The sequence below is a fragment of the Homo sapiens genome, chromosome 22 (genome assembly GCF_000001405.40).
Source record: "Homo sapiens chromosome 22, GRCh38.p14 Primary Assembly".
Lineage (NCBI taxonomy): Eukaryota > Metazoa > Chordata > Mammalia > Primates > Hominidae > Homo > Homo sapiens.
Window position 1 is genome coordinate 29,860,998 of NC_000022.11, and position 556,684 is coordinate 30,417,681.

General features: G+C 45.5%; 10 protein-coding genes, 5 long non-coding RNA genes, 1 other non-coding gene and 5 pseudogenes across 51 annotated transcripts in view, besides 74 other annotated features; 7 read left to right on the forward strand and 14 right to left on the reverse strand.

The window, feature by feature from the left end:
* Positions 18,889–18,988: a silencer, noted in NCBI's record as "silent region_13597". NCBI's record gives its function as "represses an Ori minimal core promoter by ATAC-STARR-seq in GM12878 lymphoblastoid cells {active_cell/tissue: GM12878}" and the evidence as "EXISTENCE:reporter gene assay evidence [ECO:0000049][PMID:35858748]".
* Positions 21,983–22,277: an enhancer, noted in NCBI's record as "tiled region #2042; HepG2 Activating DNase matched - State 1:Tss, and K562 Activating DNase unmatched - State 1:Tss". NCBI's record gives its function as "activates a minimal TATA promoter and a strong SV40 promoter by Sharpr-MPRA in HepG2 and K562 cells {active_cell/tissue: HepG2 | K562}" and the evidence as "EXISTENCE:reporter gene assay evidence [ECO:0000049][PMID:27701403]".
* Positions 21,983–22,719: a biological region, named in NCBI's record as "Sharpr-MPRA regulatory region 2042".
* Positions 21,990–22,159: a silencer, noted in NCBI's record as "silent region_13598". NCBI's record gives its function as "represses an Ori minimal core promoter by ATAC-STARR-seq in GM12878 lymphoblastoid cells {active_cell/tissue: GM12878}" and the evidence as "EXISTENCE:reporter gene assay evidence [ECO:0000049][PMID:35858748]".
* MTMR3 (myotubularin related protein 3) lies at positions 22,177–169,871 on the forward strand. 3 transcript variants are annotated; one of them, NM_021090.4, is made up of 20 exons: positions 22,177–22,362; positions 96,039–96,091; positions 109,979–110,065; positions 117,445–117,534; positions 117,939–118,055; positions 127,483–127,565; positions 130,507–130,673; positions 137,764–137,860; positions 141,883–141,996; positions 146,117–146,322; positions 146,904–147,035; positions 148,021–148,132; positions 151,371–151,566; positions 152,359–152,544; positions 155,531–155,701; positions 156,930–157,075; positions 158,483–159,887; positions 161,032–161,142; positions 161,612–161,700; positions 164,633–169,871. In NM_021090.4, exons 3-20 carry the CDS (start codon positions 110,063–110,065, stop codon positions 164,802–164,804), a joined length of 3,597 nt encoding a protein of 1,198 aa, NP_066576.1. In that variant the 5' UTR covers positions 22,177–22,362; positions 96,039–96,091; positions 109,979–110,062; the 3' UTR covers positions 164,805–169,871. The 3 variants fall into 3 exon arrangements, with proteins under 3 accessions (NP_066576.1, NP_694690.1, NP_694691.1); NM_153050.3 differs by lacking the exon at positions 161,032–161,142 and adding an exon at positions 162,460–162,486; NM_153051.3 differs by lacking the exon at positions 161,032–161,142.
* Positions 22,220–22,719: a silencer, noted in NCBI's record as "silent region_13599". NCBI's record gives its function as "represses an Ori minimal core promoter by ATAC-STARR-seq in GM12878 lymphoblastoid cells {active_cell/tissue: GM12878}" and the evidence as "EXISTENCE:reporter gene assay evidence [ECO:0000049][PMID:35858748]".
* Positions 38,590–38,696, reverse strand: RNU6-331P (RNA, U6 small nuclear 331, pseudogene; annotated as a pseudogene).
* Positions 45,719–46,220: an enhancer, noted in NCBI's record as "H3K4me1 hESC enhancer chr22:30302705-30303206 (GRCh37/hg19 assembly coordinates)". NCBI's record gives its function as "activates a minimal SCP1, AML or CMV promoter by ChIP-STARR-seq in primed H9 embryonic stem cells {active_cell/tissue: H9 hESC(primed)}" and the evidence as "EXISTENCE:reporter gene assay evidence [ECO:0000049][PMID:30033119]".
* Positions 46,221–46,720: an enhancer, noted in NCBI's record as "H3K4me1 hESC enhancer chr22:30303207-30303706 (GRCh37/hg19 assembly coordinates)". NCBI's record gives its function as "activates a minimal SCP1, AML or CMV promoter by ChIP-STARR-seq in primed H9 embryonic stem cells {active_cell/tissue: H9 hESC(primed)}" and the evidence as "EXISTENCE:reporter gene assay evidence [ECO:0000049][PMID:30033119]".
* RNU5F-5P (RNA, U5F small nuclear 5, pseudogene) lies at positions 49,791–49,843 on the reverse strand (annotated as a pseudogene).
* Positions 51,586–52,568: an enhancer, noted in NCBI's record as "H3K27ac hESC enhancer chr22:30308572-30309554 (GRCh37/hg19 assembly coordinates)". NCBI's record gives its function as "activates a minimal SCP1, AML or CMV promoter by ChIP-STARR-seq in naive H9 embryonic stem cells {active_cell/tissue: H9 hESC(naive)}" and the evidence as "EXISTENCE:reporter gene assay evidence [ECO:0000049][PMID:30033119]".
* Positions 77,511–77,560: an enhancer, noted in NCBI's record as "active region_18823". NCBI's record gives its function as "activates an Ori minimal core promoter by ATAC-STARR-seq in GM12878 lymphoblastoid cells {active_cell/tissue: GM12878}" and the evidence as "EXISTENCE:reporter gene assay evidence [ECO:0000049][PMID:35858748]".
* Positions 81,151–81,652: an enhancer, noted in NCBI's record as "NANOG hESC enhancer chr22:30338137-30338638 (GRCh37/hg19 assembly coordinates)". NCBI's record gives its function as "activates a minimal SCP1, AML or CMV promoter by ChIP-STARR-seq in naive H9 embryonic stem cells {active_cell/tissue: H9 hESC(naive)}" and the evidence as "EXISTENCE:reporter gene assay evidence [ECO:0000049][PMID:30033119]".
* Positions 118,733–118,782: an enhancer, noted in NCBI's record as "active region_18824". NCBI's record gives its function as "activates an Ori minimal core promoter by ATAC-STARR-seq in GM12878 lymphoblastoid cells {active_cell/tissue: GM12878}" and the evidence as "EXISTENCE:reporter gene assay evidence [ECO:0000049][PMID:35858748]".
* On the forward strand, positions 146,052–146,116 carry MIR6818 (microRNA 6818). Its single transcript, NR_106876.1, has one exon. It is a non-coding gene; the product is annotated as a microRNA 6818 (primary transcript).
* Positions 147,749–219,260, reverse strand: HORMAD2-AS1 (HORMAD2 and MTMR3 antisense RNA 1). Its single transcript, NR_110541.2, has 5 exons — positions 219,131–219,260; positions 189,464–189,592; positions 179,180–179,281; positions 157,620–157,732; positions 147,749–148,199 (listed from the first exon to the last, which is right to left on the reverse strand). It is a non-coding gene; the product is annotated as an HORMAD2 and MTMR3 antisense RNA 1 (long non-coding RNA).
* Positions 185,079–186,245, reverse strand: CNN2P1 (calponin 2 pseudogene 1; annotated as a pseudogene).
* Positions 216,735–346,459, forward strand: HORMAD2 (HORMA domain containing 2). 11 transcript variants are annotated; one of them, XM_047441154.1, is made up of 12 exons: positions 216,735–217,157; positions 218,142–218,273; positions 232,919–233,006; positions 237,855–237,996; positions 242,440–242,503; positions 243,404–243,440; positions 250,799–250,819; positions 251,499–251,525; positions 257,983–258,050; positions 260,635–260,792; positions 260,967–261,217; positions 345,988–346,459. In XM_047441154.1, the coding sequence occupies exons 3-12, from the start codon at positions 232,956–232,958 to the stop codon at positions 346,168–346,170; spliced, it is 1,002 nt and encodes a 333-aa protein (XP_047297110.1). In that variant the 5' UTR covers positions 216,735–217,157; positions 218,142–218,273; positions 232,919–232,955; the 3' UTR covers positions 346,171–346,459. The 11 variants fall into 11 exon arrangements, with proteins under 11 accessions (XP_047297110.1, XP_047297112.1, XP_047297111.1 ...); XM_047441156.1 differs by lacking the exon at positions 345,988–346,459 and adding an exon at positions 315,066–316,078 and having other exon boundaries at positions 216,806–217,157; XM_047441155.1 differs by lacking the exons at positions 216,735–217,157; positions 218,142–218,273 and adding exons at positions 219,467–219,736; positions 220,217–220,261.
* Positions 217,499–217,618: a silencer, noted in NCBI's record as "silent region_13600". NCBI's record gives its function as "represses an Ori minimal core promoter by ATAC-STARR-seq in GM12878 lymphoblastoid cells {active_cell/tissue: GM12878}" and the evidence as "EXISTENCE:reporter gene assay evidence [ECO:0000049][PMID:35858748]".
* Positions 217,669–217,748: an enhancer, noted in NCBI's record as "active region_18825". NCBI's record gives its function as "activates an Ori minimal core promoter by ATAC-STARR-seq in GM12878 lymphoblastoid cells {active_cell/tissue: GM12878}" and the evidence as "EXISTENCE:reporter gene assay evidence [ECO:0000049][PMID:35858748]".
* Positions 218,923–219,620: an enhancer, noted in NCBI's record as "OCT4-H3K27ac-H3K4me1 hESC enhancer chr22:30475909-30476606 (GRCh37/hg19 assembly coordinates)". NCBI's record gives its function as "activates a minimal SCP1, AML or CMV promoter by ChIP-STARR-seq in primed H9 embryonic stem cells {active_cell/tissue: H9 hESC(primed)}" and the evidence as "EXISTENCE:reporter gene assay evidence [ECO:0000049][PMID:30033119]".
* Positions 219,068–219,117: a silencer, noted in NCBI's record as "silent region_13601". NCBI's record gives its function as "represses an Ori minimal core promoter by ATAC-STARR-seq in GM12878 lymphoblastoid cells {active_cell/tissue: GM12878}" and the evidence as "EXISTENCE:reporter gene assay evidence [ECO:0000049][PMID:35858748]".
* Positions 219,458–219,537: an enhancer, noted in NCBI's record as "active region_18826". NCBI's record gives its function as "activates an Ori minimal core promoter by ATAC-STARR-seq in GM12878 lymphoblastoid cells {active_cell/tissue: GM12878}" and the evidence as "EXISTENCE:reporter gene assay evidence [ECO:0000049][PMID:35858748]".
* RPL36P17 (ribosomal protein L36 pseudogene 17) lies at positions 244,103–244,411 on the reverse strand (annotated as a pseudogene).
* RPS3AP51 (RPS3A pseudogene 51) lies at positions 275,633–276,401 on the reverse strand (annotated as a pseudogene).
* Positions 321,821–346,197, reverse strand: LOC105372988 (uncharacterized). Its single transcript, NR_188588.1, has 3 exons — positions 346,051–346,197; positions 331,136–331,233; positions 321,821–323,784 (listed from the first exon to the last, which is right to left on the reverse strand). It is a non-coding gene; the product is annotated as an uncharacterized LOC105372988 (long non-coding RNA).
* Positions 335,369–335,488: an enhancer, noted in NCBI's record as "active region_18827". NCBI's record gives its function as "activates an Ori minimal core promoter by ATAC-STARR-seq in GM12878 lymphoblastoid cells {active_cell/tissue: GM12878}" and the evidence as "EXISTENCE:reporter gene assay evidence [ECO:0000049][PMID:35858748]".
* Positions 344,733–345,932: an enhancer, noted in NCBI's record as "BRD4-independent group 4 enhancer chr22:30601719-30602918 (GRCh37/hg19 assembly coordinates)". NCBI's record gives its function as "activates an origin of replication core promoter dependent on BRD2, P300/CBP, MED14 and CDK7 cofactors, and independent of BRD4, by STARR-seq in HCT116 cells {active_cell/tissue: HCT116}" and the evidence as "EXISTENCE:reporter gene assay evidence [ECO:0000049][PMID:35650434]".
* Positions 344,733–346,408: a biological region, named in NCBI's record as "BRD4-independent group 4 enhancer GRCh37_chr22:30601719-30602918".
* Positions 345,787–346,408: an enhancer, noted in NCBI's record as "H3K4me1 hESC enhancer chr22:30602773-30603394 (GRCh37/hg19 assembly coordinates)". NCBI's record gives its function as "activates a minimal SCP1, AML or CMV promoter by ChIP-STARR-seq in naive H9 embryonic stem cells {active_cell/tissue: H9 hESC(naive)}" and the evidence as "EXISTENCE:reporter gene assay evidence [ECO:0000049][PMID:30033119]".
* Positions 351,523–351,817: an enhancer, noted in NCBI's record as "tiled region #10236; HepG2 Activating DNase matched - State 5:Enh". NCBI's record gives its function as "activates a minimal TATA promoter and a strong SV40 promoter by Sharpr-MPRA in HepG2 cells {active_cell/tissue: HepG2}" and the evidence as "EXISTENCE:reporter gene assay evidence [ECO:0000049][PMID:27701403]".
* Positions 353,543–354,077: an enhancer, noted in NCBI's record as "H3K27ac hESC enhancer chr22:30610529-30611063 (GRCh37/hg19 assembly coordinates)". NCBI's record gives its function as "activates a minimal SCP1, AML or CMV promoter by ChIP-STARR-seq in naive H9 embryonic stem cells {active_cell/tissue: H9 hESC(naive)}" and the evidence as "EXISTENCE:reporter gene assay evidence [ECO:0000049][PMID:30033119]".
* Positions 355,547–356,192: a transcriptional cis regulatory region, noted in NCBI's record as "candidate enhancer chr22.1257 targeted for multiplex CRISPR interference". NCBI's record gives its function as "positively regulates LIMK2 gene expression with high confidence in K562 cells {active_cell/tissue: K562}" and the evidence as "EXISTENCE:mutant phenotype evidence [ECO:0000015][PMID:30612741]".
* Positions 360,274–360,904: an enhancer, noted in NCBI's record as "H3K27ac-H3K4me1 hESC enhancer chr22:30617260-30617890 (GRCh37/hg19 assembly coordinates)". NCBI's record gives its function as "activates a minimal SCP1, AML or CMV promoter by ChIP-STARR-seq in primed H9 embryonic stem cells {active_cell/tissue: H9 hESC(primed)}" and the evidence as "EXISTENCE:reporter gene assay evidence [ECO:0000049][PMID:30033119]".
* Positions 361,885–362,386: an enhancer, noted in NCBI's record as "H3K4me1 hESC enhancer chr22:30618871-30619372 (GRCh37/hg19 assembly coordinates)". NCBI's record gives its function as "activates a minimal SCP1, AML or CMV promoter by ChIP-STARR-seq in naive and primed H9 embryonic stem cells {active_cell/tissue: H9 hESC(naive and primed)}" and the evidence as "EXISTENCE:reporter gene assay evidence [ECO:0000049][PMID:30033119]".
* Positions 362,387–362,886: an enhancer, noted in NCBI's record as "H3K4me1 hESC enhancer chr22:30619373-30619872 (GRCh37/hg19 assembly coordinates)". NCBI's record gives its function as "activates a minimal SCP1, AML or CMV promoter by ChIP-STARR-seq in naive H9 embryonic stem cells {active_cell/tissue: H9 hESC(naive)}" and the evidence as "EXISTENCE:reporter gene assay evidence [ECO:0000049][PMID:30033119]".
* Positions 365,701–366,497: an enhancer, noted in NCBI's record as "H3K27ac hESC enhancer chr22:30622687-30623483 (GRCh37/hg19 assembly coordinates)". NCBI's record gives its function as "activates a minimal SCP1, AML or CMV promoter by ChIP-STARR-seq in primed H9 embryonic stem cells {active_cell/tissue: H9 hESC(primed)}" and the evidence as "EXISTENCE:reporter gene assay evidence [ECO:0000049][PMID:30033119]".
* Positions 367,789–368,724: an enhancer, noted in NCBI's record as "H3K27ac-H3K4me1 hESC enhancer chr22:30624775-30625710 (GRCh37/hg19 assembly coordinates)". NCBI's record gives its function as "activates a minimal SCP1, AML or CMV promoter by ChIP-STARR-seq in naive H9 embryonic stem cells {active_cell/tissue: H9 hESC(naive)}" and the evidence as "EXISTENCE:reporter gene assay evidence [ECO:0000049][PMID:30033119]".
* Positions 370,607–371,240: an enhancer, noted in NCBI's record as "H3K4me1 hESC enhancer chr22:30627593-30628226 (GRCh37/hg19 assembly coordinates)". NCBI's record gives its function as "activates a minimal SCP1, AML or CMV promoter by ChIP-STARR-seq in naive H9 embryonic stem cells {active_cell/tissue: H9 hESC(naive)}" and the evidence as "EXISTENCE:reporter gene assay evidence [ECO:0000049][PMID:30033119]".
* Positions 374,342–374,844: an enhancer, noted in NCBI's record as "H3K4me1 hESC enhancer chr22:30631328-30631830 (GRCh37/hg19 assembly coordinates)". NCBI's record gives its function as "activates a minimal SCP1, AML or CMV promoter by ChIP-STARR-seq in naive H9 embryonic stem cells {active_cell/tissue: H9 hESC(naive)}" and the evidence as "EXISTENCE:reporter gene assay evidence [ECO:0000049][PMID:30033119]".
* On the forward strand, positions 378,197–379,541 carry LIF-AS1 (LIF antisense RNA 1). The gene is made up of 3 exons (NR_149070.1): positions 378,197–378,281; positions 378,694–378,824; positions 378,950–379,541. It is a non-coding gene; the product is annotated as an LIF antisense RNA 1 (long non-coding RNA).
* LIF (LIF interleukin 6 family cytokine) lies at positions 379,456–385,762 on the reverse strand. Of its 3 annotated transcripts, none has more exons than NM_002309.5 (3): positions 385,680–385,762; positions 383,758–383,936; positions 379,456–383,064 (listed from the first exon to the last, which is right to left on the reverse strand). In NM_002309.5, exons 1-3 carry the CDS (start codon positions 385,696–385,698, stop codon positions 382,654–382,656), a joined length of 609 nt encoding a protein of 202 aa, NP_002300.1. In that variant the 5' UTR covers positions 385,699–385,762; the 3' UTR covers positions 379,456–382,653. The 3 variants fall into 3 exon arrangements, with proteins under 3 accessions (NP_002300.1, XP_047297317.1, NP_001244064.1); XM_047441361.1 differs by having other exon boundaries at positions 385,171–385,762; NM_001257135.2 differs by lacking the exon at positions 383,758–383,936.
* Positions 380,639–381,307: an enhancer, noted in NCBI's record as "H3K4me1 hESC enhancer chr22:30637625-30638293 (GRCh37/hg19 assembly coordinates)". NCBI's record gives its function as "activates a minimal SCP1, AML or CMV promoter by ChIP-STARR-seq in naive H9 embryonic stem cells {active_cell/tissue: H9 hESC(naive)}" and the evidence as "EXISTENCE:reporter gene assay evidence [ECO:0000049][PMID:30033119]".
* Positions 383,712–384,212: an enhancer, noted in NCBI's record as "H3K4me1 hESC enhancer chr22:30640698-30641198 (GRCh37/hg19 assembly coordinates)". NCBI's record gives its function as "activates a minimal SCP1, AML or CMV promoter by ChIP-STARR-seq in primed H9 embryonic stem cells {active_cell/tissue: H9 hESC(primed)}" and the evidence as "EXISTENCE:reporter gene assay evidence [ECO:0000049][PMID:30033119]".
* On the forward strand, positions 385,213–385,996 carry LIF-AS2 (LIF antisense RNA 2). Its single transcript, NR_148946.1, has one exon. It is a non-coding gene; the product is annotated as an LIF antisense RNA 2 (long non-coding RNA).
* Positions 391,177–391,942: an enhancer, noted in NCBI's record as "H3K4me1 hESC enhancer chr22:30648163-30648928 (GRCh37/hg19 assembly coordinates)". NCBI's record gives its function as "activates a minimal SCP1, AML or CMV promoter by ChIP-STARR-seq in primed H9 embryonic stem cells {active_cell/tissue: H9 hESC(primed)}" and the evidence as "EXISTENCE:reporter gene assay evidence [ECO:0000049][PMID:30033119]".
* Positions 391,943–392,707: an enhancer, noted in NCBI's record as "H3K4me1 hESC enhancer chr22:30648929-30649693 (GRCh37/hg19 assembly coordinates)". NCBI's record gives its function as "activates a minimal SCP1, AML or CMV promoter by ChIP-STARR-seq in primed H9 embryonic stem cells {active_cell/tissue: H9 hESC(primed)}" and the evidence as "EXISTENCE:reporter gene assay evidence [ECO:0000049][PMID:30033119]".
* Positions 391,961–392,030: an enhancer, noted in NCBI's record as "active region_18828". NCBI's record gives its function as "activates an Ori minimal core promoter by ATAC-STARR-seq in GM12878 lymphoblastoid cells {active_cell/tissue: GM12878}" and the evidence as "EXISTENCE:reporter gene assay evidence [ECO:0000049][PMID:35858748]".
* Positions 392,712–392,801: a silencer, noted in NCBI's record as "silent region_13602". NCBI's record gives its function as "represses an Ori minimal core promoter by ATAC-STARR-seq in GM12878 lymphoblastoid cells {active_cell/tissue: GM12878}" and the evidence as "EXISTENCE:reporter gene assay evidence [ECO:0000049][PMID:35858748]".
* Positions 393,197–393,698: an enhancer, noted in NCBI's record as "H3K4me1 hESC enhancer chr22:30650183-30650684 (GRCh37/hg19 assembly coordinates)". NCBI's record gives its function as "activates a minimal SCP1, AML or CMV promoter by ChIP-STARR-seq in primed H9 embryonic stem cells {active_cell/tissue: H9 hESC(primed)}" and the evidence as "EXISTENCE:reporter gene assay evidence [ECO:0000049][PMID:30033119]".
* Positions 393,699–394,198: an enhancer, noted in NCBI's record as "H3K4me1 hESC enhancer chr22:30650685-30651184 (GRCh37/hg19 assembly coordinates)". NCBI's record gives its function as "activates a minimal SCP1, AML or CMV promoter by ChIP-STARR-seq in primed H9 embryonic stem cells {active_cell/tissue: H9 hESC(primed)}" and the evidence as "EXISTENCE:reporter gene assay evidence [ECO:0000049][PMID:30033119]".
* Positions 394,918–395,037: a silencer, noted in NCBI's record as "silent region_13603". NCBI's record gives its function as "represses an Ori minimal core promoter by ATAC-STARR-seq in GM12878 lymphoblastoid cells {active_cell/tissue: GM12878}" and the evidence as "EXISTENCE:reporter gene assay evidence [ECO:0000049][PMID:35858748]".
* Positions 396,081–396,683: an enhancer, noted in NCBI's record as "H3K27ac-H3K4me1 hESC enhancer chr22:30653067-30653669 (GRCh37/hg19 assembly coordinates)". NCBI's record gives its function as "activates a minimal SCP1, AML or CMV promoter by ChIP-STARR-seq in naive H9 embryonic stem cells {active_cell/tissue: H9 hESC(naive)}" and the evidence as "EXISTENCE:reporter gene assay evidence [ECO:0000049][PMID:30033119]".
* Positions 396,684–397,285: an enhancer, noted in NCBI's record as "H3K27ac-H3K4me1 hESC enhancer chr22:30653670-30654271 (GRCh37/hg19 assembly coordinates)". NCBI's record gives its function as "activates a minimal SCP1, AML or CMV promoter by ChIP-STARR-seq in naive H9 embryonic stem cells {active_cell/tissue: H9 hESC(naive)}" and the evidence as "EXISTENCE:reporter gene assay evidence [ECO:0000049][PMID:30033119]".
* Positions 399,543–400,042: an enhancer, noted in NCBI's record as "H3K4me1 hESC enhancer chr22:30656529-30657028 (GRCh37/hg19 assembly coordinates)". NCBI's record gives its function as "activates a minimal SCP1, AML or CMV promoter by ChIP-STARR-seq in naive H9 embryonic stem cells {active_cell/tissue: H9 hESC(naive)}" and the evidence as "EXISTENCE:reporter gene assay evidence [ECO:0000049][PMID:30033119]".
* On the reverse strand, positions 401,832–405,854 carry OSM (oncostatin M). Of its 3 annotated transcripts, none has more exons than NM_020530.6 (3): positions 405,769–405,854; positions 404,005–404,147; positions 401,832–403,467 (listed from the first exon to the last, which is right to left on the reverse strand). In NM_020530.6, the coding sequence occupies exons 1-3, from the start codon at positions 405,800–405,802 to the stop codon at positions 402,886–402,888; spliced, it is 759 nt and encodes a 252-aa protein (NP_065391.1). In that variant the 5' UTR covers positions 405,803–405,854; the 3' UTR covers positions 401,832–402,885. The 3 variants fall into 3 exon arrangements, with proteins under 3 accessions (NP_065391.1, XP_047297343.1, NP_001306037.1); XM_047441387.1 differs by having other exon boundaries at positions 404,409–405,854; NM_001319108.2 differs by lacking the exon at positions 405,769–405,854 and adding an exon at positions 404,562–405,243.
* Positions 402,034–402,833: an enhancer, noted in NCBI's record as "H3K4me1 hESC enhancer chr22:30659020-30659819 (GRCh37/hg19 assembly coordinates)". NCBI's record gives its function as "activates a minimal SCP1, AML or CMV promoter by ChIP-STARR-seq in naive and primed H9 embryonic stem cells {active_cell/tissue: H9 hESC(naive and primed)}" and the evidence as "EXISTENCE:reporter gene assay evidence [ECO:0000049][PMID:30033119]".
* Positions 402,834–403,632: an enhancer, noted in NCBI's record as "H3K4me1 hESC enhancer chr22:30659820-30660618 (GRCh37/hg19 assembly coordinates)". NCBI's record gives its function as "activates a minimal SCP1, AML or CMV promoter by ChIP-STARR-seq in primed H9 embryonic stem cells {active_cell/tissue: H9 hESC(primed)}" and the evidence as "EXISTENCE:reporter gene assay evidence [ECO:0000049][PMID:30033119]".
* Positions 405,018–405,097: an enhancer, noted in NCBI's record as "active region_18829". NCBI's record gives its function as "activates an Ori minimal core promoter by ATAC-STARR-seq in GM12878 lymphoblastoid cells {active_cell/tissue: GM12878}" and the evidence as "EXISTENCE:reporter gene assay evidence [ECO:0000049][PMID:35858748]".
* Positions 405,158–405,257: an enhancer, noted in NCBI's record as "active region_18830". NCBI's record gives its function as "activates an Ori minimal core promoter by ATAC-STARR-seq in GM12878 lymphoblastoid cells {active_cell/tissue: GM12878}" and the evidence as "EXISTENCE:reporter gene assay evidence [ECO:0000049][PMID:35858748]".
* Positions 415,229–415,818: an enhancer, noted in NCBI's record as "H3K27ac-H3K4me1 hESC enhancer chr22:30672215-30672804 (GRCh37/hg19 assembly coordinates)". NCBI's record gives its function as "activates a minimal SCP1, AML or CMV promoter by ChIP-STARR-seq in primed H9 embryonic stem cells {active_cell/tissue: H9 hESC(primed)}" and the evidence as "EXISTENCE:reporter gene assay evidence [ECO:0000049][PMID:30033119]".
* Positions 416,690–417,218: an enhancer, noted in NCBI's record as "H3K4me1 hESC enhancer chr22:30673676-30674204 (GRCh37/hg19 assembly coordinates)". NCBI's record gives its function as "activates a minimal SCP1, AML or CMV promoter by ChIP-STARR-seq in primed H9 embryonic stem cells {active_cell/tissue: H9 hESC(primed)}" and the evidence as "EXISTENCE:reporter gene assay evidence [ECO:0000049][PMID:30033119]".
* Positions 417,219–417,747: an enhancer, noted in NCBI's record as "H3K4me1 hESC enhancer chr22:30674205-30674733 (GRCh37/hg19 assembly coordinates)". NCBI's record gives its function as "activates a minimal SCP1, AML or CMV promoter by ChIP-STARR-seq in primed H9 embryonic stem cells {active_cell/tissue: H9 hESC(primed)}" and the evidence as "EXISTENCE:reporter gene assay evidence [ECO:0000049][PMID:30033119]".
* On the reverse strand, positions 424,120–428,508 carry CASTOR1 (cytosolic arginine sensor for mTORC1 subunit 1). Its single transcript, NM_001037666.3, has 9 exons — positions 428,388–428,508; positions 427,709–427,779; positions 426,376–426,563; positions 426,158–426,290; positions 425,828–425,951; positions 425,266–425,379; positions 425,019–425,101; positions 424,835–424,929; positions 424,120–424,691 (listed from the first exon to the last, which is right to left on the reverse strand). Exons 1-9 carry the CDS (start codon positions 428,498–428,500, stop codon positions 424,623–424,625), a joined length of 990 nt encoding a protein of 329 aa, NP_001032755.1. The 5' UTR covers positions 428,501–428,508; the 3' UTR covers positions 424,120–424,622.
* Positions 428,166–428,245: a silencer, noted in NCBI's record as "silent region_13604". NCBI's record gives its function as "represses an Ori minimal core promoter by ATAC-STARR-seq in GM12878 lymphoblastoid cells {active_cell/tissue: GM12878}" and the evidence as "EXISTENCE:reporter gene assay evidence [ECO:0000049][PMID:35858748]".
* Positions 428,446–428,885: a silencer, noted in NCBI's record as "silent region_13605". NCBI's record gives its function as "represses an Ori minimal core promoter by ATAC-STARR-seq in GM12878 lymphoblastoid cells {active_cell/tissue: GM12878}" and the evidence as "EXISTENCE:reporter gene assay evidence [ECO:0000049][PMID:35858748]".
* Positions 429,766–429,825: an enhancer, noted in NCBI's record as "active region_18831". NCBI's record gives its function as "activates an Ori minimal core promoter by ATAC-STARR-seq in GM12878 lymphoblastoid cells {active_cell/tissue: GM12878}" and the evidence as "EXISTENCE:reporter gene assay evidence [ECO:0000049][PMID:35858748]".
* TBC1D10A (TBC1 domain family member 10A) lies at positions 430,993–465,944 on the reverse strand. Of its 2 annotated transcripts, none has more exons than NM_031937.3 (9): positions 465,676–465,944; positions 443,534–443,633; positions 438,447–438,554; positions 434,740–434,846; positions 433,944–434,058; positions 433,799–433,864; positions 432,924–433,113; positions 432,654–432,808; positions 430,993–431,854 (listed from the first exon to the last, which is right to left on the reverse strand). In NM_031937.3, the coding sequence occupies exons 1-9, from the start codon at positions 465,882–465,884 to the stop codon at positions 431,378–431,380; spliced, it is 1,527 nt and encodes a 508-aa protein (NP_114143.1). In that variant the 5' UTR covers positions 465,885–465,944; the 3' UTR covers positions 430,993–431,377. The 2 variants fall into 2 exon arrangements, with proteins under 2 accessions (NP_114143.1, NP_001191169.1); NM_001204240.2 differs by having other exon boundaries at positions 443,534–443,654.
* Positions 441,536–441,625: an enhancer, noted in NCBI's record as "active region_18832". NCBI's record gives its function as "activates an Ori minimal core promoter by ATAC-STARR-seq in GM12878 lymphoblastoid cells {active_cell/tissue: GM12878}" and the evidence as "EXISTENCE:reporter gene assay evidence [ECO:0000049][PMID:35858748]".
* Positions 441,786–441,835: a silencer, noted in NCBI's record as "silent region_13606". NCBI's record gives its function as "represses an Ori minimal core promoter by ATAC-STARR-seq in GM12878 lymphoblastoid cells {active_cell/tissue: GM12878}" and the evidence as "EXISTENCE:reporter gene assay evidence [ECO:0000049][PMID:35858748]".
* Positions 443,679–444,178: an enhancer, noted in NCBI's record as "H3K4me1 hESC enhancer chr22:30700665-30701164 (GRCh37/hg19 assembly coordinates)". NCBI's record gives its function as "activates a minimal SCP1, AML or CMV promoter by ChIP-STARR-seq in primed H9 embryonic stem cells {active_cell/tissue: H9 hESC(primed)}" and the evidence as "EXISTENCE:reporter gene assay evidence [ECO:0000049][PMID:30033119]".
* Positions 447,643–447,702: an enhancer, noted in NCBI's record as "active region_18833". NCBI's record gives its function as "activates an Ori minimal core promoter by ATAC-STARR-seq in GM12878 lymphoblastoid cells {active_cell/tissue: GM12878}" and the evidence as "EXISTENCE:reporter gene assay evidence [ECO:0000049][PMID:35858748]".
* Positions 447,763–447,852: an enhancer, noted in NCBI's record as "active region_18834". NCBI's record gives its function as "activates an Ori minimal core promoter by ATAC-STARR-seq in GM12878 lymphoblastoid cells {active_cell/tissue: GM12878}" and the evidence as "EXISTENCE:reporter gene assay evidence [ECO:0000049][PMID:35858748]".
* Positions 448,919–448,968: an enhancer, noted in NCBI's record as "active region_18835". NCBI's record gives its function as "activates an Ori minimal core promoter by ATAC-STARR-seq in GM12878 lymphoblastoid cells {active_cell/tissue: GM12878}" and the evidence as "EXISTENCE:reporter gene assay evidence [ECO:0000049][PMID:35858748]".
* Positions 453,841–453,900: an enhancer, noted in NCBI's record as "active region_18836". NCBI's record gives its function as "activates an Ori minimal core promoter by ATAC-STARR-seq in GM12878 lymphoblastoid cells {active_cell/tissue: GM12878}" and the evidence as "EXISTENCE:reporter gene assay evidence [ECO:0000049][PMID:35858748]".
* Positions 457,983–458,341: an origin of replication, noted in NCBI's record as "region spanning amplicons 4-5; peak of nascent strand synthesis determined by quantitative PCR of size-fractionated nascent DNA". NCBI's record gives the evidence for it as "EXISTENCE:fractionation evidence [ECO:0000100][PMID:19815620]".
* Positions 457,983–459,358: a biological region, named in NCBI's record as "origin of replication in TBC1D10A".
* Positions 459,190–459,358: an origin of replication, noted in NCBI's record as "amplicon 8; peak of nascent strand synthesis determined by quantitative PCR of size-fractionated nascent DNA". NCBI's record gives the evidence for it as "EXISTENCE:fractionation evidence [ECO:0000100][PMID:19815620]".
* Positions 464,351–465,300: an enhancer, noted in NCBI's record as "H3K27ac-H3K4me1 hESC enhancer chr22:30721337-30722286 (GRCh37/hg19 assembly coordinates)". NCBI's record gives its function as "activates a minimal SCP1, AML or CMV promoter by ChIP-STARR-seq in primed H9 embryonic stem cells {active_cell/tissue: H9 hESC(primed)}" and the evidence as "EXISTENCE:reporter gene assay evidence [ECO:0000049][PMID:30033119]".
* Positions 465,517–465,566: a silencer, noted in NCBI's record as "silent region_13607". NCBI's record gives its function as "represses an Ori minimal core promoter by ATAC-STARR-seq in GM12878 lymphoblastoid cells {active_cell/tissue: GM12878}" and the evidence as "EXISTENCE:reporter gene assay evidence [ECO:0000049][PMID:35858748]".
* Positions 465,867–466,196: a silencer, noted in NCBI's record as "silent region_13608". NCBI's record gives its function as "represses an Ori minimal core promoter by ATAC-STARR-seq in GM12878 lymphoblastoid cells {active_cell/tissue: GM12878}" and the evidence as "EXISTENCE:reporter gene assay evidence [ECO:0000049][PMID:35858748]".
* Positions 470,991–495,897, reverse strand: SF3A1 (splicing factor 3a subunit 1). The gene is made up of 16 exons (NM_005877.6): positions 495,733–495,897; positions 491,954–492,075; positions 485,315–485,522; positions 483,936–484,193; positions 481,808–481,882; positions 481,203–481,353; positions 480,695–480,888; positions 479,698–479,815; positions 479,199–479,384; positions 478,133–478,254; positions 477,792–478,037; positions 476,693–476,900; positions 476,029–476,183; positions 474,655–474,756; positions 474,470–474,541; positions 470,991–473,698 (listed from the first exon to the last, which is right to left on the reverse strand). Exons 1-16 carry the CDS (start codon positions 495,793–495,795, stop codon positions 473,597–473,599), a joined length of 2,382 nt encoding a protein of 793 aa, NP_005868.1. The 5' UTR covers positions 495,796–495,897; the 3' UTR covers positions 470,991–473,596.
* Positions 495,594–495,843: a silencer, noted in NCBI's record as "silent region_13609". NCBI's record gives its function as "represses an Ori minimal core promoter by ATAC-STARR-seq in GM12878 lymphoblastoid cells {active_cell/tissue: GM12878}" and the evidence as "EXISTENCE:reporter gene assay evidence [ECO:0000049][PMID:35858748]".
* Positions 495,627–517,676, forward strand: CCDC157 (coiled-coil domain containing 157). Of its 16 annotated transcripts, none has more exons than XM_011530263.4 (12): positions 495,627–496,145; positions 500,964–501,117; positions 504,993–505,251; positions 508,435–508,606; positions 509,329–509,953; positions 510,653–510,730; positions 511,078–511,289; positions 512,600–512,767; positions 512,926–513,094; positions 514,461–514,666; positions 515,262–515,350; positions 515,436–517,676. In XM_011530263.4, exons 3-12 carry the CDS (start codon positions 505,004–505,006, stop codon positions 515,746–515,748), a joined length of 2,280 nt encoding a protein of 759 aa, XP_011528565.1. In that variant the 5' UTR covers positions 495,627–496,145; positions 500,964–501,117; positions 504,993–505,003; the 3' UTR covers positions 515,749–517,676. The 16 variants fall into 16 exon arrangements, with proteins under 16 accessions (XP_011528565.1, XP_024308026.1, NP_001305263.2 ...); XM_024452258.2 differs by having other exon boundaries at positions 495,627–496,135; positions 504,947–505,251; NM_001318334.2 differs by having other exon boundaries at positions 495,627–496,135; positions 504,947–505,251; positions 514,482–514,666.
* Positions 496,779–497,378: an enhancer, noted in NCBI's record as "H3K4me1 hESC enhancer chr22:30753765-30754364 (GRCh37/hg19 assembly coordinates)". NCBI's record gives its function as "activates a minimal SCP1, AML or CMV promoter by ChIP-STARR-seq in naive H9 embryonic stem cells {active_cell/tissue: H9 hESC(naive)}" and the evidence as "EXISTENCE:reporter gene assay evidence [ECO:0000049][PMID:30033119]".
* KIAA1656 (protein) lies at positions 507,814–516,908 on the reverse strand. Its single transcript, NR_046312.1, has 2 exons — positions 516,514–516,908; positions 507,814–515,023 (listed from the first exon to the last, which is right to left on the reverse strand). It is a non-coding gene; the product is annotated as a KIAA1656 protein (long non-coding RNA).
* Positions 509,739–510,238: an enhancer, noted in NCBI's record as "H3K4me1 hESC enhancer chr22:30766725-30767224 (GRCh37/hg19 assembly coordinates)". NCBI's record gives its function as "activates a minimal SCP1, AML or CMV promoter by ChIP-STARR-seq in primed H9 embryonic stem cells {active_cell/tissue: H9 hESC(primed)}" and the evidence as "EXISTENCE:reporter gene assay evidence [ECO:0000049][PMID:30033119]".
* A 147-nt stretch (positions 517,677–517,823) lies between the features above and the next one.
* RNF215 (ring finger protein 215) lies at positions 517,824–526,414 on the reverse strand. Its single transcript, NM_001017981.2, has 9 exons — positions 526,032–526,414; positions 525,619–525,762; positions 525,073–525,144; positions 524,907–524,992; positions 523,342–523,498; positions 519,285–519,404; positions 519,065–519,208; positions 518,714–518,816; positions 517,824–518,625 (listed from the first exon to the last, which is right to left on the reverse strand). The coding sequence occupies exons 1-9, from the start codon at positions 526,314–526,316 to the stop codon at positions 518,603–518,605; spliced, it is 1,134 nt and encodes a 377-aa protein (NP_001017981.1). The 5' UTR covers positions 526,317–526,414; the 3' UTR covers positions 517,824–518,602.
* Positions 526,154–526,513: a silencer, noted in NCBI's record as "silent region_13610". NCBI's record gives its function as "represses an Ori minimal core promoter by ATAC-STARR-seq in GM12878 lymphoblastoid cells {active_cell/tissue: GM12878}" and the evidence as "EXISTENCE:reporter gene assay evidence [ECO:0000049][PMID:35858748]".
* Positions 530,507–530,696: an enhancer, noted in NCBI's record as "active region_18837". NCBI's record gives its function as "activates an Ori minimal core promoter by ATAC-STARR-seq in GM12878 lymphoblastoid cells {active_cell/tissue: GM12878}" and the evidence as "EXISTENCE:reporter gene assay evidence [ECO:0000049][PMID:35858748]".
* Positions 536,021–556,684, forward strand: part of SEC14L2 (SEC14 like lipid binding 2) — a 28,286-nt gene continuing 7,622 nt past the window's right edge. Inside the window, exons 1-11 of one of the 4 annotated variants that reach the window (NM_012429.5) lie at positions 536,021–536,173; positions 538,646–538,721; positions 545,345–545,388; positions 546,098–546,157; positions 546,418–546,606; positions 548,190–548,285; positions 548,429–548,489; positions 549,599–549,682; positions 554,762–554,868; positions 554,951–555,090; positions 555,237–555,406. In NM_012429.5, coding sequence (NP_036561.1) covers positions 536,120–536,173; positions 538,646–538,721; positions 545,345–545,388; positions 546,098–546,157; positions 546,418–546,606; positions 548,190–548,285; positions 548,429–548,489; positions 549,599–549,682; positions 554,762–554,868; positions 554,951–555,090; positions 555,237–555,406 — 1,081 coding nt within the window. In that variant the 5' untranslated portion in view covers positions 536,021–536,119. Of the gene's footprint in view, positions 536,174–538,645; positions 538,722–545,344; positions 545,389–546,097; positions 546,158–546,417; positions 546,607–548,189; positions 548,286–548,428; positions 548,490–549,598; positions 549,683–554,761; positions 554,869–554,950; positions 555,091–555,236; positions 555,979–556,684 lie in introns of those variants that run through there. The other 3 variants (NM_033382.3, NM_001291932.2, NM_001204204.3) reach the window with 3 other exon arrangements.
* Positions 536,264–536,333: a silencer, noted in NCBI's record as "silent region_13611". NCBI's record gives its function as "represses an Ori minimal core promoter by ATAC-STARR-seq in GM12878 lymphoblastoid cells {active_cell/tissue: GM12878}" and the evidence as "EXISTENCE:reporter gene assay evidence [ECO:0000049][PMID:35858748]".
* Positions 536,354–536,413: a silencer, noted in NCBI's record as "silent region_13612". NCBI's record gives its function as "represses an Ori minimal core promoter by ATAC-STARR-seq in GM12878 lymphoblastoid cells {active_cell/tissue: GM12878}" and the evidence as "EXISTENCE:reporter gene assay evidence [ECO:0000049][PMID:35858748]".
* Positions 540,794–541,294: an enhancer, noted in NCBI's record as "H3K4me1 hESC enhancer chr22:30797780-30798280 (GRCh37/hg19 assembly coordinates)". NCBI's record gives its function as "activates a minimal SCP1, AML or CMV promoter by ChIP-STARR-seq in primed H9 embryonic stem cells {active_cell/tissue: H9 hESC(primed)}" and the evidence as "EXISTENCE:reporter gene assay evidence [ECO:0000049][PMID:30033119]".
* Positions 541,295–541,795: an enhancer, noted in NCBI's record as "H3K4me1 hESC enhancer chr22:30798281-30798781 (GRCh37/hg19 assembly coordinates)". NCBI's record gives its function as "activates a minimal SCP1, AML or CMV promoter by ChIP-STARR-seq in primed H9 embryonic stem cells {active_cell/tissue: H9 hESC(primed)}" and the evidence as "EXISTENCE:reporter gene assay evidence [ECO:0000049][PMID:30033119]".

A 556,684-nucleotide genomic window follows, 5' to 3' on the forward strand; every position in this document is an offset into this window, starting at 1 on the left:
ACTATGCCCAGCTAATTTTTGTATTTTTAGTAGAGACGGAGTTTCACCATGTTAGCCAGGCTGGTCTTTAACTCCTGACCTCAGGTGATCCACCCACCTCAGCTTCCCAAAGTGCTGGGATTACAGATGTGAGCCACTGCGCCTGGCATAATTTCTAAGTCTGGGTTTACCTGTTTGGAAAATGGGTTGAATAATAGATGCCTCCTTCACAAGGGTGTTGAACTTTAATTACTGTTTGCAGTGTTGCTTAAGGGAGGAGATGAAAGGCATTTTTAAAGTTCATGTTACTGGCATTAGTAGTAAAGCTGAGGAATTTGTTTGTGAGTTTGTAAAGTTGTCATAACTGGGAAAAGGGTGAAAAAAAGGTTGGTTTTATGTGGAAAAACCTTACCCAAAAAATAGCCACAGATTCTGGTTAGTACAAATAGCAAGAACACGTTGTACCTCAAAGTACTTTGCAAATTTCACATTCTTCCATGCCCCTGGAAAGATAGAACCCACAATTCCAAAACTGAAAATAAGGAGTTTACCTGGGGTAAGGCAGGAAATTCAAGAGCTGAGTTTTGGCTGAGACCATTCTGAGTTCTCTTCACAATTTACAAGAAAAATGCAGTTAAAGCACAGAGTTCTTTATTTTTACCATAAATACTTTTCTTTTTCTTTTTGCATTCTGATCACATTTCTATCAATATTACAGTTAACAAAAACTTTTAGAAATCTACCATTTTGGGAGAGCACTTTATAAAGGAGAGGTTAGGATAAAATAAAAGGCCAAAACTCAGCTCAAGCCTTCAAAGCATTTACCATCAAACCAGAAGATAAATAGGAGTGAGTGGCCTATATTTAGAATTTACTTCACAGTGCCCTGTTATTAATAATAACTGCCCCCTTTGGAGTGTCCAAAGCCCTTTAAAATACATTACTTCATTTGATCCACCAACAGGGCTGGAATTACAAGCTCTGGTTTAAAGATGAGAGACTTAAGCTCCCACAGAAGTGACTTTTCTAAGGCTACAAAGCCGCCAAGTGATGGCACTGGGACTTAAACTTAGTCTTGGTAATTGGAATGGTCTAGAGGAATCTAGTGGAATGGTGTAGTGTTCTTTCCACCGTACTGCTATCCTAGTAGAACTCAAAGGAGAGCCCTGGTGTTTTGTCCTAGGTTCAAAGCTAGTCTGTGCCAAAGATCAATGCCATGTGGCATCTAATCAGAGAGGAGGTATAGTGTAGAGGGTAAGGGTGTGGGCTTAGACTCAGAGACTCTGGTTTTTTTCCTGGCTTTTAATGGCTATAAAGATTGGAGCATATGACTTGACTTTGCTGAGCTTGTTTCCTCATCTGTTAAGTGGGTATATAATAACAATGCTTCCAACTTTACTAGGTTCTATTAAAAGAGATAATCTATGAAGGGCACTTAGCACTGTGCCTGGCAGACATAGGCTTTGCCAAAAGCTATGAGGTGATCTTGACGAATGGCCAGTGCACCTTAATCCCTGAAATGAACCATCTTGGGCCAAAAACTCAAAAGAATTAAAACCTAAACCAAACCAAACCAAAACAAAACCTTTTTATTTTATTTTTTATTTTATTATTTTTTTTGAGACAGAGTCTCACTCTGTCACCCAGGCTGGAGTGCAGTGGAGCCATCTTGGCTCACTGCAACCTCTGCCTCCTGGGTTCAAGCGATTCTCCTGCCTCAGCCTCCCGCATAGCTAGGACTACAGGCGTGTGCCACCATGCCCAGCTAATTTTTTGAATTTTTAATAGAGACGGTTTCATCATGTTAGCCAGGATAGCCTCGATCTCCTGACCTTGTGATCTGCCCACCTCGGCTTCCCAAAGTGCTGGGATTACAGGCGTGAGCCACCGCGCCCAGCCTATTTTATTTTATTTTATTTATTATTGCTATTATTATTTTGAGACAGAGTCTCACTCTGTAGCCCAGGCTGGAGTGCTCACTGCAACCTCTGCTTCCTGGGTTCAAGCGATTCTTGTGCCTAGTCACCTGAGTAGCTGGGATTACAAGTGTGCACCATCACACCAGCTAATTTGTTTGTATTTTTAGTAGAGATGGGGTTTCGCCATGTTGGTCAGGCTGGCTTCAAACTGCTGGCCTCAAGTGATCTACCCACCTCGGCCTACCAAAGTGCTGGGATTACAGCCGTGAACCACTGTGCCCAGCCACAACCCTTTTATTTTGAGATAATTGTAGATCTGTGTGCAGTTGTAAGAAAGCATATGGAGAGATCCCCTAGGTCCCTATGTCTTTTGCCCATTTTCCCCTAATGGTAACATCTTCTATAACTATAGTACAATATCACAATCAGGAAATTGACATTGATACAATCCATCAACTTTATTTGGATTTCCCTAGTTTTATATTCATTCGTGTGTGTGTGTGTGTTTGTGTATGTGTGTGTTTGCATGTATACCTAGTTCTGTAGTATAATTTTATCATGGGTAAATTTGTTTGACTACCATCCACAGTTTCATCACAAGGATACTTTGTGTAACCCTTTTATAGCCATAGCCTTCTGCCTTCCTCCCTGCCTTGCTAACTCCTGGCAACCACTAATCTATTCTCCATCTCTATAATTTTGTCATTTCAAGAATGTTATATAAATAGAATTACATAATATGTAGCCTTTCTTTTTTTTTAATTTTATAAGTAGAGATGGGGTCTCACTTTGTTGCCCAGGCTCATTTTGAACTCCTGGGCTCCAGTGATCCTCCCACCTCAGCCTCTCAAAGTGCTGACATTATAGACTTCAGCCTATGAACCAAAAGGCCATGCTCAGCCTTTTTTTTTTTTTCTTGAGACAGTGTTTCACTCTGTCAACCAGGCTGAAGTTCAGTCGTGTGATCACGGCTCACTGCAGCCTCGACCTCCCTAGGCTCAGGTGATCCTCTCATCTCAGCTTTCTAAGTAGTTGGCACTAGAGGTGCACACCACCAATACTTTTTGAAGTTTTTTGTAGAGACAGGGTTTCACTATGTTGCCCAGGCTGGTCTCAAACTCCTGGGCTCAAGTGATCTGCCCACCTTGGCCTCCCAAAGTGCTGGGACTACAGGCATGAGCCACCGGGCCCTGCCTATGTAGCCCTTTGAGATCGACTTTTTTTTTTTTTTCACTCAACATAATTTCCTTGAGATCCAACAAAGTTGTTGCAGGTATCAATAGCACCTTCCTTTTTATTGCTGAGTAGTAGTCCATGATACGATGTACCACAGTTTGTTTTACATTCACCCATTGAAGGTCATTTGGTTGGTTTCCAATTTGGGACTATTATGAATAAAGCTGCTATGGATAATCATGTACAGATTTTTTTTTTTTTTTTTAGACTGAGTCTCACTCTGTCACCCAGGCTAGAGTACAGTGGTGCAATCTCGGCTCATGGCAACCTCCGCCTCCCAGGTTCAAGTGACTTTCCTGCCTCAGCCTTCCAAGTAGCTGGGATTAGAGGTGCCCGCCACCATGCCTGGCTAACTTTTGTATTTTTAGTAGAGATGGGGTTTCACCATGTTGGTCAGGCTGGTCTTGAACTCCTGACCTCAGGTGACCCACCTGCCTTGGCTTCCCAAAGTGCTGGGATTACAGGCGTCATGTACAGATTTTTGCGTGAACGTTAAGTTTGTCATTTCTCTGGAATAAATGCCCAAGAGTACAACTGCTGGGTATTGGTAAGCGTATGTTTAATTTTTTAAGAAACTGTCATATTTTTTCCACACTGTTTTTGCCATTTCGCATTCCCACCAGCCATGTATGAGTGATCCAATTTCTCTGCATCCTCACCAGCATTTGGTGTTATCATTGTTTTTATTATTTTATTTTATTTTTGAGATAGGGTCTTGCTCCACCCAGGCTGGAGTACAGTGGCACAATCATAGCTCACTGCAGCCTCGACCTTTTGGACTCAAGTGATCTTCTTGCCTCAGCCTCTAGAGTAGCTGGGATCACAGGCATGCCCCACCATGTCCAGCTATTTTGTTATTGTTGTTGTTGTTAAAGACAGGCGCTTGCCATGTTGTCCAGGCTGATCTCAAACTTCTGGGTTCAAGTGATCCTCCCACCTTGGACTCCCAAAATTCTGGGATTACAGGCGTGAACCACCTGGTCTATTTTTTATTTTAGCCATTCTGCCAGATGTGTAGTTATATCTCATTGTAGTTTTAATTTGCATTTCTCTAATTACTAATCTGAGCATCTTTTCATGTGTTCATTTTCCATCTGCATATTCTCTCATTGAAATGTCTGTTCATATCTTTTGCCCACTTTCTAGTTGGATTGTTGGATCTTTACTGTTGGGTTTGTCATTGTTTTAAAGATGGGGTCTTGTTTTATTGCCTGGGCTGAACTTGAATTCCTGAGCTCAAGCGACCCTCTCACCTCAGCCTCCTGAGTAGCTAGGACTATGGGTATGCACCACTGCACCTGGCTTACCGTTGAGTTTTGATAGTTCTCTGTCAGATATGTAGCTTACAAATATTTTCTCCCAGTCTGTAGCTTGTCTTTTTTTTTTTTTTTTTTTTTTTGAGACGGAGTCTTGCTCTGTCGCCTAGGCTGGAGTGCAGTGGCGTGATCTCAGCTCACTGTAAGCTCCGCCTCCCGGGTTCACACCGTTTTCCTGCCTCAGCCTCCCGAGTAGCTGGGATTACAAGCATACACCACCACACCTGGCTAATTTTTCTTTTTTTTTTTTTTTAGTAGAGACGGGGTTTCACCATGTTGGTCAGGCTGTTCTCGAACTCCTGACCACGTGATCCGCCCACCTTGGCCTCCCAAAGTGCTGGGATTACAGGCGTGAGTCACCGCGCCCGGCCTGTAGCTTGTCTTTTCATCTTCTTCACAAGGTCTTTCACAAAGCATCAGTTTTAAATTTTGATGTGGTACAATTTATTTATATTTCCTTTTATGGCTTGTGCTTTTGGTGTCAAGTCTAAAAACTTTTTGCCTAGTCCTAGATCCCAAAGATTCTCTCCTATGTATTTTTCTTAAAAGGTTTATAGTTTTATGTTTTACATTTAAGTCTTTGATCCATTTTGAGTTAATTTTTGTATATTATCGAGGTTCTTTTTTTCCCATGGATGTCCAATTGCTCTGGCATCATTTGTTTAAAACGTGATTCTCCCTCTGTTGAATTGCTTTTGCACCTTTGTCAAAAATCAACTGGGCATATTTATGTGAGCATATTTCTGAGTCAAGAACTCAAAGGAATTTTGACTCAAATATTGAACTCAGGTGAATAAAACATAAGAAATCAATCCACAGAGAGACTGAATGAAGACTAACACATGAAACATTTATCAAACAATCTAATGCTCTATGTAATAAAGTATGAAATTATAAGAAATTGACTGTGAGTACCCTGATCATTAAAACATAGGCTCAGGGAAGTGGTTCCAATCAGCAGAGTGCATTGAAATAGATACTGACTTTGGGGCCAGGAGACCTGCAACTGGACTGTGATTCCATCGTTTATCACCTGAGCGACACTAGGTGGGGGTAGGTAAGTTAATGAACCTCATGGAGCCTCACCTCCATCACTCACTGGAGATCACATTACTTGCCTTGCAGGATTAATGTGTGGACCAGTGAGATGGGAGCCTACAGAATGGCAGACACTAAGCTTGGTCCACATTAGCTACAGCAGGGGCAGATATGAAAAATTGTTTGGAGTTTTTATCTCATATTTTCTATCAGTCCCCTCTCAATTACTAAAAGTGAATATCCACTGTAAGTAAAAAGTGCATGTGTGGCCAGGCACTGTGGCTCACGCCTGTAATCCCAGCACTTTGGGAGGCAGAGGCGGGTGGATCACTTGATGTTAGGAGTTTGAGACCAGCCTGGCCAACATGGTGAAACCCCGTCTCTACAAAAAATACAAAAATTAACTGGGCGTGGCAGCGGGTGGCTGTAATCCCAGCTACTCGGGAGGCTGAGGCAGGAGAATCGCTTGAACCCAAGAGGCAAAGGTTGCAGTGAGCCGAGATGGCACCACTGCATCCCAGCCTGGGCGACAGAGGAAGACTCAGTCTCAAAAAAATAAAATAAAATAAAATAAAATAAAATAAAATAAAATAAAATAAGTGCATGTGCTATGCAAATGTGCCCTGCAAATGCACTAGTTTCCTAGTCCCTTTTTCCGACCAGACTACTGCTCTTAAACCCTCGTCTTGTCTTGTTTTATGGAAATTGCAGAGAAGGCAGGGCATGGTGGCTCATGCCTGTAATCCCAGTACTTTGGGAGATTGATGCAGGAGGATCACTTGAGTCCAGGAGTTTGAGAGCAGCCTGGGCAACATAACAAGAACCTATCTATAAAGACTGAAAAAAATTACCCAGTTTTGGTGGCACACCTGTAGTCCCAGCTACTTAGGAGTCCAAGGTGGGAGAATCACTTGAGCCCAGGAAGTTGAGGCTGCAGTGAGTCATGTTCATGCACTCCAGCCTGGGTGACAGAGTGAGACACTGTCTCTTTAAAAAGGAAGAAGGAAAGAAATTGTAAAGATGCTACAAGTCTACACCATGGGTTGGGCATCTCTTCTGAGCATCAGGGCCATTGAGTGGTGCCTTCCTCTTGGCCATTGAGTGATTCTGCAAATGAGAGTCTCCTTTTCTTTCTCTGGACATCAGCTTTTCCCTAGAAAGGAGAAGAAATTTGGTGCCCACCCCCTAAGGTGGCTTAGAAGGACCAAAATGTACAAAATGCAGATTACCTGGTAGATTTTCTCACACTTTATGTGTATGAAACACTGTTAAGCACAGCTTGGCAATCTACAGCTCGGGCCAAAATCCTGCCCCAACTTTTCCCTCCATCCTGTCTTCATGGCCTGACAGCCAAGAATGGTTTTTATATTTTGAGGCATTGTAGAAGGTTATTATCAAAAAGATGAAAGATAAAGTGTCGGCAAGGATGTGGAGAAAGGGTACCTTTGTACACAGTGGGTGTTATTGTAAATTAGTACAGCCCTTATGGAAAACAGTACGGAGGTTCCTCAAAAAACTAAAAATAGAGCTACCATATGATCCAGCAATCTCACTGCTGGGTACATATCCAAAGGAATTGAAGTCAGTATGCTGAAGAGATGCTGGCATTCTCATGTTCATTGCAGCACTAATCACAATAGCCAAGATATGGAAGTAATGGAAGTGTCCATCAGTGGATGAATGTATTTTTTCAAATGTGGTATATAGACACAACGGAATACTATTGAGCCTTAAAAACACATGAAATTCTGTCATTTGCTGTTGCATGGATGAACCTAGAGGTTATTATGTGAAGTGAAGTAAGCCAGGCACAGTGACAAACACTTCTATGTGGAATCTGAAAGTCAAATGCATAGAAGTAGAGGGTAGAGTGGTAGTTCTCAGAGGCTGGTGGGGGTGGGGAGGTGAGCAGGAAAGGGGAGATGTTGGTAAAGGGGTGTGAAGTTATAGTTAGAGGAATAAGTTCTGGTGTCTTATTGCACAGCAAGCTGACTATAGTTAATAATAATTTATTTGTCTATTTTGAAATAGCTAGAAGAGAGGATTTTAAATTTTCTCACCACAAAGAAATGATACATATTTGAGGAGATGAATATGCTAATTCCCCTGATTTGATCATTCTACAATGTGTGAAACAGCACATTGTATCCCATAAGTATGCATAATTATCTGGCAATTAAAAATAAATTTGAAAAAAGAAAAAAGAGTTCAAGGAAGGAACAAAGGAAGGGAGAAAATGTCACAGGGATGTATGTGGCTTGTAAAACATTAAATATTTATTATCTGGTTCTTTTTTTTTTTTTTAATTGAGACGGAGTCTTAATGTGTCGCCCAGGCTGGAGTGCAGTGGTGTGATTTCAGCTCACTGCAACCTCAGCCTCCCAAGTAGCTGAGATTACAGGCACCCACCACCAGGCCCAGCTAATTTTTGTATTTTTAGTAGAGACAGGATTTTGCAATGTTGGCCAGGCTGGTCTCAAACTCCTGACCTCAAGTGATCTACCCGCCTTGGCCTCCCAAAGTGCTGGGATTACAAGTGTGAGCCACCGTGCCCAGCCTATTATCTGGTTCTTTTTTTTTTTTTTTTTTTTTTTTTTTTGAGATGGAGCCTCCCTCTGTTACTCAGGCTGGAGTACAGTGGTGCGATCTCGGCTCACTGCAACCTCTATCTCGGGGGTTCAAGTGATTCTGGTGCCTCAGCCTCCCAAGTAGCTGAGATTAGAGGTGTGCACCACCTTGTCTGGCTAAGTTTTATATTTTTAGTAGAGACGGGGTTTCACCATGTTGGCCGGGCTGGTCTTGAACTCCTGACTTTAGGTGATCTGCCCGCCTCAGCCTCCCAAAGTGCTGGGATTACAGGCGTGAGCCACCGCGCCCAGCCTATCTGGTTCTTTACAGAAAAAGTTTGCTGTCACCTGTTGTAGAGGATAAAAATGAAGCTCAAAAAGGGGAGAATATTACTGACTTGAGGTCACCCAACAAAGAAATCATCCATCTAAAACAAACAGATTGGGTTCCCTTTATATACAAGGATATAAATACAAGATCATAGAACAGTCAGTGCAGTGTTTCTCAAAGTGAGTGCCATGGACCCCAGATCCCAGAATTGCCCAGTAATGTGTTCTCAGCTCAAATGAGTTCTGGAAACTCTGGAAACTCCATAAGCTCTTCTTAGATGATTATTATGTACATCAGTATATCAAGACTCTCAGAAGTTCTGCTGCAAAGAACAAAACTGTTCGGTTACCTTGTTGAACTCGGCATGTCCCCAGTTATTTTTTAGCTGGGAATCTTTTTTGGGGGGTTTATTTTGATGATAGCAATGTAATACCTTTCCTCAGAAATATTTGAGAAATTCTGAAGACATAGGTCAATCACTTAGGTTTGAAAGCCAGCCCATCCACTTCTTTGCATAGGACCCTGTGCAAGTTGCCCAGTCTCTTTGAGCCTTGTTGGTGGGAAGTGGAGACTCATTTCCAGTGACATTTCTGATCCCCTGGTTCCTGCCTTTAGAGCTACATTTCCCCATAGGGGTGTTCACTGGCAACCTCCCACACCACTGGGCTCAGAGTAGAGAATGAGCTTTATTTTTTCTCTCTGATTGTACATAATTCTATAATTTACTGGAAAGACTGAGGCCTCCACATCACACTTGGGGCCCTTTTATGCAGCATATGCCCTGATAAGGGAGGACACAGTGGGTCAGATTCTAGAAGACTCGACCTTAAAAAGTCACGAACGTGGGAACCAGGGAGACAGATGGAATATGTACAATAAAAGGATTTGTCAGGCCCGGCATGGTGGCTCATGCCTATAATCCCAGCACTTTGGGAGGCTGATGCAGGTGGATCACTTGAGGTCAGGAGTTTGAGACCAGCCTGGCTAACATGGTGAAACCCCATCTCTACTGAAAATACAAACATTAGCCGGTGTGGTGGCTTGTGCCTGTAATCCCAGATACCTGGAAGGCTGAGGCACAAGAATCGCTTGAACCCAGGAAGTGGAGGTTGCAGTGAGCTGAGATCGTGCCATTGCACTCCAGCCTGGGTGACAGAACGAGACTCCGTCTCAAAAAAAAAAAAAAAAAACGGATTTTTCAACATCCAGAGACTTGTTGGGACAGGGTTGATTATTTCCTAGAGGTGCTGAAAAAGGAATTTGTAATATTAAAAGAATGTAACCATTATGGAATCCAGCCTGCACTCTGTGATTAACAACACAACATTAGATCATAGAATTTCAGCAAAGATTCTCTCCTTAATATGGTGAGACTGCCTCACAGAAAGATGCCCCAATAAACCCATACCTGTTGGGGGAAGAGGCCAGCTCTCTTTTGCCTCTGCGTATTTGCAGGTTCTGAGTCAACTTTTTCTTTGATTTTTGCCCACTTAGCTCCTCCCCTTCCTTCAAGTCTCTGTATCAATGTCACCGGGACCTTCACAAGTCTGCTGCACAACTGCTGCCATAAATCCTATATCTTCTACATTACAGTACTTACCTGGGCTTCTGTTGACTTTGTCTTACCAACTAGACTGTAAGTCTCAGGAGGCCAGGGACTGGTTTTGTCTTGTTCACGGTTGCATGGGCAGAGCTTGTCCTGGTACTCAATAAACATTTACAACAAAAAGATTGACTAGGCCAGGCATGGTGGCTCAGGCCTGTAATCCTAGCACTTTGGGAGGCTGAGGCAGGCGGATTGCCTGGGCTCAGGAGTTCAAGACTGGCCTGGACAACATGGTGAAACCCTGTCTCTACTAAAATACAAAACATTAGCCAGGCATGGCAGCGTGTGCTTGAAGTCACAGCTCCTCGGGAGGCTGAGACAGAAGTATTGCTTGAAGCTGGGAGGAGGAGGTTGCAGTGAGCTGAGATCACACCACTGCACTCCAGCCTGGGCGAGAGTGAGACTCCGTCTCCAAAAAAAAAAAAAAAAATTGACTGAGAGAGCATTTGCATCTCTTTGGACTCCTTGGTTCTCAGACACATTGGGGAAACTGAGGCAGCTTGGCCAACTCTGTAGAGATGCGGCAGGGCTGGGAACGTAAGATCCTCTGACACCAGGTGTGAGACTCTTTCATAGCCCTCAATCACTTCTTAAATTCCTCCCCAGTGGAGCTTCTGTGACCTTATTCTATTCTTTCTTGTCATCTTTGCAGAGGTGAAGACTGTTTCAGAGAATTACTTTATAACAAATGAGATCCAGAATAGAAGAAAATTTATCTAACTCTCAGGGGCAGGAGAAATGTGAGCCTTTGGACCTTGAATTTAAATGAGCCAGCAAATCCCTGCTAATTCTCTTCCCCTGCTGAGTCCCGTCTGCTTCACATTCAGCAGAGGAGAAAGCCAGCCTGTGTCACCCATGATTTATGCCGTGCCGTTTGCTCTCTTTCTCTAGAACATTAAACACCCTGAGCAGAGGAGGAAGAGGTACTCTCAGGAGGCCTGGTTGACAGACGGGTGTCTGGGGGTGGGGAGCTCTCTGCTCTGTTGGGAAAAGGGAGGAGGTTGAGTTAAAAAAAAAAAAAAAGGCCCATGCGGCTTCCACATAAAAGGAATAAGGGAGTCTCTGTGTGCCTTGACCTCTGCAAAAACAATTGACCTCTGCAAAAACAATTGGCCTCTGAGCCAAGAGACCTGGGTGCTTGATTTACTCGTTTACTAAGTACCTTTGGGCAAGACTTTCCTGTTTCTGGGCCTCAGTTTTCCTGCCTGTCAAAGAAGGGTCTGGATGGTTTGAGCTCCCTACAGCTTCATGGATCTGGAGCTAGTTGGTACAGCGACCTTGCATAGACCGAGACAATGTAGCACAGTGGTTAACCATAGGGACTCCAGTCCCCTGGGTGGGTTCTGACTCCAGCTCCACCTCTTACCTCCCACTATGTGGCCCTGGGAAAGTTCCTCACCTTTCAGTTTCATCTGCATGGTGAGGTTAATAGCCAGGACCTTCCTCATTGGGTGGCAGGGAACTAAAGCCAGGCTCTTGCAGTGGTGCTGGCACTGACCTAGTACTTTATAATAGAGTCAGCTGTTATTGGGACTGTTGTTCCTGAGATGGTCCCCTATTGTGACCTTGGTGTCCCTCAACCCCAGTTCTCTGCTTGGAGCTCGCTTGGTGCAGGGCAGGGCATCTTAGTGAGCAATTGGAAGTTCTGGGCAGAAGGGAGAAGGAGCTATTTTCAGTGGGTTCTGGTTCTATTTGTAGCTGGTGAGTTGGCCCAGGCTGCAGGGAAGCTTTGGGCCAGCACACTGGGCACTGAGAGAGGTGTGTTGTCTTACATTGGAGAGGGGAGGGAAAGGAGAGAGAGGAGACAGGGAGGTCAAATGGAGAGGAAAAGGAGGGAAGCCACCCCCCCACTCACCCTCCCATACCTTTCTAACCTGTTCTTGCCAATTTCATCTCCTCTATCTTACCTGGGGAAACTTAGAGGGGGGCCCTGACCTTTTAAAGGTAGATTTAGTTTGCAACACGAAGTGATCCATCAACCCAGTTACCACAGTGTTCCCTAACCTATGGCGTTGATTTTTTTCCAGCTGAAGTGGGACTTTTATCCCCAGCAGAATTTTGGGGTATTTGTTAAGGTAGGTGGTGCCTAAACCACTAAATACCTAAGTCATTTTTCAAAACAAAGAGGAAGCGCTCTCATTTCCCCACTGGATACTAGGGCAGAACCTGCTGACTTCCTCTTCCAGAACCATCCCCTACATGGCTAAGCGAGTTGCTTACCCTCTCTGGCCCTCAGTTCTTCATTCATGAAATGAGGCAGCGGTGCCAGGGAGACACGTTTGGAGCTCTTGAGTTGTTTCCAGTTGTAATTCTGTGGCTCCCTGATGCAGTAATCAAACCAGGTGAGGCTGATCCTTTAATCAAAGGATGGTTGGTAGAACTAGGAGGCTCCAAGGAGAGGATGACATTCTACCCTGTCATTATCTGGATGATAAAACTGAGGTCCTAAAGGTGGGGTCAGATCAGGCAGTGAGTCAGTGGCTCAGCTGGGTCAGTAACCCAAGCCTCTTACCTCCCATTGTAGCAAAGCCTCCCTGACACTGGACTGCAGGGTACCTCTTCCTAGAGGGATGATGGCACTCACATCTACTGAGTGCCATTGTACTATTGTAGTTGTGTTAACTGATTTAACTCCCACACTAATCCATTTTCCAGATGAAGATCACCCATATAGAAAGAAATGGTAACATCAAAAGCTCAATCAAACACTATTTGAGTATTTCCCAATGTCCAGTTATCTGGGTATCATCCTCATGAATTTTTGACATAATTTGCTTCATACGTTTATACTAATATTTACTTCCTACTTTTATTTCTCTCTTTTTAAAATTTTTTTGTATTTTTTGGAGAGAAGGTCTCACTCTAACCCAGGCTGGAGTGCTGTGGCACACTCATAGCTCATGGCAGCCTTGACCTCCTGGGCTCAAGTGGTCCTCTCACTCAGCCTTCCAAGCAGCTGGGACTGCAGGCATGTGCCACCACATCAGCTAACTTTTGTATTTTTTTGTAGAGACAGGGGCTCACCATGTTGTCCAGGCTGGTCTCAAACTCCTGGCCTCAAGCAATCCTCCTGCCTCACCCTCCCAAGTAGCTAGGACTACAGGCATGCCACAGTGTATGGTTTCGTCTCTTTGATAATAGCCATTTTTACAAGTGTTATGTGATATCTCATTGTGGTTTCAATTTGCATTTCCCCGATGATTAGTAATCTTCAACAGTTTTTCATATAGCTGTTGGCTATTTGTGTCTTCTTTTGAGAAATGCCTATTCAGAACTTTTGCCCATTTTTTCAGTAGGATTATTTATTTGCTTACCATTGAGTTCTTTATACATTTTGTATATTAACCCCTAGTCAGATGTATGGTTTGCTAATATATTCTCCCATTCAATAGGTTATCTTATTACTCTGTTGTTTTCTTTGCTGGGCAGAAGGTTTTTAGTTTGATGTAGTCCCATTTGTCTATTTTTGTTTTTGTTGCCTGTGCTTTTAGAGTCATATCCAAAAAATCATTTCCCAGACCAGTGTTATGAAGCTTTTATGTTTTCTTCTGGTAGTTTTAATTTCAGGTCATATATTTAAATCTTTAATCCATTTTGAGTTGATTTTTGTGTATGGTGTAAGATGAAGTTCTAATTTCATTCTTCTGCATGTGAATATAGTTTTTCCTAGCACCATTTATTGAAGAGACTGTCTTTTCTCCATTGTGTAGTTGTCATCTTTGTTGAAAATCAATTGACTGTAAATGTCTGGATTTACTTGTGGCCTCTCTGTTCTGTTTCATTGGTCTGTATGTCTGTTTTTATGCCAGCACCATGATATTTTGATTAATATAGCTTTGTTATTTTGAAATCAGGTAGTGTGATACCTCTGGCTTTGTTCTTTTCATTCAAGACAGATTTGGCTATTCAGTCTTTTGTGGTTCATATGAATTTTAGAACTTTAAAAAAATTTCTGTGAAAACTGTCATTGGAATTTTGATAGGCTAGTATTGAACCTGTAGATTGCTTTGGATAATACAGATATTTTAACAATGTCAATTCTTTCAGTCCAAAAACAAGGGATATCTTTCTGTTAATTTGCCTTCTTCAGTTTGTTTCATCGTTGTTTTATAGTTTTTAGTGTACAGATCTTTTACCTCCTTGGTTAAATTTATTTCTAAGTATTTTTCTTTTGGTAGCTATTGTGAATGGGATTGTTTTCTTGATTCCTTTTTTGGATAATTAGTTGTTATGTTGTTAGTATACAGAAGTGCTACTAATCTTTGTGTGCTGATTTTGCATCCTGGAACTTAACTGAATTTGTTTATTAGTTCTAATGGTTTCCTGGTGGAGTCTTTAGGGTTTTCCATACATATGATCATGTTGTCCGTAAACAGAGACTATTTAACGTCTTCCCTTCTGATTTGGATGCCTTTTATTTCTTTCTCTTGCCTAATTGCTCTGGCTAGGATTTCCTGTACTATGTTGAATAGAAGTGGTGAGAGTAGGGGTCCTTATCTTATTCCTGATCTTAGAGAAAAAGTTTTCAGCTTTGTACCATTGAGTATGATATTAGCTATGGGCTTGTCATATATGGCCTTTCTTATGTTGGGATACATTTCTCCTATACCTAATTTGTTGGGAGTTTTATCATGAAAGGATACTGAATTTTATCAAGTGCCCTTTCTGTGTCTATTGAGATGATGGGATGGTTTTGCCCTTCACTCTGTTAATGTGGTGTATCACATTTATTGATTTGTATATTGATTGATATTTATTGATTTGAACCATCCTTGCATCCCAGGGATAAATCCCACTTGATCATGGTGAATGATCTTGTTAATGTGCTGTTGAATTTGGTTTGCTAATAGTTAAAAAATGACGTTATTTAAAAAATATCATGGTAAATCCATGATGTGTTAACATAAATGACATATTTTTATGTAAAAAATCTATATTTTCTCACACAAAAAATTTCATGAGAAGAATGGCATTGTTTTTAACATGTTTGCAATTTTCATTAAAGTCTGACAATGGAAGAATTCTGCATTCTCATATCTGCTTCTGCATTTAGTCTGGGGCAATTTGTTTTGGTTAAAGTACATGAAGAAAATGCAGCCTTATATATTTCAGTTCATTGTGGATATTCTTTCTTGATACTACACCAAAGGTTGGCAGGTAATAGTTTCTTAAAGTTTATTTGCATAAATTCATATCAATGAATTTTTCATACTCACACTAAAATCCATTGGTCTACCTTATACTTTTTTTTTTTTTTTTGAGACAGTCTCACTCTGTCATCCAGGTTGCAGTGCAGTGGCACGATCTTGGCTCACTGCAACCTCTGCCTCCTGAGTTCAAGTGATTCTCCTGCCTCAGCCTCCCGAGTAGCTGGGATTACAGGCATGCATGGCCACGCCCAATAATATCATGCATTGGTCATATGGAAAATATTGGTTTACTATGTAGTGCTTTAAAATGTTGGCACATTTCATTATATGATATAAAATATTCATTTTGCTAATATCACCAACCGTCTCAGCAGATGTATTGGGAAGGTATATTGGGAGGCTGTCAAGCTCATGGTGGGACATTTAAGTTTTCCAAAATTGTAAGTAAGCTTGAATTTTATCATTGACAACAAATACTATTAGCTGTCTTACTAGATGTGACAAACCTACTTCATATATTTTTGAGAAAATGTCTGCCAAACACCCAAATCTGAGTAACTGTAGTTTGCATGTTAACCATTCTTTCAAGTAAAAATGATATTTCCTTAAACAAGAGGCTAGCTCATCTTGCAACTCAAACAATTGCAAAAGTGTTTTTCTTTGAGACCACTGTCCTACTTCTGAATAGTAAACGTGCTTTTTGTGTGTGGGAAATAAGTGCCTAATAGGTAGAGGGCTTTATTTTACAGTGATGAAAACGTTTTGGAATGGGACAGAAGTAGTGGTTGCATAACATTGTGAATGCACAAAATGCCACTGAATTGTCCACTTAAAATGATTAATTTCATGTTATGTGAATTTCACCTCAATTGAAAAAGTGAAAAAAGGGCTTTATGTGTAATTTCCAATCCATCACACAGAATAGTAAAAAGGCTTGTATTCAAATATATAGAGATAATAAAATACATATTTTTTGTTACTGCTTCATCAATGATTTTCTTAAGTGAAACTGGCATTTTGTTTACTACTAGGGTATGTTGGTGAAGAGTACAATGGCTACTAGTACATATCATATCACTGCCTTGATTTGTGATAAAGTGCCACCAGTTTTACTACCACTGCTTTTGCACTATTAGTGCAAATGTCAACACAGTAAAAAGGCAAACAATTTCTTAGTATTATTAAAATAGTTTTTATTTATTTTATATTTATTTATTTATTTTGAGATGGAGTCTCACTCTGTCGCCCAGGCTGGAGTGTAGTAGCGCAATTTCGGCTCACTGCAACCTCTGCCTCCTGGGTTCAAGCGATTCTCCTGCCTCAGCTTCATGAGTAGCTGGGATTACACACGCCCGCCACCATGCCCAGCTAATTTTTGTATTTTTAGTAGAGATGGGGCTTCACTATATTGGCTAGGCTGGTCTCAAACTCCTGACCTCAAGTGACCTGCCTGCCTCGGCCTCCCAAAGTGCTGGGATTACAGGTGTGAGCCACCACTCCTGGCCTATGAAAATAGTTTTGACCCAACTAGAACCCTGAAAAAGTCTCAGGACCCTCCAGGGACCTGTGGACTATGCTTTGAGAATCACTGCTCTAGGCTCAATCAGAGTTGAAATTACCCTCTCCTACAGTAGGGTTGCAGTGTGGTGTTTGGAAAATCCCAGGAGACATTGAATCACAGCAACATGATTCAACTCTAATTTCTGTCTGACCCGTGGCAAATTGTTCCTCAAAGTCTGAAAACCACAGTTACTCCTGTCTGCTAGCTGGATTGGGAGACCAAGGAGATGCTGAAGAGATTATGGGCTAATTCACGCAAAGTGCCCACTGAAATGAGTGACATTTAGAGTTAAGCAGTATTACCCAGTGTTGGGAAGTCTGCATTTTGGGAGGCTGAGGGACCCCTGCCTTCCAGGGGCCCTGCATGACTTTAGGAAGCCTCCAACCCTCAATCAGCATTTTCATCTGTCTTAGGCTATTTCAGAGTCCCTGTGTAGCTGGAATAACATTTTCAGCTTTGAAGATAGGATGGGGAGCAAGGCTGAAAGGACAGCAGGAGGAGGAGGAGACGGTCAGGCGGGTAGAGGACCTCACATGAGAAATAGGGCAGCGAGATGAAGCGAGGATTGGTTCCCTCTTTCCTTGAGTCAGTGCACAAAGCTGGGGCTTTGTCTTCAGCCAAAGCACACAAGGAACCTGTGCACTGCTTTGGCTTTAAATGGAATATAAAACGTTCTCAAACCCATTACCTTAAAGAACCCTAACATGCTTCTTTTTTCTTTTTCTTTTCTTTCTTTTTTTTTTTTTTTTTGAGACAGAGTCTCGCTCTGTTGCCAGGCTGGAGTGCAGTGGCGTGATCTCGGCTCACTGCAATCTCCACCTCCCAGGCTCAAGCGATTCTCCTGCCTCAGCCTCCAGAGTAACTGGGACTACAGGCGCGTGCCACCACACCCGACTAATTTTTGTATTTTTAGTAGAGACAGGGTTTCATCATGTTGGCCAGGATGGTCTCGATCTCCTGACCTCATGATCCACCCGCCTCTGCCTCCCAAAGTGCTGGGATTACAGGCGTGAGCCACGGAGACCGGCCAACATGAGTTAAGTAGGTTAGTGATTACCACCCTAGAAGGCGATGAGGAAACTGACGCATAGAAAAGGGAAAAGAGAAGCAGATATGAGGAGGCGACAAGATTCAAATTTAAGTCTTTAGACACAGACCAGCTTTCTATTGAGTCTCCTTAGGCCCTTCTTCTTGAGGTGAGTTTTCAAGGCCATGCTGCAGTTTTCTCTTTCTTATTTATAAATAATTTACTAAAGTCTGTCTTAAAGGTAAGCAAGTGGGCAGCAGTGGTGATGAGGTGTAGTAATGAAGTTGACAAGCATGAACTTGGAGTCAAATCTTCTGGGTTCAAATCCTGACCTTTACACTTTCTTATGTGTAAAATGGAGGACAGTAACAATACCTTCCTATAGTGTTGTTGTAAAGATTACATTACCTTTAAATTTTATTTTATTTTATTTATTTCTGAGACAGAGTCTCGCTCTGTCACCCAGGCTGGAGTGCAGAGGCACCATCTTGGCTTACTGCAACCTCTGCCTCCCGGGTTCAAGCAATTTTCCTGAGTAAGCAATTTTCCTCCGGAGTAGCTGGGATTACAGGCACCTGCCACCATGCCTGGCTAATTTTTGTATTTTTAGTAGAGATGGGGTTTCACCATGTTGGCCAGGCTGGTCTCGAACTCCTGACCTCAGGTGATCTGCCCGCCTCGGCCTCCCCAAGTGCTGGGATTACAGGTGTGAGCCACCGTGCCCGGCCTAAGATTACATTAGATATACATGTAAAGTGCTCGTATAGCGCCCGCCACAATTGAAAGGTTCAATCCAGCCAGTTGCAGTGGTGAATACCTCTAGACCCAGTAGGGAAGCCGAGGCAGGAGGGTTGCTGGAGCCGGGGAGTTGGAAGCTGTAGTGTGCTGATATCTGGTCGGTGAATAGCCACTCACTCCAATTCATGTTAGCTATTATGAAAATGAGAAGGTGCAAATAGTGTGATTTCATGGGCATAGAGAAATTCCTCCTATGTCCCAAATACTGGTTGAAGATTCAATTGAAGATTATTTAGCCCAGATTAAAAGGCAAACACGATGACATTCCGTCTAAAAAGAGGTCAAAATTACAAGCCATCTCCTTCGCTCTCCCATGGTGAATTGGGGAGCTGTGGGATTGGTTGAGTGTATGCTGACTGCCTATTGGCAGAACTCTTTGCCCTGTGCCTTCTCATTGGAAGCTAGGTGGCCTATGGGTGGGCTGTCCTGGAGTCAGGTGCTAGCTTCAGTCCAATCAGAGGCCACCAACCTGTGGCAGTTCGTCCTATGGCCTTTCCCTGAGCAGATGACTGGTTAAGGGAATTTCCCTGCGGGGGGGCTTAATGGCTGATGAGAACCTTGGTTTATCAGACAATGGGAAAAACAGGTTGGAAAGTCCTTTTTTTTTTTTTCTTAATTTTTAAAGTTTAAGGCTGGGCGTTGTGGCTTACCCCTGTAATCCCAGCACTTTGGGAGGCGGAGGCAGATGGATCGTTTGAACTCAGGGGTTTGAGACCAGCCTGGGGAACACGGTGAGACACCACCCCCACCCCCCGTCTCTATGAGAAATACAAAAGTTAGCCAGGTGTGGTGGAGCACGCCTGTAGTCCCAGCTTCTCAAGAGGCTGAGGTGGGAGGATGGCTCGAGCCCTGGGAGGTAGAGGTTGCAGTGAGCAGAGATCCAGCCACTGCACTCCAGCCTGGACAACAGAGTGAGACCTTGTCTGAAAATAAAATAAAATATAAAAATAAAAAGAGGCCGGGCACGGTGGCTCATGCCTGTAATCCCAGCACTTTGGGAGGCCGAGACTGGTGGATCACCTGAGGTCGGGAGTTCGAGACCAGCCTGACCAACATGGAGAAACCCCGTCCCTACTAAAAATACAAAAAATTAGCCGGGTGTGGTGGCGTATGCCTGTAATCCCAGCTACTCGGGAGGCTGAGGCAGGAGAGTCGGTTGAACCCGGGAGGCAGAGGTTGCAGTGAGCCAAGTTCCCGCCATTACCCTCCAGCCTGGGCAACAAGAGTGAAACTCTGTCTCAAAAATAAAATAAAATAAAATAAAATAAAAAAACTTTAAATCATTCATCAATTTTAGTATTTACTGTTTCTTCTCCCATTCCATTAAGCCTATAGTCAGTCATAGAACAGAAAGGGAAAATCAGGGCAGCCACATATAAATACAGGTGCAAAGTTGAGGCAGGAGTGGACCCTCAAGGGCCAAGAAGAGGTCATTGCTGAGCTTCACATTTAGCCCTGGGCTTTCTGGAAGCCAGAGTGAAAAGAGAGACACAATCAGATGCGTAACAGTTATCAAAAAGCAGGAAGCACACCGGTTTTTCTGGTAGTAAAGCAAGGGCTTTCCAAGCTTTTAACTCTAAAGTAATTTATTTCGTTCTTTCTTTTTTCTCTCTCTGACACCCAGATTGGAGTGCAGTGGCACAATCAGGGCTCACTGCAACCTCTGCCTCCCAGGCTCAAGCCATTCTCCCACCTCAGCCTCTCAAATAGCTGGGACTACAGGCGTGCACCACCACGCCTGGCCAGTTTTTTGGTATTTTTTGTAGAGATGGGATTTCGCCATGTTGCCTAGGCTGGTCTCGAACTCCTGAGCTCAAGCAATCCACCTGCCTCGGCCTCCTAAAGTGCTGGGATTTCAGGCATGAGCCACTGCGCCCGGCCTAAAGTAATTTCTTACTTGAGATTTTATTTCAGGCTACTGTGTCCATGCACTGGGCAGTACAGCCTGGTGGGTAAGACAGCACAGTATTTTTTTTTTTTTTTTGTCTGCTGGGTTTGAATTTTGTTTTAATACACGCAATTTATTCTGTGCTTCACTTTCTTCATCTGTAATATGGAGATAATGGCATCTACCTATTAAAGTTGTGAAGATTCAATTAGATGAGTTGTATGAATAAATGTTAGCTGTTAGTTTAGTTTCGTTTTTTTGAGACGGAGTCTTGCTCTGTCGCCCAGGCTGGAGTGCGGTGGCGCAGTCTCAGCTCACTGCAACCTCCGCCTCCCGGGTTCAAGTTATTCTCCTGCCTCAGCCTCCCAAGTAGCTGGGATTACAGGCGCCCGCCACCATGCCCAGCTAACTTTTGTATTTTTAGTAGATCCGGGGTTTCACCAAGTTGGCCAGGCTGGTATCGAACACCTGAGTTCAGGTGATCCACTCACCTTGGCCTCCCAAAGTGCTGGGATTACAGGCGTGAGCCCCCGCGCCCAGCCAGCTGTTAGTTAATCAAGAAATTCGACTGCCTACTACTTAACCTGCACAGTTCTAGGTGCTGGGGAAACAGTGACGAACAAGACAAGATCCTTATCTTCAAGTAGCTTTTACATTTTAGTGGAGTAAAATGACAGTAAACATTGAAAATAAATTTCAGAAAGTGCTGTGGAAAAACTTTACAACAGACGCAGGAATAGATTTCATTTGACTAGTTCTCCCAGTTTCCAGAAAAGTCAAGGGTAGAATGTTAAAAGGCAACTCAGAGGAGGTGAATCTGTTAGGGCCTACGGTAATGCAATCCTGGTTTGTGGAATTCTGCAGGCTAGTGTGGGTAGGTTACAATTTTTTGGGGGAGTTGTTTTTTACTTTGTTTGAAAACTCACTTCTTCCCGCTGAGCTTTTGATTAGGAGCTGAAGTTGAATCAGTTTGAAATTGTATTCTGGACCGGATGCGGTGGTTCATGCCTGTAATCCCAGCGCTTTGGGAGGCCGAGGTGGGTGGATTGCTTCAGCCCAGGAGTTTGAGATCAGCCTGGACAAAATGGCAGAAACCTCATCTCTACAAAAAATACAAAATTTAGCCGGGCATGATGTTGTGAGTCTGTAGTCTCAGCTACTCAGGAGGCTGAGGTGTGAGGATCGCTTGAGCCCGGGAGGCAGAGGTTGCAGTGAGCCGAGATGCCACTGCACTCCAGCCTGGGCGACAGAGCCAGACTCTGTCTCAAAAAAAAAAAAAAAAAAAAAAAAAAGAAAAGAAAAGAAAAGAAATTGTATTCTGAATACAACTTCTAAAACACTATATTTACTTGCATTATATTAAACTGGTTTTATCCTGACCACAATTGCAGGTGGAAGATACCACTATTGTTCTATTTTTCTGGTAAGTAGAGTGAGCCATGTCTTGCCCAGGGTTACAGAGCTTGGAAAAGACGCCTCCTAAAAATCTGTAGGACCACCTTTGGTTTTCTTCCAGATTTTTTTTTGTCATCTCTTTTCCTCCACCCATTTCCCATCTGTCTAGCCATTCTTGCTCCGCTGGGCTTTTTCGCGAGCCTCTCCCCAGCTGCAGCCCCGCCCATCTCCTGGGGCGTGACCACCTGTCCAGGCCCCGCCCCCGTCCAACCGGCGGAGACCCGCCCCCTTTCCCGGACACCGGGCTCAGCGCCCGAGCGTGCGCGCGCGTCCTCGCTCGTCGCCCGGCTCGGCGTCGGGAGCGCGCTCTGTGTGGCCGCTGCCGCCATGTTGTTGTGGTTGTGAGAAGGCGGCGGCGGCGGCGGAGTAGCAGCCGGACGAGACGTCCCAGCGGCTCAGGCGCTGCCCAGCGCCGGCCCTGGCAGGGAGCCTGGTGGGGTGGCGGAGGGGGAGACTGTGCCGTGGAGGGCCTCGCCATGTCCTGCTGCCCGGTAAGAACCCCATCCCCGTCCTCCGTCTCCTCGGCGGGTGAGGAAGAGCTGGAGGAGGGGCCGGCCTCGGCCCCGGCCCTGGCCAGGCGGCTGTCACCCTCTGAGGAGGCAGCGCCCTGGGAGGGCTGGGGACTGCGTGCGGGGCCCGGGGAGGGGCGTCCCCGGCGGCTGTCGCCGCCAGGGGGAGGCGCTGGGTGTGGGAGTGGGAATGGGAGCTCGGCGGCCGAGCTCGGCCCGGACCCTAGATGCGGGGGAGGCGGGGTCCCGGGCTCGGGCTGCCTTCCCAGACCTGGCGGGGATGGGCCCGTGCGGCTCTGGGTGTGGGACGTACCCTCGGAGCGCCCGGAGTTATTCCCACGAACTCCCGGGAGGTGGGTGTGCGCCCTTCGCCCCCTGCCGGGTCTGTGGCGGTCCATCGTTGCCGGATACTGGAGGTCAGGGGCCATGGGAGCCCCGGGGCGAACGGTGCGGGCCTGGGCCTTGTGGAAAGGAGGAGTGACCGCCCGATCGTGCAGCAGGGCATCCCCCTGACCTGGTAGTACTTAGGTGGGTAGGATGATTGGGGGCGGTTGGCGTAACTGAGGGAACCCTGGTCAGACTGCTCCGCAAATGATTACAGTGTTATTTCTCCGGTAGTAATTTTGCTTGATGTATGGCATTTCCGGACCCATAAGATGATACTGTAGGTTGTATTTTGGACTGGAAAACTTATGTCAAAATTATGGGGTAGATTTTTTGGCCACATTAATAGACTCCCCTGGAATTTGATAATCTCACTTGTGAGTTTTGGACATGGACTGCTATTACATATTGATGTTCAAATGTCCTTTCCAGACCCAGGCCTAAATTCTTACTGTTGTAGTATCTTGATTCTGACATCTATTTTTCCACAACCCAAACAAACAAAACAAAACAAAACAAAACCCCAAAACCATATACTTTTCTAGTTAAGGTTCAACTTTCTCATATGTGAATGGTAATGCCATAAGAGGCCTGGGTTGAATTACAGGAGATTATTATTATTTTTTTCAATGTGAAATGTTTGTGATTTGTCCATGGAGAGGTGGTGGGGACCTTCCCCTTTCAGATTCAGGGCTGTTCAGTAGGACAGGAGACATTGATGGCATGCAGAAAGTCTTCCCTTTATAGGGCCTATGACTTGGGTAGGCTAGAAGAGCTTACAGAATGACACTTTTTTTTTTTTTTTTTTTTTTTTTTTTTAAGACAGAATCTCTCTCTCCCGCCCAGGCCGGAGTGCAGTAGTGCGATCTCTGCTCACTGCAACCTCCGCCTGCCAGGTTCTAGCAATCCTCCCACCTCAGCCTCCCAAGTAGCTGGGATTACAAGTGTGCGCCACCACGGCTGGCTAATTTTTGTATTTTTAGTAGAGACGGGGATTTCACCATGTTGGCCAGGCTGGCCTGGAACTCTTGACCTCAAGTGATCCGCTTGCGTTGGCCTTCGAAAGTGTTGGGATTATAGGCGTGAGCCACTGCCGCCAGCCAGAATGACACTGTTTTGAGTAAACCCAGTATAGTATGTGATATTAAATTAAATTTGGAGGATTCTAGAATTTTAGATTGGCTGCCTATGAATACCTCTTTTGGCTCCAATTACTCCCTCATTTTCAGGTGACTCAGAGAACTTCAAGTGACCAGCACAGTGGTACAGCCCCGCTTGTCGTTAATGACCAGCCATAAAAAACCCTGAGTTTCTCAGCTCATAGGCCAGGTTCTTCAGTGGTTGTCTAGTTTAAGGCTGGTCATTAGAAATATTATGGACTACCTAAATTCCTCGAACTCATGCAGGACCTGGTGAATTAAAATCTCTGAGGATAGAGCCTGGGGATCTGTCCTTACAAAGCTCCGTGAATGATTCTGGTCAGCAAGGCATGTGAACTTTTGCTTTAGGTTGGGTATTCCAAAGAAGTCCCATTAATTATGACTTCTCAGGGTGCTTTTGTTTATAGATCTTTAAGAATTTAAGAGGTGGAGAAGGGGAAGCATGAGAAACTTAAAGAGATGCAAATTGAGCATCTCTTAAAATATAATGGATTTATGTAGGGGAAACAGATTTGTTGCCAAAAGTTAATTTGCAAACAAGTTATTAGGAACACACTTGATAAAATTAGATGCTGATTAATTGGAGATATACTGTATCCAGAGATATATTGAAGGATCCAGAGGAAATAAACAGAGAAGGAGAGGGAGTAAGTCGGCTTCTGGCTCATAAAGGGGTCCACTGAAGATGCTTCCCACCATTATGGTTGCTCCTAAACCATCTGACTCAGATTTCTAGTGGAGGGTAGGATGGGTGTGTTAGCAATCATTTGAGACCCGGGTTGTGAACCAGGAAGGGTTACTATGTATTGTGAAAAGTTCTTGAGATTTGCCGCAGGCCATGAGGAGTGGTAAAGTCAGTTTAAAAATCTGCTGTAGTTCTAGTTAACACGTTCACACCTTCTTCAGTAAAGTGGAATGCTGTTACCAAAGGAAGTATTCGTGTTTTAGAGGGGGGTGTGGTGAAGGTTCTTACAAGTTTGGAAGAGGTGGAAGAAAATGTTGTTACAATTGTGTAGAGTAGTGAAGGGCTTTGGTAAATATCCTGTCAAATCATAGAGTAGTATTTTTAGAGTTGCACCCAGCTGTCCATTAGAAGAGCCAGAGGCCTTGTCTGTTTTGTTCCCTGGTGTCCCCAGTATCCAGCGCAGTTATCCGCATATTCTGTGCCCTCAGATATTTTTTAATTAAGTGAATACTATTGATATGGGAAAAAGAACAGTTATGGTGGTTTATAGCAGTGTTAGTTATTAAAAGCTACCTGATATTTTGCAATGGATTAAAGAGCCAATTTTTGATCAAATAGGGCTCTGGGTAGGAAAGAAAATGAAAATGAAGAGCCAGCTTTCAGTGCTTATTGTTTGGAATTTTTGAGATTCCTTTAAGAAATTGTTTTCTAAAGACTGTCATGAACATTATCGAGTCCCCTAGTTTTTGAGTCTTAATGAATCTTAAGTGTTTCAGATGTTAGTTACTTTTTTAAGAGCACAGTAAGTGCAAAGGTAGTATAGAATAGTGGGAAGTTCTGGATTGACAGACATATATTCTGATTCCATCTGTGTCATTTATTGCTGTTGGGAATGTCACTTAACTTCTCTGGGCGTCAGTTTTCTCATATATACAATTAAGGGCCTATAGTCTTTGACCTCAAGTAGTTTCTCTAGCCTGATTCTGCAAATTTTTAATCATTTCTAATTATGTTATTTGGTATTCATCTCATATAGGTAGATGAACTTTTATTATTTAAAAGAAACAAGATTCTGTGTTGGGTTCTGCTTTTAGCTTATGGATTTTAGACATTGTCCAAAAGTGCTTCCGATGTTGAATGTATGTTGCAAGTGTTATGTAGAAAGAACATGCTTATGCTGTTGTAATTGGCTTAGTGTTGAAATCAAATTGGGTTTTACATTGGGAACTTCATAATTTAGTGTGAAGTCATGAGACTTGAGAATGGTTTGGGGGGAGTTTGTGCAATTTATATAGCTAGCTGTTTCTTACCACCTAATTCTGTAATTTTCTATGATGAATATATAGATAAATTTATAATCAGTGTAACATTGATTTAAGTTATAAGATGATATCAGATTCATACTGGATTGAACTAGAACTCCCAGTAACTTTAGAGGCTACCAAATTATTAACATGTCATTGCTATTTTTAATCTTAATTTTGTGATATCAATACTGATATGCTTTCATCTTTGCTTTTGTATCTAGAAACAATATACCTTTTAAGTTCATATTTGTATCAGATATTAAAAATGAAAATTGTAGCATGAAAGTGGGTAGATAGTAAATCTTGGGTTCAAGCCTGGGTTGTTATTCTTCATTACCCATGTTGTTTCTGGCAAGCTACATAACCCCCCTGAGCTCCAGTTCCCTCATTAGTGAAAGGAAGAAGAGCAACTTTTCTACTTTTCTAACAGACTGTGGATCAAACAATAGTGTATATGAAAAGCATTCTAAAAATGTAAGGGGCTGGTATTAGAATCGTATTGTATTAGAATCCTATTTTATGTCTTTGAAGAATTGGCTTGTGGAGCAGTGGTAAACCTAGTCTGTATTGTCAAGTGCAGAATTTACCAATATCACTGATATGGCAACAGAGAAGGTTTCTGCTTCTGTACTCTGGCTGGAGAAACCTTTCAGCACATGTATCCTGTCTGCCAGTCGGAATAGTCACAATGTTGCAGGGACTTCAGAGGAACCTGGGATGTCTCACATTTATGCCAAGGTCTCTACTTGGAATAGACTTGGCTAGATTTCACCCATTTTCTTATGTTGGAGCAGTGGTAGAAGGTGGTAGGAGCAAGGAGTTCAGCACATTCTGTGTAAAGTTCTAAGGCTGTGTTTTTAAGTAGCAGGTGGCAGTGTCATAGGGTAATGAAATCAATGTACTTATTTAAAAAAGCATTTTCAGAAAGAGAATATATCAGTACATTGCATAAAGTAAAAGTAAATATAGACACAGAGGTATTGTCTTGATGCTGATAGCTGCAGATATTCAGAATGATTCTGTTACAACAGATGGTAGCAAGCTTTTCTGATTTCACTTATCTGGGGTCTAAATCTAATTTCTTTAGTAGTTAATACTGTTTTGTTTTGTTTTTTTTTTTGGACACAGAATCTTGCTCTGTTTGCCCAGGCTAGAGTGCAGTGGCACGATCTCGGCTCACTGTAACCTCTGCCTCCCGGGTTCAAGATTTGGGAAACTTTTGTTTCTTTTTAAAAGATATTTTTATGTATGTATACTTGGTTGCCGTGTAAAATGTATTTTTTCTTTTTAAAAATTATAATTTTCATTTTTTGTAGAGACAGGGTTTTGCTACGTTGCCCAGGCTGGTCTTGAACTCCTGGGCTCAAAGGTAGTCCTCCTGCTTTGGCCTCCCAAAGTGCTGGGATTGTAGACATGAGCCACTGTGCCTGGCCTAAAAGGTTGTTTTTTTCTTTTGGGTTGTGATAAAACTTTGTCGTCGTTGTTTGGGGACATAGTACTTGGGCAATGTGGATAGAATGACTGTCTATAAAATAGTAAGGCATGAAACTAACGAAAACAAAAAGAAAATTGTGAAGGTGGGTTACCTTAAAGCTATTCTGTTAGTGGTGAAATACCTCATAGCTATGTTCTGAACTGTTGATTTAATGAACAAAGCACATGAACTTATGCTGTAATAATATTCTTAAGTACTCTTTTCCCTTAACATGGAGTATGGAGTACTTTAACCACAGAGGTATTGTCTTGATGCTGATAACTACGGATATTCAGAATGATTCTGTTATGACAGATGATAGCAAGCTTTTCTGATTTCACTTACCTGGGGTCGAAATCTAATTTCTTTATTAGTTAATACTTTTTTTTTTTTTTTTTTTTTTTGAGACAGAGTCTCGCTCTGTTGCCCAGGCTGGAGTGCAGTGGCGCGATCTCGGCTCACTGTAACCTCCGCCTCCTGGGTTCAAGTGATTCTCCCTGCCTCAGCCTCCCCAAGTCGTTAATACTTTTATAACTTAGTTGCAGAAGAGAAATATAAATTTATTTAGTTTTCAGAATTATTCATAGATTTATAATCTGGCAAAATATAAGGAAATTATAAGTATATTGATAAATCATGACATAACTGGCAAGAATTGGTATGAAGACAAGATGGTTATAACTTGAAATAGGGTTGTTATTTATTCTATGCCTATCATTTTTCCATGAGATAAACCAAATATTTAATTGTTTAGACTGATTCCACAAATGACATGGGAAGGCAGAGTGTTTATAAAGAGTTTTGGAAGTGATATAGGACACTATAATTTGGAGTTTTAACTTAATCTTATTTTAAATTTCAAAATGAAATTATTTCTGGTTATGAAAGCTACGGAACTTTTTTTTTTTTTTTTTTTTTTAGATGGCGTCTCGCTCTGTCACTCAGGCTGGAATGCAGTGGTGTGATCTCAGCTCACTGCAACCTCAGCCTCCTGGTTCTAGCAATTCTGCTGCCTTAGCCTCCTGAGTAGTTGGGATTACAGGTACCTGCCACCACGCCTGGCTAATTTTTGTATTTTTAGTAGAGACAGGGTTTCACCATGTTGGCCAGGCTGGTTTCGAACTCCTGACCTCAGGTGATCCGCCTGCCTTCGCCTCCCAAAGTGGTGGGATTACAGGCGTGAGCCACTGCACCTGGCCCAGAACGGTTTTAGTGTTTTTTAAAAAAAAAAGTAGAGATGACCTGTAATCCCATCTGGATGTAATGTTTGGTATTTTTGTTTTTTTTCTTATACATATCTATTGAAATAATTTTAAAAAGAACAACTTTCCCTGTAAAATTGATATTCCCTTAATGAGCATTTAGTGTTTATAATATGGATGCATCATAGTTTATAGCAGTTCTGTGTTATTAATGGATATTGTCAATTTTTCTCTTAAAGCAGTACTGTGATGAACTCGTTTGGACATTGAATTGCATTGAATTGTTCTATTATTTTATTATTTCCTTAGGATAAATTCTTTTTTTTTTTTTTTTTGAGACAGAGTCTCACTTTGTCGCCCAGGCTGGAGTGCGGTGGTGCGATCTAGGCTCACTGCAGCCTCTGCCTCCCGGGTTCAAGCGATTCTCCTGCCTCAGCCTCCTGAGTAGCTGGGCGTACAGGCGCATGCCACCACGCCCGGCTAATTTTTTGTATTTTTAGTAGAGACAGGGTTTCACCATGTTGACCAGGATGGCCTCGATCTCCTGACCTCATGATCCACCTGCCTCCGCCTCCCAAAGTGCTGGGATTACAGGCCTGAGCCACTGCACCTGGCCCAGGATAAATTCTTAAAAGTGGGTTTATTACCTGGGCGTGGTGGCTCATGCATGTAATCCCAGCACTTTGGGAGGCCAAGGCGGGTGGATCACCTGAGGTCAGCAGTTCAAGACCAGGCTGGCCAACATGGTAAAACCCCGTCTCTACTAAAAATACAAAAATCAGTCGGGTGTGGTGGCGGGCCTCTGTAATTCCAGCTACTTGGAAGGCTGAGGCACAGAGAATCACTTGAACCCAGGAGGCAGAGGTTGCAGTGAGCCGAGATTAAGCTGCTGCACTCTAGCCTGGGCCACAGAGTGAGACTCAGTCTCAAAAGAAAAAAAAAAGTGGGATTATTAGGTCAAACGGTACGTGTGTTTTAAATTTAGATATACTCAAGATGCCCTTTAGATAGGATGTCTATTTCAAATTCCCATCAACAGTGTATTAGTATTCAATTCCATATATTCTTGCTAGTGATTTGTCATCTTTAGCTTGTTGGGAGTTTAAAGTAGTTTGAAACAGTTTTCTGTTTCTTTTTCAGCATCAGGACTTACTTCCATAGCTTAACTCTTCGGAGGGAGCTGATAAAAATGAAAGATCAGTGACAAGGGAGTGGTGTAGACCAGTGGTCTTCAAACTTTTTGGTTGCTTACCCCATCACTAAAAAATTTTGAGCATTAAGCAGGTGCGGTACATGGTTCTGTGGTCCCATCTACTTAGTTGGCTGAGGCAGGAGAATGTTTGAGGCCAGGAGTTCAAGGCTAAAGTTCACTGTGATTGTGCTTATGAATATAGCCGCTGTACTCTAGCCTGGACAACATAGCGAGACCATCTCTTTAGAAAAAAAAAAAAGATGAGATGGGAAGAATGAAGTCAGAAAAAAAAAATTGATAGGACTTCGTGTTGTTGCTTTGAGAAAAGAGAAAAAGAAAAAAATTGAGCATCAATTCTTAATCCTTAGATATTTGATTTACAAATAATATATGTATAGTAACTGATTATTGTGGACTTTATAAAATACGAACAAAAAATCAACAAGGATGATAATTAAAAATAAAGTTCAGATATTTTCCTTTTTTACCCTGGGGTGTCTTGGTTACTCCTGGAGGTATGCGTGTGCGTGTGTGTATGTATGTATGTGTGTGTGTGTATATATTTAATATATATGTGTATACATTGTATATGTGTATACATAATATATAATATATATGTGTATATATAACATATATATATGTGTATGTATAATATGTATATATTTTTTAGACAAGAGTCTTTTTCTGTTACCGAGGCTGGTGTGCAGTGGTGCGATCTTGGCTCACTGCAACCTCTGCCTCCTGGGTTGAAGTGATTCTTGCGCCTCAGCCACTTGAGTAGTTGGGATTACAGGTGTGTGCCACCATGCCTGGCTAATTTTTGTATTTTTTACTAGAGACGGGATTTTGCCATGTTGGCCAGGCTGATCTGGAACTCCTGGCTTCAAGTGAATTGCCTGCCTTGGCCTCCCAAAGTGCTGGTATTACAGGTGTGAGCCACCGTGCATATGTTATACTTGCTTTGGATACTACTGCTTTAGACTCTTAAGGTTTAATATTGAGCATTTATAGATGCTTGTTTTTGGGCATTTCACTAGTTTTGCTGGTCCAGTTTAGTTGGATCATGAATACCTTTAAAATGTCCCATGCTAGGCTGGGCGCGGTGGCTCAGGCCTGTAATCCTAGCACTTTGGGAGGCCAAGGCAGACGGATCATGAGGTCAGGAGATCGAGACCATCCTGGCTAACACCGTGAAACCCGCCTCTACTAAAAATACAAAAAATTAGCCCAGCGTGGTGGCACGCGCCTGTAGTTCCAGCTACTTGGGAGGCTGAGGAAGGATAATCTCTTGAACCCAGGAGGCGGAGGTTGCAGTGAGCTGAGATTGTGCCACTGCACTGCAGCCTGGGTGACAGAGCGAGACTCCATCTCAAAAAAAAAAAAATGTCCCATGCTCTTGAGAGTCGTATCTGCAATAAGGGTAAAAATAAATTTAAAACATCAGTTCAATACTTTTTGCATTGTTGAGGTGGCTGAATTTGAAAAGGACAAATAGTAGGATAAGAAGCAATGTAAGTACTCTATTTCTTCTAGATATGAAGAATTAATATTTTGTAGAACATATTTTAAAAAATTATGTTTTTTGGAAAGCCGTTTGGCTGTAATATGTATCTCCCTGTTTTTTAAGAGTTAGGTCCTAGAGACTGAGTGAAGGTATGAATAATTGCTACTTGCTCTCCTTTGCTTTCAAAGTACCACAATTAACCTGTCACTAACTCTGTTTGGATTAGCCTGAGCCTATAACAAACTTTCCATGATGATTCTTAGATTAAAAGATAATTTTTTTCTTGAGTTAGAATAAGTTGCTTTTGATCTGTGGCTGCCTGCCCCCCAACCCCTATAAATTATGACATCAGGAAACAAGGCTTTTTGTATTAGAAAAAAATGGGGAAATTAATTTCAGTTATTTCATGTGGGTCATTGGCAGAGAAAGATAATACTAAAATCTTAGAGACTGTGAAAAGAGATTATATTAAGCAACTTGAGTGATTACTTTTTTGCCAGTTAAAAGAAATGAGATAATTTATATTGAAGATGATTGCTATATACAGTGCTTTGCACAAAAGGCCACATATCTCTTTTTACCTTAGGTAACATGATGTATAAGCTACTTTCACATATATCTTCTTAGGTCATCACAAGGATTTGAGATCATCATTTAATCAGGACTGTTGTGACTTGCTTGAGACCACATGCCTAGTGTTTGACATCATATTTCAAGAGGTAGACTGAAAGTTCTGCAGAAATAGGGACTGGTGGCTGTTCTCTCCCTTACTCCCTAGCAGTTAATACATTGCCTGGTACAGAGTAAGCTGTCAATATTTGTGGACTATTTAAACTCCTGCATATTTATTTACACATGTAAATAAGTTATAGCATTGTAAAACCAACAGGTATATTTTCCGTAGTGAGATTGTTCCTTCATCTTATGTGCACAGAAAATATTTTCGTGGAAGAGGTCTTGAATTTTAGATCAACCTTTCACATATCCCTTTACTTTCTCTTAAGATACTTTCATGGTGACAAAAAAAATACTCTTAATGTCATTCCTTTCACTGTGTGTGTAACTCCTGTGGCAAGACTGTATATTTGTATGTATGTATTTGTTTATTTAGTAGGCTGCTATTTATAAAGGAAACATACTCATTAGTTGGTCTTTGCGTACATAATGGTTCCCAAAACATGGACTCCATGGTTTGCTGTGAGTGAATGAAAAAGAGCAGGTATGATTCCCCTCACCTTTGTCATTCTCTCCAGTTTCTTGTACATATGGTTGACTTACTCAGCAGTAAGTGTAACTTTACAATGAAGAAAATTAGTCTTCCAAAGAACTAGTATGCTACTTCCCGCTTGTTCTGCAGTATTTAAAATCCTGTTTGGTAAATGAACTAAGACACTTATATATAGAAGAGACCCTGGATGGCCATGAATGGAAATATTAGTAGTGATTAATTTCTGTCTTGGTGGGATAATGTGGCTTTTTTGCTTCTTATTCTTTTAGAGTTTCCCATTTTTCTACAACGAGCATGTATTACTTTTATACGTAGGAAAAACTGCTATTTTATTTTATTTTTTATTTTTTAAGACGGAGTCTCACTCTGTCACCCAGGCTGGAGTGCAGTGGCGTGATCTCAGCTCACTGCAACCTCCACCTCTTGGGTTCAAGCCATTCTCGTGTCTCAGCCTCCCAAGTAGCTGAGACTACAGGCAGAAGCCACCACAGCCAGCTGATTTTTTGTATTTTTTAGAGATGGGATTTCGCCATGTTGGCCAGGCTGGTCTTGAACTCCTGACCGCAGGTGACCCGCCCATCTTGACCTTCCAAAGTGCTGGGATTACAGGTGTGAGCCACCACGCTCAGCCAAAAACTGCTATTTTAAAGTCTTTATTTTTCACTGGATGTCTTCTGAAGGTTTATGTCGCACTCACCATTGAGAAAGTGGGTGGTTAACTGGCTCCAGTTCCTAAGAGGAGTGGCAGCGGTAGGAAGTAGTATGGGAGGAGTGGGGCAGGTAAGCTGATTTGAACTTTATCATTGTGAACTCCACTATGACTAAAGACATTCTGGGATTTGATCACAATTAAACCCAAGAGGACTGAGCCATCTAGTTTTTTTCTTCTTAATAAGCTGATTGAGAATTATAAAAGACACCTTAAGAAAAATCAGTTTCTATGCACTCTGTAAACACAGAACTCAGCCCGAACTCCCAAGTTCTGTATCCGTGTGTGTGTGTGTGTGTGTGTGTGTGTGTGTGTTGTGGTATGTTTTAAATATCAAATGGAGTTGTGGCAACTCAGATGGGATATGGTTTATATTAATACATCTAATATGAATTGGAAGATGCTTAGGCAAACGATTTTTATTATGACAGTATAGGCTTATTGGAGTTTTGGTGTTAATATACAGCTGGGAGTTGAGCCGTTCTAAGTTTATATAGCCATCTGGTGATATTTTAGGAAGAGCTGTGTCACATATCCTCTAGAGTTTAAGTGATTAGAGCTTGTTGGCTTTTGCTGTTAGTTTACTGCACACTTGTAGTGTTTTAAATGCTTCTGTGAATGGATAACATAATTCAAAAAGGTTAGATTTCTGGGTTAAGACATTTGTTATTATCGGCCCTTACTTTATTCTTTTAAAGAGTAAGATTAGGCTGGATGCAGTGGCTCGTGCCTATAATACCAGCACTTTGGGAGGCCAAGGTGGGCAGGTGAGGTCAGGAGTTTGAGACCAGCCTGGCTAACATGGCAAAACCCCATCTCTACTAAAAATACAAAAATTAACGGGGCGCGGTGGTGGGCATCTGTAATCCCAGCTACTCAGGAGGCTGAGGCAGGAGAATCACTTGAACCTGGGAGGTGGAGGTTGCAGTGAGCTGAGATCGTGCCACTGCACTCCAGCCTGGTTGACAGAGGGAGACTCCATCTCAAAAAAAAAAGTTGAAGAGCAGTTGAAATAATAAATGTAGGTACTGTTAGGTGGGTGCAAAATTAATTGTGGTTTTGGATTGTGAATTTTAAATCATTGTAACTAGGCCCAAACAGATCTTCATTTATCAAAATAGGAACTGTTACAATCAACACATTTTTACCGATGAGAAATAAGTTTGTTTATACCTGTAGTATAAAAATCCATGCTTTGAGATTCGATGAACTCTTGGAAAGCATTTTCTGCATCCTGCTGGTTGTGGAAGCATTTTCCCTGCAAAAAATTTTCTAGATGTTTGGAAAAGTGGTAGTCGGTTGGCGAGTGGTTAGTTGAATATGGTGGATGAGGCAAAACTTCGTAGCCCAATTCAACTTTTGAAATGTTGGTTGTGCAACGTGTTGTCGGGTGGTTGTGGAGAAGAATTGGACCCTTTCTGTGGACCAGTGCTGGCTGCAGGCATTGCAGTTTTCAGTGCATCTCATCGATTTGCTGAGCATACTTCTCAGATGTATTGGTTTTACTGGGATTCAGAAAGCTGTAGTGGATCAGACCAGGAGCAGACCGCCAAACAGTGACCATGACCACTTTTTGGTGCAAGTTCGGCTTTGGGAAGTGCTTTGGAGTGTCTTCTCGGTCCAGCCACTTAGCTGGTCATCACTGTTGTTGTATAAAATCCACTTTTTGTCGCACATCACAATCCAACCAAGAAATGGTTCGTCGTCGTTACGTAGAATAAGAGAAGACAACATTTCAAATCGACAATTTTTAAAATTTTCGGTCAGCTCATGAGGCACCCACTTATCAAGCTTTTTCACCTTTTGGCTGGGCGTGGTAGCCCACGCCTGTATTCCCAGCACTTTGGGAGGCGGAGGTGGGCAGATCACTTGAGGCCAGGAGTTCAAGACCAGCCTGGCCAACGTGGTGAAACCCCATGTCTACTAAAAATACAAAAATTAGTTGGGCATGGTGGCGGGCATGTGTAATCCCAGCAACTAGGGAGGCTGAGGCACGAGAATCGCTTGAACACAGGAAGTAGAGGTTGCAGTGAGCCCAGATCACACCACTGCACTCCAGCCTAGGTGATAGAGTGAGACTCCATCTCAAAAACAAACAAACAAAAAAAACTTTTTCACCTTTCCAGTTGGCTTCAATTGCCTGCCAAACAAGGGTAGAATGGTCGACATTGAGTTCTTCGGCAATTTCTCGTGTAGTTGTAAGAGGATCAGCTTCGATGATTGCTCTCAGTTGGTCATTGCCAACTTCTGGCCGGCCACTACACTCCTCATCTTCAAGGCTCTCGTCTCCTTTGCAACACTTCTTGAACCACCACTGCACAGTTTCTGGGCCAGATGTGTAGTTGATGTTGTGAGTTGTCTCCACTGCTTCACGACCCATTTTGAACTCAAGAAAATCACTTGAATTTGCTTTTTGTCTAACATAATTTCCATAGTCTAAAAAAAAAGCAAAAAATACGTTATTAGCAAGAAAAGGCAAGAAATGTGCATTAAAATGATGTATAACATAACCATTTATTTAAGAGTGTATTCCAGTATTAAATGGCAAATTTCAACAGTGCAAAAACTGCAATTACATTTGCACCAAACTAATAATATAATTTTTTTTTAGTTAAAAATTTTATAGTACAGAATAACAGGCTTGTCTCACACACACACACACACACACACACACACACACATACACACACACAAATCCCATATAGAATCTACAAAGCCTGTCTGTCTCTGAATTCCACAACCTTGGCTTATTTTTTTAAAGTAAAATTTAAATATTTAAAAAATTTAGAAAAATATGGAGAATAAGTTAACAAACACCATGTACTAATTCAGTAGATTTTTTTTCTTTTTCTTTTTCTTTTTTTTCTTTTTTTTTTGAGTTGGAGTCTCGCTCTGTCGCCAGGCTGGAGTGCAGTGGTGGAATTGGCTCACTGTAACCTCTGCCTCCTGGGTTCAAGCGATTCTCTACCTCAGCTTCCCGAGTAGCTGGGACTACAGGTGCACGCCACCATGCCCAGCTAATTTTTGTATTTTTAGTAGAGACAGGGTTTCACCATGTTGGCCAGGATGGTCTTGATCTCTTGACCTTGTGATTGGCCTGCCTTGGCCTCCCAAAGTGCTGGGATTACAGGCGTAAGCCACCATGTCCAGCCCATTCAGTAGATTTAATAGATGCTGACATCTTGTCAGATTTGCTTCAAAGGTGTATTTAAGTATGTTTTTATTTATTTATTTATTTATTTATTTTTGAGACGGGCTCTCACTCTGTTGCCCATACTGATGTGCAGTGGCGCAATCTCTGCTCACTGCACCCTCCATCTCCCAGGTTCAAGTGATTCTTGTGCCTCGGCCTTTTGAGTAGCTGGGATTACAGGAGCTCGTCACCATGCCCGGCTAATTTTCTTATTTTTAGTAGAGACAGGGTTTCACTATGTTGGCCAGGCTGGTTTTGAACTGGCCTCAAGTGATCTGCCCATCTTGGCCCCCCAAAGGGCTGGGATTACAGGGGTGAGCCACTGTGCCTGGCCTGTATTTGCTTTTAAAAATTAAAATATGCATACGGTTGGAGTCCCTTTTGTCATCCTCTTAGATCGTATTTTCGTATGCAGAAGTTATTTATCTTTTTAGCTCATGCACTTATATTCTTCCTACAAATATCTATATATATTTTATGTAGTATTGGGTTTCAAATTTATGTGATATTTTAGTACATACTTTCTATAATTTGAAAAATGACATGTTGATATATGTGTATTATTATTATTATTTTTTGAAACACAATCTTGCTCTGTCACCCAGGCTGTAGTACAGAGGCACAATCTTGGCTCACTGCAACTTCCGTCTCCCAGGTTCAAGTGATTCTCGAGCCTCAGCCTCTCGAGTAGCTGGGATTACAAGTGTGAGCCACTGCACTTGCCTTACTTCATTAATTTTAATAGCTGTATAGTATTCAGTCATATGAATGAATAGTACACAATTTTAGTCCTTTATTGATAGTTGTTTTCAACAAATATACAAAGGTAAACTTTTTCCTCAAATTGGGTCAAGCTATATATATTGTTCTAAATTAGCTCTTTTTCTCCCAATAATAATAGTGTGCAGGTTTGTTACATGGGTATATTGCATGAGGTTTGGGGTACAATTGATCACATCACCCAGGTGGTAAGCATAGCACCCACTAGATAGTTATAAGTTTTTTGAGACAGGGTAGGTCTCTGTCCCTCAGGCTGGAGTGCAATGTTGCGATCACTGGTCACGGCAGTTTTGACCGCTCGGGCTCAGTCCATCCTCCCAGCTTAGCCTCCTGGGTAGCCGAGACTACAGTGTTGGGCCACCATTCCCTGCTAATTTTTGTATTTTTTGTAGAGACTGGGTTTTGTCCTGTTACCCAGGCTGCCTCGAACTCCTGGACTCAAGCAGTCCACCCACCTCAGCCTCCCAAAGTGCTGGTATTATAGGCGTGAGCCACCGTACCCAGCTCCTAGTAGGTAGTTTTGAACCTTCACGCCTTCCCATCCTCTCCTCTCTGTTAGTTCCCTGAATCCCATGTTTACTTCCATGTTTACCCAATGTTTAGTTTAGAATGATGATCTCCAGCTGCATCATGTTGCTGCAAAGGACATGATTTTATTCTTTTTTATGGCTGCAGCGAACCTTTGGGTAAAGAAAATTTACAAAAATTTCTCACATCTTTTTTTTTTTTTTTAATGAAAGTAAGTAGTAGTAATCCATAGTTCAGATCTACTTTATAAGTGAGTCACTGATAAAGACAGTAGTTACACATTTTATAACATTACCTTGATGGGACAAATTTTTCTTGTTTTGTTTTTGTTTTACTTGAGTTAATTTGGATGAGACTTTCTTGAATTACTTACATTTATAGCATTTACCTCCAGTGGGGTTGAGATGAGGAGCCTTCAATCCAACAAAGTTGTATACATGCATTCATGGAGATGACACTTAGGCTATTTAATCAGGAAACACTCATACTTGTCCACATGTAGATAGTCCTATTCTTTGGAAATTTTGCTATGTTGCCCCTGCTGGTCTTGAACTCCTGAGCTCCAGTGATCCTCCCACCTTGGCCTCCCAGAGTGCTGGGATTATAGACGTGAGCCATTGTGCCCAGCCAGAAATATGATTTTAATTCCATAGTATATAGTATATGTTATTGTGAGTAGAATATGTTTATTCTGTAAGTAGCAAATTGACTCCTTCAACAGTTTTAATAGTTTTCTAGTTGTTTTGTCTTTAGTTTCCCAGGCAAATAATGCTGTTGTCTTCAATCACAGTATTGATTAGTTCATCCCATTCTTCATATTGATCATTGTTTTTGGATATTAAATAATACTACTGTAATAATTAAGAAAGATGGAAAGCCTCACCAATTTGCATGTCATTCTTGTGCAGGGACCACGCTAATCTTCTCTGTATTGTTCCAATTTTAGTATATGTGCTGCTGAAGCGAGCACTCCATTTCTGTAAAGCTTAAAAAATGGACAAAACTAACAGATGGGAATGGAAATCAGAATAATGGTTATCTTTGGTGGTGAGGACAGGGGAGATTGTAGGTATGCTGCTAATGTTCTGTGTCTTGATCTGGATCTTGATTTCATGGTTGTGTTCAGTTTATGAGAATCATCGAGTAGTAGACTTAGGAAAGGTGCACTTCTTTGTATGTATATTATACCTCAGTTAAAAACTTTTGCCTCGCAAAATTTTAAAGAACGTAATCTGCTGAGTTCGTCGTCTTTTAGCTTTTGATGTAACTTTTCCACTACTTCTCTTCATATGTGAATACACTTAATGATAAGCCATTTAACCTTTTTATTATGATATAAAACAAACATACAGAAGAGTGCACAAATCAAATGTATAGCTTAATGAAATTTTAAAATTATTAAATTGGAGGTTTTTTGGGGTACATTATACCTGTGTCTTTGTTAGGAGGGAAGGAGTTGATGGAGGGCTAAAAATTCTGGAGAGGACAAAGTTTTAAGGAATCTCAGAACACCAAAACCTCATCTTGGCTCTGCCTTCACATTATTGTTTCTTTGGGTAAGTCATTTAACTTATTTAGACTTCACTTTTTTTTGTATAAGTGGTATAATACTTAACGTTTCTTTTGCAAACTGAATTAGGTAGGTGAAATTCACGTAAAATAATAGGAATATAGAGTACTGTTGCTAAATAGGTCTTTATTTAGGCCATTGAATTTAGGCCACTTACCTTACAGAGCAGAATTGTGGGATACAAAGACTACACAGCTGGTGATTATTGATATCATTCATTTATATTAGGTTAGTATTGAGGCTTAGTTAACTATGCCAGGCACTACCCTGTGATTTATTATAATACATGTATTAACTCATTTAATAGTCTAGGATTATTCCCAGAGGTAGGTAAAATTATCCCAATTTTACTGATGAGACAATTGAGGCAAAATTAAGTTAAATAATTTGCCTAGGTGGGTTGAGTTCTTGAGCCTGTGCTTTAAAAAAAATTTTTTTTGAGAAAGGGTCTCACTCTGTCACCCAGGGTGGAGTGAGTGGCGTGATCTTGGCTCACTGCAGCCTCTGCCTTCAAGGCTCAAGTCATACTCCTGCCTCATCCCCCTAAGTAGCTGGGACTACAGGTGTGTGCCACCACACCTGGCTAATTTTTTTGTGTATTTTATAGAGATGGGGTTTTGCCACTGGACTCAAGTGGTTTGCCTTGGCCTCCCAAAATGCTGGGATTACAGGTGTGAGCCACTGCGTCCGGCCTAAGCCTGTGCTCTTTTTTTGTTATACTGCCTAGTTATGTGAAAATACGTAAAGACTTTTAGGCAAATGTTAAGATTTTATAATAATCTGTTAGAGAGTTTTTGAAGTAAAAATTTTGGTATTTTGAACCAAAATTAGGAGAAGAGTCTCATTTGTTTTGACCATGATGATTCTGGAAAAGATTGATGTTAATATTTATTACTTGGGCTTTATTCCCTTAATTTTCTCCTAAAATGACTAGGATGTAAGCACTAGGTAGTTTTCTTTAAGAATATATATATATATTTTAATATTAAAGGATTTTGTGACTAATTTACAAATATTGTTTAATTTTTAGGCGAAATGTTAATGGAAGGGAGTTTTCAAACTTGGAGGCAGATGAGACCAAAGTTTAGTGTTCTTGCTTCGGTGGTTTAAGCAGCATCTATTTGGTCTTGGTATTAGAGCAATAATTAAGACTCTATCATATGTATGGTTGAAAATTATTTTTATTAAGGTATGTTTGAGTATGGTTCTGTGAGGTTGGGAAACACATGTAGTTTTGCAAGCACCATGATCAAGATACAGAGTAGTTCCTCAAAAAATTTCCTCATGACCCTTTCTATAGTCAGCCCATTTCCTCACCTCTAGTCTCTGGCAACCACTGATCTGTTTTTTCTCTGTTGTATTGTCTTTTTTTCAGAATTTCCATGTAAACAAAATCATGCAGTATTTAGCCTTTTTGTTTTAATTTTTGTTTGTTTGATAGAAATGGGAGGTCTTGTTATATTGCCTATGCTGGCCGCAAGCTCCTGGTCTCAAGGGATCCTCCTGCTTGACTCAGTATGTGACTTCTTGAGACTGACATCTTTTATTTAACCTAATGTATTTTGAGATTCATCCATGTTTTTATGTATCAGTAATTACTTTCTGTTGTTTAGGAGCATTCCATTGTATGGATGTACAACAACTTGTGTGTTCATTCCCCAGTTCATTTGGGTTGTTTCCAGTTTTTGGTAATTACAAATAAAAGTGCCATAAAAGCATTGATGCATGCATACATACACATGTGCCCATGTATTTTTTTTATGGTTTAAAAAAATATGGTGCCTAGAACTTTTATAACTTTATTAGAGAACCTGAAAAAGCTGGTGATTTTCACAGAACATTATAAATTGCTTGGTAAACTACCCTAAAAAAGCCCACTCTGGAATGAGAAGAATCTGTTTGTATAAATAATCTTATAATATAAACTGTAAGTCATTAGAATTTTTTTAAATTAAAGAAGTACACACACATACTTGTTAAATGGGTAAATTTATATATAAAACTCCTTAGTGCATAATTTCATATTTTATGTTTTTAGTAGCTTTTAAATTGTCAATCATTGACTTTTTTGTTCCTCTAAGTAGTAGAATGGTTATATAATTGGTTATGAAAGTTTTTTTTTTTTTTTTTTTGAGACGGAGTCTCGCTCTGTCGCCCAGGCTGGAGTGCAGTGGCGCGATCTCCTGTCTCAGCCTCCTGAGTACCTGGGACTACAGGCGCCCACCACCACGCCTGGCTAATTTTTTTGTATTTTTAGTAGAGATGGGGTTTCACGATATTGGCCAGGCTGGTCTTGAACTCCTGACCTTGTGATCCGCCTGTCTTGGCCTCCCAAAGTGCTGGGATTACAGGCGTGAGTCACCGTGCCTGGCTGGTTATGAAAGTTTATAAGTAAAAAATAACTGGGAAAAATTTTAGCACTACAGAATTCCTTTTTCTTCTCCTCTCCTCCCCTCTCCTCCCCCAAGATGGCTGGAGGTATTAATATTGATAAGCAGAGTTTCATGTGAATAAGACATAAAACTTAGGTTGATTACCTATGTTAATAAATTATCTTCTTTGTTCCTATGTAGTGAGCTTTCTTTTTGCAGCAATCTGAGGCCAAGAGAAATAGATGAGACCTTTTTACCTTAGAAAAGAGATTGCAGGCTGGATGTGGTGGCTCACGCCTGGAATCCTAGCACTTTGGGAGGCCGAGGAGGGCAGATCACTTGAGGTCAGGAGTTCGAGGCCACCGCCTAGGCAACATGGTGAAATCTTGTCTCTACTAAAAACACAAAAATTATCTGGGCGTAATGGCATGTGCCTTGTAATCCCAGCTACTTGGAGGGTGAGGCATGAGAATCACTTGAACCCAGGAGGCGGAGGCTGTAGTGAGCCAAGATTGTGCCAGTCCACTCCAGCTTGGGTGACAGAATGAGACTCCATCTCAAAAAAATAAAATAAAAATAAAAAAGAAAAGAGTTTGCAGGCCATTTTTGCAAGTTAATTTTTTGAGGTTCCAGTTCCAACCCTGAGTCAGACTACAGAGGCCATAGGTGGTTTGACGTTTCAGAGAATAGCAGTGTTTTTGATTTTCTTTTTTTCTTTTTCTTTCTTTTTTTTTTTTTTTTTTGAGACAGGGTCTTACTGTCATCCAGGCTGGAGTGCAGTGGTGCAGTCATGGCTCACTGCAGCCTCAACCTCCTGGGCTCAGGTGATCCTCCCAACTTAGCCTCCCGGGTGCTGGGACTGTAGGAACATGCCAACATGCCTGGCTAATTTTTGTGGTTTTTTTTGCATGTACGTAGAGATGGGGTTGCGTCATGTTGCCCATCTTGAATTCCTGGGCTCGAGAGATCCGCCTGCCTCAGCCTCCCAATGTGCTGGGATCACAGGTGTGAGCCACCTTGCCCAGCCATTTCTTTTGTGTAGTATGGAATCTTAGTTTAAGCCCTCAGTTTAAATGTATTATATAATTGAGGTGCTAGGTGTACAGAGGTACTAGAACTACAGAGCTTTTCTCATTAATGTATGTTCCTTCTGATGTTGAATATTTAGAAAACTGAATATTGTGTTTGGAGCCAAGGGATATTACACTTGAAATATGGTCATTTGGTGAACAGGTATCTCATTTGTAGGCTATCATTATTTTTGGTGAACAGGTATCTCATATGTAGGCTATCATTAATTTTGGCAGTTTCACATTAAAATACCTGCCTGGAAATACCTGCCCAGTTTTGCCAGTAATGGGAATTGCAGGTTAACCGTTGGTCTTCTATATGTGGCTCTATGATGTGGACAAGACTTATAGCTCTTTACTTTAACTGAGACAACAATGTTGGTGATCCAAGTCTAGAATTCCAGGATAGGGTTGCCAAAATTAACACCGTGGGAGTATGGAGGTAGCAACTGTGGGATTAGTAATACAAATACAATTTTAATTAGCTTTATCAGTTGCACACTTAATCTTCATTGCTACCTTGTGAAGTAGGCACGGCAGGCTGTATATTGTTACTTCTACTTTACAAGTAAGTAAATTGTGTTTCATAGCTGTCAGGACTTACCTGAGGTTGCACTGCTAGTGAGTAGCTGAAATAGTACTTGAGTCCAGACATCAGGTTGGATGCTGTTTCCACTTTTGCAGTTCACTGTCGTGAATAAGAGCTCAGGCTTGGGTTTGAATTGTGGTTCTACCACTTACCTGTCTGTGATCTTGGGGAAGTTCTTTAACTTCTCTGAGTCTCAGGTTTAAAATGGGGCTAACAATAATACCTCTTAGGGCTCTTGTGAGATTTCAGCAAGTGCTTATAATATTAGATAACCAATAGTAAGCACTCAGTATTTGCTAATTGTGGTTGTTTCTACTGTTATTAAAGTGATAACAACACTACAGTTACACATCCTCTTTCCCCTAAGGATCTGTGTTAAGAGTTGAAAGACAATAAATGTAAGAAGCAAAAATATTCAAAGATGATAGAATAAGTAGCAAGGGGAGTTGATTTTAGCAGGAAGATGGACAATGTTCAGAGGGGTATGTGTGTGTGTTGTGTGTGTGTGTGTGTGTGTCTTGGTTTTAAACATGGTAGCAGTTAGACAATGAAGTTACAAGTGTGTTAGACAGTTGGAGCTTTAGGACAGGGTTGAGTAGGAGGACCAGTGTTGGAGGAAAACTTTTTAATCACCATCACAGATGGCATATGGAAATTTACATTTCTACCAAGATTTAAACATACCAATTTGCTATCCTCTGTTATGGTTCTTAGAGCTATTGTTACATCAGAATGGAGTAAGAAGCTTATCATACATTTTTCATTTTTAGTGGTTATACAGAGAACAATACAGAAAGTCAGCATATATCCTACTACAGTTTATCCTTGGTATACTTGGGGGATGGGTTCCAGGACCCCCACATACACCAACATCTGGGCATACTTAAGTCCCCCAGATGCCCCTGTGGAACCTGCCTATATGAAAAGCTAGCCCTTGGCCTGCTGTATATATAGGTTTCACATCCCGAGAATACTTTTTCCATCCACATTTGGTTAAAAGAAATCCGCACATGAGTGGACCTGTGCAGTTCAAACCCCTGTTGTTCGAAGGACAACTGTGTAAATAAAAGGGTGGTCCCTCTCCTTAAAATTTCATAGTTGATACTTGTATCATAGTTGATATATAGTAGTTGATACTATGAAAATTTCATAGTTGATAAAGTTTCATAGTTGAGCCCTTTTACCATGTGTGTAAGTCTTAAGGGCTAGGGAATTCAGAAGTATAAGTTACAGGGTTGTATCTTTTGGTGCTTGAGTCCTTTCCTTTGGATAAGGTACTTCCTTGATGTAAGGTAATGTTCTTTCAAGCATTTTAAATTAAATGAAGTTGTTTGAATTTACTTGTTGGGGAATATCTTGCCTTTAATATAATAGCTGCTATGTGGAATTATGTATTTTATGTATTCGGTGTTTTTGAACTTGCATCTTTTATTACTGTATTTTTACAGCTTTCCCCATTTTTGATATTAAAACAATTTTATGGGGTTTTGGTGCATATTTTAAATTTGTGCACTAAACACTTGCAAAAGCATATTTTAAATTATGGCAAGTTTCCTAAACCTGTTAACCTTTTATATATTAGCTGTTACATATTAACTTTTTTCAAAGTCATTATATATCCTTCTACTGACAAATGTCAAACAAGTTCTGAGCATCTGAAAGTCTAGATTCATCCAGAGTTTGCTCAGGATGGCATTTTTTTTGTTTTTCTTTTGAGGTGGGGTTCTCATTGTGTTTTCTACGCTGGCCTTTAACTCCTTGGATCAAGCAGTCCTCCTGTGTCAGCCTGCCAGGTAACCGGGACTAGGTGTGTACCACTGTGCCAGGCTTGTTTTCAAAGTTCATAGGAAAAACTTTGGTGTCTTCTAAAGAGACCAGTACTGTACACAAATATATTTGTCTCACATTTATCCATCCATCCGTCTGTCTGTCTGTCTGTCTGTCTGTCTGTCTGTCTGTCTGTCTATCTATCTATCTATCTATCTATCTATCTATCTATCTATCTATCTGTCTATCTATCTATCTATGACGGAGTCTTGCTTTGTTGCCCAGGCTGGAGTGCAGTGGTGCGATCTTGGCTCACTGCAATCTCCTCCCGGGTTCAAGCAATTCTCCTGCCTCAGCCTCCCTAGTAGCTGGGATTACAGGCGTGTGCCACCATACCTGGCTAATTTTTTTTTTTTGTATTTTTAATAGAGACGGAGTTTCACCATGTTGGCCAGGCTGGTCTCCAACTCCTGACCTCAAGTGTTCCATCTCCCTCGGCCTCCCGAAGTGCTGGGATTATAGGGATGAACCACCGTGCCTGGCCTGTCTCACTTTTTATACCCCGAAAGCATTATTACTATCCATTACTTTATTCAGAGCTAGGAGCTTTTTCATTCCTGTACTGTGGAACTACTTGAGTTGCCCTATATCTACTCCCCCTTTCCCCATTCTGAACATTGTTTCACCTTATAAAAATTAAAAATTTGGCTGGTGTGGTGGCTCATGCCTGTATCCCAGCACTTTGGGAGACAGAGGCAGATGGATCACTTGAGGCCAGGAGTTCGAGACCAGCCTGGCCAACATGGTGAAACCCCGTCTCTACTAAAAACACAAAAATTAGCCGGGCATGGTGGCGTGCATCTGTAATCCCAGCTACTCGGGAGGCCGAGGCAGGAGAATTGCTTAAACCAGGAGACGGAGGTTGCAGTGAGCTGAGATTGCGCCACTGCACTCCAGCCCAGGTGACAGAGTGAGACTCGGTCTCAAACAAACAAAATCCAAAAACATCCTAAAAATTACAAAATTTGGCCAGGCGTGATGGGTCACACCTGTAATCCCAGCACTTTGGGAGGCCAAGGCGGGTGGATCACGAGGTCAGGAGATCGAGACCATCCTGGCTAACAGAATGAAACCCCGTCCCTACTAAAAAAATACAAAAAATTAGCCGGGCGTCGTCGTGGGCGCCTGTAGTCCCAGCTACTTGGGAGGCTGAGGCAGGAGAATGGTGTGAACCCGGGAGGCAGAGCTTGCAGTGAGCCGAGATAGCACCACTGCACTCCAGCTGGGTGACAGAGCAAGACTCTGTCTTAAAAAAAAAAATTACAAACTTTTTTATTGATGGGTTCCTCTAAAACCCATTACTAAAGCTACTTACTAAAGAGTAGATGTTTTCCCCCTTCACCGATAGTTGATGGACCGTCAGAGAATCCTTGAGTATCTCAAGCTTTTACTTAACTTCAGAGTTCTTACCTGAGACAGAAAAGTTGAGTTTTCTTTCCTCAAGGGCATAAAAAATTTTAAATGTACCCATTTGCATAAAATCTACTCAAAGAAAATTATCAAGTGATTTTACAGGATATTTTTGGATGCTTGCACATAAGAGAATCTTTTAACAAAACTGCTTAACCTCCTTTGTATTATTCATTCCCTCTCTTACTAAAACAAGTGAATGGCTTGCTTGGATGTGTATCTGTATCTTTTTTTTTGATACACACTTTGAAGGAGTCTTCTGAAATGCAGTGTTTTGGCCACCATTCCAGCTCTACAGGAATATGGTTTCATGATAAAGCCAACAAAGAGCACACTGGCAGCAGTCCAGCAGCTGACTCACCAAGGAGTAATGATAGACACTTTGAAAGGAGTGACCTGTCTCAGGATCTCACATTTCAAAGCTTCGTGCTATGATTACATTGGTAGAAGGCAGCCAAGAAATCTAGATGAGATCTTGCTTGTACCTCCTAAGAGTAATGGTATATAGGTAGGAAGGACTTCCACAGTCGGATGCAAGTAAGATTTTTTTTCCTAACAACCTTGTAAAACCTGGGGGTGGGAAACAAGTTGAGGATTCAGAATGGGAGTAACCGTGGTGGAAGCTTTCCTTCTACGGACCTGGATGAGAACAGCCTTATAGTGACTGAGGGTAACTCAAGAAGCTCAATGCCATATTAGTTTTCTAGAGCTAAGGGAATATACATAGTTTAGTAGTAAGCACAAGTATCGTGTTCATGTCAGACACTGTAGCTACTGCTTCCTGCTAGAACAGACCAGAAGAAACCAAAGCAAGACCAGAATCATTTCAGTTTTGAGGAACAGACCCTTTCCTTACTAGCATTGCACACTTTAGGAGTAAAAATAGAATGAAAGTGGATTTGCTTCAGTACTCTGAAATAGTTAACTGTTGATTGTTTTGGTGGATTAGAGTGATTGCAGCTCTGTTTCTAAATTGAATTTCATGGCTATACGTTGTTCTAGGTGGCAAATTAATCTTTTATCAGTACCACAAATTGATTGTTGGCCCTTTGCGGAAATAGCAGGAATATGTCTTTTTCATTTTGTTGAAGGGTAGCTCAGAGATAAAACATTTACATAATCTGAAAATATTTTTCAGAGATAAGACTAAGTGACTGTGTATACCACAGTGATAGATTGATCCACTTTGATTATTGTAGAACTTTCTATTTCTCAGTAAAAAGTGCTAAACATGGTAAAATTATGAAGGATTGCTTTTAGCTATTTGCTGTATTCTTTAAAGCATATTTAGGAATAAAAAGTTAATTTCCAAAGTGCTGTCATTTATTTAATACATGTTTTCTCCAGAATGTGCTTCCCAAAAGTTAAGAGTGCTTTTATTTATTTAAGAAATATGTTAATTTTTCTTTTCTTTTCTTTTCTTTTTTTTTTTTTGAGACAAATTCTCACTCTGTTGCCCAGGCTGGAGTGCAGTGGCACAGTCTACTGCAGCCTCGACCTTCCAGGCTCCCACGACCTTCCCAGGCCCAAGCCATCCTCCCAATTTAGCCTCCACCATGCTCAGCTGAGTTTTTATTTCTTGTAGAGACTGAGTATTGCCGTATTGCCCAGACTAGTCTCAAACTCCTGGGCTTACTGTGCCTGGCCCACAAGAAATATGTTACTTTTTTTGAGATTTTTGTATAATTTGAGAACACAGATTATTTGCCCTACTCCCCCAACCCCCAGTGATACAGACCTGGTTTCATTGCACTGAGAGAAAAAAATTAGTTTCTTAATTTACGTTGCGTTTCTGCCTTTTTGAGATTGAGTGCTTTGACTTTTCTCTTGTTTTTGTATTTGCTGTATATGTGTTGTTCCTACTTAATTTCTTATATGGTTTAAACTTGCATCTGTAAATTATTTATTAGCTAGCTTTATGACTTGGGCAAGTTACCTTATCTCTCTGCTCCTTAGTTTCCCTCTTTATAAAATGAGGATAATAATATTACCTACTTTGTAGAGTTGAGTAAGATTAATGACTAATAAATGGTGAAGCACTTAAAAGAGGGCTCTATACATGTTGGCTGTTAAAATTATAAGCGAGGACCTGGACTTCTCCCCTCCATTAATTGTAACTCTTCATTTTTATAATTTTTTCATAAATAGTATGTCTCTCAGCATATAACAGAACTTTGTATTAAGGAATAATAAATATCACCATATATGTAATTCTTTATTATAAACATAAATTTGCTTCTTGTTAAAAACAGAGTATCATTTTCTTGCCTCAGATCGAGCTTGAAAGAAATTAGTAGAAAGTGGGCCCTTTTGGCCGGGTGCGGTGGCTCACGCCTGTAATCCCAGCACTTTGGGAGGCCGAGGCGGGCGGATCATGAGATGAGGAGACCGAGACCATCCTGGCTAACACGGTGAAACCCCGTCTCTACTAAAAAATACAAAAAAATTAGCCGGGCATGGTGGTGGGTGCCTGTAGTCCCCACTACTCGCTACTCGGGAGGCTGAGGCAGGAGAATGGCGTGAACCCAGGAGGCGGAGCTTGCAGTGAGCCGAGATTGTGCCACTGCACTCCAGCCTGGGTGACAGAACGAGACTCCATCTCAAAAAAAAAAAAGAAAGTGGGCCCTTTTCTGTGTTTTATAGGTACCCACACACCACTGAATGTAGGTCATCGTTTAAAATCTGAGTGTACATCCAAATCCAGTGCAGTTATGTAGAACAAAACAGTTTGTATGGAACTAGAAGTGTTACTGGAAAGGTAAATACTGTAGTTGGTAGTAAACTGATCAGTTAAAGTGATGGATCAGCAAAGATTTGGGGGTTGCTGGTTTTTATTTAACACTCAGTTGTTTCAGAGTGATTACTCCTGAAACAAAGTTATTTCGAACATAGATGTGTTAAGAAATTTCATATTCCTTTCCACTTAAACCTCTTGAGAAAGGAAGCATTTCTTCAGGGAGAGTTAGCTATGTGAGTGCTACATGAATTTTAGTCATTACTGTGGCGACTATATGATAACCAAAAGTAGGAGTCTCACACTTTAGTTTCAAATTTGTGCTGTTATTGAGTAAATTTTTAAAATGAGATTGCCCTCTTTCTTGCTAAACTGTCATATATATAAGCCCATTAAATTGACTTTTATGCCTCTTTTCCTTTTTTTTTTTTTTAACCTGTTAAGACTTTTTTTTTCTTTCTCATATTTACCCCTGCCTAAGCAAGGCCTCAACTCTCCACGGAAATCTTTAGTAAAAGGCAAAAAGATTTATTCATTATGAAGAGAAACCAGAGCATGTGTGACAGGACTTTCTGTAATTATAAGTTAGTGGTTCAGTGCCAGGGGTTAGATTTTCTTAACTTTTATGTTTAGTAGGATTATTGATAATTCCTAAGTTGTATCCTTAAATCATATTTTTTGAACATTAGGGATCTGCGTCCAACACTTAATTATACTAGTAAAAGGAATAGAACATGCACTGGATTTCTTGTTTTTGAGATTCTTTCATTCCTGCCCTACCCCAGGCAGGAGGTCTGTCTGCAGTGGAAGAGAATGAAACCAGAATGAGGCCAAACAAGTAAAGAGGAGCATGAGATAGAGATGGATCCCATGGCACTGTGCCTTTGAGGCCCTGGTCCTGAAGTTTTTTTCCTTGTTTCTACGCAGCATCTCATTATCCTGTGAGCCATTAAATTCTGATTTTTGGGCTGGGTGTGGTGGCTCGCACCTGTAATCACAGCACTTTGGGAGGCTGAGGCAAGACGATTGCTTGAGCCCAGGAGTTGGAGACCAGCCTGGGCAACGTAGGGAGACTTGTCTCTACAAAAAATAAAAAAATTAGCCAGGTGTGGTAGCACACGCCTGTGGTCCCAACTACTTGGGATGCTGACATGGGAGGGTCCCTTGAGTCTGGAAGGTCAAGGTTGCAGTGAGCCATGATCACGATACTGCAGTCCAGCCTGGGTGACAGAGTGAGACTGTGTCTCAAAAAATTTTTTTTTAATTTTGTGTAAAATAGCTTGATTTGGGTTTTTTTTTTTTTACTTACAACTGAGAATTTTGACCAGTATATTTAATGTTAGTCTGACCATTTCTCCAGTGGGCTTTCTACGTATTTAAAAAATAGTTTGGACTTTAATCTCAGGGTAAACAATATATATAGGTACACTCAGTTTATATATGAGATAATATTCAGGATCAGTGGAGTGAAAATAGTAAAGTATCTTCCATTTTTCAATGGCTTAGAGGGAAAAGTGTTCATAATGGGTATAGAATTAATCAGTATTCCTTTCCCATTATTTATGCCTATACAGTGTAGAAGTTTCCCTTAAAGAGCTTATCACCATAATAAGTACAATAGCAAAGATATAAAGTCAGTACTTTTCACTGATTAGGCATAAATATCCTCTTTATTGTTTTCTTACAAAGTAGCTATGATAAACATATAAAAGGGTCAGAAAGAGAGGGGAGAAAAACTCGGTGAAAAGTCAGACAAGAGGAAATGAAGAGGTGAGGTATGTATAGTAAGCATTAGTGAACTTGTAGTAATTGCTTTAGGTTTCATGGATTGCCCACTTGTGGATTAAATGTTAGACTTCTGCAAAATGAGTTGATGGTAGAGATGAAGAAAAGTCTTAATTTGTTTTTTTTATGCTAAGGTTAAAGTTGATGTGGCTAATTAGGTATTAAGATCAGTTTTCCTGTCTTTTTATTATTTATTTATGTTTATGAATGAATGAATGAAGAAATGAATGACAAAGTCTCGCTTTGTCACCCAGGCTGGAGTGCAGTGGCATGATCATAGCACACTGCTGCCTCAAACTCCTGGGCTCAAAGGATCCTCCTGCCTCCCAAGTAGCTGGGATTACAGGTGTGCGCTACCATGCCTGGCTAATTTTAAAATTTTTAGTAGAGATGGGTTCTCGCTATGTTGCCCAGGCTTATCTAGAACTCAAGCGATCCTCCTGTGTCAGCCTCCCAAAGTGCTAGGAGGATTGCAGGCATGGGCCACCAAACCTGGCCTTGTCTTGCTTTTTAATAAGCTGTTGTCATTATGTTGCCTTTCAAAGTCCAGTTCTTCTTTACCACCCCATTTGCCTGGAGGTAATGCATTAGGTGAGAATGAAAGGTGAGTACCTAAAAGATTCAGAATTGGAAGGCCTTAATAGGATCAATGTGTAGGAGCTGCAGAGAATATGAAGGACTTTTAAATATTCCAGTCCCAAAATAAACTTGACCATTGGCCAAGATTGTGGTAAGCTAAGTATTTGAGATGTCTGTGCTACATCATCCAACTCTTGGCCTGAACTGTTTTAGCTGGCTTGCCTATGTAAATTGAAACTTCCTTTAATACTTAACTGTGAGTTAAACATAGTTCTGGAGCTCCATCGAAAGGGTCTTAGTCAGCCAGGCACAGTGGCTTACACCTGTAATCCCAGCATTCTGGGAAGCCGAGGCGAGAGAATCACTTGTGAGGCCTGGAGTTTGAGACCAGCCTGGGCAACATTGCAAGACCCCCTCTACAAAATAATAATAATAATTATTATCCAGCTGTGGTGGTGCTCACCTATAGTCCCAGCTACTCAGGAAGCTGAGGTAGGAGAGTTGCTTGAGCCCAGGACATCAAGACAGCAGTGAGCCATGATTGCACCACTGCACTCTAGCCTGGGTAACAGCGAGACTCCCATCTCAAAACAAAAACAGAAACAAAGGGTCTTAGTTATACAGATCTTCTTAATCATTCCTAAAGCGTACATTCCAAGTTTATATTTACAGTAAAGTGATCTATATCCCAAAACATGTTTCCACTGGTTACTAATTTGGGGCAAGTCATTAACTTCTCAGAGCCTTCTGTAACTAAGATTTAGGGAAAATACTGGTCTTAACCAGAGCACATATGTATACCTTTGACTCTTTTTGCTGCCACATGGTTAAAAAATCAGCCTTAGAGAGGTATAATTTGCACAAATTTTGCCTTTTTTCTAGGATGTAATATAAATGAAATCATACAGGATATACTATTTTGTGCCTGTCCTCTTTCATTTTAGTATAATGCTTTGAGAATCATTCATATTGTTAAAAGCAGTAGTTGTTCCATTTAATTGCTAAGTAGTAGTCCATTGTATGGATATTCCACAATTCCTTTATTTACTAGTTAATGGATATTGGGGTTTTTTTTTTTTCCAGGTTTTGGGTTTATTTATTTATTTATTTGAGACGGAGTCTCGCTCTGTCGCCCAGGCTGGAGTGCGGTGGCGAGATCTCGGCTAACTGCAACCTCCGCCTCCTGGGTTAAAGCTATTCTCCTGCCTCAGCCTGCTGAGGAGCTGGGACTACAGGCTCATGCCACCGCACTCGGCTAATTTTTTGTATTTTTAGTAGAGACGGAGTTTCACCTTGTTAGCCGGGTTGGTCTGATCTCTTGAGCTCGTGATCCGCCCACCTCAACCTCCCAAAGTGCTGGGATTACAGGCATGAGCCACCACGCCCGGCCCAGTTTTTGGCTATTACGAATAAATCTCCTCTGAATATTTGCAACATAGATCTTTGTGTGGACATATATTTTCATTTCTCTTGGTTAAAAATCCAGGAGTAGAAATTGCAGGATTGTAGGGTAAGTGTGTTTATAGTTTTTAAAGTAACGGCCTATTTTGCATTCCCACTGGCAATGCATGAGAATTCCAGGGCTCCAAATCCTTGTTGATGCTTGGTATTGTCATTCTTACTAACTTAAGTCATTCTAGTGGGTCTGTAGCAATACATCATCATGGTTTTAGTTTGTAATTTCCAGATGACTAATGATGATTATCTTTTCATGTGCTTATTTGCCATTTATATGTCTTTGGTGAAGTGTCTGTTCAAATCTTTTGCTCATTAAAATAGGTTGTTTTTTGTTTATTGTGAGTTCATAATGTATTCTGAATATGAGTCCTTCATAACAGGTTTTGTAAATTACATGTTTTGCAAATATGTTCTTGTAATTTGTGGCTTGCCTTTTCATTCTTAACAGTGTCTTTCAGAGAGCAAAAACTTAATCTTTATGTAGTCAGTTATTTTTTTTTTCTTTTTGAGTTAATGATCTTTTTAAAAGCCTATCTAAGGAATTGTCTCTAAACCTAAGGTCACTAATATTTTCTTAAATTTTATTCTGGAAGTTTATAGCTTTGTTTGACATTTGGGTCTGTGAAACACTTCAAATTAATACTGAGAGAAGTAAGTGTAGGGTTGCCTTTTTGTATATACTGTGAATATCTGAGTTTTCCTCTGAGCAGTGCTTCAGTTGCAGCTCACAAAATGACATATTGTGTACTACTATTCAGTTTGAATATTTTCTAATTTCTCTTTTAATGTCTTTTTTGGCCTATGAATTATAAAAGTTTGATGTTTAACTTCCTGTAGATATTTTACTGTTACTAATTTAATTCCATTGTGGTCAGAGAACATACTCTATAGGATTTCAGTCTTTTTCAGGATTTCAGAATTTGAGATTTGTTTTGTGGTAAGGCATATGGTCTATTGTGGTGAATGTTTTGTGTCTTTGAAAAGACAAATATTTGGTTCTACCAGTTCTGTCTCATATATTTTGAAGTTCTGTTTTTAGGTACATACATATTTAGGATTGTTATGTCTTCTCAGTAAATTCATTCTTTTATAATGACTTGTCCCACTTTATTTTGATAATATTTGCCATCCCCCAGGCTACTTTAACATGAATATAACTCTTGTAGCTTTATTACCACAGTATTTGCATAATTTTTTCCCATCCTTTTACTTTTAGTCTGTGTATATATTTGCAATGCATTTCTTGTGATTAGCACATAGTTAGGTCTCGCTTTTTTATTTAGGCTGACGGTCTCCTTCATTCATTCATTTGTTCATTCATTGAGATGGAGTCTCGCTCTGCCACCCAGGCTGGAGTGCAGTGATGCCATCTTGGCTCACTGCAACCTCAGCCTCCCGGGTTCAAGTGATTCTCCTGCCTCAGCCTCCTGAGGAGCTGGGATTACAGGCGCCTGCCACCATGCCCGGCTAATTTTTGTATATTTTATGTTTTGTATATTTACCCCTGTGTTGGCAAAGCTGGTCTCAAACTCCTGACTTTAGGTGATCCACCCGCCTTGGCCTCCTAAAGTGCTGGGATTACAGGTGTGAGCCACTGCGCCCGGCTGACAGTCTCCTTTTAATTGTTGTTATTAAATGATGGGTTTACTCTGAGTTTGAGTATCCATATGGTTAGGTTTCAGTCTACCATTTTGCCATTTGTTTTCTATTCATCCCGTCTATTCTTTTCTGTCATTTTTTGAATGAAAGATTTTGTAATATTTCATCTTATCCCCTCTTTTAGTGGAGATATACTTATTTGTTCTATTTTTCTCTGTGGCTGCTCTATAGTAGATACCTTTAACTTACGACATTCTGCCTTCAAATTATATACCACTTAATGTATAAGAATCCTATGGCGTTATGTCTCCATTTTCCTATCTTCTGTTCTTTTTGCTATTGTCATACATTTTACTTTTGGATATGTTAGAAAATCCATAATTCAACGTTAGGCTTGTTTTTATTTAAAGCTTTGTTCATCTGGGCCTGTAGAGGAGCCTTTGCCCTCGGGCTAGTTGAGCTGTGTTTATAAAGGTTTCAGCTGAATGGCCTGAGTTTAGTAAGGTCTCTTTAATCAGTCAGAAGGAGAATGCCTGTGTAAACTCTGGTAGTTGTGTTTATAGTTCCCAAGTAGTTGCTTGTTACCCAGTGGTTGTTCTTTGCCTACCCTCGTGAAATCTCACCTAATACATGTGCAGCTAATTTAGTAAAGATGTAGTAGTGCCTCACAAATTACAGCTGCTTCAGCCTTCGGAGACACATTTAAGTTTCTGATTGGGTTTCCACCCTCCCTAGATTCTCAGTTTCTCCCTTTCTGGCTGGGGTCTGGAAACTGCCTCAAAATACAAAGCTTTGACAATCATAAGGCACAGGTAATTTGCTTGTCTTCTCTCAGGGATCACAGTTCGGTGCTATTGTTCAGCATCCAAGAATAGCTGTTTCATGTATCTTGTCCAGTTTTTTAGTAGTTTTGGTGGAAGGGCTAGTCTCAAGTTACTCCATCATGGTAAGACTAATTTAACTTTTTATAAATACAAGGTTTGCATGATAAAGGCTATTATAGCCTACTTCATAAATTAATACATTGCATTCTGCGGGCAGTGTTTTGCACCATTTGTCCTGGCTTAGCTGATATTCATGTTCTAATTGTTCATTACAGGATTTTGTGTAAATAAATAAATGTTTAGCCTTTGTAATGGGATTGTTAATAGTACCCTGGATCTGCTACTTTACCAATTGCTCCCTAATGCCTACAGTTGATTGCCAACACTATCTCACTGCCCCCTGTAACTGCAGTAGTTTGAGCTTTAAGATACAATGTCACTAATTATGGATTATTCTGTTCTTGTTCTACAATATCCCAATATCTTCAGCAAAGGATTCTGTATTGGCTCCCACCAGCTGGTATTTACTAGAATGTGGAAATAATTCAAACAGGAGGACTGTGCTTTTGAAAACCTGCTTTAACATTAGAAGAGGAAAAGTGATTGTAAATGGCTATTTTTCATGTAAGGGAGGGATTAAATTTTCATATCTATTGTTTAAAGAAATCTGTAGCCAAAGGTGTCTGTTTTTAGTTGGGTCATTGTTTAGGACTATAGACTTCGGTTTTGTATTCTTAGTAATATTAACCCCTTCACCTCCCCTGATAACCCAAGAAAAGATCCTTCGTATAAGATTTTAAAAATTGCACCAGAGGAGCCAAGTGGCTCATGCCTGTAGTCCCAGCTACTCACTACTTGGCAGGCTGAGGTGGGAGTATTGCTTCACCCCAGGAGTTCAAGGCCCAAGGCCAGCCTGGGCAACACAGGGAGAACGCGTCTCTTAAAAACAAACAAACAAAAAAATTGCACTGGGATTTGCATTAAAAGTTGCAATACATACCTAGTATGTTTTCTAATCATAATGTGCAATTTTAAAAAAAAGTGTAATTTTTATCTGCCTTCTAATTTGAGCCTTTATTGTTCACCAGTAGGTTTATTTCACTGGAACAAGTCTTTGTGCCATATTTGGCATCACCAAAGGAATAGTGCCAGTATTTATTGACAAATGAGGACAAATAGTTTTTCCACATTCTATTGCCATCATTGTTACTAGGTAAACAATAGAAGCTTATAAAAATATTGTGCATTTAATACCTTTTTGGTTTCCTTTTATACTTGTCAAAAGTCATTTATACATAAATTGACATACTGTGTCCATGATATGTATGGATAAGTAAGATCTTTTTGTAGCTTGAATATCTTATGAGTAAATAGCATTTCCTAACTATTAAATGGGATTTGAATAGCTGTCAAGGGATTACTTGATACAGAGAAGTTGCTAATTTATTTTGAAATTGTAAAATACATTTTCCCCTCTGAAATCACGAAATGCCTCATATTGCTAATGCAGTGAGTTTAAGTGTTTAATTTAGAAAAAATTAGTAACTGCTGGTTGCCTCATATTGCTAATGCGGTGAGTTTAAGTGTTTAATTTAGAAAAAATTAGTAACTGCTGGTGTTATTTGGCATGAGATGAACCTGGAAGGGAAGTGTTGAGGGGCATCATCTGTACTTGGCACTGTTTAGAACTTTCTTTAGAGGTGTATAGTGCTTTCTTACACTAATATTCCAGTGTATGCCTGAATAGCACTTTTCTTCTTGTACTGAAAAATAAGTCCATGGTGTTAAGCAGGCATCTCTAAAGTGGCCATCTGATTTAAAATAGCTTCCATAAGTTTTAATTAATTTTGCATGTTTTAGTTTCTCTTTTTGATAGCAGGTAGTAGCTCTCTGAAGCATTCCTTCTGCCTTGAAACATCTTTCTTTTTCATATATTTGCCGTTTTCCTTTGTGAGACTTAGGCTTATAATACAATAAATATTTAAGTGCCACCTATTTACTAGGCACTGTTAGGTTATAGGCTCTGTAGATGTAGTGGTGAACAAGATCTCCGTTGTTACTCAGTTTGTAGACTATGAAGGAAAAGGAGTAAGGGTTGGAGAATTACTCATGTATTAAATATATGTTGCTTTTTGGAGGCAAATGAATAAAATATTTAGAATGGTTAAGATAGTCTTCTGCTTTCTTTGGATTCACTAGGGGTTTTATCATAATCTGTCTCATATCATTTCATATGTTAAAAGGGAATTTTAATGAAATACGTTACTACTGGTTGTGGATTCTAAAAGGTAGAAGGACAAAATATTATTTGCCTTTAAGAATACAAAGAAAGGATTGTCTGTTTGTATGGTTAGTTGAATTGTCTTATTTCCTATTTATTTATTTTTTATTGCTGAGATCTCACTTTGTTGCTCAGGGTGATTTTTAACTCATGGCCTCAAGTGATCTCCTGCCTTGGCCTCCCAAAATGCTGGAATTACAGGCCTGAGCCATTTCACCCCAGCCTATTTCTTATTCTCCCTACAAGGGACATTTTAGTGTAAGGCAAAAATATAAAATTATCACTCATAATGTTTTTTCGGAAAATATATGACTGCATGGTTTTGTAGTTTTCTTAGCAGTCACTGGGTCATTAAGTTACCTCGTTTTTTGCTTCTTGTTCTTCCTTTTTTCTGGGGGAAAAAGTTTTCTCTAGGTCTCATCTCTCAATTCTTTAGCAAGGCATATTTTTATTCATCATACCATAACTATATACATACTTAAAAGTAAATGACATTTTGTCTTACCATGGATTTCTCACGTATCTGGTGAAGTGGTTTAAACTGTCCAATTTTATGTGCATTGAAAGCAAAAGCTAGCTGAGAAAGGAAAGCTTTTCTCATCAAAGAGGTTGAAATTACTGTCGTAAAACAGTGATAAATACCAGATAAGATATGTGATCCTTGAAGTTTAATAAATATTTTTGGACTGTTAATTTATATTCACTTTTGGGCATGTTTTTTTTGAGACATGGTCTCTATAGCCCAGGATGGAGTGCAGTCATGTAATCATGGCTCATTGCAGCCTCAGCCTCCTGGGCTCAAGCGATCTTCCCACTTCAGCCTCCTCAGTAGCTAAGACTACAGGCATGTGCCACCATGCCTAGCTAATAAAAAAAAAAAAAGTTTTGTAGAGATGGAGTCTCACTGTATTGCTCAGGCTAGTCTTGAACTCCTGAGCTCAAGCAGTCCTCCTGCCTCACCTTCCCATAGTGTTGGGATTAGAGGCATGAGCCACTGCACCCAGCCTGGTTTTAATCTTTAGGAAATATTTTTCTAGGTTAAACTCAACACAGTATAAGTATTTTTACATGTATTTCAGAATCTAAATTTATTAGGATACTGGCTGATGACTTACATGCTTTTATTATTAAGATTTAGGTTCCCAGCACTTTGGGAGGCTGAGGCGGGCAGATCATGAGGTCAAGAGATCGAGACCATCCTGGCCAACATGGTGAAACCCTGTCTTTACTAAAAATATGAAAATTAGCTGGGCATGTTGGCACGTGCCTGTAGTCCCAGCTACTCGGGAGGCTGAGGCAGGAGAATCGCTTGAACCTGGGAGGCAGAGGTTGCAGTTAGCTGAGATCGCGCCACTGCACTGCAGCCTGGGCGACAGAGCAAGACTCTGTCTCAAAAAAAAAAACAAAAAACCCAAAAAAAATTAGGCAATTTGCTTTAAAAATTAGATAACTCATGAACTCGTTGGTTATTCCTTATTAGCTAAAAAAAATTATTAGACCACTGTATATTATGCTAATTAAATGACTCATTTCTGCTAGTTAAACCATCTGTAATAGGCTACAGAACACATTTTGCTGGAGTATGTAAAACTAAGCCCACCAGGAAACTTATGGCTAAAATTAAACAGAATCCTGCTAACCTTGTGTGTGTATTCAATTTTGGTACCTGAAAGAATTTGTGGTATTTAGAATATTTGAATGTTATGTTATATTTGTTTGGATGTTCATATTTTATATTTACATGACAAAAAGGATATGGTTGCTATTTAAACTTTTTGGATGGTAGGAAAATAATCTTAGGCACAGGAAATCATGACAAGACCAGTGTTGTAGAACTATTATGGATAAAGCTTTTTTTTTAACTTTATGTATAAGTAATTCTCTAGAGCAGAAATTACTCAAGCTTTCAGTGTATAAATTGCATGTGGACTAAAGATTGATACTGACCAAATATAAAAGATTGATACTGACCAAATATAAAAGATTTTGCTGCTTCTCCTAATTTTCTTGTACCTTTTGATATTCTTTGAAGATACCTAATGGTTATTTAATTTCTTCAGGTTTTACTAAATTTTGTTCATTCTAAAGACTTTTAAAAAGCTTACACATCTAATATGTCAGAGCTATGACAAAAATGCCAGGTTTTTTTTAGGGGGTGGTGGGGGTGGCGGGGGTGGTCCTGTAATAATGCTACAGTATCTTGATGGACATCCTGTTAATACTTTGGGGAATGTGTTTGTTTTGTATTGCTGTGAAGGAATACCCAAGGCTGGGTAGTTTATAAAGAAAATAGTTTTATTTGGCTCAAAGTTCTGCAGGCTGTACAAGAAGCATGGCACCAGTATCTGCTTCTAGTGGGGCCTCAGGAAGCTTCCAGTCACGTTGGAAGGTGAAGGGGGAACAGGCGTGTCATGTGGCGAGGGGCAGCAAAAGAGAGAGGAGAAGGTGCTAGGCTCTTTTTAAACAACCAGTTCTCACGTGAACTAATAGAGCGAGAACTTGCTTATTACCGAGGGGAGGGCACCAAGCCATATTAGGGATGTGCCCTCATAACCAGATATCTTCCACTAGGCGCCACCTCCAACGTTTGGGATCACATTTCACCATGAGATTTGGAGGGGACAAATATCTAAACCACGTCAAGGAGTTTCTTTTGGGAGAGCTTAGGATCTTATTACTTTTTAATGGATGATTGATTTATTTTCTGAAATTCCTATTTTACTGTGTCTTTTTGAATTGTACAGTTTTCTGGCATTTAAATACTTTCATATTTGTTGTGCATTGGTTACCACCATCCTTCTCTAGAACTTTTTCATCTTTCTCAATTGAAACTCTGTACTTACTAAACACTAACTCCCCATTCAATCCTCTTCCTAGTCCTTGGCAATTACCATTCTATTTTCTATCTTTGTGAATTTAACTACCGTACATACCTCCATATAAGTGAAATAATATAATATTTGACCTTCTATGACTGGCTTATTTCACTTAACATAATGTCTTTAAGGTACATCCATGTCTTTTTTTTTTTTCTTTTTTTTTTTTGAGACAGAGTGTCACTCTATTGCCCAGGCTGGAGTGCGGTGGTGCCATCTCGGCTTGCTGCAACCTCGACCTCTTGGGTTGAAGCAAATTCTTGTGCCTCAGCCTCCCAAGCAGCTGGGACTACAAGTATGCGGCACCACACCAGCTAATTTGTATATCATGTCTTTTTTTTTTTTTGAGATGGAGTTTTGCCCTTGTCACCCAGGCTGCAGTGCAGTGTCGCCATCTGTGCTGACTGCTACCTCTGCCTCCTGGGTTCAAGTGATTCTCCTGCCTCAGCCTCCCGAGTAGCTGGGATTACAGGCACCCGCCACCTTGCCCAGCTAATTTTTAGTAGAGACGGGGTTTTGCCATGTTGGCCAGGCTGGTCTCAAACTCCTGACCTCAGGTGATTCTCCTGCCTTGACCTCCCAAAGTGCTGGGATTACAACTGTGAGCCACCACGCCCGGCCTGTATCATGTCTTTTAAAGACTGAAAAATACTCCATCGTGTGTAGACTCTACATTTTGTTTATCCATTTATCTGTTGATGGACAGTTGAGTTGCTTCTGCTTTTTGGCTGTTGTGAATAATTCTCCTATGAATGTTGGTGTACAAATATCTGTTTAAGTACCTGCTTTTACTTCTTGTGGGTATATACCTAGAATTGGAATTATTTTTGTTTACCCATTTATCCATTGATGGACAGTTGGGTTGCTTCTACTTTTTAGCTATTGTGAAGAATGCTCCTATGAACATTGGTGTACACGTATCTGTGTATATCTGTATATCAAGTCTCTGCTTTTACTCCTTTTGGGTATATACCGAGAAGTGGAATTACTGGATCATATGGTCATTCTGTGTGTTAATTTTTTGAGAAATCTCTATTTTCTACAGTAGCTGTACCATTTTACATTCCTACCAGCAATGCACAAGGATCCACACAACCCAGCCAGCACTTAAAAAAAATTTAAAATAGCCATCATAATGGGTGTGAAGTAGTATCTAATTGTAGTTTTGACTCACATTTCCCTAGTGACTAGTGTTTTTTTTTTTTTTTTGAGACTGGGTCTCACTCTGTCACCCAGACTGGAGTGCGGTGGGGTGATCAGGGCTCATTGCAGGCTCAATCGGTTCTCCCACCTTAGCCTCCAGAGTGGCTGAGACCACAGGTGCACACTACCACATCCAGCCAATTTTTTTTTTTTTTTTTTGAGACGGAGTCTTGCTCTATTGCCCAGGCTGGGGTGCAGTGGCGCCATCTCGGCTCACTGCAAGCTCCGCCTCCTGGGTTCACGCCATTCTCCTGCCTCAGCCTCCTGAGTAGCTGGGACTACAGGTGCGTGTCACCACTCCCAGCTAATTTTTTGTAGTTTTTTTTTTTATTTTTATTTTTTATTTTTTTTTTAGTGGAGACGGGGTTTCACCATGTTAGCCAGGATGGTCTCAATCTCCTGGCCTTGTGATCCACCCTCCTCGGCCTCTCAAAGTGCTGGGATTACAGGTGTGAGCCACTGTGCCCAGCTTGTATTTTTTTTATGTAGACATAGGGTTTTGCCATGTTTCCCAGGCTGGTCCCAAACTCCTGGGCTTAAGTGATCTGCCACCTTGGCCTCCCAAAGTGCTGGGACTGCAGGGGTGAGCCATTGCACTTGGCCAACTAGGGATGTTGAGTATCTTTTCTTGTATGTATTGGCCTTTTGTGCTTCTTTGGAACAATGTCTGTTCAAGTCTTTATTAGTTTTCTCAGGCTACCATAACAAAATATCACACTCTGGGTGGCTTAAACAACAGAAATAAGTCTGGCAGGGTTTGATTTTTGGTGATGGCTCTCTTCCTAGAGTGAGGTCTCTGGTGTCTTGTCTTTTAAGCACACTAATCCTATTGGATCAAGGATCCATCTGCATGACCTTATTTAACCTTAATTACGTCTTACAGGTGTAATTAAGGCCCTGTCTTCAAATACAGTCATATCAGGGGTTAGGGTTTCAACATTTCAATTTCAAGGGGCCAAAAAGCCCATATTCAAAGCCCTTTGCCTACTTGTGAATTGGATTGGTTTTTGTTCTTGAGTTGTAAAAATATATTCTAAACATTCCTTAACAGATATGTAATTTGCAGGTATTTTCTCCATTCTGTGAGTTGCCTTTTGTACTCTGTTGATAGTGCCCTTTGGTGCACAAAAGATTTTCATTTGGATAAAGTTAGCTTTTTCTTTCTTAGCCTGTACTTTTGGTGTCTTATCCAAGAAATCATTGCCAAATGCTATGTCATGAAGCTTTTCCCCTGTTTTCTTCTAAGAGTCTTACAGTTTTAGCTCTTATAGTTAGGTCTTTGATCCATTTGAGTTAATTTTTAAATTAACTCATGTTAATTAAAAACAGTTAATTACATATAGTCTAAAATAAAGGTCCAGCTTCATTGTTTTGCTTATGGATATCCAGTTTTCTCAATACCACTCATTGAAAAGACTGTCCTTTTCCCATTGCATGGTCTTGGTATCCTTGTTGAAAATCATTTGACCATATATGTAAGTGTTTATTTCTGGGCTGTCTGCTTTATTCTGTTGGCCTATATGTCTATTTTTATGCCAGTTTCCTCACTGTTTTGTTTACTGCAGCTTTGTAGTAAGTTTTGCAGTCAGTTAGTGTGAGTTCTTCAACATTGTTCTTTTCAAGTTCACTTTGGCTATTCGGGGTTCTTTGAAATTCCGTGTGAATTTTAGACTGAATTTTTCTATTTCTGCATAAAATGCCATTGGGATTTTAATAGGGATTGCATTAAATCTGTAGATCACTTTGGGTAGTATTGACATCTTCACAATATAAAGTCTTCCAATCCATGAACACATGATATTTTTTCATTTATTTGTGTATTCTTTAATTTATTTTAGTAGTGATTTGTAGTTTTCAGTATAATAGTCTTTTGCTTCCTTGGTTAAGTTTATTTCTAAGTAATTCTTTTTTATGCTATTGTAAATGGAATTTGTTAATTTCTTTTTTTGGCTTGTTCATTGTTAGTGTATATGTATATTTTTTGTATCTTGAACCAAGAATAGAATTGCTAGATTTGACAGTTTATAATTAATTTGGCTGTCCATACTAATATTGATAATAGATATAATTGTCTAAGTAATAGGCTTTTAAAATGTTTGGCATGAAATAATTTGAGAAGCATTTCCCCTTTAAATTTATTTTATTTTTTTGGAGACAGAGCAAACTCTGTCACCCAGGCTAGAGTGCAGTAGCACAATTACTGCTCACTGTAGCTGGCTCCTCCGAGGCTCAGGGGATCCTCCCACCTTATCCTCCCCAGTAGCTGGGACCAGAGGTGTGCATCACTATGCCTGGCTAGTTTTACTGTTTTTTGTAGAGATGGAGTCTGACTATGTTAGTCAGATCGGTCTCACACTCCTGGGCTCAAGCAGTCCTCCTGCCTCAGCCTCCCAAAGTATTGGGATTACAGGTGTGAGCTGCTGCTCCCAGCCTGAATTTTTTGACGTCAGTGTTAATTTGTGTGTGCTATGTTCTGTCTGGATATATTGGACTGGTAGCTTGCAAACAGCCTAACCCTTGGAGATAAGTTGATTTTAAATTAAGAGTAATTGTAGTGGATAATTGCAGAGGCTCTTAAAAGAGTAAATTTCATTTTAAAAAGAAGGAACCAGGAGTAAGAATGTAAAAATAATACCTACCTTTTTATTTGTTTTCTTTAAAAAAAAAAAAAACAGCTTTGTTGAGCTGTAATTCATAGGCCATAAAACTCAGTCTTTTAAAGTACACAACTAGGGCCGGGCATGGTGGCTCATGCCTGTAATCCCAGCAATTTGGGAGGCTGAGATGGGTGGATCACTTGAGACCAGGAGTTTGAGATCAGCCTGGCCAACAAGACGAACCCGTCTCTACTAAAATCACAAAAAAATAGCTGGGTGTGATGGTGGGCACCTGTGGTCCCAGCTGTTTGGGAGGCTGAGGCATGAGAATCACTTGAACTCAAGATGCGGAGGTTGCAATGAGCTGAGATCAAGCCACTGCACTCCAGCCTGAACCACAGAACAAGACTCGGTCTCAAAAAATAAAATAAAATAAAAATAAAGTATACAATGTAATGATTTTGGGCATGTTCAGAGTTGCATGGTCATAACTGCTATTTAATTTCAGAATCCCTAACAGAGACCTCATGCCCTGTAGCAGTTATTCCACTTTCCCACTCCTCTTTAGACCTTCGCAACTGCTAGTTGATTTTCTCTTTCAATGCATTTACCTATTTTGATATTTTATTTAAATAGAACCGTACATGTGGCCTTTTGTGCTGGCTGCTTTCATTTAGCATGAAAGCATTTTCATTTTCATCTGTGTTGTAGCACATTATCAGTACTTAATTCCTTTTAATGGCTGAATAATACTCCATTGTGTGTATGGATATACCACATTTTGTTCATCCGTCAGTGATCATTTGGGTTTTTATTATTTTACTATTGTGAATACTGGTGCTTTTAATCTTTATGTACAGATTTTTGTGGGGACACACGTTTTCAGTTTTCTTGGGTATATACCTAGGAGTGAAATGGCTGAATCATTTGGTAACTGTATGTTTAACTTTTTGAAGAACTACCACACTGTTTCCCACAGTGGAGCTATACCATGTCACATTCCTATCAGCAATTATTAGGATTTTAATTTCTCCACATTCTTGATTACATTTGTGATTATCTGCCCTTTTGATTTTAGTCATGCTAGTGGGTTTAAAGTGGTATCTCATTGTGGCTTTGATTTGTAATTCCTTGATGCCTAATGATGCTGGGCATCTTTTGTGTACTTATTGGTCATTTGTGTATCTTCTTTGGAAAAATGTTTATTTAGATTCTTTGCCTATTTTTAATTTGGAACTTAAATTATTGTCATGGGAGTTCTTTATGTATTCTGGATAGAAGTTCCTTATCCTTGGGTTGTCCTGATTGTGCCCTTTAAAGCACAAAAATGTTTAATTTTGATGAAATCCCATTTATTTCATTTTTCTTTAGCCACTAAATGCTTTTGGTTTTATATCTCAGAAACCATTGCCTAATCTAAGGTTATGAAGATTTACTCCTGTGTTTTCATATAGAAGTTTAATAGTTTTTGCACTTACATTTAGGTCTGTGTCTATTTTGAGTTAATTTTTGTATATGGTGTGAGGTAGAGTTCTTATTTAATTCTTTGGTAGATGGATATTCAGTTGTCCCACCACCGTTTGTTGAAAACTGTTCTTTCCTCGTTGAGTTGTTCTAGCATCTTTGTTAAATAACATAGATGTTAAATAAATGTTAAATAAATTAACCATCTATGTAAGAGTTTATTTCTTGACTTTAAATTCTATTCCATTGATCTGTGTGTCTTTATGCTAGTACCACATTTTCTTGATAATTTCAAAACTTACTACAAAGATATACTTGAGAAGTGTGAGTTATTCAGCTTTGTCCTTTTTTCATGGTTGTTTTGGTTATTCTGGGTCCCTTGTATTTGCACATGAATTTTAGGATCAGCTTGTTGATGTATGCAAAAAGCTCACTGATAGAAAGATTGCATTGAATCTATAGATCATTTTGTCAGTTTGTTGTCACCTTAAAAGGTTATCTTTAGATCAGTGAACAAGAGATGTTTCTGTTTAGGTGGTCTTTAATTTTTTTCAATAATATTTTGTAGTTTTAAAACATTTTTGTTTTAAATTCTTGTTTTTTTATTTTAATTTCGAGGTGTTTAGCCGGTACTTCTGTTCTTAGTGGTAGTGGTAGAGGTTTATCAAAAAAGAGAACTCAAATACTGATGGCCTTTCTAAAGCAGTGTGCATGCAATAAGGTGCATGCATTGGGCACAGCAACACTTGTGAGAAATGATAGTAACATTCCTTGGATGGAGACTCTTTAAGGGAGGAAAATGTATTATATTAGTTTCTTGTTTGCATCAGCACCTCCTGGAATTAATTTTCAGTATACAAGTAGGTGAAGAAATGCTCCTTTTAAAATACCTTTTTCTTTTTTTAAAATTTTTACCACAATCATGACTACATATCCTTGTAAAATATTAAAATGTAATGCTAAAATCTCTAGCCTTTGTTTTTTTTTTTTTTTTTTTGAGACGACGTCTTGCTTTGTCGCCCCCACAGAAGTACAGTGGCATGATCTCAGGTCACTGCAAACTCCACCTCCTGGGTTCAAGCGATTCTCCTGCCTCAGCCACCCAAGTAGCTGGGACTACAGGCGCAAACCACCACGCCTGTCTAGCCATCATTTTTAATCCCGTTCTTTTCTCATCGTCTGTACGGGTAATCACTACATTTTTTTTTTCTTTTTTTTTTTTTTTTTTTAGACAAAGTCTTGCTCTTGTCCCCCAGGCTGGAGTACGATGGCATGATCTCTCTGGTCACTGCCGCCTCCGCCTCCTGGGTAGTGATTCTCCTGCTTCAGCCTCCCTAGTAGCTGGGGTTGCAGGCGCCTGCCACCACGTCCAGATAATGTTTGTATTTTTAGTAGAGACGGGGTTTCATCATATTGGCCATGTTGGTCTCGAACTCCTGACCTCAGGTGATCCGCTGGCCTTGGTCTCCCAAAGTGGTGGGATTACAGGCATGAGCCACTGTGCCTGGCCACATTTTTTTTCTTTTAGGCTTTCCCCCCAGTGCCCTTATGTATGTATGTACCACCAAATGATATGTAGCTTTCTTTTTTTCTCTTTCTTCTTTTTAAATATGCTGTACATTTACTCTATATATTTTTCCCCAATTGATGGATGGTTAGGCTGTTTCTAGTTTTTTGTTTTTACAACCTGTTGGTGTGAAGTTTAAAAAAAATTTTTTTTTAAGTTTTTTTAAAATAGAGACGAAGTCTCGGCATGTTGCCTAGGCTGATCCTGAACTCCTGGGCTCAAGTGATCCACCCTCCTTGGCCACCCAAAGTGCTAGGATTACAGGTGTGAGCCACCACTCCTGGCTCAAAGTTTTTAAAACATGCCTCAGGGAATATTTGCGCCGACTTTGTTGAAATATATCAAGGGAAGTAGAGTTACTTGGCTATATGGAATACGTAGTAGTAGTCGTAGTATATTGTCAAGGTACTCTTCAAAGTAGCTTTAGCAGTTTTACCATTATCAAAAGTGTGTACAATTGCTCACTTTTGGCTGGGCATGGTGGCTCATGCCTGTAATCCCAGCACTTTGGGAGGCCAAGATAGGTGGATCACCTGAGGTCAGGAGTTCAAGACCAGTCTGGGCAACATGGTGAAACGCTGTCTCTACTAAAAAATACAAAAATTAGCTGGGCGGGGTGGCGTGTGCCTGTAATCCCAGCTACTCGGGAGGCTAAGGCAGGAGAATCGCTTGAGCCTGGGAGGCAGAGGTTGCAGTGAGCTGAGATTGTGCCATTACACTCCAGCCTGGGTGATAGAGCAAGACTCCATCTCAAAAACAAACAAACAGAAAACACTCATTTTTCCACCAGTGCCAGTACTTGAAATTAAGCAACATCTTACTTTTCTGCCAATCTTTTTGATGGAAAACAGTTTCTTTATTGTTTTAATTTTCATTTTTTCTGATTATTTATGAAGTCGACATGTTTTCATATGTGTGTTGAACATTTGCATTTCTTTTGTAATTTTTTTTTGGTCTGTTTTTCAGGTTTTTTCTCTCTCATGGATTTTTATTTTTTCTTAGACAGAGTCTTGCTCTGTCACCCAGGCTGGAGTGTAGTGGCGCAATCTCGGCTCACTGCAACCTCCGCCTCCCAGGTTCAAGCGATTCTCCTGCCTCAGCCTCCCGAGTAGCTGGGACTACAGTTGCGTGCCACCATGCCCGGCTAACTTTTTTTTGTATTTTTAGCAGAGACAGGGTTTCACCGTGTTAGTCAGGATGGTCTTGATCTCCTGACCTCTTGATCCGCCCATCTTGGCCTCCAAAAGTGCTGGAATTACAGGCGTGAGCCACCGCGCCCGGCCTCATAGAAGGTTTTTAAAATGGAAATGCTCAACTCTTTTTAGATTATTATTCTAACACTTACTGGGAAGGTCTGAATTTTGACTGAACTGTTTATAGCATTGGACAAGTGTTTGAGAGGTGTGAGGGGTGTGTGGAGAGTACAGCAGGTAAGAAGAGCCCTAGTAACTGTGGACAGCACATAGATTGGGTTCCAGACACATAGTCTTTGAATTTTTGTCTTTCAGTTGAATCAGTTCAGTGAATTCCTTTCATACTATTTGATTTCCAGATAATTTTTTAAAGCCTTAGGAGTGTGTTTGTATAATATTTTTGCTTTTGAAAGTCAATTAAGGTAAATTGTCTACAACAAAATTCACTTCGTATATTTTGGAAAATATATACAGTTATAAAATCACCACCTGATTAATATGTAGAATATTTCCATTACTGCAAAAAGAATTCCAGGTACCCTTTGGCCATTAATTCTCTCTACTGCTCAGTGAACCACTGATCATATCTCCATCACTATAGGTTAGTTTTGCCTCTTGTAGGATTTAATATAAATGGTCATCCCAGATCTTTTATGTAGACTTCCAAACCTAGCATTATATTCACATTAATAATATGAACTTGGCCAGGTGCAGTGGCTCATGGCTGTAATCTTAGCACTTTGAGAGGCTGAAGTGGGAGGATTGCCCAGGAGTTCGAGACCAGCCTAGGCAACATGGCGAAACCCTGTCTCTACAAAAAGTTAGCTGAGCGTGGTGGCACATGTGTGTAGTCCCAGCTACCTGGGAGGCTGAGGCGGGAGGATAACTTGAGCCAGGAAGGTCAAGGCTGCAGTGAGCTGTGATTGTGCCACTGCACTCCAGCCTGGGCTACAGAGTGAGAGCCTGTCTTGAAAGAGAAAAAAGAATATGAATTTTTGACTGGGTACAGTGGCTTACGCTTGTAATTCCAGCACTTTGGGAAGCTGGGGCAAGAGGATTGCTTGAGCCCAGGAGTTTGAGACCAGCATGGGCAACATAGTGAGACCTGTCTCTACAAAAATATAAAAATAAAAAAATTAGCTGGTCATGCTGATGCGTGTGAATAGTGCCAGCTACTCAGGAGGTAGAGTTGGGTGGATCACTTGATCCTGGGAGGTGGAGGCTGCAGTGAGCCATGATCACACCACTGCACTCCAGCCTGGGCATCAGAGTGTGAGACGCTGTCTCAAAAGAAAAAAAAAAAAAAAAAAACTTAAAAATGACCTAACTTTGAGAGTGGTTGGTTTAAAAATCTTGAATTTCTCTATAGTTGAGAATTGTTTCTGAATTGATTTGGCAACTTTATGTCACTATTTAATAAGTAAAACTTTTTGTGTTAAATTCTGCAGTGGAAATACTGACACAACAAGGTTAACAGTACTTGAATCTCTGAAATGAGATATAGTCAGTGGAAGGAAGACAGTAGTTTAATCTACCCCTTTTTCCATACTTGCCTCTTAAATGTTAGTTTCATGGTACTGTTAATCATTATATACAATGACTTTTGGTTGTTCTGTACATACATATATTGCTTTGAACAAAGGAGGACAACATCCAAAGTGATAATAGTATTTAGTTTCTGCCAAAGCTGTTTTTTTGTTTTATTTTGTTTTGTTTTTGAGACAGAGTCTCACTCTGTCGCCCAGGCTGGAGTGCAATGGCATGATCACTGCAACTTCCGCCTCCTGGGTTCAAGCGATTCTTCTGCCTCAGCCTCCCAAGTAGCTGGGACTATGGGCGCGTGCCCTCATGCCCAGCTAACTTTTGTATTTTTAGTAGAGATGGGGTTCCACCATATTGACCAGGCTGTTCTTGAACTCCTGACCTCGTGATCCGCCTGCCTTGGCCTTCCAAAGTGTTGGGATTACAGGCATGAGCCACCACACCTGGCTGCCAAAGCTATGTTTTAAAAAAATAATTTTCTATTTCCGTAGTCCTCCTAGAAGGGGAGAGAGAATCCTTTTTTTTTTTTTTTTTAAAGCAGATTAAGACCATTGGAGGGAAGGAGTATGTCTAACCTGATTTTTAGCCCTTTTTTGTAAGACAGCAATGTCACGGATTTATCAAGATTTCATGTTATTTGGTAGGAACTCCTGACAGCCAGCTCTTTATTCTTCTTTGCACATGTGCATTGATTTCACTGTACACCTTCTCAAAATTCTGGAATGGTTTATTCTTTTGAAAAAATTCCCATCTCAGAGATACACTAATGTTGATCAGGATTATAAGGACAGGTTATAAATCTGAATGCTATTGTAATTTGTTTCAGTCTATTACATTGTAGATTTTTGACTTGAACCAGTGAGTTCTCTAAGTGCTTCTCTTTTGTTCTCTTAATTATAAAAATTGAGATGTAATACACGTATAAGGTATAGTAACCCTAAATTAAAGCCTGGCAGCTTTTTAGATATGTATAGACCCATGTAACTACACCCATATTAATATACAGAACATTTATAGCTCTCTCCCTACTAAGGTTCCCTTCCATCCTTTCTTAGGCACTACATACTGTGAGATAATCACTGTCTTGTCATCTGTCCCCAGAGTGCTTTCATTTTTGTTTTTGGTTTCATAGTTAAAGTTCTTTTCAAAATGTTCCTTTTTTTGGTGGAAATTTAACAGGGTACTAAATTGGTATAACTAACTTATTAGTAAAGTTATAATCAAAGATTGCTGGGAAGGCACGGAAGTGATCAAGACTAATTATGATTCAGATGATTAATAGTATCATTCAGAGATAGTCTTATGCAGCATTCCTCATGGTCAGAGTACTTTACCTGGGACTAGAGTACAACATTTTTTAAAAAAATGTGGATTTTGCCATAAGGAAAATAATGAAAAAGCAAAAGGATAATGAACTGATGTGATGAATGTTCATGTACCTACGACCTAATTTAACAAATATTTATCCCTGTCATAGTTCAGATTTTAAAAACTAACTTTGCTATGTTATGTGAAAATAATAATAGTTATAGAAATAATATAAGGAACTCTCAATGTTCTTCACCAATTGTTTACATTTTGTTTCATGTGCTTTATTATTTCTCCCTTTCTCCATATTTTTTCCCTGAATCATTTTAGAGTAAGTTGGAAGCACTGTGCCCCTTTGCCTCTAAATACTTGAGAGTTTATTTCTTTTTATAAAATTTTAAAATTTTTATTTTTTGAGATGGCGTCTTGCTCTGTTGCTCAGGCTGGAGTGCAGTGGTGCGATCTCAGTTCACTGCCACCTCTGCCTCCTGGGTTCAAGCGATTCTCCTGCTTCAGCCTCCCTAGTAGCTGGGACTACAGGTGCGTGCCACCAGGTCTGGCTAATTTTTTGTATTTTTAGTAGAGATGGGGTTTCACTGTGTTAGCCAGGATGGTCTTGATCTCCTGACCTCATGATCCACCTGCCTCGGCCTCCCAAAGTGCTGGGATTACAGGTGGAGAGTTTATTTCTTGAGAATAAGGACATTATCTTTTTTTTTTCTTTTTATTATCCAGGCAAAAAAAACTGTGAAGAATGTTATTTTATATAACCACAGACAATCTTTCATGGGTTTTTATAGATTAATTTTGAGGATGCTTTTATATCCAAGTTCTTGGATACACATCACAGTTGGCAAAATATTTCTCGTGCTATCTCAGATTTGTATACCATCAGAATTTTTAGTATATTTTTAATCTTCTTAACTAAATGCAAATGTAGCTTATTTTACTATCGGTCAAGTTATTTTAAAATTTGAGAATTAAAATGCATCTTGCTGGCTTCATTTGTATTTCACTGGGTGGTTGTCACCAGGTATGCTCTCTTCCATTATCTTCACATAATTTTTGAACTGAGAGGTACTAATCAGACTTTAGTCATCAATGATAGTCTTGTTCTTTGCACATAAAGATGATAGTGTAAACCCAACAGAGCAGTTCTGTGTTTTTTTTTTTTTTTTTTTAGGAGACTGGGTCTCACTGTGTTGCCCAGTCTAGACTTGTACTCCTGGACTCAAGCCATCCTTCTGCCCCAGCCTCCCAAGTAGCTGGGACCACAGGTGTGCACCATTGTGCCTGGCTAAAGTAGGCATTTTTAGTTTTGCTTTCTTACCACCTCTCAATGAGATGATGCACTTGTGGTTGTCCAGCCATACATATTCGTCTACTTATTTCCCTATGATAGTACATGTTTTTAGGGTAGTTGATTTATGGATAAAAACATGTTTATATTATGTATAATATCTATGGAAGTGAATAAATTTGCTTATGAAAATTAAACTCTAGCTGGGCACGGTGGCTCACGCCTGTAATTCCAGCACTTTGGGAGGTAGAGGTGAGTGGATCACGAGGTCAAGAGATCGAGACCATCCTGGCTAACACGGTGAAACCCCATCTCTACTAAAAATACAAAAAATTAGTCGGGCATTGTGGCGGGCACCTGTAGACTCAGCTACTCCGGAGGCTGACGCAGGAGAATGGTGTGAACCTGGGAGGCGGGGCTTGCAGTGAGCTGAGATCGTGCCACTGCACTCCAGCCTGGGCGGTAGAGAGAGACTCTGTCTCAAAGAGAAAAAAAAAATTAAGCTCTGGACATTAAAGATGTTAGCACGCATCTAATCAAATGAGCAACTGTGTATTAGATTACTTGAAGAAGGTGGTATCCCATTTGGCTATTCTAGAGCCCAATTTTTCTTTTGTATGTGTAATTTCTGGAGTTTTCTCTTGCCATACTTGCATTTTAATATAAAAATCTACACTAATGTGGTCTCTTTTCCTTAGTATCTAAGTTTTTAATGTCATTATAGATTGTAATATTTGGAGACTTTGAAAAGATTCTATTTTAGGGGAAAACTAGGGCATGCAGGTTGATCTTGTCCCATTATGGTGAGTTGTTTGTCCTACCCTGTTATATTAGAATCTAGAAACATACTAGCTTTGACCTTGGACAAGTTATTGAATCCTTGGGAACCTTGAAGTCCTCACTGTTAAGTGGGTTAAGTGGCACCTCCTTCAACAACTATGAAGATTGAATAAGATAGTGCGTAAAAAGTACATAGCCCAGTGATTGGCACATAGTTCAGTAAATAATAGCTTTAAAGTATGAAAATAATGGTATTTATTCAGAGTTTGGTTTCGCTTAACAAAGTAATTTATCCATTTAGACTACTTTTATTAAGCATATATTTTTCTATTATAGTATTTAAGCAGAGCTTTGTGTGTAATATATTTTAACTATAGGTGTCTTGTGAATTAAGAAATGGATACTTCTGTAATGAAGACGTTTTAAGAGCTTTTAAGTTGTACATTAGTTTGTTCTTTGATAAACCCATGAGATTGTTTTGTCAGGGGAGATAATTCTATTTCTTTTGAGAGGTAAATACAGCTTGTACTATAGTATTTGATCAATTTACAATAGGACATTAGTGGTAGAGCTAATATGTATGTGATTACTAAATGGCATGTACAGTTCGAAGTGTTCCTGTTTATTAGCTCACTTAATTCTCACAGTAACACCATAAGATACCATTGGGAGTGGAAGCAGGAGAAAGAAAAAGTGACTTGCTCAAGATTACAGAACTACTAGATGCCTGAATTGGGTTTTGAGACAAGGTCAGGCTGACTTTAAAGCTGTGTAAGAATGTGTTAAAAACTAACATTTAAAAAAGTGCTAGTGTATGTTTTCAGTTCTTACCTTACACACTAGTATTCCTTTTGAAAGCCTTGTTTAAAACAGCAGAAACTGAAATGATACGGCAGAGTAAAACGAGACGTCATATTTCTCCACTAGGTCAAAGAGGTAAAGAATAGAAGTAACACTGCCACAAATTGTAGAGAATAGAATAAAAGAAGGAAAGCAGGAGATCTATTCCTCAGTTATGACTTTTACAAAATAATTTCCATATCTGATGCGGTTTACTGTCTGATTGAATGATCTCTTCTCTCCATGCCCACTTTTTTTTTTTTTTTTTTGAGACGGAGTCATGCTGTGTCTCACTCTGTCGCCCAGGCTGGAGTGCAGTGGTGCAATCTCGGCTCACTGCAGGCTCTGCCTCCCAGGTTCACGCCATTCTCCTGCCTCAGCCTCCCGAGTAGCTGGGACTATAGGCGCCCGCCACCACGCCTGGCTAATTTTTAGTATTTTTAGTAGAGACGGGGTTTCACCGTATTAGCCAGGGTGGTCTGGATCTCCTGACCTCATGATCCGCCCTCTTTGGCCTCCCAAAGTGCTGGGTTTACAGGCGTGAGTCACTGTGCCCGGCCTCCATGCCCACTTTTAGGGGAAAAGTTTAGAAGATGGAGACAAAACCAACTATCCTTCTGCTATCTCTTAGATTTTCATCTCTTTCTATTCTGTAGCCTACAATCGTAATGTAGACCAAGATTAGGCTGAAGAATAAAATATTCCTTAATGTATCTAATATTTTTATAGTATTGAACTGTAACCCCATAATGAATTTTTTTGGGGAAAGTCAGATTATTTGGTTATGCTTGGGAACTTTTAGGTAGTTGCAGACTCATTAATAAACTGATCACATGGACCAGATTGTCTTATCCGGTCAGCTTTTTGCTTCCTTGTTCTTATATTTGCTCTATTGTGCTGGTGCCCATAACAACATAAACTTACAGCTCAGTAATGCAGGGCAAGTAGACTTCTTCCTGCCCTGGAGCTTTTTCCTGTACTAGATGCCAGTTCTGAGGATGGTGAGCCTGAGAGTTTAATGGAAAACCTGATTTCTTGATTCTCTGTGGTTAGATTAGATTTGTTTCAATGCTGAAATAAAGAAACTCTAAGAGAGTAGGTAGAAAGCAGTGCTTGGCTGGAGGATATTTAATAAGTGTTCAACTTTAGAATGAATGGGTTTCTTGCTTTGTTAACTTCTTGAAAATGCCAGTGTCTTTAATGATACCATTTAATAGAGGTAATCTGTAGTGGAACATTATTTAGTGACACCACATTTTCAATTCAATAGCCATTTATTTGCTTTTGTAAATTCTCTGTATTTTCTCATATTCCCAAAGACTTTTTTCAGTTTTCTAAGTGAATTAATTTCTTTGAGTAGAATATAAAATAGTAATATTAAAAAATATGGCCCCTCATGCTATCCACTTGAGTTTTAAGATGGTTAGGTTTTTTCGTATTACTGACTGGCTAAAAGGAGAATTTGATCCTGGAGAATTTGATTTGAGTTTTAGATATAAAGGCTTATATTTTACCCCCCTTTTCTTAAATTTTTTGTCAAGCACCCCCCTTCTACAGCTGACAAAACTAAGATACTTCTTAATATTGGATTAAGCTTTTGTTATTATATATTAGTTTTCTGTGTTATCTTTCTAGTCATATCTAGTAATGTTAAGCTTCATTTTGTCTTGTACTTACTTGGATTTGCAGCTTTAAGATGCTTATCATTAGGGCTGAATCTTATTTCTCTGGAGGATACTGACTCTTTAAATGGCTGTAAAAATCATTGAGCGCCTACTCGATACCAAGACATTCTCTTCTAAGAAGAGACTTCTTTCTTTACCATATACTGTCTACCTTTGGTCACAGCAGTTTTGAGGCTTGGGAGCTATTTGTTCTATTCCTTTTTTTGTGCTTGTTCACTTTTTTCTTTCAAAAAACTTTGCAGATTTTTTTTTTTTTTGAGTCAGGGTCTTGCTCTGTTGCCCAGGATGAAGTGCAAGCAGCACAATCATAGCTTACTGCAGGCTTGAGCTCCTGGGGTTAAGTGATCCTCCTGCCTCAGCCTCCCGAGTAGCGGGGACTATAGGCTACAGGTGCCGCCGCACCCAAACTTTATTTGTTTTATAAAACACTAGTTTTTAGAATATAAAACTTGGTGAATAGTATCACTATGTATAATTCTTGAGTCTCAAGTGTAAACACATCAAAATGCGTTTCGTAGGGAGTATATATTCAGGGCAACTTGAATCTATGCTCCTGAGAAAAATAAATTTAGAAAACCGACAAAAACCCAAAATGCATTTCATAAATTGTACAAGAAGATTTGAAGTAATTAAAAAATGATGGAGCAAACTTTCACAAGCCTGTTTTTTTAGTTGTTGGTTCCTAATTTGGCATCAGTCTGTACTGAGTTGATGCTTCAGTAGGTTTGAGACAGGAATAATACAGGGTGGTCACAGGAGAACAGAAAATTCCAGGCAGCAATTTTACATGACTAGCATAAAGGAAACTATTGAAATAGCTGCATAAACTAGGGGCTGACAAGACCTTAAAAAACCAGAGTGTGGGCCAAGCTGGCTAAGACTGACCCAGCATGGCACTGGATTTGACCTAGGTTTCACCTAGGATCTCATTATATGCTCATTAACATACTAAATCACATACCCACCAGCACCATGCAGTTCCAGGAACACCCATATTTGGTGTAGAAATGGGTGGCACTACAGTTCTGAGAAATCGTAACTGTTTTCCTGGAATCTTCCTGAATATTCCATGCTTTGCGTAAAGAAACCCATAAAGATGGAAGTACCAACCCGCTTGGTACAACCTTCTCTTGAGTATACCCACACCCCCCTTTCTTGAGTTTATAATTTTCGCTTTGTCATAAATCTCCGTACTTTCACTGTTTCTGACTCATTCCTGAATTTCTCCTTGTGATAGTGTCAAGAGCCTGGACACCAGCTGAGGGAGAGGTCTCACTGCTCTTTGGGGACTTCCCCCAGCCCGCTGGTATTCAGACCTTTCCAAAATCTGAGTGTCTGTTGTGGAATCATATAGAGAGAAATTTTTCTTGGTCATTAGAGTAAAGTATATGCAAATTCTTTTCTTCTTTTCCATAGCTCACTGCTATTTGGGGACTTCCCTCAGCCCACTGGTATTCAGACCTTTCCGAAATCTGAGTCTCTGATGTGGAACCATATAGAGATAAATTTTTCTTGGTCATTAGAGTAAAGGTATATGCAAATTCTTTTCTTCTTTTCCATAGAATGTTTGCTCAGGACCAGCTGCATAATTTACAGGGCCTCTTCAAGAGGTGATTTAGAAAACTATACATTTTCTTTACTTTTATTTTATTATTTTTTTTTTGAGACAGAGTCTCACTCTGATGCCCAGGCTAGAGTGCAGTGTCGTGATCTCAGCTCACTACAACCTCCACCTCCCGGGTTCAACCGATTCTCCTGCCTCAGCCTCCTGAGTAGCTGGGACTACAGGCACCCGCCACCACGCCCGGCTAATTTTTGTATTTTTAGTAGAGGCGGGGTTTCACCATATTGGCCAGGCTGGTCTCGAACTCCTGACCTCAAATGATATACCCGCCTCGGCCTCCCAAAGTGCTGGGATTACAGAAGTGAGTCACTGTGCCTAACTGAAAACTATACGTTTTCTAATTGTGCTGCATAATTGTATATTTTGTGATTTGTATTTGATGAAAATATGTCCACGCTGGAATTTAAAATAAACTGTTTTACAATGGTATTTTTGTGTCCTAACTTAAGGTCTGGTTAAGGAGTGTCATGGTTCAAACTATTTTTATTATAGGTTTAAATAAAATAAAAACAAAACACCGTGGGGCCAAAAGATGGGAAAGGGACTTTGTTGGAGCTGATAGTTTTATTATTTTCAAACATTGAAATCTTGTAGAGATAGACTTTTCAAATTAATCCTGAGTTGTTAATTTTAAACTTTGTGATTATCTCACTCTTGAGATAATCCTATAAACCTTTTCAGACATAATCATTGAGGTTAGCTAAAACTACTTTTAGCAAAAGCCATATGCTTGTTTTCCCAGTGGGTGAAATTGAGCACTGACTTTTAGAGTCACTAATGTTTTAGTGAAACTGCTTAAATTTCAAGGTAGACCTTAGTGACTTTCTATATGTATGAAGGTATTACTTGACTGTTTTATAAAATAAGAACCGTAATTGGCGTAGACTTTCAGATGAGATTGGGAACATTCAGGGTGGTATGGCCGTAGGCAGTATGGACTTTCAGATAGCAGCTATAACTGTTAGTAATAAGAGTAGGACTGTCAGGCCACTCTGCCCAGGCTAAGCCATCATATCTCCTGTGACCTGCCCGTATACATCCAGATGGCCTGAAGCAACTGAAGAACCATGAAAGATGACATTCAACCATTGTAATCTGTTCCTGCCCCACCCTAACTGATCAATTGACCTTATGACAATACACCCTCCCCGCCCTTGCGATCATGTACTTTGTGATATTTCCCTGCCCTTAAGAAGGTACTTTGCGCCTGTAATCCCAGCACTTCGGGAGGCCGAGGTGGGCAGATCACGAGGTCAGGAGATCGAGACCATCCTGGCTAACACAGTGAAACCCCGTCTCTGCTAAAAATACAAAAAAATTAGCCGGGCGTGGTGGCGGGCGACTGTAGTCCCAGCTACTCCGGAGGCTGAGGAAGGAGAATGGCGTGAACCCGGGAGGCGGAACTTGCAGTGAGCCGAGATTGTGCCACTGCACGCCAGCCTGGGGGACAGAGCGAGACTCCGTTTCAAAAGAAAAAAAAATACTTTGTAATATTCTCCCTGCGCTTGAGAATGTACTTTGTGAGATCCACCCCCTGCCCACAAAAATTTGTTCCTAATTCCACTGCCTATCCCAAACCTGTAAGAACTAATGATAATCCTACCACCCTTTGCTGAATCTTTTCTTGGACTCAGCCCGCCTGCACCCAGGTGAAACAAACAGCCTTGTTGCTCACACAAAGCCTGTTTGGTGGACTCTCTTCACACGGATGCGTGTGACAATGACTGTACTTTTAACAGATGAGAAGTTTGATGGGAGTTGAAACTAGAACTTTTTTTTTTCCTCCTGAATAGGAAAAATCGGAACATTCTTTAAGGTCCAGCTTTTCTCACCCTGCCCCACCTTTTTAAAAAAATTGTTGCTTATTGCCAATAGACTAGCAAGTGGTTGAACAGTTTCCTTGGCAAGAGGTGCCAGGTGACTGACTAATGCCATCGTAAAGCACATGCCCTTGATCACATCATATGGACTTGATCTCCTTGGAGGCTAATTATATTTAGGGACATTTTAGTACTTTCAAGGAACCTCAGACTTTGCTGAGGTTGAAAACACTGGTGACCTCCCTTTGGTTATAAGAGAGACCAGGAGTTCATATGCATTCCTTCAGAAAAATATTTGAAAAATATAACACTGACCTTGGGAGATTAGTGCATATGATCTTGATTTTATGATCTTTTCTAGAGACACTGCACCACTGCAGCCACTGCCTCAATCATGATACAGAACTTTTACATCACATGAGAAAGTTCCTTTATGCACCGCTTCTAGTTAGTCTTTCTCTGCCCTAATCCAAACTACTATTCTCTTTCCTATCACTAAAAATTAGTTTCGTCCTTGAACTTCATGTAAATGGAATCATACAATATTCTTTTCTAACTTGTTGCTTTGAGTCAACATCATGCTTTTGAGACTTATCCAGGTTGTATCAGTAAGTAGTTTGTTCATTTTTATTGCTGAGTATGGCAATCCATTATAGAAATATACCACAATTTGTTTATCTGATCACTTACTGGATATTTGGGGTTGTTTCCAGTTTGGGGCTGTTATGAGTAAGGTTGCTGTGAACATTTGTGTCCAGACCTTTTTGTGATAATGTGCTTTCATTTCTCTTGGGTAATACCCAGGAGTAGAATTGTTGGATCATAGGATAAATGTATGCTTAACCTCATAAGCAGTTGCCAAACTGTCCTCCAAAGTGGTAATGCCATTTTACACTTTACGAGCCGTGTATGAATTCCAGTTACTCGATGTCCTCACCAACATTTGCTCTTGCCAGTTTCTTTAATTTTAGTTAGTTCAGTGGATGTAAAAGGGTATCTCATTGTGGTTTTCATTTTTTGTCTCCCTGATGACTGATTTGAGAATACTTCTCCTACATGACTTTCCTTTTCATTTTCTTAATGGTGTCTTTTGATAAGTAGAGATTTTTAAAATAAAATTTTAATTGTGGGAAAATATGTATGACATTTATTACCATCTTAACCATTTTAAAATGTACAATTCAGTGGCATCTCTACAAAAAAATAAAATAATTAACCAGACATGGTGGTGAGTGCCTGTAATCCTGGCTACTTGGGAGGCCATGGTAGGAAGATCCCTTGAGTCCCAGGAGTCTGAAGTTGCAGTGAGCTACGATTGTGCCACTGCACCCCAGTGTAGGCAACAGAGTGAGATGCCATCTCTTAAAAAGAAAAAACAAAAACAAAAACGGTATTTTCTATCTTGAATGCCTTTAGTTTTTGGATATGTTGACCCTTCTGTGACACCTTGGTCCACATGATGTATCAGGCAAAATTCACCTCCGATATTTCACGTAGGTTCTTTTCTATTTTCCCTAAGTGTCAGCCAGTCTGAGAAATAAAGGGAAAGACTACAAAAGAGAGAAATTTTAAAGCTGAATGTCTAGGGGAGATGTCACATGTCGGCAGCTTCCGTGATGACCCCTAAGCCACAAAACCAGCAAGTTTTTATTAGCGATTTTCAAAAGGAGAGGGAGTGTACGAATAGGGTGTGGGTCACAGAGATCACATGCTTCATTTGCTTCACAAGGTAATAAAATATCACAAGGCAAATGGAGGCAGGGCGAGATCACAGGACCACAGGACCGGGGCAAAATTAAAATTGCTAATGAAGTTTCGGGCACGCATTGTCATTGATAACATCTTATCAGGAGACAGGGTTTGAGAGCAGACAACTGGTCTGACCAAAATTTATTAGGCGGGAATTTCCTCTTCCTAATAAGCCTGGGAGCACTACGGGAGACTAGGGCTTATTTCATCCCTCCGCTACGACCGTAAAAGATAGCCGTCCCCAAAGCGGCCATTTCAGAGGCTTCCCCTCAGGGACGCATTCTCTTTCTCAGGGATGTTCCTTGCTGAGAAAAAGAATTCAGCGATATTTCTCCCATTTGCTTTTGAAAGAAAAATATGGCTCTGTTCCATCCGGCTCACCGGCAGTCAGAGTTTAAGGTTATCTCTCTTGTTCCCTGAACATTGCTGTTATCCTGTTCTTTTTTCAAGGTGCCCAGATTTCATATTGTTCAAACACACATGCTCTACAAACAACTTGTGCAATTAATGCAATCATCACAGGGTCCTGAGGTGACATACATCCTCCTCAGCTTACGAAGATGACAGGATTAAAAGATTAAAGTAAAGACAGGCATAGGAAATCACAAGGGTATTGGTTGGGGAAGTAATAAGTGTCTGTGAAATCTTCATAATTTATGTTCAGAGATTGCAGTAAAGACAGGTGTAAGAAATTATAAAAGTATTAATTTGGGGAACTAATAAATGTCCATGAAATCTTCACAATTTATGTTCTGTCATGGCTTCAGCTGGTCCCTCCGTTCGGGGTCCCTGACTTTCCGCAACAATGATGTGTGTATTTTTCTTTTTTTCTTTTTTTTTTGAGACAGAGTCTCACTCTGTCACCCAGGCTGGAGTGCAGTGGCGCCATCTCGGCTCACTGCAAGCTCTGCCTCCCAGGTTCATGCCATTCTCCTGCCTCAGCCTCCTGAGTAGCTGGGACTACAGGCACCTGCCACCACGCCCGGCTAATTTTTTTGTATTTTTAGTAGAGATAGGGTTTCACCATGTTAGCCAGGATGGTCTCGATCTGACCTCGTGATCCGCCCGTCTCGGCCTCCCAAAGTGCTGGGATTACAGGCGTGAGCCACCGCGCCTGGCCTTGATGTGTGTATTTTTCTTGTCTACGTTTGCCACTCTTTTAGTATATAAGTTTATAAGTTCATAGAAATTTTAGCTGAAGTTTTTGGAGAAGGTGTGTTGGGTAAGGTGAGCTTGTCAGGGAAGGAAGGAATTGGTATGTTATGACTATTCCAGATCTACTTTGAATCTGTATCCTATGACTTAAAGGATTATTTTGCTATGTCTCATATAGCAAAATGAGGCTCTTATAGTCTTAGAACATGATAGACTTTTAGTTTAGGCATTTTGCTTCCCCTTCCCCACCCCCAAACCCCACCCCCAATGCCAGCTCCTTCATGTGGACAACTTTTTTTTTTCTTTCTTTCTTTCTTGAGACAAGGTCTGGCTCGATTGCCCAGGCTGGAGTGTAGTAGCACGATCTTGGCTCATTGCAAACTCTGCCTCCTGGGCTTACGCCATTCTCCCACCTCAGCTGCCCGAGTAGCTGGGACTACAGGTATGCACCACCATGACTGGCTAATTTTTTTTTGTAGAGATGGGATTTTGCCATGTTGCCTAGGCTGTTCTCGAACTTGTGAGCTCAGGTGATCCTCCCGCCTTGGCATCCCAAAGTGGTGGGATTACAGGTGTGAGCCACTGCATCCGGCCTCCGTGTGGACAACTTAAGGCAAGAGCTAGCGGGGTCTTAAAGCCCAGAAGAGTGAGAACAGTGTTTCGTGGTTCCTTTTGAGACATTAATATCTTTTAGATTGGTGCAAAAGTAATTGTGGTTTTTGCCATTAAAAATGATGGCAAAAACTGTAATTACTTTTGCACCAATCTAATACTTATCTCCACTGCTTTTATCTACCCCAAGAACTTGTCATTGTCCTAGGGGAGAATTAACTTTTACTTCTATCTGACTTACGTGTTAGTTTTGTGATGTTTTATTCTAGATTAAGTATCCTCACATAAAGTCATGTTTTTGATAATAGGGGAAAAAGTCAGACTTTTACTTTTGTCTTTTCTTCCTACCCCCACAAGAAGACAGGAAGTAGATAGAGATCAAATTGAGTTGGAGGAGGATAGTATTTGTGGACTTCCAAACAAATTCTTTTATCCTCAGGACATATGTAGCTTGGTATGCAGAGGCAGCATGACTTTTGGAAATTAGGTGCTGTTCTTTTTCTTATTTCTGTTACATTTTAAAGTTTTGCAAGCTACTTTGCTCGGTTATCTTTAATGTTGTATGTTAGCCAGTTGATTAGTGACTTTTTATTGTGATAAAACTTTATTTGCAGTAGATCTTTACAAACTGAGATCACAGAACATGTAAACTCATTAGAACTGTTATTTTCAATTGGTGTATTTCTGATTTAAGCTTTTCTTTTAGAAATGTTTACTTTTATATTTGCTAAATAGATATTTCAGTCATTGATTCAATGAATAAACTGTATAAATAGGTTCATTGCTGAAATTGCTGCTGTGTGTGATTTATAATAATAGCAGATTTCTCCATAATCAAAGTAAATACAATATCCACATTTTATTTCTGGAAATGAATTGTTTAAATATTATTTTTTAGACAGGGTCTCCTCTGTCACCCAGGCTGGAGTGCAGAGGGATGATCACCACTCACTGCATCCTCAGCCTCCTGGACTCGAGTGATTCTCTAGCCTCAGCCTTCTAAGTAGCTGGGGCCACAGGCACGTGCCATGAGGCCTGGCGAATTTTTCATAGAGGTGGGATTTTGCCGTGTTGCCCAGGCTGGTCTCGAACTCCTAGGCTCCAGCAGTTCTCCTGCCTCGCCCTCTTAAAGTGGTGGAATTACAGTTGTGAGCCACTGCACCCAGCCTGGAAATGTAAATAATTATAATGACATGTAGTAAGCATTATAAATAAGAATAACTATATTGAAATGGCACAGTGAACTCTGCAGGGAAGCTTTTGCAGTAAAAATGTTTTCAAGCTGGCCAGGTGCGGTGGCTTACATCTGTAATCTCAACACTTTGAGAGGCCAAGGTGGGAGGATAGCTTGAAGCTAGTTTGACACCAGCCTGGGTAAAGCGAGATCCCTGTCTCTATAAAAAATTAAAAAAAAAAAATGTAGCCAGGCATGGTGGTATATGTCTGTGGTCCCAGCTACTTGGGAGGCTGAGACAGTAGGATTGCTTGAGTCTGGGATCCTGAGGCTGCAGTAAGCTGTGATCGTGCCACTGCATTCCAGCCTGGGCAACAGAGTGAGACTCCAGTCTTTAAAATGAAAAAGAAAAAAAAAAAAAAAATTTCGAGCCAAGAATTGAAGGACACATGGGCCTTGTCCAGATGGATAAAGTGGGATGAGGGAATCAGGCAAAGATAATAGCAGTTAAAAAAAATTTATGGATGAAAAAATTTTAAAAGCAGTCCCAACTTGTTTAATTTGGAAATGTAATGTCAGAGGGTTTATTTTTTGGAGAGAAATTTTAGGAAAACTTCTATTGAAGGACTACGACAGGGAGTGTTAAAAGATTTGACCAGAGTAGTTATGTTATAAATTCAATTGTAAAACTTGTGTGTGTGTGTATATATTTGTGTGTGTGTGTGTGTAAGGTAATCAAGGTATAATTAAATATAAGCAAATGTTTGAGAGTCAATTTGATGGAAAAAGTGGCAGTGATACTGATAACATGCAATGGAAAGATGAGAATTAGGCATTTCAAAGAAAGCAGTGAAAATTGGTGTCAGATTTTGTCATTGGAAATAGAGTCAAATGGTTTCTAGACTGGAATACCTAGAACAACTGTGATTCCCAAAGGAGTATTAAGGAGCTGTGGTGGGGAGAAGAGAGAGGAGAGGGAGGCAGATGATGGATTCTGTTTAGGATAGAGGTAAAGGTGCTAGATTGACAACCTAGAGGAGATCTGGTAATCTGTGGTCATGTGCTAGCAATAGCAGTCAGGGTTGAGGGTTATTTGGGGAGCTCTCTGCTAGTAGCTGAGGGCTCGAGAGAAAGGCTTATCATTTCTGTGGGAAGGACTGATCCTGTTGCATGTGCACCAGGTCAGGCCTGTTCATGAATGGTTTCAGACTGTTAATGGATTAGAAAAATGTCTTATGAAGAAAAATGAGGGAACAAGGAATCCGGAGGAAATGATTTTTGTAGCAGTTTCTCTATATGAAGAATTTGTATTAGTATTAGGGCAATATCATTCAAACCTCTCATTAATGTACTACCTGCATATTTTTTTTGCAGTATCTGTATACCAAATGGGAGTGCATCTTAAAGACAATGGCATGTTATGGTTGAATTGGAAAAGTTTTTTTTTTTTCTAGTGGTATGTAAATTAATAGTGTGTCTTGAATTTGATGGCATCTCAGACTGAATAAAAGGTAAAATTTTAAAAATGCTCAGTAGCGCAAATATAGTTCTTAAAAAGATACTTGTTTATGTTCTGTTTAATCTCAGATATCACCAATGATAATATATACCACGGCATGGAAATACTGGTAATAGAGTACTCCCATTGAAAAAATAACTATATGCTTTAGAATATAGGGTTTAGGTTAGATTGTAAGGAAACTGTTGAAGATGTAAATCATTAGAAAAGAAAAAGTGTAAGTTCTTTCCAAGGTTCTTATGTTTCCAGCATTTTAACATATATACATGTTCTGACTGAACAGTAGTAGTGCAGAATCTGTTATCCAATCACAGGTTTGATTTTACCAGAGAGCTTGGATAAACATATTATTTCTTTCTCCTCTTTCCGACATAGCTCCTTTGACAAATGATTTTTATGTTGGAAAATGCAAGAAAAATAAGTAGCTCAGATTGACTTTGGAAATGTAATATTATTCTTAATTCACAGGCTTGTTGGCAACTTGAGAATTCCAATTATTTGTCTGTGTGGATTGTTTTTTTTAAATGCTGAATTGTATAGTACTTAAGTTTTTGATGTATAAACAATATACTTAATATACTCCATAATGTATGAGGATAGGTTTCTATTAGGCTGTATGTTTGAGAAAGTTTTCCTCTTATGACAAAAGTTAATTTAGCCAGTATGCTAAATTAAAAAAAAAAAACAAAAAACCCTGCCTCCCAGTTTTCTGAGTTAAGTAAAATGATGGTGTAAGAATTTTTTAAATTCAAGGTTTGGTCTGTCTGAATTTTTCTGAGTCATTGATTTAAATGCAGTTACTTAAAAGCATACGGGGAGAAATTCCTTTTACTACTTGTTAGCTCTGATTTAACTTGGTACTTTTGCCTTCCTTAAGTAAAGCATGTTGATGAATTCTACTTTTTGGCTTTAGCTGAAAAAGTTCATTTTCTTCCTGTATGTATTTGGATGGCAGTCACATGTATTCCTCTAGTTTACATGAGATAAATATTACTAATTTTAAAAAGGTGGGTCTTTTCTGGGGGTATGTTGAATTGAAGATGGTGTTCAGGTCAAGACAGTTTCTGGTCTTTTGGCCATTTAATAATCTGAGAATTGCTTTGAAAGGGTAGGTATTTGAGCTCATCATTTAAACAGAGCCTGCATTGTGGTGTGTGGTTATTGGAGGTTGTTGGTGTTTTCATTGGCGTGTTTTCAAAAATATGAGTAGCCCCCTACCTAAATGCCAGAATACAAATTTTAACTAGGCCAGTAGAAGAGGGGATTATTTTCATTTCACATAGCCTCTAGTATTTGAATTTTGTCTGTCTTTGAATGTACCTCTTGGCTAGCTAGAGTTGGACAGTTTTCAATTGTGATGACAGCAGTTAAAAATTCAAATCTGTTCCTTTTCATTGTTGAGTTGTATGCTTAAAGAATGCATCTGCATTTTCATTCAGCTTTCTGGTCCTTGTCGATTTTTGATGTCTGTTATTCTGCATAAAACTGTGTGGCAGGCGCCAGAACTTTTAAGAATCTTTTTGTTTACAGATGGGGAGACAATAACATTAACATTCATTAACATTCAAAATAAAACATTCTTATACTGATAAGCAGTATGCAGGTTAGCTAGGTTTGGGATACTGATAGATATTTTTTTAGTGTAGTTTACTTCCAAATGTCTTCTAGAATTTATGTTTAATATCTCAAATACCTACACAGAATAGGAATGGCATGCTTATTTATACATGGGCGTACTCTTGAGTTCTAATGGCAAGCCAGCCTTCAAATTAAGTTGTCTTCCTGGAAAAGAAACCTCTTAGGCAACTGTGAAGGGAGAGGGATAATATAAAAAGGATGGAGTTTAGAAATTTGTCTTTTTGTGGTAAGATCTAGAAACAAAGCATATTAGAATAAGCAGTGTAAATTTTGCACCTTTCAAAAAGATACTGATGTTTTTATCATGAAATAATAAAAACATATTATTGTCTAAAAAAAAAAAGCCAAAAAACCCAGCCAGGTGCTATGACTCATGCCTGTAATTCCAACACTTTGGGAGGCTGAGGCAGGAGGATTGCTTGAGCCTAGGAGTTCAAGACCAATGAGACCACATCTCTACAAAAAACCACAACAGTAAAAATGAGCCGGGCATGGTGGCATGTGTCTGTAGTCCCAACTACTCAGGAGGCTGGAGTGAGAGGATCGCTTGAGCCTGAAAGGTTGATGCTGCAGTGAGCCACAATCATGCCACTGCACTCTAGCCTGGGCGACAGCGAGGCCCTGTCTTAAAACACACACACACACACACACACACACACACACACACACACACACACCCCCCCCCCCCCCCCCGAGGCCCTGTCTTAAAACACACACACATGCGTGCGCGTGCACGCGCGCCAGGCGTGGTGGCTCATGCCTGTAATCCCAGCACTTTGGGAGGCCAAGGCGGGCAGATCACCTGAGGTCAGGAGTTCGAGACCAGCCTGGCCAACATGGTGAAACACCCCATCTGTACTAAAAGTACAAAAATTAGCCTGGTGTGGTGGCGGTGGCAGGCACATGTAGTCCCAGCTATTCAGGAGGCTGAAGCAGGAGAATCGCTGGAACCCAGGAGGCAGAGGTTGCAGTGAGCCGAGATCATGCCACTGCACTCAAGCCTGGGTGATAAAGTAAGACTCTGTCCCCCGCGCCCCCCCCCAAAAAAAAAAAACAACACACGTACACATAAACCCACAAAAAACACACACATTCCACATTTCTGGCCTTTGCTGCCTGTCTCATTGATTAGTTTTCTGTTGAGTACGTGAGAATAGGAGCTCTTAATTTAAGCCTTATTAAAAAAAAACTTTTTGAGAACCTGTTTTTAAAACTACTCCTCTTCGTGGAGATTGATTATTTTGGGTCTTTTTGTCCAAGAAAATGAAATTAAGATTTTATTCTTTGATTGGTATGAGGGAGGAAGGAGAGTCGTCAGTCTAGTGTTAAAGATAAAATTATGTATGTTTAAGAGGGGCAGAAGTCATCACAAGATTATAATTAGGAAAATTTAAGTTTCCATACTTCCAAGGAAGTATGAATTTCTAGAATATCTTTTATTTCCATTTGATTTAGGCATTGCTATTGAAGACACTGATTTGGGGCAAGGTGTCGGGGAGAACAGGAGGAATTGTAGTTAACTTCTTTCCTCTTCACCAGAGGTTAACTGAGAGCAAGAAGCAGGACATGAATGAGTGTGCAAGAATTTGCCTTCTGTTAATTTCCCAAAGGTAGACCTTGGAAATAGTCAAAAGAACAAAAGTCAGGAAACCTTTTTCCGAGGCTGGAGCTAGTCTTTCTGATCTTTCCAAAGCAGTTATAAATATTGAAGTACCTCTGGCACTTAGATAAAATGATTCTGCGTGGCTTTAAACTCAGTTAATTTCTAATGCTTGAATGTCTGGATTTTCTATGATTTCTGAACAACTCAGATTTAAGTATGTCTTTTGTTTTCTGTGAAATTATAAGGGTTTTTTCCTTAGGAGATAGGGAACATTTCTGTTTTTTATTTTTTTATTTATTTTTTTATTTTTTGAGATGGAATTTCACTCTGTCGCCCAGGCTGGAGTGCAGTGGCGTGATCTCAGCTCACTGCAACCTCCGCCTCCTGGGTTCAAGCAATTCTGCTGCCTCAGCCTCCTGAGTAGCTGGGATTACAGATGCACACCACCATGCCCAGATAATTTTTGTATTTTTAGTAGAGACGGGGTTTCACCATGTTAGTCAGGCCGGTCTCAAACTCCTCACCGCGTGATCTGCCCATCTCAGCCTCCCAGAGTACTGGGATTATAGGCATGGGCCACCACCACGACTGGCTGGGAACATTTCTTTCAGATGGTAAACCTAAATGCTGCCTTATAAAATTAGATTTTAAACTCTTAATTTCTATAGTAAAATAATGCCTACCTTGTGATATTTCATAGAGGACATAGATTCAGAAAATAACTTTACAGATTACTTACAGAACTTCCTTACCATCTTGTTAATGATATATCAGTATATCTGAGTTAAAAGTATAAAGTGGGCCGGGCGCAGTGGCTTACGCCTGTAATCCTAGCACGTTGGGAGGCCGAGGCAGGTGGATCACGAGGTCAAGAGATGGAGACCATCCTGGCCCACGTGGTGAAACCCCGTCTCTACTGAAAATACAAAAATTAGCTGGGCGTGGTGGCATGAGCTTGTAATCTCAGCTACTTGGGAGGCTGAGGCAGGAGAATTGCTTGAACCCAGGAGGCAGAGGTTGCAGTGAGCCAAGATCGCGCCATTGCACTCCAGCCTGGCCATAGAGTGAGACTCAGTCTCAAAAAAAAAGTATAAAGTGAATGTGTTCTGCATGTAGAAGGGAATATAAGGAGCAAATCAGAACATATACTTTTATATTCATTCTTAAAAATTTAATTTTTACCGTTTTTAGCAGATTGTATGTGATCTTTGGTTTTAATCTCTTCTGCTGCTAAAGATATTATATATGGCTGATATTCCCCTACCCCCTATCTCTTGTATAAGGGTTGAGTTTAAAAGGAAAATGCTTGTAAAATAAGTTATTTAGAAGGGTAACAATGAAATTTGTTAAGGTTGGTTTACTTACAGTTAATCTTTTCTGAGAACATGGTCAGGGCTGCCTCCTCTTCCCTGTTGAGATGTATAAAGCAATAAGGTGCATGTGAAATGCAACCAGCCTGTTGTCTAAAAATGTTAGTGTGTAATTACTTTGCTTTTCATTTCTCACATTTTTGGGTTTACATCTGGAAACGCCACTAAATGAAGACGAGTGATTTTTAAGCATTAATCACTAATCTACTGTTTCAGATTCTGTCTATTGCAGAACTTCTTTTGAAGAATGTATTTAGAACCTTTCCCACATTAAAAAGGTCAATTTATGTAAATGAAGAATAAACAACATACTCTGTACCTCGTATGTAGTTACATACTTACACATGATTGATCTTTTGGTCATTATCTATTGAAACAGAGTTTTCACTTGTTAATAGTGGAAATTATCTTAAGTGTTGCTGGTTCAAGTGATTTATTACAAGTAAAGGTTTTTTTTTTTTTTTTTTGAGACAGTCTCTCACTCTATCAAGTGGAGTGTCGTGTAGTGGCTCGATCATGGCTCACTGCAACCTCTGCCTCCTGGGCTGAAGTAATCCGCCCACCTCAGCCTCCTAGTAGCTGGGACTACAAGCATGTGCCACCACGCCCAGCTAATTTTTGTGGGTTTTTTTGTAGATGATGGTTTCATCATGTTGCCGAGGCTGGTCTCGAACTCCTAGGCTGAAGCCATCTACCCGCCTTGAGTAAAGGTTTTTTGATACAAGAAATGATTATAACTTGGAGTTCAGCTTGGATTCTGACAACTTACTAGATTTTTTTCCCCCTCGGGAGAGGATGGTTGTTTCTTGCTTAGGAAATGATAATATTTTAGCAGCTTATCTGTGCCCCACAGCTGGCAGAGTAATGCAGTATGCTGATCATGAAGTTGCATCTGGAACCCTGAAAACTTCCAGACCTTAATGTTTCCAAAGAGATAGAAAAGACACATAGCTTCTGGTGTGTGTGTGTGTTTTTTTTTTTAAAATCATGTTAGTTGGAGGTCTCATTGAACCAGGACAATGACAGAATTTTATATTTATATTTGTTTTATCTTTTTCAATGCATGGTCATCAATAGGGAAAAAGTCACACTAGGAGCGTTGAGCCCTGTGAGGATATCACACCTGACCCTGGAATGGCAGTTGTGTAAGGGTAGGAACTTTGTTTTGTTCATTGCTGTATTTCTAGTTCCTAGAATAGTGCCCATCACTCAGAAAAACACGATGAATGAACATCCACCACTTACCACAGTAGCTGAATGTAGCCATGCTTTTAACTCTCTGCTCGTCTGTTTTCATTTATAGTTGACTTCAACAACAGAGGTTTTAGAAAATTTGAGCAGGGAGTAAGACTAACCTATAGTAGTTTTACACAGTGGGTTTTGGTTAATGCTCATGATTAATTTCTCTTCCCACCATAGAATGGTCTTACCCAACATGCTACAGAATTCTAGTTTCTGATATGTGAAAAGTTAATAGACATAAGAAAGGAAACACTAACAAGCTGAAAAAAATCACCTAAAATTGTGGCGGTTGTAAATCTACTTCTTAAAATTTTGCACCTCTTGAATTTTTAAAATACTGCCTCTACACTCAAATTTTTCTCTGGATCTGTTTCTTAATATTAAATGCATGTGTAAAAAAATCTATTTTAACAGCGAAAGTGAAAAGATTGTTTTAAAATTATTCAGTGTTGCCTTCTTAAGGTTTTGACTCTTAATTATCGTTCATTTGAAAGACAAGACTATGTAGAAAGTATTCTGTTGTTCTTTTGAAGTTAAAGTGTATCTCAGCCAAAAAAGTGCTGCTTTAGTCCCCAGTACCCCTCAACATTTTAGGAGGCCTGGCCAGAGCCTCTTAGTTTTCCCTCATGAATTTGGTTCAGACTTACTAGTTTTTGTAGCTGGGGTTCTTTTATTATATAAACGGTACAAATTGGTGTGCCTCTTTGCCCTTGTTGAAGCTGATGTGCTAGGTGGCACATCGATGATCACATAAACAGTTCTGTGTAGGTGCTAAATATGTCCATTCCTTTTTGGCCTTCTTAGGGCCTCTGTGCCCTTCGTTTTAGTCATTACCTCATTATTTTACAGAAAGGGACTTAGAGTATATTGTGTTAGGTCCCCCTCTCCAGTGAAAGCTGCATGATGATATCCAATACTGTAGTATTTAATAATTTAGTATATTTTTACTCCTTCAGGGTTATCTTTTACAATGGACAAAATCCTGTCCATATGGGACAATATGTGTACCAATATGTGATGGTGAAAGTTTTACCCTCTTATTTCAGATAACTTCCAGAAAGGTGTATTTATTTATACCCCTCTTGGAGATGGAACCTAACAACCCTGCCCACCCCTCTTCCCTGTTTGTCTGTTCGTTAGTGCTTAATGTGTTTAAGCATCCCTTGTTATTTTTAGGTAATTGCTTAGATTTAATGCAACCACATTACATTCTGCTACCTCTACTAATACGTGAATGTTCAAGGTTACCCAAACATAACTACTCTTATTCCTTAAGGTATATACATGACTGGTATCATGGGAAGGTACCTTATGGTACCAGAGAGCTTCTTTCAGACTCACCTCTACTTGGCCCTTTTTTTTTCTTTCAAATGAGTCTTTTTTTTTTTTTTTTTTTTTTTTGTCTCTTAAATTTAAAAGAGACGAGGTCTCACTGTCATCCAGGCTGAGAGTACAGCATTGTAATCATAGCTCGCTGCAACCTCGGACTCCTGGGCTCAAGCAACCCTCCTGCCTCAGCCTCCCGAGTACCTGGGACTACAAATGTGTGCCACCATGGCTGGCTAATTAAAAAATTTTATTTTATTTTATTTTTATTTTTTGTAGAGATGGGGGTATTTCTTTGTTGTATAGGCTGGTCTCAAGCAGTCCTCCCACTTCGGCCTCCCAGAGTGCTAAGATTATAGGCATGAGCCACCACGCCCTGTCTACATGGCCCTTATCTGACAAATAGTCCTAAGAGGCATGAGCAGTTTTTAATTTGCTCGCAATGTTTCACAATGACACACTGTTTCTAACCAAGCAGATGTTTGACTGTGGTTACTGGGAAGAATAGTCTTTGCCAGCATTAAGCCCACCTACTCGAACCTTTTCTGTTGAATCTCTCGTTTGGTCCATCTCTTGGAAGTTAATCAGCACCTGTGGAAACTTTACACAAACACTTCTGTATTACTGAAGATACCTCATCTTTTTGACAGAATAAATTATCACGTGATTTTTAGAACATGTCAGATAGCTTTTACAGCAGATATAGTGATTTTCCTGAATTAAATCTAGCACCATCAATTCATTCTTGCCCTTCGACTTGACCTGTCTCTTGAACCATTTCTCCCCCAATTTACCTGTTGGACGTACATCTACTTGGGAGGTCACTGTTAAAGCCAGCATATCATAGCTCGATAACTTCATTGGGATCTACCCTTCATTTCTTAATGATAATATCCTTTTTCTAGTTACCATAAGCCTTAAAATTTTTCAGTTATTTTTAACAACTTGCTCTGCTTCCTTTTTTTCCATTATTTTGTTGGTTGTTGTTGTTCTTGTGACAATCTAGGGTCTTACTTTGTTGGCCAGGCTGGAGTGCAGTGGCACCATTGTGGCTCACTGCAGCCTTGACCTCCCGGGCCCAAGCCATCCTCCCATCTCAGCCTTCTGAGTAGCTAGGACCACAGGTGTGTACTGCTATGCCCAGCTTTTTAAATTTTTATAGAGATGAGGTCTTCCCATGTTGCCTGGACTGGTCTTGAGCTCCTGGCTCCAGTGATCCTCCTGCCTCAGCCTCCCAAAGTGTTGGGATTAGAGGTATGAGTCATTGCACCCGGCCAGACATAATTTTTAAAAAGCAATATAATGTCCTTGCTCTAATAAAAAGGAAAAATAAAAAGGAAAATAATTTGTAATAGTATATATTTCATGCAAATACTCAGGTAGAATTATACTCTTGCAGGAAAAGGTTCTACAGATTTACAAATCCCTCAACTTTCCTGCTGTACTATGTTGTATTTAATACTTAGTTAAGCAACTTAATAGCAAGACTGGTCTTCATACTAAATACTTAATAGCAAGACTGGTCTTCATACTAAATACAGTTCGTCTCTGAAGTTGCAAATTATGAGTAGCTGTTTTCATTGTCATATAGTGTGTGTGAATAATATGGCCTGAGTTATAAAACATAAAAGTTATTGGGGAGACAAAAATATTATGTTTAAAATGGTTAAGACACTTCATTGTTGCATATTTAGCTTTCCTTTATGGTTCTTAGTTAATAATGTACCATATTTTACTGACTTTTTTTTTCTTTTCTTTTTTGAGATGGAATCTCACACTGTCGCCAAGGCTGGAGCGCAGTGGCGCAATCTCAGCTCACTGCAACCTCCACCTCCCGGGTTTGAGTGATTCTTGTGCCTCAGCCTCCTGAGTAGCTGGGACTACAGGTGTGCCCCACCACACCCAGCTAATTTTTGTATTTTTAGTAGAGCTGGGGTTTCGCTGTGTTGGCCAGGCTGGTCTTGAACTCTTGACCTCAGGTGATCCACCCACCTTGGCCTCCCAAAGTGCTGGGATTACAGGCATGAGCCACCGCGCCTGGCCTTGACTTCTTAATTTCAGAGTTTTGATATTCTGAGCAATCTTGTTCATTTATGTGACTCCATGTCATTTAAACAGCTCAAATGGATGAGTCGTGTTTGCACAACTTTAGAGAAATTGTCACAAAGGAACAGGTCGGTTAGATGTTTTGTCTCTGTAAAGTTCAGATTGTTGCCTACTGGTGACAAGAATTCTTTGTTTTTGTTTTGTTTTTTTGAGACAGAGTCTCACTTTATTGCCCAGGCTGGAGTGCAGTGGCGTGATCTCGGCTCACTGAAACCTCCACGTCTCGTGTTCAAGTAATTGTCCTGCCTCAGCCTCCTGAATAGCTGGGATCACAGGCGCATGCCACCACACCCAGCTAATTTTTGTATTTTTAGTAGAGACGGGGTTTTGCCATGTTCACCAGGCTGGTCTCTAACTCCTGACCTCAAGTGATCCGCCTGCCTTGGCCTCCCAAAGTGCTGGGATTACAGGTGTGAGCTACCGTGCCTGGCTGAATTCTTTGTTTTTCTACCATATTCTCCTTACCCTTTTTCTTAAACAAAAGGTCAGATCCCTTGATAGAAGCCAATTATGTGTACAAAACACCTTAAAATAAGTCCAAGCCTGGAGTGTCTGTGATCTTTTTAGTTTTGTAAAGTACCTGTTCCTGTATTGGCAACGATTTACCCAAGAAGCCACCAGAAATGATGCTTGCTTGACTGAGAAAAACTTAAATAAGCCTCTCTGTGGGGTTTGAAAAGCTCTGTTCTCTACAGTTCTGCAATTTCTGAAGGCATGCTAAGGCTTGACTGGGTCTGTTCTGTGCAGTTATAAACATTCTAAAATCTGTGGTTGACTAAATACTCCATGTTGCACCAATTTAAAAATCTCATTGTCATAGCATTATGACTGGTAGAGAAAGGTCTTGTGGGGAGATCTAAGTGGCTTAACTTGATTCTTAGGATATTTGTCATTATAAAATAACTGTTTTTTCTTTTGCAGACTTCCTTGTGAAACCTCCTAGTAGAAAAAGTTCTTGGGACAAACTTCATTTGGTAAGTTTGTTTCTCCCCTCCTGCCACCCCCGCCCCCCTCCAATACTCTCTCTGTGCTGTTTCGAGGCAAGGAAAAATTAATTTACAGGTTGATTTTTGGGGATCTGTTTGTCAATGTCCATGATTATTTAGATGAGTTTTTCTATGTTCACTTTAATGTCCTTACATGTGATTATTTTTTTTTTTCACTAGGACTCATACCAGGTCACTTTTTCTATATATAATTGCACTGTAATAGTGTACTGGAAAACTTGTATTTAAGTTGAGATTTTGAGTTGCAGCACTAATCATTTGTCTAAAATAAATAGATTTATCAATCTCCAGTTGTATTTATTTATTTATTTATTTATTTATTTATTTATTTATTTATTGATATATTTTTTGAGACAGTCTTGCTGTGTTTCCCAGGCTGGAGTACAGTTAGGTGATTATAGCTCACTGCAGCCTTGAACCCCTGGGCTACAGCAATCCTCCTGCCTCCGCCTCCCAGTTGCTGGGACTACAGGTGTGTGCCATCAGGCCTGGCTAGTTTGGAAACTTTTTTTGTAGAGACAGGATCTCGTTCTGTTGCCCAGGCTGATATAGTTCTTTTAAATTCAAACTTGCTTCTTGTTTTGAGTTTTCTTAAATTGGTATATATCTATATGAAAAATAAGACCTCTTATTACTAGAGTTAGTTCAGCAGTTCCCCCTTACCTTCTTTTGCTTTCCAAGGTTCAGTTATCCAAGGTCCAAAAGTACTAAAATATCAAGAGAGCAAGAAAGAGAGACACTACACATTCATATGACTTTCATTATAGTGTATTGTTGCTTGTTCTATTTTGTTATTAGTTGTTGTTAATCTGTCACTGTTTCTAATTTATAAAGTAAACTTAATCATAGGTACATACGTAGAGGAAAAACTATATATATATATATGTATGTAGTTTTCAGTACTACCTGTAGTTTCAGGGATCCACAGGGGGTCTTGGAACATATTCCCCGAGGATAAGGCAGGGGATTACTGTAGTGCAAATATGAATTTTAATGAGAAAAACAAGTTCTGAAAAATTTGCGAGTTCTTTCTCCAGTGTGGCTACTAAACCTTGTCCTTTTTCAAAAAATGTCCTTTTCATAGACCTTTGTGTGTCTCTTACTAGGTAAATCTTTATTAGTGCCTCTTGTTTCTGCCACCTGTTTAGGGAACTGTAGTACAGTTTTATTAGAAGACAAGTTATTGCCTTGGTTTTAAGTTCCTAAATCCAGATCATTTCCTTGTTCAGGAACTGTTGCCTTGCTATTGCCTCTAGAACAAGGATCAAACTCCTTAGCATAACATTTCAGGTTCTTTACAGGTAGGCTTCAAACAGCTTGTCACCTGTTTTCTCTGTGTACCAAGTTCATCTCTTGTAGCCACACCGACCTACCTCCTGTCTCTCAAATACTCTCCAAGGTGCTTTTTTGTCTTACTCTGCCGCCATGCCATTCCTGCTCCCCTCTTGTCTCAGTGGCTCAAAATTTGGCTGGTTCAGTTATTAAAAGCTTGAGTCTTCCAGAAAGTCTTCCTTAAGTGCCCAGCTCAGAATCTCTTTCTCTGCTTTTTGCATTACCATGGAATTAAATTTCTGTATCTCTTAACATACTCTTGTCTTATTAGTTATATTTGTTGGTCACCCCCACAGGATTGGGAATGCCCTTGAAGGCAAGAACTATATTGATATTTGAATTGTCAGTTCACAGAAACACTCCTAGACTCCTGGGATACCAATGCCTTCTCAGTATAAATTCTTCTTGACTAGGGTTTTTGTTTTGGTAAGAATAGGGGAGGAGAATAGATTGGTTTTAGTAGAGATTGGTCAGCATAGTCTTGTTGATTTAGGTTACTGTTTTTTCCCCACTTTTCTGTATAGTGGAGGATCATAGGGTATATATAATCTGTGCCCTTGTAGTCCAAGTTGCTCCGTGTATTACTTGAGGTATTCTTTGCAAGTATAAGTTTTAGTTTTTGATAAGGAATTGAGTAATTTCTCTTTAACAGGTGCCTGAAAGATGAGATTCCATGTTCAGTAGGAAGATTAAATGTTGGTTTGCTTCTGTAAAGATTTCTGAGAAGTCATATCATGGGGTGGTACTGATGATGGAGCTGAGAGAAGCATGCAGGTTCCAGCTGTCAAATTCTCATATATTAAGGAAAGAAAGGTTATTTCACCTTCAGGCTTGGAATAGGAATCTTAATCTTCATTTAGCCAGGGGGGTGGGGGAGTGTTGCAGATTAGATCTGTAGTGAAGGAAATGTAATCCTTTTTATTTTATTTACGTATTTATTTTTGAGACAGAGTCTTGTTCTGTCACCCAGGCTGGAGTGTGGTGGCGCGACCTCAGCTCACTGCAGCCTCCACCTGCTGGGTTCAAGCAATTCTCCTGCCTCAGCTTCCTGAGTAGCTGGGATTACAGGCATGCTCCACCACTCCTGGCTAATTTTTGTGTTTTTAGTAGAGACGGGGTTTCACTATGTTGGCCAGGCTGGTCTCGAACTCCTGATTTCCAGTGATCCATCTGTCTCAGACTCCCAAAGTGCTGGGATTACAGATGTGTGCCACTGTGCTGGCCAGAAACGTAGTAACATATTACTTGGCTCTGTAGCATTTAATATTTGTATTGCCATAATAATGTAAATTTGTAAAAGTGTTAATTTTTTTTTTTTTTTTTTTGACACAAGGTCTCACTCTTGCCCATGTTGGAATGCAGTGGTGTGATCATGGGTCACTGCAGCCTCGATCTCCTGGGCTCAAGTGATCCTCCCACCTCAGCCTCCTGAGTAGGTGGGACTATGGGCATGTACCACCTTGCTAGGCTAATTTGTTTTTATTTTTATTTTTGTGGAGACTAGGGTCTCATTATGTTGCTCAGGGTGGTCTTGAACTCCTGGGCCCAAGTGATCCTCCTGCCTCAGCCTCTCATAGTGTTGGTCTTACAGGTGTGAGCCACTGCCCCTGGCCACGTTCTTATCTGAAGAAGCATGATCTAGGTTTGAAGAGAAAGATGTAAATGTATTTAATTTTGATGCCAGGAAACATACTGTTTAATTAATATGTGCCCCAGATTAAAGGAGACTAAAGAGATATAAAAATAGCTTCAATATATGATCCCAGACTAGATCCTTTACCAAAGGGGGGAATATTGCTGTGAAGGATAAAGGATATGATTGGATTCATTGACAAAATTGGAATAGATATGGTAGATTATTATATCAGTGTTAAATTTTCTGAAATTGAAACTAGAACTGTGGTTATATGAGAGATTATCTTTCTTAGGAAATACATACTGAAGTAGTAAGAATTAAAGAGATATTTGTATGCAAGCCTCTTTTAAATGGTTCAAAAAAAATGCACGTGCATATGCGCGAACAAAAAAGGAGACAGTGTTGGAAACTGTCCTATCCAAATTCTCTGTAATGAAACATTTAATGAAGTACAGTCTTTATATAACCATGTGTTGTCATATGTATGTACATGTACATACTAATTTAAAAAGTGCTTATTACATGCCAGTAACTATTCTAAGCATGTTATATGCATTATATCTTAATTCTCACAATTCTTTGATGCAATGATTGTTCTCCTTGTTTTCTCGATGAAGAAACTGAGGCTCAGAGAGGTAGTATGATTTGCTCTCAAGGTCATAGAGTTAGTATATGGCAGCCCTGAGGGCCATTGCTTTACATTCCTGATTGTTTTTTCTTGAGGCTATTATCTTAACACTCTGAGTTTAAATGAAAACCTTTCATTAAAACTTATTTTGAGTTTTCTGTTTAAAAGCTTTTTTTGTAGAAAAATTTGTTATCCTAATTGCAAATGTTTTAAAAGTTTAAAAACTGAAAGTTGCTGCTCCCACTCTCTTCCCTAGGAAGGTAGATTGTTAACCATTATATAGTTTTTTGTGTATGTATAAACATACTTTGGAATTAATACAGACAATGCTTAGGCATATTTTTATTTTAACTTTTAAAATTACAGAACATTGAAAACTTATGGCAAGTTGATAAATATGTGTTGTGTTTTTTTTAAATAGAAGAGTATGTAGTCTTTGGCAATAATAACCCCTCTGCAACCCTTCCCCCAAATTTATATGCTTTTACCTAGTATATTCATTTTTAAGAATAATTAGGGCTACAGAAATAGCGACTTGTGCATAGATATGGATAAGGGTGGTTGTTGCGGCTTTTTTGGTGGCAATGGAAAAATGGAAACAACCTAAATGTCTCACTAATTGATGGATGGTTAAGTTATGATACATTGGGGTATAATGGAATACTGAACTGCCATATGTATATACTGACATAGGAGGGATTTGTTATATTAATTAAAGAATATATACTGAAGAAACTACAGTATGGCTACCCCACCCCACCCATTTTGGGGGTAGATAATGTGTGTCTTTGTACACTCATGTGCCACATAATGATGTTTTGGTTAGCAACAGACCCAAGATACGATGGTAGCCTCATGAGATTAAAATGGAACTGAAAAATAACTATCACCTAGTGGAGTTGTAGTTGTCATAATGTCTTGGTACAATTACTTTTTAAAAATAAACTTAGTGTAGCCTAGTTGTATAGTGTTTATAAAGTCTGTAGAAGTGTACAGTAATGTCCTAGGCCTTCACACATTCACTCACTACTCACTGACATACCCAGAGCAACTTCCAGTCCTACAAGCACCATTCATGGTAAGTGTTGTCCTATACAAGTGTACCATTTTAATCTTTTGTATCATTTTTACTGTATCTTCTCTGTTTATGTATGTTTAGATATACAAATAGGGAGCACTGTGTTACAGTTACCTACAGTATTCAGTACAGTAACATGCTGTGCAGGTTTGTAGCCTAGGAACAACAGGCTATACCATATAGCCTAGGTGTGTAGTAGACTGTCCCATCTAGGTTTGTATAAATACCTCTGTGATGTTTGCACAACAGCTAAATCTGCTAATGATGCATTTCTCAAAACATGTCTCCATTGTTAAGCGAAGCTTGACTGTATGTGCATAGAGAACTGTCTGGATAGACTTATGAAATAGTTAACAGTTGCTATATTTACATGTAGATGAACTAAAGGGCAGTAAGGAGTGAAAAGCGAACTTCTGCTTACCAATTTTTTTTAAATAAGTTTAACTCAGATATATTAATAACATAAAATTCACATACTATACAATTCACCCATTTAAAGTGTACAGTTCAGTGGCTCAGTATATTCACGAAGTTGTGTAGCCATCACCACAGTCCATTTTAGGACCTTTTCCTCACCTCAGAAACTTCAGGCCAGGTGTGGTGGCTAATGACTGTAATCCCAGCAGTTTGGGAGGCCAAGGTGAGAGGATTGTTTGAGGTTGGGAATTTGAGACCAGCCTGGACAACATGGTGTGAGCCTCCCCTTTTCCCCCCACAAAAATAAAAATAGCCGGGTGTGGTGGCTTGCACCTGTGGTCCTGGCTACTCTGGAGGCTGAGGCAGGAAGATCGCTGGAGCCCAGGAGGTTGAGGCCGCCGTGAACCATGATCCTGTGATTACAGCACTGCAACTCCAGCCTGGGCAGCAGAGCAAGACCCTGTCTCCAAAACAAAACAGAACTTCATAGCTGTCAACCTCTCTTACCGTCGGTCTTTCCCAGCTCCTGGCACCCACTAATCTGCTTTCTAAGATTTTCCTGTTCTGGACATTTCATATAAATGATATCATAACAATATGTGGTCTTTTGTGACTCGCTTCATCATTTAGCATAATGTTTTTAAGGTTCATTCACGTTGAAGCATGTATCAGTACTTCATTCCTTTCTCTCTTTTTTCTTTTTTTTTTTTTTTTGAGACAGGGTCTCACTCTGTTGCCTAGGCTTCTGGTGTGCCGTGGCATGAAGATCTGGGCTCACTGAAACCTCGCCACTGCATCCTGGGCTCAAGTGATCCTCCCACTTTCAGCCTCCCGAGTAGCTGGGACTACAGGCACATGCCAGCACGTCCAGCTAGTTTTTGTATTTTTTATCTTTTTTTCTTTTATTATTATTTTATAGAGATGGTGTTTTGCCATGTTGCCCGGGCTGGTCCCGAACTCCTGGCCTTGAGTGATCCACCTCCCTGGACTTCCCAAAGTGCTGGGATTACAGGCATGAGCCACCATGCCTGGCTCAATTTTTGTGTTTTTTGTAGAGGTGGGGTTTCACCATATTGCCCAGGCTGGTCTCAAACACCTGGGTAAAAGCAGTGTGCTGACTACATCTTTTCAAAGTGTTGGGATTATAGGCATGAGCCACTGTGTCTGGCCACTTAATTCCTTTTTTTTTTTTTTTTTGAGATGAGTCTTGCTCTGTCACCAGGCTGGAGGGCAATGGTGCGATCTCGGCTCACTGCAACCTCTGTCTCTCGGGTTCAAGTGATTCTCCTGCGTCAGCCTCCCAAGTAGCTGGGACTATAGGCATGCACTGCCATGCCCAGCTAATTTTTGTACTTTTAGTAGAGATGGGGTTTCACCGTTGGCCGGGATGGTCTCGATCTCTTGACCTTGTGATCTGCCCTCTTCAGCCTCCCAAAATGCTGGGATTACAGGTGTGAGCCACTGTGCCCAGCCCACTTAATTCCTTTCTATGGCCAAATAATTTGCCATTGTTTAGATATGCCACATTCTGTTTATTCATCCATCTGTTGATGGACATTTGGTTTCAGTGAGCCTAGATCTTCACGCCACTGCACACCAGTAGCCTGGGTGAGAGTGAGACCCTGTAGTGGAAAAAAAAAAAAAGAGGAATGAAGTACTAATACGTGCTTCAAAATAGCCCATCCCACCTTTGGGCTACTTTGAATAAATCTGCTATAAACATGTATTTGCAAGATTTTACATGGACATGTTTTTGTTTTCTTGGATATATACCTAGGAGTAAGATTGTTGAGTCAAATGGTAACTCTGTGTTTAATTGAGCAACTGCCAGGCTATTTTTCAAAGAGGCTGCACTATTTTACATTCTCACTAGCAGAGTATGAGGTTACTTGTTTACTTTTTACATCTGTATCTTATTTACTGAGTGCATGCATTACTCGTATATCTAATTTTAAGAAGTATTACACTGCTTATCAGACTAACAGTAATGACTCAATTTCTTCCTTTTGTACTGTTGGTATAACTACCACTGTGGGGTTCACATTTTACAAGTCAGGTGCTGTAATGAACCCTGAATATTTCCTAAGGATTGGTCACATCTGCGATTTGTAGTGTTTTTTGTTTGTTTGTTTGTTTGTTATTTTACATAATACCCAGAGTGGTCTAATGCTCTTTCTAGTTTTAAAAGGAACCTTTAGCAAGTACTTGATTCTGATGGGTTGCACAGTTTCCTGTGATCTTGGCTTTTTCTTATGGATTTGGAATTCCTATAGCAGTTTTAACTTTTCTCAGATACTTAAAGCAGCACCTCTTACTTTGAACTATTTTAACTATTTCTTGTCTCCTCTGGACTGTAAGTTCTTTAATCTCCCTTTGCTGCCACATCTAGGCCTCTACCTAAACCTGTGAGTTACACACCAGGATATCTTTCACATACTTAGGCTTTTATCCGTACTGCCTCCATTCTAAATCAAGCCACTAGTCTCTTACTGTAATTGTCTCCTGGTTCTCTTCTTTATTCTTTTTCTCTTTTAATCCATTCACCCCACATCAACCAGGGTGATCTTAAAATCAAATCACGTCACTCTGCTATTTAAAACCTGTCAATGGCTCCCTGTTGTATTTGGACTGTATTTTAAACTTACTACTATTCACATGATCTTTTCCTTTACATTTCTCCAACTTCAAGTTGTGCCACTCTTCTTTCTGATTCGGTACAGTTTAGCTACAATGGTTTCCTCCTTTTAGTTCTTCAAAATTATCAAGGTCTTTCCTGTCTGAGGAACACATGCACTTCCGTATATTAGAAACTGGCCTTGCCCCACCAAGTAGTCTTTTCTGATCACTTTATCTAAAGTAGGTCTTCGGTACCCCCAAACCCCAGTCCCTGTCTCAGCATCCCGTTTGTTTCCTTTATCACATTTAGCACAATTTGTAATTATTACCATCTTTTTCTGTCTTCTGCGATGGTATATAAGTTGTATTAATGCAGAGCTAACAGTGTCATACTGTCTAACACATACTAGATTATTGGTAAATTTTGACTGACTGCAGTGCAGAAAGAACATCATTTTACAGAATCTATTTGGTATAGAAATGGAAGGCCTTATTTCTGGGTGAAGACTATGTTTAAATTGAGACTTTTAATGCCGAGTGGCAAATCTTTGTCTTGGTATTTCTGTACTCATTAAAAAATTAGAGTAGGCCAGGTGTGGTGGCTCACACACTTTGGGAGGCCAAGGCAGGCAGATCACTTGAGGCCAGAAATTTGAGACCAGCCTGATCAACATGGTGAAACCCTGTCTCTACTAAAAATACAAAAATTAGCCAGGCATGGTGGCATATGCCTGTAATCCCAGCTACTTGAGAGGCTGAGACACCAGAATCACTTGAATCCGGGAGGCAGAGGTTGCAGTGAGCTGAGATCGCACCACTGCACTCCAGCCTGAGCGATAGAGCGAGACTCTGTCTCAAAAACAAAACAAAACAAAACAAATTAGATTTGACTGGGAAGATAGCTTATGTATATATATATAATGTGACTGCAGATTGAGAGTTTATTTTGTAATTGGAATTTGATTTCTAGTTCAGTGTCACTACAGATGAGTACATTTTAGTTGGGACATCCGGGATGCTTGTGAGAGTTTTTTCAGATTTCTCTGAAAAAAATCTGAAAGACGTAACAGTGCATATTGATAGGCTTACTGTATAAACAGTGGTTTCATGAGAGATAAAACTTTGACTCTTTAAATTAATTCTTCAATAACTGGAGGTTTTGAGGTAGAATTGCCATTATGGTTAAAAAAACTTTATGTGAAAATTTCAAATATATAAAAGTAGAGAAAATAGTTTAATAAATCTCCATTAACTTATCTCACTGGTCTTCAAAAGTTACCAACTCATGACCCATCTTGTTTCAGAGGTACTCCTACTCATTCTGCCTACTCCTTGGTATATAACTTTATGTATTTTATAGTTAAAAGATAAATTCTTTTTAAAAACCCATCACCACACACAAAAACCTATAACCACAGTAACATTGTCAATTATATAGAAAATTAATAACTCCTTAATATCATCAGATATTTAGTATGTGGTCAGATTTCCCTAATAGATGTCTCAGCTTATACTTTGAATAAGAATCCAAATAAGATCTATATATTGCAGTTGGTTGACATGGTCACTTAAGTCTCTCTTAATTCTGTAGGTTTCCCTTCTATGTCGGTCTTTTGTCTTGCTATTTAAAGAATAGGGGTTATTTTCCTGTAGTTTTCCATAGACTAGATTATTATTTGCATCTTGTATTTCATTAGCAGTTGTAAAATAGTATTATCAAATTCTTTTCTTTGTATATTAGGTAGAATTCTTCCCTCATCAACTACTTCATTCTATACTAGTTCATTTTGTGTAAGAAAGGCGGGATAGATACTTGATTCTTTCCCCTTACTTGCTAGTTTTCAAAAATAAAAGGTTAGTTCCTTAACATCTTCCACTGGTGACCTGTAGGGGTGTGCGTGTGTGTGTGTGTGTGTGTGTGTGTGTGTGTGTGTGTGTGTGTGTCTGTCTCTGTGTGTGTGTGAGAGAGAGAATGTTTCTTTATGAACTCATATTTAAACATCCTGAAACCCAATCCATTGCATTTAACCATTTTGCTCAAATTATTTCATTTTTAGCTAGTGAGTCTCTTCAAATTGACTCCCAATTATTTCTGACTTACCCTCAGTAGTCTTTTATATGTTTCTTACATTCCAGTTTAATATGATGTTTCAGAATCAAATTGTACATTTTCTTTTCTAGACCTGGAATTGGTTATATTTTCTTTCAGGTGCCCCATCTTCTTTTGAAGTGGGAATTAGTCTTTAGGGACCACAGTCTAGGGGCTTAGAATGCTCATTGCTGCTGGGTTGATACTGTAACTTTTTTGCAGCGTTTATTTTTATCTTATGAAGAGTTTGATTATATTGTTACTCTTCACCTCTGTTGTGTGTGTGTGTGTGTGTGTGTGTGTGTGTGTGTGTGTGCATGCGCGCGCGCGCGCATGTTTTTTAGAGACAAGGTCTTGCTCTGTCACTCAGGCTGGAGTGCAGTAGCATAAGCTCACTGCAGCCTTGAACTCCTGAGCTCAAGGGATCCTTCCACATCAGCCTCCCAAGTGGCTAGGACTACAGGTGTGCACAACCACCTAATTTTTTTTTTTTTTCAGTAGAGACAGTCTTGCTATGTTGCCCAGGCTGGCGTTGAACTCTGGGGCTCAAGCTGTCTTCCTGTCCTGGCCTCCCAAATTGCTAGGATTATAAGAGTGAGCCACTGCACATGGCTTCTGTATTTTTTTTTTTTTGAGCTATAAGTCATATCACATAAAATCCACCCTTTTAAAGTATACAATTCAGTGGTTTTTAGTATAGTCATAAAGCTGTAGAACCATTACCATTACCTAATTCCAAACATTTCATCACCCTGCAAAGGTACCTTGTACCCATTAGCAGTCACTCCCTATTCTTCCCTCAACCTGGCTCCTGGCAACCACTAATCTACTTTCTGTCTCTGTGGATTTACCTTTTCTGGACATCTCATACAAATGGAATCACACAATATATGGCCTTTTGTGCCCCAGGTTCTCTCATTTAGCATAATGTTTTCATCTATGTGTGTCATGTATCAGTATTTTATTCCATTTTATTGCTGGATAACTCCATTATATATACTGTGTGTGTGTGTGTGTGTGTGTGTGTGTATTTTTTGTTTGTTTATCCATTCACATTTTGTTTGTCCATTCATTGATTGATGCATATTTGGGTTGTTTGCACTTTTGGCCATCATGAATAATGCTGTTACGAAAATTTGTGTAGAAGTTTTTATGTGGACATACCTTGTCAGTTCTCTTAGGTATATACCCAGGAGTGGAACTGATGGGACATATGATGACTCTAAACTTTTTTGGGAACTGCCACACTTTTCCTCAGAGGTTGTACCACTTTACATTCCTGCCGGCAGTGTATGGGGGTTTCACCTTCACATTCCATCTACATCTGACATTAGTATCTTCCTCACTGGAGTTATATTTTGTTATTTAATAGTTTTGCAAAATGCATTAAATTCACTTCCATTTAAATTGTTTAAGATACAGCAGTTTGAATGTGTCAATGATGCTATCTTTAGAAATTTTATTCTAAAACACAAATATCTTTTGTGTAATATTAGGACAGTTTTTTAAAAGTAATTCAGTATGTTTCTTTTTTGAAAAGGTTCTTTATAACAGTATCCCGTTCTTTTAATAAGTTCATACCCTCAAATTTTCTCTGCCTTTGCCCTTCTCCTTTTTAATTCCAATAAGTGCCTTTTTGCACATCTTTACCTTCCTATCTAAAGTAGCATTTCTGTTACACCATCACCAAACTCTGCTTAATTTTCTTTGCAGCAGTTGCCTACTGCTTAACATTAGTTATCTGTTTCTTTGTTTCTAATGAGAAAGACCAACAATAAAATCAAGTTCCATGAATTTCTGTTCACAGTGGTGTCCCCAAAGTCTACAACAGTGCATGGAGTGTAGAAAATATTGAATAAATATTTATTGAAAAGAATGAATAAATGAGATAATTTTACATTAGTTTCAGTTCTTGAGCTAGGCCAAATCACAAAAGTTTGGCTTGGTTTGAAGAGTGGTTAAGAATGATGACTCCAACTTGGTCTGTTACTGAACCATAAGGTTCTTCCTCATCCTTCCAGCCTCTAAAAAATGGTGCACCCAAAACCCCTGTCCTTAGTCATCTTAGCCTCTCCATTTATACTTGCTCCTGCATTTGGCTTTAATGCCATTCACACACTGATGTCTCCCACATTTATGTTTATATCTCTAGGCTCCATCTTCTTGATCTCTAGTCTGGTTTAACTAGCACTTTACTTGGCATCTTTGTTTGGATATGTGATAGGTTTTCAAACATAATGTGTCTAAAATGGAAACTTTAATTTCTTGTTCCTTGTCCGTTGAGCTGTCTCTGCATGGCACGAGAAGAATAGATTTTTCTTACAATGCTCTTCATCAATAAATAGAAAATCCTTGCTTCCGGTTGCTGACACAAAAAGCTTGACTTCTCTTTTTCTATCCTATTTAATTAATCCACTCAAATCCTATGGGCAGTATTTTCAAAGTATATCCAGAATCAGTAACATCCCACCACTTCTATCTCTACTACCTTTTCATTGCTATATTGTCTCTTGCTGGGGTTAATGACGCTTTCTAATTGGTCTTCTTTTGCCCCTTACCCCCAGTAGCCTTGACTGTTCTCTACCCAACAGCCAAAATGATTCTTTTTTTTGTTTTTTTGGTTTTTTTTTGAGACTGAGTCTCACACTGTCACCTGGGCTGGATGTGCAATGGCGTGATCTCGGCTCACTGCAACCTCTGCCTCCCAGGTTCACGTTATTCTCCTGTCTTAGCCTCCCGAGTAGCTGGGACTACAGGCACACACCCCCATGCCCTGCTAATTTTTTGTATTTTTAGTAGAGATGGGGTTTCACTATGTTGGCCAGGCTGGTCTCGAACTCCTGACCTCGTGATCTGCCTGCCTTGGCCTCCCAGAATGCTGGGATTACAGGCGTGAGCCACCACACCCGGCCAAAATGATTCTTTAGAGTAAGTCATCTCCTACCATTCCTCTGCTCAAAATGCCTCAACACAATCTGGGCCTTGCTACTGCTTTTATGTTCTCTTGTTCCCTTGCTTACATTGCCCTTAAAAGAGTTTTATGCTGCACATTGAAGCCCAGACTCCCTGAAATATCCTGTGTTACAGAAGCTTAGCAAACTAGAAATGTTGGTTTTGCATGAGACTGTTCAAAGAAAAGAGCAACTTACTTACTCTTTGTATAAGCCTATTTTTGGGTTTCTAGTTGGATATTCTTTCCCCCTTTTTTGTTCTTATAAAACCAGGTAAAGGTATTAGTACAGATTGTAAGTTTTTAGAAGAGCATAGAATATTTGGGTAATAAGGCAAATTTATTTTTCCTATTTTGCTCGTAAGTCAGTTTGGTTTCCTCAGATGGGGGATCCATTTTGAATTTAGAGATAACCACAAAAACATCCTAAAATACTACAAGAATAATGATTTTGCATTTGCAGGTTGATGTTATTTATTTTTTTGAGACAGAGTCTTGCTCTGTTGCCCAGACTAGAGTGCAGTGGTGTAATCACAGCATACTACAGCCCCAACCTTCCAGGCTCAGTTGATCCTCCCACCTCATCCTCCTGAGTAACTGGGACTACAGGCATGTGCTGCCATGACCAGCTTTTTTTTTTTTTTTTTTTTTTTTTTTTGAGACAGAGTTTCACTCTGTTGCCCAGGCTGGTCTCAAACTTCTGAGCTCAGGCTATCTGCCTCAGCCTTCGAAAGTGCTGGGATTATAGGCATTAAGCCACCTTGCCTGGCCTGTAGGTTGATTTTAATTGTTGCTTTATTCATCCAAGTTTTATGATATTTTTTGTTTTACTACGAACATTAGGAATGTTAGCCTTTGATACTGTTTTTGCAGAAACAGGTTAAGACTAACAGGAGTTTTACAAAGGAACTGTCAAATTGGGATTTGACTAGTGGGAATTGGCTGGGTGATAATCAACTTTTTCTTGGCTGACTCTGATCAGCTTCTTAGGCCTGTGTATATACAATACCTTTGTGAGGATATGGCCGATTAGGGGAAAAACTATTGCCAATTTTGCCTCCCCTCCTCTTTTTTTTTTCTTCTTCCCCCTCTTCCCCCCCACCCCCAGACTTCACCATAAGGGAAAGAAGAGAGCCTTGTTGGACACTGAAGAAGGGACGGGGATTTCTCCTCCTAATCTGGGCCTCTTGTCATGGTAAGTACAAGGAAATAAGAGTAAAAAAAAAAACAAAAAACCCTGTGTCCTGACAATTAAGTGAACACTAATAAATTCATACTTACCCATTTTTGTTTTTGTAAGAAATTATTTCTTTTTCTTTCCCAGATCTCTTGTGTCTTTTCTTTTCTTGTTTACTTAGTAGTAATAGAGTACTCCAATATACAGAGCAGTTTCATTTCTGTTAACTTTAATCCTGTGAGCTAGATGTTGTCTCTTATTTTTCAGTCAGCAAGTAAATGGAATCAAGACTAAAACATACAGTTCTCGGACTCCAGGTTTTTAATTCCTTTTCTAGGAAGTAGCGTGTAGTGAAAACTGTGTGTGTGTGTTTGTGTGTAGACAAATTGTAAGATGGTAATCTGCATATTTACTTAAAAATTTTTTTAAATTGACAAATTACATATATATTGTGTACAGCATAATGTTTTGAAATACATATATACCTTGTGGAATGGCTAAATCAAGCTGATTAACATATGTATTACTTCACATAGTATATATGCTTTATGAATTTATAGAAGCAATTCCCTACCTTCCCTGTTTTGTCTCTTTAAGGCAGTATTTTGATCCCATAGTAGGTGGAGCAGCCCTGCACACCCCCTCCTGTATCTTTAACCAGAAAGAGAATTTAATGGACAATTTAATGACTTACGGGCCATTTCGGGCCCAGCTCAAGCAGAGAAGATGGAGCAACAAGCCAGCCACATTTTCATCAATCCTGAGGAAATGTAAACAGTGCTTCAAGGCTTAAAAAAGAAATGGTCCTCTGTAATATTGTCCTTCTTCTACCTTGTGATGTTTCCTAGATCCAAACTGTTTTATGCTGATGCACAGAGAAGGAATTGAAAAGGCTACATTAATTTCAAGCTTCATTAGGGACGTATGGAAAATGCTTTTCAAAATTAGAAAAAGTAAAACAAAAAAACTAGTTGTGCAGAAATGTCATATTAAAAGGAAGAGAAAGGTAACTGCCCTTATCTTAAAGGCATGCCAATTTTTTCTTAGTTTGTGGGCATTACAACTTTATGATTTATCTTATACCTAAACATTGATGAACTTTTCCTGTTATTTTCTTGATTATATTTTATTTTATTGGTTTTCCCACAGAGTTTTCAATGAATTGAAAAAGTGCTTGTCTAGTATTTCAGCCAGTGCTAATGAATAACAAATGATGGGCTTATGAAAGCAGCTCTGTTCTGTATTGAGGGTTTGTCCTTCATTGTATACCACACGGCTAGTAACAGTGTGGTCCTCTTCCTGGTGCTGCTGGGTTCTCCATGGTGCCTAGCAGAAAGTCTTCCTGGTGTTTTCCCTGGCCTGATGCTTTAGACAACGCTTGGGAGTTGATTCTGTGTGTACTAGTTGGGGAGTAGCATGGCCATGTATGTATCTTTTGTTTTTGTTTAGTTTCTCATAAAGTAGCATTGTTACAAGTTTTTACAAATTCTCATTTATAACTCTACCACCAGAACCCATGGTTGTATTCCGTTTTCTTTTTTCTTGAGACAGAGTCTTGCTCTGTTGCCCAGGCTGGAGTGCAGTGGTGCGATCTCGGCTCACTGCAACCTCCACCTACTGGGTTCAAGCGATTCTTGTGCCTCGGCCTCTCAAGTAGCTAGAATTACAGGCACCTGCCACCATGCTTAGCTAATTTTTGTATTTTCAGTAGAGACGGGGTTTCGCCATGTTGGCCAGGCTGGTCTCGAACTCCTGACCTCAGGTGATGTGCCTGCCTCAGTCTCCCAAAGTGCTGGGATCACAGGCATGAGCTGCTGTGCCCCATTGGTTATATTCCTTTCTAACTAGTTCATGTCTCATATGTATGTTTTATATAGTTAGAATGATAAAATAATTAAGTTTCTATTTTGCTTATTTCACTTAATGAATTAAACATTCTCCCATGTTGATTCCTTGGATTCCTAATGATCATTTTACTAGCTGTATAACATTCTGCAAGTTGTTGAACCATTGATTTTAATTATATACTGTATAATAGCATTTAGAGTGTATGTCCTTAATCCTTAGTTTTTGTGTAGACAATTCAGGAGCATTGAACATTCTTTTTGTTTTTAACTGTAAACCGCTGTACTAATTTGAGAGTGACATTTTTCCCTTGTCTTTTATACTCTTAAAGGTTCTTAAACGAGATTGGAGTCTGTCTTTGAGAGGTTAAGCATTAGCAAAATATATTTTCATGTTTTGTGGAAAATCTCAAGCCTATGCAGAGAGAAAAGTACAGTGCACTCATATGAACATCATTCAGCTGCAGTAATCATAAATTCATGACTATTCTTGTTTCATTTGACCTCTTTTACCCCTACCCTTTTGGCAATAATCCCAAGCATTTTATCAAGGGAAATGTATTGTTTGTCTTCTAATACCAGTCTTACGAATATGACTGGAAATGACAGTAGGACTGATAATTATTTTCACTTCTACGCTTTGCAAACACGAACACTAGATATGAATTCAGTTAGTAGGATTAATTGACTGGTCATCAGTCTCTCCTTCCCATGTACTTTATTTTTTTGAAATGGAGTTTCACTCTTGTTGCCCAGGCTGGAATGCAATGGCGTGATCTTGGCTCACTGCAACCTCCGCCTCCTGGGTACAAGCGATTCTCCTGCCTCAGCCTCCTGAGTAGCTGAGATTACAGGCGCTTGCCACCACGCCCAGCTAATTTTTGTATTTTAGTAGGGACGGGATTTCACCATGTTGGTCAGGCTGGTCTCGAACTCCTGACCTCAGGTGATCCATCTGCCTCAGCCTCCCAAAGTGCTGAGATTACAGGCATGAGTCACCGCACCCGGCCCTTCCCATGTACTTTAAATATTTATCTCTATGGTTGACTTCTGCTCTGAAGCATGTACTTTCCTCTCTTAGCTGCATAATTTAGCCAATAGCAGAAACTAGCCTGGAACTGTGGTGACTGGCCCTTTTTCAGTATTTTGTAGATGACCCCACTGACTTTATGGAGGTGGATGGAGACTACGAAGTGCCAGATGCCACAATGCCTGGTGTTCCTCAGCAGTACCAGGAAATTAATGACATGGAATACATCTCTCTAATAAGTTACTGCTTATAGCTAGGATACGTTTGTTTCCAAAACTGTTACCAGACCAGCGTTTCCCAATTTATCTTCTTCCAACTTCTCACCTTATTAACCATCTCAAGTTTGGCCTTCCTCACCTATGAAACTCACAGAAACTATAATAAATTCAGGCTAATTCAACTGCTAAATTCAACTGTTCAGCCACATGGGATCACCAGTCCCCTAGATTCAATGAATCCTAATGTTACGTCCTTGGGGATTAAATGCATTTTTGTGTACAAGGGGAGAAAAGTTCTGAAGCTTTACAGGTAATGTGAATTGAGACAATAGCTTTTAAAAAGAACATTTGTTTGATTATGAAAAATAAGTACTTCATATTCTTGCCTTGCTGGCCTAATTCTCAGTTGTTTTATGTTGAAAATCATGCATTTTCAGTTTTCAGTAGCTACTTTGGTGATACATATTGGTCTGGATTAGCACCCTGGTGAGTGTGCCAGCAAGAGTGAGTAGGTAAATGGTTTCTTTTTGTTCTTTACAAGCCTGCTACATTACTTCAGTTCTGTGCTAAAAGTCAGCAGAAAACTAGGTCAAGGAATCACTTAAAGATTAATAATGGGTACCTCTGTAAAATGACCTTACACAGAATAAAAGTCTAGGCCTTATGAGTTTATGTGAGGTAAAAAGTTAATGTGATGCTGAGAAGTTATGTTAAAAGTATACTTTTATGTAAGATTTTTGCTCCCCTCCATGTTTACATAGCATTTCCTTACTATCCCATATTGGTTTATGAGAAAAATCTCCCTAAATTGAAGATTCTTCACATCTTTCATTTGGTCTCTTTTTTTGGAGACAGGATCTCACTCTGTCGCCCGGGTTGGAGAGCAGTGGTGCAATCATGGCTCACCTTTCATAGATTAGCACTAGGAGAATGGTTTTAGGAAAAGCCTGGCTTTTGGAGTGAAGCAGCTTTAATTGGTATTTAGTATTAGAGTATAGTAGAGAAGCAGCTCTGATGGTTTCCAGACCTCTTTTTACTTCTTAAATTATTGAGGTACCCCCAAGAGGGTTTGTTTATGTGGGTTATGTCTGTTTATACCATATTAGAAAATAAAACTGAGAAATCTTTAAAATGCTCATAAATTCATTTAAAAGTAACAACAAACCAATTATATAGTAGCATAAATAACATTTTTTGATGAAAAATATTTTTCCTCATCCAAAGATAGTTTTAGTGTTAACATTTTTGCAAATCTCTTTAATATTTGGCTTAATAGATGACAGGTAAATTCTCATATCTACTTCGGCATTCAGTCCGTTACAATGTTTTCTTTGAAATATATAAAGAAAATGCAGCCTCAGGCAGATACGTGGTTAGAAAAGTAGTTAAAAAAAGGAAGAGTATTTTAAGTTTTCCCAGATAATTTATATTTTTCTTTAATACCAAACCAAAACTTGACAAGTGATGTGTTTTTTTGTTTTTGACACAAGGTCTTGCTCTATTGCCCAGGCTTGACCGTAGTGGCGCAATCACAGCTCACTGTAGCCGCTACAGTGCACCTCAGGTGCAGGTGATCCTCCCACCTCAGCCTCTTAAGTATCTGGGACTACAGGCATGCGCCACTGTGCCCATCTAGTTTCTCTATTTTTTGTAGAGATGGTGTCTCACCATGTTGCCCAGGCTGGGCTTGAACTCCTGGGCTCAAGCGATCTGCCCACTGTAGCCCCCCAAAGTGCTGAGATTACAGGCATGAGCCGTGTACCTGGCCAGTGGTGGTTCTTTAAAGGTTAGTTGCAGTGTAGAATCTGAAACCATATCAGTGAACTTTTTGTATTATATTACATTAAAACCATTAGTCTGTCTTGTACTTTGAGTGAATCTTTTATCCACATATGATTTTGTAACATGCATTGGTCATTAGGAAAATAATGGGTTCGTTGATTGAGGCAGATCTTCAAAAGTTGACATTTTATTATAGTGTGTGTTTTTTTTTTTTTTTTAAATCACACTTGGTAATACCTTCACTTTAAAGATAAAAGTTGTAAGTACTAGGAAGCTATAAAGTTCATGGTGGGAGATGAGAGGTTTTCCAAAATCTAATCTTTGCACAAAAGCTTTATTATTGACAACTAATACTATCTTTTGTTGTTACTGTTTGTTTTTTTCCTAATAGTGTCTTTTGGAAAAAAGACCTGCCAAATGTCCAAGTCTGCATTACCATAGTTTTTCCATCAGTTGTTCTTCCAATTAAGAATGATACTCAATGAAAAAAAATGGCTAGTTCATCTCTTAATTGAAGCATTTGCACAAGTGCTTTACTTTGTGACACCGTAATATTGCACCATACATCAGAGGTGTTTTACTTGTATTTCCTCTGTAAAAAAGACTTCTACTTAAGGGTCAGGATTTAATAAATAGAATTTATAATATTTCCTTGCTTTATCAAGGTCATTCTTATGAAATTGGCACCACTGTCTCAATTGTGCTAAGGTACCAGCAGTTTTACCTACCAGGTTTTTTTGCACTATTAGTATAGATGTCAATACAGTGAAGAAAGGCAATAATACCGTAATATTATTGGGAAGGTTTTGACCTCGCAGGGCCCCTGTAAGCATCTCAGAGTCTGTGGACTTCATTTTGAGAATCATGCTAGTGTAGAGTATTACCAGTTTATGATTATGGTTGCTGTTAGTAAAACCTTAAGTGTTGTTTATAGATAAGAAGAAAAACTCTTTTTGGGGGAAGACTTACAAAATTATTGGAATTGTGTTAAGTAGTGTACACAGAAGCAACCAGTAACCACTGGTTATAATTCTTAATGCTGTCAGTTGAACATGATGTGGCTTTTGCTCTTTTAAAAATTGCTGTGTGGGGCCAGTCTTGGTGGCTCACACCTGTAATCCCAGAACTTTGGGAGGCTAAGGTGGGAGGATTACTTGAGCCCAGGAGTTTGAAACCAACCTGGACAACATAACGAGACCTTGTCTCTACTGAAAATAAAAAAAATTAGCCTGGCATGGTGGTGGGCGCCTGTGGTCCCAGCTACCTGGGAGGCTGAGGCTGGAGGATCACTTGAGCCCCGGAGTTGGAGGTTACAATTAGCTGTGATTGTGCTGCTGCACTCCAACATGGGTGACAGAGCAAAACCCTGACTTAAAAAAGAAAAGTGCTGTGTAAACAGATTCTATTATAATTTAGTCAGGCTTTGTGATAGATGACATTTCTCTCATGTCTTCCTATACCATAAAAATTCATAATGCAAAATATTACTTTTTAATACAAATTGTAATTTACATGTCATCTAGATGAGAATTTATTGCTTCCTCTTTTGAAATTGTCTTAACAGAAATCTATTTTGTAATATAAGGCAGAGTAAATGAAGGATAGTCTTTCATATATTTTCAACTTGGGAAATTCAGTTCTTAAGCTTACTTTTTCTTAGAAATTGTTTTCAAGCTTTCTATTATGAAAATTTCACATATAACCAGAGTAGACACAATGGTAGAGATAATGAACTCTCACCCAGTTTCATGAATTACTAATTCATAGATAGTCCTGTTTCACTTATGTCCCGCTTCTTCCTTACTCTTGCCCCAGTTATTTTGAAGCAAATTTCAAATGTCACCTTTCATTTTTAAATATTTCAGTATGTATCTCTCAAATAATTTAAGATCGTAACTTAAAGAGAAAAAAGCATTATATCTTGGTTTCTCTTAAAAGTAGTGTGGGGCTGGGCACAGTGGCTCATGTCTGTTATCGCAGCACTTTGGGAGGCTGAGGCAGCTGGATCACCTGAGGCCAGGAGTTGGAGACCAGCCTGACCAACATGGCAAAACCCCGTCTCTACAAAAATAGTAGCCAGGCGTTATGGCACGCACCTGTAGTCCCAGCTACTCAGGAGGCTGAGGCAGGAGAATCGCCTGAACCCAGGAGGCAGAGGTTGCGGCGAGCCAAGATTACACCACCGCACTACCTGTGCACTACACTACCAGTGCACCACTGCCTGGGTGATAGTGAGATTCTGTCTCAAAAAAAGAAAAAAAAGTATTAAGAAGCTGTTAGTGCCTAATAGAAATATTCTAACCTCTTTGACATTTTTTTTGCATCAATGTGTTTTCAGACTAGATGTAACTAATGTATTGGATAGAAAAACTTTTTAAGATCAATATTGTTTCCTTGAGCTTTTCTGCCTGTTCACCTTGGTCTTTGTACTTTCATTGTGATTATGCTAGCAGATATGGCAGAAAAACCAAATATGAATGATTAGAAGCTTTGAAATTATTTTAAGGTTTTGGACTTTTCCAGGATGAAGAGACTCGGCACAGCCTTGAGTGCATCCAGGCCAATCAGATCTTTCCCAGGAAGCAGCTGATCCGGGAGGATGAGAATCTTCAGGTAATTATAGGCCACTTTTAAATGTAAAATATTTATTTAGCATTAACTGTATAGCAGAGTTAATGGATTTAAGTGTAACGTACTATATTATATATATATATAACATACATGTAGTAGAAATGCAAGCTGGAAAACATCTCATTTTAGCAAGACTTATTTCCTGAGAATCCACTGTTTAAGATGATCTTCTCTGTATCATTCCTTTAGTAGTTCAGAATTTGAATAACTAGATATATTTGAATTAGGTGGGTATAAACCCATCCTCTTTAGCTTCCTTATCTACTTATGTGCTGTGTTTTCAACTTCAGTGGCAGAGGATTTACCATCCATTCAGCCAACTGATGTTTGAAGCTTTTTTTTTTTTAACTGCTTCAGAACTCTGAAGGGTTTCTTTCATTTCGAAGGTTCCTTTCCTTGAACTTCATGGAGAGAGCACAGAGTTTGTGGGCCGTGCCGAGGATGCCATCATTGCCCTTTCCAATTACAGACTTCACATCAAGTTCAAGGAGTCTCTTGTTAATGTAAGTGATTACCAGCTGTTCTCCCTCTAAGGTAAATGGAGAAAGTAAGTCAAAAAACTTAATGCTCTCAAAGAGAGGAGAGGCATACAGAATTGGGAGAGAAAGCATTATGTGCTCTGCTTTTCTCACTTAATTTAGCACTCAAGGAACACTGGCTTGGCCAGGCGCGGTGGCTCACGCCTGTAATCCCAGCACTTTGGGAGGCCAAGGCAGGCAGATCACGAGGTCAGGAGATCGAGACCATCCTGGCTAACACGGTGAAACCCCATTTCTACTAAAAATACAAAAAATTAGCCGGGCGTGGTGGCAGGTGCCTGTAGTCCCAGCTACTCAGGAGGCTGAGTCAGGAGAATGGCATGAACCCGGGAGGTGGAGCTGGCAGTGAGCCAAGATCACGCCACTGCACTCCAGCCTGGGTGACCAGAGCAAGACTCCATCTCAAAAACAAACAAACAACAACAACAAAACACACTAGATCAGCAAGCAGCTCTTATGCTTGATTTAAAATGATGTGTGTAGTTGTCAGCTGAGGTGTCCATTGTTTAGTTTAACAGTGAATGATTTGCATTAGGTAATGCTGTATCATTAAGCTTTATAAAGGTATAAAGGCTGAATGGGCTTTTATTCTGCAATCTTTAGTAGTTACCAACTGCCTCAGTTGAGATAATTCCCTTGGCCTTAATGTCAAAAGATGAGATGCACTTTGAGCTCACTGCAGACTCTCATTACAGCATGAGGTTACTCTAATGACTCCTTGGTGGTATAAGTGTAGATGTTAAGTATAATGTTGATTTGCATAATGGACTATGTATTACTGAAGAAAAGGAAGCCTCTTGATTCTCAAGAGTACATTTACCCTTTTCAGTTATGAATGTCCTCTCAGTGAACTGGTTCTTCCAGTGCTCTGCTATCATTAGCCTTAAATGAAACGAATAAAGGCTTGAAAATTCATGTACTTACAGCAAATGCCTTCTTCCTTCTTTACTTGCCAGTGTTGTGGCTTTCTACACTCCACTTCCAGCACAGAGAAGTGTATTATGACACGTTAAAACAGCTCAGGACTGTAATTCCATGCAGACTGTGTTTTGGCTTCATTTTGGGATTCTTTGAAATCTTGTTCATTCGTTTTACTCAGCAATTAAAAAAAGACTCAGTGGCTGTCATTTTTTTTTTGGTAGTTGACATTTTTTACTTCTTATTATCATTCTTCTTTGTAGTTAAGCATTTATGTCCAGGAGCAGTTTTGGCCTGAATCCCTTCTGGCTTCTAGATTTGGGCCATGATTATAGCAGTTACATCAGTTTTCTGTCTATCAGCTAAAGATACACACCAGATTCATTAAGGAAAGAGGCAATGCTGTTCTTTCATACTATGTAGCACTCTGTTCAGAAGGGTCCACTTGGATTTGAGTAGTCGTGATGGGGAGGGGAAAGGGGGGAAACACCTATAAAATCCCAGCAACTGAGAATTCCCCACCAGCTACTGTGGAAGTAATGATAGTAGTGTTTAGTAGAACTGCCCAATTTAACTTTGTGTTCTTTCAGTGTTTGAATTGCTGGAATTAAATTATAATTAAATTGCATGTGAGAATGATAGTTTCATATCATTGCATTTTCTCATATCATCCTGTATTTATCAGTTTATTGGTTGATGGCCAAGTGTTTCAGAGACTATTTTAGAACTATTTGGGAATAAGGTCTGCTGGAAAGCAAGCAGGAAAGAAAGAAAGAAAGAAACTGATCATGTCATTCATCAGCTTAAAGCCCTTCAGTGTTTCTTCACTACTTCTATGATGAAGATCAGATTGTTTAGCATGACATGAAGCTGTCTGACAACGTGGCAGGGACCAAGGATCACAGCTTCCCTCCTTTCCCCATTATCACATTTTTACTTGTAAAAGCAGCCTCTTTGTACTATTCAGCCATACCTCACACCTCTGTGTTCTCTTTTCGGCCCAGGAACTTCTGTTCATCTGTCAAAATTCAGTTCAGGTGATAACTTCTCCTGTGAAGCCTTTCTTAGTCCCAGTTCCCTCTGTGACAGTTAACTACACTCTTTCTTTGCTTTGTCTTTATCTTGTACATTCTTTTATAACATTTACCAAATAGGTTGTAATTTTTGGTTAATTGTTTTTGTGTCTTCAAGATCCAGCATGTCTCCTGGTGCCACAATATTCAGTAAATATTAAATGAATTGAAGTTAATGTGGGTTTGAAGTGGGCATTAGAACCTTTTCCCCCTTTGGTGTTTAAAGCTCATTTTAAAACAGTACACTTCTGTGTGAATAGGCTGTGGCTTAATTGTCTCTAAGGATAGCTGTGTGAGTAGGTTGTTGACTGGAATTGTTGATCCCCCATTGTGATTGAGAGATAATGCTTAAGGAAACTTGCCACTGTTCTTTCTTTTGATCAATTTTCTTAATCTGAAAGTGTTTTTTTTCTGTTAGCATCATAACCCTCTAAGGCATAGAGCCTACATGTTACTTAAAAAGCCCAGGGTAGGCCGGGTGCAGTGATGCACGCCTGTAATCTCAGCACTTTGGGAGGCTGAGGCAGGCAGTTCACCTGAGGTTGTGAGTTCGAAACCAGCCTGGCCAAAATGGTGAAACCCCATCTCTACTAAAAATACAGAAATTAGCTGGGCATGGTGGCATGTGCTACTCAGGAAGCTGAGGTAGGAGAATCACTTGAACCCAGGAGGCGGAGGTTGCAATGAGCTGAGATCACGCCACTGCACTCCAGCCTGGATGACAGAGGGAGACTCTGTCAAAAAAAAAAAGGAAAAAAAAAAAAACACCCAAGGTAATGGCTTTGTACAGAAAAATGATGGTGTAAAAGTATTTTGGCATTGCAGTGACTTTAAAAATTTCAGATTGAGGCCGGGCGCGGTGGCTCACGCCTGTAATCCCAGCACTTTGGGAGGCCGAGGCAGGAGGATCACGAGGTCAGGAGAGCAAGACCATCCTGGCTAACACGGTGAAACCCCGTCTCTACCAAAAATACAAAAAATTAGCCGGACGTGGTGGCAGGCACCTGTAGTCCCAGCTACTCAGGAGGCTGAGTCAGGAGAATGGCGTGAACCCGGGAGGTGGAGCTTGCAGTGAGCCGAGATCGTGCCATTGCACTCCAGCCTGGGTGACAGAGCGAGACTCTGTCTCATTAAAAAAAAAAAAAAAAAAAAAAAAAAAAAATTTCAGATTGAGAGAGACTAGAACTCCTCCATAAAAATAAATTAATTTCATCACAGCTAGTGCTAAGAGATTCCTGAAACCTGAAACCTGGAGGTACTTAGGAAACAAGGATTCTTCCTGCATCGGGTCCTGGATGGAGATCAGACAGTTGGTAGTGGTGTTGCCCCTCCCTCTTTCCTTCCCTTAGCAAATAAGTATTTCAATAAAATATGTGTATTTCAATAAAATGTTAGATCAGGAGGCTCTCTTTAAATGTTATTTTATCTATATCAAACACATTTAAACCATCAAAGCCCAGACATACCAGCATATGTTGTGGCATGCCCCAGTTCATCATTTTGTATGCTTAAATCAAAATACTTAGCACTTCAGAAAATGATTTACCATCAAGTTTTAAATAGCTACCTGATATCATATATTCTCTTTTAATTTCACAGCACATTGAGTAAAATGTGTCTGTAGGTTTTGATACCGTAAACATCATTACTTTAATTCACACATTCACTGAATATCAAGTTCCAGTTCCTGTGGTAAAGAATCTCTGTAGTAGAGTTTATGTGTAGCATTTAAGGTATACATTGCTCCTATTCTGTGCTTTTCCCAAATTATTATATATTTACAGACATAGTTCTTTGAAGCTTAGATAAATTATAAACAAGTGTTCAAGTGGAATTCATGAACGTTTAAAAGTTTGTTTGTGTGTGTGTGTGTGTGTGTGTGTGTGTGTGTGTGTGTATGTGTTTGTAATTTAATAGACTGCTTCTCAATCTGCTGCTTCTAAAATCCCTGTAAGTAGTATGAAAATCCTAGGCGGTTGCTGCACCTGTGCTTGGAGCAAATTGGTTTTGAGTGTTAGATGCTCACCTTGCAAATCAGCAGAATGTTTCCCCTCTGCATGAGTCCTTTTCCTCTTACTGGACCAAATTCCAGTTGTATGCTACTAGGAGAACAATTTGTAGGGTAAGGAAAAAGCCCTGCAGTTTATACATAAGCAGATGGAATTGTGACCTTCAAAAAAATGTAGAACAAGTTTCTGTTAGAAATAATTTGTAAAATCAACACTAGTTTTTTTTTCTTTCACTTTGTTTTTTGGAGACGGAGTTTCACTCTGTTGTCCAGGCTGGAGTGCGTTAGCACAGTCTCGGCTCACTGCAGCCTTAGTCTCCTGGGCTCAAGTTATTCTCCCACCTCAGCCTCCCAAAGTGTTGGAACTACAGGCGTTAGCCACCACACCCTGCTGCGAAGGAGGTTATTGTTAACATTTAATGCACTTTGATCTAGCATTCATATAACAGTGGGAGCCTCTGAAAGCAGTGCTGGAGGCTTGTAAATTGTCAAAGGTGAACAATAGAGTTTGAATCTTAAACCAGTGACAGTCTTCTGCTGATTAGTGGGTTTTTGGTGGTTGTTTTTTGAAACAGGGTCTTGCTCTGTCGCCCAGGCTGGAGTGCACTGGCGCCATCATGGCCCACTGCAGCCTCAACTTCCTGCGCTTAGGTGATCCTCCCACCTCAGCCTTCTGAGTAGCTAGGTCTACAGACACATGCCACCGCGTTCAGTTAATTTAATTTTATTTTTTGTAGAGATGATGTCTGTGTTGCCCAGGTTGGTCTCAAAACTCCTGGGCTCAAGCAGTGCACCCACTTTGGCCTCCCAAAGTGCTGGGATTACAGATGTGAGCCACTGCACTCAATTTTTTATTTTATTTTATTTTTATTTTATTATATTTATTTTATTTTTATGTTATGTTATGTTATTGTAGTGACAGGGTTTCACCATGTTGCCCAGGCTGGTCTTGAACTCCTGGGCTCAAGCGATCCTCCTGCCTCAGCCTACCAAAGTGCTGGGTTTATAGATGTGAGTCGTCGTGCCCGGCCCTGATTAGTTTTTAAATGAAAAGATTTTTGTGCCCAGATATTCCACTTTATTACTGATTTTAGATTTAGACTCATTATTTTTACTCTTTTACTGCCATTTTAACTTCACGTGTACAAGATTAGTACTTCCCATTCAGGCTATAAAAAGGGTGTTTGTTTTTAAAAAGGTAGGAATTATCCCACTCTAGATTCTGGTGTTTAAAAATAATGCACATGTATGCACACACACCCAGAATGAAATGAGGTAAATATAGTAGGGTATGATGGCATCAGTTCCCTCTGGAATGTGACAGTACTGTGGACATAACCTGTGCATGTCTGTATGTCTGTTAAATTTTTAAACTGCTGCTCTTCTGCTTTTTTTGGATTGATGCTCTTCAGGGTGTTAGTGTCTATAATGTAACTTGGCTTTTTGAGGAATTGGTTGTAGCACTGAATGTGTTTGATGCATTGTTTGAGCATGAGTTTGGTGAAATTTATATTAGGAAAAGCATTGTAAGGTGAGATTGCGTTACCTGGCAGGTGGAGAGATAGAGGAGAGAGGAGCAAAAAGAAAATGAGTTGCTACAAGACATTGAATCAGTACGTTTGAGAGGATTTGAAAGTGAGTTTATCTTGCTACTCTTTTACAAAAGGAATTGCATCTGAGGAGTTTTGATTTAAACTCTGTTTTCCTCTTGAAGATCCCTGGTGGAGAAGCTACTTATTTGTGAAAGAAAAACTAAAGTAGAGCTCATATGGAAGAGAAGCCCACGTGTAGGGGCAGAAAGAAAGACACACCGTGTATGGTGGAAGGAGCCCAGGCTGGAGGACAGACATGGATCCTGGTCCTGACTTTACTACTATATTAGCTTATAGTGTAGTAGTTTAACCTTCCTGGGCTGTAAAGTGGACTGGCTCTTGAATCTGTAATTTGCTTTTGAGGTTGAATATAGGGTATCTCTAGTTATAGAAATGTTAAGAGATTGTTTTCATATGTGAGGAAATTTGAACCTAAAGCAGTGTAGTGGGCCTTAAGAAAATAGAGAAACAGTATGTTTTGGATGGAGGTATGAACAGGAAAAGAAGGTCAATTCTGCCTTTTAGAAAAGGCAATCTGGACTGGGTGCAGTGGCTCACACCTGTAATTCCAGCACTTTGGGAGGCCTAGGCGGGTGGATCACCTGAGGTCAGGGGTTCGATACCAACCTGGACAAATGGCAAAACCCCATCTCTACTAAAAATACAAAAATTAGCTGGGCGTGGTGGCTGGGATCACAGGTGCCTGCTACTCAGGAAGCTGAGGCAGGGAGAATAGCTTGAACCTGGGAGGTGGAGGTTGCAGTGAACCAAGATCGCGCCATTGCACTCCAGCCTGGGCAACAGAACGAGACTCCATCTCAAAAGAAAGAAAGAAAGAAAGAAAAGGCAGTCTGTGCAGGAAGTGCTGAAGGGAAACACTGCAGTAGAAAGGAGAAGAAAAGGGAGATATTTGTTATAAAAATCAGGTGTTTCTCTTTTGTATGTCCCTATTCTTGCTGCGTATTAAGCTTTCCTGCATGTGACAGTCTGCATGAATATTAAAATCTGCTGTTCTCCGTATCTGTGACTTGTAATACACATGGTTGATTTTGGTGACTTGCTGGTGTCTGCAATCTGATTTCAATGCATAGAACCAACATTCTAATTCTTTTTTCTTCAATTTAAGATGTTAAAATATAGAAAAAAATATGTATATATTGCCTGAATTTTAGGTAGCAAATGTTTTGCATGGTCTGAGATAATTTTATGATATTAAATTTGGGCACGGGCCATTGGGCTCTGGTTTAGTAATAAGGATGTAAAACTTACCTGTTCTTTGTAGCAAAGTAGCAAAGGCTAATCCATTTCCCCCAGCAGCTGCTAAGAGCATTAGCTGGTTTTCATGTCTTCTGTCCATAAAGAAAGTCAGTTGCAGGGGACTTGGGATGCAGGTGACTGCTGCAAGAGCAGCCTCTTCTTGTGGATTTGTAAAGCTCACTCTAATCCTATCCCAGACTCTTCCCAGGCCCCATGACTGAGATTTCCTTAGTTGTGACCAAGGTTCAGAAAGCAGAGGCTGATGGCACATGGGAAGGCTGGAGGCTTGCCCAATGAAGCCAGCAAAATTTTAATTGGTAACATTTTAGAAAATTGAGATTAGAACTCACGGCTCTTAATTGCCAGTCTGGCAGCCACATTTTGGGGGGATATAGTGAGTAAGGTAGTTAGCAGGAGTATATACAAAATAAAAAGCAGTAAGTGTCTGTTACAGGCTACCCAGAGAACTGGCCTGAGAACAAAGCAAAGTTATCTTCTAATCTGTCTTCTTAATCTCAATATTTCTTCTTTATAGTTTTATCTCTGATAAATTGTAGGTTTGTTTGTTTTTTTTTTTCCTTCTTAGATGCACAGGTCTCAGAAGAATTCTTAGTTGCATCAGTTGCAGTTTCTCACAGCACCTTGGGGTTAAGGACGTAAATAAAAACAGAAGGCCAAAAGCTCCTTTTGTTCTCAGAACACAGGCAAGATTTTTCTTTTTTCTTTTCTTTTTTTTTTGTTTTTGAGATGGAGTTTTGCTCTTGTTGCCCAGGCTGGTGTGCAATGACACGATCTCAGCTTACCGCAGTCTCTGCCTCTGGGATTCAAGCGATTCTCCCGCCTCAGCCTCTGGAGTAGCTGGGATTACAGACATGCACCAAAATTACAGGCATGCACCAAATACAGGCATGCACCAAATACAGGCATGCACCAAAATACAGGCATGCACCAAAATTATCCGCACCTGGATAATTTTGTATTTTTAGTAGAGATGGGGTTTCTCCATGTTGGTCAGGCTGGTCTCAAACTCCTGACCTCAGGTGATCCGCCCACCTCGGCCTCCCAAAATGTTGGCATTACAGGCGTGAGCCACCGTATCCGGCCAAGATTTCTTAGTCTTTTTCTGACCCCCAGTCCTATTACATTTGTAAGGGAATTTTTATAGACTGTAGACTTAAAAGCAAGAAGACTTTAGTCCTAAGGTAGAAACTCCCAGTCATTTATCTGAGTAATATTATTTTGCTTTCTTCTCTTCTTTAACCCCTGCTCCAGTTTCTGTTTCTTTGTCCAGCACTGGGCTTCTTTTTGATCCCTGCATCCTCATTCTGAGAGTTCTGTGCTGACTGGCAGCTCTGTGGTGGGGCAGAGTTTGCAGGAAGCTTGTTCCTGAAACTGGCTCAGCTAACACGAGGGCCAGCCTGTGCAGACAGTACTCTTGTTCCTGTCTGCATTGGAGGAGACTGTCCTCCTCTTTGCATACTAAACACAAGTTGTTGGAATGCTATTTGCAACTCCCAGAGCCACATTTTGGCTAGACTTGATACACTGTAAGAGGCAAATGGCCCACTCCTTTTTCAAGGAGTAAAAGTATTCACTATTATTTTACCAGGTTTGCCTTGAAAGCCTAGAAATTGCTTTTTGAAGCCAAGGGTTGAATTAGGATGATTTAAGGGATAGGAGGAGGATCCTCATATTATCCTGAAGATTTGGCACCCTGTCTAGATGCTTTTGCTTCTATCTGTCTCCCTTCTCTCTATCTGCTGTTGTACATAATCCTGTGTCCAGTAGAGTCTGTAGACCAGATTGGCAAGGGGGAACCATTCCAGCTTGTTCAAACCTCAAGCCCCATTTGGCAAACGGGGCTTCTAACTGATTTTTTGAAGCAAATCTGACATAGTTATTATAGCTTTAGCATCCTTGATCACTGTATGGCCTTCTCCCTCCTTTTTGATACTTTTGGGTCTATTCTACTTAGTAGAGAGCCTGGCCAGCAGCTATTGCCCCATTGTCTTTTCTGTGCAATCCACAGTCAGCTTAGAACTCTAGTCTTTTTCAGGAGCCTCATTGGCTGACACTAAGCCATAAGCCCACTCTGTCATTTGGGGCAAACAATAGTCTCCCACTGGCATTCTGATCTGTAGTTCTTTTCTATAAGCAAGAAAAGATTACTGTTCTGGCTCCCTTCAGCTTCTATGTCATTGCATCATTGCAAATCATAGTCAGTTATAGCATCTAAAAGTAGTACTCTGATCTTGTGAATTCGGTGCCTGAGAGATATATTCTCCCCTTCTTCCAAAGGTGGTGCCACCTCTTTGTTGCCTTCATGCTATGACATGACTTGAGACCACTGATTTAGAGATAAAGGGAAGTCCTAATTCACTTTGTAGTAAATCACTTGAGTACTGTTGATCCAGATAAGTTTGCAGTTCTATTTTTGTTGCTTTCCCTTATAGATCTTTTTAATTAGTCTTGTTGGACACATTGAAGAACTCCAGGGTCAATGCCTTTTTGACTAAGAGGACTTCATTTTTTTAAAATTGCAGGTTCCATTACAGCTTATAGAAAGTGTTGAATGCCGAGATATATTTCAGCTTCATTTGACTTGCAAAGACTGCAAAGTTATCAGGTATGTGGTATGGTATGTTTGTGTTGCTGTTTAGTGTGGAAAATATTTTTTAAAGAATGGGTCCATTATTTGGTAACTTAGTAAAATACCTTTTGATGATTAGCCTCATTAGGAATATTTTCTGAGTAGTTTGTGCCTGAAATATTTTATCTGTAGGATGTATACTTTGCTATGTTGAAAGATGTTTTTTTTTTTTAATTTGGAAATAATTTTAAATTTACAAAAGGGCAAAAATAAAAATACTAAAAAGAACATCAGTACACCATTCACCCAGATTCACTTGTTAACATTTTACCATTTGCTTTATTATTTGCAGAGGCGTGTGTGTATGTGTGTGTGTGTTTCTTTTCCTGAACAGATTGAGAGTAAGTTACGTAATCATGGCTCTTAACCCCAAAATACTTTAGTGTGCTTTCCTAAGAATAGGGATATTTTCTTACATAACCATAACATTATCAATTTTCAATTTTACATTGATAATACTTACATCCAGTCTACTATACATGTTCCAATTTTGTCAGTTCACCTAATGACCTATTGATACTTTTTTATAGCATTCTCCCTCACCTCCATCTCATTCAGTACAGGATCCAGTCTAGGTCATATATTGCATTTAGCTGCCATGACTCTGTAGCCTTCTTTAATCTGGAACATTTTCTTTTTGTTTTTGTTTGTTTGATTTTTGAGACAGAGTCTTGCTCTGTTGCCCAGGCTGGAGTGCAGTAGCACGATCTCAGCGCACTGCAACTTCTGCCTCCTGGGTTCAAGCGATTCTCCTGCCTCAGCCTCCTGAGTAGCTGGGGTTACAGGTGTGTGCCACCACACCCGGCTAATTTTTTGTATTTTTAGTAGAGATGGGGTTTCACCATGTTGGTCAGGCTGGTCTTGAACTCTGACCTCGTGATCTGCCCGTCTCGGCTTCCCAAAGTGCTGGGATTACAGGCATGAACCACCATACCCGGCCAATCTGGAACATTTTCTACAGCCTTATTTTCTTTTATGACATTCACATTTTGCAGAATACAATCTTTTGTTTTAATGGAATACTTCTCATGTTGTGTTTGTCCAGTATTTCCTCAATTAAATTGAGGTTCTATTTTCTCAACTGGAATACTGTATATATGATGTCACATCCTTTTCAGGGTATTGTATTACATCTGGAAGTACAGTGTCCACATGTCCTTCATTGGTGATGTTAATTTTGATTATTCCAGTCGAGATGTCACCTGGCTTCTGTATAATTTCTGCGTTTTCTCTCTTGCAACTAAAAACAGTCTGGGGGAGGCACTTTGAAACAATGCAAATGTCCCTGCTTCTCATAAAAATTTCTCCATAAGTTTAGCATTCATTGATGATTTGTATCTGCGCTTAACTATAATGGTTGCAGGCTGGGTGTGGTGGCTCACGCCTGTAATCCTAGCACTTTGGCAGGCCGAGGTGGGGGTGGATCACTTGAGGTCAGGAGTTTGAGACCAGCCTGGCCAACATGGCAAATCCCCATCTCTACTAAAAATACGAAAATTAGCTGGGTGTGGTGGTGCACGCCTGTAGTCCCAGCTACTTGGGAGTCTGAGGCGGAAGAATTGCTTGAGCCTGGGAGGCAAGAGGTTGCAGTGAGCTGAGATCACGCCACTGTACTCCAGCCTGGGTGACAGAACAAGACTCCATCTGAAAAACCAAAAACCAACAACGATGCCTGAAATGCATTTTTAAATTTAATAGCTCTAGAGGTCTTAAATTCCACAAGTTTTTACTGCATTCCTCTGACCTCTTCTGGGGTGTCAGTAAATATTATGTGTTGGCATACTGATGAGCCACCATGATTGGGATGAGAGAGAGGTTTAAGTGACCCCTTGGTTTTAAGATAGATATTTATATTGCTTTTTAGTCAGTGAGATTTGGCTTATTTTTGATAGATACTGGCTACAACTCACAGTTTAAGAAGGTAGTTGCTTATTAATTAGTCAGTTTTTAACATTGCATTCAAAAAGGCCAAATATTTAAACAAATCTTTATTTTTATTTATTTATTTTCTTGAGACAGAGCCTCACTCTGTTGCCCAGGCTGGAGTGCAGTGGTGTGATCTTGGCTCACTGCAACCCGTACCTCCCTGTTTCAAGTGATTCTCGTGCCTCAGCCTTCTGAGAAGCTGGGATTACAGGTGCACGCCACCACACCTGGCTAATATTTTTGTATGTTTATCAGAGACGGGAGTTTTGCCATGTTGGCCAGGCTGGTCTTGAACTCCTGACCTCCAGTGATCTGCCCGTCTTGGCCTCCCAAAGTGCTGGGATTACAGGCATGAGCCACTGCACTCAGCCTAAACATATCTTTAATAAATTAGTTTTCACTAATTATTTTAACTTCTTAGTTGTATATACTGAAAATCGCAGTTGACAATAGAATTGTTTTGTTCTCTACATGGTCATAGCTGAAAGTTTCAGTGCAATCTGTCTTTTGGATCTGATTTGTCCTAATAGCTAAATATTGAAATTACTACCTAACTGGCTAAAAATAATGCTGTTTTTTTTTAAACTTGATCTAATATGTTACTACAAAACAAAGATTTTTCTAAACATATTTTTTATGAGGGACAACCATAAAACTTCGATGGAAGAAGTAGAATGAAACTCCACTCATGAAAGAGAATAGCTGCCATTTTTCTGTAATAATTGTCATTAATCTTAGAAGAGATTTCATTAGTCTAAAAAAATAGGTTTTCCAATGGTCAGCTTCCTCCTTTTGGACATTTTGTTCCATTGGCTAACATTTGTTTTTCTTATAAGTGATAATGAGCATGCGAATGACTGACTGCCTCAGATGCTTTCTTGGTTGTAGTTCCCACTTCACTACGAGTGGGCATTCTTGAAATAATGGCTTTTCTTACATTTCATTTCAACTGTCTTCTGATTACATCCATACTTGTTTGGCTTTACAAAAGGTGTCAGTTTTCAACCTTTGAGCAGTGTCAAGAGTGGCTGAAGAGACTGAACAACGCAATCCGACCACCTGCTAAAATAGAAGATCTCTTCTCATTTGCATACCATGCTTGGTGCATGGAGGTCTATGCCAGTGAAAAAGAGCAACATGGAGACCTGTGCAGACCAGGTACGCCTTTCTGAAATGTGCAAATGGCCAGGGGCTTTATCAAGCTACTGATGGAGGTACTTTTAACATGAAATGGGACACCTAAGCATTCATATATCAATCAGTGTATATTTTAAGGAGCACCCAGCAAGTGCGCAGCATTCTTTTAAGCTTAATAGAACATCTTTTCTGCCTTCCGGGGAAGGGAAGAACACTAGAAGGCATCACAATCTATTGGGCCTAAAAACAGCTCAACTATAATAAGGTTTTATGAATAGTATGGAAGCCTGATAGAAAGGAGCCATGAGTTTTGTATACATGTGTGGGAAGACTTCACATTTAAAGTGGCTTTTGAATCAGCTTTGAAAGTTGAATAGGAGTTAATTGGTGAGAGGCCAGGTTCCTATCAAGAACAAATAGATAGTGGGGTTTGTTTTTTGTTTTTTTTGAGACGGAGTTTCGCTCTTGTTGCCCAGGCTGGAGTGCAATGGCTCAATCTCGGACCACTGCAACCTCCGCCTCTTGGGTTCAAGCAATTCCCCTGCCTCAGCCTCCTGTGTAGCTGGGATTACAGGCATGCGCCACCATGCCCGGCTAATTTTTTATTTTTAGTAGAGACGGGGTTTCTCCATGTTGGTCAGGCTGGTCTCAGGTGATACGCCCGCCTTGGCCACCCGGAGTGCTTGGATTTATAGGCGTGAGCCACAGCTCCTGGCCTAGATTATAGGTTTTAACATGTGACCCCCTCCCCCCCAAAAAAACCAAAAAGAGATGCTGAGCCTGTTCTGGAACCCAGGCTTCCTGACTCCTCTATAGTCTTTGTCCCCCTCACTGTCATTCTCCGTCAGAAATGGCTTTGACCATGTTATTTCTCTGCATGTAGTTTCTTGTAAACTTTATGTGGTCATAAAACTTTGCTGGTCCAACACTGACTTTTAGTGTGTCAGGTTTCAAAGTGAAGTCTTAAATTTCTGTGCAGTGAAAAGTTGTAAGCCTCCTTCAAGTAAAGTTTACTCTTGGGACTTTTTTCTAGAAACCTGAAATTTTAATCCTGAATCTTCAATCTTATAAGTCTGCCCTGGGTCATTTTAAACATTTGAGGCTAATCTTGCTATGCTTTTGTTACTTTGTTCTCTGGCCCCATGACTAATTGAAGCTTTTGGTTCACATTCTTGTTCTATTAAAATGCTTGTAGCATTAGCATTATCTTATGTTTAACAATGCTTTGATAAATACTTTTGTTTGATCCTCATGACCTTGTCAAACAGGCAAGATAGGTTGGTGTCTGTTTTGGGAGCCAAAGAAATGGAGGCTCAGAGGTAAAAAGCCTGTTGTCAAGTCCCAGTGCTAGTCACTGACGACAGAACTAGGACTTAAAACCAGTTCTCAGTTATTCAGACCTGACCATGGTGGATGCTGTGGATACAGAGTTTGAAAAACAAAAGCACCTGCCCTCTTGGAGCCTCAGGGAAAGCCTCAGAATCCCAGCTTCTCACAGGCGTGTCCAGGCTAGCAGAATCCTGTCACCTACGAGAGACCACACCAACCTTGGAAGTTTATGAGAATGTGCTTAAACTGTCTCTCACTTCACTCCGATTGTTACATCTATTTTTTTTCTTTATTGAAATGCCATCACATTTTAAATACATTTTTTCATTTTTTATGGCTCTTTTCAAATTTGGGGGTTTTTCTTAAAGAGAAAGTTTACAAACAGTGATGTGTACAAATCTTACATGTACAGTTTCTGAGTTTTTAACCATTGCATCTTCTTTATTAAATTTTTAGTTTCTACCATCTCCTAGGATAATGAACTTAATGAGTGCATCCTACTGCATTATGTTATATAAGAACTTTAATTTGTTTAAGACCCCTGACTCCAAGACCCCTGACTCCAAGAGGTATTCCCTAATTTTGGGTTGCCAGCATTTACTCAGCAAGATTTGCTTTCTCCTATCCTGTTCTCTCACAACCACAGACTGAAAAGTCCTTATCTTTTTAGGAGAGCTTTTTTAGTCCCTTGATAATTTGAGTTTCTTTTAGATTTCAGCAAACTCTTAGGATATTCCTGAGAGGTACCTCAGTCTAGTCTTTTAATTATGGGTGGCTCTGCCCTGAGGTGGGATGACTTTGGTCCCCAGACCCTTCCCCTTCCTGATGATATCTGGTATTCTTTGGCCATCAGGACATAAAGATATCTACAGTGTTCTCTGTCTTTTCGTAGGTTTGTGATGCAAGGGCATGTGAGGGGTAAAGTACTGACTTAGGAATTAGGAAACCTGAATTTAAATGCGTATTCTACGATTTAGTTGAAAAAAAGAACACTGGGCAAAGAATTTATGCTCTCTGTGCTTTAGTTTCCTTTGTGCTTTAAAGTGGGACATTCATGCTCTTCCTGCCCAGGCTGATCCAGGTATCCTGAAGATCAAATCTGTTAATGCTGCAGAGTTCAATTCAGTAAATGTTTAAGTGCCCCCTATGTGCCATGCTTATGAAAACACTTTGGAAATTATGCAACTACAAGGTAATGCAATCATAACTGTTTGGCTAGAGATTATGAGTAAGGGTTGCATTTTGTTTCTTCCCAGTATACACAGTCCACATTGATGTTAACCTGCCACCACTCAGCATGGAATCTTGTATTTCAGTGACTTGGTTGAATGTATGTGTATGTATGGCTTTTGCCTTTTATGTATATTCGCTGTGGAGTACAAAGGAAAAACTTGGTTTTAATTAAAAACAAACCAAAAAAAAAAAAAAAAAAACACCTCGAGGACATCCAGTCAACCTGTTTCTTTTGTCATTACCTCATGTTGTTGAGCAGTGGCGGTGTATATAGCATTACTCATCAAATATTAGCATACCAGACAACCACATACTTATAAGTCATCTTTAGGATGAGACAACACTTGGGATATTTCAAAGTCATGCCTTTTTATAATCTGCCCCAGTACATGATATCACAAGTGTAGACTCTGAGGGGTGGAAGTTAGTTTAATCTTATAGCAGTTAATAAAGCCTTTTATGGAGTCTTCTCTACCTAGCCTGCTAGAAGTAGAATGTATCAGAGAGGAGAGAAATGAGAAAATTACATAATTGTCTTAGTATTCATATAAATCTTAGTTTCTGGCTGTTGAACCGGTCATAGTTAAGCCGGCTGTACTGTGGTCACAGCTCTAAGGCTTAATCAGCTTTGGAAGAAGTTTCAACATTGCTGTTGGAGTTTACCTGTGAAACCTGCAGAAGCCTTTGCCAAATTCTTGACCCTTCTCTTAGCCCCTCAAACTCTAAAAAAGTGGACTGAAAGCTAAAAGCTTCTCTCCCATGTCCTTAACTTCCTGCTCCTCATTGCAATTGACTTGTTGGTGATGGCTCTGTACTAGAGTGTTAATCTGGAGGCCTGACAGATGACTGGGCAGCTTAGCTGCCAGTTTAGTAGCATCAGGCCTACCTCTCTAACCTCTCTCATGTGAAATGTCCCTTAAGCCCATCTTGTTTATCCACGACTAGCATATGACTCTGGGTCTTAACACTGCTGTGAAGCTGCCTATTTATCTGTCTTCCGGGTTTGAATGCAGTCCAGGAAGTTGCATCTAGAGGATTTACTGTGACCTTTGTACATAGAAAAGCATAATTCCTTTCTCCGTATTTGAAAATCTGCTAAGAGGTAGTTCTTACCTTCTCTGACTCTGGTATTGGTCTGCTTCCTCACCTGCCAGGTAAAGGCCTGTCCCTTCTGTCCCAGGCCTTTTAAGCTGTGTGTAATTGTGGGCTTGACTACTCAGGATCAGCCAGGGAGCTAGACTTTTGGGGGAAAATTTTTTAGATTGCTGATTGACACTGTGTTTGTGATAGAGGGAGTTAGGGAACTTCATTGCTTTTAAAAAGAAAGTTTTCATTTCCACTAAAGTGAAAATTGCTGGACTGTATTATTTTTATTATAAGAAACACTAAATGCTGAAAAGGGACAAAGGCAGATAGGAAGGGTTGAAATGGAAATATAAAGCCAAACAAAAACCTTATAGCCCCAGTATTTAAAGAAAGTTGGGATATCACAATGTATTTAATGTTGAATTGATTGAGACCTGAGAATTCTGAGATGGAGATTTTTAAGGGGAATCCAGCAATAGATCTGTTTGTGTTTATTTTTCTGGCTAAGTAAACGTGAGTGAACATCTCACACAATTTGCAAAAGCTGGTTGAATTCCTGATGTATGTAATGATGTGGTTTTCAAATAGGTTATGATCCAGTAGTGGGTCATGAAATCTAATTTTAAAGAAATGGAATAGAAAATATCAAATTGTGTCACACACATATTAAGAGTGGGTATTGTTTTGTGAAATGCTTTCAAAAAAATAATGTATGTTGTATTAGCTGGGCACAGTGTCTACCTATAGTCCTAGCTATTCAAGAGGCTGAGGTGGGAAGATTGTTTGAGTTTAGGAGTTCAAATCCAGCTTAGGCAACAGAGGGAAAACCCGGTCTCTCAAAAACTGAATAAATTAAAACATGTTTGTTGTATTGTGTTGTAAAACATAATTCTTATTGTGGGTTGTGATGGTCAGTTTCAGAGTTTATGAAGTCACTGCCTTAGAGGATATAAAAATAATTAAAACTCATTCCCATTCCCAAAGAACTCGAAATAACAGATTTTCTATACCTGCTAGTCAGTATATATTTCTGCGTATAGCTCAGAATGTTGTGCTCTGGATGGTGGTTCTAAGTCCTTCTTTGGGGAAATGGTTCTATGAAGTAAATTGCTAGTGATAGTGATTGTTACTGTTATTATTTTGCCAGTGGTTATTTTTAAATCACAAGATCCTTTAAGGGTATCTATGTGTTTTATCCTGAGATAGAGGTGTTAATGTAAAAGATCATTAATGTACAGTTCAAGAAAAGCACAAAAAAAATAAATCATTAATGAAATACTTACAGCTTTTGCAAAGACTTGGAGCTATATCCCAGAGTCGGGGGAAAAAATCTCTTAATGAACTTGGAATTTGCCACAGTTTTGCAGCTTTTAGATTGGGATTATGAATTAAAGACTCCTTGTCTGTTTTTTTTGTTCGTTTTGTTTTGTTTTTTTCCCCTTTTTTTGAGACAGGGTCTCACTCTGTTGCCCAGGCTGGAGTGCAATGGTGTGATGATGGCTCACTGCAGCCTCAACTTCCCTAGGTTCAGGTGATCCTCCCACCTCAGCCTCTCAAGTAGCTGGGACTATAGGCATGGACCACCACAACTTAATTTTTGCATTTTTGTGGAGATGGGGTTGCCCATGGGGTTGACCAGATGTTGCCCAGGCTGGTCTTGAACTCCTGGGCTCAAGCAATCTGCCTGCATCAGCCTCCCAAAGTGCTGGGATTACAGGTGTGAGGCACCGCGTCTGGCCTAGTATTCTTGATGGTCAATATTCCTTGCAATTTGTAGACAGATGGCACCCCAATTCAGATAGTTTTTTCCTGTTTGGAAGCCTGCTACATTGCTTCTAAAACTTTTCCAAAATGGGATGGATTTAGTTTTTATTTCTTCTTGCACCTCATATTCTCTCAACCTCATCTTTTTATAGCTCTCCTTCAGGAAATGTATAATACCTAGCTTGAGCTCAAGAAAAGCAGTTTAAATGGGAAGTAGTTTAACAGAATTGTCTTCCATCCAAGTAATTGCTGTTTCCTATTCTGTAGCTCCTCTCCCAGGGAGAACAAAGCTTTATACTCTGAACACTAAAGTGAAATCTGTTTTGTGCTTTTGTTGTTGTGGTTTCTTCCAGCCCTGCTAGCACTTATTTTACAACCTGTACCACTATATATTAGAGGTTCTGCTTAATATTTTTTAAAATAACATGCTGCCCTAGGACTGTGTATGTTTTCAAGGAAGAAAGTTATTTTAGATTTACTGAATTTATGTTAGCTTCGTTTCTACCTCTGTTTTGCTTTTTTAAGGAAGATAAAGCCAGATTCATTAGGGCAAATATAGCCAGATTATACCAGCTTGGGTGGCTGTTCTTGCAAATAATCAGCACTTAGTAGTATGGTGTTTCCTGAGATTCCTGGCTGGCAGTTATGATTCCATGACCTGTTAACCTGCCATCATCTAAAAGGCTCTGGAAACCAGAATGTTTTTCATACCCTATTTGGTGTCTTGGCTGGACCTGATCTGAGCTGACATGAGGCTATTTGTTGCTTTATTTATCCCACCTGGTATGAATGATCTATACCTTTCACGAAAGAAATATTAATATTTGTTTAAGGAGATCTTGTTAAGCATGTGAGCCTAATATTATATTCGCTGTCTTACCTTAACGAAAGTTTGGAAAACTCTCAAGTTCTAAAATTTGGACCAAAGGGTTTTGGATGAGGAATTATAGTTCTGTATTGCTACTCGTGGTGATCTTGTTATTGATTTTATTTCTTATTAAGTGTACTGTCAGTCTGAGTGTGGAAGTAGGCAAGTAGCCAGTGTAGGACAAGAGCATGGCTTCTGGGGCCAGACAGGCCTGCCATAATAACCTGTTTTAATTTTGTCCTTTGTAAAATGAGCTCAGTGATACTGTTCTCAGAGATGATTGTAAGGGTTAGATGAGATAACATAACTCTTGATCAGAATTAATTTCTTTCCTCTTTATAATCTTAACCTGACAGGGATCTTTCTAAACTAAAACTATATAATATATGTTACTTTATTATTTATACAATTCTTACCTTTAAAAATACACAGGCTGGGCGCAGTGGCTCACGCCTGTAATCCCAGCACTTTGGGAGGCCGAGGCGGGCAGATCACATGAGGCCAGGAGTTCGAGACCAGCCTGGCCCATGTGGTAAAACCCCATCTCTACTGAAAGTGCAAAAATTAGCCAGTCATGGTGGCATGCACCTGTAATCCCAGCTATTTGGGTGGCTGAGGCACAAGAATCACTTGAACCTGGGAGGCGGAAGTTTCAGTGAGCTGAGATCACACCACTGCACTCCGGCCTATGTGACAGAGTGGAATCCTGTCTCAAAAAATATATATATATTTACATATATGTAACATATGTATATTTCTTTGTTTTTATTCCACCTGTTTTGCAAAATGGTATTCATTTCTTCCTTTCTGCTGTTTATCTTTGGCCTCTAGGGGAGCATGTAACTTCAAGGTTTAAAAACGAGGTGGAGAGGATGGGTTTTGATATGAACAACGCCTGGAGGATTTCCAACATCAATGAGAAGTACAAGTGAGTTATATGGGTCCCTGTGGACTGTTTCACAGCCAGTGCCTTTGCAGAAACCGCAATTCTCATGTGGCAGAACATTTGAACTTAGACTTTTTATTTGAAATGGTTTTATTTATTAAATCTAAAGGCATGATCTTCAGAGTATTTATTGAATCTTCTGTTCCCGTTGCTATCATTGGAGTGGAAAGTGATCCTTACTTAACAGGATCCTAGAACCTTCCCTTTTACCCCCTCTAGGCCTCTGTTTTTTCTGGTACATGCATGTCTAAATAATATTGTATTTGCCTGTAGGCAGGCAGTTACCATTTTTCTCATCACCACTTGGCATCACATTAGAGAGAGGATCAGTGGTCTCATAAGCAGTGACAGAACATTTATGAACTAGTTTTTATGACTGTAATTTTACTCCAGGTGGTGTGAAATAGACATAAGTACAGTTGAGTATCCCTTATCTGAAATTCTTGGGACTGTAAATATTTCAGATTTTGGATTTTTTTCAGGTTTTGGAATATTTGCATGAACATAATGAGATTATCTTGGGCCTGGGACCCAAGTCTAAACACAAAATTATTTGTCTCATATACACATTATACAGCTGGAAGGTAATTTTGTACAATATTTTAAATAATTTCATGCATGATGTTTTTTACGAAAAGTTTTGACTGTGACTTGACTGTGACCCATCACATGAGGTCAAGTGTAGAATTTTCCACTTGTGGCATTATGTCAGCACTCAAAGTTTTGGATTTTGGAGCATTTCAGATTTTTGGATTAAAGATGCTCAGTCTGTATTATTCTGTCCTTTAATATATTGATCTAAAACCAACTTCACTGCTATGATCATTTAACCATTAAATATTAATGTAACCTTTATTTGGCTGGACATGGTGGCTCACACCTGCAATCCCAGCACTTTGGGAGGCCAAGGCAGATCAGCTGAGGTCAGGAGTTCGAGACCAGCCCAGCCAACATGGCGAAACACTGTCTCTACTAAAAATACAAAAATTAGCTGGGCGTGGTGGTGCATGCCTGTAGTCCCAGCAACTTGGGAGGCTGAGGCAGGAGAATTGCTTGAACCTGGGAGGTGGAGGTTGTAGTGAGCTGAGATTGCACCACTATATTCCAACCTGGGTGATAGAGTGAGACTCTGTCGCAAAAAAAAAATTAATGTAACCATTTAGCCATTACCCAGTTCCTTAAAATGTGTAAGTGCGTTGGTGGGGGAGGACAGTTAACTACTATGATTTTGGTGATCCAAATTTCTATAAAACAAAATTGTCCATGATAGTTAAATATCTTAAATCTTTAACTATATCCTTCTTGGCCAGGCGCGGTGGCTCACGCCTGTAATCCCAGCACTTTGGGAGGCTGAGGCAGGAGGATCATGAGGTCAGGAGATCGAGACCATCCTGGCTAACACGGTGAAACCCCGTCTCTACTAAAAATACAAAAAATTACCCGGGCATGGTTGCAGGTGGCTGTAGTCCCAGCTACTGGGGAGGCTGAGGCGGGAGAATGGCATGAACCTGGGAAGCGGAGCTTGCAGTGAGCTGAGATTGTGCCACTGCACTCCAGCCTGGGCAACCGAGCGAGACTTTGTCTTAAAAAATAAAAAAAATAAAAAAAAAAAATATATATATCCTTCTCCTACGTTTCCCTGCATCATTAATCATTCTGCGGTCCTCTTAGCTGTCTCAAATTATGACGGGCATTTTCCTGGTCTGTTTGTGGCTAGCCGTCAGAGTTTTCACTGGAAAAGCTATAGCTAATTGCTATACACAGTTCTTAATGTGGACCTTCTCCAGGGAGTTGAGAACCCAGGGTGTTTTGAAGAGTTGGAGCTGCAGACTTTTTATACTTTTGCCTGTTCTCAGTGATGAGTCAAAGCAAAGAAGGAGGGTGAATGCTGGATGAGGGGGCGGCCTCAGAGAGCCTGTGGCTGCATTAGGCTTTCCTGAGTGTAACCTATACTGGAAATTGTTTATCCACAAGTGAGTAGGTAGTGCATACTGAAGAGCTGACTACTGGGAGTGTAGTACCTATAGGACAATGAACAGAATGTTTAGAAAATTAGATCAAGTAAAAAAAAACTGTGAATTAAGACAGACTTGTTGGAAAATAATCCCCAATTCGGCTTTTAAAAATTAACTTCTTGAGAGGCCAAGATAGAGGATTGATTAAGCCCAGGAGTTTGAGACTAGGCTGGGCAACATAGTGAGACCTCATCTCTACAGAAAATTTCTTAAAAATTTGGCCAGGCATGGTGGCTCATTCCTCTAATCCCAGCACTTTGGGAGGCCGAGGCGGGTGGATCACGAGCTCAGGAGATCGAGACCATCCTGGCTAACACAGTGAAACCCCGTCTCTACTAAAAATACAAAAAAATTAGCCAGCGTGGTGGCGGGCGCCTGTAGTCCCAGCTACTCAGGAGACTGAGGCAGGAGAATGGCGTGAACCCGGGAGGTGGAGCTTGCAATGAACCGAGATCATGCCACTGCATTCCAGCCTGGGCGACAGAGCGAGACTCCATCTCAAAGAAAAAAAAATTAGTTGGGCATGGTGGTGCATGCCTGTAGTCCCAGCTACTGGGGAGGCTGAAGTAGAAGAGTTGTTTGAGCCCAGGAGGTCGAGGCTGCTGTGAGCCATGACCGCTCCACTGCTCTCTAGCCCGGGTAACAGAACAACTGTCTCAAGGAGTTTACCAGTTATACCTCAGAACCAGTCTTTAGGATGTTATCACCACCATAAAACAAAATGGGGGGTGGTGGGAAACAACAGGATGTTGAAAGTTCTTCCTACTACAAAGGTAGAAGAGTGAGAGCCAAGTTTACTCTTGAGTTTAATACATAATAAAGGGAATGAGATTCATGGTTAGATATTAACCATCATTACTGGCTCCCAGCTTATTTTTAGGAGTTTGTGAATAGGTGTTAGGAAGTTTGTATAGCTACTCTTAGTCATAGCCATTCTCTTTTGTTCAGTGGCTTTTAAATTCCTGAAAATTCCAGAAGTCTCCTCTTCTGGAAATTGAGGAGAGATTTAGTGCAAAATGATCAAAACCCCCAAATCCTAAGCCATTTTGTGTTTTTCTGCGCTTTCTGCTATGTATAGGATAGGCTAGGGCAGGGGGTTGGTGGTGTTGGTGGAGTTTGTGTGTTTTAGGATTTGGATTAAAGGCCTTATTGCCTTCACTATTGAAAAAAGAAGATTGGATTATCCAGAGAGAGACATTGTCCTGTAAGTAAAAATCTATCGGAAGTATTGCTTCCTAGGATACCGGCTTGACTGTAGCTGGGATCTTCCCTAATTAAAAGAAAGCTTATCCCCCCGCCCCCAGTATAATTTGTTCTGAAGTATGTTTTATGGAAATTATGGTTAATAGCTTAGTCACATTACTAACCTGGTTCAATGGGACTGAGGCTGTGTATGCAGATAGACTGGCTTGTGTTGGTTTTGCATACCCATGGCTGCACCTGTTACCTATAAGGATGACACCCTGTTTGGTTCAAATCAAAGAATGAGTTAATCCTGTGAAGTCTCTGGAAACTTGCAATTGTGGGCTTTTTTCCTTCCCTGAGGGTCTGGTAGAACTGACACGGACTCTCAGTTCTGTAATTGGACTGGGCGCTCATGTAGTTAGAAATAACCTATGTACTTGTTACAGCAGAAGAGTTGTAATGGAGTATAAAGAGCTGACCCTCGACTCCCCTTTTTTTCATTGATAGTTAAGATTGCCAGATTCCCAAAAGGTAGCATCAAGTGGAACAATTCAAGATAGTATCATTTGTTGTATACACATAAGTAAACATTTAAGGCAACAAAACAAAACAAAACACACTTATGGTAACCCATTCTGTTGAGGAGTCCAAAACTCGAATAAAGCGCCTCATTGCCTTTAACTGGTTCTGTGGCAGTGAGATCATCATCCTTATGCTGGCTCACCTAGTGTCTCTCTCTCTCTCCCGTTTTCTCTCTCCCTCTCTTATCCCCTTGACTCTCCCCACTTCTCATCTTCTCTTTAGATTATGTGGTAGCTATCCTCAAGAGCTCATAGTGCCTGCCTGGATCACTGACAAAGAACTGGAAAGTGTATCAAGTTTCAGGTCCTGGAAGCGCATCCCTGCCGTCATCTACAGGTAAGTTAAACTGGACCAGTCCCAGCTTGGGCTGGTGCTGCTGCCTGCTGCATATGGTCTGCTGCCTCTGCTGCTGCTAACCTGGGAAGGGTGGGGAGAGTTCAGAGAACTTTCTAGGCAAGGCTGTACTTCCTTATTGTTAAAGCTTCTCCTCCAGTAACACATCAGTACTGACTGCATTCAGAACACTAGCTGGTTGTTCATTTGAAACAGATAAGAAAGTTTTAGTTGTAAAGTGGCTGGACTTGCTATTTCAATATCCTTCTTACATTCTGTGAGAAGATAATGTGCTTACTAAGCATTTAGCTTCAGCTGTTAGCAGGGCTTTTGGATTGAGAGATGAGTCTTAGAAAGTGATCTTTGGGAATATAGGGTCGAGTTGGCTCTGATTGTCTTTGTGGTTGAAACTTTGACATGTGGAAGAACTCTGTTTCGAGAGGAAGCATTTAGAGAAGAAGACTGAGGCATGACTAGATAGAAGATTTCAGTGATCAGAGGCATGAGAGCCATGGGATGCAAGTTCTAGATGGGGATGGTGGCATGGTGATGGAGCACAGATTTTGGAATCACAGATCTGAATTCAGGTATATTCTTAGACTTCTTGCTAAGGCACCTTGAATAAGTTCCCTAACTGACCTCAGTCTGTTCCTAATGAATACAATGGGAATGGTAGTTCTTATTTTGTAGATATGTTCTGATTCTAAATGAGGGGCTATAAACACTGAGCTTCTGTACCAGCATTTGGAATAGGTTAAATCTCTTGAGTGCTGCTTTTGTAATTCATTGAATATCTTAGTTCTCACAGAATCCTATTAAATTTTAAAGAAGTCCTTCCTTCTTATTCTGGAAATGTTTTGGATGTCATCTCTTTGTAATGTTTACATTCTCCATTTCATTTTCCCAGTTTGCCGGCTTTTTGGACTCTCCCTGAGTTGGGCCAATCCAGTGGCTTACAGTTAGAAACTTCATTCCACTGAAATATTGAGATTGTAGGAAGGGATTTGTCTCCTTGTGGAATTCCTACAGAGGTAACCAGCTTGTTCATTTAGTCTACTAAAGGCAAACTCTGATGCCCACTCTGAATGGAGAGAGATGGAAAAGTATTTGCTCTGGCCCAGTGGAACTCATTACGTTTTTAATCTCAATTCTCATCACTGTTGTTTTCAGACACCCCTAGAAAAGTCAGTCACCAAATTTACCTGTCATTCAAGTGGTAAGGATGCTACAGGAACTAGAGAGTAGTGAAAGCTGAAGGGATTTATGAGTCTTATCAATGATCAGCTCAGCTGGAATGGGGAAAGCAGCCAGTTGCTGCTCTGGCCAACAACTGTGTTAGGTCAGCAGCCCTGGCATCTGTGGGGCTTGCTGACTTTGACCAAAAGGGGGAAGGTACTCTTATTTGCAAAATAAGAGGCTTTAGGTGAATTCTCCCTTTGGGAAGAGAAGCTTAAGAGGGCTGGTTGAAGAAAAACTTCCTTTTTTTCTAAATTTTATTCTAGAGGGCATGCACCTTCTAAAATTAATTCTAGAGGGCATGCACCCTAGGTTTTCCCCCCCTTTTTCTAGAGATACAAGAGGATATATAAATGAAAAATTTTATTTGCAGTTTTTCAGAGAAAGTCTTTCAAAAGATCACAAAGTTCTTGGTGTAGTCATCCATGCAAAATCAGGCAGGTTTCCTGGAACTGGGCTCTGTCTCAGAACATGTGTCTTGTATCGCTGAGATGCAGACTGGGTTGCTGTAGTATTTGGGAGCTTTGTAAGGGGCGTGTGGAAGAATCGGATCCTCCACCATGCTCTGCTTTGCCAGCCTAGGTGGCAGGATGCCTGGAACTCTTGACATCCATTTCCTGAATTTAGTTGTCTGTAGATTGGGTCATGATTCCTGAGGTTGCCAGCAGCAGTTACTTGACAGCACCATGCTGAACCAGCGCTTGATTAGGGCTTTGTCCTACTGTGATGAGAGAGCACTTAATTGGATTTATAACTGAAGGTAGAGATTGCTCTAACATAGCAAGATGATGTAAAGGGCACCCATCTGTAGTGCAGTTCACAGCTTTTTCCTTTGTGCATGTGGTGATTATTCTAAACTCCTAGTTACTTAAGGGAGCTTGCCTAAATCTAAGTTGAGGTTACTTAAGACAATTCTGTTCCTATATAAAATTGAAGCATTCTGTGTTTTAGTAGGGAGGGCTTTATCTGTTGGACATCATAATTTTTATACTTTGCCTGGTTCTGTTAGTGATAGAAATGCATTCCTTTAGTGATTTTTAACTGTAGTGTTTGAATTATCTTTCATGTAGTCTGAAGCATTTTAGAAGACTGCAGAAAACATAATTGTTTATTGCAATAGTCCAGTTGAAATCTAATAGCTACTATAATGCAGTGTCCCCTAAAACCCAAGATCCAGGCTGAAGAGCGCCATCTACTGCTCCTCTTGGGCACTGCTGGGAAGCATTGAAGAAGAGGAGGATGTTCAGGAAAGGCCCAACCAGCCTCTTGTGCAGGGTTTGGAGTCATTCAGCTCAGTGGTTGCCTGTTATTTGCTAGGAGACATTTTATAAAGAATCATTGAGGTTTTATTTCTATTTTGGCCCCATTCAGCACGTGAGCCAGTTGAGCATGTTGGCAATACACAAGTACTTACAGCTACTTGTCTCCCAGGGAGGGAGGCTTTAAAAACTACAAGCAAACTGGTGATTTCAGTGGAATTTGATTAGTGCCAAATTTAACTTATTTGTGAGTTTTAGGAGTAAAAACAAATTACAGTACATTTTCATCGTCCCAAAAAACCCATTCACAGGGCACCCAGCCACCCTAGCCCTGAATAATTAAGATGTCCAATGGATGAAGCCCCTGCTAGTAAAACATAGAGTGCTTCAGTTTTATATAGAAACATACTCGTTTTAAGTAACCCCAACTTAGAATTAGGCAAGCTCCCTTAAGTAACTACGAGTTTATAATAGTCACTACATGCAGAAATCTACTTCCATCTTTATAGATTCGCCTATTCTGGATACTTCATGTTAATTGTCGTACAATAAGTTGCCTTTTGTGACTGACTTCTTTCACTTGTCATAACATATTTGAGGTTCATCAGTGTCCTAGCCTGTATCAGAACTTTATTCCTCTTTACTGCCAAGTAATAGAATTTTTCTAACTTTTTATCAGTTAAAATTGCCTAACTAGGAAAAGTCTGGGTTTTAATAGCACCTTAAAGTAGACTGTGATTTCTGGTCTGTCTTATTGGAAAAGGATATGTCAGAGTATGGTTTTCTGAGGTTGATGCTCTTCTTCTCTTTCTTAAGAGCCCTAGGAAGGGTAGCTGGCTCATTGAGCTATCTGCCTATTATAAGAGCAGTCTGTGACTCATGAAATCTCAGGAGATTTTGTAAAGCAGTTCACTGTGGGCCAGGTAAATGTTTTATTCCCAGAGGCGGGCTCTTGGTTCAGCATTAAGAAGGTAGCAGATTTCACTATTGGGTAGCAGAATTAGTGTAGTACCTATAGATTTAAGTTACGAATATTGATTTATTTTCACTAAGAGTACACATTAATTCTTTTTTGTTTTTTGGAAATGGGGTCTTGCTCTGTCACCCAAGCTGGAGTGCTGGAGTGCAGTGGCACAATCATAGCTTTCTGCAACTTCAGCCTTCTGGGTTCAAGGGATCCTTCCACCTCAGCCTCCTGAGTAGCTGCGACTACAGGCATGTGCTACCATGCCTGGCTAATTTGTAAAAACTTTTTTGTAAAGATGGGGTCTTGCTATGTTGCTCAGGCTGGTCTTGAACTCCTGGGCTCAAGTGATCCTCCTGCCTCAGCCTCTCAAAGTGCTGGGATTGCAGAGTGAGCCTCCATGCCTGACCCCTGTTAGTCATTTTTTTGGGTAACTTTACAGGGATCTCCGTGATGTTATGGTAATTGAGAAAGACACACAGGTTTTGTTGTTTGTTCTTGTTGGTTGTGTAAGATTTCTACCCTCTTTAATACTGAGAGGACTTGAAGCTGACCCAACACTTACCTAGAATTAGACTGTTCATTAAGGCACTTAAAATCTATTTTGTGTGAGTACAGAGAGCATCTGAATGGGTACAGTTGTTGTCTCTTGTTCCTCACACAGGCACCAGAGCAATGGAGCTGTCATTGCCCGCTGTGGACAGCCAGAGGTTAGCTGGTGGGGCTGGCGAAATGCAGATGATGAGCATCTGGTACAGTCAGTAGCCAAAGCTTGTGCCTCTGACTCCCGATCGAGTGGCAGCAAGCTGTCAACTAGGAACACTTCTCGAGACTTTCCCAATGGGGGAGACCTTTCTGACGTGGAGTTCGGTAAGGTGCTCCCTGGACCCATGGCAATGATTTTTATAGCATCTAAGAACCTTTTCTTGAAATGGCCTCTTCCTTACAAGACATAGATTTACTTTTATAGAAGTGAATGTGCAGAGCTTCACTTGATGGGATTGATTGAGGAGTCATGGGTCTTGGCAGAGAATCAGAAGACCCTTTGTTTCAAACCTGAATCAAGATATTAGTGTGTTTGTTGTCTTTCTTGCCATTGTGACAAAAATGGAGTGTTTATGTAATAGAGGACTTGCAGTATCTGCAGACCATGGCAGGAAATGCCAGGCTTCATGAAAGGACAACAGATACAGAAATGAAGTATAAGAGACTGGGCTGTGTGAACCCCATGTGTACTCTGGGAGTCAGTTTTGGAGAATAAATCCTTCTCATCTTTCATAAGAAGGCCACATAGAAAAAAAGAGAAAAATCCTATGTATCAAGGGTTTTGGTTAGGGGATTTCATTTTATTGAGCCTTTTTTGTGCCATAAGATGTGCTTGTGGGTCTAATTCTGCACAGTTCTGGGAGAGACAGGCTCATTTAGTATGCCCTCTCCCTCTGTGTCCCTAGATTCTTCTCTGTCAAATGCTTCAGGAGCAGAGAGTTTAGCCATCCAACCGCAGAAGCTTTTGATCTTGGATGCACGCTCCTATGCAGCTGCTGTGGCAAACCGAGCCAAAGGAGGAGGCTGCGAATGCCCAGGTGAGGTGTATGGTGCTTTGTTCCCCATACTTTCTCCTTGTGAGTGTAGCCCTTGCCCAACTGAGACTTAGTTCCCAATTTGAAATAAGTGGCAAGCCATATTCCTCATCCATCCTGTCGTGAGAGTGCCAGAGCTTCTCTTTGGATTCTTAACACTGTATGTTCTTTTCTGAGGAGAAATGGAGGAGGAGGTGCAGTGAAGTCACATAATCTTCCTTCCTTGTGCCAACTTGTAGGTGATAAGGAAAGCAGATCTTCCCCATAATAAGACCTGTTCATGTTTGGAAGCTGCTGCTTTAGTGGGCTCAATTTCTCAGCCGTCTAAAAGCTTTTTGTTGCCTTTGACAGAGGGTATGCTCACCACTGGCCTTGTAGCAAACTCCTCAAGGGCCTCTCCTTAGAAAACCTGGGGTGAAAATTGAAGCAGTAAATACAGAACCCTAGTAAGGTATCTCTGTCCTGAGCTGTAACACCATTACTGTTGGAATGCTAGCTTTCCCCAAGGAGGGACCCCCCTCAGTGCCTATGGCACAGGCAGAGGCACCAGGCTCTTTGTTCAGATGTGGTCTAAGCTGGAAATTGAAAGCAGCTGTACCAAGGTGAAATTTGAATGTGTGAACGCATTGTTCTGTGGAGTTCTTTTCAAAGAGATTTCAAAGCCACAAGTTAGATAAGGCCCAAGAAGTAAAGCCAGAGTGAGATCGAAGTAGGCCTTTCTTTTAAAAAATAATAGCTTTTATTTTATGTCAGTATCTTCTTTACAAATCTAACCTTCCCTTTTCACGCTTTTTGAAAAGATAGCTAAAATTCAGTGTGTTCCTCTTATTATAAAGGATTGGGCTAATAGTTAAGCATTTCAAAACATTTCAGTTTCGTTAATCAGAAGCTGCAGTGGGTTTGTTTTATAGCCAGTTTGCTTTTAAATTTGGCCATGTGGGCTTTAAGTTCAACGTATTTGTGTTCTCTTTATTGTTACTCTCTCCAGAGTATTACCCAAACTGTGAAGTTGTGTTTATGGGGATGGCAAACATTCATTCTATTCGGAGGAGTTTTCAGTCTCTGCGGTTGCTGTGCACTCAGATGCCAGATCCGGGAAAGTAAGTCCTTGGCCTTGGCTTTCATTTTGCATTGCTCTTAAATAATAAGTTTGCTTCTTTCCTTGAACTAAGGGGGAAAAAAAGAAAAAAAAATTAATTTGGAGCAGTCTTTCCTTCTGTTTCTTGGTAATCTTCAGTTACCAGACCAGTCTCTGCAAGTATCTCCTTGCTGGGTCTGAAATGTGGCAGCACAGAGGAAGAGTTGGGAGAAAATACAGCCATTTGAAAGGTTTTAAAATCTGCAGCACAGAAGAAATCTCAGCATCAAAACAGAAGCATTACCTTACTGTTTGTCCTGGGACCTTTCCCTTCCACGTCATTTTTAGCCCAAAGAAATTTAATTCTTCAGTTTCTGATGTCCCATAGTGATACATAACCTGTTTTGAACTGGGATGTTTTATCATGAAAAGTCAGAATTTATTCATCATGTTCTAAAGGGTTTAAACTTGCCATTAAGTCAGTTCCTTTTACATCTGCTTTCAATTTCTAAACTGTTCTCATTTACTAAGCATATTATCCTGATTCTTATTGCTTATTAAATATGAATGGCTGGCATTTGCAGTGAGGAAGGTGAACTAATACCCCCTCCAAGGGTACTGATTGAATACAAGATAAATTAGGAAGAATGCTCTGTAAAACAAATATGGACAGATAAGTATTTAAAAATCCTGTTTTACTATTTCAGGAAGCCAGAGATAGGTGCCAGAGAAGACAGAATTTTCTTTTTTCTGGTATTTGTGCTGGAGCCCATAGTTGTTTCTCTGGGTCCTATTCAGTAGATCTGATGATCACATCAAGTTTTACTGCGTTCTTTATTTGATTTATTAAATCAGATGCTGCCTAAACCACTTATATTGACTGCCAGTAGCAAATGATTAAATTCACCGTAGTTGTCATCAGCCAAGAGGATGAAGCAGTGCCTTTGGGGAAAGCCTGACCGGAGAATTGAGCTTGCTGCCTCCTTTGGGGATTAGCCATTTGCATTTGCTACACAGTTCCAGGTCCCAGCTAGCAGCGCTTTCTTCCCTAGGGTGGTATGTAGAAGGAGCCTTACTAAGGACCCAGGAGATCGGCCGCGAACTGTGTAACCTTGGCCAAGGGGTTTAACTACTGTAGATCTCAGTTTTCCTGTCTATAAAATGAAAGACATGTAATCAACACTACATGATCTAATACCCTCCATATATTAAAATTCTTAAAGAGCTATCAGAGTCAAAAAAGATAGAATTAGCCCTCACCTGGTCCACATAAATGTCTTGGGGATTTTATTAAAGGTAATGCTTTTATGTATTTGGCAGCAAATCATAATGCTGCACTGAAGTCTCCCTCATGGGTAAAAAGCAGCTGTAGCAGTGATGGGCAGCTGTAATTAGGCCCCCGGCCTGTGTTTGGGGCTGTGGAGGATAGGGGAATGGTAGGCTTCTAGTGCAGGTTGAGAACAGGACAAGGGAATGGGGAGTCTCTCAGCAGCCCCTCCTTGGCTGGCAGGTTTTGGAGTACAGCTTCATTAGTCACAGACAACACCAACTGGTATTAAATAATAGTTTAGTTAGGTTCAAAAGAACCTCACACCGGTTCTCTTGTTTACCATTTCTTCAGGTGCTAGGAGATAATTTAGTATTTGTTCTCCTAAGCCTTATCTTTTAGTTCCTTTCAAGAATATGTGAGGAATGAAATAAACAATTGATCCATCAGGAAAAAATGTTTCTCAGGTACCTGCTAGGAGATAGAAAGTCTTACGATTGGATTTTTACCCATAACAGACTTACAATTCATTAAACAGTGGGACTCCCTACTGTATGCTAGGCACTGTGCTGGGGGTACAGTTATGACTGAGACATAGTGTTAGCCCTCTGAGGAGTCACAGTCTGGTTGGTAGTCCAAACAAATCCATATACAACCAGTACTTATGCACTGCATTCTGTTGTCTCTTTGCCTGGAAAGACCCCCACCTCCTTAGACTATGCCAAAATTTCATACTTATTCCACAGGGTTTAGTAGGCCTTTACAGCCTTCCCACAGTCCCCTGACAGAAATGTTTATTTCTTCCTCTGACTCAGTGTTTGAAAGACTTGACTTGTGATCTTAACTACAAATCTGATCACATTTGGGAAAAATCAACTCCTTTTTAGGGATTGGGAGGGGTGAGGGAAAGCACAAGAAACAAAATGCAACAGAGTTTAAAAAGCAAGTGTGATTAGCTTGTGATTACTCCCAAGGGGCAGCTACTGCTATCTGATACTCCGAAAGTGAGATGGAGTCTCTCTCTCTCATCCATGCTGGAGTGCGGTGGCCTGATCTCAGCTCACTGCAACCTCCACCTCCCGGGTTCAAGTGATTCTCCTGCCTCAGCCTCCTGAGTAGCTGGGATTACAGGCGTGTGCCACTATGCCCAGCTAATTTTTGAATTTTTAGTAGAGATGGGGTTTCACCATGTTGGCCAGGCTGGTCTGGAACTCCTGACCTCAAGTGATCCACCCACCTCAGCCTCCGAAAGTGCTGGGATTACAGGCATGAGCCACTGCGCCCGGCCTCTAAAAGTCTTTCAAAAAAAGGTTCTTCCTAGATCGCTGCTGAATCCAGTCTGTGTTGAGCCCAGCAATACTGTGTGGCCATTGGTATACTAATTTGTATCAGTATAAATTATCAGATTGGGCTCATCTTGTTTTAGTCAGTAAACATTAAAGAATTAAACAGTGGTAAGTGTTACAGTCTGGGTCATAGGCAGGGTTGTGTGTACCATTCTTGTATATGGCATCCAGCTTATGTCTCATAGATATATTTGTATTCATGAGTTTTTCTTTTCTTTTCTTTTCTTTTTTTTTTGAGAACTTGTTGGGCGTAGTTGCTGATCATTAAATATAAATATCTTCTGTTTTACATCTCAGAAGTGGCTACATTTTTTATTCAGGAGAAGATTCCAGAAAGAGCCACTTTCCTTATACCATGGACTGAAAAATGTCAAATATTTTGCCCGGGGAATCATCCATACAGATTTTGGAACAAAAGGTGTGCTATTAATTGTAGCCCCTATTTCTAAGGCTCTTCTCTATTGTATAGTAGGGCTTGGGCCTCATCCTGAGACATGCTTTATAAACACACAGATTTTTTTGTTTTGGCAGTGTTATATTTGGAGAGAGAAATCTTTGGAAATTGCTTTTTCATTTGACAATCATTGAGCATGATGCAGTAAATCATAAAAAAATCAGCATTTTCTAATCCTCTCCTGTTTTTATAGTTGGCTATCAGCTCTTGAAAGCACAAAATGGCTCCATCACTTGTCTGTGCTTCTGAAATCAGCGCTTCTGGTAGTGCATGCTGTGGATCAGGATCAGCGGCCGGTGCTAGTACACTGCTCAGATGGCTGGGACCGCACCCCCCAGATTGTGGCATTGGCTAAGCTCTTGCTGGACCCTTATTACCGAACCATAGAGGTGAGCCCATCCAAATGGGAGGGGTTGGTACTTCAGGATGAGCCAGGGAAACGTCTCAGGAGTGATACCAGTTTTGGGAGTGGTGATTCGGTTAAAGAAAGTGAAATTTCTGTTTTGGTCATTGTTCCTTTATGCCATGAGCTAAATTGTGGTGGTTCCTCCCACAGTTCTTGCACCTCTTAAAATGGGGCAGATTATGGGTAACAAGGTATTGAGAATATAGACATATTTTCCTTTACAGTCTATCTACTTGTAAAAGTTTTTAGCTACCTCAGGAAAATAAGGAGTCTGTAAAAGGATCTTGGCATGCTAGATATTACCAGAGTGTTCTGTGGAGAAGCAGCTCTACCTGAAATAACCATCTGTTGGGTTAAAGATGAAAGAAAAATCATAAAGTACCCTAAAATATATGCAAGTATTAATTAAACTTGGGGTATAGAAGGATTTTACAGACTTGACTTTGTAACACCAGAGGCAGAAATGTTAAGAGAAATTTAGGGGAAAAGTGTGGTTTTTATATAGTGAACACAAGAGGCTAAAAATACACATTCAAGAAAGGCTTAGATAAACGCAGTCAGTACCATTTTAGTGATCATGGAATGGAGTTCAGGGAATTGGGAAATTTCCCTAAGTGTGTGCCTCATCAGGGATAGAGCCTTCCACCAAAGGGCAAGGCCGGGTGGGCTTTCTGGGAGGCTGTTAGAGGGGATTGCTTTCTGTGACACCAGGCTTAGGACTGTCACAGTCTGGATAGTCTAGCACAAATGGTCTCTCCTGGATGCTTCCCTGCAGGGTTTCCAGGTCCTCGTGGAAATGGAGTGGCTGGATTTTGGCCATAAATTTGCTGACCGGTGTGGTCATGGGGAGAACTCGGATGATCTGAATGAACGTTGCCCAGTGTTTCTGCAGTGGCTTGACTGTGTTCATCAGCTTCAGAGGCAATTTCCTTGCTCTTTTGAGTTCAATGAAGCATTCCTTGTAAGTTTCTTCATTTTGGGGACTTTCTCAATTTGAAGGAGGGTCAGTACAAATGTTAGTGGGCCAGTTCTCACATGAAACTGTGCTGCCTCTTCAGAATTTAATAGAGGTGATTTTTTTCCTGTTTCTGCTTTTTTTTTTAGTAAATAATTTTGCTATTTTCAAAAAGAGAAAATCCAGGTATACCAGGTTTGCATGAAGTCCTTGTGTTGTTTTAAACTTAGTTTTTTTTTAAAGGGATGGTAGAAACCCTAAATAGCAGTTAGAAATAGAAGCAATCAGAATGTCTGGACCATACTCCCTCCAGTCTGTCTACCAGACCCCCATGACTGTCTCAGACTCTGCACCCTCTCCTTTGATGGAGGGTACACTATCCCTGCCCTCTTTCAGCCCCTCTGTCCATTTGTATACCAGCTCTCATCTCCTCTCATCTGCTGCACTGGCTGGCTCCAGCATTTCTCTTCTCTGCCTTCTGCATCAGTGCGTTTCCCTCTCTACCAGAGCATGGGTTTCAGCTTAAAAATGTGTAGTGTCTCTCATCTTTTTAAAACCCATTCTTGGTCCTGCATTTACCTCTAGCTATCATCCTATTGCTCTTGTTCCCCTTTACAGCAGAGCTCCTCAAGTTTTCTACCCTTGCTATCTCAAATTTCTCTTTCCACTCTCTCTTAAACCCACTTCAATCAGGCATTCACCCCACTGCTTAACAAAGCTGCTCTTGTTAAAATGACCAGTGACCTTCATGCCACCAATCCAGTGAGAAGTTCTCAGTCTTCATCTCTTTGATCCATCATTACCATTTGGCACAGTTTAACCACTCCTTCCTTGAAATGCTTTCTTCAATTGACCTTCTAGTACTTCCTTGCAGTTGACTTCTAGTACTTCCTTGCTGTTAGTTCTCCTTTTACCTTACTGGATTGTTTCTGCCTCCTTTGCTGATTCCCCTTAATCCCTCCAGTTCTTTTTTTTTTTTTTTTTTTTTTTTCAGATAGTATCTTGCTGTGTCACCCAAGCTGGAGTGCAGCAGTGTGATCATAACTCACTGCATCCTCAAACTTCTGGGATCAAGAGATTCTCCCACCTCAGCCTCCCCAGTAGCTGGGACCACAGGCACATGCCAAGATGCCTGGCTAGTTTTTAAAAATTTTTTGTAAATAGACATGGAGTCTCGCTATGTTGCCCAGGCTGGTCTCAAACCTCCTGGCAAGTGATTCTCCCGCCTTGGTTGCCCAAAGAATTACAGGCGTAAGCTTCGACACCTAGCCTCCTCTCCCCAGTTCTAAATGTTGGAATGCCCCCTTGCTCAGCCTCCAGGCTGCTCCTCCATCCACACTTCCAAGTATTTCATCCATTCTAGTGGCTTTAATTGCCATCTGTATGCTGATGAGTCCCACATTTATACACCTTCAGCTTAGACCTCTCCACTTCAGACTCACGTATCTAAGTTACTACTAGGTATCTCCACTTGGCTGTCTTAATGTTGATTCAGACTTAATAAATTCAAAACTTGATGCTTCTTTTTGGAGACAGCATCTCACTCTGTCACCCAGGCTGGAGTACAGTGGCGCAAACACAGCCCACTGCAGCCTTGAACTCCCAGGGTCAAGTGATCTTCTCACCTTAGCCCCCTGAGTAGCTAGGACTGCAGGTGCGTACCACTGTGCCTGGCTGATGTTTTTAATTTTTTTTTTTTTTTTAAGAGATGGGGTCTTGCTTTGTTGCCCAGGCAGGTCTCAAACACCTGGGCTCAAACAATATCCTCCCACCCCGGCCTTCCAAAATGCTGGTATTAACAGGCATGAGTCACCATGCCTGTCCAAAACTTGATTCTTGATTCCTGTGTTTCCTCACTATAAAACTTGATCTTCCAGAAGTCTTCTCTCTCACCATATGGCATTTCCATCCCTCCTTTTGTTTGGGGCAAAATTCTTTGTCATCGTCAAGTCTCCTCCCTCCCTCCCTCCCTCCCTCCTTCCCTCCCTCCCTCTTCCACATTCAGTCAGATTCTGCAGCTCTGCTTTCGCAATCTATCTAAAACCTGGTTATTTATTGCCACCTTTACTGGTACCACACTGGTTCAAGCCACCATCATCTCCTGCCCCAATTGAGTTATCCCAGCATAGAGTCTCTTCTAAAACACAAGGCAGGCTGTGTCATTCCTTGGCTTAAAAACCTCTAGTTACATTTTACACAAAAGCCAAAGTTCTTAAAATGGTCTCCAGGGCCTTCCTAGAGGTTACCTCTCTAGGTTCATTTCCTACCATTCTCCCTCTTCTGCAATCTCCTTTAGTCACACTGGCCTCCTTGCTGTAGCTCAGAAATTGCAAGCATGTGCTTTACCTCAAAGCCATTGCACCTGTGGTTGCCTCTGCCTGGAGTGCTTCCCCTCAGATACCCACATGCCTGCTCTTTCAAGTCCACTGGGTCCCAGCCAGTGAGGCCATCCTGCACTGCCTCATATGTGTCCTGTCCATCTCAGTCTGCCTTGTTCTCCATAGCACTGGTCACTCTTCAGCTATGACTAGAGCAAGCTCCATCAGGGCAGAAGAATTTGCTGGTCATTGCTACATGCCCAGCACCTTAGTCATGTTTGGGCCATGTGAAATGCTCAATAATTTGTAGAATGAACAAGTAGTTTTACAAACATACTGTCAGCTCAGACTTGAGTTGTACACTGACGTGCTCCTGCACCCAGTTCATATGCTGTGGCGCTTGTGAGAGTGGCTGTTAATTCACAATCTCAGACTATTTATCACGGAAGCTAAGAGGAATAGGGGCACCAACAACCTGTCTGACTCAGGTTGTTGGGTCCTGGAATTGGTGGTGTGAGGAGGAGGAGGCTACTGCATGGCTTACTGGGTTCCCCGTCCTGACAGAGTAAATTGAAGTGTTCTCAGGGATGTTAGGATAAGGTGGCTCAGCTGAGCTGACTTATCAGAGTGTGCATGCCTGATTGCTTAATTTGTGCTTCATTGGACTTCCATAGGTGAAACTGGTGCAGCATACCTATTCCTGCCTGTTTGGAACATTCCTGTGCAACAACGCCAAGGAGAGAGGGGAAAAGCATACTCAGGAACGGACATGTTCCGTGTGGTCACTTCTTCGGGCAGGCAACAAGGCTTTCAAAAACCTACTGTATTCCTCTCAGTCAGAAGCCGTATGTATCCTTCAGCCTTTCCACTGTGGTCAGCAGAAGGAATTTGGGGTTGGTTACATATGAGAGCCTTTTTGAGTAGTGACTGTTTTTGTGAAGACATCTCTACTGTCTCTGGATGGACTGGTTCCATTTTTCCCCCATGATTCTGTCCTGAGGAAGGCCTGCTTCTGATGGTGCTCTGATCTGTTTCTGATGACTACTTGCTGAGGGTGGTTTGGTTTAACACAGATCTCTACTTTGCCACCCTAGACATGAATCTTTTTTGGCACTGCCTCCAGAGCTTATTTCTAGCATATTCTGTCTTACGGGAGAGGCACTTAAGTTGCTTCCTGATGCACTGATAGCTCAGAATGAGCTGCCACCAGGCCCCCAGCACCCTCCCAGTGTCAATAAGCAATGATACCCACCAAAGCTTCTGTCTCAGAACAGTAAACTGTGTTTGACATTGGTATGTGTGTCTGTCTGATTCTCTGCTCACATGAAGAGCTGGCAGGCCCTTTAAGACTTTGTTCCCCGAAGGAATGAATACCTTCTGTTAAGCAGAGAAAAGGAGGCACATAGACCTATGTGTCAGTTTCATAGTAATACTAGCTTTGTCAGAATGCATCTTAGACCCTAAAGAAGTCAAAAGGAGGCTAATCAGAGTTCATACTGATTTCCTGGACTATTAATATGGTTCTCATTACATTTAAGTAATCACAGAAAAGATTTAAGCTGACTGCTTGTCTCTCCCCTTCAGTGTGCCTTCTGGGGAAGTAACAATACAGCAGGAAAATTTCCTTCTTTTCACATGATTAATTTAAATGATCCCATAAAATGGGTTTGACAGTGTTTCTTGAAGCCAAGCTTTTGTGCCAGCAGGATGGACAATCACCATCTAACAGAATGACTCACTTTCTTAGGCAGTAAAAGCAACAAATCAAGCTGATGAAAGTCAGACATTGAAGGTGACCTAAGAAATAACTATAATGAGAAAGGGATCTAAAAAATATTTTATATTTTCATGCTCTCAAGTGGCTCTTAGGTGAAAAATGTTGGCTATATAAAATGTCTAGTCCTGTATTGGTCCTCTTGGGATAGACCTGTATCCATTGGTGCTGCTTCTTTGTGGAGATCCTGTCAGCCCTGTTGGGTATTCCAGCTGGGTGCTTGCTCTTGATCCTCATTTCCAGACATCCTAGAAGACTTATTGGGGCATATTTAAACCTGTGTCCTCCCCCCTCCTCAGGTGCTGTACCCTGTGTGCCATGTGCGTAACCTGATGCTGTGGAGTGCAGTGTACCTGCCCTGCCCATCCCCAACCACCCCTGTGGACGACAGCTGTGCACCATACCCAGCCCCAGGCACCAGCCCTGATGATCCCCCCCTGAGCCGGTGAGCCCAGGGTGATGCCACAGGCCTGACAGCCTGTGTGGGTGTATTCCTGTGTTGGGACGTGTGCAGGGATGGTCAGAGATCATGATGGTATCTGGCTCCACAGTATCTTTCTTAGGTCTCTGCAGTTTTTTCAGGGAAGTTATAGGGATTTCTGAGCTACGAGGCTGTAAGATCCTTGTTTCTGGGAGTGAGTTAGGCCCTGTTGCTTCATGTTGTTTTGCATACACTGAGCCGCTCCTCAGTGATAGAGCAAATCCTCCAGTTTTTCTGTGACCCCCTGGTTTGTGTTTTCCCCAGTGCTCTGTGCTCCTGCCTATTTGCCATGATTTGTCTTCTGAGGCTTAAAAGGCAGATGCTGTCAGATGACAGAAAATTTTGCTTTGGGGCCAGGCTTGGTGGCTCATGCCTGTAATCCCAGCACTTTGGGAGGCCAAGGTGGGAGGATCGCTTGAGCCCAGGAGTTCCAGACCAGCCTGGGCAATGTGTTGAAACTCTGTTTCTACCCAAAATGCAAAAACTAACCAAGCGTGGTGGCACATACCTGTAGTCCCAGCTACTTGGGAGGTTGAGGCAGGAGGATCACTTGAGCCTGGAAGGTGGAGGTTGCAGTGATCCAAGATCCATTGCACTCCAGCCTGGATGACAGGGCAAGACCTGTCTCAGGAAAAAAAAAAAAGAAAAGAAAATTTGGCTTTGTCACTTGAGAATTAGCTTTATTAAATTCAGACTGATAGATAATACATTAATTTAAAATACTGTAATATCAAGAAACACCAGTGCTACTTTGCCATCCACTGAGAAACACAGCAGCATCATGAAGAACGTCTTTTGGAAATAGCATTTGCAGGCCGGGCGCGGTGGCTGACGCCTGTAATCCCAGCACTTTGGGAGGCCAAGGTGGGCGGATCACCTGAGGTCAGGAGTTCAAGACCAGCCTGAACAAAATGGTGAAACACCCATCTCTACTAAAAATACAAAAAAACTAGCCGGGCGTGGTGGCACACACCTATAATCCCAGCTACTCAGGAGGCTGAGGCAGGATCGCTTGAACCTGGGAGGCGGAGGTTGCAGTGAGCTGAGATCCGCCACTGCACTCCAGCCTGGGCGACAGAGTGAGACTCCGTCTCAAAAAAAAAAAAAAAAGAAAATAGCACTTGCTGTTAGCTCATTTGTATGTATGGGGCATGGGGTTGGGGGAGTTTGAAAGGAAATCTGCACACTAGGAGGACTTGTTCCGGAGCTTTGCTGCTCCAGCAGTCTGGGCCTCGCTCCAGAGATGCTACAGCTCCATGAGTAGCCATAATGGACCCAGTTATGAAACAACTGCTTGTTAAAACCTATTGTCTCCTACTTCCTCCAAACAGTTTCCAAGATTTTCATTTCCCCCAAATTCCTTTCCTTTAGGCTACCAAAGACTAGATCATACGACAATCTGACCACAGCCTGTGACAACACAGTGCCTCTGGCCAGCCGGCGCTGCAGCGACCCCAGCCTGAACGAGAAGTGGCAGGAGCACCGGCGCTCACTAGAGCTGAGCAGCCTGGCTGGCCCTGGAGAGGATCCCCTTTCTGCCGACAGCCTAGGGAAGCCCACCAGAGTGCCGGGGGGTGCCGAGCTTTCTGTTGCAGCCGGAGTAGCTGAGGGGCAGATGGAGAACATCTTGCAGGAGGCCACCAAAGAGGAGAGTGGAGTAGAGGAACCTGCCCACAGGGCAGGCATTGAGATACAGGAGGGTAAAGAGGACCCTCTCTTAGAAAAGGAGAGCAGGAGGAAGACACCTGAGGCCTCAGCCATTGGACTTCACCAAGACCCAGAACTGGGTGATGCTGCTCTGAGGAGCCATCTGGATATGAGCTGGCCTCTGTTCTCACAGGGCATTTCTGAACAGCAGAGTGGGCTCAGTGTTCTCCTCAGTTCTCTCCAGGTCCCCCCCAGGGGAGAGGATTCCCTGGAGGTCCCTGTGGAGCAGTTTCGAATAGAAGAGATTGCAGAGGGTAGGGAGGAAGCAGTTCTTCCAATCCCAGTAGATGCAAAAGTTGGCTATGGTACCTCACAGTCATGTTCTCTGCTACCTTCCCAAGTCCCTTTTGAGACCAGAGGACCAAACGTGGACAGTTCTACAGACATGTTAGTGGAAGATAAGGTGAAGTCAGTAAGTGGGCCCCAAGGTCATCATAGATCTTGCCTTGTAAATAGTGGCAAGGACAGGCTTCCTCAGACCATGGAACCCAGCCCTTCAGAGACAAGCCTGGTCGAGAGGCCCCAAGTGGGGTCTGTGGTGCATAGGACTTCCCTTGGCAGCACTCTCAGCCTGACACGTTCCCCTTGTGCCTTGCCTTTAGCCGAATGTAAAGAGGGGCTTGTGTGCAATGGTGCCCCAGAGACTGAAAACAGGGCCTCAGAGCAGCCCCCAGGTCTTAGCACCCTCCAGATGTACCCCACACCCAATGGGCATTGCGCCAATGGGGAGGCTGGTAGGAGCAAGGACTCACTGAGCCGTCAGCTGTCTGCTATGAGCTGCAGCTCTGCCCACTTACACTCAAGGAACTTGCACCACAAGTGGCTGCATAGCCACTCAGGAAGGCCATCTGCAACCAGCAGCCCCGACCAGCCTTCCCGCAGCCACCTGGACGATGATGGCATGTCAGTGTACACAGACACGATCCAACAGCGCCTGCGTCAGATTGAGTCAGGCCACCAGCAGGAAGTAGAAACTTTGAAGAAACAAGTCCAGGAGCTGAAGAGTCGCCTGGAGAGCCAGTACCTGACCAGCTCCCTACACTTTAATGGAGACTTTGGGGATGAGGTGGTGAGTAGGCTGTGGTATTCCTCCATAGCTGCCCAAGGAGACGGCATGCTGAGGCTGGGTGCCCTTTGTGCCCAGTGCATGGTGATTGGTACAGGTTGTTAAAGGATTGGAAAGGTCCAGAGTAGCCCTGTTAAGAGAGGCTGGAGATGAGCCTCCACGACAGCGATGGCAGCCTGCCTGTTTTCTGCTTCGCTTACTTTCTGCAGATGTCCTGTTGAGGCCGTTGGAGAGGAAGAGACTTAGCATGCACTGCATGGTTGATCAGATCTCTCAGACACAGGATCATAAGTCTTCAGAAGGGCTTGAACCCATGGGCAGAATGACATCTGTAGGGCAATGCCAAGTTATTCCTGTCAGATTTTAGTGCCTGTTCTGCCTTAGTAACTACAAAGTATTAGTCCTTCCAGACGTGGGCTATGGCTTTGAAGGTTCAGTTCTTTTTAAACAAATATTTATACCCATCCTGTGGCAGATGCTGCCAGTAGAAATGGAGAGAAGGGACTGGTTTCTAGCACTGTTGAGGAGTTAGCTCTGATGGGGGTTTGTGGCTGGAAATGGGGGTTCCAGAGGGGGAGGTTCTCAAGGAGGTGCTTTCCTCTCTGGGTGGACTTGACTCAGGCAGCTCAAGTACAAGTGTGAGCCTGGCTCTCAAGTGGTCAGCGTACATTAAAGGCGGGCACATCCAGTGACTTTCAGTTCAGAGTGACTTGGCTTTTCCTTCATGCTAATGATAGTTTCTCATGTTCCCAGAGAGTCCTTCTAAGAAAAGGAGGGCATCCCGAAAGCACTCAGCTTTAACTTAGTGGCAGGCAGGGTTGGATTGACAGGCCCACTGGAGCAGCTGACATACAGAATTCTCATTCCATTTTGGTCACTTCCCTCTCACTCACTTTCTGGAACCCTGAGGGCCTGTTTTTCTACTCCAGAGTCACTGCACACAACCTGTGTATCCCTCTCCCAGCTGAGCCCAGGCCCACACTGCACTTCTTCACCCCAGTTCTTGATGGCTGATGCATCTGCAGATTCGGCAGTCCTAGCACTCGGCCCCACCCAGAGTCCTCAGTTCTCCCTTCTTCACCAGGCCTTTTCTTCTTTTGGGAGGAGACCAGGTTCATTCTGTTCAGCTGTGTTTGTTTGCCAACAGACTTCAATCCCCGACTCGGAAAGCAATCTGGATCAGAACTGTTTGTCTCGCTGCAGCACAGAGATTTTCTCTGAAGCCAGCTGGGAGCAGGTGGATAAACAGGACACAGAGGTACAGGCTCAGCCCCTGCTCTGAGTGCCATCAATTTAACTGTTTTGTGGTTCTTCTCCACCCCCATTCCCACCCCATACCCCTGGCCAAGGAAGCACCTCCCAGCACAGCTAGCCCTGAGCCTCTGGCACCTTAGCTCCTGGGAACCCACATGAAGCCTAGGATTTCTGAGCCAGGGAGACTCAGCAAGCTGGCCCTCCCTCTTCATTGCCTCTATGAACTGGAGCCTTGCCAGCTCTCACAGTGACCCAGGGTGCTGCTGCCTGCTACTTTATCTCAGGGGAGATTGGAGTCCCCTCCAGGGAAACGATTTGGACGCCTTTCTTGTACTGTTGACATCAGATCTGCTGGGCTGGTGCCACTGGAGCTGATGTGGTCCTTGTGACTCTTGCTGCCCCCAGCATGGCTCTGCTGGCTCCAGCTGGATGGCCCATCTCCTGTCAGTAACCTGGTCCCATCTGTTTTGCAGATGACCCGTTGGCTTCCTGACCACCTGGCCGCCCACTGCTATGCGTGCGACAGTGCCTTCTGGCTTGCCAGCAGGAAGCACCACTGCAGGTACCATTGAGGGGCTGTGGTAGGGTGGGCTGTGTGTGGAGGTTGAGGGTCGGCCCACAGAGCCTGCAGAGTAGAGGGTTGTGGGTATCTCAGTGTTCTGTCTGAGGCAGAGCCATGGTCTCATCTTCCTGTGCCTCTGAAATTGGTGTTTGCAAAACTGCATTTGGCATCTTTGTTCAAATTCAGAGTAATCACTGTTAAATTCTGAAATGTGCAAATGGTAGCATTTTGTTGTTTCCCAGATTGGTGAAACAACAGCCACCACTGAAACCACCATTTCTTATTCTCAGCATAACATTTCTTCCCATTCAACATGGCTACTATGAGCAAAACCAGTTTTCCTGCGATGGGGAGGGAACTATTTTCCTATTCCTTTCCTGCTCCCTGACCCCACACTTGTTTTCCCTTGTGCCATTGGTGAGCAGCTGTAGCTTGGGAAGTAGTAGAGACAGCTGAGGACAGTCTTCCAATCATTAAGGTTCCTGACTTCTTTTTCCTTCTGGGTTAGGGTAGTGAGTTTACTAGGGACCCTTTGCCCCAGCTAGGGTGTTGACTGTCTGGTGGATGTTCAGTGTTCTTAGAAGAGGAAGTTTATCTGAATCATGCCATAGCTCACCCACACGAGTGGGTGGATTGAAAATGGAACAGTCTCTTTGCCTAGTAATGATGCTTCTAGGACATGTATCTCCCCACCCTGCACCCCAAGCCCAGATATCTTTGGTTGGCTTCTCTTCTGAGCTCTTTCTCCCCTCCTTGCAGGGACACTGACCGTGTTGATCAAACGTGGTGAGCATTTGCAACAACCTGCCTGTGATGTCTGCACATCTACAATAACTTCTCCACACTAACTCTTATCATTTCCCCCTCTCTGCACTTACTAGGGTGAAGCCTGGGGCCTTGGGTGCACAGGCAGATAGGTGGGCTTGAGGGGATTCAAAGCAGCTGAGGAGAGGCCATCGAGGGTGGGTCAGGCTGCAGCCATGTGCTCCCCTCCTGATCACAGAGGTCAGCCAGGCCGTCTTGCTTGTGACGAGAAGTAGTGCTTCTTGTCTTCTGGTCTTGTAGGGGAACCAGTTGGGTTTTCAGAGCTATTTATTTTGGGTCAGTGATTCATTGAGATGCCAGAATAATGCTAGTAATTTCCAGGTCAAACAGCATCACTGCTTCTTTTTTCCCTTTTTTTTTTTTTTTTAAGAGACCAGGACTGAACAGAGGTGATCTTTCCAGAGAATTGTTTTAGCTTGGAAGACTTCAAGGAAAGATTCCACTTAGTGTCTTTCAGGGTCCTCTGAAAGAAGTCAGATAGAAAAGCATCAGCCAGGTGCGGTGGCTTACGCCTATAATCCTAGCACTTTGGGAGGCCGAGGATGGCAGATCACCTGAGGTCAGGAGTTCAAGACCAGCCCGACCAACATTGTGTAACTCCATCTTTACTAAAAATACAAAATTAGCTGGGCATGGTGGTGCACGCCTGTAATCCCAGCTCCTTGGGAGGCTGAGGCAGGAGAAGAGAATCTCTTGAACCTGGGAGGCGGAGGTTGCAGTGAGCCAAGATCGCACCATTGCACTCCAGCCTGGGCAATAAGAGCAAAACTCCCATCTCGAAAAAGTAAAGAAAAGAAAGAAAAGCATCAAATTCATGTCAGGCTTTTGAGCTGAACTCCAGCAGGAATGTTAAAGAAGTGTAGATGTTCAGAAATTTTTCTGTGTAACTACAGGTTTTTGCTGACTCACGCTTTTTAGAACTAGTTACGAAGTACAGCATTCTAGAAGATGAATTTTGTGTTTTTCTTTTCTGTCTTTCCATTGCCCCATGTCCCACCTTTTCCTTTTGTGGTATTCTTTTGTTCCCAACTGGTCTTAGTCTTCTCTCCTCCTGTGCCTAAGTGATCCTTAATCCAGCAGTGGGTTTGCATTCCGAACAGCATAAATGAAAAGTTAGAAGGCTAAGAAGCTGCCCTCCCCCAGTCTTTGGTGGGCTGTGTCAGGCTCCTTGGAGCTTCTTGTTCTTAGGCTCATTAGGATTGATTTGTACCTCAGGGCCCAGCAAAAGTAGAGTTGTAAGGTGGGCAGAAACTCATTCTTTGCCAATTCCCTTTCCTGTTGGCTCTGATGGGCATCCATCTGGGGGTGCAGAACTGTGCTGCACAGATGCCTCAGAACCCAGCTTTCAGGGGAGGAGGAGAGGGATGCCTGGGGCCTGAGTGCATTCTGGCCTTCTGGTAGAACTCTGGTTTTCCCTGGAGATGCATGGGTCGGGGAGTGAGCCATAATTGACTGACACCTATCTAATAAGGGGGTGTGTGTGCACGTGTGTTCATCCTGTGTTCTTGTCCTCCCACCTCTCCTCTTTCACCCTCTGAGCATGCATCACAGGCTACTTGTCCCTGGCTTTGCATGCTGCCAGCAGAGCAGTCCAAAATGGCAGCAGTCTATCTGCCATGTTGCTGCCTTTGATCCTCTGGAGAAGTGGCCGTTGGGCAAGGCTCCTTACTCCCCAGTGAGGCTGGGTAGTTGTTTCTCTCGTTTGAGGAGCCTGGCCTCTGTGATCACAAGCTACACAGAGGGCATTGCCTAGGTGGGTGTGGCCACTGGGTTTTCCTGGATCAGGACTAACCCATTGTTAGGACCATGTATTCTTACAGATCTCTCTTGAGCAGCATTCTTTTGTATACCTGAGCAGCATTCTTTTGAGTCAGTGGTGAGGCAGCCAAGAATCCTTGGCCCCAAAGTGAAAATGACATGTGACTCTGCTAGGTAGGGACACCCTCCCTACCCAGCTTGTTCCTGGGCTAGAGAGATGAAAGGGTTTGATCTCAAGGAGCTCCAGCACATGCAAATTACACACGGCAAAGTTTGTCTTTTGAAGTTGGTTTCCCTCCGCATACCTGCTGGCCAAAACTAACATTGTTCTGTTTCTTCTCATCTCAAGGAATTGTGGGAACGTATTCTGCTCCAGTTGTTGTAACCAGAAGGTTCCAGTTCCCAGCCAGCAGCTCTTTGAACCCAGTCGAGTATGCAAGTCTTGCTATAGCAGCCTACATCCCACAAGCTCCAGCATTGACCTTGAACTGGATAAGCCCATTGCTGCCACTTCCAACTGAAGCTCAGTGACCTGGGTGGGCAGTGGCCAAGCTGCTGTTCCTATGACAGGCCCACTCAACCTGGGCAGACCGAGAGGCCCGTGCACTTTGGAATGGGAGCGTGGAACCACCTGTACAGAGTGACAGATTTGGGATGCACCACTGGATTGTAGATTGATTTTTCTTTCCTGTCCCCCTACTCCCTCCCTACCTTTTCCATCCTCCTCCTCTGCCTTCAAAAAAGGAAACTTTCCCTTGGTTGTCTTAATTTTTTTTTTTTTTGATGGAAGACCAAGGGTTGCCAGGCCCACTGTAACTGCCGAGCTGCCTGCTGTCACGTGACACTGAGGGATGGCTTGTTTCTTCCGGGTGGGAGGATGGTGGTCAGAGCCAGGAGTATGGAGATCTGAGACCGTGAGCAGGGAAGAAAGCCAGTGCTAACATGCAACCATTCCTCACGCCACCGCCACATCAGAGCTGGTTGGGAACCCTTTGCTGCTGGGGAGGCTGGAAGCATATTCCCCAAGAGCACTGCCCTGGGCATCATCTCCCTCCTGCGAGGAGCTGAGCCAGTCCCCTCACAGATGGATAAATGAGGCTGATGTTTGGAGGGAGAGGCACACGGTAAATGGCATCCCCTTAGGCGCCTCTTTGGGAAAGGAAAGTGGATGCTCCTTTGAGGCAGGCGAGGGGCTGGGAGTGGGTAGCCGTCATGTTGTCCCCCGTGGGATCCCATTTTTAACTTGACCCAGATTGTCTTGGGCTCCTTTTACTTTCAGGGGGCTGCTTTCCTGGGCCAGGCTGTGTAGCACTTCCCACCCTCAGGCATGAGTACAGACTGGTCAAAATGTTTATGCAGTCAAGGCCAAAGCCTGCCCTGAGCCCAGACACACCTGGGTCCCCATTCTGGGGCCTGGTCCCCTAAACAATCTCTTCCTCAGCCAGCACAGGGAAATCCAGACTCAGGGTTCCAGAAATCCCCCGTTCCCAAACCAAACCAATCATGGATCTTCCCTTTAAGGGGTAGAATCAGCCTTTAGAGTTACAAGCCCCTGGAAAAGGGAGCAGGTCCCATACAATCAGCCTTTCTCCTCTTCTCTTCTTGGGACAGGAATAACTGCTGAGCAGTCCCCCTTTGCCACTCCTGGCTGTCTGAGTGGGCACTTGTCTGGCTGCTGGCCAGCAGTGAAGGGCCACTTGGTGACTTCGTAGGGTTCCTTAGAGAAGTGACATGGCCTTGAGGAGATTCAGGGCACCTTTCCTCAGTGAGCTTTGATATGGTCCAAAAACAGCCTTAAATCAAGAATATTTGTGGAGGTAGGTGTGGGGAAGGTTGGAGAAGAGTTAGGTTTGTGCTTTGTAATCTTGGCATCCATGTTTTGTGCCTGCCCTCCCTCTTGGGGAGGCCATGCTTGACTCTGCTGAAAGCTGCTAACTGGTGACAGGGTGGATCATGGTGAGGACTAGGGGTAAGGTCAGGGAATGCTTAAGCTCTGGCCCTGCCCTGTATTCCTCTTCCCCTTGGTAGCAGTTCCCTGACCAAGGGCAAGGTGTGTCTCAGGAAGGTGGTTCTGTGCATGCCTGGGTGTGGTTAAGGCGTGGCCCAGAAGGCTTCCCTGGTGCTCTCAGTCCAGGCAAAGCCCAGAGCATCTGAGCACGTCTCTGACTTCCAGTGGCAACACAGTTTGAACGTGGTGAAACAGGGTGTAGTTCTTTTCCACATTCTGTGTCATCTAGTCGTGCAGGTAGGGAAAAAGTTGGTCTAATTGAAGATTGTGCATTTCCTAGTGACAGGTGCCAAGAGGTTATGATACGGGTTTCTTGGGTCTGATGTACAGTGTGAATAAATGCTTGCAGCTCTTAGCTCTTTTTTGATCGATGAAGCACTTTTTTATTAATATTTTCCTTTGTTAAAGGAGGAACCGTAACTCTCCATAGCTGTACATATAACCCTTTTCTCCTAAAGAGGAGTCAGTCAGTGCTCCTATATTTTTCATTTTTTGTCAAAGCAAGAAGTAAATACTTTAGAATTGTTAAATATATAAATAAAGCAAATAAAGTTGAGTGTTCCACATGGTAGCATTTGCTAACACTTCCTAATTCTTTGCCCTGTGGTTTATCCCCTCTTCGTCCCTTTTCCCTCTCACACAGAAGTGTTTGAGGGCCTGCTGGGAAACTGACCTTTGGCAAAGGAAAGCTACAGATAGCCTTCCGACTCTAGACCTTGGCAAGGAGCCTCACCATGATGTTCAAGCACTGAACGCATTTCCTCAGTGATTTTGCTCCTAAAATCTCCCAGGCTAAAAGAGGGCAAAGCAGTCAGGGATCTGACCTGGCAGCTATTCCTCCTTCTCTGAAGAGTTCCCATCAGTAGTCATTACAACTACCTCTCGCCTCAAGGCTCCATTTTTAGCTGCTGCTCTGATTTCAGGGCAGCCAGTACTCTGGCCCCTTCAGTCGGGGAGTGGAAGGAGATGTGGGGTGGGGGTGAGAAAATGCTTCTGCCTGTTGTTCTTGAAGGATAGACTATGGGTGGGCAGAGAGAACTGGGGGCAGAAATGGAATTAGATGTGATTGGGTTATGCAGTCAACTAGAGGTCTCCTTCCCGCCCTCTCTCCACACAGAGAGGAACCTCTGCTCCTTAGCTCTTACAGCAGGACTGTGGCATCTAGTCACTTCAATACTAGTTCTTGCTCTTCACAGAGGTAGATTTTTCTTTACCCTACAGCACTGTTGGGCATCCCTCCCATCACATGGGTCTGTGGGTGAGATATGTTATGCTGTTCCTCCCTCGGGAAGGTTGGTATTGAGGGGTGCCTTGCTCCAGAGGCGCCAGCCCAGCATCTGTGGTGAGTTGGCTAAGATCCAGAGTGACCTGCTCAGAGCTCCCCAGAGGCCTTCACTCTTTGGGGCAGTCTCTCTAGGGTCACTTTCTGAATGTACCTTCTACCTAAAGTATACAAACACAAAGAGCCAGCTGAGCTGGTTCTAGTGTGAAAGCCGTAAGTGCCACCCAGCAGGCGTTTGAAAACAAGAAATCATTCTTCTGTGGAAGGAGAATGTGCCATCTCAGCTACCCTCAGTCCGCCAGGCAGCCCAGTCTGTGTATTCATATGAAGTTGTGAAAACCATGAGTGTGTGCCATGGCCATCGTGTCTACACACAGCCACTATTGTTCCTGTGGGCTAGTCTCCAGCAAATTAAAACACTGGCATGGCCTAGGAAGGGCGTTGCGAGCTCCTAAATGGAAAGCTTCTCTGGGGGTAGGGAGATGAAGAGCCAAGATGCTGGTGAAGCAGGTGCAGTGAGGATCCAAGGCAAGGAATTGCCCTGAGGGAGGTGGCTGCATATGGAGAAAGGCAGTTCTCTGTGGGCAAGGCCAGCTTGCTTCAGGCTGTAGAGGGAATTTGGTCTGAAGCAACAGGGCATGAACTGTGACTTTGAGCTGCCAGGTTGTCTTCATCTCAGAACTTTCCTATCCTGGCACTCTCGTTACCTTTCTTCTATACCTTGGCCTCTGTAACTGCAGTCCAAAACAAGTTACAGCTGCCTTAATCCACTGAGATTCTCTATGAGGATGTACAGAAAAGTTTTCCTGTAATAATTTTGCTTATATGCTAACTCTTTTCATGTTAGCAAAGAATATTCTATGAATTAGAATGTTACTGTGGTAGATCTAAAGGAGAATGAACAGAAGGTGCTGGAGGACCTGTTAAACAATCTCTGGCTATTAAAAAACATCAAGATGAGAATTAAAGGCATATCCTGATATACTTGCCTGCTTGCACATGAGGCTGGGAGATCCCATGCCTGTTGAAGTTAACTCTAGCCCTGACCTCTATTGATCTTTTGGGAATGAGGGCTGATTTGAAGGTGCTGTTGCAGGATTTCATTTAGCTGCTGCCAGTTCAAGTGACCTGTCCCCAGGGCTGCAGCTGTATCCACCTGATTGCAGTAGGTGAGGGCTAACAGCAGAATTTAAAGTGGACCCTGGGCTGTGGAGCAAAGTGACTATCCATTTGGACTTTTGGATAATGTGGCAGGAGTCCCAGCTGTTTAATTTCTAGTCACATTTTCCAGAAAGTTGTTCTAAGTTGAGATTACTGACAAGATTTCTCAAGGGCAGGACCAGATATGTGAGAGACTTCTAGTTCAGAGCTGACCCCTCTAAGCCTCTGACACTTAAACACGAGTCCTGCTGTCCCCAGCACACAACTGCACTGAAGCCTTGTTCCTCTCGGCTGGTGTAGAGCTCATCTGCATGTTGTGTGCAGATACCAGTAGCCTCCCTGCTTGAACAGGCCTCTCCTAGGCTAGGCAGGTGTTCAGAGGCATGAAGGTCTGGGCAGGGGAAGGGCGTCTTCTGAAATGGGAGTTACCAGGTTTTTAAATGCTGCTATTGTTTTATTTACCATTTAAGGTCTTTTCTATTATATCTGAGTAACTAGTCAGTTTTTCTTACAGTGCTCATAGCAGTTGTATTTGAATTGTATTTTCAGTGAAATTTGTTTTACATTGCCATTTAAAATTGGCCTTTAACAGCTTCCCAACTAGCTTATAAGATTTTTTTTTTTAATGAAAACATAACCCATGAGGCTCAGATGCTGTTGAAGAAATAAATGGTATGTTGCTGCTGACAGTAGTGCTTGCCTATTGTAACAGCATTGGTTCTGCTGTAGCCTCGGTGACCATTTAAGTTGAATAAATCTGTCATTTTCACCCACAAACAGTTGTTGAGCCCCTGGATTTGGGTTGTCACTGTGGTTCTCCTGCCAGTGCTATAATCCAGTGTCGTAGGTGCAGGGTATGAATCAGCTCAGCCTCTTAGGAGAGAGGGGCTCTCAGCGAGGAGGGGGCGGGGGGGGGGTCACTATTTATCTTCCAGAGGCAGGGTTCATGGATTCCTGATGTTTAGAGGCGGAAGGGACCTTAGGTCACCTACTTCCACGGTTTTCATACTGTTCTCTGGGGCCTCGTGGAGAGGGAGCCTCCAGGCCCATTCAAAGCTTTATTAGATTTAAAAGTAAGATCTGGTATGAAGAAAGGTTTTGTTTGTTTCTTAAAATAAAAAGTCTGAAAATCACTAATCCAATCTCCTCCTTTTTCATTGAGGAAACTGAGACTCAGAGAGGGCCAAAGACATCCAGATTACCAATGAGTTAACAGCAAAATTTGAATAAAAGTCATTCTTGGCCAGGCACAGTGGTTCATGCCTGTAATCCCAGCACTTTGGGAGGCCGAGGTGGGAGGATCACTTGAGCCCAAGAGTTCAAGACCAGCCTGGGCAATATGTTGAGACCCATCTCTACGAAAAATATAAATAAACCTGTCTCTACAAAAAATATGAATAAACTAGTCAGGAATGGTGGTGCACACCTGTAGTCCCAGCTACTTGGGAGCCTAAGGTGGGAGGATCTCTTGAGCCTAGGAGTTTCAGGCTGTGGTGAGCCATGATCACGCCACTGCACTCCAGCCTGGGCAACAGAGGGAGACCCTGTCCCATAAAAAAAGGAAAATACTTTCCCGACTCCTAACCCTCTTCTTGTGCTCTTGGGCCTCCAGAAAGCCTGATGTAAATAGCTGTATTGGTTCTCGTTGAAATCTCAGCGAGGAGCTTAGGCAATTGCCATCACAAGGCTTGAATTATGAGCCCTTCTCTCCCTCTTAACCAAAATCAAAATGTTGTGATAGTCTAATCCAGTGTTTTTGTTTTTAACTTTTCAAATACATAAAAACAAATGATATGTTATTAGCATGAATCATCACAGTTTAAGTCATAACATCTTAAAATCAGTGGGCTTGGGGAGGGAGCATTTTTCATTAGTGCAGATGATAGGTTCACTGTGAACTGTCCCAGCATCCAATTTCTGGATTTTGTTTTAGTTGTTATATAATATGGGGGAGTTTAATTTTAAAAAATTTGAGTTTTATAGGTAAGCGGTTGCAAATGGTAGTAGTCACAGCTTGCCTGCAATCTCTTGTTGACAAAACTGAAGTACATGCCTGAAAAAAGGGATTAATAGAAGAATATCCAAAACCTGCTTTCAGTCTTTATCATCCATATATCAGATGAGAGACACCCAAAGATTTATAAGCACTAAAATTACTTTATGCTCAGGGCCACCAGGTCTGAGTTGGCCCTGGGCCTAATGATCACAGCACTAAGCTGGTGCCCTCCCAGTCAGTGACCCCTGCAAAGGCCACACACACACACACAGCAATACAGACTGTACAGTGAAGTCTCAAGCAGCCTCACTGAATGTGTTTTAAACCTTTGGGTGTATATAGTTTAAAAGACGGTTATTAATATTTATCAGGACATTATTTATTAATATCAGGACAAATTCTCCTGAGGCAGTGCCACAAAAGTTGGTTTGAAAATCACCAGTTTGGTGGAAAGCCCCTGTGTTTTAGAGCCCACAGACCTGGGGTGGGATCCTAGCCCTGCAGCACCAGCTGAGTTGCTCATGGGTGTATGAGGAACTCGGAGACATTTCCTCATCTGTAGCAGAGCACATGGCATATAAATGGAGTGGGAAGGTGGGGGCCTAGCAAATGCTGTCCTCCCCACTGTCCCATGAAATGAGATAGATAGATGATAGCATTTCTGTCTCTGGCTTCTAGCAGGCATTTGGAACAATCAATCAGAGCCAGGCAGCACTTCTATTCCACTGTGTGTTGAAACTAGACCCTGCTCTCGCTTCCACCTTACAGGGGAAAACATTTGACTTTGAAGCATTCCAATCTGAGTTTTGCACTAAGTTACAAATGAATCACTAGCTGAAGAAGACAAACTAAAGTTCATATATGTGTTTTAGTTTTATTTATTTTGAGACAGAGTCTCACTTTGTTACCCAGGCTGGAGTGCAGTGGCGCGATCTCGACTCGCTGCAACCTCCGCTTCCCAGATTCAAGTGATTCTCCCGCCTCAGCCTCTTGAGTAGCTGGAATTACAGGCACCCACCATCATGCCCAGCTAATTTTTGTATTTTTGTAGAGATAGGGTTTCACCATGTTGGCCAGGCTGGTTGAACTCCTGACGTCAGGTGAAATGCCCGCCTCAGCCTCCCAAAGTGCTAGGATTACAGGCGTGAGCCACCGTGCCTGGCCTTATATATGTGTTTTGTTTTTAAATTAACATTTTGTAAACAGATGGTGGTCTGCATGTGCACCGATGCTTTAAGAGTGTATGGAGCCAATGGGAAGGGAGTGTGGAGAGAAACTGCTTGTTGGGGTTGAGGCAGCATCTAAGAACGCCTGAGTCCTGCCATGGCAACAATCCTGCAAAGACAGACAGGACCTCACTTTGTTAAACTGATGAGTTTAAGTTGTTCAAGACTAAAGACGAAGCCAGAAGATGCAGACTAGCTTCGCAGGCTGAGAAGTGGGGAAGGTGGAGCCAGGTGGACCTCGCCTCTGCATCACAGAGGCCTGGGTCCAGGCTATGGTGCTCTTAGCATCTCTTTAAGAATAAATCCCAGAGCCCAAGGTTGGAAGAGGAAGTGGAGGCCTTGCGTTCAGATGGCCCTCCCCACCCTCTCCAATGACAGAGGAGCCCAAGGTTGCCCAACATATTTAAGGCCATGTCATCCGAGTTCAAATAGACATGAGTTTGTAGTAAGTGGTTGCTGCACTTTGCCAGCTGGAAGATCAAGCCTTAGAACTGGAGGTTCTTTCAAGTCCCCCAGAAAGTGCTGGCATACAATGTGTACCAGGGCAGCTCCCTCTTTAGAAGTCCCTGTCAGCCCTTGGGACATAAACTGCATCCCCTGGCCCCTTGGGGGTGGTCTGATTCTTTCTGTTCTCTTTCATCTGATTCAGTAATAAGCTAGCTAGCTAGCTGCTGCCTTATTACCGCCTAACTAGAGACTCCTAGTTTTGGAAAGACAGTAAGATGTCAGCTTGCCAGCCTCTATTACTGGGATGAGGAGACGGAAATGGAAACCATGAGAATGGTGTGCCTCTCGACAGTTGCCACTGACCCCTGGAGAGGAGTCCTAGTTGGGTTGGGAGGAAGGGGGTTGGGCTTGAACTCTCCCTGCCCCCTTACTTTTGGAGCAGCAGCATCCCCCCGAGGAGCTGAGAGGTCACTCCCTGGGTCAAGCAGCCTGAGCTAGTCCCTCTCCACGGACAGGATGATTCACAGCCCAGAAAAGGGAGCAGCCACCTCTGGAAACCGTGTACATCCTAAGAGCCCCTCCTGCAGCACCTTTCTTAGGTTGATTCAGGGAGGGAAGCTGTGGGAGGAGTCGGGGAAAGGCCTGGGAGCAGTGCTTCCTCTCTCCCTGCTGCACCAACATCTTGGAAGCTTGGTGGAGGTGGGGACACAACTCTTACCAGTAGTGCTGCTCTTCCTCCTCTCCCACACCCCCACTTTCTCTTCCCCTTTCCAAATACCCAAAGGTTTTAATGTGATCTCCTGGCATTGGAGACCCTGGGCACCACTGCACATTCAGGCCAGTGAGCAGGTCAGGCCCATGTAGCCACCGGAGGTGGCAATGCCCGAGAGGCCATCCTGCAGGCACTAGCTGGAGATGCCAGTGCTGAGTGACTCCAAGGAGATTGTTTTCCTTCTGAAAAAGCAGCACATGGCTGGGCGCAGTGGCTCATGCCTGTAATCCCAGCACTTTGGGAGGCCGAGGCGGGTGGGTTGCCTCAGCTCAGGAGTTCGAAACCAGCCTGGGCAACACGGTGAAACTCCATCTCTACTAAAATACAAAAGCTGTAGCTAGGCATGGCAGCTGCTCAGGAGGCTGAGGCAGGAGAATTGCTTGAACCTGGGAGGCGGAGGTTGCAGTGAGCTGAGATTGTGCCACTACACTCCAGCCTGGGCGACAGAGCGAGACTCCATCTCAAAAAAAAAAAAAAAAAAGACACCATTCCTTTTGCTGAAGTGGGCACAGGCCAGGCCCCTAGGAACTGAGCGCTTGCAGTGCTGCAGGAAGTGCTCTCCTGGCACTCCCTTGTCCTGCCAAGAAGTGGGGACTGCAGGGGACTTTGAGCAACCCAGTACATGAACCTCTTCATTTACAGAAGCATTTTGGAGGCTTTTTTCACTACACAAAAGGTTCTACTATAGAATTTTCCAATTGTATTTTGCATTTTAAAATATACTGTTCATTAACATAAAAATATACACAATGCCGGGCACAGTGGCTCACGCCTGTAATCCCAGCACTTTGGGAGGCCAAGGGAGGCGGATCACTTGAGGTCAGGAATTTAAGACCAGCCTGGCCAACATGGCGAAACCCTATCTTTACAAAAACTTAGCCGGGCCTGGTGGCACGCGCCTATAGTTCCAGCTACTCGGGAGGCTGAGGCAGGAGAATCTTTTGAACCTGGGAGGCAGAGGTTGCAGTGAGCCAAGGTCGCGTTACTGCACTCCAGCCTGGTTGACGGAGCAAGACACCGTCTCCAGAAAAAAAAAAAGTGTACACAATTACAAGTGAAATTCCCACTTGCTAGAGGTAACTGACTCACCACCTTTAGTGAGTTGTCTTGGTTTTGTTTTTTAAAAATACTCTGCAACAAAGCTTTACTTGTTTTTGTTGTCTGTTACAGAGTAAACCGTGGTGTAGATTCTTCTGCCAGAAATTCTCACACTTTTGGAGTTAGAGAACAGAAATGGTTCAGTAAGTGACAAAATGACAGCCAGAATAGATGGTCTAGGGCTTTGTCCCACATCCACCATGGCCTTAGCCTTTTTCTTTCAACCTTGTTTGGCTGGCTCCTTCCTCTATCCCTAAAGCTGTCCAGTCCTCCAGCCTGCAAAGCAAATTCTTTCAAGTCAGAGCAAATTCTTTCAAGTCTCTGCCTCCAGCAAGTATCCTGTCTTGCTCCTTCCCTTCACTGTGAAACGAATAGAAAGAGTGGCCAGCTCTATATCGTCTTTGCTCCACCACCCCTTCCTCTTCCTCCTGCTTCTGCTGCCCCCCACCACCCCAACACTGGGTGTCCCCAAGGACTAGCCACACACTCTAGACCCACTCCAAAGCATTCTTTCTTGCAACCATTCTGCAACCTGCCACCTTGCTAACCCTCCTGCCAGTTCTTCTGCCTCTGTAGTTGGCCTGTGAGACTTTGCAGGCAGCCCTCTCACCTACTTCCTTGGCATTACTGCTCTGAGGCTCAGCTCTCTGCCCTCCTTCCACGCATGCTTCCTTGGACATGCAGAAATTAAAGTGCTGAAAATGGAGGCCTGTTATATACCACAGTTCTAAGTCTCTAGAGGCCTCCTTCAGGCACCTGGGGAGACTGCGAGAGCATCAGGTGTCCCCATCTGGACGTGTCTATGTGGCCATGCTTCACCTGCACCCCCACGCAGTTCGATGGCATTAACCTGGGGACTAGTTCTGGGCCTGAAAACTGAGCTCAGCCTTGTCAGCCAGAGATGCCTCGGGGCTTCCCCTGAACTGAGAGGCCACGACGTCTGCTCTTCGCTTTTATCCTCTGTTGCAGGATGCAGTCAGCACCTAGTGCAGGGGTGAACGCCGATGCCAAGTTTGCCCTCCTATCCTTCAACCCCAAGTAGGAAGTTCACCTCTTATTTTCATATTGTAATTGAATTCCGACACCCCACCAACCCTTCCTGGGACTGGGGGAAGCCCCATCGTCAGTCTATTTATGACACTCCGTCGTAGGAAGCTTTGACCCTGGTTGGACAGGAATGAGCTAGAGCACCCAAAGCCACTGGGCATGGTTTCTGTGTGCTGCCCTAGGCAAGGGCAGAGGGGCTCTGCCTCTCCTTACCTGGGCCTACCAGAACACCCTTGCCAGTCACATGTCTTCCGGGTCACCCTGCTGCCCTCCAAGGCACCTCATGCCCTCAGAGGGCCCTGCTGATGCCTGAAAAGCCCAGATCAAGCTGAGAACAAGGGCCTGGCTGTCTGTTCAGGAACCCTCTGCCCTGTTCTGCCTCGGTACTCTGTCACCCCTCATTGCTGAGGACCCTAACCAATGCATGCACAGAGAGTCTTGGCTTCTGACAGCTCTGGATATGCTCTGTGGCGCCTTCATGTAGTAAGTCATTGAAGGCTAAGTCTCTGTGCAGGCTTCACTGGTGACTCACACATGTCCCCACCCCTACCATTCCATGAGATGACATGGGACTTCTGTCTCAGGCACTGTTTGCTCTCAAGAATATGCTGCCTGTTAGGGAAGATGATCAGGCAGATAAATATATTCATACCCTCATCCAAAAAGAACAGGACCTGAAAAAGCCTCTTAGAGGCAACCCATTGAAAATGGAGACCAGTGTTTCATACAGCACATAGTGAAAAAGGTTTGATCCGAATTTAATCTTGTAAAATGAAACTATTATTGAAATAAGTATCTTTTTTGAATCGACAAAATTATATATAATATACAGTATGTTTTGAAATATGTATACATTGTGTAATGGTTTAAATCGATCTAATTAACATATGCGTTACCTCACATACTTATTTTTTTGTGATGAGAGACACTTAAAATCTACCCTCTTAGAGATTTTCAAGAATACAATGCATTGTTATTAACTAAGTCACCTTGTGGTGCAATAGAGCTCTTTAACCTAATCCTATTTAACTGAAATTTATCCTTTAACCAGTATCTCCCACTGTTTTGTTTAAAAGTATGTTTTAACAAAAGGTAATTGCAACTATAGGCTAATTCTTTGTTGTTGTTGTCGTTATTGAGAGAGGGTCAGTCTCGCTCTGTTGCCCAGGCTGGAGTGCAGTGGCACGATCTTGGCTCACTACAACCTCCGCCTCCTGGGTTCAAGAGATTCTCGTGCCTCAGCTTCCTGAGTAGCAGGGATTATAGGCATGCACCAGTACACCCAGCTAATTTTTGTAGTTTTAGTAGAGGTGGGGTTTTGCCATGTTGGCTTGGCTGGTCTCAAACTTCTGACCTTAAGTGATCCACCTGCCTTGACCTCCCAAAGTGCTGGGATTACAGGCGTGAGCCACCACTCCCGACCAGGCTAATTCTTAAAAATAATATTTTAGGTGTATTTCCCTCCCCAAATTATATGATTGCACAATAGGACATTATTTCATGTTTGATTTTCTAGTGTAATCAATCACAGGATCATTTTAGGAAAAGTTAGTCAAGGGCTTCCTCAATTTCCCTCTTAAATCCTTTAGTCTTTGATATTCACATCATCCCCCTAGGAAACACCTAATTGGTTAGACATGTCACCTTCCCCTTCATTTGTTAATGGACCTACTCTCTGCGATCCTTATTTCCAATGGCTACACTCATCTGAGCAGTTTGCCAACACATTCACCAACTATGTGAAATTCTGCATATTTTACAAAACTTAAATTGTACTTTGGTGCCTGTTTTGTTGTATTTTCAACATCTCACAATCCGTAACAGGGAAGTTGGGCTATGGTGGATGGAGAGTATGTTAAGGAGGAAGAGATGTTTAAGTGGAGAGTGATTTTTCTAAGTGGTTGAGTTGTGTAGAGAATACTCTTCATGTCTGATGACTTTAGCTTTCTCCACAACTAGTGGCTACAGGAACTTGGATACTGACTAGTTGGAGTTATAGCTCAGAGGAAGAAGAGAGTACATGTACATCTGAGCAGGGAGCCTGCCCCTTGGGGGATAGCAGTGACATCAACACATGGCAATATGATGACGTCAAGGTGAGCCAAGGCAAGTGGGCGGGTTTCAGGATCTGAGCCAGAGGGCATGGGTTAGCGAACAGGAAAGGCAGGAAATATTTGTTAAAAGCTTAGGCCAAAAAAGTCTCCTATGTCAGGCCAAACACTGGTCCCAATTCTATAGGTATTTGAGGTTTCTGAACAGAGAATGGAACAAGATGATAATAGTTAATATTTGTTATGGGCTAGGCACTGTCCAAATACTTTCCATGAGTAACACATTTAATTCTCCTATTAACCTGGTGAGGTACTGTGACAGCCTCATTTGAAACTAAGATGACTGAGCCAGTAGAGCTGTTAAGCCCCTTGCCCAAGGTCACCCAGAAAGTTGAAGCAGCTGAGCCATGGTTTGAATCTGGCCCCTCTGCCTCCTGAAATCACGCTCTCAACCGCTGCGCTACCCAGTCTCTCCTGGGCCCAGGATGAATGGAAGTGGGTGCTGGGAGGCGAGGCAAGATGAGGTGGAAAGAGCAGTAAGAGGCCACCTGCATGAAAAAGGCCTAAACCAGGGCAGAGAAGGGTTCAAGAGCAACTCCAAAGAACACTGAATGTTAAAGTACTAGTGCTGTTTCATTGGCTTTACACAGGACTGTTTCTTTCCAAAACTCAGTAAGTCATGCATGAAGCAATCACCAATGCAAGAATCAATCAGGGGCCGGGCGCGGTGGCTCATGCCTGTAATCCCAGCACTTTGGGAGGCCGAGGCAGGCAGATCATGAGGTCAGGAGATCGAGACCATCCTGGCTGACATGGTGAAACCCCGTCTCTACTAAAATACAAAACATTAGCCGGGCGTGGTGGCGGGCGCCTGTAGTCCCAGCTACTCGGAAGGCTGAGGCAGGAGAAAGGTGTGAACCCGTGGGGCGGAGCTTGCTGTGAGCCGAGATCGAGCCACTGCACTCCAGCCTGGGCGACAGAGCAAGACTCTGTCTCAAAAAAAAAAAAAAAAAAAAAGGAATCAGCTGCTCACTAAAATTAACTGTTTCAGCCGGGCATGGTGGCTCATGCCTATAATCCCAGCATTTTGGGAGGCTGAGGTGGGTGGATCACCTGGGGTCAGGAGTTCAAGACCAGCCTGACCAACATGGTGAAACCCCATCCCTACTAAAAATACAAAAATTAGCCGGGCATGGTGGCAGGCACCTGTAGTCCCAGCTACTTGGGCGGCTGAGGCGGGAGAATTGCTTGAACCTGGGAAGCGGAGGTTGTAGTGAGCAGAGATTGCACCATTGCACTCCAACCTGGGCAACAAGAGTAAAACTCTGTCTCAAAAAAATAAAAAATAACATAAAATTCACCGTTTCTCAGGAAGAGCTCCCTCAACTAAACAGCTTCCCTTCTAATGCAGGGACAAATTGGCATTTAAGATAAATTTGCAGCAGACACCAGGGGGGCTAATGATCCTATGATTGATTACACTATAGAAAATCAAACATGAAATGATGAAGCTAGAGCTCAGTATCTGCCTAGGCAAGTGCCTGCTTGTGCACAGCAGACAAAGCCCTGACCCAGTGTTGTGAGACCTGTATTCTAGCCCCCAGTCACTTACAGGGTAGGGGGTTGACCACTCTACTCTGCTTTAATTTCTCACCTATGGGGATATTTGTCCAGTCTGCCCATGGGACTGTTGAGGATCCAGTGAGGAAATAGATCATGTTTTACAAAGTCTGGCTGATCTACAGTGGAAAGAATGGTTCTGCCAAAGCTTGCACTTGAACATCTGTGACTGATTCCCAGCACCTTACCTGCGTTCCAGTATAGTCTCCATGGGAGGCAGCAGGAATCCTGCTTGTCTGCCATGCAGCCTGGCAGCTCCAAGGCAACAGCATCCCTCCTCTTACCCATATCTGCCAAACCCAAGAGAATAGGGAAATATGTCAGGTCTCTCAGGGTGTGGGAAGGACTCTAGGCCATCTCCAGCCAGGACAGTCCCCAACAAGAAATACCGGGGTTGGGGTGATGCCAGGGACAGGTTTTCTGGCAAGGATAGGAAGCTCTGCCCTGGGCTGCTGAAGTCTCCGAGAGATGGGCTCCATGGGTGGCCTTGCTTCCAGCACAGGCGAGGTCTAGGCAAGTGGTCAGCAGTGCAGAGCCCCTTCCTTCAGGGCTTCAGCCGCCTTACCTCCATGTGGGCCAGTGTCTGGATGTGCAGCCAGTGATCCCTGAACTTCCCAAATACAAACCTCTTGATGGATGCCCATCCTAGGAAAGGAGCGGCACCAGAGGTTGACTCTCTGGTCAATTTCTAGTATTTCCTCTGAGCCCCAAGGGCAGCATTGTGCAATAAGCTGCCTTGTCTGGCCTCTCTTGCTGTGCCCATACCTACTAAACCCCCCGATTATGGCCTTGCGGGGAGTGTTCCCGTCCAGTCTCAGAGTAGGAGCACACGTGGAGGCCCTTTCCTCTGTGGTACCCTCAACCCTGCTCTGCACTTCAGTAGTCCTGCTTGACCCACAGATCCCTCCCACCTTCTGCGCCCCCCATGCCCAGGGCTGCTTCTGTTGCTTCCCTCACCTTCCCTTCCAGCCCAGACTCCCACTCCCCTGCAAGCCATCCAGAAGAAGTCTCACACTAAGTCGTGGAAAATGCACAAGCCAGAAACAGCACAACTGTCCAACCACAGGGCAAGGAATAAGGAACTTGTGAAAGTTAGCCACAAACATAACATGGCAACGAATCAAAGTCGTTACATACAGCCACATGGACAAATCTCACAGAATATTGAGTGGAAAAAAGAATAAAATATATGCAGTATGATTCCATTTTTGAGAAGTTCAAAACCAGGCAAAACAAAACTATTCTTTGGGGGTGCGAGAACATGGTAACTACAAAAGCCGAGGTCCCGGTGGTCTCTAGGAGGATGTAGAGAACAGGTTGGGGAGGATCTAGAGTGCTAGGGATCTCCAGGTCTTGATTGGAGTAGTGGGTTTATAATTCAGCAACCCCTACAGATATGTTTGCTGTGCTTTCCTACATATATGTTATTTCATGAAGAAAAAAAAAAAACCCTAGCACCCCATCCCCCCACTCTGCCTTGACCGGCTCAGGGCACAAGCCCCCTAGTGTGCACACCTCTTACCCTGTTGGCCTCAGTGGGGAGCATTGGATGGGGAGCTTCCAGGGCCTGAGGACAAAGGGATGGCCCACCACTCAGAGGTCCCACCTTTATTCCTTCCTCTGGGGTGTCTCCCTGTCCCAGGTTGTCACATCCCAGCCCCAGCCCCACTGTGTTCTCTGCGGAGTTTGGCTGTGTTGACCTGGAGCACCCAGTTTCCTGGCTTCCTTGGGTGGCCTTACCTGACCTAGGTCTGTTTCTTACAGAGGGATCTGCTCTAATGAGCCATTCCAGTGCCCCAGGTTTAATTTAATATCTGGTGGGATAGTCTTGGTCTTCGTCATTTGTTTCTGTCACATGGTCACCTGCTCACTTACAGTTAGGGGAAAGCTTACAGGGAGTCATGCCTGGGAATGTTTGATTCTATGTGAGAATATCAGTCACATAGCAAGGTGAACTCTTACTCCGTGTCAGATGGACATTGGCCATGGAAACCAGGATCCTTGTCCTTATGGAGAGGAGTGCTGAGAGAAGACAGGGAAGTGTGATGAGGGCTGCAGAGCAGGTTGGCAGCCTGTGGGAACCTGCACTGAGCAAGTCAGACAAGGGAAGGAATGTTTCACTGAAGGCCTGAGGGATGGAGAGGGAACAAGAGGGAAGACACTCAGCCACGTCTTCATTTCCTTTAGCCCTGACAACCATGCTTTATGATAGGTATTATTATTCCCATTTTACAGATGTGGAAACTGAGGCACAGAGGGGTTAAAGAGCCCAGCCCAAGCTCACTCAGCTAACTTGTGGCAGAATGAGGACTTAAAACTCCAGTCTAGATGATTCAGAAGCTGTAAGCAAGGAGGCTGCTACCACAGTCATGGTCAGGAATGACGGTGGTTTCACTGGTTATGGAACAAGTAGATGTGTGGGCTCAAGAGAGGTACTAATGATAGAATTGATGTTCTATGGACTTAGGGGGGGATCAGTCAGAGACAACTCGCAGCTTCGGCCTTGATCAACTAGGAGGACTGATTCACATTCACCAAGATGAAGAAACGGGAAGAGCAGATTTGGAGGGAAAAAGGTCATTCATCTAAATTTGATACATTCTACTTCAGTTAAAAAAAAAAAAAAGAAAGAAATGGGTTGATTGAAAACAAAACAAGATGATTCCATGCCTAGAACTCCCGCTCTGTGCCACCCCTCCTTCAATCTCAGCATTCTCACACCCTTCGCCCTGCTTCCTTCCAGCGTCCTCATGTATACGTGTACCTCTGATCCTTGGGCCCTCCAATATCCAGTGCCAAGCAGATTGCATTTCAGAGAACCACCTAGACGACACTGTCCTTGGCCACACCATTCACCACCTCACCCGTGCTTTCTCCTGACCTTCTCAGGGTGGAGTTCCCTTGGTCTTTCTAGTCCTGAGACCATTCTCTGTGTGCAGAGCTGGCTTCATAGGTGTGCAGCCTCTGCAGTTACACACGACCCCACACTCAGAAGGGCCCACCTTCCGTTTAATGCTCCTCTGTTGCAGTCTTGAAATTACTAACATTAAACAAAGGACCCCACACTTTCATTTTTCACTAGGTCCCTCCCACAAATTATATAGTCGGTCCTGTATGTATGTCTGCAACATAATGAGGCAAACCAACGTGCGGCAGCCTTTCCCATCCGTGGCAGTGAACCTCATTTCCATCTAGGAAGTCCAACTTCTTCAAATCACAGGGAGACAAAGCAAAAAAAGGAGCTCAATTTTTTTTGTTTCTATGAAATACAGTTTTATGTGTAGTTTTATGTTTCTTCCTGATAATAATTTAGGAGGGAACCCTGAGGAACAGGATACAGAAATAACAAATTATGGGCCATTAACTGTGGCTAATTATTTCTTTATAGCTTAGAGTGGAGGCACATCTGAGTTGCTTTGGCACTCACAGTTACAGGAAGGGAGGGAGGGCAGCTTAAATACAATATAGAACCCGTGGGGAGACGAAGGGAGGAGCAATTTATTGCAGGTTCGGCATCCCCAATCCAGAATCTGAAACGTTTTGAGAACTGACATGCTCAAAGGAAATGTTCACTGGAGCATTTTGGATTTCAGATTTTCAGATTAGGGATGCTGAACTATTAAGGATAATGCAAATATTCCAAAATCCGAAAAAATAAAAAATCCAAAACACTTCTGGTCCCAGCATTTTGGATAAGGGACATTCAACCTGTAATCTCAGCCTAGCTTCTGAAGCATAAAAGCATAGCAGCAGACAAACATGCAAATAAACTTATGTCCAACCCAAAAGTCTAATATCTGGTTTGACTTTGTGGAAGAAAAGGATTTCCTGTTTCACAGAATCCTTTTGTTCCTTGCCCTTTTTACCCAGAGAGAGAGAGAGCTGCTTAGCATAAGTCATGGAAGGATGGCTGGGGACTATCAGAACCCTCAAGAGAAAGGTTTGTTGGTCTGGTTTATGCTGTATTTAGGAGAAGGCCCAGGACTGTTACTACAGTCAAGACTGGAACGAGGACTCAGGGCAGGGGTGGGGTGGGTAGTGGATGGAGAAAGAGGAGAGTAACCAGGAAGAGAAATGGGTACCCAGGTATCCTCTGAGGGTGACTCGAAAGAGAGATCAAAAAGCAACTGACTGTGAAAGTCAGGAATCACTTTTGCCATCACCGGAATCCATGAATGTTGAAGATCGACTGAGCAGGCTGTTTTCTTTCTGGTGATGGACAGTTCCTTCTAGATGCAGCAGAGGTACAATTCCATACTGTAATATGTTGGATAATGAGCCTTCAACTGGGTCTAAAATTAGGACTTTGACACACAAGAAAAATGTCTTCAGGCTTCAGGTTTTTGTTATCTGGTTTCTTTTGGATACTTTTAGCTCTTCGTCTATCCTCCAGAAAAGACCAAGCTGACCCACTCATTGTCAGCACAAAGAATGCTGTAAGGGTCACTGAAGACAAATCGTGCTGGTTTGGGAATAAGAAAAAAGAAGACAAACTCCTCTTGCCACAACTATGTGCTAGCCTAGAAGTGCACTTTAGTCATTTATTACCTCATTTGAATTGATCTATCATATGATCAACATGACTCACCGGTGCCTAGAGACTCTCTAACTTGTTTTTCCTGGCCCTGTGCCCTACTCAATACCCCACACCCCAGATTTACTCCTTATTACAGCTGGCTTGTGGGAAATGGGACTGGCCTGGGGTTCTCAAGAGTGGGCTGAGCTACCTCTCCAGTAGTGCTCTCGAAAGTGGCTATTGTTTCTGAACTGAGAGCTCTGCAATGAGCAGACACTGCATGGACTGTTCTTCTGAAGATTTAATTCCACATATATAGACATTGCCCAAGAAGGCTCTTCCTTTAGCATGGTTTGTATGCTCATGTTCCAGTCTTCTTATTTCCTACCTGGAGAACTCTTGCTCTTCATTGATCCATTAATTCTTGGTGTGCCAATTTGTGTTTCAGCTGTGCCAAAATGAAGGATCGGGATTATCTTCTAAACAAAAAGAATGACCTCCTTCTCCTGCGTCTAGGCCCTAAGGCATTTCCCTGCTCACTAATGGGATTAAGAATATTTTCATATGTTTATTGGCCATTGTGAATTTTTCTTTTTTCTTTTTTTTCTCTTCTTACAAACAGATGTTTTATTGCATTTGGTCCACAGTCGTATTTCACATTATCTCATGGAGCAGGGCCCCTGGGTGTGGGTCCCTGTGCAGTACTTGGTGGGGCATGTGGCCAGGGGAGATGGAGCAGTATAGCTGGTCAGGCCAAGAAAGGGAGAAGGAGGGCTGGGGGCTCTTTAAAACCTACTGAGAGGTCAGGCGCAGTGGCTCATGCCTGTATTCCCAGCACTTGGGGAGGCTGCAGCAGGCAGATCACCTGAGGCCAGGAGTTTGAGACCAGCCTGGCCAACATGGTGAAACCCTGTCTCTACTAAAAATACAAAATTTAGCCAGGTGTGGTGGAGCACCTGCAGTCCCAGCTACTTGGGAGGCTGAGGCAGGAGAATCCCTTGAGCCCAGGAGGTGGAGGTGCTGTGAGCACGCCACTGCACTCCAGGCTGGGCAACAACAACAACAAAACCTACTGAGGTCACAGTGTGGGGAGTTAGCATAGAGAGGGGGTCAGGCTTAGCCCTAACAACTCAGAATTCCACTTCCTTGTACAGGCCTCACTTTCCCCACCGAGCCCTGGGGCAGGTCTGAGGGTCTGAGGTCTGTTGGTCTGAGGGTCCTAGGGAAATCCAGCCACTTGGGAGCCTGAGATATTTAGTATCGTGGCCAGGCCCCCTTTCCCAAGGGACTTATTTCCCAGCACCCTCTCCACTGTCCCTGCCCCATTCCTCGGAAAAAAAAAAAATGTATTTTTCTTTTGTTAATACTTCCTGAAGCTTTAGCAGGTACAGAAACCACAAACTGATCAGCTGACAAAAGGGAGAAAAGGAGAGGCAACTGGAAACCTTCGGGGACCAGTTCCCTCCAAGCCCAGGTCTCTTCTCCCCAGCACAGCTTGGCCCACAGCCTGGACATGCCAACAGGGACCCTCACCCTACACTTAGCGGGATATGGCCTTGACTCCTTCCCCCACAGCCTGGTGGCTCAGTCCTGCGAAGGACCAAGGCAAAGGGGAAAGAAGCCCTGCTGCCTGATCCCATGCTGCCACTCACAGACCCTCGGTTGATTGGCAGCACTGAACAGGTTAAGAGGAAAAAGACATGAAAACACAGAAAAACCCAAAAACCCAGACGGGGAGATGATGTGGGGAGAGAGCATGCTGGCAGACTTCATAGTCAGCTTCCTCCTGGTAGTAAGGGGGATATTCAGGGACCTCCCCGGGGCCCAGGCAGTCGCCGGCGCCTGAGGGAGCCCCCACTGTGCCTTGCGGGCAGTACTTGGGGTCGTATATCTGCTGGCCCAGGCCAAGACCTGGCTACTCTGGTTGGTGTCCTATGTCTAACCCATCTGCAGGGATATGGAGGAGTTACCACACTTGTCGGTTCCCAGCTTGGTGTCAGAGATGTGCCGCTGCGTCCCAGGAGCCGTCATGGCCACCTGGCTGACACACTTGTTTATACGCATCTGGACACTGATGATGGAGTGGTCCATGGGGGGCAGGATGTAGTTGTTGGGGTCGTAGAAATGCCTCCTCATGCCGTATGCGGTCATCCCTGACTGGCTGGCGCATTTGTTGGTGCCCATCTGCAGCCCGAGGATGCACTGGCCAGCCTTCAAGGGGGGTTGTCACAGTTCCACTCCTGCTTCTCCAAGTACTTGATGCCAGTGTCCACCCTGCTCTGCAGCTCCTTAGTCTTGGCCTTCCTCACCAGGGCGAGAAGAGACACCTGCAGCTGTGTCATACTTCTACTCTCAAACAGGTCGTTGGCCTCGAACAGGTCCATGGGGTTCATCCGTAGCTGACCATGGCCTTGATGAAGTTGGAGAGGTTTTCTAGCTGGTGCCAGTTCTGCATGGAGTGATTGATCTTGGGGACTGAGCCTGGCTGTAGCTTGTTCATGAGTGCGCATAAGATAATCCCGTCCTTCAGGCCCTTCTGGAAGTCGGGACCGATGAAGAGTCCTGTGAGTCCCTTGATCCAGCTGTGGAGCTCTGCCTCCTTCTGGGGGTCATATTTGGACAGAAGCTGGTTCTTGACCTCAGCCCACAGCCCATATGAGGGGCCCTTGTTGAACTGCGTGGAGCTCATGGCTGGCAGACACGGCGGCGGGATGGGACCGGACAGGACGGGACAGTACCCGTGAATTTTTCATTCTTATCTGCCCACTTTTATTGGGTTGCTTTTTCTTACTGGTTTATAAAAGCCATTATATATTGGAGCTTTGAACTTTTTATTAAATGTAATATAATCCCAGGCTGTCACTTGTTTAAACTGAATTTTTTAGTGGCATCTTTGTCAGTTACTAAGCTACTGTCTCTCGGCTTCCAACCTGCCCTTCTATATTCAGGTCTGGGATGCTGGAACTGAAACTGAAACTATAGTCCTCCTTAGCCAGCTGGCCTTCTGATAGGTCCCGCCAACAAGGGGAGCTAGAGAGAGACTCGAAGCCAGGAGGAGGGTAGAAGGAGTTGCTCCTTCCTGTTTTGCTTGATGCTTCAGTCAGTGTTGTTCCAGCATTGGCTTCTTACCATGAAGGTAGCACTTGGTTCCAGTTTCCAGCCTCTTGCAGCAGTCCCAGAATGATCCTCATTCCAACCCTTGGTGGTAACAGCCAGGTTATATCTGTGGTAGGCAGAATAATGGCTCTCCAAAGACATCCATGTTCTCATTCCCGGAACCTGTTGAATATGTTATCTTAAATTGCAAAAGGGACCTTGCAGATGGGATTAAGATGAGGACTTTGAGATGGGAGATTATCCTAGGTAGTCTGGGTAGGACCAATGTCATCACAAGGGTCCTTACAAGCCTAAGAGGAGAGCAGAAGGGTTAGTGTCAGAGTGATGTGATGTGTAAAGGACTCAACCAGCCATTAAAGAGGAAAGAAGGAATCATAAGCCAAAGAAGGTGGGCAGCCTCTAGAAGCTGGAAAAGGCAAGAAAATGGATTATCTCCAAGGGCCTCCAGAAAGGAACACAGTCCTGCTGGCACCTTGATTTTGCTCAGTGAGTTCAGCCAAGAATGGCTGTTGAGGTGCTGGAGAGCAGTGACCCCAGGGGCCCTGAGTTCTAGTATGATTCTGCCATTAACTAGCTGGCTTTGGAGACAACGTGGCCCCACCCTGAGCCTCAGTTTCCTTACTCACTGTATGCTGGGCACCATTATCTCACAAAACAAAGTGGGTGTTGATATTTCTCATCCCCAATGGCTTTAAAGAGGGAAATGGAATAATTAGATGTGTGCTTCAGAAAGATCACTTGGGCTGCGGTATTAAAAAATGGTTGGCTCTTTATTCTCATCCATGTTTGTCAAAAATCTTACCCATCTTTCAAGACTTGGTTCACATCTTCTGTCTTCCACAAGTCCCCTCCCCACCCTGCCTGACCTCTTAGTTGGAGTCATTATCTACCTGGCACTCCCCACAAAGCAAAGAACTACATATACTGTAAATCCCTTGAAATTGGACATCACGTGTTTCATCCACATGTGCTCCACCGGGCTAGGTCCATGCCAGGACTGATAAATGTGTGCAGAATTATCCTCTGCACTGAAAAACCATTTTCGTGGGACAGAGGAAGAAATAATGGAGCCACTCAATACTTGTTGGGGACTCAAGCCTTCTTTTGATAAGGGAGTTTATCTGCAGGCCTCAAGGGGTGTACAATTAAGCACTGCAGGATGTATTTCCCCTAGCTCTGAAAGGTTCTGATCTGCCTTGAGTACTAATGTTGAAAAGGACTGTCTGGGAAACAGGCCCTGAGGTCAGCTTGGTTTATTGTCACTAGGCTTTAATCATATCCTGCAACTTGGAACCCTGAGAGGGTTCTTTTCACCTTGCACAATACGATGTGAGCTTTGCCGAGCTGCACCATTGATAAATGGGAAAGAGCAATAGTGACCTGCTTTCTCTTTTGAGACTTTTGCCCATTAAATATATTCTTCCTTAGATCCAAGCAATTCAATAGTATGGAAATAAAAAACTTTTGTTGAATACCTGTTCTACTGTTTGAAGAGCAGTCCTCCTGTTTCATAATTTAGAATAACTTGAAGAAAAAAACCAAAATATCTATTATTATCTAAGAAAAGACTGGAAAATTTTTGTGACTTCTATAGAGTCTGTAACCAAGAACAGTATACCTAAGAAATCCAGAGATTTCCCAAATAATTTTTTTTTTTTGAGACAGGGTCTCACTTTGTCACCTAGGCTTGAGTGCAGTGGCATGAACATGGCTCACCACAGCCTTGACTCCCTGGGCTCAAGTGATCTTCCTGCCTCAGCTTCCCTAGTAGCTGGCACCACAGCTACAGGTGCACACCACCACACCTGGCTAATTAAAAAATTTGTTTTGGTAGAGATGGGGAGTTGCCATGTTGCCCAGCCTGGTCTTGAACTCCTGGGTTCAAGCAATCCTCCTGCCTTGGCCTCCCAAAGTGCTGGGATTACAGACCTGAGCCACCATGCCTGGTCCCAAATAAATTTACAAAGAATTTCATTGGGGATTAGTTAAAATATTCTGGGATTAATTTTTATTAATGTATTATTATTATTCTACCACACTGCCTCTGGTGGTGTGGTGGGGACAGAGCTTGATTGAAAAGAAACAGCCGGGTGCGATGGCTCATGCCTGTAATCCCAGCACTTTGGGAGGCTGAGGCGGGCGGATCACGGAGTCAGGAGATTGAGACCATCCTGGCTAACACGGTGAAACCCTGTCTCTACTAAAAATACAAAAAATTAGCTGGGTGTGGTGGCGGGCGCCTGTAGTCCCAGCTACTCGGGAGGCTGAGGCAGGAGAATGACATGAACCCAAGAGGCGGAGCTTGCAGTGAGCTGAGATCTCGCCACTGCGCTCCAGCCTGGGCAACAGAGCAAGACTCCGTCTCAAAAAAAAAAAAAAAAAAAGAAACAGAGAACTTTCTGTAGTGACAGTCATACTTTATAATTGGATGCAGGGGCCGGTCACAGTGGCTCACGCCTGTAATCCTAGCACTTTGGGAGGCTGAGGAGGGCGGATCACCTGAGGTCAGGAGTTCAAGACTATCTTGGCCAATATGGTGAAACCCTGTCTCTACAAAAAATATAAAAATTAGCCAGGCAGAGTGGTGCACGCCTGTAATCCCAGCTACTGGGGAAGCTGAGGCAGGAGAATTGCTTGAACCTGGAAGGTGGAGGTTGCAGTGAGCTGAGATTGCGCCACTGCACTACAGCTTGGGCGACAGAGCAAGACCCTGTCTCAAAAATAAAAAAAAATTGGATGCAAGATACATATGTGAATACATTTGTCAAGGCAAAGACTAATTCCAACAGCAAATTATGGTGATATTATATGTAAGAGAGTAGAGAGTGATGGAGGTTACCTTGAAATGGAGCTCAGCCCCTGCCATGCTCACGTGTTCTGTAGCTTCCACTACTGGCCTATTTATGGCCTCCATTGCAGAGGGCCAGGCTGAGAGGAAAAGATGTCCTGCTCTCCAAAGCTGTTGAACCTGGAAAATATAGGGGAGGCAGAGGTAGAACTGTGGCAAATGAGAAAGGTACTAGGAAGCGGTATAAAAAATAGTAGCTAACATGAACCCCATTCTACGTGTGGGTATTTTATTTCTTTTCTAGAAAAATGCAAAAAAAGTAGCCTGCAGGGGGGCAGATCAGAGCAGCAGTTCCCAATGTGTGGTGAGGAGGGACCCTACAGGCTCTGAGACTCATTCAGATGGTCATGAGGTCTAAATTATTTTAATAATAATAATAGGCCGGGTGCGGTAGCTCACTCTTGTAATCCCATCACTTTGGGAGGCTGAGATGGGAGGATCACTTGAGGTCAGGAGTTCGAGACCAGCCTGATCAACATGGTGACACCTCATCTCTACTCAAAACATGAAAATTAGCCAGGCGTGGTGGCGGGCGCCTGTAGTTCCAGCTACTAGGGAGGCTGAGGCAGGAGAATAACTTGAACCTGGGAGGACAGCTTGTAGTGAGCTGAGATTGTGCCACTGCACTCCAGCCTGGGTGACAGAGCGAGACTCCATCTCAAAAAAAAAAAAGGAAAATAATAATAATAATAATAACCCGTTATTTGTCTTTTCATTTGCTTTCTCTTTCAAGTATACAGTGGAGTTTCCAAACACTGAGTGACATGTGAGAGCTTAAAAAATTAAATGCAGAAGTTGATTTAAGAATCCAGCTGTCTTCTTTTGAGCCAGACATTAAAGAAATTTACAAAGATGTAAAACAATGACATTCTTCCCATTATCGTTTTGTTTTAGACAATGTAGTTATTTTTCATTTAAATGTTATGTTAATGTGTAATGAGTTTATTAGTGTTATTTCTAAATGAGTTAAATATTTTAAAGTTTCTCTATTTTGGGCTGGGTGTGGTGGCTCACACCTGTAATCCCAGCACGTTGGGAGGCCAAGGTGAGTGGATTACTTGAGGTCAGGAGTTCAAGACCAGCCTGGCCAACATGCAAAACCCTGTCTCTACTAAAAATGCAAAAATCAGCCAGGTGTGGTGCCACACGCCTGTAATCCCAGCTACTTGGGAGGCTGAGGCAGGAGAATTGCTTGAGACTAGGAGGCGGAGATTGCAGTGAGCTGAGATCGCGCCACTGCACTCCAGCCTGGGTGAAAGAGCAAGACTCTATCTCAAAAAAATAAAATAAAATAAAAATAAAGTTTGTCCATTTCAATTTATAATATGGTAATTTTTTTTTTTTTTTTAAACAGGGTCTTACTCTGTCACTCAGGCTAAAGTGCAGTGGTGTGATCAGAACTCACTGCAGTCTCAAACCCCTGGGCTCAAGTGATTCTCCTGCCTCAGCCTTGTGACCAGCTGGGAGTATAGGCACACACCTTCGTGCTTAGCTAATTTTTACATTTTTTGTAGAGATGGGCTTTCACTATGTTGATAGGCTGGTCTGGAATTCCTGCGCTCAAGTGATCCTCCTGCTTCAGCCTTCCAAAGTGCTGGGATTAGAGGTTTGAGCCACTGTGCCTTGCTAATATGATAAAATGTGATAGCTGTTAAATAAACACAGGATTTTTAGGGGTCCATAGTAATTTTTTTTATTAAAAGTGTTTTAAAAGTGAGGTATAATTTATATACAGTAAAATGCACAAGTCTTAAATGTACAACTCAATTAATTTTTACGTATGTATACACCATGAAACCTTCACCCACTTCAACATACAGACCATTTCCTTCACCCTGGAAGGACCCTTGCACCTTATTGAATCAATACCTAGTCCTCCGGAGGTAACCATTATTCTGATTTCTACCACCATAGATTAGTTTTGCTTGATTTTGAATGTCATATGAATGGAATCATATACTTTTTTGTTTGGCTTTTTTTTTTTTAATCTCAGCATAAAGTTTTTGAGATTCATCCATGCTGTTCTGCATATTACAACATTTTTTTACTTTTATTATTGCTGGTGATATTCCATTCTCTGATTATATCACAAACTGTTCTATGTTTTTCTTGATGGATATTTGGATTTTGTCAAGTTTTTGGCTATTAGTAATTAAGTGGCTATGAATATTCTTGTATAAGACTTTTGGTGGACATATAAACTAATTTTTCTTGAGCATATTCCTGGATGTGGAATTGCTGGGTCCTATAGTTGGCTTTATAAGAAACTGCTGGCCAGGTGCAGTGGCTCACACCTGTAATCCCAGCACTTTGGGAGGCCGAGATGGGTGGATCACTTGAGCTCAGGAGTTTGAGACCAACCCGGCAAACATGGTGAAGCCCCGTCTCTACTAATAATACAAAAATTAGCCGGGCATGGTGGTACACTCCTGTAATCTCAGCTACTCGAGAGGCTGAGGCACAAGAATCACTTGAACCCAGGAGGTGGAGTTTGCATTAAGCTGAGATTGCAACACTACACTCCAGCCTGGGTGACAGAGTGAAACTGTGTCTCAAAAACAAACAAACAAACAAAAAACGAAACAAAGGCCAGGCGTGGTGGCTCATGCCTGTAATCCCAGCACTTTGGGAGGCTAAGGTGGGCGGGTCACCTGAGGCCAGGAGTTCGAGACCAGCCTGGACAACATGGTGAAACCCCATCTCTACTAACAATACAAAAATTAGCCAGGTGTGGTAGCACATGCCTGTAATCCCAGCCACTTGGGAGGCTGAGGCAGGAGAGTTGCTTAAACCCGGGAGGCAGAGGTTGCAGTGAGCTGAGCTCACCACTGCACTCCAGCCTGGGCGACAGAGTGAGACTCTGTCTTGGAAAAAAAAAAAAGAAAAAGAAAAAGAAAAGATCGATAATACTAAGTGGTGATGAGCATGAGTAACAATTGGAAATCTCATACATTGCTGGTAGAAATACAAAATGGTAAAGCCATTTGGAAAAACAATAGGCAATCTCTTATAAACATACTCGTCCATTTGACATAGCAATCCTATTTTTAGGTATTTATCCAAGAGAAATGAAAGCATATCCATACAAACACCCGAATGTGAATGCTCATAGTAGCCTAATTCAAAGTAGCCCTAAACTAGAAACAATCCAAAAGTCTAACAACTGGTGCATGGATAAACAAATTGTGGCCCATCCACATAATGGAAAGCTACCCAGCAATGGAAAGGAACAAACAAGTGATACATGCAACAACATGGATGAATCTCAAAAGCACTGTGGTCAGTTGAAAAAAAAAAAAGGCAAACACAAAGGAGTACATACCATATGATTCCACTTATATGACATTCTAGAAAAGGCAAAACTATAGGGACAGGAAACATCAATGGTTGCCAGGGACTGTGGGTGAGGAGAGGAGACTTGACTATAAAGGAACATGAGGAAATTTTTCAGGGTGACAGAAATGTTCTGTATCTTGATATGGTGGTGATTACATGATTGTATACATTTGCCAAAACTCACAGAATTATATACTTATAAAGGGTGAATTTTACTATATATAAATTATGCCTCAATAGACCTGACTTTTAAAAATAAACATTTCAAAAATTAAGACAAAACCCCTCAAAAAGTCATTACCTTGCAAACAAAAAGAATTCCTTTTAAGCACGGCCTGACACAGAATGATGTGTTCGGTGAGACAAACTGGAAGCAACGAGAAAGAAAACAATACCTCCTAGGTACATGAGGTCCCACTTATATTTTGAAGGCTGGAGAGACCTATGCCAAGGCTGTAGCTCAACGCATGAACGTATTTATCTTCGAGTCTTTGTACTTTCCTAGCACTTAGCAAATGATAAGCATTCATTAAATGTTTGTTCGAATGAACTTTTGTTTTGGCTGCTGAGAGACATGTGGCCTAATTGCTGTAGTGGTTATGACAATTTGGCTAGCTCCATGTGAATGATTTGAACTATGTCAAGAGTGCCCAAGACCACCCTCAGGTTCAGTAATTCACTAGGAGTCATAGGACTCTGTTAAACTTATGGTTATGGTTTATTATAGTGAAAGGATACAGATTCGAATTAGCAAAGGGAAAAGGCACATAAGGCAAAGCCCAGGAGAAACCAGGCATAAGCTTTCAGCTGTCCTCTACTAGTCTCACAGACAGTGTTTAATGCTCTGAGTAATGATGTTTGACACCGTGCAAATTGTTGCCAACCAGGGAAGCTCACTTCAGTCTCGGTGTTCAGGATTTTAACTGGAGGCAGTCATATAGGTATGCAGCCCCTGTGTAAATGACCTTAGCTGTCAATCTCCAGCTGCACAGGTCAAATTGACACTGTGTGGTCCAGGATTTCAGGCATACAAAAATAGGCATTCACCATAAATCACATTGTTAGCATAATCTACCTGGACAAACAGATGCAGTGTGGCCCAAGGCCTCAGGCATACAAAGACACTCTTATCAGGCAGGATATTTCAAGCTTCAGAAGTTATCTCCCAGAAGCTGGTCAAGGGCCAGGCCATTATTTGGAATATGCAGGGCTTAAGTAACCCAAGCCTGCTGATTTAATGCTTTACTGCACAGACTGTATCAAGATTTTTAAACCAGGCTTCGTGAATAGCTATATATTCATGTGCATGTGAGGGCATATAATTCTCTCAAAATTCATATCTCATAATTTCTGTTTGTGTATTTTTTCTAGGTAAAAGATGTTTCACAGCTTTTGTCAGATTGTCAAATATCCCGCAACTCAGAAAGATTAAGAATCTGGAGGGATGTCAGCAAGAGAGTGGAATAGGAAGCCACAGACCTTGGTCCCCTAAAGAAACACTGGGCTGGGCATGGCGGTTCACACCTGTAATCCCAGGACTTTGAGAGGCTGAGGTGGGAGGATTGCTTGAGCCCAGAAGCTCAAGACTGGCCTGGGCAACATAGTGAGACTCATCTCTACAAAAAAATTTAAAAATAAAAAACTAGCCAGGCATGGTGGTGAATGCCTGTAGTCCTAGCTACTTGTGAGGCCGAGGGAGGAGAATCGCTTGAGCCCAGGAGTTCAACCCTGCAGTGAGCTATGATTGTGCCATTGCACTCCAACCTGGGTGACAGAGTGAGACCCTGTCACTAAAAAATACATAGACACTTACTTAACAATAACATACAGTTTAAAAAGCCTTTATGAGAACTCCAAAACTCAAGTAAGAAGTCACAGAGGCCGGGCACAGTCGCTCACACCTGTAATCCTAGCACTTTGGGAGGCTGAGGTGGGTGGATCACCTGAGGTCAGGAGTTCAAGACCAGCCTGGCCAACATGGTGAAACCCCATCTCTACTAAAAATACAAAAATTAGCCAGGCGTGGTGGTGCATGCCTGTAATCCCAGCTACTTGGGAGGCTGAGGTAGGAGAATCGCTTGAACCCAGGAGGTGGAGGTTGCAATGAGCCAAGGTCGTGCCACTGCACTCCAGCCTGTGCAATGGGAGCGAGACTCCATCTCAAAAAAAAAAAAAAAAAAAGAAGTCACAGTACCCCAGGCAAGTGCAAAGCCAAAAACAGCTGCATGGAAACAGGTAAGAAGCCATTGCCTTCACTCATGATAGTCCTTTCTCCACAAGCCAGCACAGCTCAGTGTAATCATAAAAAAATGCCCAACTCATGGCTTCTTCCATGGGAGGGAATGAAAAGAATGGAATTTACATCTAATGTTCCAGCTTTTTGGGGAAACTACCCAAGGGACTGGTTTCTGTTTTGTGTGACTCTGAATGCTGACAGAGAACTAGCATACTTTGGATACATGAGGGCCCTTGAGACAGCTCAGCAGCTTGTTGCAGCACCAGAAAACCTGCAGTACTGAAAACAGACAATGGAAGCAGCAAGAAATTATGAGCTCCTGATAAAAACCAGCAAACTTTTCTAATTGGGAAATTATATGCACAAGCCCGGAGAGATGCATCCCCAGAAAAGGTTTGAGAGGCCCACAGAATCTCTAGCTGGACTGATTGATGAAGTTCTTCCGCTGTATGAAGCCGGTCTATAAAGACTGGGAGAAGTTGCTGTTTTTACAAATGCTTAAATTCCAACAAGAATTAATAAGACATATGAAGAAACAGGGAAACATGGCCCAATCAAAGGATCAAAGTAAATCACCAGAAACTGATCCTAAAGAAATAGAAGCCAGCCAGGCATGGTGGCTCACACCTATAGTCCCAGCTACTTGAGAGGCTAAGGTGGGAGGATCCCTTGAGCCTGGGAGGCAGAGGTTGCAGTGAGCCAAGATCATGCCACTGCACTCCAGCTTGGGCAACAGAGTGAGACCCTGTCTCAAAAAAAAAAAAAAAAAAAAAAAAAAAAAGGATACAGTAACTAAAGAAAATAATTCACTAGAAAAGTTCAGCAGCAGACTTGATCAAGCAGAAGCAAGAATCAGCAAAGTTAAAGACAGGTCATTTAAAATGATCAAGTGAGAGGAGCAAAAGAGGAAAAGAATAAAGAAAAATGAACAAAGCCTAAGGAACTTATGGAACACCATCAAGTAGGCCAATATATGCATTAGGGAAGTTCCAGAAGGAGAAGGGAGAGAGAAGAGCACAAAGAGCTTATCTGAAGAAATAATAGCCTAAAACTTCCCAAATCTGAGAAAGAAAATGGACATCCAAAGTCAAGAAGCTCAGCCAGGTGCAGTGGCTCACACCTGTAATCCCAGCACTTTGGGAGGCCAAGGCAGGCAGGCAGATCGCTTGAGCCCAGCAGTTCCCAGCCTGGGCAACATGGTGAAATCCCATCTCTACAAAAAATACAGAAATTAGCCAGGTGTAGTGGTTCACACCTATAGTCCCAGCTACCTGGGAGGCTGAGGTGGGAGGATCCCTCAAGCCCAGGAGGTTGAGGCTGCAGTGAGCTGTGATCACACCACTGCACTTCAGCCTGGGCAACAGAGCAAGATCCTGTCTCAAAAAAAACCCAAAAAATTCAAGAAGCTCAAAATATTCTAACCAGAATGAACCCAAATGGGCCGGCAAGAGATGTGTTATAATAAAACTGTCAAAAGTCAAAGACAAAAAGAGAATCTTGAAAGCAGCTAGAGAAAAGCAACTCATCACATACAAGAGAGCTCCCATAATATTATTAGTGGATTTCTCAGCAGAAACCTTACAGACCAGAAGGGAGTGGATGAATTTAATGACATTTTCCAAGTGCTAAAAGAAAAAAACCCAAAAGGGTGGGCATGGTGGCTCACACCTGTAATCCAAGCACTTTGGGAGGCTGAGGTGAGAGGATTATTTGAGCCCAGGAGTTCAGGACTAGCTTGGGCAACACAGGGAGACCCGTCTCTATACATTTTTTTTTTTTTAAATAAAAATCAGCTGGGCACGTTGACATGTGCCTGTAGTCCTGGCTACTTAGGCGGCTGAGGCAGGATTGCCTGAGCCTGAGAGGTTGCAGTTGCAATAAATCATGATTGTGCCACTGCACTCCAGTCTGGGTGACAGAGTAAGACCCTGTCTCAAAAAAAGAATAAAAAAGAAAAACTAGTAACCAAGAACACTATATCTAGCAAAACTATTTTTCTTTTTCTTTTTTTTTTTTTTTTGAGACAGAGTCTTGCTCTGTTGCCCAGGCTGGAGTGCAGTGGCACAATCTCGGCTCACTGCAAGCTCTGCCTCCTGGGTTCACGCCATTCTCCTGCCTCAGCCTCCCCAGTGGCTGGGACTACAGGTGCTGGCCACCACGCCCGGCTAATTTTTTGTATTTTTAGTAGAGACGGGGTTTCACCGTGTTAGCCACGATGGTCTCAATCTCCTGACCTCGTGATCCGCCTGCCTCGGCCTCCCAAAGTGCTGGGATTACAAGCCTGAGCCAGCAAAACTATTTTTCAAAAATGAAAGGAACTAAAGACCCTCCCAAATAAACAAAAGCTTAGGGAGTACTCACCACTAGACCTGCCTTATAAGAAATGCTAAAGGAATTCTTTCAAGTTGAAACTAAAGGATACTAGATAGCAACACAAAAGCATATAAAAATATAAAGCTGTCTGGTAAATATATAGACAAATACAAAATCCTGTAATACTGCAATGGTGGCATATAAATAACATTTAATTCTGGTACAGAATTAAAAAGGTAAAATCATAAGAATAATTATAACTATAAAACTATATTAATGATACAAATATAAAAAGATGTAATTTATGACCTTGATAACATAAAGGGGGGATGTAAAGGAGTAAAGTTTCATATGCAATTGAAGTTAAGTTGTTATCAGTTTAAAATAGATTGTTATAAGATGCCTTATGTAAAACCCATGGTAACCACAGAGGAAATACCTATAGAAGATTAAAAAAAAACTGACAAAGGAATCAAAGCATGTCACTACAAAAAATTAATGAAACACAAAGGAAGACACCAAGAGAAGAAAAAGGGGACAAATTAACTACAAGACATTTAAAAAGAGAAAGAAATGGCAACAGTAAGTCCTCCTCTATCAGTAATTGCTTTAAATGTATAATAGATTAAACTCTCAAATCAACAGACATAGAGTGGCTGAATGGATTTAAAAAACAAGATCCAACTATATGCTGTCTACTGGCTCAGTTTAGACATAAGGACACACAAAGGCTGAAAATGAAAGGATGGAAAAATATATTCCATACAAATAGTAACCAAAAGAGAGCAAAGAGGCCACACTTATATCCAACAAAATAGACTTTAAGTCAAAAACTGTCACAAGAGACAAAGAAGAACATCATATAATGATAAAGGCATTAATTCACCAAGAAGACATAAGAATTATATATGTGCCTAACATAAGCGCATCCAAATAGCTATAGCAAACATTAATGGAATTGAAAGGAGAAACAGACAGTAACACAAAAATAGTAGATTTCAATAACCTATATTCAACAATGGGTAGAACAACCAGTCATAAGATCAATAAATAAATAAAAGATTTGAACGACACTATATACCAATTGGACCTATACAGAACAGTCCACCCAATAACAGTGATAATGGTGAATACCCATTTTTCTCAAGCATACATGAAACATTCTCCAAGACAGATCACTTGTTAAGCCACAAAACAGGTCTTAACAAGTTTAAGAAGACTGAAGTCATACCAGGTATCTTTTCTGACTACAATGAAATAAAACTAGAAATCTATACAAAAGGAAAACTGAAAAATTCCTAAGTATGTGGAAATTAAACAACACATTGGAATAAACAATGGATCAAGGAGGCACTCACCAGGGAAATTCAAAAATATCTTTAGACAAATGAAAATAAAAAAGATCGCCCGGCCAGCCGCCCCGTCCGGGAGGGAGGTGGGGGGCAGCCCCTGCCCAGCCAGCCGCCCCGTCCGGGAGGGAGGTGGGGGGCGCCTCCGTCCGGCCGCCGCCCCGTCCGGGAGGTGGGGGGCGCCTCTGCCCGGCCGCCCCTTCTGGGAAGTGAGGAGCCCCTCTGCCTGGCCGCCACCCCCTCTGGGAGGTGTACCCAACAGCTCATTGAGAACGGGCCATGATGATGATGGCGGTTTTGTGGAATAGAAAAGGGGGAAATGTGGGGAAAAGATAGAGAAATCAGATTGTTGCTGTGTCTGTGTAGAAAGAAGTAGACATAGGAGACTCCATTTTGTTCTGTACTAAGAAAGATTCTTCTGCCTTGGGATGCTGGTGATCTATGACCTTGCCCCCAACCCTGTGCTCTCTGAAACATGCTGTGTCCACTCAGGGTTAAATGGATTAAGGGCGGTGCAAGATGTGCTTTGTTAAACAGATGCTTGAAGGCAGCATGCTCCTTAAGAGTCATCACCACTCCCTAATCTCAAGTACCCAGGGACACAAACACTGAGGAAGGCTGCAGGGTCCTCTGCCTAGGAAAACCAGAGACCTTTGTTCACTTGTTTATCTGCTGACCTTCCCTCCACTATTGTCCTATGACCCTGCCAAATCCCCCTCTGCGAGAAACACCCAAGAACGATCAATTAAAAAAAAAAAAAAGAAAAGAAAAAAGAAAATAAAAAAGATCAAGAATCTGGCCAATGATTCCAAGGATGATCAAGTTTAGTGAAAAGAATGAGATTTGTAATAAGTTGATCTGAGTTTGAATCTCCAACTTTACCACTTACCAGTTGCGTGTCCTTAGACAAATATTTCAAGTTCTCAGCAATTGTTTCCTAACAAGTTTAAAAATGGGTATAATCATAATTTCCCCATAAGATTGTTGTAGCATCAAATGAAATAACACATTAAATGGGACCTTATAAATTGGAAGGCTTGAATTGTCACTATTCTTTGCCCTCTCTGCTGCCTTTCAGCTCTCACTGTCACCCTAATTGTGGTTATTGCTCAGGTGTTCTATGTCATGTGTTGCAGCTGGAAAACAGAATTTCTTTTCTTTTTTTTTTTTCTGAAAAAAAAAGAGTGAGACAGAGTTTCACTGTTATTGCCCAGGCTGGAGTGCAATGGCACAATCTCGGCTCACTGCAACCTCCACCTCCCAGGTTCAAGGGATTCCCCTACCTCAGCCTTCCAAGTAGCTGGGATTACAGGCATGTGCCACCATGCCTGGCTAATTTTGTATTTTTAGTAGAGACGGGGTTTCTCCATGTTGGTCAGGCTGGTCTGGAACTCCTGACCTCAGGTGATCCACCTGCCTCGGCTTCCCAAAGTGATGGGATTACAGGCCTGAGCCACTGTGCCTGGCCCAGAAAACAGAATTTCTTACCCACAAGGACTGTTCTCTTCTTATAGCTGTTAATGCTCATGTTGCAAAGAGCAGAACTTAGAGCATTAAACCAAGATTGTAAAACTTGATTGAGTCCTGGATTGCTATACGCAATGTTTAGTCTGCACAGATCCAGGTCCATAAACTTTTTTTTTTTTTTGAGATGGAGTCTCACTCTGTCGCCCAGGCTGGAGTGCAATGGCACCATCTCGGCTTACTGCAACCTCCGCCTCCCGGGTTCATGTGATTCTCCTGCCTCAGCTCCCAAGTAGCTGGGATTATAGGCCCATGCCACAACCTCCAGCTAATTTTTGTATTTTTAGTAGAGACGGGATTTCACCATGTTGGTCAGGCTGGTCTTGAACTCCTGACCTCGTGATCCACCTGCCTCGGCCTCCCAAAATGCTGGGATTACAGCCATGAGCCACTGTGCCCGGCCTGGTCTATAAACTTCTAAGTATTTTCTCATTTGTGAAAAAGCGAAAGCAGGTTAGGCGTGGTGGCTCACACCTGCAATCCTAGCACGTTGGGAGGCTGAGACGGGCAAATAGCCTGAGGTCAGGAGTTTGAGACCAGCCTGCCCAACATGGTGAAACCCCATCTCTACTAAAAATCCAAAAACTAGCCAGGTGTGTTGGTGCATGCTTGTAATCCCAGCTACTTGCGGGGACTGAGGCAGGAGAATTGCTTGAACCCAGGAGGGGGAAGTTGCAGTGAGCCAAGATTGCGCCATTGCCCTCTAGCCTGGGCAATAGAGCAAGACTCTGTCAAAAAAAAAAAAAAAAGCGAAAGCAATCTGTGCACTGCCTGTCTCTGAGGGTGGTTGTGCTGATCATCGGAAAATATGTATGGGAAAGCATGCTTAAAATGTGATTATTTTTATTGGCCCATCGGACATGTGGTAGCAAAACAAAGTTTTAAAAAATACATCATAAATATACCTCAGCCCACAAAGATCAACCTTAAGTGGACATCTTCAAATACAATATGTAGGGACCAAGGGAAAACTTCCCCTTTCCCCTCTGAATGTTTACTGAAAATCAACTGACTAAAGGCAGATTATAGGAGAAAAGGCAAACAAATCTATTAATGTGCATGGGGAGAATCACAGAGTGATCACCCCACCATGGGAAAGGGAGATGAGGAAGTGTGGATGATGTTGGGGGGATACTAAATGATTTTTTAGGGAATTCAATGGACTTGAAGAACATATAATGGCCTGGAACAAAGTCCGTTGGGCCCACAGAGCAGACAATGGTTTGTGACAAAAGTCTGTCCAGCTGTGTTGACAGACTTCAGTCTTTCTTCCTGCAATATAAGTTCAGTCAATGAAAACTCAGGGAAGGGACCAGAGGCAATTATTTTTTTCTTTGGTGGGTTCAGACTTTAGGCAGATAAGGAAACTTTATCCTGTGCTTAGGGAGAGACAGAAGATTAGGAGACAGTAGTTGGGGGCGGTGGGCGGGGGAGGTAGAAAGAGAGGGGAAGATCAGAGAGACCTTGAGAAACTACTTTTTCAGTTCAGCATGTCAAAGCACCGTATTTTGGGGCATCAGTTTCTGAGCACCGGCAGAAAAAAGTTGGTTTCTTTAATGAAGCCCAATGTCACTAAGAACTTTAAAGACACAGTGACAATGTTACCTAGAATGTTTCATAAAAGTCCTTATAATCCTTTTAAACTTCCCAAGTAAAAATCTTTCTCATTTTTCGGTGACTATTCTGAAACTATTCTCTCTAAGACTCCAGGATCACACTTAACCCTCTCTGAGCAGATGACCCCTCTATAAAAGAGGAGATAATATCCTTATACTCTCTCTCTTTCATCTGTCCTATAACACCTATACCATATCAATACATCCTTAGCACCTTCAATCCTGTGTCAGAAAATAAAGGCCCTCTGATTGTACACAAGGCGGGTCTTCCTGATCAAAGTCCCTCTTGCTTCCTCTAGGACTTTATGCTCTCAGTTACTCCCCACACTATCCTATATGCAGGCACTCCCTTGAGACAAGGTTTTTCTCAGTATACAAATATGGGCAAGTCTCTCCAAACCTAATCAGCCTTGCATTTTTTTAAAAAACTTTATTTGGTTAGGGAGGATACAATGATTAAATTATGCTTAGAAAAAAGTAGTGATATACAGTTTAAATTGGAAAGGGGGATAGCTAGAAGTCAGTTGCTTGGTTTGGATGCCTCTATAATAATCAAGGTAAGAAGGAACTAGGATCTGAGTTGGAGTGGTGCCAAGAGAATGAAAGGAGGGAATATTGAAAAAAAAAATTGTGTAATTAATACTGACAGGTCCTGGAAACTAAATAAATGTGGGATAGAGGGAAAAAGAAGAACAAAATAGAATGCTTTTCAAGCAGAGACTTCTACAGCCACACACAACAAAGAATACAGACTTTGCAAAATTAGTTCAGGGAAGTCACTACAGAAGCAAATGACAACAACAAGCCCTAGGGTGGGGAATATGATTTTCAGATTATTATATGATTTCCACATTACTTAAATTTTCCAATTTTCAACAAAATTCTAAGACATAGGAAAAAAAACAAGAAAGTATGACCATACACAGAAAAAAAAGCAGTCAAGAGAAATAATCTCTGAAGAAGCCTGGATGTTGGACTTAGTAGACAAAGACTATAAATCAGTTCATATATATATATATGCATTCTATTTTATTCTTCTTTTTCCCTCTATCCCACAATCATTTAGTTTCCAGGACCTGTCAGTATTAATTACACAGTGTTTTTTTGCAATATTCCCTCCTTTCATTCTCTTGGCACCACTCCAACTCAGATCCTAGTTCCTTCTTACCTTGATTATTATAGAGGCATCCAAACCAAGCAACTGACTTCTAGCTATCCCCCTTTCCAATTTAAACTGTATACCACTACTTTTTTCTAAGCATAATTTAATCATTGTATCCTCCCTATATGTTGTGTATATATATATACACAAAGAACTACAGAAAACCATGGGCTAAAAACCTAAAGGAAAATATGAGAATGATATCTTGCCAAATGTAGAATATCAATAAAGAGAAAGAAATTATTTTAAAAAAGAACTAAAAAAAAAAAAATTCTGGAGTTAAAAAGTATAGTAACTGAAATGAAAAATTCACCAGAGGGGATCAACAGTATATTTGAACTAACAGAAGAAGGAATCAGTGAATGTGAAAATACATGATTTGAGGTTATCCAGTTGAGGAGGAATAGGTGGAGGACACTATCAACTGTATCAATATATAGGCATAATGAAAGTTCCAGAAGGAGGGAAGTCAGATAAATAATATCCAAAGAAATAATGGCCAGAAACTTCCCAAATATAGTGAAAAGCATTAATTTACACATCCAAGAAGCTCAGTAAGCTACAAATAGAATAAAATCAGAGACCAATATGTAGATACATCATAATCAAATGATTGATGGTTAAAGACAAAGAGACAATTTAGAAACCAACAAGAGAGAAGCAATTAATCACATACAAAGAATCCTCCATAAGATGAATTCATTTCTCCTTGGAAACCATTTAGGTCAGAAGGTAGTGGGATAACATATTCAAGGTCCTGAAAGGAAAAAGTACTGTGAATCTAGAATTCTGTATCTTGAAAAACTATCCTTCAAAAACAAAGGAGAAATTAAGACATTCCCAGATAAACAAAACTTGACCTGCTCTACAAGAAATTCTACAGGGAGTCCTTCAGGCTGAAATGAAAGGAAACTAGTCAGTAATTCAAATCCACATGAAGAAATAAAGAACACTTTGGTAAAGGTAACTACAAAGCTAAATATAAAAGATAACATAAATGTATTTTTTGTAATTTTTTCTTCTATCTAATTTAAAAGACAATGGCATAAAGCAATACTAATAAAGTGGTGTTAATGGGCTTATAATATATAAAGAGGTTTACGTATGTTAAAAAATAGCATAAAGGGGCTCACATCTGTAATCCCAGTACGTTGGTAGACCGAAGTGGGTGGATTGCTTGAACTCAGGAGTTCAAGACCAGCCTGGGCAACATGGTGACATCCAGTCTCTATTAAAAATAACAAATATTAGCTGACTGTGGTGGCGCATGCCTGTAATCCCAGTTACTCAGATGGCTGAAGCATGAGAATGACTTGAACTTGGGAGATGGAAGTTGCAGTGAGCTGAGATCATGCCACTGCACTCTAACCTGGGCAACAGAATGAGACCTTGTCTCAAAAAAAAAAAAAAAAAAAGCATAAAGGAAGGGACAAGGAATGGAGCTACATAGAAAGAAAGTTTTTCTATAATAAATTCATTTTGTAAAATAAATTCACTCAATACATTGTATTAATCTGAACTAGATTACTACAAACTAAGATGTTAATTACAATCACCAGGAAACCACTAAGAAAATAACTTTAGGCCAGGTACAGTGGCTCATGCCTGTAATTCCAGTATTTTATGAGGCTGAAGCAGGAGGATCACTTGAGGCTAGGAGTTTTTTTGTTTTTGTTTTTGTTTTGTTTTTGATACAGAGCCTTGCTCTGTCACCCAGGCTGGAGTGCAGTGGTGTGATCTTGGCTCGCTGCAACCTCTGCCTCCTGGATTCAAATGATTCTCCTGATCTCAGCCTCCTGAGTAGCTGGGATTACAAGCAAGCACCACCACACCCAGCTAATGAGGCCAGGAGTTTGAGACCAGCCTGGGCAACATAGCAATATTCATCTCTACAAAAATTTTTAAAAATAAAATTAACTGGTTGGACATGGTGGCTCACACCTGTAATCCTAGCATTTTGGGAGGCTGAGGCAGGTGACTGGCTTGAGCCCAGGAGTTTGAGACCAGCTGGGCAACATGGTGAAAACCTCCCTCTCCCTCCCCCTCCCTCTCCCCCTCTCCCTCTCCCTCCCTCTGTCTCCCTCTCCCTCTCCCTCTCGGTCTCCCTCTCCCTCTCTTTCCATGCTCTCCCTCTGATGCCAAGCCGAAGCTGGACTGTACTGCTGCCACCTCGGCTCACTGCAATCTCCCTGCCTGATTCTCCCGCCTCAGCCTGCCCAGTGCCTGCTATTGCAGGCACGTGCCGCCACGCCTGACTGGTTTTCGTATTTTTTTGGTGGAGACGGGGTTTCGCTGTGTTGGCCGGGCTGGTCTCCAGCTCCTAACCGCGAGTGATCTGCCAGCCTCGGCCTCCCGAGGTGCCAGGATTGCAGACAGAGTCTCGTTCACTCAGTGCTCAATGTTGCCCAGGCTGGAGTGCAGTGGCGTGATCTCAGCTAGCTACAACCTCCACCTCCCAGCCGCCTGCCTTGGCCTCCTAAAGTGCCAAGATTGCAGCCTCTGCCCGGCCGCCACCCCGTCTGGGAAGTGAGGAGCGTCTCTGCCTGGCCACCCATCGTCTGGGATGTGAGGAGCTCCTCTGCCCGGCTGCCCAGTCTGGGAAGTGAGGAGCGCCTCTTCCCAGCCGCCATCCTGTCTAGGAAGTGAGGAGCGTCTCTGCCCGGCCGCCCCGTCTGGGATGTGAGGAGCGCCTCTGCCTGGCTGCGACCCCGTCTGGGAGGTGAGGAGCGTCTCTACCCGGCCGCCCCATCTGAGAAGTGAGGAGCCCCTCCTCCCGGCAGCTGCCCCATCTGAGAAGTGAGGAGCCCCTCCGCCCGGCAGCCACCCCATCTGGGAAGTGAGGAGCGTCTCCGCCCGGCAGCCGCCCCGTCCGGGAGGGAGGTGGGAGGCAGCCCCCGCCCGGCCAGCCGCCCTGTCCGGGAGGGAGGTGGGGGGCGCCTCTGCCCGGCCGCCCCTTCTGGGAAGTGAGGAGCCCCTCTGCCTGGCCGCCACCCCCTCTGGGAGGTGTACCCAACAGCTCATTGAGAACGGGCCATGATGATGATGGCGGTTTTGTGGAATAGAAAAGGGGGAAATGTGGGGAAAAGATAGAGAAATCAGATTGTTGCTGTGTCTGTGTAGAAAGAAGTAGACATAGGAGACTCCATTTTGTTCTGTACTAAGAAAGATTCTTCTGCCTTGGGATGCTGGTGATCTATGACCTTGCCCCCAACCCTGTGCTCTCTGAAACATGCTGTGTCCACTCAGGGTTAAATGGATTAAGGGTGGTGCAAGATGTGCTTTGTTAAACAGATGCTTGAAGGCAGCATGCTCCTTAAGAGTCATCACCACTCCCTAATCTCAAGTACCCAGGGACACAAACACTGAGGAAGGCTGCAGGGTCCTCTGCCTAGGAAAACCAGAGACCTTTGTTCACTTGTTTATCTGCTGACCTTCTCTCCACTATTGTCCTATGACCCTGCCAAATCCCCCTCTGCGAGAAACACCCAAGAATGATCAATAAAAAAAAAAAAGAAAAAAAAAAGAAAACCTAGCTCTATAAAAAATCCAAAAAAAAAAAAAATTTGCTGGGCATGGTGGCACATGCCTGTAGTCCCAGCTATTCAGGAGGCTTAGTTGGGAGGATCACTTGAGCCCAAAAGTTCAGGGCCGCAGTGAGCTATGATTGTGCCACTGCACTCCAGCCTGGATGACAGAGTGAGACCTTGTCTCTAAAAAAATAAAATAAATTGCCTGGTGCAGTGGCTTATGCCTGTAATCCCAACACTTTGGGAGGCCAAGGCAGGTGAATCACTTGAGGTCAGGAGTTTGAGACCAGCCTGGCCAACATGGTGAAACCCTGTCTCTACTAAAAATACAAAAACTAGCAGGATGTGGTGGTGTGCGCCTGTAGTACCAGCTACTCGGGAGGCCGAGGCACGAGAATCGCTTGAACCCGGGAGGCAGAAGCTGCAATGAGCTGAAATCGTGCCACTGCACTATAGGCTGGGCAAAAGAGTGAGACTACATCTCAAAAATAAAATAAATAAATAAATAAAATAAAATAAATCTAAAAAGAAAATATTTTTAGAATATATAGGAAAAGAAATGACAAGAAGTTAAAATGGCACATTGGAAAATATCTACAAAAAAAGCAGTAAGGGAGAAAGAAATAAAAACACATAAGACATATAGAAAACAAATAGCAAAATTACAGACATAAATCCAACCTTGTTAGCAATGGATTAAGCACTCCAATCAAAAGGCAGAGATTGGAAAAATGGATAAAAACAACATGATCCAACCATATTCTGTCTATAAGAGATACAGTTTATTTCACTTATTTTAATCTTTTGAAATGATTCAATCTTGTTCTGTTGCCCAGGTGGGGTGCAGTGGTGTGATCACAACTCACTACAACTTTGAACTCCTGGTCTTAAGCAATCCTACCCCAGCCTCCCAAGTAGTTGGGACTAAAGGCACATGCCATCCCACCCAGCTAATTTTAGAAAGTTTTTTTAGAGATGGCATCTGTATTGCCCAGGCTGGTCTTGAACTCCTGGGCTCAAGCGATCTTTATCTCTCTCCCCACCCTTTTTTTTTTTTTTTTAAGAAACAGGATCTCACTCTGTCATCCAGGCTAGAGTGCAACGCACAATCATAGCTAACTGCAGCCTCAAAATCCTGAGCTCAAGTGATCCTTCCAACTCAGCCTCCTGAGTAGCTGGGACTACAGGTGCAGGCTACCAAACTCAGCTAATTATTAAGTATTTTTTTTTTTTAGAGACAGGGTCTTATTTGTTGGCCAGGCTGGTCTTGAACTTCTGGCCTCAAGAGATCCTCCCACTTCAGCCTCCCAGAATTCTGTGATTATAGGAGTGAGCCACCACTCCGGGCCCATCTGGCATTTTTATTATTGTCAAAGAAAAGAGCTGGAGTAGCTATACTTATACCAGACAAAAAAAGACTTTAAGATAAAATGTGTTACTAGACACCAAAAAAGGACATTTAATAATGATTTTAAAAGTCAGTCTATCAAGAAGATACAGGCTGGGTGCAGTGGCTCATGCCTATAATCCCAGCACTTTAGGAGGCCGAGGTGGGTGGATCACTTGAGATCAGGAGTTCGAGACCAACCTGGCCAACATGGTGAAACCCTGTCTCTACTAAAAATACAAAAATTAGCTGGGTGTGGTATGGGGTGCTTGTAATCCCAGCTACTCAGAAGGCTGAGGCAGGAGAATCGCTTGAACCTGGGAGTTGGAGGTTGCAGTGAGCCAAGATCATGCCACTGCACTCCAGCCTGGGCAACAGAACAACAACAACAAAAAAGAAGATACAACAATTAGAAACAAATATCTACCTAACAACAGAGCCTCAAAATACATGAAGCAAAAAATAAATAAGGGGAGAAATAAACAATTCAACAATACTAATTAGAGAAATAATACTTCCCTCTCAGAAATAGATAGAACAACTAGACAGAAGACCAACAAGGAAATAGAAGACTTGAACAACACTACAAACTAACTAGATCTAAGGAACATCAATAGAACTTTCCACCCAAAACCAGCAGACTATACATTTTCTCAAGTGCACATGGAATAGTCCCCAGAATAGACCATATGTCAGGCTATAAAACAAGTGTCAATAAATTTAAAAGGACTGAAATCATACAATGTATATTCTGTCACTGCAAGCAATATCACAATAAATCAACAACTGAAGGAAATTTGGGAAATTTACAAATATGTGGAAACCACAAAACACACTCCAAAATACCTATTAGGTCAAAGAAGAAATCACAAGAGATACTAGAAAATACTTTGAAGTGAATGAAAACAAAAACACAATGTAGCAAAATTAGGGCTGGGCATGGTGGCTCAGACCTGTAATCCCAGCACTGTGGGAGGCCAAGGCTGGTGGATCACCTGAGGTCATGAGCTCGAGATCAGCCTGTCCAACATGGTTAAACCCCATTTCTACTAAAAATACAAAAAGTAGCTGGGTGTGGTGGCATGCACCTGTAATCCCGGCTGCTCGGGAGGCTCAGGCATGAGAATTGCTTGAACCTGGGAGGTGGAAGTTGCAGTTAGCTGAGATTGCACCACTGCACTCCAGCCTGGGTGACAGGGCAAGACTCCATCTCAAAAAAACAAAAACAAAACAAAACAAAAAAACCCCACCAAAAACAATGTAGTAAAATGTATGAGATGCAGCTAACACACACCTAAGTGGGAAATTTATAGCTGTAAATGCTACATTAAATAAAGACCTTGAATAAATTACCTAATCTTACATTTTAAGAAACTCAAAAAAGAAGAGAAAACTAAATCCAAAGCAAGCAGAAAGAAGGGAATAATACAGATTAGAGTAGAAACAAACAAAATTGAGAATAGAAAAACAATAGAGAAAATCAATAAAACCAAAAGTTGTTTCTTGGAAAAAAAAATCAACAAAATTGACAAATCTTTAGCAAGGCAGACTAAGAAAAAAATTAGACTGAAGTTACTAAAATTAGGATTGAAAGAGGTACATTATTACCAACCTTACAGAAATAAAAGGGATTATAAGAGAATTTTATAAATAATTGCATGACAGCCAGGAGCAGTGGCTCATGCCTGTAATCCCAGAACTTTGGGAGGCCAAGGTGGGTGGATCACTTGAGGCTAGGAGTTTGAGACCAGCCTGGGCAGCATGGCAAAACCCTGTCTTTACCAAAAATACAAAAAAAGATAGCCAGGCCTGGTGGTGTGTGCCTGTAGTCCCTGCTAATTGGGAGGCTTGAGGCATGAGAATTGCTTGAACTGGAAGGCGGAGGTTGCAGTGAACTGAGATCACGCCACTGCCCTCCAGCCTGGGTGATACAGCAAGACTCCATCTCAAAAAGAAAAAAAAACAACTGTATGCCAACAAATTAGGTAAACTAGATGGAATGGACAAATTCCTATAAAGACACAAACTACTGAATGACTCAAGAAAATATAGATAACCTGAATAGGCCTATAATAAGCAGAGATTGCATTAGTAGTTAAAAACAACAACAACAACAACAACAACAACAACAACAAACCTTCCACAAAGAAAAGCCCAGGACCACATGGCTTCACTGGTGAATTCTACCAGATATATAAAGAAGAATTCACACTCTTCCCAAAAAATAAAAGGGGAGAGAACACTTCTCAATGCCTTCTATGAGATGGGTATACCAAAACCAGAAGAAAGAACATCACAAGAACACTACAAATCAATATCCCTTATGAATATAGACACAACACTCCCCCCAAATAGTGGCAAACTAAATCCAATAACATATAAAAAGGAATATACACCACAAACCACATGGAATTTATCCCAGGATTGCAAGGTTGGTTCAATATATAAAAATCAATTTAACATACTAAGGATAAAGGATAAAACTCACATGATCAATAGATGTAGAAAAAGTATTAAATAAAATCCAATATCTTTTTTTTTTTTTTGAGATGGAGTCTCTCTCTGTCAGCCAGGCTGGAGTGGCATGATTTCTGCTCACTGCATCCTCTGCCTCCCGGGTTCCAGCGATTCTCCTGCCTCAGCCTCCTGAGTAGCTGGGATTATAGGCGCCTGCCACCACACCTGGCTAATTTTTGTATTTTTAGCAGAGAAGGGGTTTCACCATGTTGGCCAGGCTGGTCTCAAACTCCTGACTTCAGGTGATCCGCCCGTCTTGGTCTCCCAAAGTGCTGGGATTACAGGTGTGAGCCACTGTGCCTGGCCAAAATCCAATATCTTTTTATGATAAAAAACATTCCACAAACTGGGACTAGAAGGAAAGCCATTAATATGATAAAGGGCATCTACAAAAAGCCCCAGCTAACATCATACTTGTTGGTGAAAGACTGAATGCTTTCCCCTAAGAAAATTCCTTATCAGGAATAAGACAAGGATATCTGCTCTTGCCACTTCTATTCAATATTGTACTGGAGGTTCTAGCCGGGGAAATTAACCAAGAAAAATAAATAAACGGCACCCAGATTAGAAAGGAAGAATTAAAACTATCTTTATTTGCAGATGACAAAATCTTGTCTATAGAAAATTCACAAAAAAATTGGTGAGAACTAATACAAGTTCAGCAAGGATACAGGATGCAAGATTAATATACGAAAAGCAATTATTTTTCTATACACTAGCAATGAACAATCCCAAAATGAGATTAAGAAAACAATTCCATGTATAATAGCATTGTTAAGGACTGAATTATGCCCTCCCCAACCCCAATTCATATGTTGAAGCCCTAACCTCCAATGTTACTATACTTGGAGACAGGACCTTTAAGGAGGTAATTAAGGTTAAATGAGGTCATAAGGGTGGAGTGCTAATCCAAAGGGACTGGAGTCCTTATAACAAGAGGAAGAGACATCAAAGACATCTCTCTCTCCACATATGCACAGAGAAAAGACTATGTGAAGACACAGCAAGGAGGAGGCAGTCTGCAAGCCAGGAAGAGAGGCCTCACCCAAAACCAACTCTGCTGGCACCTTAATCTTGGACTTCCAGCCTCTAGAACTGTAAGAAGATCAGCTTCCATTGTTTAAGCCACACTATTTGTGGTATTCTGTTATTGCAGCCCAAGCAAACTAATATAAGCATCAAAGAAAATAAAAATCTTAGGAATAAATTTAACCAAAGAAGTGTAAGACTTGTACACTGAAAACTATAAACATTGTTGAAAGAAATTAAAGAAAACCTATATAAATGGGAAGATATCCATATTTGTGGATTGAAAAACAATATTATTCAGATAGCAATGCTCCCCAAATTGATCTACAGATTCAATGTAATCCCTATCAAAATCTCAGTTGCCTTTTTTGGCAGGCAGTAACAAGCTGATCCTAAAATTCAAATGGAAATGCAAGGGACTCAGAATAGCCAAAACAATCTTGAAAAAGAAAAAAGTCAAAAGATATACTTCTCGGATTTCAAAATGGCCAAGAAGCAAATGAAAAGATGTTCAACACCATTAGTCATTAGGAAAATGCAAATCAAAACCACAATGAGATATCATTTCACACCCAGTAGGATGGCTGTAATTTTTTTTGAGATGGAGTCTCACTCTGCTGCCCAGGCTAGAGTGCAGTAGCACAATCTGGGCTCACTGCAACCTCTGCCTCCCAGGTTCAAGCAATTCTCTTGCCTCAGCCTCCCAAGTAGCTGGGATTACAGGTGTGCACCACCACACTTGGCTAATTTTTGTATTTTTAGTAGAGACAGGGTTTCACCATGTTGGCCAGGCTGGTCTCAAACTCCTGACCTCAGGTGATCCACCAACCTTGGCCTCACAAAGTGCAGGGATTACAGGCATGAGCCACCACACCCAACCTATAACTTTTTTTAAAAGGGGAAAATGACGAAGCAAAGATATGGGAAAATTGGAACCCCTTATACGTTGCTGGTGAATGTAAAACAGTGTAGTTGCTTTGGAAAGAGTTTGACCATTTCTCAAAAAGGTAAACATAGAGTTACCATGTGACGCAGCAATTCTGCTCCCAGATATATATCCAAGAAAAATGAAAACATATATCCACACATAACCTTCTACATAAATGTTCATAGAAGTATTATTCTTCACAGCAAAAGGGTGAAAACCTAAATGTCCGTCAACTGATAGATGTACAAAATGTGGTAAACATGGGATACTTTTTAGCCATAAAAAGGAATACATGCTACAGCATGAATGAATATTATACTTTAGTTATTAAGTGAAAGAAGCCAGATACAAAAGGCCATAGTGTATGATTTCGTTTATATGAAATATCCAGAGTAGACAAATCCATAGAGACAGAAAGTAGATTAATGGTTGACAAGGAATAGGGGAGGAAGGAATGGGGGAATGACTGCTAATAAGCATGGGGCTTCTTTTGGGGGTGATGCAGGTGTTCTGGAATTAGACAGTGGTGATGGTTGCACAACTTTGTGAATCAGCATACTAAAATATGCTGATTTGTATATTTTAAAGTGGTGAATTTGATCTATATGTTTAATAAAATATACTGGTTTTTTTTTCCTTTTAAAGAGACAAGGTTTTGCTCTGTTGCCCAGACTGCAGTGCGGTGGCACAATCACAGCTCACTGCAGCCTCAACCTCCTGGGCTCTATCAATCCTTTTGCCTCAGCCTTCTGAGTAGCTGGGACTACAGGTGCATGCCACAATGCTCAGCTAATTTTTGTATTTTTTATAGAGACGGGGTTTCACCATGTTTCCCAGGCTGGTCTCAAACTCCTGGGCTCAGGCAATCCTCCCTCCACACCCTCCCAAAATACTGGGATTACAGGCATGAGCCACTGCACCCAGCCCCCAATGCCTCTTAAGACGGTAAATCTTTCTGTGCTGTGCATTAATGTGACTGAGGTTAATATTGCCCCTGGCACGTTTAAGAACATGGTTTCCACAGAAATCTGGCTTTTTGGGAGGAAGACAGTTTCCTTAGATGTAAGTTCTAGCAAACCTGTAAAGGAGGACTTCTTCCAAGTCTCTTTCTCCCTTCCATTTTTAAAGGTAGGTAGGTAATTTTCCTGTGATGTCTTACACTTTCCAGCTGTTTAACCTTTCTTTTGGCAGGAAGAAATTGGCCTTTGTTAGTTTAATGAGAAGAGGTGTAAGAAAAGTCTGCCTCAGATTTCTTGTGTTATTGTGTTCAGTTTATGCAAAGATCATAAGTATTCTGATCTTAAATTTGGGACCTTCGCAATCAGAGATCATCAGTATTTACAAATTTAACTTATCACGAAGTTATATCAACTAAGGGAAGAAAAACAAGCCCCTCATGGGGCTGAGCCTGCAATATGGTCGTATAGGAATTCTAAACCATGTTTTAGGTAACCGTCATTTTCCAAGCGCCAAGAAGTGTAGAAAATAAAGGGCCTCAAATTATAGGCTGTCAATAGTGTGGAGCATTTTGTACATCACCTCATCTAGATCTCTGTGCAGATGTACCAAGTAGCAATCATGGAAAACTAGTTTAAAGTCGATTTCATTTGAAACTTCTATTAAGTGATAATCATTAAGGGGAATAACATCATTTTACACGTCAACGAAACTTCACATTCAGAAGACAGAATCAAGTAGCTAAATAGAACATTTCCATAATGCTTGAGAATTCAATATCTTTCTTGACATCATTTCTTAGTCTAGGCACTCAAGCAAGCAGCAGCTTTACACTTACAGCCCCTGTCATTTCCTGTTCTAGTTCATTAAACCCTAGGCTTTCCCCAAAAACTCACAACCCTCATGGAGATCCTTCTGCCAGTCAGAACAGATTCATTTGAAGGAGGCAGAAATTGATATGCAGCTCTGAGTGAGGATGACGGCCATAATAAATTGCCACCTACACATGGAATTATATTTTGTAGGATGACACTATGTGGGCAGAAGCAGCAGGAATTATGTTTAGACCTTATAGTTGGGGACTTATTTCATATTGACTGCTTTCTCCTTGGCTGCCAAAGGATGGATAAAGTTCAGAAGCTACAGCTCGGTTGGCAACTCTTTACCTTTGCCTTTCTTTCTACAAAATACCCCAAATAAGCTAGCAATATAGCCAGTTCACACGCAAAGGCTTGAATCAAAACTACAGTTCTCTAAATCATTTTGCTTCTCTTTTCTCGGTGATGCTTAAAATTCTAGGATTTCAGAGTCACGTTCATAAATACATTTATAAGCACCAGTGACCACTCCCTGCAATCAGATGGCTACTGCATGCTCCAATGGAAACCAGAATAAAAAGACATCCCGACATAGAAATGAGCGCTTAAAATAAGGCAGCTGAAAAGAAAAAGCCACATTTAACTTAACCTTACTGAGGAAGGGGACAAAGATGAGGGAGGACTCTCTCTACTCAGCTTTTCTCTTAATCGTAAGTGAGACACTTGGAATTGCAAAAGCAACATTTAGCTTTCAGAAGCATGTTGCTGCCAGGAGTGGAAAGAAAGGATCTTACACCTCCTTTTCTCTCCTCATTCTAAAGTGGTGGGCAAAATGTCTGCTTTTATTGGTTTGAGGTATTCTAACCATTGCCAAAGAACAAGTAAAGAAAATGATATACACATGCTCTCCTCCTAAAAATGTCACCTCTTTTGTAAAGCTGTCTTGATTCCCAATTCAGAATGTGTAGCTTCCTTCTCTACATTCTATCATATACTTTATACCTCCATTAGTATCACAGATCTCCCTCTCTCACTAAACTGTAGAATTCCATAGTTTGGGGACCAAGTCATTACCTCTGTGATCCCCGCAGTGCAAGGTAGAGTGCTTTATTAATGGTAGGTACAAAATAAATGCTTGATGAATGAATGTGGTGGTGTCAACTTCATAACTGGACATTATGCTTTTCAGAGTTCCAATAAATGTTGAAAACAAATAAAGAAACTACCCTTCCTACTTAGCTGCTCCCTCCATCCCAATCTCTTTTTCTCTATATTTGGTATCACGATTGTGTACACTGAAGAGGGAGACACATCTAATGGGAAATATCCTCCTGGGAAGATATTTTATATTCAATATTTCTATTTTGATAACCCTCCAATGAACCATTTTTTGGGGGAGGATTTCCAAGGTTAAACTGAACTTGATGAGCAGAGTTCCGATCATTTTAGGTAGGCAAAAGATAGCTCTGCTGGCCAGGCGCAGTGGCTCACGCCTGTAAACCCAGCACTTTGCGAGGCTGAGGTGGGCAGATCACTTGAGGTCAGGAGTTCGAGAGAAGCCTGGCCAACATGGTGAGACCCCGTCTCTACCAAAAATACAAAAATTAGCTGGGTGTGGTGGCGCATGCCTGTAATCCCAGCTACTCAGAAGGCTAAGGCAGGAGAATAGCTTGAACCCGGGAGGCGGAGGGTTGCAGTGAGCCGGGATTGCACCACTGCACTCCAGCCTGGGCGAGAGAGTGAGACTCCATCTCAAAAAAAAAAAAGATAGCTCTGCTTCTGGTGACACAGTGCACTGTCAGATGCCTCGGAATAAACTATAAAGGTCTAAAAACTGAAAGCATGACGCCAAGACTCCCCTAACCAGGTGCTGCCTATATGAAATGATCAAGAAGAACAAGAAAGAAACCCTGAATTCTTTTTAACTAACAACGAAAAATGGTCCTTAGCCCTCAAAAAACAAAGCTCAAACTAGAGACTGATTGGTGACTGACAACTGTTTCAGGTACAGAGTCAGGTGATGTAAATGTGTCTAAAGAGAGAAAGGTCAAATTTAGCCAATGAAAGTCATCTCAAATAAGATTCCCTCCTCTATTTTCACCTGTGTCATGTGTTATTTTACTACTGGGGTTTGGCAAAACTTCAGCTGGAGACTTTTTACCTTTGTCAAAATTCTGGTTATTTGGAAATTTCTAAACTGATCAAGTTCTGCCACAATGCACATTTTCTACTTGCAAAACAAACAAAATGCTTTGACAGGGACAATTCCCAGTCTCTTATCACTGAAAGGTACAAAGGAAGCTGGGAAGTTGTTTGAATATCATATAGCACTTTTGAGTTCATTAGGCCATTATCCCCAGGGCTGTATTTAATCAAGATGAAAAAGCACAGGCTCAAAGCCTTTTTAGTTGACAAGAAGCGAGTATTTGGCTTGGGACTTCTGTGTCTGAGTTGTAAGTCAGGTTCACAGAAAAGTAATCAGAAACTAGCCTGACTGGAGACAAGAAAGAGTCTCAAAATAAGAGGTATGAGACCATGGGTTGTACATGTGACCCGGCCTCTTAAGAAGCTTAGGGACCTTGAGCAAATTACTTATATTCTCATCTGTAAAGTAAAGGACTAGACTTGGAGTATTTCTAAAGCCCCCTGTAACACTGTCAATGTTTAATTATCTAATGTTGTTCCTTAAGTAACCGATTCATTCATTCAACTATTTGAATACCTTCAATGTTCACTGAGGAACAGTTAATTCAGGTATCTATTTGAATACCTTCAATGAACATAATAAAAGAAGTAAAAATAACAGCTCTTGACCTCAAGGAGTTAAGCCAGCGGTAAAGATGAAGGCTTTACCCAACAGCTCCTAGCACAGGGGCCAGGCACAGGGGCTTATTAATCCATTCCTTTGGTCACAAGGAGCCTGCCAAATGGTGAGGAAGGAAAGAAGTAAGAGAAACTCCACAGAAGCTCTTCGGAGGAAAACAGGGTAATTTATAATTTCAGTCCACCAATGTCTATTGAGTGCCTACTGTGTGTGCCAGCACTGGGCATCCTGGGGCGACTCCGCCAGATCAGGCCTCTGATGACACTTACTTACTTATTCCAGGTGATAGAGAGAAAAAAACAAAACAGGTTATCAAAGAAATGAAGTCCATGGCTGGGCTTGGGGGCTCAAGCCTGTAATCCTAGCACTTTGGGAGGCTGAGGTGGGTGGATTGCTTGAGGTCAGGAGTTCAAGACCAGCCTGGCCAACATGGTGAAACCCCATCTCTACTAAAAATACAAAAATCAGCCGGGCATGGTGATGCATGCCTGTAACCCCAGCTACTTAGGTGGCTGAGGCAGGAGAATCACTTGAGCCTGGGAGGTGGAGGTGGCAGCGAGCCAATATCACGCCACTGCACTCCAGCCTGGGTGACAGAGCAAGACTCTGTCTCACAAAAAAAAAAAAAAAAAAAAAAAAAAAAAATTAGATTGAGAGAAATTCTATGAAAGAAACAGAATAACGAATAACTGTGTTTGCTGGTGGGGTAGACTGCCAATAGTATAGGGCAGAGAGGGGTAAGTCTTTGGATATGGTAGCAGTTGACTGAGCTCAGATCTGAAGGCAGAAGAAAATTAGAACAGCCAGCACAGAGGGCCTAGTGATCCAGCCAGAGAGGCTGGTAAATGCGGAGGCTGAGAAGGGCTGGTGCAGACAAACCATCTGTGTGGTTGGAGCTTAAAAAGCAGTTACTTCCGGAAAGTATAGGGTGAACGCAGTAGTTCTCAACAGAGGGCAATTTTGCACACCCCATGGGACATTTGGCAAAGTCTAGAGAAATTTTTGGTTGTTATGATGGTGGGGGTGGGGAGAAGGTTGAGAAAACTTGCACTAAAAGAATATTTCAGCCCAAATTTCAGTTTTAGTCATTATGTTCTAAACTCATGTTCTCGCCAACTTGAATAGTTTTTTTTTTCTTTCCTGCAGAAACAAAATAAGAACAGGTTTCAAGTGGCTCACTCTTTCATCTACTCTCTTGGGAAATCCCCTTGGGGAGGTTCATGGGACTCCAGGAGCCTTTGGAAAGCACCACAGGATACGAAATATCTACCTAAACAGGTGAGAAACGATCCAAGGAGCCACACCCCCAACTGCTCCCACAGTTACCAGGGCAGAAAAAACTGAGATTAGGGGTAGGGCACAAAGGAGAATATATTTATGTTTTATTTGCATAATTACAAATTAATGTTAAAAAGAATGCAAAGTCAGGTCCAGGGTAGGGATGAAGAGGTTGCAGATGCCCTCAAGTATTGGAAAGCTCTGGCCTTCTGGCCTTATGTCTTTTTTCTTTCTTTTCTTTTTTTTTATTTTTGAGACAGGGTCTCCCTCTGTTGCCCAGGCTGGAGTGCAATGGTACGATCTTGGCTCACTGCAACCTCAAACTCCCCGGCTCAAGCGATCCTCCTACCTCAGCCTCCCGAGCAGCTGGGACTACAGGCGCACGTCAGGTGGCCCAGCTAATTTTTGTACTTTTTAAAATTTTTTTGAGACGGAGTCTCGCTCTGTCGCCCAGGCTGGAGTGCAATGGCGGAATCTCGGCTCACTGCAACCTCAGCCTCCTGGGCTCAAGCGATTCTCGTGCCTCAGCTTCCCAAGTAGCTGGGACTACAGGCGCGCGCCACCACGCCCAGCTAATTTTTGTATTTTTTGTAGAGACGGGTTTTCAACATGTTGGCCAGGCTGGTCTCGAATTCCTGACCTCAAGTGACGCGCCCGCCTCAGCCTCCCAGAGTGCTGGGATCCCAGGTGGAGCCACCGCGCCGCACTTCTCGGGCCTTCTTCTAACTCGGGTCCCTGGGCCCCCCAGGCTCTCGCTTCCCTCCCCTACGCCGCCCCGCGCCCGCCTCAGACCTCTCTGGGACCCGCCGGCCTGGCGTCCTGGCCCGCCCGAGCCCCACGGTCCCTCGGGTCCTAACCTCGGCGGGGCAGGCACCTCCTCAGGAAGCCCCGGAGCAGGCTGTCGTTGTATAGGTGGCCCAGGCTGGCGGCCCCTGACCGAAGGTCGCGTCGGGTCAGTGTGCAGCCCGTGGCTGAGAGGCGGCTGCTGAGGGGCCGGGCGGGCTAGGGGCCGGCTAGCCGCCGTTCGCCCCTGCTTTGCATATTCATGAAGTCTAGCGAGGCCGGTCGCCCAGGCTAGCCGTGGACGGGTCATGAATTATTCATGAGGAAACCTCTGGTCCCGCCCAGAAAGGCCTCGTTGACTATTCATGAGCCGAGGAGCGGGTTTGGGCCGGAAAAGGCCGTTGACCCCCGGTGGGAGGGAAGCGTCGACGAGCTGAGGTGAGGGCTGTTGAGACGCGAGGTCTCGGCCCAGAGAGGGCACTCGGGCGTTGTTAGTTCTGTCTTTATGTCAAAAAACAATTTTTTTTTCTTTTCTTATTACTTAAGGCTTTAAGTTGGATTTGAAAGTATCATATTTCGTGAGGGCCTAAAGTACTGTGAAGAGAATCGGGAGGGCAGGGGGCTGAGGAGGAAGGCAAAAGGGAGGCGATTTCCCCCAGAACTGGACAGAGAGCACCCAGGTAGTTTTGAAATTCAGATTTTTCTGGACATGAAATCAAACTTGCTGAGCAAGCAGCAGCCATAATGAGCCATGATGAGGCTGGCAGGGCAGACGATGTCTGTGCCCGACATTGGAGGGGGCCGTGTGTGGTGGAGCTTTGGGGAAGTTTATCTTACCTGGGTCAGATTCTCCCCAGCCATTGAGGTTTTCTGCCAGGATCGATGCCTGGTACAGGCCAAGAGGTGAGAGAGGTGGGGACAAGACACCCCGCCCCCCTTGACCTCAGCTCCCCTTTCACTTTAGTGAGGATTTGCCAATTAATCCCTATGGACTTTAGTTCCCTAAACAGAGGGAGAGAGTCTTGAACCTCAGGATTAGCCAATCGCCAAAATGTGTCCGAGTACGCAGGGCACTGGACAGGCTGTGCAGTACATCGTGTACTCAGCTGGTAGAAATGAGGGGTGGTTCTGGCCCCTAAAGGGGTTTTTAATCTCAGCAGGATCATAATCTAATTTCTCCTCCATTGGACCATCAATCTGTTGAGGTAGGAACAGTATTTTACATCTCGTAATCCTGCATGTTGTTGCCTGGCACATTGTAGTTGCCTCGTAGATGTTGAATGAATGAATAATTGAAATAGCATGAAAAAGATATTAAAAAGTCAAAAGAGCATGAACAAATACTCAATTAATATAGTGGAAGCCATTTTCTCTGAATGAGCACAGGTAGGGGAATTACCAGGGCCAAATGGAATTTGTTAAAATGGTGAATAATTTATTGAAGCAAGCTCTGTTGGAAGGTCTAAGTAATTGGGCGAACTTTGGCAAACCAAGTTCCCTTGCTTAGCCTCACTTTCCTTTTCTTTTTTCTTTTTTTTTTGTGAGATGGAGTCGAGCTCTGTGCCAGGCTGGAGTGCAGTGACGCAATCTCAGCTCACTGCAACCTCCACCTCTCGGGTTCAAGCGATTCCCCTGCCTCAGCCTCCCATGTAGCTGGGACTACAGGTGTGCACCACCACGCCCAGCTAAATTTTTTTATTTTTTTTTATTTTTAGTAGAGACAGGGTTTCACCATGTTGGCCAGGATAGTCTCGATCTCTTGACCTCGTGATCCTCCCACCTCGGCCTCCCAGAGTGCTGGGATTACAGGTGTGAGCCACTGCACCTGGCCCCTTTTCTTTATAGTTTTATGTTTAGGTTTAAATCCATGATCCATTTTGCATTAATATTTGTATACAGTGTGAGATTTAGGTTAAGTTTCTTTTAATTCTCTGTTCTTCCCCCCACCCTCCAGATGTCCTTTTGTTTCAGCATCATTTGCTGAAAAAAAGATTCTTCCTCCACAGAATTGGATCTTCTTTAAATCAAAGGGGTTGGAAGATGTCTGTGCTCCCTTCCAGCTTTAGGAATCTATTGAACCCATTTATGTTAACGTACACTTCTTTTGAGTAAAGCCATTCTTAACAACATGCATGTGTAAGGAAGGTAATATAGTTACATTTCAGAATCCAGCTATTGGATAGTGTTCACCTGATAGAAAAGGGATTTTCTTGTAAAAAACGGTTTTTGAAGATTGAGAAAGATGGGTAGAGAGCCTTCATAAATCAACTATGATTATATTTGGGAAAATGTAATAAAACTTTGGCTTTTGCTTCACTTGGAATGGTTAAAAAAGTGGTTTAGGCCTTAGTAAACTAAACAGCAGCTGGCTAATCTTTATGTGAATCTTGGACTCACACATAGTAGGGGTAAAATAGGAAGTAATTGTGCCACCATATAAAATAGGGCAATTGAAGGCGTGGTGTGGTGTCTCATATGTGTAATCCCAAAACTTTGAGAGGCCAAGAGTTCGAGGCCAGTCTGGGCAACATAGTGAGACCTCCCCCTCCACCCGCCCGCCCAACTCTACAAAAATAAAAAATTTTTAAAAATTAGCAGGGCATGGTGGTGCATGCATATAGTCTCAGCTACTTGGAAGGCTGAGATAGGAGGATCACTTGAGCCCAGAAGTTTGAGGTTGCAATGAGCTGTGATTATGCCAGCCTAGGTGACAGATCATGCCACCGCACTTTACTCTGTCTCAAAAAAAAAAAAAAGAAAAGAAAAGAAAAGAAAATGAATACACAACAACAAAAAAAATAGGGCAATTGAGATATAGGTCAAGAGGTAAGCCTAGAGTGAATCTTTACCAGAAAGAGCATAGAAATATTGCCTCTTTCTCAAGAAGATCATAATCCTTGTCACAAAGTAGACATATCAAATGTAAGAGTGAGGGTCAGTTGCAGTGGCTCACACTTATAATCCCAGCACTTTGGGAGGCTAAGAAAGGAGTATTGCTTGAGCCCAGAAGTTCAAAACCAGCCTGGGTAACATAGTGAGACCTCATCTCTACCAAAAATAAAATTTGCTGAGTGTGGTGGCACATGGCCTCTAGTACTAGCTACTTAGGAGGCTGAGGTGGGAGGATCACTTGAGCCCAGGAGGTCGAGGTTGCAGTGAGCCAAGATTGCGCCACTGCATTCCTGCCTGGGTAAACAGAGTAAGACCTTGTCTCAAAAACAGAAGAGGGAATGGTATTGATGAACTGTGAAGTTTCAAATATGTGTGGATCTAATTTGCAAACAAATATATAAGAGAATGACATTGCAAAGTTAGCTTTCAGTTCTTAAAATCCATAGTTATGAAATCTCTTCTAGGTTTTTAGATAATGAGCCTGAACAAAGGGATAACACATAGAAAAAATCAGACCTATTCTCTGAGAATGCATGCTCTCTAGAGTCATACCTCCTGTGAACTTGTGAGCTTTTAAAATTAAGCAGGGTTTGTACTTAAATAGAAGACCTCCACAAAACACCTGCTCAAAGGGAAAACAGTAGCAACAGAATAATTAGAGGCTGAAAGGAGTCTGGCTTTTTTTTTGAGACGGAGTTTCACTCTTGTTGCCCAGGCTGGAGTGCAATGGTGCAATCTCGGCTCACTGCAACCTCCACCTCCCGGGTTCAAGCAATTCTCCTGCCTCAGCCTCTCAAGTAGCTGGGATTACAGGCACCCACCACCATGCCCAGTTTTAGTAGAGACGAAGTTTCACCATGTTTTTTGAAAAAATAATTTAGATCTTTTTGCCTTCCTGAAGCAAGCTCATGCTAGAACACTAGAAAGAGACCCTCCCATGTTTAGAAATAAGTAGGCAAGCCGAAGAACTAAGGAGGCCCTGGTAGTACATCATATTAGATAGAATGAAAGCAAAGGAGAATTTCATTTTGGAGAGTCAGTCTGGAAAAACTTTTAAATTGTGAGCCAGACTTGTTGAGTTTTAGTCTCAGTTCTGTTACTGAGTGGCTGACTAATCCCGGGTAAGTCTAGATTTTGAATTCCCCATCTAGAAAATTAGATATTTGGACTAAATTACTGTCTTAGTCCAGTTTGTACTGCTGTAACAATACCTGAGGCTGGGTAACTAAAAAGAGCAGACATGTATTGGCTTATGATTCTGGAGGCTGGGAAGTCCAAGAACAAGGATATGCATCTTGTAAGGACCTTCTTGCTGTGTCATAACATGGAGGAAGGCATCACCTGGTAAGACAGAGAGAGCAAGGAGAGAGAGAGTGAGTGTGCCAAACTTGCTTTTATAACAAATCCACTCTCCTGATAATGAACCTGCTCCTGGGGTAACAATATTAATCCATTCATGAAGGCACCTAATCACCTCTTAAAGGCCCCAACTCTCAACACTTGCATTGAGGATTAAGCTTCCAAAATATGAACTTTGGGATACACATTCAAACCATAGCAATGATATTTAAAGTTTCTTCTACCTTTAAAATTTTGTGGTATTTTTCTAGACTCTTAATTATTCCTTGTTCCTATAGTTCTTCTCTGTTGACTCAGCAAATATTTAGTTAGTTAAGTTAGGTTTTTAATTTTTTTTATTTTTTACTTATTTATTTATTTTTAAAGTAGAGACAGGGCTTCACCATGTTGGCCAGGCTGGTCTTGAACTGCTGACCTCAAGTGATCCATCCCACCGTGACCTCCCAAAATACTGAGATTACAGGTGTGAGCCACCATGCCCAGCCTCAGCAAATATTTATTGAGTACCTATTTAGTTCCAGTACTGTGATGATGCTGAGAGTTCAAGAATGAGCTAAACGGCCAGGCGTGGTGGCTCACGCCTGTAATCCCAGCAATTTGGGAGGCCGAGGCGGGCGGATCATGAGGTCAGGAGTTCGAGACCATCGTCGCTAACATGGTGAAACCCCGTCTCTACTAAAAATACGAAAAAATTAGCCAAGCATGGTGGCAGTCGCCTGTAGTCCCAGCTACTCGGGAGGCTGAGGCAGGAGGGTGGCATGAACCCGGGAGGTGGGTCTTGCAGTGAGCCGAGATTGCGCCACTGCACTCCAGCCTGGGCAACAGAGCCAGACTCCGTCTCAAAAAAAAAAAAAATGAGCTAAACAAGACACAAAAGATCACATATTGTATGGTTTCATTTATATGTAATGTTCAGAATAGGCAATTTCATAAAGATGAAAGGTAGGTTAGTGGTTTCCAGCGGCTGGGGAAAGGAGAGAATAGGAGTGACTGCTAATAGGCATGGGATTTCTTTTAGGGGTGATGAAAATGTTCTGGAATTGATAGTGTTTGCATTATTTTGTGAATACACTAAATTGATGGTTTATACTATATTAAACAGATGGTTGCAGAATTTTGTGAATATACTAAAACCCACTGAATTATACCTATTAAAAAAACTTTAAAGGCTGGGTGCAGTGGCTCATGCCTGTAATCCCAGCACTTTGGGAGGCCAAAGTGGGCAGATCACTTGAGGTCAGGGGTTCTAGACCAGCCTGGCCAACATGGCTAAACCCCATCTCTACTAAAAATACAAAAATTAGCTGGATGTGGTGGCACACACCTGTAATCCCAGCTACTCAGGACGCTGAGGCAGGAGAATGGCTTGAACCCTGGAAACAGAGGTTGCAGTAAGCTGATATTATACCACTGCACTTCACCTGGGTGACACAGTGAGAGTCCTTTTCAATAAATAAATAAATAAAACTTTAAAATATAAAGAATGAGCTAGACTGACACAACAGCTAGACACAATTTTGCTCTCATGTTAGCTCACAGTAGGTCAGGGGATACTTAAAGACAACTATGGTACAGTATATATTGCAAAGGGCACATAACCCAGACTTCGTAATAGTGGTAGTGGGAATTAGGAAGTCATCCCTTAAGGAAATTTTACTAAGCCATATGATATGGTTTGGATTTATGTCTCCACCCAAATCTCATGTCAAATTGTAATCCCCAGTGTTGGAGGAGGGCCCTGGTGGGGGTTGACTGGATCATGGGGGTAGATTTCCCACTTGCTGTTCTTGTAATTATGAGTTCTCATGAGATCTGGTTGTTTAAAAGTGTGTAGCACCTCCCCTTTCCCTCTCTTCCTCCTTCTCTGGCCGTGTAAAACATGCCTCCTTCTCCTTCCCCTTCTGCCATGGTTGTAAGTTTCCTGAGGTCTCCCCAGCTATGCTTCCTGTGTAGCCTGCATAACTGTAAGTCATTTAAACCCCTTTCTTTATAAATTACCCAGTCTTAGGTAGTTCTTTATAGCAATGCAAGAATGGACTAATACACCATATCTATGAGATGAGTAGGAATTGGGAATGGAGGAGGATGTTTCAGGCAGAAGGAATATTGCAAAATCCTGAGAGCTAGAAGGAATATAGTCCTTTGGGGTAAAGAAGGTAAGAATAGCTGGTAAATAAAAGTATAAGGGAAAATAGAGCTGAGGCTAGGGAGGCATGAGTCAAATCTTGAAGCCATGGTAAGAGTTTTAGATTTTATCCTGAGAGTAGTGGGGAGCCATTGAAGTATTTCAATCTGGGAAAATGCATAGTCGAGTTTGTAATTTAAAAACTCTGGCTGCAATATACAGAACAGACTGGAGAAGGAGAATACCAGTGACAGGAAATTGGTGGTTGCAGCAGTACAGGCAAAAGATGAGACTGGTTGATTTAAAGTAGAGATGACAACAACCTGGCTAAAGTGAGGAGTTGGACACATTTGAGATATATATATATATATGTATGTGCAGGGGGACAGGGTTTCACTCTTGTTGCCCAGGCTGGAATGCAATGGCGTGATCTTGGCTCACTGCAACCTCCATCTACTGGGTTCAAGCGATTCTCCTGCCTCAGCCTCCCAAGTAGCTGGGATTACAGGCATGTGCCACTACGCCCAGCTAATTTTGTATTTTTAGTAGAGATGGGGTTTCTCCATGTTGGTCAAGCATGTGCCACCACGCCCAGCTAATTTTGTATTTTCAGTAGAGATGGGGTTTCTCCATGTTGGTCAGGCTGGTCTTGAACTCCTGACCTCAGGTGATCCGCCCACCTCAGCCTCCCAAAGTCCTGGGATTACAGGCGTGAGCCACTGCGCCTGGCCTACATTTGAGAAATATTAAGGTGATGGAACATGGGAACGAGGAAGGGATTAAGGTTGAGTCACAGATTTTGTGCTTGAGCAACTAGGTATGTGATGATGTCATTCACTGAGCGAGGGAACAGAAGTAAGTTTTTGGGGAAAATAATTCACATTCAAATGTGTTGAGAACATCAAGGTGGAACAGTCTTATGATCAGTTAGAAGAACAAGTCAGCAACTTCTGAGAGAGACCTGGGTTGGGGATATACACATAAGAATCAATAAGATAGAAGTTATACTTGAAACAATGGGAGTGTATTTGTTCATCCAGGGAGTGTGTGGTAGAAGTAAAAAAGAAGAGCTCTGTTTTAGTCTGTTCTTGCATTGCTATAAAGAAATTTCTGAGACTGGGTAATTTATAAAGAAAAGAGGTTTAATTGGCTCACAGTTCCACAGGCTGTACAGAAAGCATGGTAGCATCTGCCTGACTTTTGAGGAGGCCTCAGGAAACTTACAATTATGGCAGAAGACAAAGGAGAAGCAGGCACATCTTACATGGCCAAAGCAGGAGAGAGAGAGAGAGGAAAAAAAAAAAGGTTCTACACACCTTTAAACAACCAGATCTTGCAATAACTCACTCACTTACTATTGCAAGAACTGCACTGAGGGTATAGTGCTAAACCATTCATGAGAAACTGCCCAGATGATCCAGTTATCTCCTACTGTGCCTGGCCATGCCAGCTGCTAGGTAACTGAGTCAGAATTTGAACTTAGGTTCCTTAACTCTAAAGGCTCTTTCTACTAGATTATACTGCTGGTTATTTCTCTCTCTCTCTCTATATATATACATATATATATACACACACATACATATATACATATACAGATCTGTATATGTGTATACACACGTACACACGTATACATATACACACACGTACACACGTGTACATATACACACACGTACACACGTGTACATATACACACACGTACACATGTGTACATATACACATATGTATACACGTATACCTATGTATACATATATACATATATACCTATGTATACATATATACATATATACACATATATACATATATACACACATATATACATATACACACATATATACATATATACACACATATATACATACATATATATACACATATATACATATATGTATAAAATTTAATTTTACTTTTATAAATGTCAATTCCTAAGGAATTTACCAAATGCTAATATTAACCTGCTTGAATCCTTTCTCAATAGCAAGTGTCCTGAATGCCTCAGAGTTTTCAATGGTAATATTAATTTAATCTAGGCCATCCATACATTGCAAAAATATGGATGTAGTAATGCCTTGTGTTCTAATTGGCTGATGCTATTTTCAGAGCTTGATTCCCTAGAAATGACATCAGAATGTCTATGATCATAGAGAAATTTTTAAAACCCTACTAATTTAGAAAACTATTTAGTTTTATTAAGTAAGTTTTAATAAGTAAGTTTTATTAGTTTTATTAATTTTATTAATTAAAAAAGTTAATTTAAAAATTAATTTAAAAATTAAAAAGTAAGTTTTATTAAGTTTTATTAGTTTTATTAATATTAGTATTCTATACTAATATAGAAAACTATTCTAGAAAATCATGATTTCTCTTATTTATTGTGTCTAAGACTAATAACTACCCCAGTAGTGGGTAGTGTATTATGGTTTAATGGGCTGGGACTAGATCTTAAACTCTTAGAGCTACTTTGTTTCCCATTTTATTTTTTGAAATTTAAGGGGGACAACTGATGTATTAGATATGAAGGTTATAGTCTCAAATCAAGTAAAGATAGCTTGGAATCTTTAAGGGTTAAAGAACTATTGGTGGTTTTCAGTCTCATATATAAAATATTGTAAAAGAGTGTCCCCTAGTGCCCCTCTGAAGAAATAATTTGAAAGAAATTTAATATTACCACCTATTTATAATCTCTATCACCACCTTGTGGCAGTGTTCGCAAATAATTCTGCCCTCTTGGGAAAAATCTTCAAGAATCTTGCATTAATGGATACACAAAAACCGGTCACAGGCTATCCTTGGTGATCCAGAATGGAATATCTTTAAAGAAGTTATTTTACAAGTATTTTGGTCAGAACTTCATAAAACCTTGAAAAGAAGCCCCAGTTGAAATTAAATTAAGACTTTGTAAAGAAAAGGGAAAATTTGCTGCTGCTTCTTTTTTTTTTTTTTTGAGATGGAGTCTGGCTCTGTCGGCCAGGCTGGAGTGCAGTGGCGCAATCTTGGCTCACTGCAAGCTCCACCTCCCGGGTTCACGCCGTTCTCCTGCCTCAGCCTCCTGAGTAGCTGGGACTATAGGCGCCTGCCACTATGCCTGTCTAATTTTTGTATTTTTAGTAGAGATGGGATTTCACCATGTTGGCCAGGATGGTCTTGATCTCCTGACCTCGTGATCCACCCGCCTTGGCCTCCCAAAGTCCTGGGATTACAGGCATGAGCCACCATGCCCGGCTGCTTCTTTTTTATATCAACAAAACAATAAGGGTGAAAACTAGATGTATTTTAAATATTAACTTTTTTATTGTGGTAAACTGTAATATGAAACTCAACACCTCAGCTTTTCTAAGTGTACAACTCAGTGACACTAAGCACATTTGCAATGTTGTGCAACCATTATCACTATCCATTTCTAAAACCTTCTCATCATCGTGAACAGAAACTCTATACCTATTAAACTCTTTATTCCTTCTACCCCACCAGCACCTGGTAACCTCTATTCTACTTTCTGTCTCTGTGAATTTGCCTACTGTAGGTACCTCATATAAGTGGGATCATATAATATTTGTCCTTTTATGTCTGGCTTTTCACTTAGCATAATGTTTTCAAGATTTATTCACATTGTTGCATGTATCAGAACTTCATTCCTTTTTAAGATTGAATAGGGGTCGGGTGTGGTGGCTCATGCCTATAATCCCAGCACACTGGGAGGATGAGGCGGGTGGATTGCCTGAACCTAGGAATTCAAGACCAGCCTGGGCAACATGACAAAACCCCATCTCCACAAAAAATACAAAAATTAGCGAGGTGTGGTGGCAAATGCTTGTAGTCCCAGCTACTCGAGAGGCTGAGGTGGGAGAATCATTTAAGCCTGGGAGCGGGAGGTTGCAGTGAGCCGAGATCACGCCATTGCACTCTACTGTGGGTGACAGAAGGAGACCCCGTCTCAAAAACAAAACAAAACAAACAAATAAAACAATTGAGTAATATTCCATTGTAAATACCACATTTTGTTTATCCATTCATCTTTTAATAGACATTCGAACTGTTTCCATCTTTTGGCTAATATGAATTATGTGGCTATGAGCATTGGTGTACAAGTATCTGTTTGAGTCCCTGGTTTCAATTCTTTTGAATATATACCTAGAGATGGAAATGCTAGATAATATGGTAATTCTGTTTAACTTTTTGAGGAATGCCATTGCTATTTTCCACAATGGCTGCACCATTTTCATTCCCACCAGCAATGCATAAGGGTTTTAATTTCTCCACATCCTTACCAACTTACTATTTTCCATTTTTGAATAATCATTTATAAAATTTTTAATTGACACACAGTAATTGTACATATTTATGGGGTACAGAGTGATATTTTGATACATGTATACAATATGTAATGGTCAAGTCAAAGCATATTCATCAATTCAAACATTTATCATTCTTTGTGTTGAACTATTTTAAAATATACAATAAATCATTGTTAACTGTGGTCACTCTACAGTGCTATAGAACAATATAATTTATTCTCCTATCTAGCTGTAATTTTATATCCATTAACTAACTTCTCCCTATCCAACCTCCTCCCTGCTGCCCTTCCTAGCTTTTAATAACTACTTCTGAGAGCTCATCTGTTTTAGCTCCCAGATGAGTGAGAACACATGGTATTTATCTTTCTGTACTTGACTTACTTCACTTAAAATTATATCATCTAGGTTAATCTCTGTTGCTGTGAATGACAGATTTCATGCTTTTTTAAATGGCTGAATAATATTCCATTGTGTATATATATCCTTTCCTTCCTTTCTTTCTTTTTCTCTTTCTCTCTCTCTCTCTTTCTTTCTCTCTTTCTTTCTTTTTTTTTTTTTTTTTTGACAGAGTCTTGCTCTGTTGCCCAGGCTGGAGTGCAGTGGTGCAATCATGGCTCACTGCACTGCAGCCTTGAACTCCTGGGCTCAAGTAGTCCACCTTAGCTTCCCAAGTAGCTGGGACTATAGGTGCGTGCCACCACACCCAGCTAATTTTCGTATTTTTTGTACAGATAGGGTTTCACCATGTTGCCTAGGCTGGTCTTGAACTCCTGGGCTCAAGCAACCTGCCTGCCTCAACCTCCCAAAGTGCTGGGATTACAGACATGAGCTGCCACCCCGGCCTATATTTTATTCATGCATTCATCTGTTGATGGACACTTAGGTTGATTCCATATCTTGGCTATTGTGAATAGTGCTGCAATAAACATGGAGGTATAGATATCTCTTCCATATACTGATTTCTTTTCTTTTGGATAAATACCCAATAGTAGGATTGCTGGATTATATGGTTTCTATTTTAAGATTTTTGAGGACCTTCCATACTGTTTTCCATAATGCTTGTACTAATTTACATTCTTACCAACAGTGTATAAGAATTTTCTTTTCTTTGCATCCTTGCCAGCATTCGTTATTTTTTGTTATTTTATTTTATTTTATTTCATTTCATTTTTTGAGATGGAGTCTTGCTCTGTTGCCCAGGCTGGAGTGCAGTGACAAGATCTTGGCTAACTGCAACCTCCACCTCCCCGGTTCAAGTGATTCTCCTGCCTCAGCCTCTCAAGAAGCTGGGACTACAGGTGCATGCCACCACACCTGGCTAATTTTTTTTTTTTTTTTTTGTATTTTTAGTAAAGACAGGATTTCACCAGACTGGTCTCAAACTCTTGACCTCAGGTGATCCACCCACCTTGGCCTCCCAAAGTGCTGGGATTACAGGTGTGAGCCACCTCGCCTGGCCATTTTTTGTCCTTTTAATAATAGCCATTCTAACTGTGGGGAGATGATATCTCATTGTGGTTTCAATTTGCATTTCCCTGATGATTAATCATGTTGAGCATTTTTTCATATACTTATTAGCCATTTGTATGCCTTCTTTTGAGAAATGTCTATTCAGATCCTTTGCTTTTTTTTTTTTTTTTTGGCTTTTGAGTTGCTTGCACTTCTTGTATATTCTGGATATTAATTCTTTCTTGGATGAATAGTTTTCAAATGTTTTCTCCCATTCTATAGGCTGTCTCTTCACTCTGTTGGTTATTTACTTAGCTGTGTAGAAACTTTTTAGTTTGATATAATATCATTTGTGTATTTTTGGTTTTGTTACCTGTGCATTTGAAGTCTTACCCATAAAATCTTTACCCAGACCAATGTCCTGAAGCATTTTTCCTGTGTTTTATAATTTTGAGCCTTACATTTAAGTCTTTAACATATTTTGAGTTTATTTTTGTATATGGTGAGAGACAGGGGTCTCTCATTCTTCTGCTGTGGATATGCAGTTTCTCCAGAACCATTTTTTGACAAGGGTATCTTTTCCCCAATGTATGTTCTTGGTGACTTTGTCAAAAATAAGCTGGTTGTAAATAGGCAGATTTATTTCTGGGTTCTCTATTCTGTTCCATTGGTCTATGTATCTCTTTTTATACCAGTGCCATGCTGTTTTGGTTACTATAGCTTTGTAGTATATTTTAAAGCCAGGTAATGTGATGCCTCCAACTTTGTTCTTTTTGCTCAGAATTACTTTAGCTGTTCAGAGTCTTTTGTGGTTCCATAGGAATTTTAGGAGTTTTTTTCCGTTTCTATGAAGAGTGTAATTGGTATTTTGACAGGGATTGCATTTGAATCTGTAGATTGTTTTGGGTAATTAATATGATCATTTTAGCAATATTAATTCTTCTAATCAATGAATACGGGATGCCTTTCCATCTTTTTGTGTTCTGTTCAATTTCTTTCATCAGTGTTCTGTAGTTTCATTGTAGCAATCTTTCACTTTCTTAAATTTATTCCTAGCTAATTTTTTTGGTAGGTATTGTAAATGAGATTTCTCTCTTGATTTCTTTTTCAGCTAGTTGAATGAATAACTATTTTAATGGGTATGAAGTATAAACATTAACTTCTGAGTTGAATTTGCAAATAAGTTACAACTGAAGTTAGTTCAAGAAATGTTTTTGAGCCTTTGCTATATTGTTACACTCTGAGGGAATAACAAGGATTAATAATATATATTGAGTCTCTAGGTGATTTACAATGTATTTTCTCCTCTGAATATATTTTTGAACAAATAAATAATCTTATAATTTTCATTGAGTGGGTGGAAAAATTCATCCAGAGACCTTATGCCAAAATTATAGATAAAAATGTTTATTAAACTTATTTCCCAATGAGTATGGTCAAATTTTAATTATATAGTTCTCCTTTGGAAAATTAACAATAGGTACTTTTTTCAACTCAAATTCATTTTATCGTTTAGATAGAGCCTGATAGAATTATCTTAGCATTCATTCTTCCTTTGCTCTTCAAAATGTAGCTTGGTAAATTTCTCTCTGAACTGAACAATCTTGAAAACAGTTTATACTTAACTGTCTTTGATTTTAATTTTTTGTTTGCTTTTAGACTTTTTCAGTTTCATTTTTGGGCAGAGTAAGAGAGGAAGCATTATATTTGGCAAGGTCTCTAATTAATTAATTATTTTTTAATAGGTTGGACTTGTTGAAATAATCCTGATACATTCCTACAATGGCCACTGCTCAGCTTTCTCACTGCATCACAATACACAAGGCTTCTAAGGTATTTGTTAAGAATTAAAAGAAAATCAATGACCATTTAGTGAGTTAGTTCAGAATTATGATTTTAATCTTTTGTGTGTGTGTTTTTAAGCAGCAGTTTTATCAGTTAATTGGCACATAATATTCTGGGAGAGTATGTGTACATTTTAACTGCCTAATAGACCAAGGACCAGAAAATTAAAATAAATTTCTACAAAGTTACTTACTGGGTGCTTGTTTCATGTTTATGTAATATATTTAGGTCTTCTAGAGTAAAAGAAATCAGAAACAAAAAGATGTTTAAAGAGAATGGTTCTTGGTTAGACATTCACTTCCTAAAGTGTTAGGAAACTTGTGTTGCACACCATGGTGTAATTATAAGAACAGAAGGGGAGAGCACTGAGAGAAACTTGGATGCTAGGAGGTCTAGGGGAGCATCCCAGGGCCAGGCATATAGTTTAGTTTGTCTCATGACATTCATTAATGCATCCTTTGTTTATTCATTGAGACTAAATATTATGTAGTATAATATTCATTATACTGTGTAACTCACTGATAAAATACAAAAATATGATCTTCATCTTCCAAAAGTTTATAATCTGGTTAGGAGTTAAGTCAATATACAAAGCGATATATGATTTATATATATGTGAAAAAGAGTAAGACAATGCAAATTATAGGGATTTATTTAGAGATTTCATGTGGACTGGAATGGTTTGTATATTCCTCATGAAAGAGGTAAGACTGAAGGTGGACAGACCTTGAATGATGAAGATAATTTGCGTAGAGGGGAGAGAATTCCCTGAGGAAAACCCAGCATATGCCTTGGCTCAGAATAAGAAATAAGATGGGCTGATTACAAAATTGGCTGACTGGTTTTGGACTGCCTTGCAGTGAAATGCATGGTAAAAGCATTGCACTGTCTTTTCCTATAACATCTCTCTCTTTTTCTGGGGATCCAGGATCTAGTATAAAAATGAGACCCTTAATTTTGGGGATCTGTTTATACCTTCCATCTGTGCCTGTTTATTAGGCCCTAGAAACTACATGCTTTCCTGGGCCTGTTTTTCCAAGGACTCCACCCTGAAGCCAGTAATCCAATTAAGAAACTTAAAAACTGGCAATCGAAAAATCTTACAACTACTGGGTCTTCTTCTGTCTGTGTATTTATATGTGTTGCATGTATGGTGTTTACATAAAAGAGTGTTAATTAATTGGCTTAAAGAAAAATAAACACTTAAATCAAATATTTTGTCAGAAAAATTAAAACTTTAGTGCCTTTTAGTTTACATGACTTTAATAATCTTTGGAAAATACAGATTATTGGTAAAATGAAAATATCTTCAAAATTTAGGCACTTGATTTAGGTCAGATATTAGGTTTGCTAAAGGCTTTAATGTCATAAAATGCTTCTTTGATTTTTAAAAATTGTTCAGCTTACCTGCTTTGGAGCCATTAGAGTCTAGGTAAAGCCTAGGGACATGTGGAGTTAGCCATGTCCCCTGGCTATGCTGGGAAAAGTCAGACTTTATCTGCACTCCGCCTTCAAAGATTATATTAACTGGTAATAAGTATTATCCTTGTAGTATGAATTAAGAGTGATACAGAATGTAAGCCACACGAGGGAGAGGATTTTTATATGTTTTGCTCACTACTATGTCTCAGAACCTAAAACAGTACCTAGAATGTAGTAAGATTAAATGCATATTTGGATTAAGATTTTCATACTTTGGAAATGGGAAAAAGAGCATGCCTGGCTGAAAGAACTGCATAAGACAACATTTTCCAAACTTATTTGACCAGCAAACACTTAACATTTTTACTGGGAGTATATATTCATATAATGCATAGGTGTACAACTAAATGAATTTTTACGAACTTAACACATTGTTATAAGCCAGAAGCCAGATCAGAAACCAGAACACTACCAGCACTCCCTCTCATGCTGTCTTCTAGTTATTATTACCTCTCCCCACCAAGAGAAACCACCATCTTGACATCTAACAGCATAGATTAGTTTCACCTGCTATTGTACTTTATATAAATGAAATCATATACTAATACTCATTTGTATCTGGTTTCTTTTGCTCAGCATTGTGTGTGAGAGTCATCTATATTACTCAGTATAGTTACAGATCATTCATTCTCATTGCTATATAGTATTCCATTGGGGGCGTATACCCCAGTTTTATTTATTCTACTGTTGATGAGCATTTGGGTGGTTTCCAGCATGGGTCTATTACAATAATGCTTTTCTGAATACTCTAATTCATGTCCTATAGTGAACATATAAGCATATGTGTTGGATGTATACCTATAAGTAAAATATAAGTCATAGGATATGTGTATATTTAGCTTTATTATATACTGCCAAGCACTTTTCCAAAGAGGTTGTGCCCATTTACCCTCCCACAACCAGTGTTTAGGAGTTTTTATTATTCTACATCCTTTTTAAAACTTTTAGCCATTTTGGTGGGTGTGTAGTATTCTCTCATTGTGATTTTTTTTTTTTTGACAGTCTCACTCTGTCACCCAGGCTGGAGTGGTGCAACCTTGGCTCACTGTGATCTCTGCCTCCAGGGTTCAAGTGTTTCTCCTGCCTCAGCCTCCCAAGTAGCTGGGATTATGGGTGCCTTTTACCACACCTGGCTAATTTTTGTATTTTTAGTAGAGACGGGGGTTTCACCATGTTGGCCAGGCTGGTCTTGAACTCCTGACCTCAAGTGATCCGCCCACCCCAGCCTCCCAAAGTGCTGGGATTGCAGGTGTGAGCCACCACCCCTGGCCTCCTTGTGATTTTAATGCTCACTTCCCTGATAAAGTTTAAACACTTTTTCATTTGTTTATTGGTCATTTGGGTATGCTCTTTTATTGTCTATTTTCACACAAGTAGACACTTTTCTATTTGATTGTCTTTCTTAAAGAATTTTAGGAGTTCTTTATACATTCTGGATATGAGTCCTTTGTAAGACCTATGCTCTTAATAGTATATTAATGAATGAAGTTCTAAAGTTTAATATAGTCTAATTTGTTAATATTTAGAAAATGCTTTAAAATTATAATGTATTGACACAACACCGGCTGGAATTCATGAGACATATTTTGTGCTTGGCTTAAAGAAAACAGCAAAAAGCAGCCTCACAGAATAATTATGACAAACAGATCAAATTTTTATTTTTATGTTAATACATAAACACAGTAAACATTGTGTATACAATAAACATAGTATGTCAAACATATGTTGAAATGATAATTTGAGATACCGGCACAACCCATCCATCAGCAAATATTCTACTCTTGGTAGACACCCCTTACATACTGAAGCAAAAGTCACAAATTCATATATCAGTCGCTCTCTTATCACATTCCTTTTATGGCACACTATTTCTTAAGGAAGACTATCTAATCATTTAAGAACAATGATTTAAGTTTGTTTACTATGTTGTATATATATACACACATAAAATTTAGCAGGAAGCTATTCCTAGTATTGATACTTTTTACAGAACACTATGTGACATCTTACAGAAGCTTTGTGTTCCTCAGACCTCTGGCTTAAGCAAAGCACAAAAGTATGGAAAAACATGGCAGTAGAATAGTAGATGAATAGCCACAATTCCACATAGCTAGACAGCAGAGTGCATGGGAGAGAATAAGGGAGTGTGGGCAGGGAGGAAGGGGTGCAAGATGAGGCAGGAGAGCTAAACAAGAATAAGATTTTGACAGTTCTGAAATCCCACTCTAAGGTACTTGAACTCTCTCCTGGATGAACACTGGCAGTATCATGATAAGATTTGTATCCTTGAAAATTAATTCTGATGGCAATATGGAAGACAGGTTGAATGAAAGAATCGTTAGCAAAGAGATAAGGGGCTACTGCAGTAATCAAGGAGAGAATTGAGTATGTCCTCGGTCAAGCCAGTGGCAGTGAGCAGGGAAAGGAGAAAATAGATTTGAGAACTCTTTTAGAGAGAATTAATAGAATTTAGTGGGGTATGAAGGAGAGAGAAGACAAAGATGAAGCTGCTTCTAGCCTGGATGACTGGAGTAGTGCTGATTCACTAGTCTGAGAATGAGACTTGGGATCAGGTTTTAGCCAGGGGTGGCAGAGATAAACTGAGTTTAAGGGATCTACAAAGTGGTTTAGGTGCAGATGTTCAGGAAATAAAAATATAGAACTGGGACTCAGAACAGAAATAGGGACCTGAATTCCTTTTTGTATAGGCTGTAGCTGAAGCTATGAAACTAGATGAGATTATTCAAGAAGACAGCTATAAAAGAGAAAAAGCCTGAAGACAGAATCCTGGGGGATAACCAATATTTAAAGAGTAGAACAACTGGAAAAAATAAAAGAGACTGAGACAGATATGTACGGATAGGTGAAAAAACAAAGTAGTGTTGTGGCACCTTGGAGAGGAAAAGAGAGTATGTGGGTAACAGTGTCAGATAATATAAAGAAGTTACATATTATGAGGAATGAGAAGAGGTCAACTATAGGATTGTACTTGGTGACTTTGGAGAGAATAGTTTAGAAAGGAAAGGAGGAAAATCCAGATTGCAGCGGGGTCTGAGGAGTGTATGAGAGGGAAGAAGATTATATAATCATAGTAAAACTCCAGTTTCATGGATCATTGTGAAATAAATTGTTTTAGTCTTGAATTACTTGGGTAATTGTTTCTGCCTTCTGCTCTGCCTTGCCTATGAAGATCTAATTTAATGTAATATTCAAAGCGCTATTTCTTTTTGATTACCTTCAAAGATATCAAATTTGAAGTCCTGAGAAATCTTTTCATCATATATGTGGTAATGATGTGCTAAACTGAATATATTAAATAATACTAATCTTTTTTCACCTCCGTTGTTTTTCCAGGAAACAGTTTTCCCATCCCAAATCACTAATGAGCATGAGTCATTGAAAATGGTGAAGAAACTTTTTGCTACTTCCATCTCATGTATAACATACCTAAGGGGCCTGTTTCCAGAGAGCTCTTATGGAGAACGCCATTTGGATGGTAAAGTTAAACTAACTAGTCTCTTTGGCTGTTGTAGCCCCTTTCTCTATTTAGCAGGAATAAACCTTTCACGTCTCACAAAGTGTGCTAATTCCAACTTAAGGGCCTGTTCTTCAAGACCAATTTGCTAATCCATTTTCCATTTTAATTTTACTGTGTGTAGTGATTTTACTTATAGGAATTACTAGTTCCTAGCTAGACGCCAGGTGACAGATGGAAGAAAAAAGAAATGTTTGGACAAGTCCAGTATAAAAGCAACAGCTAGATCAAAATCTATTTGAATGCTGTAGATTTGCGCTACGTTGTGCCTCAATTGAATTTATTCTTTAAGGTACACTTTAGCATTGAGGAAGTTCAAAGGAACCAGGTGAAAAACTTTTCTCCCTGTTAACGTATATAAAAATACTGGGGATAAAAAAGCCAAACTCACTTGTTGATTAACATGGATATTAAAATAATTATTATTCTAATCAGTTCTGGCTTTTTTCTCAATTGCCAGGTCTTCTACTTTCATTCCTTTTGTTTCAGTGCTCTTAAACTTATCATCTTATTGTCTTATACTACAAGCTGTTTCTGGCCCCTTTTCTTCTCTTATTATAAAAACAAGTACCAGCCAGGCATGGTGGCTCATGCCTGTAATCCCAACACTTTGGGAGGCCGAGGCGAGTGGATCACCTGAGTTCAGGAGTTCGAGACCAGCCTGGCCAACATGGTGAAACACTGTCTCTACTAAAAATACAAAAATTAGTTGGGCATTATGCTGGGCACCTGTAATCCCAGCTACTTGGGAGGCTGAGGCAGGAGAATCACTTGAACCCAGGAGACAGATATTGCAATGAGCCAAGATCGTGCCATTGCACTCCAGCCTGGGTGACAAGAGCAAAACTTCATCTCAGAAAAACAAACAAAAACAAAAACAAAAACAAAAAACCCAAGTACCTAGGACTCAACAAGTTTTCAAAAATCTTATTTGTTTAAAAAGCTGGATTGTGTATCATGAAAATGGCCATACTGCCCAAAGTAAATTATAGATTCAATGTTATTCCCATCAAGCTACCATTGACTTTCTTCACAGAATTAGAAGAAACTACTTTAAATTTCATATGGAACCAAAAAGGAGCCCATATAGCCAAGAAAATCCTAAGCAAAAAGAACAAAGCTGGAGGCATCATGCTACCTGACTTCAAATTATGCTACAAGGCTACAGTAACCAAAACAGCATGGTACTGCTACCAAAATAGATATATAGACCAATGGAACAGAACAGAGGCCTCAGAAATAACACCACACATCTACAACCATCTGATCTTTGACAAACCTGACAAAAACAAGCATTGAGTAAAGGATTCCCTATTTAATAAATGGTGCTGGGAAAACTGGCTAGCCATACGCAGAAAACCGAAACTGGACCCCTTCCTTACACCTTATACAAAAATTAATTCAAGATGGATTAAAGACTTAAATGTAATACCTAAAACCATAAAAACCCTAGAAGAAAACCTAGGCAGTACCATTCAGGCCATAGGCATGGGCAAAGACTTCATGACTAAAGCACCAAAAGCAATTGCAACAAAAGCCAAAATAGACAAATGGGAACTAATTAAACCAAAGAGCTTCTGCACAGCAAAAGAAATTGTCATCAGAGTGAACAGGAAACATACAGAATGGGAGAAAATGTTTCCAATCTATCCATCTGACAAAGGTTTAATATCCAGAATCTACAAGGAACTTAAAACAAATTTACAAGAATAAAACAACCCCATCAAAAAGTGGGCAAAGGATATGAACAGACACTTCTCAAAAGAAGACATTTATGCAGCCAACAAACATATGAAAAAAAGCTCATCATCACTGGTCGTTAGAGAGATGCAAATCAAAACCACAATGAGATACCATCTCATGCCAGTTAGAACGGAAATCACTAAAAAGTCAGGAAACAACAGATGCTGGAGAGAATGTAGAGAAATAGGAATGCTTTTACACTGTTGGTGGGAGTGTAAATTAGTTCAACCATTGTGGAAGACAGTGTGGCAATTCCTCAAGGATATAGAACCAGAAATACCATTTGACCAAGTAATCCCATTACTGGGTATATATCCAAAGTATTATAAATCATTCTATTATAAAGACACATGCACACATATGTTTATTGCAGCACTATTTACAATAGCAAAGACTTGGAACCAACCCAAATGCCCATCAATGATAGACTGGATAAAGAAAATGTGGCACATATACATCATAGAAAACTATGTACCCATGAAAAATAATTAGTTCATGTCCTTTGTAGGAACATGGATGATGCTGGAAACCATCATTCTCAGCAAACTAACACAGGAACAGAAAACCTGTGTTATGTATGTTCTCACTCATAAGTGGGAGTTGAACAATGAGAACACATGGAAACAGGAAGGGGAACATCACACACTGGAGCCTGTAGGGGGGTGGGGGGCAAGGGAAGGAATAGCATTAGGACAAATACCTAATGCATGTGGGGCTTAAAACCTAGATGATGGGTTGATGGTTGCAACAAACCACCATGGCACATGAACAAACCTGCACTTTCTGCACATGTATTCCAGAACTTAAAGTATTAAAAAAAAAAAAAGCTGGATTGTGAATCTTGTTGACTTGTCACTAAAATAGGAACTGTCATTTGGAAAATAAACATAGAGAGCTACAAGTTGCCTTGTAAGATGTTATTTTTCAAAATCTAATTTTAAATTTCTTACATCTGTATTTAATGATATACCTTGGCCTCATTTCAGTCTAATTCTCTTGGTTGGGCATGGTGGCTCAGGCTTGTAATCCAAAGTGTAACCATAACACTTTGAAAGGCAAGGTGGGCAGACTGCTTGAGCCTAGGAATCCAAGACCAGCCTGAACAACACGGTGAAACCCTGTCTCTATAAAAAATACAAAAAATTAGCTGGCCATGGTGGTGAGTGCCTGTAATTCCAGCTACTCTGGAGGCTGAGGTGGGAGGATCATCTGAGCCTGGGGGGTTAAGGCTACAGTGAGCTGTGATTGCACCACTGAATTCCAGCTTGAGTGATACAGTGAGACTCTGTCTCAAAAAAAAAAATTATCTTAAGTAATGTAAGAGCATCAATAAAATGCATGTGTGCTATAAGCACATAAACATGATATTTGCAATCATGACAACCTCATTTGTATTATGACATCTTTTGGTCTATGAGATACAAACTTGTAATAGTGAATGTGTTTATATCTAACATATATTTGTAATTTTCCCTCTTGTCTAGAACATAGAATTGAGAAAGACATATTTTTGATAATAAGCACATATTGTGTGCCAGTCACTACCCTAGGCAACGGCAATGATACCATTCCCTATAGCTTTATTTTTTGTGACAGTTATTGTGGAAGTTTTATGTCTCCCTTTCAATGTTTGTTCTTAAAGTAATATACATCATAAAAATGCTTAATACTCCTGTGTCACTCTCTTGTAATTTCTGAATGTTATATCAACATGGGATAATTTTCATATCCCTCAATAGAGATACAGGTAACATCAATTTTAGTATAGGAAAACAATACGAAAAGGTGAAGTTGCTTATGCAAAATCACACATAAATCAGTGATTGATCTTGGACTACTTTAAACCAAAACTCTATTTATTTATTTTGAGAGGGAGTCTCATTTCATTGTCCGGGCTGGAGTGTGGCGGCATGATCATTACAGGATTACAGCTTCGACCTTCCAGCCTCAAGTGATCCTCCTGCCTCAGCTTCCTGAGTAGTTGGGAGTATAGGCATGTGCCACTATGCCCAGATAATTTTTTTAATTATTTTTTTTAGAGGTGAGGTTTCACTAGGTTGCCCAGGCTGGTTTCGACGTCCTAGGCTCAAGCAATCCTTCTGCCTCAGCCTCCCAAAGTGCTGGGATTACAGGTGTGAGCCACCACACCCGGCCTAAACCCAAACTCTTAATATGATATTCCTATTCTTCTTAAGTATAAAAAGGTAGATTTCGGATAAAATAAATATTTGAGAATAATCCGTGTGAAATTTTTTATTCCTTCCTTTTCAATGAGAGGGAGAGAAATAACAGGGAAATGACTGATATTTAGGTGTATATTTTAAGTTGGTCAATGGAGATAGTCTCAATACTACCTCATAATTACTTAGAATTCTACAGCGGCAAAGAAAGGACACAAATTGATTTTGGAGCCAACTCAGTTGTGCTACATTGTAGAAGGGGGAAAATCCTTACTGTAATCGAAATTGAGACCAAGCTACTTCTTAACATAGGATTTATTTTTAAAGTAGATGTTTAGAGATCCAAAATGTTTTTATAAGCTATAAAACTAAATAAATTACATAAATAAAATAGTTAAAGGAAATACCCTATTTAGCATGGACAATTTCAGTACAGCAGTCATTTAGTAGATAAAAATAGACTGTGTTTCTGTTTTTGTAGACCTCAGTTTAAAAATCCTCCGAGAAGATAAAAAATGTCCCGGGTCACTGCATATTATCAGATGGTAAGTAATAGAAATTCTATAAAAGTTGAACAACATTATTTTTATCATGGCTGAAATTACCCATAAGACTTTATTTAGTAAGATCATTTTTTAAAAAACCATTTCTTCTTTTCTACTTTCCCTCTTTCTTTTTCTTTTTCTGTTTTTGATTTTTTTTTTTTTTTTTTTTTTTTTTTTTTTGAGATGGAGTCTCGCTCTGTCCCCCATGCTGGAGTGCAGTGGCGCAATCTCGGCTCACTGCAACCTCTGCCTCCCAGGTTCAAGTGATTCTCCGCCTCAGCCTCCCGGGTAGCTGGGACTACAGGTGCATGCCACCACGCTCAGCTAATTTTTGTATTTTTAGTAGAGACAGGGTTTCACCATCTTGGCCAGGATGGTCTCGATCTCTTGACCTCATGATCCAACCACCTTGGCCCCCCAAAGTGCTGGGACTACAGGTGTGAGCCACTGCCCTGACCTACTTTCCCTCTTTCTTTTTAAAAATAATTTTCTAGGAATTTGTAAGAATTATTCAATATAATTTTAAGACACTGATTTAGCTTTTTGAAAGAAAATTGACTTGTATAAAAATAAAAACTGTGATAAAATATTAAATATATACACCTATTATGTACCCACACAGATTTTAAAAATTGATAATTCATCATATGTGTGTCAGTGTACTAAACATGGGATCCAAAAAAATTTGGTTCACTACCACAAAATAGCTCACTATTACTTATAAAGGTCTATCATCATATTAAAAGTTGCTGGAAGTTTAAAAAAATGATTAAATGGGAAAGGTAAGATGGTTATCAACTTAATGTACATCAAAGCAAAAAGTGCAAATGAATTCTGTACTTGGAATTTTTTTGGATTTGCATATGGTCCAATTGACATCAAACATTTATTTCTTGACAGGATTCAAGGTTGTTTTGATGCTTTGGAAAAGAGATACGTAAGAATGTTTTTACACTTACACTGGAATCAAAGGCTTGTCTTTTATTCTTTAAAAAAAGAAATTAGACATTTATTTTGTTTTTGTGTTTAACAGTATAAGTGTCTACGTTTGCATCCATAAACTAATTTCTTATCTTATGTCTTTATTGTCCTGTTGTTGTCTCCTTTGCATCAATTAGAAAGAAAACTCATTTTTTCTCTTTTACATACTCACATTTTTTGACCACAGAGTTTCCTCTGAAGTCACTGGAAGAGATCCACAGGATGTGGGACAGGAGAGACAAGAATCTGGCATTTAGTGCATTGAACAAATTTAGAATAGTGGTGATTCAATTTGCAGATATGAAAGGAAAAAATTGACTTGAATAATTGGTTTTTATTCTGTCTTAGTTATTTTGGTAACTATATTTTGTTCATAAGTATAATCTATTCCCTTACAATAGCTAGTATTGTACCTCAAATTTTAAAAAAATACAGCTTAAATTTTAAGTGCATCTGATCTTTCATGCTGCCCAAGACAGCTATGAAGGGTGTACAAAATGGAGGCTCTAGTCCTAGTTGAAGAGACAAGATGTATATAAATGAAATTTCTCTTTTTCTTTTTTTTTCTGTGAAGCTTTTATTATGAACAGAGGGCAGGGCAAGGCAGGGGGCTCAGTCCTTGGCAGCGGCTTTCCTCATGGTGGCCAGGACATTGCGCAGCTCCTCCTACTTCCTCTTGGTGCGGATGTGTGTTCCCACCTTTTTCTTGATGAACTTGAAGGCCCTTTTGTCCTTGGAGACCTTGAGCTACTCCATGGGATGCTGCCCATACAGGGTGAAGCCACACACCTCTCAGATCATATCCCGCATGAACTTGGTGTGTTTGGTCAGGCACCTGCGATGGCAGCTGGGCCTGGGCTTGCTCACATTCTTGGTCACCTTGTGGCCCTTGTTGAGGCCCATGGCTGTAGGATAAAGCAGAACCATGGCTGCTGCTCTCCAGTGACAGCCAAGGCCTGTAAGTATTTGAAATTTCCGCCACTGCTTTTCCCCACTTTCTCCATCTATGTCTTCTTTTTACTCCTCAATTCCTGTTCCTTTAAGAAATCTTGAGGTCAGGAAGCCTTACACTGGATTATTTAGCAAATTCATACATTTCTATTTCCACTGCACATTTGTTACTTATGATTTATTCAACACTGACCAGAGGGACCTAGGGATACAAAGATAAAACAGAAGTGGGAAAGAGCTTGTAACCATGGCAGAAGATAAGTGAATTCATATGCAGGGCTGATGATCAGCTGTTACATACTGACTCAGCTGTATCTGCTCTTAAAATATTGAAATATTTCTGTATTGAATGGTGAATAGCTACTTTTCTGAGACCTCATGTGGCTCCCCATCAATATCCTCCCCATCACCTTACAGTGTCTCTTTTGGGATCTCTCCAGAACACTCCAAAATCCAGTAACCAAAGGGTTAATATCTAGTCCGAACGTTGCTTCCAGGAGGCCAGCTCTAGAGCCAAATTGGCATCCTTTCTGATTGGCCAGTATCTATGTCATATTGGGCTTTACATGTTTATTTATTAATTTTTTTGTGAGTGTGTGGCAGAGTCTTACTCTGTTGCCCAGGCTGGAGTGCAGTGGCGCAAACTTGGCTCACTGCAACCTCCGCCTCCCAGGTTCAAGCGATGCTGCTGCCTCAGCCTCCTAAGTAGCTGAGATTACAGAAATGCACCACCACACTCGGCTAATTTTTGTATTTTTAGTAGAGATGGGGTTTCACCATGTTGGCTAGGCTTCTCTCGAACTCCTGACCTCAAGTGATCTGCCCAACTCAGCCTCCCAACATGCTGGGATTACAGGCATGAACCACTTCACCCAGACTATATATTGATTTTTTTATATCAATTTGATATTTTTATGTAAAAATATCAGAGATATTTCAATCACCCCTATAATGCTCATTAGAAAGTGATGCATGCCAAAAGACAGATAATGATCATATGCAATGGGAAGTATGGGAAAGGAGGCACTATACCCTGTGAGAAACATGAGAGAAATCTTTTGAGAGAAAATAGCCTCTGAGCTTTGGAGGCCCTGAATATTTGGACAGATTGAGAGGGGGAGACGGCCATCACTGTTATACTGAACAGTGCTCACTCATTCCCCTTCATCCATTCATTTAGCAGCATTTCCTGACTGTTCCTCATTGAGGGGCAGTACAATATAGTTAGAACTTCAAGTTTTGGAGTCAGATGGTCTGAAGAATCCCAGTTCTGTCACTTAACACCTGTGTGACCTTTGGCACGTAACCTACCTTTTGGTACCTTAGTTTCTTTGCATATAAGATGGGGATAATAATAGAATCCACTTGTTAAGGATATTTGATAATTAAATGAGTTAATAATCTAAAGCAGTGGTTCTCAAACTTTAGCTTGCATCAGAATCACCTGGAGGACTTGTTAAAACACATGTTGTGAAGCCTCACCTCAAAATTTCTGATGTAAGAATTTGCATTTCAGACAAATTATAAGAGATGCTCTTGACTGCTGGTCTAGGGACCATAATTTGAAAACCACTGATCTAAAATGGTTAGAACAATGCCTGGCACATAACAAATACTATGTATGTGTTAAACATTCATTCTTTATACATTGGCTATTTAATCTGTGCCAGACACTGTGCCTAAGCATTGGATGAGATAATAATGAGAGTAAAATGTGATTCCACTCCCAGGGAGGTCATAATATAATAGGGTCACTTCTTAAATAAAAAATTATAAGTATTACATGTACTAAAATAGCAGTATAATGTACAAAGAGTATCTAGCTAGTTTGATAAATTTATTTTACTAAATGTCTACCTGTATGACTGACTCAGTCAAAATAGCTTGTTTTGGAGAGATCAAAAGACAAAATTTTAGATAGATGACTTAGTCTCTTAAGTAAATAGTATTTATATTGTTTTTCAGTTGTTAATCTTTTATAACTTTCCTCAGGTGATCTTGTAGCTGGTATGATATGTTTTAAAAGTAGTTTGAGGCCGAACACAGTGGCTCACACCTGTAATCCCAGCACTTTGGGAGGCTGAGACGGGTGGATCTCTTGAACCCAGGAGTTTGAGACCGGCCTGGGCAACATGGTGACACCCTGTCTCTGCTATAAATACAAAAAATTAGCTGAGTATGGTGGCTGGTGCCTATAATCCCTGCTACTCGAGAGGCTGAGGCAGGAGAATTGCTTGAGCCTAGGAGGCAGAGGTTGCAGTGAGCTGAGACCATGCCACTGCACTCCAGCCTGGGCGACAGAGCGAAACTTCATCTCAAATAAATAAATAAATAAATAAATGAAAATAGTTTGAGTAAAATCAGATTTGAGTATCTAGAGATCTTGAAAGGTGTTCCCCTGTAAGAGCATGATTATTTCTAGTTATGAAATTTTGTGTGATTTTTTTTTTTTTTGAGACGGAGTCTCGCTCTATTGCCCAGGCTGGAGTGCAGTGGTGTGATCTCGGCTCACTGCAACCTCTGCCTCCCGAGTTCAAGCAATTCTTCTGCCTCAGCCTCCCAAGTAGCTGGGACTACAGGCACGTGCCACCATGCCTTGCTAATTTTTGTATTTTTAAAGTAGAGATGGGGTTTCAATTTTGGGTGATTTTTATACTTATTTTGTACTTTATATTATGCTTGAATTCTTCAAAATAAGTACATATCAGTGTTGCAGATAATTATTGTAAAAAAAGAGACTATATTGTATATAGCTATCTAGCTTGTTTCCTTATTCGCATTCTCAATCCCTCACCATTCCAACCCACTGTCCACACTGCATACTTTCAGAAACCCAAGTCTGATCATGTCATTCTTTTGCCTAAAAATTTTCCACAGCTTTTAAAATAAAGTTCAGGGTCCTTCACATGGTCTGCAAGGCCTGTATGATCCCTATCTTCCTGTCCAGGGCATCACTGTCATTCCCATGTTCAAGCCACACAAAGAATCTAGAACATGCCAAGCTCCTTTTACCTTTGCATATATTGTTCCTCTTGCCTGGAAACTTCTCTCCCCTGCCCCATACACCTTGCCTGGCTAACTCCAATTTATCTGTCAAGTCTCAGCTTAAATATTTACTTCCCTAGGGAAGTAAATACTTCCCTCCCTGACACCCTCCTCCCTAGCCTAGATGGTCCCTTTATTTCATGTTCTCATAGCATCCCATGCTGCTTCTTCATAGCAATGAACACAATGTTAATGATGTAGCTATCTTTGCTATTTTTTTGTTGTTTAACGTTGTTCTCCCCTGCTAGTCTAAATGTTCCCTGAGATTGGGACCATGTCTATTTTTGAATGAATGCATAAATAAATGAACTCAATTAAGTAATGTATGAGTTTATATGCAGTAATCAAAATGGCCACACAGTGGCAGTAAAGTTTTAGTCCTTTGATATGAAATTATGGTTCTGAAATTTTTTTTCTTTTCTCTTTCTTTCTCTCGCTCTCTCTTTCTCTCCCTCCCTCCTTCTTTCCTTCCTTCCTTCCTTTCTTCTTTTTCTTCCTTTCTCTCTTTCCTTCCTTTCTTTCCTTTCCTCCTTCCCTCCCTCCTTCCTTCCTTTCTTCTTTTTTTTTTTTGGAGTCTCTCTCTGTTGCCCAGGCTGGAGTGCAGTGGCGTGGTCTTGGCTCACTGCAACCTCTGCCTCCCGGGTTCAAGTGATTCTCCTGCCTCAGCCTCCCGAGTAGCTGGGATTACAGGTGCCTGCCACTACACCTGGCTAATTTTTTGTATTTTTAGTAGAGACGGGGTTTCACCATGTCGGCCATGCTGGTCTCAAACTCCTGACCTTGTGATCCTCCGGCCTCAGACTCCCAAAGTGCTGGGATTACAGGCGTGAGCCACCATGCCCGGCCCTCTCTTTCTTTCTTATAGGGTTTCACTCTGTTGCTTAGGCTGGAGTGCATTGGCACAATCACAGCTCACTGCAGCCTCAACTTCCAGGCCTCAAACAATCCTCCTGCCTCAGCCTCCCAAGTAGCTAGGACCACAAGTGTGCACCACTATGCCTAGCTAATTATTTACTTTTTGTAGAGATGGCATCTTACCATGTTTCCCAGGCTGGCTTTGAACTCCTGGGTTCAAATGATCTGCCCACCTTGGGCTCCCAAAGTGCTGGGATTACAGGCAAGAACCACTGTGACTGGCCTGAAATTTTCTGATTTGTATTCTAGTTTTTAAAAACAATTATCATTGGCTTGATTATATTTCTATCTCTATATGTTACTCTTTCAAGCAGAGATAATCTGTTCATAGTAGTGTATATGTAGAGAGGACAAGGACTTTATAGACATATAAGATGTTTTTACTTTAGTAGATTAGTTTCAAATGGGACACTTTTTGAGGTACTTGTTGCATATTTAATTATTTAGTAATAATGAATTATTTTGTATACCTTTTGCCTCCAGAACTAGAATATAACTTTTTAAGGGTAGGGATAGTTATCTTTTTTGTGTCCCTCTCGTCTCTAGCAGAGCCCTGTGTACGTAATGGACTCTCACTTGAATGAGTGAATAGTTAGTACAGTTGGCCCTCCATGTATCAGAGCATTCTACATCCACAGATTCAACCAACTGGAAAATATTTAGAAAAAATAACAGTACAACAATAAAAATAATACAAATAAAAAATACAGTGTGACAAGTATTTATATAGCATTTACATGGTATTAAGTATTATAAGTAATCTAGAAATGATTTAAAATACAGTTGAACTCATTACACATTATATACAGGTATCAAAATATCACATGTACCCCCAAAATATGTACAACTATTATATATCAATTAAAAAATGCTAGTCTTTCAGAAATGGAGAGAAAAAAAGAAAAAATTATAGGAAAGAATCAGTTTTCAGATATCTAGGAAATTCCCCTTTATAATGCAAAAAAATTGCTATCGAATTGTGAGCATATACTTTTTTTTTTTTTTTTTTTTGAGATGGAATCTCGCTCTGTCGCCCAGGCTGGAGTGCAATGGCGTGATCTCAGCTCACTGCAACCTCTGCCTCCCAGGTTCAAGCAATTCTCCTGTTTCAGCCTCCCAAGTAGCTGGGATTACAGGCACAAGCCGCCATGCCTGGCTAATTTTTTGTATTTTAGTAGAGACAGAGTTTCACCATGTTTCCCAGGCTGATCCCAAACTCCTGAGCTCAGGCAGTCTACCCACCTTGGCCTCCCAAAGTGCTAGGATTACAGGCGTGAACCACCGCACCCGGCCTCATATAATATACTTTTAGCATAAAATTAATTTTGACCTTCCTGGAAAAAAGTACAGTTGACCTTTGAACAACATGGGTTTGAGCTTCACAGGTCCACTTATATATGGATTATTTTCAATAAATACAGTTGGCCCTCTGTATCTGTGGCTTCCACATCTGCAACCAAAGGTGGATTGAAAATACAGGACGGGGCCAGGGCAGTGGTTCACGCCTGTAATCCCAACACTTTGGGAGGCCGAGGTGGGTGGATCACAAGGTCAGAAGATCGAGACCATCCTGGCCAACATGGTGAAACCCTGTCTCTACTAAAAATACAAAAATTAGCTGGGCGTGGTGGTGCATGCGTGTAATCCCAGCTACTCAGGAGGCTGAGGCAGGAGAATCGCTTGAACCCGGGAGGAGGAGGTTGCAGTGAGCCAAGATCACGCTACTGTACTCCAGCCTGGTGACAGAGCAAGACTCTGTCAAAAAAAAAAAAAAAAAGAAAGAAAGAAAGAAAGAAAAAGAAAATACTACAGGCTGGGCACAGTGGCTCATGCCTGTAATTCCAGCACTTTGGGAGGCCAAGATGGGAGGATCACTTGAGGTCAGGAGTTCACGACCAGCCTAGCCAACATGGCAAAACCCCATCTCTACTGAAAATACAAAAATTAGCCGGGCATTGAGGCGGGCATCTGTAATCGCAGCTACTCAGGAGGCTGAAGCAGGGGAATCCCTTGAACCTGGGAGACAGATGTTGCAGTCAGCCGATATCATGCCACAACACTCCAACCTGGGTGACAGAGTGAGACTCTGTCTCAAAAAAAAAGAAAAAGGAAAATACAGTATCTGTAGATGTGAAACCCAGATATGGAAGGCTGACTTTTCATATACTCCCTGAGGTACTTGAGTACACATGGATTTTGGTATTCATAGGGAGTCCTGGAACTAATTCCTTCTCAGATACTGAGGGATGACTGTATCCTTTTTCTTCTGGCCTTCTGGATATTTTTTTCCTACCCAAATCTTTCGAACCTCTCTGAAATAATATTTTAATTAGTCTATTGAAAAGAATGATAATATAGGTGCAAGTATGTAATAATAATAGTTTTTTTTTCTTTCTCTTGAAGCTACGTATGGCAGTACTGACAGTAAGTACACACTCATTTAAAGACCAAGCCTCTGTCTCTATTTCATTGTCTTTTGGCAAGTGAAACATTAAAACAGTACTCTCCCTCTTCCTCCCTGACTTTTTTTTTTTAATCTGTCTTGGAATTAAAAACATAGGATCTATCAGAAGTTTAATAAAAGATTATGAATTGTATATTTCTTTGGTATAATACATGGGAAAATGTATAGGCTATACTATCTGCTTCATTTATTGGCTCTCAGGATTTTATTTTTTTAGTTACTTTACAGACTCCAAATTTTTTGTTTTTGAAGTTTGGTAGACTCTTTTGAAATTTTGTATACCTCTGAGTTTAACATGTTATACATAGTTAAGAATAGAAAATGAGAAGATACCACTGAGAGTCTTAGATCTATGATTTATTGAACAAATTTTAAACCATAATGGATTATTTAGAATTTATTTGTAGCTTAGTCATGGTAATTATGAATCCTTCATTATTAATTTCCTTTTATTCAGTGTTCACAGAATATTCTAAAGACTCTACATTCACAAAATAAGCATATCCTATCTCTAGCTTAAAATATATGTCTGTACTCAACTAATAGAACACAAATTGAACTCTATATAAAAAAGGTATTTGATGAGGAGTAATCTAGTAAATTCCAGAAATTAAATGATGTTTATTTTCCCTTATACAGCTTTACACAGATCCCATGGGATCTGAGGTAAGAACACACACAAACGTATAGGTGGGTAGTATATGTATATTATATTTTAAGATGTTTTTCTGAGTTGAGGCTATAGATTTTGTTACTAGACTACCATATGAGCAGAGGAACTAATAGTGGGCTCTTTCAGTATATTTTACTCTAAACTTGACCAATCTCTTATTATGAGATTTTTCAAAAACTATGTAAGGGTATTGGGGAAAAAAGGCATTGAGAAGAACTGAGCTTATTCCCTAACCTGTTGGCATTAAGAGTCTCTTAATGTATAAATGTATAAAACCACATTTTTTTCTTAAAAATTTTTTAAATTTAATTTTTATGAACTTTTTTTCCGAGTCATATAAAACCACATTTTATTATTTATTTAAACTGATTATGAATCTTTTCTGTTTATGGCCTTTTGGGAAAATAAATGAGATATGGCATAACTCTAATTTTCATTTTTGCCAACTAAATTCTCCCTCTTTTCGTGTTTTTATAGATTTTCAGAGCTTTACCTCTTTACTTCTCTCTTTAGATTTCTTCCCTCTGTTTAGGGAATCCGACTCATCTTCAAGGCCAACTATGTTCATATCTTATATGTAAACCTCTTTGGCTATTTGGTCTATACTAACTTCTTTCTTTAAATTCTTTTTCCAGCAGAACCCCACAATTTAACACTCTCAATTGATTCATATTGATTACTTAATCTCCTCAACCAGATTGTGAATTCTTCTTTTTTTTTCTTTTTTCTTTTTTTAGATGGAGTCTCGCTCTGTTACATAGGCTGGCTCTGCCTCCCAGGCTTCTAGCAATTCTCCTGCCTCAGCCTCCTGAGTAGCTGGGACTACTGGCATGCACCACCATGGCCGGCTAATTTTTATATTTTTTATATTTTTAATTTTTATATTTTTAGTAGAGATGGGGTTTCACCGTGTTGGCCAGGCTGGTCTTGAACTCCTAACCTCAGTGATCTTCCTGCCTCCTCCTCCCAAAGTGCTGGGATTACTGGCATGACCCAGCATGTCTGGCCCAGATTGTGAATTCTTGAGGACAAGAGTCTTGTCTCATAGTCTTGGACACATAATAGTTACTTGTGCCACTTTGAATGTGGCTGTGGGACAGAAATTGAGGGAGAAACTTTCTGTTCTCTTCTCACTTTACTCTCTTTGTCTTTCTCCTAGCTTTCTTTCCTTTTTCTTTACTTTCAATTTTCCTTCTCTAAGCCTACATATTTAGCCTAACTGGTGCTATTCTAGACTAAATTATGCATTTTTGGCTCTTAATATTCTTTCTTTGCAAGATGACATGTAGCTGTTTAAGCAAGGGGTAAGAAAACTTTTACATACGGTAGGTAGCAATTCCTCAATGCCCAAACTAGTTCTATCTTTTATTTCTTTGTCTATTGTTTCATTTCAAAATGGTTCCCCACCACACTGTAAGTTTGAAGGGAAGTTTCCCAAAATAAAACCTTCTGATAGTTACTAAATTGATCATTTTCTTAGTGTAGTATTTATCATGTTTTCTTATGCATGAAAACTTCCTAGTTTGAAACCAGTGTTTTTTGGGGGTAGTGAAATGCTAAGCAAGTTGAGTTTAATTACAAAAAAAGTATTACAGAGTGGGAAGAAATGCAGGCATATATAATAATGAAGTTAGGAAACAAAAGCTGGTTATGTGGTAAGTTTTGAGCTATCATTTATGACCCAGGAAAAAATATTTTGAATGTTTACAGAGTGTTCCCCTTATGGGTAGATAGTGATGCCTAACCTCTACGTGTTCATGGTATACTTTTTATTACTAAAAAATTCAGTAGCATATTGGGTAATACTAAAACACTCAAAGGAGCCCAAACAAATCAGTAATAATTACAATGTAACTACTACTGTGGTATAGCAATGTTCATAGGGCCTAAAAAGCATCCACAAGTTACATTATTTTATGATTGCTATTTAGCATCAAGTCACTGATAAAACTATTTAGCTCCCTGATCTCATTCTCTTATGTACTCAAAAACAACATTCTAACATAAACATCGTCTTTGGCATTCATCTCATATTGTGCCATGTTTCTTGAGTTATATGCCTGGAAGTATATCCTTTCCTAAACAAAATTGCACAAACAATAACAATGTTTATATATGCCTGAAGCAAAAATACACTAGACAGTTGGATTAAAATTTGCAGCACTCTTGTGAAGAGTATGTCATGGTATAACAATTGAGAACCTCTGGCTTAAATCAAACAAGTGTGTGTCCCTAGTTCAGAAGGCCAACTGAGTTTTCAGCATTCTACAAAGTTATGGTACTTCTGTGCTATAAGTTTTGTTCTGGTTGCTCCATCTCATGAAAGAGATGACCAACGAAAGTAACTAAGCATCTAAGTAAACTAAGTACTAAAGTAGTGAAGAGTGATAGTGTAGCTTTTCTATAGGAACACACTACAAAATGAGTAGCAAGTATTAGTAAAACATGTAAGCCAAAATGTAAATAAGATTTACACAGCTTAATGCATATAAGACCATATAGAATTATTATATATGAATATGGTGAAGGCATAAATCTTATGGTTTCACTATCTATTCCTTTGTGCCTGTTTACCATTGGAGGTGATCAATACTCTTTATTTTTTATTTTTTTAAGAGACAGGCTCTCCCTCCATCACCCAGGCTGGAGTTCAGTGGTGTGATCTTGGCTCATGGCAGCCTTGACCTTCTAGGCCCAAGCGATCCTCCAACCTCAGCTTCCCAAGTAGCTGGGACTGCAGTTGTTCGCCACAATGCCCAGTTATTTTTTAAAATTTTTGCAAATGTGGGGTTATGTTGCCCCGGCTGGTCTCAAAGGATCCCCTTGCCTCAGCCTCCCAAAATGCTGGGATTACAGGTGTGAGCCACTGCACTTGGCCAACACTCACCTTTAATAGATTGCCTCATAAACTTAACTATAAGTAGTGTCCATTTCTAGCCACAATATACTTTTAGATACTTTATTTTAGAAAAAAATCGTTGTAGGATGAAATCCTAAGTAAGCATGAACTCTACCTTGGCCAAATATTTATTCATTCAGCAAATATTAATTGGGTTCCTTTTATGTGCCTAGCACTGTTCAAGGTATAAAAACACAGGGGTGAATGGGATAGGCAAGATCCCTGCTCTCTAGAAGCCTACGTTCTTATGAGGTAGGATAAACAATAAATAAATAAATAAAAATTAGTACAAACAATTTCAGATAGACATAGTGCTATGAAGAAAATTTTTTAAACAGGTGATGTACTAGAGAGTGCTGAAGTGGAGAATGAAGAAGGAGGGATTGGATGGCTGTGTTAGATTGGGCAGTTCCTAGGAGGCATCCCTGAGAGGCTACTGTTTGAGCTGAGATGAATAACCAGAAGGAGTCAGCCCATGCAAGTCTGTGAAGGGCAATGGCATGTGACAGGCCAAATAACACCACAGTTAACATCACAGGCATTGGCGTCAAATCGCAGTTCTACCACTTACTAGCTACATCAATAATGAGACTAATGTCTACTTCAGAGTGTTGGCTACACAAGGAGATGAACTTGTGAAATATTTAGGGCAGTGCCTGAATATTATTATTATCATTAACCGGAGACCACATGTTCCAGAATATAGCTGTGCAAAGGCCCTAAGACAGGAAGGAATCTTGGGTGTTTGAGCATAGAAAAGGTGCCATGAGCCTGGAGCTTAGCTGAGTGCAAGGGAAAGTGGCCAGAGATAAGGTTAGAGAGGCAGACAGGGGACAGATGGGTAGGGCCTTGCAAATCAAGATAACTTTTGGATTTTATTTTAAGGGTGGTGAGAAGCTAATGGGGGTTTTTAAGAAAATGAGTGACATGGTCTGATTTGTATTTTCAAAAACTACTTTTGGCTGCAGAACAGAGAATGAGCATCAGATGGACTTGCAATTTGCTTTAGAGATAGACCTGAAAAGTCTTGCCAATGGGTTGGAATGTGGAGGGAGAAGGAGAGGCTGCATATGTTGCTGCTGCTTTGGCCTATGTGACTATATTTAGTATGATTCATAGAAACCACTGATGAGCAGTTCAATGGTTCATCTTTATTAGGCAACACATTAGTCTGAAAAGTGTTATATGAGGTGTTAAGAATAGTGCCTGCTGTAAATATACTTTCCTAGATAAGCCAGAGTCAGACTGAAGTTAATTAAGGATTAGCATCTTCTGTAAAACAATTATAACTATAACTCTTTTATTAGTTGCTTCAGGGATCAAATAATAAAGTGTAAATAAAATTATCAACTACTAAAACAACCTACTCTTGTTACAATTTAAAAAAACAAAAGATCACTCAGAGCATTAAAAAGCTAGAGTTGATTGAGAAACATGGGCAGGCAGGAAGAATGAGCATTGTTTGCTTGGCAGAGCAATTACACCCAGCATTGGCTAAGAGAGGACTCTGTTCATCTCGCCTATCTGGAGTGAACCTGTTGCTATAGGCTCCTCTAATCTCATCTGTCTCTCCTATTGTATTTACAAAGCAGTTTTCTGAACTTGATTTGATTTCTCAAGTAGGCTGTCTTATTCAGAAAATACTTTTATCTTTTAAAATTAACTCCATTACAAATCAATCTCCTTAGAGTTTAAGCATCATGAGCCAATTTTCCCAAGATCTGATCACCTGTAATTAAGTTTCATGTTAAGGTTTAAGATCAGCAGAGCTGGGAGGCTTAAAGTAACAGAAACACTGAGACTTTTTCTGATCAGTCTGACATCCTCATTTTCACATTGTCAAGGATCAAATACTGAACCAGATGAATAAAGGACATTTTTTGTGTTCTGTTTTGAGCTTATACTGTTTACTTGTCATTAGTACTTCTCCAGCTCTGTGGACATACTGTATGACATATCTGGGCCAAACATTTGCTTCAACTACTAGATGTTTATTTTATTTATTTATTTTTAAAATTTAATTTAGTTATTTTATTTATTTATTTTTATATTTCAGTTTATTTTATTATTTCTTTCCTTCTATTCTATTCTATTTTTTGAGATGGAGTCTCGCTCTGTCACCCAGGCTGGAGTGCAGAGGAACAGTCTAGGCTCACTGCAACCTCTGCTTCCTGGGTTCAAGCGATTCTCCTGCCTCAGCCTCCTGAGTAGCTGGGATTACAGGCGCACACCACCACGCCCGGCTAATTTTTGTATTTTTAGTAGAGACAGGGTTTTCCCACATTGGCCAGGCTGGTCTTGAACTCCTGACCTCAGGTGATCTGCCAAAATGACCTCGGTCTCCCAAAATGCTGGGATTATGGGCGTGAGCCACCATGCCCAGCCAGACATTCATTTTATTTTAAATGGAATCTATCTCTTATGAGGAAATTTGTCCCTCTTTATTTCTAGTTTTCTTAACAGTGAGGAGAGCAGATAGCAGTAGTAGCATCTAGTTTTCAGTGCAGGACTGAAAAAACAAGACTTGATATCAGAGATCAGGGCTCCTTTTCTAATTTTTGTAATTTTCCTATTGCCATTATAGTCTTCCCTGAATTACTGCAGTAGACTCTTAATTGCTCTCATGGTTTTTATTTCTTCCCCTCTGCACTTTTAAAGGAGCCAAGATGATGTTTAAAAAATACAAATCACTCACCTGCTTAAAACTCTTCCGTAGACTTCTAGCTTACTTAGAATGAAATCCAAACCCCTTACCATAGCCAACAAGGCCCCATAGTCTCCTTTATCACCTCATTTCCTGGGTTCTCCCCCTCGCTCACTGGTTTCCAGCCACTGGGCCTCCTCTCTGACCCTAGAAGAGGCATCCCTCCCCACTTCAGAGCCTTTGCATTGCTGTTCCCTCTGCCTGAGGCACCCCACCCCCAAGATCTGCACATAACTGACCCTTGAGGCTCAGTTCAAACCTCACCTCTTCAGCAAGGCCTTCCTTGGCCCTTCCAAACCAAAGCAGCACTTGTCCCCTTCATGTACCTCTCTATCACAGCATCTGCTTCTTGTTCACAGCACTTACACTATCGGAATTAGCTTATTTCATTTGTTTACTTATTTACTGACTATTTCCCCTACTGGATTGTATGTATATTCCAGAAAAACAGGGACCTTTTCTGTCTTGTTCACCGCTGTGACTCCAGTGACTGGCACAAAGTAGACATTCAATACAATATTTGTTACATGAATGAATGGTTTCTCAACTGTTTCCACTGTTGTTTACCTAGTTTGGTTAGATATTTGACTCTGTGATTTTGTTTTTCCAGCTTTAAAATGGTAATAATAGTATCTTTCATCTAATTTATTTTTAGCATGGAGGAGAAAAACTAGGTTGTCTTTATATTTGGAAATATTACTCTTGAATAATGTGATACTGTGAAACAAACAGCTATATAGGAAGTACAGTAGATATACAGTGAAAATGTTCCTTACTTATGATCAGGTAAGATTCTGGATTTCTTTTCTAAATTCTTTTTTTTCTTTATTTCCTTTGGTTTTTGTAGAAGGTGACTGAGATGTACCAGTTCAAATTCAAATACACGAAAGAAGGAGCCACTATGGATTTTGACAGGTAGAATCTAACTGCTTAATGAACATGAGAAATAAATAGGATTGAGGTAAACATAAGCTTCTTGAGGCCAGAGAAAGGCCTTATACTTCTTTACACATTTCCCCACAAACCCTACAGAAAACCACTATTATAAAAAGGGGCTGCAACAATTGTTTACATTCCTGAAATCCATGGATTAAGCTGGTGGGAATAGAGAAAATGGCATGCAGCACAAAGGTAGAAATTATGTCAATAAGGTTGCCTACACGCTATTGATTGAATAACTCCATAAGGCTCTGTCTAGCCATTAATTCAAAGTTTCTCAACTGCTATGCCTAGATAGCGATCCTTTCCACCTCGATATAGCCAGCCTGTGCCTAGGGTAGATAATACCCTTGGACTATTTGCCCGTATGCACAAATATTCTCATTTGCTTACCCCAGTATGTCATATAAATATCATTTCCTTGTGTCCTTGTATGAAAAGATTAGAAAGCACTGCAGTTTCCTTATGAAGTCGAAAATTCCAAGTTTTAGGTTACTAATGGGTTAAATAGCAAACACAAGGACATTGAAGAGCAACGTTTATTTTTCTCCCAGTAGCTTTTGGATTCAGACCTGCCAGGGGGGATGGAGAGCTAAGTATTGCTGATGAGATGGCACAGTAGTGGAAGGTACAGATGATGGTGAAAAGCTCTGGATAGTAGAGGAATCCAAGTAAGGGGGATGGATGCCCTTGAAAGGAAAGACTGATGAGAGACATGGCCTAATTTTCAATTTTCCCTACTATTAGCTCTGGCTCATCATTTGCCATGAGCTTGAGGACTTTTCTCCAAGATTCACTCCCTTGATTATCCTTCCATTTGTAAAACCTACAGACAGCACTAGAATGTGAAGAGAAAATCAGTTCCAAAAATGAGAATTAAAATATTACCTTTTATTAGCTAACATTTGTATAATACTTTACAGCTTATACAGCAGCACTTTTCATACACGTTTTCTCACATAAAAAGTTACCTTTACTCTCCAAAACTCAAAAATATACACTGATGGCCAGATTAAACTCTTTTGTTCTGAAGGCACATATGCCAAGAGGTAAGCTGTAAAACAAAAATGGCCAAATCTTTCACATGCTAAGGAGAGAAGGTGATGCATATTATTAATTTCCTAGAGAAGAAATATAGGCATTTGTTTAAATGGGAGTCCTGAATATGATTTTACTGATGTGTCCTGGAGGCTCCCATGAGCTACATATCTATAGCCCTTCATTCTGGTTACCTACATTTGAATTGGTTAAATCCTGGTTGGCAGAATTTTAAGTTGTTCAAAATTGGAAAAGGAGCTAATGTATTCACTTAATAAATGTTTGCTTCATGAATTCACACTGTCTCCAAAGATCAGTTAGGGAAAAATCCAACATTTCAATTACTTAGGGTTATTTTTCATATTAAGAGCTAACTATGTGCACAGCCATGTGTAAATATATTATAGTCATGGTCCCTCCTGGAAACTACTCAAATGTGAGACTAATTGTGGAAGGAAACTTTGGAGATAAATGAACAAAGTTTAGAATTGGAAGGTAATTTAGTCCAAATTGTTCATTCATTCATTAATTCAACAAATGTTGATTGAATAGCTGGGCACCAAACTCTGTACTGTGGAGATGAAAGATATAGCCACTCACAGTCTAGAGAAGGACAAATAGTTATCCTGAGGATGAGATGAGGGTATTATCAGAGAAGACTTCTTTGAAGAGTCTGCGCATGAGCTAGGTATTAGAGGATAAATTTAGGACAGTCAGGAAGAAAAGTGGAAAAGCACAGTACAAGCAAAGTGAACAGCATATGCAAATACTTTGAGTGAGAGGAAACTGGGCAATAGCTGCAGATGAGGATGGAGGTGAGGATATGACGGGTTGTGAAAGGAATTGTATACACACTGTCTTTGAATTTGATTGAAAACTGATGGATATAATAGAAGAATTCTAAGTAAGAAGGTGACATGAACAGATTTTCCTATTAGTAATATTATTTCAGCGGTGATATGGAGAATATTTTGTAGTGTGGACAAGAAGGAAAGCAGGAAAAATAGTTAGATAGCCACTGTAGTAATCAATGCAAGAGTGAGGAAGGGATACTTTTGCGAGATAATCAGACGGTAGAAAGTCCCAGAGCTGGTGATTGATTTTATGCTTGAGAGTTGTAGAAATGTCTTTACGCTTATCTCACAAATGAGCTAACTGACCTAGAGTGTGTCTAAATGACTTGACCAAGGTCATTCAGCTAGTTATCAGCAGAGCTGATATTAGATGCCAGGTCACCTAATTCCAAATTCGTTGTTCTTACTGTTGTGGTATATGATTTTTTTCAAATCAAATTTTTAAAAAGATCGTATTTTAAATGCTTTTAGGGAATTTGCTACTTAAGAAATTCTTTGTATATACATTGCAAAAAGTACCATCGCTCCCCTAATTTACATTCTAAAAAAGTCTCAAAATATACTAATGTTTAATTTATATTTACTCACATAGTCAAAAGTTTTGTTCCTTTTGGGATAGATTGCCACTATTGTATATGATCAAAAAGTATGCTTTTTTTTCTGTGTAGTCATAGCAGCAGTACAAGCTTTGAAAGTGGAACAAACAATGAAGATATTAAGAAAGCCAGTGTTCTACTGATCCGTAAATTGTATATACTGATGCAGGACCTTGAGCCACTTCCTAATAATGTTGTACTTACTATGAAACTCCACTACTATAATGCAGGTAGGTAGAGAACTTTAGGCAAATTCCTCCTTAAGTGCTGAGCTAATATTTTCTATAAGTAAAAGGATTTTGCAGGCATCTGAAAGAGAAGTCTGTTGCTACACATGAAAGATTAATCGGATTTGTTGTATTGAAACTCAGTTTTCATGGCTTTTTGCCCTTTTCATTTCGCAGTGACCCCACATGATTACCAACCCCTCGGTTTTAAAGAAGGGGTAAATTCACACTTCCTGCTGTTTGACAAGGAGCCTATCAACGTGCAAGTGGGATTTGTCTCCACTGGCTTTCATAGCATGAAAGTAAAAGTCATGACAGAGGCTACAAAAGTGATTGATTTGGAGAACAATCTGTTTCGGGAGAACAGCACTACTGAGATCGCCCATCAGGGTCTAGACTGTGATGAGGAAGAAGAATGCAATGACCATGTAAGGCAAAGCTTTAGAGATTTTCTATCGTGTCAGTTAAACACAATTGATATTTTTCAGTTTCTACCCAGGGCATGCACGTGGAGTGTGCCAGCTATAAAAACTGAAACAAAACTAGTCTCTGACATCAAGGAGTTTTTAATCTAAAAAAGTTTAATCTTCTAAAAGGAAATATACTTTATCAGATGAAATTGTCCATAACTAGGAGGAAAAAGATTTTCTAATATATTTATTTTATTAAAGATATCATAAATTTAGAAAATTTGAGGTTTTCTTTCCTTTATTTGTAAATGACATAATTTTAGGGTTGAAAAATATTCTAGGTATTTATTCATACTCATTGGAAGTATAAATCAGTTCTTGATACTGAGATAATTGGATGGGAGGAGTTGGGGAAGATAAATTTTATGGATAAACCCGAGTCAGCGTGAAAACAAATAATAGTTAACTTCTGGTTATGTGGAGGAAGACAAGCTTTGGGGCTAACTCACTGGGGAAAGTCAGGGGGTTGGTGGGGTTGGAGCTAGTGGAGCCAAACAGTCAGGTCTCTGATCCCTTTATCCTCCCATTTCCACCAATAGAGACTTGGAGTTAGATTCTTGCTAGGGTCCCATTATGCCCTAGGTAACTCCACACCCTTAACTGGTGGTTGTCTGGATAATAATGTTAACTGTATGACAACATTGTGTTAAAAGGGTTCTGAGTTAGACAAAAAATTTTCAGTAGGAAGGGATGCTATAAGATCTTTTCAGGAGATATTTTAAGATTAGAATGATAACTTGTTTGCTTAAGATAATTTGAGTCTTATTTAAAGATAGGTGACTGTACTAGGTAACTTCTGAAGGTTCCTTCTAGTTCTTTAACTCTGTATTATGTTTAATACATTGAAAAGAGGTTCTAGTTGTTCTAGTTTTAATTCAATTAATGTAAATAATATAACCAAACAAGTAACAGATTGTTTTTAAATTTTTAGTGCTTTCTCGATGTTAGACATAAAAATGACTTTGGATTTTGGTGCAATTTTCCTCTTCCAATTTCACCCAAGGAAGATATAGCTAACATAGAAAGGGGAAAAAAAATGAAGGTTAAGAAAAGAATGTTTCAGCTAGTTTTTTTTGTTGTTGTTCTTGTTGTTTTTGAGACAGGGTCTCGCTCTGTTGCCCAGGCTGAAGTACAGTGGTGCAACCATGACTCACTGGTGCCTCAGCTTGCCAAGGAATCCTCCTACCTCAGCCTCTCGAGTAGCTGGGACTATAGGCACATGCCACCACACCTGGCTAATTTTTTATTTTTTAATTTTTTGTAGAGACAAGGGTCTCACTGTTACCAGGGCTGGTCTTAAACTCCTGGGCTCAAGCAATCCTTTCACTTTGACCTCCCAAAGTGCTGGGATTACAGGTATGAGACACCACACTGGGCCTCAGCTAGGTATTTATTTATTTATTTATTTATTTATTTATTTATTTAGGGAAAGAGTCTTGCTCTGTTGTCCAGGCTTGAGTGCTGGAGTGCAGTAGTTGATCACAGCTCACTGCAGCCTTGACCTTCTGGGCCCAAGTAATCCTTTCAGCTCAGCCTCCAGTGTAGCTGAAACCATAGGTGTGCGCCACCACACCCAGCTTATTTTTTATTTTTTTTAGAGACAGGGTCTCCCTATGTTGTCCAGGCTGATCTTGAACTCCTGGGCTCCAGTGATCCTCCTGCCTTGGCCTCTCAAAGTGCTAGGATTACACCACACCTGGTTAGATTTTTACCTTTTAATTAAGAATTTCTTTCTTTTTTTTTTTTAATCAAATGAAAGCAGGACAACCTAAGAACGCATAGTTCAACTAATAGATTAAATAAGAAATGTGATAATCCTTCTCAAGCATACATTTAGTTGAAACTATATGTATTATATGGACTTTGTGGTAAACTTAGTTGATTGAAGTTTCTCTCTCAGCCAGCCAAACATATGAGAGAATTTAGTAAGTCTAGTAAAGTGGTTACTGTCACTTTCCCACTAAGGATTCCTTTTTGTTTTCCTTCATGGAATACATGGAACACACACACACACACACACACACACACACACACACATACATACATGTGTATACATATGTAGAATCTTTATTTCTTTTAAAAATTTTATTTTGAGATATACATATAATAGACTACATAAAAATATGTACAGTTTAAAGAATAATGAGAACATCCATATGTCCTCCATTTAGGCTAAGATGTAGAACATTGCTACTCCCTTAGAAGCCACCACGTGTCCCTTCCTCATTGCACGCCCTCTGAAGGTAACCACTCTCCTGACCTTCATGATAACCTTTCCTTGCTCTTCTTTATAGTTTTGCCATGGATGAGTACATCTACTCGTTTTAAATTTGTATATCAAAGTAATCATACTCTGAGTATTCTCCTTTAATTTTCTTTTGCTTGAACTTCAAAGTTGAGATTTAGCCATTGTGTTATTGTTCTTTCATTTTCACTGCTGTAGAGTTTTCTACTCTTGATAGACATTCTTTTTAATTGCTATAAACATTCATGTACATACCTCCTGGTACACCTGTCAAAGAGTGTCTCTTGGGAATATATGAAACAGTTCTAGGCTTGTGTATTTTCAACTATATTAGGTAAAGCAAAACTGTTTTCCAAAGTGGTCGTACCAACTTACTCGCTACCCCCAGTGAAGGAGAGTACCCTACATTCTTGCCAACACTTATTGTCAGGGTTTATGTTTCCTGCCAGTCTGCTAGATATGAAATGGTAATGCCTCATGATGTTAATTTGAATTTCTCTGATTATTTGTGTGTTTGTGCATCTTTTCTTTGGCCATCCTATTTTGCTCATATTAAATAGCTGTTCATGTCTTTCATGCATTTGTCTCTCAGGTTATTTATCTTTTCCTCAATGGTTTAAAAAATATGTGCTTAGTAATAATTCTTTTTCACTCATTTATGTTGCAATATTTTTTTCATGTTTGTGGCTCATCTTTTCACTTTCTTTTTCTTTTCTTTTTTTTTTTTTTTTTTTTTTTTTTGAGACAGAGTTTCCTCTTGTTGCCCAGCAGGCCTGAGTGCAATGGCACAATCTCAGCTCACGGTAACCTTCTTTCTCCTGGGTTCAAGTGATTCTCCCGCCTCAGCCTCCTGAGTAGCTGGGATTACAGGCATGTGCCACCACACCCAGCTAATTTTGTATTTTTAGTAGAGACAGGGTTTCTCCATGTTGGTCAGGGTGGTCTTGAACTCCCGACCTCAGGTGATCCGTCCGCCTCAGCCTCCCAAAGTGCTGGGATTACAGGCATGAGCCACTGTGCCTGGCTCATCTTTCACTTTCTTTAAGAGGTCTTTTGAGCAATGTAAGTTTTTAATTTTAATATAGTCTAATCTTTTCCTTTAATATGTGCTTTTGGATATCCTTAAGAAATCCTCTACCTAAGGTCATTAATAATATTCTCATATTTTATTCTAAAAGTTTTAATGCTTTTCTTTTTACATTTAGGTTTATAATCCACTTAAAGTTTATTTTCATTTATGGAGTGAAATAGACCAGACTTTCTTAACACTTTTAAATTCAAGAATAATAAACATACAGTAAAACATATGTATCAGTGATACAGCTCAATAAATATTCACAAACTGAACACTAGAGCTGGGATGAGGGTGATGCAAGCAAGGTGCCTAGGGAGCATATTTTAAGGAAGATCTCAGGTGCCAAGAGTAAGGACCTCCTTACATTTTGCCCCCTGGACATCTTGCTTGCTTTGTCTTTGTCACAACCCTACTGAATAAATATGTGAAATCAGCACTCAGATCAAGAAATAGAATTCTTCCAGACCCTGAGAAACCCCCAGTCTTATTTTACAGTCACTATTCTGCTCACAAGAATATTGCTATCCTGACTTCTATTCGCATAGATTAGTTTCTCCTCTTTATTTTATAGACATGGAATCATAGAGTATGGACTTTTTTTTTTTGAGACGGAGTCTCCCACTGTCTCCCAGGCTGGAGTGCAGTGGTGCGATCTCTGCTTTGCTCACTGCAAGTTCCGCCTCCTGGGTTCACGCCATTCTCCTGTCTCAGCCTCTCAAGTAGCTGGGACTACAGGCGCCCGCCACCACACCGCCTAATTTTTTGTATTTTTGGTAGAGATGGGGTTTCACCGTGTTAGCCAGGATGGTCTTGATCTCCTGACCTCTTGATCAGCCCGCCTCGGCCTGCCAAAGTGCTGGGATTACAGGTGTGAGCCACCACGCAGGGCCGAGTATGGACCATTTTTTCAGTTAACATTATGTTGTGAGATTTACCCATATTTTTACATGTTGTTGTAGACCATCCTGACAATTTATTCATTCTATTGTTAATGACAATTTATTCATTCTAATGTTAATTTGGATAATTTATAATTTTTGTCTATGATGGATAGAAATGCTTTGAATATTCTGGAACATGTTTTTTAGGGAAATAACTACACATTTCTGGTGGGAATAGAATTACTAGGAGTAGAATTGCTGGGTCAAAGGGTATGTGTATATTTAGTTTTAACAGATAGTGCAAAATAGTTTCCAAAGTATTTGTGCCAATTTACAATCCCACCAGCAATGTATGAGAGTTGTGGTTGCTTTACATCCTCACTAACCCTTGGCGTTTTCCATCGTTAAGATTTTAGCCATTCTGGTGGGTGTGCTGTGGTATGTCATTGTTGTTTTAATTTATTTAATTTAATTTATTAAACTAATTTTAACTAATGAAGAGGAGCACCTTTTTATATGTTTATTGGCCATGTTGAATATTTTCTTTTGTGAAGTATCTGTTCAAATTGTTTGCTCCTACCCTGCCTTTTTTTCTCTTGGATTGTCTTTCAATCCTACTGATTTGTAGGAGCTCTGCATATATATTCTGCATATAAGTACTTTGTTGGATACATGTATTGTGAATATCTTCTTCAACCTTACGAGTTGTTTTCTTAATGAGGTGTTTTATAAACAGAAGTTCTTTTTTTTTTTTTTTTTTTTTTTTTTTGAGACGGAGTCTCGCTCTGTCGCCCAGGCTGGAGTGCAGTGGCCCGATCTCAGCTCACTGCAACCTCTGCTTCCCTGATTCAAGCGATTCTCCTGCCTCAGCCTCCTGAGTAGCTGGGATTACAGGCATGTGCCACCACACCCACCTAGTTTTTGTATTTTTAGTAGAGATGGGGTTTCATAATGTTGGTCAGGCTGGTCTCGAACTCCTGACTTCGTGATCCGCCCACCTCGGCCTCCCAAAGTGCTGGGATTACAGGTGTGAACCACCACGCCCAGCCTAATTTTTGTATTTGTTTTAGAGATAGGATTTCTTCATGTTGCCCAGGCTGGTCTCAAATTCCTGAGTTCAAGCCATCTGCTGGCCTTGGCCTCCTCAAGTGCTGGGATTATAGGCGTGAGCCATCACGCCTGGCACATCTTTGTCTTTTTCTATTTCTCTGGTTTGGTTTGTCTTTCTGATTCCAAATTGTACTTCCATAAATGTATAGACATGAATATCCTACAGGTACCTTAGATTCAACATCTTCAAATGGAATTTTAACTTCTGACCAAACATGCACTTCCTCATCCTAGGTTCCTTATCTTGGTATTGCACCATCACTTTTCTAAGCAACCCAACCAGGAATATGTTCAACTGTTATTTTCTCCTCACTTTCTACATTCTTTTGGTACACCATTTCCATGTGTTTTGCCTTTGAAGTATTTCTCAAATCTAGCGCTGTTACCACTGTGCTGATTCAGGATGTCATCATTGCTTTCTTGGTGATAGTTGAGTCTTCTAACTGGGTCTCTTTGATGTCATCATTGCCTCTCCAGTTTGTCTTCCAGGGTGCCAGAGAGTGAGGCACTCAAATATTTCAAATATTTTAAGTTGATTTATTTTGTGTAATTGCAAAGGGCAGAATGAGAACCAGTAGATGAAAATTATGTTGATTTTGGCTCAATAGAAGGAAGAATTTTCTCTTTACAAATTTTAAAGCAATGTTATTATAACATTAAAGTAATTTAAAAACCAATGGAAATCTTCCGCCGTCCCACCATCCTATCAATACTGTTTTTATTTTTATATGTCCCATCCTCTCCAGTATTTTTTCATTGATTTATATATTTGTATATGGTTTTAATCATGGTATATGTGAATTTATTTTACTTTTATACTTAACATTATTGATTTTGTAAATATGTTCCACTTTAATCTTTATATTTTTAATTTTAATGACTTCTTGTTTTATTTAGGCACTCTACCATTTCCCTACTTTGAAACATTTAGGTTAATTCTTGATTTTGCTATTATAAAGTATTATAATAAATACCTTTGCACACATGAAAGCATTTAAAAAATTTTTCTACGAATATAGTATCAGGAGTGAAATTTACAGAGCTTCAACATTTGTATGGCTCTCAAATGAGTAGTACCAAATCATTTTCCAGAAGCTGCCAGCTTCTCCACCTCCTCAGGGTGGATTTTCTAACAATGATAACTACTTAAACCTGGTTGCCTTGTGTGGGGGTGAGCTCCAGTGTCACCAGCTGTGCTCAAGTGCAGATATACACGTGTGTTCAAGATAGAGTATATGATTAGGGTGTTGCAAAAGTAAAATCATGATTTAGAGGGAAGGTTGAACTAGATTGACCTCTAAGATATCTTTCATGCTAAGATTGTCTGGGATATTTTTTGAATCCCTATTAAGAGAATAATGCCCTGGCCGGGCGCGGTGGCTCACGCCTGTAACCCCAGCACTTTGGGAGGCTGAGGCAGGTGGATCACAAGGTCAGGAGATCGAGGCCGTCCGTCCTGGCTAACACAGTGAAACCCTGTCTCTACTAAAAATACAAAAAATTAGCCAGGCGTGGTGGTGGGCACCTGTAGTCCCAGCTACTTGGGAGGCTGAGGCAGGAGAATGGCAAAAACCCGGGAGGTGGAGCTGGCAGTGAGCCGAGATCGTGCCACTACACTCCAGCCTGGGTGGCAGAGTGAGACTCTATCTCAAAAAAAAAAAAAAAAAAAAAAAAAAAAAAAAAAAAAAAGAGAGAGAGAGAATAAATAATGCCCTGCTAAGCACTGTGAGGAAAATAAAGACATATAAGATATAGCCTGTGCCCTTTAGAATTGTGGCTGAAGAGATAACACCTACATAATGTAATAAAAAGGTAATACTAGAGAGTATATGAATGATAGAAATAATATTAACTAACAATTTCGAGCACTCTCAGAGCTTTACATATATTATCACTTTCAATCTTCCTAGCTATTTTATAAGGTAGATACTATTGTTATCTTCATTTTACAAATAGGAAACTGAGCCAGAGAAATTAGCCCAAGACTCCATACATAGTGAATTTGTAACAGGGACAGAATTCAAACCCAGGCAATTGAACTCCAAAGTACTAGGATTACAGAAAAAAGGATAAATTGGTACTGTGTGGGAAAGTTTCATTAAGTTGGTGATTTTTTTTTTTTCTTTGAGATGCACTCTCACTACATTGCCCAGGCTGGTCTTGAACTCCTGGGCTCAAGCAATCCTCCCACTTCAGCCTTCCATGTACCTGAGATTATAGGCATGTGTCACCATGCCTAGCTTGATTTGGTGATTTTGTGGATGAATCATATTTTGATTGGCAGTGATCATGGCAGAGGACATTCCAGGCAAGTTGGAAAGTCCAGTATGGTAGCATCAGAAATTCTGTCTCTGTGACTTAGAATTACAATACTGAATGTTCCACGCCTTTCCTGTATCCTACATGGCTTTGCTGAAATTTCTTTACTCTTGGTAATCTCTAACTCAAAGATTTTTTAAAACTTTAAAAATAATTTGTAATTTAAATTTTATTTAAAATTAAAATAGAAAGTTTATAAATTTTTGATCAAACAGCTTACACTGCTTTTCTACCAATGATCTATAGTAAAGAAGGGATTTAACACAATCATCTTGTTGTGAGACCGTTGAAAATAGAAAGATTTTAATACAATTTTCTTTTTCAGGTAATTCCTTATTTCAGTCACAGAAAGGCAAATATAACAGAGTTTCTACTAATGGTTGAAATTATTCAGTAATTGTGCTATTCACTTTCTGGTGTGATTCTTAAGATCCAAGGAATAATGTGAAAGTGAGATTATAATTTGGCAATGGATTCAGAATTGTAAAAGCACATATGCTTGAAACTTAGGAATTCTTAAATTATAAGAACTCTAAAAACCTAACTCCACTTGAAAAATAGAACGTTGGAATTGTCCAAGGAATCCCGGGACAATACAGGGTTCAGTAAGCCTGTCTGAAAAACGCTGTCCTAATTGTGTCCTTATCATTTAATCTGCCCCCCACACACTTTCAGGACAGGTCTTCATTCTTTTCTTTTCTTTTTTTTTTTTTTTTTTTTTTGAGACAGGGTCTCACTCTGTCACCCAGGCTGGAGGGCAGTGACGCGATCTCGGCTCACTGCAATCTCTGCCTCCTGGGATCAAGCCATTCTTCTACCTCAGCCACCCGAGTAACTGGGACTACAGGGGCGTGTCACCATGTCTGGCTAATTTTTATATGTTTTATAGAGACAGGGTTTCGCCATGTTGCCCAGGCTGGTCTCCAACTCCTGAGCTCAAGCAACCCACCCGCCTCTGCCTCCGCCTCCCAAAGTGCTGGGATTACAGGCAAGAGCCACCATGCCTGGCCAGGTCTTCCTTCCTAATAGGGGTGTTTTAGGCCTAAGCTATAGCTACTAAGTCTACACAAACACAAAAGCACTTCACATAACCCTGGGAAGTTGTTTTTTTTTCCCTGTCATAGACAACTGGGCAGATAGCAGTAGACATACACACTGAAGACAACTTCCCCTAAAGATCCTTAGACAGGTTTCTTCAAAGAACTGACCTATATGGTGCTAATCAACATATGTTCTGTAATTTGTTGTAGAATCTTACTTAAATTTATGCTGTTTAAATGCTAAGGAAAAAGTACTTCTTTCTAGTAGAAATAATTAACCCAATCTCCTTAAAAAATTCTAGTAATTACTTACACAGACAGTGATAAAAAGATGGAGGGCTAATGTTGGCCCAGGTCTATTTTGGAGATTAATTGTTCCAGTTTATTAAGTCATTATAGTTCTTTGAGAATTAATATTTTAACCATATTTTTAGGCAGGGGTCTACTATAATTTTCTAATTTTCTGAAATACTTATGTGTCTTTATACCTCCAAATACAGTTGCTAGACACTCTCTACAAGGCTTTTTTCTAGGCCTTTCTTTTGTAACTAGAAATCTTGATCCAGAATGGCATTTTTTTCATCTGTAACATATCAATTTCACTGAAGCATAAATAATTCATACAAATGATTTTTTTTGAGGATGAGCTAAAGGCAGAGAATACTGTTTTCTTATAAGAGCCACAAGTATTTTTAAAGTTTATTCAATAGTTTATCATTTGATTTAGTTACAAAGAATGGTTTGCTTTTTAAGCATATCCCAAACATACACACTCTATTACACTATTTTCTAAGTGTAATAAAAATGGTTTGCATTTTGCCTGGATTTCTGCATCTTATTTCAATTTAAAAATAATGTTTTAAGATAGCTTTTTTCTTTTTTATGAATTCCACAAAAGAATCCACAAATTATAACAATATGTAGTTTACCTGATGTATTCTTTCCCTCCATGAAGCTCATTTCTTTTGTGCCAACACACTTAATTAAAAAGTAAATGATTTATTTGTAAGAAATTAGAATGTAAAGTACATTGTTTCCACGGTAAATAGCAGCATTTACGTGTGGACTAGAAAGGTATTTTTCTGAATTCCTTAGAATTGCTTTGTATTTCAGATAGTAGATTAAAACAAGAGCCTTTTCATTCAAAACCTATTGTCTCCCACTAAACTCTGAACTGAAGTTTTGCATTTTTTGAGGTATAGTCTGATGATTTTCATAGCATCACATCTCCTGAAGCATATATGCCTTCTTTGATACAACATAGTGTTGGCAAGAATATCTCAGATTCTTGGAAGTGGGGTAGATTATTGAAAGCACTGGAAGAGGCACATTATTTGCAGAAAATATCCAGCCTTAAAAAAACACACACATCAGGCCAGGTGCAGTGGCTGATGCCTATAATCCCAGCACTTTGGGAGGCCAAGGCGGGAGGATCACCTGAGATCAGGAGTACAAGACCAGCCTGGCCAACATGGTGAAACCCTGTCTCTACTAAAAATACAAGAATTAGCCAGCACGAGAATCGTTTGAACCTGGGAGGCAGAGGTTGCAGTGAGCTGAGATCACTCAGGCTACTGCACTCCAGCCTGGGAGACAGAGGGAGACTCCGTCTCAAAAAAAAAAAAACAAAACCAAAAAACCACACACACACACATCATTCTTTCTTCATCATGAGACTCTAGTCCTTTTCATTAAGTTTCCTTTTGTCAAACAGAAAATTATTTCCAATTAATTTTTCTGTTTTGCAATCCAGAATGTAATTGCTATCCTCTGTTAACTGTGCAAAGAGGAATGAAAGTTGGTTGACTTTCCCATCAGTCTTATAAGTCATTTCTTTTTTTATATGAATCATTCTATAACATCAGAGAATTACTTCTTTCCTTTTGTGAGTAGGAAGAGCCACACTGATTATCTGTATATGTTTCACTCACATTAAAGAAGTATACTGATATGTATTATAGCAGAAAAAAAAGTCAAACACAGTGAGTAATCTTAGGTAGAAATGCTTTGGATGTTACAATTAATAAGCCCTAGCATTAAAATAAATAAATTTTGTTTAAAAAAGAGTAAGACAGAATATTCTGTTTGGTTAAAAAAGAGATGCCTCTAATAATACAATGTTATCATTACACCAAAATCAATGAAATATTAGGTTTCATTTAAACTCAGATTTTTTTCAAAGTGACTTCATTGAGATTTTATTCAATTGCACATTGGAAAAAAGTATAATGATAATGTTACCCAATTTCCTATAACTATATTCAGTTGGCTGATTTTCCTAATACCATTATGTGTGTTAAAGTTTTCTATTTGATGCTAAATTGTCTGTTGGTACACACATGAGATTATGCTTGTAACAAATCTAAGCATCATAAGAGGAGTAATAATTCTTTTAGCATTTATATTAGGATCTCAAAATTGAGAACTAAGACTTCAGAAGACCAGTCCTTCTGACAATGGTAAAGAAAAGTTAGAAACACAATTGGCCTCATTTTCTTCTGGATTTGGCAGACCTGTTAGTGTTAATTGTATATATATACATATATATATAATATATTTATTTATGATTATACTTTAAGTTCTGGGATACATGTGCAGAACATGCAGGCTTGTTACATAGGTATACACATGCCATGGTGGTTTGCAATTGGCCCTTTGTATCTGTGGGTTCTGCATTAGTGGATTCAGCCAACTGTGGGTTTAAACTGTTAAAAACAAAAAACAAAAAAAAGGATGATTGGGTCCGTACTGAACATGTACAGACTTTTTTTCTTGTCCCCCATGGTTCCCTAAACAATACAGTATAACTACATAGCATTTATGTCGTATTGGGTATTATAAATAATCTAGAGATAATTTAATATACATGGGAATATGTACATAGGATGTGCATATTATATGCCAATACTGTGCCATTTTTTATAAGGGATTTGAGCATCCATAGATTTCCTATCTGTAGGTGTGGAGTGTGTGTGCCCTGAAACCAATTCCTCATGGATACAGAGGGATGACTGTATACTTTATGAGCCACTACCTAGGTGTGCTTTTTTTCTGCCCAATGGAGGGCTCTTTCTGCTTTGATGACCAAAGTTGGAACAAACAAACTTTATCACTAAAGGTATCATTTTGACATTTAAACAAGGCTACATGAAGCTCATTGTGAAGAAAGTTTAAAAGAATGTTCTACTGGGGCCAGGTGTGGTGGCTAATGCCTGTAATCCCAGCACTCTGCGAGGCCAAGGCGGGTGATCACCTGAGGTCAGGAGTTCGAGACAAGCCTGGCCAACATGGTGAAACCCTGTCTGTACCAAAAATACAAAAAATTAGCCAGGCATTGTGGCGGATGCTTGTAATCCCAACTACTCGGTAGGCTGAGGCAGGAAAATCACTTGAACCCGGGAGGCGAAGGTTGCAGTGAGCCGAGATCACACCATTGCACTCCAGCATATAATATATATGATTATATATATATAATCATAAATATATATATTTATGATTATACTTAAAGTATAATCATAAATAAATATATTATATATATGTATATATATACAATTAACACTAACAGGTCTGCCAAATCCAGGAGAAAATGAGGCCAATTGTGTTTCTAACTTTTCTTTACCATTGTCAGAAGGACTGGTCTTCTGAAGTCTTAGCTCTCAATTTTGAGATCCTAATATAAATGCTAAAAGAATTACTCCTCTTATGATGCTTAGATTTGTTACAAGCATAATCTCGTGTGTGTACCAACAGAGCCTTGCTCTGTCACCAAAAAAAGAAAAAAAAAGTTCTACTATATTCTAATCAACAATAGGTTATCAGCATTTATTCAGTCAATAAATTTATATTGAGGCCTACTATGCTTGAGTCATCATAGGAGGGTAGTGTACACAAAGAAGAATGGGCCAAATCCCTGATTCAAAATTGATTAGAGGAAGAGAAACAAACAAATAGCTATTTATTATATAATAATAATAGCCACCATTTATTAAGTGCCCACAAAAGGCTGTGTATATTTGTGAACCCAATTAATCCCAACAACAACTTTGCGTGATATTTTATAGCTGAAGAAACAGAAGTTCAAAGACATTAAGTAGCATGTCCAAGGTTGCCCAACTAGAGAGCATCAAAATCAATATTTCAATCTAGGTCTGTCTGGCTCCAAAACTCATACTCAACCTGTTAAATCATATATTCACCTATGTAGGGGAGAGCGTGTAAAATTTCAGAAGAGAGGTAAAAACCCTATATTAGAATGACCAAATTCCACTTTCACTCATGAAAGAGTAATGTAAGAGTTACCCTCTTGCTGTAAACAACTAGAAAACTGGGCAAAATATATGAAGCAACTGTTTTTGGACATTAGATAACAGGCACACAGGAATGGGATCCTTGACAGAAGAAAAGTGAGACCAGTCTTAAAATTGCCCTAGCTTCCTGCTAGGAGGCACCTTCCAGACCACTGGTTCAGGGAGAGAGAACCCAAGCAGAGCATGGCAGTCTTGCTGAGTCGAAGAAAGAGACTGGAGTATGGGGAATCTGAGGCAGTTGGAAACAGAATATCAGAGGGCAGGGAACTATACAGAGAAGGAGATCCAGAAATCAGCATAGGGGTTCCTTGAGTCTTTTAATATTCAGCTTTTCAGGTGTGGGTCAAAACTCCACAAGCCTGGACAAAGAAAACTGGCAACTTAACAATTCCCAGAGCTCTCACAGGGATGGGAGATGTTCACATAATTACCAGTCAAATGGAGAGCCCTTCTCGAACACTCAGAACATTCAATAGAGACTCCAGAAGGGTTACATGTTAGCAGTAGAGCTAAACCAAACTTTTAGTAAAACCCTCCAGATTTAATCTAATAAAGTTTTAAAATATGCCTCAAAAGGATCAAGCTTATCTGCCTGCCAAAACAATTTTTAAGAAAGATAACAAAATTCAAACATTCAACAATGTAACATTCTTATTGTTCAGAATCTAATAAAAGTTTCTTGATATGTAAAGCAGCAGGAAAACTGATCCATAACCTGAGGGACACCAGTCAGTAGAGGCAAGCCCAGAAATTTCAGCAATGATAAAATTAGTAGATAAGGACTTTAAAACAGCTGTTATACCAAGTACAATGATAGCCTATGTTTACACACAAAAATGTATGCAAATGTTTACAGCAACTCTATTCATAATCTTCAAAGTATGGAAACAATTAGGTGTTTCTTAATTAGGGAATGGATAAACTTAAGACAAAAAGGAACAAACTACTGAAACATGCAACAACATGGGTGAGTTGCAAATGCATGATAAGTTAAAGAAGCCAGAATCAAAAGACTACATACTATTTGATTCTATTTGTACAACATTTTTTCTGTTTTTAATAGCTTGAAATGTAATTTATTTACCATGCAATTCACTCATTTAAAATGTACAACTTAATGGTTTTTAGTTATAGTCACAGAGATTTGCAACCATCACTACAGTCAAAATTTTAGAAGATTTTCATCACCTGAAAAAAACCCGTATTCTTTAGCTTTCACCTTCCTGTCTTATTTCTCCTCTCCCCCAGTCCTAAATAATCATTAATCTATTTTCTGTCTCCAGATTCGCCTATTATGATATATTTCAAATAAATGAAGTCATATACTATGATGAATTTTGTGACTGACCTCTTTCACTTAACATTGTGTTTTCTTTTCTTCTTCTTTTTTTTTTTCCACAAATAGGGCTTTTAATTTGACACTATTAAAAGTCTGAATGTTAAACAGATTCGTGGACCGATGGTTCATATCCATCAGCTCATTCAATTTTAGCACCTTTCTCATCCTTGGTAGCTTTTTCAAAACTACTACCTTCACCATGAAGCTACATGAGTTTTCCCAATTCAAACTTGGGCTTCTTTATTTTTACTTTCCTAATGAAGACACCATGGAGAGGATAAACAGATAGGCAAGCCTTTTCTATGTCTTTTCCAGTGCTGTCTGGAATCAATTTATTGACCACTTCTTTCAAGTCATTTGTCTGCACCTCTTGGGTCATGATTTCCATCATCTTCTTCTGGATTTGGCAGACCTGTTAGTGTCAATTGTAAGAAGTCTTCCATGTGTAATTGTTGCATTTTTTAGTAAAATCAACACAAAACAGACAAAGTAAATAATCATTGATAGTCTTGACATCAATGTGAACTTAAATCATGGTCTGCTATTTTTTAGCCATGGAACACATTTTGTCACAGATAAGATCCATGCCATGGAAATTAATCAGGCATTTTTGCCCTGAACATCTTCAGTATCAGCTTGAATTTTCTAAATGCAACTTCATCATTCTGCACATCAGACAAACTCACTTCAAACACATGACCCTTGAGGCCATCAGATGCAATTTTGATTCCTTGAGTCCTGGCGATGAGTGTCTTTCCCATAGTTATTATACTGAACATAGCAGGTGCTTTCACATCATACCAATCTTTCTTAGAAAATGGGTCAAGGTATTTGAGCCCAGGAGGTCAAGGCTGCAGTGAGCTGTTGATCACACCACTGCACTGCAACCAGGGCTACAGAGCAAGACCCTGTTTCAAAAAAGGAAGGAAGGAAGGGAGGGAGGGAGGGAGGGGGAATGGAAAGAAGGAAAGGAAGAGACAGAGAGAAATAAAAAATGAAAGAAAGAAAAGAAGGAGGGAGAGAAAGAAAGAAATAAAATGGATCAACCACTTTCTTCTTGGCTTGCTTTTGCCACCTTTCATAAAGTGCTTGTTCTTGCCAACTACCATGTGCTTTTCAGCCAAAAGGGCAGCATCATGTTTTCAAAGTTCATCCATGTATGGCATGTGTCATTACTTCATCCCTTTTTATGGCTGAATAATACTCCATTGTACGGATACACCACATTTTGTCTATCCATGTATTAGTGATGGGCATTTGGGTTCTTTCAACCTTTTGGCTATTGTGAATAATGCTGCTATAAACATTTGTATATAAGTTCTTTTTGAGTATCTATTTTTAATTTTCTTGGATATATACCTAGGAATAGAATTGCTGGGTCATATGTGTTTAATCATTTGGAGAACTCCAAAATTCTTCCAAAGTGGCTGTACCATTTTACATTCCCAACATCAGTGTATGAGGGTTCCAATTTCTCCACATCCTTACCAGCACTTGGTATTGTCTCACTTTTTGATTCTAGCCATCCTAGTGGGTGCAAAGTAAGTGGTACCTCATTGTGGTTTTAATTTGTATTTCTCTAATGACTAATGATGTCAAGCATCTTTTCATGTGCTTCTTATCCATTTATATATATTCCTTGGAGACATGTATATTCGGATCTTTTGCCCATTTTTTTTTTTTTTGAGACAGAGTCTTGCTCTGTTGCCTAGGCAACAGAGAAGCTGGGACCATAGGTGTGCACCGCCATGCCTGGGTAATTTTTAAAATATTTTTGTGGAGATGGGGTCTCGCCATGTTTCCTGGGCTGGTCTCGAACTCCTGGAGTCAAGCATTCCTCTCACCTTGGCCCCCTAAAATGCAAGAATTACAGGTATGAGCCTCTGCATCCAGCTTCCTTTGCCCATTTTAAAAACGGTCATTTGTCCTTTTATTACTGAGGTGTAAGAGTTCTTTATATATTCTGGGTAGATTCCTTACCAGATATACAATTTATAAATATTGTCTTCCATTCCATTTTCATTTATTTGGATTTTCTTTAATTTCTTTCAGCCATGTTTTGTGGTTTTTAGATTATAAATTTTGTATTTATTTTGTTAAATTTATTCATGAGCATTCTTTTCATACTGTTCATAATAGTATGTGAATAGTATGTGAACTGCACAATAGCATGAAAAGAATAAAATACTTGGGAATAAATTTTCATCTTTGTATTATTCATTGCAGGTATATAGAAATACTTTTGAATTTTGTATACTGATTTTGTATTCTACAACCTTGGTAGGATAGTTAATTTTATGTGTCAACTTGGAGGGTGCTACTGGATGAAATTAACATTTAAATCAGTAAACTTTAAGTTAAGCAGGTTGCTTTGAGTAAAGTAAAACTAACACTCCATGATGTGTGTGGATCTCATTGAATTTGTTGAAGGCCTGAATAGAACAAAAAGACTGGCCTCCCTGAGCGGGAGGGAATGCTCCAGCAGATTGCCTTAGACTTCATCTGCACCATTGACTCTCCTGGGTCTCTAGCCTGTTGGCCTTCAGACTGGAACCGCATCATCAACTTTCCTGGGTCTCATGCCTGCTGGTTCACACTGTAGATATTGGACTTGCCAGCCTCCATAATTGGATAAGCCAATTCTTTATAATAAATGTGTTTATATATATATATGAACTGTACTATATATATATATATATATATATATATATATATCCTCTGTCTCTCTCTCTCTACATACATATATATATATAAATAACCTGTCTCTCTCTCTACATATATATATACTTATATATATATTTTTTCATCCTACTAGTTCTGTTTCTCTAGAGAACCCTGACTGATACGCTTGCTGAACTCGTTGAATAGTTCTAATAGTTTTTTTTAGAAGATTCCTGATTACTTTCTATATCCTAATTTTTTTAGAGGATTCCTGAGGATTTTCTATATACAAAAGCATGCCATCTGCAAATAGATATAGTTTCACTTCTTCCTTTCTAATCTGGATGCCTTTTATTTCCTTTTCTTATCTAATTGCCCTGGCTAGAACCTCCATTACAATGTTGAATAGAAGTGAAGAGACGTCCTTGTCTTGTTCCTAATCTTAGAGAAGCATCTAATTTTTCATCATTAGGTATGGGTTTTTGTTTTAGGTGCCCTTTGTTATGTTGAAGAAGTTCCCTTCTTAGTCTGCTGAGTGTTTTTTTAATCATGGAAGGGTGTTGGATTTTGTCAAATGCTTTTCCTGCATCTCTTGAAATGATCATGTGATTTTTGCTTTTTATTCTTTTGATATAATGTATTACATTAGCTGATTTTCAGATATTAACCCAAGCTTGCATTCCTGAGATAGATCCCCCTTTATCATTGTGTGTACGTGTATCTGTGTGTGTGTGTGTGTGTATTTATATTGCTAGATGTTTTCCTAGTATTTTGTTGAGGATTTTTGTGTCTAATGCATGAGAGATATTGATCTGTAGTTTTCTTGTGTTGCCTTTGGTTTTGGTGTCAGGGTAACACTGGCTTCATAAAAATGAGTTGAATTAGCCCTGCATGGTGGTACACACCTGTAATCCCAGCTACTTGGGGGGCTGAGGCACAAGAATTGCTTGAACCTGGGAAGCAGAGGTTGCCGTGAGCTGAGATAGCGCCAGTGCACTCCAGCCTGGGCAACAAAGTGAGCCTCTGTCAAAAAAATAAAAAAGAAAAAGTGTGCATGAGAGAGAGAAATGAATTGAAAAGTTTTTACTTATCTTCTACTTTTTGGAAGAGTTTGTGAAGAGTTAGTATTAATTCTTCTTTAAATGTTTGGTAGAGTTTAGTGGTGAAGCTATCTGTGACTGGGCTTTTCTTTTTGTGGATAGTTTTAAAAATTGTTAATTCAAGGTCTTCACTTGTTATAGATATATTCATATTTTCAATTTCTTCTTGAGTCAGTTTTGGTATTTTGTGTAATTTAGGCAATTTCCATTTCATCTAAGTTATCTAATTTATTGACATATTATTGTTCATAGTATTCTGTTATAATGCTTTTTATTTTTGTAAGGTCAGCAGTAATATCTGGTCTTTTATTTCCAATTCTGGTAATTTTAGTCTTTTATTTACTTGGTCAAGCTGGCTAAAGGTTTGTCAATTTTGTTGATCTTTCAAAGAATCAGGCTTTGGATTCACTGATTGTCACTATTTTTTAATTCTCCATATCATAAATGTCTACACTAATCTGTATTATTTCCTTCCTGTGCTTGCTTTAGGTTTAGTTTGCACTTTTTCCAGTGTCTTAAGGTGGAAAGTTAGGTTATTTGAGATCTCCTTTCTTAATATAGGCATTTACAGTTGTAAATTTTCCTCTAAGCAATGCTTTAGCAGTGTTATGTTTTGTTATGTTGTATCTTCATTTTCATTTATCTTGAAGTATTTTCTGATTTCCCCTTTATTTTTTTGACACAGTATCTCTCTCTCTCTGTCACCCAGGCTGGAGTGCAGTGGAATGACCTCGGCTCACTGCAACCTCTGCCTCCTGGGTTCAAGCAATTCTCCTGCCTTAGCCTCCTGAGTAGCTGGGATTACAGGCATGCACCACCATGTCCAGCTAATTTTTGTATTTTTAGTAAAGACGGGGTTTCACCATGTTGGCCAGGCTTGTCTCAAACTCCTGACTTCAAGTGATCCACCCACCTCGGCCTCCCAAAGTGCTGGGATTACAGGCATGAGCCACCTCTGATTTCCCTTTTGATTTATTCTTTGATCCATTGGTTATTAGGAGTATGTTGTTTAATTTCCACATACTTTTTTATTTAATTTTTTTATTTCCATAGGTTATCAGGGAACAGGTGGTGTTTGGTTACATGAGTAAGTTCTTTAGTTGTGATTTGTGAGATTTTGGTGCACCCATCACCTGAGCAGTATACACTGTACTCAATTTGTAGTCTTTTATCCCTCAAGCCCTTCCACATACATTTGAGTTTTCCAAATCTTATTCTGTTATTAGCTTCTTATTTCATTCCAGTGAGGTCAGAGAACATACTTTTTTTTTTTTTTTTTGAGACGGAGTCTTGCTCTGTCACCCAGGCTGGAGTGCAGTGGCACAATCTCGGCTTACTGCAACCTCCGCCTCCTGAGTTCAAGTGATTCTCCTGCCTCAGCCTCCCAAGTAGCTGGGATTACAGGCATGTGCCACCACCCCCGGCTAATTTTTTTGTATTTTTAATAGAGATGGGGTTTAACCATATTGGCCAAGCTGGTCTTGAACTCCTGATCCTGTGATCTGCCCGCCTTGGACTCCCAAAGTGCTGAGATTACAAGTGTGAGCCACTGCGCCCAGCCGAACATACTTTTTATTATTTCTATCCTTTTACATTTGTTGAGGTTTGTTTTGTGCCTTAACATACGGTTTACGGGCTGGGTGCGATAGCTCTTACCTGTAATCCTAGCACTTTGAGAGGCTGAGGCAAGAGAATGGCTTGAGGTGAGGAGTTTGAGACTAGCCTGAGCAACATAGTGAGACCCAGTCTCTACAAAAAAACAACAAAAAACCAACCAACCAACCAACAAACAAAAACCACCCAGGCGTGGTGGCATGCGCCTGTGGTCCTACCTACTTGAAAGGCTGAGCTGGGAGAATTGCTTGAGCCTGGGAGGTAAAGGTTGTAGTGAGCTGTGATCACTCCACTGCACTCCAGCCTGAGCAGCAGAGTGAGACCCTGTCTCCTTGACTCAAAAAAAAGTAAATATATGGTTTATGCTGGAGAATATTCCATGTGCACTTGAGAAGACTGTATATTCTGCTGTTACTGGGTATAGTGTTCTATATATATATATCTGTTAGGTCTAGTTAGTTTAGACTGTTGTTCAGATATTCTGCCTAATTGTCCTATTCATTACTGAAGTTCAGGTATTGAAGTCTGACGCTATTATTGTTGAATTGTCTGTTTCTTTCTTGATCAGTTTTTCTTCATATTTTTTGTGTTCTAACATTAGGTGCATATATTTATATTTATTTTATTTTATTGACAGGTTGATCCTTTTATTATCCCCAAATGCCCCTTATTATCTCCAGTTACAACCTCTGCCTTTTGATGGGTTTGCTTAATCCATTCATGTTTAATGTTACTATTGATATATTTGGTTTATGACAGTCATTTTACTTTTTATTTCTATGTGTTTTATATGTGTTTATTGTACCTCTATTCCTCCTTGACTTGTTTTCCTTGCACTGAGTGAATGAAGCATTTTAATTTCTTTAATTTTTTTCACTATTTTTTTGAATTTCTTTAGTAGTTGCACTAGGGCTTATCATGCACATCCTAACTTATCAGAATCAGTTTCAGGTTTATGCTAGCTTAATTCCAGTGAGACATGGCAATGTTATCCTTATGTAGTCTCTTTTGTCCCTTTTTGGTATTTTTTTTATGTATTACATCTATTAATGGTACAAGATCAACAATTATTGTTTAATTGGTACTTTATCATCTGTAGCTATTTCCTTGCCCAAACAGCTTTTCTCCTACTCAGCTTCTTTGTGCTATTATTGGCAAATATACTACATTTGTTGAAGTTTTAGGTCAAACAATATACCATATGCATATTATTTTACACAACTTACTATATAAAATTTAGTTTATTTAAGAGAAGAAAGGAGAAAAATGTGCATTTACATTGCCTTTTATAATTGCATTATAAGAGCATCTTTACTGATGCTCTTTGTTTTCTCAAGTCGGTTTGAATTATTGTGTGTGATAATTTTCAGCCTGAATAATTTTCTTTAGTATTTCCTGTAAGATGAATCTGCTAGCAAAATTCTCTCAGTTTTTGTTTATCTGGAAGTGTTTTTATCTTACCTTTGTTTTTTAAAGATATCTTTGCTGAATAAAGAATTCTTGGCTGACAGTTTTTTTTTCCTTTGAGCACTTTGAATATGTTGTCTTACTACCTCACTGGCCCCCATTGTTCCTGCTGAGAGATCAGCTGTTTTCGTTATAGGGGTTCCTTTGTTAGCAATGAGTCATTTTTCTCTTGTTGTTTTTAAGATTTTCTCCATGTCTTTGGTTTTCAGCATTTTTACTATGATATGTCTATTTGTGGATCTTTTTCTTACTCAGAAGTGCAGCCTTAGGTATGCCCCACAGTCACCCTGGGATAATGATGGTTGATATGCCTTGGATATTTGTCCTGCCCAATCCTCATGTTGAAATGTAACTGGAGGTGGGGCCTGATGGGAGGTGTTTGGGTCATGGGTGCAGATCCCTCATGGCTTTGTGCTGCCCTTGTAATGGTGAGTTCTTGCAAGATCTGGTTGTTTAAAAGTGTGTGGCACTTCTGTGCTCTCTGTTGCTCCCACTCTTGCCATGTGAGACACCTGCTCCCCCTTTGCCTTCTGCCATGATTGTAAACTTCCTGAGGCCCTCACCAGAAGCTGATGCCAGTGCTATGCTTTCTGTACAGCCTACAGAACCATGAGCCAATTAAACCTCTTTTCTTATAAATTACCAAGCCTCAGATATTTCTTTGTACCAACACAAGAACAGCCTAATACAGCGGTTTCATCTGGGCTTTCTTTGGCCAATTCTTTCCCTGCCCAGTTATTAAACACAACTAATTGCTGGTGATTGCTCCATTATTTTCATCAGTGTCCCAGGCATATATTACTCTACAGTTTAATCAAATCAAATTTGGACTTCTTTAAAGGGATAGTTACTGAGGTTCCAGTGTTTGAAATTTGTTCTGACCACAGGAGGACTTCTCTCAGTTATCTATTTCCTGATTCTCTCCTGAAAACTGGCCAGCCTACAGTTTAGCAAATACCTGTAATGAATCTACCAATCTCCTTCCAATTGCCTTTTGATACAACCTCCATTGTATTTGAGCATGTCCTTATCCTTGAACTTCTTCATGCTCTGTTGCAATAAAGTCACTGTCTTTGGAAAGAGATTAGGAGCTATTTTATGCACTGCTTCTCCCCTTGGAAAAATATCTGAGCCACAGCTCTGGAGCTAGGTACGGGGACAACGGTGTGCTTATCTCTCAGTGACATGCAGCTTTAGGAGCTGATGGCCGAGTGGAGGGGGGACAGTAGACTCAGATCTTCTCAGCTTGCCTCTCCCAGCATAGAACCACGACCTTACAAGCCAGGGCAAGGGTGATTGAGACCTCAGCATTCTCGGTGGTACAGTACCCTAGGCAGAACTTCCATTTCACCAGTGAGGCTGGAAGTATAGTGGTACTGTATCCTACACAAAACTTCCATCTCACCATGAGCCCCCACCTCATGGCCATACTCAACATAGAATTTAGCAATAGCTGGAGGCAAGAAGAAAAATACTAACGTTCTTTTCCTCCCATGAAGATAGCCCTCAGATTGGGAGCTTGGGAGAGAGGGAGGCTTGTGTTCTTGGCTATCCCAATCTATAATGGAATGGAGTGGAATGTAACTGAGCTGGGAGGGTGGAGGAAATGGTCTTGGTTCAAATACCACCAACTTTTGTTGTTCTTGGCAAATTTTAGAAGATATTCTTGAACGGAGGCTTCTTCAATTACTGTATGCCTTTAGGTATAACAGAGACTTCAATTTTTAAAAATAGTTTTTAGCAGTTTTGCTGGAGAGCTGGTCTGTGGAGCTCCTCACACTGACATGTGGGAAATTGATCTCTTACACAATATTCTGGCAAAGGCAAAACTATAGGCACAGAAAAAAATCAGTAGTTGCCAGGGCTGAGTGTGAGGTTTAACTACAAAGGGACATGGAGGAATTTTGGGGCTGATGAAACTGGTTGTGTATACATTTGTCAAAATTCACAGAACTGTACATTATAAAGAACAATTTTACTGCATGTAAATTGTACCTCAATAAAATAAAAGGGGAAAAGCTATTATAAATATGCTCAAATATTTAAAGGAAAACATCAATATAATGAAGAGAAAAATGGAAGGAGTTTTTGAAAAGGTCCAAATAGACCCTAGAGCTGAAAAATACCATATCTGAAATTTTAAAATATCACTGGATGGGTTTAACAGCAGATTAGAAGCTATAAAAAAATAGGTCAGTGAACTTGAAGTAGAATATAGAAGTCACTCAAATTGAAACATAATGAAAAAACAAAATGAAAAGAATAGGGCCTCAGTGACTTATGTGACAACATCAAACAGTCTAAGCTGTGTGTAATTGAAATTCCAGAAATTTGGTGGGATTTTAAATGATAATGTCTGTAAATGTTACAAACTGATGAATTATATCAAATAATCAAGGAAGAAATAATACTAATTTTGAACAAATTCTTTAAGAATATAGAGGAGAAGGCTTCACAACTCATTTTATGAGGCCAGAATTACCCTGATACTAAAACTGAAGACACTCCAAGAAAACAAAACTATGGACCACAATATCTCTCATGACTATGGCTGCAAATGTCCTTAACAAAATAGTAGAAAATTGAATCCAGCAATATATGGAAAGGATAATGTGTCATGACTAATGTGGTCTATCCCAGGAATGCATGGTTGGTTTAAAAAGTGAAAATTAGTCCATGTAATTCCCCATGTTACAGAATGAAGGAGAAGAACCACATGATCATCTCTATAGATGCAGAAAAAAAGTATTCAATAAAATTCAACATCCATTTGTGACTTGAAAATATGAAAGCTTTGGCCAGGCGCAGTGGCTCATGCCTGTAATCCTAACACTTGGGGAGGCTGAGGCCAGTGGATCACGAGGTCAGGAGATTGAGACCATCCTGTCCAACATGGTGAAACCCCATCTCTGCTAAAATAGAAAAAAAAAATTAGCCATGCCTGGGGGCGCGTGCCTATAGTCCCAGCTGCTTGGGAGGCTGAGGCCGGGGAATCACTTGAACCCAGGAGGCAGAGGTTGCAGTGAGCCGAGATCATGCCACTGCACTCCAGCCTGGCGACAGAGCAAGACTCTGTCTCAAAAAAAGAAAAGAAAAGAAAAAATGAAAACTTCAGGAAAACAAGGAGTATAAAGGAACTTCCTTGACTGTATAAAAGACATTTACAAAGAACCTAAAGGTGACATTATACTTAATGGTGAAAGATTAAACACTTTGCACCTAAGACAGGGAATAAGACTCTTACCACTTATAGTCAACATCATACTAGAGGTCCCACCAGCTAATTAAGGTAGGAATAAGAAATAAAGGTATATAGATTGGAAAGGAAGAAGTAAAACTTAAACTTTTTTGAGAATGACATGACTGTATAATAGAAAATCCTAAGAAATCTACAAGAAAGACACCACCAGAACTAATATATAATACATGAATTTATCAAGGTCACAGATTAATACATAGAAATTTATTGTATTTCTCTATATTATAAATGAAAAACTGGAAATGAAATTTCTAAATACCATTTACAATACTATAAAAATTTATGAAATACTTAGGGCTAAATTAATAAGACATATGCCAAGATGTGTACAATGAAAACTACAAAATGTTGCTGAGAGAAATTAACGAAGACTTAAATAAATGCAGATATGTACCATATTCATGGATTGGAAGACTCAAGTGAGATGTTAATTTTCCCCAAATTGATCTATACATTCAATGCAATCCCAATCAAAACTTTACAGCCTTTACAAGTTGATTCTAAAATTTAAGTGGAAATGGAATGAAACTAGAAAAGTCATAAAATTTTTGAAAAAGAACAAGGAGAACTTTATCAGATTTCAAGACATTGTGCTAAGGATAGACATATAGATCAGTGGAACAGAATGGAGAGTTCAGAAGTAGACCCACACGTATGTAGTCAATAATTTTTTATAAAGGTATCAAGGTAAAAGGTGGGGTTTTTTTTTAACTAGTAGTACTGGAACAACTGGATAGTCATATGGAAAAAAAAATGAACCTCAATCCTTACCTCACATTGTACACAAGATTGACTATAAATAGATTAAAGACCTACACATAAGAGCTAAAATTATAAAACTTCTGGACGGAAACATGGGATAAAACTTTCAGGAAAAACTTCTTAGGCGGTTCCCTAAAAGTACTAACCATAAAAGAAAAAAATACTGATAAGCAGGACTTCATCATAATAAAAAAACTTCTCTCCCAAAGACATTATTAAGAAAATGAAAAGGCAAGCCAAAAACTGGGAAAAAATATTCTTAATACCTATATCTGACAAAGAACTTGTATTTAGACTACATTTAAAAAAATCTACAACATAATAATAAGACAACTCCATTTTTAAAAATATCAAGAATTTGAAGACATATCACAGGAAAATATGTATTAATGGGCTGGGCGTGGTGGCTCACATCTGTAATTCCAGCACTTTGGGAGGCCCTGGTGGAAGGATTACTTGAGCCCAGTAGTTCAAGACCAGTGCATTGGAAAATATTTTATCAAATTCCTATAAACATATACTTACTATATGATGCAGAAATTTTCACTCCTAGGTATTTACCCAAGGGAAATAAAGGTGTACAGTCACAAAAAGACCTGTACATTAATGTTCATAGCAGCTTTATTCATAATAGTTCCAAACTGGAATTAACCCGCGTGTCCATCAATAGGTGAAAGGATCAGCAAATTGTGGTATCTTTGTACAGTGAATTATTACTAGCAATAAAAAAGAACAAACAAATGATACATGCAAAACTGTTAATGAATATTTAAAAGTCAAAAAATTCAGACACATCAACACCTGTGAAAAGAAAGGGAAAGAAAAAGAAAAAAACTTAGATGCAAAAGACTAAATACCGTATAATTTCATTTACATGAAAATCTGGAGGAAGCAAACTAACTTTATAATGAATGGAAACAAATAAGTGTTTGCCTGGTGTGGGGGTGGAATTTAGTGCAAAGAGGCATAGAGGAACTTTTTTTAGGGTGATGAGATGTTTTATATCTTGATTGTGGTGGTTGTTTCAAGGATATATACATTTATCAAAATGCAAAGAAAACATCCAAAAATAGGTGCATTTTTTACATTCTGTTTCATGTAAAGTTTGCCTTATTACAGTTGAATTTTAAAAAGTAGTGATCCATAGTGTTAATCAGCAAAGTCCTATTGATAATTGTCTCAAATTGGAAACAACCTACATGTCCCTCAGTGAAGTATTAGTTCAGTAAATTTTGGAAGAACAATAAAATGAAGTACTGTGTATTCCTTAAAAACATATTAGACAGGCGCCAGGCACGGTGGCTCACACCTGTAATCCCAGCACTTTGGGAGGCCGAGACGGGCAGATCACGAGGTCAGGAGATCAAGACCATCCTGGCTAACACGGTGAAACCCCGTCTCTACTAAAAATACAAAAAAGTTAGCCGGGCGTGGTGACGGGTGCCTGTAGTCCCAACTACTTGGGAGGCTGAGGCAGAGCTTGCAGTGAGCTGAGATAGTGCCACTGCACTCCAGCCTGGGTGACAGAGCGAGACTCCGTCTCGAAAAAAAAAATTAGACAAAATAATTGACCCAGAGAAAATATTTGTACTATTTTGCTATGTGAAGGAAAAAATAAAATAAGACACCTAACAACTTTTCCGTGTATAATATAATTTGGGTTAAGTCAGTAACTGATGCTTATGTTATTATAACTACATAATTTTATACAGAGTTGAGTTGTCATAAGCCATGATTGCTTTTCCTTTCTTGTACAAATTTTTGTTTTCCTTACAGCTAATAATTGTTTTTCATTGGCTCAGTTTTCTCTTTACTTATTCCTAAATCAATTCCAAACTTTATGCTGATTATCTGCACTGCCCAAAATGGTAGCCACTAACCACATGGCTACTAGAATTTAAATTTAAATTAATTTTGACTAAATAAAACAATAAGTTCAGTTCTTCAGTCACACTAATAAACATTTCAAGTGTTCTAGCTAGTGGCTACTGTATTGGACAGCACAGATATAGAACATTCCCATCATCACAGAAAGTTCTAATGGACAATACTGGTCTAGATTGCCTCTCAAATATTCAGAAACAACAATTTTGTCTTCACTGAGAAATTTCTCTGGAGCTTTTCACCTTTGACCAAATCTGGATGTTTGCTCTCTCTGCCTGGTATTGGGCTCTCATCCTGGAATTTCCTTTCGCCAACTTCCAGGGAATTCTTTGCCCCTCCCCTGTGTTAAATTTCTTGTTTCCTATTCTTGGTTTCCTCCCTCATTTTAGTGGAGCACATCCTTTGGTAACTTCCTTAGAGAGGACTGCATGGGAGATAAGGTTTTGAAATATTTCATGCCCTAAAAATATCATCCATCTATTCTTATATGAGATTAAGAATCTCACTGGAAATTAAATCTAAGAAGACAATTATTTTTCATGATAATTTTTGAGGCATTGCTCCTCTTTCTTCTAGCTTTCAGTGTTGCTGTTGAGAATTTCCAAGCCATTCTGATTCTCAGTCTTTGTGTATTATTTGCTTTTTCCTCAGGGTTCTGAAATTTCATAATGGTGTCCCTTGATGTAGGTCTATTTTTATCCTTTTTTTTTGCGGTAGGCACTCAGTGTCTTTTAATCTGGTAACTCAGGTGCTCCTTCAGTTCTGGGAAACTTTCTTCAATTATTTCCTTGATGAAAATTATGTACCATCAGATTTCTCTGTTCTTTCTTTCTGGGCCCACCAGTATTTAGATACTGGATTCCCTGTTCAGGTATTCGATTTTTAAAAAAATAATTTTCCCTCCAATTTTCCATATGTTTATGCCTTTGTTGTGTTCTTGGGGAGAACTCCTTGACATAGTCCTACTCTTCTATTGGTTTTTCATTTGTGCTATTGTGTTTTCATTTCCAAGCGCTTGTTGTTGTTCTCTGAACTTCCCTTTTTATGGCATCCTGTTCTTGCTCATGGTTACAGAATTGTCTCTTATGTCAGAGGATATTAATTATCTCTATATAGAGTCTTTCTCTCTGTGTGTCTGTGTTTGTTTCTTTTGTTTATTGTTTCCTCCTCTTCCCCCACCCACCTCCTCTACCTCTCTCTCCTTAGAAGTCCTCAGATGACTGGCAGACCTTGGTTGTCTGCTCACATTAAAGAGTGGGGGAACTATGAATCTCTGAGCTTGTGGATGAGGCTTGCTGATTGTGGCCTTCATTATTTTAATAGAAGACCTGTACAAGCCTTTGGGAGAAGTCCCAAAATCTGTATTTTAAAATCTTTCCTCTTGATCAGTTTCCCCAGCATGCAGGCTAGCCAACAGTGTTTTGGGGCCCAAATAGAGATAGAGGACTGAGGGTCTCTGCATTCAGGCATTCAGTATACATGCTTTCACTTAATTCCTTGATTCCAGTACCATAATCCTGCCTCAACTGCACTTTGTATTCCATTATCCAAAGACTTTCTATTACCCTCTATAGAGAATAAACCTCTGATTTTATCCTAGGGTGGAAGAGGAACAACTGTTTGGCCCTGCAAAACTGGGGAGGGAATCTGAAGATTCCAACTGTTTCATAAATGTGTTTCAGTTGGTCTTTCTTATTTTAGCTCCTCTACCTACCCTCTCTATCTCCTCTTCCAAAAGTATCTGATGCTGGAAATTATTTAGAATGACGTGCATTTGACTGGTCCTCGGTTTGGTCCACTGCTGGTTTAGGTTTCTTGGGTCTGCTATTTTAGTTATTTATCTTGCATCTGCTTCCTGGCTTCCAAAATTTCATTGTCACTGTCTTTTCGCTTGTTCTTTCTTTCTGTTTGTTTGTTTGTTTGCATTTCTGCCTTTTAAAGAAATGTCTTTTCCTGTCATTCTAGAGGGGTTTTTGGAGGAAACAAAATAAATGTGTGTGTCAATCTGCCATCTTTATCCAGAAGTCGGTAAACATATTTATAAAAACATAAATATGTCAAGAGTTAGTTTATAGGACAAGCAATGCAGTTTTCTTTAAACATTTTGGTCTGAAGTATAAATATAATACTACTTTAATTCATACAGGATTTCTGAGAATTGGTAAAGTATTGCTTAAGAATTTCAACATGAAAAATACTTCCTAATACTATAAAAATACTATAAAACTATATTTGAAGAATTTAAGTATAAATGGCCTCAGTAAGGAATATTAGCTCATAGTCCTCCACTTGGAAATAAACCCCTCAGCTGTGTTGAAGACCATTGGAGATAATAAATGACATTATCTGAAAATATTTGCATGTTTTAAAATTTCTTACTCATATTATATCTTTTTAGAGGTTGCCAGAACATCACTAGTCTCAGTTTAGGAAAAAAAATATTAATAAAAGATAGTTTGAAAGATGACATAGATACTTTCATAGGAATTGATAAGAACACACAGAGAGATCAAATTCTTCCACTTGGTTTTGGATGCTTTGTGTCATTATCCTGACTTTGTTCAAAAGTAAGACTTTGAAATTGTCAGAGTAAGAAAGGAGAAAAATTTGAATGAAGCTGGTCTAAACATTAGGTAGAAATAAAAGCCTTCAGATAATCCTGATGATGCTTCTAGTTACCTGTTTGCTTCCTTTCCTTACCAAATTTCTCACAAGATGCTTTCTATTTGCTGTACCCCCCTTACCAGTTTTTCCATGCAGAAAGCTGGCTTCTTCCCCCACCTTCACTTCCCCAACTACTCTCTTCAAAATAAACAATGACTTCCTAATTAATAGAACTTAGAGTCTCTGTTCCTTTTTCATTCTTCTTGGTCTATTTTTATTTTATTTTATTTTTTAGAAACAGTCTCGCTCTGTTGCCCAGGCTGGAGTGCAGTGGTACAATCATAGCTCACTGCAGCTTTGAACTCCTGGGCTCAAACAATCCTCCTGCCCCAGCCTCCCAAGTAGCTGGAACCCAGGTTTGTGCCACCATGCCTGGCTAATGATTTTTTGTAGAAATAGCATCTTGCTTTATTGCTTAGGCTGGACTTGGACTCCTGGGCCCAAGCAGTCCTCCTGACTCAGCCTCCCAAGAAGCTGGGACTACATTTGTGTACCACCACGCATGACTAATTATGTTTAAAAATTTTTGTAGAGACTAGGCCTTGTTATGTTGCCCAGGCTGGTCTTGAACTCCTGGGCTCAAGCAATCCTCCCACCTCACCCTCTCAAAGTGTTGGGATTACAAGTGTGAACCATCACACCCAACCTTGATCTTTTTTATATTGATGATATACTCATTTTAAAACAGTCCTTCTTATTTCTATGATATACTTCTCATTCTTTTTCCATCTGTTCTCATCTTTTTTCCATCCACTTCCCTCTTTTGCTTTTGTTCTTTCTTCCACCTCTAATTGTGGGCATCCCCAAACATCCCCCAAAATCTTTGATCATATGCTCTTCTAGCTCTATGTGCTTTCCTTTGGAAGATTCATCCATTCTCAGGGTTTCAAGCATCACGTGTATGCTGTCGACTTCCATATGTGTTATCTTGAGCCCTGATCATCCCCAAGAGCTCCAGTTCTATATCTTTAACCTTCTTTCGGGCATTTGTGCTTTGAGTTAACACTGTCATGTCAAATCCAGTATGCTCGTCTTTTTATTCACCACTGCCTTCCCTTTTCCACACATAGAACAAGTTTCTCTACCCAGTTTCCCCCCATCTCAGCACCACCTTTATCTCAGTGTCTTAAGTTCAGAATCTTGAAATCATTCTCCTGCATTATCCTCATTTAGTCAAGTATCAGAATTCCCCTAAGCCTTCCCTTTCCAGCCTGTTCTTACTGCCAAAACTCAAGTCCAGACCTTCATCCTCTCCTATCTGAATTACTACCACAGCCTTGAGGCTCTCCCACAGCCTCCTGGATCCTAGATACCACTGCCATCTACTGTTATTTAAATATGACTTTTATTCTATCGCTTCCCTAATCAAAAATATCTCATGAGTCTTATTTCCAGCATCAAGTCTAAACACCTTTTCTTGGCTTTCGGGCTGCTTGTAGCCTGGCTCCACCTTATCTGTCTTATTACCCAACATCTTCCCCTTCCTTGAGTTAGGTCAGTTTTCTCACTGTCACAAGAACTGGCCAAGTTCATTTCTTCCCCCATATCTTAACAAGTGTATTTTCTCTTGTCCAGAATGCCTTTCTTTCCATTGGCCCAAATCATATCCATTTTGCAAGAGAATTGTCTATGCTTCCTGTGTCCAATTCCCTGCTTTCTGTTCTCTTTAACCCACTTTAATCAAGCTTTTATCACCACCACTTTACTATTCAAGCCATAATTCTTATCACTTTCCTATCATTAGTCACTTTCTCAGTCTTTCCCATCTCAGTAAACGACACTATCATTTACTTAGTTGCTTCAAACCTAAAAGCCATCTTTAGTTCTTCTCCCTCAAAACCTATATCCAGTCCATCAGTGAGTCTAGTGAGCTTTCCATTCAAAATATATTTCAAATCTGGCCACTTCTCACTATCTCACTGCTACCACTCTGGCCCAAGCAAACAGTACCTCTCCAGTGGTCTCCTTGCTTTCATTTTTGCCCTTGCACAGTTTATTTCACCAAAGCATCTCTAAAGATGTCAATCTATTCATGTCACTTCACTGTTTATGGCTTTTAAGGCCATACCTGATCTGCTCTAGCCCAAGGCTCTGACCTTACCTTCTTTCAATTTCCCCTTACTTCCTCGTCTCTATTTTCTCTGGCCTTCTTTCTGTTTCTACAAAAAGCTAAGCTTTTTGACACCTCACTTACACATGGACACATTTCAGAATAGTCACTAGATAGGTTAGAAAAGAATAAGTGTTTTCAGTTTCCACAATATTTGTCACTAAAATATGTATTGTATTAACAGGAAAAACTTATTTCTAAAATCTACATTTTTGTATAAGTTTATTTTTATTTTGAAATAATCTCAAGCTTACAGAAAACCTGCAAGTACACACAAATCATGTTTTATTTTCTGAGCCATTTGCTTTATCACTCCTGTATACTGTACTATGTAATTCCTATAGGCAAGGATATTCTCCTATATATTCACAATATAACCATCAAAACTGAGGAATCAGCTTTGATTCATTACTGTCATCTAACCCTCAGATTCCTTTCAAGTTTTTCCAGTTGTCCCAGTAATATCCATTATGGCAAAAGGATCCAGGTTAGAATCATGTGTTGTATTTAGTTAAATTTCTTTAGCTTCCCTTAGCTTGGAACAGGTCCTCAGTCCTTCCTTGACTTTCATGACCTTGACATGTTTTAATAGAACAGGCCACTTATTTTTTAGAATGTCCTTCAATTTGCATTTGTCTGATGTTTCCTCAAGATTAGATTCAGGGTATGCATCTTTTTAAAGAATAACATAGGGCTGGGCATGGTGGATTATGCTTGTTATCCCAGCACTTTTGGAAACTGAGGCAGAAGGATCACCTGAGGCCAGGAGTTCAAGACCAGCCCGGGTCACACAGCAAGACCTGCATCTCCTAAAACTTTTTAAAAAGTTAGCTGGGTGTGGTGGCACGTGTCTGTAGTCCTAGTTACTCCAGAGGCTGAGGCAAGAGGATCACTTGAACCCAACAGTTTTAAGGTTGCAGTGAGAGCTATGTTCACACCACTACACTCCAGCCTGGGTGACAAAGTGAGACCTTGCTTTTTTTAAAAAAAAAAAAAAAAGAAAGAAAGAAAGAAGGAATATCACAGAATTGGTGCTGAGTAATCTTTACTTCCTTCAGGTGGCACATGATTTTGATTTGTCCCATTTCAATTATGTTTTATTTGGTCACTTGATTAAGGTGGTGTCTGCCAGCCTTCTCCACTGTAAAGTTATTTTCCCCTTTGTAATTAATAAGTAGTTTATAGAAGAGTACTTAGCAACTATGTAAGTTATCCTGATCCTCATCAAACTTCCCATTTATTCACTTATTTATATCAGTATGGACTCATGGGTCTTTATTTTATCTGTTACTATCATTATTTATTTTGATGCTCATATTCTCTAAGATGTTGCCAGTGGGAGCCTCTTCAAGTTGGCTCTTGTATTCTTTGACATGTCCCTCTAATTAAGCACTTCCTTACATCCTGTTACAAGCTGTTCCAGACTCGTCTTGTGTTTTCCCTGTTCCAGTCCTGGAATCAGCCATTTCTTCAAGGATCCCTGGTTTTTCAGTGGTTCCTTCTAATAGCCACAATGTGGTTTCTCTCAGTGGACAGAACTAGAGAATATATGTATGTACACAACACACACACACACACACATCTATATTTATGTATCTATATGAAAACCCATGATTTCACACCTATACCATCAATGCCAATCCAATGCTGTAGAATTCATTCTAGCTTTATCACTTTCTATATTTGTAATTTTTCTCCATCAGTGAGAGAACTGGCTGCCATTATCATTAGCTTATTAATTTATTTGATCAGTTCCCTTAAATGTAACCAAACTCCCATCTTTGCCACCTTCCTTGTACACATATAGACACCCATATCACACCTCTAGGACTCTTGACTCTACTCCCCAGACTGCCTCCTCACCCTGCTCAAGCTTTGACACTCTGCCTTGGGCCTTTTCCCCATGTAGATGACCCTGCTTACCCTGCTCAGGCTCCAACTCTGGCATTCCCACTGTGGGTCACCCACACTTGTGATGCCCTCGTTACTCCATTTGGCACTGACTCCCCAAGCCATGCTCGCCCTCCACATGGTTGCCCTCCTCACACTGCACAGGCTCTGATACAGATGCTTAGCTTGCTCTGCCCCACCTGACATTGGCTTTAGGATTGAGCTGTTTCTCAAGAATTGGGAAAAGGAAGAAGTAAGACCATATTTTATTTAGAAAATGCTTCCTACCTAGTGTAGCTTTCACTATGAGTTGAGAAGGCTGTAACATTTCTGTTCCCTTTGACCTAAAAAAGCATATATTATTAGTATTCATCTGCCTTAAATACTGTAGCAATCAGTGGACCAAGAGCCAAATCATTTTTGAAAGAACACCTAACCTAAATGAATGTAGAAACAAAACAACCAGATAAAAAAAGAAAGATTTCTTCACATTTTTTCATCTTTTGTTCAAATGCTTTGGTATTATGGACACAGTCTCGGAATCACTGTTAAGTGCTAATGATTAATAAGTTCATGAACCTTACATTTTGAACAGGGTAGTTTCTGATGCCTGACGCCCTTGGATCAAAATTAATTGTATCTTTTAAAACTGAGAAATGAAAATATTTAGTCACAATAACATTACTGTCATTCAGTCATACCACAAGATTTTGCAAGGCAATATCTACATTGAATTGATTGTCCCTTGAAACTTTAGAACTAAAACCTCTGCAAGATTGTCCTTGATAATCTTTTCACAGCAATAAAAGCACTGACGAAGAGTCAGGGCGTTGTCATCAAAGAGACTAAACTGCTGCAGACTACAACTTTCCCAGGACAAAAATATTCAAGTTTGCCTCCAAACCTCTTCAAGATATAAACTAACCATTCCAAGAAGTAGCTTTTTCATTCCTACTGTTACTCTAAATTGTCTGAGAGGCAAATTTAGCCTTTTTTCTAAATTAAGATATGTTATTATTGGGCTTTTGTTTAATTCTAAGCCAAAATATACCCAAACTCCCACTACATTCCTTGGAAGCTGTAGATGCTGTTGAAGTGCTCTCTTGGCCACATCTCACTCCTTTAGGAGTCAGCACTCTCCATCTGTATCCTCTTGGAGACCATGAAAGGGAAAACAGCCTCTGTGACTTCTCCAACCAGGTGGGTCAGATTAGCTTTACAGTCCACTTACAAGGAGACTAACAAAGCTCCTCTGTGGGTGTTTGAGCACATTTTACAAAACTGCTGATGACCTCATGAGCCAAAGAAACCAGGTCTCACATTGTGGACTAAGCCTAAATATTAATACTACTTTATATTTATGTAGTGTCTTTTTTCCAAGGAACTCCAGCCTCTTTACAGACATTATGTCACTAATCCTCAAAGCATCCCTGTTTGGTACATGGCAAATATTATCCCCCTCCCTTTTTTTTTTTTTAACAGTGATGGAAACTTGCAAGTTGGTGATGGAACCCAGCCCCCTGGTTCTTAGTCTATGCACTATACCATAAAAAAAGTCAGACGAATACTTTTTCAAGCTATTCATTGCTTCTTGGGTGGGATTTAAGAGGATGTCTTGGCTTGTATGCATTTCAGTTTTCAGTGTCTCTAGCTTCTGTGATCCTCTTTTTCTTCTTCATTGTAAGTCAAGCATGTTCAAGCATATTTCTCTTCCACTGTTGCATTTATGGGAACACTAGAAGTTTGTAACTGAGATTTGAAGTGAAAGACTTCGGTATTGAATATGTAATTTCACTTGTCACTCAGAGATCCCTTATACTTCTCATAACCTAAAAGAAATTAGATTTTTTAAAAAAATTCACCATGCCAGCTTAGAGCACATTTCATTTATAGCAATCACATTTTCACCAAAATTAGGTAATGTTCAACTAAATACAACCAATTTGTGTTGAATTATTAACATGTACCAGATATTATATCAAACATTTTCAAATATATGATCTTGTTTTACATATATTAACACATATGTAATATTCCATGTGAACCTGTTAGATTTAATTCTTAAGTGTATAAACACTCTCCTAGAGTAGGGCAAAGAAAAAAAAAGAGGCATTAATAGAAATATGGCCTCAGTTGTTATATCCAATAAAAATAAAAATAAAAGAGCTCCCTCAATTCTCTCAGTGGAAATCCCCAGTGTAAATATTTCCACAAAAGAGGAAAATGTGGGTAACTTCTAAAAATCACCAGGAGTTAGCTTCATATCCACAAAGTAAAAAAAAAACAAAAACAAAACTTAAAAGTTTGGTTCCTACATAATCAACAACTATACAAAGCATAAGGAAGAGAATAAAACACAGCCATATCTAAGGATGACAAATATTTCTTGATTTCACTTGGTTAGACCCTTCCTAATCAGGATTATTAAAACCAGGAATTATGAACTGTAGTGGTATAGCTTGCTCACTCTTTCTTTCCTTTCTTTCTTTCTTTTCTTTTCTTTTTTCTTTTCTTTCTTTCCTTCTTTCTTTTTCTTTCTCTCCTTTTCCTTTTCCTTCCTTCCTTCCTCCCTCCCCTCCCCTCCCTTCCCCTTCCCCTTCTCCTTCCTTCCTTCCCTCCCTCCCTCCGTCCCTCCCTCCCTCCCTTCCTCCCTTCCTCCCTTCCTGTCTCTCTCTATCTCTTTCCCCCTCCCCTTCTCTCTTTCTCTTTCTTTCTTTCTTTCCAGGGTCTTGCTCTGTCACCCAGGCTGGAATGCAGTGACATGATCCACAGCTCACTGCAGCTTTGACTTCCTGGGCTCCCGCGATCCTCCCACCCCAGGCTTCCAAGGAGCTGGAACCACAAGCGCACGCCACCGCTCTTGGCTGATTTTTGTATTTTTGGTAGAGATGGGGTTTCACCATGTTGCCCAGGTTGATCTCAAACTCCTGAGCTCAAGCAATCTGCACACCTCGGCCTCCAAAAGTTCTGGTATTACAGGCATGAGCCACTGCGCCTGCCCCTGTAGTGGTAAAACTTTAGTCACAAAAAATCAATTTCACATCTCATTTTAAAATTCTTTTATATGAACTACTGTCATGTTTTTCAAATTGGTGGACATCTGTAGCTTCACTGAATTAGAATGATGCCAGTGAAATGAGAGACAATGCGGAAAAATTAGAAAAGTTCTCCTAAAATAAGGCGGAGAGTTTCAACTCTTAATCATTGAATTTTGAAAGCCCTCAGAATAAAAATGTACCATATGCCCTGCCATAATACTGTTTCACTCTGCTCTCTGGCCCAGCTAGATTCGAACTAGCCCTACATTTCTAAGTAAATAGTGCTTAATTTGAAACTGAGAAGCCCTACCACATCACGGAAAATCTTTATAGGTTGGAAAATATGTATATTATGTCATGCTTTAGGTATATAATCTAGCCATATTCTGTAATAGATTTGCTGCAGTTTATACTCAACAACCTTGAGTTTTTAAGAAAACATATTTGTATATTCCAAATGTTTGGTTTATCTTTCATAGGAAATATTAGCCAAAAGGGATACCCTGTATTTCAGGTAAAAACTTAGTGATAGGGAAATTTAAAAAGTGTTAGTCAAAAATCGAATGTTTGCCCTATCAGGGTTGCCATGCATGACTGTGCTGATTGTGTACTGCATAATTCCAGGGATACCTAAAACACAGACAGAAATGTGAATGACACCCCTGGGGTTGAGCAACGCCTGGCAGCCCTGATTTTAAGTAAATAGTAAAGCTTTTGAAAATGCTCATTTTTTTTTTCTGATTCACTACTGAAGACCAGTTGTGAGCTGCAGGAGGGCTTTTATTATTTTTCCTATTTTTTTGTGTATATGCAAGGTCCTTAGTTTTTTCCTCTCCATGTTGTTTCCAAAAGACTTCCTTACTGACTGAGCTTCAGCACACTGCTCTGGCATTCTCCCAGCTCTAAGTTTTCATGAGTCAGGGAAAATGTGTGCACTCTGAAAAGAAGCTTGTCAGACATGCTCAGCCAGCTGACATGAAGTCCCTCTCTCCATTCTTCTTTTCCATCCACATTCTTACAGCCTACTGCTTGTACCTTTATTTAGCCCTGACTTCATCCTACCTGTGTTGGATGTTAGTTAGAGTTTGTTGTTTACATATCTGTGTTCCTTACTACCTTGAACTCTACTGCCCATCCCTGCTGTCCTGCTGCCACTGTGCCCTGCCCTTATCACCACCATAGCACTTAGCATGGTGCCTTGAATCTTCTGCTTGTCTGACCCTCCTCTTTTACCTTTCCATTCTTTGGTTTTCTTTCATTTTCTTTAGTCAGGAGGAAAATATGTATTCTCTAGATGGGGAGAATAACTGGAGGAATGGGAAGAAAGCTCACCTCCGTAAAAGACCAAGAGTGGCCCTGCAGTTAGTTCTGTTACTTGGTCACAACCCTCCATTTCCTCATTTACTCTTACTGTGGCCAGGCCTGGCCCAGATTTAATAAAACAACTTGAAGAGGGTGATATCATGAATTTTATTCCAGTTTTAAGTTTTTAGTGATGCAGTTGATTTTGAAATGACAACAGTACAGATGGTTTTTGCAAGGATGTAAAAGAAACTAGTAACAGTGATTGTCTTTTAGAAGGGGACTTGAATGGTTCTGGGATAGCAGGGAAAGTTTCACTATATACCTTTATATTACCTTTTGAATTGCATATTATGTAAATGTATTAGCTATTGAAATAGATACATAAAACTAACAAAAATGGAAGCAATTAAATAACTATAGTTGAACTAAATTGATGCTGTAGAAAATTCTGTTAATTACAACAAAGTGTTTGAATATATTTTTTCAAAGCTAGATCAGGAAGAGGAGAGGTATGATTATTCTCATTTTGTGTTAGAAATTTTGAAAATGTTTCATCATTTCCTGCATAAATAATATGAAAATTAAGTTTAGGTGCATGCTCCTTATATAAAACTTATCCTCACTCTGAACACTCAACTACTTCACTTTAGGGGTTTTCTATTTCTCTTCAATTGAATTTAGGGCCAATTTAAAGTGAAAATCTGACTTCTTAGTGACTGTATCTTGCAACTCTGCCTCTGCCTTGTGTGGAGGAACTTTACTGGGGAGGCCAGAGTTCCTAAGTGTTATCTACTTTGGTCTCTCCTTCCTGCCAGCAAGAGTAGGCAGTTATGACCTGAGGTTTAGATATTGCACCAATAGAGATCTTCCATCTTAGACAATTTTCATACCAAAGTGGTCTTTTTCTGATATTTTATAGGACCTATCTCTATAGTCATTTCTGTACTTACAGTTATGCTATGTTCCTCTCAACACCTGCTAAAGCACTTATAGAGGCTCATGTTCAAGCAAATGACCTACATAGCAAGTCTGTGAGAAGCAGGGTATTGCATTTCCAATTCTGTATCTATTATCTGTTCATCTCTTTTTTGAAGAATCAGCAAATGTATGTCAAACTTTAGTACATCTAATGACACCATCATGTCATTGCCTGTAAATTTCCTCTATTCATGCCACAAACCAAGAAACAACTTTTTCATTTTTATAATTACTTCAAGTATGTGCTTGAGCGTGTTTATGTATTTAATGTATCCACCTTTAACTACCACGGAATTCATAATTATTTACTCAGGCATTTGAAAGTAAGAAAGTAACTGACATTTTTCTATTGAAAAGTATTTAATAATATTTTAGAATATTTTATAATTTTTAAAAGCCTAATAAACATTATTTTTTTAAATGTTCTTTTTTACCTTTGCAAATAAAGCAAGATTGCAAATAAAAAGATTTTTACACTAACATTTTTTATCACTTTGAAATAAAGGGGATAAAAGAGATTAAAGTAATAAAAATGTTGATTATTATAACCGTGTCAAGTAATAGAAAACACAATTTAAACAATAAACACACTGATATGAAACTTCATATTTTTAAGTTTAATTATATTTAATACAATTTACACATGAATACATTCTCATAGATAGTTCAAAAACTGCCAATAAGGATATTCCATGCCTTTTCCTTTGCATTTAAAATACACACACAGGGTGGGCATGGTGGCTCACATCTGTAGTCCCAGCACTTTGGGAGGCTGGGGTGGGCCGATAACTTTAGCCCAGCAGTTTGAGACCAGCGTGGGCAACATGGTGAAAACCCGTCTCTACCAAAAATACAAAAATTAGCTGGGCGTGGTGATGTGTGCCTGTAGTCCCAGGTACTCAGGAGGCTGAGGTGGGAGGATTACCTGAGATGGGGAGGTCAAGGTTGCAGTAAGCCATGGATGGCACCACTGCACCCCAGCCTAGGTGACAGAGTGAGACCCCGTCTCAAAATACACACACACACACACACACACACACACACACGATATGTTGTTTAATACAGCAGCCACTAGCCACATGTGGCTATTGAGTACTTGAAATGTGGCTAGTTTGAATTGAAATGTAGGTATAAAATATACGCTGGATTGTGAGGACGTACTACAAAAAAAGAACGTAAAATATCTCCATCATTTTAATATTCACATATTAAAATGATAGTTTTTAATATATTGGGTTAAATTAAATGTTAAATTTTAATTTCATCGTTTCTTCTTACTTTTTAAAATATGGTTCAAATTTAAAATTATTTGGTGTGTAATTGTGTCTTGCATTCTATTTCTATTAGGCAGTACTGTATATAGGTATATACATGCAAACATTTGATTTGTGGACATCTTTTTTTTTTTTTTTTTTTGAGACAGAGTCTTGCTCTGTCGCCCAGGCTGGAGTGCAGTGGCGCAATCTCGGCTCACTGCAACCTCTGCCTCCCAGGTTCAAGCAATTCTCCTGCCTCAGCCTCTAGAGTAGCTGGGATTACAGGCACCCACCATCATGCCTGGCTAATTTTGGTATTTTTGTAGAGACAGGGTTTTACCTTGTTGGCCAGGCTGGTCTTGAACTCCTGACCTCAAGTGATCCACCCGCCTCAGCCTCCCAAAGTGTTGGGATTACAGGCGTGAGCCACCACGCCTGGCGATTTGTGGACATCTTAAAATCACAAATGCAATAATATTGTCCTTTTTTTAAACTTACTTTTTTCACTTAACATACGTCTTACAGATTTTTCCCTATTAGTATACTTAAATGAACCTCATTCTTTTTAACTGTGGCATAGTAATCCTTAGTATTAAAGTGTTCTAGGTTTATTTCAAGTTTTTTATATTGATGAACATTTAAGTTTTTACTTTTTCTTAGGAACATTGCTTCAGGAATGTCCTTGAACATGACTCTTTGTGCATATATGGGAGCATTTCTCTAGGATAGACACCTAGGGGGCCAGAAGATATTTGAAGTTTTTGATTATCTGGATATAGTCCTGTTCAAAGATTGTATTACCTCAGAAAAGATGCTTATTTTTTATGGTTTTGTCATTTTTATAAATCATGTGCTGATTTTCTTTTCTTTTTTTGTTTTTTTGAGACAGGGTCTCACTCTGTTGCCCAGGCCACAGTGCAGTGGCACAATCTTGGCTCACCTCAACCTCTGCCTCCTGGGCACAAGCAATCTTCTGCCACATCAGCCTTCTGAGTAGCTGGGATTACAGGCATGTACCACCACGCCCAGCTAATTTTTTGTATTTTTTGTAGAGATGAAGTTTCTCCATGTTGCCCAGGCTGTTCTCAAACCACTGAGCTCAAGTAATCCACCTGCCTCAGCCTCCCAAAATTCTGGGATTACAGGCATGAACCACCACGCCCGGCCATGTGCTGACTTTTATTTTTATTTTTATTTTTATTTTTGTGTTGGTTTGTTATTGTGGTAAAATATACATAATATATAATTTGCCATTTTAACGATTTTTAAGGATACAGTTCAGTGGCATTAAGTGTATTCACATTGTTGTGCAACTGTCACCGTTATCCATTTCCAGAAGTTTCTTCATCTTCCCAAACTGAAACTCTATACCCATTAAACAATAATTCCTCATCTCCCTCTCCCCATAGTCCCTGGCAATCATCATTCTATTTTCTGTCTCTATTAATTTGACTACTCTATATACCTTACACAAGTGGAATTATATAATATTTGTTCTTTTTTGACTGGCTTATTTCACTTAGCATAATGTCCTCAAGGTTCATCCATGTTTGAGCATGTATCAGAATATCTTTCCTTTTAAAGCTGAATAATATTCCATTGTATGTATATACCATATTTTGTTTATCCATTCATCTATTGATGGACAGGTGGGTTGCTTCTACCTTTTGGTTATTGTGAATAACGCTGCTATGAACATGGGTGTACAAATATTTGTTCAAGTTCCTGCTTTCAGTCCTTTTGGATATGTACCCAGCAGTGGAATTGCTGGATAATATGGTAATTCTATTTTTAATTTTTTGAAGAACTGCCCTACTATTTTCCATAGCAGCTGCACCATTTAACATTTCTACCAGCAATGCACAAGGGTTCCAGTTTCTTCACAGCATCCCCAACTTGTTATTTTCTGTTTTATTTTTTACTAATAACTATTATAATGAGTATGAAGTGGTATATCTTTGTGGCTTTAATTTGCATCTCTGATGATAGTGATATTGAGCATCTTTTCATGTGCTTATTGGCTAATTGCATATCTTATTTAGAGAAATGTCTCTTCAAGTCCTTTGCCCATCTTAAACTCAGGATTTTGTTTGTTTTTTTGCTGGTTTGTATTTTAAGAGACAGCGTCTCACTATGTTGCCCAGGCTGGTCCCAAACTCCTGGGCTCAGGCGATCCTCCTGCCTCAGCCTCCTGAGTAGCTGGGATTACAAGTGTGAGCCACCATACCCACTAAAATCAGGTTGTTTTGTTGTTGTTGAGTTGTAGGAATGCTTCATACATTTTGGACATTAACCCATTATTAGATAAATGATTTGCAAATATTTTCTCTCATTCCATGGGTTGCCTTCTTGATAATAGCATCCTTTGATGCACAAAAGTTTTAAATTTTGAAGTCCAATTTACCTATTTTTTCTTTTGCCTTTGTTTTTTGTGTCATATCTAAGAAATCCTTGTTAATTCCAATGTTATGATGATTTTCCCTATGTTTTCTTGTTTTGGCTCTTAGGTTTAGGTCTTTGATCCTTTCTGAGTTAACTTTTGTGTATGATCTAAGATAAAGGTCTAACTTCATTCTTTTGCATATGGATATTCCATTTTCTTAACAGCGTTTGTTGAAAAGACTATCTTTCCTCATTGAAAATCATTTGACCATATACATGAGGGTTTATTTCTGGGCTCTTTACTCTACTCCATTGGTCTATATGCCTGTCTTTATGCCAGTACCACACTGTTTTGATTACTGTAGGTTTGTAGTAAGCTTTGAAATCAGGAAATGTGAGACCTCCAACTTTGTTTTTCTTATTCAAGATTGTTTTGGTCATTTGGAGATCCTTGAGATCCCATATAAATTTTAGAATGGGTTTTTCTATCTCTGCAAAAAATTTTATTGGGATTTTGAGAAAGGTTGTGTTGAGTCTGTAGATTGCTTTGGGTAGTATTGACATCTTAACCATATTGTCTTTCAATCTATGAATGCAGATGTCTTTCCATGGTCTCATCATTTTATACATTTTATATGTTGCTTAAGAGGGTCTTCCCAATGCTAAAGTTATAAATAATTTTTTTCTATATTTTGTTTTAATAGATTTGTAGTTTGGGTTTACATATTTGTTTCCTTAAGTTAGCTGGGATATTTCCCCCAGTATGATAACTTTTTCCCATTTTATTGGTACCACCTGAATAGTCTGCCAATTCCCTGGTAATTGAAATGCCACCTTTTTCATAAACCATAGCATAGGTTTGTTTTTAGATTTTTCTCTTCTATTTCACTGATCCATATATCTACTCTTGTGATATAATTTTTAATTACCTTTATTTTATAGTAGCTTTTGATATCTGGTAGGGTAACTGTTTCCCCTCATTCTTCTTCTTTTTGTTTATTCCCTTTATTTTTATTATTATTATTCTTTTTCTTTATTCTTCATTCTTCTTCTTTTTTTATTCTCTTTATTATTATTATTCCCCTCATTATTCTTCTTTTTCATTATTCTTTTTAAGGTTTTCCCATATATTTTCTCTTTCAGATGACTATTAGAATCAGCCTAACAAGTTCCAACAGACATATTATTGGAATTTTGATTGAGATTACATTTATTTGATGAATTAATCTTGGGAAACTTATTTTTATAATAATATGCCTTTGTGTTTTGAGGAAACATTATTTCTAGTATCTATATTCCTATTATCACCATAATCCCTAAGAAATTTTCTATTTACTTGTATAATATTCAAGATTGCCATGTAGAATAGCTCTGTCCAATAGAACTTTCCATGATAATAAAAATGTTCTGTATCTGTGATGTCAAATAGGTAGCCACTTACCACATGTGGCTATTGAGCACCAGAAATGTGGCTAATGCAACTGAGGAAGTAAATTTTAAGTTTTATTTCATTTTGATTAAATGTAAATGGCCACATGTAGCTAATAGCTATCATATTAGACAGTACGGCTTTTGAATGTATGAATAAATGTGTAACTGAACACTTTTGTAAGTAGTAGAGGTAGTGTAGCAAAGAATTATTGATACCTACTGTGTGAAAGACATTGTGTAAAGCATTGCAGAGAGGCAAAAGGCCATAAAATTAATACACATTAATTCCTAAATAAAAATCCAATCCAAGTATAAGACAATTTGTTTACAAATATTTCTGTTGTCAGAAACGTTCAATTACAAAAATGTAGTGTGGATATTCATTAGAAAGAAAGTTCATGTCAAATTAAAGGAGCAAGAGAGGCTTTGTGGATGAAGTACTACTAGAAATTGGCCTTGAAGGAATTATTCAAAATTTAAAAGAAAGAAAGTAATGGAAGATTTCTGTTTTCTTAAATCTAGAGGAAATAGAGAAGAGGGAAAAGAATGTGGTATGTTTGGAGGATTAGCTCCCTTGGTTGCTGTAACAAATTACAAGTTTGGTGGCTAAAACAACAAAAATGTATTCTCTCACAATTCTGGATGCCAGAAGTCCAAAAGCAATATGAGTGGTCTGAAATCAAGATGTCAGCAGAGCCACACTCCCTCTGGGGGCTCTAAGAGAAGTTCTATTCTTTGCCTCGTCCAGCTTCTAGTAGCTGCTGGCATTCCTGGTCACAGCAGTCTCTGACCCTATTGTCACATTGTCTTCTCTTCTGTCTGTGTTCACATCTCCCATTGCCTCTGTCTTACAAGGATACATCTGATTACATTTAGGGTCCACCTGCATAATTAAGAAGAACTCTCCATTTCAAGATCCTTTATTACATCTGTAGAGACGCCCCCCTTTTATATTTTTGCCATGTAAGGTCACATTCACAGGCTGCAGAATTTAGGACATGAACATCTTTGGGGGCTCATTTTTTAGTGTACCACAAATATCCAATTTGCCTGGAGTTAGGGATTCCTGTGGCAGTAGGAATTATGATAACTGTCAGTCACTGAATGACTTGCACATGTGAGAGGTTATACCAAGTGCTCTATCTGTGCTATTCCATTTACTCATTACAAGAACATTGTGTAGGCATTAGGAGACGAGGGATGAATCTAAGGTGACTGTTTTCCACCTTTGATGACTAGGAAATGATGATTTACAGAAATTGTAGAGTCATGAGGAAAAATTGGTTACAAAGGAAAAACAATAAATTTGACTTTGGCTGTGTTTAGTTTGAAGTCCCAATAGGCTGTGCCCAAGGAAAGATCAACCCCAAATAGAAACTTAAGGGCCCCACGAAGAATTCTTATAGTCTCTTCTATAATTTTTTACCTTGTTTTCCCCTTTGGGTTGAAGAAACAAATTATAAGGAGCACTAAACTTGAAATCAGAAGACTTGGGTTCAAAACTTGCACTTACTAAATGTGTGAACTAGATAAGTCATTTCACTTCTCTGAGCTTCAGTTTCTACATCTGTACAAGAGGAATAACCACTCCCCCTCCCATCACACACAGTTATTGTGAGGAATAAATGACATAACATATGTGATTTTTTAGTATATAGTCTGTTGTAAGCATTCAAATGTTTCATTTGAAGGTAATATGTCTTAAAGCTATCTGGATCCTAAGTAAAACTCTACATTATTTTTACAAATCTATGATCAACTGCTTTTCCCATTGTCCAAATGACCATTCTATACTTTTACCACTTAAGTGTTTTAAGTGCCACCCAAGACCAATTTACTCCCTTTCTAAGCAGATGACCTAAACTCTACTTCATAGAAATAATTAAGGCCATCAAACATAAATCATTCAACTTTCTGCTCTCATATTTAAATGTTTACCTATATCTGTATCCATTTTACCTCATTCCTTCGGACCTCAGAAGAAGTAATATCCTTTCTTTTGTCCCAAGTGAATACTTCTTTAGATATGTGCCCTTGATGCAATTTCCTTCATCCTTAGCTCCAGGTCACATAGTCAATGCCTGGTGGACATCTTCATTTGGATACCTCATTCCAATTCAGAATATTGAAAACAGAGTCAGTTGTTTCTTCATCCATCCTCCCTACCATGTTCCTACCTCCTACTCCCTCAACTTCTATTTCCCATCTTGGTCACCGGCATTACCAGAAACTTGGGTAATTTTTGTCATGTTTTACTCCTTTCTTTCCTTTACTATACCTGTGCTTATTCCAATTAATGATCAAGTCATGGTAGGGCTCAGGTTCAGGCACTCATTCTGTCTCTCCTGAGCCCTCTATCCTTTTAATGTTTTCCCTCTAACTTCACTGCGGCTTTTGGTCTTGCTCAGATCATTCATTTTCTGAAGTAGCCTCATTGCTTCTCGTCTTACTCCTCTCCAATCCACCCTTCACACTGCTGCCATAGGGATCTTTCTAAAACAGACCTACTCTTGGAACCCTTCAGGGCTCTCCATTACAGACTCTCATTACAAAGTCCAAACTTTAAAGAATGACATTGTCTGACCCAGCCCACCACTCCCACACCCTTCCTGTTAGCCCCATTGAGCTATACCCAATTCCCCAGAGGTATCCTGCTTTATATCCCTGTACCTGTGCTCCTTCTGTCTAAAATGTGTTATCTGCAACCCCATTTCCTAATGCTGTTTGCCTGGTGAATGTCTGCTCATCTTGCATTACTTAGTTCAAGCTTCATATCCCTTTTGAAGCCTTGCCAGGCCTCCCCAGAAAGAACTGATAAGATCTTTTTGGAACCCCTGCTGTACCCTATATATGACTCTGTCATTTCCTCTGTAACCTGTTTGTTTCCCCGTACCAGGCCTTCTTTGAGGACATGAAGTGTCTTGATCAGCTTTGTATCTTTAGTGTTTAACACAATGTCTGGCACAGAGAAGGTGCCCAAAAAAAATTTATCAAATAAATGAATTAATTATAAAACTTTTAAAGTTATATGATGCCTTAGAGAAGGGAGTAAGGAAGAACTTATGTAACAACTTTTGGAGATAAATGGAAATATCTGATTATGAGCCTAAGAAGAATACACATTTACCTCCTAAGTAGAGATAGTCATGGTCCAGAACTCTGGTCACAAACTACAGAAGATAAAGAAATTAATTGAATGGGCAAACCCCTCATAAGTCCCAGTAAAACATGAGACACTTCCCAATGCGCTCTTGATGTGATTTCCTCCATCCTTAGATCCAGTTCACATAGTCAACACCTGGTGAACATCTTCATTTGGATATCTCACATCTAATTCGGAATCTTAAAAACAGAGTCAATTATTTCTCCATCTATCTTCCCCACCATTTTCCCACCTCTCACTCCCTCAACTTCTTCTATTTCCAATCTTGGTCAATGGCATTACCACAAACTTGGATAATTTTTGTCATGTTTTACTCCTTTCTTTCCTTTACTGTACCAACATATCAAGAAAGCTTACAGCTCCACTGGTGTTGGACATAAGTATTCTCTCAAAGCATTTGCTTTCTTACTGCTTATTCATCACAATGTTAACATAAACTTCATTTACGTTAATAGCATTTATTTTATAATTACTGTTGATCTACCTTTCATTGTGCCAAAAATATAAATGTTAAGGGAATCAAAACTAACATCAGTGGTATAACTTACTTTTAGGGACATAGATCCTTTGAACCATGGAAATCTTTGATCTGGAAACTGCCAAATCCAAAGATTCTAGACATAAACTTAACTACAAATTTATACTGGTGAGGACTGGTTTTCTCAAGAGAAAACATTTTGCCAGATCTGACTTGAAAAATAATTTTGAAGTGAGCAAAATTCACTACACTCACCCCAGGCACACAACTCACTGTATTTCCTGGCTGCCTGGGGCTGCCCTCTCCCGTGGTTCCCCATGCAGGTCTACCTCCTCATGCAAAACAAGTACCGTGCCCTGAACTGCCTTTCCTGTGTCACAACATATCTGTCTTTTTTCCAAAGCCTGTGAGGCTCTGCTTTTAGTAGGCTGACACTTGGAGACCACTTGGTAAATTCACTTACACTAACATAATATTAAGTAAAAATTCCAGGGGAATTTACATTTTTAACAGGAGTATGTTGGATGCATAATACCTAACCATAAGAGCTAATCTAATAAAGGGACATTTCCTACCATCTCATATATTTTCCATGTCTTTTCATGTTTCATTGTCTTTAAACATATTGAACTTTCTGCCTAGAATAACCTCCCCCTGCTCCCACCACCATTTCCAGTCTGGTGAACTGCTGCTCTTCCTTCAATACCCAGCTCAATGTCTCTCTTCTAAGGAGCCTTCTCTAAATTCCCCAGCCTGAGTTGGTCCCTCCCTCTGGACTTCTATAAAACTTTGTGTACTTGTCTCAATTTCTTTAGTCTTTTATTCACTCTTCAAATGACTTCAAGGTGACTTCTACCCTCACCAATCCAATGCACTAAGTAAACCCCATGTGGTGAAATCAAGTGGACATATTTGAGTCCTCATCTTCCTTGCCCTCTCAGCAACACCTGACACTATTGACCACCACCTTTTAATTTCTCCACTCCCTCTTCTTAAAACCCCCTTCCCCTGACTTTCTCAACATGACAGTCTGCTAGTCTTCTTTTATCTCTCTCTTTCTCAGTCTACTTTGTTGGCTCATCCTCTAACTAATCTCTAAATGTTAGATTTCTTTAGGCTATGTCCTGATCCTTTTCCCTTCCCACACTCTGATCTTTCAATAAGCAAACTCTTCCACACCCATGGCATTAGTTATCCTCCGTATGCTTATGACTTTCAAATTTACATCTCCAACCCAGACCTCTTTCCTGAATTTCAGACTTCCACAGATAGCCACTGATTCAGCATGTCCACACGAAGGTTTTGTAGGCACTCCAAATTCAGCAGGTTCAAAACTCCCATTGTTCTCGACCTGAGAGAACAGCAACTCCATCCATGCAGTTAGCCAAACTAGAAACTGGGAAGTTATTATTGACCCATCTATCTCTCTCTTACCATGGTATCCAATTGGCCATCCTCCTGACTCTACCTGCCAAATATATCTCTCAATTTTAACTTCTCTCCATCTCCACTGCCATGCAAGTTATCACCTGTCTACCACTATAACAGACTCATCACTTGTATCTGCTTGATGTCTCCAATACATTTCTACACTGCAGGCAGAGTGCTCTTTGAAAATTCATTCATCAAAAAGTATTTATTGAACCTTTACTATGTCAAGGCACTTGCTAGATAGTGATACAAATGTAACCAAGACATGTATGTTCCTAATCTCCTAGAACTCTATACAGTTCTGTGATTGGGAGACCTAACTTATGTGGGATGGAGAGAATTTCTCTGAGGAAATAATTTTTTTAATCTGGGATCTGAAGAATGAGTAGGAATCAACTAGGCAAAAAGGGAAGGCAATGGAGGGGAAAGAACATTTTAGGCAGAAGGAACATCATGTGCAAAGGTTTAGAATCAAGAGGAAGCAAGGTATGAGAAGCAAGATATGAGGCTAGGCACAGCCAGGGCCTGAGGAGTCATAACTCTAACTGGGAAATACTCAGGAGGTCTAGTAGCTCCTCAAACAGCCTGCCAAATTAGATTAGTGAGTGGAGGTGTGAGCATTTTTCTGAGGAGAGAGTGCATAGCTTTCATCAGGGTCTGTGACACTTTCCCTCCCCTGAAAATGTAAAGAACTATGTCTGGGGTATGAAAGACCATTTTTGGACTTTGTCCTAAAAACAATGGATGACATTGGAAAGTATGAAGCCAAAAAGTAACATGGCCAGATTGTAAAATTCATGGGGCAGGAATTTTTATCTCTTTTGTTCACTGATAGGTCCCAAACACCTAGAAGAGTGCCATGCACATAGCTGACACTCAATAAATAACTGCTGAATGAATTGCCGAATGTCTATTTTGGCATTACATTGTATTGCATTATACTGTAATTGTGTACTTAATGTCTCTCCTTTACAAGGCTCAATTCTGGGAAACCAACTATGTCTCCTTGATCTTTGTATTACTAGAGATATGTTTTTAGTGCCCAGCTCATGGCCTGGCTTAAAATCAGTTTCATTTGTGTGTTCATTCATTCAGCCAATAATTAAAGAGCATCTACCAGATGGCAGGAACTGAGAATACAAAGATGATGAAAATATTGGGGCTGGGCACAGTGGCTCATGCCTGTAATCCCAGCACTTTGGGAGGCCAACGCATGCGGATCACCTGAGGTCAGGAGTTTGAGACTAGCCTGGCCAATATGGTAAAACCCTGTCTCTACTAAAAATACAAAAATTAGCTGGGCGTGGTGGCGGGTACCTGTAATCCCAGCTACTTGGGAGGCTGAGGCATGAGAATTGCTTGAACCTGGGAGATGGAGGTTGCAGTGAGCCGAGGTTGCACCACTGTACTCTAGCCTGGGCGACAGAATGAGACTCCGTTTCAAAAAAAAAAAAAATGGCCCAAACCTCAAGGAGTTTACACTGTGGATGGGAAGACTAGTAAGTAGGCCTGATAATACTGCATAGTAAATCCTACAAAAGGGGTAAGAACAGAACACAGCTGTGGGGGTGTCAGGGAAGCCCAGCAGGCAGAAGAAACTATGGAACTGCCCCTGAACCAAATGAAGAAGAGAGGAGCAAAGCGTGGGAGTGGGCATTGAAGGTAAAGTCCAGAGTAGGGCAAGCAGGGCCCATTAGAACTGCAAGTGGTTAAGTGTGGGGGAAGATGGAGCTGCAGAAATAGGCCAAGGCCATAAAGCACCTAGACTTTATTCTGAGGTCCATGGGAAGTTATTAATGGATGACTGATGAAGCAGAAGAGCGATGTGTCAGATCTGCATATGAGACTACTTGTGCTCCAGAGTGGACAATGGATTGGAGAGGCAGTCATAGTGGCAGTAGGGACCAGTGATTGGGAGAGATGATGTTTGCCTGCACTAAAGAAGTAATGGGAATAGAGGACAATGGATGGATTTGAGAGCTATTAAGGAGGTAGGATCAAAAGGAATTAGTGATTAATTAGATGCTAGCATGAGAATGATGGAGTAGTCATGGATGATTCTCTGATTTTTAACTTGGACACCTTGGGTGAGTGAGAACGAAGATTGGGAACAGGCTTAGAGAAGCAGATGATGAATTCCAATTTGGGCAGACTGCACTTGAGTTTTCTTTGGAATACCCATGTGGAGACTTTTAGTCGGCAGTTGGATACACACATGGATCTGAAGTTCAGAAGGAAGATCTAGGCTGTAAACATAAATGTGGGGGTCTTTGCTTATGAATGGTAATTGATTCCTAGAAGTGGATGAGATCACTCAGGGAGGGTGTGGAGAATAAGGAGAAAGACAGCCAAAGACAGAACTTTAGGAGAACATTCAAGTAACAAGCATTTTTAAAGGGAGCGAATAAAGGAATAAGTGATTAAAAAGAGTCATTTAGAAGAAGGGATCCCTTCTAAAGCTTCCCAAATACTGCTACCAAATCAGCTGGCTATCCTATTTGTGCTTAAGGCAAAGCCTACTTTTTGGCTCCCCAAATGGAGAATGTGTTACTAAACCAAAGATGGAAAGTAGGGCAACATCATATACAGAAAGCATATCTTCAGGGCTTTTTTCAGATACATATGTGGATACTCTACTCCTGAGGCTCTATTGGTAAACAGATCATAGTAGCGTCTTGTTAGTCTGCATCAAGAAACACTTAATAATTAAAAAGAAACACTTTAAAAAGCTGTATGTTTAAAATATAATATGAAAAGTATTAGAAGTCATTTGATGATCATCTGATGTTCAGATCAACCAGATAATCTTTCTAGCCTGCCTGATGAGTGGCCTTTTGCTTGGCTTGTTGGCTTTGGCGTCAAGTGTACAAACTCAGCCAGTTGGAATACACCTGAAAAATGTTTCTCAAATGTTCCTTTGTGTGGATAAATTTGTTGGTTTATATAGTGTGTATATGTTATTTGTCTATGTTAAGAAGTGTCCCCTGGCTGATAACATACTTGTTTTTCAGCCCACAAATTTTCTATGAACCATTGAGAGTTCCCAGGCCTCACTATTACCTTGAGATATTGAAGATATTTTGACTTACTGCAATAAAATTACAGTTCTGCAACTTGTAATTAAACTTTGGATTTATTTGAACAATGAAAGAAAAAAGAGAACAAAACTATTAAACCATCAGGTCAACTGGTCAGTTGAGAATTCGTACACTCATCTTCTCTTCTTTCATGTGTACCCAGATTTGATAGAAGTGAGGATAGTTTGGTTTGAATGGAAAGCATGGCCAAGCAACAAGCTAACTTTTACCAGATACTTTTTTCCTACAGTCAAACCATAACAAATTCATCTCCTAGATAACAACTTGGTTTTTGTGCTTTGACTTTTTATGTTGCTATTTCCTTTCCTTTAGAGCAGCCCATTTCAAATTTTTACATGTAAGTAAACGAGTTATTTGAGGGGCTGCTCTATATCTTTTCTCAGAGTTTTGTATAGCTACTGTCTTAGTATAAGCCAAAGGGAATTTGTGGTTCCTGAGATCAGAAATTCAACTGCTTTCTAAAACTGAAGGATGAATTAGTACTTAAGTTAGCCATTTTGATACACAATCTTTGTTCCTAAATGACACTTAAATGTTTTATTTGCACTTCCACTATTTTGTTATAGTAACATATCAATAATAATAACATGCCTCTCCTACGAAGGACAAAAAGGATAATTTTAGAAACTCTACTATATATTCTCACAAGTCTTGCTTTAAATATATATATTATATATTATATTATAGAATATATTATATATAATATAATATAGAATATATATAATAATATATATAATATAATATAGAATATATATAATAATATATATAATATAATATATATATATATATATCTTATTCCATTTTCCTTCCAAAGAAAAAACATAGGACATGGAAAAACCTTTCCTCCCATCTAGTGGCTGGAAAATATATAAATGTCCTCTATCTGTTTTTTGGAATTCCAGGCATTAGGGATTGTTTGGCAGATTATAATATATCTAATTGTTCACCCAGTTAAGCAAAAATAAGTTCTAAAATCTTCACCAAAGCCAAACTCAATGGCAAAATATATATCTATAATGATTCACTAACCAACTTCCCTTTCATCAATAACATACTCCTCAGTAGAAAGGTTATGGTTCTTCTTAATTCATTATTCTGAACACACGATAGAAAACACAAGGCAGTATGTCTCTGCTACCTGAAATTGGGACTTAAATTACATTTGCCTCTAAAGCAGTCAGTGCCCCAGATCTCTCCTAAACCTTAATTGCTTCTTGTTGGCCCCACAACTTAACAACCTTCTCTCAAGAGTTGGATGTGTTGAATTCACTAGAGAGAGCCAAGAAACTGTCTCAGAAACTGGCTGCCTCCAAGGGACCTCAGCTCCTGAAACTTGGAATACCAGACTCTGATACTGGCAGCAGGGCCTCTGTGCAGGGCCAAACCAGCCCACAGGAAAGCAGGTTTGGATCCGTTATGCAGCTTGAGGGATTAATGCTTGGTCTACCTGTCTTATATATGTCTTGTGCAGATGTCAAAATCTCTGCTGAATTGTGCCTCTCTCTGGTGATTCTCACAGATTCAAAGAATGAATTTTGTGTGCAGTCAGCAAAGTTCTGAGTGCTCCAGGAAGAAGAGGAAGGTCAGTGAACCAGTGAAGGTCTTCATCCCTAACAGAAAATGAAAGCTAAATATTCCTTCTACATTTATTTTAAAATAAGTTTATTTTGTAAAAACATGCATAAACTGTCTTAGCAGGAAAGTACATTCCTGTTACCAAAACCTTTTTCTAAATTTTTTGCTCAATTTTTTTTGTCAGTTGCTAAGTGCTAAATTACTGGCCAGGTAGGACGCGAGTCCACTTTGCCATAAGGAAAGCGGGTCAATAGGGCTGCCTCTGGATAGCATTACTTCAAAGCTGGGTTAGAGATGAGGCACCTTTTATATTATATTTGTAAAAGAACCACAGCAGCTATTTTGGAAAGAAGCTGTTGTTCTCAAAGGAAAGAAGGATTTTTTTGCATAATTAAACTCTTCAGCTATTTAGACTACTGTGAAATGTTTTGACTTGTTGTAACCTGTATACTGGAATCCCTCTCTAGCTGTATTAAAAATTCCCACAGAGTTGCATAGGATGTGTGGAGGTGCTTATCCAGGTGTGATTTATGTGTTAACCTCAGTCACGAGGTTGATCAGCTAATTGTGGGACCAAAATGTGCCCTGCCTCAACTCTGGCCCCAGGCCCTGTTCTGTTATCCAATCCGAAACACGGAACATGCTGCAATTCAGGAGTCTGGCTCTCTTCTTAAGACCTATATTAAATATTTCCCAAGAAGCACTTCAGTTTATCAGTCTGTAACCTGCAAATGATGCTATTAGTTCCCTCCTTATTCTGGAAGAATTTGGATAGACTTAATTGATGATTAGTATGAGATGAACAATAGATGACTTAAAGTGTTATTTCTATTATTTATATAACATGAGATTTAGTAACTTATAAAATGAGGTTTAGTAATTTAATTTAAATGGATAGGACCAATAAGTTAAATATTAAGTGTGTGACTTATGGTTAAATAAAATGAAAATACAAGACTTTTTTTTTTGCTCATCTTTTTTCACACAGAAAGGAAAAGTTTCTTTGCTAACATCAGTATCTCTCCAAATGTAAAGTGTAGTGAGAACATCAATAATTGGAGTGCTTGTTAAAATATGGATTACTAGGCCTGCCTCATTTCTACTAAATCAAACTCTCAGGTTCAGGCACTGTGGAAAACTCTCCAGATTCTAACACACACACACACAAAATGGAGAACCAATGACCTCTGACCCAGACTAAAGTGAATCTCTGTAGGAAAATCCCAGGGAGCCTGCCTGTTCAGCACTGCCCCTTGCCAGACTCTCAGCCATTCTTGACTATCTAGGGCAGCCTACCAAACTGGGGTCTTAAATTGGGCTATAGCACTGGGGCCTGCAGGCAAGGAGGAGCATTTCCCCTTCTTTTAGCATATTAAGTGGACTCATGAAAGCCTGCTCTGCCACTGAAAGAAGGAGGGGAAAGGTATTGGACTTATATCCTTGATAGAATTGTAGACTGAGTCACTATAATTTCTTTGAAGAGAATCACATAAAGAGATTAGCTGTCTAGTAGAGGAATTAGGTTTGTGTCTCTCCAGAGAGAAGGTCTAAGAGCAAATCAGTAAAGGCTATAGGAGATCAATTTATAAGGAGGAGCTTTTTTTTTTTTTTTTTTTTTCAACATAATCTCAGCTCACTGCAACATTGACCTCCCAGGCTCAAGTGATCCTCCCACCTCAACCTCCGGACTGGCTGGGACTACAAGCATGTGCCACCATGCCTGGCTAATTTTTGTGTCTTTTGTAGAGATGGGGGTTCGCCATGTTGCCCAGGCTGGTCTCGAACTCCTGACTTCAAGTAATCCAGCCACCTCAGCCTCCCAAAGTGCTAGGATTACAGGCATGAGCCACCACACCCAGCCCAGGAGGAGCTTTTTAACTCTACAATTGTCAGTTGTCAAAATTTTGAGATGGGCTACCTTGTGAGTTAGTGAGCTTGTCTTCACTGCAGGTATTTGAACACAGAGGAGCTTCACAAAAACTCTATAAAGACTCTCAAAGCAAATTAGCACTACTGAGTAATTAGTTAATCTGGATTTCAAAAGGAACTATTTTGCTTCAAGGGGAATTGAGCTCATAATCTGTATTTGTGATAGTCATAAACTTAGCCTAAGGCTGACAGATCCTTTAAGTCAAAGTCTCAAATCTGAATCTATCTAGAAAATTTCTATAGTGATTTTATTATCTCTATTAACACCTCTTTCCCCATCTGAACAGTCTTTATCACTGCCAGTAGGTGGACTGTGTGTTTCTGAGGCAGTGTGTATGTGAGACAACAGAGAAGTTTCTGGGCCTGTGCCCTTGGCTGGGCACACACGGAAGGAGATCTGTTACCAAGGGAATCTGAGAACTGTGAAAATGTGAACTATCTGATTTTACACAGCAGAGCTCAAATATGCAACCAGCTATCAATATTGGAGTGTATTCAGTTCTATCTACTGAATGATTTATTAGAAGGAAAGAAATCTTTTCTCTATTCATTTTGGTTCTTAATTGTAATGGGATGAATAAACACAAGTGCATCAAGGAGCTGACACTTTAGTGAAAAGAATGAAAACAGGCCCCATGCTGGGATGCCTGAGCTGTTCTAGACCAGCCATTCCCTCACTCTGACTGTGCTTGGTTCATCAGTGTGATCACAAAGATTAGATGATGATAGTTGGAAACTGAGACATTATTAAATAAAAAGTTATGTAGGGGAAATTTGAATTTGGCTGTTTGGGGTTTTTCTGTCTTTACAGAAATTTGGTCTAGCTGGAAAGACATGGGTTAGGTTCATGATTGCCGCCAGCCTTTGAAGCCAGGCACCGAAACCACACCTTCATTTCCCCTCTTGCAGGTCCCTCTGCTGTCTGGGTCCTTTCATTCTCCAGCTCACCTCTTCCAGGAAGAGGCTGGAAATGTTCATCAGTATCAAAGTTGCATTCACATGAGTTCAGAGTTGTGTGTGTGTTCTTAAAATTCCACTAACCATTAGAGCCAACTTTAATGTATCTTAAAATTGTCAATTTATGGTTTCAAACCCAACAGTATTGGATATTTAGGGACTTCCACAAAATATTATAATAAAATAATTCTCAGTTATAATCATCATCATTTAGAAAGAGGTCCCAAATAATAAAATGAAACTGAACACACTATGCATGTAAGAGTTAAGTCAAGGTCTGCTACAATGTAGGATTCTAGATTCTGTACAAGCGAGAAAATGCCTAAATGTATCCCCTTTAGACATTTTTAGTTTGTTTAAAGGAAAAAAAGGTAATATTTTCAGTGTGACTGTGTGATTTGTGTACTGAGGTCATGGCTGAGACTTGATACATAATTTCCAGTTTTGATAGAGAAGGAGGACACCCTTGTCTTAGTTAAAAAGAAAAAAGCTTTTATTAATGGGCCCTTGGGTTATCCATTGGTAAAGTCAAATTCCTATTTAGAAATGGCAAGACTTGAGGTCCTAAGGAGCTAATCTGCTCATATAATATCCCCTTGGGTGCACAATATCTCTGCAATTAGAGTTTTGCCGTCTGGGAGGAGCAAACTCAGTCTTACAGTAGGTGGTGGCTCACAGGTACCACTGGCTATGTGTAAACTATTCCTTTGCAACCTGGCTGGAAGTTGCACATGAGATTTGCTCAATAGAGGATGTTGAGAAAGGGATTGGCCAGCGTTTCTGGTAATAGGCTGATTTACTCAGCTTCAGGGCTTTTTCCTGTGTTATAATTCCATCATGTTATCCCAGATCCTTTAGTAGTAAAGTAGTAAAGTCTCATTAAACTTTTATTTTATTTTATTTTGAGATGGTCTCACTCTGTCACCCAGGCTGGAGTATAGTGGTGCAATCATGGCTCACTACAGCCTTGACCTCCCAGGTTCAAGTGATCCTCCCACCTCAGCCTCCCAAGTAGCTAGAACTACAGGTACATGCCACCATGCCCAGATAATTTTTGTATTTTTTAGTAGAGATGAGGTTTTGCCATGTTGCCCAGGCTGGTCTCAAACTCCTGGGCTCAAACAATTTGCCCGCCTCAGCCTCCCAGAGTGCTGGGATTACAGATGTGAGCCAGCATGCCCAGGCTCATTAAACATTTTAGTCTGGACTTACCTGTGCCATGAGGTTCAGCAGTGCATGGGTTTTTCCATGGCAGGAGTGGAGAGGCAGGCTGCTTGAGATAGCCAGAAACATCTATGGGGCACTAGTGGAGCATTCCTTGGGGTCTCAGACACTTAGAAACCTGGTATAAGAGTGGATTTTAAGGGGTTGTTGTTTGGGTATTTCAGGACTCCTGAAGGCTGGTGAAGTCTGGAGCATCTAGGTTCCATATGGGTAATTACTAATTGGCTCTAGGGTAAGCAAGCAAAGTTAGTTTTTCATCTTCCTTTTAGCAAGGTAGTGAAGAAAAAGCCTAGGCTGCTAGATTCAAAACCTCTCATTTTCTAGATAAGATATTTCATCTCTCTAGCCCCCAGTTTATTCGATCTATAAAATCTGAATAATAATTACACCTATTTCATACTTTTGTGAGATTTAAGCAAGCGGATTCAAGTAAACTGCCCTGCACACATATAGTCACTACTCATCGTGATGGCTGCTTTTTAACTCTTAGCGTGTCCACTTTGTCTCCAGGAACTTAGGATTCCTTCTTTCTTCCCCTTCCCTTCCCTTCCTTTCCCTTCCCTTCCCTTTTTCTCTTCCCTTCTTCCCTTCCTTTCCCCCCTTCCCTTCTTCCCTTCTCTTCCCTTCTTCCCTTCCCTTCTTCCCTTCCCTTTCCCTTTCCCTTCCTTCCCTTTCCCTTTCCCTTTCCCTTCCCTCTCCTCTCCTCTCCTCTCCTCTCCTCTCCTCTCCTCTCCTCTCCTCTCCTCTCCTCTCCTCCCCTCTCCTCCCCTAACCTACCCTACCCTACCCTACCCTCCCTCCCTCTCTTCTCTTCTCTTTTTGACAAGGTTTCATTCTATCACCCAGGCTGGAGTGCAGTGGAGCCTCAACTTCCCAGGCTCAAGCAATTCTCCCACCTCAGCCTCCTCCTAAGTAGCTGGGACTACACACATGTGCTACTATGCTTGGCTAATTTTTGTGTTTTTTGTAGAGACGGGGTTTTGCCACGTTGCCCAGGCTGGTCTTGAACTCCTGGGCTCAAGCTATCTGCCCACCAAAAGTGCTGGGATTACAGGTGTGAGCCACTGCACCTGGCCTCAGGAGTTTGGATTTCTATGCTGCTTTTTGCCTACCCAGAGCTCCTACATCAACAGCCTGTGCAAGCCTGGGGCCAGCACTTGAACCATGCTTCCAATTGCCTCTGTTCTCAGAACCCTCCCCACTCCTTTCCCTAAATCGAAACTCCCTTTCCATCAAGATAGTTCAATGGGAGAGAAGCATCAGACGAAGCTTAATATGCTGCCCTCCCACATTTGCATTTTAAAACAGAAGCTTGTTAATTAGAAAAATGAATCTCACCTAGGGATTGTGATATGAGAACAGACTGAATAAACAAGGAAGAAGAAAGTTTAAAGGGAACTTTGTAGCTGTCTTTAAATTTATGAAAGTCTGTCATAAAATGCAGGTAACCACAGACACATTCTGTGTTGTTCCAAAGCGTAGAACATAGACCCAATGGGAGGACATCCCAGGGATGCGGATTTGGCCTCAACCTATTAAAGAATTTTCCCCCAATGCTCTAGCAAATTGCCTGGCACATGGAAGGCAATCAACATTTGACTGTTTTTGATAGCAATGAAAACTGTCAGATGGTGACTGCTTCTGGCTGTAATGAGTTCCTTATCACCGGAAGTGTTCAAGACTAGTTGTGCAAGATGTCCATTCGGATAAGAATTGAACCAACTGAATACTGTAGTCTCTTCTAGCTATAAAACTCAGTGACACTTCTATAAATAGTTGAATTTCAATGGAGATTTTAGAGCAAAGGAACATTTTATCAATCCTTTTTCCAAAAGGCAGCAAAGTGGTTAAAACTGAGGGTTCTGGAGTTAGACGTTATCTGGGTTCAAACCCTGGTCACCCTACTTACTAGCTGTATGACTCTGTTCGACAATTTTAATGTTTTACTTGCTATCTCTGTACATCAGCTTCCTTATCTGTGAAATGGGGGCAATAGTAGTGTCTTTCTCACAGAGCTATTGTGAGAGCTCAATGAGTTAATACAGGAAAAGCACTTAGAAGAATAGCTGGCACATAGAAAGTTAATGTTCAATAAACATTAGTTATGAGGTATCATCTGATACCCTTGCCACTTCTACAGCTTTTTACGTCTTTTCAGTATGTGGAGGGAGGTCCTTTGTAGCATAATTGACCCTGACCTTGTTTTTTCCTAAATCAGATGCCAGCCATGGCCACTGTGATTAACCAGTGGACTTTCTATCTCCTAAAAGCAAGCTTTAAAGCTAAACAAGCGACAGGGCTGGTGACGTGCAGTTTATGAAGGATCTGCCAATGAAACACAATCATGGCTGTGGACACCCTAACCCTGCTATGTGCCTGACAAGTGATAGATAACCAGTAAATATTTGTTGAATGAGCTGGGTGCAGTGGTGTGTGTCTGTTGTCCCAGCTACTCAGGAGGCTGAGGCGGGAGGATTGCTTGAGCCCAAGAGTTTGAGACCAGCCTGGGTAACACAGCAAGATTCCATCTTTAAAAAATAAACAAATAAACAAAAATAAAATATGTGTTGAATGAATAGATTAACTCGGTAGGGTTTTATTATTTTTATTTATTTATTTTTGATCAGGTAATACATTCACATGATTTAAAATTCAAAAGGAACAAAAGGATATATAAAGAAAAACCTCCCTCCCACCCAGTCCCTCAGCCATCCAGTTTCCTTCCCCATAGGGAACTAACATAAACGCTTTCTCATATGTCTTTCCAGAGCTATTTTAGGCATAAACAAGCAAACATACTTGCTTACGCACATTTATTTCTTTCCCTCCCTTTTAAACAAATGGCTCATATACTGTTCTAGGCATGATTATTGAAGTAGCCCCAGAAATGGGAGTGAGCATGGGTACGCCAAGGAGGAATTAAAAAAGAAAGAGCTCAGGGACAGAAAAATCAACCAGGAGACTATTGCATTAATACAGATGTAAGGCGATTAGAGCCTGGACTAGTATATTAAATGGGATAATCAGGGAAACAATTGTTTGAATGTTTTTTAACTTACACTGGGGTAACCACTATATAGAGTATTTCTGTCACCCCAGAAGTTCCCTTGTGTCCCTTTGCCGCCAGCCCACCCTCCCCAGGCCCAGGCACCAACTCCTCTGCTTTGTCAGAGTTTTTCAGCTTTCGTGTTACAGGCCTGCATGCCCGTGGTGGGACCTCCACTCAGCAGAGTTAATCACAATACCAGTCAACATCAGTGGCACTTACTCCAGGCCAGACACTCCATTAAGCACCTACATGTGCTCATTCATTTAATCCTCTTCACCAACTGAAGCAGGTACTGCTTTTATCTCAATTTCTGATAAGATATCTAAGATACAGAGAAGTTAAATCACTTGATGAAGGTCACACAGTTAGTACATAGCAAAGTCAGAATTTTGAACTCAGAACAATCGGCTTCCAGTGATCATATGTAAAAATAATATAAGAAAATATTCAGACCCACACAGAAAGAGTTCATTGCTATTCATCGAGATTCAGAGGGAAGACCAATCCTTAGTAGGTTGATATAGAAGGAAGTTGTCCAGAAGCCTTCAAGTGTACTTTTAACTTGTCAGTTAAAAGAAAGCCAGTAGCCTTACTTCATAGGCATTAGCCAGTGGGCAGATTTTCACTTCATTCCCCTGCCTTCAATGTGCACAACCCCATGATGTTTTCTTCTAAGAAATTATAACATTTAGAACTATCTCTGTATGTTAAAGAATTGGTGTGGTCAGGGCATTACTGAGAATGACAAGTATCTCTCCCTATCTGTGGGTCCCAGAATATGCATGTCATTCTGAAACCACAAGGAATGCGGTTAAATCCTCTGGTCGCATCTCTCAACAAAGATTTAGCTGTTTCACTGTTGCCTCCAAAGAGCTTTTTTCCTGGACTAAGATGTTAATTCACAGTGATGTCTACTAATGGGTCTTCCATAAAGAGGAGTCTATTAAAGGAATTAATTACATTACATGTTCAGAAACTTCCCAGCATAATGAAATGACTCTCTAGCTGAAATAGTATGAGAAGGAAACCATTGAACTAAATCATAATGGAGACAAGTTTCCATAAAGTGAAATGCAAGTTTGCTAATATAACTGTAGACTATGAGAGACAGAACAGTGAAAATGCTAATAATGAAACTTTTCACTCACTGATGGAGTTTTATTAAATATAGATCATCTTTTTCCAAACATTTCAAGTTACTTATCATCTTCTATTTGAGGCCTAAGTTTGCCACTTATTAACATTGTCAATTAACCTTAAAATGCTATTTTAATGTTTTGGTTTTTTTTTAAACAAGAAAATAGTTGTCCTCAGTCAACATAGAATAAAAGAAAATAGACTCAGGTTGCATTCGATGGCATTCAAATTCCAGAGGAGGTGGTAGAACGATCTATTCTGGAAATCTAGGTTGGTTTTGACACCGTGCTGCCTAAAGCCTGGGGAGTAGATTAGATGACTTTCTGCTCTCTTATTCCACAGTATGGTCCATTTTCACACTGCAAATCTACAGAAATGATAATAGCAGAAGAAAAAGATAACAGCAGGTTAAGTGTGGTGCTAGGGATTGTGCTGGCAACTGGCAAACCACCAATTCATTGGTTTCTAGGTAGATATGGGACAGTGGTGCAAGGCAGGGTAACATGGAATATTCATTACAGTCAAAGTCTGGATTGTAATCTTAATCTTGGTTCTCCCTTTATTTCTGGACAAGTCTCTTAGTTCTCTATTCCACTGTTTCTTTAGTTGCAAAATGTGGATAGTGAACCTGTCTTTCCACCTAGGGTTTTTAACAACCAGGAGATAGAAGCAGTGGGTTATGACAGTCTACTCTAAATCTGGCACAGTACCTGTGATCCCTCTGCCTGGGCTCTGGGATAGTTTGGAGGAGGAATGGAGGGTTCCCTTGAGGGACCAGCCCATTCATCATCAGTGGTTCTAGAGAGATCCTGATCCCAGGAACCAGGAGAGCCTGGACCAGTTCTCTGGCCCCTCCTCCAGGCATTTGGGTTACTGTCGAGCAAAAGCGAGCTTCGTCGGAACCTAGTTTATGCTTAACTGAAACTTGGGCATTAGTCAGAAACAACTCAGCCTTCAAAATGAGGCCCACAGGGAAGCTGTTTTTATTAATGAAACTCATTTATGATTATAGTATATAAAGCAATCATTTGCATGCTATGAACTGTTTAAGAGATTATGGTGATGATACAATGTGTAGAGAGGTAGAAAAGTTACAGAGTTTACAAGACGATAAACCACCTTTCAATAACTTACTATTGTTTAGATTTCAAGTGCTTCTTAAAATGGATAAGCTAAATAAACTCTAACATAGTTCTAGCTAAAAGTCATTAGTCTAACAGTTCTGGTGGAAACTGTTAAACCAATTCTGCAACCAAAAAGATAAACAGCTAAAAACTGCCAGGTATCAGTATTATTGTAATATTCCCTTTATCAAAAACCTATAACTGAAATTTATAGGTAAGAGTTTACAGTAAGCAGCAGGTACCTGGAAACTTGTCAGTTAAGGTTTCCCTTTATAGAAGAACCTCTGCTGTAAGCTTTTCAGCCCTCTAAAGCCAGTAAAATTAAAAAAAAAAAAATAAAAAGAGCTTTCACTATTAGTTTCTAAGGAAATTATATAAAGGTCATAATACTAAGAGAAAAGCTTTAAATTGTCATTTCCAATAGGACATAAGCCTCCTAAGAAAAAAACAACCTTGTGTGTTTTTCTTGGGGGGGGAGGCATATATAAATAACAATCAAAAATCTTTTTCTTTCTTGATTTAATTTTAAAGGTGATAGTTAACTAAATCACTTTAAAATGACTTCCTGCTGCTCCCCCAACCTCCTCAAAATTAAGAATACAACAAATATTTGCATAGGTTTATTATTCACATTTAATCATGAATAATTCACTTTGTACAGACAGCTGGGTAAACAAGAGATTTGGAGTTTCCTTTTTCTAGAATATTTTTCCATTGGCTGAAAGGAAACAGCATCAGTGGTGATTTTATATGATTTTCAGTGCCATCTTGTTTTCTCTCCTCTGGATAGGAGACCCCTCCTCCCTCCCTCCTTCTGTCCTTTTTTTTTTTTTTTTCTGTTTACTTATTTCTGCCAGCTTTTGGGCTACACCTCATCAACATAACATTTTTCATTACAAAATGAAAAAATAGCTCAATCATTCAGTTTTTTATTCTGCAAGACAACATAAAGTGTTTGTTTCTCACTTTCCACAATATTAGAGTTTTTTTAAACTGTGGGTTTGCTTTTGTGTGAAGACCCTCTTACTGATGGGAAAATATCTTTCAGAACTAATTCTGCCTCATCATTACCTCCTCCATCTTTTCCTATCAGCCATTAACAATTTCACAATTATTTGACTGTCTGCCACAAAGTTGGTTCTCATTTCCCTCTGCACCTCCCAGGCCTACGTGAGGAAGTGGAGCACGTATCACTGAACATAGGTTTACCCAAGGCTATCAACTCTTGGGCAAGGGGGGCATAATTTACCAAAGGTCAAGGATCCTTTCAGTTCTGTGAACGTCATTAATCAAATTGCGATAGTATAACCTGTGGTTTAGGAGACAATAAGGCTTGCCATAATTCATCTACGACCAAAGAAGGGGTTGGGGGTGGGGGGGTCATCGTATATCTTTGGGAAATCCCTGCATTTTGTCATGGCCTCTGGGAAGTAAGAATTTTCGACACCCACCAAATGTCAAGCATCCACTCTAACTACGTTAGTTGAGGACAAACATTGGCTTTGGGATGTATGTGCCCTCTATTCAGCAACACATATAATAAAATGTGAATGTCGTAGAATGGCAAGTAGCATTCTAGAGAAAATTAACCATACTTTGACTAAATGAAAAATTAATGCTTTCTTCATTTAACACTTAGGGTTTACTGTATGCTAGATGTGTTCTAACCATGTCATACATATTAACTCTTTAATTCCCATAACAACCCTTTGAGATAGGTACAATCCTTATCCCCATTTTACAGATATGGAAACTGAGGCACAGAGAAATTAAGTAATTTGCTTAATGTCACCACAGGAAGTGGTAAAGGTAGGATTTGAACCAGGCAGTCTGACTCCAAAGTCTGTGCTTTTAACCACCATGCTTTGCTATGAGTATAATATCTGCTTATGGCAAAATAAGAAAAGCACAAAGAAGAAAAAAATTACCCATAGTCCCACTCCTTACTTTAGTATATTTCCTTTGTGTGTGTGTGTGTGTGTGTGTGTGTGTGTGTATTTTTTTCCGTTTTTTTCAATTAACTATGCTTTGTGAATATTCTCTCATAGAAGATACTGATTTGATTGAACATTCAGATCATTTTCTTAGTCTACTGTGTTAAGTACTGGCCCAGCTAAGTTTGGAAGCACTTATGATTGGTGGAATGGAGTGGGGTAGAGGACTGCTGATTTAGCAGATGCATTTTTTCCCCAAGCCAAAGAGCTGCCCTGAAAATGGGCCAAATATAATTTCTTTTAAGCAACCTGAAAAAAGTGTTTCAGCCTAGAGACATACTGTGACTTTTTCCTTCAAAGCATTTCATTTACGTTCACTTTATAAAGTTCAGTTTTCTTAGGGGCAAGGTAGCAGGGGCAGTGGGGGTGGTGTGGGGGAGCCGCTGTGAGTCTTAATGCAAAGAGGAATGTAGGCTAGTCAACAGGAAACCCAAAGTGCTTGATACAGCACAGTGACCTCTAATTGTACCTTGGCATGGCTGCTTTCTCTTTCTTTGATAGGTGTTGCAAAAATATAATAAATATAATAATATATCTTTTTTAAAAAAAACATTTTTCTGGTAAACAAAACTGTTGTTATATGCCAAGACAATAAGCATCTCTGAAGCCAAGACAGTAGTGGTCATTGCTATGGCCAGCTACAGCTTTTGGCCAAGTCACATGCCATCCTGTCAACAGCCAAAGAGGTAAACAGCATAGATATGTGCTGACCTAACCTCAAAAACTCTTGGGAGCACAAGGAAATTGGCTTGAAAAGACTCTCTCTTTTTCCTCCTTGTTAATTGAATTTCTGTCTCTAATTAAAGAGACAAAAACAGAAAACAGTATTCAAAAGGGAAAGTCAAAGAATAATCCCCATCTCTGGAGAAAAAAAAAAATCATTGAATCATCAGAAATATGGCTGCATTGATTCTCACTCTTTCCCTGAGCTGTTTACCCATTTTCAGGTGAGGAAGTGAAGAGGAGGGCCAAGGGCCAACTTTTTCAAAGGGCCCTCTCTGGGAATTACTTTTGTATGTACATAAATTTCCACAATAAGTATCTTCTGAAGTTTTCATGCAACTGAGTTGTTCTTTCAAACTTCTTATCCAATGTTCTAACTTGAATTGTGCTACCAGAAAATCAGGTGTATCTTAATTGCTAAGTCAAAGTTGGCTTCTTTTGGAAACCAAAACTCACTAACTTGAGCCCCTAAACTCACCCCACCTCCTTATTTTTTCCTTTAAAATACCTTTTTCCCCACTTCCTACAGTCACTAGTCTTAGGTCCCCTTGTAACCATTGCAGGCAGCTGCTGTTCGAAATTTTAAAAATGAAATTTGGGCCGGGTGCGGTGGCTCATGCCTGTAATCCCAGCACTTTGGGAGGCCAAAGAGGGCAGATTGCTTGAGCCTAGAAGTTCAAGACCAGCCTGGGCAACATGGTGAAACCCTATCTCTACAAAAAGTACAAAAATTAGCCTGTAGTCACAGCTACTCAGGAGGCTGATGTGGGAGGATCACTTGAGTCCAGGAGGTCAAGGCTTCAGTGAGCTGTGATCATGCCTGAGTGACACAGCAAGAGCCTGCCTCAAAAAAAAAAAAAAAGTTTTTTTCATTAACCCGAAAACTAAGGTCAAATCTCTTTCTGTTTCCAGTGTTTTGAAAACTAGTTCTAATTCTTTCTGTCTGAGTCTTCGCTTCTAGTCTTGGGGGAATGACAAGGCATTGGGACAGGAAACTAATAAGCCCTTCCAACCAACAGCCTATTAGCTGTTGAAGGTTACCACTTCATCCAGATTCCAAAGAGACTCCTTCAAGGAAGGATCTGGGGACCAGTGAGTACCTAGGAGCAGACTAGCAATCTTTCTCCAGAGAAGGCTTTAGTAGGTAGTAACTACAACTCACCCTAATATGTTATATTAGAGCTCACCACTTACAGAGGACTTACAAAGGGTTTCTGATGCGTATAATTGCATTGAAGTTTCACCATTATCTCCTGGGGGTGGGGGATGGGTGGGTAGTGACTATTGTACATAGCCTGTGTTGGCTGCCCCATATCTCACAGTTTATGGAGGACCTGATCTGAGTGCACCTGTACCACGTACATGGCACGTGTACCATGGCCTTGCTCCCTCCTTGCCCTGAGTCTTCCTCCTTCATTCCTTGCCCAGCTCAGCTATAGTGTCTTATATTTCAGTCAAAAGCTGTCTTTCTCCAAGACATACTGATCAGTTAGCTTAAGCTGTGAACGTTTGGTTTTGGTGTCCCCCTACCCAAAGAGGAGTCTTCAGGGCTCCTCTCCTGACACCCTGCTGCCTGCTGTTCCTGTGCTCTCACACCATGCCTCCCATCTCCCAGGACTCCCTGAGGCCACACCCCACCCAGGCCTGCTGTCTTGGAAAACCACTCATGACTTGAGCTTGAACCTTTTCTCCCACAATTAAACTCACTTGCCCTACGTCTCCTCTCTCTAAGTCCTACTAGGGGTCCAATTTGTGCTAAGAGACTACTAGCTGGCAATGGTATACTATTCTAATACCCCAGTCCTCTCAGGACCACTTATTAGCCATGTGGGCTTGGGTGAGCAATTCAGCACCCCCTGAGATTCACCTGTGAAATGGGGATAATCATTCTTTACAAGTGAGGACCAAGTGAAATAATTTGGAATGCTATATACATATCACCTGAATTCCTTCTCGCCCCTCAACCCTCTCTTTCTCTACTAAAGTAATTTCAGGGCAACATCTTCTCCTGCCTGGATTACTGCAGCAGCCTCCAGACCACAAAATTTTCTCTGCAGTTCAAGTACATTTCATTTACCATCTTGCAGATGGTAAGACATGTTTACAAGTCAGCTGGCTTCTGAATGTGTCTTCTGGGCATTGAATTCCCCCGACTACTTTCATCTTATAGCTTCAGCCACTATCCCTAGCACGGTTATCTCTTGCAGTTACTGGTGTAACTTTCGATGGCACTATGAAGTCCCCATTGGCACCTGTTTATGCCTCTCGGCCAAACCCCTGCTAAGGGGGTGACAGGGGCAGCATGCTCCAGTAAGGTTGAAGCACTCTTCTCATGGAGGCTCACCCAAGAGGGAAAGAAAAGCAGAAGGAAATGAGGGAAGGAAAGGTGGAGGCTAGAAAGACACTTTGGAAACTGTGAAAGTGGCCCTGAGCTCACATGAAATGCAAGCCAGCAAAAGTGTTGAGATTGGAAACTTTAATGTGGCCCTTTTGAGAGAACAGCTGTAGCACTGCAATTTCCTAGAAATCTGGATGGACACATTTAAAGAGAGTGAAGCACTGAATGGAAATAACTAGAAAAGAGGCTTCCTCCTGAGCTCTGAATGTCCTATCGTGGAGGAGTTACAAGAAAGAGCAAAGCTAATAGCCAACTGAAAACCCACATGTTGTACATTTAAGGTGATAGCTGGGAACCCAGATTCTATTTTTAGTCAAAAAAGTGGGGGGAACATGCATGAATTGCTATGAGCAAGAAAGGCCAGCAAGGAAAGAGAGAGAAACAAGGGAGGAGAGGCCAGTGCCAGCTTTCAGGACTGACATTATGGTGATTTTTCTTTCCCTGCTCTGAGAAGTTGATCTGGTGGTCCTAAGTTCCTGGCATTGGGCAATTTTCCAAAAGTTTGGAGAAGTTACTCATGAAGAAGAAGCCAACTCCAGACAGCTCGTCGGGAAATGTGGAGAGTCAGTGCCTGGGTGGTTTTCATACTAATCCAGGATTTATTAAAGCTCAGAAAGCAAGCAGCAGAGAAGGTTTTTATAATGAGACATTTTGCAAATAGAGTCATCAGCATTTTTTGATAGGAAAGAAAGTTTCTCTCTGAAACTTTCTGAAGGAGGTGGCTGGCTTGGGAGGATGGGAAGAGGAGGGGGGCTCCTTCTATGAGTGCTGTGGCAGGTGGGGGACTCCAGCAGTGGGAGACTCATTCCTTTCTCAGTCCCCTCCCCTTCAGGGTACAAAGTTTTTATTTGCAGTTGGGAGGAATTAGAGTCAATGATCTAATAGAGCTAACTTTTTCCTCTCAATATGGTATGATGTGGCATTGGTAGCTCTGCCAGATACTGATGCTACCAAGGGAACTTCAGTGCAGGTGGACTTCACGTTATTACATTGACTTATTCTTCCAAAGTTACATAGAAACTAAATTGTTTTAAATCTACACAAGTAGTTAAAGAAGCCCTACTGGAAATCTTTTGTAAATCTAAATATGCATCTGAAAGGCGAGTAAACACTTCCAAAAATATTTTGCTTGTAGCTCTGAATTTTGATTTGTCTCCTTTGCTGCCGGAACATTCAAGATGTATAAATGTTGTGGTGTAGATTAATCATCTGTCCATACCCACCTTGATTTTCCAGAATTTTATATTAAGCAGATTGGTTTCCCATCATGTAAAAAAAAAATCCAATAATTCTGCAGCTTCTTTGGGACTTTATAATTTTTTACTTAAAGCAACAACCAAAAAATTTTGTTATTTCCAAACACACTAGAAGACCACATCATCTAGCCCTTGAGCACAGAATTGGCCAAAGTTTGAATGAGGGGCTAGGCCCTGAGCATAAGTTGATGCTGATTGTCAGTGGTCAACTCAATGTACATACCTTCTTGGGAATGGGTTCTGTGCAAGGCACTGGCTGGGTCCGATGAAAGGAAGTCCTGAACTGTTCAGGCAGCCCATCTGATGCAGCAGCAATAAGCCCTGAAGAGGAATAGGGTTAACAAATACCAACAGTTTAACGTATACCTCAGAGCAGAGAGAGAGGTCTAGCATGGTGAGGGAAAGTTTCAAGGAGGGAGTGAATTTTGAGCTGGATCTTGAGGGGAGGTCAGGGTTTGTATACATAGAGTCAGACAGGAAGAGCATCTCCTACTAAGAGGAACAGAGGAGTGACTGCTCAGAGGTGTGAGGATTGAAGGGGGTTTGGTGATAGAAAATGGACCAGTGTGGCAGGATTTCCAGAAAGGAAATCCTGGAAAAGTTTCAGAACAAATTTTGAATTAAGGGTTTGCAAACACTTATGCGAAAACAATAATTGCTAAGAGTCAAGCATGGGTGCACTAAGAACTAGTCACTTCCTGTTTTTTATAAGGTTACTAGACTGGTAAACTACAGGATGTTGTCCAAGGGATTCTTGTGATTGGCTGGAATTTGGTCTTTTTCTAATGTAAAGTTTTATTGTTCTGTGTAAGAGTAGAACTCAACTGTGTTGAGTTCCATTATGCCACTCCTTGCAGCAAGGTATCTGACATAGGCTCTGTGATATTCTTGGTAGGGCTGTGGTCTGTGTAAGTCAACATTCATCCCCAGAGGTGATGGATCAATGGCAGGATAGAGGATGGTTTCCGTACTATAACAGGGCTTGATGTTTGGCCCATTTCATTTTTCCATCTTCATTATTGTTTGCCAATGACATAAGGAAACATACAGGCACACAGGATACCTTATCAGAGTTCCAGATAATATGAAACTGGAAGAGATAAATAAATGTATTCATTGATATATCAAAAAAGATCTTTTGGGGCTAAAATGATAGACCGAAAAAAGCAGCTGAAATACAATAGTTATAAATGCAAAATACTGTATCTAGGGTCAAAAAATCAACTTCTCAAAAAGCAGATGGAGAAATATGTCTTAACCACAGTTGATGTGAAAAGAGACCGAGGCCTTTTAGTTTACCACAATATGACCTAACAGTGTAATGCACTTGGCAAAAGAAGGCTATATTTAGTAAACATATCATGTCACTATGTTCTTTAATTCAACAAGTCCTTATTTTGTCCCCCAATATGTGTCAGGTATGAGGTTGGGCAGTGAATACACACTGGGGACCAAGACAGAAAGAGTCCCTCCCACAAACAGCCTGCAGTTTAGTAGAGGACAGAAACAAACACCAGAAAAAGTAAACATATAAAATCATTAAACCTTGTGAAAGGGGTCTGGAGGGGCACAAATAAAAGTGGGGAAGGGTCAGAAGGGACCTGCATTTCATGAAGTGGTCAGGGCAGGCCTCTCTGAGGAAGTGGTGTTTGAGCTGAGGCCATATGAAGAGGAAGGACAGTCAGAGAGACAAAACACTCCAAGCAGGACAGTGAGTGCATAGGCCCTGAGTCTGAAAGGAACTTGATGTGTTTTTGGAACTGAAAGACCAATGAGGCTGGTCCCCACTGTGGCTGCCAATGTCCATTCTCCTGTCCTTCCATAGCGATAGGGCTTCTGACACAGGGCTACCTGGCTGTAGTATATTTCCCAGCTTCCCTTGCAGTTGAACATGGCCATGGGACTGAGTTTTCATGAGTGGAATGCTAACAAAAGATCTTCTGTGACAGCTGGGGCCCTTAAGAGGTGGGTGAACCCCCCCTACCCTTCACACTTTCCTTTTCTTGCTGGATGCATCTGAGGCTTGGTAGTAACCCAGCTTATACCAGAACACCACATGGAATAGCAGATCCCCAGTCAGAAGGGGCCTTGGTCACTGAATGACTGCAGAGAATACAGCCCCTTGCCTGCTTGGATCACTCATCTCACTCATCATCACTCAACTCTCAAGATGGTTACTTGAGAGAAAAAAGATTCTATATTCTTTAAGCCACTGAAGTATTGTCATGTCTCTTACCTAACCTAACTATTACAGAAACAAAGGAGATACTAGCGCCACCAACCAGTCCACATTTAGAGCGTTGCATTTAGTCCAAAGGTTCACGTTTTTAAAAGAGACATTGACCATCTGAAGCATGTCTAGGGAAAGGTAACAATAACAACATTTAGGAGTCTGAAAACCAAGTCAATGAAAAATCTGTTAAAGACATTACAGTTGTTTAGTCTGGAAAAGAGATTTCTCCAGGGTGACATGATAACTGTCTTCAAAAATTGAAGAAGAGGAATGAAACTGAATTGGGGTAGCTCAGTGGGACCTATGGCTGGTTGGGATTTGTGATGAAGCAGATTCTCATTCAATATAGGGAAGAAGTATCTAACAATGAGGGGTGATTAGAAAAAGGCCAGATTACTTTGAGTATCAGAGGCTTCTCCCTATCACTGCACCCAGAGAATGGCCACCCACTTATGAGATGTTGCAGGGGTGATCCAATATCATTGTGGCAATGCTAGTGAATTCTAGGATTTCATGTAGAAGAGGTGATATATAATGCAGGTGAAGCCAGGTCACAACGGGGAACTGACTGTCAGTTTGGAGTGTATCCTGGAGGCAAGTAGTATCTTGAAGGTTTCTGAGCAGAGTAGCAACATGATCAAAGCAATCTGCTAGGAACATTGCTTTGGCCAACACAGGGTGGTAAAAGTCCTGATTTTTATAGCCCGTGTTGGTCATTGGGTGCTTATATTCCCTGAACCAGTAGCAATTTAAAGAAAACCAAGAGTGGGCCGGGCACAGTGGCTCACGCCTGTAATCCCAGCACTTTGGGAGGCCGAGGCGGGTGGATTATGAGGTCAGGAGATCGAGACCATCCTGGCTAACACAGCGAAACCCCATCACTACTAAAAATACAAAAAAATTAGCCGGGCATGGTGGCACGTGCCTGTAGTCCCAGCTACTCAGGAGGCTGAGGCAAGAGAATTGCTTGAACCCGGAAGGCAAAGGTTGCAGTGAGCTGAGATTGCGCCATTGCACTCCAGCCTGGGTGACAGAGCGAGACTCCGTCTCAAAAAAAAAAAAAAAAAAGGAAAACCAAGAGTAAACAACATTGATTTTCTTTACTTTATTTTTGAGATAATCCAAAAAAATAGTTATGAGCTAGCATTTTTTAACAATTTATCTTCCAAGATGAATGATCCTTTCATTTCAAGGAGCTCAAAGTACTTGACATCCCAGTCTCATTCAGGCTTGTCTCATATCTGAACCGCTATGTCAGGGGCAAGACTGTCAAACCTCCTCTCTCAGATAAGAAGGATTCACAAAGAGGGGAAGTGAGTTGTTCAAGGTCACAGTGAGTCAATGGCAGGGCAGGCTCTTTGACTGAGGTCTCCCAACCCTCAGGCCTGCACACTGCCTTGTGCCCATGCAAAGGATACCTCAACTAGGAATGTCCCCCACATACCAGAAAAACCAACCTGAATGAACATCCTTTCTGAAGATAGAAATTACCTGAGATATTTAAGGTTCAACCAATCTCATTTTGTAGATGAGGAAACTGAGGCTTAGTGAACTCAGGCCTGGGATTCCTTGTACTACATCTTACCATCCTATCTACCCATAAAATGGTAGGCCCAGAAACAACCTACATGATTACCTGGAACCAACTAGGCTATCATCATCAGCTCCACTGTCTGGAAATATAAAGGCTCACATTGGCTTTGGCCACCAAAGAGAGGAAACATTCTGCAATCCTTAAAAACTCATGGCCGAAGGGGGTGGGGAGAACTGTTTGAGCCTTGTACTTACAAAGTCAAAAGGGAAAACATGTGTTTCACATTTGTCTTGGGATGGGAAAGAAAAACTTTTCCTTTCACTTAATCTTGGTTTAAACAAACAGAGAGACTGCCCTTTCTGTAAACTCACCGAATGTCAAATATTGTTCACTCGCATGGCATTGGCTTACTAAGCCACTACAGAGCCACTTCCCTCACGTAATCCCCTCAATCCAAAGGCACTTCAACTTGAAGAGGATCAACTGAAATAATACACATTTCCTCTGATGATTGGACAAGAGGCAGCCGATGGAATCAGGTTTCCAAACCTATAACCCCTGGTTTCAGCCGGAGACTTGAGGCAATACAGCTTCAGTCATGACTCAGGATTTTGCGAGTGAAAGCAAGCACGTCAAGTGATGTAAGAAAATTCCCCCATTCCTCCAACCCACTGGCTTCCTCCTCCCTGGAGAATTCAGTCAGACAGCATTGTGTTGGGGGTGGGGGAGAAACAGAGGTATCCTGTCACTGGGTGCTGAGCTGCCGGCACGCCTCCTATCACCATTGCCATGGCCAGCGTCATCACCATCGCGGTGGCCAGCGTCAGCGTTTGACAAAGGAAGTACTCAGTTACAATTACCTTCCTGTTGGCCAGCAGCTCAGATAATTGCTTTGCAATGTGTGTGAGAACCTCATAAATTAAACCAAGAAACAGAGGGGCCAGGTCTGGGCTGAAGGGAAGTGTCAAGTGGAGGAGGCAGTGATGCAAGGCTACCTTTGAAGTCACTTTGTTTGTGAAAAGTCTGCTGTGCTCTCTTAAGGAAACTCCACTGGAATGAGGTTTCTGTGCATGTGGGGTTTAGGGCTATTGTTTTTGGCTCTGACTTTCACCTCAAGCCCTAGCTAGGACATGTATAAATCCCATAACAACAGCCTGACATGAAATTGCTCACCCTCTCATTGCATCAGGGGACTTTTACTCAGGCGGATTTTGAATGCCTCATTGTTTAATAGGACAGGAAGTTTACTCTCAATGTAAATGAGGAATCCTTTTTCTCCCCGCCTTACCTCCTTGGAAGATTCTTACAGAGGCCTGACTTGTTGGCCCTAGTCTAGCTTCTGGTCTAGCTCCTTCCATAAAAGCAGCTGCAGCCCAGCAGCAGCCTCCCAGTTTCTTTATTAGGGTAAGGCTTTTCTTAGGACCAAAGTTTTTGGGCAGGCTTTTCCCTAGAGGGAGTGCTGGGTGATGGGTTAAGTAAGGGCCACCCAGGGACAGGGTGGGGTTGGATGTGAAAAGGGTTGGATTTTCTCTTTTCAGTTTCTTCATTCTGAACTGGACCTAGGTTTTTTTTTTAATCACAGAGAGGGAAGCCCCATCTCTAAATCTTATGATGCTTTTCTTCCTTGGGATATATCACAAGGAAAAAGTGGGTGACTAGCCCACATTTGTGGCATAAGGATAGGACTCTGAAGTCCAAATGTATCAGATTAACCAGCATGAGCAAGAGGATGCCTAATTCAGAACCATGACCCTACCCTCTGTTAGAGCAAATCTCTGAGGATAGAAACTTCTAGAAAAATCCTTGTGGGCTCCCCCACATCTCACACCACACTCTGTAGGCAAACCCTTTAAAAAAGGCACAAGTATAACCCTCTCAATCTTCTTCTGATGCCCTCAGCAACAAGATTGGCTGAGAGATCTTCAAAGGGAGAATAATCTCAGATACAATTACTTTAGTCAAAGGAAACCAGTTATGGACAACAACTAGGGAAATGACAGAGACACCAACTCAGTAAGATGAGGAAGCCCTAGTTTATTTGGTTTGTATATCCAGAATCTTTTTTCCTACACATCTGAAAAGATACCAATAATGAGTTAAAAAAAAAAAATCAAGTCAACCACTGCACATGTAGACCTAGAGATTAGTCTAAGGTTGAATTCCCATCACCATTGCCTTCCACACACAGCTTCATCAACAATGATGAAGAGTCAAGGATGGGCTGGGCAGGTGGCTCAGGTCTGTAATCCCATAACTTTGGGAGGCCAAGGTGGGTGGATCACTTGAGGTCAGGAGTTCAAGACCAGCCTAGGCAACATGGTAAAATCTGTCTCTACTAAAAATATATTAAAAAAAAAATTTAGCTGGGCATGTGGTGCACACTGGTAATCCCAGCTACTCCAGAAGCTGAGGCAGGAGAATCACTTGAACCCGGGAGGCGAAGGTTGCAGTGAGCCGAGATCGAGCCACTGCACCCCAGCCCGGGCAACACTTGCTCTGTCTCAAAAAAATAGGAAGAGTCAAGGATGATCCCTGACAGTAAATATGCTAAAGATTTATTTGTTTAAAATTGCAACATTAACCAGAGTTTTACACACTTGTATATGTGTATACGCATGTAAGTGTGTGATTGTGATTTTATTTGCACCAGGTCAGGTATAACTAAGCAAGAAGTAGCAGCCTTGCTTGTGGCCGGAGCTCTGTTCTCAGAGCTGCTTTCACATTACAGTCACCTGTAGAGATTCATCCACAACACACAGATACCTGAATGCCTGAGTGTCTCCCCCAGAGGTTCGGATTTAACTGGGCTGGCCTGGGATCTGAGCACAGATCTTTTTTTTTTTTAAAGCTCTCCAGCTGATTATAATGTGTGTCCAGGTCACCATCCACTGAACTAGGCCAGCCCCTAATGCAGTCTTCTCCCTCCACTGCTCTGTAAAATTGAGCCACATTTGCCAGCTCCTTGCACAATATCCTCTCACTTGGGCACTGGTGATTCTCTCATCTCCCTGGTCCTCATCCTCGCTTCACCCCACACTTCAGCATCTGGGATCTGGCTTCCCTGTGACTATACCATGGCAAAAAAGTTCTTCCTAAAATGGCCTCAGGTATAATTCACATTTTAAATTACTTCCTACTCAATAAAAATGATTGTATTTATAAACCATCTGGTCATTCTCATGTAATGAGGTGAGAGAAAACCAAGCGGCATCCAGTGGCACATGACTGCTTGGCTGGCCCCTTCCTCAGCAGGTCTGTGTACCAGCTTCGTACAAGGCTGGTGCAAATCCATCCTGTTGAAGGCACAAATAACTGTGTATTGGGAACCCTCAGGAACCTTTGGGGGCTGGCACAGAGCTTGGCACACCACAGGTGCTCAGCAAACTTCTGATGAAACAGAGAATATTGAGTCTGCAAATTCAGGGGGTTTCCCCAACCTAATTTTGTTCTGGAAATTCAAATGACTGGACTGAGAAAAAGTTGTCCTGGTAATTACCAAACCCCCTCTCAGAGAACGCAGCAAGTGGCAGAACTAGCCAAAGAAACGCAGGCGTGATCAGTAGATATGCACAAGCATGCTATCTTTCCTACCTCTCCCCCTTTCTTTCTCCTCCCTGAGAACAGCTTTTCATATCATTGCAGAAATAAGGTGGAGGGGCTTCCTTTCCACCCCAAAAGCAATTTGGTTGATGGGGTTTTAAGCCAGGATCTCTCTGGGTAGAAATGACGTTCTGTGCTGCTAATGATAAATGGTGAACAAGGAGATTCTCTTTAGTTTTTTAGTCTGTGTAAGCACCTAAGTGCCCCAGATTCTCAACATTTGCTGTTTTGTCTTCTCTGGGTCCTATCTTGGCCATCTCACCTCACTCTGAGCTTGCTTCTGGAAGGAGGTAACAGACGTCAACTAGCATCTGCCTGTTTATGGTGTTTTTCTGTTTTATACTCTTGAGTTAATATGTTCTAATATCTCGTTGGATGGACCTTTCCCAACCCCATCTCACCCTTCCCTTTCAGGATTTTGTTATTTTCTCTCATTCATGAGACATGAATTTTTTTCTTTCTTTTTTTTTTTTCAATTAGTCTAAGGTTGAATTCCCATCACCATTGTTTTCCACACACAGCTTCATCAGTGATGATGACGAGTCAAGGATGGCCCGGGCACGTGGCTTATGCCTGTAATCTCAGCACTTGGAGAGGCTGAGGTGGGTGGATCACTCGAGGCCAGGAGTTTGAGACCAGCCTGGCCAACATGGCAAAACCCTGTCTCTACTAAAAATGCAAAAAAATTTTAGTCCAGTGGCACGACCTCAGCTCATGGCAACCTCTGCCTCCTGGGTTCAAGTGATACTCCTGCCTCAGCCTCCCGAGTAGCTGGAATTACAGGAGACTGCTACCACGCCTGGCTAATTTTTATATTTTTAGTAGAGATGGGGTTTCACCATGTCAGCCAGGCTGGTCTCAAACTCCTGACCCCAAGAGATCCACCCGCCTAGGCCTCCCAAAGTGTTGGGATTATAGGCGTCAGCCACCATGCCCAGTCATGAATTTTCTTTTAAAAAAAAAAAATCAGTGAATCTCACTGGGGTTTTTATTGGAATCATAATGAATCAGCAAGTTAATTTGGGAGTAAACAAATTTCTAAATTGAATTTTCCCATGTAACAATGGCTATATTATTCAAATCACCTTTAAAATTTCTAAGTAAAATTGTGTAGTGTTCTTTATCAAGATCCCACATAGGTTTACTGCTATGTGATTTACGGCTTTGGGTGCTACTGTGAATAGGATATTGGAATTATGGTTCTCAATAGCTTACTGGTAAAGATGAATGCCTTGATTTTGGGGTGTTTATCTTGTGTCCAGCCATTTTTCTAAATCATTTTATTAATTTCAGTAGTTTCTTTCTGGTTTCTTTAATTTTTTAAGGGTACAACCATGTGATTGCAAAGAATAATATTTTATATTGATCAAGGGGGGTGGTGGTCCAACATATTAGTGCCCTAGGACTGCTGTCATAAAGTACCACAAACTGAGTGGCTTAAAAACAACAGAAATGTATTATTATTATTATTATTATTATTATTATTATTTTGAGACGGAGTCTGGCTCTGTCAGCCAGGCTGGAGTGCAGTGGCTCGATCTTGGCTCACTGCAACCTCTGCCTCCTGGGTTCAAGCGATTCTCCTGCTTCAGCCTCTCAGGTAGCTGGGACTACAGGTGCCCACCACCATGCCCGGCTAATTTTTGTATTTTTAGTAGAGACAAGGTTTCACCACGTTGACCAGGCTGATCTCGAACTCCTGACCTCAGGTGATCCGCCCACCTCGGCCTCCCAAAGTGCTGGGATTATAGGCGTGAGCCACCACGCCCGGCCAGAAATGTATTCTTTTACAGTTCTGAAGGCTGGAAATCTGAAATCAAGGTGTCAGCTGGGTTGGCTCCTTCTAGAGGCTCTGAGGGAGAATCTGTTCGATGCCTCTCCTAGCTTCCAGTGGTTGCTGACAATCCTTGGTGATTCTTGGCACGCAGGCCCATCACTCCAGTCTCTACCTCTGTCTTCACAAAGGTTTCTTCTCCATGTGTCTGTGTATCTCCAAATCTCTCTCTCCTTACACAGCTATCAGCCATTGCACTTAGGGCCTACTCTCCTCCAGTATAACCTCATCTTGACTTGATTACATCTACAAAGACCGGATTTCCAAATAAGGTTATATTCACAGGTACCCAGAGTTAAGACTTTTTTTTTTTTTTTTTTTTTTCCAAGACGGATTCTCGCTGTTGCCCAGGCTGGAGTGCAGTGGCGCGATCTCAGCTCACTGCAGGCTCCGCCCCGCGGGGTTCACGCCATTCTCCTGCCTCAGCCTCCCGAGTAGCTGGGACTACAGGCGCCCACCCCCTCGCCCGGCTAATTTTTGTATTTTTAGTAGAGACGGGGTTTCACTGTGTTAGCCAGGATGGTCTCGATCTCCTGACCTCATGATCCGCCCGCCTCGGCCTCCCAAAATGCTGGGATTACAGGCGTGAGCCACCGTGCCCGGCAAGTTAAGACTTTAACATACCTTTTCGGGGGACACAATCCCGCAACATCTAGTGTGTTTGTCTCTGACGAGGCTACATCTAGAAGTTGTGGTCCAGCTCATGAACCATATTTCAAGATGTACATTGAAAAAAAGCATTTGTCCTGATAAAGGTGGCCACACGGTGAAGGATCTTGCATCTGCGTGATATGAGAAATGCTACGGGAACTATGTTCAGCTTGGATCCAGGCTTTTGGAAGAGTATAATGTCCATCTTCACATGCATATGGGGCTTTCATGGTACACATAATCTGTATTGGAGGGAAGTAGATTTTGGCTCAATATAATTTTGGCTCAAGATCCAAAGGATCTTTGGATTAAGGCCATTTACTAAGGGCAGTGAACTTAAAGCAGTTGTAACTTACCTCATCCTTCACTCATCTAACAAATATGTACGAGGCCTGTTATGCTCCAGGCAGCAGGCACCAGGCCAGATGTTAGGGCAATAACAGGCATATGAAAGATACAGGCCTTGCCCTCAGGAAGCTTGCAGTCTAGCAGGCCCTGACAGGGTCCAGGCAGGCTGGGTTGGCACGTCGGTCAAATTGTTTCTTAGCTAAGGCATCATGGTCTTTATGGCCTTTGAGAGGCAATATGTAAATGAAAGTGGGGGTTTGGGGTGAGGAGTGGGAGTTGAGTGGAATGGATTTTTTTTTTTAATTTATCAGCTTACATCGGAGGAATGGATTTAAAAAAAAAAAAAGATTGAAATGAACACAAGGGCTTTCCCTGGCAGGCCACATGCAAAAAAAGTCAGCTCCTTCACACCATCACTCATGTCCAACCCTCAGTGGAGAAGTTTTATCTGCACAAGTCTCAGATTCCACTCTCCTGCTTCCCATTACAGCCTTCTCAGCCTTACCCCACCCAGCCTGAGTAACGAAGCTCAACAAACAAAACAGTAACTGCTCGGGCCAGAGCCACCTCGCTGGGAAAACAAGTTCCTCTCCCAAATCTCAGCAGACAAAATAGCCCAGGCCCTAGGTGTTTCCCCTTCTGCCTGGGACATGCAGCCAGGAAAGCAAAGCGAGAAGCTCTAAATCAAGTGTTTTCAGCCGAACCAGACCCAGGAGTAGAAGGGAGAGGCCTCCACTCTCAGCGGCTGTTCCTCCTTAATGAGCCAAAACAAAGCCGATGCCAAGGAAGTTAATCTGCCCTGAGATAGGGGAGAGCCACTCCCTGAGGTGGAGAAGGAGCTTGGGCCCAGGGCACGGTCTGGCCTAGGAGGCTGGGCCTACAGAGGTGCACACGGCCAAGATCAACCTTCCAGGTGAGAGGAGGTTCAGTCTTTCAGAAAAAGGAACCCCCTGTATGCTTGTTTGCTGCCTTTTGACCATATGAGGAGACAAATACACTATTTAAAAGATCTGTCAGCCTTACGCCTGTAATCCCAGCACTTTGGGAGGCCGAGGCGGGTGGATCATTTGAGGTCAGGAGTTTGTGACCAGCCTGGCCTATATGGCGAAACCCTGTATCTACAAAATATACAAAAATTAGCTGGGAGTGGCGGCGCATGCCTGTAGTCCCAGCTACTCAGGAGGCTGAGGCATGAGAATCGCTTGAACCCAGGAGGCAGAGGTTGCAGTGAGCCAAGATTGTACCATTGCACTCCAGCCTGGACAACAGAGCAAGACTCTGTCTCAAAAAAAAAAAAAAAAAATCTGTCATTGGTGCTTGGAAATGCCTGGCACTCAACACCAAGGAGGTCTCGAAAAACATCTGGAAGAGATCATGGGGTTCCTGCCCCCACTGTCCATCCTTCCCCTGCTTCTCTGCACAAGTGCACATAGCCTCACCCAAGCACACATGGGTACATGTGTACACATACAACAGCACACATACATTCACCCTTCCGGCACATGCATCCTCACACATGTATACGTGCATGTGCACACATACCCACATACATAAACACACTCCTATATGTGAGTATGCACACAATCCACCTTCTCACACATTCTCAAATGCACCTGTCTGCGCACACATTCTCACGCAAAACACACATGTTCTCCCTCACGCATGGCTATAAGTGCACGTGCATGCATCCTTATACACACATTCACACACAAACGTGCACTCTGTATACACACGAACCTGCACCTTACATCTTCACACATGTCCATGCGTATAGGTTAATGTACACGTTTACCCTCATACACAAGCACACACATACATGCATTTTCACACATGCATATGTGTGCACACATTGTCATAGTGCCTTCACACACATGCACACACACATGTGCATCCTCACATACATCCTCACACCTACATACCCCCCATGCCCTATACTTGGGTGAACACTCATCCTCTCATACACAAAGCCCTTTTGAGCTGATGCTTCTCCCAGAGTTAATTTGACTGTCTCCTCCATGACAAGGAGGGGCCAGTGACTGGGTCTGGTTTCCATTTGGAGCTCGCAGCCTGGCACCCAGCTTGACAGACAGATGGTAGCAAAGGCCCATAGCCCCAGGTCACCCACGGGCCCCAGAGGAGTGTTCCTGCCATCCATCCATCACCCAAGAGCCAGCACCCTGGAGTTGGATCAGTGTGGTCCTCACAGTAGCTTGGTGACCATGAATAAGTTTCACAGCCTGAGTCTTAGTTTTTCATCCAAAAAGGGTGGTTAACACTTATTTCATGGAGTTGAGAAGGCTAAGATGACAGAGGTGAAGTGGCCACACATAGTAGGTGATCAGGAAAGAGCTCTTTCAGGCGGCTGCCCTGGGCCACCAGAACTCCCTGGCCACCATTCTCCAGGGCCCCAGGCACACTGGGGTGGGAACTAATGAAATCCAAATGTGAAACTCTAGGCCTTTCATGTGGTTGCTGGTCAGAAGCACATTTGATAAGGTGTCCCGGCTGTCCTGGCCGTCCCTACATGAAGTCTGTCTAGCCAAGGCATTTCCAGGGGTCTAATGAGAAGGGAACTGTGGTTGGGTGATTTCGAAGGTGATGGGAAAGACGTTGTTTTTCATTTATAAAGCTGCCAGGGCCAGTTGGGGAAAAGCAGAGGAAAGGGAAACTACAAGAAAGTAGATCCAAAGAAACAGAACCTGAAAGAGCTCCCCAGGCTGCTGCCTAGAACATCTGGAACTAAGCTAATGGGCATGGAGGGAGAGCAGCTGCCAAGCCATCTCTTGGCACGAGCTCTGAGAGCCGCCTGAGGGAGCTGGAGCAGACGCCGTGGGACTTTTCCCCTGAGTTATTGCAGCTTCCTCCTGGAGCCGGCCCGGGGTGGCGGCTCAAACATGGAAATGTGGTCTGAATCCTCTTCCCAGCAACCGCTGCTGGGCCTCAGTTTCTCTCTGTGAGGCGGGCAGTTGAGCGAAATGAAATTATAATATTTAATTATAATATTGCGAGTGTCAGACACTGCGCTGAGTTCTGCATGTGGATCCTCTTAATCCTTAAAACAACTCCAGAGGTGGCAATGATTGCACCCACTTTACAGATAGAATAACTGGTCAGAGAGGGTGTGTGTGTGTTACCTAAGGTCACGGAGCCAGCAAGGGCACCGGGTGAGAATTTGAACCCAGAGCCACTGGCTTCCTAACCACAGCGCTCTCCTGCTGAGCAGGGACAAGTACTCATCTTCCCAGCTCTCCCTGCAGTCAGGGAGCCAGAACACCCTGGGACCGGAAACTGCTGCCTGGATGACCTCAGCCAGCTACCTCGTTTCGCAGACGGGGAAAGTGAGAACCAGAGAAGGCCGGTGACTGGCCCAAGGTCACGTTGTGTCCCATATCCTCCTCTCATTCCCGGACGTCCAGCTCCCCAACAGCCCCAGCACAGAGCTGGGGAAAAATCTTCAGAGACATCCCCTTGGGAAGACAGCTGGAAGGCAGGGCTGAGCCGGGGTCATTTGTGACCCAGCGGTGAGGTGATGAGGTACTGACGAAAGTACTGTATTTCCCCCTTTTGAGAAACGCTTTGGCATCAGATGAGTCTTGGGGGAGGGAGGAGAGGAATTTGGCAGGGATCTGGTTATAAGCCATCTGGAGGGTGGCGTGAGGACCGGAAAAGCCGCTGCCCGTTCTGTTTGGTCTCATCCCCTGAATGAGGTCACTGAATGTGCACGGGAGGCTCAGCGCTGCCCCACTCCAGCCTGATGGAGAAATCCTACCCGAAATCCCAAAGCAGGGCAGGGACATTCCCACCAGATACTTTTGCAGCCTTTGTCCTGTGGGACGAAGCAAGGGATGATGACACACTCGCCTGCCCACCCGGAAGTGAGTCTCAGGTCATTGCATCAGAAGGGTGACAACCTAACACAAGTCATTGCTAAGCAACTCTCGCGTGCTCAGTATTCACATTTTCTTGCTTCATTCTGACCACTACACTGCACAGGAGCCATTATTCTCACCCCCCGCCTCCATTTACAGATGAGGACACCGAGACCCAGAGAGTTTTTTGTTTTGTTTTGTTTTTTGAGATGGAGTCTTGCTCTGTCACCCAGGCTGGAGTGCAATGGCACGATCTCAGCTCACTGCAACCTCTGCCTCCTGGGTTCAAGAGATTCCCTTGCCTCAGCCTCCTGAGTAGCTGGGACTACAGGCACCTGCCACCACACCCAGCTAATTTTGTATTAGAGATGGGGTTTCACCATGTTGGCCAGGCTGGTCTCCAACTCCTGACCTCGTGATCCACCTGCCTCAGCCTCCCAAAGTGCTGGGATTACAGGCATGAGCCACCGCGCCTGGCCTGTTTTATTTTTTGTTTTGTTTGTTTGTTTTGTTTTGTTTTCAGAGATAGGGTCTGGCTTTGTTTTCCAGGTTAGGGTGCAGTGGTGCGACCATAGCTCACTGTAGCCTCAAACTCCTGGGCTCAAGCAATCCTCTCGCCTCAGCCTACCAGGAACTGGAACTACAAATGCATGCCACCATCCCCAGCTAATATTTTTCCTTTTTGGAAAAATGAAGTCTCACTATGTTGCCCAGGCTGGTCTCAAACTCCTGGGCTCAAGTGATCCTCCTGCAGTGCTGGGATTACAGGCATGAGCCACTCTGCCCGGCCAATCTCAGAGAGTTTTGATGAAGTTACAAAATTCTGACCATGGAGCCAGAACTCAAATCTAGGTATGTGAGGTCTGAGCCCAGGCTTCCACCAGGGCCACTGTGCTGCAACTGCCACCACTTCCTGGCACCTCAAGTGACACCCGAGCATCATTCAAGGGAAATGGCCCATATCCCGGCAATTCCCCCACCCGCCCCACTTTCTTCTCTGAATTAGGGACTTCGGCAGAGACAGAGCCCCAGCAGCCTCCACCCGTCCCCTCGTGTCGGCCTTGCTCACCCACGGATGAGTCAGTTGGAATGTTTGGACATCCCAGCTCAGCGGCTGTGGTACCAGGAGCTGTCAGGAGGCGGGAATGCAGAGAATGTGGCTCACTGTGCTCCCGCCCGCCCAGGCTGAATCCGCAGAGAGGTTTGGAAGGTGAATGACACAATGTTTGTCAAGGGTTTGGGACGACAGGTGCATGTGAAGATGAGGACAAAGACTGATTCTTTTCTTGGGGCTGCCAGCACAGTTTCGCATCCCTCCCACACATGTCCGCATTCCAGGCCCAGACACTCCGTGCCCTGGGCTCCTATGAAGGGCAAGAAACCACTGATTAGGAAGCAAGAAGAAGAAAAAGAAATGTCCCAGGCTCTTAAAAGAAAGAGTGTTTGACCTCTTTACCCAAATGCCATCCTGAAACACAGCTTTTTTGTTTTTCGTTTTTTTTTTCTTTTAGAGACAGGGTCTTGCTCTGTCACCCAGGCTGGAGTGCAGTGGCACGCTCACAGCTCACTGCAGCTTCCAACTCCTGGGCTCAAGCGATCCTCCCGCCTCAGCCTCCCAAAGCACTGGGATTACAGGCGTGAGCCACTGCACCAGGCCCTGAAACACTGCTTTGATTCTGTCTCTCTCCTACTCAGATGCCTTTGTGCAGGCCGACAATCTTTTCTGGTGTCTTCTCTGTGCGGGGCTGTGTCTGGGCACTGAGTAGACAGTAGTGAAGAAGATGATGATAGTCCTTCCCCAGGGAGTTTCCTTTCTGGAGAGAGGTTCAGATAATTAAAAAGTGAGTGCGCTCACGCCTGTAATCCCAGCACTTTGGGAGGCCAAGGCGGATGGATCACAAGGTCAGGAGTTCGAGACCAGCCTGGCCAATATGGTGAAACCCCGTCTCTACTAAAAATACAAAAATTAGCCAGCCATGATGGTGGGCACCTGTAATCCCAGCTACTCAGGAGGCTGAGACAGGAGAATCGCTTGAACTCGAGAGGCGGAGGTTGCAGTGAGCCGAGATTGCGCCATTGCACTCCAGCCTGGACGACAGAGCGAGACTCTGTCTCAAAAAAGAAAAGTGAGTGTGTGATTACAGATGAGCAGTGTGGGGGAGGAAACAAACTAGGTCTATGATGGAAATTAGGGGAATGGGGTTCCTTTAAAATGAAATCAAACTCCGAGAGCTGCGTGCTGCCTAAATGTGTCACCTCACTGCCCACTGAACACACCATATTTTTCTGCCTCACTGCCTCAGTTCCTGTAATCTCCCCATCCGGGTTCCTTTTTCCTCCCACCTTTCCAGAGTCTGTGCTGCCCACCCCGCCATCCAGAAACTTCCTTGCCCACTTAGGGCTCTGCCCTGTGGATATAAGGTCACCTTCTCATCTCTCTCCCTTCCTATGGGAAGCATAGTTATCTCATGCACCAAGGCTGCGTGAGAATTCCCTCTGACACAAGGGCCCCAGAATCTTTTATTTTGGTGCCAGGCACTGGGGAGATGCAAAATAAATAGTTCTTTAGCAAATGAGCATCCCCAGACTCTGGCTGACTGTGGAAGGTCTGGAGAATGAGCAAAGAAATCGCGTTTAAGAAATGCTCAGTGCAGGAGCCAGCCTGGACCGTGTGGATTCAGGAGGTCCACATCACATGCACGCTGTTCAGGAAGGAGGAAGGGCTAAGGGTAGGAACTGTTTGATCAGCCCCTCTTCCGGAAGCTCAGGCCCCCAGATGTTGCCTTGATTACCTATCAAAATGAGCAAATGCCAGATTCACCCAAGGCTTCGCTGACGCAGGGCACTGGAGAGAGAAAAACCACTGAGCTGATTATTTTGGCTTTATCCACCACATCTGTTTCAGCTCAGCATCTCTGCTTGTCATCTTTAAAGAGATGGCTGCAGCGTTACAGAATCTTAGAGCTGGAAATGGCCTTGGAAGTCCTCACATCTCTCCACCTCCTTTTGCAGATAAGGGTCATGTCGCTCAGAGGCTGTGACTCACCCCCGGCCACGTGGCCGGTAGGAGGCCCAGCTGGGCCCGGAAAGAGGACCGTGGTTCTCAGCTCCCAGGCCGGAGCTTTCCCCGGTTTTCCAAGCTTCCTCTTGGATCACACCAAGTCGTTTCCCCATTCGCCTCCGTTAGGCCTCACGAGTGAGAGAAGCTAGCCATGGCCCTTTCTCTCTCACTTCCCTCACTGCCCACCGCCCCCAAAAAAGGGAGAGATTCTCTTCCAGAACCAAACAGCGATGTTTTTTTTCCTCAACCGACGTCCTGTACCCTCCAAACTAGGCCCATCTCCAGGAGCACAGGCGCCTACACTCATACAGTGACTGAAAGAATGTCATCCACCCTCCCATCAACTCTGGGAACCAAGAGGCCATTTCTCAGCCACTGCACATGCCGAGGAGTCAGAGGGACTCGATTCTGCCCTGACTTGTCACACTCTCCTTGGCCAAGGCCTCCCCAAGGCATCTCAACCCCATTTTTCTGAGCCCCCCTGTTGACTGTGACCTTCCGTGCAGGCTGAGTTAGCAGGCTCTCTGGAAGGTGCTTCATGTCCATTCTGGAAGGGAGAGATTATTATCCCTACCCCCTCCCACTTTTTAGAAACAGGTATAGAAATTGAGGCTCAGCGAGGTTAAGTTACCTGGCCATGGTCACCCAGCTAGTCAGTGGTAGAGTCAGAATTCAAACCCCCACAAGGCTTCCTGTGTGCCTCAAAGGAGCTAGAGGCAGCTCAAGATGTCCCTGCATGCACGCTCAGTAACAGCACCTCAGTGCCCTGCCCGAGTGCCTGAAATCCCCTCATTGGAGTCATCTCTCAGGTGACCCCAGCCTCAGGTGGCTAGCCATTCCTTCCTGATGGAAAAGACTGAGGATGGCCAGGCACGGTGGCTGAAGTCTGTAATCCCAGCACTTTGGGAGGCCACCTGAGGTCAGGAGTTCGAGATCAGTTTGGCTAATATGGTGAAACCCCGTCTTTACTAAAAATTAAAAAATTAGCCAGGTGGCATTGGGCACCTGTAGTCCCAGCTATTCAGGAGGCTGAGGTGGGAGAATCGCTTGAACCCAGGAGGTGGAGGCTGCAGTGAGCCGAAATCACGCCACTGGACTCCAGCCTGGGTGACAGAACAAGCCTCCGTCTCAAAAACAAAAAAAGACTGAGGATAAGTGGGAGGGGAGGGTATACAAGAAGACCCTTGGCAAAGATTTGATGATCACAGGAATGGTCTGAGGCTTGACAGCAAGGCCCAGAGAGTTTGGGAGGGCTCAGGGTTGACATGCGGAGAGGAGGAGGAGGAGGAGAGAGGTCTCCAAGGCAAAGCCTGGAGGTAGGTGGGGGCAGAACATGAGGGCAGCAGCAGGAAGGTAAAATGGGTGCGGAGGACAGCAGGTTCCTCCGCTTTGAGGAATCAAAGCCCTCAGGGGCTGGCTCTGGGCAGGGATTGGTTTTGGGGCGGAAGGTGGAAGGGCCGGCGTGACTGGGAGGCATTAGTCAGCAGCGGAGCTTTATGAAAGGAGGGATTGTCCAGAGCCTCCTTACTCACCGGGCCAACTGGGTTGTCCCCAGAGCCCGGGGAGCTGGGCTGTTATCAGAAGGGGACCGGGAATTCTGTGCCGCTCACTGCCCAGGTTGAATGGCTGGGGCCACAGGGGCCAGGCGTGGGGCCCCCGTCCAGCCTCAGCGGCTGTGACTCACAGCCCTCAGCTGAGTTTCTTCATTTTCCGCTGTCCCTGGGACAGTGGGACCAGAGCCCTGGTGGGAGGCCTGACTCCCCTCTCTTGTAATAGAGGAGACCTACGGCTGATTCACAGGAGCCTGCCCCCGGCATCACCCCAGCTGACCCACTGATGCACCCCGTCTGAAATCCACGGAGTTGCAGGCATGCCTGGAAGACCCCGAGCATTTATTCATCTCTTCCTCCTTCAGTCATTCGCACAGTCATTCTTTTTATGGTTGTGTTTTTCCAATCTTTATGATTTTTTTTTCCAATGGCAAAAGTAATCTATTGAATATTAGATTCAAAAGGAATGAAATTCTGATATATGCTCCCATGTGAGTGAACTTGAGGATATTATGTTAAGTGAAATAAGCCAGACACAAAAGGACAAATACTGTGTGATTGCACTTATACGAGTCAAATTTGTAGAGACAGAAAGTAGAATAAATGTTGCCAGGGGCTGGGGAAGGGGAAAGGGAGAGTTAGTGTTTAATGGGGACAGAGTTTCACTGGGGAAGGTGGTGGTAGCGGTTGCAACATTGGGAACGTACTTAATGCCACCGAACCATACACTTAAAAATGGTTCAAATGGAACATTTAATGTCACGCGTATTTTACCGTAATAAAGAAAAACAAAAAGTGATCTATTGTTCAAACAATATATAAAAGATAAAACATAAAAGTAGATGACTGGGCTCATAATTACCCTCATTTCTCACCCTGTTACCAGTTTGGAATATCTGCTTTCGAACCTTTTAACGTCCCCACGCAATCGTGTATGTGTGGGCAAATATAGGCCCTGAGGGAGGAAGGGAATGTGATCTCCAGGTGCCAGACACATGCTCCTCATCCCTGTCTCTTTGAAGGACAATGTCATGCCTGCATCCCCAGGTGCCCAGTGGCAAGGTCGCGCATGAACAATCACCGCCATCCAGCGATGTCTTAGAGGTGTCTGGCTCGGTGCTAAGCCCTTTCACATGCATGAGCTCAATCCTTACACCAGCGTCGTGAGGAAGGTATATCTTGATGCTCACTTCAAAGTCCATTTCAAGGCCAGGTGCAGTGGCTCACCCCTGTAATCCCAGCACTTTGAGAGGCTGAGGCAGGATTGCTTGAGCCCAGGAGTTCAAGACCAGGCTGGGCAACATAGTGAGACCCTGTCTGTAAAAAATTAAAAATTAGCGGGGCATGGTGGTGGTGGTGTGCTCCTGTAGTGCCAGCTACTCAGGAGGCTGAGGTGGGAGGATCACCTGAGCCCAGGAGTTCGAGGCTACCGTGAGCCATGATCACAGCACTGCACTCCAGCCCAGGCAACAGAGTGAGACCCTGTCTCAAAAACAAAAAACAGTCCAGGCTGGGCTCAGTGGCTCACGCCTTATAATCCCAGCACTTTGAGAGGCCAAGGTGGGCGGATCACCTGAGGTCAGGAGTTCGAGACCAGCCTGGCAAACATGGTGAAACCCCGTCTCTACTAAAAATACAAAAATTAGCCAGGTGTGGTGGCATACACCTGTAATCCCAACTACTCGGGAGGCTGAAGCAGGAGAATTGCTTGAACCCGGGAGGCGGAGGTTGCAGTGAGCCGAGATCACGCCACTGCACTCCAGCCTGGGCAACAGAGCGAGACACCATCTAAAACAACAACAACAACAAAAACCCAGTCCATTTCATAAATGAAGACTCAAAGGAGGCAAAGCAGGGATGACCTGTGAGATTGTCAGGATTTGCAGAGATGCCTCTGCCATCATGTGCCCCAATCCTCAGCAGAGGGAGGCACTTGCACACTTTGTAGCAATCCCTTCATTTCTGGCTTCCCTGTTGACTGTACATTCCTAGGGAGAAGGATTATGCCAGCTTGTTCCCCGCTTGGTCCTCCACAAGCCTCGAGCACAGTAGGTGTTCAACAAATATTTGTGGAAAGAATGCTTCTCATTCATTTCTCTGTTTGATCTTCTCCCACACTCCTGTGAGGTAGCAAATTAGGCAATATGATTGCTGCTGCTGTTAGTCATCTGGTTAGCAGGCGAGATGGGGTGACTTCCTCTGGGTCACACGGCCAGGACCTGCTGAGCTGGTCTCAGGCTCCTGGCTCCCCTCCCAGGCCTTTCCAACCCTGTCATGAGGACCTTGGCTCCTGTGCTTAAAAAACAAAGATATTAATTGGGAGGAGGAAGCCTTTGAGTCATTACCAGCAACAATAATAATAATTACAATCCTTCTCCTTGTAACCTTTACCTCATGTAATCCCCACTTCCATAGCACCAGCAAGGGAGGTGCTATTATTATCTCTAATAGATTGTTCTGCAGCTAGACAGAGAGGTTGAGCAACTTCCTCAACATCACACAGCTACGAGCAACAGAGCAGAGATTCAGACCCCATCTGGTTCCAGAGCCCATAAACCACAAGTTACAAATATTGTAATCCCAAGTGGCATCCTCCACCGCACCCAGACAGACTCACAGCGCGTGTGGGCTGCGTTTGGTGAGGGAGAGGCTGAATGGAACATCCATGTATTCTCTCCTGCATTCATTCATTCACTCTCACTTAGTGAGCATTCGCTGAAACCCACCTGGGCGCCCTGCCAAGCGTCTGGCCCTAGGACACAGCAAGAGCAGGATGGTGCCCTTTCTGCCCCCAGGGAGGCTTTGGCCAGGTAGGAAAGGCAGATATCACTGTGCAATTCATTGCTTCATTAGAGCAAAGATGAGTGCCACCGGGGAGGAGGGATAAGCCTCTGTCTGCCTAAACCCAGGGTGGGGAAGGCTGCCCCTCAGAGCTGCCATCTCAGTGGCAGTTTGCGGATGGCAGGAATCAGGGAACTGAGGGTGGAGAGCGTTCCAAGCGCCTGGAATTCCATAGTCTGGGCAAAGGCTTGGATCCGACTAGGATGGAAAGATGGCCGGTGTAGTCGGAACTGGTGAGAGAGGAGGAGAGGAGTGGGGATGGGGGTTCCAGGGTAGGTGGGCCAGCACTGTCCTGCCCAGTGTCCAAACCCTCTCAGACAGAACTAAGGCTGCGGCGAATGTCTTCACTTTCACTATTATCCTTAAAGAGTAAACAGGAAGTCCAAGTTAAAAGTTCCCATTTCTGGGCCGGGTGCGGTGGCTCACGCCTGTAATCCCAGCACTTTGGGAGGCCGAGGTGGGCAGATCACGAGGTCAAGAGATCAAGACCATCCTGGCTAACACGATGAAACCCCATCTCTACTAAAAGTACAAAAAAAAAAATTTAGCCAGGCGTGGTGGTGGGCGCCTGTAGTCCCAGCTACTTGGGAGGCTGAGGCAGGAGAATGGCATGAACCTGTGAGGCAGAGCTTGCAGTGAGCCAAGATTGCGCCACTGCACTCCAGCCTGGGCAACAGAGCAAGACTCTGTCTAAAAAAAAAAAAAAAAAAAAAAAAAAAAAAATTTCCCATTTCTGCCATTTCTGGCCAGGTGCAGTGGTGCATGCCTGTAATCCCAGCACTTTAGGAGGCTGAGGCAGGAGGATTGCTTGAGTCGAGGAGTTCAAGACTAGCCTAGGCAACGTAGCAAAACCTCATATCTGCAAAAAAATTGAAAGAATTTAGCCAGGTTTGGTAGCATGCACCTGTAGTACCAGCTACTTGGGATGCTGAGGTGGGAGGATTACTTGAACCTAGGAGGTACAGGCTGAAGTGAGCCATGATTGTGCCACTGTATTCTAGCCTGGGCAACAGAGTGAGACCCCCATCTCCAAAAAAAAAAAAAGAAGTTATCATTTCTCCCCAGGTTGCTGGGCTTAGATGGGGCCTCCAGTAGGCATTTAATCCAGATGCTGCATCTGTGCTGATGTTTGCATGTGACAACGTGCTCACTGTATTGTTTGACCCTCACAGCCACCTGGAAGGAGGAAAGGAGAGCAGATGTCAGAGCCCTGTACAGAGGAGGAAACTGAGGCAAGAAAAGGCAGCATCTGAGCTCCCCGCGCTCCTTTCCTGGTGGCCTTTTCTCCACTGTAAGGTTCATTCAATAGCACCTTAGTCTCTGAGTTGCAAGGGGACATGGAGAAGGTTATATGATGTAATCCAGGTAAAGAGTCGAGCAGACAAAGGCTCAACATCAGCTTTCAGTAAACGGCGGCTGCTGTCATTGTCATGATAACCAGAGTTGTGACTCTTAGGATTCCCGTACTCGGCTTCTCCCTGACCACCTGCACTGCCATGAGTTGGGCACCAAGCCAGGAGCTAGGAGGCAGGGAGGTGTTGGAGGCATCCCCTGCTCTTAAGGAGCATACAGTGTAGCAGGGAGGCGGTAATTAGCAACCCAAGGCAGCCAGCAAAGCACCAAAGAAGGACCAGGGCTCAGGGAGTCTTTGGGGCAGGTGTGGTAGGGTATGGAAAGCAGCTTGAACCTCTGAGATGGGAACGTGGACAAGGAAGCTGCAGAAACCTCAGACGGTTTGTGGTAGGTGTTCTCTGGGGCTGGAGCAGACAGGACTGAGGCTGGTGAGTCAGTGATCATCACATTCAATGGAGTTTGAATTGTAGCTCCATCCCTCAGGATGAGCAGGCGGCCACCAGGGATCAGGTGTGAGACCCGCTGCCTGGACAGTCACAGTTGATGCTGTGGTGAAAAACTCAAGGCTAAGTCGGGCACGGTGCCTCATGCCTGTCATCTCAGCACTTTGGGAGGCTGAGGCAGGTGGATCATCTGAGGTCAGGAGTTCAAGACCAGCCTGGCCAACATGGTGAAACCCCGTCTCTACTAAAAATACAAAAATCAGCCAGGTGTGGTGGCGCATGCCTGTAATCCCAGCTTCTCGGGAGGCTGAGGCAGGAGAATCACTTGAACCCAAGAGAAAGAGGTTGCAGAGAGCCAAGATCATGCCACTGTACTCCAGTCTAGGCAACAAGAGCGAAACCCCGTCTCAAAAAAACAAAAACAGAAACAAACAAACAAACAAAAAGGCTCCACCTTTCCATGAAGCTGTCAACCAGTGCAGCAGATCCTTCTTAACCATAGTATTTATTTGGAATTTTTTTCTAATTGCAGATGTAAATTGTGCAGAATGCAGAAAGGTAGGACTCACCTGTGCATGCGTGTGTGCCTCTATGCACACACACACACACACACACACACACACAACGGGAGGAAAAGCCAAGATCATTTATAGCTCACTACCCTGGGTAGCCCTGGTTAACCCCTCAGAGTACCTCCCTCCAGTCTTTCATTTATTCCCTGAAGGGGTTGATTCCAAGTGCTGTAAGATAGGGAAACCCAGGGAGGTGATGGGGACCAGGGAAGTCGGGATGGCCTTGGGGAGAAGGTGAGATTCAGACTCAGTCTTAAAAGAGGGGCCAGTTTGAAAAGACCAAGGTAGAAGAAGAGGAATTCCAGACGAGGGGACCAGCACGGCTAAGGCACACAGTTGGGGAAATCAATGAGGAACATGATCATTTATGGAGCACTTACCCACAGGCCAGCCTCTGATATGCAACACATGTGTTACCTGGCTGGGTGTGGAGGCTCATGCCTGTAATCTCAGCACTTTGGGAGGCCGAGGCAGGAGGATCGCTTGAGTCCAGGAGTTCAAGACCAGCCTGGGCAACATAACAAGATCCCAACTCTACAAAAAAATTTTAAAAATTAGCCAGGTGTGGTGGCATGGGTCTGTAATCCCAGCTACTCAGGCGGCTAAGGTGGGAGGATCACTTGAGCCCAGGAGGTTGAGGCTGCAGTGAGCCATAATTGTGCCACTGCACTCCAGCCTGGGCAACAGAGTGAGACCCTGTTTCAAAAACCAAAAAACCAAAAACCTTATGTTACGTGACTGGATTGGACAACCCATGGGGTGGAGACAAGAATAGCCTCATTTCAGGGTGAGGAAACTGAGACACTCACACCCCTTAGCCATTCTGTGGCTGTGGTTCAGAACCAGGACTGGCTCACACCCAAGTTAAGTGGGGGCTGCCTAGAATGGGGACTGGTTGTTGGGGATTGGGACCCCCTGAGTTCCAGTGGCCTGGGCGCTCGGAGTGTCTGTCCTTCTGAGGAAGGGGACGGAGCATCAGGAGCCAGGACAGTAAGGGAAGTGTGAAGGAGGAGGGTGTGAGGGGACGTCACCTGCTCCCCTCCCGTGCCAAAGAGGCTTTATCAGGGCATTGCAGACCCTGCCAATCGCCACTGCTCATCTGAAGCTGGGCTTCTCTGAGTATGGGCCTGCTGTCCTCGAGACAAGAGATAAGGCAGCCCCAGTCAACAGGCCTCTAAATGTTGGTGACCAAGCAGAAGCCACACAAGGCTGATGGCCGGCTGGAAGGGAGGCCTCGCCAGCATCTTCTTCTGCCCACCTCCCCTGGCCACTCCGGGTTGGGGAGGTAGGGGTGGGGGAAGGGCAGACCCAGGTAAGAAAAACAGCAATAAGAAAGATTTTTAAAACCCCACACATGGCTGGGCATGATGGCTCACGCCTGTAATCCCAGCACTTTGGGAAGCCAAGGCAGGTGGATCTCTTGAGGTCAGGAATTCAAGACCAGCCTGGCCAACATGGTAAAACCCTGTCTCTACTAAAAATACAAAAAATTAACCGGAAGTGGTGGCGAGCGCCTGCAATCCCAGCTGCTCGGGAGGCTGAGGCAGGAGAATTGCTTGAATCTGGGAAGCAGAGGTTACAGTGATCTGATATCACGCCACTGGACTCCAGCCTAGGTGACAGAGTGAGACTGTCTCAAAAAAATAAAAAATAAACATAAATAAAAATAAAATCCTGCACGTTTCCGCCATGCCTTTGGTTCACAAAGTGCTTTGACTCTCATTATCAGTGTGAAAAGGAAACGTGGGGGCCTCAGAGCCAGCCTGAGGTCCAGGCCTCACATCACCACTTTCTGGCTGTGTGACTATGGGCAGGTGACTTCACTCACCTCTCTGAGCCTCAATTTCCTCACCTGTAAAATGGCAACAGTAACACCATCTCCCCTCTTCTGAGCTCAGTGTCCAGCCAGCCTGTGGCCACTTTCCTCCTGGTCCTCTTCCCTCCCCACTGGCCTCCTCCTTTCTCCAGAGGGCACCACCTTTGCCCTGCGCCAGACAGCCAGGCCCTTGCCAGGCCAAGAGTTGAGTCAGACTTCAGTTCACCAACATGCTGCCGGGGTGGACGAGCCTGGACAGCCAGAGGAATCTTGTCCCGGCTCCCATACGGCAGCCAGTGCTTTGTCAGGCCCAGGGCGGGTGGGTGAGAGGGAGACAGGGAGGGGAGGAGGGGAGCCCCCGACGGGAAGGCTCTGATTCTGCCAGTGAAGGTTTTTGTTCTCTGGAATGCCAGGCCAGGGCAGTCAGCTCTGCCAACAAGAAGACTGGCCTCCAACAATAATGTTTTTCCCTGGGTTTTCTAGAATGCATCAGCTGCTTTCTAATTTGAACCATCAGGAGAAAGCTCATATGTGCTGAGTCTCAGAACAGCCGTATAAAGAAAACTGCTCCCCAGGCTTAACAGGAGCTGGCCTCTGAGGGACTTTGGCCAAGGGGCCCCTGAACAGGAGGCTGGGAGTGCCTCCCCGGGTACCTTCCCGTCCAGCCCAGGCCCTCGGTTGGCATCCTCCCCGGGGCACACCAGCCACTGTTCTCTCCACCTACACCCAGGAGGGCCGGCTGGGCGCCAGAGCCCATGCGAGGCTCTCGGCACGACCATTGTCACTGTTACTGGGGTTCACGTGGATGATCACGTGCTGCAGGCCAGCAACATGCTGAGTACTTCACATTTCATATCCATCTACCGGAGTCGCACTCCACAGAAGAGAGTGGCAAGACCCGCAGAGAGGAAAGGACCTTGCCCAAAGTCCCCCAGCACTGAAGAGCTGGGCTTCCAGCCCCAGGTCTGCCTTGACAGTTCCATAGCCAGGCCTCACCCCCTGCAAATAAAAGAATTAAGACTCACCACTTCTAGGCCAGGCACAGTGGCTCACACCTGTAATCCCAGCACTTTGGGAGGCTGAGGAGGGCGGATCACCTGAGGTCAGGAGTTCAAGACCAGCCTGGCCAAAATGGTGAAATCTTGTCTCTACTAAAAATACAAAAATTAGCCAGGTGTGGTGGCACACCTCCGTAATCCCAGCTACTCGGGAGACTGAGGCAGGAGAATCACTTGAACCTGGGAGGCAGAGGTTGCAGTGAGCCGAGATAGCACCATTGCACTCCAGCATGGGTGACAGAGAGAGACTCCGTCTCAAAAAAATAAATAAATAAAAAGACTCACCACTTTGTACCTACTAGGTGTGGCTAGAATCAAAAAATCACATAAGGCCAGGCATGGTAGTATATGCCTGTAATCCCAGCACTTTGAGAGGCTGAGGTAGGAGGATGTCTTGAGGCCAGGAGTTCAAGACCAGCCTGGGCAATGTAGCAAGACCCCCTTCTCTAAAAAATAAATAAATAAATAAAAGAAATAATAAAGTCACATAATGCGAGAGATAGCCAGGATGTGGAGAAACCAGAACCTCTGTCCACTGCTGGTGGGAATGCGGAATGGCACAGCCACTGCGGAACAGCCTGTTAGTTCCTCAAGTAATTAGACAGAGTTGTCACGTGACCCAGCAATCTCACTCCTCCATATGCACCTGAGAGAAAGGAAAACGCAGGCACACACAAAGACAGGAACATGAATGTTCATAGCAGCATTATTCATAACAGGCAAAATGTGGAAACTACCCACATGGAAAAACAAAATGTAGAATATCCATACAGTGGAATGTTATTCAGCCATAAAATGGAATGAAGTCCCACCCATGCTACAACATGCATGAACTTTGCAAACACTATGCGGGTGAAAGAAGCCAGTCCCTACAGGCTACATGTGGTAATTCCATATAGATATTCCGTGTATGAAATATCTAGGATAGGAAAATTCATAGAAACAAAGATCAGTGGTTTCTCGTGGTTGGGGGTGAGCATGGGGGGTGATAGCCAAAGGGTATAGGTTCTTTCTTTCTTTCTTTCTTTTTCTTTCTTTCTTCTTTCTTCCTTCCTTCCTCTCTCTCTTTCTTTCCCTCTCTCTCTTCTTTCTTTCTCTCTCCTTTTCTTTCTTTCTCTCTCCTTTTCTTTCTTTCTCTCTTTCCCTCTCTCTCTTTCTTCTTTCTTTCTTCCTTCCATCCTTCCTTCCTCTCTTTCTTTCCCTCTCTCTCTTTCTTTCCACCCTCTCTCTTTCTTTCTTTCCTTCCTTCCTCTTTCTTTCTCTCTTTCCCTCTCTCTCTCCTTTCTTTCTTTTTCTTTCTTTCTTTTTCTTTCTTTCTTCTTCTTTCTCTCTCTCTCTCCTTCCTCCCTCCCTTCCTTCCTTCCTTTCTTCCTTCCTTCCTTTCTCTCTCTCTCTCTGTCTGTCTGTCTGTCTCTCTCTCTCTCTCTCTTTTTTTCTTCCTTCCAGGGCCTTATTCTGTCACCCAGGCTGAGTGCAGTGGTGCAATCATAGCTCACTGCAGCCTCCACCTCCTAGCCTTAAGACATCCTCCCACCTCAGCCTCCTGAGTAGCTGGAGTCACAGGAACACACCACCATGCCAGGCTAGTTTGTTTTTTTTTTTCTTTTTGTAGAGATGGGGGTCTTGCTATGTTGCCCAGGCTGGTCTTGAACTCCTGGGCTAAAGCCATCCTCTTCCTTAGCCTCCCAAAGTGTTGGGAGTACAGGCGTGAGCACCTGGCCCAAGCTCTCTTTTTGCAGTGGTAAGAATGTTCTAAAATTGACTGTGGTTGCAAATATCAGTGAATACACTAAAAACCACTGAATTCTGCACTTTAAATGGGTGAATTTTACAGTGTGTGAATTCTCTCTCAATAAAGCTGTTGAAAAAAGAAAAGTGTGAAGGTGCAGGCTTTGAGAAACTCACAGGTCGGGGAGGATAGAGAAGTAAACGATTCCTGTCATAATACAGCAGGCACAGGCGGGGCACAGGGAGACGACCTGGTGAGCGGGGCTGGCTGAGGACAGGTGTCTGAGCTCAGGAGTGAAAATAAGTTTTCCACAAGAGGCCATGTTAGTACAGTGCTATGGGAAGAGAGGGGGACACCTCTCAGCCTAGGGAGCTTGGGTGAAGGGAGAGGCAATCCAGGAAGGCTTCCTAGAGCAGGTGCCATTGGGCTGAGTCCTGAAAAATGAGTCAGGCAAGAAAGCAAGAGGCAGAAGAAGATGTCACAGGTGAAAAGGGTGGAAGCCTACTCAGGGAATGTTCTGGGTGGAGGTTGGGGTGTGACAGGGAGGAGAATCCTGCCTGGTGTCCTGGGAAGGACAGTCCCCCGACATCTACCTCTACCCCCTGTGTTTCTTCAAGCAAGCCCTTGCCCCTCTCTGGGCCTGGGTTCTAACAAAAGCCCTTCCATCTCTGAGGCTGAGAGTCTCTGGGGCTCAGGTTGGAGTGATGAGGGCAAAGGGAGGGCAGACGGGGAATCAGGAGGAGGGGATGTCGTCGGGTGTCAGGGCCTGGAGACAGAGGGACCGAGGCTTCTATGGCCTTCGTGGCCACAGAGCCGGACCTGCTGCCCAGGGGCCACGTCCCCGCTACCCTCAGGCCTCCCCAGGAAACAGAAGTGCCTGGGGAGGAATCGAAACAGAAACACAGGTGTCTCTCCCTGGGCAGATTCCAAGAAAAAAAAAGAAAGTGGCCTCTAGAGAAGAGAACTTGTGAGCTTTGAAGGGAGGAAGGAAACCCAAGCCGCGAGAGGAAGCGAGAGAGGAGGGTAGGTGTGAGAGAGAAGCAGGTGCCCCAGGCGCAGGCCACACCGGCCACGGCCCACGGCCATGCCACCAGTCAGGCTTGTGGAACCCAACCGCAGGCAGCTTTGAGGGGGCACAAGAAGTGTGTGGAGGAGGAGCGGGCCCTGATGACGGTCCCCAGTGGTGCCACCAGCTTCCTGTCTCCTCGGCCCTGATACTCTCTTGGTCTCCCCAAGTCACCGTGGCCCTGGCACTAATGAGTCCTGAATTTGGAGTCATGGGGTCTCCTTTTGGCTTTTTGGAGAGTTCAGCCTTTTGGCCCCACCATGTGTGATTTGCAGTCTCTGAGCCTCAGTTTGCTTGTCTGTAAAATGGGGACCGCCAGTGCTGCTCTCCCTCTGCCGTCGGGGAGCACAGAGTGTGCACTGGAGGAAGACAAAGCAATGTGCATGAAAACACCTGGCCATGCAGACCTAAGGGATGGGAGGATCGTGGGCATGATGATATTAACCTCTTGTATGGTGATGGTATCCATTTCTTGGATGGTGAGGATATCAACCTCTTCGTGCAGTGTTTTCACCTTTCTGAAGCATCTTCTCATTACTTACCTCCTCTGAGCCTCACAGTGCCGAGTGCAAAAGGCCAGGTGGGTGTCCTTATACCCATTTGACAGGAGATAAAACTGAGGCTTGGAGAAGCAGCATCACGGAGCAGGCAGGAGAACCATGGGGATGTTGGGCTCCTGGGGCCTGGACATCACCACCCACCTCTTTGCTTTCCTCTGGCCCCGTTGGCTGCCAAGCTGGGGTAATTGGGGTCCTTGTGCTTTTCACACAGGTAGAGACCACCCCGACACCCCAAGCCAAACTTCCTGGGTCACATGGAGGGTGTTCAGGCTGGAGCAGGAAAGATTCACAAACACACCATCAAATATTTGAAAGCCTTTTAGGTAGAAGCTGAATTAGGCTAGTTCCGGGTGGTCCCAAGGGTAGAACAAGGACAAATGCCCTAGGAGGTTATAGGAACATGGAGAAGGGATTCAGTTCGTTATGGAAAAGAGCATTCTGAATACACTGAGCCAGTTACAGATAGAACATGTTGCCTGCAGGGTGGTGAGCTCCCCATCACTGGGGGCATTCAAGTGCAGGCCTGACAACCAGGTGGCAGAAGAGGTAGTGCAGAGGGGAGCAGATTCTATGAGGGAGGTTACCCTAGCACCGGGCTTCTCAACCTCAGCATGATCCACACTCTTGGAGGTGGGGGCTGCCCTTGGCATTGTAGGATATTCAGCCGCATCCCTGCTGTCTACAGCCAGTTGCCAGCAGCATCCCCAACTGTGACAGCCAAAAATGTTTCCAGACATTGTCAAGTGTGCCCTGGGGCAGAATTGCCCCCAGTTAAGAAGTTCTGGCTTAGATGACCTTTAAGACCCCCTGAGATCCTAGGATTCTGTCATTCTACACGAGGAACCACAAGAGTCACTGTCATTTTTTGAGCCCGTGTGGACTGCATGCTGCTAAGAGTCTTGGACACATCATGCCCTTTAATGTTGTAACTGCCTGGGTTGGTACCTCTTCTTACATAACCTCTCCCACTCCTCGGCTGTGTTTATTCCAACTCCTTACATCCCGGATGGCGTCCCTCCCACCCGCTGCAGGCCCTCCCTTCATCCTTCCCCCACCCATCCCATTCACACCCCATCTTTTATTATATTCCAGCACCTCTGTGCTCCCCTAAATAGCACCGTGTCTAGGGTCTCCATGTCCGTCTTCCCACTGGACGCTGGGCTCTTGGAGGGCCAGTTGGCTCTTGTTCAACTCTGGATCCCCACATAGTAGGGATTCACCACACATGTACTAAGGGACTGAGGACTGAGGCAGACACATCGGCTCAGGGGTATCCGTGAACCAGCCCTGGTCAGCTGGGGCTGCCTGACTCTGCAGCCCTCGAGTCCCCTGAATGCACCCCTGGGAAGCAGCCCGCTGTCCGGCTCCTCCGTGCACAGGTCTCTAACCCAGAGAGAGGCCCACAGTGTCCACCGGAAGGACGAGGGGCAGGACGTGTGGGCAGGAGCCTCCCCTGTAGGAGGAAATGACCTGGATAATGAGGGTGACCACAGCCTCGTTCATGAAACCCCAGATACCCGACCTGGTCTCTGTCTTCAAAGCCAGAAGGAGGACGCTTTAGGGGAAACAAGGGAAGTCCCACGGGGAAATGGTCAGGCGGAGGGCGTTCCTGTTAACTGAATATTCTGATTAAGTGGGAGCCATAGCATGGGCTGGCAGGAAGCCCACCGCCCTTTGTGGGGCTGTCTTTGTGGGGTTTCTTTCGTAGAGCGATGAAGATTTGAACTATGTTGGCAGTTTCCAAGCTTTCCGGGTGTTTTTATTTTGGTTTTAGCAGAAGAAGTCCCTACTTCTTAAAGGAAAATCTCATGTAATATCCCATATGTAAAACCCCATCCCAAGGCCAGGAGTGGTGGCTCATGCCTGTAATCCCAGCACTTTGGGAGGCCAAGGCAGGTGGATCACTTGAGTCCAAGAGTTCGAGACCAGCCATGGGTAGCATGGTGAGACTCCATCTATACAAAAAGTAAATACAAAAATTAGCAGAGTGCAGTGTGTGTGTCTATAGTCCCAGCTACTCCGGAGGCTCAGGTGGGAGGATTGTCTGAGCCCAGGAGGCAGAGTTTGCTGAGATTGTGGCACTGCACTCCAGCCTGGGTGACAGAGCAATTCTCTGTCCCAAAGAACAATAAAAAAAAAACCCTTCCCAAAGTGGCTCTGAGTCACCTGCCAGCCCCACAGAGATCCTCAGAGCCTGGTTAGAAACTCCCAAGGTTTCTCTGAGGTCCTCCTGGCTGCCGTGATCTGCGATTCTGTAACTGACCCCACCTAATGGTGAGGCGCATCCCAGCTTTACAGGATGCCCTCAGGGCTCTGCAAGGTTGCCGGTGAGAGCTGTGACTCGGGCTATCCTCGAACATGCTGAGATGGAAAATTCTGGTCATCCGAGTATTCTGTTTATTTCTGTGGGTCCCTTGGTAAACAGGAATTTACAGTACCCAGCAAAGATAAACTTATGGAACTCATTACCCCAGAAAGGGTTACAGACCAGGGACATGAGCACACCCGGTCAGACCCTGCGGTGTTTGGATGACAGAGCCCTGAATGGAGACACCCCAGGTCTGGTCCCAGCCTGACAGCAGTGGCCACAGCCTCAGGAGAGCCACTGTCACAAGGCCGGAGCTCTGAAAAGACTCACAAGCATTTTCTCATCGCTTTGAGGTTTACCATGCATTCCTTTCCTTTTTTTACTGATTGAGGAACTGAGGCTCAGAGAGGTGGAGTCCCTTGCAAGTGGCTGAAGCCAGAGTTCTCAGCTTCACTATCAGGGGCTCCCATGCCATCCACTGAGTGACCAGAGCAAAGCTGGGCTTGCCCTTTTAACCTGGAAACTGGGGCTTTTCGATGGGAGCCCACCTTCCCGTGAACATGCGTGGGTTGAGTGACTGCCCTCAGGTCAGGATTGAATTAGACTCTGATAATAGAAAGATGGGCCAGGCACAGTGGCTCATGCCTATAACCCCCAGCCCTTGGAAGGCCAAGGCAAGAGGATCGCTTGAGACTAGGAGTTTGAGACCAGCCTGGGCAACAGAGCGAGACCCTGTCTCTAAAATAATTAGCCAGGCATGTGGCACATGCCTGTAGTCCCGATTGCTGGGGAAGCTGAGATGGGAGGATTGCTTGAGCCCAGGAGTTTGAGATTATAGTGAGCTATGATCATTGTACCACTGCACTCCAGCCTGGGTGACAGAGTAAGACTCTATCTCAAAAAGAAAAGAAAAATGGATAAAGACATAGCCCTTAGGACAAAGGGCCAAGAGTTAACTTTACCAGGCAGCTGGAGAGGGGGCAAAAGGAGGTTTTGCTGAGAAGGAAGTGTCCGGGCTGATCTGGAGGCTGCGTAATCAAGTAACAGATGGAGGCAGCAGGGAACAGCATTTCCTCATAGGGAACAGCCTGAGCTAAGTGGAAGAGGCATGAGGAAACATCCCAAAAGATTCCTCCAGCTAACTGCCAAGAGTACTGGTGGGTCATTACAGAATGATGAAGAAGGGAGGGCTGGTGTCCCAGGATCAATATCCCAGAGAAGGAATAAGGGTTCTCCTTCCAGAGCCCGATTTCTAGGTTTCGGGAGCCCTGAGGCTGGCCACGGGAAACGTTTCTGATATTTGTGAGAATCTCTGAATCAGTTCTTGTTGGAGCTGGCAGAGCCCTTTAGGGGTTGTATTAGTTTCCTGTGGTTGCCATAATAAATTACCACAAACTGGGTGGCTTGAAATAACAGACATTTATTCACTCACAGTTCTGGAGGCCAGAAGTCTGAAATCAAGGTGCCAGCAGGGCCACACCCATTTCAAGGCTGTAGGGAAGAATCCTTGCCTGCTTCTTCTAGGTGGTTTCTGGAGGGTGGCTCCAGGTGCCCCGGAGCTTATGGCTGCCTCACCCCAGCCTCTGTCTCTGTCCTCACCTGGCCTTCTCCCCTGCGTGCCTCGAGCCTCTCTCCCTTTCTCTTGTAAGGACACTTGTCATTGTCTTATAAGGACACTTCTGTGGGTTGAGGACCTACATAGATATTCCAGGATGATCTCATCTAGAGATCCTTAACTTAGTTACATCTACAAAGACCCTTTTTCCAAATAAGGTCACATTCACGGGTTCCAGGAGGTAGGTGTATCTTGGAGGCTGGGGAGGGGACATCATTGAACCTACCCGGGGATCAGCCGTTCAACAACCTTATTCTGCCGTTGAGGATGCTGAGGCTCAGGTGGACAAAGGCTCTTGCCCAAAGCCAGCCAGTCAGTGACACAGGGATCCTCAGGTGCCCCAAGAGTCTTGTGCCAACACCACCATTGTCATCGTAGCACAATACGTGCATTGTTTCATACAGGCCAGACATTGTTCTGTGCCGAACCTCTCTCAACTCACAGTAAGCCTGCTCCTCAGAGGAGGAAGACAGGCACAGAGAGCTCTAGGAACTTGCCCAAGGTCACACAGTCAATTTGTGGGTTTATGGTGTCCCCCTGGAAACCCATGTGTCCAGAACAGCCTTGACACATAGGAGTCGGTATATGTTTGTGAGCGCCAGCGTGGCTCTGAGGCCTGGCGGGGAAGAACGGAAGTCTATAGTCCTGCTGGAGAGGCGGACACTCACAGGATCACTTCCTAGACTGTCGGGGAGAGGCCAGCCTGGGAGTGCCTGGGGGATTTTCCCAAGAAAGAGACCTGAGTTGAGTCACATCTAAGGAAGAATAAAACCAGTGAGAGGGAATGCCTGGGATGGGAAGGACTTCCCAGGAAAGCTGGAATGAGCATAGCATGTCCCAGGGACAAAATCAGTTCAGTTTTGCTGGAGCAGAAAGCAGGAAGCCAGGGGAAAATGAGGCTGAGGTTCAAACTTGGTCCTGAAGGTACTAGGGAGCCACGGTTGGTTTAAGCAGGAGCTATGTCAGCCGCTTTGTGTTTTAGGAAGATTGCTCTGGGAGGCCAGGGGTAGGTGAGGCCTCTGCAGGGACCCCTCTGAAGGTGCACCCTGAGTTTATCTCCAACCCCTTGCTTGGCAGGTGTGGGATGAAGCTGCAATTTAGGGCAGGAGGAGCAGTGCCTGGTCAACTCCCCTTCTGTTCCAGAACCCCAAGTCACAGGGGAAACCTGGGGGGATGGAGGAGAAAGGTCTGCAGTCACAATCTAGCCAGCGCCTGCTAGGCAGGTGGCGGCCTGTGAGAAAGCTGCTGAAGATGTTAAAGGAGGCCTGGCGCAGTGGCTCACACCTGTAATCCCAGCACTTTTGGAGGCCAAGGCGGGCAGATCACTTGAGGCCAGGAGTTCGAGACCAGCCTGGCCAACATGGTGAAACGCCATCTCTACTTTAATAAAAAATACAAAAATTAGCCTGGCATGATGGTGCATGCCTGTAGTCCCAGCTACTCGTGAGGCTGAGGCAAGAGAATCACTTGAATCTGGGAGGTGGAGGCTGCAGTGAGCGGAGATAGCACCACTGCCCTCCAGCCTGGGAGACAGAGTGAGATTCTGTCTCAAAAAAAAAAGAAAAAAAGAAAAAAGATGTTAAAGGAGGTGGTTGGGTCAGCTTTTCCCAGTGTCCATGGAATGTGGTCCTGAAAGAGCTGCTGGCAAAGAATCCACAGACATGCTGCATACTCTGTCCCCACCTGACTGCCCTTAAGGCTCTGATAAGTCCTGCAACAAACACTTCTTTTTCATTTTGTTTAACCCACTCTTTCCCAAACTTTTCTGATGCAAAGTCAGGTTTTCTTCTTTGAATGCTGGTGCACTGCCTTGTGAATGGAGAGCAACACAACTCACTTTGGGCAATGCTAGTACAGAGGAAGTACTTTGGGCAATGCTAGTATAGACCAGGAGTGAGGAGGCTTGGGTAGGGAGGTATGTTCTTTGCGAGAGCACCCACCACTTCTCTGGGCCTCCATTTCCTCCTTGCTGCCTCCTATTCAATAGTTATCTTATGTATTACAGTAACCACATAGTGTCTCTGTAGAAGGGATCTTGTGTTTCCACCCTGGGGTTCAGTACCTGGCACAGAGCCAGATGCTGAATGAATACATGAATGAAAGTCTAAAATAAGAACTGCCCGGCCTGGGCAACATAGTGAGACCCCATCTCTACAAATTAAAAAAAAAAAATAGCTGTGTGATACCCGCCTGTGATCTCAGCTACTGGGGAGGCTAAGGCAGAAGGATTGCTTGAGCCTGGAAGATCAAGACTGCAGTGAGTTGTGGCTGGGTGTGGTGGCTCATGCCCGTAATCTCAGCACTTTAGGGGGGCGAAGTGGGCAAATCACTTGAGGTCGGAAGTTTGAGACCAGCCTGGCCAACATGGTGAAACCTCATCTCTACTAAAGATACAAAATTAGCTGGGCGTGTTGGCACATGCCTGTAATCCCAGCTACTTGGGAAGCTGAGGCAGGAGAACTGCTTGAACCTGGGAGGTGGAGGTTGCAGTGAGCCGAAATCGAGCCACTGCATTCCAGCCTGGGCGCCAGGAGTGAGACTCCATCTCAAAAAAAAAAAAAGGAGAGAGACTGCAGTGAGTTGTGATGGTGCCACTGTATTCCAGCCTGGGCATCAGAGTAAGATCCTGCTCCAAAAAAAAAAAAAACAGAACTGCCTCTCCAGTAGAGCTATTATGGAATTAAGTCAACGAATGCCGATGAGATGAGATGAGTTTTATGTTAGTAAATGCCAAAGCCCTATTCACCTGTAAGGGATGACTTTTTAAATATGTGCTGTACTTCAAGGCGCCTTACTCCCCATGTTCCCCGGTGCCTAAAATTCCAGCATTAGTCACTCGTTTGCCGTAGGGCACTGAAGGCCCCAATTAAAATGTAAATGTGTGACCTAGTGGTGTTGCCATGGAGCCACCAGCACCCCTGACAGGGCCTCATGTCATCACTGTTGGCAATTTGTTCACCAGATTAGTCCAGCAGAAAATTGCTGTCGATGAAGGGACTCATCTACAGAGAACCAGAGAACTCCTATGCAGAAGAGAGAAAGTGGAGCAGGAAATGATGCTGGCCGGCATTCGGGGGGGCCTCAGGGCCCATGCATTGACCGCTGTCACCCCACCACCCTCCACTACACGCCTGGGCCGTCACCTACCTCCAAGGGCACCCGGGTCAGGGGCTTAGAGGGGCCCGCCAAGGCCATTCCCTAAGGCTGTGAGGGAAACTCTGGCCCATTTTGCCAAGGGCAACCAGCCATCCAGGGGGTCCGAGCTACACCCTGCAGGAAGCCCACGCAGCACAGCCCTCCAGCTGGGGTCAGGTCCGCCTGGCCAGCTGCGGGTTCGGGACAGGACGCCCCTTCTGGGAACACAGGAAGGAAGGGAGGGCGCTGCTGACCACTGTCAGGATGAGTCCCTTCCTCCCTGCCCCTTTCCTCACCCCTTACCTCCATGGCCCCACCCTCTTCCCCACCAGGTGGCAGCCCCTCCGAGGACCAGAGGGTGAGATGGGAGGCCCCTATCCAAGGGGTCTTACCCTAAAGGGTTTGGGAGAAACGCAGTCTCTTGGCCAGAGCCAACCTATTCCTACCATAAGCAGCCCTGGAAGCCCTAAGGAGGCAGCAGATGGGGAAACTGAGGCTCCTCCATCAGGTCTCTGCTCAAATGTCACTTTCCCGCCCACCCATCTAAATCAGCCCCTCCCCAGGCTCTGCGATAGTGTCATCTTCCAGGGCATTCTGTCACCCGCTGATACCATCCTGTGTACATAAGGACTGAGACCTGCATCCAGCCGTCATCCAGAACATAGTAGGTGGTTCGTAAATATTTGTGGAACAGGCCGGGCGTGGTGGCTCATGCCTGTAATCCCAGCACTTTGGGAGGCCGAGGCGAGTGGATCACCAGGTCAAGAGATCGAGACCATCCTGGCCAACATGGTGAAACCCCGTCTCTACTAAAAATACAAAAATTAGCTGGCCATGGTGGCAGGCGCCTATAGCCCCAGCTACTCAGGAGTCTGAGGCAGGAGAATCACTTGAACCCAGGAGGCAGAAGTTGCAGTGAGCCAAGATCGTGCCACTGCACTCCCAGCCTGGTGACAGAGCGAGACTCGGTCTAAAAAAAAAATTATATATATATATTTGTTGAACAAACAAAGGAAGTAAGAACTAGAGAAAAGGCTGGGTGCAGTGGCTTACACCTATAACCCCAGCACGTTGGGAGGCCGAGGTGAGCAGATCACTTGAGGCCAGGAGTTTGAGACCAGCCTGGCCAACATGGTGAAACCCCATCTCTACTAAAATACTAAAAATACAATAATAACAATAATAATAATAATAATAATAATAATAATAACCAGGCATGGCGGCGGACACCTGTAATCCCAGCTACTTAGGAGGCTGAGGCACGAGAATCGCTTGAACCCAGGAGGCAGAGGTTGCAGTGAGCCAAGATCCCACCGCTGCACTCCAGCCTGGGCAAGAGAGCAAGATTCTGTCTCAAAAAAAAAACTGCAGAAAAGACTGTCAGACTCATTTGAAAGTCAGCAAAGGATTAGCTCAAGAACCCAGGCCCTGGAGGATTGCTTGAGCCCAGGAGGTCTAGGCTGCAGTAAGCTGTGATGGTGCCACTACACTTCAGCCTGGACAACAGAGCAAGACCCAATCTCAAAAAAAAAGGAAAAAAAAAGAAAGAACCCATGCCCCTGGACCCCCAGGCTTGGTCACCTGCAGGCTGTGTTCCTAAGATGACTGAGAGTGCCCACCTTCCTCTGCACACCTCTCTTCTACCCACCACCCAAAAGAGGGGACACTTACTCCATGGGACCCAGACACACACCCAACCACTCTCAGGCAATTATTTCCAGACATAGACCAGGGCTCAGCAACCTGTCTGTAAAGGGTCAGGTACTAACTATTTTAGCCTTCATGGACCATCAAGGTCTCTGTCATGACTAGTGGATTCTATTATAACACACACAAAAATAACCAAGACAATATGTAAATGAATGGGCGTGGCTGTGTTCCAATAAAGCTTTGTTTACAAAAACAGGCAGCTGGATGGATTTAGCAAATCAAAATTCAGGACATCCAGTTAAACTTGAACTTTAGTGTCCTGTATTTTATCTGCAACCATAGCCTGGTGGGTAGCGGTGTGCAGATCCCTAGGCATAACTGGATTGGTGTGAACCTCGCAGTAACAGGAAAGAAAGCTGCCATTTTGGAATGCTCCACAGTACGGGAACACCGGGCAGAGTGTCTTCCTTATATTAGCCCATCTGTCTTCCCAGCAGCCCTGTGAGATGAGACACAGGGTCCACACTTTGCATACGAGGAAATGGGGACACAGAGAAGAAAAATCAGGAGTCCTGGTTCCCATAGCCGGTCAGGGACAGAACCAGGACCCACACCCAGGGCAGTCTGGCTCTAAAGCCTGAATCCTCTTACACCAGCTTCACTTCACGAAAACCAAGGCTCAGAGAGGTGAAGGGATGCGTCCAGAGAGCACAGCAAGGGGGAGGCTGCCTGAGACCAGGAGGAAAGGCCTCCTAGCTTCCTGCCCACTGAGCTTTCCAGGGGCTGCCCAAGGCTTCTGTGTGTGAACTTGCAGTTCTCATTGGCCTCTTGGGCTGTCCCGCGAGTGTGTGCAAGTGTGTTTGCACACATATATGCACACAAACAGGATCGGAGTCCGAGGAGCCCCACAGTCAGTTTCAAGGGAGATGGCTCTTGTTCTTGTCTTCTTCTTCTTCTTTTTTTTTTTTTTTTGAGACGGAGTCTCCCTCTGTTGCTAGGCTGGAGTGCACTGGCATGATCTCAACTCACTGCAACCCCCGCCTCCCGGGTTCAAGCGATTCTCCTGTCTCAGCCTGCCGAGTAGCTGGGACTACAGGTACGCGCCACCACACCCAGCTAATTTTTGTATTTTTACTAGAGATGGGGTTTCACCATGTTGGCCAGGATGGTCTCAATCTCTTGACCTCGTGACCCATCTGCCTCGGCCTCCCAAAGTGCTGGGATTACAGGCATGAGCCACCGTGCCAGCCGTCTTCTTTATCACCATAGTCGGAGAGCAGGTGAGATGCTGAGAGGTGGTAGGTTAATTGATGGATTCCTTTGACCAGGGCTTCTCAGCCTCGGCACAGCTGACATTTTGGGCCAAATGATTCTTGGCGGCAGGAGGGGGCTGTCCTGTGCATTGAGGCATGTTTAGCAGCACCCGTGGCCTCCACTCTCTCGATGCCAGCAGCACCTCACCAGTTATGCAAGACAACCAAAACCGTCTCGGGGCATCGCAAAATGTCCCCTGGAGGCAAGATCGTCTCTGACCGAGAACTATTGATTTTGACTCCCTGAGGTTTGAACATCCTCAAGGGCTCACCAGGGAACCTGCACTCATCCTCTGCTCTGGAGGCCACGAACTTCCCCAGGCCGTTGGCAAAGACATTCTGGGCACCCAAAATGGTACCAGGCATTATCGGGAAACCCTAAAAAGCAGAAGGAAGGGTTAGTTTCGGCCAAGCAGTAATAAAAATCTCTGTGAGCACAGAACGAACACTAGCTGATGCAGCCTGCTGTTCCGTAGACAGCAAACGATGCTCGAAGCCAGAGGTCCCCGAACCTGCCTGTGCACGGGGTCACCCCGGGAGCTTGTTCTTTTCATGGACCCAAGTGGACTCTGGAGGGTGGTCCTGGAATCTGCCTTTTCCATGTTTCTTCCTTCCCCCACTCAGCTCTGTTTCCACCCAGCAGGTGCTTGGGGTCAAATCCTGAAGACCCCTTGGAGGGAACCAAGTGGTGGCCCCAGAGCTGCCAGCAGGGGAGGTGGTTTGGAGAAAGGACTTGGGGTGCATGAATCCTGCCACGTGGGTGGCTGACTTCCTTGCGTCAGGCTGGTCTGGTGGAGACAATGACCTCACCTGCTTGGAAGAGCCCTTGGCGGCTGCTTGGATCTGGGGTCGGGGAGGGGTCCCGAGGGCCAGACAGAGAGGAGCTTGGGGGCTGAGTACACCTCCCCCCGGCCTGGCTGCAGCCCAGCGTGGCTGCCTGTGGTCTGGCCCGGGAGCGAGGGACAGACCTCCCCCATGGCTGGCACCCGCTCAGCGGCCTCTTCCCAACCACGGTGGGGAAAGGGAAAGGGGCTGACGTGGGGCTGACCTCACGCCCGGCTCCCCCTCCTCCAGTGCCTCCCTCGGGGGTTCCCTGCTGCTGGGAAGCTGGACCTCCTGTGGGAGGAGTGGGGGAGGGGAGGCAAGCAGAGAATGCGGGAGGCTGAACTGAGTGGGGGGCTCTGGAGGCTGGGGTTGGGGAGACAGAAAGACCCCCCACACATTTCTGTACTTTCTCTGCAGCCTCCAAGAGATCTGGGGTTCCCCTTACTCCATGTGGAAGGGCTTATGAGAGTTTTAGAGGTGATCAAGAATGGACAGCCCTATGGGCAGCATAGGAGGAGGCAGACTGGGCACTGACATTCAGCTGCTGCCCGGCCTGCTTACCCAGCCTCGCGGGCATCTTCACATCTGCTTCTTACAATGGCTATCATGGGACAGATGAGGAAACTGAGGCACAGAGAATTTCAGAAACTTGCCTAAGCTCCCACAGCTGGAAAAAATAAAGCCAGGATTCAAATCCAAGCATGTCAGAGCCCTGGCCCTGTGCTGGGTACTGCACACCAGCTCTCATCTGATGAAATGAACAATGTCCTGAGAATCGCAGTGAAACGCAGATTCCAAACCAGCAGTCTGAAGTGGGGCCAAGATTCCGTATTTTGGCCAGGCATGGTGGCTCGCGCCTCTTATCCCAGCACTTTGGGATGTCATGGTGGGAAAATCATTTGAAGCCAGGAGTTTGAGAGCAGCCTGGGCAACATAGTGAGACCCTGTCTCTACAAAAATAAGTTAGCCAGGCTCAGTGGTGTGCACCTATAGTCCTAGGTACTTGGAAGGCTGAGATGGGAAGATCACCTGAGCTCAGGAGTTCAAGGCTGCAGTGAGCTATAATTGTGTCACTGAACTCTAGCCTGGATGACAGAGCGAGACCCAGTCTCTAAAATAAAAAAGAACAAAAAATGTTCTGCATCTCTAAGCTCCCAGAGGTGTAGACACAACTGGCCTGTGCTCCATTCATTTTACCTAGTGTAGCCTGGCACGGGCATTTAATAAATGGAAACTGTTATTGCTATTTCCTACATAAAGTATATATCATGTGTTCTGTGCATAGTAGGGGCCAATAAACAGTAGGTCCTTGTGAAACATGATCCTATAAAGAGAGTCTGGTGAATTCTAGAGCCCAGTAGAAACCTACGATTAGCCGGGTAAAGTGGCTCACGCCTGTAATCCCAGCACTTTGGGAGGCCAGTGTCCAGCAGATCACTTGAGGTCAGGAGTTTGAGACCAGCCTAGCCAACATGGCAAAACCCCGTCTCTACTAAAAATACAAAATTAGCCAGGGGTGGTGGTGCATGCCTGTAGTCCCAGCTACTTGGGAGGCTGAGGCACGAGAATCACTTGAACCCAGGAGGTGGAGGTTGCAGTGAGCCAAGATCACACGATTGCACTCCAGCCTGGGCAACACAGTGAGACCCTGTCTCCAAAAAAAAAAAAAAAAAAAAAAAAAAAAAACCTACAATTGGAGTTCAGATGGACTTAGGAGAGTCAAACCTGAAAGAGGCAAAGAGCACTTGAAGGATGAGGTGACATTTGAACAGGACCTTGAAGGATCAGAATTTTCTCCATAGCAAAGGAAAAAGGGCAGTCTAGACAAAAGTTCTGTGACATTTAACAGACCTCCAAGCTACCACTATGGCCTGAGGGAAGTGGTTGTGAGGGAGGTGAGCCCAGAGGTTCCGTTGAACAGAACAAGCTACATGCTTTGTAAAATGGAAATGCCAGGTCGCTGGTTGAAAAACCATTAAGAATTCCTGCATGAGGGCCCTGGGCAGCTGCCCAGACTGTGCACACATGAACTTAGCCTTGAAGCTGGGAACTAGGTCTACAAGGAGGAGTTGGCCTTACCCCGTCAGCAGCTTAAGCAGGAATTTTAAAGGCTTTTGAAGTAAGCAGATGGTTCGGTCAGACTGGAAGGCTCAAGGCAGGGGGATGGGTCTGAAGGCTGTTGCAGCAGCACAGGCTGAGTCCAGGACACAGAGGAGGGAATAGCCCGAGCCACATGGAGGCTGATTTGGACACATTTGGTCCAGGTGGCATATAGGCCTTGGAAAGATATGGGTGTGTTCGTGTCCCAAGGCTGCCTAACACATTACCACAAACCGAGTGGCTTAAAACAATAGACATTTATTCTCTCACAGTTCTGGAGGCCAAAAGTCAGAAATCAAAGGGTCAGTAGGGCTGTGCTCCCTCCAAGGCTCTGAGGGAGGAGCCTTCCCTGTCTTCCAGCTTTTGGTGGCCCTAAGCCTTCCTTGACTTGCTGCCTATCACTCCAATCTCAGCCCCTGTCTTCACGTGGCCTTCTCCTCTTCTCTCCTTTCTTAGTCTCTTATGACACTTGTCCCTGCATTTAGGGCTCACCCAGAAATCCAGGATGATCTCGCTTCGAGATCCTTAACTGAATTACGTCTGCAAAGATTGTTTTTCCAAATAAGGTCACGTTCTGGGGATTAAGACTCAGCTATATCTTTTCTGGGGGGCCACCATCCAACCGCCTACAGTGGGAAGTGCAGGTAAGGCTCCTGTTTGAGACAGGGCAGGGAAAGCAGGGAGGGGAGGAGGCTGAGAGTTCTGGACCCACGGGCTGTCAGTGCCTGGGCCTTGCCTATGGCACACTTCTCATCTATCTGCAAAGAAAGGTCCTTCAGGGAAATGGGGAGTGTTCCAGCTGGCTCGCTGGGAGGTGGGGCCTGAGTGAGTGTGCCAGGAAAGAGCCTGCTGACAGGTAGTGCCCATCCCGGCTTTGATTCATTGGCCGTCTGGGCAGGAGCTGGACCGATCAGCTAGGAATTACAAAAATGCTTCGCACATATTTTCCTCTCGCTGGTGGTTTTCTGCTTGGTTAACCCCTGCTGGGCCCCCAATCCCATTGCTCGTCTGTGTCTGCGGCTGTGGCTCTTTCTCTGCATCTCACCCGCCCCCAGCCCCAGACACTCTCTTCACATCCCCTCCCCTCTCCCCCAGTCACTGACTCTTGGCTGGAGTGGGCAGGGCTTGACCACGTCCTCATAATTGAAATTTTTGGCCCCAAAGCAGGGTGGTGCTTCCCCAAGTCAAAGGGATGGACTCAAGCTGAGGCCTCTGCTAGGGCAGGAGGAGGCTTGAGAAATGTCCTGGATGCCAAAGCCAGTGACCAGGAAAAGGCTTTTTGCCTGGGTCCCAGAGGATCCAAGTGGCCTTGTAATGAGGCAGATTTAAGGCCACTGATCCCCAATTTCCTGCCCCAATCATGTTGCCTTCCTTCCTGCCCCCACCTCATGGCATTTGCAGACTCTTCCCAGAGGGAGGAAGTCCTTCATCAATAAAAAGGGTTTTAAACTACTGGAGTTAAGGCAGAAGCTTCTGAGGCTTCTGCTCCACCTTCAAAAGTCCACCCTCAGTCAGGCTAAAGCCCCAGTTTGTGCCTGTGTCATCCTGGCCCCTTTTAGGACCCGTTTCATTGGACTGTGTCTTAGCCATTTCGGTTGCTGTAACAGAATATCGCAGACTGGGTAATTTAAAGAAAAGAAGTTTATTTCACTCACAGTTCTGGAGGCTGGGAAGTGCAAAAACGTGGCACCAGCATCTGGTGAGGAACTTTTTGCCGCATCATAACACGGCAGAAGACGTCACATGATGAGAGCTGGTGTGCACTTTAGGTCTGGCCTTTCTTCCTCTTCTTCTAGCCACCAGTCCCCATCATGAGGGCCCAACACTGATAATCTTATCTAATCCCAACTACCTCCCAAAGGGCCCACCACCAATCAACACACGGATTTGGGGATTGGGTTTCCAACACATGAAATTTGGGGGACACATTCAAATCATAGCAAGCTTCACTGGATGTCGGGCGCCAGCTTTTGCAAAGATGGCTGCAGAAACCGCCCTCCAAAAATCCACATGCCTGTGCAGAAGGCTGTGGCTGGAGGAGAGGGCATCACAACACCCCTGTCCCCCCATAAGTCTCCAGGGAGAAATTCCCTTTCGAAACCAGTCCCAGGACAGGCTCTGCTTTCCCTGAGACTCCTCTTTTTTGATTATGAGAATCACATAAGAAGATCACATTTCCATTTTCCTTTCGGCTGCCAGGAATCTCAGATCCAACTTTGAAGCTCAGCCATGGCAATTATGTGGCCCCTTGTGATCTGAAACATTTATTTTCTTTCTTTCTGTGGTCTTAGTTTTCTCACTCTGTTTATATCTTCTCTCATCCCGATTCTCTATTTTATCAGCATTTTCATTAGGTACCTTCTGCTATAAGCTGCTTTACATGCTGTTTGGAATAAAGAGGATTGTAAATAGGGAAATAAATACATCGTGGTTCCATTATGATGTTAATATTTATTGCTGAAAATGTGATTGTTTAGCAAAATAAATGAATTCCCATTCTGCATTGTCTTTGAATTTCGAACAGAGGTTACCCGGGAGACTCTCTTTCTTCTGCTAGGAACCATTGAGCTCCTGTAGATCTAACGCCTGGTGCATAGAAGGCCTTGCCAGTCTTGACCAGGTGAGTGGATGGTGTTGACCATAAAGATGAGAAAACATCAACAGCATCTCTCACAAGCTGAGTGACGTCAGGGTACCCTCTGCCTCCCTGGGCCTCAGTTTCCTTATGTGAAATAGAAGGAGTAACCCAGCCAAAGCCTCACTGAGTGGTTGGGAGGATCTCGTGATGGGTGAGAAGATGCTTTGTGAACTGCAAGATGTAGGGCCTCGCAGAGCCCATGGGCATATGTATCCTGTGGGTAGCTGTTGGCAGTTGTTCTCTTGGGATCGGGGGAAGGGTGGTGCCATGTCCTGTTGAACTCCTGAGAGCTGGCTGGGCAGGAGGGCTGCCCCGCTGGCTCTACCACACGCCTGGGGTCAGGGGGCCTCTCTCTCCAGGCATCCTCTGGACCTGAGACTCAAGTTACCATGAGGGGATCAGTCAGCTACTAGGACTTTTGTCTGCCAGGCTCGCCCCCTCCCCATCCACCTGGCCCTGGCCTTGAACTCAGGACTGTCAGAATCCTCCCTTCCACATTCACTGGGAGAGAGTGGCCCCTTCCCCTGCAAAGAGGGCACCAGGTGTCTGAGACGCATTCTGCTTGGACCATCTCCACCCTTGGAGGAGCGGGATTCACGAGGCATTTCTATGTCCCTACTTGTAATTCCTTCGGACAACCTTGTGAAGTAGATAAGATGGCATTCATCACTGATGATTCTTGCAATTTTCAAGATAAGACAGCTGAGCTCATGAAAAGGGTCACGGGACTGCATCGGGGAGCGCCAGGCCCAGGATCCTGGCCGGCCGCAGGGGCAGGGCCTTCCCAGCAAAGCAAACACCTCCCTTCTCCCACTTTTTCCCACAAAGTGATTGTTTTTGCCTCTTTTTTGGAGGGTGACCCAATAACCAATTAACAGTCCTTTGTTCTATTTTGCCAGGGCAGGGCCCTCTCCCAGGCTGAGAGAGGCAGGGAGCATCCCTAGGCCCTGGCGTCCCCAGCCAGCCACCCAGGACTTAGCTGTCATTCTCTACCTTTCTGTGCTTTGCCATTTGTTTTGTTTTCCTCTAGTTTCCTAGTAAAGGTTGCTTTTGAAAAGCTTCAACCTTGTCTCCCTGAGCAGAGGGGAGGAGTGTTTCCACTCCTGGGCGGTGGGGGAGGACGTTGTGGGGTGTGGCCCAGGGCCTGAGCCAGCCTCCTGGAGACTGGGCGGGAGACTTCAGGGGAAGACTCAGAAACAGCTGTGGGCCTGCCGGCCTCTCCCTCCCAAGCAGCTGCCTTCCCGGCCCTTGGCCATTTGCACTTGGCGTGGGGGACTCCTGAGGAACGAGAGATGAAAGCGCAGGGTGGCCTTTCTCCGACTTTAATGTGCACACGAGTCTCCTGGGATCTTGCTAATGTGTACGTTCTGATTCTGCAGGTCGGGGGGTGAGGTCAAGATTCGGCACTGCTAATCAGCTTCCAGGTGAGGCCAAGGTCGCGCCATGTTGTTGAATGCAGTCCCTTCATGTTACAGAGAGCAGAGGGGACCACAGCCCGAGCCCCCTGCTGCCTCCCAGAGCGAGGCTCTCCTCATCGTGGACTCACCGCCCTCTGTGTGCCTCGTCCATCACATACATCCTAAGTGTCCCTCCCAGCCTGTGAGCTTCTAGAAGGCATTGCAACCCGGCACAGGAGCTGACACTTACAAATATTCAGGAACAAGCCAGTAGGTGACTCTCAGAAACACTGCCCAGATCCCCGAAATAAATCTCGGCTCGGGGAGCCCCAGACCCAAACCCTAGAGCAAAGAGCAGGGAGACATTCGGGGCCGCTCCAGAGTCTCAGTGTCTGTGGTTTCCCAGTTCTGACCTTGAATCCCCCCAGGAAGGGATTGCAGAAGGCTGGGAAGAAGGTTGCAGTGGAAGGGGATTCGGTTCCCAAATAGGCAGCGGGAGGAGGGACGGAATCAGGGCGGGCAGAGTCCTCCTTGGTTCTGGCCCCAGTGTCCTGTGTGATTCTGAGTAGGACCACCTATCCCCTCCCACTCTGGAGCCATTCGAGTTGTCCTGTTATGTCCCTCTGAATGGTCAACAGGACATTCCTGGGCAACAGAGACCTTGGCAGCTGGTATCTTACAGGTCCTCGAAGTCTCATGTAGGGGAAAGATCATGAGATCTGGAGGTGAAGGAGTGGCCCTAACTGGCCCTAAACACTTCAAGTGCCCCTGGGCACGTGGTTTCATGGCTCTGAGCCTCGATTTCTTCCTCTGGTATGTGGGGATGGCAACTCCTGGAGATCCCATGAGATTAAGTGAGGAGTTGGGAGGGAATGAGCTGAGATATCACACGGCACCCCGTTTACTTCTTTTTTTTTTTTTTTTTTTTTTTGAGACAGGGTCTTCCTCTGTCACCCAGGCTGCAGTGCAGTGGCGCAATCATGGCTCACCGCAGCCTCCACCTCCTGGGATCAAGGGATCCTCCCACCTCAGCACCCCGAGTAGCTGGGACCACAGGCGGACGCCACAGCATCTGGCTGTTTGTATATTTTGTAGACAGGGTTTCACCATGTTGGCCAGGCTGGTCTCGAATTCCTGGGCTCAAATGATCCACCTGCCTCAGCCTCCCAAAGTGCTAGGATTACAGGAGTGACCCACCGTGCCCAGCACCCCCTTTACCTCTGAGCAATCCATCTCTCTCCTTGGGGGCACCCCATGATCTAGACACCACCCACCTTGTTCTGCCTTGGCCAAAATACCACCTAACTGCCCCCACCTATGCCAGGTGCCCCTCACCCACCCTCCTCCACCCTTCGCTGAGTCCCACTTGGCTGGTGCCCAGGACAGGGACAGTCCCAGCCCTTCCAGCCCATCTCCCCACATCAGTACACTCCGGAGAGCCAGCCAAGAGTAGATTCTTTATTCATTTCTCTTTTTTTTCTTAAAAAAAAAAGTATTCATTTGGTATAAAAAATAAATATTTTAAATATGACATTGAATAAATAAAAATAATCTGTCAGTATGAAACATCCCCACAGGGTACATTCATCAAAGAGGAATTTGTCACCCAAGGCCATGTGCTTTTCAGTGGAAAGGAAGGAGGGAAACCTCTAAGGCCGCACGGTGGGCCCACGGAGCTAGCACGTGGGCGGGACTGAAGGCTGGATGCCGGGATTGAGGTGGGGAACTAGAGATGACTCTAAGGCAGGAACATCTGTACCATCTGCAGGGAAATGCTACCTCCCCGGGTGCCAGAGCTCCAACCCCACACACTATGTCTACTCTGGAGAGCCGGCAAGGCAGAGCTGGACTGGCTGGGTCAGGGTGGAAGTGCCCCAAGTCAGGGACAAGGAGGACGATGGGGACGATGGGGAGGAGAGACAAGTAAACTAGCAGTGCTTTTTAAAAAAATGTTTAAATAATAAATAAGGGCCCGGAGACATCTCTCTTGGTAAACTCTCTCTTCCTCCGGCCAGGCCCAGGTGTGGTCCACACCAGCAGATAAAAAGGGAAGAGAAACCCAGCTCCCGGCCTGGCAGAGCTGTTTCACGCAAAGGCTCTGTGATTCAGTGATGCTGTGCAGGGTGGACGCCAAGCTGCCGGACGGGATCTGGAGGGAGCACTGAGGATGGGTCCCATGGGGCCAAGTCCAGGCTGGGTGGGAGAGCGACTCAGAGCCAGGGCCGCAAGGTGGGCCTGGCACAGAGCTCCCAAGTCCACAGGGAGATGAGGTGATGGGCGAGTCAGCCGGGCCCCCCGGGTGGAATCAGCAACTCTGGTTTCCAGACAAGTTTGTCTTTCTCGAAGCCCATCCTGGGGGAATGCAGCCAGCCCCAAGCTAAGCCGGATGAAGCAGGAAGGAGAAGGCAGTCCCTGCATCCTGGACAAGGGTGAGTGTGGCCCACATCTCAACAGCCACATCCTCGTCTTGCTGTTGGGATGGACAGATGGACAACTCCGGGCCGCACCCTCCACCCCAACCCCAGGCCTCAGGACCTGCCTGCACACTGCCCACGCGCCATCCAGGTAAAGTGCTTAGAGAGCGACAGGGAAAGGTGCAAAGTGAGTGAAAAGTACCATAATTAGTACCATCATCTTGTCGGAGGAACTTGGAGGCCGGCAGCCCGCTCAGGGTTTGAGAAGAAGCCAGAACACTGCTCTGAGCAGCTGCCCCAACTCTGCTGCCTCCTTCCCTCCCCTGCTCTCAGACTGGAGGGCGTTTCTCCACTCGCCTGGCCCCAGCACAAAGGAAGAGATCGGGTTCCCTGCCTGGGAGCCCAGACATGGGTGGGAGTGGGATGGGGGTGGAGCAGGAGGGCCCACAGCTTCCTGGTCTGAGTCCCAGGCATCTGCAGCCTCCCTCTCCTCCTCTTGGGAGCAATGGGCAGCTGATCCCCCCAGTCTACCCCACCTTCCTGGGGTCTGGCCCAGCCAGGCCCCCCGCACCGTCTATGGGTGTCCGGGCCACAGGAGGAGCTTCCCTGCTGTGTCGGAGCATGCTGGGTGCAGGGGCAGGGTTGTTCCAGGGCGCTATTTCAGAGGCAGCATGGGGACACAGAAACAAGGACAGGGTGGGCCACAAGGACTGTCTTGCCCACTGCTCCAGGGGGCACAATATCTGCCAGGAACAGTGCGCCTCACAACACAATGCTGGGGCGCCCAAGAACAGTGTGAACCAGCCCCCTGGAATCAAGACAGAAAGGCACCCGGCCTCTCCACAAATTGGCCCAGCCCCTGCAGCCTGGACCCTGACACCCTAAAGCAAGTCACAGTAGGGGATGGGGGGGGGTGGAGCAAGGCCCCCCACTCCCACTCAGGCCTCCCCATTCTCTCAGATCCGACCCTTCTCTGAGCTTCACCCGTAAGGCTTATTCCACTTGTAACATTGTCGACTTCCAGACCAGGCCCTGCTAAGCCCTGGCCCTGGCGCTTGTGTCGGGAGCCATCATCATATTTTGTTGAGTAGGGACCAGGGAAAGGGGAATTAACTTGGCCACTGAAAGCACCAATAAGTTAATATAAATAGGATATCATAATAAATAGAAATCATGCCAGGTCAGACGCACAGCACGCTTGGAGCTCAGGGTTCCCTGAGACCCTGACCCTAAGTTCTGCTGTTCCCTTGCCCTGGGGACCAGAGACGGCCTCCAGTCCCCCTCAAGTACCTCTGTGTGACCTCACAAGGCCTCCCAGGGCCTCAGATGTGAGCTGCTACTCTGAGCTACCCCAGCCCCTTCTTACAGACCTTTACCCAGAGGAAGAGCCTGGGTCCCTCAGAACCTCTGCACCTGACTTAGCAACCTGCCCCTGCCCTACCCACCTCCACAAACCCCTGCTGCAGGTCCAGCCATCAGACCCTGGCCATCCCAGGCTGCAGGGAAGATCACGGGGAAGAGAACGAAGAACCTACCAAAGCTTTCCAGGCCTCTCCTCCTCCCAGTGTCTTCCTTCCCAGGCCTGAAGGTGGCTTCTCTGCCTCCCCAAGAGCCTGAATGCCAAGTGACCTCCTTCTGGAAACTTCTGCCAGATTGTTCCTATGCCCAAGTTCTCTGATCATCCTCAAAAGAAGACAGCCTTCCATCCCAGAGGCCCCTCTCTATCTTCCACTCATCAAACTTCTAGGGGACAAGGAGTCCTTTGGGATCCTAGCCCCTCTGGCCCACCTAAGTCCCAACCTAAGGGGCAGCAAAGGCACAGATGGTGATAATTTGCTGGGGGCTGGTCCACTCCCCTGGGCCCTGCTGTCTCACCCTGTGGTCAGGGCTCTTGTAGATGACTTGTGTAGTTTGTTCACTGCACAAAGTGAGCAAGGGGCCAAAGGGACAAGTAGAGGCAGAAGTCCAGCCCACGCTCCCCAGTCCACAATCTCCCAGAGGAAGGGGCACCTTCTTCTAGCTCCCTCCCTATGGAAGTTTCCACTCTGCTCAGCTTCATCACAGCCCAGCCCAGAGTGGAGTGGACTGGCCAGGCACCCTCGGGGTCTGCCAGCAGCCCCCATTTGGGTTTAGCGATGCCCTGGGCCCCAGCCACCCTTGGACAGGCCCCCACATCTGGACCCAACTCCTGAGATCCCTCGGTTCACAGCACACTTCAAGACCTCCTGCTAGAAGGCCTGGGCCAACACGGCGATGATCTGCTTATACTTCCCCAGGAGTTGACAGCCCAGCTTCTTCTTCTGGAAGACATCCTTACCCGAGGTGTCAGGGCCGTAGGTCACGTCCACATGGCCCACGTGGTACTTGCTGCACAGGCGGCACAGCACGTTGCTAAGGAGGCCTCGCAGGATGTCGGCGGTGGCGTTGAGCTTGCTGTGGAGGCTGAGGGCACTGGGGTTGAGGATCTTCTGGTCCCGGGTGATGTTGCCCAGGGAGGTGCCAAGGTACACGACTATGCGGTACAGCTCCACCAGCTTGGCCTTCTCCGTGCCGTTGGCGTGGAAGGGCGGGAAGTCCGTCACGTTGGGGCCACATAGCTTGTCCAGGTTGTTGGGGAACGGCTCCCCCTGGGCTGTGTACTGAGGGGCAGAAGGGAGGTGACGTGGGAGTCAGGGGTCAGTGTCCCAGCCCTGCCGCCAACCCTTTGGGCAAGCTCTTGCGTCTGTTTCCCCATCTAGCGCATGAGGACCCAACTCCTTGCCCTGTAAGCATCTGGAATTGTCATGAGAGCCAAAACTAATTGTAATGTGAGTGCCCTTGCTAAAGATCAAAGACTGAGCCATGCACGCAGTCATCATTATCATCATCATCATCATCACCACCCTAAGGGGACAGAAGGGAAAACTCGGTGTCTAGCCCTAGCTGGGGCACCACACACAAGTACTTCCATCCCTGCACTCACAATGTTCCGGGACGCCCCTCCATGCCCAGCACCCACAGCCCACTGCCTCTCAACCGCATCTCCCTGGTGCCTCACGCCCATTTCCCCTCCATCCCTCGCTCCCTGCAGCAGGACAATCACAAGATAAGAAGTGCCAGGTCCCCACCTTTGCACTCAGTTCTCCCCTTGCTAACTGGGCACCCTGGGGAAGCTTCCCTGGGGAAGCTTGGGCAGGAAGTGGCGGGAGTCTGGGGGTGGTTTAATCAAGCCCTCTCCCCATTCTCTCCTTCCAGCCCCAAAAGGTCCCCTCAACCCAGATCAGGACAGCCCCTAATGATATTTACAAGCCCCCTCCCTGCCATCTCCTGTCAGTATCCCAGGGGTAACTTACATAGAGAATAAAGAGGGCATTGGCACTGCCATTGAGCTGTGCCAGTTGGCTCCTGATCTGGTTCATGAGGTTGTTGTGACATGGGTGGCGTATGGCACAGGTGGCGTTGACAGGGGTGATGGGGAGGGGGCTCCCCGCCCCATGTTTCCAGTGCAGAACCAACAGCAGGGGCACAACTCCTGGGGACAGTCAGGAAGAAGCCATGAGTAGAAAGGCAGGAAAGGGTGGCCTGGGGTCATGGCACACCGGATGGGGGTCCAACAATGGCCGCATGGGAGAGGACTCCTGGTTCCCCCTCACCACCTGCAGCTGTCTTCCTGGGGCCTAGTCTTCACTCTGTCACTGCGTGTGTTTCTCTGTCTCCCTTTCTCTACCTTAGTTCTCCCTGCTCTCTTCTGGGATGACGTAAAGATGAGGGCAAGACACAAGCCATTTCCACCCAAAGGGTGCAGGGTCCAGGAGAGACTCCCAGCCATCCCACCCTTTCCCTCAGGAAGGCAAAGGTCCTAAGGCCCCCTGGCCCTCTGGCTGGAAGGCACCAGGCCCCAGGCCCAGCAGGCACCAGGAGAAAGGAGACCCCTCTCTTCCCACCTCCCGTGGTGGCCCAGGTTCCTCAGCAGCGCTTCCCACTCACTGGCCCATTGCAGCCCAAATCTCCGAAGCCAGGCACCCATGGGGGCCACGGGGCATGGGGGAGTGGGGAGGAGTCCTCGGTTGACCCTCATCTCCCTCCCAAACCTGCCACTTGATTCTGGCTCCCTGGGCCAATTGCCCCCAATTCTGCCCCCGCCCCCATCATCCTCTATCTCTTCCTTCCCTAGTGTCCCCTATCTCACTCAAGCTCACCCCATTTCTGCCTGGCTGTCCCCACTCTCCATCCCCAAATCATCATTCAAAACTCTCTGTTCCCCCAGCTCCGGACAGCCCCTGACTCCATGCCTTCTCCCGACTCATCCGCTGTCCCTTGTCCCAGGGGTTCCCCTCCCTCCTAACACACACACACCGGCTCAGGGAGGGAGAGGAAATGGTGCACCAGGAGAGAGAAAAGGCAAAAGGTCATAGGCAGTCGGGTGGGCGGGGAGGAAGGAAAGTGAAAGGTGACAGGAGAGCTGGGAGCTGTCCCGACATGTCCTGGTTTGCCCCTCCCCCAGGGGGGCCTGTTCTCCCGACTCCCCCCAGGCCCCCTTAGACGCTTTTCCAGGGCTCTGCAGAAGGGCACCTGAAGATGGTGGGGGCCGGGGTCAGCGGGCGAGTGAGGCTGGAGACCTCCCCCGGATCCCCCATGCTGGAACAGCGGGGACAGGGGCCTCCTCAAGTTCACTTCTCCTGGGTCCCCTGTTCGTCCCAGCATCCCAAGGCAGTGCTGAGGCCCCGGGGTGGCTGCGGGAGGGGGGCCACACCCCTATATCTCACCTAGCGCAGACCACACGCTTCCAGACACCAGCAGATGGAGGCGGCACCTGCTCCCGTCCCAGGCCGGAGTTTGCAAGCTGCTCGCCGCCCGCGCCCCTCCCTGGGAGCAGCCCGGGACCGCGGTTGGAAAGGAGAAAGCGGAAAGAAAGAAAGAAAAGAAAAAGAGAGAGGGAGAGTGAATCTGGGAGAAAGCGCAGAGGGAAGAGCAGCCAGCGAGTGTCCGGAGCGAGGAGGAGGAGGAGGAGAAGGAGAGGGGGAAGAAGAGGAGGAGGAGGAAGGCTCGGCGCCCCCTCCCTCGCCGCCAACCTGCCGCGGGGCGTGCGGTGCTTGGGACCATGTGCCCGCGCTCGCTCCGGGCCGCCACCCAGCGCCTCCGGTGGCTGCGCGGGCGCCCCAAGTGTTCGTGTGTCTGCGGCGGGTGGGCGTCCGGCTCGCGCTGCCAAGCGCCCCAAGTTGCCGCCGCGCCCCGCAGCGGGGACGCGAAGCCGGCGCGGGGCGGGTGTATTTACCTGCCGCCAAGACCTTCATTATGGGCTGCACTTCAGAGGGCCTTGGAGGAAACCTCAGATGCCGGCAGTTTTCAGAGGTTCATGCTCAAATGGGGAATTTGCCTGATTTATATACTGGAGCCTGTGTTGTAAGACAGAAACAGCTATATTTAGCCGGGATCCCCAGTCCAGGAAGTTGTTTGAGGTGCATCATAGGAAATTATGAATGGAAGAAAGTGAGAGTGAAGGGGGGGGACGAGTGAGGGGGGAGGGTGGGGAGAACAGACTTTTTCCCTCTTCTAAGAATTTGATTGATAAAATTATAATGAAGCCTTCGACAAAACGCCCTGTGGTTTTCCTGCCTGGCTTGTCCCGGGAGTTGTCTGAAGATGGGCATCGCCAGGAGGGGGCCCCTGGCCGAGTCAGCAGGGGTCCCAGCAGTGGGCGCCCCAGACGGCCCTGACTCACCTGGGTTTGGGGAGGTAGCGAGTCTGGACTAGCAGATGGAGACTGGCCCCTGTGCCCCCTGGTTGGGGGGCTTTAGGGGGGCAGTGGGAGGAGGAGGGCTAGGGCTTGGCTGAGAAGGAGGCTCCAGGAGGAGGGGCCGGGGCCGGCGTGGACTTTAGACGGTCATAAAGTGGAACTGAACATGGGCGCTGGAAGCCACCCCAGAGGTAGCCTCCTCCAATCTGCACATTGCCACTGGGCCCCAAGGGGCTCCGAGGGGAACACGTTGCCCAGGGCCCCAGAGGGTCAGGCCTCCAGACACCACCAGTGCACTCGCCCTGCTGACCACTGTACCTGTGAGGCTGGGGAAGGGGCTAGGAAGACATGGGGGTAGGGGTGACTGACTCAGTTCTGTCGGGACACTCTGGGAAGGTGCTTCTGGGAAGGCGGTCCAGCATTTCCATTCTGAAGCAGGACTGAGAGAGGCTTGGCGAAATCGTACCCCAGTTTCCTCCTCCGGGTGCTGATTGATGGTTGGGGAAACTGAGAAGTGGCTGGTCCCTTCCAGACCTGCCTTGGAAGCCCCTTTGAGCCCAGCCTCAGAGAATGATGGAGGTCCCCAAAAAGTGCTTCTAGAGGCTCTAAGGCAGTGTCACATGTTCTGGCGTCTTCTGAGGCCAGGCGATTTGTGAATGAGGAAGGGCAGAAAGGAGCAGTGGGGAGCCGGGCAAAATGAGCACAGGGACACCTCCAAGAAATGCAACAGAAAAGTGAAAATAAATACACCCTATGAGATGCGGGAATGCCGGCCAGACAGCATGGCCACGCGTCTGGGGCCATGCCGTCCCTAAAGCTGCCAGGGGACCCCCAGTACCAGGAGATGATTTAGTCCCCTGTGGCCCCTTCCCAGCCCTTCCGCCTGACCCTGACCTGAGATCAAGGTGTGTGAGTTGGTTTTCCAAGGCCAGGGAGCTCTTGCAGCCTCGCCCGGGCCCCCACCGCCCCCTCGCCCATCCTCCATGCCCCCAGTTCCTGCCTCTTGCCACATCCCAGACCTGCCCAGCCACGGGTTCCTCCTTCATCGTGCCAGGACGAGCCCTGGTGCCTGCTGCCGTTCCCCACCACACACACACCCTGCTTTATCTACGCTCTTGCCCCCCATTCTCTCCCAGCAGGGCCTCGGATGTGAGGTGATAAAACTGCCCATCCCAGCTGGCACTTCCCGAACTGGCTCTCCTTCCTCCTTCCTGCCTCTCACCCCACACCTTGTCTCTTCTTTGAGGGACCATGGAGGGCCCCACTTGGCACTTACTGCTCCTATACACTTGCTCTGGGGTCAGCGTACACTACTAGGAGACTCACCTGCCCTGGCCTGGCTCAGGTAACCCCACATCCCAGGACACCCCAGCTCAACCCTTCTTCTTACACCTCCCCCAGCATCTCCTGCACAAGGACCTGACCACTCAGAGCACGTGAGCTCTGGACCAGTCCCCAGTCCCATCCCACATCACCCAGACCCCTGCCACCTGACTCAGCCTGGCTCTCCTGACATGGACCCCAAATCCATGTGACCAGGGGCTCACTGTGGCCTCCACCCATCAAACCCCCGTCGCCCGGCCTGAGTCTCTCATTAGGCTCAAGAGTTCTGCAGCTGCCCCTACATCTACCATTCTGCCCAGTCTCCCCTGCATCCTTCCAAGCGGACCCCCAGGCCCTTGCATGCCTTCTGGCAAGCCAGACCCCACATCAGCCCTATAATCCACCCCCAATCGCTGTTTAATCTCAGCCCCACCCCACAGGAAACAGGAAGTGAGGACAGGGTCTAGAAGACACTGACACTAAGGCCCCTTAACCCCAGCCCTGACTGGCCCCTCCAGTGCCTCAGTTTCCCCTCCTCTCACGGTACCTGACTTGGTTTGTGCTCCCCAAGTGCTCTGGGCCCCTCGGCGCCCCAGGCCCAGCCTCCCCCTCCTGTCCATGTCCAGGCACCACCTGCTCTGGGCCTCTGGAGGGAAGGCTGGGCAGGGTCTCGGAGCCGCAAGTCCGTGTGCCGCCTGCAACGTGGCTGCGGCCCCCAGGAATCAGCCGCCCAGGCTACGCTCCAGGCCCACTTTGGTCTCTGGGAGTTTGTTTTCTTCCCTCCCTCTCTATGCTGTGTGTGTGTGTTCCCCGCCCCCGGCCGGCTCCCTCATGGAAGGCACCCTCCCTTCTTGGCTGCCGGCTCCCAGGGTCACGACCCCAGGCCCCACCCTGGAGTGGCAGCCCCGGCTTGGCCCCTTCCAGCTGTGACTTCATCCACAGCCTGTCCTGCTCCTGCAGATGGGGCCTGCTGGGGATTTGACCGGTCTCAGGGTGAGCGGGACAGTCCCGGCCACATGGGACCCCCTGACATTGAGCAGAGGTTACTAGGCCAGAACCCAGGAGTGCTGTCTCCAGGTGGCTGTGCCATCCAACCCATCACTGCTCTCCAGGAAGGGAGTGCACCCTCTAGCACGTGCAGCTACCCAGCTGCTCGTCTTCTGCTGATTGTTACCCCCCATCCACAAGTCTCTCCTGGGATATCACAGCTGCTTATTTTCCAGATGGGGAAATTGAGGCTCAGAGAGGTGAAGATAACTATGTGGGGCTCACATAAAGAGTTAATAACAGAGCCAGGTCTGGAACCGGGGCTTCTGTCTTGCAGGCCACAACAATCCCTGCAGCACCTCTTGCTCTGAGAGGGCGAAGGGCATGGCAGGAGTGCTCGGGTCGCCTTCCTCCAGGAAGCCTCCCCTGCCTCCCATGGCCCCGACCAGCTCACATCGGCCATGTCCTGCCTGCTCGTGTTTCAAGTGGGGATGAGTCTTATTCCTCAACCTTTGAGAGTTTGAATGGGGTCTGAGACTCACTTGTGCTCTAGACAGCACCTGGCTCAGGGCTATACTCTGACATGAATAGAGGTTAAGTATTTTTTGAGAAAGCATTTTATAGTTTCCAAAAACTGTCAGTGCCAACTCTCTTGTGGAAAGGAGATGGAGAGGCCTGAAGGTTTGAAGAATGGACTCTGGCCTCATTCACAACCAGGTTGGAGGTTTGGCTCTGCCAGTTATGAGCTGAGTGACTTTGGGGAAGGGACTACCACCTCCTGGCCTCAGTTTCTTCAACTATAAAATGGGAATAATGGTACCGCCTTTGTGGGTCTGCTGTGAGGGCTCAGGGCTCAGCATGGTTCTGGGCACCCAGCAAGCCACCTGTCTGCATATCATCACCCATTGTGCTGACCTCCCTGTGAAGCAGGGGTTCATTTGACAGATGGGGAAACTTGGGTCCATGCCAGGGTGCTGAGCGGGGAAGGCTGGGCAGGAGCAAGACCTCTCAAGCCTCTGCTGATGGTAAATTGAGGCAAGATACCCACGTAGCCTCCAGCTTCAAGGGTGCCCCAGATAAATCAGACAGGTTGTGGGAGGGGGCTGGCAGGGCAGTGTGCTCACTCCCCCAGAGCCCCCTTCCTGGCCCCTCACCACCCCCACCCCAAGCCTGATCTGAGGACAGCAGCTGACCTGGCCTTACCGCCCCCAGAAGCTGATTCACCCCCAGGCCCCATGTGAGAAGGAAGGAGACAAACTCAGCTCTGAGGGGCTTGAATCACCAGCCGCCCCCTGCAAAGCCCCGGGGTTGGGGGGGGGATGCGGGGGTGGGGGCCAGCCCCCTGCCTGTCTGTCTCTTTCCTGGACCCTGGGGCTCTCAGGAGAGAGGGCAGCATGTCAGTGGCATGGGCAGGGGTGAGATGGGAGGTCCCTTCACAGTCAGGCATTCTGTGTGGGCAGCCAGCAGCAGTTACTCACCAGGTAAGCAGCTCTCCGGGCATTGGGGAATTCCCCAAGACCAGCGACCCAGAAACAGCGCTCCGGGCACCCCCGGCTGCCCAGGCTGGCCTCCCTCCTTCCTTCCCCATCCCCTCTGGCCCTGGTACCTGGAAAATGAGCAGAGCCCTCAGGTGGGCCTAGGAAGGAAGCGGGGGGCCAGAGGGTGGGTCCCAGGCTCAGGGCTGGTGAGGAGTGGCCAGAGGAGATGGTGAAGCTCAGGAATGCCGGGCACAGCCCAGCCAATTGGGCATCCTGGCCAAAAAGGCAAGAGCACCGCACTCTTCAATGCTTGAGGAGTGAGAGTGTGATGCCACCAGCGGACCGTGCCTCCACTGTTCTCACCCCAGTGGTGTGGGTTCAAATCCCTCCTGCCCCAACAACCAGCTATGTGGCCCGGGACAACGGGCTTCCTTTCTCATACCCTCGGTTTCCCCTCTGCAAATGAGGATGCTGTCATAACAGCCTCGTGGGGCCATCATGGGGATGTTTCTTGGGAAATGCGGATAAACGTCTAACACATGGCAGCCCTTCTAATAAGATCTGGTTGTGGCCGCAGAAGGAGCTCAAACTCCAGACCGAGTCAGGGGCTTGGGTTAGGGCTGGGTCCCATGGTCAGCACACTGGAGTCCGAGAGTCAGGGCAGGAGGTGGCTCCTGGGTCCGCTTAGTTCATGGAGCCTGGTGTGGGTTTTGGGAGAGTGGGTAGCATCTCAGAACCTTGTGGGGGGACATAAGCAGTACTTCCCCCATCTCTGGGCCCTGGAGAGCCCAGCTGTCTTCTGGGGGCTCTTGAGGTCCAGACGCTGGACCTATCTCCTGCCCCTTCTCACCCTTACCGGATCCAGTCTCTGGCAGCGACCAGCAGTATCCCCTCAGGGCCAAGGAGAAGCCAGAAGCCACCCTGGACTTCTGCCAACTGCTCCCATCATCACCCGACATTTCCCGACCGACTGTGTCAGGAATCAACCCCCTGGAGATGAATCAGAGTGACTGCATTTTTTTTCTTCATTTCTGATAGAAATTGCAAGGGAAGCAGCAGCCCCTGATCATTGGCAGGGCCAGCCAGAGGCCTGGCCGTGGCGTTGCGTGGGGCCGGTCCCCCCCAGGGCTCTGTAGAATGGGTTGCTGTCTACCCCAGCCATCAGCATTTAGTGAGCATGGCCTTTGAGACTCTGCAAGCACTTTTACCTCCCCCAGGCTCTCCCTGAATCTCGAACTAGCCTGAGACCACTGCAGGCAGATATAGAGAGAGCAGTGTTTTCACACTGCAGGCCTCTGCCTCTTCGTGGGTCATGAATTCAATTAGAGGGTTGCCACCAACACTTTCAAAAAGGAATAGCGAAATCACCTGGCATCGCCCAGAGCCAGGGCGAGGATTGCTCCATGAAACTTTTTTTCCGGTTGTCTGTATGTCAGTATCTGCATCCTCATCTGGTTGCAAGGTGCAATGTATTTCTTACTGTGGGTGGCAGTCAAAAACATTTGCAAGCCACTGGTATCGATGTTGAAAGCAGGCCCAGAGGGGCTGAGGAGTGACTTGCCCAAGGTCACTCAGCAGTGTCTCACGGGGCTCCTGACTTCCCTTCCAGCTCAGGAATGGGCCAGAGGTGCCGCAGGGTAGGGCGGGGTGGGGCTGAGCAGGTGCTCAACGTGGGGAACCTGGCGGCACCCTGTGCCATGCCGTGACAAAGGCCTTCCAGAGCCCAACCTCTCACTGTCCACTCCCTTCCGCAGCCTCGGACCCCTGGGCTCTCTGCCCTGCCCCGTCCCACCTGGGTGGAGCCCAGGACAGTCACAGGCCTTTCTTTCGTACTCCACCAGGGAGTCTTTCATCCTCACCACAGGGTGCGGGAAGAGGAAGTGGCCACAGCCACCTTCCCAGGGCAGCCTGAGGCCAAGAGCCACAGCCTGCAGTAGAGGGTGCACACTTGGGCTCCCTGTGGCCCTGGGACATGGCTGAGTCTCTTTGTCTGAGTCTGAGTGGGCATTTGCCTGAGCATGTGTGTGTAGTGAGTGCCTCTGTGTCTGTGCATGCCTGTGTCTGGTCCCGTGTGTGCATGTGTGGTGTATGCATGTGTGTGCATGTGTGTGGATCTGCTTGTACTGTTTGCTTTGTGTGACAGCGAGCTAGACGGTGCACATCTCTGGCTGCTATTGTGAGTTCTCCGTGTGGTTGTGTGAGTCTGTGTGTGTGCGCACGCGTGCGCGTGTGCCCATGGGCATGAAGCCAGTGCGACTGTGTGTCTGGCCTTGTGTCTGCATGAGTTTGTGTAGGACTGTGGATCCCTGGGCACGACGGCTCGGAGAGGGGGGAGGCCTAACCCTGGGCGTGCACGCATGCGTTTCTGAGCCTCCAGGCCTGCGTGTGCCCCGGCGTGTGTCTCCAACAATCCCTGCTCCTCACCCTCCAGCCCCCGCCCCTGGGAACCATGTGGCAGCCTCACGTCACAGGGGCCACCAGCAGCTGGCTTCCTCCCTACCCCGCCCCAGCCCCCCGCTCCACAACGCCCTGGCCACCCTGACTCTTGGCACAGGGACAAAGCTGATGTCAGAGGCGAGCTGACAGCTTTCTTCTCCCACTGGATTTTCCAAAAGAGAGAGACCACAGCGGCCCCTATTAAATAATCATGGGGCTGGGGGGTAAAGGAGGGACGTGTCACTCAATGATTTCCTGGACTCAGAGGCCATAAACAGAACAGGAAGCAGCCCGAGGACCTATTCAGCCTGAAACTGGCCGTGCAGAGGTGTGGGCCTGGCCTCCTCTCCTTCCCCTCCCCCAGCCAAGCTCACTGGGGCCACCCTGACCCGACCCAGCACCCAGGGGAGCCTGAGGATTGTTCTGAGGATTGTGGGTGGGAGGGTGATGGGAGCCTCCGGTCTGGCGACAGTGATGACATGGAAAGAATAAAGTGGTCCCATCCCACTGGGTGGGGAGGATGGAGGGGTGAGACCTGGCTGAGGTTGGACTATCCTCTTCCCTGGGAAGAGAAGGAAGAGTGAGCTTCCTGGGGTGAGGGGAGGGATGGGGCCGGGTGGGGGAGCCGCTGGTGGAACCTGGGATTGGAGGGGCCAGGCTTCCCTCTGTGTCTTGCAACGGGGTCGTAATACCTGTCCCCCACCAGTCCTGCACCCTTGGGTCCCCCTAGACCTCCAGGACCCTCCCAGCCCGGAGTAGTGCCCTTCTTGGGGCACAGGCCCCCAAGGCTTTCATAAGCCTCTCTCCCACCCCCTCCCCACAAAACCAAGCATTACCAAGTGCTCACCAGAACCCGCTATGGGCTCAAACCCTAACCCGCATTCTCTGAGGGAGGCATTTTAAACTTCATTTGACAGACTCGGAAACTGAGGCTCACAGAGTGGAATGATTTGTCCCAGGTCACACAGTGTGTAATGGAGCCAGGTCTCCACCCCAGCCCCCTACCCCCAGCCTCCCTAAAACAGGACCCGGGAGGCCCAGGTGTGGTCTGAGCAGCCAGGCCCAGGGGGGGTCCCCACAGAGTCACTCCCCAGGCAGCCCCTCCTGCCTGGACCAGGCCGCCCAGTGGCTGATAAGCCACAGGACTGCATGACACAATCCCGCTCTGATCTTCTGCCCAGCCGAGCCTCTGCCCCCACCCCACCCCTGGACCCTGTTTCCATCTCCTCCCTTTCTGGGTGGGACCAACGCCCCGGCCTGGTGTCATTCATGGTGGGCTGTCCAGAGAGCCAGCTTCTCTGTGAACCTCTCAGCTGTTGAGGTCTCCCCAAAGTCCACCCTAGCCAGAGGGCTGGCAGCAGGAGACCCCTGCAGAGGGAGGACAGTGGCCTGTGCCACCCCCACCTGCCGGGTGGGGGTGGGGGACTTAGGGCCCATCTTGGCCCCTGCTGGCCTCAGCATCCCCACTTGGTAAAGGAAAAGCTCGGAGAAGAGATGAGGCTGCGCCGTGGAGGGGAGGAGGCTAAGTGGGCTCTGGAATCAGCCAGACCCCAGGTCCAGGCCCACCTTGGCCACTTACGAACTGTGCAGCCTCGGGCAGGTGGCCTCATCGCTCAGGCCTCAGTTCCAACGTCCACAAAATGGGGTAACAGTGTTGTCAACCTGTGAGGTCAGCAATGTCCTCTGCAAAGGCTGGCCAGCATGGAAAACATGGCTTGGTTATTGATATTGCTATTGTTTGAGACAGGGTCTCATTCTGTTGCCCAGGCTGGAGTGCAGTAGTGCCACCATAGCTCACTGCAGCCTCAATCACCCCCGCTCAAGCAATCCTCCTGCCTCAGCCTCCCAAAGTGCTGGGATTACAGGCATGAGCCACTGCACCAGGCTGTGTTATTGATATTATCTTAGCTGTGGGGCCCAGAGAGGGGAAGTCGCTTTTCCAAGGCCACACAGCAAATTAGTGGCACATTCCCAGTAGTATGTGGACTAGTGGCCTCTCTTGAACTCCCAGACAGAGAGCTAGGAACCCTGGGTTTCAGTCCTGATTTGCTTGTGAGAATTCCAGAAGGAAGCTTCTCAGAGTCTCAGTTTCCCTTTCTAGATAAGTCCATGAGTCCCAAAGTGTCTAGAAAAGGTTCTTTGGGGCCGGGCACGGTGGCTCACGCCTGTAATCCCAGCACTTTGGGAAGCCGAGGTGGGCAGATCACCTGAGGTTGGGAGTTCGAGACCAGCCTGACCAACATGGAGAAACCCCATCTCTACTAAAAATACAAAATTAGCTGGGCATGGTGGTACATGCCTGTAATCTCAGCTACTCGGGAGGCTGAGGCAGGAGAATCGCTTGAACCCAGGAGGTGGAGGTTGCGGTGAGCTGAGATCACACCATTGCACTCCGTCTCAAAAAAAAAAAAAAAAAAAGAGGGAAAAAAAAGAAAGAAAGAAAAGAGAAAAAGAAAAGGTTATCTGAAGAGTGGCTTGTGGGGAGCAGTGGTGGGGGATAGAGAGAGAGACCCAGGTCCCCAGGAAAGCTGGGCCCAGGGCTAGGGGAGAGTCCAGGTCCAGGGCTCCCAGACCAGCATATGAAAGACACCCAATCACCTAGCCCGGCTCCAAACCACGGGCTGCAGCGCCCCCCACTGCCCAGCGGGCAGCAGGCCCTGCGGCCACGGCCCCGCCAGCCCCAGGCCAGCCTGCAGCCGGGGCCTCCCCTAGAGCTAGGCGGGATGGCATTTGGGGATTTGAGGAAGTGAGCCGGGATGCCTGAGACTCAGAATGGAGAGTGGGCAGATACAGGCCAAGGCTGGAGAAGGGGGCACCACTGAGGGGGTCTTGGAGGAGCCTATGCCATGTCCAGCACCTCCTGGGGAAGCCCTGAGGACCGGCCACAAGGGGGTGCCAGGACCACGTGCCTCTGCCTGGCGGAGCCTCTGGGAGGAGGAAGAGGAGGAAGGGGGAGAAGAATTTCTCTCCTGGCCCTGCTGCCGCGTCCCACTTCCCTCAGACTTCCAGGACGTCCTCTCTCCCCAGCCCCCATTTACAGGTCCTCATGACAATTCTTCCAAATGGGAATTACAATCACCGTTTTACAGAGGAGACAATTAAGACCCACAGAGGTAAAGTAAACCAAGTAAACCAGGGACACGTGGGGCAGAGCCCAGGTCCCCACCCTGCCCCAGCGTGCCAGGGAACCCCAGCATCCAGACCCAGGACTGGCCCACCCCGGAGACAGTTTCCCTATCCCCTCGGAAGCCTCTCCCCAGGTCTCGGGAGTTGCTGATAGCAAGATTGGGGTCGAGCCCCTTTCCCTCTCATGCCAGGCTCTGTGCAAGGATTTTACCTATATTTTTCCTTTCTCGCCACAGTGATCCCATAATTAGATCCATTTTACACAGTGAGTGAGGCACAGTGCAGTCAAGTCCTGCACTGGCCCAAGGCCAAAAGCACAGGGGCCTTGAACTTGACTGACCACACACGCTGGAGCCTCCTATACAGGAACCACCTCTCCATCAGAAGGAAACCGAGGTCTTCATGGGCTGGGTCCCCTGTACTGCTCTGGGGAAAAGAGAACTTGAGGGTCCCTTGGGAATCCAGGACTCAAAACTCCCAGATGACTGACCCCTCCAGGGTCCCAAACAGCCAGGATTCAAATCCAGGCCTCCTTCCAGCCACCATGTCCAGAGCTCTCTCCTCTGCCCTTTAACCCTTTGATGCTCTTTAAACCCTCACATGTCCACATGACACTTTCGCATCCGTTCTCTCCTGCTTAGCCTCAACATCCTCAGAGAGATGTTCGGGGCTTATCTCACCATGTCCATTGCATAGAAGGGGAAACTGAGGCCTGGAGCGTGTGTGGGCCACCAGATCTCCCCCTGACCCACAAGGGAGTGAGTGATATTTGCTTTGGTGGAGGATAAATTTGGAGGCTGGCCTCTACCCCCGGCCCTGCCCCTGGGAGAAGCCTACCGTGGTCTGTGCCTGCACACGCCGCTCCGGATCTGGAAGGTTTGCCAGGTCTTCAGTGGGACACCATCGTCTTCCGGGCCAGGCCCCCTCTGCTTCCCTCTCCTGCTGGATCTTCTCTGGAGTCGGCTCCTCACCCCGCCCCCAACTTGACTTCCCGTCCAGAGCTGGGTGGCCCTGACGCTACCCCCACTTCCACCCCCCACCTCCAGTTGAAGGGCTGGGGGCAGTAGGTGCAGAGGGCCCTGGGTTCCCACCCAGTCTGTGCCTGACACAGGTTGGGGCAGGGTCTTGGGAGCCAAGGGGAGAAGCAGGGCCGGGGTGTGGGGAGGGGGCGTCCTTGTGCCCGATGCCCCTGCCCAGTGCTGCGTGGCGAGGCCGCTGGGGCCTGAGTCACAGCTGACGGGGCCGCGCCCCGCCTGCCTGAGTGACCCAGGCCGGCATAAGGCGATGACTGGGCAGCCCTCCGCATGACCGCAGGGGTCGGCCTTAGGTGTTTTGACTCAGACCTGCCACAGGCCGTGTGCAGCACATCCAGCCTCCCCTTGTCCCTGTCCCCAGAAGAGTCACAGGGCTGCAGCTCCCCCCACGAGACATTGGGCCCCCTCCCAGGCCACCACTCCCTGCCCCAGCAGCCACCTCCAAACCTGGGGCGCCACCTGGCCCATCTGATCCACCCCTGCCACAAACTCCAGGGCCCCGCCTGCCCAACCCCCTCCCTCAGAGACCTTCGCCCCTCCCCGAGCCCAGCCCTCAGACGTCCTGAGACGTAGGGAGCCGGGCCGGCCTTGGGAGGGCCTCCCCACTCCAAAGGAGCATGGACTGTGACCCTTCCTCGGCACTGAAAAAGGGCTTTTGTGGGCACCCCATGTCCCAGCCCCTGGTGGAGGGTGGGAGGCAGGCAGGGCAGGTGACAGGACAGGGACAAAGAGAAAAGTGCCGAGAAGAAAGAAAACCACTAAGGAGGGAAAGAGGAAATAAGAGAGAGAGCCTCAGCCACACTGGGTCAGGGACGGCCCTGCCAATAACGTCGTGTCTGTGCCATCTCCCAGGGAATCTTTGTCACAGCTGGGAGGTGGGCCAAGTTGGCCCCATTGTACAGAGGGGAAACTGAGGCTCAGCCCGGGCAGAGTACCCAGCTAGGGGGCTGAGGTCTAACTCATTTTGTGTAACTCTAAAGTATTTTAAACTCATCCCTGGGAAGAAAAAAAATCACATGAAAACCTGCAGCAAAGAGTCTAAGGCCACAGAGGCCCGGGTTCGCATCCTGGCTCTGCTGTTTCTACGCTGAGTTTGTTCTGTAGATTAACAAAATGTGCCAGGACCCCTCCCCGCCTTTTCCTGTAGTTTTGCTGTCCTAGGGAACTTTTAACCCATGTGTGTGACATGCAGCATTGACTGAGAGTCCCGGACCGCCGCCCTGAAAAACTTAAAAAAGAAAAAGAGAACCCAGCTTCGAGTAGATTCAGCGGCTGGACTGCACCAGGATCTCTTTATCTTCCTTAGCCTGGTGCCAGCGGACGGCTGCTCGTGACGCCTTTGTCCCTTATGTGAGTCAGTGCCGGGAGCACACACTTCTTTGCAGGCGCTGAAGGCCCCGTCCCTCCAGGGAAAGTGTGCCTAGCAGAGCGTCAGCTCTCGCACACTGTGGCAACAAAGCGGTTGCTCAGAGGGCCCCATCCTGCTGCCTCTCATGGTGGATGGTCGTGGGGACCCATCACACAGCAGTCCGTGCTGTGGAGTCGGCAGGATGATTTGACAAGGCCCCGTTCTGCCTCTGTCTGATGGAAACTCCAAGTGGGAGCTTGCCCCACAAGCCCCTCTGGGTGGGGCAATCACAGAGGTGGGGGCATCTGTGCTTGGCCTCAAGGGCAGGAGGATGTAAGAAATAGGGAGGGGGGCCAGGAACAGAGGCCGATGCCTGTAATTCCAGCACTTTGGGAGACCGAGGTGGGAGGGTTGCTTGAGGCCAGGAGTTCGAGACCTGCCTGGGCAAAATAGCAAGATCCCATCTCTACAAAAATTAAAAATTTAGCCAGGCACGGTGGTGGCCTGTAGTCCCAGCTACCCAGGAGGCTTAGGTGGGAGGATTGTTTGAGCCCGGGAGGTCGAGGCTGCAGTGAGCCACAATCGTGCCACTGTCCTGCAGCCTGGGCGAGACAGTGAGACCCTGTTTCTCCAAAGGGGGAAAAAAAAAGAAGAGCTGAGGGGGAATAGGGAGCCCAGGCTGCATGCAGGGGTGGGAGCAGCTGAGTGGATAGAATGCAGAGATGACTGGCAACATGGGCCGTGCCTGAGAGCTGGGGGCCTCTGATGCTGCAGCCAGGAGTTAGGAATGGATGCTCTGTGCACTAGGATAAGAGGGAGTTCCGGAAGGTTTGCAAGCAGGAGAAGATAGGACAATAGTGATACTTTTAGGCTGTGTCCAGGGATCCAGACCCTGGAAGGCGATGGGGAGAGGAGTCGCCTGCAAGAGACGGGTATGGGAGAGACCACAGGACCGAGTGATGGAGGGGAGAGGAGGGGCCGAGGGAGATAAAGGCAATGGGCTGGGATTCTGGAACTTTAGTAGGGGCAAATGAGAAGCAGAAAGCAAGTGCAGGGTTTGGGGGCAGAACGGTGAGTTTGGCTTCAAGGCACCCACTAAGTCAGGAGACTATCCTGGTAGCTGGGTCTGTAGGATCTGGCCTTGGGAGGGATCAGACTGCAGGTGGTAGTTTGGGGTTACCTGCAACTGTGACTCCTCAGGAGATGTTACGGGGGTGACAAGTCCTCATAGACAGTGTACTTGAGACCCCCTCCCAGAGTCAAGCTCCCCCATCTGTTTCCTGTGGGGTGGGTGTGCTCTAGTTCAAAGTCAGCCTCAGACTCCTCTCCTGGGCAGTGAGAGGTAGGGGATGGCCAGGGGTCAGGCAGCCATGCTGGGCTTCCCAGCTTTTCCTCCACAGGCCAACCTCTGCCCTCCTGGAGGGCAACCCCAGCGTCAGCTGCGGTGCCTGCTCCTCTTCCGCTCCGGGAACCAGAGTGTACCTGGCTTTTGGTGTCTGCCACCTCCCACCCACAGCTTCCCAGCAGCTGAGGTGGAGGAAACCCTCTTCCCCCAGCTGGGGCAGGGAGACACAAGTGAGGGCCCCCACTCTGCTGTTGGCGGGGCCTGGAGCCAGGGCAGGCCGAGCGTGGGGGTGGCACCTGTCTAGGATGGGCTCCCTGGTGCAGGCCTCGGTGCCTCTGCTTCCCCCAGCAACACATTTGCCTCTGTCTTCTCCTTGGGGCTGGGAGGCGGGGCCCCACCTGCCCTGCTCTTCCTTGAGCGCCTACTGTGCACCAGGCACCATGCGGATGCAGAGACAGCATCAAGCAAAGCAGACTCGGTCTCCGTCCTCCATGCTAATAAGAGATGCAGTTGGGAATGTGAACACCACACAGAGTGCGTGCTGCCAGAAGGGACGGCACAACCAAGTTCCTGGACCCAGACTCTGGACAGGTGAGGAAGAATTGCTAAGGATGCATCCTCCAGCTGAGATCTGACAAGGAAGGAGCTAACTTGACAAACAGGACGGGGAACAGCATTCCAGGCAGAGGGAACAGCATAAGAAGAAACCCTGTGGTAGGAAGGAGCCCCAGGCATTTTGGGAGCCAAAAGATGGCCGTTATGGTAGGACCCCTGAGGGCAAGGGGGAGCCCAGTGGGGGCCGCGGGAGGCTCTTGCTAGGTACTTGGTAAATAGGCTGGAATATTTCAGAGAGCTTCCCAGGAAGACTGCTGGTTGGGAGTTAGGGGCCTGGAGTTCTAGCCTCAGCCCTGCACTACTTTGCTCTGTGACCCTAAGCAAGATGCGTCCCCTCTCTGGGCCTTTGGGTAAATCCTGATGCCCTCACTCATGATACTCTGATCCCTGAATGCTCAGAGCCTTTGCCCTAGCTCTTCCCGCCTCCCCATCTGCACGTCACTCAGACCACAGTGTGGACATCACCTCTCCAGATGCCACTCTGACCACTCGCAGCGCCTGGCTCTCCCGCTGCTGTTACATCACCCTGCTTTATTTTTGCTGAGCTCATCCTGCAATCGCAGATGCTCCTGTTGGTCCTTGTGCCTGTCTATTGTCTGTCTGCCCCTTGCCCTGGAGCTCTGTGCCTTCAGGAATTCATGAAATTGTCAGCCAAGTTACAGAGGAAGAGGGGCACCAGGAAGATGCATCCGCCTGGGAGTCCCACGGCCCTGAATTCAAACTGTGCCTATCCCCAGTTAATTTGGTCTGAGGATGTGGGCAGGCCACTCAGACTCTCTGAGCCTCAGTCTTCTCATCTGCAAAATGTATCATGTCTATTGCAGGGAGTTCTGCACTGATTCTCCTCCACCCTGATGTCAAGTCCTCCTGTTCCCATCCCATCCCCAGCTCTATTTGCCATTTCAGGAAGTGGGGGTAGCCAGGGACCGATCCAAGTCAAGCTCACCTGCCTCTGGGAGCCCTTGCCTCAGCATGTTTTCAGCCTATACGTGCTCGCCTGGGCATTCGGGGGGAGCCCAGTTTTCTGCGAGTCAGATGGAAACCCTAACCCCTTGGGCACTTCAGGAAGCAGTTTTAAGCACAAACCAGGTCACTGGCCTTGTCTAAGGCAGGATCTGTTATTCTTTTGTTCATTCCACAGATGAGGAAACAAAGGCTCAGAGATGTGAAGGAATTTTCCCAAGGTCACCCAGAGAGATGGAACGGGGCTGAGACAGGATTTCAAGCCCAGCCAGGTCTCTTCATTCTTCTGCACACAGCCATTCCTCGTGTCTGCTGCATGCTCACTCCACATGAGGCAGGATGCTGGTGGCAGGGGTGTAACTGTGAACTCACTCTTTGATTTATTCCACAAATGCCTAGAGCACCTTCCATGTTCCAGGCGCCGGATGTGCCCATGTCCCCCAGGGTGATCCAGGAACATACACACATATGAGAGGACACACTGGCACATACCTAAGCTTGCACATGCACAGACATGCATGCAGAGACGCACCCAGATATCCATGCCTACAAGCATTCATAAATACAGATACAGACATATGCCTCCATTAGGACACTGACATCCAGGCTTCAAAATGAGGTAAGAGAAATACACATGCAACACACATTGGTATATAACACACATCAGCATGCAACGTCCATCAGCACACAGACCTCAGCCACACACCCATGGGGGCCCAGAAGCAGCCCACACACTCAAGCCTTTCTTCCTCCCCTCTTGCTGCCACGTCTTGACACCCCTCATCCCCAATGTGTCAAGGGAGCCCCATTTGGCCATAACCAATGCCTCATCTGAGTTTGACACCCCACCCCACCACAGTCACAGCCCCCGGCGGCTGGGGCATGTGACTTCCCTTCCTAGGCAGAGCAAGGACCTCCAGCCCATCCCCAGAGCATGGACGCTTTTGGCCTTGCCACCAAGGTCCCTCCTCTCTCTAAGAGGCTGCCCTTCCACCACCCCAAATCCTTTCCAAGACAACCGTGAGACACAGAGGGTTTAGAAACCAGGCAAGTTTTAAATATAAGTTTGCACAATATTAACATTAAATATACATCATAAATAAGGCTTATAAATATAAAACTGATAAAAATTGATAAAAATCGATAAATTAGTCATGTCCCTCCAAGGAACTGGCCTCGCAGTTTCTGAGACCCCCTCTAGGAGAGCAATGGCTCCTGCGTGAGAAAATTCCAGGATCCACCACCAGGGGGAGCAGCCAGCAGCGAGGACCCAAGACGGGCTTCCCGGCGCTGGGAGGTGGGTCTGCTTTTACAGAGACCTCCGTGTACACCTCCCAGCGCCATTTGCACCACCTGTCCTGATTTACAGATTTTTAATATCCACCTTACGTCAGGGAATCCAAGCAACCGACAGGCAGTGGGGGCCTTGTACAGCCTCTAACTCCCTAGCTTCACAAAGAGAAAACAGGTCCACAGAGGTAAAGTGACCTGCCCCAGGCCACGTGGCGACTTCGGGGCTGGCCTGGGACCTGAGCTCCATTCCCTGGACCCCCGGATCAGGGCTCCTGGGACACCCTGCCGCTGTTACAGCTGCCTAAAGTGAGGTCACCCAGACATCCAGGTGTCTGGTTTGGGACATGATGAGGCATAGGAGGCCAGCTCAGGCTGTGACCTCCCCTTCAGAAACACGGAAAGGAGGAAGTCTGGGGGCAACGGCCCTGCAAGTCATGAGAGGGAAGGACCGGCAGGCCTCGGGGAGCAAGGCAGGGGGGCAGTCAGCCCGGCCATGAGTCAGCCTGTGTCATCAGACCCCTGAATCAATGGAAAGTCGGTCCCGCGTGGCCCGCCCGGCCACCCCACTGGGCCTGGGGAACTTGGGGCTGAGGTGGGAGCGCAACAGCCTGACTCTGTCTCCCAGCCTGGAGGAGGTAGAGGGGTCTGCCCAGCTCCCACCTCTTAAAGTGCACTTCTCAGTGGCTAGTAGCAGAGGGGAACAGGTTTGGGGACCCGGGAGCTGTCATCCTGCGATGGTTCCTCTCATCCACAGAGCACCTGCCGCATCCTTCACCGGCAAGGGGTGCTCTCGAGGCTACCGGGGCAGCTGTCCCCTGGTCATGAGTCTCTTGCCTTTCCTGGAGGGTCTGGTCCTGCGCACCCCCTTCCTCAGGGCCTGGTGGGGGCTGTGTCTCCGGCTCCGGTTCGGGCTCTCCCCCCACTTGCTGAAGACCCGCCCCACTGAGTGCATGAAGCGATGGTAGCCATGCAGGAACCTGCAGCCCTCCAGCTTGCGCTGAAAAGCATCCGAGGCAGGGGTGGGGGTGGGCGGCTGAGAGGCCCCCCGGCCAGCCTTCGTGGGCTCAGCCGTGTCTGAGTTGTCCAGCAGCTGGGCCATGCAGTAGATGTTGTTCCTGAGCCCGAGGATGTTCGGCCTCGCCATCTGCAGCTTCTCCAAGTCCTCGATGTTCAGCCCAGACCTCTCCAAATCCTGGGCCTTGGGGAGGCGCTGCTCTAAGTCGGCCAGTCTGTGCAGGACGCAGCCCAGTGTGGCATTGAGGGTCTGCAGGAAGCCCCGCCTGCCCAGCCCCCTCAGGGTCTCCTCACTGGGGAAGGCCCCGGGGCGCTCCCTGCAGTGCTCTCTCAGTTTAGGAACATCCAGGCCTTGGATACGTATCTGGCGGGAACAGGAGGATCACAGGGTGAATGCTGAGGATCCGGACCACACTCACAGACAAGTAAGCCTTGAAATGCTAGACCTCATGCACCCCAATCCAATCTCCCACTGGACAGATCCGGAAACTGAGGCCCGAGAGGGAAGAGGACCCCAAGATCACTGCAGGCAAGGTCGGAGTGATGTTGGGGGGCTGGTGGGATGCCCGTGGGGAATGAAGAGCTTCAAGAGGGCTGGACTCTGTCTTGCTCACTGCTACGTCCCAGTGCCTAGACCAGAGCCTGGCAGGTGTGCAGGAAACACACTGAGTAAGCAGGTGAGCATGGTGATGGTGTCCGGAGTCCCGCCCCGGGACCACAGAGCTAGGAAAGCTGGAGGGCCAGCCTTAGCTCCTCAGGGTTAAGGCTGGAATAACATAGCGACTCAGTTCCCCGACCTGGCCATATGGAGTGGGGCTAGGCCTGTCCTCCCTGCTTCTCACTCCCTTCCTAACCCCATAGTTCTCTGAGACTCAGATGCCACAAGGGCCCAGGTGCTTACATAGGGGTCCAGGAGTCTGCTGGTGTCCTGCATGAGATCTGTCTGCTTCTGGAGCTGGCCAAGGAGCACGCGGTACTCTTTCGAGCAGCTGCCTATAGCCGCCATGCTCGCCATGCTTGGAAACAGGAGTGCAAGGACCAGACCTAAGGCAGAGAAGAGGGGTGTCACCTGACTTGGTGAGGAAAGCCACAGATGGGAGCCTCGGGGAGGGGGTTCAAGAGGGCCTTGAAAGGTGCCTCCTTCATCCCAGACTTTGTGTAGTGGAGGGCGGGGGCTGGGCACTGTGTGGCACGGTGTGTGCCCAGGTGTGCCCACCAAGGCCACCATCATCTCCCCAGTAAGTCACTGCCCAGGGCCTGACACAGCAAGCAGTGGGAGGGACTGAGACAGTGGCTGCGATTTACCAAGTAGGTCTTTGAGCAAAGGCTGCAGTGCCTGGCCGGATCCCAGTCCTGCCTACAGCACGGTTCTAACCTCGGGAGCTGACTCTCTGCAAGGTGGGACTGGCTCCCTGCAAGACCACTGGGCTAAAGACCGGCCACTGCCCTAGGACCTGCCTTGTCAGCTGCTCTGGCCATCCAGGTAGATGGGCCTGAGAGGGCTTCAGGGCAGGCAGCCCGGGAGCAGCTTGTGTCCTCAGCTCTGTCTAGAACCAGGAGAGGCTGCCTTTTCAACCAGAGGTGCAGCCTGGAACAGATGTGGAAGACCTTCCAGTCCATGTCCCCACTTTCCTGACAGGTAAACCAAGTCTCAGGAGAAGGTCCTACTCAGGTCACACAAGGCCAGGGCTCTCCCCTGACCTCTCTTGCCTCCCTCCTCTCTCCATAAGTGGCTCCTTCTGTCAGGCCCACCAGGGATGCTGTGAGCCTGTCAGAAGGTGTTGGGGGCGGGTACAGTTACCGCTCACCACCACCCCCAACGGGGCACCGGCAGCCACGTGGTCGGAAGGGGCCTATGGCGCAATGGCCCGGAAGGCAGTGACACCATCGTTCCCGTCCTAAGAACCATCCGGCCCTTTGGGGAAGACTGGCTGTTGGGGAGGGCCAAGGGGCCAGGCACCCAGGCTTAGCGACCCCACGGCACCCTCGCCGCCTCCCCAGGTATCTGCTGCCGGGCTCTGGCAGGGGCCTGTGCCTGTGGCAGCGCACGTGGGACTGGGGTTTCTGTGTGGCTGTGCATCTGGGTCTGTGTGCGGCGTGAGGGAGACCTGTTCCGTTCACCATGGGGACTCTGGTCTGCATGTGGGGGTTCCTGGGCTGGTGAGATCCAGGGCTGTAGATGACGTCATATGGCTGTGTGCGCATGTGGCCATGTGGGTGTGGCTGTGCATGCTGTGTGATTGTGTGGGCCCTGGGGCCCCCAGGCCTGGCTGACTTTCTATTCATCCCGGGCAAGCTGGAGGCCCCACAACCCCTCCACACCTCACACCACTTCCCTGCCCAGCTTCTGAGCCTCCCTCTCCTGCCCAGCCTCTTTGCCCATCCTATTCTCTCACCCCCTGGTTCCCAGAGTTGCCTCTACATCTTGACATCACCTCCCCCTGGAAGCCTTCCAGGGATGCCCCTTCTCTACCTGTGGAGATGCCAGGTTCTCAGTGGACCACTCTCTCTGCCTGACCTCCTGGCTCTCTCCCCTTCTCAGCATCCTTCTGCCTGGCGCCTGGCCTCCCCAGTTCCCGGAGGGCAGAGGGTGCCTCTGCTCCCCACCGGCACCCGTGGGCAGACCCAGCAGGCGGGTTCTGGCGGGGAGGAAGGAAGTACTTACTGAGCAGCGTCCTCTGTGTGAGCAGTACCCCCATGCTGGGTGCCCGTGCTCCGGCCCGCGCCCGCTGGGGGTGACACCTCTCGGCTGGGAGCCCTGCAGGCTGGCAGCCACTTTATGCCCGCTGGGGCGATTGGCCAACACCTCATGAGGTGGGTGGGGATGGGGAGGGGGGAGGGCAGGCCTTCTGGGAACATGACCCCAAAAACCAAAATTTCCACGGGCGGCCAATGGGCGCAGGGCGCGGTGTATGCCCGCTCCTCCTCCTGTTTTCTTCGAATTCGTTCTTCGAGGTCAGCCCTACGCCCAAGGATGATGTAAAACCGCAGCCTCAGCCTTCCTAGGGTGAGTGGGGAGGAAAAGGGTCCATGCCATCTTCAGGGAACTGGGCCAGGGATGGGCAGGAGGGACTTCGAGCTGGGCCTCTGGAGGCCCCAGGCCAGTCTTGGCCCAGGAGCCATTGGCCTCACAGGACACGGTGGTTGGGGGCTGAGGGGAGCGAGACATCTTCCTTCTTGAGTGCCCTTCCTGCCCTCTCGCCGGGGCTGTTGGGACATCTGTGAGCGGAAACCACCGGGCTCTGGGCACAGAGCCAGACGCAGGCTGGCAGCCCCGAGATTGTGGTTCAGGCCCCAGGACCAGCATCCCCCAGCCCGGCTCCCGACGGTCTCCTTTCCCCCATCGTGCACCCTCTGCCAGGCCCACTCCCCAAAGCCAGGCCTTGTCTTTGTAGGCAGGCTCCACTGGGGAGAACTGGACACTTGGAGCAAGAGAAACAGGAGGCCAGGGTTCAAGCCTGCTGAGGTGCTGTGTGACCTGAGGCAAGTCACTTAACCTCTCTGGGCCTCAGAGACCCACAACTATAAAATGAGGAGGAGAAAAGCCTTTCCCAGCCCACCTCACAGGGTTGCTGCCAGCATGGACATAAAAGGAAAAGACCTCTGAAGGAAAAAGCAAAGATGAAGGTCTGATTCCAAGTATTAGCTGTCGAGGGGGCGGGATGGGGGAAGGAGGAGATGGGGAAGCTGTGAGCTCAGAGGGGAAGCCGGGGAGGGGGAGTTGCCGCCTTGACAGTTGGGGACCAGGTTTCACTTTCTCTGAAAGATAGCGATCTTAGGTTGGTCCTCTGCGAAAGGGCCCTGGGAACAGCGCCTCCCTAGTCAAACTGCTACTTTACTGTGGGGTAAACTGAGGCCTGGGTGAAGGCAGACAGGGAGGCCAAGAGGCTGGCCCAGGCCTATAGACCCTGCCTGGTCAGCACATCTCCCAGGCCCAGAGGAGGGTCCTTGGCCTGCACCCTAAGAAGCCCGGGTGGGAGGAGGCCCTCAGGAGTCTGGGGAGTCAGGGTGGGACTCCTGGAGGCTGCCAGGGAGGCCTGAGCTGCTCCAGCTGGAGGGAGCATGGGGTCTGGGGCGCCTGAGCAAGGAGAGCTGGGGCAGCCAGAAAGGAGGAGGTTGGATGCACCCCTGTCCATGCCTGCTCCCGATGCCCACTGTGGCCACCAAGGCAGTTGCCACCCATTCTCCCCATCACTCATTTATTCATTCGACAAACCTTTATTTGGCTCCATGCTGCACCAGCCACTCCCAGGTCTGAGGATCACGTAGTAGGCAAAAATAGGCGACCCCACGCCCAGGAGGCTGCTCTTCAGCCCCTACCCACTCCCCGGCACCCAGGCTGGGACTCACCACACCAGGCCTCATACCTCCCCCTCACCACCCCCAGGGGCCAGTTCTGGATTCTCATCCTGAGAATGTCGCTTCCGCTGAAGTCCTCATCTCTGTGCCCACCCCCACAATGCTGTTTCCTGGGGCCATGCCAAGAGGGGATCCTTCTCCATTTCACATCCCTGATCTCGTCTTTTTTTCTCTTTTTTTAAATGCAGGATCTTGCTCTGTCACCCAGGCTGGAGTGCAGTGGCGCCATTGTAGGTAGCTCACTGTGGCCTCCAGCTCCTAAGCTGAAGCAAGGCTCCCCGCCTTAGTCTCCTGAGTAGCTGAGACCACAGGCATGCATCACTATGCCCAGCTAATTTTTTTATTTTTTGTAGAGACGGGGTGTCACTATGTTGCCCAGGCTGATAACAAACTCCTGGGTTCAAATGATCCTCCTGCCTTGGCCTCCCAAAGTGCTGGGATTGCAAGCGTGAGCCACAGCACCCAGCCACCGATCTCATCCTGCAACAGCCAGGGGAGAGAAGCCGCTGGGCAGTGACACCTCAGCTCACTTCAGTGAGGAGCTCGAAGCTCTGGGAAGTTTAGGGGCTGGCTCAAGGAAGGAGCGCCAGATCTGAGCAGAGGGGTCTAGGCCATTTTCAGCTGTGGCTGACCGACCACCACGCTTGGTGAGAAACAGCCACATGCCTTTATCTTATTCTATCTATCCTGTGGTCCAGGGAGGCCGTGCTGTCTCCTCATGGCAGAGAGAGGAGGTTGCTTTGTCTGAGGTCACCTATGAATAGTTAAGAGGAGAGGGGCATTTGGCCAGGCATGGTGGCTCACGCCTGTAATCCCAGCACTTTGGGAGGCCGAGGCAGGAGGGTCATTTGAGCCCAGGACTTCGAGACTGTGTCTTTACAGAAAATGTAAAAATAAATTATCCAGACATCGTAGTGCATACCTGAAGTCCCAGCTACTAGGGAGGTTGAGGCAGGAGGATCGCTCGAGCCCCGAAGGTTGAGGCTGCAGTGAGCCATTATCATGCCACAGGACTCCAGCCTGGGTGACAGAGCAAGGCCCTGTTTAAAAAAAACAAAAAACAAAAAACCCACCAAGAAAAGAAGGCATTCAAACGAGGCCCAAAGACCATACTCTTTGCACATAGTTAATGAGGGTGTCAGGCACAGGGCCCAGGGCTCAGAGTCACTGAAGGTAAGGAGAGCAGGTAGATTACATTGCTAGGACTCCCATAACAAAGTACCACAGACTGGGGGGCTTACGTAACAGAGATTTATTTTCTCACAGTTCTAGAGGCTGAAGTCTGAAATCAAGGGCTGGTTCCCAAGGCCTCTCTCCTTGACTTGTAGATGACTGTCTCTCCCCGTATCTCCACATCATGTTCCTTCTGCTTGTCCGTGGCCTAATCGATTTTTTTTTTTTTTTGAGACAGAGTCTAGCTCCGTCACCCAGGCTGGAGTGCAGTGGCACGATCTCAGCTCACTACAACCTCTGCCACCTGGGTTCAAGCGCTTCTCCTGCCTTAGCCTCCTGAGTAGCTGGGATTACAGGCGTGTGCCACCACGCCAGGCTAATTTTTGTATTTTTAGTAGAGACAGGGTTTCGCCATGTTGTCCAGGCTGATCTCGAACTCCTAACCTCAGGTGATCCACCTGCCTCAGCCTCCCAAAGTGCTGGGATTACAGGAGCGAGCCACCGCGCTTGGCCTTATCTCTTCTTATGAGGACACCATTCACATTGGATTAGGGCCCACTCACATTTTACCTTAATTATTCCTTTTTTTTTTCTTTTTCGAGACAAAGTCTTGCTGTGTTGCCCAGGCTTAAGTGTACAGTGGTGCTTTCATAGCTCACTGCAGCCTTGAACTCCCGGCCTTAAGCGAGCCTCCTGCCTCAGCCTCCAGAGTAGCTGGGATTACAGGTATGTGCTACCACACCTGGCCAATTTTACCTTAATTACTTCTTTTTTTTTTTCTTTTCTTTTTTTTTTTTTTTTGAGATGGAATCTCACTCTGTCACCCACGCTGGAGTGCAGTGGCGCCAGCTTGGCTCACTGCAACCTCTGCCTCCCAGGTTCAAGCAATTCTCTGCCTCAGCCTCCCGAGTAGCTGGGACTACAAGTGCCCACCACCATGCCTGGCTAATTTTTGTATTTTTTTAGTAGAGACGGGGTTTCACCATGTAGGCCAGGCTGGTCTCGAACTCCTGGCCTCAAGTGATCTGCCTGCCATGGCCTCCCAAAGTGCTGGGATTACAGGCGTGAGCTACCGCACCCGGCCCTTAATTACTTCTTTAAAGGCTCAACTTCCAAATACAGTCACGTTCTGACACACGATGGTTAGGACTTCAACACATGAGTTCAGGGAAGACACCATTCAGTCCATGCAGCCTGCAAGAGGAAGGCATAGCTGGAGGGCACAGGGGCTGGGGCCACTGTCGGAGCATCCAGAGTGAAGTGATACACAGGAGGACAGGGAGTGGCTCGGAGGTGAGGAGGCCTGGCCGCTGACCATCCCAGCCAAGCGTGAGGAAAGATGCGTCAGCGTTTCTGGTGAGGTCAGCAATCAGTGACGTCCCTCTCACCAGCAGGAAAAGCTTGCAACATGGCCCAGCCAGTATAAATAGGCTCCCCGACCACAGGACCCGGGCTGTCCCCTCTTCCCGGGCCACGTCAGCCAGGCCCGCGTGATTTGGAGAGGAAGAGAGGACCAGCTTGGTTCCTCAGAACTGCTGCTTCCTCGCTTTCCGGCTTACCCTCTGCTGTGGGGCCCTACGCCTTTAAATGCAAGGATAGGACCTGAGATGGCCTGGCAGGGCCAGGTCGAAACTGGAGGCTGGGGAGAGGTGCTCTGGTGGGGGGAGAGAAGGTGGCCCCCAATCTGCTGGGTGGGAGGTGGAGACCAACCCAAGTTCCATCTCAATCTGCCTGTGAGCCCAGTGTCCCTGGACCAGTCATGTCCCCCTTCTGAGCCTCAGTTTCCTCTTTTTAAACTGCAATGACAACTGAACAACAATGAAAAAGACAAGCAATCCAATTTAAAAATGGGCAAAGGATTTTAATAGACATTTCTCCAAAAAAAAGAAGATATACAAATGGCCAAGAAGCACGTGAAAAGATGCTAAACACCAGGGAAATGCAAATCAAAACCACCATGAGAAGCCATTCCACATTCACTAGGGTGGCTATAATCAAAGGTAGACAATTACAAGTGCTAACGAGGAGATGGAGAGATGAGAACCCTGGGGCATTGCTGGTGGGAATCTACAATGAATGGTGCCACCAAATTGGAAAACAGTTTGGCAGTTCCGCAAATGGTTAAACACAGAGGCCAGAGGCAGTGGCTCACGCCTGTAATCCCAGCACTTTGGGAGGCTGAGGCCGGCAGATCACTTGAGGCCAGGAGTTTGAGACCAGCCTGGCCAACGTAGTGAAACTCCAACTCTACTAAAAGTACAAAAAATTACGCAGGCATGGTAGCACTCGCCGGTAGTCCCAGCTACTCGGGAGACTGAGGCAGGAGAATTGCTTGAACCTGGGAGGCGGAGGTTGCAGTGAGCCAAGATTGTGCCACTACCCTCCAGTCTGGGTGACAGAGTGAGACACTGTCTCAAAAAAAAAAAAAATAAATAGAGATATCATATAACCAACAATTCCACTCCTAGATATACACCCAAGAGAATTGAAAACATAGGCCAGGTGCAGTGGTCAGACCTGTAATCCCAGCACTTTGGGAGGCCAAGATGGGAGGATCACTTGAGCCCAGGAGTTCAAGACCAGCCTGGCCAAAAAAGTGAGACCCCATCTCTACAAAACATTTAAAAATTAGCTGAGCATGGTGGCTTGCACCTGTGTGGTCCCAGCTACTCAGGAAGCTGAGACCGAAAGATCACTTGAGCCTGCGAGGTCAAGGCTGCAGTGAGCCATATTCATACCACTGCACTCCAGCCTGAGTGACAGAGTGAGACTCTGTCTCTGGACAAAAAAAAAAAAGAGGCTGAGCACGGTGGTTCACACCTTTAATCCCAGCACTTTGGGAAGCCAAGGCAGGTGGATCACCTGAGGTCGGGAGTTCAAGACCAGCCTGGCCAACATGGTGAAACTCCATCTCTACTAAAGATACAAAAATTAGCTGGGCATGGTGGCGCACGCCTGTAATCCTAGCTACTCAGGAGACTGAGGCAGGAGAATCACTTGAATCTGGGAGGTGGAAGCTGCAGTGAGCTGAGATCGCGCCTTTGCTCTCTAGCCTGGCAACAAGAGCGAAACGCCAAAAAAAATAAGAAAGAGAGAAAGAGAGAGTGGGAGAGAGGGAGGAAGGAAGGAAACGTACATCCACACAAAAACTTGCAAATGTTCATAGGAGCAATTATTCGGCATAGCCAAAAAGTGGAAGCAACCCAAATGTCTGTCAATAGAAAATGGATAAACAAAATGTGTTCTATCCATACAAAGGAATATTAAGTCACAAAACGGAAGGAAGCATTGCCATGTGCCACAACATGCATGAACCTTGAAACCATGATGCTGCATGAAAGAAGCCAGACACAAAAGGCCACATGTTGTATGATTCTGCTATGGGAAATGTCGGGAATAGGCACATGGAGAGACACAGAGAATACACCAGTGGCTGCTGGGGGCTGGGGCATCCAGGGCTGGGGAGAGACTGCTAATGGGCACGAGGTTTCTTTGGAGGTGATGAAGATATTCTGGAATTACATAGTGGCGATGGTTGCACAACCATGTGAATATACCCAAAACCCCCAAATCATACACTTTAAAATGATACAATTGCTGGTAGGTGAGTTGTATCTGAATGTTTTAAAATGCAGTAGCAAATGCACCTTGTAGGACAGTCAGCAAAATGCAGTGAGGTGAGTACGTGAGCGCCTGGCACATTGGAGCAGGTGCTCGGTCACACTTACCCGCCAGCCGCCAGGGCAGACGAAGGCAGGCATTTGCTTATGTCACACGGTGGCTTTGAGGGAGATTGGGAAAGGCGGTGTTACATAAACCCCAGGGTGAACAAGGAGCCACCAAGCACCCTCCCCAGAAGGTCATCGAGGTCACATTGGGATGGGAGGGGGGATCCCTTGGCTTGCAACCTCCACGGAGTTCTTCTGGGACCTGGAGTGTCCACCCACAGGTGTAGGAGAAGGAACCCCGTTCTGTGCAGTAACCTCCAACTGTCTGCCTCATGGCAACCGAATCCAAAGATCCTCAGACAAGGCCCCACCACTGCCCACTCTCTGGCTGGCCTGGAAACCCCCGCTGCTGCTCTCTTTGAGTCCAGGATCCTGTCCTGAGATGAGGGGACATGTGAGATGACCACAGAATGCCCAGAACCCTACAGAGCCAGGCAGAGCCCCTTAGCGGCTCTAAGCACTAAAATACTATGCTAACTAAAAACTACCCTCAGCATCAAACAAAGATAAGGAAGTCTAGTCTGACTTTTCTCGTGATGACAACATACCATGCCTATTTTGAAACGTCAGAGTCTGGCCAAAAATGTTTGGGTGAATGGGGTACCAGTCATCATTATCGGGAATATTTCTGGAGCAACCTCTGCGTACTGGTCCCAGTCCTAAGCATTGAATCCTTGTAACCACTTTAGGAGGCAAGTATCATTATTTTGTCCTGCAGATGGTGAAGCTGAGGCCTGAGAGGCAGAGACCTGGGAGGGAGCAAAGGCACACTGGAGCCCAGGCACCCTCCTAGAGCCACCAGATCGACCCGCATGCCCAATGGGTTGTCCAGAACTGATGTTGCCAAGTGGCTTGAGGAAAGCAAAAACAACAGCTTGGGGAAGGAGCCAGGAGAGGGAGGAGGTTCCCTGTCACAGTGGGAGGCCAGCCAGGGCGCAGGACGGCACAGGCCTAGTTCAGAGAATGGCAGGTGTGGCTGGAAGTCTGACAGGGAGGAAGATGAGGAGTGAGGGGTGATGGCATCCCACTAGGCTTTGTTGCTTTTGCGGCCCCTAGGGAGGGGCTCATACCACACAGCCGGGTCGAGTCCTTCTGCTTAAACAGTCCCTGTCTTCCCATTGCCATTCTGATAAGGCCAAAGTCATTACCACAGCCACCAGGTCCTGCCCACCTCCCAGCCTCACTAGTACCTTTCTTTTGCCTGCCTTTCTCTGGCCTTCCTCAGTCCTTCCGGGAGCAGCTCTCACCTCAGGGCCTTTGCACATGCCGTTCCCACTTCCTGAGCACTCTACCTGTGACCTGCCACCTAGATATCAACGTCCAGTCCACGCTGCACCTTTTCAGGGAAGACCTCCCTGACCTTCCTCACCCCAGGCTGGTCCCAACCCGCCTCCTGGCACCCTCCCAGAGTACCACGTATCCCTCCACACCACGCTCTTCAGAGGTGTACATTTTTAAAACTATGAGGTTGTCTCTCCAGCCAGACTGGAAACTCTCAGAGGGTGTATACTGTGGTTGTGGCCCCCACCCCCATTGCCTCTCCAGAGCACAGCAAAGCCCCCAGAATGTAATAGGCTCTCCATACATTCTTGGTGAACCGATGAATGCACAGCCATATAGCTGCAGCCATCTTTAGAAGCCTGGGGAAAGGTGAGCTGTGGCTCCCAGGCTGCAGGACCCAGAGGCGTCCCTGTCCCACATCTGGTGAACCCAGAGCCAGGCCTCTGGAAGTGCAGGGCCATCTCGCTGTGGGCAGGAACAAGTCTCTCAGGCCCTTTTCCATGCATTCTCCCGGTCCCCTCTCCCGAAGAATCAGAACTCTATCAATCACAGTCCATCAGAGCATGTGATTTTGTTTCTGGGAAGCTTCAATTTCAAAGACGCTGAGTTTCTCTTTTATGATAATTTTTTTAAAGGGAAATCAAAATCTGCTCTTTCACTCACTGCAGATTTCAGCACTTTCCCGGAAAATTGACTAAAAAAGAAAAAGCCACTGGTGCTTCTTTTAAAGGGTTCACTTCAGAATGAATTCCACATGAGTGGCACCTGATGGTCTCATAGAAAGAGATTGGTCTTCGTGGAAGGGGGCAGTCCTACCTTTTGCAAAAACAGACAAATCACAGTGGGTTCTCAGTCTGTCATTTGACCTATATTTAAGTACCCACTGTGTGTGCTGGGCACAGGCTAGATGTGGAGGATAAATCAGAGAGAAGGAAAAGGCTTCCGGTCAAATGAATCTGCACCGAATGTCTTTTTATAGCCAGGTTTTGAAGGGTGAGTAAACGCACACGCTCACACATGTGCATACAAGGGCCAACACCCGGCACATGGAAGGGTCTGGAAAACCCACTGATGGACCACCCATTTCTCAACCCAGGCCACAGAAGGGAGCACCTGACTCACCCTCGCTTTTGTGGTGTAGCAATGCACCTGTGTCCTGAACAGCACCAATCAGAATCCTTCCCTGGAATGACGTCAGACTCAGGAAGCATACCTCTGTCACATGGCTGGGATATCACTAATCTGCCGCTATGGAAAACCACCTTCCCCAGCCTCACAGGCAGAGGTGTGGGGTCCTGCAGAGTGGACAAGAATGTGCCCGGCGCAGCCAGGGAGGCTGAGGGGTCTCCCTGAGCCCTGATCCCTGTTGAAGCCAGGGACATACACGTGGTGTGTCCCAGCCACACGGGACAAGACACAGGTCCCCTCTTTGCTAGCTGTGCTGGTTTTCTGGCACTTGGAGCTGGGAGTCCTTCGTCCCACACAAGCATGAAGATAGAGGCAGGAGGCACGGAGGACAGGGAGGAAGTTGGTCAGACTCAGAACGTTCTGTTGGTGCCAGCTGCACGGGCACAGCAAGTGCTGCAAAACCTCAGAGTCTTTGCCCAACAAAGAGGCAACTGCAGAAGATGGTGGGAAGCGGCCAGGGTCCCAGTGGGGCTGTCTACAAATGACAGCCCTGATCCCAAGGGGAAGTCTGGGACAAAGAGGTGGGGCTCCCAGGGATGTGGATCACCACCTGGAGGAAGTGCCCTGGGACAGGCGCTGTGCAAGGGTAGCTTTCCTCCCCGTCTTATTCTCGGAGAGACACCAAGGAAACTCAGGGTGTTTATTCTGATACGAAAAAGAGAAACAAATCCGGTAGTTCTGAGGGGAGAGAAGGCCATCAGCGCTTGCTCCATCCAAGGGCCTGCTGGTGGCCATTCAATGGGTGATAGAGGGTGACTGGCCAGGGCCAGGTCACTCTGTCCACAGAACAAGCATATACAGAAGGAAGGCAGAACAATGTGTCATTAAACACAAGTGCTGGGCGCCTCCACAGTCAAGAAGGCAGAGCTTAGTAACCGAAAGGTGAAAACAACCCAAATGTCCTTTAACAGATAATACAGCCGGGCACGGTGGCTCATGCCTGTAATCCCAGCACTTTGGGGGGCTGAGGCAGGTGGATCACCTGAGGTCAGGAGTTCAAAATCAGCCTGGCCAACATGGTGAAACGCCATCTCTACTAAAAATACAAAAATTAGCCGGGCGTGGTGGCGGGCGCCTGTAGTCCCAGCTACTCAGGAGGCTAAGGCAAGAGAATCTCTTGAACCGGGAGGTGGAGGTTGCAATGAGCCAAGATGGCGCCATTGCACTCCAGCCTGGGCGACAAGAGTGAAACTCTATCTCAAAAAAAAGAGAAAAGAAACAAAATGTGGTCTACGCAAACCATGGACTATTATTCAGCCATAAAAAAGAGTGAAGCACTAAAACACACTGCAACGTGGATGAACCCCAAAGACGTTATGCTGAACCAAAGAATCTAGATGCAAAATGTCACCTATTACACAATTCCATTGCAAGAAATATCCACCATAGGCAAATCCATAGAGACAGAATGCAGACTGGTGGTCGCCAGGGGCCGGGGGAGGGAGGAATGGGGAGTGGCTATTAATGAACGTGGGGTTTCTTTTTGGATTCATGAAGATGTTTCAGAACTAGACAGTTGTGCAACATTGTGAATGTACGAAAGGGCCCCGAATTCCTGAATTTGTTTTTTTTTTTTTCTTTTTTCTTTTTCTTTTTTTTTTTTTTTTGGAGATAAGGTCTGGCTCCTTTGCCCAGGCTGGAGTGCAATGGCATGATCTCAGCTCACTGCAACCTCCATCTCCTGGGCTGAAGTCACCTCAAGCCACCCCCTGCAGCTGGGACTACAGGCACGTGCCAACAGGCCCGGCTAGCTTTTAGTAGAGATGGGGTTTTGCCATGTTGCCCAGGCTGGTCTCAAACTCCTGAGCGCAAGTGATCCGCCCACCTCAGCCTTCCAAAGCGCTGGGATTACAGGCATGGCACCCAGCCCAATTAGTCATTTTTAAAATGGCTGGTTTTATATATTATGTGAAGCTCATTGCAATTAAAAAAAATTTTTAAGGCAGAGCTGAAAAACACAACCACCCCAGGAAAGCCAAGGGGGCTGGAAGACAGTGAGTCAGACGTCAAGGGGGCAGGAGAAAGTCCAAGGGCCTCCCCTGGCTCTTCCTGTTTTATTGCCTATTGTGCACTTATCTAAGAGCTCTTATTCTTAGACACAGAAAAGCCTCACTTAAGTTGCAAAGGCCGAGGCATGCTGGCTTAGGACACTGCCTGATGGCAGCTGGGAAGGCTTTCCTCTTTGGGAGAGAACAAGCATGGGGAGGCGCCAACCGGAAAGCTGGTGCAGGCTGGGAGGTCTCAAAGGCAGGTCTCGTGAGCAGGGGGCTGTGATCAGGGAGGGAGAGGACACACTAGGATTGAGACTGAGGCAGGGAGGCCAGCGGGGAGTCTAAGACAGCAACAGAGGAGAGGACATCCGTGGCTGAATCCGGTCCCTGGAAAGCATGGGGTGCCGACTGGGGAGGAGCACTGGGCTGGAGAGCCAGCAGGGTGGGGGGGCTCTGTGTCAGGGCAGGCTGGCTGAGCAGAGTCCAGGCTGAGCAGCTCTGGGCACAGTGGGCAGAAAGGAGGGGCAGTCGTGCTTCTGGCTGCAGACAGAAGAAGGGGACAGAGAAGGAGAGGAGGGAGCGGGTAGGAGGGAAACTGGAGAGGCCAAGGCTGAGGGAGCCAGGGCAGGAAGATGGAAGGTGGAGGGTACTGGTGACTGCATGGGAGCTGGGCCTTCTGAGAGCTGGGCACTGGAACCAGCACTGGGGGAGGTGGCAGTGCAGTAGCAAATGTCCCCTGATCAGGGAGAGGCAGGGAGGCCTGAGGGCATGTGGGTTCAGGGTAGAGAAGTAGACAAGAGGGTACACATAGGCACATGTGTGAACACAAAAACGTGAAAGACGGCTGGGCGCTGTGGCTCATGCCTGTAATCTTAGCACTTTGGGAGGCCAAGTGTGGATCACCTGAGGTCAGGAGTTTGAGACCAGCCTGATTAACATGGTGACTAACTTGACTGAAAATACAAAAATTAGCCGGGCGTGGTGGCGCACGCCTGTAATCCCAGCTACTTGGGAGGCTGAGGCAGGAGAAGCGGCTGAGCCTGGGAGGCAGAGGTTGCAGTGAGCCGAGATCGTGCTACTGCATTCCAGCCTGGGTGACAGAGTGAGACCTGTCTCAAAAAACAAAACAAAAAAAAACATGGAAGATGCCTCCATGCACGCATACTCTCAAAAACATACAAAACCAGCCCTGACACATAGAAAAACAGACTTGCAGAAACATAGACCCCCCCCAACACTCACATGTGTACACACATACACAGACGCACAGACACATACAGCCATATACATGCAGGCAGGCACACATGCAGAAAGAGAGCCAGTGTTCTTATGTAAGCAGATACATGTACACCCACAGACAGCCTGACCTCCAATAGAGGTCCAAGTACACACCCACACCAGGACACAACGTCACTTCTACATGTGGGTAAACTGTCTCACATACATGTGCACCTTCCTGCCAAAACAGACTCATCTGTAGAGACGTATACACAGAGGTCTGCACTCACTGCAAAGGCAATGCTGCCCACACACACCCAAGCAGCATGCACCCATGCAGTACACACACCCGTGCAGCTTGCAGACACCCCTGCGGCACAGTCACCCATGCAGCACACACATCCACATGGCACCATGACCAACCCCCGGGAAGGCAGCTCTGGGTACCCCATAAGAGGCAGCCTGGCTCTGGAACCCCAGTGCCGGGGCTTGCCTGGGAAAGTGAGATGCAAACCGCGGCCATTGCCCAACACACCCACCCTGCCAGCCCTGGGTCAGGAAGGAGCCAGGGCCAGGCCTCGCGTGCCCGCCCACACATCCGTTGCCACCAGCAGCAGACACCCGGCCACCGACGCAGACAGCTGGGATTGCAAGGGATCTTGCAAAATCTCCCATCCCTCAGGGTTCAGCTAAATTGTCTCTTTGCCCAAGGAAACTCCCCAGGCTCCTGTGGGGACTCCTAACCTTCTTTTGGAATTCTGGTTCCGCACTGCCCAGCTGTGTGACACTGGGCAAGGCACTTCACCTCTCTGTGCTTCATGTCCACCTGGGTAAAATAGGGATAACAAGAGCATGCGTTGAATATACAGTCATGCACCGCATAACATTTGCATCAATGATGAACCACATATATGATGGTGGTCCTGCAAGATTATAATAGAGCTCAAAGGTTCCTGGCGTCTAGTGATGTCTGGATGATCCAACCTTGTATAGACCTAGGCTAGTGTGTTAGTGTGTGCGTGTTGGTCATAGTTTTGGTGGGTTTTTGTTTTTGTTTTTTGAGACAGGGTCTTGCTCTGTTGCCCAGGCTAGAGTGCAGTGGCGTAAACACAGTTCACTGCAGCCTTGACCTCCTGAGCCCAAGCAATCCTCCCACTCCCACCTCCTGAGTAGCTGGGAGCACAGGTGCGTACCACTACACCCAGCTAATTTTTATTTTTTGTAGAGACAGGGTCTTGCCATGTTGCCCATGCTGGTCTCGAATTCCTGGGCTCATGTAGTCCTTCTGCCTTGGCCTCCCAAAGTGCTAGGATTACAGGCATGACTCACTGTGCCCGGCTTGGTCTTAGTTTTTTTAACAAAAATGTTTAAAAAGTTGTAAAAAATTTAATTTTAAAATAGAAAAAAGCTTATGCAGTAAGGATATAAAGAAAATATTTTTGTTTAGCTGTACAATGTGTTTTAAGCTGAGTGTTAATACAAAAGATTTAAAAATTAAAAAAATAAAAGTTTACAAAGTAAAACGTTATAGTAAGTGAAGGTTCATTTATCATTGAAGAAAGAAAAATATTTTTAGTAAATTTAGTGTAGCCTAAGTATACAGTGTTTATCAAGTCTACAGTAATGTACGGTAACGTCCTAAGCCTTCACATTCACTCACACTCACTCACTGACTCACCCCGAGCAACTTCTAGTCTTGCAAGCTTTATTCATGGTAAATGTCCTATTTGGGTATTTTTTATTTTGTTTTGTTTTGTTTCCGAGATGGAGTCTCGCTCTGTCCCCCAGGCGGGAGTGCAGTGGTGCGATCTCAGCTCACTGCAACCTCCACCTTCTGGGTTCAAGCAATTGTCCTGCCTCAGCCTCCCGAGTAGCTAGGATTATAGGCGTGCACCACCATGCCTGGCTAATTTTTGTATTTTTAGTAGAGGTGGGGTTTCACCATGTTGACCAGGCTAGTCTCAAACTCCTGACCTTGTGATCTGCCCACCTCGGCCTCCCAAAGTGTTGGGATCACAGGCGTGAGCCACCACGCCTGGTGGGTGTACTGTTTTTATAATTAATTAATTGAGAGACAGAGTCTTGCTCTGTCACCCAGGCTGGAGTGCAGTGGCATGATCATAACTCACTGTAGCCTTCAACTCCTGGGATCAAGTGATCCTCCCTCCTCACAGCCTCTTGAGTAGCTGAGTAGCTAGGACTACAGGCACACACCACCATGCCCAGCTTTTTTTTTTTTTATTTTTTGAGACAGAGTCTCGCTCTGTCGCCCAGGCTGGAGTGCAGTGGCGTGATCTTGGCTCACTGCAAGCTCCGCCTCCCAGATTCACACCATTCTCCTGCCTCAGCCTCCCAAGTAGCTGGGACTACAGGTGCCCGCCACCACGCCTGGCTAATTTTTTTTTTTTTTTTTTTTTTTGTATTTTTACTACAGACGGGGTTTCACTATGTTAGCCAGAATGGTCTCGATCTCCTGACCTTGTGATCTGCCCGCCTTGGCCTCCCAAAGTGCTGGGATTACAGGCGTGAGCGACCGTGCCCGGCCCTAGCTTTTTTTCTTTTTTTTTTTAGACAGAGTCTTGTTCTGTTGCCCAGGCTGGGGTGCAGTGGTGCAATCTCGGCTCACTGCAAGCTCTGCCTCCCAGATTCACGCCATTCTCCTGCCTCAGTCTTCAGAGTAGCTAGGACTACAGGCGCGTGCCACCATGCCCAGCTAATTATTTTTGGTATTTTTAGTAGAGAAGGGGTTTCACCATGTTGGTCAGGATGGTCTCAATCTCTTGACCTCATGATCCACCCGCCTCAGCCTCCCAAACTGCTGGGATTACAGATGTGAGCCACATGCCCAGCGATTTTAAAATTATTATTATTATTATTGTACAGATGGGCTTTCGCCATGTTGTCCAGACTGGTCTCCACCTGGGTAAAACTCCTAGGCTCAAGTGATTCTCCTGCGTCAACCTCCCAAAGTGCTGGGGTTACAGGTGTGAGCCACCACACCTGGCTATGCTTTTTTTATACCGCATTTTTACTGTGCCTTGTCTATGTTTAGGTATGTAAGCACTCGCCATTGCATTATAACTGCCTACAGTATTCAGCACAGAAACATGCTGTACAGGTTTGCAGCCCAGGAGCAACAGGCTAGCCCAGCTGGCCCAGGTGTGTAGCAGGCTATCCCAACTAGGTTTGTGTGAGTACACTCTATGACGTTCATACGACAACCAAATCGCCTAATGATGCATTTCTCAGAATGTATCCCCTCTCCTTAAGCAACATGTAGACTGTATAGATGTAAATTAACCAAGCACAACACCTGCCCTCCCATACAGGCGAATGAGGGAAGTGGCTTCCCTGTGCTCGCTCAGTAAGCCAGCCGCAGACGGCTCAGCATCCCCGGCTACTCCTTTCTCCTGCCTCCTGCTCAGGCCCTTCCCACTGGGCAGGATCCTGGGTCCCAGAGGAAGATGAAGAACATGTACAGTTTCTTCTCACCTCTACAGAGAACCAAAAAGCCAGCTGTGGAACCATTTGGCAAGCATGCGACCCAGCAGCCTCACCCACCTGGGAGGGAGATGAGGACTTTAAATCCTAAATCTCTGCTCCAGTATTTCGGAGAGGGGAATTTAGGAGTTCACTTCCTCTGTCTAGGCATGAAGATGAGAAAGGGTGGAAGTAATCCGCTGACTCTGCCTGGCTGAGGTTTCCTCATCTCCCGTCCCCACCCACCCAGGCCCACATCCTCCCTGCAGATGCTGGGCACCAGGCTGGCAGTTGGAGGGCAGAGAGCCCCCTCCCTCTCCCTGAGGGACCGTGGGCAGGCCCCTCCCTGGGACCTGCTACCATCTTTATGAAGACAGGCACTTCGGCTCCCCAGCCTGTGCTGATGTGGACAGGTGACCAAGAGCTCCCAAGGTGAAGGATGTGGGCTGCATGCCAGTAAGTGCCCCCAACCTCGGTTATGAATGACCCACATGGAGCCCAACCCCGGACCCAGGCTGACCAGACCAGCTTCCTGTGCCCCAGGACTCTCTGGGGGCCTGGATGGGACTAGGAGGTAGCTCTGTGAGTCTCCACCTTAACCTGAGAGATCTCAAGGTCAGCCTGTCTGACCTGACACACAGCATCAGCTGCGTGTGAGATTCCGGGTCACGTTCCTGGAAGATGCCCCCCACTTTCTCATCTGTGTGTCCCTGGGGCACTTCCCAAGTTCTGTGCCCCTGAGCCCAGCTTGGTCTCATGATCTCCCCAGCACTCCTAGGAAGGTGGCCCTATCTGTAGCCTGCTGGAGGCGAAGAGCTGGCCCAGTGACCCCTAAGGACCCTATTATCTAGGAGCTAAAAATCCTCCACACAGACACACAGGTATGTGGCAGAGACACACACAGGCACACTGACCTCAGGCCTGTGTGAGTCAGAGCAGCCCGCAGTGGTGCACCTGTGGCCCCTCACCCAGGCCAGCCTCGTGGACAACCCCAAGAACTAGCGGAGGCCAGGTTGGGACTTGGTATGAGGGACCCAAGAGAGGCCTGAGGCCCTTGGTGAGCCGGGGTGACAGGAACACCAAACCAGGCAATGACTCATAGGCAGACAGACAGATGGTGAGACCCCCAGGGCTGGATATGGGGCCAGGAGCCCACTAGCTGTAGGTTAAACAGCCCCAAGAATCCTGACTCTGAAGCTCCCACCTCAAGCCCAGACATCCCCCAAGCCAGGGCCCACACCAGGCCCTCAAAAGAGAGGAACTGGGACTCCTACTCCCCCAACCCCCCTCCCCCAACAAAAGACAAACTCGGCCTGGTGTGGCACTTTGGGAGGCCAAGGCAGGCGGATCACTTGAGGTCAGGAGTCCAAGACCACCCTGGCCAATGTGGTGAAACCCTGTCTCTAGTAAAAACACAAAAATTAGCCTGGCATCGTGGCGGCCCCCTGTAATCCCAGCTATTCATGAGGTTGAGGCAGAAGAATCTCTTGAACCCGGGAGGTGGAGGTTGCAGTGAGCTGAGATTGTGCCACTGCACTCCAGCCTGGGAGACAGAGCGAGACTCCATTAAAAAAAAAAAAAAAAGTCAAACTCCAAAGAAATGCCCCCCTCCCCATGTTCCTGAAAGAGCTGTCTCCTAGGTCTCCATGCACATGGGGAAACTGAGGCTGAAGCGAAGGGCTGGCCCGGGGGGCCCCTGCTGCTCACTCACCAGGCTGTGCTGTGCTCTTGGCTCCTGTGATCTGTAGCCCGAGGCCCCAGACCCCTGGTCCCCAGGAGCAGGGCGGGCGCATTGCCAGAGGCCTGTCCCTGTTCTGGCTTTTCTGAGGAGCCACCACGACCTCTGAGTACACAGAAGTCACACCCTTCTTCCCTGCCTGAGCATGGGTGGGTCTGGGCTGAGGGAACCCGATAGTCTCCCTGGGTCATCTGTGGGGCCCCATCAGGCAATAGCAGGATCCCAGCCTCACCAAGCAGGGAGGCGGCCCCGGAGGACAGAGCAGGCTCCAGGTGGCCTCCAGGTCCCTGTCCCATCCTCCTGGCCCTGAACTTTAGGAATGACTCCAGGAGAGCCCTGGTGTTAAGAACTGACTGATCTCTTAGCCAACAAGAGGGACGGCCAGAACTCAGGCAGGACCCAGAAAAAAGCAGGCAGCGGGCTGGAAGAAAGAAAAGTGCTTTTGGGCCCTCTTTGGTGGGTTTCATAGCAGGCCGGCCATATCCACAATGACAGGGAAGGCTGGGAGACTTCCCCAGACAGGAGGGTCTGGGACTCTCTGCCAAGGTTCAGAACCCTCTGGGCTATTTGGAAGCTATTCTGAAATCTGGGAACACCCCAGATTTCAAAGGCAGGCATGGGAAGGGGAATCATGTGACCTTGGCTAAGTCATGTCACCTCTCAAAGCTTCGGTTCCTCGTCTGGAAAATGGTGATGGTTTACTGAGCTGTGGTGAGAGGTGAATGAGGCAAAGCCAGGTGAGCCCAGCCCCCAGCCAGCTACACAGAGAGAGACCAAGACCTCAGATGGAGGGGACCATGAGGTGGAGCCATGGCTGAGACTCAGACCCAGAGGACCCCCAAGGACCGTAGCCCAACCCAGTCACTACAAAGTCCTTTATTAACAAGTCAATAAAAACAGAAGAGAGAGAGATGTCAAAATACTTTCCTTGGAGGCCCCAGGAGGGAGAGGCACTGTCAGGACTCACCTGGCCAGGGAAGGCAACCCCACCAGAGGCAGAACGGAGGTCAGCGGGGCAGCTGGCCCAGGAAGCCTTTGGGGAATGGCTCAGGCCTCAGGCAGGGACTGTGCAAACGCCGAGGCTGCGCAGGGAGTGATGGGTTGGGGGCTTAAGCCCCGAGCACCGTGTTCCCCTGCATGGGCAGACACGCAGTCAGGCTAGCACCTGCCCACTCCACCTGTGAGTGTACACAGGTGTCCGCGTAAAAGCCGGTGCCTGCACGCAGCTTACATACAGAGAGCGGAACGAGGGTCCCCAGCAGAACAGGGGGCTCGTTCCAGAGCTTAAGGAAATAGCTTAGAGAAGTCTTTGGAAGCCTGGGTCGAGGGGAGAGCAGGGAGGCTGCTCTGTTGCCCATGGGCCTCAGGAAGCCAGGCCTTCCTGCCGCCGCTGGAGGACCTCGATGACGCTGCCGATACCGTCCTCGGGCACCTGAGGGCAGGTGGGCAGGAGGGAAGGGTCAAGGCGGAAGCTGGCCAGGGCCACCCCTGACTTCCTGGCCCAGCTGAGACTACCTCCTGCCGCCCACATTTCTGGGCCTCACTCTCCCCTCTGCCCCAGCCCTTGGTGCTCACCAGGGCGTGGTCGAAGTTGAAGGTGCTGATGTAGTAGGCAGAGATGTCAGCGGCAGCCAGGGGACCTGCAATCTGTGCCACGATGCCACATTCATCTGAGGGTGGTGGAGGAAGGCCACATGTGGCACATGCCGGTTGCTCCCCAGACACTCCCCAGCCCCCCAACACCGGGAACAGCCCTCACCAAAGCCCAGGGGCTGTCCACCGATGCGCACCATCCTCCACAGCTCCCCCGAGGAGCTGGTCAGCAGGAGGTCACTGGGGAACCTGGGGAGGGAGATGGGTGATGGGCAGGGCACCCCCATCCACCCCTGCCTGACCGTGAGCTCTGGGACAGGTACACCTGCTGACCTCAGAGTCTGATGCCCCACCTCCTCCCTGCCTGGGACTGGCTGGGGCCTGGGGCCCACCCGGGGTCAGGGGTCACCTACTTTTTCTGTGTTTCAGCATCCATGACAATGGAGATATAACCCTCGATGAGGGAGAAGGCAAAGAACGTGATGGAGCTGGGTTCAGGACTGCTAGAGGCTGCCTCCTTGGGGGTGCTGGGGAGGGATGGGAGGTTTAGGGGCTCTACCAGGCACCCAGCCTACTGCCCCTGCTCCCGATCAGCCTCCAGAACCCTGGGAAGGAGCTGGTATGGTGGCCTGGGCAGGCTCTGCCATATCTGCTACCCGCCCAAGGGTCCAGCCCTCTGGAAGGTGTGGGTGGGGATGGGGGAGGACAATGAACCCAGCCTGTGCCAAAAACAAAGGATTCCACGGTGAGAGGGCCAGACCAGGGCATGGCTCAGACGACCCCACTGGAAAGGGATCCAGCTTTGGGGCAAGAACCTTCCCCGAACATCAGTGAAGCACAAGTGAGCATCATGGGCTGCCAGGAACCCCAAGAGAGGACAAGCAAGAGGTGCAAAACTGATAGATGGGCGGAAAGTGGTGGGACAGAGTGTAGGGAACAGTGCTGTGAGGACAAAGACGAAGTTCCAAGGTCCACCTGTGCGAGTAGAAGAGGACATCTATGAGGGTGGTGGCGATGGCTGGAAGCGTCTCAGGGTCCAGTGTGAGGACACAGAAGCGGTTCTGTGGGCTCTGGATGGGATGCACCGTGGGGCTGGGCCCTGCTGGAGGACAGCAGCAGGTGAAAAGGTGTCCGTGGGCTGGGGCGCCCCCTGGTGGCTAGTCAGGGAGAGGCGTGGGCCAGGGGCAGGTCTTGCTATCCAGGAACTGGCCGGGGTCCTCCTGCCCCACTGGGGCCCAAAAGGGAAGGGACCCAGTGGGAAGAGGAGGCCCTGCCCAAGTCCAAGTGTCAGGGGGCGGCCCTCACCATGCTGAGTGCGGGGAAAGCCATTGCTGGAATCATCCCTCGTCACAGGCACAGGCTCTCCGCCCACCTCGCGGTAAATGTCGAACTCCTGGGCCAGCGTGTGGATCACCACGGACAGGTCCTGCTCCCGCACCTGGGCCACAGCAGATGGCACATCACATGGGCTCCCAGGTACCTATATCCACCCTGCTCTGCATCAGCACCAGCAGGAAACTCACCAGGATGAAGTCCGTCTGGTAAGTGGACAGCATCAGCACAGACACGTGGTGCTCGGCCAGTGGCGCGATGACCGAACGGGCGATCTTGGTGACCCCAGCAGCCTGCACTGCCGCACCGCTGTGAGACGACACGTTCAGCACCAGCCATGTGGCCTCAGCTACTTGCAGGAACTCAGATGGGGGCAGCTCTGTGGGCAGGGGACATGTCAGGTCAGGGTCTACAAGGCTGGCCCCTGCCCCTCTCTGAGCCTCAGTTTCCCTTTCTGTGCCTTGGAGGGCTCCATCAAGGTAAGGGCAGGTCTGGAGGCTGGGGCTCCTGAAGTCCCTATGTGTGCAAAGACTGAGAAAGGCTTCAAGTGCTGGCCTGGTGGCATTGAAACTTCCCACTTAAGATCAGAGGTCCAGATTCAGACAGACCTGGGTTCAAATCCCAGCTTTGTTAATTTGTCTTATGACCTGGGGTGGGTGATTTGAGTCTCAGTTTCCTCATCTGTAAAATGGGACGACAATATCTACCTCACTACGGTGTCTTCTGTGGGTTAGCAGAAGCTTTGTACCACATGGCACCACCAGGGGGCATTCGCAGATCAGGTTGGCTGGGGGATTGCCTTCCCCTTTTGCAGACCCAGACTTCTGAAGTAAAAACAGGGAAACTAAGGCCTGCAGTGGAGCATGGGGACAGGCTAAGCTCCAGCTAGCTGGCCTGAGACTCCAAGCCTGTGAGGATGGGCAGGGCCAGCAGCAGGAGGAGGAGCTAGGCGTCAGCTCCAGGCCCCAGGGAGGGCCCAGGCTGGCGTCCAGTCCTGAGCTGGGGCCAGGGCCTGGGTGGCTGCTATTCACCCCAGCACAGCCAGGAGGCCTCCAGGACCCTCCCCTGAGATGGCTGCCTGCTCCTGCATTCCTTCCCTCAGACTCCTGGAGTTTCCAGACCAGCAGGGGAGGAGGTGACCCAAACCAGAGAGTAAGACCAGGAGGAAATAATACCCAGGGATTTCTAACAGCAGCACTTGACTGGAATCATAACAGAGGCCCTTCTGCAGGCCTAAGACTGCTGAGTGCCCCTCAGCGGTTTTAAGTTTATAAAGGCCTCATGGGACCCTATGTATCAGAACCATAACTATACCCATTTTACATAAGAGAAAACAGCTCAGAGAGGGAAAGTGATTTGCTCAAGGGCACACAGCCAGGGAGTGGTGGAGTAGGATTCGAACCCCGACCCATCTGCTTTTAAGGCTTAAGCTCTTGGGACGGATCCCAGCAACTGGTGAGAACCCTACAGAAGGGGAGCACGACAAGCCCCTCCCGTACTCCCGTTCCCCAGACCAACCCCCACCTTTAAAGCCCTCCTCGTCCACCATAAGCGTGTAATCCTCAGGGGTCTCCGTCAGGCTGAAGAACTTGCACCTGGTTGGGGGTGGGGAGCATCTTCAGCTTGGTGTGGAGAACTAGGGGTCGGGAGTGGATTTCTCTCCATCTGCCCCGAGACACCCCCGCGACCCTGGGCCGGGCGCCTTCTTGCCCTCTCGGCCTTTAATTTCCAGGCCAATGGGATGTTAGCCCCATCTCGGGGGTTGGGGGCTACTTTCCGGCCTCCCGACCTCTCCAGGAACCCTCCACCCCTCCACTCCTGGAGGGAGGAGAGGTTCACACCCGCGGCGACAGCCCCAGGGGCGTCGGACCTTGGACCCCCTAGTCCAGCCCCTCTGACATGAAGGGAGGCGTCCTGGAAGGAGCTCCCCGCAGTGACCAGGTAGGAATGCCCCCATTTGACACTACTGAGTTAAGCATTGCCCATCCCAGGCTGTTTGCGCTTTGCCCCTGGGAGGGGGCCTCACGGGGCCGGATAGGCGGCGGTCCCCCAGGCCGGATGGCGGCCGGACGGGGAGAGTCCTCCCCACCCGCTCCCGCCCGCCTGCCTGCCTGCCTTACGGCGATCCTAATCCTCCGACCCTGGCCCGGAGCGAGAGCAGAGCCCCCAGCCCCTATCTGCGCTCCCGAACCCGGGCGCGCACCGGCTGCGGCGGGGCAGGAAGAGCAGCTTGATGAGCGGGTGGGTGTAGAGCCAGAGACCGGGACGGGCGACGCTCAGCACCCGCACCCGGTGTTCTAGGATGTGCAGCTCCATCGCGGCTCGCGCGGACCCGACCCCGCCGCCAACTAGACCCAGGCCGCACGGGAGGCGGGGCGGCGGGGGTGGTGCCCGAGCCTTAAAGGAGCCGCTGCGCTGCCGCGTCCACGCCGCCCGCTGCGAGGCTGACCCGCCCAGCCAGGCGCGGCGTCCGGCTCCTTGACGGCCACGCCCCGCGGGAAGAGAAGCCTATTGGGTGGTCACGCCTCCTCCTAACGCCAGAACCTCATCCCGCTTTCCAGCCAGCCCACCGAGACCGCCCCGAACGGCTCCGCCTTTTTTAGTACTGGCTCGGGGATAGACCCCACCCCGTCTGACTCCTCCAGGCCCCGCCCCTGACGCGCCCCCTCCCTGGGCTCCGCCCTTTCCGCGGAAAGCCAGCTGCGCAGCCGGTGGGAGCATCCCGGAGGGGACGTTTCTGTCCTTCTGGCACACACGTGGGTTTCATGATTGAAGTCCTTGAGACAGAAGGGACACGAAACAAACTGGAGCTCGGCTAGGACCAGAACGCTGCCCCCAAATCCCCGGAGCAATGAGAGGCACAGGTCTGCTGTGCAGCGCTGTCCCCCGGGCGCCTTTCGCTCTCCTGCCTCTCATGGCTGCAGGGGGCAGGGCCGCCAACACAGGATTGCGATTGATACCTACCCTTCCCCGCTTGCGAGGGGGCTGACAAATTGAAACCTGGCCTGGTAGCCCCACTTGTTCCTTTCATCCAACTTTCAAAATAGAAGGCTCCTCACCAGGGGCACACAGAGGTAGAATCCTAGCCACCTCTGCCTGAGCGACATACTTTGGGTTAGGGGGCTGCAGGTGGCCAAGGCCTAAGGCTTGAGGTCCCTCGATACCAACAAAACCCGGAAGTGCTTGAGCCAGTAATGCCCAGTGCTCAGACTTTGGTGGGGGAGGCCCTTGCAGCTGAGGTTCAGTGAGTACTCAGACCTCAAGCCTGAAACTTGAGCCCCAAAGCCTGCAGCCCTTAGCTAGCCTGTGCACATCTAAACTTGCTTCAGGTTCAAGGAGGCCCCCGGCACTGGCAGACACCCCAGATCTTATCAGGCCTTCACAGGTCTAAGACCCCCCCAAGGCTAAGCAGGCATCAGCATGTCCATGTTGGCTCCATGCAGGGCTGAGAATGCTCCAGGGGACCCTTGCCTGGCCTGAGCACCCTGAGGCCTCAGATGTGAGGCTTTGAACCAAGTAGACTAAAGCAGGCCTCAGGCCTGATTGGGACCCAGCAGGCCTAAGCAGGCCCTCTGCCTGCTCTGGAGCCCCCACCATAGGCAGATGGAAGCCAAGCTAAGCCTCCTCCCTGGACTCTCGGGCTTGACACATTCCTGTGAAACACTATGTAGCCACCACATCCTGGCCTATCCCCTGGAGGACTAGGGGAAGGAGGAGCTTCTCAAAGGCTGAGCCCATCTCATCAATGGCAGGTGCAGACAGAGTGGGAAACCATGGGGCTGAGGGGAAGGAGGCAGGAAGTGGAGTGGCCTACCCTGATAGTCTCTTGAAACCCTTCACCTCCCTAGGCCTCAGTATCCCCAGCTGTACCAGGACAGGATGTTCCAGGCCCAGGCGAAGGCTGAAAGCTCCCAGGGAGGCTCTGCTCCTCCCTCTCCTGCCCCCTCCCGCTATGGCCTGGCCTGGCCCAGCTTGGTCATCTGCCAGGAATAGCGCTATTGTTTGACTGGAAAAGCTGCTTCCTCAGCAGAAGGGGGGCCTCTCCCAGGGACACCCTGTCCTTGCCCTCACCAGTCATCAGGTTGTGACCGCAGTGCCTGCCTGGGCCCTCAAGGGCAGAGTCAGGTCTCCTGGAGCCCTGGTCAGGAGAGGAAGCTGAGTGAGGGGCTCTTGGTGCAAATCCGGCTGAGGCTTTCCCATTCAGCTCCTGTTTCCTCGTCTGTTAAATGGGGCTAATGGAGCCTACTTGACCAGTCCAGCCTGGCACTTGGCAGTAAATCGAAGGCGGCATTTTATCAAAGAACCACAATTCGCCCCCCTCCCTGAGGGCCTGGGCTGAGCCTGTGAGGACATTCGTGGTGCTCCACTCCGGGCCCCGTCCCTGACCCCAACCCAGAATCAGCTCTCAGAAACTTACTGGAGCCTGAGGTAGCATCCAGGCCAGGACTTGAAGGAGGAAGACCCTGAAACCTCCTCCTTAGGAGTCCCTGCCCCCTTGGTGGGTGGGTGAGGACCAAGGCCTAGGGAGCACGCCCTGCTCTGCCCAGCACTGAGCTCCAGCCCTGGTGTCCCTCATCTGTGGCAGAAGGTAGACATAAGGCAGTGGGGATGGGGTGAGTGAAAATGGGGGTTAAGAATGGGGGCTGACCAGGGACTTGGCATGTCCTCTGGCAAAGGTACCTCTCAGAGAGGCTCTGGTGCTGGGCTGGGGCCCAGGAGAAGGGGCTCTGTAGGGCAAAGAGAAGAGATGCTGAGCACCAAGGTGACCAAGGTGGTACCCCCTTCCCAGCCCCTAGCTGTACACGAGCTCTCTATACAAGGCTGTTTATTTCTGTACAAAACCATGTTTCTATTTTACACAAAGAACACCCCACCCTTTCCCCTCACACCAGCACCCTAACCCTGGGGAGCATCCCCCAGGAGGAGGGGGCTGAAGGAGGCCCCACCCCCCAGGCCCTAGCTTCTGCCTGCCCTGGCTGGGCCAGCCTGAGTGCCACTGTAAAGAAAATAAATAAGGAGGCTCAGGCAGAATCTGTGTTGGACCAGGCAGAATCTGTGTTGGACCAGCCAGACTCCAGCCCAGCCCAGTGGCCAGGCAGCTTGGCCCTCAGAGGGTGGGCAGGATGTGGAATGTCAGTTCATGAACCGTGTAGTTATATGGAGACCCCGCCCTGGAGGCCTTAGCTGCCAGGGTTACAAGTAGGTGTCCTCACTCTCTTGGGACGTCAAGCTCTCCTGGGAGCGGTGGTGGGCTGAGACCTGGGGAGCCAAATCCTGAGGGGCTGAGTCCTTGGGGGCTGAGTCCTTCGGGGGCACATGCTGTGGGGGACATGCATCTCCTGCAGCGGCCACCACCATGGCTTGATTTGGGGCTGGGGGCTTCTCCAGCTGCCCTCTCCCCTTCATCTGTTTCCGCTGCTCCTTCTGGGCCTGCTTGGGTGGCTTGGGCTTGGCTTTGGAGCCAGGGAGGGGGGCATCTAGGGGCAGGCGGATGGATGGTGAAGGTTGTAGGGCAGGCCGGGGACCAGGTTCTGCATCCAAGATAGCCTTGGCACCATGCAGCCTGGGCGGGGAGCGGCACTGCAGCTCACCCCGGGTCTCCTGCCAGCGCCGCAGCTGAATGAGGTGTTCGCGCTCAATCTGGCGCTCTGTCACGGGCAACTCCACCACCTGCAGGGGCAGTGACACAGGCAAGTGGACACCAAGAAGAAGGACCTTCCCCTTCTGCCTCCCAGCCTGGGCCCCCAGTCTTCCTCAGCATCCCCCAGCCTTGGCCACTAAACACTGACCCCAGGAAGGATGAGGGTCTAGTCCCAAGCTGCAGTCACGAGCCCCACAGCTGAGTGCCAGGTGAGCTGGACACTTGAGACCCACCGCCTCAGAGGATAAAGCTGCCCACAGCTTCACGAGTCCACCTGCCTGACTATGGGGCTAAAGGGGTAAGACCCAGACAGACAAAAACCTGCTCTCTGCCAACCTGTCACCCACCGCTGCCCAGGGCAGCCTGGCTGCTTAGGCTCAAATTCCAGCTCCACCTGGGTGGGTGACTTTAAGGGGAGTTGCTTAGTGATTCTGCCTCTGTGAGCCTCCATTTCCTCATGTGTAAAAGCTGGTCACGCATGTTCCACCTAATTGCCCCTGAGAGACAAGTATCCATAAAGAAAGAACAAAGAGAAATAAGAGCCAAGGCTGCGAATGGGGTACCAGGGAGGAAGACGGGGCCGTGGGTCAACATTCTTCTTCATTCCCAAGCGGCTCGGATCCAGAAGGCCCTGCAGAGCCAAGCCTCTCTGTGCCCCATGCTCTTCACCAGACAGAAGGATGAGGTCCACCCACATGTTCTGTGTTGCCTAGCAATGGTCCTGGCATAGGATCCACCCTCAGGGGCTGAGGGTTAGCGGGACCCCCTTCAAAGGACCCCCACCTGTCTTCCTCCCTCCCCATGATAAGGGGCAGGCATGGGCTGTACCTCCTGGACCAGAAAGGCCTCCTGCATGATCTTGGGGCTGAGGCTCCGCAGTCGCTCGATGGTCTCGTACTGGCCCTGGCAGGCTTTGACCTTCTCAGGGGAGCCCAGCGCGTGCTTCAGCAGCACCAGCCCCACCCGGAAGATGATCTTGACCCCTGCATGGGGGATGGGCAGTAAGTACAAGGAAGCTTTTTGGGGTTTCTCTGCAAAGAGAGGCCCCACTGTGGGCTGCTGGGGACAGGGGTGCTCCCCCCAAGCCCAGCCCAGTACCTTCACAGAAGAACATGTCCCAGACACGCAGCACAGAGCTCCAGGGCAAGGTTCGGGAGAAGGCGCACATGAACCATTCTGTCATATAGAGGAGCGGGTCGATCTTCTGACGGCTGAGGTGCTTGTGGGCCACCGGCGACACCTTCTGCAACAGCGAGAAAAGGATCTCCCCGTCCAGCTGGATCGCCTCCTAGGGAGACATCGAGGCCACGGGACCATGACCGTGGGCTGCAGGAGCCAGGGCAGAGACTACACCCCAGCACCCAGCACCCAGCACCCAGCAGGCTCAGGCAGCTACCGCCTGCAGGGTGTCTGCCTCTGCCAGGTGCTAGGATACAATGATGAGCAAAGCGGAGCCAGCTGGTCCCCTGGAGGGAGCTTATCCTGAGAAGGGCACATGAGCAAAAGAGGCTAGGGGAGGGGGAGGAGGCTGAATGCCCCTAACAAGGCTGGAGCAGGACTGCTCTCAAGCATGTGCTGGAGGGTCTCGCCTGTCAGGGTCAAGGAAGCTCCCTGAGGGCTAAAAGCTGAAGGACAAGAGAAGTTTTTAGGGGACAGCACGGGGAAGGGAGCTTCCAAGCAGATTTTAGCCTAGGACAAGGCCAAGGCGAAGGGAGGGAAGAACTTGGTGCCCTGGAAGAACTTCAATTCTGCAAAGTGACCAGAGCAGCTAGAGGCTGAGATGAAAGTCAGTGTAGAAGGGATAACATTGTAACCCAGGAGACCTAACCCTGGCAGGCCTTGGGACTTCAGCCTCAAGGCAACAGAAGGCCGGAAAGTTTTTAACCTGGGCAGGAGTTACTATGAGAGAAGGGCCTGGAGGGGCCACAGAGGGTGTCCAGCCCAGGGCAAGTCCCAGGCCAGGCGACACTCACCAGTTTCTCGCTGTAGTAGCCGGGCAGGTACTTCTCACAGATCTGTACCAGGCACCAGAAGGCTTGCTGTGGGCAAGAGAGATGTGAGGCCTTGCCGTTGGGGGTTCCCCACCCACCCCCCTGCCTGCCCGGGGCCTGGTGGTACCTCAGCAGGCATATGCATGAGCAAGACAGCGGCAATGGGCGCCTGGGCCTGGCAGTAGCCCTCCTCGGGCCGGTACAGCGTGTAGGCCTTCAGCACACGGAATAGGTCCTGCTGGCTGTGGAGAGGCCGGGCAGAGCAGTGATGACCGGGGTGACTCTGCTACCCACGGCCTTCACCTATGCCCCAGTGGACCAGCCAGCCTCAGAATCTGCCCCTCCCTTGAGAGGGAAGGTGATCTGCTTGTGGTCACCAAGGGGTCAGTCTCCTACTGGAGCACATGGACTCTCACGTGCCCAGAAGGAAGGAGGTGGGGAAGGTCTCCCCCATGACAGGGGAGGGCAGAGGCTCAAAGAGAAAACAGGGAGCAGGGCCAGGGCGGGATGTAAAGCTATGTCAGGGCTGGAAGTAGGGGCCCCTCACTCAGCAGCTATGGCCCCTTGGCCGGGCCAGCTTTGTCCCTGCATCTGTCTTGGTCCCCTTGCCTGCCCTATCTCTCCCCTGCATACCCTCCACTCACCCAATTCCCTCTATCCCTCTTTCTCGCCAACAAAACCTGTTTCCGGAAGAGGGCCAGGCTGGACAAGCTCTAGCACTCTGGAGTCAATGAGGAAAGCCCCCCCAGAGGTAAGAGGAGATGCTGAGAACACACATCAGACTCAAACCAAAAAAAGGGAAATGCTAAGAGTGGAGTTGGGGGCACCGAGCTTCTAAAGCCCTGAACTCACTGTACCTCCTTAGACCCCTTAGAGACAGGCCCTAGAGCCACCTCCCACCTCATGAGGCCCAGCCTGCTCACCCGTGGCCCCCCCGGGACACAAACATCTCATGGAATGGGAACTGCCGGTGCAGGTCACGCTCAATCACGTCCAGCCACTTGGGGTCCCCAGGGGACATGTCCAGCTCCTAGAAGCAAGGGCACAAATTAGGGGCTGGGGAGGATGGAGGTGGGCTTTGCTGACAGGACACGGCTGCCCAGGGATTAGGGGAGGGGGCCCTCCACCAGGGGCAGTGCCCACCCAAGCCCATCACAGACTGGGCCTTCCCAAGGACAGGAAGAGAAGCTCAGGTAAGGAATGCCTGGGCAGGGGCAAAGGGGCAAGGAGGGAAGGGCCCTGGAAACCTTAAACCTGGCTCTAGGAAGACCGATGAGGGCAAGAGTGTCCACTCCAGCTGCGGCTGGAAGGACCTCTAGACATTTCATTCGGGAGTCAGATACATTATGTCACATCCTTAAGACAGAAGGCTGCTTCTCTGAGCAATAGCTACCAGCTGTTCCCACTTCTCTGAGCCAGGCGCTAAGCTGGGCACAGGGTACCTGTGGGCCTTACTGATCCTGCTCCCCAACCTCCAGAGATAGGACCTATCATTACACCCTGTTCGCAGATGAGAAAACTGAATGTCAAGGCCTCATGTCAAGGTATTTAACTCTGGCTAGAAAAATGGTGGAGCTGGGACTGGAAGCCAGGTCTGACTCAAAGCCGTCCATCCCAGCTCCTCAGCTACATGCCTCCCTGTGCAGGTGGCGTCAACTATCCAGGAAGCCAGGTGTGTGTGAGATCTGCACAGAGCTCTTTCTGGAAGGACATGACATCTGTCAAACCATTAACCTCAGATACTTCTCTGGGTGCCGAGGTTTCAACAAAGTTTTACTCTTTTCTTTGAACTTCTGTGAACGCTTCAGTATGTGCACCTTTACAAAACAACAAAGCCATTACAAAAAGGAAAATCTTTTCTTGGTCATTTGAAATGTTCTCTACCTTGATCTGCATGTTGGTTACATGGATGTGTATTATTTATCAAAACTCACTGAACTGCATGCACATTCAAGATCTATGCATTTTACTGTATGTAAATTCATACCTCAATTTTTAAAAAAGAAAGAAAAAATAAATAAGGAGGAAGCCCAGAGGGCTGAGCAGGGAAGCAGAGTATTCACCAGAGGAACCAGAATGTGCTGAAAGGTGTGGCCCAGGCACCTTCATGGGAGTGTTGGTTTAAGTACAAGTTGCCTGCAGGGCAGGGGCAGCATCAGGGAAGGCCCTCAGGAGGGAGGCCAGGTCCTCAGCAAACATACCCAGTGGGCGCAGACACAGGCCCTGCCCTGACGAGCAGGTGACTTCATACAAGCCCCTTTCCCTCTCTGGCCCTCAGTGGGAGTGTCCTAGCATTAAGCTCAAGAACCTAGGGTGCCAGGAACTTGACTAGAGGGTAAGGACTGAGAGGAGCGGCTGACAGAGTGTTCAGGGCTGGAGGGGACAGGGAGGGGCTGGGGCCTCCACACAGAGCCCTAGAGCAGGCACATAGCGGAGCGGTGGATGCGTGCCTCTGGGGCCCCACACACCCTTGTGATGGGGGTCTGTGTACTGTGCACCTCTAAGTACTGTCTGAGCGCAGTGCAGGTTTGCTTTTGTCAGAATGGGGAAGAGGGCCCCACAAATTCTCCTAGCAGTTCCCATGAGGTAGGAACCCGAAAACCCCGGAAGTCAGTTCCTAGGATGTGTTCATCTGGCACTTCAGCAGCCTAAGGCACTTGGCCACACATGGTTGGTGAGAAAGGAAAAGAGGGTAGCTGCAGATCGAAAGGGCACCGGCAGACAAGCAGGTACCATGGTCATGGGGCCTGTAGCCTCCACCAGCCTGAGGGGTACTGGCGCCATCATAAGGTGAAGCCAGAGAAGAAAGCCAGGTAAAAAAGGACAGGAGGTCCTGCCTGCCCAAGGAAGGAGGAAGAAATAGCACGTGCAGGAGAAGGAGCCACCAGCACCTGCAGAGCCTGCCCTGAATGCTGAGGTTGGGATGGGCCACCTGGACTGGGTATTGAATGGAGGGCCCTGTGGGGAGAGAGCACAGAAACAGGTGCATGCTGCCATCACCAGACCCCCACTGTGCCCTGCCTCGGCACAGGACCCGCAGCAACCAGGGGAAGCTCCTCATGCTTCCTCTGGGTCACCCACAGGCAAAGTCTTTCCAGGTGTGCTCACAAACCATTCTTCCAGCCCCCAGAACCATGCAGGAACCCGTCACTCAGCTTCGGTGCATCAAGAAGGCCTTCTCTGCAAATCCACCTCCTCACACAAGCAACTTTCCAGACCCCCTGGGGGGTGGCTGATTCTTCTCTGGAAGCACAGCTCTACACACACATGCACACAGCTCTGTGTTCTGCTGCACACACACTCATGCTTGCTGAACCACACAGCCAAGAGGCTGACCAGGCTGCCCACGCTCTTGGCTCTCATGCCTGGCTCTGGCAGCCTGATTTTAACTATGGACTTGGACTGAGGTTCCCACCCCTGAGCCTCCCACTTTGCCCAGGATGCGGCCCCTCGAAATGGAAGAGATGTAGCCACTAGGAGGAAGACTCTGGAGTCAAGAGGCTGCTCCAGTGTGGCCTGGTATTGGTGCTCTGGGGAATAATCCAATCAGCCAGATTCAGACCTACCCCAGCCAGACACTCTACCAGCTTCCCTGCCCCTGCAAGTCCACGTGTTGCCAGCAAAAAGCTCTCGCCCTCTCCAGGTCAACAGCAGAAACTCTAGGCTACCTTGCCCTGCTCCTGCCCAGTCATCTCAAGGAACAGGTTTGGCAAGACTGGAGTGTTCAATGAAGAAGCATGAGATATGTCAACAAAGAGCTGGTGGTAGGCAGCTCTGCTCTGTCTCACTGTCTGCCTGTCACCAGTCCCAAGGGCCTGCGAGAAACCCCGATGCCTGCGGCCAGATCTGGCAGGTAAGCCGGGGCAACCCCAGGGAATCCAACTGCTTCCCCATAGTTCCCTGGGGGAGCAGGCTGGAGGAGCTGCCCAGCTCTGAATGGAGAGGTATTTTACTCTGGCCAGCCATGGGGCAGGGAGCAGCAGGAGGGATATCGGGACAGGAGGAGGGATAACAACAGAGGGCACCCTCTCTGGCCACTGACTGGCGTCTGACCCCTTGAGCTACTTGGGCAGTTCCCTTCAGCCCCCTTGGGTTTGGCTCTGCTACTCCTAGGGCTGATGACCCCACAAGACACACAGGTGGGCTGTGCTGGCCAGGCTTGGACAAGGCAGGAGAAAGTAGAGGATGGGAGGCCGGGAGACACTGAAGGACCTGTGGTCCTGCTAGTCAAGCCCCCATAGGCCCAGGGCACAGGGCCCAAGGCAGTCAGGGAAATGGTCTGAGTGTCCCCTCCTGATGACCAAGAGCAGGGAGGTAGCCTACTGAGCCCAGGAAAGCAAAACCTGAGTGGTCATCAAGAGAAAGAGCTGGAATAGGGGGTACCAAATCTGGCCATTCCACTGAGGGCTGCTCAGGGCTGGAGCCTCAGTTGTACAGACCCTCCAGGAGACACAGGTACCCAGGACTGGGCCGGTCTGGCCTGCTGGGGCCTGGGCAGTTGGGCACATGACTGGAGGTTTCATGGACTGCTCATCCTGTGAGGTTCAGGTGAGCACATGGAGGATTGCCGCCATGGGGAGGACGCCAAGAGATGCGGAAGGGAGGGCAGGGCAAAGGAAGGGAAACTTACGTCAAACTTTCCAGGGTTCTGCTGTAACTTCACCTTGCCTCCTGACAGGTACTGCCAAGCACGGCCCCGCAGAGAAGGCGGGATGCCCTTTTGGCACCGCAGACGAATCTGAAAATCAAAAGGACAGCTGAGCCCATGCAGCCACCCAGGCAGCTCCCCTAGCCCAGCCCCTCTGCCAATGCGTGGTGGGCCCTCAGTGCACACAGCAGCAAGAGCAGAAACAGGGAGAAAAGAGGACTTTCGCCGGGCAAGGTGGCTCACGCCTGTAATCCCAGCACTTTGGGAGGCCGAGGCGGGTGGATCACCTGAGTTCAGGAGTTTGAGACCAGCCTGGCCAACATGGTGAAACCCCGTGTCTACTAAAAATACAAAAATTAGCTGGGTGTGGTGGCGGGCGCCTGTAATCCTAGCGACTCGGGAGGCTAAGGCAGGAGAATCATTTGAACCCGGGAAGCAGAGTTGCAGTGAGCCAAGATCGTGCCATTGCCCTCCAGCCGGGTGACAAGAGCAAAACTCTGTCTCAAAAAAAAAAAAAGGACTTTTCCTACTGTTGCTACCATGCCAATCCTATGGTGCGGGGAGAGGAGGTGCCTGCAATTAGATATGCTAACACCAGGTGATGGCAGGGTCCCACATCCCTGGTGACAACACAGGCATTCCTGAGGTTTGCCATGGAATTCCAGACCCTCATAACTATCTTCTGAATCAAAATGGAACCCTATAGGCGGGCACGCTGGCTCACACCTGTAATCCCAGCACTCTGGGGAGCCGAGAAGGGCAGATCACTTAAGGTCAGGAGTTCGAGACCAGCCTGGCCAACATGGTGAAACCCCGTCTCTACTAAAAATACAAAAAATTAGCCAGGCATGGTGGTGGGCGCCTGTAATCCTAGCTACTTGGGAGGCTGAGGCACGAGAATCGCTTGAACCCAGGAGGTGGAGGTTGCAGTAAGCTAAGATCGTGCCACTGCACTCCAGCCGGGGCGACAGACCGAGACTCTGTTTCAGGAAAAAAAAAAAAAAAAAGGAAAAGGAACCATTACAAGTTGGGTGAACCCCATAGTCTGTCACCAGGGAGGGCATTGCACTGTGTGCGGCTCAGCTGCAGCCACAGGGAAGGTAGCTCATGAGATGAACCAGAATGTGCCCAGAGGTGTGGCCTGGGCACTTTCACGCAGGTATGTTGGTTTCAGCAGCCATGTGGCAGGATACCGCCAGCCTAGAGGGGAGAAATCTCAGCAGAACTCTGAAGGAAGATGGGAGCTGCTCAAATGGCTCCCTCTTTGTTTTGGTCAAGAATCCCCACTCTCCTCTCGTTGACCCTGAGCTCCCAACATCACCAGCCTGGGGCATAGGCAGCTGGCCTGAGTGTGAGTCCTGATCTCAGCCCTTGCTAAAATGGCCCAGGTCTTCTCTGCCACTCGTAGAATGGGAGAAGTGAGGGAGGAAGTATTTGAGGCAGCTCATGACCCAGAGCTAGTGCTCAATTCCGGCTAGCTGTTTTTATCAGGAAAAGTTTTCACTGGCAAAACTCAATTTGAAAAACTATCAAAACGATCATGTCTTTTACAAATGGGGCATTGAGGGTAGGGGAAAATTCGTGGGGGAAATTTCATCACACAAGCAGAGTGGGGGTAAATTTGTCATACAATCAGAAACCCTACTACCTCCTAGCTGCACCGCACAGGCTGGAGGGACCCAGCCCCGTGTACTTTCTACATCACCAGTGGGCTCCTCCTGGGCTTGGGACCAGAATGAGGCTCTGAAGGCAGTTGCCCTGACCCGTCAAGGTGGGCAAGGACAAAGGCAGAGGCATCACTCCTGTGAAATGCTGTGGTGGGGGAGGGGTGAGATGGCCAATGATACTCCCTCAACCCCTGCACTAAGCAGCCTGACCTGGGATAAAGGGGATGGGCGCTCGGGGCATGAGAAGAACATCTGGATGTGGGTTTGAATCTAGCGCTGACCTTAAGCCAACCACTTCTCAACTGTAAGATCTGAATAATACCTACTACTGTGCAGAGTTGTCAAAGGAGTCCATTAGAGAGGGAAAATGTGCTTAGTGTGGGGCCTGACACAGTCTGTGTTCAGTAAGCAATGGCTTCCTCTCTGCCCCTCCATCCCAGGAGGATGCTTGACACAGAAGCCCAGGACCTCAGCTCACACCTAACTTCCCCTCACCTAGAAACCCCCTTCAACAGTCCTGCTGGAAGCTCTCAGAGGAGGGAGTACAGAAGCCCTGGCCTTCCTGGGGACCAGTGCAAACAAGAGAAAACTTTCCAAGGGTCAGAGAGAGTCAAGAACCAGGAAGGAGCCAGGCAAACAGGCTGAGGGTGGTGGGGGAAGAGTAGCAGTGGCTGGTCACAGGTGCCAAGTGAGAGCTTCTGGGACTGCCTAGAAAGGAGGCAGAGGAAGGGGGCTGAAGGGAACTGCACTAGACGCAAGGAAGAGTTTCCTGCGGCTATGGGACAAGGGTCTCCTTAAGGAAGCCAACTTGGGCAGGCTTTGGCAAAGGGATGTGCTTTAGCCCAAAGCCACAGGCCCTTCAGGCTCTCCCACAGAGCTAAGCTCAGCAAGAGGCAGCCCCACATCATCACAGCCCCCATCATATTTGGCCTTCTCCAGGAGAGCCCTGGAACACTTCGCGGGCAGCAAAGAGCTGGGAGTACAGCCAGCCTTTCCCACTCTGGCCTCCTCAGCATAAAGGTGCTGGAGGGGGTCATCTCTACCCTGCCTGCCTTAGGGAGGATGGTAGGGACCAGTAAGGATAAAGCATGGGAAAGTATTCCCAGAAACCACAGAGGATTACCATTCTCTGAGGCCAGGCCTTGGGAAAGGAGGTCTCTGATGAAAGCTGAGTGAGGACACACCCTTGCCTGCTGAACTCTGTGAGGGCAGGGCCCTGCGGGAAGACAGCATTCCAGCCCCAGCCCTGCCTCCCTGCAGGACCAGAATTCTGTCCTAGACATGGCTGGGAGTCTCCGGAAAGGAAGGCACCCTCCCAGCAGGACTATGTATGAGTCCAGGAGAAGTGTTGGGTCTGAGCCCACTTCCTGAAACAGGTATTATACTTCCTGTGCCACGACTTCCTGACCAGAGGGAGAACTCAAGCCTCCACAGGCAGGAAGAGCCCCGAGGGCAGGGCCCAGTATGGCCACAGCTGAGATGGCACGAGGGGCACCCAGTGGATGGTTCTGGGCTGGAGAGAAGCAGTGAGTTAGGGCCTCTGGGCACGGTGGATTGAAGCACTTCCTCTGGAGGCCTCAGCTGGGCAGGGGCAGGTCTTGGGCTCTAACCACAGTGCCAGGAAAGAAAAGGGGAAGTGTCAGCTGCTACTCTGCTGAGAGGTGCTCCCCGAAGCTCCCCTCTGGAATCCCGATTTTCAAGAACACGGAAGGTCCCTGCCAACCACCAGTCACCATAACAGATTGCTGGAGAGCAAGCTACAGCTCACAGTAAGAGCCAGAGGAATGATGAGGCAGGGAAACAGAGCCAGAGTCAGGCAGGAAGCAGGTGAGGAATAACTGTCTTAACATTGTTTTTTAAAAAAGAGATAGGCTGGGTGCAGTGGCTCATGCCAGTAATTCCAGCACTTTGGGAGGCCAACGCACATGGATTGCTTGAGCTCAGGAGTTCCAGACCGGCCTGGGCAACATGGTGAAACCCCATCTCTACAAAAAATACAAAAATTCGCCACGTGTGGTGACGTGCCTGTGGTCCCAGCTACTTGGGAGGCTGAGGTGGGAGAATCACTTAACTCCAGGAGTTCGAGGCTGCAGTGAGCCAAGATCATACTGCTGCACTACAGCCTGGGTGACAGAGTGAGACCCTGTCTCAAATAAATAGTTAGATAGATAGATAGATAGACAGACAGACAGACAGACAGACAGACAGACAGATAGATAGACAGATAGCTATAGAGAATAACAAGCAAGAGCCCAGGTCTGGGTGAGCCTCTCCTCTCATAGCACAGGGCTTCACCATCTACGATACAGTCTACGAAGCACTTACCACCACTTCGTGGGGAGCAACAGGATTATCACTCCCATTTGGCCAGAGAAGCTGAGGCTGAGAGGGTGAAGTGACTTGCCCAGAAGTTCCACAGTTAGCCACAGGTGTGAAGAGAGGAAAGGAGTGGGGCTGGGCCCAAGTCTATATGCCTGACTGTCAGTCCTGAGCTTTCTGTGAGGCCCGGCAGCCAGCTGTGCCAGCCTGGATCAGACCAGAGTGTCAGCTGATGAGAGTGGGCAATAGGGTTCATTCTGTGCATTAGGAACTTGTACAGAGAGACCCTAGCTGTAAGGCTCGGAACAGGCCTCCTCTAGGCCAGGTGGTAACACCATGCTGAGGGCAGCCAAGGATATCAACACACACACACACTTAAGAGTGGTGGGCAAGAATGTTCCCACAGGGCAATAGAGCTAGTGTCTAAAGACAGCCTCACTTGAAAAGGACTACTGGGTGATTTCATTTTCGTAAGACTATCATTAAAGTGTGAAGTTACTTTCTTCTTTCTTTGGCCAGGAGTCAAGAGGGAAGTCATCAAGTTAATCTAGAGGGTAAAGAAGGCCTCGTACTGTGGTGGCTAAGAGGGCAGGTGCTAAAGGTACACTGCTTGGGTTCAAATCTTGACCAGGTCATCTGTAAAGTGGGGATACTACTATTACTAACCTCACACTAGGGTGCTGTAAGGAATTATCCCAGGCAAGTGCCAAGCACAAAGCAAATGTTCCATACACGCTAGTTACTGGCAGTATTGTAAAGTCCTCCTTGATAGTTGGTAAGCAGCACTTAAGTCCTTCCCCTGGGAAGGCTAGAAGAAAGCTGTGTTATGGCTGTTGGCTAAGAGTGGCTTTGAGGTTTAGCTCCAGGACAATGTTCTGCATGAATCTGAAGTCATTGTGTTAGGGCCCAACCTTCCCCCTGCCTTCAAGCCAGCTTCTGTCCTGCACTGGCAGTTGGAGGACACCTAAGGCATCTGGCAGTTATAGAAGCCTCTGCTTTCCTAAGCTGATGAAGTTCCTCCCTCTTCCTCCTCCTCCCCAAGCTGCCAACTCCCAGCCCAATACCTGAGGCCAGGCCCCTCACCTTTTTGTGCTTCTTGGCCATCCATTTGTCCCAGTTGTTGAGCATGTCCAGCCACTTGGACTCCCTCTGCCTCAGCACCTCCAGGGGTACTTCCTCCAGCCTGTGGAGCAGAGGGCAGGGCCTGTGAGAGGTGCCAAGGGAAGCAAAGGCCCTGGCTTCATTCCCAGCCGCCAGCCTGGTCAGACCTCCATTCTTCCTGCCTACCATCCCTGCTGTTCCCTTCAGGACTGCTACCTCGGACCATCCTATTGCAGATGAGAGGGAACACGCCACCTCCCCATCCACCGCCTCAAGGCATAAGCTAGAGAGACAGCAGGTGGTTCAAGTGCCTACTTCCCTAATGTGGCCAGGACCCATGGTACCTCTCTGAGGCAGAGGCTGAGTGAGTGTCTGCATCTGTGCAGCAAAGCAAAGCATTCCTGTCCTGGGTCTGCCTTAGTCAATAAGCCTCTTCAGAGGGCCGGTGTACAAGGTGCAGAGTTGAACACAAAAACTAGTCAAACGAGTACAGAAATAATATGCTCACCTCTTTACTTGAGCCAAACTCATTACTCAGAGTTTCCCCAATTATGCCCTGGCCCTTTCCCTCTCAGCCTTTATTCATGCCAGTAACTTTGCTGGAATGCTTCCCAAATCGTCTCCACCCATCAAAATCCTACACACACTTCAAAGCCCCATCAAATACCACTTCTTCTATCTGTAGATCTACTGACTGGGCAGCTAGCACAACTGTGTTGCAGTGTTCTAGGGCGAGGGCCTCTGGATGGGTTATGGGGATGCCGTCCCATGATTAAAACAAAGTCTTGACCCTCATGGAGTTGATATTCTGGTGGGCACTGAATGTGGGGAAAACACCTCAGCACCAAGGTGCTTTTTTCTGCTTTCTTAACAGAATAAGGTATTAATGACAGACAAGGAAACAGGCTTAGAGAGGTAAGATACTCAGGAAAGGTATCTTGCTTAGCGTTCAATCAGTGGAAAAACCCAGACTCAAATACAAGTCAGGTCCCAGCCAAGAGCCAGCACACAGTGCTGCCTGACCTCTCAGAAAGGAGCACAGAGTCGGAGGCAGCTCAGAGGAGGTTCTCAGGAACAGGACACAGTGGGGCTGGGGCTTGGCCCAGGCCTGAGTCTCTGATCCTCTCTCTGCCGGAAGGAAATGTGCTACTGTGACTTTTACTGGTTGGAAGAGCAGAGGGAGGGGCCCTGGCAGAGCTGAGGCCTCTAAGACACAAAAGGGAAGGTCTTCTTCAGTGCATTTTATCTGGGGAAGTGCCCAGGCCTGAGAGTAGCCTTGGAACTGAACGTCTGAGGAAGGACTACAGCCCAGGCAAAGGAGGCCCCCTCAACGCACTGATACAAGGCACCCCACCTTGAACTGCTGCCCCTCTCACCACCTAAAGGCAGAACTAGGGCATGAGTTACTCCTTTCTTTGCCTTTCCTGATAAAAGCAAAGCAAGGACCACGCCTTTACAAAAGGTCAGGTAATTTACAAAGGGATATGTATCTCCGGGCAACCCCCAAACATCCCAGGAGCAGAAACTAAGGGCCCACACCTCCCAGGCCATGATACCTTCCACCACCTATAATGCACTGCTTATGCAACAAGTCAGAGGAACAGCCTTCTAGTTAACCAGTCAGAAGGGTGCCCAAACTGAGTCAACAGGAAGTTCTGGCAGTTATGGATGTAGATAATGGCTAATCCAATATCCCCACTGCACAGATGAAGAAACTGAGGCTTACAGAGGGCAAGGTTTTCACTTGAGATTACCAGTTTCCAAAGAACTCACAGGTGATTAAATATGTCTATCTGATACCTCAACCCTCAGTCTGGCTTTATTGATAAAATCTAACTGCAGGGACTCAAAGATGCCCATTCTCCCAACTGCAGATACACAGAGGAACATGTTAAATTCAGAGTTCTTTTAACTGATGCCAGATAACAGCTTTGGCAGTTTCAAACCCCCAATGTCAAACCTCAAACCGGAACTTCAGAAGAGTACAAAACAAACTACCATATTTCCTGGATTCTAAGACACCACTGATTTTAAGCTACACCATTGATTTGGCAAGATCTTCTCAGAAACAAACAAAAAACCCACTACTACTTTAACTGTGCATGTCAATTGAAAGATCTGTTTTGATTTTTTAAATCCTAAATTAGGAAAATTTTAAGGCAATATGGCCATCTGAATGGCTTTTCCTTTAACAGCAGAGGAGTTTAATCTACCTGGAGATGGTGAGAAGGAAGACACTGGAGGTCTGGCTGTACCCAGCACTCAGCGTACCACATGCTCTCTAACTGCAGGTAGATGTCTCTAGGCACAGGATATACTCCTGAAACATTGCAGGCTATCTATTTTTTTTGTTGTTAAATCAGAAGAGTCACATATCCTTCAATTAACTCAGTCAGGATCTTAGAAAACATCTGATCCAACTGCTGTCTGATATAGAAATCCTTTCTACATTAGGCAAGTCCCCTTTCTTCTCTGATCCTCAGTTTCGCTATATGCTTGTACAGTCTATCTTATGAATTTGACCCTCTAAGGAGGCCCACAGAGGAGCTGTGGGATGAAGCTGGGGCCAGAGGGGTCCCTGAAAATAGTATGACAGTGTAGAAGCCCTGAGGAGGCTTCCTCCTGACAGTGGAGAGGGCAGGAACCAATTGCTAGTGAGAGAGAAGCTGGCCCAGTATAAGGGACCACAAATGGCCCATGGGGGATGTCGCAAATCTGGCGGCCTCACTCATCCTCCAGAAAACCCCTCCTTCCTTAAGGTAGACTGAGGGAGTCTCTGAAGCCAAAAGAGACAAGTGAGACCAGTTTCTTTTGGCTCAGCCACTGCTGGAACTCCTCCAGGGATGGGCCTTCCTTACCTCCAGGTGAAGTCACTCTATTGTTAAACAGTTTCCACTGCTAAAGCTTTCTTCCCCACCTTATGCCAAAATTGTCCTAGTAACTTCCACCGTAATCTCAACACCGCTTTTGAGGCCATACAATTCTCCCATACCAGGCACACACATGTTTATCCCTCACCATCCACTCATCCCTAACTGAATGCCCTTTCTTCTCCCTTCTCCAAGTGACAGTAACCCTTCAGAGCCCAATATTACATTAAAAACCATCACTACAACAATAATAATATCAGCAACAGTAGTTACCATTCGTAGATTATTTACTACTTACAATTTTCTTCTCAATGCTTCACATACCTTTATCACATGTACCTTTTGTAATAACCCTACTATAACATCATTCTCCCCTTTTTATTTTATTTTTTTGAGACGGAGTTTTGCGCTTGTTGCCCAGGCTGGAGTGCAATGGCGCGATCTCGGCTCACTGCAACGTCCGCCTTCCGGGTTTAAGTGATTCTCGTGCCTCAGCCTCCCGAGTAGCTGGGATTACAGGCGCCCACCACCACACCCAGCTAATTTTTTGCATTTTTAGTAGAGACAGGGTTTCACTATGTTGGCCAGGCTGGTCTTGAACTCCTGACCTCAGGCGATCCACCCGCCTCGGCCTCCTGAAGTGTTGGGATTACAGGCGTGAGCCACAGCGCCCGGCCCATTCTCCCCATTTTAAAGTAGAATCCAAGGCTTAGTAATGTTAAGAGTGTTTTAAGACCATGTAGCTATAAGTGGCAGAGCTGGGACTCAAACCCAGGCCTGACTGACTCTACAGCTCATGCTCTTGACCCTTGTACTACACTTCTCTGCCTCCACAGGCCAAGCCCTCAGCCTCCACACAGCCTGCATGCCTGCATGCCTGCATGCCTGCCTGCCTGCATGCCTGCATGCCTGCATGCCTGCCTGCCTGCCTGCCTAGATCTCGTAAAATGTCCTCCAACCTGAAGATCTTCATCCTGGCTCAGAACACCATGTCTCATGCTTTTTAAACTGAGACCCACACAAACACAACACACATACACACACACAACCAGAATACATTTTAGGAAACGAGTTGCCCTTACATGTACTAATGCACTCTGATATTTCCAGATTGATTTTCTATTTTTCTATTCTATTGTTTTAAATGCTGGTCACAAGCCCCTAAAACTGATTTCAGCACCAACTGACAAATGAGTCAAGTCATTAAGTGTGAAATATGCACTTCATTACCACTTGCTCATATTACTCAGCACTGTCCCTCCCCAGCTGGACCGGGTCTTGAACTTCTTCTGTGACTCCTACCACACGCCCCAGGTGTTCAACAGCTGCCTGCCTGGCTTTCTCCATGACATCATTACCTTCATCTGCACTGCATCAGGGCTACAAGCTACTTCTGCCTTAGAAATTGTACGTGTCCCTCTAATAGCCCAGTGAAGTGGGGCCCTCACAGATTAATTACTATTTCCATTTGGACCATGACAGACTTGGCCTGATCAGAAAGGTTGTATGACTTGGACAAAGTCACAAAGCTAATAAGTAAGTAGCTGACCCAGGGCTTCCCCTCTGTCACAGTGACCTATATGCTATTTCCAGTTCCCTGGGGAAGGCTGTGGGGAAATCAGGCCCTTCTCCAGATGCTTCTGTGTGGCTCCATCTCTGGCGCCCAAGCCACTGGAGACAGTCTAACCCCCTCCTCCAGTGTTGTGACTGCCCCAGTGAGTGGCCTGCCCGTACCTAGCAATGCTCAGAGACACCAATACACTGGATGGGATGGTTTGCCAGCACAACCTCAGGTGCAGATGGTAAGCCTGGGTAATCTGCCATTTTTTTTTTTTTGAGACGGAGTCTTGCTCTGTCGCCCAGGCTGGAGTGCAGTGGCATGATCTCAGCTCACTGCAACCTCCACCTCCCGGGTTTAAGTGATTCTCTTGCTTCAGCATCCCAAGTAGCTGGGGCACCACCACACCCAGCTAATTTTTGTATTTTTAGTAGAGACGGGGTTTCACCATGTTGGCCAGGATGGTCTCAATCTCTTGACTATGTGATCCACCCGCCTCAGCCTCCCAAAGTGCTGGGATGACAGGCATGAGCCACCGCACCCGGCCAGGGCAATCTGCCATTTGCTGGCAACCCCAGCTTCTGAGGAGGAAAGGCTCAGAGGAGACAAAGGTGGCACCTAATCACAGATCTTGTCAGGCTCCTGGACTGGAACAGGCTTAGCCATGCTGTGCCACGTCATGGTCCAAGGCAGCAGTGACACTCTGCTGACCCCATTCTCTGTAGGTTCCCAGTTTCCTAGCGTTCTCCCAAAACCCAGAGGCTTGAGGCTTCCAAAAGTTCAGAAGGACAAGACTGCTTCCCAGGCTACTGAGACCAAGGGCTGGGGTTCTCTCTTCCCTTGTCCTTCTAGACATCTGCTTTCTGCCCAAGCACATCTCAGCACCTCTGGCTAGGCAGGTTCAGCAAGGGCAGTGTCCATGCTCATCACCTCCTTATCCTAGCCTGTCGTGGGAGATAAATCTTGATACCAAGGAACCCGTCTAAACCCTCCTCCAAGCCTCACTCCCTGAACCAGCCCAAACAAAGAGAAATACACCCTAAGCAGAAAGTCTGAGGTCACAGACCACAGGACTGATCCTCCTCTCACCCATAGGGGAAACCAGGTGGGGTGTAGGGGAGAATAAATAGAGTGGGGACTTGAAGTTAGCTGAGCTAGGTACTCCAGTTCTGCCATCTACTAACTGGGAGACCATGTGCAAAAAGTGACAACTTCTTCATCTTTCAGTGGGGTCATAACGCACACCTCATCTCTTATAGGGCTGCAATGAGGAATAAATGTGTACAAGGGCCCAGCCTGGTGGGTGGCCAGCAAATGGTAGCTATTAGGTGACTGGTATTTGCGGCTTAACTAGCAATTTCACATCTCTTTTCTCATCTGACTGGTCCCCATACACAGGCCTTTGAGGAAGGCAGGGCATGATTACCACCATTTTACTCATGAAGCAATTGAGGCTCTGAGAGATTACTTAATTTGCTCAATGGTAAACAAATTCTAACTCCTGGCCGCTGATCCAAGCTCTACCGCTTTACAGCTGTGTGAAACAGGGCTGGCTGCTTTGCTCTCTGAGCTTCCAGTTCCTCATCTGTAACCCAGGAGGAATGCCACCTCCTCAGAGAACATTGGTAAACATGATGTGAGGCAATTAAGAGCTGACACTTTCATGCGCTGGCCGTGTACTAGCTCTGCCAAGCACTACACAGGCACACAATCCCCCAAGGAAATAGCTTTAATTATCTCCATTTAATAGACAAGAACACTAAGATTCAGCACAGTGGAGTAATATGCCCAAGGTTACATAGCCTGGAAGTAGAGGCTGCCACCTGAGCACTAAACTATACAAGACATATAAAGTCCCCCGCTCATACCATGGCTTCAATCCCTGTCACATTCCCTTCCCTCTTCTTATCACCCTCTGTGCCGAGAAAGGCAGGGGTGAATAACGTGAAAAAAACCCCTCACACTTGGGTCTCCAGGATGGAGAGGAGGCAGTTGGAGGAAGTCCCACCAAAGTGTGGAAAATTGGGAAGTGGATGTGCAGGGGGAGCATGGCCAATCACCGATCCAGAGGGTTTCCCTCTCCACCCAGAGCCTGAAAGTGAAGTGAGGACAAACAAAAGGCTGACCTGTTTTGCATACTAGGCAACAACCTCTGGAGTTCACTACCCTAAGAGGTGGTAATGAATGAAGGTATAAATGGCTTTTAGACCAGTTCCATAAGAAGTGATGATGAGAAACCAAAGGCAGGAGAGGGTAGGCTGGTGGTGTGCAAATGGCTGTCAGGACTGGGAAACCTATGAGATCATGCAGTGAGGCCATCCCCTCCCCAGAAGGTAAGCGGTCTGCCTGACGCCACACACTCTGTGAGTTGGTAGGAAAAAGGAAGAGGGTCTGCAGCAGCCTGGCACTCCCTTCTGGGGCCCGGCCACCCCTGCCTAGGAGCCGGCTGGCAGTGTCCAGGCTCCCTGTCTGAGTGAGAGAGTCTGGCTTGCTTCACTCTCCCTCCTTCCCAATGCAGGCTAATTCTGGGGCTGCCTGTCTTTCCCATGAGGAATTCCCTGGCTCTGCTCCTTCTAGTGCTGGGTCAGTGCACAATGGTAAACAGGTTCTCTCCACCCTTCACTGGCCTTGGTGCCCTGGACCTCTGCCCAGCTCTCTACTCTGCTCAGCTCCACCCTACTCAGTGTGAGAAATGGTTCCTTTAGCACTAGCCTTGCTGGCTCCCAAAAAGAAAAACCAAGGTATCTACCTTCCTCTGATGCACTCATCTAGGGAAGGGCGTAGACCACAGAGAAACTCCCAAGCAGCTCTCCCTGACAACTGCAGAAAGGTATTAGATAGGGTCTTGCTCTGTCGCCCAAGATGGAGTGCAGTGGCATGATCTCGGCTCACTGCAGCCTCCGCCTCCTGGGCTTAAGCCATCCTCCCACCTCAGCCTCTCGAGTAGCTGGGACCATAGGCTCATGCTACCATGCCCCACTAAGTTTTGCATTTTTTGTAGAGACAAGGTTTCACCGTGTTGCCCAGGCTAGTCTCAAACTCCTGGGCTCAAGTGATCTGCCTGCATCAGCCTCCCAAAGTGTTAGGATTACGGGTATTAGTGACTGAGTGCCGCCTGAGACTATTCTCAACAGAAGACATCTTTTCTCCAAATCCCAGCTCCTACCAGGCAGAGTGCTGCTTGAAATTCCCTTGCTGGTGACTGAGTCCTTGGATCACAATCTCACTGCAGGCACCCAGGGGCCACCCTGACTCATCCTTACCAAACTGCTAGATCTCATTGATAGATCTTACCAAAATTAGTCTTGACTCACTGTTTATATAAGGCCCCTCCTCTGCCCAGACTCGTCCATGGCTCCCTACTGCCCTCATTATCCAACAGAAACCTCAGACCCTGTAGCTGGGCATTACGGCACACGCCCTGTCATCCCAGCTGCTCGGGAGACTGAAGTGGGAGGATCACTTGAGCTCAGGAGTTTGAAGCTGCAGTGAACCATGATTGTGCCACTGCACCCTAGACTGGGCCACTGGGTCACAGGGCAAGACCTTTTCTCAAAACAAACAAAACAAACAGAAAACAAAGAACAATAACAACAACAACAACAAAAACAACACAAAAAACAAAGAAACTTCAGGCCCTGGCTCTCAAGGCCCTCCTGTTCCCCTGCACATCCCTTTCTCCCCTAGTCCCATCTCTATAGGCCCCTACCCCTGAGCCATCTTCCTTCAACCCCCATTCAATTTTGGTGCCATCATCTTGGGAAGCATCATTCCAAACTCCTTCTCATCTCTACAAAGCCTCTCCTAACTACTCCAGGGACAGAACACAATCAGGCCCTCATTATATTCCATGCACACCTTTCTAGAGCCTGTGTTCCAGGCCCTGAATCTACAAAGATGAATAAAATGTGGTCCCTGCCCTTGAGGAGGTCAATCTGGCATCAACAAACAGGTAGGTAAATAACTAGCACACAGAGAAGAAGTGCCATCACAGGAGCATGTAGAAGGGGCTAGGAGACTGCAAAAAGACCCCAGGGTGAGGACGGGCTGTTTAGAGAAAGCTTTAAAGGGGAATTGACTTTTGAATTGGGGTTTGAAGGGTGACAGGAAGTAGCTAGGCTGAGAAAGGGGAAAGAACACACCAGGCAAAACACTCAGTATGTTCAAATGCTAGTTAATAGGAGAGGGAATGGCTTGTTTGGGGAATGTGAGCAGTCCAGTGGGACAGGTGGAGCTTCTCCACCTAAGGGCTGTTCTGCAGAGGCAGCATTTCATGAGAAGGCGCGTTCCTGGAGGGCAGGGGCTCTCTTGGCCTCATTCTCTGCAGTGTGTCCCAAGCCTGATACCTAGCTGGTGCTCAATAAATGTGTGTGTGTGTGTGTGTGTGTGTGTGTGTGTGTGTGTGTGTGTTGTTATTGTTGTTTTGAGACGGAGTCTTGCTCTGTCGCCCAGGCTGGAGTGCAGTGGCGCAATCTCGACTCACTGCAACCTCCGCCTCCCGGGTTCAAGCTATTCTCCTGCCTCAGCCTCCTGAGTAGCTGGGACTACAGGTGTGCGCCACCACGGCCAGCTAATTTTTTTTTTTTTTTTTTTTTTTTTTTTTTTTAGCAGAGACGGGGTTTCACCATGTTGGCCAGGATGGTCTCGATCTCCTGACCTCATGATCCACCCACCTCAGCCTCCCAAAGTGTAGGGATTACAGGCGTGAGCCACCGTGCCTGGCCAACAAATGTGTGTGTTGAGTGATTCATGAGCTTGGTGACCTCAGACACTCTGAATTTCATTAAGTGTTGTCAGCAGTGAAAAGGGAATATGCTCCTCTACCTTGATATCAGGTGGGTAAAGCATAGTAAGAACTTGATAAAGAGCATTCCCTCTCTGGCCTGGTACCAGCTCTAGATCTTCCTCAAAGCCCAGCACAGGGCTGAGCACAGATCTGCTTGATGATGGCATTTTATAACATTACAATTCTAATATTCAATTAACTTAACTGAATGTCTGTTATAACAACAGACGCTTGCTATGCACCAGACACTGTGTTCAGCACTTAACTTACATTATTTCATTTAATCCTGACAAGCCCATGAGATAAATCCTCTAATTATCAACTCCCTTTTGTGAATAAGGAAACTCAGGTTCTTCAGAAAGACAATAACTGGCCAAAGTCCAAGTCAAGCAGGGGATGGCACTGGAAAGTGAATCCGGGCCCTGCTCATCTCTCCCTCTGTCACTCAACTCCACCACCAAGTGCTGTCCAGTAGGCTGGGTATACACAGCCTTGCTCCTGAGGAGCTTGGAGCTCAGTGGACTCAGAGGCACAAGCTGTGTGATGCTTGGCAAGTCACTTTGCCTCTCTGGGACTTGGTTTCTGCTTCTTAAAATGGGGACTATGATGATAAATACTCTCACAGAATTAAACGAGGTGATGTAGGTGAAAGCCTCGTCCACCATACAGGCTCCTCTGTGAAATGGCATTACTGTGACTATCCTGGGAGGATGGAGGGGGTCACTCAGAAGCAGAACAGGAAGCTCAGGATGAAAGTCTACATGGTGCCAGGCACAGTAGCTCACGCCTATAATCCCAACATTTTGGGAGGCAGAGGCCAGAGGATTGCTTGAGGCCAGGAGTTTGAGACCAGCCTGGGCAAGAGAGTGAGACCCTGTCTCTACAAAATTGTTTTAAAAATTAGCCAGGCATAGTGCTGCATGTCTGTAGTCGTAGCTACTCAGGAGGCTGAGGTGGAAGATTGCTTGAGCCCAGGAGTTCAAGGCTGCAGTGAGCCATAATTGTGCCACTGCACTCCAGCCTGGGTGAGAGAGGGAGACCCTGACTCAAAAAAAAAAAAAAAACCCACCAAAAAAACACAAAAAACCCACAAAAAACCCACAGAGGAGGGTGGTGGTAATTATTAAGCAAACTCAGACTCCTTCCCCAAGTGACTACCACCACCCAGGAGGACAGAGGCCCCGGGCAGCACTCTGGTTGCAAGCCTTGAGTGGAATCTTTCGGGATGCCCACCTTTGCTCTTACTTCTGCTTATCTTTACAGACCAAGGAAAGGGAAGGTCAGGCCCTCAGATCACAGCCCTGCTCCAGATGACTCAGCGAGGAACTCATGGGGGGATTCCCAACCTGCCCTGGCAGGCCAGGAAGCTCCAGACCACAAGCTGAGTGGGACTGGCTCCTGCCTAACCTCCACGGTCGTGGGGTAGGTTGGAAGAGCACGTGAGGGAAGCCAGATTTTCACCCCAAAGCTGCATTGCTCCCTTACCATTATGCTAAATGTCTGAGGTAAAATCTCAGAGGGTAATTTACACTCGAATTGTGAGAGCCGCCATGTTCCACAGAGCCCTTACTTTGTGACAGACACTGTGCTGGGTGCTTTACCAACAACATCTCCCTTAATCCTAACAATACTCCTGCTCCCAATGCCACCGCCACACCCAGCTAATTTTTTTGTATTTTTAGTAGAGATACAGTTTCGCTATGTTGCCCAGGCTGGTCTTGAACTCCTGGACTGAAGTGATCTGTCCACCTTGGCCTCCCAGAGTACTGGGATTATAGGCATGAGCCACAGTGCCCAGCCTAGGTTCTCTTTCTTTGTGAAGCCAAGCGAAGATGAAAGGGAAAGCAGCAGCATTCTCCAAAAGTGGCTGGCCGCGGAAGATCGCTTCTGGACTCACAGTGTCCAAGGCCCAAAGCACTGAGTAGGGACAGGAGTTCTCCGAACTTATGCTCCTTCACTGGGTCACTCACGACCCAGCTACTCCTGCCTTGTCTTGGGGTACATATGAGGAGCTGTGTGTGGAGTCCTGGGACAGGAATTGTGTCATCCATCATGACAACTTAGCAACAAAAACAACCTGAAAAGCCTGGTAGGAGAAGTGCAGACACTTGGGGCTGGGCTGAAGTCCTAAGACTGGGACAGGAAGGGGAGGAGGAGAGGCCACACAGTGGTCACCAACTTTGGTAAGATGGGAAATTAGGAAGGAGGAATGCTGGGTGCCAGGCCCTGTTCCATCACTTGCTCACCCTTGGTTTCCTTATCAGGAAACAGGGTAAAATAATAGCCTACCAATTTCCCATTGCTCCTATAAGGGTTACTGAGAGGCAATGGAAATGAAAGCACTTTGCAGACTAAAGAGCTAGATAAATCAAAGCATCCCTTGATTTGATTACATTCCCAAAGTCCTGAGGGACACCGATCCTGCACACAAAGAGAAGTCCAGCCTGGTATGGTAGTTCATGCCTCTAATTCCAGCACTTTGGGAGGCAGAGGCAGGAAGATCACTTGAAGCCAGGAGTTTAAGACCAAGCTGGGCAAAAAAGTAAGACCCTGTCTCAATCAATCAATCAGAGATGTCCTCTCACAAGAGGAACAGAGCATGCTGGGAGCAGTGGTTTCTGTGGCATGTGCCATGGTGACTCCCCTGAACTTGCGTGGTACCACATAGAGAACTTCTCAAAGCACTGTTTTTGTTTTTGTTTTTTTTTTTTTGAGATAGGGTCTCCATTGCCCAGGCTGGAGTGCAGTAGTGCAATAATGGCTCACTGTAGCCTTGATTTCCCAGGCTCAAGTGATCCTCCTACCTCAGCCTCCCAAGTAGCTGGGACAACAGGTGCGCACCACTATGCCCAGCTAATTTTTAAATTATGGGATGTAGAGATGGGGTCTCCCTATGTTACTCAGGCTTCAAAACACTTTTCATATACTCCACGGTCAGTCTCAGGATGTCAGATGTAGCTGTCTTCAACACCATCCCACTAAAGCTGCCTTAGTTGGCTGGCACAGTGGCTCATGCCTATAACGTAAGCACTTTGGGAGGCTGAGGAGGGAGGATCGCTTGTGCCCAGGAGTTTGAAACCAGCCTGGGCAACATAGTGAGACTCTGTCTCTACAAAAAGTAAAAAAAGTAGCCAGGCATGGTGGCTTCAGCCTGTAATCCCAGCTACTCAGGAGGCTGAGGTGGGAAGATCGCTTGTGCCTGGGAGGTTGAGGCTGCAGTGAGCTGTGATTGCACCACTGCATTCCAGCCTGGGTGACAGAGCCAGACCCTGTCTCTTAAAAACAAACACACATACACACACACATACAAACTGCGTAGTTTTTATGTGGGGAAAACCGAGGTTAAAAAGATTAAGCAACTTTTGACCGGCATGGTGGCTCATGCCTGTAATCCCAGCATTTTGGAAGGCCAAGGTGGGTGGATCACCTGAGGTCAGGAGTTTGAGACCAACCTGGCCAACATGGCAAAACCCTGTCTCTACTAAAAATGCAAAAATTAGCCGGGCATGGTGGTGGGCACCTAAAACCCCAGCTACTCGGGAGGCTGAGGCATGAGAATCGCTTGAACCGGAAGGCAGAGGTTGCAGTGAGCCAAGATCAATTGTGCCATTTCACTCCAGCCTGCGCAAAAGAGCAAAACTCCATCTCAAAAAAACAAAACAAAACAAAACAAAACCAAGATTAAGCAACTTTCTCAAGGTCACACAGCTAGTTAGTGGCTCAGTAAGGCATAGGGTTAAGGTCTCCAGATCTCCGTTCAGCAGTATTTGTTTACACTATGCTCCTAATCCAATTATCTCATTTGATCCTCACAATCCTTTGTATACAACCACACCTGGTAACTTCTTTCTCTTTTTAAAATTTTTTTTAGAAATGGGGTCTCGCTCTGTCACCCAGGCTGGAGTGCAGTGGCACAATCACAGCTCACTGCAGCCTCAAACTCCCAGGCTCAGCCTCAGCCTCTGTAGTAGCTAGGACTACCGGCACGTGCCACCATGCCCAGCTAATTTATTTTTTAGAGACAGGGTCTCACTATGTTGACCAGACTGGTTGAAACTACTTGTTTAATGTCTGATTTCCCTGTGAGGGCAAGATCAGGTCTATATCCTGAGCCTAGCACAGGGCTACACATATAGTAAGTGCTGGGTGAAAAAAACTGGAAGCATTAGCCCCATGGTTGGGTGAGGGATGTGCCTAAGTCACATATTACAAAGGTCAGTGGTGGAGCCATCACTGACACTCTGACCCTGTGCCTGGTTCAGAGCCCTTTCTCAAACACTAGCCTAAAATCCACATTTCCAGCCAGAATCTCTCATCTCCGGATGCCACTGGTGGTGCCCCTTGTAAGTGCTGAGGGGTTTGCCTTCTCACAGGTTTTGTCCCAGCCAAGGCACCACCTCTAAGAACAGAATAAAGGTGCTAGGTGAGGTCAAACAAGCCTCCAGTTGCCAAGTGCCTCCCCTTGATCAGTGTATGCTGTGTCCAAAGGCCCAAACCCACCCTTCCCAGTTGCCATACCACCCTAAGGTAGGTTTTCCATGTCCTCAGGCCCCAGTCCTCTCTTCTGGTTCTCCTTGCATCCTTCCTTATCATCCAATATGTCTGCCAGGCAGAGACCAGGAAGCTCAACACCGCTTATCCTATTCCTTCCCCAACCAGGTCAGCCAACCCACTCTCCTGCTGGAAGGAGACAAAGAACCCCTTGATGTGCCCGGGGCAAGCCAGCCATACCAGGCACCTTGGGGAGCCCAGAGCTGTGACAACGCAGAGTCACAGCAGCCCACTGCCCTCTTCAGAGGAAGGCCACAGCTGGCCTTGCTTCCCTGTAGCCAGAGGGCTCCAGAATGGACTCTGTAAGAGGCCAAAGCCACTTCAGCTAGTCCAGAGCCTTCCTACCTCTCCATCAGCCCACATGGCAGTCATGAACCAAGCACTAATGATTTGCCAGCCTCTTTATCCTCACTGCTCCAGACCTCTTCCAGGTCTCACCACAGCCCTTTTAGGCCATCCTTGATTCTCCCAACAGGTCTCACTGCCTGCAATCCAGCTCCTCTTTATGCCGTCTTCCATGCCAGACCTGGACTAACTTTTATGCAACACAGGAGGCCTCAGCCTGACATTCAAGGCTGGACTCAGACCGCCCAACCCATTTCCTGGACTAACTTTTATGCAACACAAGAGGCCTCAGCCTGACATTCAAGGCTAGACTGAGACTGCCCAACCCATTTCCCTAACCTACCCTTGCTTCGTATCATTCTACTGCCTCCCGTTCTTCTTGTCGTATCATCCTACTGCCTCCCGTTCTTCTTGTCATCTCTGCTCTTGCCACACATGCTCAAACGACTGCTTTTGGGAGGGACTTTGCACATGGGCCCCCTCTCATCCAATGGACTGCCCTGCTTTGCCTCTTCTGAAGCCTGGATCAAATGCTACTACTTTCTAGGCTCCTGCAGGTGGGGCTGGCTGCTTTTTCCTCTGTACTCCCAGAGCAACTGCATGCCTCAATGACAGCCTTCATCACTCAACACTGGAAAGATTTGTCTGTGGTTCTATTTTTCAGCAAGTCTGTGAGTGCCTTGAGGGCAATAAAACACAGACATCTTGTTCAGTTCTATATCTCTTGTCCAAATCACAGGGTCTGACAGAGTAGGTGCTCAATAAATGTGTGGTAAATAAGCTCACTGCTAAGATGGATAAGCTGGCAAAAGTAAGCCTTGGTTTGCTCTCCCAGGCTGCTGGGTCTGCTGAGTATTTCTCTACCTGAAGAGGTGTTGAGTGCTAAGCTATGGCAGCCTCTGAAGACCTGGACAGGGCACAGAATGGAGTAGGGTAGGGTAGGGGGAGGAGAGACGGGAAATGGAAGGATGAGACAGAGAAAGCCAAAGTTGGCAGCTGCCCTGAAATCCTAGGTGGGGGCTTCTAAGCTGGTTAAGTATCAGGAGCATTGACTTGCCAGTGGGGTGGCCAGTACAGTGTTCTCCCTGCTGGAGAGGGTCTCTGGGCCCAGGATTGCGGCAATAGATTTACCAGGGGCAGACTAATCAGTTAAAGGAGGCCTCCTACCCCTCAAGTGTACTGTCTGCAGGATAAAGTGATCAGCTAGGACAACGGATGGATGATGGCAGGGCTCTGCTCTAGTCGGCAATGCATCCTGAGCCTGTAGGCTCAATTACCTCGACTGAGGAAGAGAAAGGGGAAGAGAATGGTCAGTGCTATGTAGCTAGAGGAGCACTGGGTGACAGTCGGAGGACCTGGGATCCCTCTCCGGTCTGGCTCCACAGTTCACTAACAGCAAGAGTTCTCCAACCTTCAGATTCCTCACCGGTACAAGCAACATAATCCCTGCCTCATCTACAAAGTAACACTTCTTCCAAAAGGCACAGACTAGATATCAAAGTCAAATGGCCATTATGCAGCATGTTGGGGTCAAGACCAATGCAATCCGGACTCTGGCCTATGGGAGGACTAAATCAGGCCTGATCTGGCCATGCTTCCAGGACCTCTCCAAGGATTTTCCTCCCTGTGCCTTTCTCCTGCTTGATGGCCATGACCTTTCCCTGTACTGAGACCTGCTCTGCCCTCCATACTGGAAGGGGGAGGTAGCCAGATTCCTGCTAACTCCTGCCCTGGGTGTGGGGACCTCAGGGACCTTAGGGACTTAGGGACAGTAAGCACCTGGCACCCTGCCTGCTGCCACCTTAGCAAGGTGTAGTCACTACTGGATGCAGTGTCAAGAAACAGGTTCTAGTCCCAGTTCTGCCATTTACCAGCTGGCAAACCTTGGGCACTTTTTCCTCGGTCTTCAGTACGCTCATCCACAGAATGGGGATAATCACCCCTCTCAGGGGAAGTAAGGATTCACCATGGGTTAGGGTTCATTCCTGCCGACAGGGGCTGGGCCTCACTGACACTCATCATTATAGCCAAAGATGGGAAGTAGAAAATGAAAAGATAGAACCACGAGCTGCTCCAGTCTTTAAGAGGGAGAAGAACATTCACTGAGCACCTACCCTGTATTATTAGTTCATTTAAACCTCAGAATGATCCTGCAAAGTCAGTGTTATCATAACCATTCTGCAGGTGAGAAACTGAGGCTCAGAGAAGTGAAGCAACATGTCCAAGATCACACAGCCAGCCAGATTCTGGCGCTTGTGTGAGGAGGGAGCACACAGTACCTTCTCTTGCCCACCTCGATATAAACAGATTGGGTGGCTGGGCCACAGCCAGGCCTCACTGCCCCTTGGGAGGTCCTGTTTCAGGCCCAGATGCTGGTAGGACAAAACATCAAGTAGGTGCTACCATCTTATCTCTTTCCCACAGCTTAGAGTTTCCCAGCAGGCGGACACTCAGGCACCTTCCCAGGGTAGCAGCTGGTGTGCCGGCTCCCTCCTTTACCAAGTCAGGTCTTGTCTGAGGACCTAACACTCACAGGGCCACCAAACCGGATATTCCTTCGAGGCTAAGAAGGGAAAAATGAGAGAAAATGGGAGGGCCTGCAGTCTAGAGTCACAGCCCAGGGCCCCATATGTACAAATGCCTCCTTCCAGATGGGCCACCCAGGGACCACCCCAATGCCAGCTCCATGCTCTCCTGGGATCTGTAACAGCTCAAGAAAAGTAGATGCTCTGAGTTTACTAACTAGAGAATAAGGCAAGGAGTCAGAATCTGGCCTGCCAGGAGGGCCCTGACCCCACTCCAATAAAAACTGGCACACAATAAACTATAGGGATGCCAATTAAGCCAGTTCTATGATTTCCAAAGTTGGCTAGTAATGAAAGGCCCAGGGAATGAGAACTAAAGAAGGCAATACTGCTATTCCAGATGTTTCTCCCTGGGCCCAGCTCAGATCCCTTGCTCCCATAACAGGAAGCCAACACCCATGGGATCCCAAAGAGCATAGCTCCTCACCTCATTTGGCCTGCAGACTGGGCGGACTGAGGCTGGATGGGAAGCTCTCAGCCTCAGGAGGCCAGACCTGACAATCACATAGGAAAAGGAGAAGAAGGTCAGGGACCACCTCTCTCAGGTCACCTCCCTCGGGCCAGGAGACCTGGTATAAAACTTGTATCCTTCTTTCCCTTCCCAACCACTTCCTCTATGCTACAGAAGGGACACCAAACAAGTCTGTTCTTCCTGCTCCAAAGTGACAGGAGGGGTATCATCACTCCTCCCACCCTTCCCTGCTGAAAACATCTTTTTCCTCAACTGGTCCTGGGCCTTTTTTTTTTTTTTTTTCTTTGAGACACGGTCTGTCTCACCCAGACTGGAGTACAGTGGCATGACCTCAACTCATTACAACCTCCGCCTCCCAAGCTCAAGCGATTCTCCTGTCTCAGCCTCCTGAGCAGCTGGGATTATGGGCGTGAGCCACTACCGCCTGGCTAATTTTTGTATTTTTAGTAGAGACGGGGTTTCACCATGTTGGCCAGGCTGGTCTCAAACTCCTGACCTCAAATGATCTGCCCACCTCGGCCTCCTAAAGTGCTGGGATTACGGCGGTGAACCACTGCACCCGGCCCTTCCTGGGCTTCAATGCCCCACTCGGTCTCCAGCCAAGCCAGAAGAACTAATGCTGTCGGCACTCTGATCTATGCCTATGCCACCCACAGGATCATTTACTGGCAAGCTGCTTTCTTGTCTGTGGCTACTACTCAAAAACAGACAGGGACCATCTCAGTCTCACTAAAGGTTCCCTGCGGAGTAGGCTCAAAAGACAGACAAGGTGAAGAAATGGAAAGGCCTAGGACTGGGAATCAGGAATTCCAGGTTTCTCACAGGCCTCCAGTTTATCCATCTGTATGCTGATGGCCATCTCTAAGGTCACTTTCAGCTTTTTTTTTTTTTTTTTTTTTTTTTTTTTTAGGCAAGGTCTCCCAGGCTGGAGTGTAGTGGCGTGATTTCAGCTCACGGTAACCTCCACCTCCCTGGGCTCAAGCAGTCTTCCTACCTCAGCCTCCCAAGTGGCTAGGACTATAGGTGCATGACACCACACCCAACTAATTTTTGTATTTTTTGTAGAGATGGGGTTTCACCATGTTGGCCAGGCTGGTCTTGAACTCCTGGGCTCAAGCGATCGCCTGCCTCAGCCTCCCAAAGTGCTGGAATTACAGGCGTGAGGCACAGCACCTAGTCTTTTTTTTTTTTTTTTGAGACAGGGTCATGTTCTGTCTCAAGAAAGAGCTGGGTGGAGCACAGTGGCACCATCTTGGCTTACTGCAACCTCCACCTCCTGGGCTCAAGAGATCCTCCCACCTCTCAGCCTCCCAAGTAGCTGGGATTACAGGTGCCCACCACAATGCCCAGCTAATTTTTTGTATTTTCTTGTAGAGATGGAGTTTCACCATGTTGCCCAGGCTGGTCTCGAATTCCTGAACTCAAGGAATCCACCTGCCTCAGCCTCCCAAAGTGCTGGGATTATAGGCGTGAGCCACCATGCCCTGCCACTTTCAGCTTCCTGACTTGAAATGTCTCCCCGCAAATAAGTATTAATTACTCCACCGCAGGCCTGAGGAGAAAAAGGTGAATGAGCCTCTTCCCAGTCCTGAAGCTAATCAGTCTAATGAACTGGTAATGACAACATATTCTTATCCTTCTGGGCCACTTCTATTAGCCTCATATACTGCTGAGAGAGTCGAAAGTGCTGAGCTAAGTCAGGGAAGGTAAGAGCAGGCAGGTGACTGCTAAGACACTTCTGTTCTACCTGTCTGACACCTGATATCCTGCAGGGACGAAAGGCCATATTTATGGATGGTGAAGGCAGTGGAAACTGTACTGACCTGGGAGTCAGAAACCCTAAGTCCAAGTCCTAGTTCTGCCACTAATATGCTGTGATCTTAAGAAAGTTACTCTTCTCTCTGGGCCTCAGTTTCCTCATCTATGTAAGTAAGGGCTGAGCTGGTCAATCTATTAAGATCCCTTACAGGCCAGGCATGGTGGCTCATGCCTGTAAACCCAGCACTTCGGGAGGCTGAGGCAGGTGGATCGCCTGAGGTCAGGAGTTCAAGACCAGCCTGGCCAACATGGTGAAACTCCATCTCTACTAAAAATATGAAAAATTAGCCAGGTGTGGTGATGGGTGCAATCTCTGCCTCCCAGCTACTCAGGAGGCTGAGACAGGAGAATCACTTGAACCCGGGAGGCAGATGTTGCAGTGAGTTGAGACTGCGCCACTGCACTCCAGCCTGGGTGACAGAGCGAGACTCCGTCTCAAAAAAAAAAGATCCCTTACAGTGCAGTCTATGGTTTTTTTAATCTACTCATGCCATGTAGCTAATAGTCACCTCAGTAAGGTAGCCTGTGACCTGCTTTCTTACCCCCAGGCCTGGCAACTTCCACATCCAAAATGTCTTAAGACAACCTTTGGCCCAGGGTAGCTGAAATGGACCTTTAATCTGGAGTCAGAGTCCCCACCATCTCCACAGTACCCATGAGGGCTAACGTTTCACTTCTCTAGCATAGAACATGGACTCCTAGCCTTCAACCACGAGACTGGGTTCAGGGCGGTCACCCTGAAGCTTTCCATAACTTCCCCTCTATGGCCTTGGGCAGGGACTTACTCTTGGCTTTTTTGAAACCACAATATAAATTAAGTAGGGAACATCGAAGCTTTCAGATACCAGAGATTTTAGGTTGACTGACAGGCTCCAGAAAGTGAGGGAAGGAGAGAGGACTGGAGCTGGGATCCCACCTCAGCCCCAGCCCTACAGACAGCAGCCATGTAGAGGGTGTCTGCAGAGCCACATCCCGGGTTTGTGGTTGTGGGGTAAGAAAGACAGATGTCTGGCTGCCTGGTTGGGGACTACAGCCAAAGGGAGGTGCTTCCACTGGGGCCTCACTCTGCCCACAAATACCAGAGATATGCCCTCATTTTTCTCTTCATTTCTCAGACCCTTAGAAGGAAAGAAAGAAAACTAACATTTTCTGGGCCGCTACTTGTGACAAGCGCTGTGCCAGGCACCTTCACGTATCATATACTCATTTAACCCCCAGAGTAATGTTGGGAAGTGGGTGTTACTGTCGCCCTTTACAGTGAGTAAACAGGCTCAGAGATTCAGGATCTTGCCCAAGGTCACAAAGCTAGCAAGTGTAATTCCTAAGTTTGGCCTTTTCCTAATATATCACATTGCTCTGCACCCCAAGATCTGGTTGATTGCCTGATAAGCATGTAGTAGGAACTCTCATGCCCTAGCATTCTCCCACAAATCTGAGCTCTTCCTTCCAAGGTCCCATAAATGCAACTGGGAACTCCTTTCCTAGATCTCAAGACCACACACCTCCCTGGGTCCTAATCCCAGGTGACTGCTCCTCAATTCAAAACACTCCAGGTCCCCACTAAGTTCTCACAAGTGAATCCCTGGGGAACTGTGACAAAGCATCAGTCAGGGTGAGGGTTCAGAATGAGGGGTGCTCTCTCTGAGTCCTGGACTAAACCTAGCCTGCTGTGAGCCAGTAGGGAGATACTGGAGGAGACAGATCCAGTGGGTGAGAGGGAACTCCCCTTAGGGGAGGGGCCTGGATTTCTCCAAGGAAGAAGGAGGCCTGGTGAATAAGAGGCTTTAGGGCTGGGGAAAATCCCGGAAGTGACAGGGGTTCTTAGACAGTTAAAGCGCTTCCATAAGTCATGAGAGAGTCTGGGGTGACCTTGGACAATCTCAATTGGTCAGAGAAAGGGAGAAAGGATATTCTCTGGAGTAGGGTCATGGCAGGGCCCCAGGAGCTCCTACTGGTGATTGGGATGGAAAGCACACATCAGGAGGGAGTCTTGTCAGTTCTGTGCACAACACTGGTCTCACGTGACAGGACAGCTGGGATGGGAGTGGGGTATGGAGTCCATCTTTCCTAAGGGGACCGCCAGCCTGTACACATGATCTCTGAGGCCTGGGCTCGGGGGATTCTGTGGGGCAACATGGGGCCCAGCTTGGAGGCAAGGTGCTGTTCCACTGCCCCACATTTCTCTGTCTGCTAGCTGGGTGTCTGGGTGCTCTCGGGATAGGACATCGGGGGGTGCTAATATGAGCAGGGACCCTGCTGTCTCCCTGCCTGCCCCCGTCCCACGCCCAAGATCTGCCCTTGGGAGGAGGCGCATACATACACAGGACATACACAGAGCCCATCTACTGGCTCCTGTGGCTGCTGGAGCTGATGGTCTGTCCTAGTGGTGGGGCTCCCTGTCGCCCTGTACGTGCTGGGAAGGGGGAGTACCTGCCCACCTGTTGCCAGTGCCAGTGGAGGAAGCTGTGTATGAGCGGATAGGGGGCCCTTCTCCGACCCTTCCATGAGGAGAAGGGACTGTCTGTCCCAGGATGGAGCTGAGGGGAGGGAGGTGACCAATGTCTGTCCATCCAGAGGTCTGTATGCCTCGAGGAAAGGGTCAGTCTGTCCTGGGAAGGGGTGGGGGCGGGGCAGTCAGTCCTGAAGTCGGTCTGAGGTCTCCTGGTGTGGGGGCAGTGAGGCGGGGAGACAAGGGCGTCTGTGGGTTTGTGGGAGGGGGAAAGATGGAGAATGAGTGTCTATGGAGGGGGGCGCCAGCCATCTGGGAGCCTGTCGGGGTGGCAGAAACAATCATCCCTAAGGTCTTGGCGGCAGGGGTGGGTTTGGGGCAGTCTGTCATTCTGTTCCACGGCTGGAAGGAGGGCACAGTCGGTCCTTCCTGGGAGCGGGTCAGTCTGTCCGGAGGGTGGAGGTGGCGGGTGGAGGTGTGGGCCCGTCCGCCCCCTGGGTCGGAAGTAGGACTGCGAAGGGGGCGGGTCTAGGAAGGCAGGGGTGGTGGGGGTGGGGCAGGGGAGGGAACGGGGATTAGTGGTCCCTGCCTGGGAGGGGGACGTGTCGGCAAGTCCCGAGGGCGCCTCCGTCCGTGTCGAGGCCCCTCGCGTGGGTGGCGCGCTCAGTCCCGACCCCCGGCGCTACTCACGCGCCCTCGGCGCCCTGCGAGCCCACGATGAAGCCGAACTTGTCGATGCGGCGCTCGGCGAAGCCGTTGGCCTCCGAGTCAGACCCGAGAGAGCTGAGTTCGTCGGTGGTTGCGGCGTCGGGGCCCTGGGCCAGGCTCTCCCGGGTTCCCGACAGGCTTTCCCCGGCCGCGGGCGCGCGCGGCCCATTCTCTCCGTTGCTCTTCGCCATCCCAGCCGCGCCCGCCGCCTGAGCTCCAGCGGCCACCTCAGCCGCCCTGCTGCCGCCGACGCCCCGCCCACGCGCGGCGCCTATTGGCCGCCGCAAGGCCGGGGGGCGGGGCTCCAGGCCCACCCCGGAGCTCTCCCCCCACGCCCAATGGGCGCCGCGGACCCCGGGCCCCGCCCACCCTCCCCCGGCGGGCGCCAACAAGCCCGAAGTGAGGGGGCGGGGCAGCCGTCACCGCAGCCCTCCCCGCCCTCCTCCGGGCTGCCAATCACAAGAACTCACCTGGACGAGCTCGGGCCTTTCCGGGTTGGCTCCAAGCGGGGCCTGTCACCTACTGCAGAGCGCGAGCCGGAGGCCCAGGGCTTCCTCCATGGATTCCTCATCTGCCTCCTGAGCCCCGCTCCCTGCGAGACCCCAAGGACGTGGTAGGGATTGTTTGCCCCATTCATTTATGAGGAACTCTGAGGAGGCCCAAGTGAGTTCAGGGACGCAGAGCGGCTTAAAGGCCCAGCCTGAGCCAGAAGTCTGGCAGTCCCATTGCACTCACTGCTTCTGGGGCTTTAAATTACCTCGTGAGACCTAATTATTAATAATCACCAGCGTTTACTGAGCCACGCACGCCCGAAGCTCTACCTACTTTCTCCTGTAGTCTTTTCCCCAGCAGTTTTATGGAACATAAACATACCATAAATTCACGTTTAAAGTGTACAATGATTTTTAGCATATTTACAGAGTTGTGCAGCCATCACAACATTCTAATTTTAGAACATTTTCATCACCCCAAAAAGAAACTCCTACCAATTAGCAGTCACTCCGCATCCTGGCTCCCCCAGTCCCTGGCAACCACTAATCTGCTTCCTGTTTCTATAGATGTCCCTTTTCTGGATATTTCATATAAATGGAATTATACAATATATGGCCTTTTATGTCTGGATTCTTTCTCTTGAACATTTTCAAGTTTCATCCACATTGTAGCATGTATCAGTGCTTCTGGATTCACATCTGCCCCAGGTATGTCTGACTCCACCCCTCCCTTTCCTGGGATAGGCCCACACCGCCATGAAAGACCTATACTGCCCCTCCTGGGAGCTGGGACTATACCAGATTTTGTTTTTCCATTCATCAGTGATGGTCATTCGCGTGTTTCTAGTTTTTAGCCATTATGAATAATGCTGCTCTGACCATTCAGGTACAAGCTTTTGTGTGGGGGCCTTATGTTTACATTTCTCTTGGATAGATAAGGAAGAGTGGAATTGCTGGGTCATATGGCAACTGTTTAACCTTTCGAGGAACTGGCAAACTGTTTTCCAAATTGGTTGCAACATGTCTTGTAATCTCTTAGCAATGAGGTATACACCATTATTAGTCCCATTTTACAGTTAAGGAGACTGAGGTAAAGTCAGTTGCCTAAGGTCCCAGAATTAGCTGTGAATATAGCCAGGATTCGAACTTAGCTCTTACCAACTGCCTATATTTGGAGGGATGGGCCGATTTTATCTATATGGGCTTAGCCCCAAGCAGCTGATTTCTGACCCTAGAGATTGTCAACTCTTGGATCTATAATATAATGATAGCTCCTCGCTTATGTCTAGTACTTTATGGTTTACAAGTCACAGTATATTGTCATCTGACACTCCCTGCAGACCTGTGGGAGAGACAGGCCTAGAGAGGGGAAGGGACTGGAAGACTCAGACCTGGCTGCAGGGCCTGGGACAGACTATTCAGGGCCCCAAGGCAAGCCCCAAGAGGGGGTCTTGAGCCTTGAGTGATTTCACCTTGATGCCATGTGGCCTGGACATTCTTGATGGCGTCATTGTACAATCCTCACATTCCATGAGCTTCTGGCTTTCCATAAACAAGGCAAGAACAGACATGGGAGTGGGCACAGGCTATTTTGGTCTTAAACCCTCAGTCTAGGAGGATGTTCCTTCTCTTCAGTGACTCCAGACAGTGGTGGGCTCCTGGTCCCAGCTCCCAGGAGGGGCGGTATGGGTCTTTCATGGTGGTATGGGCCTATCCCAGGAAAGGGAGGGGGAGGAGCCAGACATACCTGGGGCAGATGTGAAGCCTCAAGTACAGCAAAGAAAAGTATCCACGACCCTTTGACTTCATGATTCTATCCCTAGGGTTATATCCCAAACATGTTCTTACTCAGCTCTGTGAGGGCACAAATATAGAGACGTTCACCCCAGGGATATTTGGGGAGGGGGTAGATTAGAGACCCTGAGTGTTCATCTTTAGGAGACTGTATAGATGTTACTCCAGTGATGCTTCAGCTTCTAATTTTCTTTAATCAAACCACCAGGATTTGAATTTATGCTCTGTGACCTTGAGCAAATTACTTCTCTCTGAGCCCATTTCCTCATCTATAAATTGGAAATTCTGAAAAAATTCTTCCTTGGAAGAATTGTGCTGAGACTTTAGTGTGACAGTATGCGCTAAACACCTGGCACATGGAGAAGCCCAGTAAATAATGGCCAGGAGCTGGGCGCGGTGGCTCATGCCTGTAATCCCAGCACTTTGAGAGGCTGAGGTGGGTGGATCACTTGAGATCAGGAGTTCGAGACCAGCCTGGCCAACGTGGTGAAACCCCGTCTCTATTAAAAATTCAAAAATTAGCTGGGCGTGGTGGCAGGCGCCTGTAATCACAGCTACTCAGGAGGCTGAGGCAGGAGAATCGCTGGAACCTGGGAGGCAGAGGTTGCAGTGAGCAGAGATCACACCACTCCAGCCTGGGTGACAGACAAGACTCCATCTCAAAATAAATAAATAAATAAATAAATAAATAATGGCCAGGAGTGGTGGCATTTGAAGCTTGCAAAAGGAATTGCAAATTCATTATTGTCTTGAGTGTTCCCCATCACAGCCTGTGGCTGCAGCGGGGGAGTTTGCCCAATTTAACCTATGGCACGTGGCTTGGGAGACTTCACTTCGTGGCTGTGCCCCTCAACAACTGGGTGTCCTTGTGTGAAATTGCTAACTTTTGTATTTTTTTGTAGAGATTAGGTCTTACTATGTGGCCTAGGATGGTCTTGAACTCCTGGGCTCAAGTGATCTTCCCGCCTTGGCCTCCCAAATTGTTGGGATTACAGGCGTGAGCCTCCATGCCTGGCCAAACTCCAGAGTTCTTTATTTAATACACCTATAATGAGCCAGACATTAGTGCAGGGGTGTCCAACCTTTCGGCTTCCCTGGGCCACACCGGAAGAAGAATTGTCTTAGGCCATACATAAAATACACTAACGATATAGCTGATGAGTTAAAAAACATTGCAAAAAAAAATCTCATAATGTTTTAAGGAAGTTTACAAATTTGGGGCCGGGCGCGGCTCATGCCTATAATCCCAGCACTTTGGGAGGCCGAGGAGGGCGGATCATGAGGTCAGGAGATCGAGACCATCCTGGCTAACACGGTGAAACCCCGTCTCTACTAAAAATACAAAAAATTAGCCGGGCGTGGTGGCAGGAGCCTGTAGTCCCAGCTACTCGGGAGGCTGAGGCAGGAGAATGGCGTGAACCCGGGAGGTGGAGCTTGCAGTGAGCCGAGATGGCGCCACTGCACTCCAGCCTGGGCGAAAGAGCAAGACTCTGTCTAAAAAAAAAAAAGAGAAAGTTTACAAATTTGTGTTGGGCCACATTCAAAGCTCTCCTGGGCCATGGGTTGGACGAGCTTGCTCTAGTGAATAAGAGAGATGAAGTCCTGGCCCAATAGAGTTTATAGTCCAGTGGAGGAGGGACAACATGAACAAGCACAGAACATCTATCAGGTAGTGAGAATAAGAAAATAAAGCCAGGTAAGGTATGGAGAATGCTGGAGTAGGTGTTGGGGAGGTGGTATGGGCTGAAAATGAGGGACCCCTTCTGCAGGACTGAGAATAGTGTACAAGCATGGCAGCAGATGATTTTCCCCTTGAAGGAGAAGGAGGCTGTGTTGTTAGATTGGAGTGAGAAAGCAAGGGCAACAGTGAACCAATGAATAAATGATCAGAAAGGAGCCCTGCAGAATCACGTGGTTCACTGGAATAAAGAATTTAAGAGGCCTTAGGCAATGCTGTGGAACATCCTGGTGAACTGGCTGTTGGAGACATTCTTTTGAAGATAGAATGTGTTGATATCCCAGAGTCTCATCCTGCTGGGGTCATTCCCAACAGCTGGGCTTGAGGATCTCACATAGGCCCCTCTCCTGGATCCTGGAATGTGCAGTTGGCATGTGCTCAGGAAACCTGTGAGCACTGGCCATGAGCAAAAGTCCAGATGCCCTTTTTTTTTTTTTTTTTTTTTTTGAGACGGAGTCTTGCTCTGTTGCCCAGGCTGGAGTGCAGTGGTGTGATCCTGGCTCACTGCAACCTCCACCTCCCGGGTTCAAGAGATTCTCCTGCCTCAGCCTCCCAAGTAGCTGGGATTACAGGCACCTGCCACCTGTTATAACAGTATTCTCTGTAATGATCTATTTTAATTTTAATTTAAAAAAACTTTTTTAGAGATGAGTTCTCACTATGTTGTCTAAGCTGACTTTGAACTTCCTGGCTCAAGCAATCCTCTTACCTCAACCTCCCAAGCAGCTGGAACTACAGGTGTGTCACTGTGCCTGGCAGGAGTTTATCTTGTCCTGCTTCATGGACTGTAGTGTCCAGGGGTACCTAGAATTGTTCACTTACATGCTGGGAGCAGTGTCAGGGCATGGTGTCAGGGAACTCACCAGGCAGTGTTCTTTTATATAACAATGCAGCCTTTTTTTTTTTTTTTAGACAGAGTTTCAATCTTGTTGCCCAGGCTGGAGTGCAATGGTGCTATCTCAGCTCACCACAACCTCCACCTCCTGGGTTCAAGCGATCCTCCTGCCTCAGCCTCCCAAGTAGCTGGGATTACAGGCATGTGCCACCATGCCCGGCTAATTTTGTATTTTTAGTAGAGACAGGGTTTCTCCATGTTGGTCAGGCTGGTCTTGAACTCGCGACCTCAGGTGATCCGCCCGCCTCGGCCTCCCAAAGTGCTGGGATTACAGGTGTGAGCCACTACACCTGGCAACAATGCAGAATTAAAAAAATGTAACAATACAGAATAGTTAACAGCAAATCTCCATATCTGGTAGAGTTAATGATCATAACTCTTAAGATCTTACATTTTGCTTTTATTTTTAAAAAGTAAACTTCTAAAAATCTTATACACTGGTATGTGTACCCATGAGTAGAGCTATATTATGCTTTCTTGTCTAATTACAGGGATAAATGAAATATGATTGCTAATAGTACATGTATTTCCATTCAAGTATATATCCTAACATAACCCAATATAACCATTTAATATATTCTCTAATACAATATTATTAATTTTAAAGTAAAATGGTTCTGATCATTACTGGCCTCCTCTAAGAGTACATGACAAGTACTTAAGTAGTGGGTAGAACTGAAAGTGAAATTCCTTAATGTCTACAATTCCTGGAGCCCTCTGCATGCAAGTCTTCAAAATTATGGTGACTTAAGTCCCACACCACCTGTTTTCCCAGCAGTCCTGCAACAGGAGCACTTATTCCTATTTCATAGTGTGGTCTGGTGGAGCAGAGCAGTGTGGTCCCCAGGAAGGGATGAGCTGCTTTGGCTTTCCAGAGCACTCACTGGCTACATGACCTTGGGTATTCCACCTCGTTTTAAAAATGGGGCAGATAATCCTCAGGAGATTGCAAGAAGAATCAGAAAAGCTGTGCAGAGCAGCTTTGTATTATAAACACTAGGACGCTACCTACATGCTGCAGGTCCTAAACTAGTGCAGTGCCAAGCAGCACACTGGGCCTGTGGCCACTGATGTTCACAAGGCCTCATGGTCAATGGAGCTTCTGCATCTGAGCGAGCCAGTACAGATATTCATTCAGGAGCTCCAGGAAACTGGATTTGCTCTCTAGAGGGCAGCTCAAAGGGCCCATTCACTCACAATCCACCCAACGGCATTCCTGGCCTCCGGTCACAGCCTCAGCCACGGAAGTCCTGCAGGGTTTGCCAGTCTGTGGGGGTGAGTGCCCTAACACCATGAACTGCCCACTGCTCCCAGAAAGAAAGAAGAACTTGGAATATGAGACTCCCCAGGTCTCCTGACCCTCTTCCTTCTTGGAATGAGACCCAGGTAGTGCTCAGGGGATTTCTGGTGTTGGCCATGGACAAGCAACCAGTAGTGGGCTCACTTTAGGGACGCAAACCACAAAGCCCACCTCAGGAAGCCAAATTTCAACTCTTGCCCCTGGGGCAAACTTCTAGCAACCAGGCCAGAGGCAAATGTCAGACAGGATAAGGGATGACATCCCATCAATCAAGTTGAAAATGGGAGGGACCCAGCAGTTTGTAATAAAGCCATAAAACTGGTACTGACTCTGGGTGAGAGGGAGAGGCAGGGTGGTGACTAGAGAGCTGGTTCTGTGACCTTGGGAAATGGTCTCACCCCTCTGAGCCCTGGAGATGACCTGATGGGGCAGCTAGGAGGTCCAAATGGAAGGACTGCAAATAAAAGGCACTGGGAACTCTCAGGGGCCACACACATGTGAGATCTTCCCAATAAAATCAGCCTTAGCTTTAAAACCAGGAAATTGTTAGCAACAGGCTCTCACCTTCCTCCAACACCCACAGCATTGCCTATCTCCCTGTGATAGCTTGATTCTAAAGATAACAGCCTGCCTTTACTCAGAAACCAGGACTGTGACGTGTTTTGCACACATTCTCTTTTCACTTTCACAGTGTGTGACTATGGCATGCAACTTATGTTCTCTGTGCCTCAGTTTACTCAAGTGTTAAACAGGAATACTCACATGAGGATTACATGAGTTAAAATGGATAAAATGGATAAAAGTAGAGAGTAAATTATTTAAACTTTATCAAATCCTTGGTACATGACCTTAATACAATTAAGTATTTGTTAAATACATACATTTTAAAGAAACGTCATCATATCCACACACCTATGAGGCACCTGCCCAGGACCACAGAGCCAATCAATCAGGTGATGAGTGATTCCAGGCCAGCAGGAAACCACCGCCCACTGACACAGGGACTGCACCATCCATCCTTGGTTTGCATGGTGCCTGCCATGCTTCCTGTATTACTGTTAAATACATGGGGCAGGCCTTTGGAGGATCCCAATGTTTTAAAAGGGCAATACGAATATGATTCTAATACATAAAAAGTATGAGGGCAGCAAGAATTTAGTTACAAAACCCAAAAATCCTCAAAGAGAAGCCACATAGCACTGTGCAGTGTTACCACTGCCTCGAGTCTGGACAGGGCACAGGTGACCGAGACAAGTCTTATTTAACTGATTTCACAAGAAGGGTCCGAGTTTTATTAGACAACCCATGTCAAGGTACAAAATGATTAATGACAATATCAGCCATATTCTATTAGCCAAGTGCCACCTGTCACTATGAAACTATCCTGTAGGACATCCCTGGGCTCTCAGTTGCTAATGGGCTGCTGAAGAAATGAATGTCCTCAAATCGAGACCCTAACACAAAGAGATTCCAGAGAGTGGCTTAGAAAACCCAGCTACTCTTACCAATGTGGGGAAAGGGTCAGGGGAATGAACCTCTGCAGGACAATTTGAATTCCCAAACTGAGTAAGAGCGAAACAAATATGCAGGCAAGGCAAAGCCTCAGGGGGGCTCCTGGGTCTGGGGCAGGGGGTGGGAGACAGGAGAGGCAAAATGGCAGGGACTTGACAGCAGGTTCCTCTTGTCTACTTCTTCCTCCCGCCTCTCTCCTTGAGGGCCAGGTGGATGACTGCGCCATTGGCCATGTTGTAGTAAGCCAGTGAGTTGGAATCTTTGATGAAGATACCCTGGAAAACAGACAGCGTGCCTTAGCATGGGGCAACCCAGCCTTGGGGATACCGCTGCAACCTTACAACTGTGCACTTGGTCTGTTTGCGCTCTGGACTTAGCAAATACAGGAGCTTGTGAGAAGGTAGGGTGTTGGGGACTGGAGGCCTCTCATTCCTCCCACTGTTTCCTTTCTTCCCACCAATTACGCTCCTCCCCTTTGTCAACATTTGACTCAAAAGCTCAACTCCCCAAAAAGTTGGCCCCTCACCAACTCCATGGAGCTCTGACTCTGAAATCACAAGACCTTTAGGGATCACTTAGCCCAACAGCCTCAATGGATAGAGATAACTGAGGCCCAGAGCAGGGATTTGTTCAAGTTCAGAGAAGAAGAACATTAATGCCTCCATGTGACCTGGCATCAGGCGGGGCTAGACTATCACCTCCAAGTCAGGCTGCCTGAGGTCATACTGGCAGGGATGGCCCAACCACTGGATCAGGAACCCACCAGAGCATGCCTAAGTCTTGTCACTAAATCTCTATGCCCAGTCATTGAGGCAAAGAATCTTACAGATCCCACACAAGACTCTACTGTGACCCCACCAGAGCCTTGCATTGTTGGGCACACCTGCCCCAACACTCCCAGCCAGCATCATGACTTCTAGGATGGATTCAGATGGCCACACCCAGATATCACTCCACTCCCCTTTTAGCTTCCATGACAGATTTAGCTTCTGTGAAAGCAGAGGTGTCAGGACCCAAGGGACAGGTCTGTGGACAAACTGACTCACCTCATACTGTAGCTTCTGTTTCCCTGCAGGCATGCCTGTGGCTTCATGAATCTTCACCTTAATGACAGAGACCTGTGGGATCAAGCAGCGGTCATTCAACTCCTTGGTAAGGCCAGCTAGAGGAAGCTTTCCCCTGAATGCTTGGTTCCCATGCACCTGATGCCAGTTTCTGGCAGTACCCATACCTGGTCCGTGAGTGGGAGGGTGAAGACCAGCACCTGCCCATTCAGTTTCCATTCCGTCTTATCCTGCATGTTGGGCACCTGGACTTTGATGGACACTGGACCCTACAAAACAGGAGGTGGTCATTATGCCTAGGGAGCTCGGAGCCAATCAAGAACTATGCTCTGCTATCCCTAGGCCTGTCCAGACAATGTCACCTGTGCATCTGGGCTCCTGGATTCTGGCCTGATTCACCACTGATAACCCCTTGTGAGGTTGTACAAGTCACCCCCCTTTGCAAGATTAGGTTTCTTTTCTTTAAAACAATCTCTATCTTGTCTCTTGGTGAGTCTGGAGCTAAACTGAAGAACTTTAGTGAAAATACTCTGCACACCCCAAGGGAAAAGAATATGACCTGCAGGGTCGGAAGACCTGGATTCCCAACTCAGCTTCCCAGCTAACAAGGTTTGTCTGAGCCTCAATGTCATTATCCACCAGACAGGGTTCATGACTGTTTTGAGTATTGAGGGGAAGTGTCTGTAAAGTGCTTAGCTCTATCCTGGTACTTAAGCGTTTAAGAAATGGGAACTATTATTAAAAAACAAACAGAGCGGGTGCAGTGGCTCACACCTGTAATCCCAGCACTTTGGGAGGCCAGCGTGGTGGATCACTTACGGCCAGGAGTTCAAGACAAGCCTGGCCAACGTGGCGAAACCCCATCTCTACTAAAATACTAAAAATACAAAAATTAGCTGGGTGTGTGGTGCACACCTGTAATCCCAGCTACTCCGGAGGTTGAGGCATAACAATCACTTGAACCCGGGAGGCAGAGGTTGCAAAAACAAAACGAAACAATTTGGTCAAATACATTGGGGGAGCAGAGGCCGGGGCTGTTTCTGTCTCCTTACTGCAGCCTGACAGCTTCCCTAGTGATTAGCAGTGACAAGGTCCCCACCTCCCCTTATTCCAGGACCCCAACAGGATCCCACCCAACAGGCAGACCTCCTAAGGGCTAGAGCTGGGGAGGAAGGCCACAGTAAATTTTAAAACACCACACACAATTTCCTCCAGGTGTCTAGGGTCCCTCTCACACGTGAGTTGTGCTGCCCGTGCTGCTGGGTCTCCCTGTTGGCCTCTGTAAGTCTACACCAGAGGGACCACCACAGTCACCACCTCTGCCACCACTACCATCACCATCACCACCAATGCTCTCTGCTCCTCCAATTGTTGGCCCCACATTCACTGTGTGCTCAGAAGCCCTTAGATGCCTCCAACAGCTGACCTAGGCCCCAGAAGCCAAGACTGGGAGTGAAATAGGGTCAGTTTCGCAAGTGTACGACAGGGGCGGGACTGAACCCTCCAGCTAGAAACTTCAGCAGCATTCTGGGATTACATACCTTGTTTCTGCGCAGGAACTCCTCCTCTGGCATGAGGCTGTCCTCTGTCTTCAGTTTTTTGGAGGTGGGCTCATCTTCCATGGGAGGTGGGGGATGCACAGGGGGCATTGGGGCTGGAGCTGGGACAGGTGCCACAGGTGGAGCAGGCACAAAGGCTGCAAAGACAAGAATAAGCAGCCCCATGAGAGGGCAGAAGGGGCCCAGGACTCAGGGCTGATGAGAAGTTGAGAGGGAAGGTTGCAAAGGTTTCCTCTAGTCAGAGGTGTCAAGTGCTGTTCCCTGCTAAGTCTGGCAGCCAGCAGGTTCCCTGGCAAGGGGACCTGGGAGGCTGCCCAGATTGGACAGCAGAGGACTGCAGGAGGGGCAGGACTGATGGATGGAGCTAGTGCCAAGCAACAAGCATTTCTCAGGCCTCTGAGCCTGTTGGGGACCTGATCCCTGAATGCACAGACACTGGCTACACCATTTCAGCCTCTCATTTCTACCAGGAACGGTGGCTCCCAGCTCTAGGGTTGCGGATCTTTCAATGGGAAGCCAGGGCTCTCCTCTGGGCTGGATACCCTGCTGGAACAGCTGGCACTAGCATCAGCCACTGCTCTGCTGACAGTACTTGGCCCGTGGTCCCTGAACTAATGGCCTGGAAAATGATGCAAGAGATACTGACCTGTTGGCACAATCATGGGGGGTGGGCGGGGGGCCATAATAGGAGGGGCCGAGGGAGGCATGGGCACCACGTTGATTCTGGGCGCGTGGATGATGGGCGGCATGGGGGCGATCACTGAGCCTGGGGGCAGCCGGACCACAGATGCCATTGGGGGCCGGGGCATGACGGGTACTGCGGAGACAACTGTAGTACGAACTGGAGGTGGCATCTGTGCAGGAAAGAGACCCACAGATTACAGGAAGCCAAAGTTGGACTCCAAGGTCACACACAGTTGGCAACTGGCTGCCTGCAGCTCTGAGGATGGAGGTTAGACAACTACGTCCTGGCCCCCTGGGACTGAGAAACTGTGGCCTACACTGGGCGTCCAATAGGAACTGAGCTGCTGAGAGCCCGAGGATGACACTCTCTCTACTTGGGACTTGGCGGGTCAAACTCGACCTGCTACTTTGGCAAACACTGAAAGAGTCACTAAAGAGGCTGAGACCTTGGCCAGGCACAGTGGCTCATGCCTGTAATCTCAGCACTTTGGGAAGCTAAGGCAGGCAGATCACCGGAGGTCGGGAGTTCGAGACCAGCCTGACCAACACGGAGAAACCTCATCTCTACTAAAAATACAAAATTAGCTGGGCATGGTGGCGCATCCCTGTAATCCCAGCTACTTGGGAGGCTGAGGCACGAGAATCACTTGAACTCGGGAGGCGGAGGTTGCGGTGAGCCAAGATCATGCCATTGCACTCCAGCCTGGGCGACAAGAGCAAAACTTCATCTCAAAAAAAAAAAAAAAAGAGGCCGAGACCTCGACTAAGTCTCTCCTGGAGACAAGCCAACAGTCCTCAAAGACCCAATAAGCCCTGCAGCCCTTCTCTGACGCCAACTGGTTTCTCATATTTGCCACTTACCTCCCTCCCTGTTCCAACCCTCCTCCACAAACAGATCAAGAGAGAGGTTCCCACTTGCATTTAAAGGGCTCTTTCTCTTTCAAACTGACCCACCCAACACTCAGGCCCCACTAAAAGGCAGCTGCACTTCTCAGCCAACAGTGTCCGACCTCAAGAATGAAGCTCTAAAAAAGTCAGTTCCAGGGTAGATGCTGGCTTACTGTGGGTGGTCGGGGCACTGAAGTGATGGGTGGAGCCGAGCTGGGGATGTTGGTGGCTGAAGATGGTGGCGGTGGCTGTTGAGGGATTTCATTGGGCTTGCTGGGGCCAATCTTCTCTTTAGTGTCATCCTCTGGCACCAGGCCTTTGGCCTTGTGAATGGCCTCAATCTGCTCCTGGAGGGTGATGTTGGCCTGGGCAGCCTGCTGGGTCCGGGCCATGCTGCCTGAGTGGCCATCCCAGGTCACCTGCAAGTGAAAGCAAAGCCACAATGCTTCTGGAACTAAGACCAAGTATGGAAGACGGGGGGCAGAGAAGGCACTAGGTTCCACTTTAGCCGCACCTTTTCCTCTGGCTTCTGGATCTCCTCCTCACCGATCTTCTTACCAATGGCTGTTTCCTCTACACCGAAGATGTCAGTACGCCGCTCAGCCAACTGCTTCAAGCTGCTCTCAATATCCAGACCTGTACAGTCACAAAACAGAGGCAGAGGATAGAAAGAGAAAATAAACCAGGTGTCCTGACAAGAGAGCAGCTTTTCTGGTGTGCAGGGAGGAGGCTGGTTCCATGGGATGAGGGTGACTCAGGGCCCCAACTCTTGTCCTCTGGGCTCGGGGAAAGCTGCCCGATCTAAGCCTATAAACCCAGTGCTTGGGCAACCCCTCTGACTTAGAAAAGAACGGTAGGCCAGGCACAGTGGCTCATGCTTGTAATCCCAGCACTTTGGGGGGCCAAGGCAGGAGGATCACATCTGAGGTCAGGAGTTCGAGACCAGCATGGCCAACATAGCGAAACCCCGTCTCTACTGAAAATACAAAAATTAGCCGGGTGTGGTGGTGCGTGCCTGTAATCCCAGCTACTTGGGAGGCTGAGGCAGAAGAACTGCTTGAACGTGAGAGGCGGAAGTTGCAGTAGCCAACATGGAGCCACTGCACTCCAGCCTGGGAGACAGAGTGAAACTCCGTCATTCATAAATAAAACACATAAATAAATAAGATGGTGAGTTAGAGAGGGCAACTGTGTGGAAAGGGCCACATGGTGTAAGTGGCAGAGTCAAAACTAGAAGCCCAGTCTCCCACCTGTGGCACAGTTCCTGCCCCATTCCAAAGAGCTCATGGTACTCCAGCCATCAATGCTCTCCTTCTAAACAGCCACAGGAAGCCCTTCCAGCTAAAGCCAGAGCTTGCTCTGGGATGTCAACAGGCACATGGCATCTCCTTCAGTGTCTGCCTTTGGGGAATTTCTATGGGGAGTTCTTCTGGAAAGTGGGGAGTTCTCTTGCAATATCATAGAGTGCAACTCTCCTCAAAAGCTTTTGTTGACCTCAATTGTTGCTTTCTATGTTTGCTTAGAAGAAGATGGCTGTAATTCGGAGACTACCATGGGCTCTCCTGGAACCCCCACCTCACCTGGTGCGTACACCTCATCATCGCTCTGCTTCTCACGGATGGAGCGATCCCGCTGCTCCAGCCAGCGAGGGTCAAGAAGTCCAATGCGCATGTGTTCCTGCATTTTGCTGGCGGGGATCTTCTCCCCAGTAATGGGGGACACAAGATACTCATCTGGAGCAGGGGCTGGAGGCAAGGGCTTGGAGGCTAAAAGGAAACAGATGTTTCAGTAAGAACACTGGTGGGCAGCCACCTGAGTTAAGAGGGTGGTATTTCATGCGTGCATCATTCATCAAGGCATCTATTCAGTGCCACTCTTGTACCTGGCACTGTGAAAGGCACTAGGGCACCAGAGATGACTGGGCCCTGTTCCCACCATGAAACCTGTAACAGACGGGCTTGCAATGCTTTTACAATAAGCTGCACCTCAAGCCCTCCTAGAAAGACGGGTGTGAGGAACACATGAGGGCACACAGGACTTCCTGGGCAGCCCGAGGGTTGGGAAGCAGGCCCTCCCTACCTTTGGGATCATAATCCTTGCGGACAATGACTTGGTCTGGAGTTGGGGGCAGAGGTGGAGGCATGGGTGTCTCTGGGGGTGGGGGCACTTTCTGCCCTTCTTCTTCATCATCTGAACCCTGAAAAGCAAAGCAATGGCAGGACTCAGAGAGGGGCTGAGGCCACCTCCCTGTAGCTGAGCCTGGCAGGTCTCTGGGTGGCAAGGAGCCTTGGCCTCTGCCAGCCAGCGTCCATGTGCTAAGCCTCCCAGGGCAGCTGAGGCCAGCCGGCAGCAGGCCAAGCTGCTTCCTCACAGCATGAATGGGAGTGCTGAGGCCACGGTCCTAGCACTCCTCCCAGGCATTTCCAGCAGCTGGCACCAGGCAGTCCCAAGAGGCCAAGGGCACTTAACATGCCGGGGGGGGACAGTGCCAAGGGGGCGAGGGGTGGGGGCGGCGAGTCGCCAATCAATGGTAGCTGCTCACACAGCAATGCTGGGAGGGAGAGAAAAAGTCATTTCCCACAGACAGGGGCCCTTTCTTCTCAGGCTGTGCACAAATTATTTCCGAGTGGGGGAGAACAGTCTGGTTCTGGAGACTCCATGCCTGCTTAGAGGGCCTGGCTTGAAGGGGGTAGGGATGCCTGAAAGGAAGCGTGGGCTACATTTAGAAAAGCTCTGGGAGCTTGGAGCCCAGCTGAGAGCTCAAAACAGAACAGGGTAATGCAGTGAGTTCCCTGAGGGCTGGCACGAGGCAGTGAGAGCAGGCTGTCCGGGCCAGGGAGGCGGCCACAGAACAGGTCAGCACAGCTTTTAGATCCTTGCCTATGAATGAATCTTTGTTGCCGGAGCTGGAAAGAGGCTCTGTGCTGCCTGGACTTGGGCAGCTGTATGGCCTTGTTCAGGACCCACGCCTCCTTTCAAGGCTCACAGGGGAGCTGGATCTGACTGGTGGAGAGCACTTCGACCTCCTGGGGCTTCAGGGGAAAAGGTCATCCTGCAGGCCTGCCCAGCAGCTTACCTCATCCATATCTTGTACTTGGGTGTCCTGGTCCAGCTGGGAAGGAGGCTCCTCCGCCTTCTCCTGTTTGTCATCCTCCTCATCAGACTCGACCTCCATCTCAACTTCCTCACTCTCCCCAAACTTTTCATAGCGCTCCTGAATGAGGATTCGGGCCCCCAGCTCCTCTGGCGTGGTGGGGGGAGGGAAGTTCCCTAGAGGGTGAGCCAGAGGCAAAGGTATTCCTTATCAAAGACCCACCTATTTGCCCTGTCTGAGCTCCCCAAGGGCTGGGGCCATGTCTGTTTTCTCTCCAGCTATCTCCAGAGGCCCATCTAGGGTCTGGCAAGTACGTATTGAATCTAAGTTGGGCAAAGTGGTAGAACTGAAGTCTTTTGGGAGCAGGGAGGAGACAGCACTGATAAAGCCCTCTGAGAGATTCTACTGCTCTCTGGGAACACCTGCACCAGGTTTCCCGGGAAGTCTGAGTTCCTGGCTCCCCATCTGGAGTCACTCCTCACAGACCTACCTTGCTCATTGGGTTGGAAGTCCACTGTTTCCACCACCACAAAATCATGCCAGTCGATCTGAGCATAGGCCACCCGCTCCTTCTCCTTCTCCTCTTCTTCCTTCTTCCTCTCACGTTCCTGGAATTTGGCCCATTCCACTCGGTAACACACCTGCAGAGATGGGAAACAGCTTGGTGCTACGCTGAAGCAGGGTCTGCTCCTGATGAGGCTACCACCTCCAGGGCTTTCATCAAAGTCAGCGCCTCCTTCGGAACAGAATGGAAGTATGGTTCCAAACTATGGCATTTGCACCTGGTTCCACCCAGGTGCAGAGTTGGGACAGAATGAAAATTCCACCCTCTGATCTGCTTGGGAGCTGGCCTTCTGTCTTCTAGCTAGAGTGGAAAAGAGGGAGATATATTGAGGCTGAGAGCAAAGCAGAAAGTTGTGGTATGTTGGGAAGCATCCGGACTCCAGGTTTCTTTGGCCTTTGTAGCCAACAAAGCCTTTTCTCCCACCATTCCCATGACTGGAACATAACAAGGTCCTGCCTCAGAGACTGTTTTCAGACATAAAACAGAACCAACCACCAGTAACTGGTTGCAAGAAATGCTATTCAGTTTACCTGATCCAAAACTTCTCGGGGGTTTTCAGCCTCTTTCTTGAGCTTTGAAAATAAACCTTTGGGTGGAATCAAGATCTGAAATACAGAAGAGTTAAAGCAACTGTCAGTGCTTTACAACGCAGTACAAAGAGGCAGCCTTCCTGGGCCTGTGATAAAGCACAGGAGATGAGGAAGCATGGGATTCTGTGTCCCAATCCCAGCTCCACTTGGCTGTGGGACTTAGGGCAAGTTACTTAACCTCAGTAACTTGATTTCCTTCTCCAAAATAATGGCACCACCACTCAAAGTTGGCACCATGAACTTAAAAAGGTGGCTTCGAGGATTAGCAGGAAAGCATGCAAAGCACTAGCCGATTACCCAGAACACGGTCAGTATGAGACGGCTGCTTTCATGACACTGACCTGCTCTCATCCTTTCAAAAACACTACGCAGGTCCCCCCTGACTATCCTATTCAGAACCGCAGCGTACTTGCCCCACCTCCCTCTATTTCTGCTCCCTGCTTTCTCTCTGTAGTATTTAGCACCATGTAACAGACACTGACAATGCACTTGACTCCTCCTCACTAGACTAGAAACTCCATGAAGACAGGGATTTCTCTTTTGTTCACGATTACATCTCCAGCCCCCTGAATAATGTCTGACAATGTATACTTACTGAGAGAACAAATGCTGCCTTTGTTCTAAACAGCCCCAACAGCTTCTACTGCCACTGGCAAAGTGGCTCGGCCCTATCCCAATCCTCCTTCCACCTCTACCCCAAGAATCTATCTGCTCAGTCTTCCATGGCTAGAACAGACAGCAGGAACCTCAAGTTACAGTGGTAAATGCCAATACCCAAGTTCTGAAGAAAAAACAGGAAAGTAACAGAATAAAAAGTGATCTGGGACCTTTAACCCTGGAAGCAGTCCACTGGGAGAAATTAATCCAGGGTTCATTTAAAATTGATATTGCATATTTATAGAAACCCTTGGGCCTTGGGCCTTGAATGACTGTTATTTTAGCTACCATACTAGCTTCTGGATTTGGTCATTTTCTAAACACACACATTGTTAAAATTCTAATTATGTACTTAAAAGTGAGTAGAGTTAGGAAATTCTCAAGTCCTTTCAAGTCAGATCTTTGAGGTGTTGTTTCTGGATATGAAGAAGAGATGTACAGACCATCCCACTGTAAAGGGAAGGAAAACAACCTCCATGACATGTGTAGCAAGAAAAATGTGCCACAGGCAAAGCTGTCAGTGCACTTTGCAATAAATTAATAATCTGATTATTTTAAATGCCAGAACTGACTTGTCCTGATTCTTGATTGCAGCTCTGTCAAATGATAATTGAGTTCTTAGGGTCTGGAGTAAAAATGCCAGAGCTCAAGCCCCAGCCCTGCCACCTCCTAGCTATGTGACCCTGGCCATGCTAACTTCACTGCACCTCAATTTTCTCTTCTGTAAAGTGAACATAGCAATAGTGGCTACCTTATAGGCTACCGGAGATTAAATGAGAAGATGCTGCATACATAATTTCTTAGTGATGTTAGTTATACTGACTTACATGACATCAAAGTGTCTCTCAACACCTATTTAAATGCTGTTTCCAATTTAAGGCACTTTATAAGCTGAAGAACCAAAGTTTTAGGGTCAAATGTGGTTTAAATCTCAGCATAGTACTTACTAGCTGACAGACCTTGAGTACGTGACTTCACCTTTCTGAGCCTGTTTCTGCTTCTCAAACATGGGGGGAAAACACCTCATGGCTTCTTGTGAGGACTAAGTTAGGTAAAAGGAGGCAACTCTTAAAGGTTGGCTTCTTCTCAGGGCCTTACTAGGCAACTGAAAACGGAAATGCACTTAAAAGCAGCAAGCACCACGTGGCCTTGTCACATAGCAGGCAATCGCCTAATGGTAGTTAGCAAGCATGTATTTCCCTTCTCTTTAGAAACCGGCAGTCTGTGTTGCACTTAAAGAAATAACTGAATAGAAATCAAGGTTTTACATTAAACTGGGATTCAAAACATTTGCTCAGAGGCCCCATGGAGAAGCGATGTCCTTGTAGACAGTGAGTGGACACAGTGCTTCCAAGCATAAGATGTTTTCCTTTCCTGGGCCCAGGACCCCAGCCCCATCCTGCCCAGGCACCTTGGTGTACTGTTCCACTAGCTTCGTGAAGTAGTTGAAGAGGCTGTGCTGTGGGCGGAGAAAGTCAAACTGGTAGTTGCGCTGCTCTTTCTGCATCAGCTGGGTCAGAAACTGGCGCCCATTCCTGGCCACAAACTGAGCCGTCAGCTTCACCACATCCAAGTCGAAGGCTGAGATAGAGGGAGGATCAGCAATGAACTCAAACTCAGGAGGAGGCTCTTTGGGCACGATGGTCTCTTGGATTACTTGGGCTTGGACCTAAGATGCAAAGGGAGTATGAGGCGAGAGGCACAGGGGTGAACAGGCTCCAGGGGAGGGGAGGGGAGGGGACATGGGCATGCACCCCTCAGCAGGATGCTGTGAACCTCTAGACTTCTGTTAATTATGCACACACCACTAGCACTTGGTGTGAGAGAATTCTAAATCACAAGAGCATTGACTTCCCAGCCAACTATGGCCTCAACTTCCTGAATGGCTGAGTGAGAACCATTCCCCTCTGTATCTCTGCTCCTGCCTTGAAATTGAGGGCCAAAACTGGGTGACAGAAGATCCAACAAGAATAGGACTTATTAAATCCCATCCAAGAGGGATGGATGTGCAGAAGGCCTACATGTGTGCAGAAAACCCCACTGTACAAAGTGTTTCCATGACCTCCGCATGAACGATGAGGTAGCACAGGTACTGTGAATCCTCTTTACAGATGAAGAAACTGAGGTAGCCTGAGGTCCTAGGCCTCATTGCAACGCAAGGTCTTAGAACCTGACTTCAACCTTTATAGCCCACTGCAAAAGGAGGGACTGCCTTTTCCACCATGGTTCAGGAGTGCAGAAGGCAGGTCTGGACAGGAGGAAAAACATGTCAGCCTCTCTCTTCATTCATAATCCTAATAGTCCCTAGTGCTGGGCCTCAGCACAGGGAAGGTGGTATCAGGGGAGGCCAGGATGGAGGGGTCCTGGGAAGAAGAGATAGAAGGGAAGGGATGGCACAAGGAGGAGCCCACAGGCCACACTGCATCCTTCAGCACAGCCAAGTAGGAAGTGCTGCCCTCACATCACGGCACTGCCCTCACACCCTGAGCAAGGCCTTGAATAAATCACACGTCCCCCAACTCTCAGGTTCCTCATACAGCCTCTGTGAGGAGTCAATGAGACAAGACTCCTGAAGTACCAAGCACAGAGCTTGACAAGCAGTGCTCGGGAAATGCCAACTAACATCAGTACTTTGCTGTCTGGGCCTCGGTCTGCCTCTGAGAGATGGGGATAACGACCTCACTTCTCTCCCTGGGTGGTTGTGAGATTTGGAGTTAATTGTGTACTCCCTCCCTATCCCTGTTTCCCTCTCAAGCCCTGCGTAAGTGAAGGGGGCACTGGGCTCCAAACCTTCTGGGGCAGCTGCTGCTGGGTGGTCTGCTGCTGCTGCTGCATGACCTTGGGGATGGCGGCGGACGGCTCCTGAGCCTTCCCTTCCTTGAACTCGCTGACCTTGTGGCGGTAGTAGGCATGGTAAGGGTCATTGGGGTTCAGAAAGTTGAACTTGGGGTTGTTGATCTCGTTCTGTCGGATCCTAGCTTCAAATTCAGGCCCGTTTCTGGAGGAAGAAAAAACAACAAGAATAAACACCACTCCCTTGTGCCTGCTGTGATCTAGAACACTGCCCATTGGAACGTCCTTCTTGCCACCACCCACTGCTCAAACCAGCCCATCCCTCAGCAGACGTCCTCCTCTAGCTTCCTGGCATTGGCGATCAGTGCCATCTGCCTCATTCAGCTTGAACCAGGCCACCTCTGCCACAGGGTTTCCCTGAACCCAGTCATTCCTTAGCTCCTTTTCCAGTTCTGCCATTTCCAAAACCATCTAGGCTATCGCTCATTTCTTTTAATAAAATTTACTTTAAAAAAAATCTATTTAAGATGGAGAATACATATTACTACTTCAAATAAAAAAAAATCAGTATGCCTTTACCAACAAAAGGTAGTCAAAAGTGAACATAATGAAAACAAAGTAATACTGTCAAAGTTTAGCTGGAAGTTTGCTGAGACTAATTCTCTTAGTTCAAAGGGGTAGCAAGTGCTGGAGAGGTGTAAAAGGTACATGAGCACCAAACCTAGACTTTGTCCTCTGAGTAACAAGAAAGACTGAAAGACATGAAAATTTAGTTGATTTGAGCCTGGGCAACAAGAAAAGACCCTAACTCTACAAAAAAATATAAAAATAAATTAACTGGGCATGGTGGTGTGTGCCTCTAGTCCCAGCTACTCAGGAGGCTGAGGTGGGAGGATCACTTGTGCCCAGGAGTCTGAGGCTGCAGTGGGCTAGAATCGTGTCACCGTATTCCAGCCTGGAAAACAGAGCAAGACCCTGTCTTTAAGAAACAAACAAACAAACAAAAAACAAATAGTTGGTTTAACGCCTTGTCCAAGTACTCCCTAAAACCACCCCCATTATACTGGTGAGGCCCACACAGGAAACATCCTCAGCAAAAACCCAGACTCGTACAGCTGTATAAGGCACCTTCAGATGACAGGGGTGTGGTAAGATCAGCAGGGAGGTCTCCAACCACTGTCTGTACCTGGGATGGTTCCCCAGATATGCCCCATGTCCCCAGCAAGCCTTCAAAACCTCAGGATAATGAAAAAATGTCCCTATAATGATGTTTAGGGAACCCTGATTTTTAAAATGTCCCAACAGTAATATTCAAAGTGCCACACTTATATACAACACCTGTGTCAGTCAGAAAGTACACGGACCTTAAAGACACAAGATATGAACACGTTCAAGTCTCAGGTTCACTGCTGACTCACTCTGACCCACAGCAAGTTACCAAACTACTCTTTGCTTCCATTTCCCCATGTGTAAAATGCAGCTAACACCAGTTTCCCTTTCTACCTTGAAACATTATTGAGGAGATGCCAAAGTGTTTTTGTTTTATAGACAGGGTCTCACTCTGTCACCCAGGCTGGAGTGCAGTGGTACAATCTCAGCTCACTGCAACCTCCACCTCCTGGGCTCAAGGGATCCTCCCACCTCAGCCTCCTGAGTAGCTGGGACTACAGGCATATACCACCATGCTCGGCTAATTTTTTTTTTACATTTTGTAGAGACGGGGTTTCACCATGTTGCTCAGGCTGGTCTCAAACTCCTGCGCTTAAGCGCCTTGGCCTCCCAAAGTGATAGGATTATAGGCGTGAGCCACTGAACCCAGCCCTCAAAGTCTTTTCAAATCGTACAGTGGCCTGCAAATGCAAGGGGCTAGGAGGGGTTGTTCCATAAACATTGTCTGTGGGGCCTTCCATTGCTCCTCTGGCGAGAACCTTGTACTTAGAACTGCCCCAAACACACCAAGGCATGGCCCCGGCATCTGGTGCCAGCTAGCCAGCTCCACTCTTCAGACTTTCATATCCCTGGCCTGTGAGTTTAAGAGGGGGTGGGAGCCCGGCACAGTGGCGCACACTTGTAGTCCCAGCTACTCAGGAGGCTGAGGCGAGAGGATCACTTGAGCCCAGAAGATCATACCCAAGCCTGGGCAACAAAATGAAATTTCACCTCTGAAAACAAAAATTTTTTAAATTTTTTTTAAGACAGATGGCAGGAGACAGGGTACAGGCAGTGCTGTGCCCCAGATCAACCACCACAGCAATTATGTGCCACACTAGTGATCGACACCCAGGCTGGCTCCTCAGCAAGTCGTGGTCATACCCTGCCGTGTAACTAACACCATGAGGTCTCAATTTGACAGTATATTAGTCTAACTGGAACCTCATGCTTTGGAAAAAAAATTCTCCCTACTCCTTAAATAATGCAAACCACACATAAGAATGAAGGTGAATGCACACTTAAATCCTGCTAAACTAGGCCACTATACCCAGCAAATGCCTCGGGCAGACAAAGGGCTCCTGGAAAAAGGGGCCCTGGTTGTCTCCTGTACCACTGCCTAAGCCATAACTTTACCCCATCTGGGAACAATCTGAAAAATAAAACAATGAGAAGGCTTGGCATGTTCATTCCAAGCTATTCAGTTGCTTTAAATTAGCTTAACGTTAATTTTAGAATCATACTCTCCACCAGAAGGAATAGATTTCAACAGAAAAAGACATGATTCTGACTCAACCCAGCTGGTGGGACTTTTTAAGGGTAATTTCCACTTCAGTTTCTTGACAGGAACATGCAGGAAATGAAAAGGCCTAACCTAGCGAAAAAACTTTTGGAAAACCGCTCAGTTGTGCATTTCTACTGCATGCTCCATAAATATACGTGAACCCAGGAGAAGTGAAGCACAGAGTTCTGCATGCCTGCTTTAACTCGGATATTGGTCTCTTTGTTGCAATGTAAACGATAAGTTCACAGATTTTATTTATTTATTTACTTTTGAGGCGGAGTCTCGCTCCGTCACCCAGGTGGGAGTGCAGTGGCACAATCTTGGCTCACTGCAACCTCTGCCTCCCGGGTTCAAACGATTCTTCTGCCTCAGCCTCCCAAGTAGCTGGGACTACAGGCGCCCGCCACCACACCTGGCTAATTTTTTGTATTTTTAGTAGAGACGAGGTTTCACTATGCTGGCCAGGCTGGTCTTGAACTCCTGACCTCAGGTGATCTGCCCACCTCAGTTTCCCAAAGTGCTGGGATTACAGGTGTAAGCCACCACACTGGCTCACAGATTTTAGAAATGCCTACAAAAGCAATCACCATAGCTAAAAATCAATCTAGGGATGTGCATGGTTTTGGATTTTTTTCTTTCTTTTTTTTTTTTTTTTTGAGATAGGGTCTTGCTCTATCGCCCCAGGCTGGAGTACGCTGGCATGATCATACCCTTGACCTCTCAGGCTCAAGTGATCCTCCCAAGTGGCTAGAAATACAGATATGCGCCACCATGCCCAGCTAATTTTTTTATTTTTTGTAGAGACAGGGGTCTCACTATATTGCCTACACTGGTGTCCAAGTCCTGGGTTCAAGCGATCCTCCCACCCTGGCCTCCCAAAGTGCTGGGATTACAGGCGTGAGCCACCTAACCTGGTCATATATATTTAAAGGGACCTTGGATATCCTCTTATTTCTTTAGCAGCAGAGGATGGCACAAAATTATTGGAAAGCTACTTGGCAAAATGTTTAAGAAATCTTTTAAGGATGCTCTTTTAGCCAATAATGAGCCACACAGAATTTTCTTCTAAGGAAACGATCTAAAAGGGAAAGAAAATGCTCAGAGATTTCCCCACAGCTTAATTTGCCAAAATGAAATGTTGGGAACAGGCCAGGTGCGGTGGTCACTGCCTGTAATCCCAGCCACCTTGTGGTGGCTGAGACATGAGGATCACTTGAGGCCAGGAGTTCAAGACCAACCTGAGCAACACAGAAAGACCCCATCTATACAAAAAAACTAAAAAAAATAAAAAAAATAAAAAAAAAATTAGCTGGGTGTGGTGGCAGGCACCTGTAGTCCTAGCTACTCAGGAAGCTGAGGTGGGAGGATAACTTGAGCCCAGGAGTTCAAGGCTGCAGTGAGCTGTTATCATGCCACTGCACTCCTGCCTGCGTGTCAGAACGAGACTCTGTCTCTAAAAAAGAAATGTTGGAAACCTCCTCCTCTAAGGAAAATACAGAAATGGTGGCCAAGTCAAGGAAAGCCTTTCACCTCTACATGGTGCATCCCCTTAATAAAGGACCACAGGGCATTATGAAGACCATGGAGCAAAATGGAAAAATGCTTACAACACAGAGTGGAATATCTTTACTAGTATTACAAGGATCTAAAAAAAGGATTCCAAGGACAGAAGGAAACAGAAAAATGTGAAAACAGCTGGTAGACACTACTCTGGTAATGAGAATATGGTGATTCTTCACCCAACTCCCCTTTTCTGTATATTCTGTTTTTAAAGTATCAGGGGAAAAGGGGAGGCATGAACACTGCTAAGAGCCATTAAACATTTATCTTAAACACAACACTGTCTAAATCTGACATGACCCAATCAACATCATCACAATGTTCAATCAAGCACAGAGAAGCTTTCAACCTAATACTCAAAGGTAATCAAAGCCCTTGAAATGTAATGAGATGAATCTGCAGAGCTGACATAGTGAAAGTCTAACCAAAGTAGGCTGGTGCCGTGGCTCACGCCTGTAATCCCAGCACTTTGGGAGGCCCAGGTCGGGGGATCATTAAGTCAAGAGACTGAGACCAGCCTGGCCAACACGGTGAAACCACGTCTCTACTAAAAATACAAAAATTACCTGGGCGTGGTGGCGCACGCCTGTTGTCCCAGCTACTCGGGAGGCTGAGGCAGGAGAATCACTTGAACCCAGGAGGCAGAGGTTGCAGTGAGTTGAGACTGCACCACTGCACTCCAGCCTGGCAACAGAGTGAGACTCCATGTCATTTAAAAAAAAAAAAAAGAAAGTCTAACCAAAGTAATCTTTATGTCTAATTTTATTAGGTTGGGAAAGGAAGGACCATCCGTTAAATGATGCATACTGACTGAGACACTGCCTCAGGGGGGTGACGTGGTCCCTGGAGAACACATGCTGATTGGGCCTGCTTCCACACATGAAGGAACTGTCCAGAAATCCAGACTGATTGTGAAATCTCATTTTTACTTGTTTTGTTTTTTTTGAGACAGGGTCTCACTGTCACCCAGGCTAGAGTCCATGGCTCACTATAGCTTCAACCTTCTGGGCCCAACCGATCCTCTTGCCTCAGCCTCCTAAGTAGCTGGGATCACAGGCCCATGCCACCACAGCCAGATAACTTTTTATTTTTTGTAGACAGGGTCTCACTATGTTGCCCAGGCTAGTCTCAAATTCCTGAGTTCAAGTGATCTTCCCACCTTGGGCTCCCAAAGTGCTAGGATTACAAGCAAGAGCCACAGCACCTGACCTCCTCATTTTTAAATAGTAGCAACAAATTTGAGTTTCGAAAAAATTACTGTGAGGACAAACAAAACATCTGTAGGCTGGACATGGACTGAGGGCTGCCAAAGGAATACCTTAAATACCCTAGAGAATGTACTGACCTTTGGAGTCAAGGGGCCAGTAAAAAAATTCCATCTAAGGATGTGAGGGTAAGTACAGTGGGGAGAGACAGGGGGAACTCGGAGCAATTCCCATTCCATCTGAGGTGGCGGCTAGCACCTGCGTGGAACTGTGGGGAGAGACAGGAGGAACCCGGAGCAATTCCCATTCCATCTGAGGTGGCGGCTAGCACCTGCATGGAACTGTAGGAAGAGAGAGGATCTCTGACCAATGCCCATTCCATCTGAGAAGCCAGCTAGCACCTGCACAGGACTGTGGGGAGAGACAGGAGGAACTCAGAGCAATACCCATTCCATCTGAGGAGACGGCTAGCACCTGCATGGAACTGTGGGGAGAGAGAGGATCTCTGACCAATGCCCATTCCATCTGAGAAGCCAGCTAGCACCTGCACAGAACTGTGGGGAGAGACAGGAGGAACTCGGAACAATGCCCATTCTATCTGAGGTGGCGGCTAGCACCTGCATGGAACTGTGAGGAGAGACAGGAGGAACTCGGAGCAATGCCCATGCCATCTGAGGAGGTGACTAGCACCCGCGTGGAACTGAACTGCATGCAGCCCCATGACCTCACTCCCGCCTCACAACAACTCTGAGATGGCATTTTTTCCATTTTGCAGATGGGTCATTTGAGGCTCTTGGAATGTGGTCTTTGTACAATGAGAATAATAAACTCCCCTTTTTATCTTCCTCAGGCCAGCAGCTCAGGCACAGACACACACCATCTGTGATGAAGCAGCTTTCCAGGCATTTCCTCAGGCCAGTTTTAGAAGCAGAGGCTCCTGGTGACTGTGGGGCTAAGTGTGATTCTCACTTTGGCCACTGCTATGCTGTGTCAGGGACACCAGTCCTACCTATTGCCTACCCCAGTGCCATGTTGTGGTTTTTTATGAACTAAAAGGCCCAAGCCAACAACGTCTCTTTAAAAACCCTTGTGCTGATTCAGTGCTGAAGTCTCTTCATGCTGAAACCCACCTCTGACCCACCCAAGTAGCTCTGTTACCTGGCCACAAAGCTGGCAGTCTTGTCAACAATATTTCTGACCTCTGGAGGAGGGTAAATAATCCCCACAACTGGCTTAGAAGGTGCAGAATCCTCCTTTGAAGATGCTTCTTCTTCTGTGGGCTGTGCAAACAGGAAAAGAAATAAGGTTTTAAAGTCCCTGGTTCAGAGCAGGTTCTCCACTGTAAAACTCCTCTAGGATATCATTCAGAGTAGACTTTCATTCACAGACTTCCCTCAGGTTAGAACCCTCTACTTCAGAAAAGCAGTTCTCTTAAGTTCACTGCACCTGCAGGGGCTGCTCCTGGGGACCCAGGGAGAAGAGCAGCTTCCCTGGCTCCTCTCTCACTGGACTATCTCAGTGAGACCAGGAATCTGCATTTTTACTATGGTATGAGACCAGCACTTCTCCTGTTGTCCTTCCCAGTTTCTCCCCAACCTCCCCTTTTCCCTAGTTTATAAGACAGGAGAAAAGGGAGAAAGCAAAAAGTTGGAAAGAAACAGAAGTAAGATAAATAGCTAGACGACCTTGGTGCCACCACCTGGCCCTGGTGGTTAAAATAATAATAATATTAACCCCTGACCAAAACTACTGGTGTTATCTGTAAATTCCAGACATTGTATGAGAAAGCACTGTAAAACTTTTTGTTCTGTTAGCTGATGTATGTAGCCCCCAGTCACGTTCCTCACGCTTACTTGATCTATTATGACTCTTTCACATAGACCTTTAGAGTTGTAAGCCCTTTAAAGGGCTAGGAATTTCTTTTTCGGGGAGCTCGGCTCTTAAGACACGAGTCTGCCGACGCTCCCGGATGAATAAAAAACCTCTTCCTTCTTTAATCCGGTGTCTGAGGAGTTTTGTCTGCGACTCGTCCTGCTACATTACCAAATGCCCAGGTGATTCAGATGCAGGGACTCCGACTACATTCTGAGAAACCATGTTCCAGAATCCAGGCCATGTCTGTAACCCTGCACCCAGCGATGGGCTTGGCATGGAATTTTTAATGATTGTTTGCTGAATAAAGAAATGGGAAACTATCTGCTGACAAATTCTTCTGCCCTGAATGCCCTCTCTGCCTCTACTCCACTGTCTTAACCAACATTCAATGCTCAAGTGTTTTGTGAAATTCCACTGGAAGGCTCAGCACTAACGATCCCATAAGTACCAATATTTTTTCACCAGCAGCTTCTTCCCCTTAGTAAACAAAGGGTCAAGTCTCTTATCTTAGAGAAACGAAGTTTCTCCTCTGCCTTCATGTTCTTTTCTGCCGCTGCCTTCTCCCACACCTTCCTCTGGCAGCTAAACATCCTGAGTTCTCTTCAGTCTTGCTGGTCCCACTTCCCTGCCTCCCATCTGGTCCCCATTCATTTTAAGTGCTCTTGACAAAGTCAAAAACAACTGCCCACAGCCATTATCTGGGCGTGAATGGTGACCACTCCTTCACAAAACTCTCAACTCCTAGGCCCCATTCTTGCCTGTCTTCCCATCTTGCTCACCATTCCATTCAAGTTTCCTTCCTGACCCGTTTCACCTCCTGCACTGTGAAGCTGGAGATCCCCACTCCCACCGCCCAATTCTGTTCTTGGTTCTCTTCTCAGTTTTTGGTGTCCTCCACTTCCCCTTCCGCCTCTAGACTAAACAATCTGGCCCAAACTGATGTCCCAGAACACTCTTGTGTACTAAACAGCTTCAGGTGCAGCTAACTACTGGGCACTTTCATCTCTAACCTCTTTCCTCAGGAATAGCTACCCAGTCACCCATGCCAGAAAGTTGGGGGCTCCTCTCTCTTCCTCAGCTTCCACACTCGATGATAATAACGTTTATCAAGTTGGGCACAATGGCTTGCACCTATAATCCCGGTGACTCAGGAGGCTGAGGTAGGAAGATTGCTTGAGCCCAAGAATTCAAGGCTGCAGTAAGCTATGACTGCACCACTGCATTCCAGCCTGGGTGACAGAACGACACCCGGTCTCTTAAAAAAAACTTTTATCAAGCTATGAGTAGATCCCAGGTATTTTTCCCAAGCACTTTAAATATATTAACTCTTATAACCTTTAGAAGAAGCCTATAAGATTAAGTACTCTTTTTTTTTTTGAGACAGTCTCTTGCTGTCGCCCAGGCTGGAGTGCAGCGGCATGATCTTGGCTCATTGCAACTTCTGCTTCCCAGGTTCAAGCAATTCTCTCCCGAATAGTGGGGATTACAAACATGCACCACCACACCTGGCTAATTTTTTATTTTTAGTAGAGACAGTTTTGCTATGTTGGCCAGGCTGGTCTCAAACTCCTGACCTCAAGTGATCTGTCTGCCTCGGCCTCCCAAACTGCTGGAATTACAGGCGTGAGCCACTGGACCCGGCCAAGAACTCTTAATATCTCCACATTACAGATGACAAAACTGAGAGATGGAGAGCTTAATGTCCAACTGGCAGAACCAGGATTCTAACACACCACTCTGGCTGAAGAGCCTGCCTACCCCCTCTGCCCTAATCTCGGCCAGGCCTTCAGCCTCTTTGGAATAGCGTGACTGGCCTCCCCTCATAGTGATTCTCCACACGTCTGCCTACCTGAATTTCTGAAACACAAATGTCACTATTTGGCTTAAAACACTCCCTTTTCTTCCCACTGTCTACAAGGAAAAGTTCAAATCCTAAGTAAGAATCGCATCTCCTGCCACTACGCTCCTAAGTCTATGCTTCAACACTTGTTCATTTACTCTTGATCAGAGACACCGTTTGATTCACCTCGGTGTCTTTGCGCATATTATCTGGCTATTACCTTATTTTCCCCCAATGCCTGGGAAAATGCCAGGGACACACGGGCACTTAAATATTTGTGGAAAAGGCATGGCTTCTTCAGTCATGTTCCCCCCCCCCGCCCCCCTTATTCTGAACCCAAAGCAATGATCAGCGTATGTGTTCAATAAATATTTGCTGGATGAATAAAGGATGCTATTTCCCTTCCCTAGTCACCTACCTGGCAAACTCCTATTCCTTCTTCTAAAAGAAATTTACCTCTCACTCTTGTGGGCTTCCCTACCTTAATATCCCTTCTAGCCCAGCAAACAATGTTCATTAGATTTGTACCTGAAACTTCTATCACAGGGCATATCACACCATACTACAATGGTTTGTGCACATTCGAGATTGGAGAGCTTTATTAAGGGCGGGCTGGCACTGTATCATCGATGGCCATTGGGACAACAAACATTTGGTGAGCATTCTCATATGTCTGTCTTCTCGTTAGCCTGTGAGCTCCCTAGGCAGGGACCATGCCCCATTCATTCCGGTAATGTGGGAGCCTGGCACGGTGTCTGGCTTGGGGCAGACACCGAAATAGATGCTGAGAATTAACATCCAAAGATGTACCGTGCAGGCTGGGAAATTAGCCATTACTGGGGAAAGGCTGTGGCCGGCGGCCCCAACTGCTACATAAGATCAGAGGATGGGCTGGATCAGCGCCTCTCGCACTTATAAATCAATCACCTTAGGATTTTGTTCAAATGTAGATTCCTATTTAAAAGATCTACGGCGGAGACTCCACATTTCTAAGAAGCTCCCGGCTCGTGCCGACGGGGCTGCTCCGCGGACCACTTAGAGAATCCCGTTCAGGGTGGCTCATTTCGCTACCAGAACACCACCATAGCGCGGGAAGCGCGCAGCCTCTTGGGACTTGCAGTCCCTCCAAGCCCTTCATAGCGGCCGGCCGCTTATTCCTGTGCGAGTAAGGAGCGCCCAGGCCAACCCTCCGGCTGCAGGCTGAGGGGCGGGGGAGAGGTACCTGTTTGGGCTCCGTGGGCACGGGCGGCGGCGGGGGCACCGCCTGCACGGGTCCGGCCGGCATGACTGCGACGCTCAGGGCTGCCAGTCCGCCTCGGTGTCGGTGAGCGGTGCCGCCTCAAGACAGCCTCCCCGCTCGGTCAGTACGACGAGCTCGCAAGATGGCGGCGGCCGAGCGAGTTGCGGCCGCGAAGGTACGACTGGCGCACTTCCGGGACCGTCCCCTCGCCGTGACGCGCTTCCCGCCCCTCCCCGCGGGCACCGCGGCGTCCGACGCCGTTGCCAAGGCAGCGGCCTGAGCGCCCGGCTAGGGCTTTTCGGGGATCCCGGTGGCCGCAGGCGCACCGGGGGCAGTTCCGGGAGCCGACCAGACACGAAGGCTGAAGCCGCGACGCCGAAGACAGGTGAGATGTTGTACGTCACCCGCCGGACCCCCGCCGCACTCACCTCGCGGCTCCTTTACTCCACAGGCCAGTACCTCGCTCCCTTCGACCCCGCCTTCCAAGAGCCCAGCTCCCTCCCATTGGTCTCTCATTTAGGAGAGCCCCTGTCCCCTCAGGCTCACCGCCTAAGAGCCCCACTTCCCTACTCCCTTAGTCCCCCCTTTCATTTCAGACCCACATCCTCCAAGCCCCGCTTCCAAATCCTACGCCCTTAATTCGCTTTTCCCACGGAACCTGCCTTTTCTTGCTTCCATCCCCTGCCTTCCGTAGTCCCGCCCTCAAGCCCCACTGGGGGCCTCCCTCTCAAATCAAGGCTGCTGCTTTCTTTGTCTTTCTTTTTTCTTTTTTTCTGAGACAAGGTCTTGCTCTGTCACCCAGGCTGGAGTGCAGTGGCGCGATCTTGACTCTCTGCAACCTCCGCCTCCCGAGTTCAAGCGATTCTCCTGCCTCAGCCTCCCGAGTGGCTGGGACTACAGGCGCCCACCACACCCGGCTAATTTTTTTTTTTTTTTTTTTGGCATTTTTAGTAGAGACGGGGTTTCACCATGCTGGCCAGGCTGGTCTGGAACTCCTGACCTCAAATGATCCGCCCGCCTCGGCTTCCCAAAGTGTTAGGGTTACAGGCGTGAGCCACCGCGCCCGGCCAGTTTTTAAATTTTTTTTTTTGTAGGGACATGGGAGGACGTCTCCCTATGTTGCCCAGGCTGGTCTCAAACTCCTGGGGTCAAGCGATCCTCCCGCCTTGGCCTCCCAAAGTGCTGGGATTACACGCATGAGCCATCACGCAGGGCTGCTGCTTTAGGCTTCACCCCTCACTCTCACAGATGCAGCCCTGCAAGCTATGCGGCTCGCTCCCCAGAGGCCTACCTCGAATCCCGCCGGCTTCTCTCCCTCTCCTGCGATTCCCCCCTCTCTCCTTCCTCCTCTCCTCAACTCTGGAAAGCGGGGAGCTGGCTCCGAACCTGTTCCTGGACTTCAGTTTCCTCACCTGTGAAATGAGGGAGTGATAGGAAAGGTTGCTCTCTCAAGTCTTCCCCCTCCCCCCACACACATCGTAGCTGTGTGTCATGGTTGTTATTAATGTAGAATAATGATAGCTGGGATGTATTGGTCATTTACTATGAGCCGGATACTGTGCCCAACACTTCATGTGTTACGTCATTTATTCCTTATAGCAACCTATTTACAAATGAGGACAGTGAAGTTTGGAGTTGGTAGAGTGGGAATGCAAGTTCAAGCCAGTCTTATTCCTCTACTAGTGCAGTTAGTTATTTTGCCCTCAGTCCCTTCAGTATCCCCAGGGATCCAGGCAATTAACAATCTCATGTTTGAGACTGACATCTGCCACATAGCTGGTTTTAGAGTTTCCCGTGTTTTCATGGTGGTGGCTTTGAATCTCACCAGGCACCCTGGCTGGGAAGTAGGCATCATCTTTACCGAGTAGGGTTAGGGTACTAGTTCTGAGAGAGAGAAGGCGCTTGAATGTTGAACGGAAATGCAGGAAAGGCTCCTGCTCTTCTCTGGGAGTCAAAAGTCCACCTTGAGCCCCAGGAAATTGAGGAGAGGCAGAGATAGCTGCTGCTCCTCCCTAAGGGCTCAATTAGTGCTGTCACCTATGTGGTCATGGGTACAGTGCCGGGCTGGCAGCTTCAGACTGAGGGTTCCACTCAAGACCCAGGAATTGCAGAAAGAGCTCACGTCAAGTGCTTCTTCACTTGACACACACATAAAGTACTTCTTAAACTATGCTTGTATCTGCATGACTTCAATTTTCAGAAGAAACAACATAAGGTCATCTTGGATTTTCCTGACACTTGGGCATTTGCTGCTGCTTATCTGATCCAGGATCTACTGGGAGTTGATATCCAGGATGGCCCCATGTGGCAGCTATAGTTATTTGAAGGTGAACAGATCAGTGTTTCCTGGTGCCTTCACAAGCAAGCTTATGAATTCCAGATGCTTTGCCACCTGAATACACTTTCTCCCAGGTTGGGGGCTTCTTGATTTCTTTATTTCTTTCATGCCCATTCCAGGAAGGAAACCCAGAATACTTCCGTGTGTTATTTTGCCTTTGTTTCTGCCTCCCTCCTTGGAGACATAAAATCTCTTGGGCAGCAGTAGTTCATTGGCAGTTGCCAAGACAACAGGAGTGTAGGATGTGGGCATGTGTGTTGTGAGTATCATGGGGCAGACACGTATCCCTTGGGTGATATCCCATGGGTGAAACTGGCACACACAAGCTTACCCCTTGCGGAGACCCTCAGATATCACTGGTAGTTCCTGGAGGACAGGGCTCCTTGTGCCCTGCTGTGTTCCTGGTCTTGACGTAGTGCCTGGTATGGAACAGATACTCAGTCCTCATTTGCTGAATGCACACACAGCATCCAACCCTCTGCACCGTCCAATACAGTAGCTACCAGCCAACACAGATTTTGAACATTTGAAATGGTTTCTGGTCCAAATGGCCATGTGTTGTCAAACAGGCATTAGATTTTGAGACTTAATACCATAAAAATGTTAAAAATCTCCTTAATAATTTTATATTGATATGTTGAAATGATAATGTTTTGGGTATATTGGGTTAAATAAAATATGCTGTTAAAATTAAAGTTAATTGACCTTTATTTTTACTCTTTTTAATGTGTAGGGGAGAAAAAGTAATATATTTTCCTCACTCATTGCAAGTTTAATAAAAGATTAAGGTGTCTCACGCCTATAATCCCAGCACTTTGAGAGGACAAGACGAAAAGATTGCTTGAGGCCAAGAGGCCAGGACCAGCCTGGGCAACATAGCAAGTCTCTGTCTTTACAAAAAACAAAAAAATTAGCCAGGTGCGGTGGCACCCACCTGTAGTCCTACCTACTCAGGAGGCTGAGGGGGAGGATCACTTGAGCCCAGGAGTTAAAGGTTACAATGAGCTATGACAGCACCACTGCACTGCAGCCTGAGCAACAGAGTGAGACCCTGTCTCTAAAAAATAAATAAATGAAATAAAATTTTAAAAACAGATTAACAAGAGAAAAGCATACAAATTTAATAAAAGTTTACCTGCCGGGCGCGGTGGCTCACGCCTGTAATCCCAGCACTTTGGGAGGCTGAGGCGGGCAGATCACAAGGTCAGGAGATTGAGACCATCCTGGCTAACATGGTGAAACCCCATCTCTACTAAAAAATACAAAAAAATTAGCTGGGTGTTGTGGCGGGCGCCTGTAGTCCCAGCTACTCTGGAGGCTGAGGCAGGAGAATGGCGTGAACCCAGGAGGCAGAGCTTGCAGTGAGCCGAGATCACGCCACTGCCCTCCAGCCTGAGCGACAGAGCGAGACTCCGTCTCAAAAAAAAAAAAAAGTTTTCCCTGACATGGAAACCTTCAGAAATGAAAACCCAAAGAAACAAGGAGATCTGTGTTTTTATGGTCAGTGTGCAGAATTATGATTGGTGGACCCAAAGGTATGATCTGGCGGGGCGCGATAGTTCATGCCTGTAATCCCAGCACTTTGGAAGACCAAGGAGGGTGGATCACCTGAGCTCAGGAGTTGGAGACCAGCCTGACCAATATGGTGAAACCCTGCCTCTACTACTAAATACAAAAATTGGCCGGGCATGGTGGCTCATACCTATAATCCCAGCACTTTGGGAGGCTGAGGTAGGTGGATCATGAGGTCAGGAGTTTGAGACTAGCCTGACCAACATAGTGAAACCCCATCTCTAATAAAAAATACAAAAATTCACTGGGCATGGTGGCACGTGCCTGTAGTCCCACCTACTCAGGAGGCTGAAGCAGGAGAATCACTTGAACCCAGGAAGTGGAGGTTGTAGTGAGCCAAGATCGCACCACTGCACTCCAGGCTGCGCAACAGAGCGAGACTCTCTTTCAAAAAAATAATAAATACAATTAAAAATTTAAAAAATAATAAAAATACAAAAATTAGCTGGGCGTGGTGGTGTGCACCTGTAGTCCCAGCTACTCAGGAGGCTGAGACAGGAGAATTGCTTGAACCCAGGAGGCGGAGGTTGTGGTGAGCTGAGATTGTGCCACTGTACTCCAGCCTGGGTGACAGAGCAAGACTCTGTCTCAAAAAAAAAAAAAAAAAAGAAAAAAGGTATGATCTAGTAGTAATACATGAGGGAGGGCATGGATTTAGTAAGGCCTGTTTGCTCAGATTCTTCTTGGTGTCCCTATGTGACATTGCTTCCCATCTGGGTATAGGGCAGGACACCTGTCACATGAGGGTCTTCAGGGGAGGAGGGGAGAGGTCACAGACTGACCTTCCTGGCGGCCTGCTTCAGAGAAGAAGGATGAGGGGAAGATGAGGGTGGCCTTCCTGCTTCTGCAGTTTTTTGCATTTCTAAGGTGCCATATTTTGGGGTAGCATTTCCTGTACCCCATCTGTGGCTAGTAGAAAAACCTAAAATTGTGTGTGTGGCTTATAGTATATTTCTTTTGGACACTGCTGCTCTAGAAGGACAGAGCAGAGATGGTGGACTCAGAATCTCAACTTCCTGAGTGACCTCGGGCAAGCTCCCTAACTTTTCAGAGCCTCAGTTTCCTCCTCTGTAGAAATGAGGCAGATTCAGGGAAGTGGCACACAGTAGGTTCTTCAGTCGAAGCCAGCACTATTGAAGAGTACCCTCTGCTCAGGCTGAAGGCAGGCAGCCCACCTGCCCCTTCTCTCCCCTCCTTCCTTCAGTCTGGAACCCCTTCTCCTTCCTGGACAGCCTTCTACCCTGCTCTCAGGAAGCCCTGCCTGACTGTGCTTTCACTCACTGTCACTGTCATCCCCTCCCAGGGTCTGAAGAGCTACTCAGAGCCAACCCTGCACTGGAGACAGGAAGCCGGGCACCTGGATGAGCCTCTGACCCAGAGCCCTGGAGCCCATAGGCTCGTCTGAGAACTAGACACACTCAGTCACTCCAGCTCCACGGGCAGACACCTGCACAGAGGTAAGGGGAAAGCCCCATCTTCTGGGAGGGTGAAGAGTCCACCCCTCCCCTGGGTGCCTCTGAGCTTCCCAGCACCTGTGGGCACAGGCTGGCCCTTAGTCCTCTCAGCCCAGGTGACCAGGTCATACCACACGCTCACAGGGAGACAGGCTGCCAACCACAAATAACTTCTCAAATAATGATTCCATTCTGGCGGTGGTGTATGCTGGGAAGAAAAAGAACAGGATGCTCTGAGAATGTGTGACAGGGAACCTCGCCCGGCCTGGGGCCCTGGGGAGCTTTCCTGAAGAGGGGATGTTTGGCGGGGGGCCTGAGGGAGGTGTCTTATCTAGAAGAAGTGTGGGGAAGGGCGCATTCTGGGTGGGGAGACACTGAAGCTGGGGCAGGCCACACAGGGCAGGAGCCCCAGGAAGCGGTCCAGTCTTAGTGCTGTAGAAAGAGAGGAAAAGGCTCCAAGCAGGGGTGGGTTGCCTTATTAAACAATCACTCTGGTTGCCATGTACAACCAGGATGGACCAGGTGGTACAGGGCAGAAGGGAAGTGGCTCACCCCTCAGGGAGGCTCTGGCAGTGTCTGGGGAGATGATGGGGTAGGAGCAGTGTTGATGGAGAGAAATGCTGGGTTCCCAGTGTGGTCTCGATGTAGGATTGGCAGCACTGGGTCCTGGGACATGGGGGTAGAGGAAAGAGGGAACTCAGGAAATGCCTAGTCGAGGGCTAAGCCAGGTGCACTCAGTGGGGTGCCGTTTTCTGAGATGAGGGTGGTTGGTGGGGAGGATAGGTTTGGGAGAACAATTTTTCAGCCAGCCCTGGACTTGCTGGAGGCAGAAGGGGCCATGGCCTAAATGCTGCCCAAGCAGCCCCTGCTTCAGGGAGGGGCTGGTGCAAGGAGGTACTTCCTGCTACTGAGAAATTCACCAAGGACAAGGGGCCCCTGCTGGCAGGTGGGGAGGAGCTGGAACTCAGCATCCGCATAGCTGCCTGACTCCCAGCAGAATGCTGGCTCTGAAACCAGCTGCCAGCTCACACCCCAGCCCTGCTGGAGGGTGATAAGTCACAGGAGGGACCAGGGCAGTGTCTCGCTTCTCCACCTTCTGAGTCAAGGGTCATAGACTGTTCATCCAGATCGCCACCTTCAGATGTCCACAGGCGGCAGAAGATGGACCAGAAGCATTCTGTGTGGGCCGCAGGGGAACTGGGGAAGAACGGGAGCCAGGCCCCAGCACAAGACAAGGATGGGCTTTGCCGTGGTTACTGCTAATAATATTATTAATAATAATAATAGTTAATATTGCTTAAGAACTTTTACTGGTGCCTTGTATTGGACCAAGCACCTTACTCATGACTCCTTTAATGCCTTCACAACAACCTGGCCTGCTTGGAGACAATGTCCCCATCTTACAGCTGGGCCTCAGTGACTTGCCTGAGGCCAGGAAGGGGCAGGGCTGGGATTCTCTGTATAAAAACGTAATGGCAGTCCTAGTGTTCAATAGATCAGTAGGGTGACTAGTTTATAGTGATCTATTGTACATTTCAAAATAGCTAGAAGAAAATAAATGGAATGTTTCTCTTTTTTTTTTTTTTTTTTTTTTTAAGACAGAGTCTCACTCTGTCACCCAGGCTGGAGTGCAATGGCGCGATCTCGGCTCACTGCAACCTCCACCTCCGGGATCAAGCAGTTCTCCTGTCTCAGCCTCCCAAGTATCTGGGATTATAGGCATCCGCCATCATGTCCGGCTAATTTTTGTATTTTTGTAGAGATGGGGTTTCACCATGTTGGCCAGGCTTGAACTCCTGACCTCAGGTGATCCGCCCGCCTCGGCCTCCCAAAGTGTTGGGATTACAGGCGTGAGCCATTGCGCCTGGCCTCAAAAGTTTCTTAGCATAAAAAAAAAGGCCAGGTGTGGTGGTTCTCACCTGTAATCCCAGCACTTTGAGAGGCCAAGCCTTTCAGAGAGGACTGCTTGAACCCAGAAGTTTGAGACCAGCCTGGGCAACACAGTGAGATCCCGTCTTTACAAAAAATTTTTTAAATTGCCAGCTCAAGATGTTACCCCCCCAAAATAATAAATAATTAGCTAGGTGTAGTGGCACATGCCTGTAGTCCTAGCTACTTGGGAGGCTGAGGCAGGAGGATCACTTTAAGTCCAGGAGGTTGAAGCTACAGTGAGCTGTGAGGGTGCCACTGCACTCCAGCCTGGGTGACAGAGACCATGTCTCAAAAAACAAAACAAGACAAAAAAAGTAAAAAAGAAAAGACAAATTTAAGGTGATGGATATTCTAAGTACACTGATTTGATCTTTACAAATTATATGAATGTATTAAATAATCCTGAAACTATGTACCCTGAAACTATGGACATCTATTATGCATCAGTAAAAACAAAAATTGTTTTAAAAATATATATAATGGGGCTGGGTGCCGTGGCTCACGCCTGTAATCCCAGCACTTTTGGAGGCCAAGGTGGATGGATCACTTGAGGTCAGAAGACCATCCTGGCCAACATGGAGAAACTCTATCTCTACTAAAACTGCAAAAATTAGCCAGGCGTGGTGGCGGGCACCTGTAATCCCAGCTACTCGGGAGGCTGAGGCAGGAGAATTGCTTGAACCCAGGAGGCAGAGGCTGAGGTGGAGGCTGCAGTGAGCTGAGATCACGCCACTGTACTCCAGCCTGAGCAACAGAGCTAGACACCATCTCAAAAAAAAAAAAAAACCAAAAAACATATATATAATGGCTTCTCTGTCACCGCTGGTGACAATAGGTCTTAATGCAAGTTTTCATGTTTTCCTCTCTTGCACTTTAGAAGTCAAGTGCATTTTAAATTTTCTTTGCGATTCTTTTTCTTTTCTCCATTCAATCACTGAGTCATTATTTGCCAGTGAGCATCTACAATGGGCCAGGTCCCTGGCTGGCCGCACTGGGGATACCACAGGGACTAAGGTGGCTCAGAGAGAAGGCCATTCCAGCAGAGAGCAATCACAGCTGAGATGGTGGAAGCCCAGAGGGATTATCTAAGCCAGCATGGAGGGTACTCAGGGAAGCCTTCTTGGAGGAGGTAATATCCAGGAACCCTGGAGGATGAGAGGAGTTAGCCAGGTGATGGGAATTGGACAGGGGAGCATGATTCAGACAGAGGGGACAGATGGGCGAGGATTTAGAAACAAGTGCCTGGTGTGCATGAGCTGCAACTCGTAGCTGATGGTGGTAGGAGGGGAGACTGTGGGGTGGAGGGGAGACTATGGGGTAGAGGGGAGGGGACTGGAGAGAGGTGGGGTGAGGGATGTGTCTGGAGGTGGCTTTTCTTCCACAGGCCACAGGGAGTACCGAGGCACTGTGGCCAGCATGACATGGTCCAATAGAGTTTCGTCCAAATCTCTGGAGCCGAAGTTGTTCAGATTGGAGAGGGCAGGCCTGTGACCCAGCTAGAACCTGCTGCAGTGGTCTAGGCAGGATATGACAGTGGCCTGGTGTGGCCCAACTCTCCCCATCACGCTGTAGCTGTAACTCTCAGTTGTGTGTGCCCTGTTCAAGGGTTCGCTTTGGGAGGAAAGGATGGTAGGCATGTTCTTGTTCATAGCTGTATCCACCCAGCCTTGAGCAGGGGGCCCAACATACACAAGCCCTCAGGAAGGACTTATGGAGTGATGGACTCTGCAGTATGTGCTTGGGGTAGGGGAACTGAGAGGCTGGTAAGGCCACCCAGAACCGGGTCGGAAAGGCCTTGTCACCTGGGGCTGGGAAACAGACTTCTCCCCAGGGTCTGGGGTGAACTTCCGGCCTAGCAGCTCCTGGGCAGATGAGGGTTTCAGGGAGTTTCCTCCTGCAGCAGCCACGTGGCTCTGGCTGGCAGGGCTCTTCTCTGCTCACCCCAGGATCTGTGAGGATGGCGCACCTGCTGGGCAGCCAGGCCTGCATGGAGAGCCTGCGCACAGACCTCACCGACCTGCAGGGTGCCATCGTAGACGTCTTCTCCCGCGCCGGGCCTGTGCGCTTCCCCTCCTGGAAGTTCCCTGACCGCATGGCCTGTGACCTCGACATGGTGGCCCTGCTGGAGCACTATGACCATGTTCCGGGTGACCCCGAGTTCACGCAGCTGTCCCATGCCGTGCTGCTGGAGCTGGTCATCGACAGGTGAGGGCCTTGACCAAGCCTGGTCATCTCAGGATGCCAGCACCTGCCCCTGAAACCAGTGGCAGCTACGGAAGCCCCTCCAGAGGCAGGGGTGATGTTGGAACAACAGTCACCATTGAGTACCTGTCGGGGCCACATCAGCTCAGGACTTTCAAAGTGGTCTTACCTTTTATCATGTGTCTTGTGTTGTGTGCTGTGCTATCCTGTGTTAGGCTCTCCTAGCCTGTCCACCTCAGGCAGTTGATTTCCATTCCATCGGTCTCTGTGGCACCACAGCTGTGACCACGGTCTCTCAGCCTCTCCCAGCTGCCTCCTCAGGGTTTCTATGTTGGGGACCCCATAGTTGCTTCTCAGAGTTTCCATTCCGGGCTCTCTTTCCTGTTGTCCTGTGGGTTGTGCTGTTCCCTCTGCATATCACAAGGCCGGACACGGGATGTGGTTTTCCAAATCCTGACCCGCTGGGAAGAGCCTTGCTGATTCTCCTGCAGCCTCATCACTTCTAAGCTATCATTAAAGTTAACATGGTTGGCCGGGCATGGTGGCTCACGCCTGTAATCTCATCACTTTGGGAGGCCAAGGCGGGTGCATCACTTGAGGTCAGGAGTTCAAGACCAGCCTGGCCAACATAGTGAAACCCTGTCTCTACTAAAAATACAAAAATTAGCTTGGTGTGGTGGTGCATGCCTGTAATTCCAGCTACTCAGGAGGCTGAGGCATGAGAATCGCTTGAATCTGGGAGGCAGAGGTTGCAGTGAACCAAGATCACACCAATGCACTCCAGCCTCGGTAATGGAGTAAGACTTTCTCAAAAAAAAAAAAAAGTGAAAATAAAAATAAAGTTAACATGGTGTGCTTGGCACGGTGGCTGACACTTGTAATCCCAGCATTTTGGGAGGTTAATGGGAGGATCATCTGAGAGTTCAAGACCAGCCTGGGCAACATAAGGAAACCCCATCTGTACAAAAATATTTTAAAAATTAGCTGGGTGTGTTGGTGCATGCCTTTTTTTTTTTTCTTCGGAGTTTTGCTCTTCTTGGAGTGCAGTGGTGTGATCTCAGCTCACTGCAACCTCCACCTCCTGGGTTCAAGAGATTCTCCTGCTTCAGCCTCCAAAGTAGCTGGGATTACAGGTGCCTGCTGTCACGCCTGGCTAGTTTTTTTGGATTTTTAGTGGAGACGGGGTTTCACCATGTTGACCAGGGCTGGTCTCAAACTCCTGACCTCAGGTGATCCATCTTCCTCGGCCTCCCAAAGTGCTGGGATTACAGGCGTGAGCTACTGCACCTGGCTGGTGCGTGCCTATTGTCCCATCTACTTAGGAGGCCGTGGTGGGAGGATTGTTTGAGCCCTGGAGGTCGAGGCTACAGTGAGCCATGATCATGCCACTGCACTCCAGCCTGGGCAACAGAGCAAGCCCCTGTCTCAAAGAAAGAAAAAGCAAAGCTAACATGGTCACCAGCCTTTCACATTCTGGGGACTGTATCCCAGGGTTCTAGCGCTCAAATGCCTTAAAAATGGTCAGGTGCGTTGGCTCACGTCTGTAATCCCAGCACTTTGGGAGGCCGAGGTGGGCGGATCACCTGAGGTCAGTAGTTCGAGACTAGCCTGGCCAACGAACAGGGTGAAACCCCGTCTCTACTAAAAATACAAAAATTAGCCAGGCGTGGTGGTGCCTGCCTGTAGTCCCAGCTACTCTGGAGGCTGAGGCAGGAGAATTGCTTGAACCTAAGAAGCGGAGGTTGCAGTGAGCTGAGATCGTGCCATTGCACTCCAGCCTGGCGACAGAGTGAGACTGTCTCAAAACAAACAAACAAACAAAAAACAACCTTAAAGCCGTGACGGCCAGACAGGTAGCAAAGAATGTGAGAGGGACTCCAGTGGTTTCAGGATGACCTGCCTAGGGACAGAGAAGCCAGGGTTACCACTCTGAGGGCTGGAGGAGCCCTTGGTACAAAAGCACCATCTGTAACCTCTGAGCAGCTGAACGTGTATGAGCACAGAACACACCTTCCTTTCTCCGTAACTTTATGCATTACACTGTCCCTCTGCTAGGAGTGTCCTGCCCATCCATCATGGCCTGGTTTACCCAGCCGCTTCTCTGTGAAGCTGTCTCTGACATGCCCTCTGCCCTACCTGACCCTCTGCCTACCTCTGGCTGAGTTAGAGTGGTGTAGCATTGAGCTGCTCAGTTCGTGGCAAGGGTGGGATCACGGCTGAGGCTGCAGACAGCACCACAGTCTCCCGCTGCGAGGGTCGGTTGGTCTAAGCAGACGGATTGCTCTGCCAAAGCCATGCTCTGTCCTCTTTTCAGATGCTTTCCCGTTCCCCGATGTTGCTTGGCACCATGGCAAGTGCTGTTGTCCCTGTTTGCAGAGGAGGACACCTTGGCCAGAGAGGGGCGGGGCCTTGGAGGCAGTTGGCACCTCTGCCCCCAGGCCCTCTCTGCCCAAGGCCCTACAGGTTTTGGAATGACCCTCCTGCATCTGCAAAAAGCTAAGTTCACTCATCTTCCTGGTATGTGTTGTAAACACAATACTTCTTTAAAACAGCTTGGTTCCCATGCAAATGCAAACTTAGCTTTTTATTATAATACTCCTTTTTCTTACAATTCATGCCTGACTGTAGTTTTAAACTTGGAGGTTAGGACAGAGACCTAGCTGTCTTGACACAGGTCTCCACTGTCACAGAAGCAGCTCACCCTGCAGAAGCCCCTGACTAGCCTCAGGAGACTGTGCACACTCCCTGCTCTGCCCTATCAATGTGTGTCTGTGGGCAAGCTCTTCCCCTCTCTGGGTCTCAGCTCTGTCATCTATCAAGTGGAGGCTCCGGGCCACTGGATATAAGGCAGCCATTCACCCAGAACTTTTCAAGGACTCAGGATACAACTGAGGCAAGGCCAGGCCTGGCTTCACAGAGCTCCCTGGTCCAGTGGAGAAGAGCCAGGCAGAAGTGCCACCCAGGAGACACAGAAGAGGCTCCCAAGCTGAGGCTGTGGCCAGGGAGGGCTTCCCTGAGGAAGTAGCCCCTGGGTTAGGTTTGAAGCTGGCCCAGCAGAGCATATTCTGAGACTCTCCAAGCTCTTGATGCCTGGGCCAGTTCCCCAGAGCCAGAGCTGCGGTTGTATGGTCTGAGGGTATGTTAGCACCAGCCTGGGCCCCAGCAACCTAGCATCTCTGCCCGCAGGCTCCTGCTGCTGCTTCAAAGCTGTATGAGCTACTTGGAGAACCTTGGCTCAGAGCAGATGATGCCCCCTGCACAGGCTGCGGGGCCCTGCATGTCCGTGGGGCTCACGGTGCGGCGCTTCTGGGACAGCCTGCTGAGGCTGGGCACGCTCCACCAGCAGCCACTCCCCCAGGTGGGTCCCAGCCTCTGTCTCAGGTGGGTCAGCCTCAGCCTCTATCTCCCCACTGTGGTGGCCTTCACACCTCGCCCCAGCTCTGGCTTCCTAGCCTACCACTATGTGCACCACAGCCTTTACTGGCTCCCACCGCCCTCCCAATCAAGCCCCACACAGTGTGGCGGTTAAGAACGCAGGCCTTGGGGATCATGCCTTGCTCCCTGGCTCTGACATCCCTGTGGGACTTTGGAAAAATCTTGCCTACTTTGAACCGCAGTTTCTTCATCTATACAACGGAGGTCATGTGACCCCTGTTTGTTATGGGCTATCCCGTAATCCACACAACCACCCACTGGGGAAGAACCACTGTTCCCATGATGGGAAGGAAACTAAAACTGAGAGTGGTTATGGTGACACAAGAGCAGGCAGGTCCAGTAAGCAAGAGCCCAGTAACCAGCAGCTGTGACCGTCACCATCACCTTCCCAACACCATGCATACAATCAGATCAAGCCTGGAGCTTGGGGTGCGGGCCGCAGAGAGGAGACCTGGCTGTAGTAAGCTGAGTCAGAGTAACAGAGGGAGAAAGTTCTCTCTTATTCACGTCGGTGTCAGAGAACATTTGAGGGTCTGAGTGTCAGGCAAGGCTGTCACACTGTCACAGAACATCCCCCAGGGAACCAGTCACCTCCCTCTCTACTCTCTCCCTCACCTGCTTTCCCTTGTCTTTTTCTGAACACAGAAAGGGGCAAACCAAAGGGAGACTCCCACCTCCAAGCCCACCACCAAGGGCGAGCCAGCCAGGAGCCCTGAATATCTGACTACCAAGTTAATCAAGCCCTCCTCCCCAGTGCTAGGCTTGCCCCAGACCTGCCAAGAGCCAGAGAGCATCCCTGTCAGAGCCTCCCTGCAGTTCCCAGCCACGACCTTCAAGAACACCAGGAGTGTCCACTCCCAGACCATTGAGACGGCCCTGGTGCCCTGTGACGCATGCGCCAGCGTCCAGGGAAGCCTGCAGAAGGTGGGCAAGGTGGTCATCAGCCTGTGTCAGAGCCAGAACCTGCCCTCGTCCTTAGGCCAGTTCCAGCAACTGGTGCAGGACAGCATGGGGCTCAGGCCACTGCCGGCTGCCACCGTGGGCCGCTGGGCAGCAGAGCAGAGGAAAGACCTGACGCGCCTCAGTAAGCATGTGGAGGCCCTCAGGGCCCAGCTGGAGGAGGCTGAAGGGCAGAAGGATGGCCTGAGGAAGCAGGCGGGCAAGCTGGAGCAGGCGCTGAAACAGGAGCAGGGGGCACGGCGGCGACAGGCGGAGGAGGATGAGCAGTGCCTGTCTGAGTGGGAGCACGACAAACAGCAGCTGCTCACAGGTCTGTGCCCCAGAGGCCAGACGCCTGGTGCCCAGGGGCTCTGCCACAGCCTTTGCATGGATGTTTGTGAGACAGGGCTTCCAGGGCAAGTGGTTTGTGTGGAAGAACCCAGGCTGGGACACAGGCAAGAGGCAGGGAAGGGAGGGCAGCAAGGAAGGGGGTGTTCATCCGGTGGTGACACTGTGATCTCAGTCCCACTGGGGCCACCAGGAGCTGGGCTAGGACGCTTGCCCAGACTCGTCCATCGGTCAGTGAGGGAACCGAGGTATGTATCCACTTGCACTGTCAGTCATTGAGGGCTACTTCCAGAGAGTTATTCCCCTGGCACTTCCAGCCAAGCAGAGCAGCCTCTCTGGTTGTGGCAAAAGCCATTAGAGACAAAGTTCCTGGCACCAGAAGATGGCCAGTGCCCACTGATGGGAGGCCTGAGGGATTTGCCCTTTCTGAGCCTCATCACAGTTGCCTCCATGGACGACACCAAGGCCCAGAGAGGTGTAGACACATGGCAGCCAGCCCATGAGAAGCAGGGTGGGTAAGGGCCCAGCCGCTTCCACCAGCCTCCCTAGAGCTCCTCCCATGGCCGCAGGCGGCCCCTCTGCAGGCGATGGGCTGCCTCCACTCCACGGGGCACACTGGGCATGAAGGCCGCCGGCCAGGTCCATGGGACCCTCTGAAGGGCCTCTCTCTTGGCTGCCATAGAAACAAGTGACCTAAAGACAAAGATGGCCACCCTGGAGAGAGAACTGAAACAGCAGCGGGAGTCCACACAGGCTGTGGGTAAGGAGCCCCATCATAGGCCCCCATGCCACATCTCAAGCCAGGGGTGTGGCTGGATGAGCATCGTCCATCTCTGTCCCCTGAGCATCCAGGGCAAAGTTGAAGGGAACCAGCCACAGGAGGGTGGGCCTGACCAACCACACTATTGGCGATGACCAAACTGGGTTGCCACCTCCTACCGAGAAAGCGCCTTCTATTTTCCAAACCCACCTCAGGTGGGGTCTAGAGCCCCATTTTGTGGCTGAGGACTCTGAGGCCCAGAGATGGGATGTGAGCTCCCGTCCTAGGTCTGAGGTAGTACAGCGCTCCCCTGCCCTACCCCATCCCATGTCCACTTAATGCTGCAGAGGCAAAGGCCCAGCAGCTGCAGGAGGAAGGTGAGCGCAGGGCGGCAGCGGAGAGGCAGGTGCAGCAGCTGGAGGAGCAGGTGCAGCAGTTGGAGGCGCAGGTGCAGCTGTTGGTGGGTCGGCTGGAGGGCGCTGGCCAGCAGGTCTGCTGGGCCAGCACGGAGCTGGATAAGGAGAAGGCCCGTGTCGACAGCATGGTCCGCCACCAGGAGGTGAGGCCAGGGCCCTCGCTAGCCTGGGCATCTGCAATGTAGGCTGCAGGGAAAGAGGGCTCCACTGTCAGGGAATGGGGGATCATCTATATTGGGCATCTGCTCCCTGAGATGCCTCCAGGTGTGGGGGTTGACTCACCTTTACAGAGAGTCTACCCTGAACCAGGCACTGGGGGAACAGTGACCCAGGGACTGATACTGCCCAGTGAGGCCTCACTCTGGAAGAGCGCCCCACAGGCAAAGATGAGCAGGTGTGCCACACTCTCCTGCCAGATGGCTAAGGGGTGCAGGGAGGGATGGCCACATCTGCCATGGGAATCCAGAATGGCTTCTAGGAGGAGGTGGCCTTTGAGCTGGACGCCCATGACAGGCAATTAGTCCATCAGCCAGGGGAAGGACAGGGCAGGCAGAGGGTGAGCCAGGGCCCGGGGCATAGCTGTGCTCTGGGCAATGGGGCCTCACAGGAGTCCTCAGAAGTGTGGTTGAGGGAGTAGGTGACCTGTTGCCTAGTGAAAGGGGCAGGTCTGGGGGCTGTCTTGGCTGGGTCTAACCCTCAAAAGCTCAGCAAGGAGCCAGGAGTTCAGTTGAGAGTCCCCAGGGTCAGACATGGGCCCAGGGTAGGGGAAGCCTTTCTACCCCAAGTGGGTGCTGTTCTCTGTGCCTTGCAAACTGTCACAGCCGCCATGTATCAGGTGTCTGCTGTGACCCAGGCTTCAGGCGCCGCAGCCTCTGATGCTTACTCCTCGCTACAGCAACAGGAGGTAGATACTCTTGTCACCCCCATTTTACGAATGAGGAAACAGCCTTATTGAGTGAGGTTAAGGAAGTTGCCCAAGGCCACACAGCTAGTGAGAGGTGGAGCCAGGACTCCGAGCAGTCCAGCGTTAGTTCTTCCTGCTTTCCATTCAGTGGGTGTTAGGAAATGTGGGCTTCAGCAACATGGGATGATGTGACACTGGAGACCCGAGGAGAAGAAAAACTTAGTTCCCAGAATTCCTCTCCAAGTGGGGTCTGTGTATGACTGGAAGGAAGTGGGGGTGAGACCCCCAGAGCCAGCCATCTGCGTTCCAAGGGCCGGGGTCTTCAAGCTGGGATCCTGGCCTTGACCAGGTCCGGTGTGCATCTGCCTGCTGCCAGCTTCCCCCGACCCCTACCCTTCCACGCATGTGACCAGCATTCCCTAGACACAGACACACACCCCAGGGGGGTAGCAGCCGAGGGGTAGTAGATGCTGTAGCCTCCTTAGTTCCACATGGCTGGGCCTAGCCCTGTGGGTCTCACAGCCTCCCTGCTTGTCCGTTCCTGCTTAGTCTCTGCAGGCCAAGCAGCGAGCCCTGCTAAAGCAGCTGGACAGCCTGGACCAGGAACGTGAGGAGCTGCGGGGCAGCCTGGACGAGGCTGAGGCCCAGCGGGCCCGCGTGGAGGAGCAGCTGCAGAGCGAGCGGGAGCAGGGGCAATGCCAGCTCAGGGCCCAGCAGGTGAGGGTGGGGGTCTTCCTTTTTGCCAGAGAAGTCTCCGGCCAACTGAGTGCCTGCAGGCCTGTCCCATGTCTTTTCTTGGGTAGGGACGGTGCCCCAGGGCGCTGAGTACCATGTAGCTCACTCAGGAGCCAGGCCTGAGCCTCCGTCTGTCCCAGGAGCTGCTGCAGAGCCTGCAGAGGGAGAAGCAAGGCCTGGAGCAGGCGACTACGGACCTGCGGCTAACCATCCTGGAGCTAGAACGGGAGCTGGAGGAGCTGAAGGAGCGGGAGCGGCTGCTGGTGGCCTTCCCAGACCTGCACAGGCCCACCGAGACCCAGATCCATGGTAGGGGACTGGGGATGGTGCCAAGGGCATGCTGGGGCTCAGGGCCAGCAGCTGAGGGCTCGTGTGGGCAGGACACTGGGGACTGCAGCTCCCTAGCCTGCAGCAAGGGTGTTAAAGCCAGGCGGCCAGCAGCGCAGCCCCTGTGGACCCACCACAGCACGCAAGTGCTTCATGCGTCATCCACTCTGCATAGACAGGGACGTGAAAGCCCAACAGTGATGTGACTGCCTCTAGTCACAACAGCCAAACGCAGACACAGGTCTGGTTGTCCCCACAGCCTGTGCTCTTCACTACGTCACATGCTAATTCTTGCTCGACTTCTGTGTGTCCCCCTTCTTGGTTCTTGGAATGGGTCCCCAAACCACACCATGGGACTAGTCCCAAGGACACAGCCTCCAGCTGCCCACTGTCCTGGACCCCATGGCATAGGAGTGCTAGGTACCCATCTTGGCACAGGATTGGATATCAGGTGACCTGGGTTCTCCCAGCCCCTCCAGACCCCTAAAGCACTAGGGCAAATCCTTTTGCAGAGCTGGCAGGAAGATGTGCAGTTAGCTGCTCGTGAGACATCATCCAGGCCCTTCTGTCCCCTTCTCAACCACCTTGTGAGGCAGGTCATAGCCCCATAGCTATTTCCCATAGCAGGAAACTGAACCAGAAGGGGCAGCAATTCTCCCGGGCTCCTGGAGCCAGAAGGAAGCATCCATCACAAAAGCAGGGGAAGAGCAGCCTGGCGGAATTCCTGCCGTTCCCAAGCTTGAGCTGGCCGTGTGACCTTGGACAGCTCACTTTGGCTGTAGCCTGTCCAAAACGGGGGGGCCTTGTCAGAGATTCACTCTCCTCTCATGCTTATTTGCTAAGTCTTTTTTTTTTTTTTTTTTTTTTTGAGACAGAGTCTCACTCTGTTGCCAGGCTGGAGTGCAGTGGCACAATCTCTGCTCACTGCAACCTCCACCTCCTGGGTTCAAGTGATTCTCCTGCCTCAGCCTCCTGAGTAGCTGGGACTACGGGGGCCCGCCACCACACCCAGCTCATTTTTCTATTTTTAGTAGAGACGGGGTTTCACCATGTTGGCCAGGATGGTCTTGATCTCTTGACTTAATGATCCCCTGACCTGGGCCTCCCAAAGTGCTGGGATTACAGGCGTGAGCCACCGCGCCCGGCCTTGCTAAGTCTTTTGAGAGCTCTAGGTCCCACCCAGCTCTCAGATTTTATAATACTATGGTCATCTTCCCTGCAGGTTGGGGGACAGGGAAGGGGGAATAAGGCCTCGGGAGAAGGAAGATGAGCTAGGAGGCCTGGTGCACTACACAGCTCCTTTGTGCCTCCAGGCCACCTGCCCAAGCTGGTGTGCCTCCCTTCTAAGGTCCTGTCCCATTGGGCACAGGAGGCAGATCCAGCAGCGTGGAATCCCAGATAACATGTCCCACAGACTCTGGCAACGTCACAGATCACATGGAGAGGCAAGTGCAGTCCAACGACATCCGCATCCGGGTCCTACAGGAGGAGAACGGGCGGCTCCAATCAATGCTGTCCAAAATCCGGGAAGTGGCCCAGCAGGGTGGCCTCAAGGTGGGCCTGAGAGGGCGGGCCCTTGGGGACCAGGAGGAAGCCCCTATCCAGCAGCAGGTCTTCAGACTCTGCCCCGGGAACTTGTGGAGAGCCCACCTCATCACATGAGGCCTTAGGCTGTGCTTTTGTGAAACATTTTTCACATTTCCAGAAGGCGTGAGGATGTTATGGATCCGATGCCTTCCAGTCCCATATGCCCTCTATAGCTGTCATTCCTTTAAGTGCAGCAAGAAGCCTCGTCAGGCCGGGTGCGGCGGCTCATGCCTGTAATCCCAACAATTTGAGAGGCTGAGGCGGGCAGATCACTCGAGCCCAGGAGTTTGAGACCAGCCTGGACAATATAATGGGACCCCGTTTCTACAAAAAAAAAAAGAAGCCATGTCAGAAAGAAACCTCCCCACACTTGCTGCCTGCCCAAGGCTCTGCAGCTGAGAATAGGCCCTGGAAGGCTTCCTAGGCCCTGCCCCTAGGTGAAAGGGCCCATGGATATGCGCCCGGCCCTTCCCTCCCCATCCCTGGCTACGACACCCTCTCTGTACAGTGGGGAGGGGACTCCTGGGCCCTTATAAGACTGGCTTTTTTTTTTTTTTTGTAGCTGATCCCGCAGGACCGGCTCTGGTCCCCTTCCAGCAAGGGAACCCAGGGAGCAACACCACCAGTCCAGGCCAAGAGCACATCCCCAGGGTGAGTGAGGCTTTACTGGAGGTGGGGCAGGTGAGTGGAGTGTTCCCTGCATTCACAGGGGATCTTGGATCTGGTTTTCCTTCAGGCCTCTGGGCAGACAGCACCTTCCTAGCAGCAGGACGGGTAGGACCCTGCTGGGCCAGCCCTGCACATCCCCACCTCGGCAGCCCTGCACATCCCCACCTCGGCAGCCCTGCACATCCCCACCTCGGCAGCCCTGCACATCCCCATCTCGGCAGCCCTGCAGCCAGCCCAGCAAGTCCTTGCTGGAGGGTGTGACCCACTTGGACACCTGCACCCAGAACCCCATCAAGGTCTTGGTCAGGCTGAGAAAGAGACTGTCACCTGGCCGGGGACAGGCCAGCTCTGCACACCAGCCCCAGGAGCGGCCCATGTAGCCTGTGGCCCAGGGCTGAGGCTGGATGGGAGGTGGCTGGCAGCCCACCCACTGTAATAAAGCCCCAGCCATTGGCCCACAGCAATCTTTGCCTCACAGTATGACTGAGCCAAGGAAAGAACCCTTCCTTCCCTGTCCTGGGCAGGGGCCACTGAGTCCCCAGCCATGTAGTTCAGTCAGTCAGCAGAGTCCTGGCACTATGGGCCCTCAGTAAAAGGGGCCTTCCTGCTTCCCTCCCGACAGAGGCTGTGGGATAGGAGAGTACACCCAGGGCAGAGGAAGCTCCTAAGACCTGGGCCAGGTGAAGGTCCGTTTTTCTATCCCCAGAGCAAGGGTCGAGGGGTGAACCTTGGCTCAGTGGCCCGCACTGACTCAGGAAGGGGTCAGGTGGGAGTGGACAGAGGAAGGGCCGGTGAGGATGTCTGAAGCAGGCAGAGGGCAGCAACGCCTTCAGCCTCCCACCCTGGCTCTGGACCTGCGCTGGGCACATTAAGGACCCAAGAGGTCAGGCCTCCTTTCACTGAGGAACTCCTTGCCTTTAGGAAATGGTGACCGTCATGAAGGTTTCTCTAAATCCTGGAGATCATAGCCCCAGGAGGCCACTGAAGGCGGGGCAAGGCCTCCACCAAGCAGAGGACACCCTGCCAGCCCTGGCTTTCCCATCCCTGTCCCTTGGGGGTCTCTTCAGCCCAGGGTGCCATGCGGCCAAGCATCTGGGGCTCTGGTTTTCCTCATGAAGCCACCAGCCTACCCTGAGCCACCTCACCTGTGAAGGACAATCTCCAAAAACTTGCTGAGGCCTTCTCAGGGCGCACGCTCCCAAATGCCTGAAGCATTTTCCCTTGGTGAAGAGGCCGTCAGGTAGAGCACCTCAGTTCACAGAGAAGGGTCAAGAGGGGCCATGTATATAGCTGAGCTACCACAGCTTTGGTCAGCCCAACTTCCTGCTTCTGAGGGGCCTGGGAGTTCCTGAGGGAGGCTGGGGTGCCCCGGGCACCCCCCTCACAGGGGAGCACCATCCCTCAGCACCCTGAGCCAGAAGGCCTGTGCTCAAGTCCAGGGGAAGGACCTCACAGCTGAGTAGCTCTCTCAGGCGCCCACCAACTCCGTGCCATGTATTCATTAGCTCCCAGTTCTGGCAGTCAGAAGTCCAGGTTCTGTGTGGCTGGGTTTTTTTGCTCCGGGTCCCAGAGGGCTGAAATTGAGGCATCTACCAGGTTGCGTTCCTTTCTGCCGGTTCTGGGGAAGAATTGGCTTCCAAGCTCCACTTGTTGGCAGAATTCCGATCCTTGCGGCTGTGGGACTGAGGTCCCCATGTCCTCGCTGGCTGGCTGTAAGCCAGGTCCTCTCACGGCTCCTAGAGGCCGTCCACCTTCCTTGCCATGGGGCTCCCTCCATCTTCAAGTCAACAACAGAGGATTTCTCATGTGCTGAATCCCCCACATGCTTCAAATCCCTGACTTCCTCCTCTTCTACCAGCAGAAAACTACTTTGAATAGGCTCATGTGGTTAGGGCAAGGCTCACACTCAAATACTTTCCCTATCTTCAGGTCAGCTTGCTATAAGACAGAACCCAACCATGGGCATAAAATCCCTTTGAGAAGCCAGGCGCAGTGGCTCACGTCTGTAATCCCAGCACTTTGGGAGGCCGAGGCAGGCGGATCACCTGAGATCGGGAGTTCGAGACCAGCCTGACCAACATGGAGAAACCCCGTCTCTACTAAAAATACAAAATTAGCCGGGCGTGGTGGCGCATGTCTGTAATCCCAGCTACTTGGGAGGCTGAGACAGGAGAATTGCTTGAACCCGGGAGGCGGAGGTTGCAGTGAGGCGAGATCACGCCATTGCACTCCAGCCTGGGCAACAAGAGTGAAACTCCATCTCAAGAAATAAAAATAAAATAAATAAATAAAATCCCTCTGAGTCCCAGTTCCAGAAATTATATTAATGCAAGGCATGTTCACGGCAGGTGGTAGTGGGAGACCTTGGGGGCCATCTTAGAATTCCATCTACCACAGGCAGTAGAACCTAAGGTAACTTTTTAAAATCTTAAAACACCTATACACATTTTACATCTTATGTTAAAATATAGCCACGTTTATTTTACTATTAAACCTTCCCTACTCCAACTCTTTAAAAAAAAAAAAAAAAAAAAAAAAGGATGCCCCTGGATGAGGCACCACATTGATCCTGTGGCTTCGAGTATCCCGGTCAGCAACACAAAGCCGCAGCCAAGGATTCCAGAACAGGACGGTTTCTAAGACCTCTGGTCCTAGCCAGGCCCAGGAAGGGAGCCAGGCTGGACAGGCAGTGGGACCCATGGCTCCCAGTGCTTGAGGACCAAAGGCAACAGGCAGACAGCCTTGACAAGAAGTATCCTGAAAGACGGTCAGGCCAGGGTACCCCAAGGCCAGATAGCTCTTCCCTCAACCCACCCCCCAATAAATAAGCACAAAACCTGGCCACTGTAGTCTCAGCCCCCAGGAATTCCCAGACAGGCCACAGGGAGCTCCCAGAACCCTGGCGACAGCTACACTGGCCCCATATTCTCTTTCCTTATTGACCTGGGAGCTGCCTGTAAGGAGGGCAGACTCACGTCACAGGATTGCAGAGAAGGTCCCAAAGTGACCTCTCTTCCTTGACTGACAGGTCCCAGCCCTAGATCCTCAGTCTGAAGCTGTGGGGCCCTCCTTCCCAGTGTGGACATGGTGGGGCCCTCATCCTTCCTCCCACCCACTGGGCTTGCTGTCCTGTCTATCCTGCTGTCCCATCCTGTCCTGTCCTGGGAGCCCAGGCTGAGGACCGGGGTGCAGGCAGGAAGGGTCCATCCCCATGTGCAGAGTCCAGCTGGGCAGCTAATCATCGGAGTAGCGGTTCCCTGCAGGGGAGGGGAAGAAGAACAGGGAGAGAGGCATCAGGTGAGGAGCAGGCAGAGTAGGCCGAGGGACCCCACCCCTGGTGCTCACCCAGGACGTTGAATTTGCACAGTGGGCAGGTCTGCTGGAGCATCAGCCAGGGGTCCACACAGTCTCGGTGAAACTCGTGCTTACAGGGCAGCACCCGGAGCCACTACAGGGGTGGGGGAGGAAGGGCTCAGGTCACCGAAGCAGGACTCCACGTGGGGGTGCCTGGTCCCATGCCCCTCGCCTCAGCTGGGGAACTGAAACCTCACGGCTTCCCCCACCCCCCTGAAATTCTGCTCTGTGGCCCTGGGGGCTGAAGGAGAAGGGCCTGGTGGTGGTGGTTCCAAGGTCCCAGGAGTAAGGTGGGAGGCATCACAGGTGAGCTGATGGCTGGTCTCTACCCGGGGCACTAGCCTGTTTGTTGCAGAAGTAGTCCAGGCACACCGCACAGGTCTCAGCACCCGGATCTGGGAGGCCCTGCGCTGCCCTGCTCAGCCGGCAGCGCCGTGTCTTGAGGGATGCCAGTCTCCGCACCACGCGGCGCTTAAACAGGTCCACCTGTGGGGAGAGGACGGGCACAGTCTTGCAGGTCCAAGGGCTGAGGGTGCTGGGGCTCCCTGGGGCTGGCTCCCACCTGGCCTCCGAGCTCCCGCTGGCTCTGCCGCGACGCCTGCCGCTGGGCCTGGACCACGAGGCCTGTGCACAGGAGCATGGCCACCAGCAGGATGGCGTTCCACAGCTGCTGCAGGGGTTTCTGGGGAGGGAAGCAGTCATCAGGGACATGGGGCCACCCCCACACGCCTCCCTTAGGAACATCTACCCCCAGGAACGCCAGGGAGCAGGCAGGTGAGGTATGCTGACGGCCTCTGTGTCCCTGCAGTCCCCAGCTTCCTCTTCTGAAGGCTCCGTCTCTTCCATTGTGTGCTTCTCAGGATCACTCACTCTGCCCTACACGTCTTCCCATCCAGCTCCAAGGAGAGCCACATCCATTCCCAGCCCAGGGCTCTCTGGGCAACAAACCTGATGTTTTGCATACACAGAAGCTTCTATCTGGTAGCCTCAGAGACTCCCCAACCCAGCACCCAGCAACCCAGCACCCAGCCTGGGACCTGCTCACTCTCCCACCCCCATCCTCCTGCACTTCCTCCTGGTCGGCTTTCTCAGGCCCTGCCATCAGCCACTCACCCATCCAGCCTGAATGTTCGCACCCCCCTGTACGGGAGGGAGCCAGCCCCCAAGGCCTGTTGCTTCGTTCTCCTGGGTGGGGGTGGGTCTCATGCCCTCCTTGCCACCCACTTCCCACCCACGGTCAGAGGGTTCTCCCCTGCACACCAGGCCCTGCAGCTCCCCTGCCTGAGCTCCTTCCCTGCAGTGCCACTTGCCTCCTCTCAGTGTCTGTGCCTTTCCACACTGTTCCCTGTCTTGGGAACCCTCTTCCACCTTATCCCTTTCCTCGGCTACTGCCTCCACCACATCTTGCTCTAGAAGCTCCCTGACCTCTTATGGCTGGGTGAATGCGCCCCCCTAACCTCCCGCTGCCCCGCCCTCCTCACACCCGCTCTACCCAGCGTTCCCTTGCAGCTGCCCTTGGGGGTCTGTGCGCTCCCATCGGTGGGAGGTAACCATAGCTGATGTGGTCACCACTCTAACCCAGTACCTCCCACCATCTTTGTGGAATGAGTGAATTTGGAAAGGAAACATGACTGAGAGAACACTTTAAAGCCTGGGGGCCCCGGGCCCCTGGGCAGCCTCAGAGTGACTGAGGGAACCACAATGATCTTGACTCAACTTGCCCCAGATGCGGTGTGGCTGCTGCGCTCTGACTACTCAACAGCTGGCTCAGGAGATGGCGCAGCGGAGTAAGCAAAACACAGCACGCTCCCTCCAGGTGCGCCTCTGCACAGGGTCTGTGGATGTGTTAGGACTAACACGTGCATTCACTTCAAAGCTCTCTGCAGCTGAGTACTGCTCTGCCATCGTGTTCTTCCCCGACCGATGCTGAAGCTCATCTACCGTCATGTGGGGAAGAGGGGCTGAGAAATGATCTGATATGAAGAGGCCACCGCTCTAGACAAGCCTGGTGCTGCTAGTGCCACAAGCCATTGCTCTGCTCACAGTGGAGGTGCTCTGGGGGCCCTCACTGGGAAGTGTCTGTGAGCCCCAGCTCCCCTCTCCATCCTGCTCTCTTCTCTCCTCCAGCTGCAGCTGGGCAGTGCCACCTGTTCTAGGAAGCTGTCCCCAAGCTCCAGGCTGAGTGCCTTTATCATGCCCTAGAGGGTGCCGGGGCCACCACCAGCTCTGTGCTTACCCCAGCAGAGTGACAGCATGTCTCTGGCCTATCTGCTCTCCAGACTGGGCCCCCATGAGCCCAGGGCTGGAGCAGCCCACGTTGGCCAACACGTGCTGGGGGCTGTACACCAGGAGACCGGGGCATCACTGCCTGGCAGAGAAGTAACTCAAGAAATGCTTGGGGGCCAGCCGCGGTGGTTCATGCCTATAATCCCAGCACTTTGGGAGGCCGAGGTGGGCGGATCACCTGAGGTTGGGAGTTCGAGACTAGCCTGACCAACATGGAGAAACCCCGTCTCAACTAAAAATACAAAAAATTAGCCTGTGTGTGGTGGTGCATGCCTGTAGTCCCGCTTACTAGGGAGGCTGAGGTAGGAGAATCGCTTGAACCTGGGAGGCGGAGGCTGTGGTGAGCCGAGATTGCGCCATTGCACTCCAGCCTGGGCAACAAGAGCGAAACTCTGTCTCAAAAAAAAAAAAAAAAAGCTTGTGGACAGAATACCCTTGAATGCCCTTGATGCCAAGTGTTGGGTATTGGAAATCCAGAGATGATAAAACACAGCCCTGGCTGTCAGGAGACAAAGTGACACTCCCCTGAGCCCCATGCCAGGACTAAGTGGCCATTATGGCATAAGCTCTCCAGGGCAGAGCCTGCTGTAGAGCTCCATGCCTCAGAGCAGCCAGCTGGGTGGGCTGAAAGTGTGGCCGGCCTGAAGCTCCGCTGCAGGCCAAAGACCCAGCCTCCCCAGGCTCACTGCATCCTGGGGAGCCCTATGTGCCCCAGGTTCAGTGCATCTTGGGGAACACACCTTGCAGAGCCCCAGGTGAGGATGGAGGGCAGGATGGGAGCTTGCCATCAGAGCAGTAAGGACTGTTCATTAGCTGGGCATGGTGGTTCATCACGCCTGTAATCCCAGCACTTTGGGAGGCCGAGGTGGGCCGAATGCCTAAGCTCAGGAGTTCGAGACCAGCCTGGGCAACATAGTGAAACCCCATCTCTACAAAAAATACAAAAATTAGCTAGACATGGTGGCACGTGCCTGTAGTCCCAGCTACTTGGGGGACTGAGGTGGCAGGGTCACTTGAGCCCAGGAGGTCGAGGCTGCAGTGAGCCAAGATCGTGCCACTGCTGTTCATCAGACCTTCCTGATACATGAGTGTTGCTGCTCTGGACTCCCAGAGGCTGGAGGCACAGTGACTGGGCCCTGGGGTCAGGACTGAGAGCCCGATGCCCATCAGGCCAGCCACTGAGATGCCTCCTCCAGCCACCCTTCAGACACTTTAGTGGCCATGGCCACCCAATACTTGGGTTGGGACCACCTTGACCCCAGCCTGCAGCCTGGCCAAGGCTGCTCAGGTCTGCCCTCTTGAGCAGCCAGACCCACCTGCAGACTGCGCTCAGCCCCACCCCAAGCCTCTCACCAATGCCTGCCCTGTCCAGAGGCCTGTGTGGGCCACCCATGACAGGGATACACAGAGTACCGTCCCTGTTTGCAAATGAGGAACATGAGGCCAGAGAGGTGAAACTCCCAGCTGAGACCAGCCAGCTAAGGTTTCCAAGCCAGGATTTGATCCCAAGATTGCCCCACTTGAAGCTGCCCTGCACAGCCCACGGTGGCCAACACCTGCTGGAGGCTGTACACCAGGAGACCGGGACGTGACTGCCCAGCAGAGTAGGGACTCAAGAAATGCTTGTGGACAGAATACCCTTGAATGCCCTGATGCCAAGCGCTGGAAATCCAGAGACGATAAAACACAGTCCTGGCTGTCAGGAGACAAAGTGACGCGCCTCATCACATGCAGGATGGGCTGTCCCAAGAAGCCCATGGACGGCCTGACCACGCCTTGTTGTGATACAAAAGAGAGAGAGAGGGAGGGGACTTCAAGCTGGGGTGGGAGGGAGGCTTTCCAAAGAAACGTGGCAGGATGAGTTGTGAAGGTTCTAGCTAGACTAGGACGTGTGGACACAGAAAAGGTGTCCACGTCTACAGCCAGGTGTAGACAAGGCCCAGTGGCAGAAGGCCTGGGCATATGCAGTCATTGGTACAGGGTGGCCAGAGCATAGGAAAAAGGACTAGAAAAATAGAGTGAGTGAGTGATGCAGAGAGCTGGGAAAGCCACGCAGAGGGGTCTGAATTTTACAGGCAGTGGAATAAGGCTTCCCAATGCCTGCAGAACATGAGGACGGCAGCTAACACTGACTACATGTGACCTGGCCCAGGCGCCCCAACTGAGCGCCCACCTACACCATGTCTCTGAACACTCACAGCACTCCTGTGGGGTGGGAAAGGCCGTCCTTGTCACTAAGGTGGGGAGAAGCCACAGGATTTTCAATACAAAGCCATGTATATGGCCCCACGAGCCTCCTTTCCCTAGGCCCCATGTAATCTGCTAGCACCCACCTGCTCCTGGGCACGACTGCCTCCAAGGCAGACCAAGTCCTGCCATCCTCCATAGCCATCCTTGGAGAGGCCACAGGTGGTCCACAAGGTCAACTTCCACTCGATATTGGCAGACAGGGACTCTCCGCTGGTGATCTCAGCCGTGGCCTGGGTCCTCCTGGGAGGGGAAGTCACCGGGGCCAGATGGAAGGACTCTTGGGAAGGGAGGCCCAGACCCACCCACCCCAGCTCTGCAGGAAAAGGATACCTACGACTGTCGCCCCTGCTGGCCTTACACTTTGCCCCAGGCCTTTTCCCTCTATTGGTTTTTCCAATTTTCACACCAGCCAGGCCAGGGAAGCCTGCAAGTCCATCTTCCTCCTTGCTGGGGCCAGTCCTCTCTGCCCACAGAGCCACTTCCTTGCTCCAAGCTCCAGGCTCTGGCACCTCCTTCCCATCCCCTCACCCATTTTTCAGCCTGGGACAGGACAGTCTTTCTTTTTTTTTTTTTTGAGACAGGGTCTCCCTTTGTCACCCAGACTGGAGTGCAGTGGCACAGTCACAGCTCACTGCAGCCTCTACCCCCGGGGCTCAAGTGATCTTCCCACTTCAGCCTCCTGATTAGCTGGGACTACAGGCATGTGCCACCATGCCCAGCTAATTTTTGTATTTTTTTGTAGAGACTGAGTCTTGCCATGTTGCCCAGGCTGGTCTCAAACTCCTGGACTCAAGTGATACTCCTTCTTTGGCTTACCAAAGTGCTGGGATTACAGGCATGAGCCACCATTCCCAGCCGAGAGGGCAGTCTTAAAGCTAACAGTTGGCTGGGTACGGTGGCTCACACCTGTAATCCCAGCACTTTGGGAGGCCGAGACGAGTAGATCACAAGGTCAGCAGATCGAGACCATCCTGGCTAACATGGTGAAACCCCGTCTCTACTAAAAATACAAAAAAATTAGCCGGGCATGGTGGTGGGCACCTGTAGTCCCAGCTACTTGGGAGGCTGAGGTGGGAGAATGGCATGAACCCGGGAGGCAGAGCTTGCAGAGAGCCGAGATCGCGCCACTGCACTCCAGCCTGGGTGACAGAGCGAAACTCCATCTCAAAAAAAAAAAAAAAAAAAAGTTAACAGTTAGGCCGGGCCCTGCCAGGCCCAGCCACAGTGGCAGCAGGGGCAGCAGCAGCAGCAGTGGCAACGGGGGCTCCTGCCTGTAATCCCAGCACTTTGGGAGGCCGAGGCAGGTGGAACTGAGGTCAGGTGTTCAAGACCAGCCTGGCCAACATGGTGAAACCCTGTCTCTACTAAAAATACAAAAAATTAGCTGGGTGTGGTGGCACATGACTGTGATCCTAGCTACTTGGGAGACTGAGGCAGGAGAATCACTTGAACCTGGAAGGCAGAGGTTCCAGTGAGCCGAGATTGCGCCACTGCACTCCAGCCTGGGCAACACGAGTGATACTCCATCTCAAAAAAAAAAAAAAAGGCTAACAGGTAAGGCCCTGGTCCCAAGCCCCCTCAGTCCATGGGAGAACCAGGGGCTCTCTGTACCCAGGGTCAGTCCTTTGAAGTCTAAATACCAACTCACTGCAGCAATGCATCCAACAGCTTGGTGACATTGGAGGAATAATGGAGGACGATCACTGGCCTGAGCAGAAGCTGGGATATGTCCAGCTGCAGGGAGACAAGGAGGTCAGCAGGCCTGGGTCCCCCTTTCCCCAGCTTGCTTACCCTCACGGCCTGGTCCGATTTACCTCTCGGACCACGTTGTGGTTCAGGATGAGAAGAAGCAGGGCAGAGGCACCCAGGAAGAGGGCCCGCCGCATCTGCAGAGGGATAGAAGGCGAGAGGCTAGCATATACCCTGCCTGCACACCTGTCTCACCACCTGCAGCCCTAGCTGCTCTTAGCTCCTGGCCCTGCAGTGAGCAAAACTCTGGACAGACTGCCATAAGCTCCTTGAGGTCAAAGGTGGAAACTGCTTTCTTCCTCCTGCCTCCCTTCCAGATGCGCTGTGCCTTCCCCGGTCCTATCAGGGCAGTCCCAGCAGTGGTCGTCAGCAGCAGCTCCCCCATCCCATACTCTCAGAGCCTGGTCAAGCTTCTCAACCTCTCTCTGGCCTCCTCTCACCTCCCTGCTTCGAAGCCATACTGACTCCATTCTTCAAACTGGGGTGCCCTGACCCACCAGGCCTAGGGCTTCTCTGCAAGCTCTTAAGGGCCCATCTAAGGAGGGCCTGGCTCTAGCAGATGCCTTGGAATCCTTTCCTCCAGCCCCCTCCCCCATAGACATCCCCTGCACCTGCTGGACCAGGGCCTTGGGATAGGCCTGCGGGCCACTGCCCTTATTCTCCTGGTGGAACTGGGCCGCCTGCTCCTTGCCCACGTATGCCACTGCAATCCAGCCTTCCACTGGTGCCTCCTGCTCGGCATCCACGATGTCCATCTGTGTGGCAAGGGGCCATGAGCAGAGGGAGGTAGGGTGTGGTGGGGGAGGGAGCCGGGGTCATCACAGTGGATGCCAAGGCCAGAGTTCCCAGAGCATCTGGCTCTCTGGTTTGGGAAGCCGGAATGCTGGGGGCCTGGGGAGCCTGGGGAGGGGCGCTGGACTCTCAAGGCTTGGTGGAGGATGAACGTCGGTTCAGGGTGCGGGGTCTCTAGGGAGGGTTGAGAGAGGGGTTTAGTGATGCGGCCAGATGGCTCAGCAGCGCTCACCAGCAGCAGACGACCGCCCAGCAGGGGCGCCGGGTCGGCTTCGGAGCCGATCCTGACGCCCTCCAGGACCAGAGCGTCCTGGCGCGGCAGTCTCACGTCCACCCGCACGGCGCGGGCTCCGCCCCGCCCCGCCCCGGCCGCCGGCTCGCTGCCGTCCGCCGCGGCCCCGGGCCCCGCCAGGCCCAGCCACAGCGGCAGCAGGGGCAGCAGCAGCAGCAGCGGAGACGGAGGCGGCGGCGGAGGCGGCGGCGGCGATCTCAGCGCGGGGCGAGCGGCGGGGCCCATGGCCGGACCCGGCGAGCTGGCCCAACAGTGGGGCCAGGGGTCCCGGGCGCGGGGGGGATCGGAGGGAGCGAGGCCGCTGCCGGACGGGGCGGGGCGCCGGGAGGGGCGGGGCCGCGGCCGGACGGGGCGGGGCACCAGGAGGAACGGAGTGGGCGCTTGGCGGCTCTCGCGCCCAGACTGGGCCGCGGGCGCCCCCTGGTGGCCGCGGAGAGCTCAGGTGCCCGCGGCTGAGGGAGCTGGAGAGGGGCAAAACCGGGGTCGCAGCGGGAAGGCGGAAAGTCAGAGAGAGGAGGTGCTTCGGCAGCGGACGCGTCAGCGGGGCAGACAGGAAAATAGTTGGAAAGGGCGACCTGGGGGAGCAGAGACACGATCAGAGCCTGAGAAGGGCAGGAGCAAGGGATGTCTAAGGGGCCTGGTGGCAGGCCCTTGTTCTGCGGCAGCCCCGTGGACCCACGGGGTGGCCAGGGCCAAGTCACATCCCTCTCTTCCCCGGTCCTCCCTGTCTCGACCCCACTAAACAGCAGGAGGCAGAGAACCAGAGACTGGCGTGGGAAGCCGACAGGGGAGATAGAGGGGCAGGGGAAAGGGGCTGGGGGGCAAGGCAAAACGAAGCAGGCAGGGACTCAGTGCCTCAGTGGGACCGAGAGGCTGGGTCACTTCCCTCATCTGTGAAATGGGCACCATAGGCCGGGCGCGGTGGCTCACGCCTGTAATCCCAGCACTTTGGGAGGCCGAGGCGGGCGGATCACCTGAGGTCGGGAGTTCGAGACCCGCCTGACCAACATGGAGAAACCCCGTCTCTACTAAAAATACAAAATTAGCCGGGCGTGGTGGCGCATGCCTGTAATTCCAGCTACTCAGGAGGCTGAGGCAGGAGAATCGCTTGAACCCGGGAGGCGGAGGTTGCGGCGAGCCGAGATCGCGCCATTGGAATCCAGCCTGGGCGACAAGAGTGAAACTCCGTCTCTAAATAAATAAATAAATAAATAAGCACCATGTACAATCAACACTGCCTCACCCCCAGCAAATAACTCAAATGTCTACTGGAATGTGGAAGTTCCACTACTGTTCTAAAACTTGTCCGTTTCTCCAAGGGTTGGGGCTGCTGGGAGCTGGCTCAGTCTGAAACCTGAGCCTTTAAAAATTGTATGGTGGGCAGGGCGCGGTGGGTCACGCCTGTAATCCCAGCACTTTGGGAGGCTGAGGCAGGCGGATCATGAGGTTAGCAGATCGAAACCATCGTGGCTAACAAGGTGAAACCCCGTCTCTACTAAAAATGCAAAAAAATAGCCGGGCATGTTGGGAGGCGCCTGTAGTCCCAGCTACTCGGGAGGCTGAGGCAGCAGAATGGCGTGAACCCGGGAGGCGGAGCTTGCAGTGACCTGAGATGGTGCCACTGCACTCCAACCTGGGCCAGATGAGCCACAACACTCTTTTTTCTCCAGAAAAATTGAAAGAATTTTACAGTGAACACCTGTAGGAACACTGATATGGGATGACCAAGTTGCTCCTGAAGAAGTGTGAGACGGGTATATAAGACAGCCCCCGATATCAGCCTAAAGACAGACAAATGGAACATGAAATAGGCCAGAAACTGACCCACACATCTAAAGATGGTGTACATCAGAGGAAACATTGTGTTTGTGGAGATACAAGGAGGCAGTAGCATGGACTGTTTGGTAAATTGTGCTAAGAAATTGAATTAACCATTAGGAGAAGAAATTAGACCCCTATTACATACACATCATATACAAAATATGAATTCCATATAGATTAAAGACCTAAATAAGAAAAGTAAAAGTTTAAGCATTAAAAAATTATTTATGCATTTATTTTTGAGACAGGGTCTCTCTCTGTTGCCCAGGCTGGAATGCAATGGTGCCTTCTCAGCTCATTGCAACCTCCAGGGTCAACTGATTCTCCCACCTCAGCCTCCAAAGTAGCTGAGACCACAGGGGTGTGTCACCATGCCCAGCTAATTTTTTTTTTTTTTTTTTTTTTTTTTGTAGAGACAGGGTTTCACCATGTTGCCCACGCTGGTCTTGAACTCCTGGGCTCAAGGGAACTGCCTGCCTCAGCCTCCCAAAGTGCTGGGCTTACAGGCAATAGCCACTGCACGTAGCTAGATTCTCTGTTCTGTTCCATTGGTCTATAGTAGTCTCCCCTTACCTGAGGTTTTAGTTACCTTCAGCCAACCGAGGTCCAAAAAAATATTAAATGGAAAATTCCAGAAATAAACAGTTCATAAGTTTTAAATTGCATGCTGTTCTGAGTAGCATGATGAAATCTCTTGCCCTTCCTCTCCATCCCTCCCTGGATATGAATCCTCCCCACGCTGTAAATGTTACCACCTGTTAGTCACTTAGTAGGCCTCAGAGTTATCAGATTGAAGAAACACAGTATGTTTTCAGCACTACCTGAGGTTTCCGGCATCCACTGAGGATCTTGGAATGTATCGCCCAAGGATAAAGGATCACTAATTGGATATGTTACTAACGTTTTTTCATATGTGGGAAAGCACTCTTCATAAGCTACAAAATGCACTGTGGAAGCCCCGTGGTGCCCGTGAAGAGGCTTGCTTCTCCATTTCTGTGACTGTCCCAGCCCATCTGTCAGCCCCAACAACAGGGTTGCAAGGATGCACCCTGTAATCAGCCAGGTCTTTGGCTCCATGTTCTGCCTGCCCTGTCCCCACTTTCTCCCTACCCTTCACCCCACTGACCTAGTCACCCCTCAACATACACACTCCAACCAGATGCAGGTCCTTGTTCACGCTTGTCCCCCACCTAGAACACAGTTCTGCTTCCCTACAAATATCCACATCCTAGCCTTCCATCAGTGGGAGCCGGAGCCCCCTTGCAAACTTGGTGGGTAACCAGTTCCCTGTGGTGTGTTCTTCCATGGGGTAACCCCTGGTTATCGCAGAAGGAACAAGAGCTGGAGGATGTTACCTCAACGTGGGTGGGTGTAGCTCAGCCCAGCCAGGGGCCTTCTGCTGCTTTGGGGTGAGGAGGGTTAGGGGGTGGGTAAAGAAACAGTAAAGATTGGAGCCAATGCTGGCGGGGGGCAGAGTGCAGTGTAAGCCCAGGAAGTGAGGCAGCCAAGGGTGGGAGATTGACTGCAAGGAGACGAGTGACCTTGAGGCCCTGCCTGGGAGTGGAGTATCTGAGGAGAAGGGGACTGGAGGACCCCAGAAGCGGGGGAAGGGATGCCAGCTAAGAGACATGCAGGCACCCTGCTCCCAGGGATGGACAACAGGACCCTCAGCCCTGTGGGCTCTCTCTGGAGTAGCCCAACCCGCAGATCCAAACTCCCAAGAGAGGGTGGGGAGCTAGAGCGGACAGGACTGTCACTCTCTCACCATGGGCCTCTGGGCAAGCCACTTCCGTTTTCTTGGCCTGTGTCCTCAGTTGTAAAATGGGAGCTTGGACTAAATGACTTGGGAGGGCCTTTCATCAGACATGCTGTGATTCCAAGTAGCTTGTTTCTTGGGATACAAGGTTTCCTGGCCCTGGGCTGGGCAGAGACCTGCATGGAGAAGGCCCCAATTCCTCTGTCTCTCCTTATTCTGTAAAGTTGCAGGGGGACCTAGGAAGAAACAAAGCTACTAATGAAAGTGTGAGGCATGGAATATGTTACCTCAGCAGTGGAAGGGGGTGGTGATGAGGATGAAATGTTTTAGAATTGGTACCAGGAATGGGGTGTATGACAAGGCCCTTGAATTCCGTGAACCTGAGCCCTCTGCTTCTCTTCCTTTGCTGTGAAATGAGTTATTTGGTCACACACCAGGCTGTGCAAATGCCAAAAAAAAGGCATTCCGTGAGTACACAGATGGTGGTGCTGGCAGAAGGATGAAGGGCAGGGAAGGCAAATCCACATCTAGAATATGTGTCTATTCCAGTGAGCATGAACCTGGGCCCCACCTATGAGGAAGAGGCCAATGTAATCAAGCTGCCACCAGGTGGCAGGCTGGTCCCTGGGGAATGTGGCCACATGGGGCCCAGTGACTTTGTTTTGTACAAAAAGGGCCTTGAAGCAGACAATGCCTAACTCATGGAAATGTGTCACCATCAGTGGGGGCTTCTGGCCCAGTGGCCACAGGGACGGCTAGGCCTGAGGTGGTGGTATTTTTAGAACATGGAGGTCCCTAAGATTCCTTTACCTTATGGACATGAGGCCCAGCACATAAAACAAGTTGTCTTAGAAGATCTTAAAGTGTCCCTTGATTGCCTAGTTCCATCTGCCACCTCCCTCCACTCACCCAGATGCTCAGAGGGTCGATGACTCACTCAAGATCACACAGGGCAGATGCAAAGTAGCCGCAGCTTAACTGTGGCATGGGCTGTAAAGTAGAGGGGGTCCTGCTCCTTCCTTGGGTCCAGCTCTCAGGGACAGGGTGAGCGTCATGCCCACAAATGGATATCAAAGGACTTCTCGGTGCTAGGCACTGGGCATGGAGCAGTGACCGTGACCAGCAATGGCTTCTGCCCTTGAGAACAGAGAGAAAACCATAACCACATACACAAGCAAGATCATTTCAGGCCACGGTAGGTGCCACAGGAATGAGATAAAATAGCCTCAGAGAGGGGCTGGGGGCCAGAGGCCACTTCAACCTCATTACCAGGGAAGGGAGACCTCTCTAAGAGGTGGTGTGTGGGCTGGCACCTGAATGGCAAGAATATTCAAGAGAAGAAACAGAGAATGCAAGTGAAAACAGCTGATACCAGCTGGGTACAGTGGGTCATGCCTGCAATCCCAGCAGTTTGGGAGGCCACAGTGGGAGGATCAGTTGAGGCCAAGAGTTCAAGACCAGCCTGGGCAACATAGTGAGACCCCCATCTCTACAAAAAGAAACCCACAAAAAATTTAAAAAAACAGCCAATAGCTTTACAGTGTTCCAGGTACTCTTCAACGTTTTTTTCATGAATTCGCTCATTTAATCTCATTCCAATCACATGAGGTAGTAAGATTATCACTGCCATTTTACAGATGAGAAATTGAGGCAGAGGTCAAGTAACTTTGCTAGGTTATAGAACCCGGACCCAAACCTAGGTAGTCTGGTTCCAGAGTTGGTGGGCCCACTCCTATGCCATTCTGCTCTGAGAGGTCACTGGTGTGGGAACAAGCTTGCCTACCGAATCTGGACTCTATTTTAGCTCTATTTGGGGTGGAAATGGCAACCCATCCTTCCCAAGCGAAGTCCCCAGGCTCCTGCCAGCTAGTGCCAGAGCCATAGCAGGGGCCCCAGCACCCCTCCGGCCCTCCCCTCCCCTCTGGGGGACTCCTGAGGTCCCAGCTCCCTGCCCCCAGCCTCTGTGCTCACAGCTATCTGGGCCACCTCATTCTAAAGGGATTTGGCTCTTGGAGACAACTGGAGACTGGTGAGAAAGGGCTTAGGGATTAGACAGTGATACCCAGGAAGGTAAGGGACTTAATCAGGGGTTCGAGTGTGGGAAGTGGGGTGGGGAGAGGATTTTGTTTCTTTGCAAAGCCAGGCTGGACTGCAGAAGTGAGGAGGAAGTGGGGCTCGGGGGAGGAGCCAGACAGGCTTAGTTTCTCACTCTCTGTTGTGCCTTCAGAAGCAACATGATAGAATAATAATCCCTCACCTGTGTGCGCCCACCACTTCCCCAGCCATTATTTCACTTGGAATTCTCACAGTGGCGGGATTAGTTCTCTCCCCAGATCACAGACACCCAGAGGAGGCAGGTGACTTGAGGCAGCTGCAAGCCCCACAGGGCTGGGCTGGGAGGAGGGGAGGAGGTTGGGGCCAGGGCTTTTCTGCATGGCTGCCCGCAGGCACAAGGGTTTTCCAGAGAGTTCGCGCTGCCCTGGCCCCGTGGAAGTAGAGTGTTCCACAAATATTTGTGAAGAGTTTAAAAGACTGTTCTTTCCAACTCTCAAATCACAATGCCAATCTCTGTGCCACCCCCTTCCCCCTGGCACCACAGATTCTGAGGCCAGGGCACGCAGGAGGCCTCTGATCTCAAGGCCAGTGCCCTCATTTTAGTGAGGAAACAACCAAGGTCTAGAGGGCACGGCCAGCAGCCCTGAGGAGACCCCCAAATATGCGTCTTGTGGAATAGTCACGGCAGCACATTAAGCAAGAACATGGTCTCCAGCCCACACACCAGACTCCCGGTCCAGTGCTCCTTCCTGTGCCCAGAGCTGCCCCCCAGAAGAATCTGAAGCACAGGGCTCTGTCAACGCTAGGACTGCCATCCCAACGCTTCTAGATCTCTGCGTGCCACCAGCCTTCTTTAAGTTGTTCACACTCTATGTTCCCCTAAGCAAAGTCCCCAGCAAGATATACCCAGAGCAACACACCCATCACAGAAGGTTCTCCCCTCCAGCCTGCCTGACCCAGGAGGCCTGGTTCTTCCTGTTGGGCCATGCTATTCCCTGAGAGTTGCCACTACAATGCAAAATAGTCCACATCAAGGCCAGGAAAGGGGACTTCTGGTTGGCAGAGGTCGTGTTGCATTGGGTAGCTCAGGGAGAAGCTCCTGGAAACAGTATTTGATCAGAGTCTTGAGGGCTGGGGAAGACCTGGCAGGAGGATACAGGACACAGCAGCAGCTCTCACAGAGGCAGGAGGGCAGAGGTGTGTCTAAGGGACAGTGGGAAGCTTCTCAGATTGAAATGAAGTGTGTGGAGAGGGCAAGTGGCCGTTGGTGCCACAAGGAATGCTGGGCTGGGGTGGGGGTAGGCCTCAAATGCAGATCAGTGGGATTGAGTCAACTCAGGAAGGAACCGGGGAGCCATTGAAGATTCTTGAGCAGGGGTGCAACATACCTAGCAGGGAGGAAGAACTGTAGGGCAGGGATTAGGGGATGGAGAAAAAGTGGGGATGGGAAGGAGGGACTCTCTCTTGTTAGCCAGCTCCAGGACTTCACCAGATTATTTATTTATGTGTTTTTGTTTGTTTGCTTGTTTTTTTTTTTTTTTTTTTTTAGACCGAGTTTCTCTCCTGTTGCCCAGGCTGGACTGCAGTGACGTGATCTCGGCTCACTGCAACCTCTGCCTCCTGGGTTCAAGCGATTCTCCTGCCTCACCCTCCCAAGTAGCTGGGTTTACAGGCGCCCGCCACCATGCCCGGCTAATTTTTGTATTTTTAGTTTCACCATGTTGGCCAGGCTGGTCTCAAACTCCTGAACTCAGGTAATCCACCCGCCTCAGCCTCCCAAAGTGCTGGGATTACAGGCGTGAGCCACTGTGCCTGGCTAGGTTTTTTTTTTTTTTTTTTTTTTTTTTGAGACAGAGCCTTGCTTTGTCGCCCAGGCTGGAATGCAATGGTGCCATCTTGGGTCACTGCAGCCTCCACCTCCTGGGTTCAAGCGATTCTCCTGCCTCAGGCTCCCAAGTAGCTGGGACTACAGGTGTGTGCCACCATGCCTGGCTAATTTTTTTTTTTTTGGTATGTTTAGTAGATACGAGGTTCACCATGTTGGCCAGGCTGGTCTTGAACTCCTGACCTCAGGTGATTCACCCACTTCAGCCTCCCGAAGTGCTGGGATTACGGGTGTGAGCAACCGAGCCTGGGCCTATTTAGGATTTATATGATCAAATTAACTAGCTGTTTTATGGTGGGCCAGAAGTAGGTTAAGTCTCAGTGGAGGAAGAAGAAAGAGGCAGCTGTTGAACCTGGGAAGGGCAGGCCTGGGGAAGGGTTCTTTACCGAGGCTTTTATTTGGGTAACTTCAGATGCGGGGAGGGCTGTATCCTGCTGGGTGAAGGTGATCTTGTACTTTCGTGGGTAACTTTCGCAGGCAGTTCCCAGGCCCGTCCACACCTTGGCCTGGGAGCATACGGCCTAGAAACCACAAACTTGGGTTTAAGTCCCAACTCTGCACGTGCCCACCTATGACCACCTCTCCCTCAGGCTCCTCAATAAGTCACCTGACCTGCCTACCTTAGAGGATTGTCCCACACTTAAGTGACAAGCTAGATCTGAAGGTACCTTGTGAGCTCTAAGTTGCTGAACCAATATAAGAGGCTGTGCTTCTTGTTTTTATTTTTTGTTTGTTTGTTTTTTTTTTTTAGAGGGAGTCTTGCTCTGTCGCCCCAGACTGGAGTACAATGGTGTGATCTCAGCTCGCTGCATCCTCTGCCTCCCAGGTTCAAGCAATTCTCCCACCTCAGCCTCCTGAGTAGCTGGGACTACAGATGCACACCACCACGCCTAGCTAATGTTTGTATTTTTAGTAGAGACGGGGTTTCACCATGTTGGCCAGGCTAGTCTCAAACTCCTGACCTCAGGTGATCTGCCTGCCTTGGCCTCCCAAAGTGCTGGGATTATAGGTGTGAGCCACCGCGCCCGGCCAAGATGCTGTTCTTCTATAATAGTTTCCTTTGAGTAGGCTCTAGCCTGGAAAGAATATCCTGGCCCTGGAAGGGTCTTATATAAAGATCTTAGCCATGTATCCAGTAAGGAAGGCAGCCCTGTCCTGCCCCAGGCCAGAAGCCAGCGAGCCTAACTAGGGCAGAACTGCCTGAAAACTCTCTGTAGAGGTGGGCGTTGGGGGCCTCAACCCTCACTCTGCACCCTGCAGCAGGCGTCTATGGAGGGGGCCACACCAAGGGCAGAGCAAAGTCCTTAAATGTCTTTAACAGGCCTGGTGCCTTTGCCTCCAGGTAAGGAGAGAGACTGGGGACATTCTGCTTTGTCTCTCCCAGAGACTTGAGTGTTGAGGGGGCAGAAGTATGGCTCTGGGAGACGAGATGCCCACAGACTCCTGGACCTAGCTCTGCATTAATTCCAGGCCATAAGGGGAGGGCACAGCTGAGCACTTTCCATGTGCCAGGCAGTGGGCACTCCACATATGTCATGCCACTAACAACTTTGGGCAAGCCATGCCTTATCTGGGCCTCAGTTTCCCTAGCTGTTAAACGAGGTAAGTTGCATGATCCCTGAATGATCTATGTTTCTCTCTCCCTCTCAGGGTTCTGCCAGCCCCGGGATCTGTGTCTCTATTGGAGCAGTTCTTACATTCATTCATTCATTCAGGATACATTTATTAATAATCCCTGTAGGCTGGGCACCGTGGCTCACATTTGTAATCCTAGCACTTTGAGAGGCCGAGGCGGATCACTTGAGGTCAGGAGTTCGACACCCGCCTGGCCAACATGGTGAAACCCCATCTGTACTAAAAATACAAAAATTAGCTTGGCATGGTGGCGTGCACCTGTAATCCCAGCTACTCGGGAGGCCGAGGCAGGAGAATAGCTTGAACCCGGGAGGCGAAGGTTGCAGTGAGCCGAGGTCGTGACACTGCACTCCAGCCTGGGTGACAGAGCGAGTCTCCGTTTCAAAAAAAAAACAATGCAAAAACAATCCCTGTGTGCAGGATGCTGTGCTGTCCTGCACTATGCGAGCCTGGTTAGAAGAGCTCATTAGATAGCACCTTTCAATCCCTCCTTGTTCAGAGGCCCAGAGAGCTCAGGTGTCTCTTCCAAGGTCACACAATGAGGTAAGGATAAATTTGGAACTAAAACTGAGACTCCCTGCCCTTCTGATGCCCACTGGCCTCAGTCCCAGTGGGCACACTTGCTCGCCTCCTGCCTGGGTCTCTGACTTCAGGAGGGCGGAGGGGGCCCGTGTCAGAGCCTTCCGCGCCCCAGCGCATCGCTCCCTACTCCGCCTCTCGGGATCCTTTAAGAGGCGGGGCTTGGCTGCCAGCTCCGCGGCCCGGGCAAAAGGCTGGGACTTTACTCCGGGTGGCGGCGAGGACGAGTCTGTGCTCCATCAGCTGCCGCACCCGCCGCCTCCCGCCCCCAAACCCCATCCCCGCGGTTGAGCCACGATGAGCGGCAGAGTCGGCGATCTGAGCCCCAGGCAGAAGGAGGCATTGGCCAAGGTGAGCTGTAGCCCTGGCCCGGGCTCCCGCCTCGGGCTGTGGCCCTCGCCCTCCTGCGGCAGCGAGAAGGGACGGGGCTGGGTGGGGGCCGAGGGTCCGTGGCGGGCGGCGGAGGGAACAGAGGCGGCTGTCCCAGCCTGGCCCGCGCCCGCGGATGGCTCCTTCCTCCCTTTGCCACCCTCGAGGTCCCAGGAAGTTTGGCCACCCCCCGCCCAAGCTCTGAGCAGCCGTGGCGGTGCCACCTGGGGACAAGTGGTTGCTTGTGAGTCCCCGGAGGCCGCTGAGGGCACAAAGGCAACATTCATCCTCGGGACTGGCAGCCGGGCCCTGGGGCAGGGGCAGGGGCAGGGGCCCAAGTTTCCTCCCATTTCCGGGAGGCTTTCTTCTTGTAGGGTCAGTGGCACGATGGAAAGGGCTCTGGATAGCTCCTTGGGAGACTTGGATAGCTCCTGCCCCGGCACCAAGCCGCTGTGCGACCTTGGGCAAAACCCTGCCCTTCTCTTTGCTCCTCGATGCCATGGAATGAGGAGGTTGGACCAGATGATGTTGAAGGGAACACCTCCGTGTGTGAATTCCAGGCTCCCCCCATGAGGCACTGGGTTGGTGTTAGTTTGAGCTGAGACCAGCCGTCCCCTATCTTGCATCCCAGACCCCTGCCTGGTTCAGGACTTAAGGTTTATGCTCCTCAGAAGGCAAGAAGGTGAGCCTGGCTTTGCCTTGGCATCTGTGACAAGGAGGGGGCAACAGTTTGAGGGCGGGACCTTCCTCTTCACGAACTAAATCTCTTATCTGTCACCCCTGGGGAGTGAGGAGGTCGGCTCTTCTCTGGGCAAGAGCCGATAGGGTCTGGCCCCAAGATTTGGAGGCTCCACAGCTGGGGAGTTTTCCATGGCTGGGAAAGGTGGGGCGGGGGGCAGATGTATCCTGCCACTGGCAGCAGTGGGGAGGCACCAGCTCCATAAAGCCTCTGTCCCAGGCTGGGCCTCCCCCATCCCAGGAAGGCTGGACAGGGAGGCTTCAGATTTTACTGCTGACTCGCAGGAGAGGTCAGGCAGAGAAGGGATTAGGTGGTGATTAAACTGGAGACCAGGGGCTGGTTAGGGTCCTTGGAGAGGGGTAGCTTCATGCCTGCAGTTTGGAGGAGCAGTTTCCCTGGTGCACTGGGAGCTGCTTTGTGGGGTGGGATGGTCTGAGTCCCTGGCTGACCTAGGCAAGGGGCAGAGGTGGCCAGTCCTCATTAGTGTCCTCTGGGACTGCCCTCTAGGTCAGTGGTCAGGGAAAGGTGAATGGCTGGGAGCAGGAGGCTCAGGGAGGGCATATAGGGGCCTGTTCGCCTACCAGGGAGTGAGAGGTTGGAGGTAGGTGTGGCTGTCCATTGAGGTCACTGTCCACCTCCTTTGTTTGGCACTACCTGCACTTTCCCGCTTCCTGGCTTCCCCTACTGGAACTGTTCCCTCCACCTGAGTTGCCCACCTCTCTCCCCCGCTGCCTTTGAAGTCCTTCAAGCCCAGCACAAATGCCATGTTTTATAGGAAGCCGTGTGAGACCACCTCTTTCTTCCCTCTGCTCCCCAGCAAACTCCTCATCCTTCCATGGGGCAGAAGACCATGGTGGAAAGAGTGTGTGCTCTGGACTCAGACAGACCCGGGTTTGCATCCCAACTCTGCTAATGACTAGCTGTTTGACCTTGGGCATGTTACTTAGCCTCTCTGAGCTTTAATTCCTTCATCTGTAGAATGGGGACAATACTTCTACGGGTTGTGAGTGAGGAGTAAATAAGCTATGGTGCCAAGATCAGCGCTGAGCGACAGGAAATGCTTGGTAAACTGACAGCTTTTACTGCAGTCCGTATCAGAGTGCCTACTATCACGATTAGCTGGGAACACATCTGCCTGCCCGCAGACTGGTGTGTGGGAGCCCTTGTTGTGGGGCAGGGGCAGTGTCTCACTCCCTTCCCACTTCCTGCCCTGCAACCTGGCACCCCCTGACAAGACAGTGCTCCAGGCAGCATGAGTGCCCAGGGAGTGTCTGCAGAGTTGAACTATGTTAAAGAGAAGTCCAGTTGGCCGGGCGTGGGGGTTCATGCCTGTAATCCCAGCACTTTAGACCGAGATGGGCGGATCAGGACGAGGTCAGGAGATCAAGACTACCCTGGCTAACACGGTGAAACCCTGTCTCTACTAAAAATACAAAAAATAGCCAGGCGTGTTGGCAGGCCCCTGTAGTCCCAGCTACTTGGGAGGCTGAGTCAGGAGAATGGTGTGAACCCGGGAGGCAGAGCTTACAGGGAGTGGAGATCGCCCACCGCACTCCAGCCTGGGCGAGAGTGCGAGACTCTATCTCAAAAAAAAAAAAAAAAAAAAAAAAGAAACAAAGAAAGAGGCGTCCAGCAAAGATCTCAGTGGAGAGTCCTAGGCAGAGGGCAGCAGTCAGGGCGGGCCCTACCACTCACCCCGATGCCTCTCCCTACAGTTTCGGGAGAATGTCCAGGATGTGCTGCCGGCCCTGCCGAATCCAGATGACTATTTTCTCCTGCGTTGGCTCCGAGGTGAGGGAAGAGGGGCTGCGGGAGGCTGGGGCAGGGGCTTGTTCTGGGCAACAGAATAGCACCCTCTGAAAACCCTGCCCTTGGCAATTGAGGCATCTAGAGTGTCCAACCTTTAGCGCCAAAGGGCCCTTGGCAATGACATAAGCTCAACCCTCCTAGTGGATAAAGACACTGAGGCTCAGAGAGGTCAAGTGACTTGTTCCAAGCCACACAGTGAGCGAACTGCAGGCAGAGAAAAGGGGAGAGTCCAGGTCGGCTGACCCTTGGCCCACAGCCTTTTCCATCTACTCAAGAAATCTGCTCTGCTGATGGAGTTGGGGAAATTGGCTGAAGAAAAAGTGAGAAAGGCCCCAGCCATGTGGGGGGTCGGAGGCAGAGCCAAGTGTAGAACCAGAGTCCTGGCCCCTGCTATGCCCTAGTGTGATGGCAGGTCCCTGCAGACCACAGTTTAGGCAACTTGAGGGAGGGGCAGAGTGCATGGGGAACCTGAGGGGCACAGCCTGACCTAGAGTGACAAGAGTCTCCTCAAACCACCACCAGGCTCTAGAGCCCAGGTCCTGGTTCCAGCTCTTCCCCAGCCTGGCTGTGGTGCCTTGTTCAGGGTAAATACTTCCCTAGGATCCTCCTCTGGAAGAGCAGGACAAGACCTGCCTGCTGCAAGACGTGACATGACAGAACTCTGCATGTGGTGTTGAAATGCACACATTTCTACTGGCATGAGGGTCAAATTCAGCCTGGTGCCCCAATCCCTGAGATGTTTCCATTCCTTCCCCTCCTCTCCTTTCCTGTGATTCAGGTCATGTGCCACCCTCCCTGATTCTTCTGACACTTTTTTTCCCCTCTATATAGAAATTTTATTAACAGACATAGAAATAATAAAGAAAATTCCATTATGGCCAGGTGCGGTGGCTCACGCCTGTAATCCCAGCAGTTTGGGAGGCTAGGCGGGCAGATCACTTGAGGCCAGGACTTCGAGACCAGCCTGGCTGACATGGTGAAACTCCACCTCTACTAAAAAACACAAAAATTAGCCGGGCATGGTGGCGGGCACCTGTAATCCCAGCTACTCAGGAGGCTGAGGTGGGAGGGTCGCTTGAACCCGGGAGGTGGAGGTTGCAGTGAGCTGACATTTCGCCACTGCACTCCAGCCTGGGTGACAGAGGGAGACTCCGTCTCAAAAAAAAAAAAAAAAAAAAAAAAAAAAAGAAGGTTACCTTTTTTTTTTTCTTTTTAGTAGAGACCTAGGTTTCACGTTGGCCAGGCTGGTCTCGAACTCCTGGCCTCAAGTGATCTGCCTGCCTTGGCCTCCCAAAGTGTGGTATAGAATCATATCCTAAAATATTAAAGTACAAATTATGCCCTATTATTTTAATTTTAATTTCTTTTTTTGAGACAGGGTCTCACTCTGCTGCCCAGGCAATGGGCATGATCGTAGGTCACTGCTGCCTTGAACTCCTGGTCTCAAGTGATTTATTTATTTATTTATTTATTTATTTATTTATTTATTTAGAGATGGAGTCTTGCTCTGTTGCCCAGGCTGGAGTGCAATGGTGCAGTCTCGGCTCACTGCCACCTCCACCTCCCAGGTTCAAGCAATTCTTCTGCCTCAGCCTCCTGAGTAGCTGGGATTATAGGCTCCCACCACCACACCGGCTAAGGGTTTCACCATGTTGGCCAGGCTGGTCTCAAACTCCTGACCTCAGGTGATCTGCCCACCTCAGCCTCCCAAAGTGTTAGGATTACAGGCGTGAGCCACCACACCTGGCTGTTATTTTTATTTTATATTTTTATTTTTATTATTTTTATTTTTTTTGAGACAGAGTCTCACTCTGTCGCCCAGGCTGGACTGCAATGGTGCGATCTCGGCTCACTGCAACCTCCACCTCCCAGTTTCAAGCAATTCTCCTACCTCAGCCTCCCAAGTAGCTGGGATTACAGGCATGCGCCACCACGCCCGGCTAATTTTTTTTTTTTTTGTATCTTTAGTAGAGACGGGGTTTCACTATGTTGGCCAGCCTGGTCTCGAATTCCTGACCTCATGATCCATCCGCCTTGGCCTATTTTTACTTTTGAAACAGGGTCTTGCTGGCCTCAAACTCCTGGGATCAAGTGATCCTCCCACCTCAGCCTCCCGAGTAGCTTGGCCTACAGGTACACACCACTGTGACTGGCCCTATTATTTCTTTATGGACACATAAAGACATGCACATGCACACCCTAGGAGTCTTGGGGCAGATGAAGAGATGTATTTTCCTTTTCTTTCCAGAAATTTCACAGAGCTGGCACGCTCCTGAGAGGCTGCTTGTAAACATCTGAGGGCAGATCCATCCAGGAGCCTCTGGAAGTGTCACTTGCCCCTTTCCCCAAAAAAGCTTCCATACCATCCCCCTACCCCAGTCCACCGCCCAGAGATGGTGGAGGGGTAGTGTGGGGGCGGCAGTGGAATCAGTTCAGGCTGGAGGAAATTTTGGCCCAGCATTTGCTAAAGGGCTGCAGCTAGAAGCAGGTGGGTGGAGAGAGTGGGAAGATAGTAGCCTTCTTAAAGGGCCAGTTGCAAAATGATCCAGCAGACTAGGGAGCTGCTGTTGGGGGAGAAGCATGGTTTCTGAGAGCCACTGAACAGCAACACAGCTCTCTTACTGAGGCAGGGGCCAGCCAGGGGTCCTGGCAGCTGGTCTCCTGATTCCTGGGGAGCCTCATACTTCAGGCACACCCTACCCCCTCACAGTGGCGGTCATTCAAAGAATGTGGTCGGTCATTCTCATTTGCCAGATGAGAAAACAGGCTCAGAGAGGGGAGGGGACTTACCTGAAGTTACAGTTAATGCGAAGCAGAATCAGGGCAGAAACCTAGGACTCCAGACTCCAGGCCAGTATCCTTTCCAGGAAGCCACCCCTGCTCCTTAAAGCCAAGCTCAGCCTCTTACAACAGAGGAAGTGTCTCCTCTGCATTTCATTTGTGCCTCACATTTCCTGGGCAGGAGCTCAGGCCTGGTCAGAACCTAATATGAATCTCAATTGGGTTTTTTTTTTTTGTCCCTAAAAAAAACCCAAAACCCAAAAAACAACAAAAAACCAAGGCCTGGCATGGTGGTTCATGCCTGTAATCCCAGCACTTTGGGAGGCCAAGGTGGGAGGATCACCTAAGCCCAGGAATTCAAGACCAGCCTGGGCAATATAGCAAGACCCTGCCTCTACTTAAAAAAAAAAAAATTAGCTGGGTGTGGTGGCGTGCACCTGTAGTCCCAGCTACTCGGTAGGCCGAGGTGGGAAGTCACTTAATCCAGTAGTTTGAGACTATAGTGAGCTATATCGCACCACTGCATTCCAACCTGGGCGACAGAGCAAGATTCTGTCTCAAAGAAAATAAAACAAAACAAAACAAACAAAAAAACAGCCTTTTCTCTTTCTCTCCTTCAATCTGACAAAGACCTTTCATAAAAGTCACACACGGGCAGAATGTCTGTCCCTAACCCAGGTGTGTGCTTGGGGCTCCTCTCCCTCCCTTTCTCCACTGAGGGCTTCAGTTTTCTGCTGGCTTCCAGGCATGGAGAGCAGGTCCGCAAGTCTCCTCTGCTTCCCCCTGACTGAGGCTGAGTTCTGGGCACCCCAGCAAGAAGGATCAGAGAGCAGGATAAAACAAGGAAGTGGTGGAAGCCCTGGGAGGGAGGCAGAGCGGGTCTGAGTCTCTGCATTTTACAGGTCTAGGGAATGAATGAACCACCACCACCCAGACAGCTGCTCCTGAGCTGGGTTCTTGCAGTGCCCCAAGCCATGCTTTGAGTTGCCCCTGACCAGGGCAGCAGGAGCCTGGAGAGGCCTCAAGCAGGCATGGGGAGGCCTCAGGTGTGGTACTGCCAAGAGCAGGTGGCAACTCTGGGAGAGCCCTCACAGAAGATGCTGGATGTTGGGCCTTGGCAGATAAGGGTTAACTGGAGAGCCTCCCCAAGATAAGGGGCTCACAGTTCGCCACCACTCCTGTTCCCTAAGAAGATAAGGGTTCTGGCTGGGCGCGGTGGCTCACGCCTGTAATCCCAGCACTTTGGGAGGCCGAGGCAGGTGGATCATGAGGTCAGGAGATCGAGACCATCCTGGCTAACAAGGTGAAACCCCGTCTCTACTAAAAATACAAAAAATTAGCCGGGTGCGGTGGCGGGCGCCTGTAGTCCCAGCTACTCGGGAGGCTGAGGCAGGAGAATGGCGTGAACCCGGGAAGCGGAGCTTGCAGTGAGCTGAGATTGCGCCACTGCAGTCCGCAGTCCGGCCTGGGCGACAGAGCGAGACTCCGTCTCAAAAAAAAAAAAAAAAAAAAGAAAAAAAAAAAAAGAAGATAAGGGTTCTTCTCACAATAGTGGTGTCCTTCCTATGGAAGATTCTCATTTTCATGGCCCAACTCCCCCACCATGAGAGGACAGTGCCTTGCATCTTCCAAGTGTTTCTATCTTATCAGATGATTTGGTCAGAGATGTACAGTATCTTGTCCAAGGTCAAGCAGAGAAATGAAGAGCTGGGATGCAAACCCAGAAGATATTCCTCTAAAAGCTGTCCCATGCTGCCATGGCAGCACACAAAAAAGGGTGGGATTCAGTTCTGCCAGGACGTGTCCGGCACCTGTGATGGGTGTGGCATTGTTCAAATCTCTTGAGGGAGCCTATGGGCCCAGGAGAAGGGACTGATTTTCATAACGGCAGAGTCAGGGAATGTGCTCGGCACTCCCAGAGAGCGATGGTTAAGGGACCGGTGACAGTCCAGAGGGCAGCCTGTCTGGCCCAGGTTCCACAACTGTCAGCAAATCTAGATGCCAAATCCACAGAGGACATACAACTGGGAGGGACAGTTCATAGGTCAGATGGCAAAATTGATCTGAATCTGGATCTCAAAACTCTTTGAAGGATGGACTGAAGTTGACTGTAACAAGAGGAAATTTGATAGGGAAGGATCTAAGGTCTCTCCTCTCCATGTATGCAATGGAGGCTTAGCAGTGGCACAGGTGAAAAGGATTTGGGGGGTTTCAGTGCCTATAAGCTCCACCTGAGTTAAGGGTGTTGCCTGTTGCCAAGAAAGTTCTTAGGCTGGGCACAATGTCTCATGCCTGTAATCCCAGCACTTTGGGAGGCCCAGGCGGGTGGATCACCTGAAGTCAGAAGTTTGAGACCAGCCTGGCCAACATGGTGAAACCCCATCTCTACTAAAAATACAAAAATTAGCCAGGTGTGGTGGCGTGTGCCTGTAATCCCAGCTACTCAGGAGGCTGAGGCAGGAGAATTGCTTGAACCCGGGAGGCAGAGGTTGCAGTGAGCTGAGATTGCACCATTACACTCCAGCCTGGATGACAAGAGCGAAATTGTCTCAAAAAAAAAAAGAAAAGAAAAGAAAAAGAGAGTTCTTAGACAACACTTGGGGCTCTGCGTGGCTCTTAGAGCACACTCTGAGGGGGCTCTGGAAAATTGGAAAACACTCAAAGGGAAGTTATTTGCATGGACTTCAGACCAAGCTGTGGGGCTTCGTAAAGTCTCTAAGGATGGGCAGCACGATGGTAGGGGAGATGCAGAGTGAAAGCACAGAATTTTCCAGTCTTGGAAGTGTTGTCATGAGGCTAAGGAGGCAATCCTACTCTCTGAGTGTCTCTGAAATGAATCTCAACTCAGTATCAATCAGCTGAGTGCAAATTGCAGCTATGATTACCTGGGAGCAAGTGGCCTTGGGGGTCAGTGAGGTCTTTGTGTTCAAGCTTGAGCAGGACAACTTTTGGGGCATCATGCATAAAGAGGTGACCCAGGTGAAACTGAATTCTGAAACTTGTCAGGAGCCCTGGGAGGCAGGCCCTTTGTGTGGCTTTAGGGAATGTGTGGGCCCTTTGAGGACATGACAAGGTTGGGTGGAGGCTCATCAACCCCTCTATCCCACTGGGATGTTCTGCCAGCTCTGCCACAGATTACAGGGGCAGCTATATTCATCTTTGTTTTTTGTTTTTCTTGGGATGGGATCTCGCTGTGTCACCCAGGCTGGAGTATAGTAGCGAGATCTCAGCTCACTGCAACCTTCACCTCCTAGGCTCCAGCAATCCTCCCACCTCAGCCTCCCAAGTAGCTGGGACTAGAGGTGCATGCCACCACCTGTAGCTAATTAGTTTTTTTGTTTTGTTTTGTTTTGTTTTTTTGGAGAGACGAGGTCTCACTGTATTGCCCAGGCTGGTATGTTCATCTTTGAACTGTGGTGTCAAGGTCTCAGGATTGGATGTGAGACTGTGGAGGAGATAAACTTTGTGCAAGGGGGAAGGCCAAATGATAAGAGGATCCGGGGTTCATTTTCACTGAGAGGACGGAAGACCTTTAAGTTGATTATAACCACTGGAGTAAAGCTCTCTTGACCCTGAAGTTACAATAGCTGCCCCCAGCTGCCCTGAACTTTGACCTGCTCTCCTCGCAAACCTGGGGCCTGTGGTGCCCCAGAAGTTCTCAGTAAAGGCTCTCATGTTAGCTTCTGCTTGTAGGATGGTCTGAGGGTTAGCTGGAGAGATGACTGAGAGGAACTGGCCCTATCATGGGAATATGGGAATCTCCCCATCCTTGGACACCCAGTCCTGCTAACCTAACCCTGACCAGAACTGTTTCCCTGTTACAGCCAGAAGCTTCGACCTGCAGAAGTCGGAGGCCATGCTCCGGAAGGTGAGACACATTTGGCTGTTGCTTCAGTTCCTCCCCATCAGAATCACTCCTTGCGTGGACTTCTTTTGCCGCACCTCCCATCCCAATCACAGCTTTTGGCTTTGAGTATTAGCCGACCACTGTTGCCTTATCCCTCTGGGACAAATTGCATTCCCTTCCCTGGCAACACAGGCTTTCATAGCTCTGGGCCAGCCAAGAATGATAATCTGTTCTGCTAAGACCTCTAAAACAGGCAGGGCCTTCTTTTCCATTCCTGCCTAATGCCTTCTGGTGACCACTTATGATCTGGTGGTCCATTCACGCTGTCGCTTATTGCTACATGCCTATTAAACCTCCCCCACCATCCCTGCTTTTTGTTTTCTTTTTTATTTTTTTCTTTTTGGAGACAGAGTCTCGCTCTGTCACCCAGGCTGGAGTGCAGCAGTGGCGCGATCTCAGCTCACTGCAACCTCCGCCTCCCGGGTTCAAGTGATTTCATGCCTCAGCCACCTGAGTAGCTGGGATTACAGGTATGCACCACCACAGCTGGCTAATTTTTCTATTTTTAGTAGGGACGGGATTTTGCCATGTTGGCCAGGCTGGTCTTGAACTCCTGGCCTCAAGTGATCCACCCGCCTTGGCCTCCCAAAGTGCTGGGATTACAGGTGTGAACCACCATGCCTGGCTGTCCATCCCTCCTTTTAAAAATTTCCCCATTGTATCTTTGTAGCATGTGGAGTTCCGAAAGCAAAAGGACATTGACAACATCATTAGCTGGCAGCCTCCAGAGGTGAGCACAAATTATCCCACCTCATCCCTATGCTAGGCCTTTCAGACCCACAACCTGGGTCCTGGATCCACTGGATTTGGATCCTTAGAGGAAAGGTCTGACAATGCCCACTGAGCCCTGATGGTCTCCAGAATGGGCATCTGTTGGTACCCAGGAGAGGGAGGTAGAGAAAGATACTGATGAACCTGGAGTAAGGCCCTGTGGTCCAGGCAAGGTATGGATGCCTGCTGACCAGGTGGCTCCTCTGTGTCTTTGCCCAGGTGATCCAACAGTATCTGTCAGGGGGTATGTGTGGCTATGACCTGGATGGCTGCCCAGTCTGGTACGACATAATTGGACCTCTGGATGCCAAGGGTCTGCTGTTCTCAGCCTCCAAACAGGACCTGCTGAGGACCAAGATGCGGGAGTGTGAGCTGCTTCTGCAAGAGTGTGCCCACCAGACCACAAAGGTGAGTGGACCACCATGGCTAGAAATGAGTTGACCACAGCAGAGGCATTCCAGCAGAAGCAGGGATGTCACACAGGAATATAAGCACAGCTTCAGGGCCAAGGCCCAGCCTTTTTTTTTTTTTTTTTAATTTTTAAAACTTTTTTAGTAGAGACGGGGTTTCATCATGTTGGCCAGGCTGGTCTTGAACTCCTGACCTCAAGTGATCCACCCACCTCGGACTCCCAAAGTGCTGGGATTACAGGTGTGAGCCACTGGACCTGGCCGAGGCCCAGGCTTTGGGATTTCCTAGACCAGTGACATTTCCAAGTTTTAGAATATTCCCAAATATCTATTTTGCCATGTAAGGACTTTAAAACAATGACCATCTATTGTTGCCATCATTAACACCCAAAACTATAAGAATGGCAATAATCTCAGATGAAAAAGCAGTCCTTTAGGAAGCTGCAGTGAGCCAAGATCGTGCCACTGCACTCCAGCCTGGGCGACAGAGACTCCATCTCAAAAAAAAAAAAAAAGGAGTCCTTTAAATTGAATAAATTTAGCTTCATAAAAAACTCACTACATTATTGTTATTTTTCTGATTTATATGGGGACCCAGTGAAATCTTACTGTGGACCAACCCATCCTTGAGCAAGTATTTGGGTACCACTGGTGCAAATGATGTCAGATTCTTGCTTCTCTAATTCTGTATTTAAAAAAGATAAGGATGGCTGGGTGTGGTGGCTCATGCCTGTAATCCCAGCACTTTGGGAGGCTGAGGTGGGCAGATTGAGCCCAAGAGTTCAAGACCAGCCTGGGCAACATGGCAAGAGCCTGTCTCTACAAAAAAAAGTAAAAAATTAGCTGTGCATAGTGGCATATACCAGCTACTAGGGAGGCTGAGGTGAGAGGATCACTTGAACTTGGGAAGTCGAGGCTGCAGTGAGCCGTGATCGCACCACTGCACTCCAGCTTGGGCAACAGGGCTAGACCCTGCGCCAAAAAAAATAAGGATAGCTGATTCCCTTACTGAGAAAAAGACTGAAGAACAAGCAGGAGCTGCCACTTCCCTCCTGCCCTCCTCTCAGCAGTTGTAAAGATCCAGTGAAATGATGTCATAAAGTCTAGGAACATTCCCACACTCATCTACAAATGTTCACAGAGAGCCTACTGTGCGCAGAGACCCTGCGGAGCTGGGGATGCAGGAAGCATTAGACGTGGATGCACCCCTGAGGGTTCAGGGTGCACAGAACGTCTGTCCTCGGGCATAAGTGGCTCTACGGGTACCGTGCACAGAGCACACAGTGACTCAGGAAGGGGGAGGCCATCAGGCCAAACTGCAGAACCAAAGCCATCTCAGATGTCATCTAGATCCACCCAGTCATGTACTGGAAAAGAACACAGAGACCTAGGCAGGAAGAGTGACTCGCCTAGACCACAATTCTGGCCTGGGGTGATTATCTCAGTTTGGAAAACTCTAGGTCCGGCCCTAACTAGCTCTGATTGCTCTCTGGATGCACAGTGCAATCATTTGGCCTGGACTGGAACGGGCTTCTGAAGTAGGACAGCCTGACAAGACTTCCTGCTCTCTGTTCCCTGCAGTTGGGGAGGAAGGTGGAGACCATCACCATAATTTATGACTGCGAGGGGCTTGGCCTCAAGCATCTCTGGAAGCCTGCTGTGGAGGCCTATGGAGAGGTGAGGGGCAGGGGTGGGGAGGAAGGGGACAGAGGGAAGGGGAGGAGGAGTAGACCCCTCTCCTAGGCTGTCCTGTGGGATGGGTGAGGCAATGGGGGCAGATTCTGAGCCTGCTGGAATCAAGAGTGATTTTGTTTCCACAGTTTCTCTGCATGTTTGAGGAAAATTATCCCGAAACACTGAAGCGTCTTTTTGTTGTTAAAGGTAAGTTGGGAATTTCTTGTGATAAAGCCAGATGGAAAAGAGGGGTCAAAAACATGACTGCGGCAGATGGAGGGTCAAACAGTGAGCCAAAAGAGGGGGTCTGAGGACATGTTCAGAAGACTGCTGCCCCTGCTAGTGTGCTGGCTCACGCCTGTAACCCCAGCACTTTGGGAGGCCGAGGCAGGAGGCTCTCTTGAGCCCAGGAGTTTGAGACCAGCCTGGGTAACACAGCAAGACCTCATCTCTATAAAAAAGTTAAGGAAATGAGCTGGGTATGGTGGTGCATGCCTGTAGTTCCAGTTTCTCAAAAGGCTGAGGCAAGAGCATTGCTTGAGTCTAGGAGTTTAAGGCTGCAGTGAGCCATGATTGTGCCACTGCACTCCAGCCTGGGCGACGGAGCAAGTCTCCATCTCAAAAAAATAAAAATAGGGCTAGGTGCAGTGGCTCACTCCTGTAATCCCAGCACTTTGGGAGGCTGAGGTGGGCAGATCACTTGAGGCCAGGAGTTCAAGACCAGCCTGGCCAATATAGCAAAACCCCATCTCTACTAAAAATATGGAAATTAGCTGGGCGTGGTGGCCCACACCTGTAGTCCCAGCTACTCAGGTGGCTGAAGCACAAAAATCACTTGAACCCGGGAGGTGGAGGATGCAGTGAGCTGAGAGCTCACTGAGGCTGAGGCAAGAGCACTGCTTGAGCCCAGGAGTAAAAGGCTGCAGTGAGCTATGATTGTGCCACTGCACTCCAGCCTGGGTGACAGAGCAAGACTCTGTCTCAAAAAAATAAAATAAAAAGAACACTGCCCTTCACATACGCAGACTACTTTACAACTCACAGAGCTTTCAGTATTTATAATCTCCTTTGAGCCACCCAGCCTGATGAGATGGGAAGAGACCATTTGATTATATCCACTGTAAAGATGGGAAGGCTGGACCTCAAAGATGCCCATGCTGAGCTGCACACCCTGGGCTGCCTATGTGGGCTCCAGAGCCCTGGGGAACATGTGGCCCAGCATGGGCTGGCAGGAGGGTAGCAGGTGCTGCAGAGGACGCTGTTAGGGACAGACTGGGCACTGCTCCCAGCCTCACATTATCTGGTCTCTGTTCCAGCCCCCAAACTGTTTCCTGTGGCCTATAACCTCATCAAACCCTTCCTGAGTGAGGACACTCGTAAGAAGATCATGGTCCTGGGAGGTAAGTGGTCCAGACTGTTCTCAACTCCAAAGGAGGGTCTGTAGCCTAAATCGGGTCCAGCTTTAGGGGTGTGGCCGTAGCCACCAGGGTGAAAGCTCCCTCTGCTAGTTTGGGAGCAGTGGGACCCAGGAGCAAGCTGGGGTGGAGCTAGTGCCTTCTTCTGTTTTCCTAAGAACTCTTTCTCTCAGACACTCTAGAAGCAAGCACTGGGTCCATTATTGTAGATTCAAAGATGAATGAGACTCCAGTCCTTGCCCTCAAGGAACTTACAGTATAACAGGAGACAGAAGACCTAGAAAGAGAGGCTGGGTGCAGTGGCTCATGCCTGTAATCCCAACACTGGGAGGCTCAGGTGAAAGGATCACTTGAGGCCAGGAGCTCAAGACCAGCCTGGGCAACAAAGCGAGACCCTGTCTTTACTAAAAAATAAAAAATAGCTGGGCATAATGGCGTGCACTTGTAGTCTTAGCTATTTGGAGGCTTAGGCAGGAAGATCCCTTGAGCCCAGGAGTTCAAGGCTGCAGTTAGCTATGATCATGCCACTGCACTGCAGCCTGGGCAACAGAGCAAGACCTTGTTTTTTAAAAAAAGACCTAGAGAGAGAAAGCTATGATATAAACTAGAAAAGACAGTAGACTAGTCATAGAGAGGGTGCCATAGAAGTTGCAGGAGCAAGGTTGCTTTCAGTTGGGGAAAACTAGGAGCAGCTTCATTTGACAAGCACATAGTATGTGCCAGGCCTGAGCTACTGCCAAGACTACAAAGATGAATAAGACAGAGTCCTGGCTGGGCACGGTGGCTCATGCCTGTAATCCCAGCACTTTGGGAGGCCGAGGTAGGCGGATCGCTTGAGCTTAGGAGTTCGAGACCAGCCTGGCCAACATGGTGAAACCCCATCTCTGCTAAAAATAGAAAAATTAGCCAGGCGTCGTGGTGTGCACCTGTAATCCCAGCTACTTGGGAGGCTGAGGCAGGAGAATCGCTTGAACCCAGGAGGTGGAAGGTTGCAGTGAGCCGAGATTGCACCACTGCACTCCAGCCTGGGCAACAGAGACTCCGTCTCAAAAAAAAAAAAAAAAAAAGGGGTCCCTTGAAGGTCTTTTGGCCTCTCTGGGAAAGCAGACACAAACAAATCTATCAGTATGCTGTGGTAAATGTACAGAAGGGGAAACCACAAAGTGCATGGGAGCACTCAGCGGGAGCACCCACTCCACCTGAGCTAGGAAGGGGGTGATGCCTACCTAAGCTGCGTGCTATGGAATGAGTAAGAGTCTGCCAGATGGAGCAAGGCAGGAAGCTGCTTGGCAGAAAGAAGAGCATTGAACAAAGACCTTACATAGCATGGCAGAGGCAGCTGTTATAGAATGTGAGGCAGGGTGTGGCAAGGTATGAGGCTGGAGAGGGAACCAGGAGTCAGGCCCCAGAGAATCCCGGGCACTAGGTTGAAAAGCTGGGATATGACTCTACAGGCCACTGGGAATCAGAGTTTTCAGCAGGGGAGTACCACAAATTTTAAACCAAGACACAGTACTAGCAAGATTGCGAAGGCTACCAGTTTGCACGAGCCTCTGTCTCTACAAAAAAAAGTAAAAAATTAGCTGTGCATAGTGGCACATACCAGCTACTAGGGAAGCTATAGATTTGTTTGTATCTGCCTTCCCAGAGAGGCCAAAAGACCTTCAAGGGACCCCCTTTTTTTTTTTGAGACAGAGTCTCTGTTGCCTAGGCTGGAGTGCAGTGGTACAATCTCGGCACAATGTTGTCACAGTCCACGCAAGAGGTGTTGCAAGCCTGAATCGGGGAATTGGCAACAGGGATAGAGAGGAGAGGATGGATTTAAGAATTATTTAGGGCCAGGCGCAGTGGCTCAGGCCCATAATCCCAAACACTTTGTGAGTGTTTGGGAGGCCCAAGTGGGTGGATCGCTTGAGCCCAGGAATTCCAGATCAGCCTGGACAACATGGTAAAACTCCATCTCTACAAAAAATACAAAAATTAGCCAGGTTTGGTGGTGTGTGCCTGTAGTCCCAGCTACATGGGAGGGTGAGGTGGGAGGATCGCTTAGCCCAGGAGTTCGAGGCTGTGGTGAGTCATGATGGGTGCCACTGCACTCCAGCCTGGGCAACAGAGCAAAACCCTGTCTCAAAAAAAAAAAACAAACAAAAAAACAAAAAAAAAACAAAAAAAACTTATATAGAAAGTAAAACAGCAGAACTCAATTGACTAGATGTAGGAAGTAAGGGAGAAAGCTAGAATGAGCTCCTGGTGTCTGGCAGAGGTGACTGAGAGATGGTGACGCATTAGTTCAACTGGGGAAAACAAAAAAGCTTGAAGTTGAGCTTGAGGAGTCTGTGAGATATAAAAATGTTGGGAATACCTGAGTTTGAAGCTTAGGAGAAAACTCTGGTCTGGAGATTTGGGAGTTATCAAATAACAGCAGCAGCTAAAACCTTGTCAGTACGTAAGACTGCCTACGGAGGAACAGAGGCAGAACCCTGGGGAACATCCGAGCTCAAGAGCAGGCAGAGAAAGCGAACCCAGCAGGGAGACTGAGAAGTGATTAATGAGGTTGGCAGAGAAGCAAGTCAACAGGGAATGGATATGCAGGGAAGTAGGGGCAACATCAGGGTACAAGGAAAAGTGTGACCCAAAACCCAGCAAAGAGGACACACAGGCATCAAGCCAGCCAGGGACAGGCAGGAGTTCAGTTTTGCTGAAGTGGAGTGGAGGGAGAAAAGGCTAGAAAGGTAGATTGGGCATCCAGGTGTGGTGGCTCACACCTGTAATCCCAGCTACTCGGGAGGCTGAGGCAGGAGGACCACTTGAGCACAAGAGTTTGAGACCAGCCTGGGAAACATAGTGAGACACCGTTTCAAAAACAAAACAAAAAGGTATATTGGGACAGGCTCATGAAAGGGTGAATGCCACCTATGGCACTGAACTTTGGGGGTAGGTAAGAGGGATTCTGAAGGCTTCACAATGTTCATCTTTTGGTGACACACGAGAATTGGAGATTTTCCAAATGTATGCTAGTGAGACCCGGGGAGTGAAGTGAACTCATCAGGGAAGTGTAGGACTTCTGGGTTCCAGACTTAGCTCTGGCAGCAACAAGCTCAAGCTCTGTTTTTTTTTTTTCTTTTTTAAATTTAGGTCCCCACAAAAGCATTCTTTTTTCTTTTTTGAGGGAGCCTTGCTGTTGCTCAGGCTGGAGTACAGTGGCGTGATCACGGCTTACTGGAGCCTCAATCTCCTGGGCTCAAATGATCATCCCACCTCAGTCTCCTGAGCAGCTGGGACTACAGCCAGCACACCCACCTAAATTTTTATTTTTGGTAGAGACGGGAGCTCACTATGTTGCCCAGGTTGATCTTGAACTCCTGGGATCAAGCAATCCTCCTGCCTCAGCCTCCCAAATCACTGGGATTACAGGCATGAGCCACTGCACCCAGCCAGCTCTCTGCTTTTTGTTGCCTCAGTTATTCTCTCTGTAAGATGGGAAGAATCCTCCTGGCCTTATCCCAACTCTCCAGCTGGACTGGGGGAAGAACTATAAAAGCTGAGCAAGAGGTTTTTATGATTTTTGTTTTTTCTGCTGCTACCACCCACCATGGGCATGAGACGGTTTGGTTTCCTGGCAGCAGAGCTGTGTAGGAGGTTCAGTCTGTTCCCCTACCACACCTAAAACTCTTTCAACCAAACCTGCCTCAGGCTGGGAAGATACAGAATTTTCAACAGAGGGGGGAGATTCACTCGGGCTGGTCACTGGAGCTTAGCAGTGCAGATTAAATCACCCCAAGACCACAGACACTGTGTTCCCAGGAGTTGCATGGTCTTTGGTCCCTAAAAATCTGAGGGCTGGCAGACTCTGGACAGTTTCTGCGGGTCTCCAGCCAGCATGACACTGGCTTGTACCCCAGGGCCTGGAGCTGCTGCCTATATATGCTCTATATAGTAGGCATAGGCAGGTTTTAGTATCAAAATATTGTACCTGGCTGATATTTGTGAATTTGGATTGGTGAAGTGGTTCTTAGCATTGGCTGTGCTAGAGTCAAACTCTCCTAGACAGGAAGGAGCTTGGGTATTTTAAAAAAAAAAAAAAAGAGCCAAATTACTGGTGGCTCAACAGCTGAAAACAATGGGAGCAGAAGTGAAATGGTGGCTGGGGTAAAGCCAAGAATCCATTTAAGGGGTGACTCTACAGAGATGCATTTACTTATTAAGTCACGACTTAGCTGTAGGGGAAGGTGGGGGAAAGACACATAGTTCTGCCCTCACAGTGTTCAGTATAATCAGGACAGGGTATGTGCATTCAGGCCTTCCTGCCCGCCACACGTGCTGTTTCCTCTGCATGGAATGTCCTTCTACCCTTTCTTTGTCCCCTCTCCTGCTGTACTTCAATGTATCACCTCCATGGGGTAATAACATACTCTTAACGTGTATAAGGCACTTTATGGTTTAAAAAGCCCTCTCGGCCGGGCGCAGTGGCTCATGCCTGTAATCCCAGCACTTTGGGAGGCCGAGGTGGGTGGATCATCTGAGGTCAGGAGTTCGAGACCAGCCTGGCCAACATGGTGAAACCCTATCTCTACTAAAAATACAAAAAATTAGCTGGGTGTGGTGTCGGGCGCCTGTTGTCCTAGCTTCTCAGGAGGCTGAGGCGGAAGAATCACTTGAACCCGGGAGGCGGAGGTTGCAGTGATCCAAGATTGCGCCACTGTACTCTAGCCTAGGCAACAGGGTGAGACTCTGTCTCAAACAGAAAAGCCTTCTCAAGTACTTAGTTCATTTCACTCCCACCATAACCAGGCAGGGCAAGAATGTCACTTAGCTGTTCAGACACGAGGGCAGGAACCAGGGTCTCGATTTCTGGCCTGGGGCAGAGCCATCCTCTGGCTCCTGCTGAACCCCCTGCAGTACTATGCATGCACTGTGTGCTCCTAATGCAGGAATTTGAGGCGGGGTGTTGTGGGGTGCAATGGATGGGTTTTTTCTGCCTCTTTAGTGTAGACCACTAGGGTTATGGCGAAATCTTACCTAGTGTTGAGATACATCTTTATCCTTCCTTCCCTCTCCTGCCAGCAAATTGGAAGGAGGTTTTACTGAAACATATCAGCCCTGACCAGGTGCCTGTGGAGTATGGGGGCACCATGACTGACCCTGATGGAAACCCCAAGTGCAAATCCAAGGTATGAGCCGCCAGAGGCTAGAGGTGAACAGGGATGCCTGGCTCAAATGCACATTCCAGTTCACTCCATGCCATGCTTCTAGATCAACTACGGGGGTGACATCCCCAGGAAGTATTATGTGCGAGACCAGGTGAAACAGCAGTATGAACACAGCGTGCAGATTTCCCGTGGCTCCTCCCACCAAGTGGAGTATGAGATCCTCTTCCCTGGCTGTGTCCTCAGGTAGGGGCCTGGGCCCTTCCAGGAGACCCGAGCTTTCATCTATAGGTCCTGATAGGTGGGCTGGAATAGGAGAAGCCCTGGTGCCAGGACCCCGGAGAGGGCACACACAGACAGAATTATGTCTCAATTGGTGATATCCCCTGCAGGTGGCAGTTTATGTCAGATGGAGCGGATGTTGGTTTTGGGATTTTCCTGAAGACCAAGATGGGAGAGAGGCAGCGGGCAGGGGAGATGACAGAGGTGCTGCCCAACCAGAGGTACAACTCCCACCTGGTCCCTGAAGATGGGACCCTCACCTGCAGTGATCCTGGCATCTGTAAGTATCTCTGCCTTGGCAATGCCTTGAAGCCCCATGTCCAGCTTTCTGCCTGTGAGGTTCCTCTTCCTCCATGGATTTTTGGCTCTGAGTGTTAGAACTAGAAGTGGAATGCCATCAGTTCAATCCTCTCCTTGTATAGATGAAGAAATCTAGCCTTGGAGACTTGTTTATGGTGACCCAACTGGTTAACAGCAGGGTGGGACTTTGATCTCATACTCCTAGGTATGGGTGAGTCACAGTCCTAGGCGATCACAGGGGTTCAACACGTCTGCTTTCTGGTCCAGGTCTAACTGGGTCTGTGACTGGACAGATATTTCTTGGGGATGCTCCTTCCCAGAGGTCACAGAGACAGAACTGGCTGGGTGGGCATGGGATCACAAGGTAAGCAGATGCTCAAAAGTGCAGCCTTCACCCCTGAGTTTCACTCATCTCCCAGCTGACCAAAGAATGGACACAGACTATGAGCAGGCAGTTTACACAAGAATATAAGAATGGGAAACAGACATTTGAAAAGGTGCTTAATCTCTCTTAACTTTGTAATACCATTAAAATTCCCCTTGACTCAGCAATTCTACTTGTGAAAATTTATCCTACAGAAATACACAAATACTCAAAGATACAGGAACAAGGATATTCCCGGTAGCCTGGGAAACTGGCAGTAAACCATATGACCATGATAAGGTCTGTTAAGTAAATTACAGTCCATCCATACAATGTTAAAGAGAATAAACTGACATGTAAACTGTCTGGGACATGTTAAACAAATAAGCATGAAACACAGCATGTATGGTATGTACTTACTTTGGTTAAGGAAGTGTGTACACAGAAAAGAACTCTGGGGAAATTTATGCTAACTCTAACAGTGGTTATCTCTGGGATGATAGGATGTTTATGGAGGGCTTTCATTTTTACAGTATTTCTGCAAATATATTTTATGATGACTACGTATTAATATTACATTTATAAGCAGAAAAACCATACCTACACTCCCTTCAACACCCACAATCAAATCTCCAGTTTCTTTTTGTCAGAGCCAATGGAAAATCAATCAGAGCAAAGGCTTTATCATCAGAGCTGAGCTGGACTTGACTAAAGGCTAGCTCCATGGCCTTTGGCAAGTGACAAAACCTAAGCTTCGGTTTCCGGACTGCTACACTGGGGTATCTCACAGGGATACCTGATGATTTGATGTGATAGGTTCTGTGAGGCACTTAGCATAATGCCTGGCATAGAGCAAGCACTCAATGCACTGCAGTCACCACTATTATTGTTAGG

Bases quoted from the DNA above. Each gene is read 5' to 3' on its own strand.
- MTMR3 (NM_021090.4), top strand. The intron at 137,861-141,882 runs GTGAGTTATATG...TCTTCTCTTTAG, and splicing joins AACATCAATGAGAAGTACAA to ATTATGTGGTAGCTATCCTC. The intron at 155,702-156,929 runs GTATGTATCCTT...CCCCCTCCTCAG, and splicing joins ATTCCTCTCAGTCAGAAGCC to GTGCTGTACCCTGTGTGCCA.
- HORMAD2 (XM_047441154.1), top strand. From the start codon at position 232,956: ATGGCCACTGCTCAGCTTTCTCACTGCATCACAATACACAAGGCTTCT. The intron at 250,820-251,498 runs GTAAGTACACAC...TCCCTTATACAG, and splicing joins TACGTATGGCAGTACTGACA to CTTTACACAGATCCCATGGG. The intron at 251,526-257,982 runs GTAAGAACACAC...TGGTTTTTGTAG, and splicing joins CAGATCCCATGGGATCTGAG to AAGGTGACTGAGATGTACCA.
- LIF (XM_047441361.1), bottom strand. From the start codon at position 385,507: ATGGTCCCAAGCACCGCACGCCCCGCGGCAGGTTGGCGGCGAGGGAGG. The intron at 383,937-385,170 runs GTGAGATATAGG...GACTGTCCCCAG, and splicing joins AAGCGTGTGGTCTGCGCTAG to GAGTTGTGCCCCTGCTGTTG. The intron at 383,065-383,757 runs GTAAGTTACCCC...TCTGCCCCTCAG, and splicing joins ATGCCCTCTTTATTCTCTAT to TACACAGCCCAGGGGGAGCC.
- OSM (NM_020530.6), bottom strand. From the start codon at position 405,802: ATGGGGGTACTGCTCACACAGAGGACGCTGCTCA. The intron at 404,148-405,768 runs GTAAGTACTTCC...TCTCTGCCTTAG, and splicing joins CACACAGAGGACGCTGCTCA to GTCTGGTCCTTGCACTCCTG. The intron at 403,468-404,004 runs GTAAGCACCTGG...TGTTCCCGCCAG, and splicing joins GCAGACTCCTGGACCCCTAT to ATACGTATCCAAGGCCTGGA.
- CASTOR1 (NM_001037666.3), bottom strand. From the start codon at position 428,500: ATGGAGCTGCACATCCTAGAACACCGGGTGCGGGTGCTGAGCGTCGCC. The intron at 427,780-428,387 runs GTGCGCGCCCGG...ACCCCCAACCAG, and splicing joins TTCCTGCCCCGCCGCAGCCG to GTGCAAGTTCTTCAGCCTGA. The intron at 426,291-426,375 runs GTGAGTTTCCTG...GCTGTGGCCCAG, and splicing joins ACCAGACGGACTTCATCCTG to GTGCGGGAGCAGGACCTGTC.
- TBC1D10A (NM_001204240.2), bottom strand. From the start codon at position 465,884: ATGGCGAAGAGCAACGGAGAGAATGGGCCGCGCGCGCCCGCGGCCGGG. The intron at 433,865-433,943 runs GTACCACCAGGC...TCTTGCCCACAG, and splicing joins TCATGCATATGCCTGCTGAG to CAAGCCTTCTGGTGCCTGGT. The intron at 431,855-432,653 runs GTACAGCCCATG...CTGCCCCTGCAG, and splicing joins AGGCCTTTCTGGTCCAGGAG to GTGGTGGAGTTGCCCGTGAC.
- SF3A1 (NM_005877.6), bottom strand. From the start codon at position 495,795: ATGCCGGCCGGACCCGTGCAGGCGGTGCCCCCGCCGCCGCCCGTGCCC. The intron at 479,385-479,697 runs GTAGGGAGGGCC...GTTTCCTTTTAG, and splicing joins CAAGGATTATGATCCCAAAG to CCTCCAAGCCCTTGCCTCCA. The intron at 478,038-478,132 runs GTGCGGCTAAAG...TTTCACTTGCAG, and splicing joins TCCAGAAGCCAGAGGAAAAG to GTGACCTGGGATGGCCACTC.
- CCDC157 (XM_011530263.4), top strand. From the start codon at position 505,004: ATGGCGCACCTGCTGGGCAGCCAGGCCTGCATGGAGAGCCTGCGCACA. The intron at 508,607-509,328 runs GTGGGTCCCAGC...TTCTGAACACAG, and splicing joins ACCAGCAGCCACTCCCCCAG to AAAGGGGCAAACCAAAGGGA. The intron at 514,667-515,261 runs GTGGGCCTGAGA...TTTTTTTTGTAG, and splicing joins CCCAGCAGGGTGGCCTCAAG to CTGATCCCGCAGGACCGGCT.
- RNF215 (NM_001017981.2), bottom strand. From the start codon at position 526,316: ATGGGCCCCGCCGCTCGCCCCGCGCTGAGATCGCCGCCGCCGCCTCCG. The intron at 523,499-524,906 runs GTGAGTTGGTAT...TTCCCCTCCCAG, and splicing joins CTGTTGGATGCATTGCTGCA to GAGGACCCAGGCCACGGCTG. The intron at 519,209-519,284 runs GTGGGAGCCAGC...CTCTCCCCACAG, and splicing joins AGCGGGAGCTCGGAGGCCAG to GTGGACCTGTTTAAGCGCCG.